The sequence below is a fragment of the Dendropsophus ebraccatus genome, chromosome 3 (assembly GCF_027789765.1).
Source record: "Dendropsophus ebraccatus isolate aDenEbr1 chromosome 3, aDenEbr1.pat, whole genome shotgun sequence".
NCBI classification, from domain to species: domain Eukaryota; kingdom Metazoa; phylum Chordata; class Amphibia; order Anura; family Hylidae; genus Dendropsophus; species Dendropsophus ebraccatus.
In genome coordinates this window covers 14,716,402-15,293,117 of record NC_091456.1, presented here as the reverse complement: position 1 = coordinate 15,293,117, position 576,716 = coordinate 14,716,402, and the positions used below count along the sequence as shown (strand labels likewise).

Genomic DNA, 576,716 nt, shown 5'->3' with positions numbered 1-576,716 from the left:
AGAGACCATTTCCCCATCTCGCCAAGTCCCGTTCCTGGAGACAGTCCCGGGAAGGAGATATCCCCGTCGGAAGCTCGGCGCTCGCTGCTGAGATGAGTCTGACGCTCATAGAGAATGACGGCTCCATTCATTCTCTATGGGCGTCGGACTCATCTCAGCAGCACGCGCGCCGGGGCTTTCGACGGGGATATCTCCGTCCCGAACCGGCTCCAGAAACAGGACTTGTCGATATGCCCGGATTGCATTTTTGTCACATATATCAGATAAAAGAAATCATAAAAAGCTATCAAAATTTTTTATCTATACCAATATGATACCAATAAATATAGATCATGTTGCAAAGCCCCCAAATAGCATTGTAGGTTCAAAAGTAAAAGTTATGGTTAACACACAGTCCTTTTTGGCCGTTTGATTGCTGTCTTTATGGACGTCCATCATTTTGAAGTCAAATAATGTCCGATATTTTGCAATGACGTCCACTATTTCAAAATAACGAACAATTATTTGACCTCAAAAGGCCAAAAAAGGAACCTAGCCTAAGTGAACCTAGCCTATGCATAGAAATGACATGCTCCAAACCTCTCCATCTCTGTCCATCAGTAGAGTCCATTACATTTTCTGAGAAGGAACCTGGAAGTTTTGCACGTTTTAATGGAACTTAAACAATGACACATTTACAGCCTCCCAGCCCCCTAAGAGACGCATGAGTCACCCCCTCCCTAAAGTAGTTACTTATACTACATAAGAGCCGTTTTACATTTGACAGGCCACTTAGGCAAACTGTTAACTGCGGAGTGATCCAGACACTATATGTTACTATGACAGATTCTCTCTGTTGATCATTTGTATTCTGTCATTTTCACTATAGAATTAGACGTTTTTCATACTCGGGAATCGCGTAAGAACAAGACTTTACCTAAGAAGCTGTCAATGGGGTTCAGTTTGATTTCTCTGTGAATTCATTAACATCTATTTATCATTAGATAACCGGTCTTTGAAGTAGGAAAAAGTCACATTCTGTACCTGAAAATGATCATTGTAATTGGATATCGAATGCAAAGGCAATGTGTAGTCTTTATACTGGGGAGGGGGCTTGATAAAGGTTAATGACTTGTTTTTCGGGGAAGGTTACTTAACCACTGATACGGTAGCCAGAATAATGCCCGCTCATCAAACCCATTTTCAGCACTAAAAAAGAACTAGCTAATTATCTGAAACTGGAGGCAAGCCAGAAAGAATTAGCATATGTATTTTGGCGTTATTAAAATATCACAGCCTAGGTTAAAATGTGTTATTGTACATTATGTGACTTAGAAAATTATTCCATTTATTAAAGTTTGGCATTGGAAAAACCATTGGATTGTGATCATATTAATACATAACAGGTTTAGCCTGGAAATTGCAATAGTGTAGCCTGTTTTATAGGGATTAGAAAAGTTTTGCTACATAACAAATGAAGATTTGTTGGATTATGTTTATGGGGTTGGTTTAAAAGGAGCTAGAGAAAATAATGAGATCTTCAACTAATGTGTTAAATTATTATCAAATATCTACAAGTAGAGATGAGCGAAGACGGCGGAGTTTTGTTTCACAAACTTCGCAAATTTTCTGTCAAACTTATTAGGATTTGTGAAACAAATCTTAACAAATTTCATTAAAACAGCCAAAACTCTAGTAGCTACACTACTAGGACTATTACCAAAAGAGGAATTTGTTAAAGCATGTTGTTGTAAAAGTGTGAAATATTGGAAAATCTCAATTTACAAAAAAATTCAATCAGTCAATCATTCGATTTCCCCGATTCCCCTCCTCTCTGTCCTTATATCACTCTGTTAGTCTCTCCCTGCTCTGCTGTAACTGCCTGCTGCCATCCTGCTCTCTCCTCCACACACGGCCAACCCCATTACCGAACAGCCTTATATAGAGGGGGAGGTGCTGACATCACAGAGGGGCCTTGTCATGATCGCGCCTGAAAAGGCATCAGTGCCACCCTCTGCTGCGAAGATTCGACCTCTGCGCCAAAGACTGCGATTTTGGCCATAATCTTCCATTTATTCTGTGTTTTGTTTGCCTTGTTTTTGCCCTGTCTGAACTGTGTCTTATTCCTTCTGGTCTGCTAATTGTTTTCCCTGCCCCACCCGTGTCTGTTCTTCTAAGTTTCCTCTGGTCTTGTAACAGTTAACCTGCCTTTGCCTCAGTGATTGACAGCTGGTCCCTCCTATCACTTTCTGGACATGGTTCCTGGTCTCCTATTTAAGATTTCTGTTTCTGTCTGTGCCTTGCCGGTTATTGACTTAGTCTCTGCCTGCTTGTGGATTCTGTTTTCTCCTGACTCCTGCTTAGTTTCTTTTGACCTCGCTTGCTTGCTGCCTGCCCCCGACCTTATTGCCTGTTTTCTGATTACTCTTTTGGATCCTGATTTTGTACCTTTGCTGCCAGACCGTTGTGACCCGGACTGTCGACCATTCTTTATTGTGTTTTGTCTGTCTGTCTTGTCTTTTTGTCCCACCAAGCCAGTACAGGGACCGCCGCCCAGTTGCTGCCCTAGGGTTTAGCCTAGGGGGGCAAGTAGGTAGAGTCAGTGGGCGGGGCTGAGCTTAGGGCTCACTGTCTCTGTGTGTCTGGTGTCACCGGTTCCTGACAGGCCTACAGCTGATTGGACGGGTGCTAGGGATTTTGGTTAATACCTTTCTCCCGCCTAGTGATGCTCCAGACAGCATGGGCGGCCACCATTTTTTTTTTTCTTTATTCGCCAGATACGCTTTGCTAATCTTTACCTATATGTATTACTGGGTTACCTCCAATGGTGATGACAGATGACGTATAATAAGTTGGAGTTTGTGACATGACCTCTGTGTCCCCAGGGGATCTCTAGTTGGCGCCCTGGCTCCTTTGTAATGAATAAAGCGAATGGTTGGTGCATGACCATTCATTCTCTATATAGCTGCCAGAGGAAGTTTAGTGCAGCACTCGGCTCTCTCCAGTGGCCCCATAGAGAATGAAAGGCCCATGGTCACATAACATAAAAATAAAATGCTGAAAAAATACTTTTGAGAAGCAATATTGAGCTATAGGTTTATTTTTTCATTTAACTGCTGAGAGTTCCACCGTAAGGCCACGTTCACACTTTGTATTTTATCATTAAACAACGGTCATGGCGTCTGATGGCAGATATACAGTAAATGGGCAGCTAATGTCTCACAGCTGTCCGTAATTGTTGGTCCTCAGCTGCATCGCTATCATTTGTTATCTGTATCTCCTAAGTTTTCCTGATGTTTCTGACCTTTGCCTGTTTTCTTACCACGCATCTGTATCCTGATTTATTACATTGCTACTGTTTGTGTGTGAGGGTCCTATGACATGGAGCGATTTTTAACGATTAACAACTAACGGTAAACCATCGCAAACAAGATTGTTTATCGTTAACCTGAAATCGTTCACCATATTACACAGAATGATGGTCGTTAGTTATGATCAGTACTCTGATCGTTTACTCCATCTGATCCCAGCAAAACAATGAACAATGTGCAATTACACTGAACGATTAGTGAACAAAGGCGGAACTTAAGCGAACGAATGTGGAATTACAGCGAACGATTAACGATAATTTTAGGTTCAGATCTAAATCAAAGAGCAATCTTTTGATCGTTGTCTGCAATTGTACAGAACGATTATCATTTACGCAGAACATTATGGTTTAAATTCGAATGATATAACGATTTTTCGCACGATAATCATCCCGTGTAGTAGGGCTCTGACCCTTGGCTTGACCTCTGGTTTTGGCTTCTGACTCTCATTTGGTTCTTGGTGTGTTCCCCTGGTTTTGACCCTTGGCCCGGCTCTGACCTTGTTTCTGGTTTTTGATTTTGCCATTGTCATTGTCTGGTGGTTTTCTTGTGGACTACTGATCATCATTCTACCTTAACGGCCCTGCACAAAGCTAACGTGGGGGCCGCTGGGGTCTTCTATCTAGGGTTGTCCATTAAATAAATAGTGACAGTGGGCTCCTTGTTTCCCTAAGAATGTGACATAAAGGTTTTAGGATGCAAATCCCGTGGTTCATTAAGCTCAGTGTGATATCTTTGATACAGCAGCTTAGAAACAACTTCTAATTGGTTGTACAAAAAAAAAAGAGGCAGAGAGTTGCATTTCATAGCGTACCCAGTTTATATCTGGTAATGTGGGATAGTAGGAAATCCCTGGTGTTATAAAACCACTCCTGATTTATTAAACAGTGTATGTCTTCTTCACCTTCTTAATTTTGTGGGACGTACCTGACCATGTAAAATGGCCTCATAAAAACACGAGGAACAATCACTGGAATTAATGACTCCCATCCGCTATTTATCGATGTTGCCACTGATCTACCACCCCCATCTAACACTGACAACATTCAGGAGGGAGAGACATCATCTTTCACATATAATCACAGCTAAATGCAGTCATCAGATCTTTTTATTTTACATCTTGGCAGGGACTCCTTGACACATAGTTCATCCCTGATATCTGACATTGCCTTTTCTTTATGTCATTCTATAAATGCCAATTTACGGTTTTATTTTATCTTTTTTTATATGTTTTTTTTAACTGTATAAATACATTCATTATTAAAATTATTCTGAAAGATTTATTTTTTTCTCACATTGATTTTTTTTTTCTCCCAAGACCCCCCCCCCCCCCCTTGTAGTGGGTGCTGACAGTATGCTATAGTTCACACTTAGCGGTGGTGGCTGGGATTGATGATAACTCTTATCCCATTAATTTTACCCATCTAGATTGTTAGACAGAAACATTTTTAGAATAAGTTCAGACAACATAAATTTTGAATAAATAACGGCCGTTGCATGCTGTATACACTCCAGCCGAGATTCCATGGGGCCGCATAGAAAACTGACATGTCAGTTTTGTGCAGCTGCTATTCATTGAATAGCGACTGCACAAAACTGACAGTGCAATGTAAAGTGCGGCTCCAAATTTAGCGGTGGTGACTGGGATTGGGATCCCAATAATTTTACCCATCTAGATGGTTAGACAGAAACATTTTAAAGGTATAAAAGGCCACTTTCACACATCAGTGATTTCATTCATTCCTATCGGCCCTTATACGCATCTGTAATTTTATGGATCTGTATTCAGTCCAAAAGGCGCATTGCAAAAAAAAAAAAAAAAAAGAACTTGCCCTAGTGCGGACTGTAATTGCAGTATGAATTGCCTATAGTAGATGAAGGACAGGTGGACACATTGCAGGTGCACCCCCATAGTTATGTCCGTAGCTGTGGATACTATTTCCCATATATCATTAAAAAAAATCTTACCTATTAAAAAAAATTGGTATCTCAATTTATGGAAAAGTCCATGCTATTAATATATACCATTATTTATCCCAATGTGAATACCATGGAAGAAAACTGTAGTAAAACGTACAGTATAATATAAATTTGATATCAATGTAATTGTATTGATCTGCAGAATAAAGTTAACATTTAGGGAGACATTTATGAAAGTACTGCCCGAGGCATACACCAGGAAGAAGGCGTGGATTCGCCCTCTCTTCCTGGTGTACGCCTGCCGTATGCCTTGCTCACCAATAGGCGGGCAGGGGGAGCTCATGGGGATGTGGCAAGAATGCGGCTGCTGTATGTCCTGCAGGAAATGGTGTTTTCTTTTCAGTCAGACACAGTGCTCTCTGCTGCCACCTCTGTCCGAGACAGGAACTGTCCAGAGCAGGAGAGGTTTTCTATGGGGATTTGCTCCTGCACTGGACAGTTCCTGACATGGACAGAGATGGCAGCAGAGAGCTCTGTGTCTGACTGGAAAGAAAACACCACTTCCTGCAGGACATACAGCAGCTGATAAGTATGGGAAGACTTGAGATTTTTAAATAGAAGTAAATTACAAATCTATATAACTTTCTGAAACCAGTAAAAAAATAAAATAAAAAAAAATTCGCTGGATAACCCCTTTGACCTCTTAAGGACATAGGACGTACCGGTACGTCCTATGTCCTCACTTGCACTTCAAAGCAGCGGCCCCGCTTTGAAGTGCCGCGATCCCGGGTGCCGCGAGTAGCCCGGGACCGCTGCTATTAGCGGGCACGGTCTGATCGCCGTGCCCGCTAATTAGCTAATCAGAGGCAGCTGTCAAAGTTGACAGCTGCCTCCGATTACCGGAGGCAACGTTTCCCTGGTGTCTAGTGGGGGAGATCGCTCCTCCGGGACCTTGTCCCGGAGGAGCGATCTCCGTTACTGATGCCGGCCGGGGACGCGTCCAAGATGGCGCCGTCCCCGGCTCGGCACTCGTTTGTTTCCGGCTGCAGCAGCCGAAAGCAAACGAGTGCCGATCTCATGGATCTCTGCAGCATATCTATGCTGCAGAGATCTCAATGAGAGATCCAAGTGTATATACTAGAAGTCCCCCAGGGGGGCTTCTAGTATATGTGTAAAAAAAAAAAAAAAGTGTTGTTAATAGTAAAAAGCCCCCTCCCCTAATAAAAGTCTGAATCACCCCCCTTTTCCCAGGTTTTAAATAAAAGTAAACAAATAAATAAATAAATAAACATGTTTGGTATCGCCGCGTGCGTAATCGCCCGAACTATTAATTAATTACATTCCTGATCTCGTACGGTAAACGGCGTCAGCGCAAAAAAATCCCAAAGTGCAAAATTGCGCATTTTTGGTCGCATCAAATCCAGAAAAAATTTAATAAAAAGCGATCAAAAAAACGTATATGGGCAATCAAGGTACCGATAGAAAGATCACATCATGGCGCAAAAAATGACACCTCGCACAGCCCCATAGACCAAAGGATAAAAGCGCTATAAGCCTGGGAATGGAGCGATTTTAAGGAACGTATACTGGTTAACAACGGTTTGAATTTTTTACAGGCCATCAGATACAATATAAGTTATACATAAGTTATATATCGTTTTAATCGTAACGACTTGAGGAACATGCATAACAAGTCAGTTTTACCCCAGGGTGAATGGCGTAAAAACACATTTCCCCCAAATAAAAGAAATGCGTTTTTTTTTTCAATTTCACCACACTTTGAATTTTTTTCTGGTTTCGCAGTGTACTTTATGCAAAAATTCAGCCTCTAATTGCAAAGTACAATTAGTGACGCAAAAAATAAGGGCTCATGTGGGTTTCTAGGTGGAAAAATGCAAGTGCTATGACCTTTTAAACCGAAGGAGGAAAAACCGAAAACGTAAAAACGAAAATGGGCCATGTCCTTAAAGGGTTAAGTAATTTCAATCAAATCTGCCTTTTTGTCTTTGTTATATTTTTCTATGTATATTGCTCTGGATATCTGTATTTCTGACAGCTACTTTACTAACTGTTGCCTTTCTTGAAGGAGGTAGAGAACTTTAAGAAACAGCACATCCTCTGTGGGGTGTACTTTATTGCAATTATAGATAATTTTTGCAATCTCATGTTTACAGAGGAGTCTGTGCATGTCTTGGATTCTACTAAATATTCTAAAAATGCTCATGAAATGCAGATAGATGACAAGCAACAAGCGCAGCATAATTTACACTACAGAGATTACTGTTAGAATCTCTAGCAGCCCTGGAAATATGAGAATTATAAAGCAGAAAGTAGAGGCTGGGGATTGAATGTAAAAGGAAAAGTTGGATTGCACAGGTTTGCCAAGACTTTTATATGTGACGCAGGTATTATTTACTTTTCCTCCATGTAGTTTATGGTCTGGAAGACTCTCAACGTGTGCACTAAATGATTACAATAAAGTCAGGATTTATTAAGACTCTGGAATGACTCCAGTTATTTTATAGCCACATGGAACTAATATCATAGTCACTAAGTCACAGAAAAGCTGGAAGTCCAAAGCTTCTTTAATCCTTTACTGCAACGAGTCACTGTGGGCGAAAAAAACACTCATCCCCTGTACTGTGCAATGGCAGACTTGAATAAAGACTGTAACTATAGTGTTAAGCTGCGGCCTCTATTGAACTGCAAGTTTAGGGTTGTGTGCTCATCGCTTACAATCAGTTCCCAAAAATCACTTGAGATTTAAAGGAGGTCTGGCAATTTTTTTTAATTAAAGTATTGTATTGCCCCCCAAAAGTTATACAAATCCCCAATATACACTTATTATGGGAAATACTTATAAAGTGCTATTTTCCCTGCACTTATTACTGCATCAAGGCTTTACTTCCTGGATAACATGGTGATGTCACTTCCTGGATAACATGGTGATGTCACTTCCTGGATAACATGGTACTGTCCCTTCCTGGATAACATGATGATGTCCCTTCCTGGATAACATGGTGATGTCGCTTCCTGAATAACATGGTGATGTCACTTCCTGGATAACATGGTGATGTCACTTCCTGGATAACATGGTGATGTCACTGTCTGGATAAAATGGTGATGTTACTTCCTGGATAAAATGGTGATGTCACGCCCGACTCCCAGAGCTGTGCGGCCTGTGGCTGCTGGAGAAGATGATGGCAAGGGGATGCTCAGTGTCCCTCCAGTGCCCTGTGTCCCTCAGTGTTCCCCTGCCATCATCCTCTCCAGCAGCCACAGCCCGCACAGCTCTGGGAGTCGGGTTGTGACATCACCATGTTATCCAGGAAGTGACATCACCATGTTATCCAGAAAGTGACATCACCATGTTATCCAGGAAGTGATATAACCATGTTATCAAGGAAGTGACATCACCATGTTATCCAGGAAGATATATAACCATGTTATCCAGGAAGTGACATCACCATGTTATCCACGTTAGGCTATTTCACACAACTTAAGTTCAGTAGTAATCATGGCCGCTGTTGCCGATTTTCACCAACGGCCCTTATTACTACTGAACCTACATTGTGCTGCATGCTAAGGAAATTCCATCTGGAGTGTATACACATGTCAGTTTTCTGCGGCCGCTATTCATTGAATAGCGGCCGCGTAAAACCTGTCAGCGCCTGTCCGGCCGCACGCTTCATTGAGTGCAGCGGGAAATTCGGATGCGGGTGCACACTGATGCGCCCGCATCCAAATTCAGCAGCAGAGAAGATCATCTGGCCGGTACTGCAGTAATGGGCAGGAAGATCTTCTCTAACACCGGCCATTCTGTGTTCTGACCGGTGTCTTACGTCATGTGAACATGGCCTTATACTGCAACCATGTGAAAACCAATACATTTTAGAAGGAGGATCTGTTCTAGGACACTGCAGGGCTTCTAAGCCTACTGGAGCATCCTGGTAAATCATTCAGACCCTGGTTGTGACAAATACAAGATAAAGTAATTAGGGGAGATTTATCAATCATGGTGTAAAGTGAAACTGGCTCAGTTGCCCCTAGCAACCAATAATATTACACCTTTCATTCCTCACAAAGGGTGGGTTCACACTGCGGAATTCTCGCGGATAAATTCAGTGGAATTCCGTCGCCTGACGTGCCGAATGTGGAATCAGCTGGCCAATAGAATGGTGTCTATGGGGTCGTCGGAAAGGCGTGCGGCCGTGCGCGTGTACAGGCGACGGAATTCTGCGGAATTTATCCGCGAGAATTTTTCAGTGTGAACCCACCCAAACTCTTAGGAAAATGAAAGGTGTAATCTGATTGGTTGCTAGGGGCAACCGAGCCAGTTTCACTTTACACCATGTTTGATCAACATCCCCCATTGTGACTACATTATCCATCTTACTTCATCAGGCTGTTAGTATGCGCTGCTATTAGTGTTTATGAGCATCGTAGGATTCTTATTTATTGGGGTAGTTTTCTTTTCTGCCCATTTATCCAGCATTTTCTTTAACAATATCTTTTCCATTGCGTTTACAGAAAGATTTCTAGAAAATTATTTTAGTCCCCTTGGAATCTTTCTGATGGCAAATGTAATCAGTTGACATAAAGCTCAGTTCCATCGGGAAACATTATTTCTGGTGGAGAAAATAATGCTCCACTGTATGCAACATGGGGACAAAATAGAAGTCTGACATTCCATTATTTTTCTGTTGAAGTCAATGGAGAAATAGATTGAAATTGAAGGCATAGCTGATTTTTTTCCTCCCTTTCCTGATCATTAAATATGGAAGTATGATGGTTGTGTGAACAGAGCCTGAATGGATGCAATAAACAGAGAAACATGATTGTAATGAGAATGTAGGCCTGGATGATATAGGAATGGAGGATTGCGCTATCTGAAAGAAATGTTCCTAGTGCCAGATTATAAGCTACAGGAAGTAAACTTACATCTACACGCCATGTTATCAGCCTTCTATACATGTTGGGAATATGTCTCATTGTTAAAGGGGTTATCCAGGCTTAGAACAGTACGACTTGTTTTCAGTTTGTGTGAGGTGTTGCAATAAAGCCCCATTCACTTCAATGGAACTGAGTTACAGAACCCCACCCATACTGGAGACAAGAGTCTCACTGTTTCTGGAAGACAGCGGTCATGTTTTTCTAAGCCTGAATAGCCTGTTTAACATAGATACTGTAGGCTACTGTATATGCCGTAGTCATCCAGGGAGAGATAAAACAACATGCTAATAGTTATAGATGAGCAAATCGTCCATCTAAATGGAGCGTAAAGCTTTGTTTGATCAGCAAGCAGATTATCAGTCGCCTGCCTTTCAACTTCAACTCTGGGAAAAGCTGGACCCAGTCCTGGGAAACTTCTTCCAGTTTTCCAGGACTGGATCCAGCTTTTCCCGACACCCAGGTTGGAGCTTCAGGGAACGGAACAGAGTTGAAAGGCAGCAGGCTGATAATGCCTTGGCCAGATGTTAGCAGATAGTCAATCGGGAAAAATAAAATTTGCTGTCCACAGAATATTTTATGCTATGTTTTTTTTTTTGTACAATTTTTTGTGCATTTGCAGTTTTTGGAAATTGCAGCAGACCTTGCATTGTGTGTTTTTGGAATTATTTTCCATAGACTTCTATAGAGGGGTAAAATGTTATGTCTACATGCATACTGACATCTTTTTCTGGTGTTTTTCCTCAAATTTTCAATAGAAAACATTAAAGGGATTATCTAGCGCTACAAAAACATGGCCACTTTTCCCCCCTCTCTTGTCTCCAGGTCAGGTGTGGTTTGCAATTAAGCTCCATTTACTTCAATGGAACTGAGTTTGAAACCCACCCAATCTGAGAGGGGGAAAAAATCCATGTTTTTGTAGCACTGGATAACCCTTTTAAATCACTTGAAGAACTCTAATGGGCTATGCTCACACTAAAAAAAAAAAAAGAGAAAAGGTGCCCAATTTTTAGTTTTAAGTCCGTTAATACAGTATTTAAAGGGGAACTATCTGACAAATCTAACCTTCTGATTATAGTTCGTTATAGCGCTGGGGACGATGAGGAGGAAGGTACAGTATGTGTCCGCTTTAAATTGACTTCAGTGAAATGGATTGAGGTCTATGGTATAACGGACGTCATTTGCACAGTGTATTGAATGACAGACGTCTTTTGAGACAGATGTCAAATAATGATTGTGACAACTATTTTGGACGTCATTTGCAAACAAAATTATTTTTTACTTGTTCTTGCACAATTTTTCTTTTTTTCACCGTCCTTACTATTAAATTCAATGGACTTTTGAATTAAAGGCACATCCATAAGGAAATCAGTCCACCTGTACTAGAATAATTTACCAACAGCCATTATTGCACAAAAGGGCGTCCAAACCGCAAAATAATGGACGTCATTTTAAAAAATTATAAACGGACAAGAAAAAAAATGTTGTGGGAACATAGCTGTAACATGTACTGGAAAAAAACAAACAAAAAAACATTGGGATAATAATACGGAATATTAATGCCAGAGGAAGAAAAACGCCCATGGTAATTTATGCTAAAACATAAAAATGGCAAAAGGCTGGAAAAAGTACTGGGTGTTTATTTGGGGGTGTTTTAGTAGCATTTTTTCAAAATGTCATGCCTCAAGCTGATTGGAATTTTTAACTGTATCATTGTTAGGCTAGGTTCACACAACATTCTTTTTACTGAAGGGGCGGCATTGCATTGAAGTCAATGCAATGCCGCCCGCTGTGTTCTCACATCGTTAGGCTATGTTCACACGCCAGCATAGCAACGGACGCTGTTACACAGCCGGCCGCCGGCCTGCACTCAGCCCGTTCCTGTAGCCGATACCTCTGTATCGGCTGCAGGGACGTTCTTTTTTCCCAATTGATTTGCGAGCACTGGCGGGCCTTGGCCCCAAATCAATTAGCCATTTATTCCAATGCAATGTGCGGCCGTGCTGCACATTGCGTTGTGTGAACAGCTGATGTTTCCGGGCGCTGTTCAGTGATCAGCATCCGAGAATAATTGACAGGCACATTATTCTAACGCCCGTTCTAAAGATCGGGCGTTAGAGTAACGATGTATGAACACAACGGACGGCATTGCATTGACTTCAATGCAATGCCACCACTGCAGTAAAGATCGGACGCTGAAGCAATTGCAATCAGCGTCCGTTCTTTACTTAAAAAAATACGTTGTGTGAACATAGCCTAATTTTAACGCCCAATCTTTAGAACGGGCGTTAAAATTGTGTGCCTGTCCATTATTTCCGGATGCTGTTCACTGAACGTGTGAATAAAGCCTGGCTTGTCAATATAGCCTTAGAGTGCAAAGCTTAGAGGAAACCCTACTTCCAGTGCGTGTGTGTGTGTGTGTATGTATATATATATATATATATATATATATATATATATTTTTTTTTTATTATTATTATTATTTTTTACTGTAACCTGTTGTAGAAAAAAAAGCATAGCTTCTGCTATTCTAAGAAAAAATAATAAATAAAAAAAAGTTAAAACAAGGTTTACTGGTCTAATGGATACCAAAGCAATACTCTTTTAGCACTCTTTTGGCCTCTGTGTAGTGAACATAGAACCCTATATACACGTCATGTACCATATTTTTTGCTTTATAAGATGCCAGGAGTTCTCTTCATTCAGAGAAGTTACAGGGGAACGTGGCCGGTGTTCCAATAGGGGTGGTTGCGCCAGACAAATCCCACCAACCTCTTCCGTTTACCACTATTGTGACTGACACCGAGGATCCACTTTGGAGAATCGGAAGGTGGAAGGCAGCATCCCCCGTTGATCCAGAGCGCTTATTAGAGTCGTGCCTAATTGTGTACGACCCACTCAGGTGAGCGTGCATTTACACACATATGCATGTTTCTCCAAAGTGTGTTTTGACCTGCACATGCAGCGCCGTTTGTGTGTTTTTTTCTTTGCATGTACATGTTGCTTTATAAGATGCACTGGATGATAAGACGCACCCAGGTTTTAGAGGGGGATAATAGGGGGAAATATTTTGAACCAAAAAGTGGATATAATGTCATCATTATTTTAATAAAGTGATTTTATAGGGCTTTGAAGTTAAGCAGCAATTTTTTTAAATTTCACATACACTAATAATGGCCGCAATTTGGTACACTAAGTGGATCAGTGATTATGTATAGTAACAGGAGCAAAGATCAGGTACACTACCTGGTGAAAGGTCCATGGCTGGTTGTCTGGACCTGTTAGCAGTTGTTGACGGTAGTCGAAGCTAAACTGCCACTGCGCTTTTGCACACTGAGGCTATGCTCACACTATGTAAGACGTTTTTGAGGGGTGGAACAATGCCTTGGTTTCAACGGGATCCTGGCCAAAATGTATAGACATTGTATACGCTCCGGCCGGGATCCCGTGCAACCCCGCAAATAACTGACATGTCGCCGTAGGAAACCCTGTCAGTTCACACGATGTAGCGAGTGGCTCCGGACGCTCGCTCCATAGTGTGCAGGGGGAAGCTCTGTTGCAGGTGCGCGCTGATGCTTCTGCATCAGAGCTCTGCGGCCAGACAGATGATCCAGGCAGAGACCGGCCGTTCCGTGACCCGGCCGGGGTCACGGAACGACCGGTCTCTCACGCCGTGTGAACATAGCCTGACAGTTTAACTCATTCACATACATGTACGTTAGGTTGTGCTAAAGTGCAGCAACCAGATGTATGTGAAAATTCTACTATTAGTTACTACTAATAGCTAACAAACATATACTAAAAACACATCAGTAACCGTCAGTAGGTTTCTGGCCACTTAACCCCCTCTCTTTACTCTACCATTATAAACACTTATGACCATTGGTGCTCTGTGGGTTTCTGAACATTTAACCCTTCCCTCGCCTTTGTAAGACATATTCAATCATTGGTGGTTAATGGGTTTTCAGTAGAGATGAGCGAACCGGGTTCGGGTTCGAGTCGATCCAAACCCGAAATTTCGGTATTTGATTAGCTGGGGCTGCTGAACTTGGATAAAGCTCTAAGGTTGTCTGGAAAACGTGGATACAGCCAATGACTATATCCATGTTTTCCACATAGCCTTAGGGCTTTATCCAAGTTCAGCAACCACCGCTAATCAAATGCCGAAAGTTCGGGTTCGGATCGACTCGAGCATGATCGAGGTTCGCTCATCTCTAGTTTTCAGCCCTTCATTATGCCCCACCCCCCTTTTATCCCATTCCTCTTTCTGTCTGGATTGCTGCCATCCACATTTCTGCCCCACATTTCACCCTTAGGTTATGTTCACACTACGTATATATTTTCGTAAAACTACGGCCGTTGTTGCACATTGCAACAATTGCCGTGACTATTACGAAAATATACGTTACCTTGCCGTATATGGGATACACATAATATACGCTCCGGCCGGGATCCCTAGCTGCGCCGCAAACGGACATGTCCGTTTTCTGCGGCCCCAGAAAGCCCTTTCAGTGTACACTATGGAGCAAGCGGCAAGCAATCTGGCCGCACGCTCCATAGTGTGCAGTAGAGAGTTCTGATGCGGGCGTCCACGGATGTGCCCACATCAGAATTCTGCAGCCATAAAGATCATCCGACCGGTAATGCAGTACAGTAATAATGATCTTTTCAGAGACCGGCCGTTCCATGGCCCTGTGTATGAACATGGCCTTACTGTGACATCTTTTTTATTTTGCCATTTGTCTTATTTTATGGGATGTATTTTGGGCCAACCACATTGCACTACCCCATTTAAAAACAGTTACAGTTATAATCATTGGTAGTCAATGAGTTCCTTAGGGTTCCTGCCTTGCTTTTTAATCCTCTCCCCGGCACCATCTAGTGCTGCATCAACTCCTCTTGCGATGCTGCCAGGACTGGGGGGGAACAATTGCTCCACTAGCGACATGCTTAGAGCAAGTAAAGAGATGGCGACTTCACTGCCGCGCTCAGTCAGCATCTGGATCTTTTTGGCAACGTCAAGAGGAGTGGATCAAAGTGTTGGACTTTGGCAGGGACAGTTACGGCTTCGGATTGGGTAAGTATTATTCTATACAAAAGGAAGTTTATTCGGCTCACCTGGTGGGTGCTCAACCTAAAGGTTTCCAATTCTCCAAACAGCAAGGCAAATGGTAAGGAAGAAGATGGGTCGGCACTTCCAGAGTAAAACATTTTTCGTCTTTATTTTGAGTCCATAAAATTCAAGTCACAAGTCACAAATTCAAGTGACTTGAATTTTATGGACTCAAAATAAAGACATTTTTTTTTTACTCTGGAAGTGCTGACCCATCTTCTTCTTTACCATTTGCCTAAGTATTATTCTATGTCCGCTATCTATCGTGCACAAACTTTTTCCTCCTACTTTGCAAGGAAAAAAGTGCATCTTATAACGTGAAAAATACTGTATATGTCTTTCAGGGTATACGCCAATTGTAGGAGCGTGGAGTGATTCGAAGAGGCCCTTAGAAACACAACAGACTTTTCTTTCTACAATTCCAAAGCAGCAGGGTACAATGGAAATGTCACTGCACACTGCTTTACAAACATGGTAGAATTGCCGGCAAATTAACTTTGACTCTTCGAAAAGTCCTTTGAAACCTACAATATATACTGTGATGCCGTCCTTCATATATGTATCAAAACTTTTCCAATCGCATAGAGAATATAAAAAAGCAAAGCCCCTAAAGAGGGAAGTATTTAGGACACCGGCCTTTCATTCCTTCCCGCAGCCTTCGTGTGGGTTTAGCTTTGTTGCTATGGTCACTGACTTCATTTCTAGATCTGCTCCGACTGATATTTACCAGTATTGTCAATCATTAGGAAATAAGAGAACAGCAGGAAGTCCGGTTCTGCTTACACAGACTTAATGAATTTATAGAAAATAAACATTTTGCTCATTCATATATTCAGAAATTGTTTTGTCACATCGACATAGTCATCCCAGAGTTTATGCAGCAGGGTCTATATACTGAGTGTACATATGGAAATACCCTGTCCTGTGCCAGTAGCATGCTATGCAAATGAGCAACATTGGATTACAGTGGATTTTGGCTTAGGTTTTGTCCATGTGGCACACTACCGTAGTAGTGCTAAAGTAGGGGCATTTCTGTGTTCATTACTACTTCACATGTAAGCCCCACCATAGGTCTGATTGCCTGAACTGACGGGATCTTAAAGGGGTTATCCAGTGCTACAAAAACATGGCCACTTTTCCCCCTACTGTTGTCTCCAGTTCAAGTGCAGTTTGCAATTAAGCTCCATTTACTTCAATGGAACTGATTTTCAAAACCCCACCCAAACTGGAGACAACAGTAGGGGAAAGTGGCCATGTTTTTGTAGCGCTGGATAACCCCTTTAAGTCCTTTACAGCTGTAATATTATGTGTTAATAGGAAAACTAAAAAGATTATTACTATACATCATGTCAGGGGTGGACACAGACAGCAAAGAGCCCCTGTGCAAAAAATGTGCCAAAAAATGTTCTTCAAAATACAAAAAAAGGCATTCAGTGACTCCCAGGTGACGTCTTCTTCGATCTGAGACATCACTTTCCCTTTTCATCTCCATCCGGCCCAGGCCTCCAATAGTAATAATGCCCCCTCTTGTGTACAGTCCTTAGAAATAATGCCCCCTGTTGTGACGCCCCTCCCATAGTAATAACGTCTCCTGCTGTATACAGCCCCAGTTCCCTGCTGCTCCAAAATAAAAATAAAAAATATTCTTACCTGTTTCAGGCAGGGAGCTGCTCTTCTCTGTCTTCTGGCTCCATCTTCTTTCAGCCGGACGGATCCTCCAGCAGGCGCGATGACGTCATATCATTACTGGAGAGGAGAGATCACGTCCCGGCTGTTCATAGGCTGCGGCCCTAAGTGCCCAAAATCCACAATATCCTTAAGGGGTTAATACAATGACAGGTATATTAAATGTCCAGTGAATTTTCCTAGTCCACCTCCATGGTCCTATGTCAGACAGGCATGACGTCTAAAGTATTTGAAAGTCAAGCAGCTCTGGAATCAAAAATAAAGAACATCAAAGTGAAGGCAACGCAGGTCCAGACCATTCAGAATTGCAGCACAGGAACCTCCAGATCTTTTCTTACTATACTTTGATGCTAATGGAAGAAAACATTCTTGATATTTCCACTTGCTTGAATTTTTGTGGCCGTCCTATTGAATTTCTCCTACTCTACATAAGCACTCACACTATTCACGGGATACAGTGGCTACTGACGGGTCACATTTGGCTGATGGAAGGATGTTGATAACAGGTTTCCTACCTCTTAAATCTTCAATCTTTATGTATGAAGCACATGTAACTCTATAACGTTGTGTTTTTGAAAGTCTCTCTTCTGTAGCAATCTAATGAGGTATAAAGACGAAAGAAATAAAAAAGAGTAGTGCAGAGGCAAAGCCCTGTTAAGATGAAATAACACTATATGCAGACCGCACTACCGTATGTATATCCGTATTGCTCCGTACTTCACGGAACACTATGTTCACACATCATTACCCCATTGATCCGTGCCGCAAAAAAATGGTCCCCATTACAACATGTCCGTTTTTTTGCGACACGGATCTCAGCCCCGTATACATGTACGGACATGTGAAGGGGGCCATAGGATAACATTGGTTTCATATCCTGACCGCAATTGCGTGCCCGCAATTGCGGACAGAACAACGGACCTGTGAATTAGCCCTGAGGGAGAGGGGAGAAGGGACAGCATCGATGACTATTGGTTGAGGCAGCAGGAAAGTGATGTCAAATTACAAAAAAAAAATCTTTTTTTTTATTGGCAATGTTTGTTATAAGTTTTGCTTGTTCAAGTTTTTTTTATACAAAATAATTGTTATTTTAGATTTAAAGGGGTACTCCAGAAAACAAATATATTTTTTTTAAATCAACAGGTGTCAAAAAGTGCCAGAGGTTTGTAATTTTCTTCTTAAAAAAAAAAAAAAAAAAAAAAAAGTACTCCAGTACTTATCAACTGCTGTATGTCCTCCAGGAAGTGCTGTATTCTTTCCAGTCTGACACAGTGTTCTCTGCTGCCACCTCGGTCCATGTCAGGAACTGTCCAGATCAGTAGCAAATATCCATAGAAAAGCTCTCCTGCCCTCCAGACTGGAAAGAATACACCACTTCCTGCAGGACATACAGCAGCTAATAAGTCCTGGAAGACCATCGATTATTTTTTTTTTATATAGAATTAAATTACAAATCTCTGAGTCTGCTTGTCCGCTTTCTTCCAGAGACAGCATGACTTTTGTCTCCAGTTTGGGTTTATTCACTTCAATGGAACTCAGTTACAAAAACTGAAGAGAAGAGCGGTGCTGTTTCTGGAAGAAGGTGTCCACGTTTTTATAAACCTGGATAGCCCCTTTTAACAATCCTAACGGGGAATATTATATTTTTCCCATTCCCCTTTAATTCTCTTCTGTAGCATGAATCTTTGTCTTTTGTGCTGGATAGAGATGGATGGTGTAACGCAAGTTTTCCATAGCTGTGCCGTCATCATTCATGTATGGGAGGTCACTGGGAAATGCAGGTGCATGCATGACTGGTGGCAGGAAATCCTGCTGCGGCTGGGCTCTGTCTGATTGATAAAGGGTTTCCTTGTTTCAATTTTCTTAATGTGTAAAACAAAATTGTTTTTACTGTCCCTGGAAAGCCGAGTGAGTAGGATAAATGAAGGAACAATGAGGGTCCTTGGGTACATTTATTTAAGGTTAGACCAAACTAGCAGGGAAATAGCGTTACTGTACAAACACAATGTTAAAGTGGCTGAAGCTTACTCTGTTTGATATTGGATCAAATCGAGAGCAGATGAAAAAAAAAAGACAAAAAAACACAAGCGCGATGTGTCGCCATTTAAATGCAGCTCACATGTGTGAACCTGCTGCTAACAGTGAACTGTAATGTCTTTGTTCATTGTACTCTACAGACAGTGATGGCAATGAATCTGAACGTCTGTCAGTTACACTCAATCAGACTCACTTTTAGATCTGCCATTTACTCGCTCGGAGGAAACAGCTGCGAGTAAACAAATGGAAATTACCAATAAAAAAAACTTTATTAAATGTATTAAAGATTGTAACTGGCTCAGCTGGCCGTAGATGAAACAGTGTTGTTAGCTAGAAAATCATTTGTGATTATTGACTGTCATTGACTAAAACAGTTTTCATATAGGAATCCCTAAGGGCTTATTCTCACGTTCCGTAAACACGGACGTAACAGACGGGTTGGCTTTGTAGTGGAATGTATCACCGCCGGCATCTTGTATCAATATGATGCCGGGAGAGGAAAAGTGTTTAAATCTTTGCGGTACATGACGCTAATTGTTCGTGTTCGCCGATCACAAACAACTTGTTTGATGATCGGAGTGGTTATAACGATCATTTTCGAATATGTGATGTAAGCAACTGCGTAAGCTTTCTCCCACCAATTTGAAAGAGCCAATGAACGTGTGGGGAAGGAAGGGCACATCATGTAATGTACTAGTCATGTTCACTACTGGCATTACGTGTTTGGGTGTACGATTAGCGGTATTACGTATGTTACGTAGATGCCATAAAAACGCGACGCTGAGGCGAATTCTCTCACAGTCTTTCCTGATTCTTGTGCCGTTCAGTAGGGAGAATGAAACGAGCAGGGACAGCGTCTGAATTTAGATGGGCAGCAATAGTCACAGTGGGAGTTAGTCAGTGTAGGGAGGGAGAGCTGACCGAGTAGGGCTTAGAACATTGTGAAATTGTCAGTGTAGGGAGGGAGAGCTGACCGAGTAGTGCTTAACACATTGTGAAATTGTCAGTGTAGGAAGGGTGACAGAATCCAGCATTTTAGCACTATAAGTATTAGTTTCTTAACCTGGTAGTGACCAGGTGTCCATCATAGTCCATCCTGTCCATTATCTTCACATGTATTTGAGTTCTCTGAGGCCAAAGGGGAGGTTCACTGAGACATCTTGATCTGCTGAGCTGACTGTATGCTGCAGCCTAGCATCCCTTGTGTGTATTGCGTGATACATTTATGCACATCATTGCGTATATACACACGGGAGAATAAACGATACGCCAATGCTACGCACATCATATTTGCTCCGCTATTATGTATTTTATGCTTTGCACCTGATAATCTGTACGCACCAAAATGTTCGCTTCTACTGTATATTCGTTAACAGATCTTTTTTTATGTTCGCGTTCGGGATCCTTACCGAATATTGGGATGTTTGCTCTTCACTATCCAGCACCCCCATTGTAGCACTATCCCCTCTTTTCAGTGACGCCCCTCTATAAAAATCCTATCTTGCAGCGGCGGAGAGGGGATATCATTACACTGGGGGTGCCAGGCCCACCTCCAGTACATAGAGCTGGCTGGAGCACATAAAGAGAATAGTGCCGATGAACCGCGCCACTCGGATCCCCGCACCAAGTAGTGAGAAAAATTAAAATACACTAAATGAAGTGGTGCATTCACTTTAAATACTTTCCCTGCTTCTGGCATTTCAATAGCTTACCCATCCGTTAAGGAATGAGCTGTAACGCCTGGAGTAGTGGATCCACTGGACCGTCACCAGCGATGGCACTAACCTCACCAGGGAGCGGAGTCTAAGGGGCCGCTGGTTTTCACCAGAGCCCGCCGCAAGGCGGGATGGACTTGCTGCGGCAGGCGACCCCCAGGTCGCTACCCCTGGCTCGGTTGCTGGTGACGGCAGGCGAGGCGTAGCAGGAGCCGTAGGCAGGAGATGGTACTGGCAATGGTCTGTAGGTGAGACCGCACGTGACAGGCAGAACACAGGAACTGAAGAATAACGGGGAAGCAGGAACCAGGAACAAGGAGTGGGGACCAGGTAGCGGACAGGGATCAGGAACAAGGACTAGGGACCAGGTAGCGGACAGGGATCAGGAACAAGGACTATGGACCAGGTAGCGGACAGGAATCAGGAACAACAGGGAGCTGGGTCAAACGCTATGGGAAGCATGTAGAGGCTCCAACACCTGTAGTGGGGCAGGGCTGGAATATATAGGGAGTGATTGTGTGCAAGGACCAATTAGGAGCGCACTGCCCCTTTAAACCTGAGACAGCCGGCCGGCACAGCGTAGGACGGGAGTGTGGAGAGGTGAGGCGCCCCCCGGGGCTGAAGCAACAGCAGCGCCGGGTCCCTGTCTATGGACACCGGCTGCTGCACGGGGCAGAGGGGAGTCGCGGCGGCGGCCCGGAGCACGGGACGCCGCCGCGGCCGTGACAGTACCCCCCCCCTTTGGCCTCCCCCTCTTTCTGGCCTGCAGGAACCTCTTGATGAGATCTTGGTCCAGGATGTTAGCCTCGGGTTCCCTGGACCTCTCCTCAGGACCAAATCCTTTCCAGTCCACCAGGAAGAACCGTCTCCCTCTGACAGTTTTCATGGCCAGAATGTCTTTGACAATGTAGACGTCGTCAGAGACGGCTAGTGGAGCAGAGAGCGAAACCTTATCGGAGAACCGGTTGAGAACCACTGGTTTTAAGAGGGAGACATGGAAGGCGTTCGGAATCCGCATCGTAGGAGGTAGGCGGAGTTTGTAGGTGACAGGGTTGAGGCGTTTTAGCACCGAGAAAGGACCGATGAATCGAGGACCCAACTTGTAGCTGGGAATCTTGAGTCGGACATATTTGGCCGAGAGCCAGACTTTGTCCCCAGGGAGAAAATTCATGGCGGGTCTTCTTCTCTTATTCGCCTGGTCCTTCATGCGGTCAGATGCCTTGAGCAGAGATTGTCGAGTCTGTTCCCAGATTGACTGAAGGTCAGATAACAATTCCTCCACGGCTGGGACCTCAGAGGATGGAGAGAGAGGCAGAGGAGGACGAGGATGACGTCCATAGACCACATAGAAGGGTGACTTGCCTGTGGAGCTCGAGTCCAGATGATTGTAGGAGAACTCCGCCCATGGGAGCAGACTGGACCAGTTGTCCTGGCGAGCGGAGACGAAATGTCGAAGATAACTGCCAAGGACCTGATTGACCCTCTCCACTTGCCCATTAGTCTGGGGATGATAGGCCGAAGAGAAGTCCAGCTTCACTCGAAGTTGAGAGCAGAGAGCACGCCAGAATCTGGAGACAAATTGTGAGCCTCTGTCAGACACTATATGAAGAGGAAGACCATGGAGACAGAAGATATGCTGAAAGAACAGCTGGGCCAGGCGAGGAGCTGATGGTAATCCAGGAAGAGCCACGAAGTGGGACATCTTGGAAAAGCGGTCAGTTACGACCCAAATGACCGTGTCACCCGCAGAAGGAGGTAAGTCTGTGACAAAGTCCATGCCTATATGGCACCAGGGGCGGTCTGGGACTGGCAAGGGCTGAAGTAGGCCGGCAGGTTTTTGATGGGAGGACTTGTTTCTGGCACAGGTGGTACAAGACGCCACAAAGTCCTTGACATCTTGGAGTAGGCTAGGCCACCAGTAGTGGCGGGAGATCAGTTGACCGGTCTTTAGAGCTCCCGGATGCCCGGCCACCATAGAGGAATGACCCCATTTCAAGATGCGTTTACGGAGTGCGGGGCGCACATAAGTCTTACCAGGAGGCAATCTCTGCAGAGTAGAAGTAGCAACAGATACTAGGCGATCGGGAGGAATTATGTGACGAGGAGGTTCCTCTTGTCCCATGACATCGGATGCTCGGGATAACGCATCGGCCTTTATATTTTTCTCGGCTGGGCGGAAATGAATGGTGAAGTTGAACCGAGAGAAGAAGAGGGACCACCTGGCCTGCCGGGGATTGAGGCGTTGAGCCGATTGGAGGTAGAGGAGGTTCTTGTGGTCCGTGTAGATGTTAACGGAATGTCTAGCCCCCTCTAGGAGATGACGCCACTCCTCCAGTGCCAACTTGATAGCCAGGAGTTCACGATCTCCAATAGTATAGTTCCTCTCGGCCGGGGAAAAAGTTTTAGAAAAGAACCCGCAGGTTCTGATCTTGCCTGATGTGTCCCTTTGCGAGAGGACGGCTCCTGCGCCCACAGAAGAAGCATCAACTTCAAGAGAAAACGGCTTGGAGATATCCGGGCGAATTAGAGCAGGTGCGGAGGCAAAGGCAGCCTTTAGGCTATTGAAGGCTTGTTCGGCCTCTGGAGGCCAGCGTTTGGGATCCGCCCTCTTCTTAGTGAGAGCCACTATAGGTGCTACCAGGGTAGAGAAGTGAGGGATGAATTGCCGGTAGTAGTTGGCAAATCCAAGGAATCGTTGGATAGCTCTAAGTCCCTCAGGGCGAGGCCATTGGAGAACAGCTGAGAGCTTGGCAGGATCCATCTGTAGGCCCTGGTCGGAGACAATGTACCCAAGAAACGGCAGGCTGCGTTGATGGAAAACGCATTTCTCCAGCTTGGCATATAAACGGTTGGCCCGTAATCTTCGTAGAACCTGCCGTACATGGGACACGTGGGTCTGCGGGTCGTGGGAGAAGACCAGGATGTCGTCAAGATAGACAATGACGCAGACATAGAGGAGGTCGCGGAATATATCGTTCACGAATTCCTGGAAGACCGCTGGGGCGTTGCATAGGCCGAATGGCATGACCAGATATTCGTAGTGCCCATCCCTGGTGTTGAAAGCGGTCTTCCATTCGTCTCCTTCACGAATTCGGATCAGGTTATACGCTCCCCTCAGATCCAGTTTAGAGAAGACCCTAGCTCCACGGAGACGGTCGAATAGTTCGGGGATTAGCGGAAGAGGATAGCGGTTCTTGACAGTCACCTTATTTAGGCCCTGGTAATCTATGCATGGGCGGAGGGAACCGTCCTTCTTCTGCACGAAGAAAAATCCAGCGCCAGCAGGAGACGTGGATTTACGAATGAAGCCCTTCTGTAAGTTCTCCCGGATGTAGGAGGACATGGCTTCAGTCTCGGGCACAGAGAGGGGGTATACTCGACCACGTGGAGGAGAAGTTCCTGGGAGAAGGTCTATAGGGCAATCATAGGCCCGATGTGGTGGTAGAGAGTCCGCCTCCTTGGCCGAAAAAACATCAACGAAGTCATGGTATTCCTGCGGTAGTCCCGAATGAGGCTTGGCGTCAGCCGGTGACCTCGTAGTGCACTTGGGTTGAGGAGGTCTCAGACACCTATTTGGACAGTCCAGGCCCCAGCTGAGAACCTCCCCAGTTCTCCAGTCCAGCTTAGGGGTATGTAGTTGCAACCAAGGGAGACCCAACAGGATGTTGGAAGAGGAATGGCGCAAAACGTAGAAGGAGATCCTCTCCCGATGTAAGGCGCCCACCTGGAGGACTAAGGGTTCCGTCTGGCAGTGCACAGCTTCGGAAAGAATCTCGCCCGTGACCGAAGAGATAGACCGGGGTTGGGTTAGCTGTATCACGGGTAGCCGCCATCTTTGGACCAATGAAGCAGAAATGAAACTGCCCGCAGCGCCAGAGTCGATAAGGGCAGTAGTCTGGAGAACTTGCCCTGTGGGTGTCTGGATAGAGACTGGCATAGTCAACCTTGGAGAGGTGGCATTCACACCTAGGGAGGCCTCTCCCACCGAACCTAGGTGCGAGCGTTTCCCGGACGCTGAGGACGTTGGGGACATCTCTGCCGGTAGTGATCAGCGCCCCCGCAATAGAGACAGAGATTCAGCTCCATTCGACGGGCTCTCTCATCAGTCGTCAGGCGAGCACGTTCCACCTGCATGGGGACTTCCGGAGACGACTGGGGCATGGGAGCAACGGGACTCTGGAACACCGGTGCCAGCCGAGGAAGGCGACGGGGCAGACTCAGTCGTCGTTCCTGCCGGACCTCCTCCTCTCTCTCGGAAAATCGGTTGTCGACTCTGGTAGCCAGTAAGATGAGATCGTTCAGAGTTGTAGGGAGGTCGCGGGCGGAGAGCACGTCTTTCACTCGACTGGATAGACCCTTCTTGAAGGTGGCTAATAGGGCGGCCTCGTTCCAGTCCAATTCAGCTGCCAGGGTGCGGAACTGGATGGCATAGTCACCAACAGAGGAGCTCCCTTGAGAGAGGTTGAGAAGAGCAGTCTCAGCTGAAGTGGCACGGGCAGGTTCCTCAAAGACGGAGCGAAACTCGGCCAGGAAGGCCCGTAGATTGGCAGCAACAGGATCATCACGGTCCCACAGTGGCGTGGCCCAGGCCAGAGCTCTACCCTCCAATAGGCTGATGATGAAAGCCACTTTAGAGCGCTCGGTGGGAAACTGACTACTTAAAAGTTCAATATGCATTGTGCATTGAGTCAGGAATCCCCTGCACAACTTGGGATCGCCTCCATATTTACTCGGGAGGGCCAATCGAAGTCTGGAGGTGGCTGCAGGTGGTGGTGAGCGCTGGGCGGTAGTATGCTGCTGTAGGGCGGCAGTCAATTGCTGGATTTGCTGCGACTGTTGCTGGATCTGTTGAGCCTGTTGAGCGACCACTCTGGCTACGTCACGGAGATCAGGCATCTCGCCGGGATCCATGGTTGGAGCCTACTGTAACGCCTGGAGTAGTGGATCCACTGGACCGTCACCAGCGATGGCACTAACCTCACCAGGGAGCGGAGTCTAAGGGGCCGCTGGTTTTCACCAGAGCCCGCCGCAAGGCGGGATGGACTTGCTGCGGCAGGCGACCCCCAGGTCGCTACCCCTGGCTCGGTTGCTGGTGACGGCAGGCGAGGCGTAGCAGGAGCCGTAGGCAGGAGATTATACTGGCAATGGTCTGTAGGTGAGACCGCACGTGACAGGCAGAACACAGGAACTGAAGAATAACGGGGAAGCAGGAACCAGGAACAAGGAGTGGGGACCAGGTAGCGGACAGGGATCAGGAACAAGGACTAGGGACCAGGTAGCGGACAGGGATCAGGAACAAGGACTAGGGACCAGGTAGCGGACAGGAATCAGGAACAACAGGGAGCTGGGCCAAACACTATGGGAAGCATGTAGAGGCTTCAACACCTGTAGTGGGGCAGGGCTGGAATATATAGGGAGTGATTGTGTGCAAGGACCAATTAGGAGCGCACTGCCCCTTTAAACCTGAGACAGCCGGCGCGCGCGCGCCCTAGGAGGCGGGGACGCGCACGCCGGCCGGCACAGCGATGGACGGGAGCGTGGAGAGGTGAGGCGCCCCCCGGGGCTGAAGCAACAGCAGCGCCGGGTCCCTGTCTATGGACACCGGCTGCTGCACGGGGCAGAGGGGAGTCGCGGCGGCGGCCCGGAGCACGGGACGCCGCCGCGGCCGTGACATGAGCCCTTAATAATAATCTTTACAAAATCTCTAATTGTTAAAGAAAAGATGTTATAGTCTAAATCAATTCATATTAGGAAATTGTTCATATGTTTAGAAATATTTGTCTTTGTACATCCCATCCTCAGTGAGTGTTTTCCTAGCAAAAATAGAGTTAAAGAATTGTCATGTTTGTGACCAGCATTTACAGATGTTTTACCATTAACATAAATAGGTATAAATGGAAGAAAAAGCAGAATAGAAAACATAGTTTAAAAGCACCTTTTGAAAGATTTTTACTTATTTATCCCCAATGTAACTGGTTTGTTTTGATAAACATAGGAACATAGACGATTGTTGGCAGAAAAATCTTGTCCGCCCTTTTAGTATTTCTGTTTCTTATTATCTTAGGATATATATATATATATATATATATATATATATATAGTTATCTCAGGCAGGTTTACATTCAGTTATTGAAGATTTACCAACCACATCTGCTGGAAGTTTGTTTCAAGCAACTACTACTCTTTCAGTAAAGTAAAATTTCCTCACGTTGCTTCTGATCTTTTCACTGTGTCCACTTGTTTAGGCTATGTTCACACTACATAAAAGTACGTTTGTTGTTGCCATCGGCAACAACGGGCGTACTTTGCACGGTGTGGAACATTGCCTCTCCTTCTATGAGATCCCGGCGGGAGCGTATACACAAAGTATACGCCCGGCCGGGATCCCATGCGGCACCACAAAAAGCTGACATGTCAGTTTTCTGTGGCCGCAATTCAGTGAATTGTGGCTGTAGAAAGACCTGTCAGTTCACACAATGAAGCGAGCGGCTCTGGCCGCTTGCTTCTTTGTGTGCTATGAGAGTTCTGATGTGGGCGCGCGGTGATGCGCCCGCATCAGAACACTGTGGCCGGAAAGAACATCCAGGATGATCTTTGCAGAAACCGGCTATTCTGTGACCCAGCCAGGTCACGGAAGGGCCAACAGCATGTGAACATAGCCTGGAAAGTGGAAAGCTTTGCAGGTGCCATAAGGTAAAATCCAGGAGACAGGTGGTGAAAACAAAGGTACTTAGATTTGCTCACCATATGATGGGCATGTCTCCCTGACTTGCGCTGACTAAATCCTTCTCTTTTGAAGTCTTTTCCCCAACTGTATTAATTTACATTTGGAAACATTGGACTGCAATTTCCATTGTTTGGACCACTTATCTAGTAATGCTAAATCCTTTTTCCATATTACTTACTCCTCCAGTAAGTAAAACAGACAAACCTTACCTACCAAACCTTCTCCTATGTCACTATCCTTACCTACCAAACCTTCTCCTATGTCACTATCCTTACCTACCAAACCTTCTCCTATGTCACTATCCTTACCTACCAACCCTTCTCATATGTCACTAACCTTACCTACCAACCCTTCTCCTATGTCACTATCCTTACCTACCAAACCTTCTCCTATGTCACTATCCTTACCTACCAAACCTTCTCCTATGTCACTATCCTTACCTACCAACCCTTCTCCTATGTCACTATCCTTACCTACCAACCCTTCTCCTATGTCACTATCCTTACCTACCAAACCTTCTCCTATGTCACTATCCTTACCTACCAAACCTTCTCCTATGTCACTAACCTTACCTACCAAACCTTCTCCTATGTCACTATCCTTACCTACCAAACCTTCTCCTATGTCACTATCCTTACCTACCAAACCTTCTCCTATGTCACTATCCTTATCTACCAAACCTTCTCCTATGTCACTATCCTTACCTACCAAACCTTCTCCTATGTCACTATCCGTACCTACTAAACCTTCTCCTATGTCACTATCCTTACCTACCAAACCTTCTCCTATGTCACTGTCCTTACCTACCAAACCTTCTCCTATGTCACTATCCTTACCTACCAAATCTTCTCTTATGTGACTATCCTTACCTACCGAACCTTCTCCTATGTCACTATCCTTACCTACCAAACCTTCTCCTATGTCACTATCCTTATCTACCAAACCTTCTCCTATGTCACTAACCTTACCTACCAACCCTTCTCCTATGTCACTAACCTTACCTACCAAACTTTCTCCTATGTCACTATCCTTACCTACCAAACCTTCTCCTATGTCACTATCCTTACCTACCAAACCTTCTCCTATGTCACTAACCTTACCTACCAAACCTTCTCCTGTGTCACTATCCTTACCTACCAAACCTTCTCCTATGTCACTATCCTTACCCACCAAACCTTCTCCTATGTCACTATCCTTACCTACCAAACCTTCTCCTATGTCACTATCCTTACCTACCAAACCTTCTCCTATGTCACCTTCCTTACCTACCAACCCTTCTCCTATGTCACTATCCTTACCTACCAAACCTTCTCCTATGTCACTATCCTTACCTACCAAACCTTCTCCTATGTCACTAACCTTACCTACCAACCCTTCTCCTATGTCACTAACCTTACCTACCAAACCTTCTCCTATGTCACTAACCTTACCTACCAAACCTTCTCCTATATCACTATCCTTACCTACAAAACCTTCTCCTATATTATAGATCTGTAGAATACAAATTACATTTCAGGTGGACAGAGCTAGTAGATTATATTGAATAACGGAAACTTATATTTCAAAGGCAATGTTAGGCTGGGTTCAGACTATGTTTTTGAGATCCGATTTTTAATCTGTTTTTGCAAAAAAAATACATGAAAAATTGATGGACAAAACAGATACATTTGTGTGCATCCATTTTTGATCCGTTTTTCCATTGACTTCCATTACAAAAATAGGATCAAAATGCATCTGTTTTTTTTTAACGTACACAAAAAACGTAGCTGACCTTTTGTGTATGTTTAAAAAAAAATGGATCCGTTTTGATGTTTTGTTTTTTTTTATAATGGAAGTCAATGGAAAAACGGATTAAAACGGATGCACACAAATGCATCCGATTTTTCCATCTGTTTTTCAGCTATTTTTGAAAAAAAAAAAAAAAGATGAAAAACAGATAGAAAAATGGATTGCAAAAAACGTAGTGTGGACCCAGCCTTAAAGGGGTTATCCAACGCTACAAAAACATGGCCACTTTCCCCCTACTGTTGTCTCCAGTTTGGGTGGGGTTTTGAAACTCCGTTCCATTGAAGTAAATGGAGCTTAACCGCACCTGAACTGGAGACAACAGTAGGGGGTAAAGTGGCCATGTTTTTGTAGCGCTGGATAACCCCTTTTATTTTACTAAATCATATACATTGATATCTTCTCTGTGGTGTTTCATTGTCAGAAACTTGTTAATGAAGCTCTGTCTGCAAAAAGCTCTCTGTCATTGTGTGAAGCTACAGCCCTCTTGCAGCCTGGGAAGATGATTGAATTACCTTTTTAATGACACGTCTGGTATCACCGGATTAGGTGGGGTAAAAATATATGAAATGATAAATATTGCTAAGCTGTAGTCGCTGGACAGTGTATAGTCTTTTATCAGGATTTCTAATGACTCCGTCCTTTGATCATTGGGATCAGGTTTGGTCATTAGTCCTTTCTATCAAATAAATGAGGAGAATGTTAATAGAACAGCAAGATGTGTAGGAGACTCTCAATGTCAGATAAACAGCAATTTTGCTTTCTAAACTATATTCTCGAGCTGGCAGGAATGCAGCCTAAACAAACAAGGAGGGTAATTAGAATGGTAATGTAAGGAACCGGTTATTTATTTTGCATAAACCCTTCACATGAATTTATCATTAGCAGACGCTCTATGTATAGACACCAGGTGGATGTAATAAAGTCTGTTCTAAAGTGCTTAAGACAGGAGCCAAATTTGTAAATACAAGAAATAAGTCAAACTAATAAAATACTAGCGTTGGATTTTACAGCAACGTGTTCTTTTGTTTTTCCTTTTTGACATGCTGTGCCCAATGTCTAGCACCAAACGCTCCGTTTCAGATGAGTGGTGGTTACCAATTGATGGAAAGATTGCTTTCTGGTCAGTTGTACAAAATATGCTTCTTGATGAGCGGGCCACAGTAAGGCCATGTTCACAATTGGCAGTTTTTGTCAGAAAAACAATATTTTCAGGCTTTATTCACATCAAGTCTATACATAAAGTATAATAACAGCCATTGTTTTTATAGTGGTGGACATAAATAATGATCATTTTATAAAAGTTTTTAAACATAGCCTCACAGTTTGGGTACAAAAAGGGCTAAAAAATATAAATAAAATAAAAATAAACATCAAATTTTATGTAAAAACTGCGACAAAAAAATGAGGTTTTCATAGCTGTTAACATGACCCAATGCAAATTGTGCAATGTATATATATATATATATATATATATATATTTTTTTTTTTTTATTTTTTTTTAATCTCCCCAGTTTCTGAACCAATTCTTAAAGGGGTTGTCCAGCGAAAATATTTTTCTTTCACATCAACTGGTTTCAGAAAGTTATAAAGATTTGTAATTTACTTCTATTTAAAAATCTCAAGTTTTCCTATACTTATTAGGTGCTGTATGTCCTGTAGTAAATGTTGTTTTATTTTCAGTCTGACACAGTGCTCTCTGCTGATATCTCTGGCGGAGACAGAAACTGTCCAGAGCAGCAGCAAATTTTCATCATAGAAACATAGAAGATTATTGGCAGGAAAAAGGCGCACTGCCTCTACATAAATCCCGCGTGCACCAGTGTGTGCGGCAGGAAACCTACGCCAGCTCAGAGGCGTAGGTTTCCTATGATTTTTCTAAGAGAAAAATAATAAATGAAGCGGACCCAGAGTCCATGCCCCCCATTCCTCCCCCTCCACACCCCTTCCCTGCCCCCCTGGCAAAGCTGGTGTAAAATGGCCAGATGCTATTTTTTATTTGCAAACGGACGTTTTGCGGATACATTTATTCACATCTGGCCATTTTACGCCAAAAAATATTTTTTTTTCCTTTGATAACTTTCCACTATAGTATACACTCCGGCCAGGATCCCTAGCAGTGCCGCAAGAAACTTTCAGTGCACACAAAGGAGCGTGCGGCTCCGGCCATACGCTCCATTGTGTGCAGCAGGGAATTCAGATGCAGGCGCGCACAGAGCATCCGAATTCAGCGGCGGCCGGGATGATCTTCTCTGACACTGGATGTTCGGCCGGTGTCTCACACTGTGAGTACATGGCCTATGGCTTTGTCCATGTTTTCCTGGCAGCCCTACGGCGACATCCAATGTCTCCATATACCGGGAGTTTAATGCCAAGCGCTTGGATTCGATCACGTCGTTGAACCTGGACACAGCCTGACAATATACTGCAGGAAATATTATTTTTAAAGGAATTTCTCAACCAGAAAGAAATGCATGGTGGAACAACTAAGCTGAACTATTGCTATTTTTGTCCAACCACCAGTATATGGTAGCATTATAATTTCCATCTGTGAAAGAATTGTAAAACAGGTTATTAATAAAAAATGGATGCTTTAGTGTGAGCAGTTTGAGGTTAAAATTATGCATACTGTATTACATAGCTGCTGAACGACAAGGAAAGAAGAAGGGTAAAAAAAAAAAAATTATTTCCAGAAGCTAGGCACCATATTAGTCTCTGTGGAGGCTGGCACTGCCAATGCTGGTAGCGCAACCAACTCTTCAACTAAATACAGATTACATTTCCACATCTTAAATACATCAAACTGTAATTACTATGGGAAACAGTTTTTCCAAGTTTCCTTTACAACATTGACATTTAATGCCTGTTCTATTTAAAGGAGAAGTCTGGTGATTCTAAAAAATTATCAGTCGGCGAGGCAGAGGGGAACATAATCATTATCTACCTTGCCTGCAAAGAGCCACGTCACAGGCTCTGGGACCCCCGCCGGAAGTCATTTTCCCATGACATCCAATGGCGTCATGACTCAGGCGAAAATGCTGATGGATTGCCTGCCCAACCAATCAGTGACTGCAGCGGTGTCCCACCCCAGTCACTGACTGGCTGAGCAGGCTGTACATTAACCGGGTTGTGTCGTCGGCTGTAAGGGAACCTGGAGGGGGTTCCAGAGCAGCAATCCAATGCTGCAAAGGTCCGGGGAGAGGTAAGTAGTGATTTTTTATTGTGCTATCTCCTTTTTCTGCCATTGATTTTTTGATTTTTAAATTGCTGGAAAGTTCCTTTTTTCCTTGCAAAGTTTTTATATTTGCAAAGTACTGTAGATTTATTTTTCCTCTATCATTAAGAGCACATTTTATTCATAACCTCCATGGTATAATGGAAGCTGAATTAAAATACATTTTGTTAATTTCCAGTCTTTATTATACTTTAAAAATAGTCATTTAAACTACGAAACGTTCTGCCTGTGTGAACAATTATGACCAATTTAGGGCTTTAAAGGGGCTGTCTGATCACTTCATTTTTAGTAAAAAAAAACAAAAACACCGTAGGTGCCGATAAAACATACTAATGGTGCGTTCACACCTACAGGATCTGCAGCTGATTTTCTGCAGCAGATTTCATTTAAATAACTGAACACAGCATCAAATCTCCTGCAGATCCTGTAGGTGTGAACGCACCCTAAAAGAATGAAATGGCCTGCATATTTTTTATTTTATTTTATTTTAATATTTTATTATTTCTGACTGTCTCTACAGTTTTGCCATTTCTTTAGTTCTCAGTGCCGCTCTGATGGATTTCCAAATTTAGAGGTGGGCAATTAGCTTTGCAGAGCGGAGCTGAGGTACCACGTGGGCCATGCCAGCTAGCTGTTTTGAATGCTGAGCAGACACAGCAGCTGAAAAGTAATCTCTCTACACAGGCCGGCAAAACTATTTTAGAGCTCTAATATTAAAGTAGATGTTACAATTCACTTACCGCACAGCGTTACACACCGCACAGAATGTAAAGCTATTAGCCAGATATTATTTAGATGATATTTTCTTTACAAAAATAGAATTGCGGTACAAATATTTTATTTCAACAAACAATATTAAAATAATGTACTGTGTATAACTATTCCCAGTGAAAACAAATATTACACTGATTGTGTTTTTTCCACTAACAAAAGGGCATAAATAGAATGCAACCTGCTCTTAAAGGGACTATGCTATATAAAAAAAAAACTAAGCTTCTTTTTGAGGAGTGCATCATATTGATGTGTGGAAACTTACAGGCCTTCAAGGGGTATCCCCCTCAGGTAACAAATCCCCCCCCTCCTGGAGACTAACATTTCCTTCCATGCTTGTGATTCTCCTTCCCCCAGTTCTGAACCTGCTAATTTCTTCTAAAAACACAGAAAACTGTGTGTGAACTGTTCTCTCCATCTTCCCCTCCTCCCCCTACAATAATAGAATTTAACCTGCCTGGGAAAAACTTATATCGCTCCTAACGTAATAAGAAAGTAATTACTAATAGGGCAGACTTTCTGCTAACAATCGATTATGTTTCTATGAGGCGGCTCATGTAAACAGTTACCCTGGTTGGCTGTTTTTGCACTCTGTGGTTTTGGGAGGGTTAATCTGAGGTCAAGTTGCTGATGACCTCACTGTGATTTATCCTCCCTGCATTACAGAGTGCAGAAACACCCAGCTAGGGAGCTGTTTTCATGTGTTTACATGAGCTGCCTCGGAAAGCTCACACACTGTCTTCAGCAGGGAGCAACAGGCTCAGAACTGGGGGAAGGAGAATAAAAGGTAGTAACAAGTATCTAACATCCTGTTTGTCTCTAGTCTTAAAACATGACTATAAACGTAGAGAAAAGTAAAGATATAGTAGAGCGCAGGAAGGCCAGCAATACACGGAAGTCCCTGCTCCTGTATGTATATTCTGTATGGGACCAGAGATTCCAGTCTAATGCCACACTCCCTGCCTCATGCTGTACTTAGGCACCACCACTGTCAACTTTAGCTGTGTCTTAATAGTTTGGGCATAGCTCTCAGCTCTGTAACTGTCACTTTTAGACTGCAGGCTGCAATAGGGTTATGGCTTATCATGTCCTGGCTTATCGTTCATCACATGTTTTTGTTAAAACGTAAAGTCTAGCGAATCTTATCATGTGCCATATTTTTTTCCATACATCATTGTTAAAGGAGAAATTCCATCAAATTAAAAAAGGCAGGCAGGGTGGTGCAAGAAAATAATTATTAAGTAAACTCACCTGCTCTCGGTCCCACTGACAGCCGCCGGATTTAATTTTGGGCTGGAAACCGGGTACGTCACAGACTCAGCTCTTCAAGCTACCACGTCACAGCCCAGCTAAGCGATTTGCTGCTCAGCCAGTAAGTAACTGGGGCGGTGTCCCACCCGAGTTACTGATTGGCTGAGTGGGCAGTCACTCAGCTGGGGACGTGACATACCAGCTGGAAGAGCTGCAAGGCACCAATGGATGTCAACAGGACCTAGGAGTGGCTCGATGGGATATGAGGCTAAGTAACTTTACTTGATTATTTCCCCCACCCCCCGCCTTCCGTCATTTTTTGAATTTGGTGGGACTTCTTTAAAAATCTGGCACTTTTATAGACTGTCTAAATTTACACACAGAATTAGACAAACTAGACACTCAGTGATTGTAAAGAAGTCATTTAAATTTTTAATAGCATGTTGTGAATTGATTTCAAGATAAATTGCAAAAATTAACTAAAGGAAAGGTGAAGATGGACACATCTATACATTTCGCTTAGTTTAATTTTCATCCTTAACAAGTTATGGATGCCAATATGTAGACGATATAAGTAAAGTTTATAAAGCTACTCTATAAACTTGCAGGATGACAATAACATGAACTATCACTATGCCGAGAAAAAAAAATAATTGCATGCAAATCTCTACTGTTCATGTAGGTATACATTTCATAAATAATATTTTCTCACATTTGTTAATTGATGTCAGAGGGAACATTTGTATTCTTTTGACATCGCAGTGTTTCCTATCCATACACCTGCTGCTCATTGGATTCCGCTGGTACCATATGCGTGTTTAATTTCACGTTACTGACCTTAACCCCTTCACTGTTGGAATGCCACTTCAATAAACCAAATAGACCATCTGTCACGATATTAGACAAGTCAAGCTACCAACTAAATAAATAAAGCAAATTAGATTTAGCATAATTATAACTCTCTCTTAACAATGCACCATTATCCTTACAAACACGGCCAAATAGGGAGTCACCTGAAATCATCATTACACGTGGGACATGTTTTTATAGGCTCTATTGTTTTACTGGTGCCCATTAGGCAAATATTATCAACAAGAATTGCATTAAGAGAATGGATTGCTTGAAGTACTAGTAATGAGGCACAACGGCAGCTCAGTGTAATTCATTCTTTTCTTTGTTTTTGCTCACTTCATTTAGTCTTGGTTGCTGAGGCGTAAAACACAAGAAGTGTTTTGATTCTATCATTTTAATGAGATTGGACCTGCCGATTAAAGCCCATGGTGCAAGTCATACCACCGAGAAATATAATAGGAATTTGGCTTTGATGTCCTGGTAGGATACATTAAGAATAAGTGGATTTATACACATCACACCCATTAGACCCTTTGTAGACATTTGGCAGGCAAAAATGTAAATTAATTCTAAAATATCTTTTGGCACAGAATATTTTAAACTTTTGCCTTTTCATTGAAAGTTTGTGAAAACTTAAAACTAAACTAAAAAAAAAAATGGAATGAAATGGTGGCGGTCGATGAAATACATTTAAAAGGGAAATTTCCAAAATGGGAAATATTTGTTTTCCTATTTAATAGATCCTTTTGTTACCCACATGTTTTGGTAGACTTAGGATGACCCCTGTCTATCTGCCCTAATACAATATCATAGAGGGAATGCACTATATAACTATAAAATGTTTTTATGTTAAACAATATTTTAAAGACTTTTTGGTGACTTTTTTTCCCCAATTTTCTATCTTACTATCTATATTATAAAATAATAATCGCAGTTTTGATTCTCACCATTGGGGCTAAAACTAAGCTGAGACTTCCTGCTCTGTCTTTAGTAACAAGAGGATACTGCTGTAAAGTGATCTGTACAGCATGACATCATCATGTGACACCAGTAGATAAAGGAGATAATAGCAGCTCCCTGGGAAATGACCTCTTCACAGATCACAGAGCGCACTCAGTTATGTTTCACATTCATCCCAAGGGCACAGGATCTGTCTATTGTTGTCTATGTCCATGAGTCTTGCTGTAAAGCTTGTCACTAAATGCTTAAAAAAGCTCAGGCAAGATGGCAGTCCCTAAAAAAAAACTATAGTCAGAAAATAGAAACAGATAAGAATAATAGTCCTCAAGACCAAGATCAGCCCTGTTTCATACAGTAAATAAATTTAATGTGGTTCAATGATAGACATAATTAAGTGATATAAAAAGAGTAAAATCAACACATAAAATGTCATAAAAATGGTCAATGTTATATAAGTGAGAGGATGCAAGAAAAAGAAAAAAAGAAGAAAAGAAAACAAAAAGAAGAAAAAAGGAGGAGATAAAACACAATATAGTCTCTAATATTGAGGTACCGCTAGATGCTGGCCAGGTGATGGGCCCTTCAATTCATCTCTCATAAGCCACTGTGTAATTTATGTTCATTCAGACCAAATAAAAAAATAGAGGATTTGAGTGACAGTCTGGGACTTGTAGTCCTACCACGTTCCGGATATGTAATCCACTTAGTTAGGCTTATAGTGTTATTGTAACTGATTCTGTGTTGCATATATGTTACAACTTCATATCAGTTCGTTGATAAAGTTCATAAACAGACGATATACATGCTACAATGTAGCGGCGTTTGTAACGCCTCTCACCCGTCCAGGAGCGGCTGGCAGTGGGGCGCTTCCTCTGCTAGTCTCCCTTGTGCAGAAGCCTGTCGGTGATCACGGCTTTAGGTTAGAGCGGTCCTGCAGCGCGTCCTCGTGTCTCTGGTAGTTAGATTCGCGCGCAGTAACACAGCCTCGCTCTCATTACAAGCATCTCCGTCCAAGGTGATGGAGATAAGGATACATAATCTGCATCCTTATCTCCATCACCTTGACGGAGAGGCTTGTAATGAGAGCGAGGCTGTGTTACTGCGCGCGAATCTAACTACCAGAGACACGAGGACGCGCTGCAGGACCGCTCTAACCTAAAGCCGTGATCACCGACAGGCTTCTGCACAAGGGAGACTAGCAGAGGAAGCGCCCCACTGCCAGCCGCTCCTGGACGGGTGAGAGGCGTTACAAACGCCGCTACATTGTAGCATGTATATCGTCTGTTTATGAACTTTATCAACGAACTGATATGAAGTTGTAACATATATGCAACACAGAATCAGTTACAATAACACTATAAGCCTAACTAAGTGGATTACATATCCGGAACGTGGTAGGACTACAAGTCCCAGACTGTCACTCAAATCCTCTATTTTTTTATTTGGTCTGAATGAACATAAATTACACAGTGGCTTATGAGAGATGAATTGAAGGGCCCATCACCTGGCCAGCATCTAGCGGTACCTCAATATTAGAGACTATATTGTGTTTTATCTCCTCCTTTTTTCTTCTTTTTGTTTTCTTTTCTTCTTTTTTTCTTTTTCTTGCATCCTCTCACTTATATACCATTGACCATTTTTATGACATTTTATGTGTTGATTTTACTCTTTTTATATCACTTAATTATGTCTATCATTGAACCACATTAAATTTATTTACTGTATGAAACAGGGCTGATCTTGGTCTTGAGGACTATACACTATTTTCCAATATCCTATTTTCGTACCTGCCCTTTTTCTAGGTTAGGGCATTTATAGTTCAACCTCGGCCAGCACCAGTTCTCCGAGTGTGAGCTGCACCTGTATACTTCTTTTTTAGATAAGAATAATAGAACCGGTTTTAGTGTCTGGCTCTAATCAGTAAAAGAAAATTTAGATGACACATTCCCTTTAAGGCCAAAATGAGCCCAATCCTGAAGGCAGTGGTGTAGCTACCATAGAGACAGGGTAGGCAGTTGATATGGGGCCCCTGCAGGAGGGGGGGCCAATGGGAGAAGGTAAAAGTGTGTGTCCTTCTGCTTAACCGCTCATGTGCTGCAGTGTGTAAGTGACACAATGTTGACTTACATGCTGCAACACCAAAAAAGGGTTAACAAGCAGAAGACAGAGATCTCTGCTTCACTGCACTGACCACTGACCTCTGTTCTCCAGCTGCAATCAAGTAGGAAAGGAAAATGTTCAGAGCTCTTTGCAGAGGTCAGGGGCTCTTAATGGGCCCTTATAGTTAAAAACTGTGGACTGTCTTAGCAAGCAGCCATTGGCTCTCTCCTCTGCCAGTCACTTTTGTGGCTGCAGCCAGGATTCTGCCTCTGGCCACAAGAGATTGAATTTTTTGGCCACATCATAAAGCATATCCTGTGTGTGTGTGTGTATATATATATATATATATATGCGCGCAGTGCTTTGTGTTGTGCGTAGGGGAGGGGGGCTATGGGGCCCCGTGAATCCTAGCTACGCCCCTGCCTGAAGGGGTTAAAATATGACTGGACAGTGCTTTATAATACTATTATTAGTATTCACTGTACCCGGGTTTGCACTTTAGAAAGGCTTTTATGCTGATTTTGTTTCATGTTATATCAATTAAAAAACCTGTGATTTGATTAGGGAGACTGATTAGATTACTCCCATTCACCGACCATATACACATGTACTCTTCATCAATTTCTATAAACACATACTCAGTACACTTTCTGAGCATAAATGAATAAATAAGCATATGTAATAGGTAAAAAAAAAACTACCTAATAACCATTATAAGCACATATAAATTGCAGAGTACATTGTATGAAACAGATGCATGATATTATAAGAGCTCTTTCTTTTACATTAGATAATGATGTAAAGGTTTTTATATCAGGTTGTGAAGTTTAACCCATTGGGTTGTGTTTATGCATGATGTAAATTTTATATACATTAGCAGGTCAGCGCGTTCAGACTACACAGTAGTTGTAAATGCTAGGTGTTAGTCATCTTGTTCACATTCTATAGGGCTTTCTGTAGCTGCGAATCCATAACTATTGACAGCCTTACAGGCGGCTTAATTCATATTTCCGCAGTCTATGGATCCAGACTATAGACAATAGTGATCTGTGCCTGATTTGTGGGTCCATACTAGAGATGAGCGAACCTGCCGAGGTTCGGGTTCGAATGAACCTGAACTCTCGACTTCTGACTGCCGCCGTCTGCCCGCTCCGTGGAGAGGGTGGATACAGCCGGAGGACCGCCTATGGCTATGGCTGTATCCCAGTTTTCCAGGTGGTCCTCCGGCTGTAACCACCTATCAACCTATATCATATTTTTTCAACTTTAATGGAATAAAATGGATAAAAGGGAAAACGTCTGGACATGTTGATCATCCAGGAGTGATCCAAAATGTATTTTACCTAACCAGATTAGAGGAGTCTAATTTAGGGCCGTGGGTGTTTGCACATTAATGCACAGGGCCGGCATGTAGTTCCATGAATAAGACAGAGCCTTATATTAATTTCTGCTCACAAAGAGGCATTATGTCTTTTTTTTTTTTTTTTTTTTGGGGGGGGGGGGGGGGTGTCTTATTTCTTTCCCCCCTTGGCTCTACTCCCCCCTGCTCTCCCCTGGCCTTCCCCCGGCTTTCCCCCCAGAAACCCCCTGGCATACTCACCAACATCCTAAAGGAGTGCAGCGGTGGGACGTGTGGCGATGGGACATCAGGACATGCGGTGGCGGGATGTGCGTCAAGACATGGAGGCCATGGACCAGTATCCCTCTGGTGCCGGCTGTCAAGGTCCACGAGGGGATACGTTAAGTCACAAGGGGGGGGCTTAGGTGGTTAGCATCCTTACTTTTAGGCAGTGCCTTAGTTTAAGGTGGGGTTGCCTTCTATTCGGGGGATGCCTTATTTTAGGCTAGTTGGAAAGTTGGGGTGTTTTATTTTAGGAGGGTGTCTTATTTTCGGTGAAACATGGCATGTGCTATATAAAGGAGGGGTCATATTTACTATTTGTGATATATGGTTCTTTTGTATTTAGAGGCCATACTGTATGTTTATCAAATTCAAAGCCCACCAGAGGACCCTCTGCTAAATCTCTCGCTAGTCATTTAAAGCCGACTGGTGGTTTACAATACACTTATAATACACTTACAATAACACTTCTGAAACATCTTTCCTTATAATTCTGTGTTGTGCATTTCTAACCAGATATATAGGACTAAATATCCCACAAATTACTGATTAGGGCGAGTCTGAGACTACCAAATCAAATCGGACCGTGCTGGACAGTCCCTTCTTTACATTTTACGATACGGTTATGGTTATAGTTGTTATACAACGGTAATAGCTATATTTAATGTATTAGGTTTTCCTTTTTTCTTTTTCTTTTTTTTTTTTTGTAAAAGAAATATTGGTTTTAAATGCAATCAATATCGTTATTTTTTTAGTGTAAATAATAACAGCAGTAAAAAAAAGAATACATAAAGAAAATGTAAATATTTAATTAAAGTGCAGAATTAGAAGTCAAGCCATTTGTTCTACAGTAGAGAATTCTGTGGGGAATATTTAATAGAGATTAATAATCTGCTGCGGGAACAAAGTGAAAGATTTCCGTCACATAAACATTATGCCCATGCTTAGTGCCCGTAATGGTCAGTTACAATGTTCCTGACTGGGTAAGAGCGTTTAGAAGTTTGGTGTATATATAACACTAAGATTACATTCAATCGTTCAAAGTGCTGAGGATTAAGAATGGCTTTGAATTTATGAGTAAAATACATCAGAAGACTGTGTAGATTTCAGTCAGTATAGTTTATGCACCTACTGTAACTATGAACTCCTAGGTACTTCATCATATGATTCTCACCAACCTCAATTTATTAAAACCAATTCAAAATACAAATATCCAGCACCAACAAGGTTTTGTTTAGAATAACAATGGCTGCTTACACTGTGGGGGACATTTATTAAGATGGACGTACTCAAACACCATTCTTAAATTAGGCCCCGCCTCCAAATACCCCACCGGATTCACTAACAAGCACACGCCTCTTAGTGAATCCAGCCTGAACTGCGCCTGCCATATGGTGGGCACAGAAATCTACACCTGCTTCTGAACAGGGGTAGATTTTTGCTATTATAAATCATGGTAAATCAGGTGCGAGAGGAGGCGCATTTCCCCGTACCTACACATCGGGCTAGTGGGGGATACAGCAGGCGTACGCCAGGGAGAAGGGGGAAATCTTTGTCTTCTCTCTGGTGTACGCCAGGGATGCAGCAATAGTAGTTTTACCCAAATGTCCCCCCTGTGTGTATAATTATTAGGCAAGTTCTATTTTTTAAGGATACATTTTATTTTTGGCTTTCTTAGGAGAATTTCTACGTGTGCACAACCGTTGGGCAACTATTATTGTGTAGAATTATTATGTAACTTGTCTAAACTTAGGACTAGAGATGATCGAACAGCGGAAAATGTTGGGTTCTATAGAACTCGAACCTTGTCGAACCTTCCGCATTTGATACCCGATGCCTTCCCGGTCCGTGGGGAAGGAGTGGACAGTACCGCCTGGAATTCTTGGATTAAGTCTATTACCTAGGCTATATCCCGGAATTCCAGGCGGTACCCGGGCTGTCTACTCTTTTCCCATGGACCGGAAAGGCATCGGGAATCAAATGCGGAAGGTTCGACAAGGTTTGAGTTCTATAGAACCTAAGATTTTCTGCTGTTCGATCATCTCTACTTAGGACCACCCTTTTCTAGGTTAGCAGGGACTGGACCAGGGATGGTTCTGATTGGTCTAAAGGTGACTAGAGAGTGTTGTCATTGGCAGAGACATAACAGAAATTGTTAAACCTTGCACTGACGAAACCCTTTAGCGTATGCTGCTAAGCAGTATAACAAGTAAATAAGCAGTACATACGAGACCCAAAAAATGACAACATTTTACTCTCAGCAGTAGTGAAATAGGTAACGGGACCCTGCAGTGTTTGGATGTACTGAAGGGGACAGCTTACTGCATAGAATGAGCTGAACCCAGAAGATATGAGGTCACAGGAAGGTGTGGGGCTTCCCAAGATACAGAACTCTAGTGTTCTATACATCAGATTGTTTGTTGAAGGAGGCTAGGGGGACGGATGTTATTTACATAAGGCTGCTTGTTGGATAAGGCTGCGAGGAGGGATACGATAATTTGGCATCTGCATGAAAATAATCACGTCTTGCTACATCAGCTGTTATTTCTGCAATAAGACAGGTTATTTTATTTCCAACTTGGTTTGGAGAGACTTCTAGTTATACCATTCGTAGCAAAGCTACAGTATATGAGGTTAGCCTGGAGCACATCTATTGCACCATTTCCTTGGAAAGAGAATCAGTGTCTTATTTAAAATGTATAAGACTTGAAAGAAACACAGAAATATTAGATGTACTGGGAAACACCCATAAAACAGGATTTCTTTCCCACTAATCTGCAATATGAGATCAGGCATACTAAATCCCATTATTCTTCCAATTCTGCCAAAAAAGATAAAATGGATCGAGAGCAAATAAGCACCAGTCTTCTATTTCTTAAACTGTAGGAGGATAGGAATAGGGATGTTCAGATCCTTGCTCCACCGTGTTAAAAAAAAAAAAAAAAAAAAAAGATAAAACCAATAATTGCCTCACCCATATGGCATACTATCAGCCAACTGAATACTCAAGATACATATCTACTTCCTCAAAGGATGAATCACAGTCATACCCACATACCATACCCTGTCCATCTACAGATATCATTGAACTAACCTTGCCTAGCATTCCCATGTCTCTATGTAAACTATGGCTATCCCATGCCCTTGGGCTCTATACAAAAAATCAGAAACAAGTTAATGTGATACTGTATCCACCAACCCACCTACCAAAACGGCTGGTACCATCCATTTGATGAAAATAAGTCCTTTCAGGTCATGTCTTTTAAAATGCTTCCGGTGCCTTGGCTAGGGTAAAAAATTATCTTTCAATCCGCAGCAGCGGAGTCAATGAAGCATGGCCTAGAGTGTATGTGCCCTAGGTCTTTGATGCCTCTCCTTTCTTCCTCCCTGCCCTCTTAATTATTAGGAGCACCCCTGAACAGGATTTCCCCTATTAATCGCTTTTGTAAACAGGACGGGCAGGACCAGTGATTTGTGTGTGTGTGTGGGGGGGGCTTGGTGGATACGGTATCACTTTAAGGCTATGTTGACACAACGTTTTTTCAGCTCCGTTTAAGATTACGGCCGTCATTTTGAATTTAGTTTAATGACGGCTGTTGGTACGTTATTCTAGTTTGGGGTTACTGATTTACTTTGGGTGTGTCTTAATTGAAGTCCATTGAATTTAACAGTAAAAACGGAGAAAGAACGATGACAAAAGAAAAACTACTAATAAAAAACGTCTGCTGTTTGCAAAAGACGTCCGAAAATAATGATCATGTTCATTATTTTGACGTCTGTGGCAAAAAACGTCCGTTATTCAACACACTGTGTGCATTGGATGTCCGTCTTCCCATTGACTTCAATGCATTGCCATTGCAGTCAGTTAAATTGCGGCAAAAACTAACGTTATTTTAAACATGAAAAGTGGCCGTCTTTTCAATATTTTTGACGTTGTGTGAACATAGCCTAAGGGGTAGAGGAAATAAAGTCTCAAAAAATTGTTAATTAAGGGGCCCTGTTCTACGTGACGATTATCGTTCGCATTATCGTTAGTGATGAACGATCTTAAACTGTGAGCCTGAAATTGTTCACCCATTTACGTGATCGTTACTTATCATCGTTCTTGCGGTCGTCTTGTCATCGCTATTGCGTTTGTCACTACTGCGAACAACGTCTTATTCCATGCGAAGGATTTGCAAACGAGCAACGATAAAAATAGGTCCAGGTCTTATTAAGTGATCAACGATTTCTCGTTCATCGTTAAATTGTTAACTGCTATTCAACTGAACGATTATCGCTTTATTCCAAATGATTTAACGATTATCCGAACGATAATTGTCCCCCGGAATAGGGCCCTGAGAGAGAACTGAGAATAAGAGAAGAAGAGTTGTGTCAAAGCCTTAACGGGCATAGCTATTAGGGATGGTCCGAACCTGCCGAGGTTCAGGTTCGTATGAACCCGAACGCTCGGCATCAGATTCCCGCTGTCTGCCCACTCCGTGCAGCGGGTGGATACAACGGGAGGACCGCCTGGACAACTGGGATACAGCCTATGGCTATGGCTGTATCCCAGTTTTCCAGGCGGTCCTCTCGCTGTATCCACCCTCTCCACGAAGAGGGCAGACAGCGGGAATCATTTCCGAGGGTTCGGGTTCGTACGAACCCGACCAGAACCAGTTTCGGACCATCCCTAATAGCTATATACTGTGCCAGAAAACCCAATTTTGTGAGTATCAAAAGAAAATATTCATTGGTTTTCTTTTTTTTTTTATTTTGGCGCTTACTTTATCCCTATGCACTTTTTCTTTTAAATAGTTTTGGTAAGTTATATTTAGTCTGGGAATCTATATTAGGTACAGTACATTAGGAGCAACCAGCATCCATAAATTGCACATAGTAAGCGGTCTGGAAGCCCTTTTACAGATTTTAGAATTTTAGCCCAAGAGTTTCAAATTATCTTCCTGCAGCTATGTTGTTCTATCAGATTTGATGGAAAGAAAAAGCACAGCATGCTGCGTCATTATTTCTGTCAAAATGACAGACACCATGACCGGAACTTGACGGACCACATTATAAGTCAGTAGGGTCCATCAGGCACAGTTGTCCTTCCTTTGATGGGTCTGGCACCGTTGTCACGATGTCCGTTATAACAGAAGCCATGATGGCGGAATGAAGGGAGTCCAATACATATAAGGATTGAAATACACTGTCAACTTTTAATTTTCAGCTTTACTGTGACACTCTCACCAAACATTTCATTTGACAAAGCTCATTTCTCAATGACTTTCCTGCACATTGCACTTCTTTTGTATCAGCAAAATATCTACGTAAAGTAATATACATTCTGATTTGTGAAGACTGAATAAATGAATAAATACAACCCGTCTCTTCAGTATTTCACATTCGTTATTTTAGTCAGAGTGCCCAAGATAATATTAAACTCATCAAAAGTCAATTATAAGGCTCATTACCTAAACACTGAGTTCTTCGAGCTTTCCAACACCATGTAGTCTTTTAATATGCTAAGTGCTGGATTACCATGCCTCGTTCTCTGCTAACATATTTGTAATATAGCCTGAGTAAAATGGTTAGCGTGCACATGGTCAGACATTAATATAAGTTGTTTTATATGCATGAAGGGTATTCGTTTTTGTTGGCTGACTTTATAAACTGCAATGAATTTAGTTTTCTGTGTTATTCCTATACGTACAGTGCCGCTAGGAATCCATATGGTTTGACAGATGAAATGTCTTTCAAACTGCCACTTATGGTATATGGTACTGTACTTTACTAAGTTTGTACATATGCCTGCAGAAACACCCTCTTTATCATGTAATAAATAGAACATCAAGTAATTTGCACACACAACTTGAACGTTGGGGAGTCTGTTCAGTCCTACGTAACATGAGACCGATGATTGATTCAAGAACGGACACTAACTGACACAGACCGATAGGGCCAGGAGAAGTACTCAGGTGAATCACTAGTCCACTTGCTGCTATTTCTACAGTTTATCGCTGCAGGAGATGGTTTCAAATGTAAGTCTATAGAGACCGTCTCCTGCAGCGAGATCTTGGAGTGAAGCAGATAGGTGGGCATCTAAACATCTAAACCGCAACCGATAAAAACTTTTGACATGTCTCTAGGATGTCAAACATTTATTTTTAAAACGACTCTGTACCCACAATCTGACCCCCCCCCCCCCAAACCCCTTGTACCTTCGGATAGATGCCTTTAATCCAGGATCTGTCCTGGGGTCCGTTTGGCAGGTGATTGTTTGGCAGTTATTGTCTTAAAAAGCAACTTTTAGACTATGTTCACAATCCGTAAAACTACGGCCGTAGTTCTCGCCGCAGAACTACGGCTGTAGTTTTGAGGAGTTGGATATAGCCTTATTTGCAATGGGATCCCGGCCAGAGCGTACACACATCGTATGCGCTCTGGCCGGGATCCCATGCGGCGCCGGAAAAAACTGACATGTCAGTTTTCTGCGGCCCGAATTCAGTGAAATCCGGCCGCAGAAAGACCTGTCAGTTCACACAGTGAAGCAAGCAGCTCCGGCCGCTTGCTTCACTGTGTGCTATGGGAAGCTCTGATGCGGGCGCACACTGATGCGCCCACATCACAGCTCCACGGCCAGAAAGATCATCCGGTCGGTACTTAAGTACCGCGAACGGCCGGGTGTTCACGTAGTGTAAACATAGCCTTAAACTTGCAGCCCTGTATCAAATCGGTGTGGCTTATAGTGTCTATCCTCCAGGCTTGCACCGCCGCTCCCCTTTGCCCTTTTTACCATAAGGAATGCCCCTGGCAGGATTTTTCCTATTCATCACCTATGTAAACACAATGCGCATGTGTTGGATCATTAAGGCCCATGTGCAGTATTCAGACAAGTGCTAAATAGGGAAAATGATGCCCAGGGGCATTCCTAATGGTGAGGAGGGCAGTGAAGAGGGATGGAGGGACGGTGCAGGCCTAGGGCATAAACACTCCAGGCCACACCAATTTTACACAGGGCTGCAATTTCAAAAGTTGTTTTTTGGGACATCACCTGCCGAACGGACCCCAGGACAGATCTTGGACTAAAAGCAGCTATCCGAAGGTACAAGTGGTTTGAAGGGGACAGATTGTGGGTACAGAGTCACTTTAAGCGACTTTTTAAAGCTATGGACACCTTTGTTATGAAAAAAATATGCTTTATATGTTTTCATGGTTACCTTGGGTACAATAAAAAGTTGCACTAAGTTTTAGGCTACAGTCCTTATTGTTTAACCCCTTAGCGACCCATGACGTATCTGATACGTCATGGTGCCGCTCGGGGTGTTCAGAGCGGGGTCCCGCTGGGACCGTGCTCTGAACGGCGCTGATCCCGGCTGACACGTGCAGCCAGGCAGTGCCTCTATTAGCCGGCGCGGGTCCCGTTGCCGCGCCGGCTAATTAAGCCTCTAAGTGCAGCTGTCAAACCTGACAGCTGCACTTAGAGGCTTCAGACCTCACGTCCCTGGTGTCTAGTGGGACGGATCTCCCCCCCGCGATGCGATCGCGGGGGGGAGATCCGTTCTTCTGCCCGTGCCGGGCCTCAGCATCGGAATGACGCTGATCCCGGCTCGGCAATAGATTGCTATGGCCTGCAGCAGGCCATAGTAATCTATGACCGATGTAATCGATCTTTGCTGTGTATATACACAGCATTGATCTCTATGAGAGATCAGTGCTGTCTATATACAAGTCCCCCAGGGGGGCTTCTAGTTACAGTAAAAAAAAAAGTAAAAAAGTGTTTTTATTAATAAAAAATCCCCTCCCCTAATAAAAGTCCAAATCACCCCCCTTTTCCCATTTTATAAATATAAATAAATAAATAAATAAATAAACATATTTAGTATCGCCGCGCGCGTAATCGCCCGAACTATTAATCACATTCCTGATCTCGCACGGTAAACGGCGTCAGCGCAAAAAAATTCCAAAGTGCAAAATTGCGCATTTTTGGTTGCATCAAATCCAGAAAAAATGTAATAAAAAACTATCAAAAAGTCGTATATGCGCAATCAAGGTACCGATAGAAAGAACACATCATGGCGCAAAAACTGACACCTCACACAGCCCCATAGACGAAAGGATAAAAGCGCTATAAGCCTGGGAATGGAGCGATTTTAAGGAACGTATATTTGTTAACAATGGTTTGAATTTTTTACAGGCCATCCGATACAATATAAGTTATACATGTTATATATCATAGTAATCGTAACGACTTGAGGAACATATATAACAACTCAGTTTTACCATAGGAAGGACGGCGTAAATGCAAAACTCCCCGAAATCAAAACAAATTGTTTTTTTTTTCAATTTGACAGCGCAAATGATTTTTTTCCGGTTTCGCAGCATATGTTATGGAAAAATAATGCCTGTCATTGCAAAGTACAATTGGTTTCGCAAAAAATAAGCGCTCATATACGTCTCTAGGTGAAAAAATGCAAGCGCTATGAACTTTTAAACTTAAAATGGAATAAGCAAAAGCGCAAAAACGAAAATAGGCTTTGACCTTAAGGGGTTAATTTTCAGATTCACTGATATAGACTTTGTAACCTACTTTTGATTTAGTTTTGAACTTTTTGCCTTATTATCTAAATCTAAGATCCCAGTAAAAAAGCTTTTGGCTTTATAAACTCTTTTGCAAATGTTTTTCAGATTTACAAACAAACAAAAAACATAAAATAAGTCACCTCCTCCTTGGTAAAGATGTCCAAACCACTTTGCACAAAGAACCAGGAAGAAAGAGGAGACTTTTTGTCCAACCCTGGGAAAAAAAAAAAAAAAAAAAAAAAAAAAAAAAATATATATATATATATATATATATATATATATATATATATATATATTGTAGAAAGGTGAATGGTAAGATACTGGAGGGGGTGTACATATCACCCAGGCTGCTAGCTGGGATGAGATGGTAAACTCCAGGAAAGATGTGGTTCAGCAGAGATATTCTGCTGAGCTGTTGTTTATTATTTCCGGGCCTGGATTTTACTGGAATGGCGGGTAGGTTTGGTAGTGGGACCTGCCATTCCCTCCCCACTCCAGTCCACACCTTGCGCACAGGTGTAAGCAGGTGCTAATCGCTCCAGCTCATAAAAGGCAGCTCAGAGGGCTGAATATTGCTGAGAGCCTGGAAGCCACTGACCTGTGTCAGATACTGCTGCTGTTTGTTTCTGTTTGGTTGAGTCAGGTGAGACCTCTGTTTAGTTAGAGCCCAGCCGGGCAGGTGTTTATTTTGTATCCTGTTTTTGCACAGTGCTGCTACATTTGCTTTTGTCTGAAACTTTATATGCCACAATAAAACCAAGTTGGACTTTTTATGTTAAATTGGCATAAGGACTGCATTATTCTCGCTACCCCCTACTAAAGACCCCCACAATTGGTGGAGGATGCGGGCAAAAGGGAAAAGGGCTCCTGAGGTCTCTGATGGGCAACCTACTGGCGATGGTCCCAAGTGGCTAACTAGCCCCAAAAAGGACTCCTTGCCAAGGAGACCAGGGCCAATCCAGTGCTGGAGATGCCACGAACTGGGACACATGGCTGCCTATTGCCCTCTCACCTCTGAGCCCATGGAGTGTGACGCTAGCCGGCGCCAGTCACTATTTGCAGAACCTGTGTGTGTTGCGGCACCTGGACTAGAGACTGAACCTCAGGTCTGCAGCCTTGAATTAAATGACTATCCTATCAAGGCCTTGCTGGACTCGGGTAGCCTGGTAACCTTGGTGCATGCCAGCCTTGTGGGTGGGGAATTTGTGCCGGGTAAACACATGAGTGTAGTGTGTATTCATGGAGATACCAAAATCTACCCAGTGGCACTGGTTAAATTTGAGACTGAGTTAGGAACTGTAAACTATGAGGTTGGGGTAGTGAAAAACCTAATGCACAGTGTTATTGTGGGGCGTGACTTTCCTCTGTTTTGGAACCTGTGGGAAAAACAAAAGTCCTCAAAAACGTGTGAGGAACCCCTTGTTGACAACCAGTCACCCCCTGGGAAAAATAAAAATAAGTTAACATATGTACATGGTGTTGATAACTTTCCTTTGCAGGTCCTGGCTGGAGAGGAGGAGGAGGAGTCTTCTGCCGATCATAATGTGCCTGACCTTGCAGTGTCCCGAGACAACTTTGGGACTGCACAGTTGCAGGACCAGACTCTCATAGGTGCTAGGGAAAGTGTTACTGTGTTAAATGGTGTACCGCAGGAACCAGAGGCTGACAAACAGTTTCCACATTTTGCATTGCATAGTGATCTCTTCTATAGAGTCACTTAAATTAATGGTGAAGTGGTAGAGCAACTTCTGGTTCCTAAGCCGTACAGACGTATGGTACTTGACATGGCACATAATCATGTACTTGGGGGACACTTGGGGACTAACAAGACACAAGAGAGAATCCTCCAGAGGTTTTACTGGCCAGGGGTATATCGGGAGGTCAAGAACTACTGTGAGTCCTGCCCGACAGGCCAGCTTAGTGCACCAGTGTCTCACTTCCGCAGTCCTTTAGTCTCACTCCCCATTTTAGAGGTGCCCTTTGAGAGGATTGCCATGGACCTAGTGGGACCCATTGTAAAGTCTGCCAGGGGACATCAGTACATTCTAGTGGTTTTGGATTATGCAACACGATACCCTGAGGCTGTGTCTTTAAGAAATACAGTGTCCAAAACCATAGCAAGATAATTATTTCATATGTTCTCCAGGACGGGAATTCCAAAAGAAATCCTCACTGACCAGGGCACCCCTTTTATGTCCAAGGTAATGAAAGAGCTCTGTAAACTGTTCCAGATCACCCATATACGTACATCTGTATACCATCCCCAAACTGACGGGTTAGTGGAAAGATTTAACAAGACCCTGAAACACATGCTAAAAAAGGTAGTGGAAAAGGATGGCCGGGATTGGGATCACTTGTTACCATACCTTATGTTTTCCATTCGGGAGGTACCCCAAGCTTCCACCGGGTTTTCCCCCTTTGAGTTGGTATATGGCCGCCACCCTCGGGGCTTATTAGATATTGCCAAGGAAACGTGGGAAACAGAGTCAACCCCATACAAGAGTGTGATCGAGCATGTGGCGCAAATGCAGGACCGTATAGCCACCGTAATGCCTGTAGTGAAAGAACGTAAACTATAAGGTACATTACTACCCTTGATCTTACAAAGGGTTACTGGCAGATACCACTGACTGAGAAAGCCAAAGAGAAAACTGCCTTCTCAACCCCAGAGGGGTTATTTCAGTATGTAGTCATGCCATTTGGGTTGCACGGGGCTCCTGCGACTTTCCAGAGGTTGATGGACCTAATTCTACGACCACATCGTGACTACGCAGCCGCCTACCTTGATGACGTGGTCATCTTTAGCGCAGATTGGGAAAGTCACCTCTGTAAGGTCCAGGCTGTCTTGGATGCCATCAGTGATGCGGGTCTCATCATAAATGCAGAGAAATGTGCATTAGGGTTAGAGGAGGCCAAATACCTTGGCTACATAATTGGCAGAGGGTTAATCAAGCCTCAAGTGAATAACATTGAGGCAATACAGAATTGGCCTAGACCCCTAACAAAGAAGCAGGTAAGAGCCTTTCTTGGTATTACTGGGTATTATCGTAGATTTGTGCCTAACTTTGCCTCAATAGCGGCTCCTTTATCCGACTTAACAAAAGGGGGGAAGTCGGTAATGGTAACATGGACCCCAGAGGCAGAAAAGGCGTTCCAAAGCCTTAAGTCAGCTCTGTGCCAACAACCTGTGTTGGTTACCTATAACTTTAAACGAGAATTTTTGGTACAGACAGACGCTTCTGATTCAGAGTTGGGGGCGGTCTTGTCACAAATAGTAAATGGGGAGGAACATCCTGTCATGTATTTGAGTAGAAAGTTAACTCCGGCTGAGAAAAACTACGCCATTGTAGAACGGGAGTGTCTAGCAGTCAAGTGGGCACTAGAATCCCTAAAATATTACCTGCTGGGCAGAAAATTTAGGCTAGTGACAGACCATGCCCCTCTCACCTGGATGAAGCAAAACAAGGAGAGAAATGCCAGGGTGACCAGGTGGTTTCTGTCCCTGCAAAATTTTAATTTCTCGGTAGAACACCGGCCAGGGAAATTACAGGGAAATGCGGATGCACTATCAAGAGTTCATTGCCTGTGGTCTAAAAATGCCCAGCCCTCCGGTCTGGAGAAGAGGGGGGGGGATATGTAGAAAGGTGAATGGTAAGATACTGGAGGGGGTGTACATCTCACCCAGGCTGCTAGCTGGGATGAGATGGTAAACTCCAGGAAAGATGTGGTTCAGCAGAGATATTCTGCTGAGCTGTTGTTTATTATTTCCGGGCCTGGATTTTACTGGAATGGCAGGTAGGTTTGGTAGTGGGACCTGCCATTCCCTCCCCACTCCAGTCCACACCTTGCGCACAGGTGTAAGCAGGTGCTAATCGCTCCAGCTCATAAAAGGCAGCTCAGAGGGCTGAATATTGCTGAGAGCCTGGAAGCCACTGACCTGTGTCAGATACTACTGCTGTTTGTTTCTGTTTGGTTGAGTCAGGTGAGACCTCTGTTTAGTTAGAGCCCAGCCGGGCAGGTGTTTATTTTGTATCCTGTTTTTGCACAGTGCTGCTACATTTGCTTTTGTCTGAAACTTTATATGCCACAATAAAGCCAAGTTGGACATTTTATGTTAAATTGGCATAAGGACTGCATTATTCTCGCTACCCCCTACTAAAGACCCCCACAATATATATATATATATATATATATATATATATATATTCAAAGCAGGTTGGTGGTTATAAATAGAGATGATCGAACTTTTCAAAAGTCCGTTCCGACCGGACTTCCGGATTTTTTTGAAAAGCTTGGTTCGACCGAATTTCTGATTTCTTCGGATTTCATAGTTTAAAGCATCTATATGATACGGGGGTAGTGTATTTGGTAGAATTTAGGGCTCTACATGTCAGTAACATCATTATCTTTTCAATATCTCAAAGTTTTTTTTTTTTTTTAGACTTCAATATTTTCAATTACAGGGTCTATGCAGGAAATTCACCATTACAGGGTCTATGCAGGAAACTCACCATTACAGGGTCTATGCAGGAAATTCACCATTACTGGGTCTATGCAGGAAAAAGGTCACAAATGCAGTGAAGGAGCAGTCTCTCCACTACACTTTCGCAAGGGTCCAACTGTAGTACTTGTATATCTGTATAGCACTTTTTTTTTAGAGTTTTATTCTACACACATGCACGAAGTATATATTTGTGCCTCAGGAAAACACCTATGTCATATACACTCTCGCAAGGGTGACACTTGGATATCTGTATAGCACGTTTTTGTTCTGTGCACTTTTTGCTCTCCTATGCCTAATCTATCTATCTTTCGCCCTCTCTATTTTTCTCTCTCAATCACTATATGTTTCTCCTCTCCGCTTTCCTAATAATCTTTTTGCCTTTGCTTTTGTACAATATCTTCTCAGTGCAGCAGCAGCAGCGTTTTGTCATTGACGAGCTCTGTGCACTGCTAACAGTCTCCTTCCTTCTTTCAGTGCAGACTGCCTCATGCGGTCATGTGACCTCTCCTCTTAAAGCAATACCGACGTCACACAGGGGGTGGGCTAGTGCAACATCCCTGCTTATTGGATGTGTTCCGGGCATCATGGGAAAGCGCTTTTCCCGCCCAGAACACTTCCTGCTTTCTAAAATGGTGGCTGCCATTTTAGAAAGCAAAAAAAATAAAATAAAATTCGTAGCGGACTTCTAAAAATCCGAATACGATCGGACTCTAACTTTTGGAAATAAATATAAATACCAACGCGTTTCAAGCTCAGATTCCATTCTTAGTAGTAGGAGCTCCATCTGCTAATCGGGAAGCTGATGGAGACTTCCTACTGTTTACAGATATTCCAAGTGTCATGTTATTGTTACATTGTGGCATTTTCTATATTTAGCTGCAATGTGCTAGAGTTTTGACACTTGTAACACCCTTAAGCATTAAGTATCCTTGATCCTTTAAAAACAAGGAGAGTCATTTTCTAAAATGTATTCAATGACAACAAACGCGGCTGCACTCAAAAAGCGTAAAGCTGTTTATTACCATGTATAAACCTGCTGGGAATACTTTTCCTGCTGTACATTTGTAATATAAGAATGAATAAAGAAGGAATAATGGATTTTCCCATTATTCACATCATCATTCATGTGTTCTCCTTCCATGGTCTATGAGGGATATGTTCCCCCTTTCCCATGAACATTGATGCTGGTGCAGTACAGTCTCAAGTTAAAAATAGATGCACCAGTCTATCCAGATAACTCTGTCTGTTAATGGGTATTACACTGAATTTGGGAAAATGCAAATAAACACAATGGCATTGCCACTTGAAACTTGTTTATTTATCCATAGTGCTTACAAGAAAAAAGAACATTTTGGCCTCTAAGGGGCCAATCTCAAGCAATGTCACATCCTTCTTATCACAAGTAGCTGTGCAAATTAGTAATAAGTTCTGGTGCAGTGAACAAGACAATCGGCTCATCAGCTGACTTCCATTTAACTGACTGCCGCTCTGTGCCGCTCCTCCCTGGGTGCTGGGAAAAGCTGGATCCAGTCCTGGGAAACTGGGAGACGTTTCCCAGGACTGGATCCAGCTTTTTCCAGGGAAAAGAGGAATGGAGCACTTTACAATTCTAGGTGTTCATACTTAGGCTGGGCTCACACAGTCACAGAATGGCCATGTCAGTGAAGATCATCCTGGCTGGTACTGCAGTACCGCACAGATAAACTTCAATTCCATTGAATTGGGATGCGGGCACATCTGTATTCACCATTGAACACACTCTCCACTGTGTGACCTGTCAGGCTTGTACGGCCTCTATTCAATGAATAGCGGCCGCACAAAATTGACATGTTAGTTTTTTGTGCGGCCGCTAGGGATCCCCTCCAGAGCGTATACTTTGTATATATACTCCGGCCGGGATTCCTTCTGACTGCAGTACAACGTAAGTTTTGTATTAATCATGGCCGTTGTTGCAAATTGGCAACAATGACCGTGATTAATACAAAACTTATGTTGTGTAAACATAGCCTTAGACTAAAGTCAGACATTACAAAGAAATACAGTTTCCCCAATTTTCAAGGAAATTTAAAAATCCGATATTATTAGGGACCAGTTCAGTTCTAAAGTAGATTTTAAAAGCCTTTATGTCAGAAACCCCTATAAATTAAACCACTTCAAAGCAGAACCCCACCAGGTATTCAAAAAATTACATTTAGAAAGTTTATTTACCCTTCAAAATCAAAGCAAAATGGAAACAAAATCCATAATATATATATATATATATATATATATATATATATAACCCATTTTGATCCTTTTTCTTTGTAACATTGTAAGTGTTAACCGAAAAGTACAACTCCATATTTATTTCCCTAATCATGAAATTATTTATAAATATGCTACAGTATTTCTTGCCCTAGAGAGCACAGACCTTAGACATGAAGGATATAGGGACCTTCTTTTATTAAGGAAATTTTGCAGACAGTTTGTGGGGAAGATGTTTTCATTGGTAACATTCTAGGGTACTTTTTTTTTTACTTATATGTTTTTTTTTATTTTTCTGATTCTTATAAAGGCTAAGGCTGTGTTCACACTGAATTTTTGCAATCCATTTTTTTGATCCATTTCATGCAAAAAATGGATGAAAAACAGTTGAAAAAAATAGGTGCATTTGTGTATCATTATTAAAAAAATGGATTAAAAAACTGATCAAAACACATCCTTTTTTAACATACACAAAAGCATGGTCAGACACATTTTTGTGTATGCTAACAAAAATGCATGCGTTTTGATCTATTTTTGGATCCTTTTTTTTTTTTTTAAATAATGAAAGTCTATGGAAAAACAGATCAAAGCAGAAGCACAGTGATTGTGCCATTTTAGAATAGTATATATAAATTCCTGGAAGAAATAATGAACTACCCGATCCTATGGGGACCAATTTTGGCTTTAATTTTATTAGATACAATGGCCACCCAGGACATACCCGTAGTACTTCATATATCACTAGCAGCTAGGAACTCCATAGCAAAAAGATGGAGATCCACAGAAATCCCCTCCAGAAGAGAAGTTATAACGGCGGTGACGTTCAATTAACAAATGGAGTTTTTAATAGCAGTTAGAAATAATAGAACAAGGAAAATGGATGAACACTGGCGTAAATGGTGTATGTGTACGCTAAGAAATAAAATAAAGTGTAAAAATTTAAAGAGGATCTGTCACCCCGGCTGCCGGGGTGAAGCCTGCCTGACCCCCCGGTGGAGTCCCTTATACTTACCCCTTCCCCTTCCTGCTCCCGTCATTCTCTATGGGCATCATACTCATCTCTGGTGAGCGTGCATGGCTTCCGACAGCAACTTCTCAGAGGCAGGATGGGGTCTGGGACCAGGACATCGAGAGGGGGATAAGTATATGTGGGTCCATCGGGGGGTCAGACGGGCTTCATCCTGGCAGCCAGTGTGACAGGCCCCCTTTAAGTGAAAGTATGGTATATTGGTACTGAATAAACAATTTTGAACCGTAATTGTGAATAGCCTGTAGGAGATGTGTAGTAAAGTATAGTGTTGTCTTGTGTTTTTTTTTTTTTTTTGTTCTGTACGCCGAAGGAATCGGCAATTGTATGTATATAAATATTTAAAATATTTATAAATATTATATAAGAAAATGAAAGCACACAAATGCATCCGTTTTTTCATCTGTTTTTGGTATAAAACTGATGGGATAAAAAAGAAAAAGGGATTTTGAAAATGCAGTGTGAGCCCAGCCTTATACTAGGGAAGATTTACTAATCCTGGCTTCTAAAAAAAACCATATTTCACTGGTCTGATGTATACTGCTTGCATTCATTGGCCTAAGTAAGTCTCTTATTTACCTTCTTTAGTGGTGATTTACTTGCAACAATCGTACAATGAAGGGAAGATTCACACAATTCTGACATACAGTATGATTGCTGCTTGAACTCAGAGAAGCATTTACTTGGCCTTTATTGTGCGGTGCTCTTAATAGGTCATTTATAAGGTTGATGGATTTAATAAGTATTTCCTGTGCAGCACAAGTAGCTCTTCATTTGCTTTCTATATTGTATGGCGATCTTTGTGAGTCTCTTTCATTGCTGTATATTTTTCTGATTTACAGATCTTCCTTTCCTGGAGGAAAGATGCACAAATAGATTTATGTAATGCTCCAGCCAGAAAATATGGCCGCCTGCTAAATAGAGCTATTAAAGACCAAACCTTCCTCGCTGTAAAACATCTTATCAGCATTAAGGACTGTCAAGAAAAAAAGCTCCACAAATTAATATGTGCACATTTAGGGCTGGTGTATATGGACCCTGAGTTCCATCCCATGACTCCTCCACCCTATATCGGCTTCACGAGGCTCCACGTTCCCTTATCATCTGCGATCCGCACAAATGAGTTCGTAATGTGTCTGCATTTTTCCATAGTTTTTGTGGGTCTATAAAAGTGGAATGTTCAAAATGACGACACTAGCTACAATTATGGATCCATTTTTTTTTTTTTTGTGGACATTATGTAGGTAACATCCGTAACGTCCACACAGAAAATTTGGATCACTTAGATTTCTAGGGCATGTCAGTGTTTTTTACAAAATTGTGGATTTGTGAATAGGGCCATAAAAACCTATAGGGATATACTTTGGGGTTTCCGAATTACGGGAAAAAGTAAGGAACGTGTGATTGTATACAATGATTTCATGATGTTGTTTCATCTCCTTCACCTCTAAATGAAGTAAAAAATTGAAAAGAAATGCATATTTAGAGAAATGGAATTAAAGGGAATCTGTCACTAGGTTTATTCTGTCCTTAATGAAGACAGCATAAACAGAAATGCTGAACAGATTGGGGTATTACTTATATTATTCTGTTCTTCCATTCTCCTAATATGCAGGAGAATAGGATTCTTGCCACACCCCTCCCATCGCCCTCCAGCTGCTGATTGACAGTTGACTGCCTATGCACAGCATCGAGAGAGAAAACTGCCAATTAGCAGCTGGTGGGTGGGGCTTTCTGCTTCTCATGAATATCCAGGACTACTGGGCTCATGCACATAATAGAGAGGACTACTTATTGTCCATGTTATTCAGTAGGATATCTCTGGATCAGCGGCACAAAACAATGTAAGTGATACACATTCTGTTCAGCTTCTTTGTAACTAGTTTATGCCTAAACCTACTGACAGAGTCCCTGTAAAAATGATGATGCCTACTAGTTTTATTTTCAAGGAGACAAATAGAAGATCAGCTGTTTGGCTTCTTTATCTTCTGCTGACTAGTTGGTATTGTTACGAAAAGCTGACGATACATTTATGTTAAAGGAAAAATTAAGTTTTATTTAACAACCAAATAATGCACAGTGTAACGCTCAGGCCATGAGGCCAAACGACTTTCTATCCTCAGGGGCAGATTTGCAGAGCTCATGAGTGGCAGCATGTTCTATAAAGGGGCTGTAAATCATACTATCTGCTATAATCTGCTACCATGACCTGAGAATGATAGCTGGACACAGACGTACAATGCAAGGCAGTCAGGAATGCAAACACTTTGCCAGTATTGTTATATGCCTCAAAGAGAAAAAGTGATCACTTCCCTTTTAAATGGAACTTAAGTTGTTACGGTTGTATGAACATGAATAAGATTGTCATGAGCAGTCAAAATATAATGGTTTAACTCATATATGTGATATTTCATTTATTTAAATGTAGAGACATAGTGAAGCTTGAAGAATAGTTACTGTCAGGAGCTGGCAACCATGCTTGGCTTCCTGCACCGTTGGAGCGTACGACCAGCCTCCTGCAAGTGTCAACCCCAAAGCGTTTGGCTGGTTGTGAGGAGCACACCGACAGCATCGACAACGTGGCGGCATTGCATTTGTTGTTGCATTGGCTGGGGCTTCAGCGCCCCTGGCCAAGGTGTTATGTGTCATTTACTGACTGGTGGGCGGCACTGCCAGTCAGCTTTGCATACAGGTATGGGGCTGGAACTTCATCCTCCATAGATATCCTACCCTGTGTGTCCTTGCTTGGCTGAAATAGAGCCTCAGTACCTGTGTGGTGTCCCACCACAGGTGTTTCTTGTCTGTACTTCAAAGTAAAAGTGGTAATAAAGTTGTACCTAGGTTTTGCCACTAGATGTCGCTAGTATGTATATTGTGCACCTAAGTATTGCACAGCTGTAGGTAACTAAAGAGTTATTGTTTCTAGGATCTGTGCAACAATGGGAGCACTTTCTCTTTTCTACCTATCTCTATCCTTGTCTTTTTCTTGCACTTTCTTCGCACCCACTCACAGCACACATTACAGATGCTGTAGGAGGAAGTCACATGGGGAGAGGAAGTGTAGCCACACTTTAGTGGGTCTTTCTCTTGCTTTGGTAGAGGAAGGACGCAATCCAGTGCGGTCCCTGCAATAGCCATTAGGGCCCTGGCTTATGCTAGGTCCCCTGTGGAGTCAGTTTTGGTTGGTCTCAGCAGAGAACAGACGCACATGAGACACCTTAGCAGTTGTTTCATGGAAGCAGCACTTCCTCACACTATGCAGTGCTGAACAAGTCAGGGCAAGTCAGGGATCACCCCAACCTACTCCGAGAACTAGTCTAACAATGCAGGACAGTATCCTGAAGAAAGAGCAACTTGCTAGAAGCCTACGTACTCTATCTCTTGGGCTTGTGTCACCCTCTAGGATGGGTTGCCCGACACTGGTGGGCAATAGGTGATGCAAAGACCAAAGAGTCAAAACACGGGCACAAGTATTCTCTCTACTCTCAAGTATTCTACTTATTCTCCTGCTAAAGTTTTGGCAGAGCACAGTACTACATTGGGTTGCGACTCTCTCGACATCCTCCTCTCTACTTCTCTGAACCTCTTCTACCTCTCAGCACGCAACTCAGGCATCATGACTATACCTCTCCTTAGGCTTTCAGCACAGGTCATGCCATGAAACATTAACGTATATTATGAAGTTATATCAACTGTATATCACTGTATTAAGCCTAATTCAAGTAAAGAAGAGTTTATTGATTTTATCTGGACTTAGTGGTTACTCGCTAAGCACCTACACAGCCATTGCACCTCCCTTGCGTCATCTCCCCTTTCTGTGGGTGGCGGTACAGATAGTCCAGGTGGGTCACAACTCCACTCTCAACCACCGTAATAAGTGGCCAAGGGACCATCAAACAGCTCGGCAGGTTACCAACCACAATCGAAAGGGTATAGCCAGCCTATCTAAAATAAAAGCAGGTGTGCCACCATACCTGTGTGCCCAATCGGCACTGGCATCACGACAACCTAACATCTGGCTTAGCTATATTCCAACCAACCACCACAGAGGTGGCGTCACGCCTCACCATCTGGCACCACACCTGCGTGTCCGTTGACTTAGCGTTTATCTTGATTGAATTATTGGTTTCCTGATTCTGGTTTTTGGCTTCCCGACCTTCCCTTTGACTTATGACTTTGTACCGCACCGACCTTCTGTTACCAACCTTGTTTACTGACTCCCATTTTTTACGTTTGTTTGTCTCCTACGAGTTTTGTGTTTACACTTGTTCAGGCTAGGGACTGCTGTCCGCTTCCATTTAGAGCAGTTAGGGTAAGCAGGCAGGAACAGCGGGGAGGGTGTCCATGCTAGGGCCTCACCTGTCTTGTGTCCTCCATTACCAGACAGTAGCATTGTTCTTACATAGCGTGAACTTAGTCTAAAAATTGATACACTCTGTGCAGCAGCTCCCAATGCTGGTCAAGACATCCTGAACAAAGTCCGATCCAACCAATGAATGCATACAGTAATCAATTAGGTGTATAAAAGAGGATAGTCTAAGCTAGACAGTCCTATTAATATTTGCAGATACCGTATATTCAGCAGCATTAAGATCTGTAGTTGTTAAGATTTTTTTTTTTCACACTACGGTAGTGACATGGCTTTTATGTAAATAAAACAGAACCACAGTTTATCCGATACAATTTTCTATTGGGTTCTTAACATTATATGAACTATTTATTTATTTCATCTTATGATGTTTGAGCAATTCAATTAATTGCCATCCTGTTAAATACTTTTATCCATTTTAATCGATCAAAGTCCGTAATTGTTTTTCCAACAAATATAATTACTTCAGTAAAATTGGCAACAGACTTATAAAGTATATATTTTTTATATATTTTTCCCCCTTTAAGGCCTCATGGAGATGTAAAATTCTTTCAAGAATAGAAGCATGCAGTGTTCATGTAAATGTTTCATGTATGTGACCTTTCCTCAGTGTTCCCATAGCTATGGTATGAAAGCCTTTGAATACCTGGCTTTCATGTTGTCTTGTCAGCAACAGAACTCCAGCAAAGAAGCCAATTAACAAGGAGTTGAACAAATGGAATTAAAGAAGGAATCAGGGCTGGGGTGCTTTGATATAAGTTGAAGCATTGACATGTAATATGTTTCAAGACTAAGATAAAAGATGAGTGATACTAAGGCACCAAATTAGAAAGAAGGAAATTTAAAGCAAGCCCGTCATTTCAGGTAAGATTTCAGGATAAGCTGTCCTGTGTGTGTACGGGAGGAGTATGACTATTTCTGCCATTATATAACTTGTGTTTGATGTTTGTTGTTGATCAGATCTTTGCTATGCAGTTTTCCTATCTGATTTTCAGTTATCCTACAGCTAGTGGTGGAGCATACCCTCTCATACACTGCTCACACAGACAGAAGAGGGTCTTGCTGTTTTTTTTTTTGTCTCTGTATTCAGCGAGTATGCTCTGTCAAGCATAGTGCTCAGTCAAGCATCTGGGGGCTCTGTCGAGTTCGATGCTAGACCAACCACTTCAGGTTGCTTATATTTGTGCTACTGTATTGACAAAACGTTTTAGTACAGTAACAGGAATCTTGAAACAGTTTCGGAATGCGATAGGCTGTATCCATGTTTTCCAGGACTCCCTAGGGCTGCATGCAATTCTTAAAGTTCACTCATCTCAGTAAGTCTACTGTGCTGTGCTGTCCTGGTCTGTAGTGATTCTGTCCATAAGATGGCTGAGCCTGGAGCAGGGCCCTTAGTTTCTTCTATAGGCATATACAGGCACAGTGATGGACACTAGGGGGTGGGGCATGGTCACATGCTCTTCCATGCTCAGCCATCTTATGGACAGAATCACCACAGAGCAGGACAGCACAGCCTGGAGGAGGCGAGATGCTGTCAGTAAGTGCTGTGAGTACAGTTACTCATTCTGCACACTGAACTATTTTACAGGAAAGTGACTTACCCCTTTAAGGATTCATTTTGCATACATTTTGGTAAGAAAAATCAATGGCATACAGACACATACAGAAATATTTCCCAGTGTATACACCACTTGTGACGCCCAAATTACGAACCTACTGTCTGCATCAACTAGTGGAACCCCCAGGACTCCTCAGATGCCACCAACATGGACAGGAGGGTGATTCACTTTTCCATGTAACTGGGTAGACTTATATAAATATCGTTATTAAGTATCAGAAACTAAAAGTGCATATAAATGACAGAAGTAAACATGCTTTAAATTTAACCATCTAAATATTTCTTTTACTTTTGGACATTTTACTGCATCTGCTGTTCTAAAACCCATTAGTCATTTTAACAGCTTCTGCCACAATTGAAACCTAATATAAAGTGGCAAGCTTTCAACCAGCAGAAATGTAATTACAGATTATCCAAGACCTTTAAAAGTGACATACACATAATGCACACACAACAATAGTCAAATAACCCTAAACCACAAATTGGTTTTATTATTTTAAGCTACAGCAATCATACTGTGAAAATTACAATGCATAACACAGACTTAACTGAACAACAACACGACGCACCAGAGATGATGTTCTTCAAAGTGGATGCTGAAAAATCTAGGAGAAATTAAGAAATTTCTTATATACAAAAATCTTTTCAAGCGTCTAATTACAGTCACTTGTAAAAAAAATGTGTCGTGCGCATTCACAGTCTGACATTGGATTCCCATCTCTACCACAATAGGAGTGAATGCCCCTACACATTGTTGTATACAAGTGAAGCTGTAATTACAATAATGTGGTGGCACAGACACATTAAAAATGGAAAATTAAAAACTCTTGTTTAAGTCTTTAAGGATTAAATTAGAAATTTAGGGCCGGGAGTTTTAGAAAAAATTTCCAAATACAAATTTACTTGAGTTGCTACATAGATAAGCTTTAGAAAATTTATACTTTACATGTTGCGTAATTGATGAATACAGTGGTGCCTTGGATTACGAACATAATAAGTTCCGGGACCGTGCTTGTAATCCAAATCCACTCTTATACCAAAGCAAATTGTCCCATAAGAAACTGATATGCAGACAATTGGTTTCACAGCCCAAAATAATGATTTTATATTCTGAATAACATGTGAAACTAATGAAACAAACATTTATAAACAGTTACTGTACAGTATAGCAATCAGCATGTGGAGTATAATGTATAGTTACTAGAGATGAGCGAACCTCGAGCATGCTGGAGTCTATCCGAACCCCAACGTTCGGCATTTGATTAGCAGTGGCTGCTGAAGTTGGATAAAGCCCTAAGGCTATGTGGAAAACAAGGATATAGTCATTGGCTGTATCCATGTTTTCCAGACAACCTTAGATCTTTATCCAAGTTCAGCAGCCCCCGCTAATCAAATGCCGAACGTTCGGGTTCGTATGGACTCAAACCCAAACTCGATTTGCTCATCTCTAATAGTAACTGCATAAAGCTGAAAAAACAGCCCCATTAAAACCCCATTAAAACCCCGGCCGCCAGAGCATATACTTCCTGGTCCCGCTTTTGCTTGCTTCGGGTGTTCCCGGTAGGTCCCCCTCGGCCAATCAGTGCGCTACCCCGCTGCAGCGCACTGATTGGCTAAGCGGGAGGCAAAGACAGCGGGAGCCCCGAAGCAAGCCGAAGTGGGACCAGGTGAAGTATAGGCTCCGGCAGCCGGGGGTTAATGGGGAGGGCGGCGGACAAACTCACAGCGGGATGGACATCCCGCTGCGAGTTTGTCTGGCCATGAGTGTACCGGGCAGGGATCCGCAGCGGGTTTTGCTGCATCATTATACCCTGTGCTTTTGACACATTTTATAAAAACGACAGCATGTAAGATACGTGAACACTGTTGGAATTTTTAGGAAATGCTGTATCCTTATGATGTAGTTGTTCCCTCCAAAAGTGGCTAATTGTTTCAGCTTTCTAGATTAAAAATCCTAAATCAATATTTTCACCCCAGTCAGATCCAGGTAGCACCACTAGACTGAACTCTAAATTAATAGAATTGCCCACCAACAAAGTACAGCCAAGACCCAATTTGTCCAAGCAGTAATGGCAGACAAGTGATGAATTAAGGAACAATGAATGAATTGTAATTGTAAAGTACAGCTGATAAGGATGGGGCCATAGTTGTTTGGGATTCAGAGCTGTACAGGTAAATTGAAAAATGTGATGTTAGGTGATAAACACACCACAAATGACATTCCAATTCCACTGCAGAGTTTTGGCATGTGCTAGACAGACTCCTAAAGGATTATAACTAGAAAGTATCCGGCACAGTTTTTCTCAACCCAGCATTTTGTTAGGCTATATGTCTCAGAGAAGATTATCCCCGGCCGGTACTGCTGTACCAGCTGGTTATTCCTTAGCGCCGTAGAGTTCTGGTGTGGGCACATCCGTGGACGCCTGCATCCGAACTCCCCAATGCACACTATGGAGCGCGCAGCCGGAGTCGCTCGCTCCATAGTGTGCACCGACAGGGTTTTCTATGGCCACTATCCAATGAATAGTGTCCACAGAAAACTGACATGTCAGTTGTTTGCGGTGGCACTAGGGATCCCGGCCGGAGTCTATACCATGTGTCTGGCCATGATCCCATAGACAGCAAGGTAGCGTATATTTTCGAAATAATCACAGCCGTTGTACATGGGTCGTGGTTTTACGAAAATATACGTTGTGTAAACATAAACATAGGCCAATTTTAATTGGATCTTTATTAGTGATGAGCGAACATCCCAATGTTCAGTTCAGTTAATGGTTAATCTTGATGGTTAATCTGGAGTTTGTATTGATTTATTTTTTTAAATCAACTGATTTCATTTAGTTATACAACCTTCTAAAAATCTCAAGCTCTCGCTTCCAGTACTTTTCAGCTGCTGTGTGTCCTGCAGAAAGTGGTGTAGTAGTCTCGACACAGTGCTTTCTGCTGCCACCATAGAATACTTTACCTGCTTTGGACAATTTCTGTCATTGACAAAGGTGGCAGCAGAGAGCAGCATGTCAGAATTGAACGAAAACACCACTTGTTGCCCCTGCAGGGCATACAGCAGCTGATAAGTACTGGAAGACTGAAGATTTTTAAACAGAAGTAATTTTGTATAACTTTCTGACACCAGTTGATTTGGAAACAGTTGTTTTTCACCGTAGTACTCCTTTAAATGACTCTTGGTACCCTGGGCTCAGGAAAAAGCTGTTCAAGATTCTACATTGAGTTATGAATCTACACTGCACTGTTCCCTTCTGAATAATCGCTACTCACTTATGACTTCATCATATCAGCTGAACATTAGCTTTTATAGTAATTAGTCAGGATTGATACCTAGTATCCAGCGAGCAGGGACCTAACTTCCCGGCCATAACACAGCATTGTGATACAGTACGTGGGGTGATAACAGCCTGGCCTGCCTCATTCTCTTATTTTGCTTTTTATTCCACCAAATAAAATGCTTTAAAATTGATTGTTTAGAGAGCAATTCCTGGTTAAACTACCTATTTATTTTGGAAAAGCTAAAACAAGCGTTTGTTTCCTTTGCGAGTAGCTCGCTTTTCACGATCATATTTTATGATAGAGTAAGTTCTACATGCGGAGCGTTTCTAACCATAATGCTTGAAAACAAAGCGTGCTGCAAATTTACACATATACTCAGGTTCAAATGAACAGGGCCAGAAGGCAAAGCTTTAATTTCTAAATGAAATATTACAATGTAGAGAAATTCCGATGGGGCTTGCCGAACTGCAGACAAGACTGGTGCTTTCGCTGGAAGAAAGTAGCCAAGTTTTCCTAATGCTGAATAACCCCTTTAAAAAAAAAAACATGACCACTTTTCCCCCTCTCTTGTCTCCAGGTCAGGTGTGGTTTGCAATTAAGCTCCATTTACTTCAATGGAACTGAGTTCCAAACCCTACCCAATCTGGAGACAAGAGAGGGAAAAAGGGGCCATGTTTTTGTATAATAATAACCCCTTTAAAGGGGTTATCCAGCGCTACAAAAACATGGCCACTTTCCCCCTACTGTTGTCTCCAGTTTGGGTGCAGGTTTTGAAACTTAGTTCCATTGAAGTAAATGGAGCTTAAATGCAAACCGCACCTGAACTGGAAACAACAGTAGGGGGAAAAGTGGCCATGTTTTTGTAGCGCTGGATAACCCCTTTAAGTACTGTGGCCCCAGAGTACACCAGTCACTTCACCTGCCCATCATACAAAGCAATTGGATCAGTGGCTCTCAGCTTGGTTTTCTCAACCTGGCAGGCCTGAAACACAAGATGAAGGTTCCACAACTAATTTAAACACCTCAGTTGTTCATCCAAACCAAACCTTAAATGAACTGCACTAAAACAGCTAAACAATTGCAGACGTTTGGCTATGTTACCACAACGTTTTTTATTGTCCGTTTATGATTTTTAAAATGACGTCCGAAATTAGTCCAAAATGACATCCGTTATTTTGAGGATTGGCCGCCCATCCGTGCATTGACGGCTGTTGGTGCATTCTCGTTTGGGGTAACTAATTGGCCTTTGGATGTGTCTTTAATTGAAAAGTCCATTGCATTTAATAGTAAAAACGGTGAAAGGGCGGTCAAAAAAGAACAACTAGAAAATAGTGTCCGCCGTTTGCAAAAGACGTCAGAAAATAATTGACATGATCATTATTTTGACGTCTGTGCAGAAACGTCCATCATTTTATTCCCTGTGTGTATTGGATGCCCGTTATTCCATTGACTTCAATGTATCGCATTACAGTCAGTTAAATCGCGGCAATAACGGACGTCTTTTTTTTTCTATTTTTTTTTACTTTGTGTGAACATAGCCTTTAGCTATTTTAGTGCAGTTCAGTAAGTTTGTTCATCACTACTTACCTCTCTGTGCACCCTCTGTTCTTCTACGGGTCCTAGGTGTCAACCGTTGATCACAGCCACTTCCACTTCTCAAGAGTGACAGCCCTCTTAGCTGATCACTTGCCTCGGCGCTGTCCTATCTTAGTCAGTCAGGGGCGACCGTTCAGGGGTCAGCGCTCAGCTCATTTCTTTCCCACTGAGACAGCCACATAACTTATGTCAATGGGGCCGCCTCGCTCACATAGACACAGAACAGGGAGATAGGTGGCTTGCAGGTTGCTTGCGTTGAACACTTAGATCCCCACTGATAAAAAGGTTTGATGTGTCTCTATGACATGTCAGACTTTTCTTGAATGACAGGTACACTTTAAGTGTATCCCTCTAAAGTCAGGGGAGTCTACATATAGAAAAATAATTAACTATAATCAGTAGACATGTGGTGTATAGGAAAGATGAAAAACTTCTAACATCTCAGCAGGACGTTGTTGTTGTCTATGACATGTACATAGCAATCTAGTGATTACATTTCGTTATGGTAAATCAAGTATTTCAGCAATTGCATTTTTCCAAGAATCTTTGTATGAAATCATTGACCTTTTTTCCCCCCAGTGTTTATCCTTGCTGCAATAAGTCCATCATTTTAGTTTTGAAATCCATTTTGAAAGTTCATTTTTTAGAGGATATTTTCATATAACTCAGTTTTTAGGATATTTTGCTTATTAATACTTGCAATTTGGTAACCGGGTCCCAAGGCCATTTGAAAACAATTTAGCATCTTTAGTTGCTCTTAAACTTTTGGCATACCGTATATCCAGCTAATCATCCGGTATATTTAATGGTTTTACCCCTTTTTTGACTAGTTTAGCTGGTGACCATTTTGCACAGTCCCTCCTTGACCCTAGCCGGTCCTCTTTACAGTGCTGTATACCCATTGTGCCTAACCTGCATTATCTGACCCCATTTTGCCTGATTAGGCTTATTCCACACTAATGCCTTCCTTATCTATCTGACCAACCTTTGCTTTTCTGAATCTGGGCACCTATATCATTATCCAGTTTATGCCCCAGTAACACATGTTTGTGTCATTGCCCCTAGCAATCATTTCCCCGAAGGATTCCCTTGTATTCTGGTTGCAGTTTCAGTATGTTAGTTAGTAAACACTAGACTAGATTAGGGCATCAATGACCTGGGACCAACTGAGTAAATTGACCTGAATCACATTTTTTTATGCAATGAGCGGTGCTATTTGTTATATCTGGAATAGTTATTTTAAGTATCACAAGAATGCAATTTTTACATTTCCACGCCAAACTATTCCTGCTCATAGAGACATTAGAGCAAACATCTAGGACGCTCAGGTTAATCCAAATCCGAGCGCGCAGCCTTTAAAGTAGGGAACCCGAACCCTCGGAAATGATTCCCGCTGTCTGCCTGCTCCGTGGAGAGGGTGGATACAGTGGGAGGACCGCCTGGAAAACTGGGATACAGCCATAACCATAGGCTGTATCCCAGTTTTCCAGGTGGTCCTCCTGCTGTATCCACCCACTGCATGGAGTGGGCAGACAGCAGTAATCATATGAACCCGAACCTCGGCAGATTTAGACCATCCCTACTTTAAATGGGTTATAATGTTTTTGTAGCACTGGATAACCCCTTTAAAGGGGTGCTCCAGCGTGGGGGCACTTTTTTGGGGGGACCGGGGAGGAGGTGGCTAAAATAAAACAAGTTTACTTACCTCCCTGGTTCCAGCAGCAGGTCCCGCATCACAGCGCTCCGGTCCCCGGTTCCCGGCCGCTTCCGGGTGTCTGACGCCGCCCGAGACGCTACGTCTCAGGGCCGCTCAGCCACTCAGTGAAGGAGGTGGGTTTCGAGCAGACTTCAAACGGATCCCGCCTCCTTCACTGAGTGGCTGAGCGGACCTGAGACGTCACGTCTCGGGCCCGCCTCAGACACCTGGAAGCGGCCGGGAACCGGGCAGCGGAGCGCCGTGTTGCGGGACCCGCCGCTGGTCCCCCCAAAAAAGTGCCCCCACGCTGGAGCACCCCTTTAATAACTGAAGATGTTGAAAGCAGCCCTGAGGCTGCCTGGAAAACATGGATATAGTAGGCCGCCGGTCGTACTTTATATTGTGTGAACAGCTATTATTTACGGATGCTGTTCAAGGAATGGCGTCCAGAAATAATAGGCATGTTCATTTTTTTAAAAGAACGATGTCGGAACACGGCCGGCGGCATTGCATGAAATTTAATGCAATGCCGCCCCTGCGGACGCTGATTTAATTAAAAAGAACATAGTGGGAACATAGTGAGCATGTTTTCCAGGCTATCCTCAGGCTGTGTCTAACCTCTTCACTAAGCTGACAGACTTTGTATGAAATATGCAAAACAGGATTCCGTGGAGCCTCGGTTGCAAGTCTCAAAACACGGGATAGCCAGATATCTTTAGCCTCTTGCCACGGGGTGCCTCCATGATAGGGAGAGCACCACACCACCCCGATAAATAGCCCCTTAAGTCCCACTCGGTTGCGAGTATTGGAACATAGATAGGGAAACACCAGGGTGATCCTACTCCACACTGACGAGGGGCAAAAACCCCTAAACGGCTGTCTGTGGATGGAAGCCTGCCTTGGCAAGCCTTTGTCATGATCGAAATACTCGCACCTTGAGTTAGACATTGACAAAAAGGGGCCACCCTGGTGTTTCCCTATCTATGTTCCAATACTCGCAACCGAGTGGGACTTAAGGGGCTATTTATCAGGGTGGTGTGGTGCTCTCCCTATCATGGAGGCACCCCGTGGCAACAGGCTAGAGATATCTGGCTATCCCGTGTTTTGAGACTCGCAACCGAAGCTCCACGGACTCCTGTTTTGCATATTTAAATTTTTGGGGGCAACAGTGGAGACTCTTGATTGAGTACTTCATTGGAATTTTTTTCACTGTTCTCCTTGAGTTCAGTGATAACTGTGTTTTGTTAGACTTTGTATGAAGCTAAATAAAGTTTCGCTCATCTTTAATTATTATAAACATAAATTCCTAACAATAGAAGGTAAGATAAAAGTAACATTTTTCATATCTGTACATAGACATCATTGTAATTACTTATAGACACCTAATTCTGTTGTGTAGTAAAAGTAGTTTTGAATTCAAAGAAAAATAATAAAAAAAATTCTCTATAAGTATGACTATTATTTGTTGCAGCGACAGCTGTTCTAGGTTTAAGGGAAATTTGAATGCGCTATAAAGCGTTTATCACCTCTGCAATCACTTATACAGACTTTCATGTAGATAATTGCGTTTCCGTGGCTTCTCTTTTTAAAAGTTAGATTTGAGTGATGAAACTGTCTTAAGGTGAACCCTAACACACTCTCATTTATATGTGAGCACTTTATATATTACAGCCATTACATTCTGTTTGAAATATATCACTTCTAAAATGCAAAAAAAAAATGCTGTAAGAAATACTACGGCGCTGTGACCTGACAAGTCTTTTCATGTGTACTTCATAGGAATAAATAAAGGTAGTAAAAAAACTTGTAATGTTTTGAAATGAACCCGTTTTTTAAACTTGGCGAATGAGCCTGGAATATTGATTTTCTTATTTAATGTAGGGAAATTAGTATATAAATATTCTTTCTCCATTGATTGTAAGGGAGGAGAATAAGCCGGCGTTGCTGTAAATCTTTCCGTTCCCAAACCTGGTGACTATGTTCTCCTGTAGTATAAGGATAATTAATAAATCCATTTATTCCCTAGAGTGTAAATAGGAGCTATCTTTTCTACCGTGTTTAGTAATGCTGTCCGGGGTTTAGTTGATACATGTGGTATGGCTATTTTGCGTGTGAGCATGCTGTTTAGGCTACAAAGCTGCCCTATAATACTTCTTGATTACTCTCTCTCTCTCTCTCTCTCTCTCTCTCTATATATATATATATTTATTTATTATTTTTTTTTTCAATTTAAGTATTACAGGTTAAGCTATAATGATACTTTATTAATATCAAAGTGTAACAACAGTTCATTGACCCAAAGACACAAGACAGTGTGCGACCCTGGCACTGTGCCCGCCAAAATGTCCCTACCTTTTGGGGAACCCGACAAGACAAAGATGAGACAAACTGAACACAATATAGAGGGGTCAACGAACTGGGTCAGAAGCTAAGGCTGGCTTCACACTACATTTTTGCACTCTGTTTTTTCATCCGTTTTTTGCCAAAAATAATTGAAAAACGGATTGAAAAAAATGTATGCATGTGTGTGCATATGTTTTGATCCGTTTTTCCATTCCATTCCATTATTAAGAAAAACGGATCAAACCGGATCAGTTTTTTTAAAATATACACAAAAATGTAGTCAAACTTATTTTTGTGTCTGTTAAAAATAACGGATGAGTTTTTATTTTTATTTATTTTTTTTTAATAATGGAATTCTATGGAAAAAATTATCAAAATGGACACACACATGAATCCATTTTTTCCATCAATTTTTCGCAAAAAGCAGGTGACAAAAAAACGAATTCAAAAACATAGTGTGAACCCAGCCTAAGTGGTACAGAGTTAGAAAGCAGAAGGAAGTTTAATAAAATAAGAAAAGGTTCAGGTACACAGGATAACCCCCAGGCGACCCTGGACGTACCCGTACATCCAGGGCCGCCTACACGCGTTCAGAGCGGGGCCGCTCGGCGGCCGCGCTCTGAACCGCTGTCCCGGATGCCGCTCGTAGCACGGGACCGTGGCTATTAGCGGGCACGGTCCGATCGCTGTGCCCGCGAATACAGTAATCGGATGCAGCTGGCAAAGTGAACAGCTGCATCCGATTAATAACTGCAGCATTCGAATTTAGCAGAAGTGAAGATCATCTGGCCAGTACTGCAGTACCAGCCGGGATGATCTTCAGTAACACTGGCCATTCTGTGATCCGGCTGGGTCACAGAACGGCCGGTGTTATATATAGTGTGCACATGGCCTGATACTGTATGTGTGACGTGTGACGCTACCCTAAGGAAGGGAGGGAAAAAGGAAAAAAAGATAATCTTTCTTGTTCTGTTTCTTCTGGTGGTGCTCGAAGTATCAAACCTGATATAGGCTATGTTCACACTACATAAAAGTATCAGAACACTGCGGCCGGAAAGATCATCCGGCCGGTACTGGGATGATCTTGGCAGAGACTGGCCGTTCCGTGTCCCAGAACATAGTGTGAACATAGTGTATGATTTGAAAAAAATTATAAAAATTAACCTTAAAAAAAAAAAGCAGCGAACACTTCATCAATAGTAGGTATGTTAGTGGTTGTACGCTAGTATTTTATGACCTCTTTCATATAACATTTTTGATTGGCTGCCTCTTATTAAGAACTGGTGCTTGAACATTGTCCTTGTATCAATAAATATAGACTTTTTCTGTAATAAGTCATTGCAATTAACATCAATACTCCCTCCTCCAGCATAATTTCAGTGATACAGGAAAGAGTATGTCCATCTTTGACTTGTGAAGTAAGGTATAGAGGTTATCTTAAAAAAAAAGGGTTCCCCACTTCCAACCCTCCTCTGTGAATAAGAAAAGAGAGACACTTGGTATGAGCTATATGACCTTGTAATACATGGGAAAAATTCATCTAATATTATCATCTGGCTATTATCTAATTCTACATTGCCCCGAAGTCGTCACTTTGGCTTAATGGTCACTCGCTTTCCAAGGCAGAATAATCTGCAATGAGTGCGAGGAGCGAGATCTACATTTTGAGGCTATGTTCACACTGCGTATATGTCCGGCCGCATATTTTCACGGCCGGACATATACGCGGTAAACTCCGGCCGGGGATTTACGCTACTTGCGGCCGGCTACATACGGAGCGTGAACTTACGCCCGAAGTCTACTTACGCTTCCCGAGCGCCCTACGTAGCGATCTGACAGCTGTCTTTTACTTAGAAATCTTCGGATAGCCCCTACCCTACAGAACCTTTTGGATCGGCACAAAAAGCTTCAAAAATGAAGAAATCACCACTACGTACGGGACCGCATGCTACGCTACCGGCGTAAGTTACGGCATTTTCGTCCTTAAACAATGGTCTCGTTAATTTTTTTTACGGCGCCACGTACGATCCTCGCGTAAGTTCTTACGTAGTGTGAACTGTGCCGCCGTACATCGTATACTTTCCATTGTACGCAAACTACGTAAGTCTCCGGCCGCTTATTCACGGAACTCGCTACGTCCAGAGACTTACGTAGTGTGAACATAGCCTATAAGGGGTTTTCTTCAGTTGAGGAAACCCCTTTAAATTTCTCTCTTTGGCTGGTAAAATACTATAGCAACAAGCAATGTTCACTATAAGGCTCTTCTTGGCCGTTGTCAGGAAAAGAAAACCATGAGTAACCGATAAGCCCCTTTCATGTCACAAAAATAGCATGATTGTTGGCCTCGCAAAATAACTTCTTCTCATACATGTCAACCACTGTGAGTGAAGCATGAGAAGATATTAGGGTTAACGAAAGTAAGACACATACTATAATTTAAAGATGGATTTTATGTCACTTATTGATCGTCGCTTCAAATAGAAATGGGATTGTGGTGCCATGGGATCATATGTGAAAAAATTAGTCTTGTAGCGGTTTATTCTATTTATTATTTATATACATGTTCATATATATTGCAGTGTCTGCACCAAAGGTGCAACTATAGGGGTCTAAAAGGAACAGTGGCACTTTCTTCTTGATATGTCCTGAAGTTTATAGTTATGCCTCTGGTCTTTATGCCTCATGTCATTTCAGAAACATGTGCAGGGGGCTGGTGTTTCTCCTGCAGTTTTTGCAGATAAGAGAGAGCAAGATGCATTTGTCGATCTTCCTTATTGTGGTATTTCCCACAAAGTCTGAGGCTGTGTTCACACATGTGGTAACACAATAAAAAATTGTAGAGTAACTGTGCATTTTAAGCAAGCCAACATTTTGGGATCAGTGAGGGCTAAACAGTAAGGAGACATAACTTAGGATTTTTGGGCCTATCTGGTGGTAAGGGAATGATATTACCAAGGGTTAAGAAAAAATTCATACTTAGTCATGCTGCCGGGGCTGTGAGGGACATTTGGGCAATATATACTTACCTGCCCCTCTGTCCAGCCTCTGTTGATTTTCGGGCCACTTGCTCTGCGCCATTATCAGTGTTTAAAGTGTCACTGTCGTTAACATTTTTATTGCAGAAATCAATAGTACAGGCAATTTTAAGAAACGTTGTAATTGGTTTTATTAGCCGAAAAATTATTTTTTATCATGAAAAAGCAGTTTGAAGCTCTTCCCCCTGTCTTCATGGTTTTCCTATGGAGAGAGAAAGTAAAAGCAGCAAAACAGGACAACAAAGAGTTAATTTACATGGTTGGGGTGTCATTTTTTGCGCCATGATCTCTAGTTTTTATTAAAGTCATATTGGTGTAACCAAAAAATTTGATCACTTTTTTAATATCTTTTTTTTCTGCTATATAATTTTAAGACATAAGCAATCCTGGTGTGTGTTTTTATTGTTTTTGTTTACTCCGTCCACCGTGCGGGAACAATAATGTTATATTTTAATAGATCTGACAATTCTGCACGCTACAATATATAGTATGTTTATTCATTTTACTTTTTAAAATACTTTTATAATGGGCAAGGGGTTACATTAAACAATTATTGGTGGCGGGGGTATAAGGTTTTTTTAATACTTTTAAAAACTTGTTTTACTACTCCATTTTTGTTTCACTCTTTTTACACAGTAAAAGTGCAATCATTAGATTGCATATACTGATCTATGCCATAGCATAGCATAGATCAGTGTTATCGGCGATCTGTGCATAGAGGGATCGCAGCTGCCTCTTTTTACCCTCAGCTGCCCAGACACGGATGTGTGCAGGACCACTCTCAGTGCAGCGGTCCTGCACACATCAAACCCCTTCACAGTCAGGAACGTGCATATAAATTCCTGGTGCACTTGGTATGTGCAGCAGGAACATATATCTACGTATTGCTGACGGGAAGGGGTTGAGGATATTTGTCAGACCTGACAGACCTCTGTGACCTACCATGATGAGTGTGGAATAGAGACTACTGGGCCATCATCCTTCTTCTCCATGAAGCTTGAAAACTGTAGGTTGAGGAGCAAGGAGGCAGTGAGGAGAATAACCCAAGCGATGGTTGGCTGAGGCTCAACTAACTACCGTTTTGCCTGATTTCTGCATTGCTCCCGCAGCTTTTTGATGAGGAGAGCAATAAGGCATCTGATATCTGAGGAGCTCCAGGCAAAAGCCTGGTGAGATGCTTTTCTGAATTAACTACCAGGGTCATCCACTTTGAAGTTTATGCTAGTCCAATGCTGCAATTACCACCAAATAATAAATGTGAGCAGCGGGCCCCTGATAGCTTTAGCAGCTGTATTACCCTGATGAATGTCCCGAGTGCAAGGCAAAATCTGTCAATCTTGTCAGCGAATCGAAATTGCTTATAAGGTTTAGAGGGATACTGAATAATTAGCAGTCTATAGGCATGCCCGATCAGATGGTAGACAAGAGCTATATGTAGCTCCCCAAACACCAATACATTATTTGCCTAATTAAATATATTTGCATATATTTTTTCTTTCCGTTTATGGTAAAAACTGCAGAAACAGTTAATTTTCTAAACGACTCTACAAGCTGTTAAAATCTTTATCTGGAAAGCCTAGTAAAAACCACTGCAATTTTTCCTTTTGCACTTCGCTGAACTTTCTTATTTAATTGAATATGTGATCGATAAAAACATATTAAGTGAAAATGATTCGCTCATATCATCTGTGAAGAATTCTGTTATTTTGGCAGTTTTTTTTTTCTTTAAATAAAACCATGCCGTGAATGTTTGTTTATTAATGAACTTGTCAGACGTCTTCACTTCATAGATATCATTTAATGTTTTGCATTCGCATGCACGAAAGTGTAAATTAATTTAACGGTGGAAGAACAGACAGAGAGGATGTATTCAATTACTAAATGGTCTGGACAAGTGAATAGGCATTCAAACGGCGTTGTATTCGATAAGCTGACACTGGATTCCAGAAAACATTAGAAAATGGATAGAAAAATGTGTTTTTTTTTGTTTGCTTTTTCCAATTAAGAAAACAATATTTGACACAGACAGTTGAGCTAATTGAGGTACGCTAAAGAATATTGAGAGTGATTAAAATATTGAACTACTTGGGCCAAATCTTTACACACACACACACACACACGCACACACACACACACACACATATATATATATATATATATATATATGTATATATATATATATATATATATATATATATATATATATATGTAGTGGTGCCTTGGATTACGAGCATAATTCGTTCTGGGACCGTGTTTGTAATCCAAATCACTCTTAAACCAAAGCAAATTTTCCCACAAAAAATCATTGTAATGTAGACAATTGACTCTACCCCCCTCAAGAAATTATGATTTTTTTTTATTCTGAATAACATGTAAAACAAAATTTAGAAACAGCAGAATATGTGATATTATCAGTTATTGTACAATATGACAATCAGCATGTGGTGTATAATGTAAAGTACGTGCATAAACCTGAAAAAACAGCAGCAGTTTGTAGATACAGGATGGAACTGCAGATACTCATAATGCAGCATAGCGTAGTACAACAGGCTAGAATAGAGAAGCAGGGCTGCTGTCAGAGGTCTGTGTGGTCACATGACAGCAATGGGGATGGGGTGTGTGTTCAGCATGGACCAAGTGAGAATCACAGAGGTGTGCAGGAGGACAGTGACAGAAACTTTTCTATACAGCAGTGTGTATAGCTGAGTGTAAGTGCAGGTACATTATAGAAGCAGTATGTATAGCTGAATGTGAGTGCAGGCAAATTATAGCAGCAGTGTGTATAGCTGAGTGTAAGTACAGGCACATTATAGCAGGAATGGAGAGGATAGGAAACACAAGAGCTGACAGACTGTGGGGAGCATGAAGGACTGAGGTGGGCAGATGTAAGCACAGGGAGCTCTTAAACCAAATCAATGCTCTTAAACCAAGTTGCAATTTAGAAAAACTGCAAAGTGCAAGTTACTCTTAAACCAAGGTACTACTGTATATACATATATAAATAATAAACTAATAAAATATAAAATAATAAATGGCCACTGCTTACCTACCTGTGATCCCCTGGTGCTCCTACTTCAATCTCCGGCTGACAGCCTCCTTAGCCAATAACCAAGCTGTGCCATCAATGGGCAGGAAACCAGCGACTGAAGCAGGAGTGCGCCAGGGGGTCGCGGGCAGGTAAGCATCGGCTGTTTATTATTTTTTTACCCCATGGTAGTCAAATAGTTAACCACGGCCATCACTACATTCAGAAATGCAGGGCCCTAGACTGTAAGGGCCAGTTCACACTGAGCAAATTCAGTGAAATTCCGCGGCAGAGAGTGGAGAGACATGTCAATTCTTTGAGTAGAGAGCGGAGGAGAGCGGAAGAGAGCTGAGGCGTGCCAGCCCTCCCATAGAGTCGCCGTTGGACACTGAGGCAGGTGGGATTCCGCAGAGAAGAGCTCCTCCAAATTTGCTCAGTGGAAACTGGCCCTAATGGTACCGAGTGTTGCAGTGGATTTGCTGCGAAACTCGCTATGTGTGAGTGCACCTTTAGGCTATATTCCCACAACATCTTTTTTTGCCCATTTGACTCCAAATGATGGCTAGAAACCTAACCTGTAGGTGACTCGTAGAAAACTGCAAAAAATTTGTGCAGCTGTCCCATACATCTGAATAAGGCTTGTAAAAAAAAGTCAATGCATGTGGTGCAAGAAACTAAATTTAGATGTTTTGAACATATTTTTGGTACCAAAACAGATCGAATAAGCATAGACACATACTTATCTTTATGATTTTGGCGTTTTTAGCTTATCACAATGGTAAATGTACTTGCACAATACAATCAACAATAAAAAAATGAAATGATGGCTTATCATTGATCACAGGCCTTTGTATGTTTGATAGTTACATTGATGTAATGATACATCATGGATCATTAATCACTAGTGAGTGAAAACTGTACAATGTTAAGGAGCCCATAGACAGCAGTCATTTCAATGTTCTATTCATGTCCTCTTTTGTCAGCCTGGTTGCCCACTGATTCTTTTATTAGGATTTATAAACAACCTTGTTTTCACAGTTAAGAAGCTCATACGTATAAAAGAGGAGCTGCAGTCCTTAGAAAAAGGGGATAACTCGTGAATAGGCAACGGCACCAGAAAGGGGATAACTCGTGAAAAGGCAACGGCACCAGAAAGGGGATAACTCGTGAATAGGCAACGGCACCAGAAAGGGGATAACTCGTGAATAGGCAACGGCACCAGAAAGGGGATAACTCGTGAATAGGCAACGGCACCAGAAAGGGGATAACTCGTGAATAGGCAACGGCACCAGAAAGGGGATAACTCGTGAATAGGCAACGGCACCAGAAAGGGGATAACTCGTGAATAGGCAACGGCACCAGAAAGGGGATAACTCGTGAATAGGCAAGGATATTGTAATCTAAGGCTGAGTTCAAACTGCATTTTACAGTCCATTTCCTTCATCCGTTCTATGCAAAAAAACATCCATTTTGATTTATTTTTCCATTATTTAAAAAAAAAAAAAAGGATCAGGCTATGTGCACACCGTGTAAGAGACCCAGCTGGGTAACGAAACGGCTGGTCTCTGAAAAGATCAACCCGGCCGCTACTTCAGTATCGGCCGGTTGATCTTTTCGGCCGCAGGGTTCTGATGCGGGCACGCACACTATGGAGTGAGCAGCTAGAGTTGCTTGCTCCATTGTGTGTACTGACATGGTTTTCTACGGCCGCTATTCACTGAATAGCGCTCGCAGAAAACTGACTTGTCAGTTGCTTGCGGCTCGGCTAGGGATCCCGGCCGCAGCGTATACTATGTACATATACTCCAGCCGGGATCTCATAGACGGAGGTAACGTTTATTTCCGTAATAATCACGGCCGTTGCACAACGACCGTGATTTTACGAAAATATACGGTATGTGAACATAGCCTCAAAGCGTACACAAAAATGTGGTCGACAACATTTTTTTTTTTTGTAAAAAACTGATGTGTTTTGCTCTTTTTTTATTTTCTTATTTTTAAATAATGGAAGTCACTTGGTGAATAGGTGTTTTTCTCACCTGAAACTTGATGTAGTGGTAGAATAATTCCTCCTTAGTGTTTATTCATGCTTGTCTTCCATGTTCCATGTTCAGTGTTAGAAAAACAAGGCCACTTTCTTCCAGAGACCGCACCATATTACGCAGCCCGATGAACAGTGTAAGCGAGCTCGATAATCCTGCAGCAAGGGTTGATATTTATATACTGTAAGCGATGTCCGTGCAGCTCTTGCTATAAGTGTCAAACTATAAACTTTATTATTTCCATGGTCATGTCTTTAGAATCGTAAATGAGTTGGATATTGACTGAAGGGGCCCATTTAATATGGTGGTTTTGGTGGTCTCCTCACAAGAGCCATCCCTTTACCAGATCCTTCCCTGGAGGCATTTCTGGCTAGCCCCGTGTTTTGAGACTAATAACTGAGGCTCCATGGACCTTTTTTGAATACTGATCTTTCCCAGAGGGCAGTGCACTGAGGATTTCACTTTATTGGGCTCTTTGACCTGTGACTGACGATGTCTTCTTTGGCAGGTCTCCCTGAGATCAGTGATCTGTTTGCCAAATTATAAACGTTATAATTGCCTGTCCACACTCCCAGTGTTTTTTTTTTCTGACAACTCCCCCGAAGCCACTGCTGGAACTTCTGAGCCGGTCTCTGAAGTGACAGGCTGCTCAGCCAATCACTGGCCATGGCGCTGTCCCGTCTGGAGGGCAGAAGCGAGAAGAACACAGGAAGCATGAACAGGTATGTATAAAATTTATCATTTTTTACAGATTTATCAGCCGCCGGACGCACATCACTATTACACACCATCATCACATTTAGACAGGATTAACTGACATGATCGGCCGTTGATCGTTTTCATCAGCTGATCATTCGGCCAAATCGGCCTGATCGATCCGTGTAATAGAGCCCTAAGACTAATGCATTCTTTATCCACTCTGCGTTTTTTTTTTTACCTTTTTTGCTTCTGTTCTAAAATAAATTGTCCTGATTTCTGTTGATTGCATTACTATATTACTGGACCTACTAGTGAGACCTACACACAAATGATGATTACCCAGCAAGAGTTCTCTGGATAGAACTGAAGTGACGTGTGGTCCTCACAACCCCATATAATCATGTTTGTCCTCAATGAGTCAATTTTTGACATTTTTTTTTGTTAATCAATTCCATTTCTTACATATCCGAGAAAGCACAAAGTCTGAGGACTCCCAATAGTTCCTTTAGTTGTTGTATATGTGGCTTATCCACCTCGTCTAAGGATCCTATTACACGGAGCGATTTTTAACGTTAACGACTAACGATAAACAATTGCAAACGAGATTGTTTATCGTTAACCTGAAATGGTTCACCATATTACACAGAACGATAATTGTTAGTTACGATCGTTACTATGATCGCTTACATCTGATCCCAGCAATACAATGAACAATGTGCAATTACACTGAACGATTAGTGAACAAATACGGAACTTGAGCGAACGAATGTGAAATTACAGCGCACAATTGGCGAACGATTAATGATATTTTCAGGTTCAGATCTAAATCAACCATCAACGGCATACGAACGATTTTTCGATCGTTGCCTGCAATTACACACAATGATTATCGTTTAAATTTGAACAATTTAACGATTTCTTGCACGATAATCGTCCCGCGTAATAGGACTCTTAGGCTTGCCGCTTTTAGGATGAAAGATTAATTTTGCCTTCTGAATGTATCATAAATCCAGCGTTCAGGATCATGAAAAATACTGCCCATATGTTACTATCTTACACATTTAAATGATATGCCAGAGGAAGCATTTGTAGAGTGACAGCATGTCAGCCATTATTGTTTGAAGCTACATGTCAGAATCCTTCATTGAATATTCAGTATGTAATGTCACAATAATTCAAAACAGGCTGATAGAATACAGGACTCGGTGTTGCGATTGTCGTTTCTGCTATGAACAGCATCAATAGCTAGAAGGCTCCATTGTGTATTAGTGATACACTTAGAAAGTGAAGCTAAATGGATCTGAAGAATACAGAAATGATCATTTAAATATGATATCTCTATATATCTAGTTATTGTACCTGTCTTTGTTTCTCTGTCATTTTTTTTAGTGCAAATGGAGGTACTATTATATCCTAACTGCAATCTCGGAACATCCACAGGACATAATAGTGCATACTAGTGATCATGCAGGCACAGAACTCAATAACGGCTGCTTCTTCAGGGGGCTCCCTCAGTCATCCCCCTGGCTTCTTCAGTAATTCAAATGTGAGATGCTGATAAATTAGCATATAAGCCTTGGGCTTAATAAAGACCTCTAGGTGTGCCATAGGCACGATACAGCGGCATGATAGGAGGGATACTGTAAACTGACAAGCTATAATTCTCATGAATAATAAGAATTTGATAGCATTATAAATGCAATTATGCTGAACTTTAAGTCTGGTGGGACTAAAAAAAAACAAAAAAACAAAAAAAAACTATTAAATAAAAACACTTAAAAACAATTAATAATTAAAAATGGTCCCATCTCTACCTAAGAAAATAAAAAGATAAAAAATACATTTTGTATGAAATTTTTTTTAAGCATAAAAACCATATTTCATATTTCTGCCGTCATAGCATGACAGTAAAGTTATTCAGACTGATGAAAAAGGATTGCAAAAAAAACAAAGACAATGATACTCCTCTGTGCAAAAAAAAAAGTTAAACAATAAAAAAAAATATGCTTTGCATTGAAGGCCCCAAATATTTTCTGAAGAGAAGGGGACAGCGCTCCATAGTGTAAATGAAAAGATGAAAACAGATTCAGAAACCAATATAAAAACTCTCACCTGGATCAGTTATGCAAAGCTTGAGGCACAACACTATACAACGTCTATGGACTGAGGACCACAGTCACTCCCGAGGATCCTCCAGGGATGATAAATCACGAAGAAACACCACACCTTCCACGCAAGTCTCAGGATTAACGGGCACAGGTCCAGATGCATTATTATAAATAGAGATGAGCAAACCTCGAGCATGCTCGGGTCCATCCAAACCTGATTGTTCGGCATTTGATTAGCTGGGGCTGCTGAAGTTGGATAAAGCTCTAAGGTTGTCTGGAAAACATGGATACAGCCAATGACTATATCCATGATTTCCACATAGCCTTAGGGCTTTATCCAACTTCAGCAGCCACCGATCAATCAGGTTCGGATGGAGTCGAGCATGGTGGAGGTTCGCTCATCTCTATAAATAAACAATAAATTCATAAAATATGTCTGTTAGAGACATAACAAGTCTCGAAGCCGAGCCGGCTACTTTCTCAAGTGTCAGAGCACTGGGAGGGACAACTACCCCCTTCCATTTGTACCACCCGCTTAAACATTGTTGCAGTCCAAGTGCACCCCTTTCTGTTGTCAGTGGCCTATTGATGAATAGTTTATAGTTTTAGCTCCCTATATCTCATTCAGGTGCCAGAGACTACCGGATACCTTCAGAGATCTTGTATACATTCTGTCAGCATGGTATCTTTGCGAAGCATTATGCGCCCCTCAGCTTATGCTGTGCAGCCGAGAAGGTGCTGAATTTCTCGTATTCTGTTTCTGTTTTGTTTTGCAGTGTCTGAACACTGGTTTATCTGCTCACATGGTTTGGTCAACACACCTGACTGCACCTGCTAAATTCTGTCTGGCCATATAATGGTTAATCTTTGTTTCGGTTCTGCTGTGACTGACAGATATTCCTGCCAGTGGATTTGTTTTGTTCTCAGGTGTCTGTGCTTGGAGATCAGGGGGATTGTCCAATTAGGTTCTGGATCAGAACTCTGGCCTCCTATATAACTAATGGTCCTTTTACACGGAACAATTTATCGTTCGTTTTTGCACGATAATGATCAAATTCGAGCGATAATCGTACGTGTAAACGCAGCGAACGATCAAGCGACGAGCGAGAAATCGTTCATTTTGATCTTTCAACATGTTCTCAAATCGTCGTTGATGGTTCGCAAAAAATTCGCTGATCGTTCTGTGTGAACATTCTTTCAACGATTTCACCTATGTGTGAGATAGGCTTAAGCGATCGCAAAACGATCGCATAACGATTTTTCCGTATGATGTATCGTTCCATCTAAACGCTGATCGTTATAAAAAAAAAACATTGTACATTCAAAATCGTTAATCGTGCGATCGGGCGAATTATTGCTCCGTGTAAAAGTACCATTACCCCAGTCTGTGCACTCATTGCTGGTTATTGACTTTGTCTCTGCCTGCTTGTGTCTTCTGTTATTTGCATCTCCTGATCTTTACCTTTGTATCTCTGACCTCCCTTGCTTGCCGCCTGCCCCTGACTATATTGCCTGTACTTTGCCTACATTTACTGGATTCTGATTTTGTACTTTTGCTGGCCGATTGTTATGACCCGGACTGTTGACTATTCCTTAATATGTTTGTTTGTCTGTCTTGTTCTGTGTGCACCTATACTAGTGCAGGGACCGCCTTTGTGGTTGTCCACGGCTGACTAGCCCCGTTTGAGGCAAGTAGGTAGGGACAGTTGGTGGATTCAGCGTCAGGGCTCACTGTCTTGTCTTGTCCCTGCCGTCCGGTTCCTGACACATACCTGAATGTGTTAGACTTACTTTTGGCAGCATAGTAGAGACCAACACCATATTCAGGGCCTTTTTTTGCCATTTGGCCAAATGAGATTATTGCTCAGACAGCATATTTGTAGAGCCCCCGAGGGGCGGATAGTTCCATGGTGTAGTCATACCATATACTGTCTGCTACTCACCACTGACTTCATTGACCTCATGACCTGCAATAAGCTGGACACAGACATAGAATGCAAGAAAGTCAGGACTGTAAACACTTTGCAGGTATAGTTATATGTTTCACACAAGTGATAACTACCCCTTTAAGGGTGTGTTCACGTGTACCTGTGGCTCCCGGCCCCTGACTTCCTGCTCAGCCAATCAGCGGCTGTGGCGGGACAGCACACTGATTGGTAGCGGTAAGCAAACATGTTTGTATGTTCGTACAATCATGAGCGCTAATTGTTCGCCGATCACAATTTGTTCAATGATGGGAATGGCTATAAAAATAATTTTCAAACATTTTTAAACATGCGAACGTTTATCTTGCAATGTGCGTAAGTTTCCTTCAATCAATTTGAAAGAGCCAATGAACATGGGGGAAAGAAAGGGCACATCAGGTAATGTAGTAGTCATGTTCACTACTGGCATTACTGTGATTGTCTGTACGATTAGCGCCATTACGTACATTACGTACATGCTATAAAATTTTAACGCTGAGGCAAATTTTCTCTGTCTTTAATGATTCTTGTGCCGTTCAGTAGGGAGAGTGACACGAGCAGGGACAGGATGTGAATTTAGTTAGGCAGCAATATTCACAGTGGTAGTTAGTCAGTGTAGGGAGGGAGAGCTGACCGAGTAGGGCTTAGAACATTGTGAAATTGTCAGTGTAGGGAGGGAGAGCTGACCGAGTAGAGCTTAGAAGGTTGTGAAATTGTCACTGTAGGGAGGGTGACAGAATCCAACTTTTTAGCATTTCGTAACCCTGAAGTGACCTCTGTGGAAAAAAAAAAACGTAGGAACCCAACTGTCCTCTTTTGGACTAATTTATGTATTTTTTTTTTTCATTAATTTTTGTGTCTGGCTCTATTGCGTGTATTTCGTATTGCGTGATACATGTATGCACATCACTGCATATATACGCTAATGCTACACACTTCATAATTGCTCCGCTATTACATATTTTACGCTTTGTACCTGATAAGTAATATGTATACATGTGCGTAACTCTAGTCTGAAACAAATACTTCGACTGTACGTTCATTATTTGTTAGTGAATGTTTGGCAAACATGAACAGATCACAATCTTTTTTATGTTCATGTTCGGGATTCGAACCTCTGATTACTACTGATTAGCTGAGAGGGACACCAGGGAGCCACAAAAGCAGTCCGGAGTGCGGACGGGTAAAGTATTCACCGGTCAGTGGTGGACTAAGGGGATGGGGTTTACATACATGAATAAAACATCCACTGTGAGTATACAAACTGACAGTACTGGGAATCGCAGCTGGGATTCTTGTACGTGTGATACTACCTTAAATGGCGCACAAGGTGTAATGGTAGTATGAGTATAAATAGTGGATCATAATAGGTCCTTTTTGGGCGGTAGCCCGGGGCCCTGAGCTTTTGGTGGAGCCATGGCCACCCAAAAAGACTTAAACTTTTAGTGGTGTACTGGCTACATTTTTGCCATAATTTGACTTTTTTTTTTTTTTACCGCAAATTTTTACCACAAATCGAGGTATCATGACTAAAGATGAGCGGACCGGGTTCGGGTTCGAGTCGATCCGAACCCGAACGCTCGGTATTTGATTAGTGGGGTCTACTAAACTTGGATAAAGCTCTAAGGTTGTCTGGAAAACATGGATTCAGCCAATGACTATATCCATGTTTTCCACATAGCCTTAGGGTTTATCCAACTTCAGCAGCCACCGCTAATCAAATGCCGAAAGTTCGGGTTCGGAACGGCTCGAGCATGCTCGAGGTTCGCTCATCTCTAATCATGACTTTATCTATCCTGTACTATGAACACCACGCTAGTGCCGCCATAGTTACAGAGTGGTGGAGGGGCCCAGGCTTGGTGAACAGCCCAGGGCCTATGTAAAGTTAATCCGCCCCTGATGAGTATATCTGAATGTCCACAAATATCATGCGCTGTGTCTGTTCCCCTCCCGCAGAATGATCTGATTGGCTCCAGTGGAGAAATTAGAATCTTTCTTGAGGAAATAACTTTCTTCTTCTTTATTTGTTTTTCCGTTACCTTAATGCTACTAAACTAAACAACATGTCGGGATGTCATCCACATACTCAATCATCCTAACTGTTGTGTGCAGATCAAAGCCCCGTTTTTAAGAGAAAAATATAATTGCTGTCAGCTAAGATTTTGCTGCATGTTTAGAGGCGTGAAATAGCTTAAAAGTACCGATGGTTTAAGGACAGATATATAGAGTTTTAAAAATTACAGTGGTAGCCTCTTTTTCTGTGGTTACAGGTAGGGGTAAGGATGAAGGGAAGGGTCAACATTGCGGATGTTACTGCTTGTTTATATATTCCGGCAATAGGAAAATCTCCATATATTTTAGGGAATGGAAAAATATAAATAAAGAATGTTACTGTACCCAGTGGAATAATGGAAGAGATATATGGAAAGAGTTTTCTTCTTATCGTCACTGCTAGTACTCACAGCTTGTATTATAGCCCCAACTAGACCGTGGAGGGAAATAAACATAATTCCGCACCGCTAACTCTTGGTAAGACCGACTCCAGATTATATATCAGAGGACGATGACTTTGTGGTAGCGTAAAATAGTCCTGCTGAAATTACAAAATACTCAAAGTAACTAATATTTATATTTTTAGGAGTCTGGTAGATTTATTGGAAGCCTAAGGTTGCTGTTTGCTCTCTATGTAGCTGTATGCTCTGCCGCCATTGTATTTATGTCCGTGCCATGTTAGGTGCTGTATACTGTTTATGTAGAGGGCATTCAGTTACAGTTTATATTCTGTTGTGTAATGCACTGTTACTTGTCTTTTTATAAGTCTAGCAAACCAGGTTCTTAGCATCCATTAGCCCTCAATAGAGGGAGGATATACTTAAACTGTCGACATCTCGAACGGCATAACGAACGAAAAGTTATATAGATTTGTCATTTACTTTTATTTAAAACATCTTCAGTCTTCCAGTGCTCATCAGCTGCTGTATGCACTGCAGGAAGTGGTGTATTCTTTGTAGGCTGACACAGTGCTCTCTGCTGCCACCTCTGTCCATGTCAGGAACTGTCCAGAGCAGTAGAAAATCCCCATAGAACCGGGATGTCAAACTTAGACCTCCCTTCCCCCCCCCCCTCCAGCTGTTGCAAAACTACAATTCCCATCATGCCTGGGCAGCCAGTGATTTAGCTTTGGTTATCCAGGCATGATGGAAGTTGTAGTTTTGTAACAGTCTTAGGGGCTGAGTTTATGTTCACAACAGTGCATATATATATATACAGCAACTGCCTAATATATGTTTTGGCCTCCTGAACACTACCATGGATCTTTTTTTCTGCAGTCGGTCCAGAAATAAAAATCTATAGTGCATCTGTATGACATCTGTATTTACGATCCATTGACTTCAATTGGCGAGGGTGATCCACAGATAGTCACCCAATAGTGTGAGATCAAGAGTTAAAGGGGTACTCCGGTTTGGGGTTATTTTTATTGTATGTCTGGGGAGGGGGGGATATAGAAGCCGCCGGTCACTTACCTCCCCGGTTCCAGCACCTGGGTCCCGGATCGCACCGCCCCGTTCTCCCATCCCGCTGCTGCTTCCTGGTCTGAACTGGGGCTTGAGACGCGACGTCTCAAGGAAGCTCAGCTGTTTAGCGGTCGTAGCAGAGTCCTGCCTCGGCCACTTAATGGCTGAGCTGCCTTGAGACGTCACGTCCCAAGCCGCAGCTCAGACCAGGAAGTGGACGCTGGACGGGAGAACCGGGCGGCGCGATCCGGGACCCAACGCTGGAACTGGGGAGGTAAGTGATAAGCGGCTTCTATGAATGGAGCTTACAGGGGTTGTCCAGCTATTTTTTTTTCCTTTTAAATCAACTGATGTCAGAAAGTTATATAGATTTGTAATTTACTTCTATTAAAAAATATCAAGTCTTCACATATTAACCCTTTAAGGACATGGCCCATTTTCGTTTTTACGTTTTCGGTTTTTCCTCCTTGTGTTTAAAAGGTCATAGCACTTGCATTTTTCCACCTAGAAACCCACATGAGCCCTTATTTTTTGCGTCACTAATTGTACTTTGCAATTACAGGCTGAATTTTTGCATAAAGTACACTGCGAAACCAGAAAAAAATTCAAAGTGTGGTGAAATTGAAAAAAAAAAAACGCATTTCTTTTATTTGGGGGAAATGTGTTTTTACGCCATTCGCCCTGGGGTAAAACTGACTTGTTATGCATGTTCCTCAAGTCGTTACGATTAAAACGATATATAACATGTATAACTTATATTGTATCTGATGGCCTGTAAAAAATTCAAACCGTTGTTAACCAATATACGTTCCTTAAAATTGCTCCATTCCCAGGCTTATAGCGCTTTTATCCTTTGGTCTATGGGGCTGTGCGAGGTGTCATTTTTCGTGCCATGATGTGATCTTTCTATCGGTACCTTGATTGCGCATATACGACTTTTTGATCGCTTTATATTACATTTTTTCTGGATTTGATGCGACCAAAAATGCGCAATTTTGCACTTTGGGATTTTTTTGCGCTGACGCCGTTTACCGTACGAGATCAGGAATGTGATTAATTAATAGTTCGGGCGATTACGCACGCGGCGATAGCAAACATGTTTATTTATTTATTTATTTGTTTACTTTTATTTAAAACCTGGGAAAAGGGGGGTGATTCAGACTTTTATTAGGGGAGGGGGCTTTTTACTATTAACAACACTTTTTTTTTTTTTTTTACACATATACTAGAAGCCCCCCTGGGGGACTTCTAGTATATACACTGTGATCTCTCATTGAGATCTCTGCAGCATAGATATGCTGCAGAGATCCATGAGATCGGCACTCGTTTGCTTTCGGCTGCTGCAGCCGAAAACGAACGAGTGCCGAGCCGAGGACAGCGCCATCTTGGACGCGTCCCCGGCCGGCATCAGTAACGGAGATCGCTCCTCCGGGACAAGGTCCCGGAGGAGCGATCTCCCCCAGTCGACCCCAGGGAAACGTTGTCTCCGGTAATCGGAGGCAGCTGTCAACTTTGACAGCTGCCTCCGATTAGCTAATTAGCGGGCACGGCGATCAGACCGTGCCCGCTAATAGCAGCGGTCCCGGGCTACTCGCGGCACCCGGGATCGCGGCACTTCAAAGCGGGGCCGCCGCGCGGCCCCGCTTTGAAGTGCAAGTGAGGACATATGACGTACGCATACGTCCTATGTCCTTAAGAGGTTAATTAGCTACTAAATGTCATACAGGAAATGTTGTTTTATTTTCAATCTGACACAGTGCTCTCTGCTGACATCTCTGGCCGAGACAGGAACTGTCCAGAGCAGGAGAGGTTTTTTATGGGGATTCATAGAAAACCAAGACAGAGTTCCTTTCTCAGCCAGAGATGTCAGCAGAGAGCACTGTGCCAGATTGAAAATAAAACAACACTTCCGGCAGGTCATACAGCAGCTAATAAGTATGGGAGGACTTGAGATTTTTTAATAGGAGTAAATTACAAATCTATATAACTTTCTAATATCAGTTGATTTTAAAGAAAAAGATTTTCGTTGGACAACCCCTTTAATTGCAAACCACAACTGAACTGAAGACAAGACTCGTGCTGTCTCTGGAAGAGAGTGGCCATGTTTTTGTAGAGATGGATAATCCCTTTAATCTGAAATTCAGTTTGTACATTTGTAAATATTACATATAAAGCATCAGGCCCTCTTAATGTAATTATTTTTTGCATTCTAGATGTTGAGGTTCTGTGTATCTAAGCGAGCCAGTGTTGGGCCCATGGGTTAATAAGTTGCCTTTTATGACTTTGTTTCTATCCTTTACAACATCGCTATTTTTGCAATAAATAAAAGAATTAGTCTTGGGAGATAAGCAGTTTCCAACAATTTATCGTTTTATTGTACACCTGACAATGCTTCGACTTTGTTAAGAATGATTTTAATAAAACACTGCATTGAATGAATGCGCAGTAATACGGCATCATGTGCAGCAATAGAACATAATTACAGCGCATGAAATGTATAAAAGTAAATTAAAATGGATAACCAGAGCGAACCCTAGTTTATTAATCAAAGGGAAAGAAAAGTGAATAAAACAGCATTCAGATTTAGGCTATGTTCACACTACGTAAAAGTACGGCCGTTGTTGCCATCGGAACACTGCCTTATCTGCTAGGGGATCTCGGCCGGAGCGCATACGCATAGTTTAAACTCTGGCCGGAATCCCATATGGCGCCGCAAAGAACTGACATATCAGTTTTCTGCGGCCACCATTCAGTGAATTGCGGCCGCAGAAAGACCTGTCAGTTCACACAATGAAGCGAGCAGCTCCAGCCGCTTACTTCATTGTGTGCTGTGTGAAGTTCTGAGGGGGGCACGCGCTGATGCACCCACATCTGAACACTGCGGCCGAAAAGATCATCCGGCCGGTAGAGCAGTACCGGCTGGGATGATCTTTGCAGAGACCGGCCGTTCCGTGGCCCGGCCGGGTCACGGAACGGCCGGTCCAAAACGTAGTGTGAACATCGTCTTAGGTTCATTACAACTTCTTTTAAGGGTACAAACACACACACCATATAAGCAGCGTATTTTCTGCTGTGATACGCAACAGATACGCAGCAGATTAGATCTAAATAACTGAACACAGCATCAAATCTGCACCATCAAATCTGCTGCGTATCTGCTGCGTATACGTTGTGTGTGTTTGTACCCTAAGACTGGAAACACATAGCAAGCGTATAGCTTTAAAAGTGATAGCTTAGCCCGGCTTTGTGTACACTGAATACCCTTTATCGACAGTATTTATCTGACTGTTTTTCTTCACAATAAGAATTTTCTCACTTATTCATAGAAACAAATCTGATGTGCCTTTAGCTGAAATGGCAGCGGGGACAGAGTCACAGACCTAAACTAGATTTCACTTAAAATCTAGTATTGTAAATATAAAAAGTGGCTTTAGCAGAATAGCTAAAGAGGTAGTCTAACAAAAAAAAAAAATCCTTTCAAATCAACCAGAAAGTGCCAGAGATTTGGAATTTACTTCTATTAAAAAAAATCTCAAATCTTCCAGTACTTATCAGCTGCTGACATGGACAGAGGTGTCAGCAGAGAGCACTGTGTCAGACTGGAAAGAATACACCATTTCCTGCAAGGCATACAGCAGCTGATAAGTACTGGGATATTTGATATTTTTTTTAAATAGAAGTAAATTACAAATGTCTGTCACTATCAGGAATGCCAGTAGCAACAGGTGGAATAGACAGAGACATGAACAGTGAGCCCTGCACTGTTCCAGTCCACTCTCACTACCTACTTGCCTCACACAGCCCTAGGCAGCCGCGGACAACCACGAAGGTGGTCCCAGCTCTGGTATAGGTGGTGCACAAAAAATGGACAGACAAATAAACACAATAAGAATAGTCAGCAATCCGGGTCACAACAGTCTGGCAGCAAAGGTACAAAATCAGGATCCAAAAGCGTAGTCAGAAAACAGGCAATATAGTCAGGGGCAGGCGGCAAGCGAGATGGTCAGAAATACAAAGCAGGAGACAGGAGATACCAGAAAACAGAACACACGAGCAGGCAGAGACTTATGCTGCGTTTACACGGAACAATTATCGTGCAAATTTGCACGATAACGATCGAATTTGAACGATAATCGTACGTTTAAACGCAACGAATGATCGAATGACGAGCGAGAAATCGTTTATTTTTATCTTTGAACATGTTCTTAAATCGTCGTTCGCAAAAAAATCGCAGATCGTTCCGTGTAAACAGCTCCCCCCCCTTTTAATTTATGACTCGGGAGTGTGATTGGTTGATGCTAATTTAAAATAATAATAATAATAATAATAATAACAATAATTCCTTTATTCATATTGCATCAAATTATTCTACAGCACTTTACATAGCTTGTCATCACTCCTAACGCTCTCTGTCCCCATTAGACCTCACAATATAAATTCACCTATCAGTAGGTTTTGTAGTTCATGCTTGTGATATAAATTTTTTACAGGATGCTCATTTATAATAGCTGAAGCTGGGCTTAGAGCACCTAGCTCAAGGAATGCTGGGAGTTGTAATGCTATGCATAGATGCTTTTTAGAGATGAGCGAACTTTTCAGAGGTTTGGTTTAGCAGGTCCAGCAAACTTTGAAGCAAAGTTCAGGTTTATCTGAACCGATCCTTTAATTAACTGCACTAACGCAGCTGAACAATTGCAGGCATTTAGCTGCAGTTGCAGGGTTTAGTGCGGTTAAGCAAGTTCAATCATCTCTACTTACTTGACTGCAATCCACCGGTGTCCCCCTATGGGTCCCCAATGTCTCCAGACGCTCAGCCGGCCACTGGAGGCAGCACTGTCCTGTCTAAGTCACTCAGTAATTGGCTGAATGGGCTGAATGTGGCTGGAGACATAGGGGAGCCATAGGAGGGGGAGTGCAGACAGGTGAGTATACCCTTTTTATATGTGTATTTTATTGTGCAGCCTCCATCTTTACGAGCATGTTCCTAACTTAACTTTTTGCAAAATCTGGAGGAAAACTCGGTTTGCAAGCTTTGGCTGAGTTCTCTGCTGCTTATTTCTGGGAGGTTTCAAAGCTGATGCAGGGACTCCTGCGGAGTACAAAAGCAAGGATTCCTGCCATCTGAAGCTGATAGCAGAGTGCTCAGCCCAGATAATATTTTGAAAGTAAGCAGTGACTGAGCATTACTGCTTACCTGATTGATGATTTAAAGTGATACTGTCACCCCTTTTCTGTATAAGGACTTCTCTAAACAGCTGTAAGCCCCGCCTACAGCTTGCTGTTTAGGCCCCGCCCCCTCGGTGGCCATTGGTATGGGCCAAACTAGAGGGGGTGGGGCCTAGACCTCTAGGCTGGCCCTTTCCAATAGCTGCTGAGGGGGCAGGACCTAGAGGCCAATGTCGTCCACAGAGGGACTGATGTGGGCGGGGCTAAATTGCACTCCAAGTGTGAAGCCCCGCCAGGGTAGCACAAACCACCAATGATAAAAGCTTTACTGGACCAAGGACCAAGAAATCTACTGTAAAGTAAGGTATGAAAACGGAAGAATTTAGGCTTTACAGCTTTTTAGAGAAGACCTCATTCAGAAAGGGGGGGGTGACATTGTCACGTAAATTTTCTATTAATCGCGTCCGTTGTTGCCGATTTGCAAAAACACCCGCGATTAATTAAAAACGTACATTGTGCAATCCCAGCCGAGTGTATATACAATGGGGGACATTTATGAAGTCTGGCGTTTTTTACACCGGGCTTACAAATGTCCCCACAGCTCCGGAGCTCAGGGGATTTAGGTAGAGGTGCATTGCCTCTACATAAATCCTGATTGCACGGAGCCTGTCCGTGCGAAAATTTTGAAACCTACACCAGCTCAGAGGTTGCGTAGGTTTCAGTATAATTTTTCCACCGGGAAAATGATAAATGCGGCGCATGCACCCCTGTAACGCTATTGCACCCCCCTGTAACGCTTCCTCTCCGTCCCACTGGCGAAGGTGGCGCAGATGGGGCAGATGCGAAAAAAAATATTCTCAAAAAAACCATTTGCGAAAATTTTTACGCTGATCTGCCCCATCTGCGCCTAAAAAAGACATTTATGCCTTTTCATACATGTCCCCCATAGTGTACACTCTAGCCGGGATTGCAAGCAGCCTCAACGAAAACTGACATTGAGTAGCGTCCGCACTACCCTAACAGTGCACACAATGGAGAGTGTGTCTCCGGCGGCACTTTCCATTGTGTGCAGTGGGGATTTGGGATGCGCCCTCATGCCAATTCAATCGAGATTAAGTTTATCCGGCCGATACTGTTGTACTGGCCAGGATAAACTTCACCGATACCAGACGTTCTGTGACGCAGCCGGGTCACAGTACGGCTGGTGTCACACGTTGTGTGAACCCGGCCTAAAGTGTTCTTCATGACCCATAGTCTTCCATTATATAAAAATGTATACAATGTGGTGTACACTCCCTTTGTATACACGTAATGCTGATCCACTATTCTGTTAGCGCTATGGATGGACATGGCCCCCAAGAGCTTTCCTGGTGTTTAGACTAAAAAGACATCCCTACATTACTACGACATGGACTGCAAGGTTCTCATGTACTGTGTGATATCAGGCGCACTATATTATTATAACATTCTTGTCCAATAATTATTCCAAATAGGCCTGGGAGACCTGACAAGAGTAAGATTGAAAAAGATATTCAATTAGATTTTCTCATCACTCAACCGCTGTATATTCAAAGAAATTGTACAGTAGGTTCCATCAAGTAATGTGATGTATCATTTATTATTCAGTCTGCGACATGACATTCTATCATCATCTATATGTAGCGCCATCATTTTATTTAGTGACCTTCGTTATTTTGCCATCTGCATGTTTTCCATTTTTTCGCCCTATTTTAGTATGAATGGATTGTGAGCGGGTAGAACCACAATGAAGAAGTGACAGATAGTAGCATATAAAGTGCCGGCTCTTAGCGAAGTTCAACTGTTCTGCTTTTTGACCTGCAATGATACCGGGTATTGTGTCCATTGTTCCCAGTGTTGAAGCAGGTTTTGCTTCTCTTATAATGTTTTCACAATGTAAAAAAAAGGTAAAAGTCTGGCGTCTTCTCGCTATAACAAAGTGAATAAAAAAGCGTGGTTATACTATCAAGGTAGTGCTTGTTAGCCATCACAAAAGCTGAATTGGGGACAGTTTATCTTTGTATCTTTCTCTATTCATCCAGCAGGGAAATAATGCTCTATATTGATTACAGAATACAAATAGTCTCTGTAGTACTATAAAGATACCCCAGCTTCTGTTCACCTTAAAAAGCTCTATGCAATCTGGGATAATTCACTGATGTATAAACCCAGGTAGGTAAAGGGACTTAAATATACTGTAGGTCCCAACATCTGAACTATCCTGTTACCAAGCAAAGATGAGAACAAAAAGAAAGGTAGACCTATTCTCTGACCGCTGAATGGCCATGGTCCGAATAAAAGATGTATCTACTGCACCACACGAGTAAGGGCAAATGTGTCGTTGCTGCTACACTGACAGTTAAAGGGGTAGTCCAGTAAAAAAATAAAAAAAAATCTTTCAAATCAACTGGTTTCAGAAAGTTATATAAGTTTGTAATTTACTTCTACAGTGGTGCCTTGGATTAGGAGCATAATCCGTTCTGGGACCGTGCTTGTGATCCAAATCCACTCCTAAACCAAAGGAAATTTTCCCATAAGAAATCACTGATATGTAGACAGTTGGTTCCACACCCCAAAAATAATGATTTATTATTCTGAATAACATGTAAAACAGGTGAAACAAACATTCAGAAACAGCAGAATCTGTCATATTATAAGTAACTGTACAGTAATGGAGAGGGTTTAAAAAAAAAACACAAAGCAATGTACCTAGTGGTACATTCGCTTTAAATATCCAAGTTTCCCATTGTTTTCAATGGGGATCATTACTCAAGTCATTACTCAATGAAATTACTCGACTCCAGTAACAAGCACGCGAGTATTTTGGTGCTCACTCATCTCTAATGGCCAGGTGCCCCCATACCTTTGGTCAATAAGTGTACATTTTATTTCTACATGTATCTGTGTGCATATATAGGTGTGTGTGCACACGATGCACTCTTAGGGGGAGATTTATCAAAGGGAGTCAAATTTAGACTGGTGCAAACTGCCCACAGCAACCAATCACAGCTCAGCTTTAGGCAGTGCTGAAAGGAAAGCTGAGCTGTGATTGGTTGCCGTGGGCAGTTTGCACCAGTCTAAATTTTACACCCTTTGATAAATCTCCCCCTTAGACTCTATTCCTTTATGTGAATAATATAATCTTTGTGTAATAAGACGGACTCTTTATCTTTCCCGTGTTGTCAGCTTACATGGTGTTTGCGGAGGATCTGTGCTGCTAGGCCTTATATTTATTTTCTCCATAAAGGCATATGTCTTCGTGCCCCTAGAAATCCTGCCTTCATTATATATATTACATGTCAGCCACTTCATCAATAGAAAATAATTACTGATTCGTTTGGTGAACACCGCTTTGGCACTAAACTCTATTTTCAATGTGCAGACCTCATCAAACACTGGATTAAGAGATAAAGAGAATATCTACGAAGGATACATTGCTTGCATAACTAAGGAATCTGTGTACATCCTATGAAAACTTAATAGAAACGAATGTGATATGAAATTAGTGTTTACTTCTAATATCTCCGAAGAAAAACTCATTATAAGACTATTATTGCATGCCATGTTTTCTCTCTCTCTCTTTCCATATAAAGAGGGTTATCAAAATTAAACCTCACTTTCACTCAGAGGGCTCTGGAAGACGTTCTGCTGCTTCGAGATGTACTTGCCATTTATTAATTAGAGATCCGGGGGAGTAATTAGAAGTCGGTGAGCCCCCCAGTGCAAAGTCTTTCACAGTGCCCCTTGACTATAATGCTTTATAGTACTAGCCTCCTTATATGAAGAAGAGAGACTCAGGGGCAACTGCACCCTCTGACCCCTCTACAGCTACACCCCTAAATTTAGATTATTTTAGGCCATCTTACAAAATTTTTGTTCAAAGGTTGATAAATAGGTTCTGAGATATGAGTAGAGATGAGTGAATCGCTTTATTTGATCAGTACTGTGCTCATCATGGCCGCAGCCTTTCAGCGCTGTTCCGCTCCCTGCCACTCCTCCCAGGATGTTGGGAAAAGCTGGATCCAATCCTGGGAAACTTCTTACAGTTTCTCAGGATTGGATCCAGCTTTTCCCCGGCACCCAGGGTGGAGCAGCAAGGGGCGGAGCGGCACTGAAAGGCTGTGGGTTTGATGAGCGCTGATCAAGCAAAGTGCATCGCTTTGTTGAGTTCAATGATTCACTCATATCTCTAGATATAAGTATATACATCATAGAGGGTTAGCAAAAATGAAACTTCCCCAGCTCAGAGATCTCTAGAGGCCATTCTGCTGCTCTAAATTAGGTAAGGATTGGACATCAGGCACTTCAGCCATTTATTAAATAAATTTAAAAATCGAGGCTTTTGCAAATAGACAAGTATTTCCCAATGGCATAGTCTTCTCATGTGATTTCTGGTTATTCTAGAAGGACCGGGTCTACCTATCATAGACCTGCATCAGTGTTAGATATGAAAAACAGCTGCATATTGTAGTAATTAAAGGTGTGGAAAACATGGTTTGCGAATGGGGAGCATTGTTGAAAACCAAGGAGGACATATTGAACAAGTGCAGTATGATTTGCATAACTACAGTTTCACCTATTGGCAACTTAAAAAAAAAAAAGGTTATTATTTAAAGGTACCACCACCAGGTACATCCTCTTTAATCTGACACAGGGATAGAACGGCACTGTCACGGGCAAGCTGGTGCCGCCATCCGTTTTCCGATCTGTGGCCCGGTTCGCGTGTACGGCGCCATTCTATCCACAGGTCCCGGGCCGGTGCCCAAGCACTGGAGGCGGGCCGGCCCGCCCTCAGTGGGAGAGAATTCCCTCCCCTGTATGATGCGGCTCCGATAGAATCAATGGAGCCGTGTCATACAGGGGAGGTAATTCCCTCCCACTGGGGGCGGGACGGCCCACCTCCAATGATTGAGCAACTGCCCGGGACCCATGGATAGTATGGCGCCGTACACGAGGACCGGGCTGCAAATTGAAAAACGGACCATGGCTTGCCCGTGACGGCGGCGTTCTTTCCCTGTGTAAAATTAAAGAGGACGTACCTGGTGGTACATCCTCTTAAGTGGCTGAAGTGTCCAATGTCTGGTTTTCATCCTATTTGGAAAAAGCCGAGCCCTCTGAGTTGAGGAAGTTTAATTCTTCTAACCCTGTATATATTCAAATCTCAGAACTTATTTAGATTTTTTTTTTATTGTCAAGATGCATAAATGGAACTAATTGCAATAGATAGGGTGGCATCCAGGACAAGCAGTAAAACTGTGAATGGGTATGCTCTGCACTTTGCTTTATTTATTATAGCACTAGTCACTTTAACATAGATGGCTGGTTTAGAATATTACCATGGCACATGAGCATTACTACCCGTGATATTTGCCATCCGTGTATTGCTTGACTGTATTCAGAAATTTTACAGCCTTTATCATTAGGTTACCCTGACCTGCTTTTTCCTGAGGTGCTGTTTTCCATGTGTGGTTCTCTGACTTTTTAATGCTATTTCATTGTTATATATATTTTTAGATAATAAAGGTATGGATTACTATATAGAATTTAGTCTATTTCTACTTTATTAATGCACTACACTAAAGGTCTTTTTTGTTTGTAGGATTATAAATTTGCAATAGAAACATATCATACCATGGACAGAATTATATTTATGAAGCTAAATGGAACTCTGATTTCTGAACAGGGGCATAACTAGAAATGCCTGCGCCCCATAGCAAACTTTTGGTTGCCCCCCTCCTTTCCCCCCTAACTGACCACAAATCCATCAAGTGTAGTAATAACCTTTAACATTTGACTGCAAGTGCTTGTCAGCAGCACCTTAAAGTCCTGCTCGGCCACCGGGTGCTGCAAATGATGATGGCTCGGGAGCCCAGTGTATTGCAGGAGTGGGCTGATGGGGCCTCGTAGCAGTCTCTATGGCTTATATGGTGGTAGTCATGCCCAGTTTCTGAACATTTCCAGCAAAGTAATGGTAGGTTTAGTTTAGCATTGGTTTTACCCTACATCAGATTAGTAAATGTGGTGCACTCTACGCGGAGAAGAGACACAAACTCCACCATTGTTTTCTTCCAATAGAGGTATGAGGTTTATCAGGTTGAAGAAAATTTTTATTCAGTTTTATTTATTTTTTTCATAAAAAGCCCTCAACATTACTAATCCACCAAAAGGACCACCGTCTGTAGACATGGGTTTGAATCTATTCTTCGTCTCTGGTTTACCATGAGAGACAATATGATGATGTCTAAATAAAAACTCCAGTAAAGAAAATCCTATACAATATTATTCCTTTGTTCCTATTGTGCATACATATCATGTCGGCAGATGAGTGCAGATGTAATCAGTTAATTTCTTTCAAGCCCATCTTGTAATATTGCTTAATAAAACCCTTGAACAAAAAATAAAATAAAACCGATAGATTAAACAGAATCTATCATTTCTATCTCTGTTACAGTTACAACACATGTAATTGAAGACTACAGAGTACAATGCATTCACCACCCTTCACATTTAAGCTCTTTCTGCATTAAATGCATTCAGACAAAACCTTTTGATGTTTTCAAATTTAGCAAAGCCGATTCTGGATACGAGGAACACGCCTGACGTTCTGATGTTACCTTTTGTGTTGGCATTAAAATAAATTGCTTGGGTGCCAGCCTGCGTCGTTGGTCGGAGATTGATGCAATTGTAGAACACGTTGTTACTGTGGAATATGCTGTAAAGGTTTTCGAAAATATAAAATATGGTGTATAAAACAGTTGTATGTGATGACATCTAATTTCTATCCAAGTACTAAACGAAACACAGAAAATCAATGTTGTAAACCAACAGTTTAACCGGAATATTAGTAATAAAATGAGAAAAGCAAGGAGATAAGATATCAATAATTTTGCTCATAAATTGAAGTGTTTTTTTTTATGAAAATCATGAAAAGCCCCAATATCTTGTATATTGTAGACATCTTGAGTGAAGTTTTTAGAAATACCATCAATTAACTGTTGTTTAATGGTAAAAGAATTGTCGAGGGTGAGAAAAATGATAGCTGCTTCTTTCAAAAAAAAAAAAAATGCAGAGAGCTTCGCCTCTGTTTTTGAATTCCAGTAGCCGTGGTTTGGAAAATTCCTTTAAATATTTTTCTTCTTATTTTCCGTGTTTTTTTATTAACCATTTTTCAGGTCTTTTTTTTTTTTTTAAATAAAACACTGGAGTCACTTCCCAGTGGTCTCTGATGAAACTCAATCCTTTTCTTCTCTATGTAGTGGATATGTCTTAATTTCTCCCAACGGCTATGTTCACACAACGTAAAAAAAGAAAAAAAAAAAAAGGCGTCCACTTTTTCCATTTAAAAAGGCATCCGCTTTTGCCGCAATTTTGCTGCAATGCAATGGAATAACGGACGTCCAATGCACACGTGTATAAAATGAAGGATGTTATCTGTCCGGACGTCAAAATAATGATCATGACAATTATTTTTGGACGTCTTTTGCAAACACTGGACGTTATTTTTTAGTTGTTCACACACAGTTTTTCTTTTTTCACCGTCCTTTTTCCGTTTTTACTAATAAATTCAATGGATTTTTCAATTAAAGACACTTCCAAAAGCCAATCAGTCCTCCTGTACTAGAATAATGTACCGAACAGCCGTCATTGCACTGACGGACGGCCAAGCAGTGAAATTACCTCAAAATGGTCAACGTAATTTTTTCTTTTACAAAAACTGAGAGGAAAAAACGTAGTTGGAACATAGCCAAAAACTGCTGACCAGACATCTTTATCCCCATACTTCAGCAATTCAACCCTATTTTCTACAGCAATGTAAATTTAGACCACAGCCTAGATTCTTGAATTAAATAATTATAATTGCCCCCAAAATAATATTGACCCTAGAGCGGACAACAAATTTAAATAAGGCTCTCCCCCACTGAGAAAAGCAAAAAGCAATGTCCCTTCATTACCCCTATGCCACTGACAGCAGCTTTCTCCCCTTTCCTCACTTGTTTTTCCTTCCTCTCCACCACTGGTAGCAACGGGTCCCCCCTTTACACATCTCCCCCACTGGCAGCAGCATCCCCCCCAATCAATTATACCCTTCCCCACCCCCACTGCATCCTCACTGGCAGTAACATTATCCCTCTAACCACCTCTGCTCCTAATGACCCCCCCCCCCCCCCACACACACACACACACACCAACCTTTGCGGCAACATCAATATTCACTCCACTCCCTCCACTGGCAGCAGCATTCTACCCACAACTCCCTTTCTGACAGTAATATTTAATACCTTCCCATCCCTTATTCACTGACAATAGCATTCTCCCCCAGATCACTATTTGGAGCTGGCAACAATACTTTACCGATTGTGGATTCTGACTTTTCCCTTAAAATCAATATGAAAAATCTTATGTAAATGTAAAGTGTTTCGCGCACCAAAATTGATGTTTGCAATACACATGACAGGTCAAATTCTGCAGAATTTTTTTTATTTTTTTTATTGTAGATGAAATACTTTAACCTCATCCATTTCATATTAAATGTAAATACTGTGGATTAAAATCAGCAGCAAATACCCCACCTGTGAACCCGGCCTTAGAATGAATGAACTGAGCTTATTTAAGATCTCTATTAGCTAGTGTGAAAAACGGCTACATAGATCATCTCTCTCTGGAGCACCCAGAACAACTCTGCTTCACATGAATAGACAATTGATATTAACAGGCACTATGAAATGCTTCATTATTCCCGTGTACACTTGTTGCCTGATTCTCTCACAGATTATAGCCGACTGCTGGAGGCTTATACAGCAGAAAACCCTAGATAGGCAATTAGGCACCAACTATAAAGGTGAAATAGTTCTATAAATTAGAAAAGAAATAAAAATAACTTGCATGGACAAAGGTGGCAGCAAAGAGCACTGTGTCAAACTGGAGAGAATACACCACTTCCTGTAGGACATACAGCAGCTCATAAGTACTGGAAAAAAATAAAAAATATATATATATATTATTTTTTTAACAGAAGTAAATTGCAAATATCTGGCACTTTCTGGCCCCAGTTGATTTGAAAATTAAATAAATAAATAATAATACATTAGTGAACAACCCCTTTAGATGCCATATATTGGAATCAGAGAAACCACTGACCCTAGATGTTTCATCCCTTAGATGCTGCAGTTTATAGTGATTGTAGTAAAATACTAAACTATATGGTATAAATCTTAAAGCGACTCTGTACCCACAATCTGACCACCCCAAACCGCTTGTACCTTCGGATAGCTGCTTTTACTCCAAGATTTGTCCTGTGGTCCGTTTGGCAGGTGATGCAGTTATTGTCCTAAAAAACAACTTTTAAACTGGCAGCCCTGTGCCCTTTTGCCGTGGCTTAGTTTGTGTATGCATTAGGCTAGCACAACCTCCCCGCCCTCTTCACCATTTTTCCTATTCCTGTGCAGATAGAACTACACAGCTGCTTAACAATCCAGCCCATGTGCCGTGCTGACACAGCTGACGAATAGGAGGCAATCTGACTGGAGCATTCCTAATGATGAGGAGGGTGGGGAGGAGGGACAGAGAGGTTGTGCCAGCCTAATGCATACACAATGTAAGCCAAGGCCGTTGGGCACAGGGCTGCCAGTTTAAAAGTTGTTTTTTAGGACAATAACTGCATCACCTTGACAGATCTTGGATTAAAAGCAGCTATCTGAAGGTACAAGTGGTTTGGGGGGGGGGGGGTCAGATTGTGGGTACAGAGTCGCTTTAAATTGAATCTAAAATATAATTGTGTAATATAAAATGTATAATAAAATTTCTCATATGATATTCTTTGAATAAGGTTATGTTATTTACATATATAGTTACATACATTGAGCGACATAAAAAAATAAAACATTCATTAAAAAAAAAAATAATAAGAAGAATTATTATTCGGTTATACTGTAGATACCCCAAAATAGTATAATTTAATATTGTAAAAAACAAGCCCCATGTGACTACATGACTACTGTTCTGAATGTATCCTTCAAGGAGATCTTTTTCAACCATTTTACTGCTTAAAACGATCTTAATGAGAGATTAAAATCTCACACAACATATGACGGAGGTATTAAAGAATCCCTTTATTTCACCTACTGTATACCGGAACGCCGCCTGTTTTATTGTTTCTGTGGATTGGAGCCTGGGTTTGGCTCCATGCTTTATACCGCATTCTTATTTCTATGAATTATATATATGCCAATTTTTTCTTTCAAACCTTCTAAAGTGTTTGTGTCTGTTAGCCTTTGTTTCTGGTATGTGGACGTAATCTCAGCACCTAAATAATTCTGTATTGTGAACGTATGTATCAAAATCATTTTGTGGCAGATAGTCGTTTTGCAATATGAAACCATGACAGATATCAGTAAACAGTCATAAATCATGTTTTAGCTGTAGAAATTGAATTTTAGTAGGGTGTAAACTAGATTCTGACACCGATTTTGATAATTGGTCGCAGTTTGCTGACTTAATGATAAATGCCGTCGCCTTGGCATTGTGTGTTGTTATAGATTCAGATATTGAGGTTGGTTGTAAGAAAACATATCTAAAATAATTAAAGGACAAGTGCCATGACATTTTTTTGCCAGTAATTGAAGCACATTACAAATTATAGAACTCTGTAATATGCTTCAATCACCTATCTGCCTCCCTTCCCTGTCTTTTCCCCCCTCCACCGCCCACCAGGAAGTGTCCTAACTCACACAGACCTAATGGCTGTCGTCACCGTCACCAAGCTCTTCTCTCTGCTCCTGTTACACCAGCCTCCCCCTCCCCTGCCTTGTCAGGTGACTCAGCTTGCTCAGCTCCCATTGGCTGAACAACTGCAAGCCATCACTTGGACTGGGGAGGGGGGGCTGCTGTAACAGGACCTAGAGCAGCCCTCCTGCTGATGACTCATCCTCACAAGAAGGAGCTGCCTGGTGACGGTGACGACAGTAATCAGGTCTGTGTGAGTCAGGACACTTCCTGGTGGGGGGTGGAGGGGGGGAAAGACAGGGAAGGGAGGCAGATAGGTGATTGAAGCATATTACAGAGTTATATAACTTTGTAATGTGCTTCAATTACTGGGAAAAAGGTTTTCATGGCACTTGTCCTTTAACAGTACAGCTGAGCTAATGCCTAGAACCCTTAAAAAAAAAATCTGTTGCAGAGATACTTTTTTTAGGTCCGACATTTGAATATCGCAAGTTCTTTTTCCAATAGTCCGAGAAGCAGCACATACAGCACCTGTCCTAAATCAATCCACTGTGAGTAGGGATGGTCCGAACCCTCTGAGGTTCGGGCTCGTATGGACCCGAACGTTCGGCATCAGATTCCCGCTGTCTGCCCGCTCTGTGGAGCGGGTGCATACAGCGGGAGGACCGTACGAACCCGAACCGAACTCGGTTCGGACCATCCCTAACTGTGAGTAAGGACAGGTGTCAGTATCACACTATGTTCACAAAGGGTATGGGCAACTCAAAAACAATGGCCATTGTATTGCGTGTCAGACAACGGCAGTTGCATTGAAAATTGCATTGCAATCAATGCCCAATGGCCGGAAATAATTGACAAGTCAATTATTTCAGTGGCCGTAGTTTAGTACAGTGTGTGAACAACAGCTGTTTGCACGGACTTCAATGCAACTCATTTTACTATGAAAAGAACGGCCGTCATTTTAACTGAAAACAGCAGCCGTTCTTTTAATAAAATCTACATTGTGTGAACATAGCCTAAATGGAGTTTGTAAAATGTCTTGAGTTTAAGGATTCAGATAAAGAAAATGCAAGAAAAAAAAATGAGGTGGGAAAGTCTGCTCAGATCTCAGGAAAGAAGTGGGAAGAAAGGATATGCAAATAGTTCTCACACCACTTCTTAGAACATTGACTGTCCAGGTCATGGAACAGCCAGTCTCTGAAAAGATTATCCCGGCTGGTAATGCAGTACCGGCCGGATTATCTTTGCAGCCGCATAGTTATGATGCGGGCGCATCCACGTGCCCGCATCAGAACTCCCCATAGCTCATTATAGAGCAAGCGGCCGCAGCTGCTGTCTCCACAGTGTGCACTGACAGGGTTTTCTGCGCCACTATTCACTGAAAAGTGGCTGCAGAAAACTGACATGTCAGTTGTTTGCTGCGCAGCTAGGGATCCCAGCCGGAGCGTATACTATGTGTATACGCTCCGGCCGGGATCTTATAGACGGCAAGGTGACATATATTTTCGTAATAATCACGCCAGTTGTACAATGTGTGAATATAGCCTTAGGCTATGTTCACATAACATATTTTTGCAACCAGAACGAGGAGTGAATTGGAAACACAGAAAGGCTATGTTCACACACTGCTGAAATTTAGTGGATGGATGCTATCTAACAGCAAATAATTGCCATTATTTTAAAACAATGGTCATTGCTTTGAAATAACGGCTTTTATTTGTCATTAAATCCCAGCCATCCACTAAATTTTAACAGCGTGTGAATATAAAGTAGCCTTTTTGTGTTTTAAATCCACTCCTGGTTTTGGTTGCAAAATACTGGGTAAGGCTATGTTCACACAGTGTCAAAAATATTAAAAAGGCGTCCGATTTTCATATTTAAAATAACATCCGTTTTTGCCAAGATTTAACTGACTGCAATGCAATGCACTAAAGTCATTGGTAAGACGGACGTCCAATGCACACAGTGTATTGAATAACGGACGTTTTTGCCACGGGCGTCAAAATAATGAACATGATCATTATTTTCGGAGGTCTTTTGCAAACAGCGAACGTTTTTTATTTGTAGTTCTCACACAGTTTTCCTTTTGTCACTGTTCTGTCTCTGTTTTTACCATTAAATTCAATGGACTTTTTAATTAAGCCACATCTAAAGTCCAATTAGTAACCAAACTAGAATAATGTACAAACACCCGTCAGCGCACAAGGGGAGGTCAGGCTGCTAAATAACGTCCGTTATTTTAGACTCAAAATGACGGCCGTCATTTTAAACGAAGATTAAAAAACGTTGTGTGAACATAGCCTAAAGCTGTAATTAGATATTCAACTATTCAGATGATGTTGTCAAAACTGACAGCTGCATTTAAATAACCCTAAAGGACAACTGTCACCTAGATTTTCCTTTACTAATTAGAGTCAGATACTAAAATTTGTTCTTTTATTCTACTCTCTTTCTAATTTCTATTTTTTTTATGAATTTTTTTGTACATTGTTATGGGTGCTGCCATCTTGTGTGAGCTGTTTTTAACAGCATTTAGCAACATGCTTTACAGCAAACCTCATGGACATAGACAACACTGAGCTTACTCTGTGACCTTTGAAGAGTTCAATCCAGAGGGAGTTGCAATACTGTACAGATCACTTTACGACAGCCTCTTTTTACTACTAGATTAATTAGACAGAACATGAAGTCTTAGCTTAGTTTTAGCCCCAGTGGTAAGAATGAACACTGCAAGATTTTAGAATAATTTTATAATAGAAAAAAATGAAAAATAGGAAAAAAGTCACAAAAATTCCTTATAAATATATTTAACATAAAAATATTGTTTAAATAATGAGTAATTTTCTGATGACACTTACCCTTAAACTTACCCCATGGGTAGTCAGTGGGCCGTATCGTCTTCCCATAACTAGATCTTTTCAACCTTCCCATTTTTTATCAATATTATGACTTTTAATATTATTAGTAGCATTTCTAGTAGTAATTTTAGTTTCTTCCAGTTACTTTTGAAAACAAGGTTACAGGAAAATAAATTTAAAGAAATCCGGGCAAGGCTAAAAGGAAATCTATTCAAAGCTGTATAAGGCAAATGTAATTGACAATTTAAATAGAAATAAACAATATTGTGTAATAAGCCGCACATTTCCCTTTTCTTCTTTTATCCATGGGCCGAGTTTGATATGATTATCCTGTGAAGTCCTTTCAAAGCTAAAATTTGAATTCATGTTTTAATATGCAGAGAATTACCCAGAGTGCTCTAGGACGGCTTCACAAATTGCTCTGTGAATTTGTTTCGGGGACAAGGCAGCAGATATCAAAGTACAGCAAATATTTCCAGAACCTATTTGTATAAATGTTTCGATTTCTTATTAAAATTTATGTTATTAACTTTAGATAATATTTTCTTTTTGGAGCACAGTATAAAGAGAGAATTTTTTTTAAATGTCACGTAAGTAAAGGGAGGTTTGCTCATTATTGCTTTTTTTTTTTTTAGGGGGGTGTCATTTTGTAGCAAGGAGAGCAAATTATTATTGCTTAGTTATGTTCAAATTTATTTACTCTTTTCTGTAAACTCATAGGATTCAATATGGGAAAATGTCATTATCAGTCCGCATGCATTCTATGTGTAGACACAGGTAGAGAATGATCTAGCATTTTTTGATGGCATTACAGAGCATACAACATAATGCTATTCATCTGATACAGCTTCTACCCATAACAACTGCCTCTTTTTCGCTTCTCTTGTAGATTGTGAGCTCTCTCAAAAGGCTATTTTTCAATATGTACCTATGTACTTAGACCCCCCTTTTATTTACAGTAAAGCACTAGAGATGAGTGAAACAAAATGAAAATTTGCTGCGAATCGGGTCATCAATTCACTTCTTTCGGCAAATCTAATTCTCATCAATTTGTTTAGGAAATTCGTAAAAAAACAAAATGGCGTCCGCACATGCTGTCTGGAGCATCACTGGGTGCGAGAAAGGAATTAACCATAATCCTTAGCGCCCGTCCAATCAGCTGCAGGTCCCTCTGTGATGTCAGCACCTCCCCCTCTATATAAGGGGGATTAGTAACGGAGGCGGCCAGTCAGCTGTGTGTGGAGGAGAGGCTGGCAGTAGGCAGTTACAGCAGAGCAGGGAGAGACTAACAGAGCGATATAGGGACAGAGAGGAGAGAATAGGATAGGAGAGCTGATTGTGGGGGATTGTTTGTTGTAGATTCCAACAAAGTGTCCAGTTTACCAAGAAACTGTGAGTCTATAGGAATTCACTGGGACCAGAGAAAACACAGTCCATGTTATTCACTCACTGGGCACTGTACACTCCTATTGAGTTATACCAAGTTACTGGGATCAGTGAATGGAGCGTGCGCCTTACATAATCAGTGTTCGCACTCCACTCCTACTGTGTTATACAAGTATGGCTTTATTAGATTGGCTGATTGACTTTTTTTTTTATTATGATTTTCCAATTTTTGAAACTTTTACAAGAACATGCATTAACAAGTTCCTCCTTCTGTAATAAAGGAAAAACACCACCAAACTCCAACAGCGGGGATTCAGGCGCAGGTCCGACTAATGGTGACCCTATAAATCCAGCTGATCTGCGCCATGGAGAGCTGTCCCTTGTTTTTCTTTTATACTTTTGTAATAGTCCCAGTATTGTAGCTACTATAGTTTGGCTGTTTTATTGAAATTCGTTAAGATTTAATTTATTAACAAATTTGACCCAGAATTTGCAATGCTGGCGAAACGAATTTCCGGCTGCTTCACTCATTTTTATTTAACACCATGGAATTAAAATTAAAAATATATTTAAAAAAAAGCACATTCATAACGTACATAAGCCAGGATGAGCAGTAGTATTTTTATAATCTTAATCAGAGTGATTCACTTAAAAGAATTGGGTGTAATGTTGCCAAAGCTTTAATGTGGTCTAATGGAGAGTTTAAAGTGTCCCTGTTGTTATAACTTTCAAAATCTAAATCTAAAGTAGATGTGAAATAAAGCAAATTTGCAATATGCATTTATTTTATTTTTTTCTTGTTATCATGCTGTAACACAAAGCTGAACTTACCAGAAATCCAGGTCCAATCTTCTGAAGGCAGCTATATAACAGCTATACTTACTGTATCCAGGTCCAGTCTCCTGAAGGTAGCTATATAACAGCTATACTTACTGTATCCAGGTCCAGTCTCCTGAAGGCTGCAATATAACAGCTGTACTTACTGTATCTCGGTCCTGTCTACTGATGGCAGCTATATAACAGCTATACTTACTGTATCCAGGCCCAGTCTCCTGAATGCAGCTATATATCAGCTATACTTACAGTATCCAGGTCCAGTCTCCTGAAGGCAGCTATATAAAACCTATACTTACGGTATCCAGGTCTAGTCTCCTGAAGGCAGCTATATAACAGCTGTACTTACTGTATCCAGGTCCAGTCTCCTGAAGGCAGCTATATAAAACCTATACTTACGGTATCCAGGTCTAGTCTCCAGAAGGCAGCTATATAACAGCTATACTTACAGTATCCAGGTCCAGTCTCCTGAAGGCAGCTATATAAAACCTATACTTACTGTATCCAGGTCTAGTCTCCTGAAGGCTGCTATATAACAGCTATACTTACAGTATCCATGTCCAGTCTCCTGAAGGCAGATTTTCTGATGTGTGCTGGTTGAAAAAAACAGACTAAACACAGGAATTCCATCCAGTACAGAGAGTCACGACTCAATGTGTCCATCAATCACAGGACTGCCTTCTCCCTGCCTTCGCTCAGATGACCTGGGATACACAGGACTTCCTCTTTTCTGACTGTTTCCTGTTTATTGAGAAAAAAGAGTCAGAAAACAGGAAGTGCTGTGTTTTACATGATAGCAAAATAAAAAAAAAAAGAATATAAATTGCAAACTTGCTTATATCACATCTACTGTTTTTTTAGATTCTGGAAGTTATAACGACAGTGACACTTTAAAGTGTTGCTGTCAGTTAAATTAAGTTTTTACATGTCACACAGACATTATGCAATCAACAGGGTCGAATAGCAATAGCAGTGCTCAAGATGCTGTGCGAGACGTCACTGGAGCATGGACAGGTAAGAATCTAACAAAATGTATTTGGAAAAATATTTATCTTGACGTTTCTTACAAGTTTAAAGGGAATCTGTCACTAAGTTAATGCCACCCTAAATGAGGACAGCACAAACTAGTGACATAAATGCTGAACGGATCGGTGTATTACTTACATCATTTTGTTTAGCTGTTCTCCTAATATGCAGGAGAATAGGATTCTTGCCACTCCCCTCTCCACGTCCTCTAGCTGGTGATTGACAGTTGACTACCTATACACAGCATATATAGATAACTGCCAATCAGCAGCTGGTGGGCGAAGTTTTCTGCTTCTTGAATATTCAGGACTACTGGGCTCATGCACATAATAGAGAGGACTACTTATTGTCCATGTTATTCAGGAGGAGATCTCTGAAACAGCTGCACAGAACAATGTAAGTAATACATTATTCTCTTCAGCTTCTTTGTCACTAGTTTTATGCTACCCTGAGATAGGACACCACAAACCTACTAACAGAGTCTCATTAACCTCTTAGGGAAATATGACGTATCGGTGCATCATATGTCCGGAAGAGGTGTTCAGAGCGGGGCCGCGCGACGACCCCCCTCTGAACTGCCGTGATCCCGGGTGCCGCGTGTAGCCCTGGACCGCGGCTATTAGCGGGCACGGTCTAATCGCCGTGCCCGCTAATTAAGTAATCGTAGGCAGCTGTCAAAGTTGACAGCTGCATCCGATTACCATATGCAGCCGTTCCCTGGTGTCTAGTGGCGGAGATCGCTCCTCCGGGACGTTGTCCCGGAGGAGCGATCTCCGTGTCTATTACCTTCCGGGGTCTGCTCCAAAATGATGCTGACCCCGGCTCGGCACTTGGTTGTTTTCGGCTGCAGCAGCCGAAAGCAATCAAGTGCCGAACTATATACAGCATAGATCAATGAGAGATCAGAGTGCATATACTAGAAGTCTCCCAGGAGGAGCGATCTCCGTGTATGATGCCGGCCAGGGTCCGCTCCAAGATGGCGCCGACCCCGACTCGGCACTCATTTGTTTTCGGCTGCAGCAGCCGAAAACAAACGAGTGCCGATCTCATTGATCTTTGCTGTATAACTATGCAGCAAAGATCTTAATGAGAGATCAAAGTGTTTATACTAGAAGTCCCCCAGGGGGGCTTCTAGTATATGTGTAAAAAAGAAAAAAAAAAGTGTTGTTGTTAGTAAAAAGCCCCCTCCCCTAATGAAAGTTTGAATCACCCCCCTTTCCCCATGTTATAAATAAAAGTAAATAAACATGTTTGTTATCGCAGCGTGCGTAATTCTCGAACTATTAATTAATCACATTCCTGATCTCGCACGGTAAACGGCGTAAGAGCAAAAAAAATCCCAAAGTGCAAAATTGCGCATTTTTGGTCGCATCTAATCCAGAAAAAATGTAATAAAAAGTGATGACAAAGTCATATATGCACATTCAAGGTACCAATAGAAAGAACACATCATGGCGCAAAAAATGACACCTGACACAGCCCCATAGACCAAAGGATAAAAGCGCTATAAGCATGGGAATGGAGCGATTATAAGGAACATATATTTGTTAACAATGGTTTGAATTTTTTATAAGCCATCAGATAAAAGAAAAGTTATACATGTTATATATCGTTTCATTAGTAACGACTTGAGGAACATGAATAACAAGTCAGTTTTACCCCAGGGCGAATGGCGTAATAACAAATACCCCCAAAATAAAAGAAATGCACTTTTTTTTTTTCAATTTCACCACACATTGATTTTTTTCTTGGTTTCGCAGTATACTTTATGCAAAAATTCAGCCAGTCATTGCAAAGTACAATTAGTACCGCAGAAAATAAGGGCTCATGTGGGTTTCTAGGTGGAAAAATGGAAGTGCTATGGCCTTTTAAGCACAAGAAGGAAAAAATGAAAAGCAAAAACCAAAATTGGCCCCGTCCTTAAGAGGTTAATTTTGCTATTTAAGATGGGAATACCCCTTTATTGGCCCTTACTAATATCACTGTAAGGCTATGTTCACACAACGTCAAAAAAAAAGAGAAAGGCATCTGCCTTTTCTATTTAGAAAGTTGTCCGTTATGGCCGCAATTTATTGGACTTCAATGCAAAATGCATTGAAGTCAGTTGAATGACAGATGTCCAGTGTATAAAATAAAGGAAATTGTCTGTGCAGATGTCAAAATAATGATTATGTTGATTATTTCTTGACGTCTATTGCAAACAGCGGACACAGTTTTTATTTTTTCACCATCTTTTTACTGATTTACTATTAAATTTAATGGAATTTTTAATTAAAGATACAACCAAAGGGCAATTAGAAAACCCAAGCTAGAACAATGTACCAGCAGCTGTCATTGCACTGACGGGCAGCCAGACAGCTAAATGACATCCGTTATTCTAGACTCAAAATGATAACCCCCATTTTAAACGGTGCTGAAAAAACGTGTGAACATAGCCTAATTCTGCCTATATGGTTTAAATAGTTTCCTTTTACTGTTAGGGTACTATTACATGAAGTGATCTTTCAACGATCAACGATTAACGATAAACAATCTCAAATGACCGCTATTGCGAACGTCCGGAAATCGTTCGCCAATTACACTGTTACTTATGATCGTTCTTAACGATAAATTATCTCAAACGACCGCTATTGTGAACAAACTGAAATCGGTCGGCCAATTACATGGAACGATGGTCGTTACTTATGATCGTTCTTACGGTCGTCTTGTCATCGCTATTGTGTTCGCCACTACTGTGTCTTATTCCATGCAAACGATTTGCGAACGATCAATGATAAAAATAGGTCCAAACTGTATCAAACGACTGTCGTTGTCTGCTATTACACTAAACGATTATTGTTCAAATACAAACGATCTAACGATTTTTCAAACGATAGTCGTTCCGCGTAATAAGGCCCTTGGAGCTAGAAAATTGTGGAATCAATGAAAAAGCTTGTTCTAACAGAAACCAACATTAATTCCAAAATAAGCATTGATATTTTCTTGGAGAAAAAAAAAGTCTGTCCTCTGTTTCCTATTGTTGTGCCATTGTTTTATCAGTATCGAGCAGGCATGTTGAGATACTGTGCTGATACAATCTTGTTTCCCATACAGTTGGGTCTGTGTTTTGCTGATGCTGGTGCTCACAGTTCTGCTTCATATTGCTGTGTGAACGCTCTGCTGTTAGTAATGCTCAGACACTGTAGACAGACAGCACAGCTTCCTATCATTGTATCTCTTTTCTGCTAATACAGTACCTAACAGGGCTGCTCAGGCACTGTGCTGTTACAGTATTGTTTCATTCCATGTTTTTCTCATCCGTTACCAAGGAGAGCTGACTGTATACTGCGCACACATATAGTGTCTTTGTGCTCATATAATGCTTCTTTGTGATGACTATATATTGATTAAGAGTAATAAACTATATTAGTTTTCCTCTCTTCTGCATCTTCCATGTATAGTACACTGGTGCCTTGGATTACAAGCATAATACGTTACGGGATGGCGCTTGTAATCCAAATCCACTCTTAAACCAAAGCAAATTTTCCCATAAAAAATCACTGATATGCAGACAATTGGTTCCACACCGCAAAAATAATGATTTTATTCTAAAGAACAGATGAAACAAACAATGGAAAAAAGCTGAATATGTGATATTATAAGTTACTGTACAGTGTAGCAATCAGCACGTGGAGTATAATGTATAGTAACTGCATTAACCTGGAAGAAAAAAAAAACAAAAAAAAAACAGCAGCCGTTTGTAGATACAGAATGGAGATGCAGATCCCCATAATGCAGGATCGTAGTGCGACAGACTAGAATAGAGTAGCAGGGCTGCTGTCAGAGGTCTGTGTGGTCACATGACAGCAATGGGGAAGGGGTGTGTGCTCAGCATGGACCATGAATCACAGAGCTGTGCAGGAGGACAGTTACAGAAACTTCTCTATACAGCAGTGTGTATAGCTGGTTCGGTCGACATGACCTTAAAGGACTCCCATTCCACTGGGTTGTGGTTCAATACCTATACAGTTAACAAAGGGCGAATCCACATATTCTACCATACCTCCAGATTAACAACAGTGACCCATCTCTGGCAGTCGGCCATATTGAGAGATATTAAACACAAACAAACTGTTATTTACTTCTTATGCAAGTAAAAGTCACTGTGGTACCTCACTGCTTCGACTCCCTGTTGTTTGAATTAATCTGCACCTCAATACCATCAAGGACTGAAGTAATAGAGAAATACAAGTACCATCATCACCAAAAACCTAGTGGCAGTCCCTCTCTTTGACTTCTGTGGCAGTACTTACCTCAGAAAGAGAGAGTTATTACCACTCGGCCTGTGATGTATTTCCATTTATTCATCATCACCTCTATCCTCCCTCACTCCAGGTTGTTACAACAGTACACTAGGGAGCGTTTTGTCACAGGCATATACAGGCTCAGTGTTTGACACTAGTGGGCGGGGCATGGTCACAGGCTTTTCCGTGCCGGCCATCTTATGGACAGACTCACCACAGAGCAGGACAGCAGAGCCTGGAGGAGGGGAATCTGATTTTAGCTCTATGAGGTACACAGGGAGCAGCTGTCAGTATATACAGTGAGTACACTTACTAATACTGTACACTGAACAATTTTACTATAAAGTGGCCAACCCCCCTTTAAGTATTGTCTGATTGGACAACACACCTCACTTTTCCAGCACTCTGCCCACATTTTACTAACTTAAGCATACACCCTATCCTGCTGATAACTACTACTATTTGCTTATTGAAGTTCACAGCTCCATGAATCATGAAAAATTCAGGGGTGCTGGGTTTTAAGTTTATACACCACCCCCTGCCTGTCTGTGTTCTGTGTGGTCTGGATTAGGGATGGTCCGAACCGAGTTCGGTTCAGGTTCGTATGAACCCAAACTCTCGGTAATGATTCCCGCTGTCTGCCCGCTCCGTGCAGCGGGCGGATCCAGCGGGAGGACCGCCTGGAAAACTCTGATACAGCCGTAGCCATAGGCTGTATCCCAGTTTTTAAGGCGGTCCTCCCGCTGTATCCACCCGCTCCATGGAGTGGACAGACAGCGGGAATCTGATGCCGAGCGTTCAGGTTCATGCGAATTCGAACCTCGTCAGTTTCGAACCATCCCTAGTCTTGATGTCAGAGGACTGGTCCAATCACACTCTGGACCAGGACCCAGGGATTATATGAAAAGTTTACTCTTTACTCTGAGACCTTCCTTGTGATAGACTCTTGTAGCTTAAGCTGGCGTTTATTTTGGATTAGATTACTCGGATTTGTTACCTCTTTACTTGTCCTTCTGACCTCTATTTTTGCCTGCTGTTTTTGTACTATTCTGCTATCTCCTGTTTGTGGCATATCTGCCTGAACATTCTTTATTGTGTTTTTCTGTCTTGTCTCATTTTGTCTTTCACCTTTCCCAGCATAGGGACTGACAGCAAGTGGCCTAGCATAAGACTGGCCATTAGGCAGGAACAGTATTGGGGGACTTAGCGCTAGGGTTCACATTGCCGCTATCGCTGTCTTTGATTGAGTTCTCGAGGGGCCTTACAGCAATATGCATTGTTTTAAAAAAAAATCAGGTCAAAAACTGATGCAGAGTTTAACACTATAGATACGGGTTTTATTTCCATTAGGATATCTTATGGAGAGATCTTACAACTGAAAAGAGCTGCACCTTGCTTCATTTGGAGAATCATAGAAGGCATATGCTCGCCACCACTCCATTCATTCTCTATGGGAAACACAGAAACAGCCAAATGTTCCCAACTTTCTAAATGGAAAAACCCTTTTAATCCTCTTAGGGCCCTATTACATGGGACGTTTACTGCGAGAAAAACTGTTATATCATTCCAATTTGAACAATTATCATATTATGTAATCCAGGCAATGATTGAAAAATCGTTCATGTGTCATTGATCGTTAATTTAGATCTGACCCTAAATCATTGTTAGGCTATGTTCACACAACGTTTTTAAGCACCGTTTAAAATGACGTCCGTCATTTTAAGTTTTTAAGAATGTACGTTATTTAGCAGCCTGGCCTCCGCTTAGTGCAATGACGGCTGTTTGCACATTATTCTAGTTTGGAGTTACTAATTGGCCTTTGGATGCAGCTTAATTGAAAAGTCCATTAAATTTAAAAGTAAAAACCACTCCAGGACTAGATGGTTTCTTTTATGAAAGGTATAGGTGTACAGGGGAAGTGACATTGCCTGCTCCTTTACGTGTTTTTAATAGTGCACTTAACTCTGGGGTACTACCTTGCTCAATGTTAGAGGCTAATATTATCCTTTTATTAAAACAAGACAAAGCTCCGGTAGAGGTTGAGTCATATCGTCCAATCTCCTTACTAAACTTGGATGCAAAATTATTAGCTAAGGTAATAGCAAATAGACTTTTGACCGTTATCTCTAAGGTAATCCATAGAGATCAAAATGGTTTTGTTCCTGGTCGGTCCACTCAGATGTGCATTCATAGAGTGTTGGGAAATATTCAGATTGGTGCTGGGGGGGCTCCCCACTCCATCCTGTCCTTGGATGCTACCAAGGCATTCAACAGGGTGGAGTGGGGATACCTATGGGTGGTTCTTCGGAAATTCGGTTTTGGGGATAGGTTTATAAGTTTAATAAAACTGTTATACACTCATCCGAGGGCAAATATTAGTATTAATGGTGGTTGCATTTTAGGGGTACGAGGCAGGGCTGTCCTCTCTCCCCCCTGCTCTTTGCACTGGCAATAGAGCCCCTCGCTTGTTCTATTAGGGAGGATGCGGGGATTTGTGGTTTTGGAGCACGGGGGAGAGAGGACAAAATAGTTTTGTATGCTGTGACCTTCTTTTGTTTGTAGCTGATCCAGAAAAACACATAGAATATATTATTGAGAAAATACAAAAATTTGGTCGATTTTCTGGGCTTAGTATTAACTGGGAAAAATCAGTGTTGTTGTTGTTGGGTAACGCAAAGATCAATAAAACTCTTAAGCTAAAAATAATCAAGGATGAGGATAGTTTTAAGTACCTCGGTGTGAATATATCTGGTAGAATCTCAGAGTTCTTGCAGAATAACTTGGAACCTGTGTTTAAAGAGCTAGAAAATAAGTCTAAGAGATGGAATGAGCTACCCTTATCTAGAGCGGATAAGATCTGCTTAATTAAGTCAGTATTGTTTCCAAAACTACTCTATGTTTTTTTTGTATCACCGATTTGGGTTGAGGAGAGATATTACAGAAAGATTAGGGCGTTATTTAATAACCTGATAAGTTGGATTATTTAATGAAAAGTAAAGTTAAATTGTACTTTCTTGCAGCTCAACTGAGTTATATCTGGAATTGGAAAGAGGAGGAGTTTTTGCAGTATTTAGTGGACAGATGCAAGGGAAATTGTGTTGATTTAGTTGAGGTGCTAGAAGCAGGGCAATTGACACAAGGGGATCTGGGTGGTTTCCCAACAGCAGTGTCACTGAATTAAAGCTGGAAAATGTTGAATGTGAGTGTGAATCGGACGGGACCATTATGGTACAATCGAAACTTAATTGAACTAGGACAGTTCCCCAACAGATCTATTGTGGAAAAGGGGGTAAAATATATTAGTGATATTTTTAGGGATGGTAAAATACGGTGTTGGGAAGAATTGGAGTTAGAATATGGATTTGGACAAAGAGAAAGATTCCTTTATATTCAACTGAAATATGCAAGCGAAAGTTTAAAGGAACATAAGATTCTACAGATCTCCCCGATATTTGGGATATTTAAATTTATAAAGACGGACCCTTTTAGGAAGAAAGCTTTATCTATTCTATATAGGGAACTGCTTAAGAATAAACAGGGAGGGAATAAACATAATAGTGTAAGAAAATGGATGGAAGAGCTGGGGACTATGCCGGAAAGGCAATGGGAAAACATTTATGGAAATATTGGGAAGGTAGGGATAAGTGCAGGGTATCAAATGGTCCAATTTAACATAGTCTACCGTTTATATTATACTCCTGGTCGGCTATCCAAAATGTATCCAAACAAAGAGCATAACTGTAGGAGATGTGGGGAGGAAAAAGTGGAGTATTTACATATGTTATGGTCATGTCCAAAACTGAAATCATACTGGGAAACTATATTGGAAAAAATATGTTGACAATTTGAGTTAAATATTCCATTTTCACCACAGATGGTTTTGTTGGGAGACAATTAGGATATTAATCTGCCTAGAAGCAAAAAACTTGGCCTTTTGAAAACCTTGTTTTTGGCCCAATATAAGAGCATGGACCGATGCTAATCCCCCGCATGTAAATAAGTGAAATTCCCAAATTAAAACAATCATGGAATATGAGAGGTTGTATCATGAAGCGAATAATATCAGGCAAAAAACCAATTGGGGTAATATGAATACAGTAACCTAAGGGAAGCTGTTTTAGTAGTCCAGAACTATGATATGCTGTTTCTGGGTTTGTTGGCTTCCTGATCAGTCCCATGGGGTGGGGTTGGGTGGGTAGGGGGGTGTTGTAGTAGGGATTTTATTTACACCACGGAACAGAGGGTGAATGATTAAAATGTAAGGTAAAAATCTTTCTCGTTGTTTTTGGCTGTAAATGGCTGCCGCCAATTTGGAAAACCAAAAGTAGGGGCTGAGGTAGGAAAAGGGAAGAAGGATGTTTTTTTTTTAGGTGTGTATGTATGTGTGTATGAAGGTTTATGTTTGTGATGTGTCTGTGTGTGTGTGTGTGTGTGTGTGTGTATATGTGTATATATGTATATGTATATATGTGTATGTATGATTATATATATATATATATATATGTATGTAGGTGTGTATGTATGTATATGTATATATATATATTTTTTTCATTATTTAATCAGAATTTTTATTCATTTATTTATTATTTATTTGTTTTATTTACTTATTTATTTTTCTCTTTTTTTTTCCTCTTGTGAGAAGAAATGAGAAGAGTTAACTGTTCAATCTGAGTATAGGTTGTAAGAAAATAAATGAAAAACCTGGATAATACCAGAGGTATGAATGAATAAAAGAGGATTACCGATTGGGAGGGGCATTATGGATGTTTTCTCCCAGTTGGTGTCAAGGTATGAGAGACTAATTACTACTTATACCGGTTCTCCTAACCCCTTCTCTTTGGGTGGGCAGAGGGAAGAACTGAGGAATGAATGTTGTGAGGGGAAGAGGCACTAAGGGGGATGATGGGTGTGATATACGCACATTAGTCCCCCCTTCAGCCGACCCGTAAAATTAAAAATATTGCACTGTGCTCTGTAAATATGGGGGTGCGAATTAAGGCACCATGAATCACCCTGCAACTATCATAACACAGACAATTGGAAGTTATCTCTTTCCCCTATATAAAAACTTTTATTTATTTATTAATTTATTTTTCTCTCCTTCTGGATAAACTCTTTTTTTTTTCTTCCTTTCTTTCTATTTTATTTATATTATTGTTATTATTATTAATGAGAATGTATGTATGTATGTGTATGTGCGTGTATGTATGTGTGTATGTAGGTGTATGTGTGTGTGTGTGTGTGTGTGTGTGTGTGTATTATTATTATTATTTTTTTTTTCTTATGATGGGGTTTAAAAAGGAGGGAAGGGTTTTTTTTTTTTGGATTTTATATATTAATGAAAAGAAGTGGCTCTTCAGGTTGGTGTCGGCTAAGGAATTAAAATTAAAGAAAGAAATATGTATATAAATTTAATTCTTATAATGTATGTTACTCTGTGGTGGATTCAGCATGTAATTTTAAATAAAAAATAAAAAGTTTTAAAGAATGTACGTTATTTAGCAGCCTGGCCTCCGCTTAGTGCAATCACGGCTGTTTGCACATTATTCTAGTTTGGGGTTACTAATTGGCCTTTGGATGCGGCTTAATTGAAAAGTCCATTAAATTTTAAAGTAAAAACTGAGAAAGAACGGGGACAAAAGAAAAACTGTGTGTGAACTACTAATAAAAACCATTCGCTATTCATTATTTTGGCGTCCGCGGCAAAAACGAACGTTATACAATACATTGTGTGCATTGGACGTCCGTCTTCCATTGACTTCAATCCATTGCCGTTGCTGTCAGTTAAGTCACTGCAAAAACGGACGTTATTTTAAATATCAAAATCGGCCGCCTTTTTTCTATTTTTGACGTTGTGTGAACATAGCCTCAATTGCTTGCTGTAATTCCACATTTGTTCGCTGTAGTTCCACATTCATTCACTAATCGTTCAGTGTAATTCCACATTGTTCATTCTTTTGCTGGGATCAGACGGAGTAAACGACCATGGTAACAATAGTTGTAACAATGGTAACAAACGACTTTTGTTCCGGGTAATATGATGAACGATTTGCGATTGTTTATCATTAGTCGTTATTCAATAAAAATTGCATTGTCTAATAGGACCCTTACTGTAGTGGATTGGAATCTTGGAAACAAGATTCCAAAGTACATTATATTCCTAGTAGAGGGAAAACTTAGGAATCCTTTATACTCGGGGGGTCCTTCTAGAACAAAAGAGCTAAAAGTCTAAAGTGGACACTCTATGTCCAAATATAAATTTTTAATTTTTAATTTTTACCTAAATGTATCAATTTATTCCTGAGTCTGAATGTGTTCCTTCTCGCTTTCTTTCCTGCATTTCTTCACCACTGCCTTAGAACCCATTACTGAGATGTAACGCTGAATAAGGATTGAATGTACTTTTCCATTTTATTTTGAGCCTATAAATAAATGCCATCACAGAGTAAATTCTACAAGTCATAAATTACAAATGTAATATAGCAATGCTATTCCCACATTAGATTCTGGGCCTAGCAGACTCGTTCGGAGGAATTGTTTCAAGCATTTGATTGTTTAGCATTCGTCAAAAGAAAGTTTCTAGATATTTTGAGTAATGATCTTCATTTAAATAATGACGTCCTTTTATTTGTATCTGTACGACGATCACTCCTGAAGATTTAAAGCAAATTATGTGTTTCACTGCTGTTCTAAAGTGATACTTTATTTAAAGTCTAATTCCTTCCCTGTCATTCAGCTGTAGTTTCCAAGCACAGTGACCTGAGGAAACACAGATTTCTCCAGCTGTGACAGGTTCTTTCCTTTGCATTGTCAGTCTATCCAAATAGTGACTATTAACATGGCACTTTATCCCTGGTGGTCAGATTTTGGAGACCCTGTCATAATAGAAAATGAAGTATCTATAAGCCTGGGAAATATTGGATTGCTTAGAGATACAGGCTTCTCAAATATTAAGATATTTTATGATAATTGTAACTAACAGTCCAAAAGACCAATATTAAAGCGACACCTCTCCTCTCCAAACCACTTGTACGTTCGGATAGCTGCTTTTAATCCAAGATTTGTCCTGGGGTCCATTCGGCAGATGATGCAGTAATTGTCCTAATAAACAACTTTTAAACTTGCAGCCCTGTGTCGAATTGGTGTGGCCTATAGTGTCTGTGCCCTAGGCCTGCACCGAACCTCCTCTCTCCTCCTGCCCTCCTCATCATTTTGAATGCCCCTTGGTAGAATTCGTCAATTGTCTGAACAGTGCACAGGTGCTGGATCGTTAAGGCACAGGTGCAGAGTGCAGACAAGAGATAATTAGGAGAAATCCTGCCAAGGGGCATTTAAAATGATGAGGAGGGTGAGGAGGAGGAGGAAATGAGAGGGGTTGCAGGCCTAGGGCACAGACTTTTTTTTTTAGAACAATAACTGCATCATCTGCTGGATGAACCCCAGCCAAGATCTTGGGGGGTCAGATTGTGGGTACAGAGTCACTTTAGATGCAACACAGGGTATGTAATTGATTATTGTTGAACCTGTGGATGATAACTGTAACCTCATACTTTCTCTCTATATTTACCTGAAACAATCAGGTCTACCAGACTACATTTTATTATACCACTTCTATGAGCATTCGCAAATGTAACCAACCCCAAAGTAGTGCCATATCACACATTTATGAGACATTCTGTGGGTACAGTATGTGATAAATGTCTGAGAGATGCAGCTCCCACCTCTGGTGCACTGATTCGCCCACCAGTCTGCTCCATTTTCATGAAAGTGCAGGCAATGGTCTACAATGAAGTCATGCCAGCCAAACCCTATGAACACAAGTTGATGTGTAAATAGGTAATGATTACTCCCTTGGGGAATATTGAGTTCCTAAAGTGACACTGTCACCCCCTATTTGCATTTTGACTGCTTTTCACAGGTGTAAAGGGGAAATGTTACAGCTTTCATTACTTATTTTATATCATACCTCATGGTGCTTGTTCTGGTAAAAAGTCGTTTTTATCACCTGTGGATTGGTATATGTGGGCGGGGCCTCGCGGCCTATGTGCCACATCGCCCCACCACTAGCACCACTTGGCCCCGCACCATCCGTGACATCATCGCCACATAGCTTTAGGCTGACCCTTCTGATGGCTGCTGAGGGGGTGGAGCCTATGTGGCGATGATGTCACGGATGGGGGTGAGGCTAAGTGGCACTAGGGGCGGGCGATGTGGCACATAGGCTGAGAGGCCCCGCCCACATATACCAATCCACAGGTGATAAAAATGACTTTTTACCGGAACAAGCACCATGAGGTGTGATATAAAATAAGTAATGAAATCTGTAACATTTACCCTTTACACCTGTGGAGAGCAGTCAAAATGCAAAGGGGGGGGGGGCAGTGTCACTTTAAGTTTAGATTCGGAGTAACGGTTTTATTTTTTTTATCTAGGGTGCACTATGGGGCTCTATAGCTTAGCATTGATCAGCAAAGGCTACAGCCTTTCATGAAGGTTGAGGATTGATAGCAGCCGGCCCTCAAATGCTATGAAGTGAGCTCCTCTCCTGATCTTGCTTCCTAGTGTAATAGCAACTCAGGATGTACAGGTACATCCAGGGCCGCCTGGTGACAGGCAGCCGTTGTGTCGCCTTATGTCCTAGGTCGCCTAGAGGTTTGTAAGTTTAAATGCAGGGATAAGTTTAATCTATCAATATTCTTTTAAAACTAAATTTATATGAAGACAAAAAGTTTGCTGCACTCACCTTTTTCACATTTCACTCACATTTTTGCCATTTTTATGTTCTGATGGGATGTGATCAATAAAATAAGTTACTACTCAATTGGTGAGTGCTGCAAACATTTTTTTCTTTAGGCTAGGTTCACACTATGTAACTGTGCGGCTGTATTTTTTATGCGGCTGTAAATTTGCGGATGAAACTACGGCCGTGGGAAAAAATAGACATGCGGCTGAAAACATACGGTCATTTACTTGGAAATCTGGTTCAACTAAAAATAACAAATAAAATCTTAAGAAAGTGATGCAAACACCTCTGGATGCATCTGGAAAAGCAGGGAAACAGTTTACATGAAGCGCTATTACCGGGGTTTGCGATCCTCTGCAGTATGCCGATGCCGATGCCTCTCATGTTTAATATATTGAATTAATAAAACACATTTTCGTTGTAATAAAGTCCCTTTCATTGTTAATATAGTCCCTTTCAATAATTTAATTTAAACGATTCAATCATTTTGCATTTAAATATACTGTTAAAATAAATATAAAAAATAGGGGGGACCCTATGCGTTTTTTTTTTAAATAAATAAATATTTAAAAAAAAACGCATAGGGTCCCCCCTATTGTTATAACCAGCCGGGTTAAAAACCAAACGACAGCAGCCTGGTAACACCAGGGTGGGAAGAGCCATTGTTATAGGCCCTCCACAGCCTAAATCTTACCAGCCTGCTGCCGCCCGGTCCAGGAGCGCCAATTTTGACGCTCCGGGACCACTGGCACCCGGCTCTTCCCAGTACCCCTGGTGGCATTGGGTACTGGGGTAATAATAGGGGGTTAGTGTTAGCCATTTTATACCGGCTAACACTAGGCCCCAACTTAGTAATGGATTCCGTCTATTAGATGGCTTCCACTACTAAGTCTATAAAGTAAGGAAATAAAGACAAGACACAAGATAAAATTTTTTTTTATTCAAATAAAAACACCCCCACACCCCTCATTGACCATTTTATTAAAAAAAAAACAACAAACAACCGCTGGTGATCGACGTAGTCCACGTAATCCCTAGGATACCGATATCTGAAAAACAAAAAGGGAGAAACACACAAAAAACACACAAACAGGAGCACAACACCCATCATTGTGAGCGGTGTTGTGCTCCTTACAGTATGCAGCATCTTTACAGATCGCTGCTTACAGTCTGGCCCCCAAGGGGTTAAGGGAGGATGTATTGTATCCCCCTTAACCCCTTGGGGGCCAGACTGATGTCAGACTGCACCCATCCCAGCAAGGAAGGGGTTAAGTGACCCCCCTTCCTTGCTGAGAGGGGTGCAGTTCAGGGGAGGGGGTGGGGAGAGCTCTATACTCACCCCGATGTGTCCTCTTCGCTGGTCCGCAGCACAATGAAGTCACTGTACTGCGGACCCGCTAATTATATGTGCGCTGAGCCGATCAGCCAATCAGCTGAGCGCACATATAATTCTAAATGTTTCTTCTAATAATGCTATTGTGATAACATAATTAGAAGAAACATTTGATGTTTTAATTACAGTAAAGTGATGATTAGTACAGAATGCTCTATTGCCGGCAATATGAATTAACGGCTTATGGAGCTTCCTGTACTAATTAATATTTAATTAATAAAACACATTTTCGTTGAAATAAAATCACTTTCGTTGTTCAATAATTTAATTCTAATGAATCCATCATTGTGCAATTAAATATACTGTCAAAAAATAAATATATATATAAATATACATTTATTTATATATATATTTATTTTAACAGTATATTTAATTGTACAATGATGGATTCGTTAGAATTAAATTATTGAACAACGAAAGGGACTTTATTACAAAGAAAATGTGTTTTATTAATTTAATATATTAACTATTAGAGGCATCGGCATTCGGCATCAATGCCGGCTATTTTTGAAGTACTCCGTACGGACCGCCTGTCAATCCACGGCCGCATTTCCAGCCGCAAACAATGGTCTTGTTCATTTTTTACGGGTCCGTTTACGATAGGGCCGTAGATTCATACATAGTGTGCACTGTGCAGCCGTATATCCTATACTTTCCAGCGTACGCATGAACCACCAAAAATACCGCCGCACAATTACAGCCGCAAATACAGCCGCACAGTTACATAGTGTGAACCTAGCCTCATACTGTATATATATATTTGTTGACAGAGAGATGATATTGTTGGTTCCAGATGGTGCTTTTTATGCTGTTGTATTGTTTGAACATTACTTGGTTACTATGTGAAAAGCACCTATTTAGCAAAAGTTTTGGAAAAATTTAAAACTGTGAAAATGTTAGGACTCGAGCCGTGCGTTCGGCTCCTGGCATCGCCGATGTGTGCGGCCAAAGCGTTTATAACAACCGCTAAGTTCGGTTGCTGGGGGCGCGTCGACGGCGTCCATAGCAGCCGGACTCCTCATGTTTTTCACCTACTCTGCTCTGCTATTCCATGTTGTAGCAGAGGCCAGGGTTTCACTCCCCTGGCTGATCAACATAGGTGTTGTGTGTGCTCACTGATTGTTGACTGACAGCTGACTCACCAGTAAGCTGTCAGTATCTGTGCAGGACCTGGAGCCTTAGCTCCAATCAAGCCTGAGGCTGGGACTACAGGCTCCATAAGTACCAGCATTTGTATCATGTTCCTGCCTGTGATAGTATCTAGCTCTAGTTTACTTGACCTAGCGTTTTCCTGCATTTATTCTCTGGTTACCTGACTTTGGCTATTAACCCTTTGACTACCCCTCTGGACACGATTTTGTACTTTGCTGCTCGGTTGGTTTTGACTTGGACTCCTGACTTTCCCTTTGTTGTGTTTTGTATTGTCTTGTTTTTTTCTGTGTTGCACTCAGTGAGATCAGGGACTGCCGTCCAGTTGTCCGTTGCTATTAGAGCTTCTGAGGCAAGTAGGTAGGGGCATCGGGGCGGGTGCCAGCTTCAGGGCTCACCTGTCCTTGTGTTTCCCTGTCCCTATCCTAACAGTAAATTTGCATAAATACCTATGATTCCCTGGTGGCGGTCTGTGGTCACACCGGGTGAACTATTGATAAATTGCCCTGATTGTGCTACAATCATCAATCGCTGACCCAATTCTTCTGCCTATATTAGCCTTTAAGATGCAGTAATTTAGGTTAGCCAGGGTTTTTTATTATTATTTTTTTTAAGCGACTATATGAGGGGTTTTTTCTTAGACAAGTGGCATTTTTTACGGCACCTTTTTAGGTGCACATAATGAATTAAATACAGTGGTACCTCGGTTCTCGAACTTAATTGGTTCTGGAAGGCAGTTTGAGAACCAAGCAGTGTCTTCCCATAGGAAATAATGTAAATGTGATTAATTGGTTACAGCAGCCACCAATAATTACCTATAATCCTCATTTATTACACTGATAAGTGCTCAGTATAATCACTACAGTACAGTACAGAACAGGACTATACTGTACAGGACATTAAACATAAGAAATGTTCATCAGAACCAGCAATTATAGTACAGTAGTCACCAACTCCTCACCCATCCTTTACTGTATAGCGTCCCCCCCATCCAAGCACTGTAATGTATGGGAGATGGTGGTGCACTGCCTGTACTACTACTGCACTGTATATGCACTCCAGCAGTCTTATACAGTACTGTACTGTATGTGGAGCCTCACCACTGCTTAACTCGCCAGGTACAACCTACCATCCACGCTCGCAAAAATGTTCGAAAAACGTTCAAAAACCGAGCAAAGTTCGAATTCCAAACACTACTTCTGGGTAAATTTTTGTTCGAATACCAAGCAGTTCGAGTTCCAAAGCGGTCGAAAACCGAGGTATTACTGTACTTGAATTTCTTTTGTTGTGTGAGGAAATATTAAAGAAAAAGCATTTCTATACATCGTTGGGTTTTATTTTTGTGTTCTCTTTGCGATCTTAGTGCCATTTTACCTTAATTTTGTAGATGGATACAATTAATATGATGCATTTTTTTGTGTTTTTAATACGTAAAAAAATTAGAACTTTTTACATAATAAAACACTTAAAGGGTTTAAGGGGTTATCCCAAGGTTTAAGTTATCAAAGGATAGGTGACAAGGGATTGTGTAGGTCCCATCCCAATGGTCACAAGAACATGGGTAATGAGTCCCTCTCTTTGAATAAAAAGGTGGTTGTGTACACAGTCTCTTATCCCTGTGGAACTCCAGCAGAGCAAATATAGAACACTGAGCATTAATTACAGAACCTTCCCCCTGTGCCGTGCCTTTACAGTGCAGAGCGGAAAGGGACTAAACATTTGATATTCCTTCATTCTATTTTGTGGCTGCAAGTTGTTTGATAAATTGGATTATTAAAGTAAAGTATTAGATCTCTAGAAAGCAAACATAATAAAGACTTCAAAATATAGGGAAATAATAGTAGGATGTCTAAAAGTATAAAATTTGGATTTCATATTGTGATCACAATAATATCAGGTAATAATTGTATTGCTCAATCAGGAAGGACAATCACAAAATACAGAACTAGAACCCCCCAAAACTAATGAATTTTTAGTAGTTTCAGAATTAGGACAGGAAGGTAAGCAATGCTACCTGCTTCTACAGCATTTTTTTTTTAACTTAAAGTCGAAGTATGTTTGCAGAACATTTTTTGAGGCAAATATACGTAGATATCATAATATTCATTATATGCAGCCATTATTATCAAAATACAGCAGTATTTTTGTCTAAACATAGTCTTAACCCGTTAACAATGCATGACGGGTATACCCGTCATGCGGCCGTTAAGGGGAATCAAAGAGGGCTCCCGGCGTGAGCCCTCTCTGCAGCCCACGGTCCCTGGTTGCTATCTGCAGCCAGGGACCGCGGGTATTAGCATCGGAATGACGCTGATCCCGACTCGGCAATCCATTTAGATGGTCTGCAGCAGACCATTATAATAGAGCACCGATCTGATGGATTGGTGCTCTATTATATACAAGGCATTGATCTCAATGGGAGATCAGTGCTGTGTATATAGAAGTCCCCCTGAGGGCTTTTAATTATTGTATGTAAAAAAAAATTAAGTGTTTTTATTAATAAATAACCCCCTCCCGTAATAAAAGTCCAAATCACCCCCCCTTTTCCCATTTTCTAAATAAAAATAAATAAATAAACAAACATGTTTGGTATCGTCGCGTGCGTAATCACCCAAAATATTAATTTATTTAATTCATGATCCCTCACGGTAAACGGCATAAGCACAAAAAAATTCCAAAGTGCAAAATTGCGCATTTTTGGTCGTATCAAAAAACGATTAAAAAGTCACATATGCGCAATCAAGGTACCGATAGAAAGAACACATCACGGCGCAAAAAATGACACCTCACACAGCCCCATATACCAAAGGATAAAAGCGCTATAAGCCTGGGAATAGAGTGATTTTAAGGAACATTTATTCTCTGTAAAAAGGTTTTAATTTTTTACGAGCCATCAATTAATATAAAAGTTACACAAGTTGCATATCGTTTTAATCGTACCAACTTGAGGAACACATATAACATGTCAGTTTTTCCATAGGACACACGATGTAAAAACAAACTCCTTCCAAAGAGAAAGAATTGCAGGGTTTTAGTAAATTTTACAGCGCATATAATTTTTTTCTGGTTTTGCTGCATATTTTATGCAAAAATTCAGCCTGTCATTGCAAAGTACAATTAGTGAAGCAAAAAACAAGGGCTCTTGTGTGTAGGTGTAAAAATGCAAGTGCTATGGCCTTATATACACAAGGAGGAAAAAACGAAAACGCAAAAACGAAAATTAGCCCAGTCCTTAAGGGGTTAAAGTCACCGTATAGCACCAGCTTAAAACATGTTCTCTACATTTTGTACTGTAACCTTAACTTGGAAAAGTAGCTCGTTCTCTTTGTATCTGCAGATTCCGTTTGTGGAATCTGCTTTCCATGTTACAGTGAGTTTCAAAGGAAAAGAATTGCTTCTTGTATTATTTCCCGTAAGATGGCAGGTTCAGTATTCCTTTCATAGTGTAGGAGTAAACTGTATAGAGACACTAAATTATTATAGTACAAATATTCATCGAGAGACTCTTAAAAAGTAATTTGATTCTACATATCCTATTTCTTATAGCATACCAGTGCTGAATATTCTTGTTCTAGGAAATAAAATCACATTTTCAAAAGGCTTGCGGAGAATCAAACTTTTTTTAGATTTTATTTCTTAGGCTTTAGTTCTGATATTGGGTTGAAATTGCTATACATATATATATATATATATATATATATATATATATAAAAAATAAAAAATTAATTATATATTTCTATCTATATGAATACAAATTATTTTACTTTTATTGTTAGCTTTGCATTTATTTAATAACTTTTTTTTTGTAGAACCTACGGGCATATTTACATGCTAAAAGTTCAGAGTAGATTACATGATAAAATTTTCTTTTGGTAGTAGTAGTTAGTTGAAGGTCCAAAGCTATGCTAAATCCATGATGTTTCTACTACATTTTTCTTTGGATCCTTACTGACAAAGAAACACACTCCAAGAATAGATGGCAACTGGCATGTCAGAGATCCTAGAAAGAGCGAAAGTCAGAAAGGGCCCCCCTGGCACCAGAAGAGCTTACCAGAAAGAAAGGTTGACATTTGTGCACTGACTGATTTTCAAGGTGAAGGCCATTGAAAGCTTTATGGAAATGGTTTTTGGTAACAGATTTGGTAAAAAAAAAAAAAAATAAATAAATAAAAATAAAAAATAATAAAAATATATATATATATATATATACTTTTTTATTATTATTATTATTATTATTATTATTATTATTATTATTATTATTAGTTATTTATTTTTTCTGTGCATAATGTAGACCTAGAAATTTTACAATAGTATATCTAGAAAATTGTTTTAGGGTGAATAGGTGGAAGACACATCAAGAATTGTTAGACTGTATATTTAAAATTCATTCTTGTGATCAACAGGGGTTGGAGTCAATAACATTGTATTAGGTTTTAAAGGCAACAAAATTAGAATCAACCAATCCATTCATACTGTATAGCTGATTGCTGATTAGTTGTCACTTTAGTAACCTAGAGATGTTATTAAATGAGTTGTACTATGGACCAAAAGTCAGCCTGGCTATGCTGCCTCTTAAGCGAATCTTCAAGCCAGAATTCAAATTTATTTGCTACAGTTAAGTTTCCTTTCCCTTTAATCTTAAATTATGTAGAAGTCAAATATTCCGAACTAAGGAGAAAGGTTAAGTAGAAATATGTGAAAAGTAATGAACAGAATGTGGCTAAATGAGTAAAGAATGTAGCTGGTATATTATAAATAATTTATAATAATTCTAGAATGACTGGAAACCTGAAGCCATACCTCTACTCCAGTGTAGTTTAATAGCAGCTGTATGGCTAAAGGGTGGGCTTCTGTAAGGAAGTGATTACTTCTACTGCTGCTAATGTTCCTGCCAATGTGATGTGCCTAGAGAAAAGATCAAGTGAAAATGACTTCATTTTTGCTGGAGATCAAGTCAAGGATCTGTATGTTATGAATGTTTTTATCATTTTGTTTTCTATCAACATGAATGGGGGCATTTTACTTCGTTTATTACGTACTTAAAGGGGTACTTCAGCGGAAATCTTTTTCTCTTAAATCAACTGGTTTAAGAAAGTTATATAGATTTGTTATTTACTTCTATTTAAAATTCTCCAGTCTTCCAATACTTATGAGCTCCAATATGTCCTGCAGGAAGTGGTGGTTTCTTTCCAGTCTGACACAGTGCTCTCTGCTGCCACCTCTGTCCGAGACAGAAACTGTCCAAAGCAGCAGCAAATCCCCATAGAAAACCTCTACTGCTCTAGACAGTTCTTGTCATGAGGGCAGCAGAGAGCAGTGTTTTAGACTAAAAAGAAAAACATTACTTCCTACAGCATACAGCAGCTCATAAGTATGGAACGACTTTTAAATACAAGTAAATTACATATCTATATAACTTTCTGAAACATATTGATTTGAAAGAAAACGGTTTTTGCCTAGGATTCTCCTAGGCTATGGACACTTTGCAAACTGAGTATCCTTCATTAGACATTTCCTATTATTTAGATGCTGCTTAAAGAAAAATACTGTACAGTAAATGTATCAGAGTCAGTTGGGCTTTCTGTTCTCTCAGTGTTAGACATAACAGCAGGGAAAGAGAAACCAAGGAGGAAGGCTCACATGAGCTGAAAAGAGAGAGGAGAGCAGATACAAGGCAGTCTGCTGGATAAAATCTTTTTGCTTTTATACAAGGACATAGAGAAGATAGAGCTCATGTAGCACATTGTAAAGGCTTTACAAACTGTTTTTGCACATTACTTACTGCAAACCAACAATAAAAAGTGTATTTCAAAGGTTTTTTGTTTTGTAGCGGCTATAAGTGGCGACATTTGGACAAATCATGCCTCACCGTTTGGCAGCCACTTTAAAGAATCCCTATGCTTTTTATGAACTTCTGATATATCTTAGTGCTGAGTAATGTTGAGCGAACCTGTCAAACTTTTCGGGTTCTGCAATGTTCTCCGAACACGAAGGCACTACATTTAATATTTTTGATTCCCTGCGCAATTGGACACCACCCTAGAGACCTGGAGAACATGGATACAGCCATAGACCATAGGTTACATTCATGTTTTCCTGGCAGCCATAATGATAATAATAATAATAATAATAATAATAATAATAATAATAATAATAATATTTATTTTTATAGCGCCAACAGATTCCGCAGAGCTTTTTTTTTTTAAATACATGAGTATAATATAGGTTATAATAATATTTAATTATACAATAAATAAATTAAAATAAAAACAATACATATTTAGAGACCTGCTCGCGAGAGTGTACAAACTAGGGGGTGATAAGAGAGGCAACAAGTGCTTTATTTGCCAGTGTTCCAGTCCTTGTTCATAAAGTCTCAAAGTGCCTATAGGTGGTTGGGCGAGCCAGTCACACGCCATTTTCTGAGTTGAGCAAGTACAATGTAGATGGCACCGAAGAGGTTGTAGAAAGGATGGAGTAGGGATAGCAGAGAGGGAGACGAAATTAGGGAAAGTTATAAGCGCACCTGAAGAAATGAGTCTTCAGGGCACGCTTGAAACTGTGGGTGTTGGAAATAAGTATGAGGTCTTTGGGATGGGCATTTCAGGGAACTGGTGCAACATGAGAGAAGTCTTGGAGGTGGGAGTGGGAGGTTCTGATTATGGAATTTGTTAGTGTAAGATCATTAGCATAATGCAGAGCATGGGAAGGATGATAGGTGGAGATGAGGGAGGAGATGTATGGAGGGGCAGAGTTGTGGAGAGTTTTATGGGTGAGGAGTTTAAACTGTATTCTGGATTTAATGGGTAACTAGGGGGGATACATCAGTATAGCGGCTGGTGAGGAAGATGAGTCTGGCTGCTGCGTTCAGGATAGACTGGATAGGGAAGGGCTTAGAGAAAGGAAGACCAATTAGTACGGAGTTACAATAGTCAAGACGGGAGTGAATCAGGGTGACAGTAAGTCTGAGCTGTGTCAGTGGTGAGAAAAGGGTGGATTCTGGAGATGTTTTTGAGATGAAGATGACACGAGCGTGCAAGCGCTTGGATATAGCGAGTGAAGGATAGATCATAGGGAGTAAAGGATAGTTTAAAAGGATAGATCAGATTAGGAATACAGGAGTGATGTCACAGGAAGAGGTATATAACTAGGTGTCATTGGCGTAGAGATGGTATTGAAGGCCAAACCTGCCGATTGTCTGTTGTCTATCCGAGGGGGGCTATATAGAGGGAGAAGAGGAGGGGACCCAGCACTAATCCCTGGGGAACCCCAATTGAGAGAGGTGAGTGAGAAGAAATAGAGCCAGAGAAGGATACACTGAAGGAGTGGTCAGAGAGGTAGGAAGAAAACCAAGAGAGAACAAAGTCCCTAAGTCCAAGAGAGCTGAGCATGGAGAGAAGGAACTGGTTGTCCACAGTGTCAAACGCCGCTGAGAGATCCAGAAGAATCAGCAAGTTTCCTTGTGATTTGGCCTCCAGGAGGTCGTTTGACACCTTAATGAGAGCAGTTTTAGTGGAGTGAAGCAATCGGAAGCTGAATTGTAGGGGGTTGAGAAGAGTTATCGGAGAGATAGCGGGTTAGGCGAGAATAGACTAGATATTCCAGGAGTTTAGAGATGAAGGGGAGATTAGAGGCAGGTCGATAGTTTGCTACACAGGATGGGTCTAGGGAAGGCTTTTTCAGTAATGGGGTTATAATAAAGTGTTTGAATGAGGAAAGAAAGATACCAGAGGAGAGGGAGAGATTGAATATTTTAGTGAGGTGAGTAGTGACAGCAGGAGAGAGGGACTGGAGGAGGTGTGAGGTAATAGGGTCACTAGGGCAGGTAGTGGGACAAGAGGAGGAGAGGAGCTTGGAGACTTCCTCTTTTGTCACTGGATCAAAGTGAAGAGAAATTGGGAGAGGGAGAGGGAAGGGGATCTATGGGAGAGGGACTGGGATCTATTGGGCTTTGCGGCTGGGAGGTGATGTCAGAACGGATAGCGTAAACTTTGAATTTGAAGTAGGAGGCCAGATGACTGATGGGTGACTGAACTTTGGGCTTAAGTTAAAGGTGTCAAAAAGGCATGCCCTAGGACTGCATCCAACATCTTCAGTCACAGGGAATCTGTGTTGAGTGTTTGGATACAGAATAAGTTACTGAACCTGAACATTTAGACAGGTCCGCCCAAAACTAGTCTTGAGTTTTGTTTGGTGAGGTTATTAGTGCTGAGAGCCCCACTAGAGGCACTCTAAGGGCTGTGACCCTTAGTTTCCACTCAGCACTCACTTATCCTTGATGTACAGCTTATTGCAAAATCTATGAGTTTTCTGTAAAGCTTCGAACTTTAATCTCAACTTTCTGAAGAGAGCAGTGATTAATTTATCTTAGCACAGTTTTTTTTAAGTGATCAATGGGGTCTCAGTACTTAGGACATCATTGATGAAAATCTTTGACATGTCACTAACATGTCAGTACATGAAACTATGTCAAAAGTTTATAAAAAAAAAAAAAAACTTAAAGCAATATGCCATATTTTTTTTTAAATATATTGCTGGTACATGCTCAAAGTACCCCTTTAAGGCTGCGTTCACACTACGTATATTTCAGTCAGTATATGTATATTTCAGTCAGTATTGCAACCAAAACCAGGAGTGGATTCACACTACGTATATTTCAGTCAGTATTGTGGTCCTCATATTGCAACCAAAACCAGCAGTGGATTGAAAACACAGAAAGGCTCTGTTCACACAATGTTGAAATTGAGTGGATGGCCGCCATATAACAGTAAATAACTGCCATTATTTCAAAACAACAGCCGTTGTTCTAAAATAACAGCAAATATTTGCCATTAAATGGCGGCCATCCACTCAATTTCAACATTGTGTGAACAGATCCTTTCTGTGTTTTTAATCCACTCCTGGTTTTGGTTGCAATACTGACTGAAATATACTGACTGAAATAAGCATATACTGACTGAAATATACGTAGTGGGAACGCAGCCTTAGTAAAGCTGGAATAGTGTGGAAGTCCAGTATTGTAAAAGTAAACTTTTCTATTATTATCCTTTACACAATACATGTCAAGATTCACTCACTCTTAGGTTGTCTGATGGCCATCTTTTTGGACGTCTGTCATTTTGAGGCCAAATAACGTCAGTTATTTTGAAATGGCGTCCGTGATTTCAAAATAATGGATATTATTTGGCCTCAAAATGATGAGATTCCAAAAAGATGGCTGAAGGATGGCCAAAAAATTACGGTGTATGAACCTATATCATAAATGCTTCTCAAGGTTTTCACAACAGAAAATATGTAAAGAAAAACTGTGATTTTCTGTAAGTAGAATAAGACTAGTGTCAATTACTTCACAACTTGGAATGTCTGCATATTATCTAGGCCTAAGGTTTGGGTTCCCTTTAAATGTACTCATGACCTCCACTATGATTGTTTTGCTAATTATAAGAATGTTCAACATATAAAGTTTTCTCATTTTACAGTAATCTGCGGACTTGTTTTTATCCCAAGATACAGTGATTGACAACTGTTTAAAGATGGGAATATATCACAGGTATTTTCCTGTCAACATGAACATGGTTTAACAGGTCCCCTGATAGGAGAATGCTTTATATTAATAAACAACAAGTGTCTGGAATCAAAACTGTGACATTGTTAGGTCGCTCTTTTGTATTCAGTCTTAATGCAAGCAACCTTCCCTCAGACAATGAGGTTTGATATTGATAAATAGCATATAGAGGAATTATAATGCGTTAAATTTCCAACTAGGAAGGGATCAATCAGCATAGCTGTTTGTTATATCATTGAAGAGTCACGAAAAAGAGTCACGAAAGACAGGACAAGCCAGATATCCCTCCGGGAAGGTCCCAGCCAAGGGGTGGCTCTTTTAAGGAAACCACCAAAACCACCATATTAAATGGCCCTATAGGTCAATGTAACGACAAGGGAAAAACCAAGGCCAGGTATCCATTCACAGACAGCTGTTGTGACGTTAAAAAATGCATTGAAGTCAATGGGAAAACGGACGTCTTTTTCACACTTTGTATTGAATGATGGACGTCTTTTAAGGCGGACGCACTCAATACACTGTGTGAAACAGACGTCCCATAGACTTCAATGCATTTTATTTTTATTTTTTGACAGCTGTTATTTAACGCCAATGATGACCGCAAATAATGATCACGTCTGTGTGTGAACATAGCCTAATAATAATAACATAATTTTATCTAATGATGTACTGTTTGGCTATGTTTACACAACGTTTTTTCAGTTCTGTTTAATATGACGTCCATCATTTTGAGTGTAAAATAACGGACATTATTTTGCTGTCTGGCCTCCCGATGTAATGCAGTGCAATGACTGGTGTTTGTACATTATTCTAGTTTGGGGTTACTAATTGCTCTTTGGGTTTGTCTTAATTGAAATGTCCATTGAATTTAATAGTAAAAACAGAGAAAGAACGGTGGAAAAATAAAAAATGCATGTGAACAACTAATAAAAAATGTCAGCTGTTTGCAAAAAACGTCCAAAAATAATTATCATGTTCATTATTTTGACGTCTGCGGTAAGAGTCCGCTATTCAATACATTGTGTGCATTGGTCGTCCGTCTTCCCATTGACTTCAATGTATTGCCATTGCAATCAGTTAAATTGCAGCCAAAACAGACGTTTTTAAATTATCAAAATCGGCCGCCTTTTCTCTATTTTTGACATTGTGTGAACATAGCCTATATCTGGACAGTCCTGTCTTCCTTTTGGTCGTCCGGTCCATCAATGCTCTGTTTAAATTTTTTTTTTTTCCGCAACCTGACACAATTTTCAACAAGTCCCCCTTCTGATCAATGCACTGTACCTTGAAATGTTATTAAGAAAGAATTTCCTCATCTTTTTCTGATGTTAAAAATCCTTTGTTGCAAATTCATTGTAAATTATTTATACTTTCTTCAACAGCGACAGAAAGCCGTGGGATATTAGACAGCATACAAAGGTTTACCTTGCTTCCGACCTATCTACCAGTGAGCTATACTATCCATCAGAGTGAACTTTTCTTCTTCCTCAAAGAAGCAAACCAGGACATTATGAGGAATTCTAGTCTGCAGTCACGAGTTGAATCGTTTCTCATTTATAAGGCCAAGAAACAACCAGTGATGAACGCCACCTATGGCCCATTTGTTATTGAGCAAGAAGTGCCACAGGATTTACTGTTCATTTCCGGCCACTTTGGATCTACAGATAAATTTACATTTAACTGGAAGATTAAAGCAATTATTCTAAAGGATAAAATTTATCGCCCTAAACCTAAAGTTCAAATTTTATTTTATATTGTGGGTAGAGACTGGGACGATTATAGCACTACGGAAAGACTTCCTTGCGTAAAAGTATTTGCCTTCCGGGAGACAAGAGAAGTGAAGGCGATATGCAAGTTAACAGGTGACCTGGGATTGTGTGTTGCTGAACTTGAGCTCCTCTCAAGCTGGTTTGATCCACCAACAGTGGTTGCAGGACATAAAAAAATGCTGGAGCAGCCTGATGGTAGTCCCGTGGAGTTATATTATTCTGTTCAACAAAGTGATGAAAAGGGCAATTGTGTCAAGGAGGACACAAGGAAGAGCCAGACATCTCATAATTTTTTTGATGATGCTGGCCCACCGCTGCAGAGAATTGGAAGTGTTTACCTCTACCAAGCCCCCAACAGCAACTCATCCATTGAAGTGATGATTGATGGAAAAATAGTTATTCGTTCCTTCTCTCGTAGTGTAAGGACAGGGGATATTCTATCATTTTTTGTGTTTCTTGCAAGAAATTTTACACAGGCCAAATTTAAATTAAGGTAAGCAAAATGTGTTTTGTTTTTAAACTTTTTCAACATAGAAATACAAATGTATACAGGTGCCATAAAGTTTGATGTTTATAAACAGTAGTATTCAAATCGAATGAGAGATACAGTAGTGATCGGCACTTTTGGAATTATTCCATTGTCCAATAAACGGATAACCAAATTAGAGTTTGACTTAGGCAGGGGTGCTCACTTCCAAACAGATACAGTGTCTTCATATGGTAGAAAATTAGAAAATGTGAAGGGCACTCACCATAAAATCCATATCTTTATTGAAGATCAAATATTAAAACGCCATCTTAGACCAAGCAGTTGGTGAGGAAGCCAGTATTTAAGGCAGCGTGACAGTACCTGGAAAGCAGCTGTCACGCTGCCTTAAGGTACTGATGTCTTTGCCGACTGCTTGGTCCAAGATGGCGTTATCATATCATATCATTTTGATCTTTAATAAAGATATGGATTTTATGGTGAGTGCACTTCACATTTTCTCATTTTCTACCATATGAGTAAAGTACAGTAGGTTATTAGGTGATGCAAACAAACAAATCACGTAAGATGAAAATAAATTCCAGTATCTGTATGTACATGACTTGCTGAATTTGTGCAAAAGATATGCCCTGAATTGTTTAGCCCTTAGCAACATAAAGGGGCAGGCAAATTCTTTTCATTTTCTTTGTCAGAGAACTGTGCATAGAGAGCAGTTCCTTTATTTTCTGAGGATTCGACTGCAAACCTTGAATCCTTAGCAAGAGTTCATAGGAACATATTCTGTACAAGTAAACAGCACTTACATAGAAGACATGGCTGCAAACAGTCAGATTTTACAAGAATGGTTGGATTTACAATAAATATGTCAATGTATAAAATACATTGACAATACAATAGCATACTTTAAATCAGAAATCATACATTGTGTGAACTGCTGTTATTTCCGGACGCTGTTCCAGGTACGCTATGTGAACACAGCGGGCGGCAATGCTTTGACTTCAATGCTATGCTGTCCATGCAGTAAAGAACGGACGCTGATGCCATTGCAATCAGCATCTGTTCTTTACTAAAGAAAAAACAAAAACAATGTGCGAACATAATGGCCGTTGTTTTTACAATAACGGCTGTTCTTTTACAATCATGGCCTTTAATAATGTTCAGCATTTACAGTTGTCATTATCAAACAATGGCTGTTATTTTGCCTAAAAAAATATTGTGGGAACATAGCCTAAGGCTATGTTCCCAAAATGTAAAAATAAGTTCAAATAACAGTCGTTATTTGTACTTATTTTTGCATTGAGTGAACAGAGCCTAAGTCTGACTGCAGATCAGAGCAACAAAAATGGCTTTATTTTCTATTCTTCAAAATATAAGATGGAATATAGCATAGATTGCGGCAGAAATTGTGGATTTTTACTTTTTTGAAGGGAGGATGTGTTCTGAACACCTGGTGATATATGAGTATTGTTTGACAATTGTTCAGAAAATCTAAAAAGAATCGCCCACGTAGCAGTGAGCTTAGATAAAAAGTTCATAATTAAATCTAATGGAAAATGTAACATTTTACGTTGACACTGTGATGTATATGATAAATATTAAAAACAGCGTGAAGTTGAAGAATAATTGATTTATATACAGCCAAAACAGCTATTAACCCTTAGGGGACACAGTCAGATTTGGCGTTTATGATGCCATTATCACCAGCATTGGTGGATTTTTACCCATCGTCCGTTGCCAGCGATCCCCTTTTATTGGCCCTACTGTGGGTCCATCAGCAGTGACACTAATCTGTCAGCTATCAGTTCAGCTGCAGTTCCAGGTTGCTGTCTATTTCTATGGCAAGCATCAGGAGCCAAGATGCTAATGACTTGGTGCTAAAACTAACCTCCCACCATGATGTACAATAATGTCCTACTGCGGCAAGGGGTAACCTTAAAAAAATCACTGCACATACTGTAAGGCTGCGAGGTATATACACGGTAAAATAAAAGCAAAATATGGCAGTAGCATAGGTATAAAATGCAGATTATTTACAAATTGTAAAAACAAACATTTTGTCCGGATTTACGAACGGTACGCCAGAGGTGTACGCCAGGGAGAAGGTGCAGATTAACCCCGCTCACCCAATGGGCGGCTGGCGGAGCTTGCGGGGGCGTGATGAGGCGGGAAGGAGGTGTGGCGAAAATCATGACGCACCTGCTGGAAACAGGTGTAGATTTAGCAGATTTGGGCGCCCGGCCAGCTGGAATCACTAAGAGACGTACGCCTCTTAGTGAATCCTGCCGTGAAAAAGGGGGTGGGGCTTAATATAAGACCGGCATACTTGTAAATCCCCCCCTTTATTTTTACATTGTGTGCAACAACGTGTGTTTTTCTTTATTCCTCCCCCCCCTTGTTTTAAGGCCAAATTTTAACTGCAATAGGCTATGGTCACCCACCGTCAAAATGATGGTCGCTTTTATTGTCATTTATTGAGAAATAATGGCCATTATTTTATAACAATGTATGTTACCATACAAAGAACAGCCGTCATTACAAAACAACGTAATTGCAATATAACGGCCATTATTTGTCGATGAATGATGTCTGTCAAAGAATCTTTGTTAGTGTGTGAACATAGCCACGGATTGAATTATTATATTATATAGGGATGTAAGGGAAACTGATTATCAAAACAACACAGGCAAGAGAAGATTAGTAATTGCTTTATTACATGGGGTGATAATCCGACAAAAAGAAAAAAAAAATCATTCAGATTTGGCAGATTATCGCTCGTGTAATAATCGCTCAGTGAAGAGCCAAAGCGCTGTTCATCGGCTGATTGTTGTAATTTAAACTTGCTTAAACATAATCAGCCACTGGCCGCACATCTCTACCTGTAGGGGTGTGTGTGTCCGACGGCTGATGAAACTGTAAAAAAAATAAAGTGTATACTTATACTTATACCTATTCTTCCCCGCTTTGCTGCAGCCCTTCACCTGTGTTCCCCGATCACTGCTGATGCTTCTGGCCCAGTAACTTTAGTGACAGGCTGCTGAGCCAATCCCATATTGGCTAGAGATTGAAGAGACAGAGCCAGAAGCGTCAGCAGTAAGCCGGGAACATGGGTGAAAGGCTGCAGGACAACAGGGGAGATTAGGTAAGAGTAAACAATATTATTTTTAATGTCGTCTTATAGGGGTCGTCTTATACGCCGGGCATGGTCGCCGCATATGGTGGGTGAGCTAAAAAATGGCTGCGTCCCCACAATCTGCGGCGACTACTATAAAGAAAAAACAAAAAAACAGTCAACTCACCTGTGACATGTTCCCGGCAGCTGCACATCTCCTGTCCTGTTTCCGGCGCAGGCCGTGTGACACTGCCTGTGCCGGAGGTCCCTGAAGCTCTCCCAGGCAGCCGAGCGTCTCATCAGAGACGCTCGGCTGCTGGAAGGGCTTTGGGAGAATGACAGAGGCTCCGGAAGTCCCAGAAGCCTCTGTCATTCTCCCAAAGCTCTCCAGGCAGCCGAGTGTCACCAAGCTTCTCCGATCAGATGCTTGGCAGCCCAGGAGAACTTCGGGGACCTCCGACGCAGGCAGTGTACGTCACACTGCCTGTGCAGGGAACGGGTCACAAGTGAGTTAAACGTTTGTTTGTTTTTTCTTTAACTGCAGCTAACCCCTGCCTGACCGCAGCAGGGCTCCAGTTAGTAAACCCTGCTGCAGTCAGGCAGGGGTTAACATTTTCCGGCGTATAAGGTGACCCCCTGACAATATTCTTGAAAGTCAGGGGTCGTCTTATACCCCCAGACGCCTTATACGCCGGAAAATACAGTATATGTATATATACAGCTCTTTCTGCAAGATAATCAAACCGTGTGTAGGCTCGATATGCGAGTGCCGGTCTAGCAGATTGTTGCTCTCTTACACTGCAGGGTGGAGCCATGTAATAAAGTCCTAAGTCTATATCTCTCAAACAGTACCTTATCAAGGGTACTTGAACACTTGAAATATGTTTAATTTTACATAATGCAATAGTTTAGACCTAGTTTTCTTAATGACAGAGTATGAAATGTACATGGCATTATACATTCAAACACTATGGCTCTTTTATTCTAATAATGTGTTCGAGTTAGAATAGTCGCTCCGCTGCCATTTGGACACTGATGCCTTATCCTAGTATGATGTTGCTAATGTCTATGCTGGGGTAACTACTTTGGAATGAAAAGAGCCAAGCATTACATGATATATTTAAGAAGCACATGAAAAACCAATTTCATAAATACAATACACAGAGATATATATATTTTTTTTGAAGAGAACAAAGGGGAGACCTTTATAACCTGGGTCTGCAAATGTATTGTTCAACCCTACATCATCCATCTAAAACCTTTTTTACAAACCATTAAAACTATAGTTTTATAAGACATTAAAATTATAATATTATTTTGACTTGTCATTCTTTAGAAGATTTCCTTTCCCTGCTGGGTATGCCGTGTAACATACCATTGCTGATTGAATGTTATGTGACTGTTACTATGGAAATAGCTTTACCACCTTCAAACACTGTAACAGTACACTGGTTTTCCATTATCATACAAGTTATAAATCGTCTGGAAACTGGTTGTCAATATTTATTCATCCGCTATAATTCTGCAGCTATTACAAATTCTGTAAGTTAGCTCAAACCACTCAAAAAGTTAAGTCATAGAATTACAAAACTAAGGCCTCATGAGTTCCCACGTCCATAAGTGATGTCAAAGATCCGCAACTGCGGTAAGCACTCTGCATTTCGGTAGCGGTCTACTAGTCGCAAACCACTACATTCTAAACAGTGGTCCGTGAAAAATTGTGAACATGGGGAAAGACTCATCTAAATCGATGGGGGAAATTTATCAAGGGCTTTGCGCCTATTTTTAGGTGAATAATTTAATTTTCCACCCACTTTTTGATCTAAGTTCAATTTATAAACTAGTATTCAACGGGAAAATATTTTTTAAATTTGCCTGTTTTGAGTATTCTCCCAAAAATTTCTATCATTCTGGATTTGTGGTCAATTTATCATTTGCACATTTTTTTTTTTTTTTTTTAAAAGGTTGCACTAACTATTGCTGGTCAGCGGCAGGTGAATTTGCACAATTTTTTTCAATATTTTTCAAATATTCTATTAACAAATTTATGAGTATTTTGTTAAATTAGTCCTTTTCAGCTGGGTGAAAAAACAGACACATACTGTCCCCCAGTGTCCCCAATGAGCTCTTTATTTGTCCACAATTATGGATCGGCAATTTAGTTTTTCAGTGTAAATGAGGCCTAAGCTAAGTAATGAAACCTCGTGCATATTCAGTTAACAAGTAAATACTGTCACCTTTAGGCTATGTTCACACAACATCAAAAAAAAGCAGTGCATTGACCCAGTAGAATGTCGGACAACCGATGCACAAAGTGTATAAAATGACGTTGTTTGTGCGGACATCAAAATAATGATCATGTCAATTATTTTTGGACATCTATTGCAAACAATGGACATTATTTTTTAGTTAATCACACAGATTTTTATTTTTTACGTCATTTCACCATTATTACTATTAAATTCAATGTTTTGTTTTTTTTTTTTTTTTAAATAAAGACACACCCTAAGGCCAATTAAGCCACTTAAACTATAATAATGTACTAATAGCGATTATTGCACTGAAGGGCGGCCAAATAGCGAAATGACGTTCTGCCATTTTAAACTCAAAATGATGGACATAGTTTTAAACGGAAAGAAAAATGCGCTGTGTGAACATAGCCTAATATAGGAAAGTTCATAGTGAAAAACTACAGTTCAGTGTGTGGTTGCTTTTTTTTTTTTTTGTAAGGAATAGAACATGTTCTTTTTTCCTGTGTGCTTTTTATTGAATCAAAAGGAAATCATGTGTAAATTGGAACTGCTGGGTGCCATCTTTTTGTCTGCTGTGATTATATGCCTTTTTCTTCTTCTCTGGACTGAGTCAGTGGGATTTGTTTACACGTATTACTGGTTTTAGTACAAAGTCTTGATTAGGTCAACACTGAAAAACTACAGAAGGACAAAGTAAAGGAATATATTTTATCCTTGAAGACATAAGATACATTTTGTATTTTGAGATCTGACACATTTTTAGTGGTTTGTTTCTCAAGGGAATATTTCACCTATAGTGATGTTTCCTCTTGTGCAAGGTCAGTGTTGGAAGATTTCCTGTTTATATCTCACTTTGATGAATAGGAGAGCCAATCCCATGCCATAGAATCTGATCCCTTCATAAGTTATTAAGATCCTTTATTCCATCGGTGTAGGTGATGCTGGGAAAAAGGGGAAACATTACCACTTCTTTCTTGTTTATTAATTTCCCAACATTTCGCTGAGTACTCAGTTTTCTTATTTTGTTTGCAACTATTTTGTTTATCGCCCTTTCTGTAACGGGTCAGACTTGACAATCGTCAATACATGGTTCCGGTATTCCTCCAGACATGGGGTACGTGCACACTGAGTAATTTAGACGAAAAGTCTGTCGCGTAATCCGTCCCACACGCCCGCTTGCGGATAGTGGCGCGCGTCTCCGTCCGTGTCTCAGACTCCGTGTCTTAGACTCCATTCATCAAGTTCATTCTTTAGACGGAGGGCGGAATCGGCCCGTGCATAGAATGGAGTCTGTGACACAGGTGGAGACGCGCCCGCCCGCCAATATCCGCGAGCTTGCGCGAAGGACGGATTACGCAATGGATTTTCCGTCTAAATTACTCAGTGTGCACATACCCATAAGGTCTTAAAGGGGAAGTCCAGAATTTTTTTTAATTAAAGTATTGTATTGCCCTCCAAAAGTTATACAAATCACCAATATGCACTTATTACAGGAAATTCTTATGAAATGCTTTTTTCCCTGCACTTGCCACTGCATCAAGGCTTCACTTCCTGGATAACATGGTGATGTCACTTCCTGGATAACATGGTGATGTCACGATCCGACTCCCAGAGCTGTGAGGGCTGTGGCTGCTGGAGAGGATGATGGCAGGGGGACACTGAGGGACATAGGGCACTGAAGGGACACTGAGCATCCCTCTGCCATCATCCTCTCCAGCAGCCACAGCTCGCACAGCTCTGGGAGTCGGGTCGTGACATCACCATGTTATCCAGGAGGTGACATCACCATGTTATCCAGGAAGTGACATCACCATGTTATTCAGGAAGTGACATCACAATGTTATCCAGGAAGTGACATCACCATGTTATCCAGAAAGTGAAGCCTTGAGGCAGTTGTAAGTGCAGGGAAAAAAGCACATTATTAGCATTTCCTGTAATAAGTGTATATTGGTGATTTCTATATCTTTTGAAAGGGAAATACAATACTTAATTAAAAAACTTTAATTGAGCAAGAAGAAAATATTTTATTTTTTTTAGCAAGAGTTGGCTTCTACTTAAGGTGTAAATTCTGCAGTTCCACCTTTTTTCTTTTTTACCATTAAGGCTATGTTCACACTACGTTTAACAGCGTCCGTTGCATAGCAACGGCCGCTATTAAACTGCCGGCTACTCGGATACAGATTACTCTGTATCGGCTGCAGGAATGTTCTTTTTTTACCATTCATTTGCAGGCACCACCGAGTGTGCCCGCAAATCAATTAGCCATTCACTTCAATGTAATGTGCGGCCGACACTGCACGTTACATTGTGTGAACAGCTATTATTTCCAGACGCTGTTACGTTCATAATAGGCAGGTACATTATTTTAACGCCCGTTCTAGAGAATGGGCGTTAACATGACGATATGTGAACACAGCAGGTGGCATTGCATTGACTTCAATGCAATGCCGTCCCTGCAGTAAAAAACGGATGCTGATTCCATTGCCATCAGCGTCCGTTCTTTACTAAAATATTAGAGTATTACTGTCATTTGTACTAACTTTTTACATGTCATTAGACATCAGTAATAGTGTTAAGCTAACACATAAATGCTCGAGTGCTAGCTACTCTCCAAGTAGAGTAGTTTTCAATGCACAACTGCTCAATTCAAGCAATAAAGCCTACTGAAATCAATAAGAGACTCGAGCATTTAATCAGCAGAGCAGAGGGTGCCTGGTTAATCTATTTCATTTTTACATTCTAATTTTTGCATATTTCAGCCCTTAAAGGGATGTGTAACTGAAATATATTAAAAATAGAACAAAATGTAATAGGATCCCCCAAGATACATTAGCATTCTGGCATTATGCCAGCAGTTGATCGCGCACTTTACTTGACCGAGCATCCTCGCTCAACACTTATCAGTAGGGATGGTCCGAACCTGCCGAGGTTCAGGTTCGTATGAACCCGGACTCTCGGCAATGATTCCCGCTCTCTTAAACCTCCGTGGAGAGGGTGGATAAAGCATCCTCGCTCAACACTTATCAGTAGGGATGGTCCGAACCTGCCGAGGTTCAGGTTCGTATGAACCCGGACTCTCGGCAATGATTCCCGCTCTCTTAAACCTCCGTGGAGAGGGTGGATAAAGCGGGAAGACCGCCTGGAAAACTGGAATACAGCCTATGGCTGTGGCTGTATGCCGGTTTTCCAGGCGGTCCTCCCGCTGTATCCACTTCTGCATGGAGGTTTAAAGGGAACCTGTCACCCCCCGTGCCGGGGTGACAGGCTCACGACCCCCCGTTAGAGACCCCTATACTCACCTAATCCCGCCGTGTCCCGCTTCTGGAGATGGTCGGGTCACGGAGAACTCAGCCGCTGCAGCCCGGCGAGCGTGCTGAGAGATGAGTCCAACGCTCATAGAGAATGATGGAGCACTGGACTCTCCTGTCATTCTCTATGAGTGTTGGACTCATCTGAGGAGCGCGTGCGCTGGGCTTCGGGCGCCGATATCTCCGTGACCCGACCATCTCCAGAAGCAGGACCCGGCGGGATCACGTGAGTATACGGGGCTCTAACGGGGGTCAGGAGCCTGTCACCCCGTCACCGGGGGTGACAGGTCCTCTTTAAGACTCTCATTGCCGAGAGTCCGGGTTCGCACAAACCCCAACCTCGGCAGGTTCGGACCATCCCTACTTATTAGTAACAGATAAGGTTGGGGGTAATTAATTTCAGCAATCAAATTCATTGAATGGACTGTAAAGAACAAAACCGACTGGACCTTATTGACAGCCGAGGAGAGATGCAGGCTGATGTGCATTTCCCTGGTTGTATTTCAGGATCACAGTGGATTTCAGGAGTAAGACCTTGTGCGATCAGTAACTTTTGACATGTCTAAGGACATGTCAAAAGTTACTGCAAATGACAGTAAAGTATTAACCCCTTCCCGTCAGTTACATGTATATATACTTTCCTACTGCACATTCCCCTTGCAGTAGGAATGTATTTATACGTTCCCTGTACTGATGGGATTATTGATGTGAGCGGGAGTGCTGCCAGAGAGAGCGATCCCGCTTACAACAGTCTCTGGGGCCGCAGGTAATGAGGGATTGCAGCTGACTCTCCTTAACCCCTTAAATGCCACGATCTACAGCGATTGCGGCGTTTAAGGTTCTCACTGAGTGATCGGGGGTTTGCTCTCAGGCTTTATACATAGATCGCCGATAACACTGATCTATGCTATGCTATGGCACAGCATAGATCAGTACTGTATATGCAATCTAATGATTGCATGTTTGGGGCTGGGTTCACACTACGTATATTTCAGTCAGTATTGTGGTCCTCATATTGCAACCAAAACCAGGAGTGGATTTAAAACACAGAAAGGCTCTGTTCACACAATGTTATTTTAAAACAACGGCTGTTATATTGAAATAATGGCTGTTATATGGCGGCCATCCACTCAATTTAAACATTGTGTGGACAGATCCTTTCTGTGTTTTTAATCCACTCCTGGTTTTGGTTGCAATATGAGGACCACAATACTGACTGAAATATACCTAGTGTGAACCCAGCCTTACAGTAAATAAAATTGTTAAAAAAAGAAGTGTAATAAAAAAGTTTTTAAAAGTATTAAAAAAAAAACCTTATACCCCCTCCCAATAAAGGTTTAAAATACCCCCTTGCCCATTACAAAAATATGAATATAAATAAATAAACATATTACATATCGTAGCGTGCGGAATTATCCGTTCTATTAAAATATAACATTATTGTTCCCACACAATGAAACGGAAACAAACAAAAAAAAAAAAAACGCACCAGGATTGCTGATTTTATTAAATTATATATCCCCAAAAAAATTAATAAAGAACAATCAAAATCTTTCTGCTACACCAATATGATATTAATGGAAAATTTGAGATCATGGCACACAAAATGACTCCCCAGCCAGCCCTGTAGGTGGAAAAATAAAAGCGCTATGGCTCTTGAAAAGGCGGGGAGGAACATTTAATTTGACCCGGACTTTTGTGCATTAAAGGGCTCTGTCTTAAAGGGGTTAAAGATAGTGCCAACACCTCTTATAATGCTTTTACTTTTTTTCCCATAGTCCATGTGCCACTGCATGACATCGATCATCAGTGACACGAGACTATATGACAGATAAACCAAAGCATGTTCTAAAGAGTAATTGTGCATAATGGACGTTTTGCACACTACTTATTAAATAAATACTTTAAAAAGTCTAGGTCGGGACATGCTAAATGTTGATTTGAATAGAAGACAGATTCATGTTCAATTACCATTTCTCTCATGTTAATTAGTCTTGTTGATCAAAGCCTATTTTGTGGCCTTCTAGTACTGCCATTGATAGAACAATTCAATGCCTTTTACATTATTACATTAAAGGTAAAGTGTTCCCTAGATTTTTTTTTTTACACTTTTTTTTTTTTTACATTTATACTGAAACATTTTTTTTTTTTTAAAGAGGCACTGTTATCATGAAAAACGTTTGACATGTCAGAGGAACACGTAAAAAGTTTTGATTGGTCTGGGTCTGAGTGTTTAGATTGCAGCTGATGAGGAGAATGAGCCGGGTGAAGCCTATGAGGCACATCTTTTCTCACTGATGCAGAGCAGAGAGCTGTTGTGTGGTCCTTTCCCTGCACATTCTATTGATCAGTCAGGGTCTGAATACTATACTATAGAAAATCCAACAGCATCTGTAGTTTGTTCAAATACAATTTTTATTTACATAATCCGGTACAGAGGGGCGATGTTTCGACCCATATGGGTCTTTATTTATTCTTGAGAAAGCGCAGTATGGGTCGAAACTTTGCATTTCTGTACCAGACTTTGTGAATAAAATTTGATTTGAAAAAACTACAGATGCTGTTGGTCTTTGCCATTTTTCAAGTCTTGGATATGTTCACACAGAACAAAAAACAGAAAAGGCGCCTACCTTTTCAATTTAACCCCTAGACAACCCAGAACATACTGGTATGCCATGGCCACTAAGATGCTATGAAGCACGCTCAGTAGCAGAGCTCATAGCAAGTGGGCTTCATAGCTGTCAGCAGCCAGGCCGTCGTCCCTTAATGACAGGTTGCACCGCAGTGTAACTGTGGGGGTCCCGATTGCTTTGCCAGTTTGCTTGAGGTCTCTTACCTTCCTTTGTGTGGTCCTATCGGCGCTCTGCTCATTGAGTCTGCCACAGGCAGGCTCAATGGGCAGGCACTAGAGATGAGCGAACTGGGTTCAGGTTCGAGTCAATCCGAACCCAAATGTTCGGTATTTGATTAGCTGGGGGCTGCTGAACGTGATAAAGCTCTAAGGCTGTCTGGAAAACATGGATACAGCCAATGACTATATCCATGTTTTCCACATAGCCTTAGGGCTTTATCCAACTTCAGCAGCCACCGCTAATCAAATGCCGAAAGTTCGGGTTCAGATCGACTCGAGCATGCTCCAGGTTCGCTCATCTCTAGCAGGCACCTATTACACTGAACAGTGCAATGCCTATGGCATAGCATTGAACAGTGTATGCAATCTAATGTTTGTATGTAAAAGTCCCTCAAGGGGACTTAAAATGTGTAAAAAAAAAAAAAAGTTTAAGGGTACAAACCCACTTGCCGGATCTGCAGCGAGTCTCGCTGACGATCCCAACCCTATACTTTCATTAGCAGAGAAACTCGCAGCAGGGATATACATCCCTGCTGCGATTTTGTCTGAAGCCCTCCCCATTAACCCCCTAGCCGCTGGACATTATACATTACCGGGTCCCCGTTCCTGCTTGCTTCGGGGCTCCCGGTGTCTTCACGGCCCACCCGGCCAATCAGTGCGCTGCGGCGGGGCAGCGCACTGATTGGCCGGGCGGAACGTGTCGGGAGCCACCGAAACAAGCAGGAGCGGGGACCTGGTAATGTATATCCTGCCCGCCCCCCCTGCAGCCCCGATCGCCCCCGCCGCATGATCGCCCCCCGCACCCCCGGCCGCATGATCGCCCCCCGCACCCCCCGGCCGTACGATAGCCCCCCGCAGCCCCGATCACCCCCGGACGCATGATCGCCCCCCGCACCCCCCCGGCCGCATGATCTCCCCCGCAGCCCCCGGCCGCATGGGGGCTGGGGGCGGGGGCTGGGGGCGATCAGGGCTGCGGGGGGCTATCGTATGGCCGGGGGGTGCGGGGGGCGATCATGCGGCCGGGGCTGGGGGCGATTGGGGCTGCGGGGGGCGCGTTCGTACAGCCGGGGGGTGCGGGGGCGATCATGCGGCCGGGGGCGATCGGGGCTGCGGGGGGCTATCGTACGGCCGGGGGGGGCGGGGGGCAATCATGCGGCCGGGGGCTGGGGGCGATCGGGGCTGCGGGGGGCTATCGTATGGCCGGGGGGGGGGCGGGGTGCGATCATGCGGCCGGGGGCGATCGGGGCTGCGGGGGGCTATCGTATGGCCGAGGGGTGCGGGGGGTGATCATGCGGCCGGGGGCGATCGGGGCTGCGGGGGGCTATCGTATGGCCGGGGGGTGCGGGGTGCGATCATGCGGCCGGGGGCGATCGGGGCTGCGGGGGGCTATCGTACGGCCGAGGGGTGCGGGGGGCGATCATGCGGCCGGGGGCGATCGGGGCTGCAGGGGGGGCGGGCAGGGTATACATTACCAGGTCCCTGCTCCTGCTTGCTTCGGCGGCTCCCGGCACGTTCTGCCCGGCCAATCAGTGCGCTGCCCTGCTGCAGCGCACTGATTGGCCGGGCAGGCCGTGAAGACACCGGGAGCCCCGAAGCAAGCAGGAACGGGGACCCGGTAATGTATAATGTCCGGCGGCTAGGGGGTTAATGGGGAGGGCTGCAGACAAAATCGCAGCAGGGATGTGCATCCCTGCTGCGAGTTTCTCTGCTAATGAAAGTATAGGGCTGGGATCATATTATGTACTGTAGCGTGCGTAATTGTTTGATCTATTAAACTATAACAATTGTCATCCCACACGGCGAACAGAGTAATCAAAAAGTGGGAAAAAACGCCAGAATTGCTGATTTTTTCTGATACATTATATATATAAAAATTAACAAAAAGTGATCAAAACGTCCGATCTACACAAATATGGTATTAATAAAAACTAAAGATCACGGTGCAAAAAATTATGCCCCATAAGTGAAAAACCGAAACTGTTATAGAAGTCCCAATAGGACAATTTTATTAATAATTAATTGCAAAATAAAAGGATTTCATAAAAAATATATATATAACATTGGAGAATCTGTGTAAACCTGCATATGGTTGTATTCGGACTGACGTATAGAATAATGGTATCATGTTGCTTTTTTCATATAGTGCATTACGTAGACATAGGAACCCCCCAAAAGTTACAAAATTGGATTATTTTTTTCCAATTTCACTAATTTTTATTTTTTATAAATGATAATTTTAGGGTTCCATCATACATGTTATGGTAGAATGAGAGGCGCCATTACAAAGTATTTCTGAAAAAAAAACAAGCCCTTACATGGCCCTGTAGATAGGAAAATTAAAGTGCTAGAGCTCTTAGAAGGAGGGGAGGAAAAGACGAAAATGCAAAAATTAAAATTGGCGTGGTCATTTGGGTTATTTTGGGCCGGTTCTTGAAGGGGTTTAACCCTATGTTGAAGTATTCAGTTTGTGAAGTTTGATAACAGTAAGCTGAATACTTGTGTTGACTTGGACTTTTCAACTTTCTCTATCGTATAAAAAGAGGTTCTTCACTTCGAAGAAAAGCATCTGAAGATATCTGGTGGAAAGAAATTCCAGCACTAAAATGTTGCAGAAATAAATTTCATTTTATAGTAGCAATAATATCAGATCTATAGCAGGAACCCATGCAGCTTGGCTTATGTGTTTTGGACAGAGCCCTTAATCATAGCCTGCAGCTGTATTCCACCGCTGCCCTTATAAAAATCACTAAAGTGACATGATCCAACTAAAAAGAGCCAGTAATAAGTGACAACAAGGATTACCTCGCACATAAGTGTTGTGAAAAGGACAAACGTAGATGGCAGTGACTAGTAACAACTTCAAATGGAAAATGATATGGGATTAATATAACATATGATCTGACTGTTGTGGAGAATGAGGCTATGTTCACATGCTGTATTCCCAGTGGGCGGCCGTGGTTTAACACTACCCATAGCTGTAATTAAAAGGGTACTCAGAAACTGTCCTGTGCAGGAGCAAATTCCCATAGACAACCTCTTCTGCTCTGGACAGTTCCTGTCTCGGACAGAGGTGGCAGCAGAGAGCACTGTGGAGATAATACAGTGGTCCCTCAACATACAATATTAATTGGTTCCAGGAAGACCATTGTATGTTGAAACCATTGTATGTTGAGACCAAAATTCTCTGGAAAACTGGCCCAGGTAGAGAGCAGCACAGGACATGTAGTATCACACTATACTGAGAGAATCACTACTAGACAGCCAACCAGTGCAGGCATCTCACTAATACTGGGGATTTACCAGTAAAATGGCCAGTTTCATTGGTTGGTCATCCATTTACTTACATGTGCCACAGATCCTGACTGTCCATAGTATTGTATGTTGCATGGTGTGTCTTGTTTATACAGCGTGTACACAGTGATGGGGCAATTGTCATCTGCCTCATAGGTTTTTTTTTTCCTTCCTTTGGATTAACACAGTAGGGTTTCCCTAGGTTGAACCTGATGGACTGATGATTGTCGTCTTTCAACCTTATTAACTATGTTACTATGTATCACCTAGATTTATTTCTTACTGAATAGAGCCAGATACTCTTTTTTTCTAATGATTGTAATTTTTTTTTTATTTTTTTTTGTATACATTAAGGGGACTGCCATCCCGCCGAAACTGTTTTTAACAGCATTTAGTGACATGCTTTACAGCAAACCCCATGGACATAGATGACAATATACAGGACCTGCCCCCTCGAGATGAATGAAAAGCATAACTGAGTGCACTCTGTGATCTTTGAAGAGTTCATTTCACAGGAAGCTGCTTCTTTCTCCTCTTACTACTGGTGTCACTTTTCACTGTAAGACTATGTTCACACAACGTACTATTTTTTGAAAAGGACAGCCACTGTTTTTAATTAAATCAATGCAATGCTGCACGTTGCATGCACGCGCCACACTGGCACCTAATTCTGTACCGATCACTTTACAGCAGCTTCCTCTTATCACCACAGACACAACAGGGAGTCATAGCTTCAATTTAGCCCCAGTGGTGAGAATGAAAACTGCAAGATCTCCAGATTATAATAAAATAAAAGTTGATAAAAGTAAAATAGAAAACTAGGAAAAAAATTAACATAAATTCTTACAAGGTTTTGTTAGCGTAAAAATCAGATTTAAACAATATGTAATTTTCTGAAGTGGAAGTATCAATAAGGCCAGGTTCAGACTATGTAACTGTGCGGCTGTATTTGCGGCTGTAATTGTGCGGCGGTATTTTTGGTGGTTCATGCGTACGCTGGAAAGTATAGGATATACGGCTGCACAGTGCACACTATGTATGAATCTACGGCCCTATCGTAAACGGACTCGTAAAAAATTAACAAGACCATTGTTTGCGGCTGGAGATGCGGCCGAGGATTGACAGGCGGTCCGTACGGAGTTTTTCAAAAATAGCCGGCAATGATGCCGAATGCCGATGCCTCTAATAGTTAATATATTAAATTAATAAAACACATTTTCTTTGTAATAAAGTCCCTTTCGTTAATCAATAATTTAATTCTAACGAATCCATCATTTTGCAATTAAATATACTGTTAAAATAAATAGATATATAAATAAATGTATATTTATATATATATTTATTTTTTGACAGTATATTTAATTGCACAATGATGGATTCGTTAGAATTAAATTATTGACCAACGAAACTGAATTTATTTCAACGAAATTGTCTTTTATTAATTAAATATTAATTAGTGCAGGAAGCTCCATAAGCCGTTAATTCATATTGCCGGCAATAGAGCTTTCTGTACTAATCATCACTTTACTTTAATGAAAACATCAAATGTTTCTTCTAATTATGTTATCACAATAGCATTATTAGAAGAAACATTTAGAATTATATGTGCGCTCAGCTGATTGGCTGATCGGCTGAGCGCACATATAATGAGCCGGTCCGCAGCACAGTGACTTCATTGTGCTGCGGACCAGCAAAGAGGCAACATCGGGGTGAGTATAGAGCTCTCCCCACCCCCTCCCCAGCACTGCACCCCTCCCAGCAAGGAAGGGGGGGTCAGTTAACCCCTTCCTTGCTGGGATGGGTGCAGTCTGACATCAGTCTGGCCCCCAAGGGGTTAAGGGGGATGCAATACATCCTCCCTTAACCCCTTGGGGGCCAGACTGTAAGCAGCGATCTGTAAAGATGCTGCATACTGTAAGGAGCACAACACCGCTCACAATGATGGGTGTTGTGCTCCTGTTTGTGTGTTTTTTGTGTGTTTCTCCCTTTTTGTTTTTCAGATATCGGTATCCTGGGGATTACGTCGGATTCCATGGACTACGTCGATGACCAGCGTTTTTTTAATGTTTTTTTTTAATAAAATGGTCAATGAGGGGTGTGGGGGTGTTTTTATTTGAATAAAAATTTGTTTTAACTTGTGTCTTGTCTTTATTTCTTTACTTTATAGACTTAGTAGTGGAAGCCGTCTAATAGACGGAATCCATTACTAAGTCGGGGCCTAGTGTTAGCCGGTATAAAATGGTTAACACTAACCCCCCATTATTACCCCAGTACCTAATGCCACCAGGGGTACTGGGAAGAGCCGGGTGCCAGTGGTCCCGGAGCGTCAAAATTGGCGCTCCTGGATCGGGCGGCAGCAGGCTGGTAAGATTTAGGCTGGGGAGGGCCTAAACCAATGGCTCTTCCCACCCTGGTGTTACCAGGCTGCTGTTGTTTGGTTTTTAACCCGGCTGGTTATAAAAATAGGGGGGACCCTATGCGGTTTTTTTTTAAATAAATAAATAATTAAAAAAAAATGCATAGGGTTCCCCCTATTTTTATAACCAGCCGGGTTAAAAACCAAACGACAGCAGCCTGGTAACACCAGGGTGGGAAGAGCCATTGTTTTAGGCCCTCCCCAGCCTAAATCTTACCAGCCTGCTGCCGCCCGGTCCAGGAGCGCCAATTTTGATGCTCTGGGACCACTGGCACCCGGCTCTTCCCAGTACCCCTGGTGGCATTGGGTACTGGGGTAATAATAGGGGGTTAGTGTTAGCCATTTTATACCGGCTAACACTAGGCCCCAACTTAGTAATGGATTCCGTCTATTAGACGGCTTCCACTACTAAGTCTATAAAGTAAAGAAATAAAGACAAGACACAAGTAAAAAAAATTTTTTATTCAAATAAAAACACCCCCACACCCCTCATTGACCATTTTATTAAAAAAAACCATTAAAAAAACGCTGGTCATCGACGTAGTCCACGGAATCCGACGTAATCCCCAGGATACCGATATCTGAAAAACAAAAAGGGAGAAACACACAAAAAACACACAAACAGGAGCACAACACCCATCATTGTGAGCGGTCTTGTGCACCTTACAGTATGCAGCATCTTTACAGATCGTTGCTTACAGTCTGGCCCCCAAGGGGTTAAGGGAGGATGTATCGCATCCCCCTTAACCCCTTGGGGGCCAGACTGATGTCAGACTGCACCCATCCCAGCAAGGAAGGGGTTAACTGACCCCCCCTTCCTTGCTGGGAGGGGTGCAGTGCTGGGGAGGGGGTGGGGAGAGCTGTATACTCACCCCGATGTGTCCTCTTCGCTGGTCCGCAGCACAATGAAGTCACTGTGCTGCGTACCCACTAATTATATGTGCGCTGAGCCGATCAGCCAATCAGCTGAGCGCACATATAATTCTAAATGTTTCTTCTAATAATGCTATTGTGATAATATAATTAGAAGAAACATTTGATGTTTTCATTAAAGTAAAGTGATAATTAGTACAGAAAGCTCTATTGCCGGCATATGAATTAACGGCTTATGGAGCTTCCTGTACTAATTAATATTTAATTAATAAAAGACAATTTCGTTGAAATAAATTCAGTTGCGTTGGTCAATAATTTAATTCTAACGAATCCATCATTGTGCAATTAAATATACTGTCAAAAAATAAATATATATAAATATACATTTATTTATATATCTATTTATTTTAACAGAATATTTAATTGCAAAATGATGGATTCGTTAGAATAAAAGTATTGACCAACGAAAGGGACTTTATTACAACGAAAATGTGTTTTATTATTTTAATAGATTAACCATGAGACACATCGGCATTAGTGCAGAGGATCGCAAACCCCGGTAATAGCGATTCCTGTAAACTGTGTTCCCTGCTTTCCCAGATGCATCCAGAGGTGTTTGCATCACTTTCTTAAGATTTTATTTGTTATTTTTAATTGAACCAGATTTCCAAGTAAATGACTGTATGTTTTGAGCAGCATGTCTATTTTTTCCCACGGCCGTAGTTTCATCCGCACATTTACAGCCGCATAAAAAATACAGCCGCACAGTTACATAGTGTGAACCTAGCCCCCGGATGTAAACTTTTCTATCTTTGTGGATGCTGTCAGGGACATTTTTTTCTGCTATGGAGTCATTTGTAACATGAAAATGATTTCTGTGCCAAGTTATCTTTGTGTAGGATTGGAATTTGTTCATTAATTATGCTCTTAATCTGATTAAATTGTTTACTGTAAGTAGTCACAGGCATCACATGTCGCTGATCCTCATTATTTTTCGTTTTTTTTTTTTTTTTACGATTGTCAGTGAGAGGAGTTCTTAGTTTACATTACCTGCTTTCTGCATTGTGCTATCAAGAGTCCACTGTGGATCATTTCCAGGCCTGAGTTTTAAGCATAGCTTGTGTGACCCATATATATATATATATATATATATATATATGTTTGGTGGCTTTATTTAGCCAATTAACGGGGGGGGGGGGGGGGGCTGTCACATCCTGCTACAGTATGCTACAGAGTTGGCTGCAAGCATAGCAGAGATTGGCTGGCTGCATCTGGTGACCTGGGTGTATATAGACCCAGGTAACCTGATGGTAAATTCACTTTAGTAGTCAGTGTGACTGAAAAAATAACTTATTCCATACAATATACCAGTAGTATACCAAATAGTGATACTGGCATACAGCTAGTAATAGTCAGTAACCTGATCTCTCCTGTGCTTGGCTCCAATACTGCATGTATGGTTTGGGGCTAATAGACAAGGGCCTAGATCAGGGCCATCCTCTCCTGTTTTATTAGGCTTTATGGAAAACAGTGGTTCACCCACGGCGGATATCCGTCAGTATTAAAAGGTACTCCAACATATAGTATGTGCCATGTCTTTAGTATATAGCAAAGCCATAGGAGTAATACCAGGAGGTGTTATAGGAGTAATACCAGGAGGTGTTATAGGAGTAATACCGGGAGGTGTTATAGGAGTAATACCAGGAGGTGTTATAGGAGCAATACCAGGAGGTGTTATAGGAGTAATACCAGGAGGTGTTATAGGAGTAATACCAGGAGGTGTTATAGGAATAATACCAGGAGGTGTTATAGGAGTAATACAAGGAGGTGTTATAGGAGTAATACAAGGAGGTGTTATAGGAGTAATACCAGGAGGTGTTATAGGAGTAATACAAGGAGGTGTTATAGGAGTAATACAAGGAGGTGTTATAGGAGTAATGGCAGGAAGTGTTATAGGAGTAATGGCGGGAGGTGTTATATGAGTAATGGCAGGAAGTGTTATAGGAGAAATGGCAGGAGGTGTTATAGGAGTAATGGCAGAAGGTGTTATAGGAGTAATGGCAGGAGGTGTTATAGGAGTAATGGCAGAAGGTGTTATAGGAGTACTACCAGGTGGTGTTATAGGAGTAATACAAGGAGGTGTTGTAGAAATAATACCAAGAGGTGTTGCAGGAGTATTGACAGGAGGTGTTATAGGAGTAATGGTAGGAGGTGTTATAGGAGTAATGGCAGGAGGTGTTATAGGAGTAATGCTAGGAGGTGTTATAGGAGTAATGACAGGAGGTGTTATAGGAGTAATGGCAGGAGGTGTTATAGGAGTAATACCAGGAGGTGTTGCAGAAATAATACTAGGAGGTGTTGCAGGAGTATTTCCTGGAGGTGTTGTGGGAGTAGCTTTGTGGCCCCTTGATTGGGCACTAATAGTTTGCTTGGTTCTGGGGACACAGCTCTTATATACGCTGGTCTACAATATCGCCCCCTCTTATCCAAAAGTCATTTTAATACAGTGGCCTGGGAGTCTTCGATGCATCCATACATGCTCCCCCTGCTGTAGGTGTTTCCATCACTTTCTGGAGTTTTCAGGTAACCAGACACCCTACCCTCTGCCGAATAGGAGACCCCTGAAAGTATGCTCAAGGCTTTATGACTTTAATGGGTTTTGTTACTCGAATCGATCACTCGAGCATTTGAAAATACTCAAGGAACGAGCATTGGAGCATTTTAGTACTCTAGTACTTTAGTACTGATCTCTAGTCATTATTAGAGATGAGCGAACCGGGTTCGGGTTCGAGTTGATCCGAACCCAAACGTTCGGTATTTGATTAGCGGGGGCTGCTGAACTTGGATAAAGCTCTAAGGTTGTCTGGAAAACGTGGATACAGCCAATGACTATATCCATGATTTCCACATGGCCTTAGGGCTTTATCCAAGTTCAGCAGCCACCGCTAATCAAATGCCGAAAGTCCGGGTTCGGATCGACTCGAGCATGCTCTAGGTTCGCTCATCTCTAGTCATTATATATAGAAATCTCAGTCATCTCACCATCGGAAACACTCGAAAATGGTTTTATGTCTTGCAAAGAAATGTCTTTTGATAGAGCTCTGGCAAATTTATTGATGCCCAGGATGGTATAAAAGTCATCAAATTGATTAGCTAAAGAGAAGATAAAAGGAAGTAAAAAAAGTTTAAGCTTCCATTAAAATGGAAGTGAATAAATGAGTAGAAAAGTCACCAGGGAAATTTTTCTGGTGCATTTTTTCGGCTGTATTGGCACAAACCTTATTTGTCCCTGTATGTCCCTGACATTGCTTAGTCCCGTCTCTATGTCGGATGGATAATCCTGTGGATTCCTGGCTGGAACTGTTAAAAAAAGAGTCTTTGAATTCATTTGATGTGCGAGCAAAAGTGTCCACTGATGTTCCTGTGTCAGCAAAGCGAACTCCATTTCCTTGTTTAATTTCCTATAAAAACTTTTTCTATGCTAAAAGGAAAATGTGTTTTAGATGCATTATAGAAATGTTGATTTCTGTGACTGTTTAATTTATCCACAAATAATTAAACTGTTTTTGGCTCATAGGTAATAATTAATTATATCAATTTCACAGAATAGTCCAGCAAAATAAAGTTCCAGAAAAATAAATTGTTCTATACTGTCTGCTTTTTTTTTTTTTTCTCTTAACTAGAGATGAGCGAACCTCGAGCATGCCTGAGTCGATCCGAACCTGAACTTTCGGCATTTGATTAGCGGTGGCTGCTGAAGTTGAATAAAGCCCTAAGGCTATGTGGAAATCATGGATATAGTCATTGGCTGTATCCATGTTTTCCAGACAACCTTAGAGCTAATCAGCAGCCATCGCTAATCGAATGCTGAACGTTCGGGTTCGGATGGACTCGAACCCGAACCCGGTTCGCTCATCTCTATTCTTAACTAAAAACTTAAAGGGGAACTCCGGGCAGGATTGTTTTAAAAAAATCCAAACAGTAGAAGGTTCCCCCTGACACACTGCATGTGGTTGTACAGTAGTCCCGCTCCTCTAAAGCAGTTTTCTGCCTGCTTCTTCTCTTACTGCTCCTCCTCCCTTGCATTGCTATCAGATTACATCTCCCAGTAGTCTTTGCACTTCTTCAGTTCCTAGATGCCAATCAATTATCATTGCGGCATAAGTGTGCAAGCACAGTAATATATGTAGAGGCATCTACAAGGGATGGTCTGAACCCGCCAAGGTTCGGGTTCGGCTGAACCCGAACGCTCGGCATCGGATCCCCGCTGTCTGCCCGCTCCGTGCAGCGGGCGGATACAGCGGGAGGAATGCCTGGAAAACTGGGATACAGCCTATGGCTATGGCTGTATCCCAGTTTTCCAGGCGTTCCTCCCGCTGGATCTGCCCGCTGCACGGAGCGGGCAGACAGCGGTAATCATTGCAGGGGGTTCGGGTTCGTCCGAACCCCATCCGAACCAGGTTCGGACCATCCCTAACATCTACTGTATATAACTTTCAATGTACTTTTCAATAGAAAGTCATTTTCCCTATCTGGACTTCCCTTTTTAAGTGGTTTTCCCAGCTCTACATTTATTGCAAATTAACCCATATAGGTTTATAGAGGTCATGAAAATAGTGTGCTGTAGCACTACTAGGTATGCATTTTTGTAGTTTAGAGATAGGGCGGAATCCGCACAGATAACCTCTGGCAGATTCCGTGCACTCGCCCCCCCCCCCCCCTAACGATCCAGATCTGGTCGACCCATAGGCTCTATTCAGGTAAATTCCACCGTCTCCCCAAAAAAAGAATTGAAGTGTCAATTCTCTGGGCAGATGGCAGAGTCTGCTTGAACACAGAATGAAGCCTATGTGACGGCCATTGCGCACGGAATCTGCATGGATTCTGCAGTGTGAACGTGCCCTTACAAAAACTGTAAAGTTTGTAGTGACGTGCTGTTTACACAACCTCCGTTAATGTCAATGAAAGCTGAGCAGACTACATAACACGGCCCTTGCAGACATCTTTAACATATCCACAAAATTCTTTTAGGCTACAGTTATTATTTGTTAAATGTAGCCATAAATATATGGACAGGATGGTGCTCAAACAAGTTGCTCTTTATTACAGTTCTACATAAGCTTCTAAAGTACGCACAGTGCTCCTCACCGAATGTAGCACACACCCTTTAACCTGGCACTTGTCCTCATCAGTAAGGTGCACTAGGACACCGTTAGGTGCAATGCCCCACCCCCATAGCACCACTCCACCCCTGGCCAGCCCGACCCTTTCTAACGGTAATCAATGGAGTGGGCCATCCGGGACGCATCGTCAATATGGGGCGGGGCAGTGCTCCTAACGTTGTCCCAGTGCTCCTATCATTCTTACCAGATTGTGGAGCGAACAACTAACAGCACCAGAACGGCGCTGAGGATGAAAGTAAGAAACATATCTTCATCTTCAGCGTCTACTGCACAATAGGCATATATAAGAAGATTAGATTTGTCTGACTTACTAAAAGTAAAAGTATTTCACTTTTTAACACACTAAAGGCTATATGTCTCTAATCGTATATACTATACTGTGCGTGTTTGAACAATAAGGTCTAGTTAAACCATCCTTTTTAAAAAGAACCCAATAAAGATCTTTACATAACAAAATAGCAGATTCAGCTGTTTCGCCCAGCGTGTGCCATGGAACTTTGGAAGCCCTGAGCTCCAGCAGGACTTGGCATTAGACATTTTAATCCATAGCCAAGGGCTGCTGGAAAAATGCTTTTACCACTGTATTTGCTCCATTGGGCTGGAAAAAAAAAAAGACTTGAACAGATGGAATCTATACCAACGGATGTAGTTAACTTGACCTGTCACAGCCGAGCACAATACTCAACTCTTCTGGGAGATAAAAGCCGCCGGTCTATTATACTTTGTTGTTATTACTAAATAATTTTGTCCTTTTTGTGTTGAGTTGTTGTCTTTGTCTGCTTTTTCTTAATTATAGCGCTGCCCGGTACGTATACGTCTTTAAAATTACGTGCAACAATAAACACTTTCGGCTATTAACAGTGCCACGAGCAACAACCAAGAATAAAGAAGGGTCTAAAGGACATTTGTAAAGCTAACAACTCATACACTTTAACATAATGGCATGTTATTAAAGAAACCAGAACAGAATATTGCCGTCCCGGTAATCACAATGTAGAAGAAAGCCCTTTGAATTAGGCTTTGCTAACAGCAACCTACTTTGTTAATGGCAGAACATACTCTGATTAGCCATTGGATTTTCAGGTCAAGTGGAATCAGTTTATGGACACGTTCTCTGTGGCAACATCATTACAAATAAGATTTTAAAGGGGCTTTAAAAAAAAAAAAAAGATGGGATATGTTGGGATGATAAAAGAAAAGCAAATCTGTCCACTAAGAAGAAATTACAGGAGAGCCCCTTAGGTTCTGTAGTAATAACACATAATTTCTCGTGTATATTTGGAAGCCTGCGAGGATAATAATAACTCGTGCAATTCAATTGCTTGGGGTTTTTATATAAATGTTTTTTTAATTGTCTCTTCCTAGCTAATACATAAGACCATAGAAAATATCCCCCCTTCTCCTGAAGTATTATTGGAGAGGATGGGATGCAAATGGATGCAGTATTTATAAATAGGGAAATGGGATTTGTCAGTAAACTGGGGCCGTGAATGTGTCCGTAATGACAGCGTTGTGCGTTAAATGGGCCAACTGGGAGATTTATGTGCAGATCGCTATATAATTTTTAAATGCAACATTACAATGTGGAATATTCTTTTCATTTGGGGAGAGAGGAGCCTGTTTATGCATCGGCTAATTTGTCTATTGAGATCCGCTAACAAAGAACTCTGTCCCAGAAGAATTTTTCCGCCTCCTTTATAGATCACTACAGTGGAATGTATCGAGGCTTTCCGAGAAGTGAAATGCAAATTTGTCAGTGCATCAGGCATTTCATTTATATGATTCCCTCCCATACTAAACAAATAGGATCTCAGCTTCCTTCTACTGCTGAAAAAAAGATTACTGGGGCATCAGAAAGGAGATTTTCATTTACTTTTTGAATATTATGAAGACAGATATTTCTAAAATGATCAAATTCTTGCTCGTGCCCTCAAATCATGTTGGAATTTATTGCATTTTTTCATTTTAGGATACATTAAAAAGTTGTCTAGTACTATGTTTAAGCACAGTTTAAAAGAGAAGTCCAGTGAAATTTTTTATGAAAGTATTGCATTGCCGCCAATAAGTTATACAAATCACCAATATACACTTATTACGGGAAATGCTTATAAAGTGCTTTTTCCCTGCACTTACTACTGCATCAAGGCTTCACTTCCTGGATAACATGGTGATTAGAGATGAGCGAACCGGTTCAGCCGGTATGGTATCCAGTTCGGATTTTTCCAAAAGTCAGAGTCCGGTCGGATTCAGATTTTTGGAAGTCAGCTCCGAAATTCTTTTTCTTGTTTTCTAAAATGGCAGCCTTTCCTATGATGCCCGGAACACATCCAATCAGCAGGGATGTTGCACTAGCCCACCCCCTGTGTGACGTCGGTATTGCTTTAAGAGGAGCGGTCACATGACCGCATGAGGCAGTCTGCACAGAGAGAGGAAGGAGATTGTTAGCAGTACACAGAGCTCGTCAGTGACAAAACGCTGCTGCTGCTGTACTGAGAAGATATTGTACAAAAGCAAAGACAAAAAGATTATTATGAAAGCGGAGAGGAGAAACATATAGTCATTGAGAGAGAAAAATAGAGAGGGTGAAAGGTAGATAGATTAGGCATAGGAGAGCAAAGGGTGCACAGAACAAAAATGTGCGAGAGTGTATATGACATAGGTGTTTTCCTGAGGCACAAATATATACCTTGTGCATGTGTGTAGAATAAAACTCTAAAAAAAAGTGCTATACAAATCCTGCCTGGTCTCCATGTTGACTACTGTTTATCCCGCCTGGCCTCCATTTTGACTACTGTTGATCCTGCCTGGCCTCCATGTTGACTACTGTTGCTCCTGTCTGGCCTCCATGTTAACTCCTGCTGCTCCTGTACTGGCCTCAAATGACTATTGCTGAACCTCCACTGGCCTCCAATGACTACTGCTGCTCCTCCACTGAATTTGTGACCTTTTTCCTGCATAGACCCTGTAATGGTAAATTTCCTGCATAGACCCTGTAATGGTGAATTTTCTGCATAGACCCTGTAATGGTGAATATTGAAGTCTAAAAAAAAAAAAAAAATTACTTTGAGATATTGAAAAGATAATGATGTTACTGACATGTAGAGCCCTAAATTCAACCAAATACACTATCCCCGTATCATATAGATGCTTTAAACTATGAAATACGAAGAAATCCGAAATTCGGTCGAACCCAACTTTAAAAAAAGTCCGGTCGGAACGAACTTTTGAAAAGTTCGCTCATCTCTAATGGTGATGTCACTTCCTGGATAACATGGTGATGTCACTTCCTGGAAAAAATGGTGATGTCACGACTCGACTCCCAGAGCTGTTCGGGCTGTGGCTGCTGGATAAGATGATGGCAGGCAGATGCCCTGTGTCCCTCAGTGTCCCCTTGCCATCATCCTCTCTAGCAGCCACAGCCTGCACAGCCGTGGGAGTCAGGTCGTGACATCACGATGTTATCCAGGAAGTGACATTACCATGTTATCCAGGAAGTGACATCACCATGTTATCCAGGAAGTGACATCACCATGTTATCCAGGAAGTGAAGCCTTGATGCAGTAGTAAGTGCAGGAAAAAAAACACTTTATGAGCATTTCCCGTAATAAGTGTATATTGGTGATTTGTACAACATTTGGGGGGCAATACAATGTTTGAATAAAAATTTTCACTGGATTTCTCCTTTAAGATGCTGCACATTACATTAAACCACAATCTGACCACTTTTTTTTTTTCTCTGCAATAATACCATAACCAGGGAGAATAGTCTTTCATGCATTGACACACGATAACTATGGGGATAAGTATGGGGAGAGTCGAGTTGTTTAAATAGAAGTAAATTACAAATCTATATAACTTTTTGAAACCAGTTGATTTGAAAAGATTTTCGCTGGACAACCCCTTTAAATCATTCTGTTCAGCCATTCTCCTGATATGAGAACAGGGCCAGAGAGCTAATTAACTAACATAACAAAGTTATATAACTTTGTAATGTGTGTTTATTAACAAATAATAATAATATTAATAATAATAATAATATTAATATTATTATTATTATTATTATTATTAATAATAATAATAATAACGAAAACTGCGGAGTTCTCCTTTAAAAAGAAAGAGTGTGGATGAGTCGATAAAAATCATATTCGGTGATGAATCATGAATCTGTACTGGCCAAGGAGAGGATGCTGGACCCTTTGTCTTGTAGTGTATCACTTTCTGGAGAAAACAATCACATTCCTCCCCTCATTTATTCTAGGAGGTGTCATGTAAGGTAAAGGACCAGGGAAGATCATCACTTTAGCAGTCGGTGCACAGGTGCACATATTGTGGACAGTCTCTTCAATCCGTTGAGAAAAAAATAGGATTAGTGACAACAAAGCAATTTTTCAGGATGATAATACATTTTGGCACAGGGCAAAGAGTTTTAAAGTATTACTCCAGAAAAGACACATCGACTGAATAACACGGCCAGTAAACGGCCAGTCTGTTTTCCTCAACACTATCATGATTGCATATTTTTTTCTCTACTTGATCGGGGATAAAATAACATACTGTATTCCATATATGAAGATCAATTATTTTAATATAACTATGCTGAAAAACAGCTTCTTGTGTTTCCTTTACATATGTGCGGTAAACATCTATAGACTATAGAACTTTTTCTTTGTAAAACTCCTTTAATGGTGTCCTTTGAAATGTTCAAAGTTTGGGATTATCAAACATGGTGTAAAGTGAAACTAGCCCAGTCGCCCCTAGCAACCAATCAGATTCCACCTTTCATTCCTTACAGACTCTTTGGAAAATGAAAGGTGGAATCTGATTGGTTGCTAGGGGCAACTGGGCCAGTTTCACTTTACACCATGTTTGATAAATCTCCCCCGTTATTTTTATAACCCACCCCTGATCCAATTTTAATTCCTGGTTGTAATATCCCATTAGGCACTCTAATAGAGCACAAATCTACTATAATAACAAGTGACCGGTTATGATACTGCAGCACAATGAGAATAGTAATGTAGCCTTACAACTTAAAGGGAACCTGTCACCCCCCGTGCCGGGATGACAGGCTCCCGACCCCCCGTTAGAGCCCCCTATACTCACCTAATCCCGCCGGGTCCCGCTTCTGGAGGTGGTCGGGTGATGAAGAACTCAGCCGCTGCAGCCCGGCGCGTGCGCTGAGGGATGAGTCCAACACCCATAGAGAATGACAGTAGAGTCCAGCGCTCCGTCATTCTCTATGAGTGTTGGACTCATCTCTCAGCGCCCGCGCCAGGCTGCAGCGGCTGAGATCTTCATCACCCGACCACCTCCAGAAGCAGGACCCGGCGGGATTAGATGAGTATAGGGGGCTCTAATGGGGGGTCGGGAGCCTGTCACCCCAGCACGGGGGTGACAGGTTTCCTTTAAATCTCTTTTATGGATTTGACTTTAAGGGCTCCTATTTCTACCTATGCAGCTTTTTTATAAGGAGGGAGTAGGCGTGCATGCTGCAGCTCAGCTCAGCCTCTATGACTCTTAAGCCTAGAATGAAATCTTATTTATTACTTTGTAAACAGATTCCAGCTTAGAGACAGATATTATTTATTATATCTCCCTATCAGTTATTTGTCTATGTCTGCAGCTTTAACCTTGATTTAGAGCTAACAGATCCCCTTTAAGGCTATGTTCACACAACACAAGTTCCGTGGGACTCACAGCCATTGTTACAATGGCCGTGATTCCCACGGAATTTACGTAGTGCTGTCTTCTGAGGGAATCCCGTCCGGAGTGTATACACATAGTATGCACTCCGGGCAGGATCCATAGCGGCGCCGTAAAAAACTGACATGTCAGTTTTCTGCTACCGCTTTTCAGTGCGCACTCTCCATTGTGTGCAGTGGGGAGCTCTGATGCGGGCGTGCACGGATGTGCCCACATCAAAACTTAGCGGATGATTTTTTTAGAGACCGGCTGTACCGTGACCCGGCCGGGTCATGGAACGGCCGGTCTTATACGTAGTGTGAACATAGTCTAAATATAAATGCATGAAATGCTGACAAAAAACACTTTCCACAATTCTTTTCCAAATTACCAAGCTTAAATTGCTCAAGAAAAGTCACATGGGGTTACACGGAAAAGTAAGTGAACGCCTATTTTTTTTTCTCCTCATCATGAAGTGATTTCTTAATTTTTTTCTACTGAAAATAATATGCCACAAGTTAAATAATTACTTTTATTATCAATTATGTTCAGGTATCAAATAAAGTTTGTTTTGTGTTTTATCAATATATCTTCTTCAAGCAAAATTATTTCGGATGTTCTGTGACCCGACCGATTGTTACCGAAGATCCACCCAGCTGGTACTGCAGTACCGGCTGGATGATTTTAATTTCTGGTGAATTCGGATGCAGGCCCACCCGTGAGCGGCCGCATCCCAATTAACCGCTGCACACAATGGAGCGTGCGGCTGGAGCCTGTTCTGTGCGGCCACTACTCAATGAATAGCGGCCGCAGAAAACTGACATGTCAGTTTTTTGTGTAGCCAGATGGAATCCCAGACAGAGTGTATACTAAGTGTATACGCTTCGGCCAGGATTCCGTTCATTTACATACAACGTATGTTTTGTATGAATCACAGCCGTTGTTGCAAATTACAACAACGGCTGTAATTTATGCAAAACATACGTTGTGTCGACATAGCCTAAGGGTGAATTCACATGTACAGGATCTGCAGCAGATCCACAGCAGATTTCATGACCCTGCAACTTAAAATCTGCGTCATCATATCTGCTGCAGATGCGGGCGTGTATAGTGTATATATATATATATATATATATATATATATATATATATATATATATATACTTTCAAGCGAACGCATCAACCTCAAAACTACGTGCGTATATTCGCGGTTTGCACTACGGACGGATTCATACGCAGTGTGAACATAGCCCAAAAGGTAAAGGTCTCAAGCTGCAAATGATCATATCTTACCAGACCCCAACACAGATTTATTTATCCATTTAGTTCTATGTCTGCATAATCGAAAGGTCTAGGCCAGGGGTGGGGAAGCTTTTTCCAGTCAACGGCGATTTGTGCATTTTTTAAAATCATTTCAGGACCATAAACACAGTTGCGGCACTCAATGTTATTTTATGTGTGGCTGTGGAATAGCATGATTTGGCAAAGTATTGCACCCTCTGATGCCCCTGGTATGGTAGTTCAAGGATAACTCCCATAATTACATTAAAAATGCACAAAAAGCATACTGGGACTGTTTGACACATTTCCCGCTTGTCTACACTGCTCCTAGCCCCAGATTCAAACTTTTACAAACAATGTCAGTTTTACATCATGGCACCCGGCCGGGAAGCAACATCTCTCAGAGAGAGGCTGTTGTTTTAACACCCTCCCACCCTTGGCAAAATTATCACTGTGTGATGTCAGTGGTGGCAGGGTTACAGATAAGGTGTAACAGCTTGCCTAGCAAGAGGAGAGACAAAGATCATGTGACCTCTGTCTCAGAAGGGAGGGAGAGGAGAGAAGAAAAAAAAGGTGCCTCCTTGGGTTCTTTACATATAAAGTTTTCAGTCCTTGCCATAGGAAGTCTTTGACGTAATCGACACAGAACCTTAGTTTACATTTCCAATAATAAACTAAAGGAGCAGGTCGGGCAAATGTGGCCCTCTTGTTACATAGACGGATGCCAATAATGTTCATAATCATTAATAGTGGCCATCTATATTACGAGACGGCCACTTTCCCCGATATGTTCCCGATAAGTGGAGGGTAATGGCATATAGCACTTATGTCTAAGGTGGGAAAAACCCTTGTCAGTCCCAATAAGAAAAGTAAAAATAAACAGGTACAGATTTGGCGTTGATAAGAGCATTTTAACTTTTCTTTATGTTAGAACCATAATATAATATAATCCAGTTTTCTCATGGAAAATATTATTTTTTTGTATCAAGGGCAATGTCATACATTTCTATTGCCATGTATTTTTCTTGAATTATAGTTAACTATGATTGTAGCATTTACTCTTGCATCAAGAAAACTTTTGAGGCAGGAACGATAATTTTTCTGCTCAGTGGAGCAGATTTCCATCAGTCAGAACCGCTCAATTTAAGTAGCATAGACATTAGAAATATCGTCAGTGATCATAAAATGACTCGGATTGTGAACATTATCATTAATCATCACCTTATATCTATCACCCCAGTTGTGTACGCAGTCATCTAGTCATAGGTTGCCATTTGGCTGCATCTTGAAGGTGTTTCTTTCTTATACATGTTTCCTACTTGACAGGAGTATATTGTAACAACTAAACTTGGAAACACATATAACATAAAATTGCATCTAGAACAATTGGTACTATTGTTCTTTTTCTTCTTTTTTGCTCATTTCTCTTTTTCGTGCCATGCTTTACCTAATATTTGTAGAGGTGAGAAAGAGATTAAATATATAACTAGCCCGGCTCAGTTTTGCCCTGAAGTTGTTAATATCACTTTAATATGAATTCTTTTATTTGTATCAATTTTTTACAATACGGTTCTAAAACTCAACAGCAAACAAGGAAATAGTCTATAGAGTAAACCCTGTAATGTGATAAAAAAAAAATAAAAAACCCACTGATTGAACAAATATATGGTAGAGACTGTAAAGTGCCAACTTTATCTCAGCATGCTCCAGAAATGATTAAAATTGTGTAGACGTTCAACTCTACTGACAGCAAGTATTGTATCTACTATTTTATTATGGTTTGAACTACTGTAGTTAACCCTATCACTTCCCATGTAACACTCACAGAGGCCCATGAAGTCGACAACATAGAAATGTATTCAGCAAACAATTTACTCTGGTGGCTCCATCTGTCGTCAATAATTTTCTTATTTTCTTTGTTTCTTTCACCTATGCGGGTGTATATTTATGGTGTATGAAATTGTTACACTAAAGTCATTCTACAAATTTTAGGTTTTAGTTGAAGTGTGTCTTTAAACTTGGAGGTGGAGTTATTAACAGGGATGAGTAAACCTGGGGTTAGTCCGAACCCGAACGCTCTCCATTTGATTAATAGAGACGATCAAAGATCGGATAATCTATAGAACTCAAACCTTCTCGAACCTTCTGCATTTGATTCCAGATGCCTTCCCGGCCCAGGTACCGCCTGAAATTCCAGGTAGTACCCGGGCTGTCTTCTCCTTCCCCACGGCCCGGGAAGGCATCAGGAATCAATTGCGGAAGGTGCAACAAGGTTCGAGTTCTATAGAAGCTAAGATTTTTCGATGATTGATCATCTCTATTGATGAACTGTGACTGAAGAAGTTGGATGCAGCCCTAGAGATCCCTAAAACATGAATATAGCCTTTGGTTGTATCCATGTTTTGCAAGCATACTAAAGACTGCATCCAACTTCTTCAGTCACTGTTAATCAAATGCAGAGCATCAAACCCATGCGTTCTCAAAGTTAGCTCATCTCTAGTTCTTAGTTCTAGTTCTATCTCTTGATCTTATTATTTTCTTGACCAACAATTCTACTAGAATTATTATATACAGCATATACAGGCATAATGCTGACATATACCCTATGCTGCACTACAGTGGATGCTTTATATAACAGTATATATTATAATATACAGTATAATCAAACCATTAACCAGCTATAGGCTTTGAATATACAAAGAGCCATGATACTGGAACACTATAAACCACGCCTCATTTAACATGCTAAAGGAAGATAGCAAATAACACTGTACAATTTGCCTTTGTATATCTGTTCACCTCGGGTTGGTAGCAGACTGATGTAAGGCCTCATCCACAAATCATTTTTTTCTGTCTGTAAATCAGGATCCTCATTTACAGACAGAAGAAGGAGCCATTGAGTTCTGTGTGGTCATCCACGGATCCGTTTTGAAATCGGATCCATTTTCAGCCACCAATCTGTTCAAGAATAGAATAGCTCCAAAAGAAGTCAATGGGTCTAGTTTAAATAGATGACATAGAGATACAGATGAGCAAAATTTACAGTATAAGTCTATGTTCACACAGCGTAAAAGTATGGCCGTTGTTGCAATCGTCAACAACGGCCGTACTTTGTACGAAAAGACACGCTGCATGTTCTTCTATGGGATCCCGGCCGGAGCGTATACACATAGTATACACTCCGGCCGGGATCCCAAGCGGCGCCGCAAACAACTGACATGTCAGTTTTCTGCGGCCGTAGAAAACCATGTCAGTGCACACTATGAAGCGAGCGGCGAGAACTATGGGGAGTTCTGATGCGGGTCCCGCTCGGGTCAAGGAACGGCCGGTACAATACGCCGTGTGAACATGGCCTTAACGAAGTGAAGCTGCCTTTGAACTCTGTGCCATTTCGCTCCGGGTCCTGGGAAAAGTTGGGAAAACTTTTCCAGGACTGGATCCAGATTTTGCAGGTACTCAGAGTAGAGCGGCTTGGAGTTCAAAGGCAGAAGGCTGATAAGACGACTGCCGAGCTAATGAACGGCTTTGCTTTGTTAATACTGTAAATTCGCTAATATATGAATGTCACCGATTTAAAACGAACCCATTGTCTTCTATTTCTACATACAGATGCACCATCCATGTGCTGTCTGTTTTTACTGAAGCATTGTTTAGCCGCCCCTAGACAGGGACGTACAGTGGTCAGTTACTACCCTTCTATCCATTTCATGCATCACTAATGCTTAAAGGATGGTTTCTCCGGGACATCACTGATCCTGATTTCTGAGGTCCAAGAAGAACAACTAATGTGTAGATGTGTAGACCTCCTGCAGTGTCCCAGAACATGCAGACTACTACTCCTATTATGGCCATTTCTCTTGCTGTGTCAATGCCTGTTCTGGTAAGTGTTTGCACTAGAACTGCTGCTGGTTTTCCCCTAGTATTCTCTGGTATTGTGCATTTTCATGTGTATTGTCATGTATTCCTGTGTATTATTACAGTGTACAGTGGTATGCAAGGCTGTTGATCACGTGACCTGTAACCATGGTTCCTCCAATAGCCGACTAGCTCTGGCCAGGAGCAACCATGTGACCTCCCACTTCCTCCTAACAAGTTAGTCTTCCCCCTGCTTCCAAGCAAGGAGGATGTGTGTCGTCCCTCTCCTGCCTCAGAGGAGTTGGGCTTCTTCTCTGCAGCTCCCACTTCACCACTAGAAGTGTGGATCGAGTGCTCTGCTATATTCAAGTCTTCGGCTGTATCTGCCTGCTCAAGTGTCCGGAGTCTTCTCTCTCATCTGGGTGTCATTCCGTTACCTCTCCTCATCGCTACAAGGATTCACAGCAAGTATTACTCTCAAGCTAATCCACTCAGCAACGCTATTTCTCTCATACTCCTACTCCCATCATCCGGCACGTATTCTCACAGCCTATGCAGCACCACTCCTGCCTTATTTGTCAAAGCCTGCTATATACCCGGTTGCATCCGGACAGAACTGTTGCTACTAGTTACCTCATCTATAATAAAACCGCTGTTACTGAACCCTGGCATTGGTGTCCACTAACTGGTGCCCTGACTAGGTGCAGCGAAGAATCGCATGCCCATCATCACCCGCAGATTCCTCAGACCGGCCCTGCAGCTGTGCTGCCCTCAGGCCTATACCGTGACAAGTATACACCCTGCAGCTGCCCCGGTCATTGCCCGCACATAACACCAGCACTGCGGAAGTGGCCCCCAGGGGCCAGGGCATCGCACTCCCCCCCCAAAAAAAAAAAAAAAAAAATCCAATTTAATGCTGCCACCATTATTGAACCATCTTACTCTTTTTTCATGGACGCCTGTTCTATGAAGGTGGCTGCACCAGATTAATTGGTTGTCAGTTTTTTCTTGGATGATATCAGCATGGAGAGACCCTTAGCAAAGAAAACTTAAAACAATAAAACTACAAAACACATAAAAAAATGTAGAGTGTTAAGAACAATCTAAAGAAGCTCAAGGGAATATTTTCAAAATATATATTTTAGTCAAACTTTCAATTACGCAAACAACTATAAAAATGAATGCATAGAAAGCTGAAAAAAGTAAAACTGCTTAGGTGACATATTTTTTCTATGTGTAAATGCGTTGACTTTGCTGCAGACACTGCCGGTAATATAATAACAGCAAGTAGTGAAGAGCCAATGTAGTAAAACAGCTGCTAGCTAATGATTCAAAACAGCATTTTACTTCTATGGAGCTGGTGAAAAGGCCCATCATGTTTGATATGCATGTCATGCCGCTATTCAGTGAGCAACACAGTGGCACATTATCCAAGTACAAGTTGTGTCCAGTAAAATTATTATGAAAATGAGGAGTTAAATAAGAATAAAGAAGTAATTAAATACTTGCGGTAAGTTAAAGACTGGAACTAATATTGCAAAAGATTGAATGTTTAGTGCACGTACAAATGCCGTTCTAGGGCCCTGGTTTAGTCAAAGCCTTTATGGACATTGAAATAAACACATAAGTTGGATATTTAAGGGTGGTATGTGCACACTACGGAATCCGGGCGGATTCTGCCGCTCGCCCCAGCTCCCGCCGTACATCTCCACTTGTGCCATCAACTCTATATTACGATGTCCGTCCAAAGAATGAACCTGATTGTTCTTTTGGTGGATGGTGGAATCCACCTGTGCATAGAATGGAGTCTATGGCATGGGAGGGGGGCAAGCGGCAGAATATTAGGCTATCCGCCCAGATTCTGTAGTGTGCACCTACCCTAATTCAGTTTGCATGTTTCGGAAAGTGTAAACTGGTCAGTTTACTGCTGTGTAGTTTTATGTGCAAAATTTATCATGTTGACTGTTCCATTTTTTTCTGCTCATTTTGAGCCTTAGGGCCCTCTTACACAGGACGATGATTTTGCATTGTGTGTATATCATGTATGTTTTTGTGTTGCCAAATGGTTTTTAGATTCAATGAGTGTTTAATTTTTTCCATGAATCTATGCAAATATCATGCTACCGCCCTCCTCTGGAAGTGATATCGCTGAAGTGGGTGTTACGCATGTCTCATGAAGATATATAAGATTGGATGTTATGTGTATTGCCTATTCTGTTGCGATGACAATCTTGCTTATGATTAGAGATGAGCAAAGCGAATCTGACAAATTCAGATTCGCAGCAAATCGGGCATTCAATTTGCTTCCTTGAAATTCGCGAATTCGCTTTGTAAATTCAATAAACATGGCGGCCGCAATTGCGGTCGCACATGTTAGTTTATAGAACTGTCTTTTGGCGGAAGCAAGGGATTATCCATAATCCCTTGCATGCATCCAATCCCCTGCAAGCCCCACTGTTATGTCAGCAACCCCCCCATCACCCATTTGCTTCCTGGAGGCAGTCCTGTGTATAGTGGAGAGCAGGTTGCAGCAGGTGGTGCAGAGCAGGAAGACAAATACTGAGAGATAGGGTCAGAGAGGAAAGGAGAAAAAAGGAGGGTGGATTGTGGTTGGTTTTCTGTAGGAGCAGTGAAGCCATTGTCCAGTACTGTATACCAAGTAACTGGGTGACTGTTGTTCATTATACCAAGTCACTGGGTGGTGGGTGTGTATTATAAAAAGTCACTGGGTGCTGGGTGTACGTTATAGGAAGTCACTAGGTGCTTGGTGTGCATTATAGATAGTTACTGGGTGCTGGGTGTGCATTATAGGAAGTCACTGGGTGTTGGGTGTGCATTATAGGAAGTCACTGGTTGCTGGGTGTCCATTTTAGGAAGTCACTGGGTGCTGGGTGTGTATTATAGGAAGTCACTGGGTGCTGGGTGTGTATTATAGGAAGTCACTGGGTGCTGGGTGTGCATTATAGGAAGTCACTAGGTGCTGGGTGTGCATTATAGGAAGTCACTGGGTGCTGGGTGTGCATTATAGGAAGTCACTGGGTGCTGGGTGTGTATTATAGGAAGTCACTGGGTGCTGGGTGTGCATTATAGGAAGTCACTAGGTGCTGGGTGTGCATTATAGGAAGTCACTGGGTGCTGGGTGTGCATTATAGGAAGTTACTGGGTGCTGGGTGTGCATTATAGATAGTTACTGGGTGCTGGGTGTGCATTATAGGAAGTCACTGGGTGCTGGGTGTGCATTATAGGAAGTCACTGGGTGTTGGGTGTGCATTATAGGAAGTCACTGGTTGCTGGGTGTCCATTATAGGAAGTCACTGGGTGCTGGGTGTGCATTATAGGAAGTCACTGGGTGCTGGGTGTGCATTATAGGAAGTCACTGGGTGCTGGGTGTGCATTATAGGAAGTCACTGGGTGCTGGGTGTGCATTATAGGAAGTCACTGGGTGCTGGGTGTGCATTATAGGAAGTCACTGGGTGCTGGGTGTGCATTATAGGAAGTCACTGGGTGTTGGGTGTGCATTATAGGAAGTCACTGGTTGCTGGGTGTCCATTATAGGAAGTCACTGGGTGCTGGGTGTGCATTATAGGAAGTCACTGGGTGCTGGGTGTGCATTATAGGAAGTCACTGGGTGCTGGGTGTTCATTATAGGAAGTTACTGGGTGCTGGGTGTGCATTATAGGAAGTCACTGGGTGTTGGGTGTCCATTATAGGAAGTCACTGGGTGCTGGGTGTGTATTATACCAGGTAAATGGTTGCTGGGTGTGTATTATAGGAAGTCAATGGGTGCTGGGTGTGTATTATACCAGGTCACTGGGTGCTGAGTGTACATTATAGGAAGTCACCGTGAACACAGTGTCTATCCTAATAACTCACTGGGTGCTTATTTACCAATGTCCTCTGCTGTTCTGGAGGAAAACTGAAATTATGCCGCTGATCCACCAACGTCTACTACTGTCCATGGCTGAAATTGAATGATTGACAGGCTGATTGACTTAAAAAAAAAATTACTTGTTCCAACTTTTGACTCGCTACTATTTGTGCGAATATTCGCGAACTTCGCGAAACGAATTTCTGAGTGATTCGCTCATCTCTACTTATGACATCAGTTTTTATTATGGAATTTCAATTAAATTATTAGTTTTGACCTGCCCGGAAGTGTGGAATTTTTTTTTCTTTTCCTATTATTTGGCCATGTGATGATAATTAGATTATTACTGGGAAGTGATCTGCATGAACAGGAAGTGTCAACTTAGTTTTAGGCCTATTGGTCAGAAGAAAAACTGCAAGACCTTAACATTATTTTATAGAATGGATAGTAAAATGCAAAATTAGACAAATATATTGCCAAAAAATCTTTAAAAAATGTGTTGATCTAATTTATAGGTCATTTTCAGATAACACATTCCCTTCAAAGGGAACCTGTCACCCCCCGTGCCAGGGTGAAGGCCGCCCGACCCCCGCTAGAGTGCCCACATGCGCGTGCCAGGCTTCAAGCGGAGATATCTCCGTCCCGGGAACGGTTCCAAGAATGGGACTTGGCGAGATGGGGTAAGTATCCAGGGCTCTAGAGGGAGGTCGGGCGGCCTTCACCCCGGCACAGGGGGTGACAGGTTTCCTTTAATTACTTCCTTTGCCGCTGTTTTGTGCCCTGTATGGCATCATATTTTTATCCCTAAACAATGCTGATATGACATGGTTTGATGGACACGTTACATAAAATTGTTCATTCTTTGTGAGGATGGCGGAATCTGCCTGTGCATAGAACAGAGTCTATGGAGAGGAGAACTGCGGAATCCACAGCAGGTGATCCGCCTGGATTCCACAGTGTTCACATACCCTTTTAGATTCTCTATGAACAGGGGTGTTGCCTTTAGCCGGATCTCTTGACAACTGTGGCCCTTCACTGCACATGCGTCCAGTGGAGCTTCCTGGGAATCAATGAAAATCGTTCTAGAAGAAAGTAATTTATCACAAATTGTACCAAAGCTGTAAGTTTTCAGAAATCACTTGAAGCTCATTGAAAAGTAGAAGAAGAGAATATGTTATATAGTAACTCTAATGAAGCTTAATATAATGCAACATTCTCTGTTAAGAAGACTTATTAAATTAATATATTGGGATAGTTCTGTATGACAATAAGATTTATGGGGTTATACCACTTATTACCTGCTTGGATATGCTTGAATTAAGTCACAGAGGCTTCTTGGAAATCAGACCATCGTTTTATTAAAAAAATCTATTTTATGGGAAAAATGTTACATTCATTAAGCTTTTAGCATACATATTTATTAGGCCTCAGTAATACCTAGGTTTCGTCTGGGAAGTGTATACTGGGAGTTTATATAGTTAATAGAAAACATTCAAAAATGTTAAGGAGTTGCCCAACATTACATAGGTCCCCACATTACATTTAACCCCTCAATACAGAATGCCGTACATGTGTTTGTGTCATCAGGAACTGTCCAAAGTAGGAGAGGTTTTATATTGGGATTTGCTACGGCACAGAGTTGGCAGTAGAGAGCACTGGAAAAATACACCGCTTCCTGCAGGGCATACAGCAGCTGATAAGTACTGGAAGACTTAAAGGGAACCGTTCATCCCGACTGCAGGGGTGAATCCAGCCTGACCCCCCGGTGGGACCCCTTATACTTACCCCTTCCTCGAAGTTCCGGACCCACTGCCGAGAAATCCCCGTTGGAAGCCGCGCGCTCACCAGAGAGCAGTCATTCTCTATGGGCGTTGGACTCATCTCTGCTGAGCGCGCACACATCTTCTCGTCTGCGGGTCCGGGAATTCGAGGAAGGGGTAAGTATAACACCGGGGGGTCGGGCGGGCTTCACTCCGGCAGCCGGGTGACAGGTTTCCTTTAAGTTTTCAAATAGAAGTAATTTACAAATCTGTATAACTTTCTGACCCCAATTGATCTGGATTTTTTTTCCTCCAGAGTACCCCTTTAAATAAGTCTACTGTAGAGAAAATATTTAAGCATGTTGTCCTTGCAGAGATATTTAGCAATAATTCTTATTGGGAATCAGAGGTGAACACATATGGCTTCTATTACGTAGTGAGAGATTATGATGCCGCTTTGGTATGAAACAAGTAATTTCTAGGCTTCAGACAAAGTACTTCCCTTATTTTCCACTGAATGGCTGCAAATAACATGGCTCAGAAATGTATTCGCCAACTGCCTGTGTAAAACAGATTATAAAATTTGTGTTTGAAGTGAATCCAGATCATTCAGACCCTAAGTGAGTGACACACGGCATTACAGCAGACAATGTATGAATCATAAGAAAGAATAGCATTTTCATTTTATACTAATTTATGGATTAAAGAGTTAGCAAACACATGAATATGAAATTAGAAAGTGATCAAAACAACAGCAGATTGCTTTTTTTTGTTAATTTTAATTTTATAATTCCATTAAGCGAATTAGCACATAGTATTCATGTGAAAATGGAAAAGCTTAAAATTACCATATATTGTAATATTCATTTATTTACCAATACACCTTTACAAGAAAAACAGGGTACATTTCAAAGCCATAAATATTTTTATGAAAAATAACTAAAATCTATCTATCTATCTATCTATCTATCTATCTATCTATCTATCTATTATCTGTCTCCTATCTATCTATCTATCTATCTATCTATCTATCTATCTATCTATCTATCTATCATCTATTTATTATCTGTCTCCTATCTATCTATCTATCTATTATCTATCTATCTCCTATCTATCTCCTATCTATCTATCTCCTATCTATCTATCTATCTATCTATCTATCTATCTATCTATCTATCTATCTATCTATCTATCTATCTCCTATCTATCTATCTATCTATCTCCTATCTATCTATCTATCTATCTATCTCCTATCTATCTATCTATCTCCTATCTATCTATCTATCTATCTATCTCCTATCTATCTATCTATCTATCTATCTATCTATCTGTCTATCTGTGAGCAGCTGCAATGCTGGTAATCTATGTCATTCCTAGTGTGACCATGGGTGGATGATGTCCTGGCCTATATGATTGCATTCTGTTTGACACCTGTGCATTTTCTGAAGTGAATTCTACCAGCACCTTAATGGTTAACTCCTTGCCTTGCTGGTGATTGTCAGCCCTATATTCTTGTCTAAGATCTTGTCTGTCTGCCCCAATCACCTCTGACATCGGGACTTTTTCTTTTAAAACTCAGTCATTCTCCGTGCCTGATGACTACTATAGCATATACTTAGTGTGTCTATACTTGCTTCCTAACCTGTGATTTGCTATCTAGATCTATTGGTTTCCTCAATTTGGCTTGTGTCCTTGACTACGTGTTTGTCTCCTGACTTGGTCTGTATCTTTGTCCTCTGTTGTTTTTTTTCTTCTTCTTTTTAACTCTGGTTTACCTCATTTACCTTATTGCCTAGCGACTATTGCCTGTACTAGTATCTGCCTCTCCTGGTTTGACCCTAGTTTGCTGACCACCCGCCATTGTGTATATTTGTCCTTGTCTTGTATTTGTCTTGTGTCCTGTTCCACCTATACAAGGACAGCTCCAAGTTGTTCCATGCTATATATAACACAGGGCAAGTGGGCATGGGACAGCATCAGGGCTTCACTTGTCTCTGCATTACCTATGTGTACCCTGACTTGTGCTCACACTATCTATCTTTCCATTCATCTACCTACGACTCTATTTTTCTATGTAGTGTCAGAGAGGGTTTCTTTAGCCCTGCCAGAGTAAATTATTCAGAGTGCTCACTCCCCACCTATACAGAATATATTAATATATTTTCTTACTTCAATGTTTGTTATGGCAAGCCCAGTTACACCATGTCTTCTTCCAATGTCTTGGTCATGATCATCCCCCGCTGCCTGGCCGCAGAGATGACAGGAGAGCATGATGTTCACTCCTGTCATCTCATCTCCTACTCACCTACTCCCCCGTGCTGAGCGGCTTTATCCTCACCAGAAGTGGCCAGGATTACTTTGCCTTCTTCTGGCAGCGTAGTCCAGGCCACTTCCGGTTAGCGATTGAAGCCGGTCAGTGCAGGGAGTAGGTGAGTAGGAGATGAGATGACAGGAGAGCACATCATGCTCTCCTGTCATCACTGTGGCCGGGTGGTGGTGGGATCGGATCGCGGCAGCGATCGTGTGAATGAGCCCTTAGTGGTCTGTTCACCTATTCTGTTCAGTCTGTTTATATCTGCTTTTGGTTTTGTCTGTGCTGTTCTGTTTTATATTTGGCATTGGTATTATCAAAGTCTTTCTGCAGACATCTATCACTCCCTGCAGTGTGGCTACTTCCCTTAAAAAGTGACATCTATAGTGATTGCTTTGGATTTTTTGCATCTGACATCTGGTATGAGCATGTGTCATCTGCTGATGGGTCTAGATTTTCTGCTCTACCATAAGTCCAGGGGGTATTTGAGTATTGGGAACTATTTTTACTACCCAGGAAAGACCAGCAGTTCTGTGGTCTAACAATTCATCAACTTTTTTTTACAATGCTAAACTTTAATATGTATGGTTAAATAAGTTTTAACGTTAAAAGTTCTATAGATGTTTCTATACAATGTATTACCATATCTGTGTGGTTCTGCCACACTGGTAGCTGATAGAAATCAAGTGGGGGAAAAAATGGCCTCTGTGACAATCCACATTGTCTCCTGCTCCTTCTGCTCTCCCCCCTTAGGAGACAAATCTTCCATGCCTCTGTCTCACATTGTATGTGTTTGCTGAGGACAGGCTGATGATGCAGACAGGGGGCAGGGCGTGATGTCACAGGAGGCTTGGCTGGATCCCCCAATCCCCTGAGTGATTCACCAGCTCTAATCAGCCAGAAGCAGGTGCTGAAACTTTGCTAATTGTGCAAAACTCTGCAGTGAAATTAGGGCTGTGTTCACACATATTGGAGTTTCATTGCAGTACTGCAGCGTATTCACAAAAATGATTCAGTAACACAATTTAATGATGCTAAACGGCACAGAGGATCAGAGTCAGCACTGCGAATCCTACCTGGAGAAAGCATAAAGAGTATATCCCATCTCATCGCATGGTGATGAAAAGAAAAAAAAAAGAAAAAAGTTCTTTACTTTATTCCAATATCAGTGTTACAGATAGTAACAGCATGCTGTGTGGTGTTACAGATAGAGAATACAGCGTGCTGTGTGGTGTTACAGGTAGAGAATACAGCGTGCTGTGTGGTGTTACAGGTAGAGAATACAGTGTGCTGTGTGGTGTTACAGATAGAGAATACAGCGTGCTGTGTGGTGTTACAGGTAGAGAATACAGTGCTGTGTGGTGTTACAGGTAAAGAATACAGCACGCTGTGTGGTGTTACAGGTAGAGAATACAGCGTGCTGTGTGGTGTTACAGATAGAGAATACAGCGTGCTGTGTGGTGTTACAGATAGAGAATACAGCGTGCTGTGTGGTGTTACAGATAGAGAATACAGTGTGCTGTGTGGTGTTACAGATAGAGAATACAGCATGCTGTGTGGTGTTACAGGTAGAGAATACAGTGTGCTGTGTGGTGTTACATGTAGTAACTGTGTGCTGTGGGGGTTGGACTACAATGAAATGATAAAGTACTGCAAAATATTCAGTAACACAATGAAACTGCAATGAGTGAACACAGCCTTGATTTTCTGTAACATATTTGGGAAGGGAATGGTCAGGTTGGAGGACTGTGATGAACAGCTGAGGGAAAGCACTGCATTCTGGAACCTTTAGTACTGTGTAGCACTGCTCAACCAGGAAGTATAGCCACACAATACAGAACCCCCCCCCCCCCCAAAAAAAAACAAAAAAACTGGGATAGATAGGTATAGGTAAGTAATGCTATTTGCTTTTGCAGAAGTTTAATTTTTTTCCCCTCTACCTGGAGTTCTCCTTTAAGAATAGAGTTTATTGGCAAATGATTGGCTCTGTGGTTAGTTTCAACTGGGTTGTGTTTTCCTGCTATACAGTTGGGGCCTATAATGTAGGGAAAGTTTGGACTGTAAAATGCTTTGTGACATCCACACTCGCTCACGCTTTTGTGCCATCTTCCATCTGTAAAATAATTTTATTTTAATTTTTTTTTGTATCTTGTATCTTTGTTTCTCTGTGCTGTGGTAATTAAATCTCTACCACACCCATCTCTTCTCCTGGCCTTTCCTCTGGCCTTTAGACAGTTAGGTTGGGTTTTGCTTCTGTGATTTATATCTTTTCTTGCCATTCATGTTTCTCCTGTTCCTTTCTTTATGTGGCTGCGATGTCTGGGACCTGTCCAATCATGGCTTGGGCAGGTTCCTGACCATCCTATAAACAGTTCACTTACACAGACTCTAGTGCTTGTTATTAGTCCATTTGAGTGTGCTTGCGTTTTCTCTTGTGTTTCATATCTTGTTTATTCTGACCCTCTGCTATTGCTCTTGACTCTTCTCCTAGTTCTGATTTTGTACTTATTTGCCCTATTCTGACTCTTGGTTGTTTTCCTTCTATATTAGTATGTTTGCCTTGTTTGTTTTGTGTTTTTCACTTTGGTGCAGAGATGGCATTTCACCTTCATTTCAACTGCTATTTGTATTCACTATTGCCGCTTAGCCAATCAGTGGCTGCAGTTCTGCCTTAGCCACTGATTGGCTGAGTTGCAGTAGTTTAGAAAGTAGGAAGACTGCTCCAGTAAGTATGTTTTCCCCACTACCCTCCCTCATGTGGTTTAGGCTGGGTTCACACTACGTATATTTGAGGCTGTATATTTCAGGCCTCATAGCAACCAAAACCAGGAGTGGATTAAAAACACAGAACGGCTCTGTTCACACAATGTTGAAACTGAGTGGATGGCCGTCACATAACGGTAAATAACTGCCATTATTTCAATATAACAGCCGTTGTTTTAAAATAACAGCAAATATTTGCCATTATATTGCGGCCATCCACTCAATTACAACATTGTGTGAACAGATCCTTTCTGTGTTTTCAATCCACTCATGGTTTTGGTTGCTATAAGGATCTAACTTGAGGACCAAATACAGCCTCAAATATACGTAGTGTGAACATAGCCTAATTAAAGTGTATCTGTCACTATCGGACCCTCTCAGTGGATATGGAGACACAGTCAGACGATAATGCAATATCCTCTGATTGCTTCTCTATATCCATTGAGACCCGACCACCCAGATTAGCAAGGATCTCACCACCAATCTGGAAGGTCCAATTGTGACAGACACATGTTGCATTTCCACAGCCTTAAAGATTATTGAAAGGCTGCTCATCCTTACACCAAGCTTTTGTACCCAAGAAGCATGCAGTATAGAGTACTTTCGGGTAACCCAATACTTGAGCGAATACTTTACTTGATAGAGCCTGCTTGCGCATCTCTAATAGATAAAAAGACAGACGTTCTACTGTGATATGCTTTTAATTTAGTTCTAAATAATCGATAAAAAATTAAGATTTCAGTCTGATGTATCTATTGACCACAGTAATCCAACATTCACAAACTGATTATGAAAAAAAAAAAAAATCTATATGATGGCCTGGTTATATAAAATCCAAGAAACATCTATGTCTATTCAGAAATTGTATCTCTTTATAAGTTGAACAGCTTGAATTTGTTTGCTAGCATTATGACATTAACTGATTAAAGCAATTTTTTGAAACTAAACATCCTTGTAGCAGGCTTTAAAAAAAAAAAAAAAAAATTCTGTTGAAATATATACACCAGCATTTATTTTAATTGTACTTTATTCCTTTACATTAAAAATTTTAAATTTTACCGTTGTATTTAGTTGTATTTTATTATAATAATAATAATAATAATAATAATAATAATAATAATAAATGTAATACTTCCCCCTCCTTCTTCCATGCTGTATTTTAAAGAACTAGAGGATTTGGTGGATACAGAAATATGAATGAACATAGCTGTGATCAGTAACTTCTGAATAAATTACATTAGAAATTAATCTCCTCTGTAATTTCAGTAACTGATGCCTCTGGTCCCCGCGGGCGCTAAGATTTATGCAAACATTTAATATTGGAATCATTCAGAATTGCATTACAGCTATATTTACTATGTTTCTGTGAGGTTCTGGGAGGTGCATATTTTTAATAAATTCCTTGAGAAGAAGGGCAACGACATTTAGGTCCTGAAAGACTCACTCTCTTGGACCAAAGACCTTTAAAAATGGGCCTGAAATTAATAAGGACTAGCCTCATCCTATACTCACTAATAACACCCTTGTATGTGCATGCTTGAGTGCACAACCAAGACAGAGACATGGACTCTGAAGTACAATAAATAATATTAGTATATTATAATTATAGTATAATATAATGTTACACCAATATGATGCCAATAATAATTATAGATCATGGTGAAAAAAATGACACCACAAGCTGAACTGTAGGTAGCAAAATGCAAGCGTCATGGTGAGGAGGAACGTTGCATCAATGACCTTTGGTCATGAAGGGGTTAATATTCATCAACCCCATTTACCTATGGCTGGAGCCCCACAGAAATTGCATACAGGAGCAGAGACTCTGGTCAAACAGTATACATCTCTTCTCCTTTATACTCACTGAGTGGCACGGCATACGCTGCAGGTGTCACTGCTCAGTTATAAGCGTTGTCACTTACTACTGGGCAGCCTTACAGATTCGCTGGGCCAGGCACAGAGCAGTGACTGTGCATTGAGAGGTCATGAAGTGCATTCCTTTCTTCTCCCCCCTGTGCTTCTCTCCTGTGCTTCTCTCCACCATACTTCTCCCCCCTACTTCTCTCCTGTGCTTCTCTCCACCATACTTCTACCCCCTGCTTCTCTCCTGTGCTTTTCTCCCCCCTGCTTCTCTCCACCATACTTCTCCCCCTGCTTCTCTCCTGTGCTTTTCTCCCCATGCTTCTCTCCTGTGCTTCTCTCCACCATACTTCTCCCCCCTGCTTCTCTCCACCATACTTCTCCCCCTGCTTCTCTCCTGTGCTTCTCTCCTCCATGCTTCTCTCCTGTGCTTCTCTCCACCATACTTCTCCCCCCTGCTTCTCTCCTGTGCTTCTCTCCCCCATGCTTCTCTCCTGTGCTTCTATCCACCATTCTTCTCCCCCTGCTTCTCTCCTGTGCTTCTCTCCACCATACTTCTCCCCCCTGCTTCTCTCCTGTACTTCTCTCCCCCATGCTTCTCTCCTGTGCTTCTCTCCCCTATGCTTCTCTCCCCCATGCTTCTCTCCCTCATACTTCTCCCCCTGCTTCTCTCTTGTGCTTCTCTCCACCATACTTCTCCCCCATGCCCGGACGTGCTCCTCTAATCAGCAGAGACCGGGAGCGTGGTGCGCACCATGCAACCGCCCACATTATAATCCGCCACTGATCGCTGCGCATTGCTGGGGAACAAAACACAGGGGCACCATAGTTTGGGGAACTTTCCCCGCGGCACACCCGACCATGTGTCGCGGCACACTGGTTGAAAATCACTGACATACAGTACATTGTTAAGAAAATCTTTTTTTTTTTAGTATGGGATGAGCAAAGTTAACTCTTAGCGTTTTTTTTTTTTTTTTTTTGCTAGTCTGCAAAAAAAGGGAGATATAGAATCTGCCCTCTTGTATCCATGAATTAGTTTTTCCATAACCCAGTGTCCTCCATGGAGAAAACATTTGATGCTCCTCTGTGATAAGAAGATGAAACAATGAGGGAGAGGACTGTCAGGTTTATGCTAGGTAAATGGAAGACAGATGGTAGGTGTAATTGGCACTGACAACCAGTGAGGAGTCTTGTTTGCAGGTGTAGCTCATACCATCCATCACGCTTTCATCTAATAGTGGGAGATGTCACAGATTTATACCTGAAACCTCAAGTAAGTGATAAAGTGAATGCAACTGGACAAAAAGATCAAGTGAGGGCACATAGCAACTGTATTTCCAGCCAAAAGATACAATTTGGCTTTAAATCACAATACTCTGTTAAATTAAAAGACAAAAAAAAAAAAAGAAAGAAAAAAAATCTCTTAATAATATGGCTATTGGGCAAAATAAATTCACTTTATAAAAAGCTCTAAAATATTAAAATAGCTCCACAGTTTAAAGCGACTCTGCACCCACAATCTGACCCCCCCCCCCAAAAAAAAATACTTATACGTTCGGATAGCTGATAACTTGTACGTTCGGCAGGTGATGCAGTTATTGTTCTAAAGACAACTTTTAAACTGGCAGCCCCATGCCCAATGGCCGGGGCTTAGATTGAGTATTCATTAGGCTGGCACAACATCTCTGTCCCTCCTCACCTTTCTCATCATTAGGAATGCTCCAGGCAGATTGTCTCCTATTCCTCAGCTGTGTGAATACTGAACATGGGCTGGATCGTTAAGGCACCTGTGCAATGTTCAGAAAGGAGAAAATGTTCCAGTGGCATTTCTAATGATGAAGAGGGTGGGGAGGAGGGAAGGAGGGGTGGTGCAAAGTTAGGGCACAGATATTCTAAGCCCTATCCGTTGGGCACGGGGCTGCAAGTTTAAAAGTTGTTTTTTAGGACTATAACTGCATCACCTGCCAAACGGACCCCAGGACAGATTTTGGATTAAAAGCAGCTATCCAAAGGTACAAGTGGTTTGGGGGTGGGGGGGAAGATTGTGGGTACAGAGTTGCTTTAATTCTGCATCTAAATGGCCATCTAAAAGGAAATGTATATGTGATCTCCCTTAGAAAAGAGAACCTTAAAACTAACAAATATGAAAACCGCTTACTGGGAAATTAAAAAAAACTTTTAATGATCACCGAAGATAAAAAAGATCCCATCGGGTCTATATAGCACCAAGATAGATTTGCTGGGCAAACAAGTACAGTAAACGGATGTTAGGAAAGACTCCAAATACCATATACCATGTACCTGGAGTATGCCTCCAGTGGGGGAGAACAGCAGGACCTGTGGAACATAGGACGTTACTGCCAAGATACAAAAAATTACAACCAGAGATTCTTTTTCGTTTTTTTCTTCCTCGTATTAAAAAGGCCGTAGCGCTTGTATTTTTTCACCTAGAGACCCATATTGGCCCTTCTTTTTTGCGTCACTAATTTTACTTTGCAATGACTTAATTAATTGTTGCCTAAAATATGCTGCAAAACCGTAAAAAATGTACATGTATGGTGAAAATGAAAATGCAATTTTATTTAATTTAGGGGGTTTTGTGTTAACGTACTTTGCCCTAGGGTAAAATTGATATGTGATATATGTTCCTCATGTCAGTACGATTAAAACAATATATAACTTGCATAACTTTTATTTTATTTGACAGCTTTTAAAAAATTAAGATCTTTAAAAAAAACTAAATGTTCCTTATTTTGCTCTATTCCCATCCTCATAACGCTGTTATCCTTTAGTCTAAGGGGCTTTGTCAGGTGTCTTTGTTTGTGCCATGATCTGTTCTTTTTATCTATCGGTACCTTGTTTGTGTAAATACGACTTTTTGATCACTTTTTATTACAATTTTTCTGGATTTAATGTGACCAAACATGCACAATTTTGCACTTTGCCGGGTTTTTGCGCTTACGTGCTAGATCAGGAATGTGATAATTTATTAGTTCAGGCAATTACATTTTTTCATTTGTTTATTTTTATTTATTAAATGACTTTTATTGGCTCATTGCAGAAAATGGAGCAGAAGAGTGAAGACACTAGGATCTAAAGACGGTTTGCTATGCGAGTGCTATGCTTGCCCTGGCTACAGCTATAATTAGTAAAACCAATCTATATGATTTATTTTTACCCATGGAAAAGGACGCTGGTTGACCAACCAAAAACACCACAGAGACACCATCACATGTCTCGACATCAGTGTATTCTAGGACATTGCCCCCTGGAAAATCAAATATGCAAAAATCACTCCAGACACATCATAAGAGTCTCAACGTAGTCAGCAAGCCAGACCTTCCTCCGGGAAGGAACAACCAAGCCAAGGAATGTCTCTAGTCAAGGAAACCACCCAAGCAAGGTATTCATCCACAGACAGCTATTTCAGGGCATTTGCCCCTCATCAGTGTGGAGTAGGATTCTTTCTAGTGGGAGCAATACTAGTAAGTACATGCAAAAGGATGCTGGTTGACCAAACACTGATCAACCTAAAACACTGCAGAGACACACGTGTCTCTATGTCAGTGTATGCTAGGGCATTGCCCCCTGGGAAATCAAATGTGCAAAAAACACTTCAGAGACACCATCAGAGTCTCAACATAATGAGCTAGCCAGACCTTCCTCCAGGAAGGAACAACCAAGCCAAAGAATGTCTCCATTCAAGGAAACCACCCAAGCAAGGTATGGATCCACAGACAGCAGTTTCGGTGTATTTGACCCTCATCAGTGAGACATTCCTTGGCTTGGTTGTTCCTTCCCGGAGGAAGGTCTGGCTAGCTCATTACGTTGAGACTCTAATGGTGTCTCTGGAGTGTTTTTTGCATATTTGATTTCCCAGGGGGCAATATCCTAGAATACACTGACGTCGAGACACGTGATGGTATCTCTGAAGTGTTTTTGGTTGATCTCTCTGAGGTCAACCAGCGTCCATTTGCATGCACTTACTAGCATTGTTCCCACTAGACAGAATCCTACACTGATGAGGGGCAAATATCCTGAAACAGCTGTGAGTGGATGGATACCTTGCTTGGGTGATTTCCTTGACTGGAGACATTCCTTGGCTTGGTGGTTTCTTTCCGGATGAAGGTCTGGCTAGCTCACTATGTTGAGACTCTGATGGTGTCTCTTCAGTGTTTTCTGCATGTTATTTTTACCCTTGTTGGAGAGAGGCATAGGCAGCTACCAAATAAAGAGGAAGGGGTTAACACTCAGTTCTTATCTCTTCTGTGGGTTTTAGCACATCCACTTAATAAGGGCGATTGTTGCAAGTCACTTTCTCATCACCAAAGCCATGTGCCTTTTGCCACTTTTTTTCAAGTATAATTATGAACAAGTATTTGACTGGCTTTATAGTAATTTTATGTTGTGTGAATTAATTTGACACCCACAAACTCACAATTACACATGAAAAAAAATTCTAGCTGGGAAATACAATACATTAAACAAATACAGAGCAATTTACCCTATAAAGTAATGTATAACTGTAGGTGTCTTTTACAGTTTTGATCATTATACAATTAGTCATTGCTCAATTTTGTAGGTTTCTATATCTGATAGCACTAAGTAACACCGTCTGTTGTGACATGTATTGACCCTGTTGCAATAAAGAATAATTAAGACGATTACTGAATTTTGCAATTTTAGCACCTTGGTCGCACATGGCAAACAATAGGGTGTTAAATGTAAATCTGGTAATAGCGTGGAATATAGAAACCTAAGGTAATAAACAGCACAATTTTCCATCTTTATTTCCTCAGCTGTTATTCGAGTATTTTTCTATTCTGAATACAAAGAAGCAACAGTTGTCAATACTCCCCCATGATTCATGCTAGAGAGTTTTTACACTAGATAACCAGTTCCCCATAAACACATGTCTTCCCTTCCTCGGAGTCTTTAAATGATGTGTCATGCTGACAAAACACTCACGCTTGTCTGATGCCTGGGAAACAAAGTCATCTCTCTGTGCCAGAAATGTCTCTCCTGATTTAGATGTTTGTACCACAACTTTTTTCCTATCTATTAACATAATACAATACAGTATTCATTGGCATATTCACCTGCCGCCAAACACACTATTAAAGGGATACTTCGGCGAAAATCTTTTTTTCTTTCAAATCAACTGAGGTTTGTAATTTACTTCTTTTTAAAAAATCTTGTTTTCCTATACTTGTCAGTTGCTGTATGTCCTGCAGGAAGTAGTGTATTCTCTCCAGTCTGACACAGTGCTCTCTGCTGCCACCTCTGTCCATGTCAGGAACCATCAGGAGCAGGAGAGGATTTGCTACTGCTCTGGTTTATAGATTTGTAATGTACTTCTATTTAAAAATCTCCAGGTTTCCAGTACTTATCAGCTGCTGTATATCCTGCAGGAAGTGGTGTATTCTTTCCAGTCTGACACAGTGCTTTCTGCTGACACCTCTGTCCATGTCAGGAACTGTCCAGAGCAGTAGCAAATCCCCATAGAAAACCTCTTCTGCTCTGGACAGTTCCTGACATGGACAGAGGTGGCAGCAGAGAGCGATAAACTGATGTTTTTCTAGAAAAGGCACATTTGTGGCAGTACAATGCGTTGGATGCTGCTCATCAATAATCTCTGTGAAGAAACAATAATATATAATATTCTAACAGCAGGGAGGCCATGTTCTTTTTCTACATTAATCATATTGCATCCAGACCTGGATCAAGGTCTATGGAATCCCTTAGGTAAATCAACTGTTTAACTTAGAAAAGCAAGCAAGCCAGTGCTACTGTATATAGCGGCTAAAAAACAGGTCTGTGTAGTTTCTAAAACAGTGTTGTTTGGCTGACTATATAACAATGTGGTGTCCCACCACGGGTGTTACTATTAGTTACACAATTCGTAAAACCCTGTACTTTTTGGTGATGTAGTAGTGTTAAAGTTTCGCCTCAATAGTTGTTGCTATTGTAAGTATGTGTACTTAGTGGTTACAAGGATGTCGTATGGAAAGGGTTATTGTTTATTTGCATGTCACATGGTTCTTTAGACCAATGGGCGTGTTCTCTTCTTTTATTCTATCATTTCTATCTTTAATTCTTACATATGCACTCTTCACCCATTCACAGCACACCTTACAGGGGCTCTAGATAGGTAGTCACGTGGGTAGAGGAAGTGTAGAGGTCTTTTGTAGTTGGACTCTGTAGAGGAAGGACACAAGCCAAAATGCTCTCCACAGCGGTCCAGTTGGGCCCTGGCCCTCTGCCAGGTTGCCAGTCTCAGTGTGCAGTCTAGAAGCAGACCCAGGCACATGAACCTTTTCTTTACAAGTAACTCCACTCAACAGTATGCAGTGTTAGTGTTAGGACTCGAGCCGTGTGTTCGGCTCCTGGCATCGCCGATGTGTGCGGTCAAAGCGTTCATAACAACCGCTCAGTCCAGTTGCTGGTGGCGCGACGACGGCGTCCATAGCAGCCGGACTCCTCATGTTTTTCACCTACTCTGCTCTGCTATTCCATGTTGTAGCAGAGGACAGGGTTTCACTCCCCTGGCTGATCAACATAGGTGTTGTGTGTGCTCACTGATTGTTGACTGACAGCTGACTCACCAGTAAGCTGTCAGTATCTGTGCAGGACCTGGAGCCTTAGCTCCAATCAAGCCTAGGCTGGGAATACAGGCTCCATAAGTCCCAGCATTTGTATCATGTTCTTGCCTGCAATAGTATCTAGCTCCTAGTTTACTTGACCTAGCGTTTTCCTGCATTTATTCTCTGGTTGCCTGACTTCGGCTATCAACCCTTTGACTACCCCTCTGGACACGATTTTGTACTTCGCTGCTCTGTTGCTTTTGACTTGGACTCCTGACTTTCCCTTTATTGTGTTTTGTATTGTCTTGTTTTGTTCTGTGTTCCACTCAGTGAGATCAGGGACTGCTGTCCAGGCAAGTAGGTAGGGGCAGCCGGGCGGGTGCCAGCTTCAGGGCTCACCTGTCCTTGTGTTTCCCTGTCCCTATCCTAACAGTTAGACCCTTCACTAAAGTCAGAGATCATCTCAACCCACGCCATGGACAAGAAGAGTAACAGTGCAGGACAGTATGCACAAAGCAAGGCTAGGAACTAATCCGGATAGAGCAAAGTTGAACTCTTATCTCACAGAGCGGGTGTCAGCAGGGAACCCTCAGCCTTCCGCTCATCCTAGGTAACAAGGTCTGGGGCTTGTGTCACCCACTATGACGGGTCCCCCGACACGGCTAGGGCAATAGGTAGTGCAAAGACCCAAGAGCCAAACCATGGACACAAGTATTATCTCTCTTTTCTCAAATATTTTTCTATTTCTACCTTCTACATCCCGGCAGAGCACAGTACTCCTTGGGTTGGGACTCTAACAACATCCTCCACTCTACTCTTCTGAACCTCTTCTATAATCCTCGCAAGTTATCAAGTGTCTTACCAAGTGTAACGTCTTCTGTCAATGCAAAACTGTATGACCTGCTGCATACAAGTATTATCAGAGTAATGCAGATCTTATTTATTATAAAGAGACTCTGTGATTCCTCGTATTTATAACTACTTCCACCCCACCCCCGCCCCAACTCCAGCCCCCAATACTGTGTAGGAACGTAGCCTAAAACATAAACTTCACTGGTTGTGAACATAGACGAAGAAAGTAATCTCTTATATTATAAAATGAGTAAAGGTTTTCATCCCACTGGAAGGCCGTGTTAGCTATACTGGTGTGAGATCAACAAAAATGGAGACCCTTACATGGTGTAGGGTCTAAAGTGGCCTTTTTTTTAGTCCTTCCTATGACATTACACAACGTCCTGAAGCATCAAGTGGCTTAAATTGTATTAAGCTAGCCAAACACAATAGATAAATATTGGCCCTAGAAGAATTAGACAAGATGGATTTGGGTTGGTCTGGCAAATCATAAATCCCCTCTGCTCACTGAAATAAACATGTAAGCTCAGTAAAGCTTAACCTGCATGTTTATTTGTCAAGTCGGGTGAAAGAGCTGCAGCATTTGACTGACAGGTATTGTATGTCCGTTCCTATGTACTATGCCGATCACCCAAAGTAACTATTGTGGGATACAGATGAAAACATTAATTCATGATCCTTTTTTTTGTCATCTAGGTGTTAAATGCAGCACATGACAGTTGGGGGTAAAGGTAACTTTAACTTCTGCCAAAACTGCAGTCAGGCTATGTTCACACACTGTCACACACCTGGTACATCCTCTTTAATCTGAATGCACGAATCGAACGGCGCCGGCACGGGGAAGCCAGTGCCGCGGTCCGTTTTTCGGACCGAGGCCCAGTTCCCGTGCACTGCGCCGTTCTATGCACCGGAACCGGACGGTGCTGAAGCACTGGAGGCCGGCCGGGCCGCCCCAATGGAAGGGAATTCCCTCCCATGTATGATGCGGCTCCCTTAGAATGATTGGAGCCGCGTAATACAGGGGAGGGAATTTCCAATGATAGGCTGAGCTGGCACTTGTGTCAAGACCAAAACTAGGCAAATCGCAGGATCCGGTGAATATATATATATATATATATATATATATATATATATATATATATCAGTTTGCAAAGACATCTGGCCGGAAAAAATCATTTTGGTTAGGTCAGAAGATAAAAAAGCAAACGTTTCTAATAAGAAAAGACGTCACCTGTAGTCACTGGATGTAACTGCTCTGTAATCACTTGACAGTCTGCAGAGGTCTATGCAGAACTGATTGGCATGTGTCTCTACTGTGTTGCTTGGGTTGGGGGCCTAAATGTCTTTTGCACTCCTGAACTTCTAGGCCGAACTCCTAGTTACATATCTGTCCTTCATCTATAATTTAATTTCAATTGGATCAATATATGAACACTACAGACATGAAAGTATACTATATGCATTACAAAAAAGACCTTTAATGAAATGAAGTAACCATTTTACAATTCAATCTATAGCGCAATGCCTATGATAAGTATGTAATGGGTCAGTTGCAGTCACTTGACTTTTTTTATGTTGGCACAGATGGACCATTTCAATGTTTAATGTTAGTATAAATCATGTATGACCAGAACATTAAATATAATTGGGGTCTATTTGTCTTACTCTTCATAAACCTTTCTCACTTGCTTATTTTATTCATTTTTCTATTGTCACACAAGAATATTAAACTGAACTTCTTTATATCCAGGGATAGTTTAAAGCTTTATAGACTGTTTCTACTAATAGTTAATAAAATCCATGCAATGTAGTAGTTTGAATGTCAATATTTTTATTACAACCAAATGTATAAAGGAAATACTGTATGTAATAAATCACAGAAACATTAGGGGGGGGGGGGGGTCGGTCAAGGGCTTTTCACCTATTTTAAGTGAATAATGGGATTTTTCACCCATCTTTGGTCTAAGTTCTGTTTATGAACCAACATTTGGTTAATACAGATGTGTTGCTCTTTACTTTTTCACTGTGCTTAATGGGGTACTCTGCAGTGCTGGACTGGCCCACATGGCCCACATGGCTTCCAGCAAGCTCAGCCAATCAGGGCTGAGCAAGCTGGAAGCCATGTGATGCGCTCCAGCCAATGAAAAGGCTGCTGGTGTGCATGTGCACCAGCAGCCTTTTCTCTCCCATTCACTCTCAATGAAGACGCCGAGGAGGAAGAAGACCCGGACCGCCCCCAGCTCTGACATCACCCGACACCAGAGAAGAGGACCGTGACGACCGTAATAGGTAATGTATATATTCTTTAACTTCCGGGGTGGGGGGTCGGAAAGTGGGGGAAGGGGGCCAGACCGGGTATTTAACCACATTACAAAGTTATATAACTTTGTAATGTGTGTTAAATAAGCCAAAAAAATTTTTCGCCGGAGTTGTCCTTTAATGAAGATGCCAGTTGGGGACCTGTGAGGCGTCTGTTTCTCAAACTAGAGACTCCAATGTGCTTATCTTCTTGCTTAATTTTGCAACGCGGCCTCCCACTTCTTTTTATACTCTGGTTAGAGCCTGTTTGTGCTGTCCTCTGAAGGGAGTAGTACACACCGTTGTAGGAAATCTTCAATTTCTTAGCAATTTCTCGCATGGAATAGCCTTCATTTCTAAGAATAAGAATAGACTGTCGAGTTTCAGATGAAAGTTCTCTTTTTCTGGCCATCTCAAAGGAAGGTCAGTTTTGTAGCTTCTGTACGAGCTAGACTGTTTTCAGATGTGTCAACATGATTGCACAAGGGTTTTCTAATCATCAATTAGCCTTCTGAGCCAATGAGCAAACACATTGTACCATTAGAACACTGGAGTGATAGTTGCTGGAAATGGGCCTCTATACACCTATGTAGATATTGTACCAAAAACCAGACATTTGCAGCTAGAATAGTCATTTACCACATTAGCAATGTATAGAGTGTATTTGTTTAAAGTTAGGACTAGTTTAAAGTTATCTTCATTGAAAAGTACAGTGCTTTTCCTTCAAAAATAAGGACATTTCAATGTGACCCCAAACTTTTGAACGGTAATCTATATATATATATATATATATACCGTATTTTTCGCTTTATAAGACGCACTTTTTTTCCTCCCAAAGTGGGAGGAAAATCTAAGTGCGTCTTATAAAGCGAAGACGGCTCCCAAGCAGTGCAGAGCACCGCATGGAAAACGTCCCGCCCGCCCCCTGTATTGCCGCTCACTATGCATATGCATAGTGAGCGGCTCTGAGCGATCCCCTCCGCCCGCCCAGCCTGCCCCTCCATCGCCGCTCAGCTGAGCTGATCAGAAGCCCGGGAAAGTGCAATGAGCAGCACTTTCCTGGGCTCCTGATCGGCTGTCAGCTGAGCGAGCGGGCGGAGGTGGTCCCGGAACTCACCTGTCCGGCGGCCCCAGCAGCTCCTGTCTCCCGTCGGCCGTGCGCACTTCCGACATCCTCCGGGCACAGGCAGCGGGGTACAGAGACTGCCTGTGTCCTGGATGTGTTCTGCAGCCTCTATCATTCATGATAGAGGTTGCAGGACACTTCCGGCACAGGCAGCGTCTCTGTACCCTGCTGCCTGTGCCCGGAGGATGTCGGAGGTGCGCACGGCCGACGGGAGACAGGAGCTGCTGGGGCCGCCGGACAGGTGAGTTACTGGTTTGTTGTTTTAGGGGGGGAAATGGCTGCTATGGGGGGCACAGGGTACTAAGGGGGTCACTGGCTACTATGGGGGCACTGGCTACTATGGGGGTCACTGGCTACTATGGGGGCACTGGCTACTATGGGGGGATTGGCTACTATGGGGGGATTGGCTACTATGAGGGGCACTGGCTACTATGAGGGGCACTGGCTACTATGAGGGGCACTGGCTACTATGGGGGGATTGGCTACTATGAGGGGCACTGGCTACTATGGGGGGATTGGCTACTATGGGGGGCACTGGCTACTATGGGGGGCACTGGCTACTATGTGGGGCACTTTATGGGGGATTGGCTACTATGTGGACACTATTTGCTATCTCCAAACTGTGACAATGAGCAAAATATTTTTTTTTCTATTTTTCTCCCCTAAAATCAGGGGTGCGTCTTATCAAAAGGTGCGTCCTATAAAGCGAAAAATACGGTATATATGCAGTGCTTGTGCTTTGTGTTGTGCGTAGGAGATGGGGGGGGGGGGGGGGCTTACACATTTTTGCTATGGGGCCCCATGAATCCTAGCTACCCCCCTGGGTGAGCTGGACCGCAGAGTGAAGGCAAAAGGGCCAACAAGTGCTAAGCATCTCTGGGAACTCCTTCAAGACTGTTGGAAGATCATTTCAGGTGATTACCTCTTAAAGCTCATCAAGATAGAATGCAAACCAGTAATCAAAGGTGGCTACTATAAAGAACCTATTTATTCTATTTATTCACATTTTTTTGTTAAGTATACTGTATAATTCCACATTTGTTAATTATTTGTTTTGATGCCTTCAGTGTGAATCAACAATTTTTATAGTTATAATATAGTTTATTAGTGAATGTAATTAATAAATAATCATGTTCATTCATTTTTATTTAGGCAAATTGTTTATTTGGGGCATCTCGCGTTACAAAGTATGTTACCTTTTTTTTACAGGCACGTCTTTTTTTTTTTGTTTTACATTGCATTTTGGATCCACTAGACCACTTCTTTAAATCCTTGACCTCCAAATAAGGATAATGTTCCTGCATTCTCACACAGACTTAGGTCAGTCTGGGGAACTGTTTCGGTAAATGTTGTAGTAGCTATTTGCAGAGCGTTATTACTAGGTAGCCAATCTTTTATAATTCCAACTAAGGTACCAATTTGGTATTTTTTTTTTTTTTATCTCAAATTGATCCATCTACAGTAGGCCTACCCATTTACTGTATGTTTTGTTGTTGTGGCCTTGATGTCCTTAGATGTTTTATTCTAATTTAACCCCTTCATGTCAGTCATACAGCTGCTGTTAATCGTTTACCCCTTAAAGATTGTGATCTATATCAGTAGGTACCTGTCACACCCACATATCAGTGTCCCTGACAGCCAAATGCCTGTTGCCTATGTCCATGCTGTTCGATCAGCAATCTGCTCCAAACTCATTTGGCATTGTAGCTTGCAGAATTTTCTGAACTATTTAAATACGATAAAATAAATAAATAAAATAAATAATTAAATAAATATATATATATATATATATATATATATATATATATACAATTCATTCCGGGTCCATGCTTGTAATCCAAATCCACTCTTAAACCAAAGCAAATTTTCCCATAAGAAATCACTGATATGCAGACAATTGGTTCCACACCCCAAAAATAATGATTTATTATTCCAAATAACATGTAAAACAGATGAAACAAGCAGAAATATGTGATATTATAAGTTGCTGTACAGTAATGGAGAGGATGGGAAACACAAGGGCTGACAGAGACTGCAGGGAGCATGAAGGAATGAGCAGGGCAGATGTGGGCACATACATGCAGCACTCTGTCCGGGGAGAGAGGGGTTACAGCTACGAAGAGATCACCCCCACAGTCCTGTCCCTTGATGTAAGCCCCAGCCTGAAGTGGATCTGCTATGGTTTGGAAGGTGAGGGAGACTTCCTGGGTCAGAGTACAGGGCTGTAGACCCGGCCAAGTCACAATTTTGAAAAACTGTGAGCTCTTAAACCAAAATGCCTTTAAACCAAGTTACTGTTAAACCAAGGTACCACTGTATATATATATATATATATATATATATATATATATATATATATATAAAAAATGCAACTTTTCCTTTATTACATTTTATTTAAAAAAGTGTCAAGCAACAAATAAACGTTTGCACATTAAAAACGACATATTTCACAAATATGACATATTGGCATAAGGTGAAAAACAGCATAAATGCCACTTAGAATATTGTACTATACATATCTACATATTATTATGCCACTGAAGTGCAAACACAGATCTAACCTTGTAACAGCAATATTAAAAGGGTCAACAACAACAGCTCTCGCAGCGAAGGTCATTATTTTCATTAACCTCAAAACATAATAGCATCCTATATGTATGCTGCGTCTTTCAATCTGTTCTTATGTATTCTAATGCTGTGGGGAAGTATATATCTCTCATTTATCTCTTATAATCTTTCCATCAAACTAAGGCTCCTAGCCTTTGAAGGTGAACTCTTTTACCCAATTAAATATGATTGTAGATAACATATATAGCACTACAAATAAAGGGAAACGCCGGTGAAATTATTTTTCTTTCAGATCAACTGGTTTCATAAAGTTGTATAGATTTGTAATTTACTTCTATTTAAATATCTCAAGTCTTCCCATACTTATTAGCTGCTGTATGTCCTACAGGAAGTGGTGGAAGTCTGGAGGAAGTCTGACACATTGCTCTCTGCTGCCACCTCTGTCTATAAAAGGAACTATACAGAGCAGCAGCAAATCCCCATAGAAAACTTCTACTGCTCTGGACAGTTCCTGACATGGACAGAGGTGGCAGCAGAGAGCACTGTGTCAGACTGGAAATAATACACCACTTCCTGCAAGACATATTGCTCTGTGCTGCCACCTTTGTCCAAGACAGGAACTGACCAGAGCAGGAGAGGTTTCCTATAGGGATTTGCTCCAGCTCTGGACAGTTCCTGTCTCAGGGTATGTGCACACTGAGGAAAAGGTGAGGAATTAGGTGAGGAATTGAAGAGGACTTTCAGTTGGAAGTTCCTCCTGTAAAACATGTACAGGGCAAAGTCCCATTGTGTTCAATGGGTTTTCTGCTCTGTTGTTCACACTGCAGAATTTCCAAGCAGAATTTTCTGCTGTAGATCTGCTAGAGGAATCCTATAGAAGTCAATGGGGGGGCTAAAATTCTCGCGAAATCTTCAGTGTGCACCTACCCTCAGACTGAAAAGAATACACCAATTCTACAGCAGCTAAGTATGGGAAGCCTGGAGATTGGAAAGTATGGGAAGACTGGAGATTTTTAAATAGAAGTAAATTGTAAATCAATATAACTGTATGAAACCAATTGAAAGAAAAAGATTTCTGCCGGAGTACCCCTTTAAGTGGAGGTGTAGCTGTGATAAATTTCTCCCATAGTGTATTCCATTCAATATTTCAGATATAGTAGGAGGTGCGACAATTCTTCACTTTTACCTTCATTGGTTGGGGATGAGATCACGCCTGCATGCAATGTATAATAGCTGCCAGAGGGCACTGAAACATCATCCAGAAGTGAGCGCTGGTAGCAGGTAAGACCTTATCTGCCCCCTGGACTACACCTTTTACCCTCATTCTATCCACACACTGTAGTTAAAGTCATGACTTACTGCAATATTATTTTGTGCATTTGATAGCGGAATGATTTACTGTAGATTTAGAAGAACTGGACGATTGTGAAAATTCTAGTAAAAATACTACAGATGAGCAAAGTATTAAAAAATTCAGTTCGCCAGGTTAGCAAATTTGTGGCGTAAAATTTGTGAACTGAACCTTAACAAACCACACTAAAACAGCTAAACATTTGTTTAGCTATTTTGGTGCACTTTTGGTGCACTGCTTACCTGTTCACACTCCTCTGGTGTCCTCTTCTGTGTCCCCACGCCTCCAACCTTCTCAGCCAGTTACTGACTGACATGGGACAGCTCCATGGCCAGTGATTGGCTGAGCGGGCTGTCACTCTCCAGACAAGAGTGACAATCTCCTCAGCCAATCATTAGCTGTGGTGCTATCCCATCTTAGTCAGTCACTGACTGGTTCAGTGGGCAGTCACTCTAGAGTCACTCCAGTATTTGTCTAAGCAGGCTAGAGGCACCGGGGCACAAAAGTGGATATCGGGGAGCACAAACAGGAGAGATTTTTTTTTTTTTTTTTTTACAAATTTTTAAAACTGAGCGTGCAAAAATTAGCTTTGCAAACTTCGCTGGATTCACTCATCTCTAAAAAATACCAATTTTGTTGCACAAATAGATCCCATCCATGAGATTTGGATGTACTTACTTTTGAGTCCGTTAGGCACTGGTGACACATTGGCTTTAAAGCAGCTAGAGTATCTGCAATACCCTTAGGGTTTAAAATTCTAGTATTTTTGTCTTTCTATATGAATAGGATTTGTGGTTTGGCACATTGAGCTTTTAATAGTTTGGCCAGAAATACACTCGGCTTGTTGCTATGCCAATAGTTTGCCATCTTTAATCTGCGTAAGGCTCAATTGTGTTTGTAAATGTTAAGCTGATTCAGCTGCAGAGTCAAAGAAGACATCTCTGCCACTCTTTCAGAGCCATAAGAAGTTAAGTTTAAAGGACAAGTGCCATGAAAAACTTTTTCCCAGTAATTGAAGCACATTACAAAGTTATATAATGTAATGTAATATGCTTCAATCACCTATCTGCCTCCCTTCCCTGTCTTTTCCCCCTTCCACCCCCCACCAGGAAGTGTACTATACTCACACAGACCTGATTACTGTTGTCACCGTCACCAGGCAGCTCCTTCTTGTGACTTATCAGCAGTAGGGCTGCTCTAGGTCCTGTTACAGCAGCCTCCCCCTCCCCTCTTTGTCAGGTGACTCTGCTTGCTCAGCTTATCTTCTCTAGTGACATGACTCCTTCACTGAGTCCATGGCAGCAGGAGAGAGAATATGAGGTGGGGGGGAGCTGCCTATGTGCTGGAGTCAGTCGGAGGGAAGATAAGCAAGTGAGATGTGACAAGTGATGGCTTGCAGTTGGTCAGCCAATCGGAGCTGAGCAAGCTGAGTCACCTGACAAGACAGGGGAGGGGGGAGGCTAGTGTAACAGGAGAAGGAGCTGAGAGAAGAGCTTGGTGACGGTGATGACAGTAATTAGGGCGGTGTGAGTTAGGACACTTCCTGGTGGGGGGTGGAGGAGGGAAAAGGCAGGGAAGGGAGGCAGATAGGGGATTGAAGCAGAGTTATATAACTTTGTAATGTGCTTCAATTACTGGGAAAAAGTTTTTCATGGCACTTGTCCTTTAATGTGTGTATGATAATGCATTGTAATTGCAGTTGATATAACAGGAGCTGTATATACTGTATGCTTTTTATGTGAGGTTTGATAAAAAAAAAAATGTTCCTTGATGGTTGCCTTATGGATGCACCAGAAGGTTGTATATTCAATTTGTGTATTATTGATATTGTATTTGTTAGGTGAAATCGGGAAAAAAATGGCTGCTTTTGTTTTTACACAGTGACTTTTATAGGGGGGTTACATCATTGACCGCCTGGGTCGGAAATGTTATAATTTAATAGTGTGGACAGTTCAGCATGTGGCGATACCAAATAAATTCATTTATTTTTGCTTACACTTTTTATTAGAAAAATGGGAAAAGGAGAGTTGTTAGAGCTTTTATTAGTCTAAAGGTATTATTGTCATACATATTTTTATTAAGTCATACAGTAAATATAAAATACAAATAAACATATTACAATAATATCATACCTAATGGGCTGTGACTAGACATTGGATTTCCAATGTTTGACATAATATTTCTAAACAGCCAAATTGGAGGTAAGGATAAGGAAGTTAGCATGCGGTTACAGGAAACCATTAAGAGCTTGTTTTTTTAATAATATACATTTCCCTTTAGTTAATCCCTATTAATCATTGTTAGAGATAAGCGAGCATGCTCGTCCAAGCTTGGTACTCGTTCGAGTATTGGGGTACTCGCTGGTACTTGTTACTCGGACAAGCATCTCGCGATACTCAAGACAATTTTATCTTCCTCTTCCTTCATGTTTGGCGGCTTTTTTTCAGCCAATCATCATGTAGGAGAGGCTTTGGGAGCTCGTAGCATCACGTAAGAACCCTACATGTCGATAGCAGCAATTGGCTGGCCAGATCAGATGACCTGGGTATATAAGAATCAGGTCCCGCGGTCCTCCTGTCAGACACAGGCTGGAAGAGATTAGGGAGAGAGCTGCTGTCTGTCAGGGAGAGTGTTAGGTAGGGAATTAGTGTGCGGTTAGGTAGGAATCCGACATAAAGAACCCAACAGTCCTTCTAAGGGCTTAAAATTTGTAAAACATTTTTTTTTGCTACTGTTGGCTGCTGGCTTGGACTTGTAGTACAGCTGTCAGTAGTCAATTTCTCCTGTTTACATTCTTTTGGCTGACTGGGATCTGTAGTTCAGCTATACCTATCCTCATTGTGCTATGTCCTGTGCACGTGGTGCCTTAAAAAAAAACAGCACCAGTTATACACATACTCTATATGACTACCCCCAAATCTGCTGTCAGTAGTTAATTTGTCCTGTTACTGACCTCCTCTTGGCTGGTTGGGATCTGTAGTTCAGCTATACCTATCCCAGAGACGTCCATGCATGCTGCCCCTGCTGTTTCCTGCCCATTTCCGTGTTGTTTCCATCATTTTCTGAGGTTTCCAGGTTGTCAGGCAACCTTCCCTGTGCAAAGCTTTGGTCCCCTGCAAAAATGCTTGAGTTTCCCATTGACTTCAATGGGGTTCATTACTCAAAATGAGCACCAGAGCATCAGAAAATATTCGTCTTGAGTATCGAGCAACCAAGCATTTTAGTAGTCGCTAGAGATGAGCAAACCTCGAGCATGCTCTAGTCCATCCAAACCCACTTGTTCGTCATTTGATTAGCTGGGGCTGCTGAACTTGGATAAAGCTCTAAGGTTGTCGGGAAAACATGGATACAGCCAATGACTATATCCATGTTTTCCACATAGCCTTAGGGCTTTATCCAACTTCAGCAGCCACCGCTAATCAAATGCCGAACGATCGGCATGCTCGAGGTTCGCTCATCTCTAGAACTCGCTCATCTCTAATCATAATACATAGCAAGTATAAATTAGTAAATTGTGTGGAAGATATAATAAATGCGTCAGATTCTCTAGTACTTCTAAGTTATAGAATTTTATAGGAGGCAAGTAATTATTCCAAAACGTGATCCAAGGCTTCTCCTATTTAATAAATGTATCATCCATTCACTTCCAATTCCCATAACTCCTTGTACCTGTTTACTTGTTCTACCGTTCAAGCAGTTTTGTACCACCTGGATAAGGTCGGAAGAATTTATCTTGGAAGCATACACATTTTGAGAAGTTGTAGGATGGAAATAGGGCTCATTAACAATTTGTGAATGTTCTTTTTAGATCACTTTTTGAGCTTCTATTAAGAGCAAGGACTTCTATAACATTAGGAGTTAATAGACAATTATATAGCAAGGAAACAATTTTTGGAGGGAAAGATTCACATTCACCTTGAGACACCTTGTAATAACTTTTAAGCCAGGATGGGTCATTAAAAAGGAGTTGAATCGCAAAGGTTATGCATGCGAAAGAATGAAAATCTGTTAGTTGCAGGGCATTAAGAGGTGTAGAGCCAGTGAAGGTTAAGCAGTAAAAATTATTTGTTATTTTCACGTCTGCTACTAGGGCTGAGATAATAGAGATTCATTTAACGGGATGCGAATAAGGTGGAATTGAGGTGTACAGTATACTCATGTAGTGGATCCTCACTGTGGCCCCGTTCTGTGTATTTATATAGCTCCTTCTACACTCTGCCACAAATTCCTTTTGCCTGTGTGCCTCACGGCTTCCCCATGTGTAATATGGCTATGATGATACATGGCACTCTGTTTTCTTCACCTGCATTCTTTGCTTAAAGGCTATGCAATGCTATGAAGGAGGAAAAGTGACATGTATGATTCTCCATAAGAAGCAACATTAGGTATTGGCTACAAGAAAGCTGTCCAGCTTGTACATGGGCACAGGGGTTCAAGAGCGGGAGGGGGGGGGGGCACGCTTTGGAGCTATATAATTACACAATATGAGGCCACACTGAAGATGCATTATATGATTGATTTAGTCTTTTTATTGATTAGTACTGTTTTTAAAAAGATAAAGGCGAAGTCAGGGCAAATTGATTGTTTAAGTGCTGGGAAGGTGAAGGATAAAATAAATAACATGCTCTTACCTCCCCCACTATAGCGCTGGTGGCTGCACAACTCTGCTGCAGTCCCCGAGTTCTCAGCCACTTCTTGGTCTGAGTCAAACTCAGCGGTGACGTGTGCAGTCCACTCAGCCAATCAGCAGCCGAGGCAGGAGCCCGATATGGCCACTTACTGGCTGAGCGGACCGCACGCGTCACGACCCGAATCCCCTCTCAGTCCAGGAAGTGGCTGGGGACCGGAGCGGTGGTACGTGGCCACCAGCACTGGAATGGGGGCAGTAAGAGCATGTTATTATTCTTTTATCCTCCCCAACACTTATTAGAAAAAAATCTATTTGCCTGGACTTCTCCTTTAACAAAAGGCGGCCAACCCCTACCAGGTCACACAGCCAAGCAGATCAAGGCCTAGTAAGAGCAAGACAGTATAAAATATCTGCCCCAATGATTATCACACAAGATGACAAAGTACAAACAAAGCTGCATGGTACAATACATTAAAGGGGTTATCCAAAGCTACACAAAAATGGCCACTTTCTTCAAGAGACAGACCCCTTCTTGTCTCCAGTTTGGGTGGGGTTTCGTAACTCATTTCCATTGAAGTGAATGGAGCTTAATTGCAAACCACACCTGAACTGGAGACAAGAGTCATGTTGCCTCTTCAAGAAAGTGTTTTTGTAGCTCTGGATAACCCCTTTAAAGTGGTTATCCAGCGCTACAAAAACATGGCCACTTTTCCCCCTACTGTTGTCTTCAGTTCAGGTGCAGTTTGCAATTAAGCTCCATGGAACTGAGTTTCAAAACCCCACCCAAACTGGAGACAACAGTAGGGGGAAAGTGGCCATGTTTTTGTAGCGCTGGATTACCCCTTTAAAACAAATTTAGACGTTGTAAGCTAAAGTAGTTGGTCCAGTAATTTGCTGGGAGGATGTAGGGTCCAGAGAGGGCAGTATTGGTTAATTTAAGTCACCTACTAAAATCAAAGAGCCATGTTTGATAGGCTGAAGAAGAGGAAGCACTTTGTTAATAAATTTGTGCTGTTTACTATTGTGAGCATAAGGGATTATTATTTAATGAGAAATTAGTATGACATAGCTGCCGAGAGCATCTATGATCATTTGATTAATTGAGTCTTAGTGTCCCTTAAGAGAATAAAGACAATACATTTCTTGCTGGAAAAGAAAAATCATGTGGAAAGGCTTTAAACTTTAATCTATGTAGGTCTGAGTTATTAAGGTGAGTTTCCTGAACACAGCAAGCCTTATCCTTGTAGACTATTATAACTTTCTATAATAATGACCTTTAAAAATGGGAGTATAGCATTAATCAATAAAAGATTATTACCATTATAATAGAAAAATAAGAATACAAGTGAAATAAATTTGGTGCAAAAGAATTGCAGCACAATTCCCCTGGGAGATTCAACATCAGTCAGTTTCAATGGCAGCAAAAATGCCACAAACATACAAAGCTTATCTGTGTACCCGTAGATATAAACTTGCAACAAAAATATGCAAAAAACAGCTGAGCGGAGTTACACTCAGGCTGAGTGACGGATCACTCTGCCACTCAGCCTGCAGTGCCTTAGCTGCAATATGGCTGCATTCAGGAGGCCGGACCAATGAGCTTTTGGCCTGAGCTCCTGATCCAGTATAAAGTATAGAGAAAGCCAGTGTCTTATTGCTGGCTATTAGTGTATACTAGTCCCAGCTCCCCTGCTCCTTTCCCAGCGTTTCCTGTCCTAATACCCTTGCTGTTGTTCTGCCCGTTCTATGACCTCCTGCCTGACCTCCGACTATCCGCTCTCTTTCCGATTTAGTACTACGTTGCCCATTTGGTTTTGACCTGGCCAGCTGACTATCCTCCATTGTGTTTGTTTGTCTGTCTACATTTTGTGTCACACTTATTCAGCATAGGGACCGACTTTGTGGTTGTCTGCGGTCGTTTAGGGCCGTCCGTGGCAAGAAGGCAGGGACATTGGTTGGCTCGAGCTTCAGGGCCCACTGTCTGTACCGTTCCTTGTCTCCCCAGCCATGACAAAATCTTTATCCATTGGGAGGAATCAAGTGAAGAATACTCTGAAAATGATCATAATTTCTCAATAACAGGTGATATCTAGGACCTATGGTCCATCATTAGGTTCACAACTGGGTATACTCAACCAACAGTGTCTGGTTGAAGGAGATCAAAAGGATCTGAGCAGGGGCAACATTTTCCACAGTGAACCGTAGTCCAGTTTGGAGAAATGGGTCAAGGAACCGTGTGCTTCAAGGAAATTCTTCAGCCTGAGACACATTTTACATCCATTGTGGGTAATATTTAATTTCCAACCAATTATCAGGTGCCACCAGTAGCTAATCTTCTCTATTAGGTCCCCCATGTAGATAGTCTCTACAGTATCCAGGTAGTCCTCCTTAGGTAGTCTTCCCTATAAGCCAGTCCCAATGGGTAATGTCCCCCATTTGCCAGGTCCCCTTCTGTAGGTAGTTTACCCAATTGACAAGCCTTCTTGTCGGTAGTTTTCCCAGTAGTCAGGTCCCCACTGTAGGTAGGATCCCCAGTAGCTAGGTATATCTCTATTGGTATTATGCCTAGTAGCCAGGTCTCCCCTGTAGTTAGGACCCCTAGTAGCTAGGTTTGTCTCAAATGTTATCATGCCTGGTTGCTAGGTCCTACTCTATGCAGTATCCACAGTATCTAGTTTCCCACTACAGTTAGTTGAGTAGTGGAGGGGGCCACCAATAAAGAACCAGTGAGAAATGATATGTCAGTCAGTGTTAGGGCAGGTTCTAAAGCTGGGGACCCACTGAAGGATCCTATGGTCCAACACTGGTGGAGGGCGATAAAGTGACCTCATCACATGCATCTTTGCTGGAGCAGGGAAATCAGAGATGTTTCTGACAGCTTTCAAGTGCAAGTGCGTTCTATGGCCTCTGCCTATTCACCTCACAGTAAAGGTGCCCCCCCCAGCCTGCATTGGGTTGGCACCAAGGGTTGGGCTGCCTCACTCTCACCTGGTGCTAGAGATGTCCATAACCACAGCAGTTAACTTTTACCATGTGCAGTCTACTAGACTTGTGCCCTGTGATATTAGATTTTCCTGTATAGGGAATAGAAACTGTCACTCTTCCCTTTTCATTTATGCACCATGTACTAACATTAAAAATATTGCTAAAACTGTCATCATTGTTAGAATAAGTTATCATCACTTTTAATGAGATGCAGAAATATAAAAAAATATCTATACTTGCTCTTCTCCAGGTGTGCGCTGTTGAAAGGTGTTCCAGATTCCTCCATATTTGGCAAAAAATATAGCTTTGTTGCTTTGGATGTAAATGGAATCCATAATACTGATGTGAACGTAACCTTTATGCTCTGTGAACCTAAATAAACACATTTAGTTTTTAAATCATTTTCTAAAGGATCTGTCTATTGTTATATGACTAATCACAATCATTATATAACTTAGTAACAGTAGATTCTGAAATATTTGTGCTTTGCATGATGCTTTTTGGCCCATGGTTCTGAAGGCTATGTTCACATTGCATATTGTACCGGCCGTTCCGTGACTTGGCCGGGTCACGGAACGTCCGATCTCTGCAAAGATCATCCCGGCTGGTACTGCAGTACCGACTGGATGATCTTTACGGGCGTAGAGTTCTGATGCAGGAGCATCAGCGTGCACCAGCATCACAACTTCCCACAGCACACAGTGAAGGCAGTGTGCACTGACATGGTTTCCTATGGCCACTATTCAATATATAGCGGCGCCTCCTGGGATCGCGGCCGGAGCGTATACTATGTGTATACGCTCCGTCTGGGATCCCATAGAAGAACATGCAGTGTAGCTATGCATACAAAGTCCGGCGTTGTTGCTTATTGCAACAACTGCCGTACTTTTATGCTGTGTGAACATAGCCTAAATCTGCATTTGCAGACCTGTCAGCAAAGGTATAAACAGAGGTATAAATAATCCCATGGCTAGATAGGGCTAGTCATCGAGATTCTAGGCATACCTTTTTCTCCATAGTTTAAGGCTCAAAAAACCCATGGGGTGTTCTCCATCGTGGTAAAAACCCAGGCAAGCCACTAGTTAAAGAGCACATGGATTCAACTTACCTTGGCTCTTGCCATTCTGGGGAACACCCCCTGGGCTTTTGTCTCTCATTTCTATATTAATTAAAAAAAAAAAAAAAAAGGCTTATATCTTGGCAATGGAAAGGACTATGGGGATAAAACAAAAGTATTCCCACAATCAAGATCACTTGCCCTATTTAATCATGGGCCTATTTTATCACCTGCTGAGAAATTCACTTTAAATTGTACACCACAAATAAACCAAAACCATCACATTTTTTTCCAATATAAAATATAGTTGAGAAGAGTTAGCATCTGACCTTAGATAAATTTGTTGTAATGGAAACTACAAAAAAAGAAGAAGAAAAAAAGACTGATGCAAAACTGATAAACGTGGCATTTTATTTTAATTCCTTGCCATTTTCAATCTTTATTTTCAGTAAGAGGATGTTAAGTATTCTAAAATACATTCTGTCCTGATCTAGTCTTTTTTCACACAGCTGCAGCTAAATACAGTGTTTTAGTGCAGGTTAGAGCAATAGTAAAATAATGTACTTTTAAGCACTTACTTCGGCAGCTAGTTTTGGCCTTGGTGACATTTTTTAAATTTGACATGTGTCACTTTACGTGGAAACAAATTTTTTATTACTTTTACTCATCCAGATGAATCTAAGATTTTTCGTGACGGGCTTTGTCCTTTTTATTTATTTTTTTATTATGTAAGATGGCTTACAGTTTGCTGAGAATGTCAGCATCTATATTGACCCTGGACAGTATGGAATTTCTGTAGAAAATAGGTCTGAAGGTAGACCCGAATGTGTTATTAGCCAGTATCATTGTGGAGCCACGCATAACAGCTTTGTAATGAAGTTAATTGAATTTGTCATCAACCATAGTTATCTTCTTTTTCACTATCCTTACTACCACCAGCTAAGGGCGACCACTTTCGGTAGTCCCTGTGCACCCATATAATCTACTCCTGGGCGAAAACCATAGTGTGCCCAGGCAAATCGTCTTTTTTGGACCCCCCTACATAGACAACATCTTCTTTTATGGGTTGGGACAAGGGAGGAGTTCAAGATGTTTATAGGCCACATAAACACTCAGATCTCAATTGAGCTGAGCTTTACATTTGAGATCCGGAAAGGGTATTTGTCATCTACAGTATCTTTAGAAAATCGCCAACGACTAATAGCCTACAATCCACAGTGACTACAATTACCTCAAAGACCTAATATCAAATACCTAAAATAGGAAGGGCTGTAACCTCAAAGGTAAGACAGATACTCACTCACTACACCCACCCAACACCTTGGGACATATGGCTTGATTGTAAGAATGTAGAAATGTACATACGTCGTAACTGCAAGGTCTTCCAGTATGTTAATGTTACTAAAATTAATGGGTTTTACATATTCGATGTTTTCCTCTGTAAATGTACCTGCCCATGCGACTATATAGTAAAGACATCTAGGGAGTTTAAAAAAATAGATTTGTGTCACTTTTTGGTTCCAAGTGTCCCCCCTTTGCCCTCCCCCCCTTCTATTTTCTTTTGCCACTATTGATCTATATGCCATACTCTAGTTTTGAGTGAATTTAGCTATTAGGGTTTTTAAGGATAGGTTCCAACATGGGGTTGTGTCCTGCCATTATGCAGGGAGTGCTAGGGAATATTAGGGAGGTTTTTTTTTAATTAAGGGAATAGGTAGAAAATTTAGTGATAGGGTATGTCAGATATTTTTCGTCTATCCCTTATTTATCTATCTCATTGCCCTCAACCCATTTTATTGTTTAGCCAATATGTCAGCTAATATTGCATAGATTCAATATGCAATGGCGAAGCTCTTTGTTATTTTGGAAGTATTTTGTATTGGTAGTGTATTGCCATAAGTTCTTAGACTGAAAAAGATGGACATATTTATGTAATGTCCAGCACATTGTTCCCTAAAAATTAGTTAGAAATCTGCCAGTTATACAGAAACACATAGCATCAAGGTAAATAGAATAATACCAGGCCAGTACAGTTTCTTGTGTATATGTTTGGTGTAAGGTTAGTGTCACAGGCCCTGAAGCGTTTGACGTCAAAACACCTGGTGGCCTAGGACAGTAAAAGGTTTATTATAAGGATTCCCTTTCGGTTTAAGACAACCAAATCAAGTCACTTTAAAGATCTCTGGTGAGGGACATTGTTGGCGAATAGAATAATATGCCTATTAACCCCTTTTTGTTTTTTCTTCCTTGTGTTTAAAAAGCCATAGAGCTTGTGTTTTTTCACCTACTGACCCACATATTTTTTGCGTCACTAATTGCACTTTGTAATAACGACTTAATTGTTGCATAAAATATGCTTCAAAATCGGAATAAAATTATATGTGTGGTGAAAATGAAAATAAAACACAATTTTATTTAATTTGGAGGGGTTTTGCGTTTACGCCATTTGTCCTAGGGTAAAACATACATGTTATATATGTTACTCATATCAGTACGATTACAATAATATGTAACTTTTATTTTATTTGACAGCTATTGTAACCTTTTAAAAAATCTAAATGTTTCTAATTTTGCTCTATTTCTTTCCTTATAACACTGTTATCCTTTGGTCTATGGGGCTGTGTCAGGTGTCATTTTTTGCGCCATGATCTATACTTTCTATTGATACCTTGTTTGCGTATATGCCGTCAATATTAATATATGGTCGCCTTCAGAAAAAGGTGTTTGTCGAGCCTCAGTCACGAGTCTTAAAAAACAGGAATAGTCAGATATCTCTCCTGGGAAAGAAATCTGTTGCCAAGGGGTGCCTCTTAGTGAGGAGATCACGAAACCACGTAGCCCCGTAGGACCAATTCCGTTGCGAGTATTGAGACTAGAGATGAGCAGACCGTCGGACTTTTGGTCTGACGGCATCGGCGCTCTCTCGTCATGCCTGTGGTCCCAGCCGCATAGTTCGCTCATCTTTAATTGAGACACAAAAAAGGCAATACCAGGATGGCCCCGAAAGCGTAAAAGTCTAACTCTAAAAACTCTAAAAGTCTATCTGGCTATTCCCGTGTTTTGAGCCTCGAGACTGAGGCCCCACGGCTGGGGGGGGGGGGGGTTGGGGAGATCAACTATTGTAACCTGTATAGTTACATCACCTTATAATAGTATTTTTTTTAAATGTGAACAGTGTAAGAATTAGAGTAATTAGGGGATTAAAATTTCCTATAAATATTCTATTCATCTGTTTTGGTTCTCCAACGACAAGCATTTGGATAATTGAATAAAAACAGAACGTTTCAATACATTGTTCTGATGTAAACTAGTTCTGATCTGCACAATTTGCAGTATTCAGTAACTATTGGTGTCTAGCTTCACTTACATCCTCTTTAGACTGTAGAATATTGATTTGTATAACTACTGGTGTGTGGACCCATGTCGTCTTTCACAGAATCAAAGAGAACCGTCAGAATGGTCTCTTGCAGCTATAACTTCAATAGATATACATGGAAAATATTTTACACAATACAAATGTGTTTCATATTTCATTGTGACTCGCTCTCTTGCTGTTTCTATGGAAGTTAAATGACCATACGGCTCTCCCAGACGCTAATAGCTGCCAGTGACACAATCTGTGGGATATAAAGGTATTACATTTGAACAACCATTCCAAACTGCGTGTCTCCGTCTAATACCACAACAGCTGGCCGAAATCTTCAGAGAATTATTATAATTTAACATTAGAAAGATAATTGCCAATGTACAAAAGCATCTAAAGCAATCATCATACAATTGATAATTTTTTTGAAAGCATACTTTGTGTTTGGTTAGTTGAACTAACACTATAAAATAACTGTAAAAGTTAAAGTGTTGAATGGGATCAGCAGACATGTACCACATATGATGAAGACAAATAATGATAAGAAAACTCAAAATCACATCTTTTATGATATGTTGAATTATTTATGTGCAGAATGGCTCCCCCTCTCATTCCGCCCCCCCAGGTATAACTCCCTTTTATTCCTGGTTTGCCCCCAGGGCTCCTCATCTTATTTTCGTTTCACATCTCATTTCTGGTCTGTGGCATGGATCCTCCTGGCATGGATGTCTTCCTTGTCCATTACATAGTATTAGAGATGAGCAGAGCGATTCAGAGGAATCAAAGTTTGCTGTGAATTGCGCTGTCAATTTGCTTCATTCTGCAAAGGGAAATTAACGCTCCGTTAGGAAAATTTGCAAAAATAACTTGCTGTCTGGAACGTCACTGAGCGGGAGAAAGGGATTAACCATAATCCCTAGTGCCCGTCCAATCAGCTGCAGACCCCTCTGTGATGTCAACTCCTCCTCCTCACCCTCTATATAAGGCGGTTTGGTAACGGACGTGGCCAGTCGGCTGTGTGTGGAAGAGAGAGCAGGAGGGCAGCAGGCAGTTAGAGCAGAGCAGGGAGAGACTAACAGAGCGATAAAGGGACAGAGAGGAGAGGAATGGCCGAAATTAGATTAGTAACAGGGAGATATGATCGAACATCAAAAAATCGTAGGTTCGATCGAGCTCGCACACTCTCGAACCTGCCGCATTTGATTGCTGATGCCTTACCGGTCCGTGCGGAAGGAGGAGCGTGCACGGGGACCGCCTGGAATTCCGGGATTCAGCCTAGGTAAACTGCTAAATAAGAATCCATGCACTTGTGGCCCTTTAATTGCTATTTATGCCATCTTGTTGCCCCAACTAGTGATGCTAATATTAAAAATTTTACTTCCTACAATGCTCACAGGCCTGCCACATGGCCCTATAATTATACTTCCTATAAACAGGCACCAACACCAGTCATATAATCAAATACTTTTTTTCATATTCAATTGAGGAACGACATTATTAAAACCACAGATAGGAGTTAAATTTCATACTGCACTCTCTTATAGGGTCTCTAGTGATAGTGTGTGTGTGTGTGTGGGGGGGGATCTGCCAAAAGCAAATTCTGCACAGGGGGCAATTAGAATCCTAATAGTTGGGTTACTATAACCAAGGTCAGGGGACCCAGACAACTAAGCAGGGACGCTGAGCATGCTAGGAAACCTAGTCTAATAGCTAGCATGGATATCACTGATAACACTGATAAACTTAAAGAAGTCCGGCGAAAAATTTTATTAAAGAATTGTATTGCCCCAAAAGTTATACAAATCACCAATATAAACTTTTTACAGGAAATGCACATAAACTGTTTTTTCCCTGCACTTTCTACTGCATCAAGGCTTCACTTCCTCGATAACATGGTGATGTCCCTTCCTGGATAAAATGGTGATGTCACGACCCAACTCCCAGAGCTGTGTGGGCTGTGGCTGCTGGAGAGAGGACACTGAGAGAAACGGAGCATCCCCCTGCCATCATCCTCTACAGCAGCCACAGCCCGCACAGCTTTGGGAGTCGGGTCGTGACATCACCATTTTATCCAGGAAGTGAAGTCTTGATGCAGAAGTGCAGGGGGAAAAAAACACTTTGGGGCAGATTTATCAAACATGGTGTAAAGTGAAACTGGCTCAGTTGCCCCTAGCAACCAATCAGATTGCACCTTTCATAACTTTTGGGGGGCAAAACAATACTTTAATAGGAGGTCAGGGACCCTGTCTAGAACGCAATTGGACCACACACATGAATAGAAACAGCAAGGGTGAATGGAGAAACCAGATGTCGATCACCTAAGCAAAACAAAGTTAACTCTGAAATGACCACAGGAAACTCATCTGGAAAGAGATGGGTGTGGCAGGTGAATCAATAAGCAAGACAGAAGGAGTAGAACAGTGTTCAGACACAGCTCAAATGCAAATAAAAGAGAATCGAGAACCGCACCAAGGTCCAATGGGTGCAGTCATAACAATACTGTTACTGGTACATGTTTTCACATTCACTTTATGACTTTGTTGGAAAAAAAACAACCTTCAAAAGTTAAAGACAGAAAGAAAAATAACAAGGCCAGAGGTGGATGACTTTACCAAGGTTTCTGCATAAAGCAAGATCCAAGCGCATTGTTGAATTGCATAGAAGTGAACAATGTATGTAATTTAATGCTCACATGAAAGAATTTAACATTTCATGATTTGTATCAGCTCCATTGCAGCAACAATTAGTCTATAGAAGTCTATTGAAATTTCTTTAATAAACAAAAAAATGATTCTCTATTTTCTAGGACTAGTGTACTTAAAGCTCAAAGTACCTGTCATTTCAGATAACCTTTCAGGGTAATCAACTATGTGCGTGTACATGAGCAGTATCAATATTCCTAACTATTGTATAACTTAAAAATAATGTTTTTTACACCAGATGTCTTGCTCTTTAAGCCGCATCTCTTATTTTAATTGTCTATGAACCTGGGGGTAGAGCTTAGACTCCCTGATGTTTCTTATAGACTGCACACACACATAAGAAGGGATCTTGCCCACATATGTCTATAGCTTAACCACTAAGGCAGCAACATAGAGGACATTATAGAGCAATACTGAGTAATGTGAAATATGGACATGGAGAGAAAGGTAGAATGGGAGAAAGAGGAGGTACTTACCATGTGTGCACAGGTGCTTCCTGCTAATTGGGGTCACATTGGTCTGAGTTATGGGAGCTGTGAAACAATTGCTGCGGTAAGATCTAATACTAAAAATTAATAAATCTCTGTCTGCCAGTAACTCTTTCCTGTCCCTCCTCTCCCTCTTCCTGCCTCCCCTTAAAAGACTTCTTTGGACAGCAGTAACCCACTACATCAATAAGCTTATAGAGTACTTGTTTTTTTAAATACTTTTTGACGAGTCAACGGTAGAGTGGAGCAAACCTCAAGCATGCTATATGACTGTATCCATGTTTTCTTGGACTCGCTAGGACTTCATCCAGCTTCAGAAGCTACTACTAATTAATTGCCACACGGTTGGGGCCAACTCTAAGTTTCTTCATAGTTTACTCAACTCTAGTCATCAGGCATGTCAAACGTTGATTGCAGTGGGTCTCACTTCTGAGAAGGTATAACTGGGAAGAGAGTGAGGTGGCTGTGCAACACTCCCTGGCTCTATCTCCTGATTGGCTAATGCCGACAATGTAAGTCTATAAGGTTACATTGTCGAAAATAGCAAGTGGCTGTGGAGTTGATGGTACAGCCATCGCACAATTTTGCTGGTTATACCTCCTGATCGAGCAGATCTCAGAAGTGAGACCAACAACAATTAACAATTTTTGACATAACTGATGACATGAAAAATGGCAAAGTCCAATAGTATACATAGTGAATCAAAAGGTTTTTTTTTAAATATGATCTGCTACAGAGAATGTGATGTTTCGACTGCAAGGATGTTTATCAAGTACACATATCCTTGTAGTCAAAACGTTGCAAAATACGTACTGGATCATGCAAAATAAACTTCACCATTTGAACTATAGTGAACTATGGATGCTATGTACAGTATGTAAGTTTTCTTTGGGAGAGTAGGTCTTCACCCACTGTGAGCCATTTTGGACTATATCCCTTGGTGCTGTTAGACTGTCTTTGGCTCTGTTATGCCTGATAACCTGTCCAAAAGTTTTTTTTTTAATAACAGGTACTTTTTAACCCACCTCCAGACTGACTAGACCTGTTTTTTTAGGGTAACTAAGTTTAGTCAGGACAAAATTATGTGGAGTCCAGATAGATGGAGAATGAGGTGTTTCCATGTCTGATAAGATATATTACAAACTTTACTTTATTCACTTATATTATTACTTTTATGCAAAGCTTGTTCAAACAACGTGTTTAGATAAGTGTTCTCCAACAAATAGCCCTGCAGCTGAGAAAGCTCCAATTTCCAACATATCCTTGCAGCCTGTATCTGAAACCACTGTGGGATATTTTACTGGCTTCAAGTAGTAGACATCAGAATCGTCTCCCCTAGTCTTATTCACCAGTTTCTGCCTGACCTTTTCATACTACTATTCAAGGAAGAAGATCATACCTTCTCACAGAGATCAGCCACTTTAGTAGGTAGCTATAGACTATATTATTACATTTAATGCAGCAGCAAATGAAATTCTAGTCCAGTCGTATAGTAAATTATTACTTGGCAACCATAAGAATAAAGAGTGAATAATATATGGGTAAACCAGTAGCTTGTGGCTGCTATCGGATTGGACTTTGAAGTGTCTTCTTCTTAAATGTGACATTACACAAACCCAACAGGATCATTTACCCTTGCCCTATTAAATAAAAAACCTTTCAGCGGACAGTTAAGAATGATGCTTATCTCGAAACTGCAGAAGTAAAGATATATTAAAGCCACTGTTGATGTTGTGCGCTGTTCTTTAACAGCGATTACAGTTAAAAAGCCAGGAGTTTGTGAGTGATTGCTCTGCCACTCTCGTCTCATCCCCGGTAATCGATAATTCACAGAGAGAAATGGAAACAAGCTGTTTCACTGTTGGACTCCTCCTATGACTTTGCCAGCACATGAACTAAGGGCCGGGTATAGTTATCTAGCACAACACTCCTGGGAAGCAATGATTTAATCTTTGAAGAGTATGTTATAAGCTTGATTGTTGGAATTAAAACCTGGCTTCCTGCCACGCAAATCTCATCAAGCCATCTCCGAAGCGTTTAGGTACTGTCTGGCATGAATTCACAAAATAATTATAAACAGTGTGAAGAAATGGACATACCATAATATGAGTTAATGCATACATTGATCATCCTTCTAACAAGGCCACAACCATTTAGGACCGGTAGGAAATTCTTCTTTGATCTATGAAAATTAAAGAATAATAGGGATGAAATACTGTTTAATCACATAAATCGGAGTGAAAGCCAAGGATAGGAAAGCATACTCCCCTGCTGTTTCCTTATCTTAAGCCTTCTCTGATACTGTTACTGATATCCCTCCCCATGACAGCCATGGAGGATATTTTCCCGTCATATACAGAAATCTGTATCAGTATAATGTAAACCACTGGATCTCCACAAAAACAATAAGATCTTGCATTCTCACAAAACTCCACCAGTTTCTATAACTAGGCAGATGGCAGTGCAGAATTATTCACTGCTACTCAATGTCGTGAAACATTAAAGGAGAAGTCCGGACATTTTATAAATCCAGCAGAGGAGCATTTGATAACGAGTAGGAATTTACCTCTACCATGCCCACTGTGAGCAGTGGGACCAGCCTCGGGACCCCTGCCAGGCTCCAGGATCTCAGCGTTGCACATGTCATGACCCGGCTGGTGGATTGACTGCTCAGCCAGTCAGTGACTGGGACGGGATGCCCCTCCAGTCACTGATTGGCTGAGGGACCAGTCCATTAGCTGGGACAAGAATTTTCTCCGAGTTGTGATGGGGAAATTTCTTGCTGGTGGTCTCGAAACCAGTACCGCCACTCACCATAGGCACGAGGAGAGCTAAGTTCCTACTTGTAATCAAATTCCCCCCTGCCCCTGCCGGATTTAAGAAATGGGCAGACTTCTTTAATGCATTGGTATCTTTTTAACTTTTTTTTTTTTACTACAATTTTTGTGTGATAAAAAACCAGTATACCATGTGATTAGGGATGAGTGAACCAAATTTCCCAAACCAAAATTCGTTCCGAACTTCGCCAAGTACAGAAAAAGTTCAGAAAGATGGTGGCCACACATCTAAGAAACGTTTTTTTTTTCTTTTTGTCCACCTGTCTGCGCTCTCTGTGTCCTCTGGGTCTCTGGGTTCTCCAGCCATTGTCAGCCCATTCAGCTATTCCTTCTGCACTATCCAGGCGAACCATTTTGCCGTTCCAGCATTGGGAGTATGTAAAAGCACAAGCAAAGCTGAGCAGCAGCAGTGTGAAAAAGTAAAAAAAAAAAAAAAATTGCTAGTAAATTATTTCTGAGCCATGGAATAGGTTTATTTCATGTTAACTATCAGACCTGTGGACAAAAATAAAGAGGACATAGAAAAACTTTTTAAAATCTTAATTATCTAATTTAATTAAACGCATTAACCATCAAAACCAGCATTGTAAAACACAGCTTTGGATATTCTCTTAACCTTTGTTATAATTGTTCTGCTAATCCTAATATAACACACATATTTTGTGTGTTTTTCCCCTGATTGTTTATTCTCAACACAGCATGTCTACCTAATCTTCTAATTTCTCAATGAGCCGTTCAATCAACTATATTAGGTATTTAATAGTTCTTGGAATCCTATGAGATTAACTTGATGCCTTATTTTACAAATTATTGACTCCTTGTTTTGATTTGTTCTTCTACCCTTCAAATCATCTTCCTTTTTTGTTGTATATCGTTGGTTTTTTGTTTATTCATTACAGAGGTCTATCGTCTGTACTTCTCAGATTTCATGTTTGCTCTCGACAGCCGATAGACCGCGTTCACATGATTAGCTGGTTTGATGGAGATTAGTATTGAACGCATAAATCTTCACTATCGACTGCGAGGGAAAAAAATAGCAACAAATCAGTGGAGATATCTTACCTTCTGTTTATTCTTTTTGCAGTGCGCAAACTGTATTGAACATTTCTTATTAGGCTCATATGAAGAATTAATCCTTTCTTAATGACATTTTGTTTTGCTTATGTCATTGTCATTTCAAATATATATATGTGTATATAGCAATAATGCTTTTAGCACCAGTCTCAACAGGTAATAATTACTGTTAAGTAGGAAGACAAAAGGATGCTCGTAGTCTTAAAAGATCAGAGTTGACCTCCTGTAGACTCTGTGATTGGAAACTAATGTATAAATGATTTTGGCTTACAGTACTCAGTCTGAAGTTGTGTATCGCAAAACTAATCCATTGCCATGGTTAATTAACGGATTTTTAGCTTACTTACTGAATTACATCGGATGGATTTATCCGGCATTCATTCAGTGCTCTTGACTAACGTCAAACAGGGTTGAAATTAATTAATTAAAATACATGTTTTCGCTTATTTTATGACACTGTAGACAGTCACAGGAGAGCAGCCCTGCGTGTTGTGTTGGAGTGCAGGGTAGATGTTAAAAGTTAAAGCAGTTAAAGTTAAAAGTTGATTGCCTACTCAGCCAATCAATGCCTGCAGCAATGTCCCGCCTAAGTCACTGATTGGTTGAGTGAGCAGCAGGGACCGGGTATCTATCAGAATAATAGGTGTAGGGGATTGGATAAGGGGAGAATTTGTTTTTGTTTTTCTTCTCCCCCCTCCACCAATATAACAAAAACTTGCTCCCTGGATAGCCCCTACAACTCTGATTGCTACTGCCCCCCTCTCCACCAGTTGGTGTAATGTAACACAGGTTTCATTTTTCAAGAGCAGAGTAACAACTGAAATTTGCTATGGGCAAAAACGCCATCTTTTTTTTTTTTTTTTTTTTACACTTTTAAAAACATCTTGCTGCCCAGTACGACAAAAATGTTGCCTTATGGTTTGAAGCTTTTTTATCGATTTCAGTTTTGTCATGTTTTCTTTATGTTGTAAAACTGCAAGAACATCTTTTTTGTTTAGCAAAGAAAAAGACTAAAGAAAAAGATAAATAAAACATTTTACCATTTCTCCCAGTGACCACCTCTTAGACCTGGAGCAATTTTTTTTTAGATTTTTAGCCTACATAAAGTTCTCTTATGTTTCTCTGTATTATAACAGATTGTGTACTTCAAAGACTCAGTCTTTTTTTATATTATCTTATTCCAAAGTGTCACCTATGGCTGTAACCAGAGCCTTAATATTAACACTAAGAAGATGAAATACCAACCTTATTATCACCTTATATAATATTAAAATAGTTAATTTTGGTATGTCATCCGTAAAAATAGTGAAAAATAAACATTTGTTACATCAGATGAATCTTAATATTCTAACTGTTTTGAGATACATTTTTGCCTCTTATTGAAAACTCTTTGCAATGACATATGTCGTGATACATTTGCTTTGTAATGTTCTATTCTAAAGCACTTAATCATCTAATGTGCTGCAGACTTCCTAAGAGGAAGGGGAAGGAGTTGTCCATAGAAATACTTTTATCGTTCGCAGTGCACGTCATATTAGGCCATGTTCCCACTGTGTAAGTTTCGTAGTAATTACAGCTTTTGTAACAATGGTTGTGATTACTACGGTACTCATGTAGAGGAGAAGACTGAAAGCAAAACTGGGATAGCCTTGGCGCTGGATATGGACAACACTCTCCGGTTCTTGTAGAATACTCTATTTTGAGCAACGCGTTTCGGCGGCGTGCTGCCGCCTTTATCAAGCTCCTATCATGTTGATAACAATAGTCCTTTTTATACCGGTGGTTTCTCCTAAACAACGCCCCAAAAAGGGGTGGGGAAAAGAGTCCGGTTTCACTTGCAACATGCTGGTCGTTAACAAAAACTTTAAACATATAAAATCCATTGTTTCTCAAACATACAGAAGGATACAGACAGATTTAGTAGACTTACAAACTCCAAAAGTAGCCCTGGGTAACCGGACGCCAGCGATCAATGTGAGCCGGTGCACGCCGCGACGTCACGTCCGCCGACGTCAGAAGACGCGTCACCGGGTTGTTAACCCATCATGCGCTAGTCTCGTCTGCTCACCATTCTCCGGCCAAATGGCACTCTGAGTCAACTCATCCCGTGGACTGCGTTGACCGGCGCCGCCCGACAGCGTCCAGAGTGAACCGCTCACAGTTCGCTGGATCGAACCTGAAAAAGCACCCAAGCGGGGCAACAATAGAAATAGCAAAAAGGAAAAATAAAAGAAAAGGGGGAACAAAAGGAAGAATATATATACACCTACTATAGTTGAGTCTACAGAAATAGATAATGTATAAATTAAACCAATGCCTTGAAAACTGATGGCTTAATGATAGGCAATGAACAACATAAGTACAATAAATAGTATAAAAAGTCGCAACATTACAACATCAATATTTTAAATCGTTACAATCCTAATAAAAGGTAAATCTCATAAAAGAAATAATGATAAAAATATAATAAAATAAAATCAATGGCTCAGATACCCAATTCTATTGCTTCATTTAGACCATCTGGTACTAAGGTTTTTAATTTAAAAATCCAGTAAGCTTCTCTCCTATTAAGGGACTTATATCTGTTTTTGTCACTTATTTGGATCTGTTCTATAGGCATTATCGTGACATTACTAAAATCACCTTGATGTGCTTCACAGAGATGTCTAGAGACACTATGTTTCAAGAAGCGTGAGTTCGTATTGAACCGGTGACCAGTGAGTCTCTTCCTCAGTGTCTGTGAAGTCCTCCCAAGTACCCTCTAAGGAATCCCGGCCGTAGTGTAGACACATAGGGGGGCATTTATTAAGTCCGGCGTTTTTTACGCCGGACTTATAAATGCCCCCGCAGCTCCGGCGCTAGGGAGATTTATGTAGAGGCGGACTGCCTCTACATAAATCCCATGCGCGCTGGTGCGCACCGCTGAAAACCTACGCCAGCTGAGGACTGGAGTAGGTTTTCGGCGTACATTTGGGCGGAACGGATGGTAAATCGCGCGGACTCTGAGTCCGCGCCCTCCGTTCCGCCCACTACACGCCCCCTTTCCGCCCCCCTGGCGTACTCGGCGGAAAGTGCCGATTTGTGAATATTTTATTCGCAGATCGGCCATTTGCGTATTAAAAAATACGCAAATCGTCACTTTCCGCCGAAAATCATCCGTTCGCCGGATGATACATGTGGCCCATAGTATACACTCCGGCCGGGATCACTAGTGGTGGCTCAAGAAACTGACATGTCAGTTTTCTGCACCAAAATTCAATGAATAGCAGTCGCAGAAAACCCTGTCTGTTCACTCAATGGAGCATGCTCGGGCCGCACGCTACATTGTGTGCGGCTCCGTGTGTGCGGCTCTGTGCGTGCCCGCATCCAAATTTAGTGGCTGTAAAGATCATCTGCAGTACCAGCCGGGATGATCTTCTCTGACACTGGCAGTTCCGAGACCCAGCTGGGTCATGGAACGGACAATGTCATACGTGTGAACATAGCCTTAAATTGTAAAGTCTCCAAACTTTCATCGGATCCATCAGATCAGCTCTCAAATAAAAAGTTTAAGGGTACATACTGAGGATTATTTAAAAAGAAAGTACAGTACATACATACCCTTCAAGACTTTCCCGTACAGCATCAAATTGAAGAAATCGAATGCAGGTTGATTAAATGTATTTAGGATAACCATTGGTGGAGTAAGTTTTTAGTGAAATTTTAGCTGAAAAGCACTTACTGTATATCTGTACCCCTTTGCACAAGTTATCCAACATAAAAGTCCACCATCTGTTTACATAGTAAGAATGGGTGTATCATTTTTAGGTCAAATGGCCCATGAGTATTTATGAGCCTCTGCAGGCTTAGGAAGGGCTAGAGGGACCTAGCAGTCTTTGGATTGGGCAAAACTTTGAGAGACCCAGCCCCGTATTGACAGGTAAAAAATTGCAAGGTCACTGCCCCAAAAGCAAAGTGTTCAACTAATTGTAACAAAACTAAGTATTTGTGTTTTCCAGGAATATGACAGAATCCCGTAAAGAAAGGGGTACCAGGTAGAGATGAGTGAACCGGGTTCTGGTTCGAGTCGATCCGAACCCGAACGTTCGGTGTTTGATTAGCTGGGGCTGCTGAACTTGGATAAAGCTCTAAGGTTGTCTGGAAAACATGGATACAGCCAATGACTATATCCATGTTTTCCGCATAGCCTTAGGGCTTTATCCAAGTTCAGCAGCCACCGCTAATCAAATGCCGAAAGTTCGGGTTCGGATGGACTCAAGCATGCTCGAGGTCCGCTCATCTCTAGTACAAAGGTATGCCATGGTACAGTCTAGAAAACCTATTCACTTTAATGACCTGACTATATTTGAGTCACTTCCCGCATATATAGGCTTATTTATCAAAGCATGGTCTGCTGCACAAAATGAATGTATACATGCAGGAAGTAACATCTCAGTGTGAAGTAACAAAACATGACATTGACATAAATATATCCACATACAGTAATCCAACCACATTCTATAAATAACAGGTTTCCTATTTCCGGCTCCAATATCTCATTCTATAATGGTCAACTTATGTAAAAGAAATCACTAAGCAATGATGTCAGAAAAGAATTTCAGTGATATTTAAACATTATTAATGGGAATGACATACCCCAAGGAAATCGTCCATGAACTTTTCAGCCATAGCACGAAATGGAAAAATAAAATGAAGTCCTGGACTACTACACACCACTATATAACACTAGCCATGTGCCACTCTACAGGGTCATTCTCCCTCATAGTCCATTTCTTTGTCTCTCTGCCGCTCCGGTCTCTTTACTTTCTGTGGGCAGGCACCATTGTAGTCAAGTGACTAGGAGGCAGTGGAGAAAATGGATGAAATATTTAGTTATTTTTCCAAATACCATCGAAACACACACAATGTTTTTCTTGGGGCAATCCCTTTAAGTTTAATTGGTGCCCTTGTCGCAATTGCACAAATAACGTTAATTTTGAAATAATGGACATTTTTATGAAACAGAAGATTGCCGGCAGAAAAAGACCACTGGGTCCATTTAGTCTGCCCTTTTTTTTTATTATTATTATTATCTTAGGATAGATATATGCTTATACCAGGTAAATTTTCTTTCTGTTATTGTAGATTTACCAACCACATCTGCTGGAAGTTTGTGCCAAGCATCTACTACTCTTTCAGTAAAATTATATTTTCTTACGTTGCTTCTGATCCCTCAGATAACCTCTCACTGTGTCCTCTTGTTCTTGAGTTAAATTTTTTTCTAACCTGAACCTGAAACTTATTTAGTCCTTTAACATATATAAAAGTTTCGATCATGTCCCCTCTTTCCCTTCTTTTCTCCAGACTATCACATCCAAGTCTTTCCAGGTAGATGTTATGCCTCACACCCTCCACCATTTTTGTGGCCCATCTATGGACCTGTTCTATTTTATCAATATCCTTTTTTGGCTGGGTTCACACTACGTATATTTCAGTCAGTATATTTCAGGCAGTATTGCAACCAAAACCAGGAGTGGATTAAAAACACAAAAAGGATCTGTTCACACAATGTTGAAATTGAGTGGATGGCCGCCATTTAATGGCAAATATTTGCTGTTATTTTAAAACAACGGCTGATATATTGAAATAATGGCCGTTATTTACTGTTATATGGCGGCCATCCACTCAATTTCAACATTGTGTGAACAGATCCTTTCTGTGTTTTCAATCCACTCCTGGTTTTGGTTGCAATACTGACTGAAATATACGTAGTGTGAACATAGCCTTTAGGTGAGGTCTCCAGAACTGGACACAATATTCCAGATGTTGTCTCACTAGATACGGTCAACATTTTAACATAGTGTAAACCTAGCCTTAAAGTGTACCTGTCATTGTAAAAAAAAAAATGTTGACATGTCATAGAGACATGTCAAAAGTTTTGATCGGTCTGGGTCTGAGTGCTTAGACCCATACCAACTGGGAGATAGAGCAGGAAGAGGACCGCAGCTGCAGCATGTCCACTCTCCGCTCTTGAATATCGGACTTATAATGGGCTCCTGTGGAGCCCGACTTTTTTTTTTTTTTTTAACTTAAAGACATGTGACATGTCAAAAGTTTTTTTGTATAATGACCACAGGTACACTTTGAACTAAACTTTGCCCTAAAAGTTTTTTTTTTAATATAAAAAAGGGACAAAAAGTGACTTATGTAATACTTTTATACAAGCATTGATATTTTGTTGTCCTTGAACCGCAGGTTTAGACATAAACTGGCCTTGAATTCAAGCGATTTCAGAATTGTTGTCCTTCCACACTGTACACTGTATTTCACTTCTGCAAAGTAACTGACGACACATTTTTGACAGGGTTAACAGAAATGGGGATTCTATTCAAGGCCAATGTAAAACCATCTTTTTGTGTTTGTGTTGTTGAGTAACTCTTCCTGTTGGTAATAATTGACTTTTGGCCGCTGTTTTGACTGCTGAGAAGTTTTACATAGTTGAACGCTGTGCATTGTCATACCTTTCAAAATTCTTTCTTCATTTACAATGAATATATTTTACTTTTTTTTTTTTTAATACAACTTCAGTTCAGATGAAAACTGTTAGTTACTGTTAGTCTTGAACTCCCCTAGTTTTATAGTTTAAGGCTATGTTCCCACGCAGTTTTTTGCTCATTATTTTGGTTAGTATTTCGCAACCAAAACCAGGATTGAAAACACAAAAAGGCTATGTTCACATTGCTGTTATTTGAAAACAACAGCCGAAATTGCAGTAATTATTTTCTATTTAATGATGGGCGCCAACTCAATTTCAACAGTATGTGAACATAGCCTTTTTTGTATTTTTAACCCACTCCTGGTATTGGTGGCAAAATACTGAGCAAAAATAGTGTGTGTGAACATAGCCTAAAACTAAAGATCATCTGCCCAGGTGTGCAGCCAATACATAAAGCTAATTGTCTTTCAACAGTCTTGCTTTTGCTAAAGCTTTTAAATTAACAATGAAATAACATAAATATGCATCAGGGGACTCCCGATTAGGTATGTGCGATCCGGCTGAGGTTCGGGTTCGTATGAACCTGAACTATCGGCTTCTGATTCCTGCTGTCTGCCCGCTCCGTGGAGAGGGTGGATACAGCCTGAGGACCGCCTAGAAAACTGGGATACAGCCTATGGTTATGGCTGTATCCCAGTTTTCCAGGCGGTCCTCCCGCTGTATCCCCCCTCACCATGGAGCGGGCAGATAGCGGGAACCAGAAGCCGATAGTTCGGGTTCATACGAACCCAAACCTCAGCCAGTTCGCTCATCCCTACTGCCGATTTGTCGGTCATACATAGACTCTAGGTCATACCATGTTAAAACATGTATCACATGATGGAGGCCATTCTGGACTCCTTCAGGTCATTGGGGTCTATGGGTACATTTGCTTTATCCGCCAGGAGATTTCTATTGCCTCCATCAAAGGAACATCACTGATTTGGTGTGTAAGAGTCTAAATTGTTAACAAAGCAGTTGGGAGCATGTCCTTGTATTGTTTGAAACATTCCAATAAAACCTGACAGTATCAAATTGTGTAAGGATAACGTAACTGTTTATATTATATGAAGATATTGTCAACCATTTCCCGTAAACATAACAAAGTAATGGACCACTACAGGCTATAAGTGAAAATGTCCTGGAATTCTTATTACATGGGAATACAAGTCAAGATAAGCCATAGAACTTCTTTAAATTATCACATACCCATGTTCTATTGACAGCAACATGTGATAGCGACATGAGTAGTAACAATTTGAAACACATAGTATAGCATAGTATGTTAATATGATGTGCAGATTTTATCCTGTGGATTTTATTTGATTTTAGCAGTGAAAATAAATGGCTGAAATCTTCACCATTAACCCCTAGACGACCCTGGGCATACAGGTACGTCCAGGGCCGCCTACGGGTGTTTAGAGTGTGTCCGCCCGGGACCGCGGCTATTAGCGGGCACGGTCCGATCGCTGTGCCCGCTAATTAAGTAATCGGATGCAGCTGTCAAAGTTGACAGCTATATCCGATTACCTTATGCAGCCTTTCCCTGGTGTCTAGTGGGGTGGATCCACAGCGGTCCACACGTCCGGGTCGGGCCGGGGTCTGAGCCGTAATGGTGCTGATCCCGGCTCGGCGCTCGATTAATTACGGCTGCAGCAGCCAGAAGCAATTGAGTGCCTATCTCATTGATCTATGCTGTATAACTAAACAGCATAGATCTCAATGAGAGATCAGTGTGCTTATACTAGAAGTCCCCCAGGGAACCCTAACCCCAGGGGGGTAAAAGAAAAAAAAAGTGTTGTTAATTTAAAAAAATATCCTCCCCTAATAAAAGTTCGAATCACCCCCCTTTTCCCATGTTATAAATAAAAATAAATAAATAAACATGTTTTGCATTGCCGCGTGCGTTATCGCCGAAACTATTAATTTATCATATTCCTGATCTTGCTCGGTAAATGGCGCAAGCGCAAAAAAAACCCACAGTGCTAAATTGCGCATTTTTGGTCACATCAAGTCCAAAAACATTGTAATAAAAAGCGATCAAAAAGTTGCATATGCGCAATCAAGGTACCGATAGAAAGATCACATCATGGCGCAAAAAATGACACCTAGCACAACCCCATAGACAAAAGGATAAAAGCGCTATAAGCCTGGGAATGGAGCGATTTTAAGAAACATATTTTTGTCAACAAAGGTTTAAATTTTTTAAAAGCCATTACATAATATAAAAGTTTTAAGCACAAGGAGGAAAAAAAGAAAACGCAAAAATTGGAATTTGCCCGGTCCAAGAAAAATTACCTTGTCCCCTATCCACAAGATATTGGACAAATAAGAAATCACTCCAACCCCCTGATGTTCTCCATATTGCCCCCAAGTTTCTGTGTTATAAATAGAATCGCTTGTAAGGCATGTGACCTGTGGCTTTATTCATTCATATGGAGGTGCTGGAAAGAGCTGAGTAAGCCGGAAGAGCGCTGTTATCCACTGTCTCTGGTGGAATTATAGTAATGAATAGAGCCACCCGAAACAGCCGAGTAAGCCGAAAGAGTGCTGTTATCCACTGTCTCTGGTGGAATTATAGGAATGAATAGAGCCACCGGAAACAGCCGAGTAAGCCGAAAGAGTGCTGTTATCCACTGTCTCTGGTGGAATTATAGGAATGAATAGAGCCACCGGAAACAGCCGAGTAAGCCGAAAGAGTGCTTACTCGGCTCTCCCCGGCAATTCCATAGGAATAAATAGAGCCACGGGTCTCGTGCTTTACCTACATCTTTATTCCTAACACAGAAGTTGGGAGCCGATACAGAGATCCGGAGGTTTCACCCCTGTGATCTCTTACTTGTCCCCTATTCTGTGGATAGGGGACAAGTTAATTTTTCTTGGACTACTCCTTTAAATACATACTTTATAATACACAGCAGAGAAAGTTCATCTGAGGTCTTTCTGGGCAGTTTATTTTTTTACCCAGAATGCATTATAGTAGAACCGATTGTTTTTTTTTTTGTTTGTTTTTTTTTTAACCAATGTAACACATTCACCGTCTATGTATCTTTCATTTACACAGCACAACAGAAAACCCACGTAGACCTGACCTGTATTTAGTGATTTAAATAAGGTATAAAGAAAGAGAGTGTTTATATTAGCGGCAAATTACTGTGTACCAACAAGATACATCAAAGTTCTGTCACAGTAATCTATAATTGATTTCCTATGGAAGCTGAATTAGAACAAGAAGAATCAAAACAGATTGATTGAAGAACAAGAACGCTTTTGTTTCTGGTAGAAAAAGGGGCAAAACAAAAATTCCTTATCAAATGGGATAACAAATGTCTATATAGGGTGTCAATATTTTGTACAGGAAAAGGATTTGTACAATTATTCTATTCTGAAGAATATTTTACATTAGAATTGAAGCATATAAGGTCATGGCGACATAAAATACAGCTAACACAGTGAAGGTCATAACTGACCCATTTAAAACTTGCAGTGTGTAGTATTTATGTACGAATATTGATTATGATGCTTGATCGCTCAAGGGCTGGCTTGGCCATCTGGCACCAGGATATCTACTCTAAATGCATATCAAAGCTACTTTAAATGGAAAAATACTGTATTTATTAACTTCTACAAATCCACACTTATACGTTTAAAGTAAATGTGGTTTATGGCAGCGTCAACGAAAAGAAATAACCAGAGTAGTTCCAATGCTATTTCTATAATGCATGACAAAATTATAGGAGTTATTTGCCCTGTTTTGTTTCATTCATAAGAAAAATAATACAATACTTGCATATCCATTTGGGATTAACTTTAAGGCTATGTTCACACTACATAAGTTCTGTAGAACTTAAGCAGCGCTAAAGATCATCCGGCTGGTACTGCAGTACCGGCCGGGATGATCTTTTCGGAGACCAGCCGCGTCATGGAACAGCCAGTCTCATACGTAGTCTTAACATAGCCTAAGTTTGTGTACTATGCTAAAATGTTAGGCAGGTGTGGAAAAATGGTGCTAGTAGGATATCTCCCATCAAGAAGGCATTTGTTTGGCTCCGAATTTAATTCTGCAGTCACACAATGACCTCAAAGTCCTAAAAGTAATACTATGCCCCTTCTCCACACACACACACACACACACACACACACACACACACACACACTCTCACACACACACACACACACACACACACACACACTCTCTCACACACACACACACACACACACACGGCCCTTGTTAGAGTTGAGGGAACTTTGAGCATGCAACATTTGATTATTCGTGGCTGCTGAAGTTGGATGCAGTTCTAGGGCGTCCCAGAAAACATGGGTGCATAAGCTGCATCTGTGTTTTCCTGGACTCCCTAGGGCTGCATCCAACTTGAGCAGCCACGAATAATCAAATGCCACATGATCGGGTAAAAGTGGAGCATGCTTAAAGTTGGCTAATCTCTAGTCCTGATCTCAACACCATTGAGTCTGTCTTGGATTGGGCAAGACTATAAGATGTGTTTTTATGTGGGTTGTTTTTTTGTTTTTTTTTGGCATTCTTATACATTATCCTTTTTATAATCTAAAAAGAAGTGCTTTCATTTTTGTGTAAGTAAAACAGTTACCCTTTGGGTTCTCTGACCTTTGTCCATTAGAAATGTAAGCTTGTCCAGCATTCTATAAAATATACTAATACAACAACAACAAAGAAACATAGATATTGATAAGTGGGAACTTTCTTTGTTGCCTTAAACCTGTGCTGCTTTTTAGTCCCTTGATAGGTTGTTAAGATTTATTTGGCATCACACAGAAATGGATTACCTCTAAAGAAGAGATATCAAATAGCAATAGATGTGATGGAACACATTTAATATCAGGCTTTTCCCTCTGTTCTCAGTGATTTGTTTGGCAGTTAGAAATTGAAAGTTAAAGAAAAGTTAACGTTCTAATATTTCTTTCTTCTTTTATCAAATACTTTTTGTTTCTAATAAATGATAGCTGGAGTTACCAGCAAATGTCATCAAATCATTACCAAATAATAGGTTGACATATTTAATATGATCCATATCTGAATATTAGTATTCTTGTTTTATAAAAATAATAATAATAATATTATATATATATATTTATATATATATAATCAATGGTTTTCACCTTGAACTTTTGAATAATAATAATAATAATAATAATAATAATAATAATAATAATAATAATAATAATAATAATAATAATAATACAGCAAAATGTTTTTTACTTTTAACTCCATCCTATTGGATTGACCTTCTCCTGCTTATGAAGCCCCTTGAGGACTGTAGCATAATTTGTGGAAGGGCTCTTTAACAGACACTTTTTCGATCTATTTTCAATGGTGTTCTAATTCAAACACTATGGCCCAGATGTATAAATCTGCCTGAAATTCACGCTGTCTTTTTTCCCACAGCAACAAATCACGGCTCAGATTTCATTTAACAGAGCCCATTAAGATATAAAACATGAACTGTGATTGGTTGCTGTGGGAAATACCAGGCAGCGTGAGTCTCAGGCAGCTTGATAAATCTGGGCCAATGGGACAGCGCTCTGCTATCTTCATCTATCCCATAATATGAATGTAGTGTTAATATATTATATAGATACTTAATAAGTTGCCATTATGGAAAAGTCACTTTGGCAAATATCTGACTGGTGAATAAATAACAGAAAACACACACAAATTCAGCAAAAATCCCCAAAATTTAGTGATTACTCCTGCTTTTGTAGTGCTTGGAAAAGCATTATAATGTAATTCCTTTTCTTTATTATAGTGCTTGAAAAAGGGTCTAGGGGACGGTACTGATTTTACTTTTAACCCTTAGAGGACGGGGTCAATTTCAATTTTTGCGTTTTCGTTGTTTCCTCCTTGTGCTTAAAAGGCCATAGAAGTTGCATTTTTTAACCTAGAGACCCAAATGAGCCCTTATTTTTTTGTGCCACTAATTGTACTTTGCAATGAAAGGCAGATTTTTTTCATAAAGTACACTGTAAAAGCAGAAATTTTTTTTATGTTTGATGAAAAAAAAACATTTCTTTTATTTGGAGGGTTCTTGTTTTTACGCCGCTTGCCCTGGGGTAAAACTGACTTGTTATGTATGTTCCTCAAGTTGTTACGATTACAATGATATGAAACATGTATGACTTTTATATTATAACGTGATGGTTTGTAAAAAATTCAAACTATTGTTAACAAATATACATTCCTTAAAATCGCTCTATTCCCATTCTTATAGCGCTTTTATCCTTTGGTCTATGGGGCTGTCTGAAGTGTCATTTTTTGCGCCATGATTGGTTCTTTCTATCGGTACCTTGATTGCGACTTATTACCTTACCTTATGCGACTTTTTGATCGCTTTTTATTACAATTTTTCTGGATTTGATGCTACCAAAAATGCTAAATTTTGCACTTTGGGATTTTTTTTGTGCTTACGCAGTTTAGCGTGGGGGATCAGGAATGCGATTAATTAATAGTTCGGGCGATTACGCACATACCAAACATGTTTATTTATTTATTTTTATTTCTAACATGGGGAAAGGGGGGTGATTCAAAATTTTATTAGGGGAGTTTTTTTTTTTTTATTAATAATGACACTTTTTTTTTTTACTTTTACACTTATACTAGAAGCCCTCCTGGGGTTAGGGTTATTCCCCCTGGGGTTAGGATTATTCGCCCTGGGGGACTTCTAGTATAAGCACACTGCTCTCTCATTGAGATCTATGCTGTATAGTTATACAGCATAGATCAATGAGATAGGCACTGGATTGCTTCCGGCTGCTGCAGCCAGAAACAATTGAGCGCCGAGCTGGGATCAGCGCCATTACGGAGCAGACCCCGGCCCGAGCCAGAAGTGTGGATCACTCCTCCGGGACAACGTCCCAGGTGGGCGATAGACCCCACTAGACACCATGGATGGGCTGCATTAAGTAATTGGATGCAGCTGTCAACTTTGACAGCTGCATCCGATTACTTAATTAGCGGGCACAGCGATCTGACCATGCCCGCTAATAGCCGCGGTTCCGGGCTACGAGCGCAGCGGGGGCCACTGCGATTTAGAGCGGGTCCGCCGCGCGGCACCACTCTGCACATCCCTAGGCGGCCCAGGACATAGAGGTACACCCAGGGTCACCTAGGGTTTAACCCTTTCCCGCACGAGGACGAAACTGTACGTCCTCGCGCAGGTGCGGGCGCTCAGAGCGGGGCCGCGCGGCGGATCGATCTCCATTACTGAAGCCGGCCAGGAACCGCTCCAAGATGGTGCCGTCCCCGCCTCGGCACTCGTTTGTTTTCGGCTGCAGCAGCCGTAAGCAAACGAGTGCCGATCTCATTGATCTTTGCTGTATATCTATACAGCAAAGATCTCAATGAGAGATCAAAGTGTATATACTAGAAGTCCCCCAGGGGGAATAACCCTAACCCCAGGGGGAATAACCCTAACCCCAGGGGGGCTTCTAGTATATGTGTATAAAAAAAAAAGTGTTGTTAATATTAAAAAGCCCCCTCCCCTAATAAAAGTTTGAATCACCCCCCTTTTCCCAGGTTTTAAATAAAAGTAAATAAATAAATAAATAAACATGTTTGCTATCGCCGCGTGCGTTATCGCCCAAACTATTAATTAATCACATTCCCGATCTTGCATGGTAAACGGTGCAGCACAAAAAAATCCCAAAGTGCAAAATTGCGCATTTTTGGTCGCATCAAATCCAGAAAAAATGTAATAAAAAGCAATCAAAAAGTCGTATATGCGCAATCAAGGTATCGATAGAAAGTAAACATCATGGCACAAAAAAATTACACCTCATGCAGCCCCATAGACTAAAGGATAAAAGCGTTATAAGCATGGGAATGGAGCGATTTTAAAGAACGTATATTTGGTAACAATGGTTTGAATTTTTTTACAGGCCATCAGATACAATATAAGTTATACATGTTATATATCGTTTTAATCGTTACGACTTAAGGAACATGCATAACAAGTCAGTTTTACCCCAGGGCGAATGGCGTAAAAACACATTCCCCCCAAATAAAAGAAATGCGTTGTTTTTTTTCAATTTCACCACACTTTGAATTTTTTTCTGGTTTCGTAGTATACTTTATGCAAAAATTCAGCCTGTCATTGCAAAGTACAATTAGTGACGGAAAAAATAAGGGCTCATGTGGGTCTGTAGGTGTAAAAAATGCAAGTTCTATGGCCTTTTAAGCACAAGGAGGAAAAAATGAAAACGCAAAAACGAAAATTAGCCTGGTCCCGAAGGGGTTAAGGGGCCAAAATCAAAGTAGCTCTTAAAGGCTAAAAAAAATTTGTGTTGTTAAAGGGTTAAAGTGCCTCTTAAAGTGGCGCTCTTGCAGTCACCATCAAAAGGGTGCTCTTTTCAAGCACTATGTATTTTTTCGTAGAAATGCACATCAAGTGGAGTATTATTATTTATAATCACAAAAATAAAAATTGGTAATGTGATATCTAAACATGTGTGACTGCTATAGGAAGTGCAGAGAGGCATGATGAGTATAACAATCTAGCAGTTAATTTTTGCCAATACAACTGTCCCAGTGCATCACAGATATCCCATAAAATGTCTACAACCCCTGGCACAAATCAAGTGGTAGTCAGTAACCTATATATTGAGTTGTCAACAATAGGAGGGAAAGAACGGATATATCAGGAGAAGGAAACAAGTTTTCTGAATGAATGTATTTGCCAAAATATGTAACTTGACAAGTTCTACAAATTTAACTGTATTAGTTGAGATGTTAAAGATAAATTTAATAGATACATATTCTGGCAAAAAGGCATACATTTGGGAATTTACTCCACCTTTGGTTTTATGACAGCAGACATGGACTATTCTATATTAAGCTGGTTCCAACTTTCTTGAAGAGTGGCCGACAGTTCGGCTTTAGGGGCAGTCCACACAGGGTAAAAGAGGCTTGACTTGTCAATTTTTTGAACAGAGAGCCCCAGAGGGTGAAGGCATGCAAGCATTCCCATAAACAGCCTGTATGACATGTAGGCTGGCGAGATTCTTTGGCGGAGAGTTCCATCGCGGAATTCCACCTCTTTTACTCCATGTGAACTGGCCCTAAAGGATGGAGTCATGTTATTAAGCATTTATTTTTTTTTATTTCCAAAATAAAGTTATAGTTAAATTGACATTTAAACTCTTTGTCTGTTTCTTTCCACTTTGGCAAAATCATCACCAAACTTATTATCTATCGATTGTAGAAAATGGCGTTAGCACCTGTGGTTTATGGCTCGCCGCAGTAGGATGACATCAGAGAGGTTTCTTTATAAAATAGAGATTTATTGCTTCTTCTTTAAAAGTAGTGAAAGTTACAGAATTGAATAGAAATGAATATCAGAGAAACGTCTTACAGCCCTTAGTGTCTAGTGTCCATAGTTCATATGAGAGTCCTTTGAAGTGAAGGGTTTGTCTTACAAATCGTCACGAGCTTCAAGCAGCTGTTGCTTCACTCAAGCATCCTGGATGACACTCCTTCCTTCACGCTTCCATCATGGATTCCTCATGCGACATAACCTTCTCCTTGAAGGCTCTGGATCCTTCTTGTGACATAGGGCTCACAGCCCTGATCCAACCCACCTCCATCTTGGTGACTACCATCTTATATAGGGTTCATGACTCACTGTCAATATCATGTGTGGGTGTGTTTATTATAATTGAGTGTTTGTGTCTGCACATATATGACCATAACAAATATAGAACTCTTTCTCTATGCATCAGCATAACCTGTTTCCAGTTATGGATGTATAGTTATCGTGCTGTGTACTGGCATCACCACCCTACATACGTCATGGAATCGTGAATAGTGCTTATGTATCTATTTCCAACGTATACACGTCCCCTTAGTATAGAATATGATATTATGTCAGTATTACAATTACTTTATACAGTGAATAGTGTTGTGCTATTATGGTGAGGTCAGTAGTATATATGACTTACATTATATTATACCAAGATATTGTTCATTGTAAAACACATCGTATTTAACATCGATGGAATGAAAATTGTCCAGAATTTCTCTGTCCACCTGTCTGTCTGTCCATCGCCCCTGGTCCTTTATCTGTCATGCAATCCTATATTCATGTTTTTTTTTATTTACCTACAAGCAGTCAAATATCTATGCATTATAGGGCATCCTTCCCCTGGCCATTGCAGTTTGAGGATGTACAGTACCACTGAGGATCACCTCCATTTAATTCTCTATATTCCATGATTACTTATCTTTAGCCATTGTAACCTCATATGCCTGTTTAGGCGTTAGTGCTGTCATTCTGATTTCAAATATGTAAATTCCAATTCATCATGTGTCTTCTTACAGTTTTCCCAAATAGTTTATGTTTCTCCTTCCCATATGTTCTCCTTTTATACACTTTACATTTTGTGCAATTCACACAGCTTACTGAGAACAACCAACATCTTCTCCCATACACTGTTGGATTTCCATCTTGAGGCAAGGTTTACATAATGTAAAAAAAAGGGGCAAATAACGGCTGTTACTTTTTTTATATTATGAGAACATAGCCAGAAGGCGTTTTCTGCTGTACCAGTTGGCAATTACATTGTTAGTTTATACTCTTTTAATTGGCCAAATTTCACAGCTTGGTAAACTCTCTTTTTAAAAGGAACCAATCGGCAACTAATCAACTAATCACTAGTCACTGCTATCTGCCTGTACAGATGTAGCCAGGGTCAACATGATCCTTGGCACAACAATGGTCTCAGAGAAGTATGTTAAGTCAATTAGAAAGTCAATAAGAAAGTTGGTTCCCTTTAACAGTTGACTCATTTACGAATGTGATATCTGCGATTGTGTATTTGCTGCAGTAAAAAGCAGGTTGAATATGTTGTATGTGTTGTGATTCCATAACCAAGGTTTGCAAAAGAAGCAAGAGTGACAGTGTACGATTTTACAACAATGACATTGCAAAGGTATAAAAAAAATTACATGGTGGTTTCGTGCCATTGTGTACTCAGCTTGTTCTAGCTTTCTTCTAAACATGCTCGGTGGGGCTGAGGATTGAGAAATGTGCCGGCAATATAACAAGTCGAATTTCTATTGTATCCTTGAAACATTCCAAGATGATAAAACCCTTCCGGCATTTTGTATAAAATCCTTCTGACATGGTGTATTCATCTGCTAAAATATCCACTAGTGTTCCTCTTAGATAACGAGATGAAAAAGTACAAGATAAGCATCCCCCCCACCATTACACAATAAACGCCTTCTTTAAAATATTTACTACACAATGGATAAATTGTACAGTCTTTATATACAGTATCAGACTTTTATCAAGGCAGCTTCGATGGATTTCTGGTTTCTTCATTTATTGGTTAAGGCTGCGTTCACACTACGTTTTTGCAATCCGTTTTTTGCAAAAACAGATAAAAAAACGGATGCAACTGTGTGCATCCATTTTGATGAGTTTTTCCATTAACTTCCATTATATAAAAAAAAGGATCAAAACCAATCTGTTTTTTTTTTTAGCATACACAAAAACGCGGTCGACCTCATTTTTATGTCCGTTAAAAAAAACGGATCCGTTTTGATCCTTTTTTTTTATAATGGAAGTCAATGGAAAAACGGAGCAAAACGGATGCACACAATTGCATCAATTTTTTTTCTTTCAAAAAACGGATTGCAAAAACGTAGTCTGAACCCAGCCTAACACTTAGGCCCTAACCACCCAACATTTTTTTTTTTGTCTGCTTGACAGCTGTTTTTTGGACGTCATTTTACACCCAAATAATGGCCGTTATTATTTCTGGACTAACTGCCGTTGTTTTTAAATAACAGCCGTTATTTGGTCTTGAAATGATGGCCGTCGTGGCCTAAAGCATATCTACTCTGTATATTTAACTTTTATGAATGTTCTCTGTGGGGGAAATACTACTACTACTACTACTACTACTAGTACTACTACCAAAAAAACAGTTCCTTCACTGTTTTTACCTTGTGGCCTAAATACCATACATAACCGTCTTAAATAATCCCCCCGGATTTATGCAGCAGTGCATTCTTCTACATGAATCCTGTTACATCTGAGATGCCCGTGTTCCTTCAATGGATTTTACGCCAATACTTACAATTTGCATTGTATGCAAGCATAAACTGTGATAAATGTGTGTGAGGAGGCCATGCCCCTCAGAGCCATCCTCCCCTTCCCACTTTCTTGCTGAGCCTGATGCAGACCTGGCAAAAGTTGTAAATTGTTGCGCAAATGTTCTTGGACAACTCATCAGTGTGTTTTGCTCAAAAAACCCTTTAAGGCCATGTTCACACACTTTTAATAAAAATAACAGCCATTATTTGATACTCAAAATAATGGCCGTTCAAATAAGTCTTCAATTATTTCTATTGAAGTCTATGGAAACAATGGCCGTTAGTTCACACAATGCATAGAATAATGGCCGTTGTTGCCAGTTGCTGTCAAATTAATGTTAAGGACATTTATTGTTCTCACAACGTTTTTTTTCGCTCTATTAAAAATTATGTCCATCATTTTGAGTTTAAAATAACGTCTGTCATTTCTCTGTTTGGCTGCCCATCAGTGCAAGGACATCTTTAGGTACATTATTCTAGTTTAGGTGGACTGATTGGCCTTTGGATGTGTCTTTAATTAAAAAATCCATTAAATTTAATAGTAAAAATGGTGAAAGGACGTTGAAAAAAGAAAAACTGTCTTTGAACAACTAAAAAATGGCAAAATAATTGTCATGATCATTATTTTGACGTCTACACAGATAACATCTGTCATTTTATACTCTGTGTGCATTGGATGTCCGTCATTCCGTTGACTTTAGTGCATTACATTTATCAAATCGCGGTGATAACTGATGAATTTTTAAATAGAAAAAGTGGCTGACTTTTCTGTTTTTTTTTTTTAATGTCGTGTAAACATAGCCTATGTGTTCTTTTAAGGTCTATGGAAACTGTCTGTGACTGTCAGTGCCCACATTATATAAGGCTATGTTCACACTATGTATAACACTGTCCATTGCATAGCAACAGAAGAGGATACACTACTGGATGCCGGGCAGCATTCAGCACGTTCCTCCAGCCGCAACAGCTGTATCAGCTGCAGGAACATTATCTATTTACAATTGAATTGCCGGCACCGCTGGATGTAGCCGCAATTCAATTAACCATTGACTACAATTTAAAGTACGAACACGGGCCGTACTTTATATTGTATGAACAGCTTCTGGAAGCTGTTTGGCGAACAGAATCCGTAAGTAGTAGACATGTTCATTAGAGATGAGATGGAAATTCATTTTGGGTCAAACTCGTTAAGATTCGCAAATCGAATCTTAAAGAATTTCATTAAAACAGTGAAAGGTATAGTAGCTACAATACTGGGACTATTACAGAAGGGAGAATTTGTTAACGCATCTTGTTGTAACAGTGTAAAAAAGCAGTGGACCTTGGTGGATATCAACATTTTTCCCCAGGACAGGAGTGGAATGCCACCACTGATTATGTAATGTGCACACTCAATATTTTTTAAATAATGGCCGACGTTATGAAAAGACGTTGTGGGTTGTCATAAAAAAATGGCTATTTGGCCTCAAACTGCCAACAGAAGACATTGTGGACACATGGCGGCCATTATTAGCAGCCGCCTATGTAACAAGATGGTCCCCTTCGCCCGCTATGCTCCAGAAGTGGGAAACTTTTCTCTGTTTGAGGCCAAATAACAGCCATTAATTTTCAATGACGACCGTCATTTGTACAATAACTGCCGTTATTATGAAATAACCGCCATTGTTTGGACTTAACGGCCCAAAAAAAAAGTCTGCGCTTTATTCCTATTCTGTCGTAATTTGCCTTTATTTTTCTGTGTGTGGGAACATAGCCTTATACAATGGATGTTTGCTTTACCATAGACATTTTCTTACACCTATTTTACAGCAGTATTTTTTTTTTATACATTTTTTTATTTGGTATTTTAATGCATTTTTCGATTGGTTTTATATTTTCTTTCTTTTTGTATTGTTACTGTATTGTCATGCAGACCTGTAGAAAAAAGATAGTGTGTCAGGGCAACAGATTTACACGCAATTTGAATGTTTAGTAAAATTCCTTACATACACTGCCCTGCAATGCACTTCAGTGGAAATGGAGAAGAAATAGAAACATGACATACTGTACAAAAACGGAAGGCAGGTGTTGACATAATGTGAATACATTGCCAAGTCATTTGTTTTCTGAATTTAAATTGTATGGCAAACCCCTTGCAGTTTGCAGTTTACATAATTCTATGCTATTCAATAGAAGTGAATGAACTGCATTGCTTAATGTTTCAGAAAAAGTACAATGTATTTAAAAAGAATTTACTTTCCAGTATAACAGCCCATAATGCATAGCGGAGTACTCGTCTGTAAGCTTCATGTTCTAAATTTTTGTACATTATAACATTGCCTTATTGATTCCATAAACATGATGGCAAGTTGTTACATAGAGCTATCCAGGGTTCTGAAATATTCAATATAATAATGGACTGAATCAATTTTCTTCCTTTTCTTGATGCATCTTGAAGAAATAAGCATTTATTTTCGAGAAAGCATGAAAACATGATGAACTGATGTTACCTAAAAGCTTCGGATTCAAATACAGAGATTTCTAATTACAAACATTTTATAGTGTTGGAATTTGTTATATAGAACTTGTACTGACCTAGAGAATAAGGCTATGGTACAACAATGTAGAAATAAGGAAAACCTTTTTTGCTTTTATTTTTTACATTGAGGGAACATAGTCTAAATATAACACATTACTTTTACTGCAAATGACCGAACCAGGCCACCCAAACCCAGATTTGTTCCAAATGTTGCAAAAAGTTTGGTTCACTACCAAACCAACCTTTCCACAAAGTTCGGAGGGAAGGATGGTGCCACTTATGTAAAAGAAAAATAAAATAAACATATTATTACCTGTCCGCCGTTCCCAGGTATCTCCTGGTAGCTCTCTGGTCACATCCCAGTATCTTCTGTGATGAAGGCCCACTCAGCCAATAGCAGGCTGACTAGGACAGTGCAGCACCACACCCTGTGAGAGGGCTGGTACTCTTATCACTAGAGTGACAGCCCACTCAGGCAATCAAAGTGTGGTGCTATCGCATCCCAGTCAGCCTGTGATTGTCTGAGTGAGCTGCCACTCCTGAGACAAGAGTGATAGCCCGTTCAGCCAATAACAGGCCACGGTGCAGTCCCATCCTAATCAGCCTGTGAATGGCTGAGCAGGTTGTCCCATTATACCACCTATATGCTACTAGTAAAAAACTAAAGATCATGGCGCAAAAAATTACATCCCATAGAGCTTCATAGGTGAAAAAATAGAAGCATTATAAGGAGTTACAATATAGACATTTTAATCATCCATATTTGCAACAAAAAACGTTTTAAGGTAAAAAAAAATAGTAAAACGTTAGAAGAGCTATGTAAACGCATATACCACTGTATTTAGACTGACCTATAGAATAAAGATATCATGTTAGTGTTACTGTAAAGTGCATTACGTAAACACAACCCTCCCCTCTAAAAAAAATTTCATCCCATAAATAATATTTTGGGAGTTACGTCATTAATTATGTGGTAGATTGAAAGGCACCATTAGAAAGTACACTTACATGGCCCTGTATATAAAAAAATAAGAGTTAGAGCTCTAAGAAAGCGAGGGGGAAGAAACAAAAACCGAAAATTGTCTGTCCTTAAGTCCCATTCAATATTGTGGAAATTCCGGTGAAAGGACGGTGAAAAAAAAAATATCAATGTGTGAATAATGTTAAATAACGGCCCTCAAAAAACAACCCCCCCCCCCCCCCCGCCTCAAATACAGTATCAAGCTAGTGACTATATAGGTTTAGCAGATCTAATGGATTTGAACTGTGTTAAAAACAAGACACAATCCAGAGCGTTATATCTCTTGCCGATGACCACTGGATCGTACTGAGAGACAAGTTCAGGAGTTAATGGTGCTGAGCAAATGCTGCGATTTCATTCTTACCCTGTAATTCTTTTTCTTTGCCATGAACCAAAGACATGTAGGATAAAACCGGCTTACACCAAACCTCCTACATATATATGGATCAGTATTTTAAAATATGGAAATGGTTAGCATGGGGAAGCCAATATTTCACGTTTCCCGGTCATCAGTATTTATAAGAGACTCCCTCTTTGCCATTATGTGTGATCCATCATGTAGGTACATATAAAACTGCAGGTCTCCAACAATTCTCTGTCTGTTCAATGTTAAAGCTATAAAACGTTAGTGTTCCTGAATAAGAGCCAGATTGGGTTAAAGCAAATGTTAGGTAATTAAGATTCCCATTAGCGCTGACTCATGGCACTTTCTGTGTTTTACAATTGTACGAGATAACCTAAAAGCTTTATTTGTTCTTACTATGTTTTATTGCCTTGTCACTGAGAGCCAGGCTCTCATGGCTCTCATTCACACATCTAGAGAATTGCAGTCTTCTGCTGCCATTTTAAAGATACATACACGTAAATATTTTATTACAGCCTAAGCATTTCAAGAAGATGAAAGGCAGATGTTAACAAAAAACAATTGTAACATAACAGCCCTCCAACAAAACAAAGTATCTAACGGAAAAACTAGCCTTGTACATGGCAACTTAATATGTCTTACCTACCACATTACAGCACTGGTGTTAGGCACTTACCTTGCCAATTTCCAGCTCCTTACTGCAGAGGGTGAGACAATCAATGAGCGGAGATGCCAAGCCAATCAGGTACTGGGCAGGCTAGGTTTGAGCTAACTTCATAAAAGTGTCCTCACTTGTTCATACAACGTCCAAAATAGAAAAAAGGCGGACGATTTAGCTATTTAAAATAACGGTTTTTGCCACGATTTAACTGACTGAAATGGCAATGCATTGAAGTCAATGGAAAGACGGACATCCAATGCATTCAAAGAGGTTTTTACTGCTGAAGTCAAAATAATGATCATGATGATTATTTTTGGACGTCTTTTGCAAACAGCGGACATTTTCTATTAGTTGTTTACACACAGTTTTTCTTCTGTCACCGTTCTTTCTCCGGTTTACTATTAAATTCAATGGACTTTTTAATTAAGCACCAACAACCGTCATTGCACCATGAGGAGGCCAGACAGCTAAATAACGTCTGTTATTTTAGACTCAAAATGACGGATGTCATTTTAACCGGAGCAGAAAAAAACGTTGTGTGAACATGGCCTACGGGTTCGGTAACTTCTCCAAATCCAAAAACTCAGCATCTAACTCCCCATGTCTGCAAAAGGTTGAGGCAGTTCAAGGACTGCGTGAAAAACATGGCTACAGCCTACGAATGTATTCAGGTTTTTCAGGACTTTTAAGGGTGCGTTTACATGTGCAGGATCTGCTGCAGATTCAAATCTGCGTCATCAAATCTGCTGAAGATCTGCGGCAGATCCTGTAAGTGTGAACACACCCTAAGGGTGGCATCCAACTTTTCCAGATGCTGGGAGTTAAATGCAGAGCGTTTGGGTTCGGAGATGTTGCGAACCTGCACACATTTGATGAAGTTTACTCAACACTTGTTCTGGCATCTTATTGCTCTATTTAAACCTGCTTCCTCTGCCAGAGAGCGCAAGTGATTGGTTGTATAGCATCACTAGTATTCCTTTGGTTCCTTCAGTTTTCATGGTATCCCAATTCGCTTTCTGATCTCATTTCCGCTTTCTGGTTTGGTCCTTACCTGTTCTACTGATTTGACCCTTGCTTGTTGTAAAGATTCAATTGTGATTTTGTACTGCACTGCTATCTAGGTTTTGACCCTTTGCTTGTTTGCTTACGCTTTATTTTGTTCTGTGTATTTGCCTATTTCTGTCTTTAACTGTATCTGAATACCTTGGCTCTACTTTTTGTAGTTCAGTGTAGGGACTATTGTCAAGTAGGAGGGTCCAAGAAGGTAGGGGCAGGGTCTGTGATTGAGAGTGGGGTGCACTGATCTCTACATGCCTGTTACAGTTGTGTATTTGTGTCCTTTACACTATAGTTTCTGTGGCACCCTACACAAATAGTGTAGAACACCACTGAAGTTCCCTATGTAGAACATGGGAGTCCTGTAAAAACTTGAATAGAGTCTCCTGGACCACTTACTGATAATTTAGCCGGGGATGCTTTATGAATTGCTTCATTTTTCTTTGTTGAATCACTGAGATGGCCCCTTTGTCTCTTTGGAAGTAACCCAGTAATGCAACCAAAATGGCGCACCCAAGGGCTTTGTGAGTCTTTCCATGTATACACTGATACAGGAGCAGGATTGTGTCCAAGTTCTTGTTTTCATGGAGCACCATAAAAAGTACACAAAAAGCACAGACTCCTGTCAAAGAAAGGTGCCCCTGCTCCTTAGAAGACATGCTACATAGTGTCACACACTCTATGACATACGTAGTGTACCGACTATAAGGTTGGGGCTGACTACGTGTAATTTTCATAAAATGTCCACAGTGCATTAGATTTGTAAAATTGCATTTACTTGCAGACTAACATAATCTGCTGCAGCTTTTAGCCAAGCAAATCATTTTGTAAAAATTGCAGCTTTTTCGTTCCTTTTATTGAATCAGAGTTCAGAGCTCAAAAACATTCCAAAGGTTAGATAACAATTCATTGCAGGGTGATTGCAAGGATTTTTGTAGCTATTTTTGCCTGTAAGTAAAATTTCTATGGAACACTAAGGGCCCTATTCCACAGTAACGATAATCGGCTGGATCGGCCCCATTTGGCCCGATTCGGCCGATTATCGTTTGGTGAAATAGAGAGAACGATCACCCGATGATCGTGTCATCGGCTGATCGTTCATTTAGGGCCAGACCTAAAATCATCGTTCCCCCACCGCGCATCGCTACGGTTGAATAGCGGTGCACGGCGGGCGACCGACGATTTGACAAGCAGCAGCATCATACATTACCTGTCAGGTCTTCTCGGCGCTGTCTTCATCCCCGGGTCCTGCGCGCTTTATCTTCAGAATGGCCGGTCAGCTGACAGAGCGCTCAGCCAATCACAGGCCAGGACCGCCGCGGCCTGTGATAGGCTGAGTTTGGCCGGTCAGCTGACCGGCCATTCTGAAGATAGAGCGCGGGGGACCCGGGGATGAAGACAGCGCCGAGAAGACCTGACAGGAAATGTATGATGCTGCAAGGGCTGCAAGGACATCGGTAATGATGTCCTTGCAGCCCTCGCTCAACGATCATCGGGCCGTGGAATAGGCCCAGTAAACGTTTACATCGTTGATCGGGCCCTCCTCGGCCCGTGGAATAGGACCCTAAGGCTGGGTTCACACACTGTATACTTCAGGCAGTATTTGGTCCTCAAGTCAGGTCCTCATAGCAACCAAAACCAGGAGTGGATTGAAAACACAGAAAGGCTCTGTTCACACAATGTTGAAATTGAGTGGATGGCCGTCATATAACGGTAAATAACTGCCATTATTTCAATATAACAGCCGTTGTTTTAAAATAACAGCAAAAATTTGCCATTAAATGACGGCCATCCACTCAATTACAACATTATGTGAACATAGCCTTTCTGTGTTTTCACTCCACTCCTGGTTTTGGTTGCTATACAGCCTCACAAATACAGCCTCAAATATACATAGTGTGAACCCAGCCTTATAAGTCTGTAAATCTTCCTTATCTAACTCCAAAAGCTCGTGTTGCCTTATCTCGTGTAATTCGTCCAATGTTGGGGTCTAGCCAGAATGAAAGAATGTTTGGTTTTAAAATGAAAATATGTATGCAATAACTAAGGGTCCTATTAGACAAAGCGTTTTTTGTTTTAGTTTTTTTGGTTTTCTCCAATTAACAATAAATGATCTGAAATCATTCACGATAATACACAAAACAATAGTTGTTATAAACTCTAGTATACAAATGGTTTTAATAATGATCAAAATAATGAACAAGCAATGTGTCCATTCACAGAATGATTCGTGAAAAGGTAGCGAACAATTAAGAGCAATTTTACGGTCAGCTCAAACCGCTCAACACCGATACAGCCGCTGATTGGCTGAGCAATGATATTGAAGATACAAGCTAGAAGACCGGAGTAGTAAATATGATTTTAACCAATTACCCCCCCAACCCCCAACACAGCATAGTAAGCTTCTGAGGGCCAGTCACTGTCACTTTACGTTAACCGGGTATCCTCTGTTCTGCCAATTAGAAGGCACCTGGCAAAACTCTTGAGTCTCCCTTTGTTTTCTATGGGGCTTCTTACTCAATTTGAGCAACGAAAACTAACTCGAGTAACAAGCACATAAAAGTTAAATCACCCTAAAATGTAAAGCTCTAATGAGCATAATCTTCAGACTGTATAATGACTTTTAGTTGAGCTTACATGAATAATCATCAGATGAGAAGATGCTCTATTATAGTGATGTCACAGCAGCATAATGATGATGTAATGCAAGACTACTGTATGGGGGATATTTATTATTACTGCAGCCTGGTATACACCAGGGGGAAGGTGCAGAGCCGCCCCATCTTCCTAGCATACGCCTGCTGTAACTTCCACTCATCTGATTGTTGATGGGGGGGGGGGGGGAGTCGGGGCAGCAAGGTGGACAAGGTCGGTGCCAGATTTATCATAATTTATGCCCATTTGCATGCGTAAATCATGATACAAATATACACCTCCTGTAAATCTGCTTTGGAAAAAGGGGGTGGGGCCTAATTTAAAACCAACAAACTTGTATGCCAGTCTTCATAAATGTCCTCCTATGTGTTCATGTAGGTCGTGTTTGCTGTTATTATGTCAAATTAGAATTTTCCTTTTACTTCTAGTCCAAGTACACAAGGCATAAGACACCAGCTGTTCTGTGACCCCGCCGGGTCACAGAACGGCCGATGTCAGAGAAGATCATCCCGGATGATCTTCATTTCTAATAAATTGGGATGCGGGCACATCCTTGTGCGCAGTCGCATGCTCCATTGTGTGAACTGACATGTCTTGTGCTGCCGCTATTTAAATGTCATTTTTTTGTGCGGCCGGCTGGAATCCTGGTCGGAGCGTATACTATGTGTATACGCTCCTGCCGGGATTATATTCTTTTAAATGCAACGTATGTTTTGCATAAATCACGGCCGTTGTTGTAAATTGCAACAACCACCGTGGTTTATATAAAACATACGTTGTGTACATGACCCTAAGATCTATTCATTTGTGAGTAACCCACAGTATGAGGCAGGTTCACTATTGCAAATTTGTTATATTTGTGGGAATCTTATGCACCTCTTACCCGTGTTTTTCCTTACTGCTTCTATCTAGAGATGAGCAAATCTTTTAAAAAATTGTTTCGCAATCTTTTTCACAATGAATTTTGCGAGCCGAACCTTAACAAATTTATACTTACCTGTCTGCACTCCCCCGGTGTCCTCTTCAATGCCTGCTATGGCAATTATTGACTGAGGGACAGCACCGCTGCCAGTGATTGGCGGAGTGAGCGGTCACTCTTGTGTTCATATTTGTGGACGGAACTATGTATGGGTAAAAGAGGTCTTAGTCTCCACGGTTTGGGGGGGGGGGGCAAATTATGGGTACAGAGATCTGCTGGAAATGTTGTATTTAATTTGAATTGCCTAAATGCTTCCCTATCCTTAAGTTTGCTGTGAATATCACTAAAAACTTTTGGATAGGGAAGCATTTTGACAATTATATTGAATGCTGGATCCATCACTTTCTTCCTTGTTCTTCATTGATTGCATGCGGTTGAATCCACACAGGAGGCAGAGGTGAGCTGGCTACTTTGTGCATACTTGATCAAACCAACATACCTGGTCCTGGTTCTTTTAGCCACATATAGATCTATAAAACGTTATATGATGAAGCATATAACTTTTCTTGTATTTTATTTGTATGAAATCAGAAGCAATTAGAGATGAAGTATGGCGACCCGATACAATTTTGTGCAACAGGAATCATAAGCTACTATATTAAAGCCAAGCACATGAAGCTTAGTCTGTATGCTGCTATATCCCTGCATCATAAAGAATATGTTGGCACTATATACATATGTATAAATAATAAGAGAATTATTTGTCAGAAAGTCGCCGGCTCTGCATATTATTATTATTACTACATCTGTTGGGTTAATTTATCTAGCAATTATGAGTCTTATAAATAAGCGCTCCGTATTTCTGCCACTATAATGAGCATTAAATTGAGATTAATAGGAATGTAATATTTGGACATGTTAAAGTTTTGGAAAGTGAGCGTTGTGTGAAAATATTGTATCTAATGATTTTTAATTCTTATTAGAAAAAAACATAATTGCTGGAAAATAGACCTTATTTCACTGTTCATAAACGTTGGTGAAATAAATTTCCTGGAGTTATATTCCTTGATATAATAAACCTCTGTGCTGCATTACACACAGGGGCATGAAATGGTTGGAAAATTTTTGTAGGGTGTCCATAATTTTTCCATCAAGTATGGGGAAATCTACAATGGAGGGTCCTAACTGAGCGTGCGATAAAAATATGAACAGAGCCTTACTATTACAAAGCAAAATGGCTTTGCTCATCTCTCATCTCTACTATAGTTGATTTGGGGAAATTGACCCAATATTGTATTGTTCATGATTCAAAATACACACCTTGTAGTTTGTACTTGCTTCATTTCTATGTTATCACCTTCTGCATCTCATGACATCATTTGTATTGTATGTTTTTTATTAAAAGGGTTATCCAGTGCTACAAAAACATGGCCACTTTCTTCCAGAGACAGCCCCACTCTTCTCTCCAGCCTGGGCCGGGTTTTGCTGCTCAGTTCCATTGAAGTGAATGGGGCTTAATCACAAACCACTCCAGAACTGGAGACAAGAGTCATGTTGTCTCTGAAAGAAAGTGGCCATGTTTTTTTTTAGCACTGGATAACCCCTTTAAAGCAATGTTGTCATAGAACAGGCAGACTTAGCTCTTAGCAATGGCACCTAGATTTTGGAAGGCTTTATAGTGCCTAAACTTTTAAAGGGGTATTTCAGTGGGAGAAAAAATTCAAATCTCTTGGGGGAACATTTATCAAGGGCTTTGCTCCTATTTTTAGGTGAATAATTGGATTTTTCACCCATTTCTGGTCTAAGTTCTATTTACAAACTAATTATCGACAGGCGAAAATTTTTAAGATGCAACTTTCTCTGCTTGTTTTGAGCATTCACCCGAAAGATGACATATTCCGAGATTTGCACCACATTTATAATTTGCGACTTTTAAAAAAGTTGCACAAATTGGTGCAGGCTTACGTCTGGTCAGAGCCAGGTGAATATGCTTGCGCAATTTTTGATACTTTTTCTGCGACCTTTCATGACTATGGCAGTGCTACATTTTAATAAATCAGCCACAAGATATTGGAACAAAATATCCACCAATCCTCATTAGAATAGTCACAAAAATTCGACTCCTTAGTAAATGTCCATCTTAGTGTCAAAAAGTTATACAGATTTCCATGTAAAAATCTCAGGTCCTCCAGTACTAATCAGCTTCCATATGTGCAACAGAAAGTGGTGTATTCTTCCCAGTCTGACACAGTGTTCTCTGCTGCCACCTCTGTCCATGTCAGGAACTGTCCAGAGCAGCAGCAAATTCCCATAGAAAACCTCTCCTGCTCTGGACAGTTCCTTTTGTGAATAGAGCAAGCAGCAGAGAGAACTGTCACACTGAGGCTGCGTTCACACTACGTATATTTCAGTCAGTATATGTATATTTTAGTCAGTATATTTCAGTCAGAATTGCAACCAAAACCAGGAGTGGATTAAAAACACAGAAAGGCGCTGTCCACATAATGTTGAAATTGAGTGGATGGCCGCCATTTAATGGCAAATATTTGCTGTTATTTTAAAACAACAGCTGTTATATTGAAATAATGGCCGTTATTTACTGTTATATGGCGGCCATCCACTCAATTTCAACATTGTGTGAACAGATCCTTTCTGTGTTTTAATTCACTTCTGGTTTTGGTTGCAATATGAGTGCCACAATACTGACTGAAATATACGTAGTGTGAATCCAGCCTGAAAAGAATAAATGACTTCCTGCAGGACATACAGCAGTTGGTATATACTCATAGAATTTTAAATAGACGTACATTAAAAATCTATATAACTTTCTGATACCAGTTGATTTGAAAGTTTTTTTTACTAGAATGCCCCTTTAAATGCCCCTTTAACTCATATTGCCACAGCTTTGAATGCATGCTTGTTGTCATTGTTTCCAAGCTTTAACTAATTGTCTCATGCCTTGTGCTTGTTGTCCTTGTTGCTTCAACATCTCCACATAATTTTCATTCATCACAATGCCATTTATTTGTGAAAGCCCCCCCTAAACATGATGCTGTCACCTCAGTGCCAGTTAATAGGTAGGTACGATTTGGGGTCCAAATAACGTCGGTAAATTTAAAATTACAAACATTTTGCAGAATACGGCAATTATTTGGACTCAAAAATAAAGGCCGTCCTAAAAAATGGCCAAAAAAAAAAGACTGTATAAAAACAGTGAAAACAGAGCCAAAATCGAATAATCAGTCTTGGGTAGAAGAACTAATTTTAGCGTTTAATGGAGTCAGGCCATGTAAGGTTGTGAGAATCTCATTCGGCTGCTAGAGGGGTAGTTCTGCCCATCACAAGAGCCCTTTGAGTAACTGTAGTATAGTCTTCCTACCATCCTGCTTTCCTTTTCTATGTATCATTGGTTCACTGAGCACTTACACCACACTAACTATAACGCTTTGTTGGAAAACATAAATTCTGAAACTGAGAGCTGCTCTGTTTTCTTAGACAGCCAACATATGTACAACATTAGATTCTTATGGGAGCACTTTCCATCATTTCCTTTTCCTTACCTGAAATAAATTTTCTCTCAGGATGTAGAATGTTCTTTTACTTCCAGCCAGAAAAAGCAACATAATATTTTAATGGCACATTGCTGCTGCCAGAAAAACAACCAATGTATAACATCAGAATTTGATGAATTTTCCTCTAAAGCCTCATGCACACATCCGTTAAATTTAGCCAGATTTTTTATAAGGAATTCCGGATAAATTTCTGGACCCATGGGGTTGTATTAGGCACGGACACTCTTTAACATTTTTCCTGAAAAGTGTATGTTCCAGAAGCTAGGTCCTATTTTCTTACTGAATTCTGGATGCATTGCTAGGCACCCCCAACCGGCATCAGCACCCTGGCAATAACCGCTAGGTGCTGCGCCTGGCCTTTTAACTGTATGCGCTCCTGATTAGGAGCATATAGAGTTAAATGCCGTGCTGTGATTGACAGACCATTGGCTTCCTTCCCTGTTAATCACTCCTGTGGTCGGAGGCAGCATTGTGCAAAATGTCTAAAGGTGGTTTGTGATTTGTGACACCATAAGATTTGCAAAAGATCTATGTAAGTTGTGGTGAGGCGCCTCTGTGATTTTAGCTTATTTTTCTAGACATCCCTCCTGTGTACAGTGTATGCAATCTATTGATTGTATGCAAAAAAAAAAACATGCAGGGGAACCTAAAAAGCAACTCCCCTAATAAAAATTACAGTAACCCCTCTCATATTATACAAATAAAACATATAAAAATAAATAAATGAACATATCATATACTGTGGCATGCATAATTTTCCGATCTATTAAAATATAACAATTGTGGTATTGCACGGCAAACGGTGTAAATGACATGAGGGAAAAAGCTGCCAGAATTGCTGATTTTTTTGTTACATTATATGTAAAAAATTAATACAAAGTAATAAAAATGCCCAATTTACACAAATATGGTGTTAATAAAAACTAGAGATCATGGCTCAAAAAAAATGACACCCCATACAGCCCCATAGCTGAAAAACTAAAACCATTCCAAGAGTCACAAGAGGGCCATTTTGCTAATAATTTCTTGCAAAAAAAAATTTGAAAATCTGTGTAATCCTGCATATCGCTGTGTTCGAACTGACCTATAGAATAACATGTAAATTTTTAAGTGCATTATCTAGACACACTAGCCCCCCAAAGGTTACAAGATTGCATTTTTTTTCTAATTTCACCAATTTATATTTTCATAAATAATATTTTGTCATGGTAGATTGAAAGGTGCCATTTTAGAGTACATTTGTTTTGAAAATAAATAAATAAAAAACAAGCCCTTACATGGCCCTTTAGATAGAAAAATGAAGAGGGGGGGATGCAAAATTAAAAATTGACGCAGTCATATGGGTCACTTTGGGCCGGATCATGAAGGGGTTAATGTACAGAAAAAAATCCGTCAAAATCACTTTTTTTTAATTATTTAAGTCAATGGAAAACGGATGTCACAACATGGCATACAACAGCATTCATTTTTACAGTCTGTTTATTTCAATCAGTTTTTTTTCCCTTTAAATGTATACATTAAATAGACAGGAAAAGCACAGTGTGAAGCTAGCCTTGGACTACAAATACAATGTAGCAGAATGGACATTTGATCCTTTACCTCTAATCTTAAAGATTCAAGTTGAGACACAAGTTGAGTTTGCATGAGTTTATGTGGGGTTTCTAGCTGTGAGATTTGTGCTTTGAGCATTTCGCCTGCACTTTGGGATCTCTGTGTGCCTTCTCTTTTAATGGAAATCTAATACATTTAAGTTTTATATGGAGTGCAGACTAATTGGACATTTTTATATTTCTTGTGATATTTCAAGGAAAAATTCCATCACTGTTCTTCTGTTGTGTCTGTGATTTTTACATCGGAAGGCTTGAAGAGTTTGTGCTCAGCCTTCTTTTTCAAGTCTCTATATAGGGGTGTGAGAAATAGGGGAGACACCTTAGGAGGAATCTTCTATAGGATCCAACACCAGATTGAAATCTCCACCCGCTACGAGGACACCTTGCACAAAATTAGCTAATTTCTGCATAGTGTTTTATAGATGATGCTCATTCCCCTTGAGGATGATGAGATAGAGCATTAAAGAACATAAGGCAAGTAAATTAAGTGGTACAAACCCTAATATTGACTAAATATTGTATATTTTAACATCTCAAGAAGAGTTGTATAGACCCATGGTGAAGGAGGCCCTAGCATGAGTGCTAATATAACAGTAAAACACCTCAGTAGTAGTGATGAGTGAACATCCCGATGTTCAGTTCCGATCCTGAACACAAGAATTAAAAAAAATTATCGTGATCGGTTCACGTTCGTGTTCACCGAACATTCACAAACAAATAAATTTCGGTCTACCCACATTTGTACAGCTTATGAGATGCAAAGTGTAGAAAAAGGTAACTGATGAAGCCACGACGCAGGACTTGTACAGATGACCCTTGTGGTACCGGATGCTATTTAAAAACTATTAATGAGCAACGCGTTTCGGCGACGTTCTTTCACCTTTCTCAAGCTTGAGGAGCTTGATAAAGGCGGAAGCACGTTGCCGAAACACGCTGCTCATTAAAAGTTTTTAAATCGCATCCGGTACCACAAGGGTCATCTGTACAAGTCCTGCATCGTGGCTTCATCAGTTGCTTAGGGTCTTTCTCTGCATTTCTACGGGCGGTGGCATGAAGACGGAAGCCATCAGCTACGAACTGAATGCCTGGCTGCGGACATTGCTACACTTCTACAAGCTATCACTAGTTTTATGCCTACAGTTTGCACAACACTATAAGGTTAGTTCTTTGCACTAACATCCATTTATAGTGCTCATCCATCTAATCACTACACTATATTAGCGCCCCTCTGTGTCTGGTTATGTTTGGCCATCTGTTTTTAGGCGCAAAGCGTAAATTACACAGTTGCGTACGTTGGCAAGTTAGAATATATTTGAAAATAATGGTTATAACCATTCTGATAATCAAAGAAATTGTTCGGGCAAATACAAACAATTAGCGCCATGTTCTTACAAACATACGAACATTTTCGAACTTGTTTGCTCATCACTACTCAGTAGTCAGCTATAGGATAAAAATATATAAATCTCAAACAGAAAATCAAAATGAACAAAGAATATATAAGGCAGTATAAAAAAGTGTGATAGTTAAGGCACAAATATCATTTAACCTGTGGGATGAACTATAAAGAGAAATAGGAAATGTCTTTTCATTAAAGATAAGGCTACTACAAAGGATATAGTAGTCTTCAGGCAGTGTTAATCAATATTTTCTTTGGGGCCAAGCAATGTCGGACTGGCCCAACAGAGGACCAGAGAATCCTCAGGTGGGCCCCAGCTTTAGAACCTAAAGAAAAATGACTGACATGATGTTTCTTACTGGTTCTTCATTAATGGGCCCCCAGGATCCTTTTCTCTGGTGGGCCCCAGATACCCCAGTCTGACACTGGGGTAAAGTTGTCCTAATGCTTCTTTGTTCATTGAGATTTTGAAGCACTAGCAGGATACCACGATAAAGGTATAACACTACTAGGTCCCGGTACTCACCGCTTTTTCAGGTTCCACTCCCCGCCTTTGTGCTCCTGTGTTCTGTGCTTTTCCTGGGGTTGCTCTTCCTTGTGTCTTTCACCGCCTTTCCCCTCCTTCTGGCCCCTGCTCCAATGATGCCTCAGGCCACTAGTGTGTACATGTGGCCGACTGCTCTAAATTTTTTCAGCAACCTGGCGTCCTCTAGCCGCAGAAGTCCAGTTCTAGTCCATACTGGAGCAGAATGGAGAGTAAAAACTTAGGCTGCATTCTAAGGTTCCGTAAAGTTGTCCGTTCACTTGGACAAGTTTATAGCCCATTGCTTTGTTTTGGGCTATTCATAGGTTCAGTTTTTTCACGGATCTCCCATTTTAAAAACAGGACATGTTATAACTTGGAACAGAAGCACAACACAGATTTCCCCCATAGAAATCAATGAGATCCGTGTTTTTAATGGATGTACATGGATTTGACATCTGTGTTCATCCGTGAAAAACTCAGATGTGATGTAATCAGTGTAATTTGAAAAGCTTTAAACAGATCCGTGAAAAACTCGGACACAGATGCAAAACGGATGCAAAATGGATGTTCATTCATGGATCACGGTGGTAGCTAGCCGACTACATTCATGGATCAGGAAAAACACTGAACGTGTCAATGCAGCCTTATAGGGCACTCAGATTTCACTCTCTGGTGTGGGCTAAAACTGTTGAATAGCACAGCGGGTTCACAATCACTGTCTGTTACAATAGGAAGTAAGCGAAGACCTCTAATGGCCCAGTTTGGGATGTTCTACATCTCGAGATTGTCATATACTGTACATTCTGGTGGTCTGTATGAGAAGGAAGAACTAATCACTGGCCAGTAAGATGAATCATAATGCCAAATATATGGGGCCAACAGTAGCTGATTTTTTTTGGTTCTCAATAGATCTGGAAGAGGTTTCAATCAATCTACATTGTGGCAAGGTCGCAGGAGATGTATTTTGATAAATATCACTCTTTGGCCTTTTGTAGATAATTTCCAGTTTGTCCCTGAGTTTTCTTAATATAAGTTCTTTAGTTTGGTAATAATGACAAATGACATCTCAAGGTCGGTCTTGCGGACGTGGATTTGATCTTGAGACCCTATGCAATCTGTCAGTGTTGAGATTTGCTGTCTTGTTGTCTGGCAGTATGGATTAGAACACTTCTTCTGTAGCGGACACAAGTCTTTCAGGGGTGATTGACTTCAGTTCTCCTTTCATGTGAAGATAATTTTTTCTCCGTTAGTGGAATTACCCTACACCACTGAAATTCTCACCCGTAACTCGAAATCCAATGCCAATTCAGTAAAAAGTAACCGAGTCCCGTTTTTAATACTGGTTTATAATACTTTTTACGTGGTACAGAAGCCTTCAGGTTCTTTCAGACACGATGACTTCATATTTCATATGTTTTTCTGTAACCGCACTCATGAATATGTTTATTTCTGTGTTCCAGGGCAAAAGTCACAGAAGGCGTTAATTTATTTGGCATGAGGGGCAGTTCACATTTATGGGATGTGAAGGAGAACATGGATTTTCCAGGCAAATTATCACCTGTTATCATCGACTGTCAGAGAAAGTATTCCATTTCTGAATCAAGGTAAAAAAGTGCTAAAATGTTTACGTTTTACTGCTGATTGTTTCAAATATTGTAAAAGAAAGAATTCACAATTTATGAAATTTGAGAGTAGTTGTATCATACAGGTATTCATTTACATTGCACTTTTCGTTTTGTGAACTGCTCGAGAAATTTAACCAGAATGGATGCTAAAAGAGACAATGAAACTTTATGTTGTTTATGATGGAAAAATGAAAAAAAAAAACAAAAAAAAAAACAGCATACTGAATCGAATGTATTTTATTATAGACAAACTACTTCTCTATTGTAATTGTGATAAATAAAACAACATACAGTTGATATATTAAAGGCTTGACTGTACTAACCTAAAGAGCTCCCTCCATGCCTGTGCAGTTACCTAATACAATTCAGTAGGGCCCTATAGATAAATAAATAAATAACAGAGCTAAAAATGTGGTGTTTTTTTTTGTCCCTAAAAAGGCATTTTTACTTTATATGTGTTTTTTTGGTGTTTTTTGAATCAATGTTTAGACCAGAATATAGACTCAAAAATTGCCACCCGACCCCCCCAAAAGCCATATGTGTAAGGCCGATCCTAAACTTCCATTGACTTTCAGCTAACATCTGCCCACTGCCATTTCTGGGGGGGGGGGAAAACAGCGTTCTTTTTTTTTTTAGAGAGATTTTAAGGCAGTGTGAAGCTAGCATAAACAGGGTACCACCATGTAAAGCAATACTTGGCCACGGAAACACGACGTCTTTTTTTAGCTGACAGTTTTTTTTTTTTTTTTAACAAATCGCCTTTTCTAGTCCAAATAAAGATTGGGCAAAAAAAATGGAGGAATCACAGTTTAATATTGTAACAAACTTGCCTTCGCCCGTGGCAGCGCCACCCTCGCCTGACATATCGGCGCTGCTTCCCCGGGCTGTGAGGGTAGCGGGCATAGGGAAACGCCAGTCCCTATCCCTCACAATATCTTAGGAAGGGACTGCCGCCCAGTTGGGGGCCACTGTTTAGGGTTGTCGTCAAGTAGGTAGGGACAGCCGGGGGGTTTAGTTCCAGGGTTGCATTCACCCTCTACCCCTCCGGACATTACAAATATGTAGAGTAGGCCACAGCCACAACCACACAATGTCATTTTTGGGCAATTTGATGGCTGCCTTTTTGGAGGGCTGTCATTTTAAGGCCTAATAAAGGATGCTATTTAACAATAACATCAGTTATTCCAGAAATAATAAATAGTTTTGAAATAATGGACGTTATTTGGGCTTCAAATGGTGGGCAAACAAAAAAAGTCAAACAGTAAAAAAAAATGTAAAAATTATGTGTCGTTGTGGCCCTAAAAGCTTTAGGGTTTTTTTTTTTGGGTCAGGTAGTGTCATAGAGCTCCCAAGCTGGTGTTATCTGTCTGCTGAATTGGCTGGTACTGGCTAATATTGTTGCATGTGGAGTAGAATTTGTTGTCTCATGCGTAGCACTTTGTCTGATCTACAGAGAAATGCCAAAAAATGAAAGATTTTGTAGGAAAAAGTTATTAGTGATAACAATTTATTGAATCTCAGTGACCCGTAAAAAGCGGGAAGTAAGCCATATGGGCATAATTGGATCACAGGATAATTGTCGGCACTGTCTACTGTCTACACATTGGCTACTTTCAAATAGTAAAGACAAAAACTATTTTTTATTCCCGTCCACACAGCATATACATTCAGAAAATTTACTAAATGTAGTTATAAGTATACTATGTCTGGTTTAGCCAATGAAAGGGGTACTTCTATGTTGGCTTCCTATTTTTACCTATAATGCATCTATAGATGGTTACCACAAATATAAGGTAGTGTTGAGCCAACCTGTCAAATGTTTGTGTTTGGCAACATTATCCGAACCTGAACGCTTAGCGTTTCATTCCCTATGGCTGCAAAAGTTGGATACAGCCCTAAGGTTGCTAGGAAAATAGATACAGCCATCGGCTACAACCACACAAAGTCTGTTTTGGGCTATAGGACGCTTTTTTGGACTGCCGTGATTTCACTTTTGTTTTTTTTTTGGACGGCATGAAAGGCATGAAAAAAACAGCCATCAAGCTCTTAAAAAAAGTTTTTGTGGGGTCATGGCCTATGGCTGTTTTCCAGGACTCCCTAGGGCTACATCCAATGTCTTCACCCACGGGGAATCATAAGCTGAGCATTCAGGTTCGGATAACATTGCTGAACCCCAACATTTTCACAGATTCGACCAACACTAAGCACTGGCTAAACAATGAACGGCTTGTGACCTTTGAGAAGAATTTTTTTTTATCTGCAATGGGCAATTGCCTCATGAGGGCTGTTGCCTTCCTCTGGATCACCACATTAGGGTTATACAGTAGGTTTAACTTGACAAACTCCCCCCCCCCAACCTTATTTAGGTTCACACACCATCAAAAAGATGTTTGTTTTTATTGGGTAGCCATTAGTGATGAGCGAACATCCCAATGTTTGGTTTGGATCCCAAACACGCACATTAAAAAAAAGTAATTGTGATTGGTTCGGTTAGCTTTTGCTGAATATTCGCAAACAAGTAACGAACGTACAGTAGAAGCGTACGTTTTGGTCTACGGACGTGCGTACAGGTTATCAGGTGCAGAGCGTAAATGACGCAGTTGCATACGATTCAGTCTAGAGTTACGCACATGCATACATATTGTCAAGTGCAAAGCATAATTGCGCAGCTGCATACATCGCCAGATAAACATTCGCATGTTCGAATTTGTTCAAAACTGATCGTTGTAACCATACCGATCATCAAACAAATTGTTGGTGATCGGCGACCACAAACAATTAGCGTCATGTCTGTACGAACATTTACAAACGTGTTCTCTCATCACTAGTGGCCATCATTTAACAGCCGTTATTTCAAAACAACACCGTATAATAATAATTTTACATTAGAATTCCCATTGTTATAAAATAACAGCATTATGGAACTAACTAATGTACGCCCATCTACTTAACTTGTAGCAAACCTTGAACATGATATTGAAAAGCAGTGATATAAACAAGACAAGAAGGGTATCAGCTGCACAAGTATGCGCGGTGTCCTGTTATAATGCTATTATTAGTTGAGTCACCATACAGACCCCTTTTATGAAAGAGCATCTGATAGAGCAGTACAGGTCAAACTATCACATTATAGAGGTTGAAATGCAATCCATGACCCCATCAAAGGGTCGCACATTACTTTTGATGTTTCATGCCCCTTGTTTGCTGCACAGATCATCAAACGTGCCCAGTCATTTTCAAGCAGAGTATATGGGAAATATAGAGGCAGCCAAATATGTATGTTCAGCTGTTTACATATTTTCCGTATGATCTGTTCTGAATAATACATTGCTCAGAGCAAGCACAGAACTGTGTTTTACATATTATAGAGTTTAAAGATCAAAGACAAGCCAGGTAATGCCTGTGGGCTGCCAGTTACTCACAAGGGTATTAGAAGATTGCTCCAATTGCATTAGCAATTGTGCCATTTCTGTACATGTAATATGCAAATTAAGGTGCCTTGTTCTAGCTATGAGCCCTTGTTCTATAGCCATGAGTGCTTGTTATATAGCCATGAGTCCCTGTTATAGCCATAAGTCCTTGTTATATAGCCTGGAGTGCTTGTTATATAGCCATGAGTCCTTGTTATATAGCCATGAGTCCGTGTTATAGCCGTAAGTTCTTGTTATATAGCCATGAGTCCTTGTTATATAGCCATGAGTGCTTGTTTTACAGCTATGAGTCCTTGATATAGCCATGAGTCCTTCTTATAGCCATGAGTACTTGTTATATAACCATGAGTCCTTGATATAGCCATGAGTCCATGTTATATAGCCATGAGTCCTTCTTATAGCCATGAGTCCTTGTTATATAACCATGAGTCCTTGATATAGCCATGAGTCCATGTTATATAGCCATGAGTCTTTGTTATAGCCATGAGTCCTTGTTATATAGCCATGAGTCCTTGTTATAGCCATGAGTCCTTGTTATATAGCCAAGAGTCCTTGTTATATAACCATGATTCCTTCTTATAGCCATGAGTCCTTGTTATATAACCATGAGTCCTTGTTATGTAACCATGAGTCCTTGTTATATAGCCATGAGTCCTTGTTATAGCCATGAGTCCTTGTTATATAGCCAAGAGTCCTTGCTATATAACCATGATTCCTTCTTATAGCCATGAGTCCTTGTTATATAACCACGAGTCCTTGTTATAGCCGTGAGTCCTTGTTATAGCAATGAGTCCTTGTTATATAACCATGAGTCCTTGTTATATAGCCATGAGTCCTTGTTATATAGCCATGAGTCCTTCTTATAGCCATGAGTCCTTGTTATATAACCATGAGTCCTTGATATAGCCATGAGTCCATGTTATATAGCCATGAGTCTTTGTTATAGCCATAATGCATTGTAATGTTAAAGTTAAAGTGAAACTCCAGCAATCCTATAAAAAAAAATTGATTGAAACTCTTACAGGTGCATTCACTAATCCCCCATTGTTTGACACTTTCCCAATTGTTTACGTTGCTCCTAGACCCAGATACATTTTTTTAGAAATGATACATTATGACTAGAGATGAGCGAGTAGTGAAATATTCGACTTTCGAGAATTCGAATCAAATAGGCACCGAGATTCGACTATTCGATCAAGTATTCGATCCCATTATAGTGGGGAAAAAACTTCTTGGCACTTGGAAATCCAAATTCGACCACTTGGAGGTCACCAAGTCCCCCATGAAACCTCCCTAAACGATGCAAACACCTCCGGAATGACATTGTGACATCAGGGGGAGCATGCCTGGGTGCACCCAACACCCCAAAATCGCAGGATAATGCCACTCTCCACAGTTGCGAATGAAAAATATTTGCAAACGCTTTACGAATGTTTATGGCAGTGTTCACACATTTCCTTCGTATTTCTTGCTCAGCGTTACATACATGATTCCAATGTGCGTCCGCAGAGCGTCACTTTATCCGCACGTATCACGCATCATACTGTACAAACGTTACTGGAACAGTATGTATGAAGTGCCTTTTACTAGGCTACTGGAACAATACCTACATGTGCCTTTTAACTGGGCTACTAGAACAAAAGGTATCACGTGCCTTTTACTGGGCAACTGGCACAATAGGTATCACTTGCCTTTTACTGGGCAACTGGCACAATAGATATCACTTGCCTTTTACTGGGCAACTGGCACAATAGGTATCACGTGCCTTTTACTGGGCAACTGGCACAATAGATATCACATGCCTTTTACTGGGCAACTGGCACAATATGTATAATGTGCTCTTAGTGGGCTAAACCAGGGACACTATAAGTCACTTCTACACACAGGGTACTGGAATGAATACAGCTGCTGCTGATGATGCTGTTATGTCATCTGTGTCTTAGCACTGAGAAGTGCTTTGGATTCAGAGATGACTATTCGCTGGATCTTAGCCCTGAAAAGGACTTTTGGGTTCAGTAGTAATCCTGCCTAACCAAAACGCTACTAAAACCTATCTCTCCCTGCTCCAAGATCTTTCCCTGGCTAGGTTGAAAGCTCATCTGCGGTTGAGAGGCGGAAGTCAATTATTAAATATTCAAGGTCATGTGGTTCAGCCATCCAATGAGGGTAGACGCCGTTTTCGCGCTGCGGCCGTACTCCCAGGGTCCCTCACGGCCTCCCTGCTTGATGGTTGGATTTAAAAAAGCGCCAACTGTAATGGGAGGGCTTTTGAATTTTTCCCGTGTATTTGTCACACTACTCGATTGAATTTGAATCTTTTAAATACTGCAATATTCGATCGAATACCTACTCCATCGAATCGTATTCGCTCATCTCTAATTATGACACTTGACTGGGAAACTCCATCTCCAGGTTATGTTCACACTACGTTCTTTTTAAAGGGGTTATCCAGCGCTACCAAAACATGGCCACTTTCTTTCAAAGACAGCATGACTCTTGTCTCCAGCTAAGGTGTGGTTTGCAATTAAGCTCTATTCACTTCAATGGAACCGAGTTATAAAACCTGCACCCAAACTGCAGACAAGAGAGGGGCTGTCTCTGGAAGAAAGTGGCTATTTTTGTGTAGTGCTGGATAACCCCTTTAACTAAGAAACGGACGCTGATTGCAATGGAATCACCATCAGTTCTTTACTACAAGGGCGGCATTGCATGTGTTCACACATGGTTATTTTAACGCCCTTTCTTTAGAATGGGCATTAAAATAATGCACATGCCTATTATTTCAGAACGCTGTTTAATGAAAAGCGTCCTGAAATAATAGCTGTTCACACAATGTAATAGACGGCGGCCGCACATTACATTGAAGTGAATGGCTAATAGATTTGCCGGCACACCAGACGGTACCCACAAGTCAATGTTAAAAAAGGACATTCCTGCAGCCAACACAGAAGTATTGGCTGCAGAAACTTGCTGAATGCAGCCCGGCGGCCAGCAAATCAATTAGATTCAGAAAGTTACTCCAATTTAAAAAATCCAGTACTTTTCAGCTGCTGTATGTCCAGCATGAAGTTGTGTATTCTTTCCAGCTTGACACAGTGCTCTCTGCTGCCACATTTGTCCATTAACCCCTTAAGGTCAAAGCCAATTTTCGTTTTTACACTTTTGCTTTTTCCACTTTATGTTTAAAAGTCCATAGCGCTTGCATTTTTTCACCTAGAGACTGTACTTTGCAATGACAGGCATTATTTTTCCATAAAGTATGCTGCAAAACCGGAAAAAAATAATTTGCACTGTCAAATTAAAAAAAAAAAGGAATTTGTTTTGATTTTGGGGAGTTTTGCATTTACGCCGTTCGCCCTATGGTAAAACTGACTTGTGATTCATGTTCCTCAAGTCGTTACGATTACAACGATATGTAACATGTATAACTTATATTGTATCTGATGGCCTGTAAAAAATTCAAACCATTGTTAACAAATATACGTTCCTTAAAACCGCTCCATTCCCAGGCTTATAACGCTTTTATCCTTTGGTCTATGGGGCTGTGCGAGGTGTCATTTTTTGCTCCATGATGTGTTCTTTCTATCGGTACCTTGATTGCACATATACGACTTTTTGATCACTTTTTATTACATTTTTTCTGGATTTGATGCGACCAAAAATGCGCAATTTTGCACTTTGGAATTTTTTTGCGCTGACGCCGTTTACCGTGCGAGATCAGGAATGTGATCAGGAATGCGATTACGCGCGCGGCGATACTAAATATGTTTATTTATTTGTTTATTTATTTATATTTATAAAATGGGAAAAGGGGGGTGATTTGGACTTTTAATAGGGGAGGGGATTTTTTATTAATAAAAAAACATTTTTACTTTTATTTTTACTTTAACTAGAAGTTCCCCTGGGGGACTTGTATATAAACAGCATTGATCTCTCATAGAGATCAATGCTGTGTATATACACAGCAAAGATCTATCAGATTGGTCATAGATTGCTATGGCCTGCTGCAGGCCATAGCAATCTATTGCCGAGCCGGGATCAGCGTCATTCCGACGCTGAGTGCCGGCCCGGCCAGAAGAAAGGATCTCCCCCCCACGATCGCATCGCGAGGGGGAGATCCGTCCCACTAGACACCAGGGTGTGTTTATCTAAGCATCTAAGTGCAGCTGTCAGGTTTGACAGCTGCACTCAGAGACTTAATTAGCCGGCGCAGCAACGGGACCCACGCCGGCTAATAGAGGCACTGCCCAGCTGCACATGTCAGCTGGGATCAGCGCCGTTGTATTGTATCTGATGGCCTGTAAAAAATTCAAACCATTGTTAACAAATATACGTTCCTTAAAATCGCTCCATTCCCAGGCTTATAGCGCTTTTATCCTTTGGTCTATGGGTCTGTGTCAGGTGTCATTTTTTGCGCCATGATGCGTTCTTTCTATCGGTACCTTGATTGCGCATATATGACTTTTTGATCGCTTTTTATTACAATTATTCTGGATTTGATGCGCAATTTTGCACTTTGGGATTTTTTTGCGCTGACGCCGTTTACCGTGTGAGATCAGGAATGTGATTAATTAATAGTTCGGGCGATTACGCACGCGGCGATAGCAAACATGTTTGTTTATTTATTTTTATTTATAAAATGGGGAAAGGGGGGTGATTCAGACTTTTATTAGGGGAGGGGGTTTTGTGTTATTAAAAATACATTTGTCTTTTACTTTACACATATACTAGAAGCCCCCATGGGGGACTTCTAGTATATACACTCTGATCTCTCATAGAGATCCATGCAGTATAGTTATACTGCATGAATCCATGAGATCGTGTTCTATTGCTTTTGGCTGCTGCAATGGATGGATGCGGGGATCGCCCCCCCCCCCGCAATCGCGCCGCAGGGGGGCGATCCCCCCACTAGACCACCAGGTATGGAGATTAGCAAGTATTTAGAAGCAGCTGTCAACTTTGACAGCTGCTTCTAAGTACTTAATTAGCGGGCACGGCGATCGGACCGTGCCCGCTAATAGCCGCGATCCCGGGCTACATGCGGCACCCGGGATCGCGGCAGTTCCGCATAGCGGCACTGAACTCCCATAGCGGCACGAGGACGTTCAGTAACGTCCTGGTGCAGCTATGGGTTAAAGTACTGTCACTAAGGGCCCATTTACACAGAAAGATTATCTGACAGATTATCTGCCAAAGATTTAAAGCCAAAGCCAGAAATGGATTTGAAAAGAGGAGAAATCTCAGGCTTTTCTGTATGACCTGATCTCTGTTTATAGTCTATTTCTGGCTTTGGCAGATAATCTGTCAGATAATCTTTCTGTGTAAATGGACCCTTAGGAACCAGCAAAAGCTGTGTATTTTCGGCACTAGACTGTTATCTAACACTAGTGTGTTATCAAAAGGTTAAAGATTCTAAAATAACTCATTTAAATGCAATTGAGCTTTAAAATTGTACAGTAAAGACAAAGAAGACATGTATGAGAACTGTTAGTGAGGTTGAATGTGTGGGTGTTGGGTCAATGTAACAGTTTTTATGCAGTATTTTATTTTTATCTTAGTTCTTTACTACTACTATTATTAGCGTTGTTTACCACTGTTCTCTATCACATAAAACAGGCTAATGGAGTAAGAAGCATAGTCTACCTCATGGGTCTCCAAACTGCAGCCCTCCAGCTGTTGCAAAACTACAATTCCCATCATGCCTGGACAGCTAAAGCTTTGGATATGGCTGTCCAGGCATGATGGGAAATGTAGTTTTGCAACAGCTGGAGGGCTGCAGTTTGGAGACCCATGGTCTACCTTTTCAATGTAAGCACTGACTGGATCCCTACACAATTAGGCTATTTTCACACAGCGTTTTTTTCCTCTCCGTTTAGAATTATTTCCGTCACTTTGAGTTTAAATTTCGCTGTTTGGCCATCTGTCAGTGCAATCATGGCTGTTGGATCATTATTCTAGTTCAGGTGAACTGATCGCCATTTGTCTTTAACCCCTTAAGGACGGAGCCAGTTTTCATTTTTGCAATTTTCGTTTTTCCCTCCCCGTATTTAAAAGGCCACTCCGTTCGCATATTTCCCCCCTACAAACCCACATGAGCCCTTATTTTTTGTGACACCAATTATACTTTGCAAATACAGACTTAATTTTTCTCTAAAATATGCTGCAAAACCAGACAAAAATTATATGTGCAGTGAAATTGGAAAAAAAGGTGCAATTAATTTTATTTTGAGGAGTTTCGCGTTTAGGCCATTTGTCCTATGGTAAAACTAACATGTCATCTATGTTCCTCAAGTCAGTATGATTACAACGATATGTAACTTGTATAACTTTTATATTATTTGATGGCTTTTAAAAAATTAAAACCTTTCTAAATAAACAAAATGTGTTTAAAATTGCTCTATTGCCATTTTTATAGCGCTTTTATTGTTTGGTCTATGGGGCTTTGTGAGGTGTCACTTTTTGCGCCATGATCTGTTCTTTCTTTCGGTACCTTGTTTGCTTATTTGCGACTTTTTGACTTATTACATTTATTCTGGAATTGATGTAAACAATAATGCGCAATTTTGCGCTTTAGCGGGTTTTTGCACTGTTTACCGTGCGAGATCAGGAATGTGATCATTCGGGTTCGGGTGATTATGCACGCGGCAATGCCAAAATGTTTTACTTTTTTATTTATTTTTATTTATAAAATGGGAAAAGGGGGGTGATTTAAACTTTTATTAGGGGAGGGGGCTTTTTTTTTTATAATAAAAACACTCAATTTTTTTCACATACATTAATTAGAAGCCCCCTGGGGGACTTCTATATACACAGCACTGATCTCCCATTGAGATAAATGCAGTGTATATAATAAAGCAATGCTCCATCAGATCAGTGCTCTATTATACTGGTCTGCAGCAGACCAGATACACTGATCACCGAGCCTGGATCAGCGTCATTCCTACACTAAGCCCTTGCCCAGCCAGTGTATTTATTTTATTACTATTAATATACTGTATATATATATATATATATATATATATATATATATATAATCAATAAAAATAGTAAAAAAATATTATTATACACACACACACATATATATATATATATATATATATATATATATATATATATATATACTGTATATATAATTTTAGCAGGTGCCTCCCCTAAAAAATGCTAAATGACAAAACAGTTAGCTTTTGTGTTAAACACCAAATTTACTGACTTTTCATTTACTATACAAGATTGTAAAATTGTGATTTTTCTATTTTACCAGAAGAAAAAAAAAATCTATTAAGGAAAAAATAAAAAAAAAAGTCTAATTACAGAGAAATGTGACGGAATTTGCTATTTTAATTTCTGCCTATTAGAGATTATTCAGGACCATCTGTTTAAAATTAGGCATTTAGCTGGTGAAGCGGATTGCCCACCAGCTAAATGTCACTGGCAATGACTTACACTTATGTGCACTGTGCTCCGAGTCTGATTAATCTATGATATTCATTAGGATGTGTCAGCCAAATCATTAGCATTATTGACTTTGTATTTTACTAGTAATAAATAGGTCTGTCTGGCTATAATTGTTCGGAAATGCTATATTGTTCCATTAAAAATTGGAAGTAAACTGACTAAAATAGTGCAAAGCGCTAGGTGCTGTTTATTTATGGAGACTCAGCATTTACCTGATAAGAAATAACAAGACACCTTACTAAGCAGACACCTTACTAAGCAGTAAAGTTCCTCAGTGATCAAACTTTATTGTCTTGGCTAAAGATACAGTAACGTACAATATTTTCAGGTGTTTAAATAATGCAGATTTTGACTTACACCTCTACTTACAGTACCTGGCATATAAGGCGACTGGGCGTATAAGACGACCCCTGACTTTTAAAGGGGTTATCCAGTGCTACAAAAACATGGCCACTTTCCTCCAGAGACAATCCCACTCTTGTCTCCAGCTTGGGTGGGGGTTTGCTGCTCAGTTCCATTGAAGTGAATGGAGCTTAATTGCAAACCGCACCTGAACTGGAGACAAGAGTCGTGTTGTCTCTGAAAGAAAGTGGCCATGTTTTTGTAACACTGGATAACCCCTTTAAGAAGATTGTCAGGGGTTCGCCTTATAGGCCTGAAAATGTTAACCCCTGCCTGACTGCAGCCCGTCTGCGGTCAGGCAGGGGTTAACTGCAGCGTAATTTAAAAAAAAAAACAAACAAAAAAACATTTAACTCACCTGGGCCCTGTTCCCGGCATTGGCGCCCCTTCCGTACTGTTCCCAGCGCAGGCAGTGTGACATACATTACCTCAGCCGGAGACAGAGAACCTCTCCCAGGCAGCCGATGCCTCATCTGCCCAAGAGAGGTTCTTCGATCTCCAGCGCAGGCAGTGTATGGCGCGCGTACGGTACGGGTGCCGATGCCGGGAACGGGCCCCAGGTGAGTTAACTGTTATTTTTTTATAGTGGGCGCCCCATACAGTGGGGATGCAGCCATTTTTAAGCTCCACACTGTATGGGGCGACCATTCCCGGCGTCTAAGACGACCCCCGACTTCTAAGAACATTTATCGGGGTTAAAAAGTCGTCTTATACGCCGGAAAATACGGTACTCATGGTGTCATATAATAGTCATATAGTTATATTGTGCCCTGTATTCTTACAGATCATAATAGGTATCAATAGCTGTGTTTATCCTGAGCTTCCTAGTTCATGATGATAATAATAATAATAATAATAATAATATTATTATTTGTATAGCGCCAACAGATTCCGCAGCTCTTATAATGGATCCTCCAAAACTACTGTGCCATACAGTCAGCAGAAAAGTAGAGAATGCAATTTTGTACAATAATACAGATTTATATGCCGATCACGGTCTGTGCTAGGTAACAACCCCTTTGGACACTGTTATTACTTGTTTCAGCCGTTAGGAAACATCAGAAATTACTGCCTGCAATATTACAATATTTTTTGTATCAGATACATAGATTTCCATTTTTTGTTTTAGACACAGGAAATGCACTAAGGTATCTCTTCCAGATGCTAATAATAATAATAATAATAATAATAATAATAATAATACATTTATTTGTATAGCGCCAACAGATTCCGCAGCGCCATTCATTTAGTGGATGCATTGTGTACATAACATTTGAAGCATGCTGTAATATGCATTTAGACTAGAGATGAGCGGACAGAATCTTACAAACTGAGATTCGTTCCAAACCTTACAAAAAGTTTGGTTCGGTACCAACCTAAACTTTTTGCAAAGTTTGGAGTGGGTTATTGAAGATATCAGCTACACAATAAAATATGTGCGCCTTTCCACACTTCAAAACTGTCCTCCTACCGGTCTCCAGCCTCCTCTAGCCTACTCAGCCAATCTGACTGGACAGATCCGTGGCCAGTGATTTCTGAGTGGACTGTCATTCCTGAGACGAGAGTTACAGCCAGTCAGTGATTGGGTGAGCAGGCATTCACTCTCAACAGCCCTTTCAGCCAATCATTGACTGACTGAGACAGGACTTCGCCACAGCCATAGAAAAAAGTGACAGTCCACTCAACCAACCACTGGCTGCGGCACTGTCAACCTGCTCAGCCAATCACTGGTTGTGGCCAGAGACCATCCAGTCAGTGATTGGTTGAAAGTTTTTTCACTCCTGAGATGAGAGTGACAGCCCTCTCAGCCAATCACTGACTGGATGGTCTCTGGCCACAACCAGTGATTGGCTGAGCAGGTTGAAGACAGCTGTGAGGGACACTGGAGACTACTATTTTTATAAAAGTTAATACACTGTATACTTTATACTATTTATATATATACCTGGTCACTGCATGTGATGGTTGAGGTCAATGGTACAGAGTTTACATTTGTGCCCACATTCAGTTATCTCTCCTAGGGTCCAATTAAAATTCCTTATTGTCCATATTAGTTTCATATCAATATACAGTGCATATACAAGTCATCATTCCCTTTCCCTTTGCTCACATTTTTTATGTTGCAGTCTTTTGCTTAAATAAAAGTGATTATTCAAAGTATCATAAAAAAAAAAATACGTATAGCAAGACGTCAGAAGTTTGTATCGGTCGGGGTCCGGATACTGAGATGCCCACTGATCACTAGAACGAAGGGGCAGATGCACTCAGGAGCGCAATCTCTGCGCCTTCATCTCTACTGTAACTGCTAATACGAGCAGTCTACAGAATTAGGGCGGGTTCACACTACGGAATTCTTGCTGACAATGTCCGCGGAATTCCGTCAGCTGACCGCCCGCACATCTGGGCGCCTTTCCGCCGGCCCCATAGACACCATTCTATGGGCCGGCATATTCCGCTATACGCTGAAAGAAGTGTCATGTCACTTCTTTCAGCAGATCGCGGAATACGCCGGCCCATAGAATGGTGTCTATGGAGCCGGTAGAAAAGCGTGTTCCCGTGAAGGCGGACAGCTGACAGAATTCCGCTGACATTGTCCGCGAGAATTCCGTAGTGTGAACCCGCCCGTAGGCTGAACTTATTACATCTCACAATTCCTTATCGGATATGTGTGGAGATTAGATAAAGAATCGGCTTAAGATTACAGCCTTAGAAGACTATTCCAGACGGAATAATATAAAGATTCGCAACATTCCTGAAAATATTCTTGCATCGGATTTATCCTCTTATACTCAACGCCTCATCAAGCACGTTTTGCCCTCCTGCCCAAATCGTGATCTAATAATAGATTGGTCCCACCAGGTCCCTAGACCCTCTCACCTACCTAGTGACTGTCCAAGAGATGTCATTGTCTGTCTTCACTATATTCACGTTAAAAACAATCTCCTCTCGACTGCCAGGAGGCAAATTAAACTTACTGGTGACTATGAGCGTATTGAGATTTATTCGGACCTCTCTCCCGCTACACTGATTGGTCGAAGATCTTTCTCCAGCTTTACCAGGTCCCTCAGAGATAAAGCTATTCCGTATAAATGGATAAATTCGACTCAACTACTAGTGACTCTTGGAGATGTTAAACGTATTGTCACCAACCCAGAGGAAGGTCTGAAGCTGCTGGACTCATGGAACTTCACCCATGGACACCACTGATTTTGGTCGGACAATGTGATCGCTCTGTTGTGTTCATTTCACAATTCATTATTCAACGTCCAACTAGGTCGGACTCTCGTGCCCCCTATCCATGCAGCGTTCCTAACGTATATTAGAGTTGTACGCTGCACATATGCTTTCCCTAGCTTTTATAGCTCGACATGTATGTTATGTATACTATTATTTGGCATACTTTAAGCTTGTTTTTATTTCCTTTCTCATTCTAACTGCATTGATATATAGTGTCTATAGCTTAGTTTACTAGCCTGTGCACTTATACACTTTTAGCATATTATAATCCAAGCATATTATCTCGTAGCCATATTTAGTTAGCAATTTCTCTGTAGAAGCTACCAGTAAAGGCTCGTGTATGCATAACCATTGTTGATAGCCTGGTTAACAGTTTTTCCCTGCATAATTATCACCAGCACTTTTAGCTAATATATATCCTTTGGCCCCATGCGTGTTCTGTTATATGCATATAGTTGGTTGCTATCTCTAATAACGACATCTTCTGCATGACTAGTTCCTGCGTTATACTGCATTTCCTGTTTGAAATTATTTCTGCGTTGTACCTCTATGTAGAGGATATTCTACTGTCGTGTTGTAAAAAAATCTTGTGAAAACCTTAATAAAACTTTTTGAAACATTAAACAGTTTTGTCACAACTTTGGAAATATTCCTCCAGTCATTGTAATTTTGGAAGACCCTTTTGTTCCCAATCTTTAAAGCGACTCTGTACCCACAATCTGCCCTCCCCTCCCCAAACCACTTGTACCGTTGCATAACTACTTTTAATCCAAGATCTGTCCTGGGGTCCGTTCAGCAGATGATGTAGTTATTGTCCTAAAAAACTACTTTTAAACTTGCAGCCCTTTGTCAAATTGGGTTGGACTAGAGTGTCTGTGCATTTGACTTGCACCGCCTCTCCGTCCCTCCTCCCCACCCTCTTCATCATTAGGAATGCTTCAGGTAGGTATTCTTGTATTCACATGTGCTGGATTGTTAAGGCACCTATGCAGTGTTTAGACAAGTGAGGAATAGGAAAAATTCTGCCAGGGCCATTCCTAATGGTGAGGAGGGTGGCAAGGTTAGGGCATAGACACTCTAGGCCATGTCAATTTGACACAGGGCTGCAAGTTTAAAAGATGTTTTTTAGGACAATAACTGCATCACCTGCAACACGGACCCCAGGACAGATCTTGGATTAAAAGAAGCTGATGGTACAAGCGGTTTGGGAAGGGCAGACTGTAGGTACAGAGTTGCTTTAAAGTGAATCTGTCAGCTGCAATTCACATTCCCAACTGCTGGCACATAGATAACGGTTAGGTCAAGGAGACACACAGAAGACAGAGATCCGTTGTCTCCAAGAAGCTAAAATAAACAGTTTGCTGTCCTGGTCCGGTCTGCACTTGTATCTGTGTATTTGCATATATAGTGGTGGTAAGAAGAACACAGTAACTCTGTACTTCGCTCTACTGCTTTGACAGCTCCAGGGATTGGTAGTGCATGTCTGGGAACATTGTCTGTTGCTGATCTATACAAGCAGTAAATAGGAATCTGGACACACATGTTCAGGGAAAATATGTGGTTACCATACCAAAGTGCCTCCAGCCTAATAGTTCAATCAATGTGTCAATGAGCGTCACAAGAGGTAGTTGAAAATATGCCTTTAAGGACACTAAAGTGAAGGTAACGCAATGGCCATCCCAAACCCAGAAGCTTGTCAAAGGCTAACCAAAATATTTGACCCAAGTTGGAAAATAACAATGCTACTTAGAACTAATCGTGTATGTAAACTTCTGAGCCAACGAGGATGTAATGAATGAAATATAAGGAAATAAGTACTAGGATTAAAAATTAGGGATTGAATGAGACTGAGGTGTATGGAATCCTGTATATCACTAAGTACATCTCTGCTACTAGTAAAAAGGACACATTGACAATACTGAGAAGTGCTTAGTCCAACCTCCTAGTTATATACCACCTAGCGTAGTGTATGGACCCCTACTGTACCTTTGAATGCTAGATGAATCAGACAGTAAAAAGATCAAGACAGATTCCATTCCAGGCATTAGACCATGCGGCAGCCCATGGAGCACCTGTGGCTCTGTAGCACAGCGTGCATCTCTATACTGTAGGTCTCGTTCACGTTTTACTCCATTTATCTTACTCAAACAGTATGACTGTGTTAGTAATAAGCTGTTTTGCAAAAAAAAAAAAAAGGTATTTTTTACCATATGTACAGTATGCAGACGTAGGTGGGTGAAATAATAGAAACAGACAGCGCTCCGTAGTACAGATAACCTCCAATTATGTGCTAAAGATAGCAAATACAATGAGAAAATCGATGTGGAGGACTCTCAGCTATATTGGTTGTGCAAATGGAGGCACCACACTCAACAGCATGTAAACTATTAAAACCGGGGGACTGGAGTCATGCCTGTAAAACTGATGATAGGGATAAGCTGGGACTCCTCTATACAGGTCTCCTAGGTAGCAGTTCACAGATTGTGACCATTTGGTCTGTCCATTTTTGACCTACGGCCTGGGAGACCTCTGTAGAGGAGAGGAGGATTGTTTGCGGCTGAAGACTGACCAGGTATCATCATCTTTGGCAATAAACAGGAATATAATCTATTCCTGTAAATGCACTAATAGGGACCTTTTAAATTTTAATCTTATTGTTCCTTCTTTGTGATTCATGATCATTGTTCATAAAATAAAAAAAAAAATCAATTATCCCTTGGTAGAAAATGACCTGTGTAGAGAGCTGTTTGCATGTGAATGGTTGTTATTGTGTGGCGTCCATTAACATTAATTGATTAAACCTTAGAGGACGGTAACAGTAGGATGGATAGACAATGGGGTCGTATTATTGTTTGCTGGTGATTATTTGTTAAGTAGAGATCTAGGATTGGACAAACATCAGGCGTTTAATGCCACCAGGGCTTCCATTTATCTTGATTCTCCAACAGGTATTTCTGCTTCCCCGTGTTTTCTGATGGGTGTCTGGTTCTCAGACTACACCAGCCTTCCTGACACCTTTCTCTGTTAGCCTCTCCTGTTGCCAAATCTGACTGTTTTACCCATATTGGAACACCTGGCCTGACTCTTCACCTTTTTAGACTATGTCTCTGTCCCATCCCGGATTCCCAGTCTGATTTCTACTGTTGACAACTGAGCCTCAAGACTAGGGATGAGCAAACTTTTGAAAAGTTCGGTTCGGTTCGATCCGGCGAACTTTCGTGAATTTCGGATCGGTCCGAACCGAACCGAAAACGAACCTTGCTCTAACGGCTGAATAATTGCAGCTACAATAGTGGGAGTGTGATAGGGTATAGTTTCGTTTAGTTGCAGTTGATATTACAATGAAAAAAAGTGGGGGAAAAAATTTCCAAAAATGAGAAAAAAAAAAAAAAATAATAATAATAATAATAGGAATAAAATTAATAAAATATAGTGAATCAAAGTGCCAAAATAGTGAAAAAAAATATTGGAAAAAAAGTTTACAAGGAGGATGCGGCAGCACTTGATTGCACCCAGGCCATTATTGTTGAGAAGAGACAAGTCGAGAACCAGGAGGAGGCAGCAGTAGATTGCTCGCCTCTCAGTCCAGTATTGTTGAGAAGAGACAAGTTGAGCAGCAGGAGGAGGCAGCAGTTGATTGATTCCAGTCCAGTATTATTGAGGAGAGGCTACTTGAGGAGGAGGCAGCAGTTGATCGATTCCAGGCCAGTATTATGGAGGAGAGGCTACTTGAGGAAGATGAGGCAGCAGTTGATTGATTCCAGGCTAGTATTATGGAGAAAAGGCTAATTAAGGAGGAGGAGGCAGCAGTTGATTGATTCCAGGTCAGTATTATCGAGGAGAGGCTATATGAGGAGGAGGCAGCAGTTGATCGATTCCAGGCCAGTATTATTAAAACCAGACTACTTCAGGAGCAGGAGGCAGCAGTTGATCGATTCCAGGCCAGGATTATCAAGGAGAGGCTACTTGATGAGGAGGAGGCAGCAGTTGATCGATTCCAGGCCAGTATTATGGAGGAGAGGCTACTTGAGGAAGATGAGGCAGCAGTTGATTGATTCCAGGCCAGTATTATGGAGGAGAGGCTAATTAAGGAGAAGGAGGCAGCAGTTGATTGATTCCAGGCCAGTATTATGGAGGAGAGGCTACTTGAGGAGGATGAGGCAGCAGTTGATCGATTACAGGCCAATATAATTAAAAAGAGACTACTAGAAGAGCAGGAGGAGGCAGCAGTTGATTGATTCCAGGCCAGTATAATCGAGGAGAGGCTACTTGAGGAGGATGAGGCAGCAGTTGATCGATTACAGACCAGTATAATTAAAAAGAGACTACTAGAAGAGCAGGAGGAGGCAGCAGTTGATTGATTCCAGGCCAGTATAATCGAGGAGAGGCTACTTGAGGAGGATGAGGCAGCAGTTGATCGATTCCAGGCCAGTATTATGGAGGAGAGGCTACTTGAGGAGGATGAGGCAGCAGTTGATTGATTACAGGCCAGTATTATGGAGGAGAGGCTAATTAAGGAGGAGGAGGCAGCAGTTGATTGATTGGCTGGGAGTCCACAAGATTAAATGGCAGGGACTGAAGCACCAGCAGCTTAACCAGGTGTCCGGACAGTTTCTGTGCCATGGGATAGCTGCTGGAGTGCACCGGACGTTTGCCCATGGACTCGGTCAGGGATTGCTGCCTCATTAGGGGTGTACATGGCAGTGAGACTGTGCTGCTGCTGGCAACTGAGGCTGACGAGGCCTGAGTTGCAGTGACAGGATGCTGCATGATGGGGTCTGCAGTGTATGGTGCATCCTGACAGGAGTTGGTATTGGGGTCACATTTTTTTCCAGGCCTGTTGGTGTTGCCTTTGCCACCACCTATTCTGCAGTTTCTGCACGTTCCACCTGCTGCCTTTGGTGGACTACCTCATCCTCCTCCTCATCATCACTAAAAAGTGGTAGAGAATCCAAAGGCAGATCAAGATTTGCCAACAGTTCCCTGGCAGAAGGTGCCCCAGAGGTGGGTGGCATAGTAATAACAGGGGACCGGGCAGAGGACTGTCGCTGATCCTCCCATGTAAGGGTGGTGTCGGATGATCCAGCCAACCTCGTTTGGGAGCTTTGGGCGGTGGAAGTGGAGGATTGGGTAAGCCAATCTAAAACAGCTGGCTGTGTGGTTCTTACAGAACCACTGGGTGTCTGGGGTAGCTGCACGCCTGTTGCCCCGGCTGCCGTCGGGCCTGGTGCTGCCACTTCTCCTACCCTCACCGCCTGCCATTGCAGTCCTTGCCTGGGAAGTGCTGGAAGTAGGATGCTTGGACATAGTTTTTTGGTTGGTGTAAATTTAAAAAAAAGAAATAATCTATTGGGCAGAAGGCACAAATTTTCAGTGACTATTGCTTTGTGGGTTGGAGGCACCCAGCAAAGGAGACATTTACAGGTTATCCCCAAAAAAACAATTTTTTTTTTATTTTTAACTTTTTTGGTTGCGGGTGGCTAGAGGGGTTTGACGGCAACCAGCAGAGCACAAACGGACAGCTTTTGTGGGGCGCTGACTTCGCCTCAAATAGAACAGCTGATCACAAACAAACAAACCACCTTTTTTTATTTTTTTTGAAGTTTTTTTTAACTTTTTTGGTTGCGAGTGGCTAGAGGGGTTTGACGGCAACCAGCAGAGCACAAACGGACAGCTTTTGTGGGGCGCTGACTTCGCCTCAAATAGAACAGCTGATCACAAACAAACAAACAAACAAACTTTTTTTAAATTTTTTTGAAGGTTTTTTTTTAAACTTTTTTAGTTGCGGGTGGCTAGAGGGGTTTGACGGCAACCAGCAGAGCACAAACGGCCCATTTTTTTGAGGCGCTGACTTAGCGTCACCTAGAACAGCTGAAAACAAACAAACCATTTTTTTTTTTTTTTTAAGGTTTTTTTTTAAACTTTTTTGGTTGCGGGCAGCTAGCCGGGGTTAACGGCAACCAGCAGAGCACAAACGGACAGCTTTTGTGAGGCGCTGACTTAGCGTCACCAAGAACGGCTGATCACAAACAAACAAACTTCTAGCGTCTCCTCTCTGTCACGGAACAGTAGCTGGTTCAATGCTACATGTCCTGACTCCTGAGTGACTCTTCTCACTTTTCTCTCCCTATTTCTTTTTTTTATCTCCCTATCTCTCCCTAGATATCACGATTTTTGAGTTAGATGGCTATCTCTCCCTCTCTCTACCTAACTCTTGATTTCTCAGCCTCTTTCACTATGTATGAGCTTATCAAGCTTTCCCTGTATCTTGCGATTTTTTTTTTTTTATCTTCCTCTCTCCGGCTTCTCTCACAAACAATATATACTCCTTCTCTATCTCTCCCTGTACTTATCCAGTTGTTTTGATATGTAATCTATGTGTTTTCCCTCTCTGCCTAACGTACACCTCCTCTCTCTCTGCAGTCTAGACACACAATGAGAAAGAGCATGGACGCTCAGGCACTTCCTGTTCCTGGAGTGATGTCACACACCTTGATATTCACATAATAACAGGATACAAAGGATTATAGGAGTAATAATCCCTTGTAGCCTGTTCTATTCTCTGATTAAAGTACAGTTTTGCAACGCCGTTGCGATTTTAACGAACTTCGTCACAAACTTTTTGAAAGTTTGGTTCGGTACCGAACCGAACTTTTTGCAAAGTTCGTAACGAATCTGGTTCGTATCGGTTCGGTTCGCTCATCCCTACTCAAGACTATGGGGGGGGGGTTGTTAATGAGTACACCAGTCTTAAATTAGGCCCCGCACCCAACTGCCCTGACGGATTCACTAAGAGGCGCACACCTCTTAGTGAATCCAGTCCAATCTGCACCTGCCATATGGAAGAGATTGGTGTAGATTTCCACCATTAGCAGGCGGAATTAATAGTAAATCGGAGACCATGCCTCCTCCCTGCCATGTTGCCTCCCCCCCTGCCCACCCATCGGGCAAGTGGCGGATTGTGACAAGTGTACGCCAGGGAGAAGGGCAGGAATCTGAACCTTCTCCCTGACATACGCCCAGGCTTTACTGCTTTAATCTTTGGTGCTTCACACCAGTACTGTCTGATTCCCATGACCAGCTTCTACCTACACTCTTCACAGTAAATACACTAAGCTGAGGAACAGCACATGGGTGTAGCGTTGGTGAAATAGGAGACTCTCAACTTCACTTTGGTAGTACATATAGAGCATCATGCATAATAAAGGATAACCCCTTTACCAGTAGAGTGGCCCGGCCGGATAGGCGCTCTAGGGGCCAGGCAGTGTTCCAAATGGTCTTACTGGACACAGTACTACAATAAAACGGAATGGCGCCCAGGATGAAGCTAAGAGACATACCTTCAACCTCAGTGCCCTGTGCACATTAGGTAGCTTTCAGTACGTTAAATTCATCTAACCTGCTGATAATTCTCCTTTAAGTGATAGTCATATTTTCCATAAATGCCATGTATGAAGTTCCCATAAGAACTATACTACCGCCATTAAAGTGCTCCATGAAATCAACCATAATGCCCTAATCAATGTTAACCCTATACATGCTAACAGTGGGGGGGCCAAGGTTCCATGCACATTACTCTCAGAGGCTTCACGAGTGCCAGTCTTATTGTTGCCCTAAAAGAAACAACCATCATATTCAATTATTTTCTGTGCTGTTCGCAGACACTGACAGGCAGAGGGTTAATGGAAGCAGCCAATGATCATTTACATGGAATAGCTTGCACTTGCACTGCTTTCTATGATCAGTGCACTATTGCCAATCTATTGTATATTATTCTCTATATCAGAACACTATATAACGTTTAGCAATATGCACTTTATAGCAAACACTTTTTTGCACATTTTTCCTAGATGGCTATGTTTTGAACATTCCCCTTGTTTGGATTCTGATCTTTTTCTATTTTCAGGTTTTGCTGTAGATTTTAACTATTCACACAATTGGAAGTATTGTGAGTAAAACAATAGAGAAAAGAATACTGTGTGGTGACAAATGCAGAATAAACATGTAAAATAATAATCTTCTTGGTAGTGATTATTGGGTCATTCAATACCACATTACGGAAGTCAGTGGTGCTTGAATAGTAGATGGTCAATGTTTTCCATTAGTTCCATCTTAGCAGCAGCCTATAGCAATAGGCAGCTAATACAGGAAGCAAATATGCACTAAAATTGCATATTTTATATAGCAATTCACTTATTTGTGAATTGAGGTGGAACAGATCAAACAGGGAAGAGTGGAATGGGGGAGAGACATTTATTTATTCATTAGAAGAGAGAAGACTATCAGCAGGTCTGACTGGGAGGAAAACATGAATAGGATCAAACTAACATTATTAGGAGGATAAAAAAAATATCCTGTGGGTCTGGTTTACGCCTTGAGATTACTGTAATTGTTTATCCTCTCTCTATATTTAAAATCTATATGTAGTATAAAACATATACTGTACAGTCTGGTTTAGCCAGTTCCTGTTTGTATGCATGTTGAGCTTATAAAGAAGGTTCCTGACTGGTGATGAGCCAGGATGATCGGATGCTGATCGAATAACTGATGGTATAAAGAAATATACAAAAAAGATTAAAAAAAAAAAAAGGGAAAGGGAAATTTAACTCGGAATGATCGTTTGTCTGGAGTTAAAATTCTCTATGTTAGGGTACTTTCACATGTACAGGGTTTCTCGCTGTGAATTGGCAGCGAGACCCGCTGTGGATCCCTGCCCAGTAAACTCTATGGGCAGACAAACTGGTAGCAGGATGCACATCCCGCTGCGAGTCTGTCCACCGCCCGCCCCGTTAACCCCCTGGCCGCCGGAGTGTATACATCACCTTCTCCACGCTCCGGCTTGCTTCGGGGGTTCCCAGCACGTCCAGCTCGGCCAATCAGTGTGCTGCGCCAGCGCATTGATTGGCTGAGCGGGATGTGAAGACACCGGGAGCCCCGAAGCAAGCCAGTGCGGGGACGGGTGAAGTATAGGGTCCGGCGGCCGGGGGGTTAATGGGGCGGGCTGCGGACAAACTCGCAGCAGGATGCACATAGAGTTTACTGGGCAGGGATCCACAGTGGGTCTCGCTGCCAATTTGCAGCAAGAAAACTGCTGCCGATCCGGTACGTGTGAACGTACTCTTAAAGAGGTACTCTGATGAAAAACTATTATTATTATTTATTTTCAAATCAATTGGTTTCAGAAAGTTATATAGATTTGTAATTTACTCCCATCATACCATACTTATCAGCTGCTGTATGTCCTGCAGCAAGTGGTGTATTCTTTCCAGTCTGACGCAGTGCTCTCTGCTGCCATCTCTGTCCATGTCAGGAACTGTCCAGAGCAGGAGAGGTTTTCTAAGAGGATTTGTTGCTGCTCTGGACAGTTCCTGACAAGGACAGAGGTGGCAGCAGAGAGCACTGTGTCAGACTGGAGAGAATACATCACTTCCTACAGGACATACAGCAGCTGATAAGTATGGGAAGAGTTGAGATTTTTAAAAAGAAGTAAATCTATATAACTTTCTTAAACCAGTTGATTTGAAAGAAAATTATTTTCACCATTGTACCCCATTAAACCAGGCAGCAGGCACTTGGTAAAATACTTGTGACTCCTATTGATTTTAATGGGGCTTGTTACTTGAGTTGAGCATTTAAGCATTTTAGTGCTGTCTCAACTTCATTCCCTGCTTTAAAATCTCTGTGCTCAGCAGTGTCTGAAATGCCTATAGAGAATGAACGGCAGTGTGACCCCTATTTCACCCCTATTCTCTTAATCAGTGGCGCCCCCTCTATCCTCTATCTTACAGTTAGAGGATACATTTTGATGGGTCTTACAAAGGTGCTGTTGCCCTAAATTGTTCCCAAGGACGACAGAAGCCAGGAATAGTGTCAGTCCCTTGAAGGAACTGCAGAATATGTTTGGGCTATATAACTAGAGATGAGTGAAGCAGCAGGAAATTCCTTTTGTGAGCTTCGCAAATTTTCGTTCAAACTCGTTAAGATTTGGTAATTAAATCTTAGCAAATTTTATTAAAACCACTAAAAACTATAGTAGCTACAATACTGGGACTTTTACAGATGGAGGAATTTGTTAAAGCATGTTGAAAAAGTGTCAAGTTACACTTTAAGGCTAGGTTCACACTACGTAAGTTTCCGGCCGTAGCGCGCTCCATGAATAAGCGGCCGGAGATTTACGTAGTTTGCGTACAATGGAAAGTATACGATCTACGGCTGCACAGTTCACACTACGTACGAACGTACGCCAGGATCGTACGCGGCGCCGTAAAAAATGAACCTGACCATTGTTTCGGGACGGAAATGCTGTAACTTACGCCCGTAGCGTAACATGCGGTCCCGTACGGAGTGGTGATTTCTTCTTTTTTCCACTTTGTTTTGCCGATCCAAAAGGTTCTGTGGGGTGTCTGGGGCTAGCCGAAGATATCCCAGTAAAATACCGCTGTCAGATCGCTACGTACGCCGCTCGGGAAGCGCACGTAGCTTACGGGCGTAAGTTTGCGGACCGTACGTAGCCGGCCGCAACTTGCGTAAATTCCGGCTGGAGTTTTACACGTATATGTCCGGCCGCGAAAAATATGCGTCCGGACATATACGTAGTGTGAACATAGCCTAAAAAAAGTCAATCATCCAATTTCCGCCATTCCTCTCCTCTCTGTCCCTATATCTCTCTGTTAGCCTCTCCCTGCTCTGCTGTAACTGCCTGCTGCCATCCTGCTCTCTCCTCCACACACAGCTGACTGTCCGCCTCCGTTACCGAACCTCCTTATATAGGGGGGGAGGTGCTGACATCATAGAGGGGGCCTGCAGTTGATTGGACAGGCGCTAGGGATTATGGTTAATCCCTTTCTCCCGCCCAGTGATGCTCCAGACAGCATGTGCGGCCACTTTATTTTATTTTATTTTATTTTATTTTTTGCAAATTTCCTTAATAATCGGCAGCAATTCGCGGAACTAATTAACAGTGCGATTCGTAGAGAATCTTGACTCACCACATTCATGTCACTCATCTATATATAATATAAAAGTCGTATATAATAGTGTTGTATACTAAAGTATTTTCCCGGTACAATCAGTTGACAGCTAAACATGGATACAAGTTGTCCATTGCCTCTAATGGATATATCATTTGATGATTTTCTATTAGTAGTTGCTCTACAAAGAGAGACATTAGGTATCTAATTAAAGATGGTGTCAAGGCTTTAGCCTCTTGGATAGATCAAGGTTTCACCCTATTGTGCCCTTCTAACATAATTTAATAGGGAATATTTGTAATGAATGATGACACCACTGTCAAATGGAAAGTGTAATCATATTTTCATACCCACGCATTCGATCATGATCCGAAAGCTACATTATCTAATGGAATAAATATGCAGAGAGAATCTTTCTTTATGTCTGATTACTTCCCAGAGTCATGTGCTGTTAGTTTATTATTTTTCGAGTTATTTATGAGCCATTTGCATATTGTTTAATTACTCTTAAAACTAAAATTCCTCACTTGAGCGCTGAAGGTAGATTTTGTTAAGCAATTTCAGATTCTCTTCTTGATGGTTTAACATGGATCAGAAAATATTATTAATAAAACTAACTTAGTGTGAAAAGTGTAATTTTCTGCATTGAGGAGACACTCAGGGGGACTCACACGCTGGAAATTCGGCACATAAACATAGTCATCTAAATGCATTTTTTTCGCTTGGGAAACTGATTGTAATACAATTAACATGCTTTAATTTTGAATATGTTTTTCCTTGGCTCAATACATCCGTTTCTTGAAAATGTATCTGCTTGACTTCCATACATCTTATATTGTAGCATAGCCACTCTTTGTAACTGACTTTATATCTTCTTTCTTAAAATGTTTTTCTTTCAAATCAACTGGTTTCAGGAAGTTATATAGATTTGTAATTTACTTCTATTCAAAAATGTCAAGTCTTCTCATACTAATCAGGTGCTGTATGTGCTGCAGGAAATGGTGTTTTCTTTTCAGTCTGACACAGTGCTCTCTGCTGACATCTCTGTCCGAGACAGGAACTGTCCAGAGCAGGAGAAGTTTTCTTTTGGGACTCATATAAAACCAAGACACAGTTCCTGTCTCTGCCAGAGATGTCAGCAGAGAGCAGTGTGTCAGACTGAAAATAAAACATTTCCTGTAGGACATACAGCAGCTAATATGGGAAGTCTATGGGAAGTCTATGGGAAGACTTGAGATTTTTTTAATAGAAGTAAAAACCAAATCTATATAACTTTCTGGAATCAGTTGATTTGAAAGAAAAAGATTTTTGCTGGAGTACCCCTTAAAGTTGTTCAATCTCTCACCAGGATCTTATCGCCCATCCTGTGAATAGCTGAAAAGGTTCAAATCTTGGCACAATCCCTTTAAGACTTAAAGGAGGGTTTTAACTCTTCCTAAAATATATTAGCATTTCCCAGGAATGAATTTTCTTAGGTTTGAATTTGTCCGGACCTGATGTTACCATTTGTATGTGAAATGTTCCAATTGTTTTACAATATATGCTAAAATACATTATGTCTTCCATTGGTGTGGGTGTATAGTATCTTTACAATGAGATTTATTAATATAGCATTTAGCAGCCAGAGTCCTTTTGTTTCTACATCCTGTTATTCATACAATTAGCATTAATATAATACAAACAAGTGATTGTTTCCCACAGCCACCTTACTAGATTGATGCCGACATCCAGATATTGCCTCTAAGCCTATGGATAATGAGGGGAGTAGTCCAGTACCATCCAAACGCTATAGGGTGACCTCAGTGTCAGTAACTTTGCTGGAGACAGCTGATCTGTTCACTGCCTATAAATGCTCTTAGCGATAATGACTGGCAATAATGGGAGGTTGATCCAGAGTTTCTAAAGGTGACATGAATTACCCCATTAGTGCTGGGAAAAAAAAAATCTTTCCAACAGGTGCAGCCTACACATGTAGAAATTGCTGCAATTTAGATGTCTGATATACGGCAGAAAAAATACAGTATTTTTTTCCTCTCTCTAAGTTGACATTAGGAACAGAACAGTTCTCTTCACTATATGTCTTTCTTGACTTTTCGTGGAAATGTACATTAATTTGTCGCAGCAACAGAGTTGGAATATATGAAGAGCTACTTAACATTTTTGGATATCCATTCAATGGTCCTTTTTTTTTTTTTTTTAGAAAATCCAGAGTACATTTTTACCCACTTTAAAGTCCTCTGTTCTAGTTGAAGTATGCATTAGCATCAGATTATAGCACTTACTGTATACTTCTTACACAGCCTGTCATATACAGTACATAATGAAGGTGTGTAGGTGCCCAACTGATAATTAATCTTGAAGGGGCTTTCTGGTAAAACTTACTTAAGGGAAACTTAGGGGATTGTAGAAGGTCTGACCTCCGTGGCCCCCGACTCCTTTGTTAGGATTACAGCCACGGTTCGGCACATGACCCGCAGCTATATGCATTGTCTATGAAGTCGCTGGAAAGAGGAGTTCTGTATTCGGCTCTCTCTGGTGGTTCCGGGGAGAATTAATGGGGCTGTGACTGGCGGCTTATTTCAAAACAAAGGGACAATGCCAGGAGATCAACGGGGGTGGTGGGGGGGCACAGTGTGAAGATCTATGGGGTTACATATCCGCAGCGGAATTTTCATCCCACTGCGGATATGAAAGCCGGCCCCTTTAACCCCCCCCCCACCACCACCCGCAGCCCCCATCCCGAAGCATACATTACCTGCTCGGCGCCATGGCTGTGCCTGGCTCCCCTTGCTCCACATCAGCCAATCAGTGCTGCCGTGCACTGATTGGCTTATTGGGAGCGAGTGGAGCTGGGAGCCTCATACACAGCCACGGCGCCGAGCAGGAAATGTATACTCCGGGCTGGGGGCAGGGGGCGGTGGGGGGTTAAAGGGGACAGGTCACATACTGGCAGCGGAATCAAAATTTCACTGCAGGTATGGGACCCATTCAACTTCACACCAGGATCCGCAGCGGATTTCGCTGAGTTAAATCCACTGCGGATCCGGTATGTGTGAAGCTACCCTTAATCGGGAAAACCCTTTGAGCCTAGCCTAATCCGTTGTTGTATCAATCTGTAAACTATGGAGTAAACATTCATGGATTTCATCATTACGGCCATCATTTGATCAATGATTTTCAAATAATGGGCAATATTTGCACTAAAACGTCCAAAAGACGTTTTAGAAACATAGCCTGAGGCTAGGTTCACACAAATGACTGTCATTTAAAGTGAAAATAAACCATGATGCTCATTTTGCAAGAGCAGGTGATAAATAATGGGCATGGTCAGCCAATCAGTGACTGTGGCGGGACAGCGCACTGATTGGCTGAGCTGGATGTCAGGGAGCCGGGAGCCACTAAAGCAGGCCACAGTGCGGACTGGTAAAGTATTCATCGGGCTGCGGAGGGTTAAGGGGGTTGGCGTTTAAATATGAAAACTCCACTGTGTATTCAAACTGATAGTGCCGGGAACCGCAGCGGATTTTGCTGCAAACTCACTGCATGGAATCCACTGTGTTTCCGCTATGTGTGAAACCACCCTTAAAAGATATCTGAAAATTTGAAGTCCCAGCTGTACCACATCTGGGTATTTCTGTACACAAGCCCATTTTTTATTAATATATTTTATGCTAGAATGAACTGGACACCATATGGCTAAGTTCATACAGTGTCTAACACCGTCCATTGCATAGCAATGGACATTGTTGTACTGCTGACCGCCAGGTCATTCCTGCAGCCGATAATACTGTATCCCCTGCAGGAACACCATTTTTTTTTTACAATTGACTTGCAGGCACCGATTGGTGTGCCCACAAATCAATTAACCATTCACTCCAATGTAAAGTACGTCCGTCGGCCTTACTTTACATTGTGTGAACAGTTTTTGTTTCCAGGCGCTGTTGAGCGAACAGCATCCGAAAATAAAAGGCATGTTCATTATTTTAACGCCCGTTCTGAAAAACGGATGTTAAATTTATGAAGTGTAAACACTGCGGGCAGTGGTTGCATTGAATTCAATGCAATGCCGCCCCTGCAAAAAAGAAGGGACACTGATTTAATTGCAATCAGCATCCGTTTTTTTTTTTTTTTTTTAAGATGTACGTTGTGTGAACACAGCCTATTGCATGCTCAATCAAAGATACAGGCAGGAGTCCAAGTTTACAGGTACATTTCAAAATGTAGTTAAAAGTGGACATGTACTAATTATTTTAACATTAACATTAAATACTTGGCATCAGTTTGTCCGATGGGCCCCAGGTACACCAGTACATCACTGAAAGTCTAACACTAACAAAGCCATACTAACAATATATTTCCGTCGCTTATTGTTGCTGTTGCTATGACAATCTTCCTAAACACAAATGAACAGTTATCGCGGATGCCTCTTATCCCTTTCACATTTGATGTTATTATTACTAAAGAGTCGAAAGAGACACGAGGGAAATATAGATGTGAGTTCATAACCTTCAACTGTTATTCCACCTTATTAGACACTAATATAATATATGGAATAATCAATGACATTTATGATTTAACCTCAGGGCTTACTTAAAAAAATATTAAAGAATGTTGATTGATATTCCGCCGCTCTTCACTTATTAATCACTCCGAGCAGTATAGTGTCCTGCTGCTGCCGCGGCCGAATACACCTTTAACTGCCATTATATGAAGTTATCAGTTTATTACTGCAAAGATAGCGCACAACAGACTTAGACACAACCGAATAGGTTACTTGCAAGTAACAGCTTTAACCTTTTGGTCCCTCATTTCTTAGTGACCTTTTGTTGGTTTTACAAACATAAATGATTTAGACTTTGTATCCCCGGCTTCCATCAGACTAGACCTGGCTCGTAACATGAAGCGACTTCGATTTCTTACACGGTTAGATCTCCAAAGAATAGATCGGAGCACAGGCTTTTATTGCAAGATGCCTTATCTACTGGCAGAGAGAGTTCAGATTGGGCTATACGTTCAGCCATGTGGAAACGAGATGTTCTGTCTGTGACTTGTCCGTGTGCTCACACTATTATTTGCTGCCATAGGCATCACATTTATAACAGTCGGCGGCGGTGGCAATTAGCTCACATTAGACTAAGACATTCATAAATGCATCGATTCTGAAATTGCTTTATCGTCCATAGATCTGTTTATGACAGTCAGGCTTGCATTAAATGACCAGAGGCTTGGTTCACCGCAGAAGCCATCACCAGTAACATTTTAGTTTTGAAATGTTTACTAATGAATAGCTTGTCCCCCAGGTGGCTATAAATAATATCGACCGTAGCTATTCTATTTTCTCACAACGTTACCCTACACTTCAGTGACCAAAATATTTCTCTTGCCTATACAACTATAAGGTCGATGGTCCAATGTACAAGGTCTAATATACAACAATTTGAATGAAAAAATAAAAAAGGTTAACAAGGTACCAAAAGAAGCAAGTTCGAGACAGCACATCCAAGGTTCTTCACTTTTAATCACACCAGTGGAACGTTTCGCCTCTTAGTGCCGAGCAGGAGGCACCTGGTTAAATGTTCAAGCCTCAGATTGATTTCAGTGGGGTTCAATGCTCAATTGCTTGACAGGAGTAACAAACTCTATTGAGAATGGGCAGAATTACGACCCCGGAATTCCCAAAATGCTCCCATCAACCAACTGCCTTCTGGCATTTAATTTGGGATTGTCCTAGACTCTCGGCCATTTTGAGGTGAAGTTACTACTTTTCTCTCTGAAATAGCTCAAAAACCTATCCCATATGAACCTACCATTTGTCTATTTGAGATTTGGGATCAGGAACAATGGCCAAACCATTTACATTTTTTTTAGAGAATCCTTGTTCATGGCTCGCAAGGCCATCACCATGAGATGGATAGATAGGCGTACTCCGAGACAAGCAACATTGGGTTAATATGATAGACAAGGTGGTTACATTTGAAATATTGGTATATGTTTATAGAAAACGTCCGAGCAAATTTGCTAAAGTGTGGGGGCAACGGTGTCCATCAGCTCTTAGCATCACTGCTACACACAAGGTACATGTCTAAGGGATAGCCGGTTGTTATATCTTCTGTTTGTAATGACTTATGTAGTGAATTTTTGCAAATAATATATTTTTGCACTGATGAACACTGCGTTTGTTCTTGTATAATATTCTTTGGATTGGATTGTAATATGCAGATTCCTCAAACAAAGCAAGTTAAAAAAAAAAAAAATCCCTTAAAGGAACGAAAAAATAAAATATTTTACTGCGACAGGTGGGAGATATAACTGACGACCCAACGATGGTCCGTCAGTTATTGAAAGTGCATGGCTATCTTAACCCAAGCGGAACAAAGTGCTCGAGCTCGATCATGCACCCTGATGCTCGAGTATCAAGCTCAACACTAATGAAGAATACAATATTTTGGGTTTGTAGAAATTTGATATTAATCTGTGGTGTTTCTTCATTCTGCGGCATATGGAGCAATGTATCTTAATGCAGATGTTACACTGAAATAGTTGTGACATTACTTTCCTCTCTTACCCCGAGGATGTGATATTTCTTGCCTTGGAGTCCAGAGCTCTAATTACCTGCAGTGTCCCCATATGTTCAGCCTTTGGATGTCACTGCATATGATCTTTGCCATACAGCCCTGTCAACACAACTTCACTATTCAGTATAGTAAACTCACATCACTTGCAAAAATAGCTGCCAAAAAATTCTTGTTCCCAAAGCGAGCCAATAATTATTATGTACAAATGTATAAAAGGTCAGTGCTGAGATACATCGAATTAATTTATATACCATATAACTAAATCCACGACTAGTATATACTATTAGTCGGGCAGAAAGGATGTTCCAAAACTAACATAGATGGGGTTGAAACAAGGCCTGGATCTCTTTCTCGATTGTAATGTTTTAATGTACGGATGCTAGAATATGGGGGATCGGTTGAATATTAGTGACCCCAGGATTTATTCTGATTGCAATATCTGCAGTCTGAAGAAGGTCTCTTTGCACCACTGTGGAGGGTAAGTTTTATGGTAAAAACAGTTCTATAATTTTGCAAGTAGAAAAAAATTTGCTAAGTTTGGTCTAGATTTCCTTGTGGTGGGAAGTTCGGGGTTATTGATGCACTGTGTTTCTAGGTTCTATGTTAGCAGAGGGGATACAAACAGTTGAAATAACAGTAACCATTTATCAGTAACATCTGTCACCCATATACTATTATAAGATCCGTTTAACTCATGCATTTTTAGATAGCATATTCTTTAAAGCTATTAGAGCCTTAGGGTGATAGATGCACTGTCTATTTAACACATCCATTACCCATAGGGTAATATTGGATACATTTTAAGGATATATTGCTTTACTGGATTTAATCAACAGAAAAAAAATATATAGTTTAAAGTATTATTTCATGCTTCCATTTTTTGCTATATACTTGTGTATGTGTATCAGCCAGATAGGGGGCAAAAGACCTCTTTTAGCCTCTGACTGCAACATATATGGAGATGTTTAAAAAAATGTATGTACCAGAGGTTTCCTGATAAATACTTTAAATGTAAAGGAAAATTGCAATGAGAACTTGAGGGGCAACTTATAAGGTCCCTTCCAATTTTAAACTTTATACCTGGCAAATATGGATATAAAGCAGATAGGTTAAGGGGTATTCCAAGATAAAAAATTTGTCCCCTATCCACAGGTTAGGGGACAAGTAAGATATAGAGAAGGCTCTCCTGCAGTATCGACCTCACTCTCCTGCTAGTGAACTTCACATCGGTCTCTGCGGTGCTACCATATGTGTGAGATACGATGATAGCGTTATGAGATGTACAGCCAACTTTGATAAAGTCAGCGAGACTAACGAAACTAGTCAGAAAAGAGGCATGGCACTTATAACTTAGTTGTATCGTATCCTATCGAGAGTGTCCACTAAAAACAGATATGAGAAACTAGCGGCGTAGCAAAATGCAGTAAGAAAGTGCTAATAGCATCCCACGTCCACAGTACATCTCATAACGCTATCATCGTATCTCACACATACGGTAGCACCGCAGAGACCAATGTGGCATTCACTAACAGGAGAGTGAAGTCGATACTGCAGGAGAGCGTTCTCTATTGGGAGAGAGTAATACGATGCTGCAGGCAAGCGTATACAGACAGTAACCCGTACATGACATTAGGCTGATCGGACAGTGAGTCATTTTATATGAGGTGAAGTAACCGTGTCTACATATAAAGGGAAATTTATCAAACATGGTGTAAAGTGAAACTGGCTCAGTTGCCCCTAGCAACCAATCAGATTCCACCTTTCATTTTTCAAAGAGTCTGTGAAGAATGAAAGGTGGAATCTGATTGGTTGCTAGGGGAAACTGAGCCAGTTTCACTTTACACCATGATTGATAAATAGAAACATAGAAACATAGAAGATTGTTGGCAGAAAAAGACCACTGGGTCCATCTAGTCTGCCGTTTTAGTATTTTCTTTCTTATTTTCTTAGGATATATATATGTCTATCCCAGGCGTGTTTAAATTCTGTTATTGTTGATTTACCAACCACTTCTGCTGGAAGTTTGTTCCAGGTATCTACTACTCTTTCAGTAAAATAATATTTTCTCACATTGCTTCTGATCTTTCCCCCAATTTACCTCTCACTGTGTTCTCTTGTTCTTGTTCTTGTTCTGTTCCCTCCTGAACCTTATTTAGTCCTTTAACATACTTAAAGGTTTCAATCATGTCCCCCCTTTCCCTTCTTTCCTCTAGACTATACAGATTCAAATCTTTAAGTCTCTCCTGATATGGTTTATGCCTCACACCCTCTACCATTTTTGTAGCCCGTCTTTGGACCCGTTCTATTTTATCAATGTCCTTTTTTAGATGATGTCTCCAGAACTGGACACAGTATTCCAGATGTGTCCTCACCAGAGCTCTTTACAGCGGGATCACAATCTCCCTCTTCCTACTGGTTATACCTCTAGCTATACACCCCAGCATACGATTTTCTTTCCCCACCGCCTGGTTGCACTGATGACTCATTTTAAGGCTGTCCGATATCACTACCCTACCCCATAGAGGCTGTCTGATATCACTAAATCTCCCCCATAGAGTTAAGTCAGCCTGTCTGTATTGGTCAAATTATTAACCTGCTAATTCTTCAAATATACAGATCCACTGTACTACAATAGGACAATAATGGACATAATGCAACTATTTTAATTAGCACTGTATATACAGTACACCAGTATCACAACTAAGTTTTACAAACAAAGAAAAAACACGTTAAGTTTTAACCTTGGGGCAAATAAAGTTATTCTGCCCAACCCGGCATAAATAAATATAATTGATACAATACCTCCCACAAGGTCGGGATCACTATCCTTATCGGGTATCAAACACTGAGCGTTCAGGTAACGTTGCTGAACCTGAATATTTTGACAGGTTTGTCCAACACTGAGGGGTCATTTATCAAGACTGGGATATGAATACATCAGTCTTAAATAAAGCCCTGCCCCCTTTTCCCTGGCCATCTCTGGCTGGCCGTCCCTGTAGGCATTGTGCAAAAATCTTTACCTGCTCTGAAGCAGGTGTAGATTTTTGCCTGGTTTACGTGTATTTCCAGGCATAAACCTTCAGAAATCACTAGCGGGAGGAGGCCACACCTCCTCCCTGCCTTGCCGCGCCCCCTGTCCACCCATCAGGCAAGCCGAGTATACAGCAGGCGTATGCCATGGAAAAGGGGCAAATCTGCCTGTTTTTTGTGGCGTACGCTGGGCGGGGAGGAAATATAAATCCCCCCTTCAAGTTAATTATCTGGAAAAATATAGGAATATGTTTAGGGAACAGTGCAAAGACGAAAAAATTATTTTCCATTTTGATAAACATTGGTGCTAAATGTAGTCATGGTGGAGTGCAGCTTTGTTTTAGGTTTTGTTGTGTATTTGCTATGCCCAGGCTAAGAGTAATCTGCATATTCATTTCATATACTGTTTTTTTGCGGCATATAGGGCGACTAGGCGTATAAGACGACCCCTGACATTGAAGAAGATTGTCAGGGGTTTGCCTTATACGATGAAAAATGTTAACCCCTGCCAGACCACAGCCCTGCTTCGGTCAGGCAGGGGTTAACTGCAGCTAAATTAAAAACAAAAAACAGTTAACTCACCTGGGGCTCGTTCCCGGCCTTCGTGCGTCTTCTGTCCCATTCCCGGCGCAGGCAGTGTGACGTACACTGACTGTGCCAGGATCCCCGAAGCCAAGTGTCTCATTGGAGAAGCTTAGAGACGCTTGGCTGCTGGGGGAGCTTCGGGAGGCTCCAGATATACCCGAAGCCTCTGTCATTCTTCCGAAGCTCTCCTGGCAGCCGAGTGTCTCCAAGCTTCTTCAGTGAGACGCTCGGCTGCCCGGGAGAGCTTTGGGGCTCTCTGGTGCAGCCACTGTACGTCACACTGCCTGCACCGGGAACAAGACAGAAGACGCACGGAGGCCGGGAACGGGCCCCAGGTGAGTTTACTTTTTTTTTTTTTTTACAGTGGTCGCCCCATATGGTGGGGATGCGGCCATTTTTTAGGGTTAAAAAGTCGTCTTATACGCCGGAAAATATGGTAGATGTTTCGTTGAAATTTTGATCCGTAGACATTATCTGTTTGATAGTTATTCCAAGTTTAAGATAAATACAATTTACTTAGAATGTTTCATAGATTACGGATTTAGAATCTTTCTCTGATAATTATATTCTTCTTAATATTGCCTTTTTTATTTCAATATTTTGTTTGTTGCGACATTTTAAATTTTGGATGTCCTGTTGGCCTAATCACAATGCTTGTGAGGTGTCTTGTGGGAAACAGACTCCAAGGAACAAAAGACTCAAACAAGAAACAAGCCTCTTATGTTTGAAGTGCGATAAATCATAATGAGATTTTCAAACAGGAGTATGCCCCAGTTTAAAACAGGGAATGTTGATTGCATATAGCTTAATCCGAAATATGTTATGCATCCCATTGCTAAGAGTCACAAACAATACAATTATACGTGTGTCTAAAGCTAAGAAGAAATAAAGTTATTTGTTTTTGGGAAATTATTGAATAAGTAACGGTACATTCTGGAAGTTGAATTATCTCTCATATTGAAAGGTGTAGACCTATTACTATATTAAAACAGGGGAAAGTAAGGGAATTTATTTTATCTCAAAATATTACATTTAAAAAATTCTCAAACCACGTACAATAGTTATATTTTTCTTTTACGTTCAATTTATTTTCCAAGCGCAAAATTAAAAAAAAAACGAATTTACAGTTTGCTTTTGGTAATTCACTAGAAGTGCATTGTGTTTTATTTTGTAGATAATGTATAGAGAAGTTGGAGGCGCTATGCTAAGAAGGTGCCCTTCTTGAGGTCCCTTTACACAGCCCTATATAGAGCGGTGTACGGACGCAAATGAACGTCGATCAGCGAGATTGATGCCCATTTGCAGCACCTTTACACAGCACAATCAATTGAGCGGCCAGACCACTCGAACGATCACTGTATCATTTGTGCCCCCATTATCATTCATTGTTATTGGTCACACATCTCCTGTTTTCACAGAGAGATGTGCAGCTGAAAAAAATACATTTTACTGCAAAAGATGCGACCAGCCAACGAGTGGGAAAACACTGCTCAGAAGTCGCCCGATCGCTGACATTTTTTACATGGGCCAATTATCGGCTGAATGGGTGTTTCTAGAAATTCATGATAATTGGCCCATGTGATGCCAGAATAAAGTTTGTATATTTTTAAGAAGCTGGAGACCGACATTCCTATTTTTTCAGCTATTCACACGGGACACGGCCCGCAATATAGGTCTCACGTGCTTCACTACGGGAGAGCCAGAAACATGAACTTTACTGAGAAATGGTGAGCTGACACAACTGTTTTTTTGATTTGTGGACCGAAGCCGTCAGTCGTGCTCTACCAATACTCGCTAGTATAAATCTATTTTTTCTATGGCTACTCCTTTACCCGCAATGGACCAAGTACCAGATAAACATGAAACACTGGACAATATGGAACGACGCCAAAGAATCGCAGACATTTTTTCAGGGGGTGTGAATACAACACATGAAAGCAATATGGATATGCACAAAGTAATATGGACCTTTGAAAAAATAAAAAAGAAGCAATTAAAACTCTGGTGGCATATCAGTACGCTGAAAAAATATGCAGAAAAAAGAATGATTCCCCATGGTCTGCGAGTACGCAAACCCCCTAACCCCCAAGAAGATGAAGTGTATACCACCGAATGGAATGAAGCGTTGTCAGTGTGCTCCTTTACTCTAATAGATATTATTATTAAGAAAGGAGAACATAAACTTGGGGACCTAAATAAGACCATATCAGAGTTGGAGATTACACTACAAACCTATAAAGATATACCTGATTTTTCCTCTACTATGGACTCCACAAATAAAATTCTTACGGATTTTGAAAATGAGATCGTAGAAGAAAAAAAGTCCAAGTTCATTCGGGATCTAAAGGACTATTCTTCCGACCAAGTATATACATGGTGGGAACACCGCAGAAGACAGAGGACCCAACAAGACAAAGAAGGAGGACCCAGGAACGCAACAAATACTAAACGTAGTGTTACCTTTGACACTACTGATGTTGAGTCTTCAGATACGCAGACCGATTTTTCTGAACCAGAGGAACAACATGGCGAGGGAAGTACAAGAGGTTATCAACCTGCCAAGTCTACACGAGCCAGAAACCGCAGAATTCATGACAGTCAGGATCCCCCTAATACCCGCTCGAGGAGCAACAACACAGGAGAATCCTTGCCAAAAAACGCTCAAGGCCCCGCAGGGCGGGGAGGAAACACCACCCGGGGAGGAAGAAGAGGCAAGTGGAGGAAATAAACACCCGGAATGGTTTGGATGTCTACAATCTATCAGCTTGCCTCCTGTCTGTAGACCAGAATAAGGTACTGTTAAAAGGTTTGACTTTTGTCCCCTCAAAAAACTTTGATTTGTATAACACTCTACAAGATGTAAACCGCTTTATGCGGACATTGACGGTAAAAAGACATTTTCTAGCGGAGTCACCAGAGTCCACATTGGAGTCAGAGGATTTGTTTCCAAGGACAGTTAATATTACAAATGATTTAAATGTGATTGGTGCAGATAAAATACCCTTGAGTTTAGCATTCCCAGAACAGGTGTCTATCCACTCATTGCTAGATTTACAGAGTGTTAATCATGAGGATACAGGACAAATACACACTACAACCAATAGGATGGATATCCCTAATCCGGGCTTCTACCCATTAAATTCTAGAGCCCCGATTATGGATATCTTTCAGCAAAAAGTGGAGGCCGAACTTACCGTTCTAAACAATGGCCTTAACAGGAACAGTATCAGGGATAACTTAAAACCAGGGGAAAGACAAGCGTTGAAAGAGCTACATGAGAACCCCAATATAGTTATCCGTAAGTCCGATAAAGGAGGTTCAGTAGTAGTTCTAGATAAAACACTTTATGTTCGGGAGGTTCTGGATATCCTGGAGGATTCCTCCACCTACAGGAGATTGCGAAGAAACCCAACCAATGTGGTGAGAACATCACTGATAAACATTTTGGACACGGGAGTAGAGTTGGGTATTTTAAGTGTGAAACAGCGGGACTACTTATTGCCTGAATTTCCAGTGGTCCTGGTGTTTCACGCCTTGCCAAAAGTTCATAAAAATGTTTTTCCTCCACCTTTTCGTCCGATTGTCTCTGGCATTGGCTCGTTGCAGGAACGGCTTTGTATATGGCTTGATAATCTGTTGCAGCCACTAGCCAAGAGAACAATAGGCTATATTAGAGACAGCAAAAGTTTGGCCGCCAATATAGAGAAGCTACCCCGGTTTATTGGGGGAACATGGCTATCATGTGATGTGGTAGCCTTGTACCCCAGCATACCTCATGACAAAGCCCTACAAGCTTTGAAATTCCATCTCCGTAAATATAGTAACTACAATGTAACTTTACAAGATTACATATTGGAGATAACACAATTTTTACTATCAAATAATTTTTTTCAGTTTTTGGACACTTTTTATTTACAGTTAGTAGGTTGCCCGATGGGAGCCAGCTTCTCTCCCTCTTTAGCCAACATCTATATGGCATACTGGGAGGAGGTCGTCCTCCATAGCGCCCATAACCCATACTTGGGAGTTATTGGGTGGTATGGGAGGTACATTGACGACCTCCTCCTGGTATGGCTAGGCACAGAAACACAAGCACAGGATTTCCTACGCTATATCAATGCTAACACACTAAATCTTAAATTCACCTTTGAATTTAAATTGGAGTCCATTTCCTTTCTGGACCTCACCCTTAGCTGGGAGGATGGCATTATTCATACCAATTTATATCGTAAGCCTAGTTCAGGGAATGGTTTACTGCACGCAAAAAGTAGTCATCCCCCACATGTAACACGCAATCTCCCTATAGGGGAGTTTATTAGGACACGTCGTAACTGTTCAACTACTGAAGGTTACATGAGAGGAATACAAGATCTGATAGCAAGGCTAAAAGTAAGAGGTTACAGTAATGAAGTAATAGAACGAGCCAAGCGCATAGCGGAAAAACAGAATAGAGCATCCCACCTGAGAGATAAAAATCAGAGTGGTGAAGAGTCTAATGTAGAGGGAATACGGAACAACAACAATAGTATAAAACATCCCCTCACTTTCTCTACTACATACAGCCCCCAATATAAGGATATTTGCAACATCGTACAGAAATATTTACCCATGCTCTACCAAGATCATAAATGTGAGCAAGTACTTACCTCAGGAGTGAGGTGCGTAGCCCGGAGGGGCATGACCATAGGAAATCTTCTGTCTCCCAGTGTCCTTTCCCTGGAAAACAAACACACTACTGAACATAACTGGCTTTCTACTACAGGTTTTTTCAGGTGCGCACAACCACGATGCGGCATGTGTGCGTTTGTGGAAAAACAATCGGCTGTCATATCGTGTAGTACGGGCTTTAAACATACAATAAGATCATTTCTGAATTGTTCCACAACACATACGGTTTATGTTGCCCAGTGTACAGAGTGCAGATTACAATATATTGGTTCGAGTATCAGAAAACTAAAAGTCCGTATAAGTGAACACTTAGGTGATATAAGAAAAGGCATTTCTGACAATCCACGGAGTTCCGTATCAGGTTTCTCCAAACACTTCATAGATCACCAATATGGCAGTGTAGCAACTCTACAAATCAGTGCTCTGGAACAAGTTAATAAACCAAATAGAGGGGGTGATCGGGAAAGTCTACTGAGGAAACGCGAAGCTTACTGGATTTTAAAATTTAATACAAGATTTCCAAATGGTTTAAATTTTAGAAATGATCTATTTTATGTTTATTGATCCAGTTCACGTTTTCTTCAGGTAGACAGGTCACAGGGTTTTGTGTTGAACAGGTGTTACCCACAGTTAGTAGGAGTTCCGTCCGGAGGGGCGTCACTACATACACAAGGTATTTATTCTAGTGTGTTACTAAACCTATTTAGCCATGATTAAGAGGTATTTACCTTGCAACGCGTCGGCGTGTTTTTAACTGTTAGTTTTTAGATGTGATGCCAGAATAAAGTTTGTATATTTTTAAGAAGCTGGAGACCGACATTCCTATTTTTTCAGCCATGTAAAAAGGCCCTTAGAGGTGAGGAATTAAAGAGCAAAAGTAAATACAATGTAAAGAAAATGGAATGTGAAGCCTACAAAATAATTACACTAATATATAACAATCAGATGTGTCTACTATTGCCTTATCTCATACTGAGTTAAAGAAAAAATAATAGCAGGTTAGAAAGTTTCCATAGTTCAGGAGAAGCTGAGAATGGTAATTTTTAGAGATGAGCAAACTTTTTAAGGTTCGGTTTGGCAATTTCCACAAACCTTTAAGTAAAGTTCATGTTCGTCTGAACCAAACCTTAAACAAACTGCACTGAAACAGCTAAACGATTGCTGGCGTTTAGCTGTTTTAGTGTTGTTCAGGTTCACTCATCCTTCTATCTCATGTGTTGCCTGTTTGTGGAATAAAGAGAAACTTACATTTTGCTACATTTGGTGAGTGTCCCCGCTTCTCCTTTCTGGACATGATTACATACTATAGAAACACCGAAACAGCTTCATTCACACAACAGTCACTTAGTCTAAAGTCTTACAAAATCACGTTGATGCGAAAAGCTGGTCATCTCACACCATACATCTCAGAATATAATTGCTTAGTGAAGTACATTTTGCTAATTTTAGATTATAAAAATTAAATGACCCAATAAAGCTTGCATTTTAAGAGGTTTTAAGTAGATCATCAGAGATACAGTTTACATTAAAATAACATGGACTAGGTAAGAGGAAGGCGAAAATGGCTTGATATGTATCTAAAACTTTTTTCTATATGTACACTAGTCGTTCTTTACCCTAAGGCTATGTTCACTTAACGTAAAAAAAAAAAAAAAAAAAAGAGAAAAGGTGTCTGCTTTTTTTTTATTTAAAAAGATGCCCGTTATGCCACAATTTCATTGACTTCACCGCAATGCATTGAAGTCAATGGGATGACGGATGTCCAATGCACAAAATGTATAAAACAACGGACGTTGTCTGCACATGTTCTCCTATGTGTATACAGTAACATTGGGCTGCACTCTGCTTTACAAATGTTTATGTTTATTAGGAAGCCATGACTACCGCTGGGTAGCCCCACCCACCTGTATTCTCACTGGGCCACGTCACCTTACCGGTGACGTTACCCTGTTCGCGAGCTACAGTGGTAACCATTGTTTTCACATGTATACACATTATACGGTGTACGGCAGATTGATTTTTTTTTATATATTTATACAGTTGCTATCATGCTACTTGCAGTGCACCTAGCGTACACCACAGCGCTTGATCTATGCTCTGCCATTTTCTACCCTGTAATTCTCTATACCTTATCCTGTTTCATGGATTGATTACATTGTTGATGCCATTATGTTGCTTGTAGTGCATCAGAGTTCCTGATTAGTGATGAGCGAGCATGCTCGTCCAAGCTTGGTACTTGATCGAGTATTAGGGTACTCGAAGGTACTCGTTACTCGGACGAGCATCTCGCGATACTCAAGAAAATTTCATCATCCATTTCCTGTAAGTTTGGATGCTATTTCTCAGCCAATAAACATGCAGGAGAAACTTTGGTACATCCTGAGATCACGTGGGACCCATACATGTCAATAGCAGCGATTGGTTGGCCAGATCAGATGACCCTGCCATATAAAACTCGGCGCCGGCAGTGCTCGCTTCAGACGCATGCTGTGAGAGATCAGGGACAGAGCTGCTGCTGGTCAGGGAGAGCGGCAGTGTAGGATTTAGCGTTCCAGTAGGCAGGGTATATACCAGCAATACAAACAAACAGACCTTTTCAGGGCTTCAAATCATTTTTTAATAGTATTACTACAGACTGCTGGCTGGGGCTTGCAGTGCTGCTACCACAATTTCAGCAGCACACTGTGGTGATCGGCTGCTGGCCGAAAGGGGATATTAGGTGTTGCATACAGACCCCTAATAAGTGCTCAGTGTACTCTTTTTTGATTTTGGGGCTGGTGGTCCTGCTGTACTATATTGGATTGCTGGGATTTGTAGCACACCTGCATAGAACTTCACTGCTCATTGGACGGGGGTATCACAGCGTGTATCTAGGTCCAGCCATTACCAGATTGTACCGTACAGCCCCCTAAACTAGTGGGTACTACACTGTATTCCTGGGATTTGTAGTACACCTACATAAAACTTCACTGCTCATTGTAAGGTGGTATCACAGTGTGTGTCTAGGTCCAGCCACTACAAGATTCTACCGTACAGACCCCCCTAAACTAGTGGGTACTAAACTGTATTGCTGGAATTTGTTGTAGTACACCTGCATAAAACTTCACTGCTCATTGTAAGGGAGTATCACAGCGTATGTGTCTAGGTCCAGCCACTACCAAATTGTACCATTTAGCCCCCCCTAAACTAGTGGGTACTACACTGTATTGCTGGGGTTTGTAGTACACCTGCATAGAACTTCAATAGAATGTTAACCCACCTGCTACAGTCAAATTGAAAATCAAAAGGGTGCTGGGGGTAGAAGGCTACTTGTTGGCTACTGCTGGGCCTTAACTGGCATCCATGTTGACTACTGCTGTGCCTGCCCTTACCTTCCTTGTCTTGTCTATTTCAAACCATATTATCTGTGGATGTCATCTTATCTTACGGGTGTCCTATGCCATTCTTTCACTAGTACCTTTACCTTTTTTCAATGTTGTAGCCGTTTTTAAGGCAGGGTTGACCAGAGCAGTAATGGACATCCATGTTTACTACTGCTGTGCCTGCCCTTGCCTCCATGTTTGCTATTGCTGGGTCTTCACTGGCATCCATGTTGACTACTGCTGGGCATTTTTTGGAATTCTTGTTGACTACTGGTGTGACTGCTCTTGCCTCCATGTTGGCTACTGCTGGGCCTTAACTGGCATCCATGTTGACTACTGGTGTACCTGCCCTTGCCTCCTTGTGTGCTACTGCTGGGCCTTAACTGGCATCCATGTTGACTACAGGTGTGCCTGCCCTCGTCTCCATGTTGGCTACTGCTGGGCCTTAACTGGCCTCCATGTTGACTACTGCTGGGCTTTAACTGGCATCCATGTTGACTACTGCTGGGCCTTAACTGGCATCCATGTTGACTACTTCTGGGCCTTTACTGGCATCCATGTTGACTACTGGTGTGCCTGCCCTTGCCTCCATGTTGGCTACTGTTGGGCCCTAACTGGCATCCATGTTGACTACTGGTGTACCTGCCCTTGCCTCCTTGATGGCTACTGCTGGGTGGGCCTTAACTGGCATCCATGTTGACTACTGCTGGGCCTTCACTGGCATCCATGTTGACTACTGCTGTGCCTGCCCTTGCCTCCATGTTGGCTACTGCTGATCCTGCCTGGCTTCCATGTTGACTACTGTTGCTCCTGCCTGGCCTCCATGTTGGTTACTGTTGCTCCTACCTGGCCTCCATGTTGGTTAATGTTGCTCCTGCCTGGCCTCCATGTTGGTTACTGTTGCTCCTTCCTGGCCTCCAGGTTGGCTACTGCTGCTCCCGGGATTTCTCTGTGTGCTAAATGCCATGCTGTCTGGCCTAATTTTGGGGAAGCTCACTTGCTTCGTCACTCACTTTTAATGGTTCTCTGTGTGCTCACTGCCATGCTAGGTCTGGTATAATTTTTGAAAGGCTGACTGGCTATCACTTCTACCTTGTTCACTCTGTCCTTACCGTCATGCTGTGTCAGACTGAAATTTTTGGCTGGTTCATGATATGCTCCCTCTGTTTTTATGCTTCCCTGTGTTCTCACTGCCATGCTGTGTCAGGCTGAGTTTTTGGGTGGTCCCTATGCCTACCTCTGTTTTAACCAGGCTGTTGCACAGAATTAGGCATAATGGTGCCATTAGGCAGCCTCAGAGGCATGCATACATGCTGCCCCTGCTGTTTCCTGTCCATTTCCATGGTGTTTCCATCATTTTCTGAGGTTGACATATTTTCACACGACCTTCCCCCTACCGAACTTGGGTCCCCTGCAAAAATGCTCGATTTTCCCATTGACTTCAATGGGGTTCCTTACTCGAAACGAGAACTCGAGTATCGGGAGATATTTGTCCAGAGTAACGAGCAACTGAGCATTTTAGTACTCGCTCATCACTGTTCGGGATCCATGTTTTGTAACTTTCCAGCTGACAGATAACCAGATCATGGAAATTATTTTTGGACGTCTATTGCAAACAGCGAACGTAATTTTTTTGTTGTTCACTATCAGTTTTTCTTTTTTCACTGTCCTTTCACCATTTTCACTTTTAAATTCAATGGACTTTTCAATTAAAGACACACCCAAAGGCCGATCAGTCCACCTGACCTAGAATAATGTACCAACAGCCATCACTGCACTGACGGGCGGCCAAACAGCTAAATGAAGTCCGCCATTTTAGACTCAAAATGACAGACGTAATTTTGAACAGAGCTGAGAAAACCGTTGAGTACCAACACTAGTTTCTACTTAGTATAATTTATAATACAGGTAATTTATCATATTTACCAACGTAATGTTTAGGGTTTTTGCAGCACTTCATAACATTATATAAAAAAAAAAATCACTTTTAGAATAAACAATCAATGAGTTAGGTCTAATACGTGGATTATTGCACTAAATCTACTTAAAGGGGGTTCTCCAATTAAAACTTAACTCGTCCCCTATCCACAAGATAGGAGACAAGTATGAGATGGTTGGGGGGGGGGGTCTGACTAGAGATGAGCGAACCGGCCGAAGTTCGGGTTAGTTTGAACCTGAACTTTTGGCTTTTGATTCCCGCTGTCTGCCCGCTCCGTAGAGAGCTATGGCTGTATCCCAGTTTTCCAAGAGGTCCTCAGGCTGTATCCATCCTCTCCACGGAGCCGGCAGACAGCAGAAATCAGAAGCCGAGAGTCCAGGTTCATACGAACCAGAACCTCTGCCGCTTTGCTCATCTCTAGGTCTGACCTCTGTACCCCCCCTTTTTCCCCCCGATCTCCAGATCGGCCTGAGTTTCCTTTGTTTTGAATACAGCCAGGGGTCGGCACATGACCTGTAACTCTATTCATTGTCTATGGAGCCGCTGGAAAAAGCCAAGTGTTGTATTAAAGTCTGATGTGCCACAATCTCTTACTTGGGGACAAGTAAGTTCTAATCAGAGAACCCCTTTAATTAAAACTGTGGCGCTCATTTGTAATAAAATAAAAATTGCTAAAGTTCCTAGCAGAGCATTTGGCTGGTATTAGAGATGTGCGAACCTGGAGCATGCTGGAGTCCATCCGAACCCGAACTTTCGGCATTTGATTAGCGGTGGCTGCTGAAGTTGGATAAAGCCCTAAGGCTATGTGGAAATCGTGGATATAGTCAATGGGTATATCCATGTTTTCCAGACAACCTTAGAGCTTTATCCAAGTTCAGCAGCCACCGCTAATCAAATACCGAAAGTTCGGGTTCGGATGGACTCGAACCCGGTTCGCTCATCTCTAGCTGGTATATAGACAAGAACTCTTGTCCATTTGGCACTTACTAACACAGCATAGTTGTGAAATCAGTGGGTTAAAAAATCAGTAGTACAGACAAATGCACTCACCATAAATTCAGACCGGCAGTCATTCGCTTTGCTTCCGTTAATGAATATAAGATAGCTGCGCATTTGCCAGTAGTCGCAGAAGAAACACAATGAGCTGCTAAACCCGTCTTGGATTTATTTACCCATTAATGTTTTTATACCGATAAACAAAATATCGTTTCCATCATGATCTAGTAATGAACTGTGGAAAAAAATGGCGTATTTGCCCAGTTAATGTCCCTAGTTCTTCGTTTGTTTGTTTGTTTGTGTTTTGTATTTTTTTTATACACTCTGTATTCTCGATGTTCTTATTGAAATAACTTTATCATCCTTCCATGGTAAACCTACAATACGTGAAATTATTCTAAATACTTCAGCCATCCCATTTGCTCTATTTCTACAGCTATAGGTTTTGTTCAGGAAGAGAATGTAATTAATGATTCAATCTTCCTAACCACAGTGGCTGTAAGCAAAGCAATTGCCGCTTGTGTTTTGTGGCTGACCTTTTCTGTGCAACATGCTTGAAGAGATTGCCTTGGTGAGATAGTGAATGAAATGACACCTTGTAAATAACCTTCCATCTGCTATACATTACTGCGTGCAGCATTGTTTTGTGGAGCTGAACAGCTGATCCTCAGTAATATCCTGATTTTCACATACTAATAGTTTGGGAGAGAAGTGCCTGACCACTTTAACTGCCTGAAATTCTGAGATAAACTGCAGAGAAAAAGAAGGTTTCAGACTCGCTGAATTTCTGCCAATCGCAGTTCACATTTGTGCTAAGGCTAATCCAGACTATGCTCTGGAGATCCCCATCATTTATAATGTATTGGTCGGATTTTGTGTATGGATTTCTCCCTTTTTAATGAGTTATAGAAACCTATTTATTCTGCTTATATCCATTGTAGCTAAATGTGGCTGGCGATATAGTCATGAACCTAAATATAAAACTGTCCTTAAAATGATGTTTTGTGCATTTTACCAGCTTTTAGACTTGAATCACACAGGCAGTTTTTGTGTCAGCAAAACACAGGAGCACATCCAAAAAAGAAGAAAAGATGAATGTTGCTTCATTTGTTTCTATTGCTGTTGGCTACAAAACCCAGCACCAAAACTACTAGAAAAACTATATACATGATTCTGGCTTAAAGGGGTACCCTGGTGAAAAATGTATCAAAGTTATATAGATTTGTAATTTACTTTTGTTTCAAAATCTCAAGTATTCCAGTACTTATCATCTGCTGTATGTTCTGCAGGAAGTGCAGGTATTATTTTCAGTCTGACACAGTGCTCTCTGCTGCCACCTCTGTCCATGTCAGCAACTGTCCAGAGCAGGAGAAGTTTTCTATGGGGATTTGCTACTGCTCTGTACAGTTCTTGTCATGGACAGAGGTGGCGGAAGAGAGCAGTGTGTCAGACTAAAAAGAATGCACCACTTCCTGCAGGACATACAGCAGCTGATAAGCACTGGAAAACAGGAGATTTTTAAATAGAAGTAAATTACAAATCTATGTAACTTTCTTAAACCAGTTGATTAAAAAAAAAAAAAAATCACCGGAGTAACAGTTTAAAGCGAGTGTCTCACTTCCAAAGTAGCCTCTGAACTAAGGGTCCACTTTGCCTTATGGTTGTAATGCTTTGGACTAACTCACTCGCCGCACCTATGACTCATTGGGAAAAACAGGCAGATGTAAAAGGGAATTTTCACTAGGTTTATTCCGCCTTAAATGAGGGCAGCAAAAACTTGTGATAAAAATGCTGAACAGATCTGTGTATTACTTACATCATTCTGTTCAGTGGTTCTCCTAATATGCAGAAGAATAGGATTCTTGCTGCCCCTCCAGCTGCTGACTAATGATTGACTTTCTATATACAGCATTGATAGATAACTTACAATCAGCAGATTGAGTTTTCTGCTTCTCATGAATATCCAGGACTACTGGGCACATGCACATAATGGAGAGGACTACTTATTGTCCATGTTATTCAGGAGGAGATCTCCGAATCAGCTGCACAGCACAATGTAAGTGATCCGTCAATCTGTTCAGCTTCTCTGTCACTAGTTTATGCCACCCTGAGATAGGACACCATAAACCTACTGACAGAAACTCATTAAGCATGACCCTGGGCTAGAAGTCAGCCTGTCCATTAAGCAGGAGATTTTTTGGCACAGAGGAGATACAGCCACAAAGCATGCCCTCGGGGTCTTTGACTCCTTAATGACACATAAAAGTTAACTTTTCTAAGGAATAAAGACACAGAGAAACGATCTCTAGGTATTATCAATTTATTTTCATTGAAATCTACAGTATGTGATACTGGTATTAGATCAGAGGTCATTTTGGGGGTGACAGATCCACTGATATGCAGTTCTATATACTGTAGTCAATTTAGATTAGAGATATCGGAATATAGTGATGTTGATTTGCATTTTCAAGAATCAATTGGATAGGGGAAAACAAGGGGATTATGGGGGATCTGACTGCTGGAACCCCCAGTAATCACAAGATCAGAGAAATGTTGCTCCACAAGCACCTGTTCAAATCATGCTCAATGGGACAGAGACAATGGCTGTCCCCATAGTCAACACTAGTTGTATCTGTCATTATATCCGGGTAATCATTGGAAGCTTATACATTGTTCCATTGTGAACATACAGTATATTGAAATAATCTCATTTATTTGTACTGTTCCGTAATATTTAGGGATGTTGAATATAAATGAAGGATCTAGCCTATTAGATTCAGGATAGCTCAGTATGTATGGGAGGTCACATGGTCAATTAGTCTTAAATGTGTTCTATTAGGGTTTGTCAAGGTTGGAACTCCTAATGAATATTCATCATGTACATAGAAAATAATCAGGACAGCTGCAATGTAATTGAAGAAAATGATGGTTACATATTATATTGTTAAATATTTTTCATATTATTCTATCATTATTGCATAGAATGAGATATTCGTTAAAAATACTGTTAAATGATGAAAATTAGACCATTTTATTCTAAAATAAATAAATAATACGGTGGATTAGTGGTTGGGCTGTAGCCTTGCAGCCCTGGGGTCCTGGGTTCAAATACCACCAAGGGCAACATCTGCAAAGAGTTTGTATGTTCTCTTCGTGTTTGCTTGGGTTTTCTCCCACACCCAAAACGTACAGATAGGTGGGTTTAGATTGTGAGCCCTATTGGGGACAGGGATTAATAATAATAATAATAATAATAATAATAATAATAATAATAATAATAATATATGTTTTTCTATCTTAAAGGAGAACTCCAGCCAAATCTAAAAATCTCAGGATGGAACATAATAGTCAATCTATACTTACCTGTCTCTGTGCCTTCACAGCACAACATCCATACTTGCGGACCCCTGCCATCCTCCTGTAGCTCCTGGTCAGGTGACTTCACATCCCAGCTCAGAAATGTCCCATCAACCAGTCAGTGATTGGGGCGGTACACCACTGCAGTCCCTGACTGGCTGAGCGTGTACTTCCCTCCGGGACATGACGATGCAGCAATTTGCAGCATGGGCCAACTGGGGTCTATTCTGCAGGCTGCTCATATCTATTCATATTATCACATAGCAGCGATGGCTACAGTACTCTCATACTAAACAGATGTGAGCAATCTTTTAATAAAAGGGAACTAGCAAAAAAATGTTTCTTTAAATCAACTGGTGTCAAAAATGTTATAAAGATTTGTAATTCTATTTAAAAATCCTAAGTCTTCCAGTACTTATCAGCTGCTGTATGTAAATGCAGGAAATGGTGTCCAGTCTGACACCAGCCTGTCTTTCCTGTCTTTCCAATGCTTTCTGCCATGTCAGGAACTGTCCAGAGCAGGAGATGTTTTTTATGGGGATTTGCTGCTGCTCTGGACAGTTCCTCACATGGACAGAGGTGGCAGCAGAGGGCACTGTGTCAGACTGGAAAGAATATTCCCCAGAAGAAGCTGTCACCTGCGAAACGTACATGGGGTATGGCTGGAATTACTTCCTCTCTCTTTTTAGACTTACACTTTGTAATTTTCCTGTAAGTTTGTGGCTTACATGGCTGGGATTTCACTATAATGTTCTGCCCAACCAGGATTATCTTAGGCATTTTTCTGTGTATGTACTTTGCATCCATGCACTTTATTCAGTGTGGGTATGTTAGGAACATAGAGGTGTTCATAGAGTAGCCATTCTGTAGCCATTCTGTTCTCATTATGCAGGCCATATAGACAGGAGGATCCCCAACCTGTTGTCTCTTTTTCTGTTGCTCCATTTTATGTAGGTTTGTTGTATTTTTTGTAATAGTATTTTAAAGTGTAAGACTCAATTATACTATTTTCCCCATGTCTCCCCCCCCCCCCCCCAGATTCTTTCACATGAATTGAACGCTTTGCTTAAAGTTTAAACTAAGACATAGCCATTTTCTGTATATTTTGTTCTAGAGTCCTTGTCATCCTAAAGGATTGTCATATATTTGCATTGTATTAAAACAATACTTGCTCTTTAAATTAAATTATAGATTTGGCTTTTAAAACTGTCAGAAAGATGAAAAACCACTTAATTTATTCCTCAGAATGAATGTTTAGTTTAATTGCTTTCAAATCATCAGTACGGTCAGGAAAACATTAATTTCAGTAAAGAAAAAAAAAAAGATGAAGAAGAAGACTTTGTAATAGAGAAAGAAACTGGGATTTTTCCTATTTTTTTCAAAGTTTCAAAACGTGATCTAAGAATAATACTTTAAAGTGTTTATACTATAAATATTTTTTTTGTTTAATTATTTTAGTCTCATTGTACACATTATGCAGTATGTAAGCAGGTTCCTCTATGTTAGGTATACAGTTCATAAGAAATTCCTTTATTAAAACCATTATCTAAGCACAGTTGACAGGCTTTTTGCTTTTTTTGCATTGCTATTAGATACCAGTTAAAGTCCCTGTACATGCTCCATGTCTCATCCCTTTGTCATGTCCTTTTACCAAACTCTTTTTTTTATACCTGGCCCTGTGGCTGCTGGTCCTTTCCCACGCAGACGTTGCTGCTCCCTTGTAGGTCTCTTTTGCTATAACCCTGTTGCCTTCCTGGTCCTCTCAGGCAGGCTTTATACATAGTTCACCGATAACACTGATCTATGCTATGTTGTGGCATAGCATAGACCAGTACATGCAATCTAATGATTGCAGTTTTTACAGTGAAACTAAGTGTTAAAAAAAAAGGAAATAAGTAAAAGTAAATAAAAAAGGAAATAAAAAAGTTTTTTAAAGTATTAAAACCCTCTTAAAAAAACCCTCCCAATAAAAGTTTAAAATACCCCCTTGCCCATTATAAAAAATAAAAATATTAAAAAAATAAAAAGAAATAAAACAGTACATATTGTAGCGTGCTGAATTGTCCGATCTATTAAAATGAAACATTATTGTTCCTGCACAGTGAACGGCGTAAACAAAAAAAACACACCAGGTTTAATGATTTTATTAAATTATATATCAGAAAAAAATGTATTAAAAGCGATCAAAATTTTTCTGCTACACCAATATGATATTAATAAAACTAGAGATCATGGCGCAAAAAATGACACCCCAACCAGCCCTGTAGGTGGAAAAATAAAAGAGCTATGGCTCTTAGAAGGCAGGGAGGAACATTGCATTAATTTGACCTGGACATCCGAGCATCCAAGGGCTCTGTCTTGAAGGGGTTAATAAAAAAAAACAGTGTGTGAACATGGCCTTAGTATGTATTCTTGCTTCTGAATACTTTGCCAGTGCACACCATTGGTCTCCTCTCTCCTCTCCTCTGATCTCTTTGTGCCTTGCTCTATTTAAATGGCCATTTTTACTCTGTTACCCATGATGGCCAAAACCACCACTGCCACCACCCAAAAACTTTGTCAGTACAACTTCATTTTTTGCCTTTTGCTATTATACTGCATCTGTGAATATCCGTCATTGCTTTCAAAAACTACACTTGATAAAGTAACCTGGGGGGTTCACTCTTGAATGGATAAAAGTGGTACTCCAGTTGGAAAAAAAACTGGTGTCAACTGGTGTCAAAAAGTTATATAGATTTGTAATTTTCTTCTATTTAAAAAAATAATAATAATCTCAAGTCGTCCAGTACTTATCAGCTGCTGTATGTCATGCAGGAAGTGGTGTTTTCTTTCCAGCCTGACACAGTGCTCTCTGCTGCCACCTTTGTCCATGTCAGGAACTATCCAGAGCAGCAACAAATTCCCATGGAAAACCTCTCCTACTCTGGACAGTTCCTGTCTCGGACAGAGGTGGCAGCAGAGAGCACTGTGTCAGACTGAAAAGAATACACCACTTCCTGCAGGACATACAACAGCTGATAAGTACTGGAAGATTTGAGATTTTTTTGAAATAGAAGTAAATTACAAATCTATATAACTTTTTGACACCAGTTGATCTGAAAGAATTTTTTTTTTTCCGCTGGGGTACCCCCTTAAGAATCTGTAAACTGTTTGTAACACATAGAATCCACATACCGTATACCTCTTTTCATCGTATATCATTTCACAACTCAAATATTAATACAAAGTGAATTGGGGGGATATATATACCAAGTGCATATCCATATGCTTCCTGCATGATTGACAGTTTCCAAGATCGTTTCAATCTATGCAGCTTTTACTGTAAAACATAGTAATTTATAATGTACATTAATTATAAATTGAGCGTCATTAAAGATTTGCATTGACATGTCTGTAAATTGTATTTTATTCTCATGTAATTTTCGGATGTCAGTAATTATGAGGTCTTACACATACGCGCTGCACATCTCCCTAGTTACTTTTCCCATGCCATCCTCTACTGATGAAGAACAACACAGTTTTGTCGCCATTGATTTTCCTTAAGTTTTAGGCTATGTTCCCACTAAGGGAACGTGCCGTCATTTAATGGCAAAAGGCGTCCATCTATTGATAATGATGGCTACAAATCATTGATTTATGATTATAATTTGCGGACGTCATTATCGATAGATGGGCGCCTTTTCCGATAATATCACCTAGTGCTAACAAAGCCTATGTGTGTGTTATACAATACTGTGCCAGATCTACATAAAGGATCATATATTTACCCCCTCCTGCCGATTTCACTTCACTCCATTTGAGGTCCCCGTCTGCAGTAGCCATTCCCTAATGGTGTGATCTTAATCAGCTGGAGCATTGTCATCCAGGAAGATGAAATTAGGCCGGTATTGTTCATGAATGGATTAATGATGTTAGTCAAGTAGGATGAGCTTGTCACTGTACCATTCACAAAGGACAGTTCTGTATTGACTAGATACACCTGCCTGCACTTTAACACCAACAACACTAGACACACCTGCCCACACTGTAACACCACCACCTCCACTAAACACACCTGCCAACACTGTAACACTACCATTAATAGACACACCTGACCACGTTGTAACACCACCACCACTAGACACACCTGCACACACTGTAACACCACCATCACTGGACACACCTGCCCACCCTGTAACACCAATATTACTAGACAAACCTACCCACACTGTACCACCACCACTAGACACACCTATCCACACTGTACCACCACCACCACTAGACACACCTGCACACACTGTAACACCACCACCACTAGACACACCTGCTCACACTGTAACACCACCACCACTGGACACACCTGCCCACCCTGTAACACCAATATTACTAGACAAACCTACCCACACTGTACCACCACCACCACTAGACACACCTGCACACGCTGTAACACCACCACCACTAGACACACCTGCACACACTGTAACACCACCACCACTAGACACACCTGCTCACACTGTACCACCACCACCACCACTAGACACACCTGCCCACTTTGTAACACCAATATTATTAGACACACCTGCCCACACTGTACCACCACCACCACCACTAGACACACCTGCCCACACTGTACCACCACCACCACTAGACAAACCTGCCCACACTTAAACACCGATACTACTAGACACACCTGCCCACACTGTAACACCACCACCACCACTAGACACACCTGTCCACACTGTAACACCAATACTACTAGACACACCTGCCTACACTCTAACACCACCACCACTAGACACACCTACCTACACTGTAACACCCCCACCACTAGACACACCTGTCCACACTGTAACACCAATACTACTAGACACACCTGCCTACACTCTAACACCACCACCACTAGACACACCTACCTACACTGTAACACCCCCACCACTAGACACACCTGCCCACACTATAACACCAATACTACTAGACATACCTGCCCGCACTGTAATACCAACACCACTGGACACACCTTCCTACACTGTAACACCACCACCAAGCACCTAACAAGCAGCTTGTTAGAGAACAGGTACTGAGATGTTGAACATGTGCATTTGAAAGTTTAGAGAAGGTCACATTAAGTTCACCTGTAAAGGTTAGAGTGCATTTTAGGTTCATCCTGAAAATTCACCTGCAGGCCAACCATCTCTAAGGTTTTGTGAAATACATAATGCCATCTTCTTAAATGATGTATTGATATGGACAACTACTATAGCAAAATATATTCTAATATAACAGCAACGTGATGCAGTTAGCAGAGATCGTCTTATGCAAGTCTCAATGTAAAGATATTTGTAGATTGTTGGAGAGGGCACCATGTTAGATGTAGGGTAAAATACTGACATTGTGAATACATAAAAGCTTTATGACAGATTGTATGCTTGTCTGGAGAGGGAAAAACTTTAAATTGAATTTGAAGGCTTGAAATGTCAACTAACCTGTGACCAAAGGCCGTGTAGTAAAATATTCCACAGCGGACGAGCACCAAAGAAGAGAAGAATGCGAAAGTGAAAAGAGGTGAAAAAAGTGGAAGTGAGAAGATCGTCGGCAGGGTTGCTCTTATGTTAGTATCTGTAGGTTCGTGGGCAGCCACTAATAGCTGACATAGACCGAGAAATTACCTGATCCAACATAAAATCACTTCTTTTTGGTTCCTCCACAAAATGGCACGTCAGATTTTTGCAAATTTTTTTTTGCAATAAATGAAGACATCTTCTCTTTGCAGTTTCAGCTGAACATTGAGGCCAATCCATGTTTCAAATCCTTAAAATCTTAAAGAGGACCTGTCACCCCCCGTGCCGGGGTGACAGGCTCCCGACCCCCCGCTAGAGCACCTTATACGTACCTGATCGCGCCGGGTCCTGATTCTTGAGATGGTCGAATGACAGAGATTTCAGCGCCCGAAGCCCGTCGCGGGCGCTCCTGAGATGAGTCCAGCTCTCATAGAGAATGACTGGTGAGTCTGATGCTCCGTCATTCTCTATGAGCATTGGACTCATCTCAGGAGCGCGCGCGCCGGGCTTCGGGCGCTTAAATCTCCGTCACCACATCGGATCAAGAGGCGGGACCGGCGCGATTAGGTATGTATAAGGTGCTCTAGCGGGGGTCGGGAGCCTGTCACCCCAGCACCGGGGGTGACAGGTTTCCTTTTATCAACTTTTACATCCTCCACACTTAGGGTGCTATTACATGGAGCGATGATTGGCCAATTATCACTTTGTGTAATAGAGACAATGATCAGCTGATGAAACTATCATCAGCTCATCGGCTTTTTTTAGATCCAGAACTAAAATCATTGGCCACCGACCGCTGATGATTGAAGAAACAGTTTATACATTACCAATCCACGTTCCCGGTCTTTTCCTGCGCTCTGCATGCGTCCTGCTTTGTATAATATTTTTTCCTCCTCGTATATTTTAGAAATAAGCTATTATAAGGTTCTACAAATGGGGATATATAGATATATTTACATATGTGGAGCAGCCTTGAAAAATCTGTAATTTTTTTCCGATTAATTCATTGTGCTTTTTTCATAAAAAAAAAATTCAATCTTCCAAATCTATGTCATCCTCTACGGTAAAATAACAGCAGTTAGCATTTTAGTTTCCAGAGGGACCTTCAGAATACGGCATCGCAAGGCACAGTCTACACCGCTAGCAAATAAAGGAGGCCTAGAAGACAAAAAGCCCTTGGACTTCTGTTAGAATACTAGAGGCTATTATATTTGTTAAATAATTAGTGGGATACTTTTATGGATTCTTATGACCTAGACGAGCCTCTAGCAATTCTATTATTAATACATCCATAACTTTCACACAATCCAATTTTCTACAGCAGCAAAAACATCACTACGACTGCCTCTCAGTATTAGAACTTGAATGAATTCTTGTCTAAGTCTCCGCTGTTCAAAACAGCTTCTTTTATTAATTTTAAGACTTTAGCTAGACAAAAATGTTGATTATATTACACGCCATTACTAGAAGAAATTGCCAAATCTAATCACTGCAGTGTACTTACAGTATACAGACAGGAAACATTAAGAGAATGAAGAAATATTGTAGTTTGTAGAAAATATTGTGGCAATTGTAAATGCTTTGCAAAAATTTTCCTTCAGGAGAAAATTAAAAGGAGCTCTTAAAGTGACTCTGCACTCACAATGTGACCCCCACAATTTTTAAACTTGCAGACGTGTGTCAAATTGGCGTGGCCTAGAGTACCCATGCCCTAGGATTGCAACACCCTTCTTTCCCTCCTGCCCGCCCTCTTCACTATTTTTCCTATTCATCACCTGTCATAACACTGCACATGTGCCTTTATGATCCAGCCCATGTGCAGTGTTCACACAGGTGATGAATAGGAGAAAATGTTCCAGGGCCATTCCTAATGATGAGGAGGGCAGGAAGGAGGGACGGAAGGGTGTCACAATCCTAAGGCATGGTAACTCAAGGCCATGCCAATTTGACACAGGGCTGCAAGTTTAAAAGTAGTTTTTTAGCACAATAACTACATCACCTGCCGAACGGACCCCAGATCTTGGATTAAAAGCAGCTAACCAAAGGTACAAGTGGTTTGGGGGGGGGGGGGGGAGGGAGTCAGATTGTGGGTACAGAGTCACTTTAAGCTCTCAAAAAAAAATAAAGGGAACACTGAAAGACCACATCCTAGATCTCAATAAATGAAATATTTAAGTTGCAAATTCATTATTGATTGCATAGAGAACAATACAAAATAAAATTATGTCTGTAAATCAAAATTAAATATCCTGATAGGCTGATCCATCTTCAATGGAAATGGTTCAAGAAAAGGAAATGAGGCTCAGTAATGTGTGTGGCCACCGGTGGCTGTTAGGCTTGATTGAACATCTGAAAAAGCTAGGTTCAATCGAATTTGAACCTAGATGGACCTTCCTCATTTAATTGCTGATGTCTTCATGGTCCGTGCGGAAGGCATCTAGATAATAGGCTGTATCCCAGAATTCCAGGCGGTCCCCGGGATGTCTCCTCCTTTTGCACGGACCGTGAAGATATCAGCAATCAAATACGGAAGGTCCGGCTAGGTTCGAGTTTGATCGAACCTAGCTTTTTCAGATGTTCGTTCAAGCCTAGTGCCTGTATGACCTCCATACAACGCCTGGGTATGCTCCTGATGAGGCAGATGGTCTGCTAAGGGATCTCCTCTCAGATCTGGATTAAAGCATTAGTCAACTCCTGGACAGTCTGTGGTGCAATGTGGTATTGGTGGATGGAAAGAGAAGTGATGTCCCATATGTGCTGGATTGGTTTCAGGTGTAGAGAATGGGCAGCCAGTCCATAGTATTGATGCCTACATCATGCAGGAACTGCTGACACACTTCAATCACATGAGGTCTAGCGTTGTCATCCATCAGAAAGATTCCAGGGCCCACTGCATCTGTATATTGTCTTTCAATGGGTCTGAGGATCTCATCCCGGTACCTAATGGGAGTCAGGCTACTTCTGGCGAGCACATGGAGAAATAGGTCATGCTGGATGATGTTGCAGGCAGAGGATCGCTCTCCATGGCATCTTCATACTTTTACATCTTTTACATCACATATGCTCAGTGGGAACTTGAGAACAGAACGCCAATGTCCAATCTGCCAATCTTGGGGTTCTCCGACAAATACCAATTGCCCTCCACGGTGTTAGGCTGTAAGCCCATCAGTTCCTTATACCATTCTCATGGAGTTTCTATTAGTTTGAGTAGAAACATTGATATACGTGGCTGCTGGAGGTCATTTTCCAAGACTCCGGCACTGCTCCACCTCCTCGCACATAGGAGGAAGTAGTGACATCCTATGGCTGCATCCATGTTTTTCTGTACTCCTTAGGGCTGTAACCAACTTTGTCAGCCATCAGCATTCAAATGCCTAATGATCTATCTTAAGCATGCTAGAGTAGCGCTTTAGTGATTAAAGTTTGTTTATACTTTATTTTAAAAAAGAAAATGCTGAATACTGGCCTAACTACTATGTATTTGTTTATTAAAAGTCAACACAGATATCTCCTCCATGATCCCTTTATACCCTGGACTATAGACAGGGTGCATCGTCTACACCTAAAGTAAGAAGGTGAGCACACAAAAGAGAAGCTGATTCTTTACTTTAACAGCAGTAAACCTATGGCATTCTCTGTCAAAGGAGTTTATCATGACCTCACTAGTGACCCTACTAAAAAAAAAAGCTGAAAAGGGGACTGGATGACTGCATAAATATTACGGAGTTTAATTTGAAGATTAATGGAGAATGATCATAAACCCAGCCATTTTGGGGTTCAGTGCACCAAATTTTCAGAAAGAAAAATGTAACAAATGTTATGGAGCAGGACACCTTTCGGTTTTCTATGGTCAAATCAAAGACATAATTCTGGATGGACTTGTTTCTTTTTTAAGCCTTGTAGACTGTTACTATGTTACTAAACATTATTAAAAAAAAAAAAAACATGGGGAGAGCTGTACTTACATTGTACTCTTCTGTTCTGCCTCAAGGCCATTGCTTATAGATGGTGAATGTTTTCTCTGAGGAATGCTAGGGTAACCTGGGAGCACAGTACATCATGTTTATTTGCGTAGCTTATAGGACTTTTTTATTTTATCTAACAGATTTTTATATTAGTATCTCTCCGATTTGTTTTGCTAACATAACTAAGTTCATCTTTTGCATTTGAAGGGATTTCCTCGGTGATGCGTGGGTTTGGATTGTTCATCATATTGGCATTTTCCCTTTCCTTAGCCTTTTAGCTGCATAGTATACGTTAGTGTTCAGTACATTCCTATAGTTTATTTCTTGACAACTAAGAGGATGTTGAAATTGTGCTACCACATTTATCAAACTTGGAGTTATTCATCTTTGGAAAGAAAGAAAGAAAGAAAGAAAGAAAGAAAGAAAGAAAGAAAGAAAGAAAGGGAAAAAAAAGCCGCAGCCCTCCCTGCCACCGGAGCCTATACTTCACTTGGTCCCCCCTTTGGCTTGCTTCGGGGCTCCCGGTGTCTTCACGTCCCGCTCAGCCAATCAGTGCGCTGCTGCAAGGCAGCGCACTTGTTGGCCGAGCGAGGTGTGCCTGGAACCCCCGAAGCAAGCCAAAGCGGGGACCGGGTGAAGTATAGGCTCCGGGGGCCAGTGGTTTAAGGGGGCAGGCTGTGGATAAACTCTCAGCGGGATGTGCATCCTGCTGCGAGTTTGTCTGCGCATAGGGTTTACTGGGCAGGGATCAGCAGCGGGTCTCGCTGCCAATTCGCAGTGAGATACCCGCTGTGGAACCAGTACGTGTGAACGTACCATTAGGGAGGAAATTTCAATCTGCAGTTTGCCTTTGGATCAACATTCTATAGGTTGGACCTGAATCTCTCTTTCACTTCTATAAAACTATGCATGAATATTAGTGTGGATTGTTCTACTGTGATCCTCACTTGTCAATGGCAGAAGAAAAACTGGGATCTTATCATTGCATTAGCAGGGAGTTATAACGTCTTTAACTAACCCCAGTACTAGATATGTACACACTGATATTTTGTGGATTTATTGCCCTATAGGGCAGACACTGCTGGCAAGAACTACAATATGTGTGAGTTAAATTTGCCATTAAAAAATAACAAAAACTTACAAATTTTAAGCTCCCTCAATGGACTTATAGTTGCAGTTAGAGATGAACAAATCCACAGTAGGAATTAAGCGAATAGCTGGGAAAAGCTGAATCCAGGCCTGGGAAACCTCTCCCAGTTTCTCAGGACTGGATCTATTGATTGACTGACTGACTGAGAGACTGACACAGACACTGACTGACACTGACAAACAACACTTACAGCTCAGTCTTCTCCCTTTTCCTCTCTGTCTGGCTGCTCTCCACACTGTAAGGTTGAGGACCTTTGGGTCATGTGATCAGGTCCTTCTCCCTTTGCTCTCTGTGTGCAGGTCCTGTTCCTTTCTTCTGTGTCGTCTGATGTTCACCCTGCGCTACAGTGAACAGGCTGAACATTAGAACCCCGGGCCCCTTTCCCTCTCTGGGCCCCAAAGGCGGTGTGGGCCCTGGCACTTGCCCGGGTAAGCCCTGTGCTGACACCAGCCCTGCCCATACTTATTAGTGTAGGGACAGAAGAACCCTTTATTTTATTAGAAAGGGCAAATCTGACATTTATCAAACTTCTGGATTCATTCAGTCACAACTTTTATTATTTATTTGAGGATTTTTCTTTTTTTTTTAACCCACGCAGCAAGAAAATATGAGCCATCTCTTGTCGCCATCCCTCTATAAATAGAACATTGATTACTTAGTACAAGACACACTAATAGATTTGTTTTGTACTGTGTAGGTGACAGCTGAGTATTAAGCTGTTCAGATGCATCACAATAACAAGCTGGCATGAACGGCCCGCTTTACATTTCTGTTCCATTATATTGGAATATGAGGTGAAGCTTTCACTAATGTAGATGTAATAAAAGATAATGAACAATATTGGGCTGTTAGCTAACTTCAGCAAAACATATTGTGAATTAAATTGTTGTACCTAAGGCTATATCAGCACTCCATCCTATAGTGATATCATATACTGTAAGCTATAGCACAACGTATACTCATAATAATTATAGGAAACATATTATTTTGGCCTTAATTTGTATTTGTTATGTTTTTTGTGCAGTCAGCTTTTTCATAATTGAAAGAATCATGTGTGTAAAATAACAAACACCTCAATGATGTTTTTTTTTTTATAAAAATAATCCATCTTTCTTGACATTGTAATATAAAAGTGTAATAAAATGAAGTCACCCCCCCCCTTTTTTTTTTTTTTTTACATTGACGTATAATTGACTCTTTAGTGCACAGTCTTCAAGCTTGCAACCCTACTACTGTTGCAAAGCTACAATTGCCTTCATGTCTGTTTGGCCACCGTTTTTACAAGGCCAATTCCACTGCATAGCTCGTTCATGGTCAGCATGTGGCATTGCTCACTCACGTAATTTGTTGTTGAGGCGGCTGTCCTAAAACGTAGGAAGTGCTGTCCCGGGGGACAGATTCTTTGAAAAAGGTGGTGATAGTGGGAGCGAGAAAAGGGGAGAATAGTTTTGTTGTTTTGATTTTTTTTAACAGGTTGAGCACAGTTCTGTAATATGTCTTTAAAGGGTTTATCGGATTAGGTAAAATACATGTTGAATCATCCCCTCTCCTGGATATGGACAAAAAAGAAGAAGGAGACAGCGCTCCATGGCGAGGATCAACCAGATAAAACGAAGGGGAGGAAAAAACAAGGTAACCCTCACCTCACCTGGTAAGGTTGTGCTAGCTAGGAGACACAACACTCAGAAGAACATGTGAGACAGACCGCAGCCACTCCCGATATCCCCCAGGGATCAATAGAGCAATGATTCCTCCAACACACGGGTGTGAGGGCGCAGGTCCAACAAAAAATATATAATAAAACTAAAAAATATGTATAAAATATATATATAAAATTTATTAAAAGACTCAACGTGTTTCGGAACCGATCCGGTTCCTTTCTCAAGAGTCATGGAGATTGAACTAACAAACAATCAATTTATACAAAATATAGTCCATGATGTCAGAGGGAGTTGGCATATAAATAAATAAATAAAAATAAAAAAAAATAAAAAAAATTAAATTTTTAAAAGATTTCTTTATATATATATATATATATATATATATATTATTTTAATTTTAATTTTATTTTTTATTTATTTATTTTACATTTTTCAATTTTTTTTCCATATATTTATTTATTTTTATTTTTTTTTTGTCATTTTTATAATGTTATAACTTTAGTGTCATTGATACATATATGTTGTGATATTGGTTTATTTATATGCCTAGAATATTTTGATGTAATTCTTATGTCTTAAGGGTTAAATTTCTTTCTTCGTCCAACCCCCTCTGACATCATGGACTATTTTTTTGTATAAATTGACTGTTTGTTAGTTCAATCTCCATGACTCTTGAGAAAGGAACCGGAGCGGTTCCGAAACGCGTTGAGCCTTTTAATAAATTTTATATATATATTTTATACATATTTTTTAGTTTCATTATATATTTTTTTGTTGGACCTGCGCCCTTACACCCGTGTGTTTTGGTCGGAGGAATCGTTGCTCTCCTGGAGATGAACATTTTGTTCTAAATTTATTACATTTTTAGTCTCCTTCCTCCAGTTGTGAGCTGCTGCTTTGTGCTGAAGAAACAGAAAACTGTGTATGAGCTGTTCACTCCATCTAGGCTCGGAACCCCCTCCTACCACTTCCCTTCTGAAGCAGCTCGTGAAGACAGCATCCCTGGTTTTCTGTCTCTGCACTCAGAAGGTTAATCTGAGGTCAAGTTGCTGGTGCCCTCACTGTGATTAACCCTTCTGGCATTGCAAAGTGCAGAGACAGCCTGCTCACACACAGTTTTCTGTTTTCATTACAATAATTCAGGCTCAGAACTGGGGGAAGCAGACAGAAAAGATAATGACAAGTATGGGGTGAATTGTTAGAGCCCTATTCCACCGGACGATTATCATTCAGATTATCGTTAAATTGTTAGAATCTAAACGATAATCGTTAGGTTGAAATGCAGTTAGAGATTAACGACCGAATGAGAAATCGTTGATCGCTTTATAAGACCTGGACCTATTTTTATTGTTGCTCGTTCGCATTAGATAAGACGTCGTTTGGGCGTTCGCAGTAGATACGCACTCAATAGCGAAGAAATAGCGAAGAAAAAAACGATTATCAATCCATGGAAATGAGTGAACGTTTTCAGGTCTTTCTCATTTGAGATCGTTAATCGTTAACGATTATGCGAACGATAATCGTCCGGTGGAATAGGGCCCTTAGTCTCCAGGAGGAGGGATGATTCAACACTTATTTTACATATGTGGATAACCCCTTTAATGCTGTGTTACTGTAGAAGACATTACGTCAAACATCCAGTTCTTTTGGTCATGTGAAAGGACATGGGGAACTTTCTATTCCAATGTTTTGTATATTCTTATATTATGAAGCTGTTTTTAATATCTATTTTACAGCAAACATTAAACCATGCCTTCCCTAAGGTATTGCAGAATTTTCTCACATGTAAAATAAACAAACTTTGTTAGAATTTACTCACAAATAGTCAATTCCAACTCTTAGCCTCTCCCCGTTAGAAATATGTTTATATACGTTCCTATTGCATATACCCAGTGCAGTAGGAATGTCTATATATGTTTCTGACTGAGGGGCTTCTGGAGTGTGCGGGACCGCTGCAGTGAGAGCGGTCCCACACACATCAGTGTGTCCGGGGCCAGAGGTAATGAGAGGCAGCTGCGATTTCACAGCTGCGTCTCATTAACCCATTAAAAGACGCGATCTATAGTGATCCTGGCGTCTAAGCTACTCAGTGTCAGAGCAAGCATCTGTCACTGAATGATGGGGTAAGCCTCTGAGTGATGGGGTAAGCCTCTTACCTCCGCCCTGTTGGTTCGGCGATCTGAGCATTGAGTCTGCTCTCAAGCAGGCTCTATGCATAGATCGCCGATAACACTAATCTATGCTATGCTATGGCATCACATAAATCAGTACATGCAATCTAATGATTGCATGTTTTACAGTGAAAAAAAGGTGTAATAAAAAAAGTTTTCTAAAGTATTAAATAACTCTTATACCCCCCCCCAATAAAAGTTTAAAATACCCCCTTGTCCATTATAAAAATAAAAATATTAAAAATAAATAAGTAAACATATTACATATTATAGCGTGCGGAATTGTCCGTTCTATTAAAATATAACATTATTGTTCCCGCACGGTGAACGATGTAAACGGGAAAAAAAACACACACCAGGATTGCTGATTTTATTAGATTATGTATAAGAAAAAAAATAACAAAAAGCGATTAAAAATTTTCTGTTACACCATTATGATATTAATAAAAACAAGAGATCATGGCTCGAAAAATGACACCCCAACCAGCCCTGTAGGTGGAAAAATAAAAGCGTTCTTAGAAGGCGAGGAGGAATATTGCATTAAAGGGCTCTGTCTTGAAGGAGTTAAAGGGATCTTTTTGGTATGTTCTGGATCAGGGGTGGGCAATTAATTTTCCTATGGTTTTCAAGAGCCAAACTAATAAATTGCACAATATTATTAATCATTGATTCAGCAGTACAGACGTTCTGATGTGGTCCGATCAGAGCCAGTTAGTGGGTCAGATGTAGCCTGCGGGTCGTACAATGCCCAGGTCTGTTTTAGATCAACAAGGGCTGGACCTCTCCAATGGGTTCCATCTGGGCTCTGTAAAAGTTTCTAGACTAGCAGCCGCTCACACAAGAAATATATAACCTAAAGGCTCTTGGCAGTTTCTAGAGCAACTAGACTTTGTTCTGGGCCTGTGTCCAGTGTAACGTTTAAGATGTCAAAAACACCAAATGGAAGTACAGAATTTAAAAGACTTTATATGTATATTTAAAAAAATGTATATTTTGCCAGATTTTAACCTTCCTTTAAATGTTAAAGGATCCAATTTTAAATTATATATTGCATAATGGAAATGTTACATTTTATTGCCGGGTGGCCTCCTGTTCTAGCCCTTCTGATAGTAAGGTTAATAACATTCTAAGTAGACAGATAGCTGGAATCAATTAATGCAGATTTCATTGCAGATGTATGTATGTTAGAGATCCAACAGAAAGTCTCGGCAGAAATAACTGCTGCTTTTCATTTCCAATCTCTCAAGGAGAAGGCCATGTTCTCGTCATCGAAAGCTTTTGCCAAGTATGGAGGAAGCTGGCATATTCATTTGTGCAAAAGTCTATGTAAGATTGAAAATAATGGCTCTATTTTCCTTACTATATATATTTCCTTCCTGCTATTACTACATGATGAGAGGGCACTCCCTCATCTTCTAATCTTATATTGAATTCACAATTATTACTGTGAATTCAATGTTACATTTTTCCCCTTACAAAGGTCTATTTAACTATTATGCTTCGGATTCGTACAAGTTTATACCAAGTAGTTCAAATCCTATTAGCGGAACCTAATCCCCTAATTACTTTTAGATGAATGAATAGTCACCATTCGCCAGGTAAAAGCTTATATAGAGAGTACGGAATTTTGCAATATGTTTTAGATGTAGCCATTAGTGCAGGGATATTATGATGGTACAGGGATATTATGGATGGGATAAGTCATTTTAATGGTTCTTGTCACCTGGTGTTATTTATGCCTTAAAAAACACTCTTATGGTTTATTTACTTAGTCAGTACCAGTTTTCCTATTTTAAGAAGCATATAGGAGGGAGATAAAAGAACTAGGGGTGGTATTTACTAACAAATCTAAAAACACGATTTTGTCAAAGATGTTTTGGCATAATTTCTAATCTAATGTGTTTTAGTCAAATTTATGTAAATTGTCTAATAGCACAGAAAATGTGTCTTAAAAATAATGGTCTTTTAATTAGTCTAATAAATTCACCTGGTTTGGAGCAGACGTAGCGATGCGCCAATATATGCGACTTTTTAAAAAATTGTGCAATTAATAAATTTAGCTAAAAAAGAATTCTGGCGCACTTTCGATCTAATTAACAACAAATATTCTAATTCAAAAAGTCGCATCTAATTTGGATAGTCTTGTCTAAAAAAGCTTCATAAATTCATATTAGATTTATTTTGAGAGCAAACTAGATATATTAGACTAAAAACAGGCGCAATTAGTTTGATAAATGTTCCCCTAGGAATATTAAAATGTGATGATGCCTACGTAAAAAACCAGCATTGGAATAAGATGGCACAGTAGGTTCTGGTTAAGGCTCTTCTGAAAACTGTGTCAAAGAGAGGTCTTGTGTTTAGAGGTGTTGTGCAACCATAGGCTATGTTCACATTACGTAAGTTCCGTGGTAATCATGGACGTTGTTGCAAATCGGCAACAACGGATGTGATTACTACCGAACTAATGTAGTGCTGCTGTCTATGGAATCCTGGCCGGACTGTATACATATAATATATCCTGTGTATACAGGAGATTTATCAAACATGGTGTAAAAGTGGCTCAGTTGCCCTTAGGAACCAATCAGATTCAACCTTTCATTTTCTGTGAGGAATGAAAAGTGGAATCTGATTGGTTGCTAAGACAATTCTACTTTAAACCAGTTTGATAAATCTCCTTCATAGTATACACTCCAGCCGTAATTCCAGGTAGCACTGCAAAAAATGGACTTGTCAGTTTTCTGTGGCCGCTATTCATTGAATAGCGGCCACAGAAAACCTGTCAGTGTACACAATGGAGCGAGCGGCCCCGTCCGCATGCTCCACTGTGTGCAGCGGTGAATTGGGATGATCTTCTCTGACACCGGCCAGTTTCACGGAATGTCTGGTGTATTACGCAGTGGGAACATGGCCATATACTGTTTACTTTTGGTTTCTTCTGCTGATTGGATGATACCTTATCGGGCAGAACCTGCGCTGCACTTAGAGTTGTATGTCACTCCATACAAGTCAACTAAGATGCTGTGCCCCAAGCAAACAACTGTGAGTATGGTCCACACTTATACCTCTTCCTCCCTTTTTTTCTTAGCAATTTTCAACATAGGGGTTCCACTCTTCTTTGTTTTCACTGTTAGGTGCCATGTTTTGTATCAAGTTGGTGCACATTGCAGTTCATAATGCCTAGTTAGGAGTAAATGAAAAGCCAAAGGGCCCTCTGAGCTTATTTAGACATTAACAGGTGACTTGGAGATTTAATAATCTATTCGGATTGTATCATAAAGGTAATGCCTTTACGTATGCTCTATAATAACATACGGATGTCATAAAAGGCAAGAAACCCTCTATAAAACAAAATGGACAAATAAGAGCAGCTTAACCAACATGTAAAGATTTCAATACCTAACAAGGCACTTCACATCAATTGGAGCAGAGACTGTAGTAATAAAGCACTGTTACTACACCGAGTACTGCGCTAACTGTTTCTGGCATCATTCTGCCTGTAGTGAGGAATCAAATATCAAGGTTTTTTTGTTTTGTTTTTGAAAAACCTCTTTAAGGCTATGTACCAACAATGTCTTTTTGGCCATTTGTGGGAACATACCCTCAGGGCCGTGTTACACGGGCCAATGCCTAGTGTAAGGGCCCTATAACACCAACAGATTATCTGAAAGATTTTTTTAAGCCAAGGCCAGGAATGGATTTCAAAAGAGGAGAAATCTTAGTCTTTCCTTTATGACCTGTTCTCTGTGTATAGTCCACTCCTGGCTTTGGCTCAAAAAAATCTGACAGATAATCTGTTGGTGTAATAGGGCCCTAAGCGAGCACTGATCTGCCAAGATTGGCGCTCGCATGCTGAGCCTATTACACGGCTTAATAATCATGCAGCAAAGGCTGCACAGACCTCATTAGTGATGTCCGTGCAGCCTTTACCTTTATACGGTAAAAACAATAACAGTATATATACCTGTCTACACTCCCCAGTGTTCTCCTAACTTCTGACCGCTATCTACATCTGGACCTTCAGAACCGTTCTCTGAAGTGACAGGCCGTTCAGCCAATCACTAACTGCAGCACTGTCCCATCTCAGCCAATGATTGGCTGAGCAGCCTGTGACTTCAGAGATGAGCTTTCTCCGCAGCCAGACAGCAGGCAGAAGCAAGAAGGAAATCGGTGAGCGTCGAGAAGTGTGTATAATTTTTTTAATACAATTATTAGCCACATATTTCTATTACACGTGGTGATACACAGTTAATGGCTGATGATTTCTTAGCAGGTTGAAAGACAACAATCTGCTGCATCGGCTTGATTGGACAGATTATTGTTCCATGTAACAGGGCCTTTGTCAAATTGGCATGACCTAGAGTGTCTATGCCCTAGGCCTGTGATGCCTCTCCATCCCTCCTCCCCATCTTCTTAACCATTAGGAATGCCCCTGGGCAGGATTTCTCCTATTCATCACCTGTTTGAACACTGCACATGTGCCTTAACGATCCAGCACATGTGCAGTGTTGAGACAAGTTATGATTAGGAGAAATCCTGCCTAGGGGCGCTCATGATGAGGAGGGTGGGGAGGAAGAACAGAGAGGCAAGCTGTTTGGGGGGCAGATTGTGAGTACAGAGTCCCTTTATTGCCCAACAACAGTTGGCTACATTTTATATATTATTCAATTAAATAATCAGCAATGGGTTAAAATTCAGCAGAATAATTATTTCCATGTAACTTGCATATTGCAATTTTTTCTACAGCACTGGTGACTAATGTTCTGTCTCATACAAGGTTGAAATTAATCACGGTTTCGTGCAAGCGTCGCATGGCTGCTGACCTAGGTACTGAAACTTGAAAGAGATTCCCAGTTTGCATCATTTCCAGGTAAAATTCAATAAGGTGTTTTAGGTATTCAGTAAAAGTTTGCAAGATAGATAGTACAAAAGCACAATCTATCATGATTTCTGCTTAGTGTCTCAGAGGAAATGAGTTCGCAGGAAAAAAAAAACACCAATGTCAACATGAAATTTCATTTTTTTAATTCCACAGCACATAGAGACTGGGCTGATTATTAGCGCTTGTTCTGCTCACATTCATCATATGTCATGTTGTTTATTAATTGAGCGTTTTTCACTTACGGTGAGTCGACTTAATGCAATGGTGTTGACTGCCGAATGTGGCATTATATCATAAACAAGGTGGTGCCGGGGATATCGCTGGGGATATATCTGGATTTAAGCAGAGCTTTTGATAAAGTTTCACATAAAGAGCTGATAGATGCTGTTGAAAATTGGACTTTAAGGGGCATTCCCATATCATAAGGTGACAGCATATCATATCACTGGGATATTACTTCATTTTTGATTTGTGGCAGCCTAACTTTGCAGGAGACATAAAAGAAGGTTTTAGAGATAAGGTTTGCTGGTAATACAAAGTATATAATAGGGTTTATATTCCTAGAGTTATCTGTAACACGGAAAATGGTTTAGCTTTCCTAGGGGGAAAAAAATTGCAGTTTATTGAAGAAAACCTGTGTGAGCATTATATTTACTGTTCTGGGTTAGTGAAGATTTCAGACAAGAAGGCTTTAGGGGTAATGTTTTCTAACAGCCTTGAAATGAGAGTCACCAGTGCAACCAGGCGGTAGAGAAAGCTTATCGTATTCTGGTCTGTATAGCTAGAGGGATTACCAGTAGGAAGAAGGAGATGATAATCTCACTGTGTAAAGATCTAGTGACACCATATTGAGAATATTGTGTCCAGTTCTTTAGAATCCACCTAAAAAAAGATATTGATAAAATAAAACAGGTCCATAGATGTGTGTTGCCATGGCAAGTGACTTTGAACCAGAGGAGTAACAGTCTAAGAGACAAAAGCTGAGGGCACTCACTAAAGACGTGCAAAATTCTTCTTTATTCTTAGTATAGCCTAAAAACAGCAGGACGCCTCATCTCAGGCGGGGATACCAAACACTATTCAGTATGGACATGACAGTTGTTTCACACACATACACGCTTCATCAAAATATTATTATGATGACTATATACTTTGATGAAGCATGTATGCGCGTGAAACGGCTGTCACGTCTGTACTGAATATTGTTTTGAATTAGTGTTTGGCGTCCCCGTCTGAGATGAGGCGTCCTGCTCTTTTTGGTGATTGTCCTCAGTTTTAGTCTCTTAGATTGTTACACATTTGCTTAAACTATATATAAGGAGCACCCCAGTAGTAAATAACTAACAGTCCTGTTCACACTAGGATCCTGCCATTCACGCTTTTCTAATTAGTAGTCCCGGTGTCTTATCTACAGACCAGGTGTGTGAACCAGGTGAGTGCTGCTTCCAATGGTTGCGGTGTGTAGTAAGGACACTAGCCCAAAATGTGCACTGGGTTGCAAAACTATCACACAAGACTCATAGTAATAAGCATGTTATGCTGCATCTTTCTGAAATTAAGCCAGGAGGTACCATAAAGATTTATAAAAACTTATCAGTTAGTTCAAAGAATTGCATTCAGAACTTTGTCAAGGAGCATGTTGTTTGGCTAGTTTCATGCTGTGTTTTCCTATCCGTTTCTTTTTCAGGTTGTTTGTGCGGTGTGCAACATAGCCTATCTTCTATGGGATCCTGGCCAGAGCGTATACACATCGTATGGCCAGCCGGGATCCTGTACAGGGCCACAAATAACTGACATGTCATTTTTTTGCGGCCGCAATTCAGTGAATTGTGGACGCAGAAAGACCTGTCAGTTTACACAATGAAGCAAGCGGTTCCGGAAGCGCGCTAATGCACCCGCATCAGAACCCTGCGGCCAAACGATCATCCGGCCGGTGCTTAAGTACCGGCCAGGATAATCCATTCAGACAACAGCCGTTCCCTGACCCGGCTGGGGTCACAGAACGGCCGGTCTCTCATGTTGTGTGAACATAGCCTCAGTATGTAAAACTTTAATGTACAGAAAAAACTGTCAACTTCATTATTGTGTACAAAAAAAAGTTTTTAGGCAAAATAACGGCTGTATATAACCATGATCTGCTCTAACTGCCTGCTGCCATCCTGCTCTCTCCTCCACACACATCCGGTTGGCCACCTCCATTAACGAACCTCCTTATATTGAGAGGGAGGGGGAGGTGCTGACATCACAGAGGGGCTTGCAGCTGATTGGATGAGCGCTAAGGATTATGGTTAATCTCTTTCTCCCACCCAGTGACGCTCCAGACAGCATGGGCGGCTGCCTATTTTTTTAATTATTTTTTTATTTTACGAATTAACAGGAATTCGCTTTTCAAAACAAAACAAACTGATTTACGACCAATCTTGATTTGTCAGATTCACTTTGCTCATTTCTACTAGCAATGTACTGGTATAGAGTATTGTAAACCCAGACTTACTTTTACATTTATGAAGAAATTAACAAGCAAATTTAATTAAAATCAGACTATATAAAGAGAGTATATAATTGTAATTTTAATTATTTTAAGAAAATTCCGTATACAATGTCTATTATAAGTTGCATACACTGTAGTTCTATATTTTTCTTTCTTTTTTTAAATCAAGTTCTGTAGTTTTTTATCAGGTCAGAATCAACTCATGCAGACATTTTCCTGTTCCCGTTAATCCATACCAAACTTATAAACGTTGGTTTACATTTGATGACATAGTCTTTTTGATTCTTATTTGTTAAAAAAAAAAAAAAAAAAAGATCTGACACAGTTTATGTTCCTTTTAGCGTTTTAAAAATGACCTTCATTTGTAGAGGATTTTTAAGCTAAACGCATCATATTAAACTCTCTCATCTATTGAGTAAATTCACCTAAAAAAGCTCAGTGTATCTCACCATCTGTTCCTGCTGTTACTGATGTTTACAGGTGGTAAAACAGACGTCTAGTCTATTCAAGATTCCACTATGTGATGGCAGTTTAGTGATTGAAGAATAATTGGAATCCTTCCTGATACGCGGTTAATTTACTAATACAAGTTTTTCAGAACTGTGTTTCCACATGTGTTCGGAATGCATTCCAAATGTGGTGGAAACCATGCCCTATTTTCTCACCAAAAACCACACAATGTTGTCGACAATTCCTCATAGTATAGCATATAGCTCATCAATGCCGCATTTCTTTTTTTAATATATTACACTCTTGGGCTGTGTTCACAAAGAGAAAAGGCACCCATTTTTTCTAGTTTAAAAGAGGTTCGTTATTAATTGACTTCAATGCAATACATACATGAATAACGGATGTTGTCTGTGTGGACGTCAAAATAATCATCATGACCATTATTTTTGGATGTCTTTTGAAAACAGCGAATTGTTTTTTAATTGTTCACACACAGTTTTTTCCTTTTTCACCATCACCGTGTCAGGAGGGACTGACGAAGGTAGGGAACAGGACACAACAGTGAGCCATAAGACTGAACCCACCTCCTGTCCCTACCTACTTGCCTTAAGACAGTCCTAATTAACTGCGGGCAACCACGGTGGCAGTCCCTATGCTATACCAAGTGAGACACAAAACGGAGACAGACAAATAATACACAAAGGCCAAGGTCTTCAGTCCGGGGCGGTTAGCAAAAGTACAAAATTTGTAAGACAGAGAATGGTCAGATACAGGCAATAAGGTCAGGGTGGGCAGCAGGCAGGTCAGATAAAAGAACAGGCAGAAGGTCAGAAACACGCAGTACAGAGAACACAAGGAACGCTTAGCTTAGTAATTAACTAATAGCCAGTGACTTGCTGCTGACCATGCTGCCTATTTATAAGGATAAGGAGTCTGGTCCAGATCCCCATTGGACCGGCGCTCAGATAACAAACACCCCACCTGGCAGAGGCATTTGCCCGTCAAAAAACATACAAGATTGCTCAGCTGCAGGAATCAGCTAGCAGAGGCAGAATAACCCTATCCTTGCCAGAGGCTGAGAGGCAAGGCGGGTGTGGCTGAACAGATAAAAACAGAGACTTGTTCACACCAGGGTCAGCGCCATCTGCGCCGTATGCCCTTAACAGAGGTTTGCAAAAGATGTCCGAAAATGTTCATTATTGTTCATTGTTGTTCGTTAGGTTCATCATGTTTATTATTTTGACGTCCGCGGTAAAATGTCCGTTATTCATTACATTGTGTGCATTGGACGGCCGTCCTTCCATTGACTTCAATGCATTGCCCTAGCAATCAGTTAAGTCGCAGCAATAACAGGTGTTATTTTAAATGTCAGAATTGGGCACCTTTTGTCTATTTGTCGATATTGTGTGAACATAGCCTCTGGGTGTTTCTTTAATTTAAAAGTCCATTGAATTTAATAGAAAAACGGTAAAAGGAAGGTGAAAAAAAGAAAAACTGCGTGTGAACAACTAAAAAATAGCATTGTTTGCAAAAGACGCTTGAAAATAATAACATAATCATTATTTAACCGTCTGCGCAGACAACGTCCGTTATTTTGTACATTTTGTGCATTGGATGTCCGTCATCGCATTGACTTTAATGCATTGCATTGAAGTCAATCAATTTGTGCCAAAAAAACGGATGTCTTTTTAAATAGAAAAGGCCTTTTCTCTCTTTTTTGAAGTTGTATGAACATGGCCAAAAACACACCCACTTAAACTAGAATAATGTACAACAGCCGTCATTGCACTGACAAGCAGCCAAACAGTGAAATAACGGGCACCATTTTTTGTTTTAAAAAATGAAGGAAAAATGTTGTGTGAACATAGCCACTGACAAATAAAGAAATAAATGCACCCATATAAAAAAATGTTGGATTGCTGTAAACTCATCATGCAGCTATATCTCAGGTTGATGTGTAAATGTTTACAGGTTTGGTCTGATTAGACGGTAGCCTATGTTGATTTTGTGGCATATCATGTGAATTGAACTTAATGTAGTTTCTGTTTATTATGGATTGTGGTATAGACATGATGGCAATGGATATTTACTTTTTATGTTCAGTGATAAAGTTGTCTTTTCTGCATTAAATTTGGGATTTTGTGATGTTCTACTATGCTAACCTACATCAAGATGGTCAACGCAGGTCTTACTAGGTATTGCACATGTGCCAGTTAGTGACACCATAGGTTTTATGATCAGGACATACATTATTCTTACTACACAAACTGACCCAATGTCTACGTCACTGGTGCAGATGGGGCGCCGATGTCACGCCTCACTTATTTTCTACTGCTCCATGTTTTTGTGTTTTACAAGTGTTGTGTGTATATGAAGCTCAGCGCTAGAGATGAGCAAAGTTTATAAAAAATTTGGTTCACCAGATTCACTAACTTTTGGTGTAAAATTCACAAACTTGTGAATCAAACCTTAACGAACCGCACTAAAACAGTTAAACAATTGTTTAGCTGTTTTGGTGTAATACTTACCTGTCTGTGCTCCCCCAGTGTCCTCTTCTGTTTCCCTGTGCCTCTAGCCCACTCAGCCAATTGCTAACTGAGGCAGGCAAGAGTGACCACCTGCTCAGCCAATTACTGGCCTCAGCACTATCCCATCTTAGTTGGTAATGGTTGTGGAATGGTGAACATTTATTTTATATTTTCACAAATTTTGAAAACAAAGCTTGTAAAAATTAATTTCGGCAACAAAGCAAATTTTTGCAAATTTGGTTGCAAATCCAACTGTGCTCCTTCTCAAGCTCAGAATAGCCTCCACTTTATTACCCCCTGAGGAAGTGGTACAAATTGTATGTTAGGATGAGGTTCATGAAGAGTTAGGCTAGGTTCATTAGTAAAGAACAGACGCTGATTGCAATGGCATCAGCGTCCATTCTTTACTGCAGGGGCATTGAAACCCGCTGTGCTCATTCATCATTATTCTAACGGACGATCTTTAAAATGGGCGTAAGAATAATGTGCCTTTCAATTATTTCCGGGCGCTGTTCACTGAACAACGTCCGGAAACATCAGCTGTTCACAAAACGCAATGTGCAGTGGCGGCCGTACATTGCATTGAAATGAATGCCTAATTGATTTGTAGGCACACCTGAAGGTGCCCGCAAATCAATAGTGAAAAAAGAACGTGCCTGCAGCCAATACAGAGGTATCAGCTGCAGGAACGGGCAGCCCGGAGGTCAGCTGTTTAACAGTGTCCGTTGCTATGCTGTTAAACGACGTGTGAACATAGCCTTAATGTCAGTCATATTAGGCTATTTAGGAGCGATGTGCAGGGTTTTCAGGGTTTGCGTGTGGACATGGTTTTGCCCGCAGTGTTGGCAATATGCTGCAACCCCCTCTCATCTGCGGAGGAATCAGCACAGACTGCAGGTAGAGGAAGTGGAGCACCAGAAAGGAGAAAAGGTAGAATGTACCATCACGTAAATCGCTTTAAAGGGGTTGTCCGGCGATAAAAAATTATTCACAGAATAACACACATTACAAAGTTATACAACTTTGTAATGTATGTTATGTCTGTGAATGGCCCCCTTCCCCGTGTTTCCCCCCACCCACGCTAGACCCGGAAGTGTGGTGCATTATACTCACCGCATCTCGTGTCGTCCACGGTCTCCGATCATCAGTAGTGACGTCTTCTTCGGGAGGCCGGCGGATCTTCCCGAGTGCCGGCCGCCCTCTGCAGCGTCATCCGAAGCTCAGCCGCGATTGGCTGAGCATAACTGTGCTCAGCCAATTGCGGCTGAGCAGCTGATGACGTGGCCGCGTCATCAGCCGCTCAGCCGCGATTGGCTGAGCACAGTTATGCTCAGCCAATCGCGGCTGAGCTTCGGATGACGCTGCAGAGGGCGGCCGGCACTCGGGAAGATCCGCCGGCCTCCCGAAGAAGACGTCACTGCTGAGGATCGGAGACCGTGGTCGGCACGTGACAGGTAATGTATAGCGCACCACACTTCGGGGTACACGGGTGGGGGTGGTGGGACACGGGGAAGGGGGCCATTCACAGACATAACATACATTACAAAGTTGTATAACTTTGTAATGTGTGTTATTCTGTGAATAATTTTTTATCGCCGGACAACCCCTTTAAGGTTTTTACATGAATAGACTGGCGCAGGTGCCGGTGGCAGCCCCAATCTATTCCCGAGTACCGGCCCGGCCTGAAGCACTGGAGGTGGGCCCTTCCCTCTGTGACACGGCTCCATTGATTCTAATGGAGTACAGGGGGGAGGTGGTTTCATCACACCCGGGGCTCCTCCAGTGACCAGGAATGGCACCCCGCATCGGACCCCGCATCGGCGCCAGTCTATGTAAAATAATCCCCTTTGTCTCTACTCCAGCACTAGACATACTGAAGGGAAAGTACCTGTTCCTAGGCACTGTAAGTAAAGACTTAGTTTATTTGGCTGTTAATAACCAGCTCTGCTAACTTGGGGAGAAATTTCCTATGTCTCCTGCATTGCTAAGTCCGCACCAGACTTGCACTGTTTTGTCATTTAATAGACCAAGAGCTTATAATTAAGATGTTACCATCTACAGGGACTTTATAGCGAGATTTTTTTCCTGCCAAGAAGTTTGTCTCATGTCAGGAAAAAAAAAATTACAAAATAAAAAAAGAGTAATAATAATGTATAACCGCATCTATTTTACCCTCTGAAGAAGCTCATTTCCCATGATTTGCACATGATTCTGTTAAACAGTCATTTCCAGAGGCAGATTGCGGCTCCCACTGATTTGATTATTTTCCTGTTTTTCCTATTTCTTTCAAACCTTTGAAACTTTAAACATACGACATGTTTGATCTTGGGTGTAAGTCACACCAAATCCGTGAAAATTATTTGTGTTATCTAATCAAAACTTGTGGTTACCTTCAAAATGACTTTGCTCTGCAAATTAATCTCATAATGAAGTTATAATGAAACAGTCTTGTGTCTGTAATATGTGCCAAGTGTAATCATCCAGTTTACTCTGGCAACAGCTTTTACAACAGAATATTTTCCTGTGTGATAAATAGATATCCACTATTTTTATTGATCAAAAAGAAATTGCAGCTAGAAAATACTTTAGGCTTTTAATATAACACTGGCTGACAGGAACATCCAACAACTTTAGTCATGTTAGGCCATCTTTACGCTCAGTAAACAATAGCAAAATACGGCTGTAAAATCAGGTGAAAAATATGTACATTTTTTCAGTGTAAATATTTGCAAAAATTAACTTCGTTGACAAAGCAAGTTTTTGGCAAGCTTGTAAAAAAAAAAAACCCAAAAAATTGTTTGCTTATCTTTCCATGCTCCCACGGTGTCCTCTTCCAGTGTCTGCAGCTGACTCTAGCCCGCTAAGGCAATGATTAACTGAGGGACAGTGATTGGCTAAGAGGGCTGTCATTTTTGTATCTTATGAGTAAAAACCCGCCAAGGAGGAGACCGGGGGAACGCGGGTAGGTAGGTATAGAGGAGTAAAACTTTGAGAACCTCACTAAAACACCTAAACATCTGCAATTGTTTTAGTGTTTTAGTGTGGTTCATCAAAGGAGAAAGCCCATCTTTAAAATCTTGCAGATGGCAGGGGCAAGGGGGAATTTAATCTGGAGTATGAACTTCCTCATACTCTCCCCATGCCTGTGGTAAGTGGCAGGACTGGCCTCTGGACCCCCGCCGGAAGGCATTTTTCCTCAAGTTGTGACTGGACCGCCATCCCGCCCCGGTGACTGACTGGCTGAATGGCCAGTCCATCAGTAGGGTCGTGACGTGTCAGCATTGGAGATCCCGGAGCCCTGCGGGTCCCAACTCACTGTGGGTACAGGAAGAGGTAAGTTTGACTCCCGATTAAATTCCACGCTTATCCTTTAAGGTTCAGTTTTCAAAGTTAAAGAATTTTGTGGTACAAAAACACAATTTTTGCAAACCAAATTTTTCAATCAGATTTTTTAAGCTCTCATCGCTAGTACTGGTAAAAAAAAAAAACATAGTTACATATTCTTTATTTACAACCTGTTTTTATTTTGTAGCAAAAGATTTTATTTACATAATACTGCAAGAAAACAATGTCTGAACGTAACTTCAGGGTCCTATTCCACGGCCGATGGGGGCCTGATCAATAATGTAAACGAGCGCCGATCTGCTAGATTGGCGCTCGTTTACTGGGCCGATAATCGTTTAGCGAGGGCTGCAGGGACATTGTTATCGATGTCCTTGCAGCCCTTGCTTTAACACCATACTTTACCTAAGTGTGTTCCTCTCGGTCCCGCACGTAGCAGCAGCTTCGGTGCAGCCTGTCTGAGCTGACAGGCGGCACAGAAGCTGTCTGAGCTGACAGATCGCTCAGCCAATCACTGGCCGCGGCGGTCCTGGCCAGTAAAGGGCTGAGTGGTCTGTCAAGTAAGACAGTCCGCAGCGAAGCTGCTGCTGCACGAGGGACCGGGAGGAAGAAGGGGCGCAGGAGAAGTCCTGCAACATGTTTCCATAAAGTATGGTGCTTGTGAAATCATTGGTCGCCCGCCGCGCATCGCTATTCCATTCAGCAATGCGTGGTCGGTGTCCGATGATTGTGGGTTTGAACCTAAATAAATGATCAGCCGATGACACGATCATCGACTGATCGTTGTCTCTATTCCACAGAGCGATAATCAGCCGAATAGGGACGATTCGGACGATTATTGCTCCGTGGAATAGGACCCTCAGACAATGATGTTTATGTTATCTGAGTTTTGCCAAAAACAGACAGAACCAAAGCTTTTGTTATCCATGCATTTTTTACTCTTTTAACTCTAAGAAGCCCCATTTAAAATACTGTTGAGGCTATGTTCCCACAATGTAAAATAAATTTGTGTGAACAGAGGAAAAATATATTTATATTTTGCAAAAGCAGGTTGTGAGTAATAAGCACGGTCATTATTTGGGCGGTAGTAATCCATTCTTTTATAATTCTTTATAATCCGTTATTATACTATTGCCGTTATTATACTATTATACTGTGTGACCTTTCAATCAGCTTCCCATTGACTTCAATATAGCACATTGTTATTGAAAATATGTCCATATTTTTATTTCAAAATTAAAGCCGTATTTTACCTTTACTTTATGGTGTGTAAACTAAACTTCAATGTTTACAAAGCACATAAGCGTGGATAAGTGCATTATGGATAAGTGTAATATTTGATACTCAATGGGAAACTGACTGAAAGGTCACACAGTACCATAAAAAATATTTGACCTTTCTTTGGGTTTACAAATATACATTTGACATCTGTAAATTGGAAGTTCCTAAATTTTGATGGATGTATATGAGCCCATCTGTGTCTGCAAGGCACCGTCCTATGAGATGGGACAGACTTACTACTCTTGGGCCTCCAAATGAACTTAGAGCAGATAAGATCCAATTATATTTTGCTTTAATTAGCAATGTAGGACAGATGGGAGAGATTCACAACCAAACTGGGGACAGCGAGTCCCCTACATATGCAATGCAAATAAAATGTCAAGCACAACTAAACAAAATGAAAAAAAAAAAAAAAAAATGCCCAAGTGTACGTTGCTGTTGCTGCAACACATAATGAAACACAAGCAAATAAATAATAAATATTAAAAAAAAAAAGATAAATACAACCATTGGTTATGTTCCCGCAATGTAAAAATAGTGCAAATAATGCCTGTTGTTGCAAAATAACTTCCATTATTATTAAACATGATCAGTAATAACGTCCGTAATTTTTTTGGGGGAAAAAAGCCGTTGTTTGCACTTATTTTTGTATTGTAGAAACATTGCTGTATACGGCAAGCATTAAGCCTTATTTGAACAAGAGTATCTGGTTTATTTTGAGCTGCATTACTGCTACGGTTTATTTACTATACCTATAAATTTGATGTTGATGGCACATGCTTTCATCAATTTGTATGAGCCCATCTGCCCCAACAAGGGTGATCTGAAGTTCAAGCCTCATGAATAAGCAAGATATCTATCTAAACTACAAGAACAGTGAAAAAAAAAAAAAAAAAAACAGTTATAGAAAGATCTTGTCAAAGCCTTGCTTTGAGCTTCATTGAGACACTGTGACAGGAAAGCAGTTTTCTTTTGCAGTTTACATAATGCAATTCTACAAAAAAATATTAGGATATGTTCACACACGTTATCATGATTGGCTGTAGATACAGTTAAACAACGGCCATTCATGCAGAACGGCTGTTGTTTATACAGTGTGTGAACATACAAAACAAGCTCAAGGAGATCAGTGAAAAAGTTCTAATGAAGTACTCAATCAAGAGTCTCCACTGATGCCTCCCAAAATTTAAATATGCAAAACAAGAGTCCGTGGAGCCTCGGTTGCGAGGGAATAGCCAGATATCCCTAGCCTGTTGCCACGGGGTACCTCCAGATGGGGAGAACACCACACAACCCTGATAGTTAGCCCCTTAAGTCCCACTTAGAATAATAATGAATAGGGAAACAACAGGATGGCCCCTTTTGTGTCAAAGTCTAACTCAAGGTGTAAATATTGCCATATGACAAGGGCTCGCCAAGGCAGGCATCGATCCACAGACAGCCATTTCGGGGTATTTGCTCCACGTCAGTGTGGAGTCGGGTTCTGGCTACTTGGGGCAATGACAAATAAACCAACAAAACACAGTAATCACTGAGCTCAATGAGATCAGTGAAACAAATTCCAGTGAAGTACTCAATCAAGTGTTTCCACTGATGCCCCCTCCCCCAATTTAAATATGCAAAACAAGAGTCCGTGGAGCCTCGGATATCTGGCTATTCCCGTGTTTTGAGACTCGCAACTGAGGCCAATTGTTTTGCAGTGTGTGAACATAGCCTCAGGCCAGAATTCCTTAGGGTACTATTGCACGGAAGGATAATCGGTCGAATCAGCCCGATTCGGCCAATTGTTGCTCCATGTAATAAATACAACGATCAGCCGATGACAACGATCATCGGCTGATCGTTGATATAGGTTTGGACCTATTTTCGTTGGGCGCCGACTGCTCACCGCTACATGTAATAGCAGTGCGCGGTCGACGACTGACGATATGCATTACTTATCCACTCTCCAGGGCTGCTCCTGCGGTCCGCTTCTCCCCGGGTCCTGCTCGCTCCAGCTTCAGAGAGGCCTGTCAGCTGACAGGCCGCTCAGCCAATCACAGGCTGCGGCGGTCCCGGCCTGTGATTGGCTGAGCGGCCTGTCAGCTAACAGGCCACTCTGAAGCTAGAGCGCGTGGGACCCGTGGAGAAGAAGAGCGCAGCAGCAGCCCTGGAACGTGGATAGGTAATGTATATAGTTAAGCAAGGGCTGCAAGGACATCGGTAACGATGTCCTTGCAGCCCTTGTTTAACAATTATCAGGCCGTGTAATAGGTCCAGTAAACGAGCGACGATCTAGCAAATTGCTGCTTGTTTACAGGTATTATCGGGCCCCCATCGGTCCGTGTAATACCACCCTTATTCATTTAGCTATTGGAAAAGTTTAGACGGAATTGCTACTGCAAACATTTATATTTCTTCTTTATCTGAAATAATTGTGACATGTTCAAAAGTACAATTGTTTAGAAATGGGCTTATACTTTTTCACATCACTCTAGGTCAGCAATAAATTTGTACTGGGTTATCAAGTGGACCCATGTTCTAACTATATGGTACTGCCTGCTGTATATAACATGACCCTTTATGAGGTTGTCCAGGCAGGGTATTTTGGAGATACCATGTGCCCCGGAAGGGGGTGCTTGAAAAGAATACCTCTCTGGATCCTAAGGTAAGGGGCATTCACATGTTCCGTGAATACAATGTGCTGCAGATGACATCATGATTCATTATAATGTCGGGAGCTCTAAAAAAGTTTGTGGCGATGTTTCCACAATGTCTTTTTTAGATAAAACAATGGCTGCTGTCTGTTATTCACAGCTGGTATTAACGATCATGATCATTCAACTCCCGTCTTTCAAGCTGCCGTCATTCCTAAGTTACACATTTTTCAAAAAAATTATATCCAAGGTGGCGCCGGCTGGGAAACTACATTGCCCAGCATGCATTGCACCTCAGGGCCAACTTTCAAGTATCTGCCTTATCCTGTAGTATCTGACCATCACTGATTCAATCTGCCTATGCTTTAGAGTGTAAACAAAATATATATATAATTTATCTATTTATCTTCTTAGAAAGATTGGAAAGAGAGAAAGATGAAACAGCTGTGTTTCCTTTCCCCATACTGCTCAGGAGGCTGTCATTGTTCTGTTGTATCCTTGTCCATTGACCAGGTGCTAACTGATTGGTGTTTGAGTTGTTACAGCTTGCCTTGCAACAGAAGGATTTCAGACATAGCATTAATTTAGTGTTAATTAGCGCCATTTTGCAATAAAATGCATAATTACAGTAATATATTGCAATTTTTGCAAGAATAGCACAATTTTATTGTAAATTGCCCAATAAACAGCATGTTAGTGCTGATTTAATGCTAATTAAATGCTATGTGTGAACATTTCATAAGGCAGCAGAAACTAGAAAACAATATTTTTAGCACTTGGAGCTAGCAGCTGGGCCCTTAAATAAATTCAAAATATTACCCAAAACTGGCATGAAGACATGAGCCCTGCTGCCAGCAATTGTGTAAACATTAAAGGGGTTGTCCAGCACACAAAAAAAAAATCTTTTAAATCAACTGGTGTCAGAAAGTTATATACATTTGTAATTTACTTCTATTTAAAAATCTCGAGTCTTCCGGTACTTATCAACTACTGTAAGTCCTGCAATCTGACACAATGCTCATTGTTGCCAACTCCATGTCAGGAACTGTCAAGATCAATAGCAAATCCCCATAAAAAAAACCTCTCCTGCTCTGGACAGTTCCTGATATGGACAGAGGTGGCAGTAGAGAGCACTGTGTCAGACTTTGAAAGAACACACCACTCCATGCAGGACATACAGCTGCTTATAAGTACTCGAATACTGGAGATTTTTTTTTTTTTTTTTTTTTTTTCATAAGCAAAAGTTTTATTACAAGAGTATGCATACATGGGAATCATACAGGAAGGATAACGGGATGAGAGAGAGAGATGCCTGTGCAGCGTCGTCCAACACAGGCTGCATCTGAACAATCCAGGTATTAAAGTCCGTTACCTCTCGAATCAGAGTGGGGGTTCGCAGGACATCAAGCAGGCCCGTCCAGTGACGCGGACCGGTACTCAGGGGTGTCAGTGAATTCCAGCCATTGTCTCCATACCTTGTAGTGCCGGTCCGAGGTGTCTTTTGTGTCTAATACCAGTTCCTCCATTCGGCAGAGATAGAGGATCTCCTTAAACCGAATACTGGAGATTTTTAAATAGAAGTACAATACAAATCTGAGTAACTTTCTTACATCGGATCATCTAAAAAAAACAAAAACAAAAAAAAACCCACATTTAGCTGAAGTACCCCTTTAAAGGCAGGGAAGAAGACAAGATGCCAAGCATAACAGATTCAAGCCATTTAGCCCTTCTGGTGTTCCGATAATTAAGTAAAGAGGAGAGACAGTAAGTATACACTATAGTTTGCTCCTTGTACTCTAAATTAAATATATTTTTTCCCTTTGTATTCTTTTTATGGCAGTATTGATATCATATAGTTTTCTTTTTCACAGATGGTATAATTTTGCGGTTTTATAGTAATATATATCAACTTTATGATTACCAGAAAGTCTGCTGTATGTAATCCGTCACATCACCTGCATACAGTATATTTGTAGATAAAAAAAGACGCGTGGCATGTCTGTTCATTTATTCTATTATAAAACAGTTAAACAAGGTGACGTCTTCATGTTATCGTCACAATGGATCGGTCCTTGCAGGGGTGACATTTTAATGGGCTGACCCACACCGGTGCAAACTTTAAAATATCAGGCAAAATAGGCTAAACATATACAGGTACATCTTATCTTTATGTTAGATGTTTTTGGAAAAAGTGGGCGGCATACACCTCAGTGATTGTATTCTGTAAAATGAGATTCTATCTGTGCACGGGGGCATGACAGCACCATTTGCAACCTCATCACATCTGTTAGATATGAAAATGGCAGCAAATATACTGTACACGCGACTGCGGAAATTAAGAGCTAAACACGACCAATTCCAGTATTTTTTTTTTTCTTTTTACGTGACGGACATATTTCTATTAAATTGTTTATTCTTCTCTGTAAAATTCTTGATTTTAAACAAAAAGATCTTTTTCCAAAAAGAAAGAAAAAGTTCTTTCAAATTTAATTTTTATTCAAAAATTTTTGAAAGAAAAAGTTCTAATATATTGGTGGGAAAAGTCAAAAATGATTTAGCTTTAGGCTATGTTCCCTAAGAGTATTTTGCTCAGTATTTTAGTCAGTATTTTTCAGCCAAAACCAGGAGTGAGTTGAAAAAAACCTGTTCACACAACGTTGTTTTTCAATAAAGAACGGACCCTGATTGCTGAATGGAATTGAAGTCAATGCAATGCTGCCCTCTTTGTTCATACAGCGAAATAATAGGCATGCACATCTTTTTAATGTCTGTTCTAAAGAGCTAAATAACTGTTTACACAATTTAATGTGCGGCGGCTGCACTTTACATGGAAGTGAATGGCTAATTGATTTGTGGGCACACCCGATGGTGCCCACAAGTCATTTGTAGAAGGAGAACGTTCCTGCAGCTAATACAGACATATTGGCTGCAGGAAAGTCCTGAACGCAGCCCGGCGGCCAGCAGCTTAACAGCATCCGTAAGAGAAAAATAGCCTAAGAGAAAAAAAGAGAGCGGCTATGTTCAAACATCGTTAAACTGATGGCCGAAGGGCTGCATTCAGCAAGTTCCTGCAGCCGATACCTCTGTATTGGCTGCAGATACGTTCTTTATTTACTGTCGATTTGGGGGAACTGTCGATTCCAAAGAACGGGCGTTAAAATAATGATGTGTGAACACAGCGGGCGGCATTGCATTGACTTCAATGAAATTCCGCCCCTGCAGTAAAGAACAGACACTGATTCCATCTAAATCAGCGTCAATTCTTTACATAAAAAGGACGACGTGTGAACATAGCCAAAAGCCCCCTTCCTTTCTATCCTATTCTTTTTCTAAGTCCGTCATTGCCGTAATTTAAATGACTTTAATGTCATGAATTGAAGTCAATGGAATAACGGACTTCCAGAGCACACAATGCATAAAATGACGGGCGTTGTCTGCGCGGACATCAAAATAATAATCATGACAATTATTTCCAGACGTCTTTTGCAAACAGCAGATGTTAAGTTTAAGTTGTTCACACACAGATTTTCTTTTTTCACCATCCTTTCACCATTTTTACTGTGACGGACGCAATTTTTCTTTTCCAAAAATGGAGAAGAAAAAACATAGTTTTCAACAGACATTATTTGATACTCAAAATAATTATTTAACATACTTTGGCGGCCACCATTGCAATGACGGCTATTGGTACATTACTTAAAATGACTGTACCACCAGGCCCAGGCTGAAGCACTGGAGGCGGGCCGACCCACTTCCAGTGGGAAGAAACCCCAGCCCCTCCATGACGTAACTCCATTAGAATCAATGGAACCCTATCATAGAGGGGCTAGTGTTTCCTCCGACTAAGGGTGGGTCGGCCTGCCTCCAGTGCTTCAGCCTGGGCCTGGTGGTACAGTCACTTTAAGTTAAGGTTGAATGACGGCCTCTTTGGACACCCGTGTGTTTCGTGTGGATTTTAACCTAAATTCAGAGTGGATTTTACCCCTTTTCTGAACAGAGTAAAGACACAGTGGAAGCATGGACCACACACTAATATGAAGGGCCACTAGAAAAATTGCCACAAAAAATGCCAAAAGCAGGAAAATTTGCTGGCAAGGTGCTGAAAACCTTATCAGATTAGTGAGGATACAGCATCTGATATGCATTGGGTGATATATACTAGTGCAGATTTGCATATACTGGAAATTTATAGCAGAACTTTGTGCAACAGGAATCATTCTTGGACATCTGAACGGGTTGTTTATACACAACATTATTTTCACAAATCCCATTCATATGTACAGTACAGGATGTGATGGATTTCTGCCATAGGGATTTTCTGTAACAGAAATCTGCCAGTGTGAACACACCCTAGAAGTATATATAACTGTTTAATGGATTATGTAAGCAATCACACTTTTTTTATCACTGCAGAGTTTTTACCTGAATCTTAATTCGAGTTTCTGAAGCAATAAAATGGTTCCCTACCAAGTGTCAGCACAGTAAAACCACCCCCAAGGCTAAGTCCTCACGTACATGGCAGAGCTGCGTGCACAGAGCTTGTTTGGCGGCATGCAGAGCGCCTACGGGTTCTAAATGGCACTTTACTGCATACAGTAAGTATCATGGCCTAAAAGCAATACAGTATCTGGAGTAACCAACAAAGTTGTGTAAAAAAAAAATACAACTATGGACAATAGTCATCACATGCAATTCTTCTTAATATGAACATATTGTTTTAAGATATGTATATAAAAAAAAATAATAATAATAATTCCGGACCTAGGTATACAAGCTGCTCCAGTCACCTATTATGTTAATGTTACAGTTACCATACCACATTTCTATACATGGATATAATGCAAGGGTCCCTTGACACATACAGGATCTTCTCAAGATCTGATGGTGCAGATATCAATGTAACTAAATGATGAAACATAGCATAAAATGCAGTGGGGGGCTGGTCCACCGGTGGACCGGAGGATCCTCTGGTGGCCCCCCTCCGCTTTTGAACCTGCACAAACACTGCCTGACTTGCTGTTTCTCACTGGTTCTTTATTGGTGGGCCCCCAGGATAATTTCCTCTGGTGGATCCTAGATACCCCAGTCCGAAACTGATAAAATCTGTGACATCAAATCTGTTGCAGATCCTGTACATGTGAATGGTCCCTAGATGAGTTGAGGTCCTTTTACACGGACCAATTAAATTTCTAATAAGTATTCCTAGGAAGGATCATTCAGCTGATAATTAGAGATGTTTGAACATTGGAAAATCTTAGGTTATATAGAACTCGAACCTTGTCGAACCTTCCGCATTTGATTCCCGATGCCTTCCCGGTCCGTCGGGAAGGAGGAGACAGCCCGGGTACCGTCTGGAATTCTGGGATACAGCCTATTATCTAGGCTGTATCCTGGAATTCCAGGCAGTACTCAGGCTGTCTCCTCCTTCACCGAGGACCGGGAAGGCATCGGGAATCAAATGCGGAAGGTTCGACAAGGTTTGAGTTCTATAGAACCTAAGATTTTTTGATGTTCGATCATCTCTACTAATAATCAGCCTGTGTAAAAGTGCCAAAGATCAGCCGACAAGTGAGCAAACAGCGATCATCGGCTAATTTATTCTTTTGTGCGACCGTAAAAATAATCTCTTGGTGTAAAGAGGAGATGTATGGCCGAGCACAGTGTTCATTCGTGTGGTGCAGCCGCACAATATATTGTGCCTTGTAAAGGTGCTGCAAGAAAGCATCAATCTCAATGACCAGTGACTGTTTTCATTTATGTATGGCTGTACTTAAAAGGTCTCTCTGGCCGCCATTCTTGCAGCTACTTGTGTACGCCCTACAGGATTTGCTTTCCATTGGCATAGCACTACTTCATATCTGGAAACTGTCTGGAATTCTGGATGCATAGCATGCTTATGCTGGCCCTTTAACTGTATGCGCTCCTAATCAGGAGCACAACCAGTTAAATGTGGCGCTGTGAATGATTTGGCTGGGAGACATTGACTCCTGACCATGTCAATCAAATCACTTTTGTGGCCAGAGGCAGCATTATACCTCCAGCCACAAGAAGCCTCTACCTCCCCCACAGCACTACAAGGAGCACCAGAAGACAGAGGGAGAAGCCATAGAAGGACACGGTTGTAGCTCCTTCATACTTATGATTTCTTAAAAGGGAACTGATCAGCCCAATTGGGCCGATTTGGTTCCCTGAATCACTGTATAAAACTCCTTTGTAGCTCGTGGCATGTACCGGCCGCAGCAGCACCTTTATACCGCAGAACATGAAGTTTAATCCCCCCGCATGCAGCAGGGAGAGGGCGGCAGGTAGTCACCACTCAGCTGTTACTGGCAGCTCTCTGCCTGTCAATCATTTCCCGCCGAGTGCGCTGACAGGGAGAGAGCGGTGACTGGACACGGGTAGGGAGCCTCCCAGATGACTATCTACCTGCCGTGCCTCTACCTGCTGCATGCGGGGGGATTAAACTTCATATCCTGAGGTATAAAGCTTCTGCTGCGGCCGGTACATGCCGCGAGATGCACAGAAGCTGTATACAGTGATTGGTTTGATTGGTTCTCTTTGAGCCTCTTGAAAGGTTTCCTCATCAAAAAAATGGCCGCTCGCCTCAGTCATCAATATCAGTTTGGTGGAGTCCCAACACTCCAGCCTGGCAATCCACTGTTTGCCAGAGCCTGCACAATGGTGCACGGCAGGACTCAGAGGCTCTGTACATTGTGCAGTGGCTATTCCGGGTTACTGTGGCTCATCTTTCATTCACTTCAGTGGGAGCTGAGCTCCAATGACCCAGCTTGGTCACCTACACAATGTACTGAGCCATCTGTGTCCTGCTCTGTTTTACTGTGTATAGCAGCTTCATAGCATTGGCAAACAGCTGATTGATGGGGGTGATGGATGTTGGTACCCAACCGATTTGGTATTCAGGATAGGCCATACATTTTGCAAAAAAAAAATTTAATAAGCACAGGGTCATGCGATAGTCCAAATAATATATTTTTTATATCTATTGAAGCCCTAGGTGAAAGAGTAGGTCGTCTAATGGGACAATACAGGAAGGAAATTAGTGAGCCAGATATGTGAATGCGTTTTGATCTTTCAATGAAAAACACACTTAGATCCTTTTCAAGAGAAACTGTCGAACTTTGTCATTATGACAGATAGTTACCTGTACTGAAATAGCTCTTTGTGCATGTTTCTTCAGGGAATGAAGACTTCCCACCGCTAAACTGTTACGGAATGATGAAGTGCAGTTAATCAGTGTGATGAAAATAGATTCTACAACATTTTCTCTTAGCAAAATCAATTGCAAAAAGATTGACAAACAAATCTAAACTCTGAAATTCTTAAAGTTTATATGAATAAGTGTTATTGAATAGAATGTGGTGCTTTATTGCAAGTAAGAGCGAATAAATAGTTACAAATTAGTCGTAAAAGTACAAAGAATTGCTTACAACCCTTTTATATGTGCCTTTGGTTCACGGGTGGCATATATCAGCAATGGATTTGGGCATATGTGTAACACACTTATTTTGTTGGTTGGGTTTTGGTTTGTCTTAGGTTTGATGAAGTTTTCACTATTTCAAAATAGGGTTAAAAGGGTAAAAGAAAATGATATAAGTCTGGGTGGAGTTAAAATAATAAAGAAGTAATACTTACCCACCTCCATGGCAACATGTCATCCTCACAAGTGGCATCCATTCAGTCAATTACTGATTGAGTTCGGACTGTGCTGTAGTCAGTGAGACAGCTCCCAAATTGATAACATATTACCAGAAACTAGAAAACAGTAGTGACAAATGGGGACTAGAAGTTTTGAAGTAGTCAATGCAAGGAATCAAAGGAGGTAGGTATTGCCCTCCCAGACATAAAAAAAAAAATTACCCCCAACCTCCACTTTAAGGCCCTTCTTTAGTATAAAGGTGGTGGAGAGCGGCTACAAACAAGCACTGAACTCTGTCTAATTTAGCCCAAGAGATCAATTTTTTAAAAATTGTATAATCTATTTCAGACTCTAAGGGCCCTATTACACTGTGCAATAATTGTCTGATTCGGCCCAATTTAGCTGATTATCACTCTGTGTAATAGAGGCAACGATTAGCCGAGGAAACAATCATTGGCTGATCGTTTCTTTACGCCAAGAACTAAAATCATTAGCTGCCGACTGCTTATCGCTACGTGTAATAGTGATATGTGGCCGACAGTTGACAATTCAACAAACAGTTTACATAATCTCTCTATGTTCCCCGTGTTCTCCTGCACTCTGCTTCCTCCCTGGTCCCACACGCTGCAGCTTTAGAGCAGCTTCTCTAAACTGACAGGCGACTCAGCCAATCACGGTGGTCCCGGCCAGTGATTGGCTGAGCAACCTCAGACAGGCCGCTTTGAAGCTGCAGCGCATAGGACAAGAGAGGAAGCAGAGCACAGGAGAACATGGGGAACGTGGAGAGGAAATGTAAACGGTTTGGTCAAGGGCTGCCTGGACATTGCTAACAATATCCGTGCAGCCCTTGCTAAATGATTATCGGCTCAATAATTGGTGCTTGTTTACAGTATTGATCGGCCTGCCATCAGCCCATGTAATAGGACCCTAATTCAGCAGCAGGCTATGTGAAGACACATTGGAGAAGATGAATGGTGTGGTCTTCTTTATTTATTTATTTTTTAGTAACTGCAGGTTCTGATGCATTTTTTAAAAGAGTGAATAACAACAACAATATAAAAAAAATCAGCTAAAGAAAAAAAAATCAACAAAAGAAATCAGAATCCTCATAATACAACCATGATATGAGCAGTGTCATAAATGCAATAACTGTTTAGTGCTTGTTATAAGATAAATGCTAAAATTGTTGCACTCGTGACACTTGACTGGCCTCTGTAGTATTCCATCCAAAAGAATTAAAATATTTCTGTATTATAAAGATAGTAAGTGGAAAATTGTAGCTATGCAACCCAATGCATGAGGAAATAGGAAATAGGGTTTTATCGCTGTCACTAATAACCGCTTAGTAACATATTTAGAATGCATTTGCAAATGGATGGAGGGAAAGCAATACAAACTTAAATCTCACCCAGAAAATCTCGCTTTTAGCAGCTTATGTTCCTCTCTGCGTGTCAGCATCTTGCACAGATATTGTAGGAGTATTGCGTGGATTTTCAGGATTGAGATGCATGATGGTGACATAAGCTTCTAATTAGCATCTAAACCAGCAGGTGATCATTAGTAATAAAGTTATCTACAGTATTTTATATTCTGTAATCTGTAAGAAATCTTGTTAGAGGGGTTATATGGGATTTTAAAACTAATGGTCTAGGCACAATATGAAATCAGTGGGGGTCCAAATCTTGGCACCCCTTGTCAATCAGCTGTTTAAAGAGGCAATTGTGCCTTAGTGCATGCTTCATGCTTGTCATTGGTTACATATAGGTTCTTGTGTTTGTCCTAGCTAATGGCATACCTTTGTTCTAGCAACTCTCCTAATTATTGCCCCTGTGCCCCATTGTAAGTGATTAAAAGCATGAAGGAAACCTAAGGCTAGGTTTACATAGGATTTTTTTTAGTTTTTTTTTGCGAGTTGCGTTAGCTCACTTCCACTATTGCAGCAATGGCAAAAAATGTTACTACAGACTGATAAACATAGTGTTACTCATTAAGTGTAGGGCCTCTAGAGATAATGTTACCCTAAGGCCCCAGAGGTCAAAATATTATACCAACAATACAGTATCATATACCTATACCAGAGTCAAATACTACCTCCATACAGTTAGTAAAGAAACGCTACTGTAACGCTGCTGGGTTCCATTACTCACAGCCTGTGGTGCCATTCAAGTTCCAGTTTTGCTCCTTACTAATGTGCTCCTGTGTGCTCCTCTGCTGTGTTCCGTGCTAGTCCTGGGGATGCTTGTCCTCATGTCTTAGGGTGTCTTCTTTCTCCTTGTGGTCTCTGCTGCAATGATGCCTCTGGCCACTAGGATGTGTATGTGGCCAATTGCTCTGAATTTATAGAGGCAGCTTATCTCCACCTTCTACTGCCGACTGCCAATCCAAAGCCACCTGCACTTATTCAAACTAGCTCCACCTTCTCTTCCCTGTCTGAGTGTTGTTGGATTCTAGCATTCTAATTCTGTCTGCTGTTTCTGCTGTATTCCTGTGTATCCTGACCCATGCCGGTTCTTCTGATTATATTTTCTGCCTGACACTTATCTGTGCTGCCTGCCTGCCTGCCTCTCCAGTTGGTGACTCAGATTGGCTGACTTGCCTTTGAAGCCACCTGTCCTGACCCTTGTCCTGTCTTATTACAATATCTGTCTCATCCCTGGTACTGGGCTGAGTCTCCTTGGTGCCTAGCGCTGACTCACAGCGGGACCACACTTGTGGAGCGACCTGGTGCCCTCTAACCGCAGAAGTCCAGCTTCTGCATTGTGAAGCGGGATAAAGGATGAAGACCTAGAGGACTCTTCTCACTGATGTCGCCCAAAGCCAAACTGGTTAAGTAGCTCAGCAGGTCCACACTCGCTGTCTGTTCCAGCCACTACTTTAAGACCGACATTACCAATGATACCAGTATACAAGGCCAAAGTAATTCCACATTATGACCACATATTACCACCACACAGTGATTGAGTTTTACCACCATACTGGTACTGAATAAAAGCTACCCCAGAAAGGTACATGAATACTTGTCAATTATGACCATGATTTGCTTATCAATCACTGTGATACCGGTCATTGTTAAGGCCATATTATCTCGAGCTTCTTGCTAGAAGAGCACCAATCTTGTTGATCAGTACTCTTTTCCTATGACATGGGGTGAAGTGCGGCCCATGACAGGGACACCTTAAAGGGGTAGTGCGGCGGTAAAGAATTATTCACAAAATAACACACATTACAAAGTTATACAACTTTGCAATGTATGTTATGTCTGTGAATGGCCCCCTTCCCCGTGTCCCACCACCCCCACCCGTGTACCCGGAAGTGTGGTGCGCTATACTCACCTGTCACGTGCCGACACCCGTCTCCGATCTTCATTCAGTGACGTCTTCTTCGGCCGGCCGGCGAACAGCTCCGTCTGTTCCGAATGCCGGCCGCCCTCTTCAGCGTCATCCGATGCTCAGCCGCGATTGGCTGAGCAAAACTGTGCTCAGCCAATCGCGGCTGAGCACAGTTGTGACGCGGCGGAGGGGGGACAGGAGGCAGGGATTCGGACGTCCGTCCGAAGATGACGTTTGGCACAAAATGGCGGACGGCCCTCGACACGGATCAGGTAATGTATAATGCACCAACACTTCCGGGTACATGGGTGGGGGTGGTGGGACACGGGAAGGGGGCTATTCACAGACATAACATACATTACAAAGTTGTATAACTTTGTAATGTGTGTTATTCTGTGAATATTTTTTTAGCGCCGCACTACCCCTTTAATAATAAACTACCAAGTTAATTTTTCAACTGTAAAAAAAATTCTAATTGTATACAAAGTGACAGGAGTGCTAGATTCGATGCCAAGGCAAGTTCTCACTTCATGTTATCTGCGTGTCCTCTCGAGGGTCTATGTCTTCAGTAAATGTGGTCCAATGGTTCTACTATTTGTGGGAATATTACTCAGTTGGTAAAAGTACAAGGAAACTAATATATTAAAAGTGACTTTTATTCCCTCCTACAGAATGAGAGTACGAGTCATTTGGAAAAGGTCAGGACAATGCCTATACATTTGTGAGGAGTCTTGAAAATAACAAGTCTTAATTACTTTTATATAAAAAAAAAATCAGAAGTCCAATCTGTGGGAACAATTGAAATGCAACCTAATTACAAATGCTATAAATTCACGAATATAAAGACTTGAGAAAAAGTTGTATAACTATCGCAGGTACCTGGAAATAGTTGATGTTTATTGTTGGTAATTAGTTTTTCTCATCAGACATTGTTGTATCGTAAAACAAAAGAACGTAAATATATTGACGCAAAGAGACCCATGGCGGTTTACAAATATTATGTGCAAGTATTACGGACATTCAGTAGGAAACTATGCAACCCGTAACTTTTTATTCATGTGTTTATAAATTTCATTTTGTAAAAGGGTAATTGCATTACAGCGTAATCATTTGGATGCCTATGGGCATGTGTTTTTATTAGAAAAATTTTTATGTCGGTTACGAGGAGAAATTCTTGATGCTGCTTCCAATCACTAATCATACAGTGTAATAGTGCCAGTATAAGCACAATAGAATTCCTAACTGCTGATTACTAAGTTTAATGAGCATTAGAAGTTAAGAGCTAGGAAGAACGCGAGATCCAATTGTTGATTATGGACTGGAGATTATTGTTTCATTTGTTTTGTAAATCAGAAAACATTTAGGGGCAGGTTTTCTAAAATCATCTAGTACTTAGAATGTGTAAGCTGAGACCAGGCAGTCTAGAAGTATGCCAAATTTATCCCAATGGTGCTTACTGTATGATACATATGGCAGATCTTTAGAAAAGTCTAGTTTAAGTTTAGACCATCTATTAGCTGGCTTAGACCTCATTTACATGATCTGTGCTGCGATACGTGCCGCAATGACCGGAGGAGGATTGCTGCACAGATGCCCCAATAGAAGTAAAGACCCATTCCCCTATCCCCCGCCACCCGGCATCAGAGATTACAAGGACACAAAAGACACGAGTGCAGAAGGCAACCACTCGCTTACTCCCTCCGTGCTGGCCCACATTTTCACCATCAAGGGAGAAGTAGGTGAGTAGTTGTCTTCTGCGCTCCTGTCTTCTGTGCTCATGTCATCTCTGCTGCCAGGTGGTTCCTAAAGCTGTGAACTAGTCATCTGGGTGGTGCTTAGTCATGGCTCTCTACTCTGCGGGGTTGATTGACAAGCAAACAGGCCAGTTAGAGGCCACTTTGCCTGTCAATCATCCCTGAAGAGCATGCTAACAGGAAGAGAGCCTTGACTAGTCACTGGACACAGCCGAGATGACTAGTTCATGGCTCTCCCCCTGATCCACATGCCGGATTAAACAACATTTTACAGGGACATAAAGCTACCAAGGAAGGAACACCAGATATGGTTGGAGACTTCCTTAAAGCATTTCTGCAACATTGCTTCTAGCGTTATCAGCACAGTTGTATTGGTTGGTTTCTTTTAACCTTTTGCTGCAAAGTGACGTTCCAGGAACGTCATGTATTGCAGGTATTTAATGCAAGATGAAGTTCCCGGAACGTCATTCTCTCCCTGCTTTCCCCCGCTGTCCCTAATATCGATCGGGCAGCAGGAGGAGGCTGTGTCATGCAGAATTGTTGAGGAAGGAAAATATTTGCTTTTCCTGTAGCGACCATCTTTAATCTTCCAATTCTGCTGTCAGAAGTGAAGAAACGGAGGTGGCCACTGCCAAAGTTTATAAATCTAAGGACAGCTGCAGTGTGCATCTTGTGACTTGTGTTTGAGTAGCACTGGGGCCCCAGGGAAGGTAACAATGAATATTTGTCTCTGTTTATTAAGCAGATTTATAAATAGAAGTTTGCCAAACTTTTATAGTCTGAGACAAATTTTAAATGAACTGTACTAAAACTGCTAAATCTTATTAGGCATTTGGCTCTTTTACTACAGTTCAAAAAATGCGCTCTTCATACTTACCAGTCCATGCTCCCCCGGTGTTCTTCTATTCTGTTCCCCCCAAGCACCAAAATTCCATTCAGCGAATCACTGACTTAGAGGGGACAGCACTGCCAATCAGTGATTGGCTGAGCGAGATGTCACTCTAGAGATTGCTCAGCCAGTCACTGGGTGCTGTCCCATCAGAGTCAGCCAGTGATTGGCTAAGCAAATTGTCAACTTTGTCTCAGGAGAGGCTGTTTTTTCCCCACCCTTGGCCAGGTGATCACTGATAGGTGTTTTCTCAGTGGTGGGCAGGGTTACAAATGAGGTGTTGCAGCTTACCTGCCAACAGAAGAGACAGAGATCATGTGACCTCTCAGAAGGGAGAGAGAGGACAGATGTGTGGAGACAGTTGGACCAGGAATTGAGAATTTTTAAGAGCTTCAGGGTGTGAGTCAGGATGTGCTGTAGACAAACAGCCTAATTCATGTAATAGAAATGTATTACAAACAAGATTATATTATGGGTACGAACTGAACAGGGTTCTTAACTTGAGTTTAAGGCTATATTCACACTACATAAAAGTATGGCCATTGTTGCCGATGGCAACAACAGCCGTACTTTTGGCGCGGTGGAACAATGCCTGTTTCTTTATGGTGAATTCCGGTGAATTCCAGCCTCAGTTCACACAGTGAAGCGAGCGGCGCTGTGCGCTATGGGAAGCTCTGATGCGGGCACGCACTGATGCGGCCACGATGATCCGGACACAGACCGGCCATTCACGGAACGGCCGGTCTGATACGTAGTGTGAACATAGCCTAAAGGGTTATTCCTACCTCCCATTTTTATCTTGCTCCACTTCCTGGTTTCCATTGTGGGCAGGCTTCTTCACAGTGATTGGTCCTCTTCACTAGCAGTACTACGGCTGGCATTAGCATTGCTGGCCTGTGCTCTGCTGCTCTGTGCTCAGCTCAGCTACACCAACTCTGCTAGCTCCTCCACTGCGTTGGGAGCTGCCTGTGTGATGGATTACTGCACAGATAAGGTGGCCAGCAGAGGAGCCTGTACACACACTGATGCACCCTCCTAGATCCGATTAGGGAGTCATCATACTGTGGTCGGGAACTTAGACAACAGCAATAAACACAGCAGACACATCAGAGGGCCTAACAGGGAGCCAGCGCTAAAAAGGTGATACGAACAAAATGCAAACTTTCTTAATTTTTAATTGCCTTCTGTTAAAGATAAAGTTATGGAGATGGGAATATCCCTTTAATAGGTTTTGCTATGATTTGAAGTAAATTTTAACATGTAAAAAGTTACTGATCAGACCAGGTTTCACTACAGAGACCCAATATGATCCTGGGGTACAGTCGGGAGGGAGTGTGCGGCAGTGCACTCCCCTTGCCAGCCAAACATCCCATTCTTTCACTATGTAGACTGTAATGAAGATATAAAGTCGGATTTGATTGGCAGCATGGGGAGATGTGCTTGCTGTTGCTCATTCCCCCAGCTGTATCCCAGGAACGCAGTGGGTCTCAAGAGTGAGACTCGCTGTGATCAACGACTTTTGACATGTGTGATGACATCTCAAAAGTTATTACAAATGACAGTAACAGTTGTAGTTATGCTAGAGAATCTTTTATTACCTGTGGCACTTACATATGCTGATATTGCAATCAGTGCACACTGTCATAAATGGAGAATAGCTGTCACTTACACATTATTGTCACCCACTAATTACCGTTTGCAAAGCAGCAGGAGCTTCACGAAAGAGGAGGGTATCCTGTTGATAATACAATGCTGACACGTTCTTAAATGACAGTATTTGTCATTTATGAAAATTACTCATACTGTACCTCTATGCGTATTTAAGAAGATTTAACTCCTTCCCATCAGAGTTCATTTTAGCCTGCAGCACATAACCAAATGTTTTTATACATATTGGTTAATCTAGCTTTAACCTGGTCAAGACTAACTGTACGTCTTTTTTGCAGTACAGTTACGTCCTCGGAAACGTGCCATCCCGCGGCAGGTCCCGGTTTTCAGTGATGGCTGGGCTCTTGACACATCTGCTGTGACCCGTGACTAGCACAGATCGTGGCAGTTAACCCTATAGGTGCTGCGATCAGGCCGATCACAGCACCTATAGTGTAGAATAGAGGGAGAATCTTCCCTCTTTTGACATCGGGGCTGTGCAGAAGCGATCGCACAGCCCCGATGGTTGCTATGACACCAGGAGGTTTCCTTAAAGCCTCCTGTGTCATAACTATGGTGGCTGATCAGACTCAACCCTAAGGCTGAGCCTGGTCAGCTTTGCCTATTACAGATACATTACAATGCAATGCAGATCTGCCCTGCAATGTAATGTGCCTGTAATCAAGCAATTAAATAGTGATGTCCCCATGGTGGGACAGTAAAATAAAGTACAACTGTAAATAAAACGTACACACAAATAATAAAGTACACAACAAATAAAATCCCCAAAGCCCCCAATGCAATAACAAAAAAATAAATAAGTAAAAAAAAGTACACACATTAGGGGACATTTATGAAGTCCAGCGTTTTTTGCACCGGGATTACAAATGTCTCCGCAGGTCTTGAGCTCACGGGATTTATGTAGAGGAGCACTGCCTCTACGTAAATCCCGAGCGCACGGAGCCCATCCATGCAAAAATTTTGAAACCTACACCAGCTCAGAGGTGGCGTAGGTTTCAGTGTCATTTTTCCAACAGAAAAATTATAAATGCGGTGCACGCAGAGGCCGTGCCCCCTCTGCATGCTGCCACTCCTCCACCCCCCATGACGCCCCCTCTCCGCCCCACTGGCAAAGATGGCGCAGATGGGGCAGATGCAAATAAAATATTCGCAAAAATACTCTTTCCAAATATTTTTACGCCGTTCTGCCCCATGTGCACCTAAAAAAGGCATTTTCGCCTTTTGATACATGTCCCCCATTCAGTATTGCCGCGTGCATAATGACGCTGACAATAAAATTATCACATAACTAAACTCGCAGTGACCGCAGAAAAAAACAAAAAATCTGAAAAACCCTAATCTTGGAATTTTTTCATGAAATGTGGCCATTTTTTTCTCATGAAAATTGTACGGATATCGGCCAAATTTTTACCACTAACCTAAAGTACAATGTCACAAGATAAAAATCCCAGAATTGCTAGGATAAGTTATAGCATCATGCAGGTATAACCACATAAAGTGAGACTGGTCAGATTTCAAAAATGGGCTCTACTCCTCAAGGTGCTATCCGGACCGGTCCTGAAAGGGTTAAATCTATGTTATTTATTTATTTGGCACAATTTTTCTTATAGACCACGTGTTCAGTATGTATTTTTTTTATTGTCACATATTAATGTTTACGTACAGTAAGCCGAAAGTTTATAAAAAAACGTCAAAGATATTTTTTCCATCTTTGAAAAGTCTAAATCGTCCTTTATTGGCTGCTGAGTCTTCCATAATAGTATTTATTTATAAAAGCAGTTATCTTACCTTAAAAGCTTTGAACTATAAAAAAAAAAAAACGGTGCGGTCTTTAGGAAGGGCTCCCCTCTGTTTCAGCTAATAATTATGAATCACTTTCGGCATTAGCTTTATAATGATTGTGAGATTGTAACATATAATTTTCAGCTTACCACATAAAGGTAGATAATTTTACTTCCTCCGGTGCCCACGCTATTTCTGTGATCAAATTTCAAAGACTAGCGCTCAGATTTTATCATTTTCCATTGTTATTTCTAAAACACATCAGGGGTGTTTTTTTTTTTAGAATTTGTATGAGTGATTAAAAGCGATTTACGTTTAGTAGGCGCCTACTGTATGTGTTGCTAGGTTTCCGTAAACCCACGAAAATATCAATTATGATATCATAACGGCACAACTGCAAACATATCAGAATGGAAAATATCCTTACTGGGGGTTTGTTTTCTTTTTGTTTTGTTTTTTTGCGACAGTTTTTTAATTTATTTTCTATTTTGTAAATGGTATGAATGATGTTAGAACACACATCTATGATGTATTTCAGTAGGAATGAAAGGAAAAACCCACGAAAAAATGTTTTGGCTTATTTAGCACACATTACAAAGTTATATAACTTTGTAATGTGGTTAAATAACCGGTCTGGCCCCCTTCCCCCACTTTTGAACCCCCCCCCCCCTCCCCGGAAGTTAAAGAAATTATACATTAATTATTACGGTCGTCACCGTCCTCGTCTCCCAGGCGCCATCTTGTGACAACGATGTCAGAGCTGGGGGGTGGCCCGGGCCTTCTTCCTCCTTGGCGTTTTCATAGAAAGTGAATGGTAGAGAAAAGCCCTGATTGACTGAGCTTGCTGGAAGCCGATGAAAAGGCTGCAGGTGCACAAGCGCACTGGCAGCCTTTTCTCTCCCATGGACCGGGAAGTGAGAGACATCGCTGGACCGCGGATGGAGGTGACTGAAAGGCAGAGGGCGGGCGAATCAAGTGGCGATCGTCACCGGAGGGATGGTGAGTATGGTGTCTGTGTGTGTCTGTGTTTGTTTTTTTGGGGGGTCCCATGGGAGTTGTCCTTTAAAGGAACAGATATGTGTCAAGATCTGCATTTTAAAAATAAGTTGAAAGAAGTTTTCTGGGACATGACAGTAATGAATACTTACCTGTACCTGTATACTTACCTGTCCCACTTCCACGTCATTGCTGGAAAGCTGTCTGTGTTTTTATAACATATGATGACGTCACACATGTTTGGTGTGAGCAGGACGTCATTGTATGTTATAAAAACACAGACATCAATGCAGACTGGACGGCCCGGGATCCAGCAGCGGTGGGGGAAGAGGACAGGTAAGTATATGTTACAGACATGTTCCACGCCGCCCCGGCAACATGCTTGAGTATCAATTTTTTCCTGGACACCCACTTTAAGAATACTAATAGCATTATGCAGCAAGTATATGGCAAGCCTTTTAGACTGTCTTTCTTTTCTGTATTGCCAACAGATCATGGTAAGCAGAGGTCTTTGAGGATTTTCTTTTTTTTACAGGAGGCCTCTACCCAAAGACGGTGGTGAATATTACTTTGATAACATATTGTTACTTTTCTTTGTTTTTAAAAAGGTGTTCTCTTATACCTCAAGTTTCTCCAATGTGTGATAAAGAAGTACTTTACTTTATTTTTTTTTCCAAACCAACTGGTTTCAGAAAGTTTTATAGATTTGTAATTTACTTCTATTTAAAAACCGCAGGTCTTCCTACACTTATCAGCTGCTATATGTCCTGCAGCAATGGGGTGTATTCTTTTCAGTCTGACACAGTGCTCTCTGCTGCCACCTCTGTCCATGTCAGGAACTGTCCAGAGCAGCAGCAAATCTCCATAGAAAACCTCTACTGCTATAGACAGTTCATGACATAGACAGAGGTGGCAGCAGAAAACATTGTGTCAGACTGGAAAGAATACACTACTTCCTGCAGGACATACACCAGCTGATAAGTACTGGAAGATTGGAGATTTTTTAAATAGAAGTAAATCACAAATGTATTTAATTTTCTGAAACCAGTTGATTTGAGAGAAAAAAGATTTTTGCTGATGTACCCCTTTAAAATAAGTTGGCAGAGCTAAAATGTACATGGGGAAAGTATAATTATTCTCCAGGATGTTTGATCATGATGACTTATTCCCCCCAAGGTTATCATAGAAAACTGGCAATGCAGGCCGATGATTAATTGAAGCTCACAACAATAAAAAAAAAACTGAGCTTCACCTCCTAAGTCTTCCTACTCTGTAATATACAGTATATTCAACTTTTAACAGACCCGAATTGACACATCACATTATGGTGCATGACTGTGTTAGTCTGCAGTAAATCGCTAAATGTGTTTCCAATAGTTACAGCTGTTCTGCCTTTTCAATGAACAGCGACAAATTAAATAGATCCTATTCCATGTCCTGAAATAGATGATCAGTTTGGTTTCTTAAAGCAGTTATTATTCTCATGTTTAAAAACTCTGCACAAAAAGAGCAATTACAACAACAGAATATATATACAGTGATACCTTGGTTTACGAGTAACTTGGTTTAAGAGTGTTTTGGTTTAAGGGCTCACAGATTTTCAAAATTGTGACTTGGTTTAAGAGCATTGTTTTGATTTACGAGCTCCCAGTATTCGGTGGAAGGGCGAGTTGGGGAGCAGCATAGTCTGAATAGCGGGGTCTACAGCCCTGTACTCTGACCCAGGAAGTCTCCCTCACCTTCCAAATCATTGCAGATCCCCTTGTGGCTGGGGATTACATCAGGGGACAGGACTGTGGAAGTAATCTCTCCATAGCTGTAACCCCTTTCTCCCCGGACAGAGAGCGCTGCATGTATGTGCCCACATCTGCCCTGCTCATTCCTTCATGCTCCCTGCAGTCTCTGTCAGTCCTGATTGGTCCATGCTAAACACACCCTTTCCCCATTTCTGTCATGTGACCACACAGACCTCTGACAGCAGCCCTGCTTCTCTATTTTAGCCTGTTGTACTACGCTCCTGCATTATGGGGATCTGCAGTTTCATCCTGTATCTACAAACTGCTGCTGTTTTTCAGGTTTATGCAGTTACTATACATTATACTCCACATGCTGATTGCTACACTGTACAGTAACTTATATATCATATATTCATCTGTTTATAAATGTTTGTTTCATTTGTCTTACCTGTTATTCAGAATATAAAATCATTACATTTGGGGTGTGGAACCAATTGTTTGCATTTTAATGATTTCTTATGGGAAAATTTGCTTTGGTTTAAGAGTGGATTTGGATTACAAGCACAGACCCGGAACGAATTACGCTAGTAATCCAAGGCACCACTGTATTTTTTTAAAGGAGAAGTCCGGCACTTTATGAAATCTGGCAGCCGGCAGGAGGGAAATTGATTACAAGTATAAACTTACCTCTCGCGGTAAGAAATTTTACCAGGAGTTGTGATGTGATGTCACAACTTTGGGAAAAAGGCCTGTCCCGGGTGATGGACTGGCTGCTCAGCCAATCAGTGACAGGACCTGCCACCCTGTGAGTGGCCAGTCCATCAGCCAGGTTGTGACATGTCAGCTCCAGAGATCCCAGAGCCCGTTGGGAGTCCCGCTCACCACGGGCATGGGGAGAGGTAAGTTGTTACTTGTTAACAATTCCCCCTGCTCCTACTGGATACCGAATTTTATAAATCGGTGAAAATTTCTTTTAAAGTATTGTTTTGCCCCCCAAAGGTTATGCAAATCCCCAATATACACTTATTACAGGAAATGCTTGTTAAGTGTTTTTTTTCCCTGCAATTACTACTGCATCAAAGCTTCACTTCCTGGATAACATGGTGATGTCACTTTCTGGATAACATGGTGCTGTCACTTCCTGGATCACATGGTGATGTCACTTCCTGAATAACATGGTGATGTCACTTCCTGGATAACATGGTGATGTCACTTCCTGAATAACATGGTGATGACTCTTCCTGGATAAAATGGTGTTGTCACTTCCTGGATAACATGGTGATGTCACAACCCGACTCCCAGAGCTGTCCGGGCTGTGGCTGCTGGAGAGGATGATGGCAGAGGAGACACTGAGGGACACAGGGCACTGGAGGGACACTGAGCATCCCTCTGCCATCATCCTCTACAGCAGCCACAGCCCACACAGCTCTGGGAGTCGGGTCATAACATCACCATGTTATCCTGGAAGTGACATCACCATGTTATCCTGGAAGTGACATCACCATGTTATTCAGGAAGTGACATCACCATGTTATTCAGGAAGTGACATCACCATGTTATCCAGGAAGTGAAGCCTTGATGCAGTAGTAAGTGCAGGGGAAAAAAGCACTTTATAAGCATTTCCCGTAATAAGTGTATATTGGTGATTTGTATTAGTTTTGGGGGGCAATACAATACTTTGATAGAAATTTTCGCCTGACTTCTCCTTTAAGTTTAAGACAAACAGTAACCGTCAACGAGATGTGGGCGTAAATGATATGTTAACAGAATCCGATTTATCTTTTATTCTTAAAGAAATGGTTTGAAACCTAGAATTGGGAAAGAGGTTATTCTACAGAAGTTGAATGTATATTTTTATTATTATTTCCCTTCTGATTCAGTAACAGTTGTGTATTTCTTTTTTCTTTTAGTGTTGTAGAAAACTACTATGAAATTTTCCAGATAGACTTTAAAATTGGCAGCTCAACTGACCCATCCGGAGTACAGATAATCACCTGGCAAGTCGAATACCCTGGGCAAGCTGTGTCAGACCTTGGTGTCTCCAAAATATATGTCAGTGAAAAGGATGTTGTGGCTTTAATACCACTGGCAATGGTAAGTCAAGCCTTCATTCATGTATGACAAAGTCTTTTTTCTTTCTCCAATAAGTTTGTTTTTTTCTGCTTTCAAATCAACAGGTTTCCAAAAGTTATTATTATTATTATTATTATTATTATTATTATTATTATTATTATTATTATTATTACTACTACTACTACTACTACTACTACTACTACTAATAATAATAATAATAATAATAATAATTTTGTAATTAGTTCTATTTAAAAAATATACAGTCCAGTACTTATCAGCTGTTGTATGACCTGCATGAAGTGGTGGATTCTTTCCAGTTTGACACAATGATTTCTGCTGACACTTCTGTCCAAGAGGGATATCTGGCTATTCCCGTGTTTTGAGACTCAACTGAGGCTCCACGGACCCTTTTTTGCATATTTAAATTTATAGGGGGCAATGTATCAGTGTAAACTTATGAGTGAGGCCTCCATTGGATTTTCTGTCGCTGATCTCCCTGAGCTCAGTGATTGCTTTGTTTTGTTGGTCTATTTTTCACTGCCTACGTTAGCCAGAATCCTGCTCCACACTGACGAGGGGCAAATATCCCGAAACAGCTGTCTGTGGATGGATGCCTGCCTTGGTAAATCCTTGTCATAGCCCAATACTAGCCACAGAGTTAGACTTTGATGCAAGAGGCCACCCTGGTATTTCCCTAATTATGTTCCAATACTTGCGAACCAAGTGGGATTTAAGGGGCTACATATCAGGGTGGTTTGGTGATCTCCCCACTGGGAGTCACCCTCTTGGCAACAGGCTTTCCTTCCCTGGAGGGATATCCGACTATTCCTGTGTTTTGAGACTCAGAACTGAGGCTCCACAGACCCTTTTTTGTATATTTGAATTTATAGGGGGCAATGCATCAGTGGAGACTCTTGAGTGAGTACTCCATTGAATTTTTTGTTGCTGATCTCTCTGAGCTCAGCGATTGCTGTGTTTTATCGAGACAGGAACTGTCCATAGCAGTAGCAAATCTGCATAGGAAACCTGTCTGTCTGTGAACAGTTCCTGACATGGACAGAGGAGGCAGCGGAGAGCACTGTGTCAGACTGGAAAGATTTCACCACTTACTGCAGGACGTACAGCTGCTGATAAGTACTGGAAGACTTCATGTCTTTAAAAAGAAGTAATTTACAAATCAATATAACTTTCTGAAACCTGTTGATTTGAAAGAAAGATTTTCGCCGGAGTATCCCTTTAATTCAAGATAAGTAGAGGCATAAATATAAATGTGCAGTTCTTTTCTCATTTATTTTTCCATCATTTGAATCTCAGCAGTGTATGGAATGTATAATGGTTTGGGTAGCGGCTGCTGGTACTGTCCCAAGGATGTGAGACTGCACTTTGAAATGTAATTGGTTAAGCACTTAGATCAATAGGACAGAACAAGGGCACCAAGTGTTGTAAACGTCAGCACAAGTACCTTGCATTTTATTTTGTTGGCAATGGACTGCGAAAGGAATTACTCTTAATAGCCTAATGGGTAATTTCCTACTAAAATTATAGATCAATTTAATGGGCTCATGTTTAGATAAGTGCACAACACACACTTGGGAAAGAATACCAATAATAAGGAATGAGGAGGTGGGAGGGCGTTTCAGATCAATCAGCACCTACAAAGAAATGGGTCAAGAACTTGATGGGTTTATCTATCTGTCGTTAGGATAAATCATTCAGGTTTAGAGTCTAAGTTCATTTCCCCAACTATGTCTTACTGGTAAAGGTATTTTCCAGTAAAAACCCATTGATGGCAAATCCACAGTGTAGGCCATCAATAGCTGATGAGTAGGGTGCTGACTAGGGATGAGCGAAGCAAATCTGATGAATTCCGATTCACAGCAAATTGCGATTTTTAACTCTTAGTTGGAATTCACAAATTCGTCAGATTCACTTTGCAACTTCACTTAACAGTACTGTCTTTTGCCAGGATTGTCCATAATCCTTTGCACCTGTCCAATCACCTGTAAGTCCCACTGTGATTTCAGCACCCCCCATCTTCTTTGTAAGGTGATTGGCTTCCTGGAGGCGGCCAGTCAGTTGTCTATAATGGAGAGCAGGTTGCAGCAAGGAGAGAAATACAGAGAGATAGGGACAGAGAGGGGAGGAAAGGAGGGAGGATTGTGGGTGGTTTTCTGTGAGAGCAGTGAAGCCATTGTCCAGTATACCAAGTAACTAGGTGACTGTTGTTCATTATACCAAGTCACTGGGTGCTGGGTGTGCATTATAGGAAGTCACTGGGTGCTGGGTGTGTATTATACCAAGTCACTGGGTGCTGGCTGTGCATTATAGGAAGTCACAGTGAACAGTCACAGTGTCCATCTTAATACCTCACTGGTGCTCATTTACCAACGACCACTGCTATCCTGGGAGAACATTGATATTACACCACTGATCCATCAACGTCCACTACTGTCGATGGCGGAAATTGAATGATTGACAGGCTGATTGACAATTTTTAATTATTTTCCAACTTTTGACACTGGGATGGCAACAGCTGTTGAAACAAGTGCTACTCTGTAATAGTCCGACTATTGTAGCTACTATAGTTTCCCTGTTTTTAATTAAATTTGTTTGTATGCAATTCATGAATATTCACAAATGTGTGCAAATATTTTCGAGCGATTCTTTCATCCCTAGCACCAACACCTGGCACCCTTGCTAAACCGCGGCTCTAGAAGTAAACATTGTGTGCAAAGCCAGTAGCCTCTGTTCCACCACTATGTAGCGATGGCACCAGTTTTGTTTTGGAAGCACGGCCCTCGTTTACCCATTCACACTTATTGCCGGCACTGCGGCTCATCTGGACATCTAAGTCATGGGGGTGCTGTGTGTTGACACCTCGTTCTGTGGATAGCTCATTCATGGGCATGTTCTTGAAAAACCTTCAACCAATAAAAGTTAGTTCGGAAAATGAGCTCAATCCAAAAATGTAGCAATAAGTTATGTACCTGAACATGAGGCTTCAATAACAGTTGTATAATTGACAAATAAACCTGAATGCTTTACTTTAAAGTGTAATTATCATTCTAACAAACCTCTGACATCTCATTGACATGTCAGAATCTTGTATTGGTGGGGGTCTGGGTGCTGAGACCCCAGCCAATCATAAGAATTAAGGAGCAGAAGCACTCAGCAGTGTGCACTATGCCCTGTCATCTCTGCTCTAAACTGCTATGGAATCATAATGGAAGTCTATTTTGTTAACTGGAACGCCCATAGACTTCCATTCTAACCATGCACCGCTCACAGTAGCCATTTAGAGTGGAGATAAAGAGGCACAACGTCCACTGCTGAGCACTTCTGACCCTTTTTTCTAGCAATCTGCAGAGATCTCAGCACCCAGACCCCCATTACTATGACACGTCAGAGGTGAGGTTTGTTATTTTTGCAATAATATTTTTTTCTTTTAGGGTAGCTTCACACATACCGTATCGCAGCAGATTTTCTGCTGCGGATCCGCAGCAGATTTGACTAAATGAATGAACACAGCATCAAATCTGCACCATGAAATCTGCTGCGGATCCGCAGCAGATCTGCAACAGATTTGACAGTGCGGATTTGATGCTGTGTTCATTCATTTAGTCAATTATGCTGCGGATCTTCTGTAGATCTGCAGCAGAAAATCCGCTGTGATACAGTATGTGGGAAGCTACTTAAAAGACAAGTAGATAAACCAATCAAGTTCTTGACTCATTTCTTTGTAGGTGCTGATTAGAGGTGAGTGAACCCGCCAAGGTTTGGGTTCGTATGAACCTGAACTCTCGGCTTCTGACTGCCGCTGTCTGCCCGCTCCGTGGAGAGAGTGGATACAGCCGGAGGACCGCCTGGAAAACTGGGATACAGTCATTGCCATAGGCTGTATCCCAGTTTTCCAGGCGGTTCTCAGGCTGTATCCACCCTCTCCAAGGAGCGGGCAGACAGCGGCAGTCAGAAGCCGAGAGTTCAGGTTCATACGAACCCGAACCTCGGCAGGTTCGCTCATCTCTAGTGCTGATTAAGTGGAAATCCCTCCCCATCTACCCATTCATTATTATCGGGATTCTTTCCCACATGTACTTCTAAACATAAGCCTACTAAATTGATCTAAAATTTTAGTAGGATACTCATTATTCTTCTTAAAAAAACAGCTATTGATATAGTAACATAGTTAATAAGTTTGAAAAAGACAAGAGTCCATCAAGTTCAACTTACAGAAACCCTATTGTGTTGATCCAGAGGAAGACAAAAACCCCTATGAGACACATGCCAATTGCCCCATCACAGGGAGAAAATTCCTTCCCGACTCCAAAGGCCATCAGAATAATCCCTGGAAAACTGTCCTATCACATGTAATCTAATGCCCACAACAAGCACATCCAGGCCTCACTTGAACTTATTTAGTGAATCAGCTGATAAGCTACAGACCGATAAGCTTTTGATGGCCTTTCCTGAATTTAACTCTTGAACTTGTTTACTATGTTGTACACAAAGATACAAAATAGAAAAAAAAAAAAATCAAAAAGATATACTGTAGCATCAAATAAAAAGATCCCAAAGGAACACATGACATCGATTTCAAATGTTTTTTCCTTTACTTTGAGTCAACTCTCAACACTCTTATGAAAAAAAGAAATGCCCATTTACAAGTAATAGCTGGCTTTGTCACCTTTCGCAGTGATTTTGGCAGGTTGGCTACTTGCGGTTGATTCGCCAGTATTCTAAGTCTTCTCCATTTCAGAATAATTGCGCCCACTATGGTTTGATGGAGTCTCAGATAACCTTTTCTGCACCAATAAACAGATGTACAACTTTCCATTTTCTCTTCTCTTTTGAAATGTATTTTTCCAACTTGAGTTTTGTTGACTGATAAGTTGACTAGATAGGTTACTCCGGTTTACTCTTATTCAGTGATTCAGCAAAAGATATGACTGACTGCATTGGCTTGTTTTATTACAGAGACCTGTAGAATTATCAGAATATATTGACCTGCAAATTTAATGGATCATTATTTTAGTGTTAACTCTCCAAGTCACTGGAACTGTTCATATGAAAAGTGTGAAATTCCAACTCTTCTTAACATAATATAATTGATATTGTCGACCCATCAGAAACTAGAATGTCTGTTCATTTTTTAAGCAATTATTTAAGCCTCAAATGTCAATGTCAAAATGACCCATAACCCATACGTAACACAGGTTTTACCTGTTCCACTTTTTTTGTTATTTTCTAAAATATCAGCTTTCCTAGTATGTAGTGCTTGCTGCTTGACTTGTCGTTTCTATTGACACTCCACAGGGAAAAGAAAGCTAACTAGAGTACAAGCCATTATCACAAATGCACTTGACATTAGAGTTGTATGGGAAATTTTTGTAGCCTAGCTAGGCATGTCTATATCCAGAGAGGAATAAGAAGAGGAATAAAAAAAAACTATTGTGCTAAAAGAATATGACTATTCCCATATTTCTATGTATTGCAGCCTTTCAATTGATGAAGAATGGAATAAAGGGACTTTTGATTATTTATTTGTTTGTTTATGGTAAAATAAAATGTGTCATTACCAAGTACAATTGGTCCTGAAGAAAAATAAAAGGAAAACATAGATACAGCCACAGGCCATAGGCTGTGTCCATGTGTTCCAGGAGATTTCCTATGTCTGCAGCCAATTTCTTTCAAAAACACAAAAAAAAAAGCAACAGCTTGCCGCTAATGTCAAGATACAGACCCAATACAGATATTAAAATTGATAAAAGCAGCCCCCCAACTGCTAAAAAAAAATCTCCATAAAAATAATGAGGCTCTTGGTACCATTTGCAAATAGTGTAAACTACCCCACCACGATAAGGTGGCCTCATACCGGGATGGGCCTACACTATACTCTAGCCTCCCCATGGCATATAAGTCTATACTCTGGGCATGCAGGATCCATCTAATACTGGCAAAAATAATAACCACCTGGGCAGGATGGGTGGAGTGCATGACCAAGTAGAGGAAGCCACTTCACCATCTAGAATACAGGCAAAAACACATATTTGGTCATCTCTCCTAAAACACCATTCACACTAGGCAGGAGCACATTGCTCTGGCTGGAATTGCACACATACAAAAACATACAAAAAATGCAACAGCTCACTACTAATGGAAAGATACAGACCCAATACAGATATGAAAATTGCTAAAAGCAGCCCGCCAACTTCCCAAAAAATCTCCATAAAAATAATGAGGCTCTTGGTACAATGTGTAAATAGTGTAAACCATCCCACCATGATAAGGTGGCATCCAACTTCTTTGGCCGTCGGTAATTAAATGCTGCACAATTGGGTTTGGATGCACCCGTGTGTGCTCAAGATTCACTCATCTCTACACCAGACTTTCCCCCTATGCCCACTAGTGCATCATTTGATAACACCCAATGGTGGCATCAACTCTCATCAACTCTATCAATAAACGGTACTGACCATGATTATTTCACCAATGAAATACTCTGGATGCCCACCCACCTATGTTCACAGCTATATATCGTTGCTTGAGATGCCATTGCATTTGTATGATGGATAGCACCGGAACCGGCTATCATAAAGCGTTAACAACATGGATTATTGGCATTAACAATTTTATAGTCCATTTTGGCAAAAAGGATGTCAGCCATAATGCTATCAACAATAACCCTGATGTAACTAAAAATGCAAGATTTACATAGAGGAAGGGAGCATATTGTACCATTACAGCAAATAGGTAATTTCATAAAGCCGAACTCGTTACGGCAGTTAAATCTATCATTTCCTATCGTGGTGGATATAATTCTCATCTCATTCGATAGAGGAGTTCAAAATTGTCATCCAAAACTGCTCACACAGCAGCAGAAGAGCACTACTGGAACGAACGGAAACGGCCTCTAGCTTTTACTGCGCGTCTCTCGTCCTCGTCTGGGTGGAAATTTGCTTTGTTTCAGAAATCAAGTACAGTTCATAATCACAGATGTGTTTGTACTTAGGAAGTTGATCGCAGCAATATTGCTCGCTTTATCTAATGATCTTCTCTTTTGCCAATTGCGCACATAGGCAGGAGTTCACGAAGATCAGCGTCTCATATGCCACTCTTTAGTAAACCCCTGCTGTTGCTGTTGTTGGATCTGGCAGATTCATTAAGAGGTGTGCCCCTTATAAATAATCCGCCACTGCAGCTGCCACCTGTACAGTAAAATGTACAAACCTACACTTGTTCTAACTAGTGATATTTCTGCTATAGCTCTTACCAGAGTCTGAACTGTAGCAAGTCTGCTGGGCTATGGAGGGATGCCGCCTTTTATGCTAAGCTCTGGATGCTTATTTTAAAGTAATAAGGCTGGAATAAACTTGGCAAAAAGTTTGACATTTTTGTGAAAAAAACAAAAAACACTTTTGCTAAATTTAGGCTAGGGTTCACACTACGTATCTTTCCGGCCGTAGTGCGAACCGCAAATATACGCACGTAGTTTTGAGGTTGATGCGTTTGCTTGAAAGTATACGATATACGCCCGCACAATGCACACTACGTATGAGTTTACGGCCGGATCGTATACGGCACCGTGAAAAATGAACAAGACCATTGTTTGCGTCCGGAACTGTTTTAACTCACGGCCGTGGATTTCTATGCGGCCCCGTACGGAGTACTTATTTCAGCCAAATTGAATGTGATTTTTAGATCCAAAAGGTTCTGTGAGTTTTATTGGGCTGGGCGAAGATTTCCGGGTAAATGACCTGTTTCAGATCGCTTCGAAACAAGCTAGGGAAGCATAACTCTACTACGGGCGTATGTTCGCGGTTCGCCCGCATGTTCGCAATCCGGCCGCATGTCTATTTTTCCCACGGCCGTACTTTCAACCGCACATGTAAGGCTGTGTACGAACCCACGGCCTGACTCATACGTAGTGTGAACATAAGAATATTGTTCATACGTTCTAGTTCCTGAAAAGGGAGTATTGTTAGAGGGATGGAGGTTTTTCTAATTAATTTACTGTTGCAGTTTTTGGTGAGAAAAAAAAAATTAGTGTAAATTACTTTGCACCAATCACAAATCCAGTCTCACAGACTACAAGGTTCGGGGAGTAGAGCCCCCTTAGGGACCTGACTAAAACTTTTCTTTTATTCAATTCTTTAAATTAAAAATTTGATGGTGAGTATAACAGAAAATGTTAAAAATACATACTCCTGTGCCCGTCTACTCCTACAAAATGTGTATAATTCTCAAAATACATCAGTTATTTTCCCTGAAGAGATGTATGATAAATGAGCTCAAGGAGTAGCAGTTTAAAATTCAAAAATATAGCCCCTCCAACATGTTCAGCAGTGAAACATGTTGAAGGGGCTGTTTTTTTTTTTTTTTTTTTTTGTTATTTTATTTTAAACTGCTACTTCTTGAGCTCAAATATCATACATCTCTTCAGTGACAATAACTGATGTATTATGAGAATTATATGCATTTTGTATGAGTACATGGGTGCAGGAGTATGTGTAGGTGAACTCTGGTGATTTTTTTTTTTCCCTTTCAAATCAACTGGTGTCAGAAAGTTATATAGATTTGTAATTAACTTCTATATGAAAGTCTCAAGTGTTCCCATATTTATTAGCTGCAGGAAGTGGTGTATTCTTTCCAGTCTGACACAGCGCTCTCTGCTGCCACCTCTGTCAATGTCAGGAATTGTCCAGAACAGTAGAGGTTATGTATGAGGATTTACTACTGCTCTGGACAGTTCCTGACATGGACAGAGGTGGCAGCAGAGAGAACTGTGTCAGACTGTAAAGAATATACCACTTCCTGCAGGACATAAAGCAGCTTACAAGTACTGAAACACTGACATTTTTTAAATAAAAATGAAATACAAATCTATATAACTTTCTGAAACCAGTTGAATTAAAAGAAAAACATTTTTGCTGGAGTTTCTCCTTAACGTTTTTAATTTATAACATTGAATAAATTACTGTAATGTTGCATCTGGACAGGGATTTCCTATTCTATCAGCATGCACCAAAATAGTAAATAACTAGGGATGGTCCGAACAGAGTTCGGTTCGGGTTCGTACAAACCCAAACTCTCGGTAATGATTCCCGCTGTCTGCCCGCTCCATGCAGCGGGCGGATCCAGCGGGAGGACCGCCTGGAAAACTGGGATACAGCCATAGCCATAGGCTGTATCCCAGTTTTCCAGGCGGTCCTCCCGCTGTATCCACCTGCTCCACGGAGCGGGCAGACAGCGGGAATCTGATGCCAAGCGTTCGGGTTCATACAAACCCGAACCTCGGAGGGTTCGGACCATCCCTATAAATAAAAAAAAATACACCTTACACAACGCAGTCCGCATTAGAGATGAGCGCAGCTCCAGCATGCTCAGGTCTGACTATTCTGCATTTGATTACTGGTGGATGAAGAAATTGGATGCAGCACTAGGGAGCCCGGGAAAACATGGATACACCCTATGGCTTATGGCTGTATCCAACTTCTTCAGCCATTGGTATTCAAACGCAGAATGACCGGATCCGAGCATGCTGGAGCTGCGCTCATCTCTAGTCGGCATGACATTTTTCACTAGTCAACACTGCACAGTATGTGCTGAATACATAGATTAAGGGCTCAAATTGTCTGGTTTGACATGACTTGACCTTCAACTTTCTTCCCTGCTCAGCAACAGCATGAACATTAGATATATATATATGTGCTAGCCGGCTAGATTACAAACTCTACTGATGTTTGATCACCGCTGACTTTCTTCACTGGTCAGAGACAGCAGGGGTATAAGATACATAATGTATGTGCTGATGCATCTCAGACTTTCTTCACTGGTGAGTCAGCATAAGGAGAAGATACAACGTGCTGGATCACTGACTAAAGTGACGTCTGACTCTCATCTTTGTCATTCGTCACTTCTCAGAGTCAGCATAATATAAGATAGAATGTTTTGTGCTGGCTATATGACAAACTCATATGACGTCTGACACTCACTTCCTGGCTTTCTGTACTGGTCAGAATCAGGTTGTGGAGTCAGATGTCAAATTTGCCTGTCAGCGTGAAGAGTCCTAGTCAGGTGTCAAAGTTAGGATGGTATTACATTACTGTTGCGATGTGAATGCTGATCCGGTACATTAACACTCCTTAAAGGAGCCTAATACAGTACACTGCTCGGTAATAGTGTAGACAGGGCTGCACTAACAATCACTGGAACCTTTGTGTGGTTTTTACCCATCCCCATTACACAAGGTGATATGCATCTCATGAACAAGGATGTTTTTTTTTTTTTAACGTGTCAAAACCCTGGGATGGGAAAACAAATGTCTATTTGTGTCTTTTAAATTTTTTAAATTAGAGAAGTCCTGCGTTTTTTAAAATCCATCAGGGGGAAAATGATAACAAGTAGGTGCTTACCTCCCACCGTGCCCGCAGTGAGGCCCTGGAACCCCTGCCGGAGGGCATTTTCGCCCGAGCTGTGACGACGACGACATCACAACTCAGGGAAAAAGGCCTGTTCCGGCCGATGGTCTGACCGCTCGGCCAATCAGTGACTGAAGTGGCATTCCACCCCAGTCACTGACTGGCTGAGAGACCAGTCCATCAGCCAGGTCGTGACGTGTCAGCGCCAGAGATCCCGGAGGTACTGAGGCCGGTCCTGTGGCTCATTGCAGGTAGGGGAGAGGTAAGTTCCTACTTGCAATCAATTTCCCTGCTCCTGCCTGATGCCGAATTTTTAAAAAATGCCATACTTCTTCTTCTCAAAGGGAATTGGGCTGTAAAAAGTGATAATTTTTTTTTTATATATATCTCATTGATTTTTCCATACGTTTAGATGAGTCATAGATGGTGTTGAGCTTGTCAAAATGTTGGGGTTTGTCAGAGTTATTCAAACTAAATGTTCAACCTTTTCTTCCCCGTGGCTTCATTGCAGTAGGGAGTCCTGGAAAACTTGGATATAGCCACAGGCAACACCAGTCTTGGGCCACGACCACACAACGTTTTTTTCTGGCCTATTGACGGACGCGTTTTGGTGCCACATTTTATGAAAATTACAGCCAAAAAAAAGACGTTGTGTGGTCATGGCTAGTGATGAGCGAATAGTGAGATATTCGAATATTCGATATTCATACGAATATCCCGCGAATATTCGAATATTCGATCGAATATTCGATCCCATTAAAGTCTATGGGAACAAGTATTCGATTAGTGAAAAACATCTATTTGACCATTTGGAGGGTGAAACCGGAAGCTGGGGGATTTCAACGCTTATCGAATATTTGTCGAATATTCGCGGGATATTCGTACGAATATCGAATATTTAAATATCTCACTATTCGATCGAATATCTATTCAATCGAACAATATTCGCTCATCACTATTCGTGGCCATAGAGTGAATTGTATGAACCCAGCCTTTATCACAGGCTTCCTTTATTGGCACATTTCCACTTATTTTTCAAGTGTTTATTATCATGCTTTTTACAAGTCTTTTCTAGTGATGCATTTTATTTTGTAACTTTTTATTTTTAGTTGTTTTGCAAATATCTATGGAAAAACACCGGAAAGAATTGTTATACCCAGATTTTGTTGCATTTTGGGGGCAAAAATGCTGTAAAACACTTTTGTCCAGATTTTTTCAAAAACTGGTTTTCCCACAGCAACCAATCACAGCTCAGCTTTTTTTTTTCACAGAGTTCGTTAAAATATGAAACCTGAGCTGTGATTGGTCACTATCAACAAATCAGACAGTTTTTTTCCTCAAACAGATTGATAAACCTGGGTCAATGTATGCAGTGCATGACATAATGCATATGGTACACCTTTGGGCTATGTTCACACTACATATCAGATAACGGCCGTTGTTTATACGGCCCTGTGAAAAATGAACATGTCAATTATTTCCGGCAGGTAATACTGCAACAACGGCCATGGATTTCAATGCGGCCGCGAATGTAAAACTTATATCTGCCGAATTAAACTTGATTTTGATGTTAAAACTTTTCTGAGTTCTGAGCTGGGCGCAGTATTTAAAGTAAATTACCTGTTTCATCCCGTTTATAATCATGCTAGGAATCAAAATTGGCCTATTTTACGTAGTGTGAACATAGCCTTGACCTTCATACAAACTGTATACACTATTCGGCCACAACTATGAGGACATCTTACCATTATACAGCTTATGAACTTGCTGGAAACCTCTTTCCCTAACCTTTCCTTTCCTCATTTGTTGATTACGAAGCAATATATACAATTAAAGAAGTCCGGCCAGACCCTTTTTTTTGTTTAGCAAGAGCTGAGGGGGGTAAAAGAAATAACATGCTCTTACCTCCCGTGCTTCAGCACTAGTGGCTGTATACTGCAGCTCCTGTCCCTGGCTGCTTCCCACTCTAACGGGAGACCCGGGTTGGCTGACCAGTCAGCGGCCGCAGTAGGATCCCGCCTCGGCCGTCCACTGGCTAAGCGGACCTCACACATCATGGCCTGGGTCCCCACACAGACCAAGAAGTGGTCAGGCACTTAGGGACCAGAGCAGCAGTATGCAGTCACCAGCGCTGGAGTTGGGGGAGGTAAGAGTATGTTATTTCTTTTATCCTCCCCATCCCCAGTATTTGCTAAAAAAAAAATGCATCTGGTCAGGCTTCTCCTTTAAGGCCATGTTCACACAACGTGAGACATCGGCCATTCCGTGACCTGGCTGCTGTCAGGGAAGATCATCATGGCCAATACTGCAGTATCGGCCAAATGATCTTCACTGCCACTGAATTCAGATGCGGGCACATCAGTGTGCGCCTGCATCCAAATTCCCCGCTGCACATAATGGAGCGTACTTCCGGAGCCGCATGCTCCATTGTGTACATTGACAGGTTTTCTGTGGCCGCTATTCACTGAATATAACATGTCAGTTTCTTTCGGCGATGCTAGGGATCCCAGCTATGGGTGACATGTATCAAGCGGCGAAATTAGTTTTTTTTTGGCGGAAAGTGCCCATTTGCGAATGATTTTACTCATCATTGAATCTTGATTCACCATTGTTTTCTTGTAAAGATAAGCAGGAAACCTGCTTAAGCTCTCAGCTGGCGTAGGTTTCCTGCAGTGCGCACCGGCGCGCACAGGATTTATGTAGAGGCAGTCCGCCTCTACATAAATCTCCGTAGTGCCGGGAGCTGCAGGGACATTTTTAAGTCCGGTGCAGAAAACGCCGGACTTAATTATTGTCCCCCTATGTGTATACACTCCAACCGGGATTCCTAAGAAGGCAGCACTACCTAAGTTCCGCAGTAATCACGACCGTTGTAACAATGGCCGCGATTATGACTAAACTTACTAAGTCTGAACATAGCCTAACTCTAAATATAGACGCAAAACAAATTCTTTAAAAAAATAAGCTGCACCTAAAGGAAACATTCCCTATTGTAACAAGCTGATCACTGAGGGTTCAACTGCTGGGAACCCCACTGATCCTAAGAATGGGAATACAATTGTCCTTACAAATAATGGAGTGCTAACATGCCCCCATGGCCCCCAAAGGCCACACTCCATTCATTCTCTATGGGCCAGTTATATTTTTTCAAGGTGCGCCCCCATTCTTGGCATCAGTGGGAGTCCCGTCAGTCCATTAAGCTCACATATGGACCAACAACCACTTTTTTCACTGTGCATTCTGGAATGCATTGAAATAAACATAGAGATATATGTAACTGAAAAAAAACATCAGCATGTTTATCATTTGATGGCAAGAAAAAAAATTCTCATTACAAAGCTGATTTAATGGAAATCTAGGTAGTTTCCTGGAATAGGGCTCTACACCCTTCTATCTTCCTCACTTTTATTACAGTATATAATATGCTATCAACAAATATCAAAAATTATTCGTAGCACTATGTAAGGCTGGGTCCACACTGTGTTTTTGAAGTCCTTTAACTTATATGTTTTACGAGGGGGGGAAGCAAACAGATGCAATTGTGTGCAATCCGTTTCAATACTTTTTTCCAATTAACTTCCATTAACCCCTTGAGGACAAAGCCCAATTTATTTATTTTTTGCAATTAATTATTAATAAAGTGGTCCTATTGTGACTCCTATACCTCTTTTAATTTTTCACCTACAGGGCTATATGGGGTGTAATTTTTTTGCGCCATAAACTCTCATTAATAACATATTTGTGTAGATGGGACGTTTTGATCATTTTTTATAATTTTTTTAATACTGTATATATAATTTTTTTAAAAAATAAACAATTCTGGCGCTTTTTTCCCTCTTTTCCTTTACACAGTTCTTCGTACGGGATGGCGATTGTTATATTTTATAAGATCGGACAATTACGCACGCTACAGTACATAATATGTTTATTTCTTTATTTTATATGTTGCACAGTGGTACTTTGGTTTAAGAGTAACTTGGTTTAAGAGCGTTTTGGTTTAAGAGCTCACAGTTTTTCAAAATTGTGACTTGGTTTAAGTGCATTGCTTTGGTTTAAGAGCTCCCTGTACTGGGTGGGAGCGCGAGTGGAGGAGGGGTATGGTCTGCATAGCGGGGTCTACAGCCCTGTATTCTGACCCAGGAAGTCTCCCTCACCTTCCAAATCATAGCAGATCCACTTCAGGCTGGGGCTTACATCAGGGGACAGGACTGTGGAGGTAATCTCTCCTTAGCTGTAACCCCTCTCTCCCTGGAAAGAGAGTGCTGCTATACTGTGCCCACATCTGCCCTGCTCATTCCTTCCTGCTCCCTGCAGTCTCTGTCAGCCCTTGTGTTTCCCATCCTCTCCATTACTGTACAGTAACTTATAATATCACATATTCTGCTGTTTCTGAATGTTTGTTTCATTAGTTTTACATGTTGTTCAGAATAATAGATATTTATTTTTGGGGTGTGGAACCAATTGTCTACATATCAGTGATTTCTTATGGTAAAACTTGCTTTGGTTTAAGAGTGGATTTGGATCACAAGCGCGGTCCCGGAACAAATTATGCTCGTTATCCAAGGCACCACTGTATTTATAAAATGGGATAGGGGGTGATTTTAATCTTTTTGGGGGGAGGGGCTTTGGGTTATTTTTAAAAACATTTAACTTTTTTTTTTTTACATATGTTAAGTCCCCTTGAGGGACTTTTACATGCAATCATTAGATTGCAGACACTGAACATTGCTATACCATAGGCCAGGGGTCCTCAACTGGCGGACAGCTGTCCGTACCCCTGGCCAGACTCGAGAATCGCCCGGATCCGGCGGCCCCTATGTGTCCCGCTCCCCCACCGCCTCCCGTCCCATAGGCGTACTGTCCTTAGATTTCAGTACGCCTGTGGAGCTGGGGGCAGTGTCGGCTCGGCCCCCAACTGATAAGCGCTCTCTGGGGATGTCCCGGGGATTCCCCAGCAGAGCGCACACCAGTGACCTCAGTGTACGCCGCCGGCCTGTACTTAAGGTAGAGCAGGCCTGCAGCGTACACTGTGATCACTGGTGCGCGCTCTGCTGGGGAATCCCCAGGACATCCCCAGAGAGTGCGTATAAGCCAGGGGCCGGGCCGACGGGAGAAAAGAAGACAGGCGCAGAGGGGGAACAAGGTGCTAGGTGAGTTGTGTTTTTTTTTTGTCTGGACGACATGTACAGGGGGGCTATATGGGAGGGGGAGAGTGCACATGGGGGCTATATGGGAGGGGGAGAGTGCACAGGGGGGCTATATGGTAGGGGGAGAGTGCACAAGGGGGCTATATACTACAGGGTAGAGCGCACAGAGGGGCCATATGGAAGGGGGAGAGCGCACAGGGGGGCTATATGGGAGGAAGAGAGCGCACAGGGGGGCTATATGGGAGGAGGGGGAGTGTACAGGGGGGCTATATACTACAGGGGAGAGCACACAGGGGGCTATATACTACAGGGGAGAGCGCACAGAGGGGCTATATTGGAGGGGAAGAGCGCACAGGGGGGCTATATACTACAGGGGAAAGCGCACAGATGGGCTATATGGGAGGGGAAGAGCGCACAGAGGGGCTATATGGGAGGGGGAGAGCGCACAGAAGGGCTATATGGGAGGGGGAGAGCGCACAGGGGGCTATATACTACAGGGGAGAGTGCACAGAGGGGCTATATGGGAGGGGGAGAGCGCACAGGGGGGCTATATGGGAGGGGCAGAGTGCACAGGGGGGCTATATGGGAGGGGGATAGTGCACAGGGGGGCTATATGGGAGGGGGAGAGCGTACAGAGGGGCTATATAGGAGGGGGAGAGCGCAAAGGGGGGCTATATGGGAGGGGGAGAGCGCCCAGGGGGGCTATATGGGAGGGGGAGAGTGCACAGGGGCGCTATATACTACAGGGGAGAGCGCACAGAGTAGCTATATGGGAGGGGGAGAGCACACAGGGGGGCTATATGGGAGGGGGAAAGCGCACATGGGGGCAATATACTACAGGGGGAGAGCACACAGGGGGCTATATACTACTGGGGAAGAGTGCACAGGGGAGCTTTATATTACTGGGGGAGCGCACAGAGGGGCTATATACTACTGGGGGAGAGTGCACAGGGGGACTTTATACTACTGGGGAGAGCACACAGGGAGAGAGCACACAGGGGGGCTATATACTACTGGGGGAGCAACAGGGGGCTATATACTACAGGGACAGCTTACAGGGGGGCTATATACTGCAGGGGGAAAGTGCACAGGGGGCTAAATACTACAGGGGGAGAGCGCACAGAGGTGCTATATACAAGGAGAAAGTGCACAGGGGGCTATATACTACTGGGGGAGAGAGCCCAGGGGGGCTATATACTACAGGGGGAGAGCGCACAAAGGGGCTATATACTACAGGGGGGAGCTCACAGGGGGGTTATATACTACTGGGGAGAGTGCATTGGGCGCTATATACTACTGGGGGAAAGCTCATAAGGGGGGGGGCTATATACTACTAGGGCAGTCACCCGCTTTGTACCTAATTTCAAAGGGCTGGTGAAAGAAAAAAAAATTCAGTTTTCCCACTAATAAGCAGCAAATCTGTATGTAAATAGTTGAACAACGTTTGTGAAAAGTAACAAAACACGTTTCTTACTGATGTTCAGCTTGGACCTTCACCTGACTATAGACCCCGGTAAGTGGACCTTCACTAAAAGTTGTTGAGTACCCCTGCCATAGGCATAGCATTGATCAGTGTTATCAGCGCTCTGCTCATAGAGCCTGGCTGTGGCAGACTCAATGAGCAGAGCGCCGATCAGACCATACGGAGGAAGTTAAGAGCCCTTCGGCCCTCCATAATAGTGATTGGGAACGATTGGTAAGGGACAGGAGCTGCTCCTTTCACTTAGACTTAAACGCCATGACGTTTCATAGGTACCAGTTTTTTTGGGTACACAGAGCAATTTGTCCTTCCCTGAGCCAAGACAACTTTTTTTTTTTTCACAACCTCCATGATTGTGCAAAAAAGTTGGAGTTTCTGCAGAATTTTTTGCACACAAAAAGATTTCGTGGAAAATAGTTTACAATCTAAGGAGAGACTTTAATCCATTAAAATATTGTTGAATGAATTAAAGGGGTTCTTGAAGGAAAATAAAGAAAGGCATGTTAAAAGAAGCAGAATAGTGGTAATAATGGTCAGCTTACAGAATGTAGTGAAATGACCTACTCAGAGCCTCATACATATGCAAGCAGAACATATATTCAAGTCCAAACAGAATGATGTATATACAGGTGGAATAAGAATATGCCGTCAATGTCATATACAGAACACTGTAAAGGCACATACTTCTGTATGCAATAGTTTTAGCTTTGTTAATAGTTACTCATAAGTTTATGGAGAGCTTCTTCAAGGGCTTTAACATGTAGAATCTTCTGAATAAGAAGTGAGGACATTTTCTGTTATTTTCCGTTATATAAGTTTCCTATGTTACTTAATAGCCTTGCTTTTGTTTGGTGTGTATTGTGTTTGTGAAGAATACACCGTATACACATAAAATTGGAGTCACACAACTGCCTAATAACAATAGGACAGAACCAAGAAAGTTATATTACAGACGTGCACATTTTATTTTGTTAAAGGACAACGTAGAAACAAGATATCAATGGGAAATCAACACTTCACTTTTTAACCCCTTCAAGACAGAGCCCTTTGATGCACAAAAGTCCGGGTCAGATTAATGCGATGTTCCTGCCTACCTTCTAAGAGCCATAGCGCTTTTATTTTTTCACCTACAGGTGCTAAGGTGTCATTTTTTTGGGCCATGATCTCTAGTTTTTATTAATATCATATTGGTGTAACAGAAAAATTTTGATTGCTTTTTATAACTTTTTTTGTGATTTATAGTTTAATAAAATCAGCAATCCTGGTGTGTTTTTCTTTTGTTTACGCCGTTCACCGTGCGGGAACAATAATGTTATATTTTAATAGATAGGACAATTCCGCAAGCTACGATATGTAATATGTTTATTTATTTATTTTTATTTTTATTTTTATAATTGGCAAGGGGGTCTTTTAAACTTTTATTGGGGGTTATAAGGTTTTTTTTTAATACTTTTAAAAACGTTTTTTATTACACTTTTTTTTACACTTTCATATACTGTAAAATATGCAATGATTAGATTGCATGTACTGATCTATGCCATGTTATCAGCGATCTATGTATAGAGCCTGCCTGAGAGCAGGCTCTTCACATAGATCGCCGATCCGACAGGACGGAGGTAAGGAGCTTACTCCGCCTGTCGGCACATGCGATCGTGACCCCCGCTGCGGGGGTCCCGATCATTCAGTGACAGATGCTTGATCTGTCACTGAGCACCTTAAATGCCGCGATCACTGTAGATCACGGCGTTTAAAGGGTTAATGAGTCAGCTGCGAGATCACAGCTGACTCTCATTACCTCCGGCCCCAGACACTGATGTGAGCGGGATCGCTCTCACTGCTGCGATCCCACTCACATCAGGAAGCCCCGTCAGTTACAGGAAGGTATATATACATTCCTACTGCACGGGGTATGTATATATATACAGATTGCTGACAGGAAGGGGTTAATGATTTCAGGAAAATAGACCACAAGTGGAATATATTTGGAAGATTAATTGAAGAGTTAATTATTTCTCCAGAAACAGTGCCACTTTTGTCCATGGTCTTTGTCTGGGGAAGAGGAAAGTAAGCGGGAATTCTTTAATTTTTTACTTTTTTCAATGATGCGCTTATTTTTATTTCAATTTTGTTTGGAGTTGTTCCACTGAGTGGGGTAGTGATTATATTCTTAAGCGATTTCCAGTTTTACCTATGCTAGGCTAGTAACACCTGCAGTGAGGTTGCTAAAGTCGGGGGGTTAGTCTTACCCATCTGAGGGGCTATTATTTTCTTCTTCTACTCCAAGCATCCTAATAACTAAAATAGGAGCCAAACAGTCAGCAGTAAGGAAAGTGCAAGTAAAGCAGAAAACTCTGCTGCAGATCTGCTAGGACCTTAAGAAGAACTCCAATGGCTAACTTCACCCATGAGGTGGGGCCTGTATTCCTGGATTTGTGTTACTCAGTGCCCTCTACCTGCATTAGGCAGAACTTCATAGCTTTGATATAGGTACTGTTCAGGTTTATCGCCACTGACTTTCTGTGGTTTTTTTACACCTACACAACTTTAATTGGGATGTGGGGAGGGCCCTGTGAGAAGAGCTGAAGAGGTATACTACCACCTGCCTTTGCTAACACCACCTGGCTGCCCTGGGTTACTGCAGCTGTCATGGCCCTCAGTAGAGAGAATCCCTGTGATGTCATCCATGACATCATGGGATTACTTAACAGCCATCCAAGCGCAGAAGCAGTGCTTTTGCATTTGTAAACAATGGTGGAATTCATGAAACTTGTACCCAGTGTATATTAAAAAAAGGACAGCTTTTGTCCAAACCAATCCAAAAGCTGTTTGTGCAAAAATGTTTTTCCTGAAGTCCGTCCTGTTCACAGGACAAACCAAGGCATAGAAGAGTTGTGGCCTCCTCTGGCGCTGGATTTATGAGGATTTATCAGCTGTAAATCATGGCAAATATCTACACCAGCTCCAGAGCTACTGTAGATTTCCATGCCTCAGGTCTGTCAGATTTACTGAGAGGCGTGCGTAATTTGATAAATTCCCCCCTAGAATTTTGTGTTCAGATTTGATTCTCACAGTTTGGGGGGGGGGGGAGTTATATAACTCGCTGTTGTTATATATGGACAGAGCTGCCATACTGTTAGTTTTGCTTATGGACTGACCTCATACAGAGACCCACACTGCCTCTATAGGGCCTAAGGATAGGGAAAGGTTTTAGTCTATTTGCTCTATTTTTCCACAAAAGTATATTTTCCTCATTTTTAAAACTTTCTTTTTCTCATATTTTGTCGTTCTATGATTTATTTACCATTAAATGATCAAGGTTAGAAACTTAACTTTTACAAGATGTGAAATGGTAGATAACTTTGAATTCATCGAAATACTTGTACAGTTTGTCACAGTGTTAATCTTTGGAAACATAATGCTTGGAGTTCATCCTATAGAACGAGATTTCTTTTAGTGAAGGTCATGTTTCAAAAAATGGCAATGAGGTTTTCAAATAAGGGCTTGGAATTTTAAATTGAAATAGCTGTAAATATTTTTTATATAATGAAATCCAGAAAATAGCCCTAAGTCTGAAGTCACTGCGCCACCTGAAGTTGCTATTGGCCACTGCAAGGGAATATAGTGTCATGTGCCCTCCATTAAAAGGATTGCCATCCGAGTCAGATACAGTATGGACAGCTATGTTTCATTACTGTACTCATTAGACTGTAATTTTTCTGCCTCCTATATACCCCCTGCAATGTCCATACTGTATGGACAAGGGTTATCTTTTCACATTCCAAAATGTACTTAAAATGGCTGTCCAGAAAAGTTTGATACATGCAGATCCTGCCAGGTCTGCGGGGGACATGTCAGTAATGTATACTTACCTGTTTAGCTCTCCCGCAGCTGCCAGATCTCAGGACACCTGTTCTCCGCTGTTCTCTGTGTCTTAGAATCATTCGGTGACGTCTTGTACCATACAGAAATGGCCAAATGTTTCCAAGACACTAACAGTGGTGGACAATGGACGGCCTGAGATCAGGCAGCAACGAGGGAGTTGGACAGGTAAGTATATATTGCCGAAATGTTCCCTGCAGCCCTGGAAGCATCTGCAAGTATCAAATTATCCCAGACAATGCCTTTAAGATCTTTGAAACTAAATATGAATGTGAAAGTTCCAGGTGAATGAAATAATACAAATATTTACAAAGACCAATGGAGTTCTTCAGCACTGTGTTAACTATTTCCATGACAACATCGTTAACATGCAAATTGTAAATTCAGTTGTTTTAAAGACAAATACATTCAATCAAAAGAGGACTTTCATGTTGGAGGATCCAGATAGGTATATGTGAGGGGATAAGGTTAATTTTTGCTCTTCCACATTGTAGGTCAGCTGTTTCGATAGACGTGTGCATGTTTTCATTACAGTTTTGTAATAACATTTATTTGATCTGAGGATAAGCGGAACTTCAGCCGAATATAGATTTTACATTCTGCTACAGCTTACATTATTAAATTAGAATAAACTTTATTTTTTTTCTTAGAATATAAAAGAAAAACAATATATTTACAGGTAATATACAGTCAGTGAGGTGAAAGCGAATGAGTCAAGAAACTGCAGATACGGCAATAATAAACATTATTACATAAACATTATTTGGGGGGTTGGTTTATCTTTTCACATTCATTTTTTGATTGGACGGTCATCATTTAACGACAAATAACGTCCGTTATTATAAGAATAACAGACATTTTAAAATAATGACTGTTATTTGCCGTTAAATGACGGCTGTCCAATAAAAATGGCTGTCATTTGTCATGTCTTCAGACTGCTATTAGCTGCTGACACTTACGGCCAGTGACTGGCCTTGAAGCTACTTTGATACCAGTCAATTAACCCCCTAGATGCCTCTGGTAATAGCGACTGTGGTAAATAGGTAGTTGAAATACCTATGCCCCCAGTATAGGCTGTATAAGAGATCAGTAAATGCATTGTACATAGTATTACATTAGTATTAGCATACGTACATTAGTATTGCAGTGCACTGTAAAAGAAATTAATAAATTGCATAGTAAAAGAGCATAACATGGAGATCAAAGGCAGCTGAGTGCCGAGAAAACGTAGCGTTTTGCTTCATTTGTATTGTAAATTCATTTATCTCTAGTCCTAAATATTAAAATATAGAATTATTTGTTAAAGAGTTTTCAGGACTGGCTTGTGTTGAGGTTTGGCAAATGGTAGGGAAGGTGCTGGAAAATCAAGGAGTAAAAAAAAATGTCTGAGCTGGAAGAGGAATCATTGTGATCTGGGGTGGGTGGATCTTGTTGTAACATAATGGCTCCTAAAGTAAAGTTGTCTATGCCCTAGCCAGTGTCGGACTGGGGTCCTTGGGCCCACCAGGGAAATTGATTCTAGGGGCCCACCCTACATACATATACTGAACATAACCGATGCCAAACCTTTCATGTTAGTACAGTGTGCTAATTCTTTTTTACATAAATAAATGAACCATGTCACCTGATGGTTGCAGTCATTTGCCTTTCAACATGTTGGCAAATGACAAATATAGCAGCGATCTGCTGCCGTCGCCCCGTGGAATAGGAGCAGCAGCAGACCGATGCTATTTGCATTGAAGGTTTCTGGTTTATTATAAATGTATGCAGAGTGCAGGTAGACCCTACATAGAAGTATATAGAGAGTATATACACTCTCTCTCATCTATATACATGTATACAGTGTGCAGGTAGACCCTACATAGAAGTATATAGAGAGTATATACACTCTCTCTCATCTATATACATGTATACAGTGTGCAGGTAGACCCTACATAGAAGTATATAGAGAGTATATACACTCTCTCTCATCTATATACATGTATACAGTGTGCAGGTAGACCCTACATAGAAGTATATAGAGAGTATATACACTCTCTCTCATCTATGTGTTACTACATACAGTCTATACGCTTATCTGTACAGTCTACATGCACACTGCATGCATCTATAATAACATCTATAGGAAATAGGATAGTGTCTCTCAATAAACATCCATAGAACTACATTATATAATATACACTATGAGGGAGATTTATCAAACATGGTGTAAAGTGAAACTGCCTCAGTTGCCTGGCAACCAATCAGATTCCAACTAACAGACTCTTTGGAAAATGAAAGGTGGAATCTGATTGGTTGCCGGGGGCGACTGAGACAGTTTCACTTTACACCAGGTCCCCTTATATACATAATAGGTGTGCACACACACACACACAGATAGCCACACTACACACACAGATAGCCACACACACACAGATAGCCACACTACACAGACACACACAGATAGCCACACTACACAGACACACACACACACACACAGCCACACTACACACACACACACACTACACAGAAACACACATATAGCCACACTACACACACACAGATAGCCACACTACACACACACACACACAGATAGCCACACTACACAGACACACACAGATAGCCACACTACACACACACACACACACACACACGCACACACACTACACAGACACACACAGATAGCCACACTACACAGACACACACACACAGATAGCCACACTACACACACACACACACACACACACACACGCACACACACTACACAGACACACACATATAGCCACACTACACACACACAGATAGCCACACTACACAGACACACAGATAGCCACACTACACAGACACACACAGATAGCCACACTACACACACACACAGATAGCCACACTACACAGACACACACACACACAGATAGCCACACTACACACACAGATAGCCACACTACACAGACACACACACAGATATCCACACTACACACACAGCCACACTACACAGACACACACACACACAGATAGCCACACTACACAGACACACACAGATAGCCGCACTACACAGACACACAAACAGATAGCCACACTACACAGACACACAGCCACACTACACAGACACACAGCCACACTACACACACACAGCCACACTAAACACACAGATAGTCACACTACACACAGATAGCGGCACCACACAAAGATAGCCACACCACACACACAGTCACACTACACACACAGATAGCCACACTACACACACACAGATAGCCACACTACACACACATACACGCAGATAGCCACACTACACACACGCAGATAGCCACACTACACAGACACACACAGCCACACTACACAGACACACACACACAGATAGCCACACTACACACACAGATAGCCACACTACACAGACACACACAGATAGCCACACTACACACACAGATAGCCACACTACACAGACACACACACACAGATAGCCACACTACACAGACACACACAGATAGCCACACTACACAGACACACACACAGATAGCCACACTACACAGACACACAGCCACACTACACACACACAGCCACACTACACACACACACACACACAGCCACACTACACACACAGATAGTCACACTACACACAGATAGCCGCACCACACACAGATAGCCACACCACACACAGTCACACTACACACACAGATAGCCACACTACACACACACAGATAGCCACACTACACACACACACACACACACGCAGATAGCCACACTACACACACGCAGATAGCCACACTACACAGACACACACAGATATCCACACTACACAGACACACGCAGATAGCCACACTACACAGACACACACAGATAGCCACACTACACAGACACACGCAGATAGACACACTACACAGACACATGCAGATAGCCACACTACACAGACACACGCAGATAGCCACACTACACAGACACACGCAGATAGCCACACTAAACACACAGATAGCCACAGTACACACACACACAGATAGCCACACTACACAGACACACACAGATAGCCACACTAAACACACAGATAGCCACACTACACACAGCCACACTACACAGACACACACAGCCACACTACACACACAGCCACACTACACACACAGCCACACTAAACACACAGATAGCCACACTACACACACAGATAGTCACACTACACACACAGATAGCCACACTACACACACACACACACACACACACACAGATGACAAGACTACACAAATATACAGACACTCACACACACTGACCTACTTATGCACTTACTGACACACTGACTGCTTTATGCAGAAGCTCCAGGGCCTCCATTAGTCTTCATCTCCACCATCATCTTCTGTGCAGCCTGCAGCCTCTCCCTCTTCTCCTCGCACCGACAGCACAAAGCAGCAGGAGGGGGGAGACATGACTGCAGGGGGAGGGGGGGGGGGTGGAGGGGGCCCTGCTACTGTGGCTTCTCTGTGCAGCTTTCAGCATGTCCCTGCTGCCACACAAGGGTTTGTTTACTGCAGGGAGGAGGGAGCCTCTGGTGACAGGCAGGAAGAGAGCCAATCAGGAGCTGATTAGGACAGACTGTACCACTTACAGTGCAGGGGGAGGGGGGTCCATGGCTTTACAGTGGTGGAGTAAAAGAAGGGCCCCTGCTGCCGTTCTTTAATCACTAGAGCACCATGGAAGGCAGCTGAGGGCCCCCTGATCTCCTAATCATAAGGAGAGGCTGAACAGGAGGCCCACCTCCAGCACAGGGCCCTTCAAAGGGGGGCGGGCCCCCCGGTGGTCCAGTCCGACCCTGGCCCTAGCCCTTTCCTAAAATGTCTCTTGGATGCCTTCTGAATTATGAAAACACGGCCATCTCACAAAACACTGTGTCAACATAGCCTTAAAGTGCCTAATTAAGGTAGAAGTCTGTTTTTACCTACTTCACATTATCTGAAATTGAAGCCCAGTTGCACTTTATTGCAGTGGTGCTAGCCTATTCTATAGCCTAGCCTATATTGGATTTCTGTCAGTATATCAGCCACTTTTTGTCACCAATATTAAGAGTGGAATCAAGAATTATAATGGAAAGATTTGCACTATGGCCATGACCAGACAATGATCATAGCCAATGGTTGCAAAATGACGGCCATCCAAAAAGACGGCTATCAAACGACCCAAAAAAGACATGTAATTGTGGCCTTTCTGTGCTTTCAACCCACTCCTGGTTTTGGTTGGAAAACGACTGACCAAAAGACAGACAGAAATATGATATGTGAACATGGCAAAATTGTGCAAATTTTTCCATTTAAAATTTTGCCTGTTGGTTTCACTCCTGATTATGGCCATGACCACACCCATCTTTTTAGGCTTTTTTTTTTTGCTGTCATTTTGAGCCCAAATAATGTCCAGTATTTATTATTATTTTTTTTTTAAACTTCCATGAGTTTTGACATTATAAGGGCTCAAAATAAGGGGCGGCAAAAAAAAAAAAAAAAAAAAAAAGTGGGGTTGTCCAAAAACATAGGAACAAAGATTTAATGCTATAGGTACTGTGAATATATGGCAACACAATCTTCCCTTTCACAATGTAATCTAGCTTTTATGTCATTTGTGGTTGATTTCACAAGATAACCTTTGACTTTATTTACAAGAGAGACCCTTATGAAGAAAAGAATCTTTTTCCTTGATGATATCAAGATCACAATGTCCCTTACTGATAATATTATACACTGCTTGAGTTGCTATAATGAGATCTTTTTTAATGTGCTTTATAAGGGTTTTCTTCTCTGAAACACAAGTGCTTTTTCATGCTGCAAAAAGGACTTTTACATCACCTTGATGTTTGGCTTAACAACCACTCTTTGTGCAGTCTAACAGGAAATTGTTTTTTGATTCTAGGTGACAAGATACAGCGTACACTTAAGATTGTGCGCAATTTCATGTAACATTAGATCTCAAACCTGGTAAATATACTACGTAAAAAGATGGTGGCTTAATACCACATTTTTTACCCAGTTCCAGAAACCTTAAAGATTGCTAGAGAGCCAATAAAAAAATATTACGATTAAAGAAATTACAATGAAGAAAATCTATACTGTGAAAAAGAATGTCTGCTTGTCCATCCATGTTCTATAGGATTCTGAACTCTTTAACTGTTTGACTCCAAATTTGGCACCAAGGTACATTGGGTGCCTGAAAAAGTTTATGTAAAGATTTTGACCTTGCTGGCCCACACTCATAATCTGGGATTCTCTGTTATGAGCCCGTCTTGCATCCAAACTGATCGGGCAGAGGATTTCACATCAAACAGCATGGGAACGGTGCCGAGGATGAAGGTACCGTTCATACCTTCATCCTTAGTGACATTCCTTCATCCTTTTTTTTTTTTTTCTCAAAAGGGTACATTATTCTAGCTCAGGGCCTTTTGGATGTGGTTCTTTTTTGAAGGTCCATTGAATTAAGTAGTAGCGATGGCGAAACTGTGAGAATAAAAATGGATAAGAACAACTAAAAATAACATCCGTTGTTTACAAATAACATAGGCAAATAATTGTCAAGAACATTAATTTGACGTCTGCGCAAAAAAAAAAACAAAAAAAAAACGGCCGTTATTCAATACTCTATGGGAGACATTTATCAAGACTGGCGTACCAGTGCACCAGTCTTAAAATAAAGCCCTGTCCGATTAGAAGTACGACGGGCTGGCCTTGCACGCAGTGCAGGCAATGTGCAAAAATCTACATTTTTGACTGGTTTACCCCAGGCGAACGGTTCATAAATCAGACAAGGCCCCCTGCCTTGCCGACGACCCCCCCCCCCCCCCCCCCCCCCCCCAACAGGCGATATGGGATACGGCAGGCATGCACCACAGAAAAGGGGCAAATGTTCCCCTTTCTTGTGGCGTACTCCAGGGGTGCAATATGATAAGTTCCCCCTATGTGTGTTGGGCAGCCATCATTCCATTGACTTCTAGTAATTTTAGCCATTTAATAGTTGTTTATTTTTTATAATACTTTGGTGGTAACTCCATTCCGAATGTCGTTAGGAAATCCACTGCAGTCTGTCCACCAACTTTATACCTACTGTTCTACTTAGTAAAATGGACCTCACTATTGTTCTCTCACCTTACTCCATCACAGCAATGGCGGCAGCAGTTTATTACGCCTTTTTATTACTTAGACGTACCTTCCAGCAATGCTGTTGTCATAGCCAGTACTGGGACTTGCATCAGCATCCAGGGATACCTTTGTAGTATAGTTTAGTGGGGCAATTTAATCAAAGTGGATACATCATGATTTGATCTGTTTATGTATAGACAGTATAAGATTGCTTATTGCTCCACTGGGTAACATTTAGAAACTTTTGTCTGTGCTTTTACTGTTTCCTGATCTTTTCGATTCATTCGGCTTGCTGTCTGTCATATTTTAATTAGCGCTTTAACCACAATACTCTCCTTTATGTATCCAGCAGGGGTTTCCTTACAGTTACAATGAGTTGTTCAATTACCCTCTTACTAATGGATATAGAGTAATTAACATTGTCTAGAGGCTAATTTTCATTTATACCGCCATTCTTCATAAAGTGAGCAGCTTCCTCTGCAAAAAGTCAACGTGTCACTTTTATTGGCCCAATTTGCACTCTAGCACCCGGCAAATTAATTCCAGCTCCATTAATGCATTTGCCATCCTATGAAATGATCTAATGATATGTTTTTCTTAATGTATACTTCATGAAGTCATTCCAATTTGCACTATATCTTTATTAATTGCTTGATAATTATTCCCATAAATAGAAGGGAATGTGAAAGAAGAGTCATTGCTGACAGAGAGATGACAGGTTCGGAGATGAAATGCTGAAGTATTTTACCATAATTGCCCACGGCAATCACTCCTTTTGGTTACTTATCACTGTCCTAATGATATACTGTAGAGCAATGTTACAAAGGCAATATTTTCTAACAAAGTTTATATTTTAATCAACAAAAATAACTTTGACACTGTTTGCTGGAAACTTTAAAGTGAAAATTTTAAAGTTTTTTTTTCACCAGACTAAAAATGGTACTGTGTTTCCCCCAAAAAATAAGACATCATCCTAAAATAAGACACCCCAACTAGCCTAAAGTAAGGCATCCCCACCCTTAAGTAAGGCACCACCTGAAATGAAGGCCACCGGCCACCGCCACCTGGGACAACCAATCTCCTCGTGAACCTTTACAGCCAGCGCCACAATGCCACTGGTCCATGGCCCCCATGTCCAGACGCACGTCCAGAGACACGTCGGAGGTCACCTGATGCACGTCCCGCTGCGCATTCCTGGTCCTGCTACTGCAGGATGATATCCTGCATCAGTAAGAACACACTGGGGACGTTGGTGAGTGTTCCTGGGGAGGGGGATAAGACATCCCCCTGAAAATAAGACATAGTGCCTCTTCGGGAGCAAAAATTAATGTATTTTTGGGGAAATGTGGTAGTAATAGCATGCAGTACATGTATGGAAAATATCTTAGTGTAACTATTGTGAGAGAGTCACAGGACTAGTGGTCGGGGATCTGTACATTTCCCCAAGATACCTGTCATATATCTGCACTCAATTTCAGAAAGTTCAAATCTCATCCAGGGAATGTTGGGAGATATGGGAAATCCATGACTGGTAGTGAATCACCTGTACAGCTTGGGAACATTAATGTATAGTTACTGCTTGGACCAGCAGGTGTTATTTTGTATTTTTGCCTTGATGTGTAGGCTGGATTTCTTTTTGCCTCAGTACGTCTCAGGAGCCGACCTCATATTATACCGGGTGGCCCTTTATTACCACGTGTAGCAGAGGGCCACCACTTCAAGCCAACATAGCCCAATGGCAGTGCTAGCATGAAATAACCCCTTGGATCCCTTTTTCAAATCCGAAAATTGGCCTTTAAATCTGGTACCTGGTGGTGATCGCCAGTGCCTGCTCCGTCTCTGATTGCTGATGAAAACTAAGGCCTCAAGCCTCACATGTCTGTGTGTGGGCTTTCCAGAGAGATCGACTGATAGAAGCTTATCCTGCAGCTTCTTAAAGTCAATTTCCAATAATACTGATCATAGCTGTATTCTAGGAAAGCTATAATGAGCATAAGCAATCTAAGGATTCCTTATAATATTTTACTATGGGGGGGGGGCAAAAATGTGTGTTAAAAAAGGATAAAGTTTTGTTGGATGAAAAAAAAAAGCCCTCCCATAATGAAAATTAAAATCACCCCCCTTTCCCCATTTTCTAAATAAAAAAAAGTCTAAATAAATAATAAAATAAACATATGTTATATCGTCCAAACTATTTAGATATAACATTATTGATCGCCTAGGATGAAAAAGTCCTATCCAGACCAAAGTGGTACAAATGTAAAATACAGGCCATGGTGCAAAAAAAAAAAAAAAAAAGAGGCCCCATATAGAGAGAATGAAGATAATGTGTCACTTTAACTGTAAATTACATTGCGTAAAAATGAAAGCACCCAAAATGACCAAAAGTGCATATCTTTTCAAATTTACCTCACAAAGAATAGCCAGGCTATCATGATAACTCTTCTGGTCACCACTCATCGACGCAGAATCTGTCTGACACACATCTTAGACTTTGGACTTTTATAACACCACCTACTCCCCTCTATACAAGCTGCCCATCTATAGTGCCCTAAATGGTAATAATGCCCATGTAGCCCATGCAGTATTAGTTTCCATAACAGTACACCTTAATAGTGCCCCACAGAGTAGTTACCCCATTATTTCCCCCATGCTATAGGTAATTCTCTATTAGTGTCCTAAATAGTAGTTAATCCCCCAATAGTGCTACATATAGTAAGTAATCCCTCCCAATGCTGTTCACTATACTAGTTAATTCCACCAATTTAGCTCCATATAGCAGTTAGCTTCCCAATAGTGCCCCCTATAGTGGCTAATTCCTCCCAGTACTGCCCCCAACAGTGCCCCATATAGTACTTAGGCCTCCAATAGTGTCCCATATAGATCCCAAACCCTTCGAATACATGCAGCCACTTACTTAGACCCCTGGCTCGCACTGTGTCTTTCCTCCAGCTGTAGGACTTGCCCAGTGGAGGAAGTGGGTGATGATGTCACCTGCTCGGAGGAGCCTGGGTCACACGCAATGTTCTCACTGCCAGGCGGCAGGCCTTAAACTGCCTGGAGGCAGGAAGATTATGTTATGGGCGATTTCAGCAGCCATCAGGGGCCCACAGCTCCCAGGGGGTTTGGTATTCTTGGAGTGGGGCTGCAGTCTCACCACCATTGCATGTAGACCTCCTCCAATAGGCCATCGGCTCTTATGTCTGTGACAGTGAAATGGCAGCAGCTGCCCTCCGTCAGGTACTTCTTCAGAAGAAGATGTAAGCAGCGCTGTTTTTAATACTACAAAATTTAAGTATGCAGCCCAGGTGGTCCTGGGAAGATCACCAGGCATTTGCCCCGTCTGCCAGATTGTCAGTCCAGGCTAGTGATGAGCGAATAGTGAGATATTAGAATATTCGATATTCGTACTAATATCCCGCGAATATTCGAATATTCGATCGAATATTCTATCCCATTAAAGTCTATGGGAGCAAGTATTCGATTAGTGAAAAACATCTATTTGACCATTTGGATGGTAAAACCGGAAGCTGGGGGATTTGAACGCTTATCGAATATTTGTCGAATATTTGCGGGATATCTCACTATTCGATCGAACAGTATTCGCTCATCACTAGTCCAGGCATGAATATAATGCTGACTCCAGATCCGATAATACAGCTTGTGAAATGTAACAGGTTGGTGTAAGTGTAGCTAGCATCTATATATATATCTACCTTTTATATTAAAACATTTTTTAAAATTTTAGGACAATTAACAACTGAGAACTTGACTTTCCTGACTTGCCTTTATATAAAAGTATTTTTAAAACAGTTTTAAGCAGCAGTGTCAGAAATAAGGCCATGTATCCTTCTGACCCTCTTTTTTTCCTGCACGTATCACTGTTCAACCTCTTTGCACATTACGTACATCATGGGTATAATGTATACTGATAGGTAATGGACACTGGTTTTAACATTCCATAACAAATTAATTTTCCCATGTGATTATCTTTTTGTTTGATGCTCCTAGCTCTTTTACTTAAGGAATCCGGAATGCAATTTAATGTCAATACTTAGTCTGCCTGGAGGTTCTCTGAGCCGAAACACAAGTTGTAGATTGTATGTTACAGGATGAATCGATAGTAGTTAATGCATTTGTTCCATTGCTTATGGAGGTGTAAATACAAATTTTAAGCTCTGATCTATAAACTCTCTTTCCTAGTAGCAATGTCATTGTACCCTTTTTGCATTCGATTGCTGCACTTATCAAACAGCATTGGGAAGATAGACGGACTCCTTTATTTCCAACCGCTTCCCCTGTTATAAAGTATAATTATATCTCCAGCCTGTTTTTACATTTCAATTGGATGGAATGCATGAAGTCGCCACTGAAAATGCTTCTTCAAAGGAAACTTGTGTCAAAAATCTAAATTTTGATAATTCAATTTTCATCTATAGGCTCTAATAATCTTTCTTTTTAAGAAGATAAATGGTCGTCTTGCATGTTCAATGGCTATCTGAGGTCTGAAGTTCATAAAAGTGAAGCCTTGGTTGTTTGGAGGGAAAACACAGGAAACTTAAAATTCTCCTCAGACTGGATATTGATGCAGTTTTGTTAGCCAAAACTAAAAATTGATCCAAAATAAAAAAAAAAAAGTAAAAAAAAGTATATTTAAATTACATTGATGACCCACGAGAAGAAAAGTAATAACAAAAAGAGTTTCCTTCTGTTGAACAATGCCGAGGATCACTTGTCTCCTACAGCAAAGATTCAATTACTTTATCTCACCCTGCTGAAGGAGGAAATACAATTATATGTTAAATCTGTACTTAAAAGTTACTGCTGTCTAGTCTCATATGCCTTACTTCAGCTTTGTTCACTGAAGTTCTATTAAAGGGAATCTGTTAGCTCCCAGGCCCTACCTAAGGTGCTAACGGTGTGCTGTAGCTGACAGTCCCCTGGTGAGTATGGTGCCTTTTGGTATTTTTTATATGCACAATCTCAGGTCCTACTGGAATTCCTACTGGAATGAAGTGTCTAAGAGGAGTTGTGGATCAGCATTTGTGCCGAACTCTGGCCGCCTCACTACTCCTTCCCCTTCTTCATGAATAATCAATGCTGCCCACCCTCCTGATCACTCAGCTGTCAGCCAGTGTCTCTGATTGCAGATCAGGCCTCTGTAGGCAGTTTATGTCTGAAAGAAACAAATGTGTTTCAGCTGGGGTCTAGAGACAGAGAACACCAGCAGGTCTTTCTTTTGGTTTGAATCCCCTGATAGAAATCAACTATAGGTCTTAATTTTTTTTATTTATTTTTTTTCTTATTGTATCATTTTTAAAAGTGCAAAGAATTCCTAATCAGATCCAAATTAGTTTCTTTTCTTTCTTTTTTTTTCAATGCAATGATGCGAAGAAAAAAAATATATAGTTATTGTTTTTAGTTTTTATTTCCGCATCATTTTATAAAAAAATAAAATAAACTAATTTGGACCTGATTGGGAGTTATTTGCACTATTAGAAATAATACAATAAATTATATGAAAATGATTCTTTGAACCAAAGAAAGACCTGCTGGTGTTCTCTAGACAGGTGATTTACCCCTAGACCACAGCTCCAACACAGGCAACACATTCATCTATATCTGAATGCAGATCAGTCCTCTGTTGGCAGATACTTGACTGAGTAAGCAGGAGGCTGGGCAGCATTGATTTTTCATGAAGGAGAGGGAGGAGGAAATAGTGGTGAGGTGGACTACAGTGTGACACAAATGCTGAGCCTCAACTCCTCTTTGACTCTTCATTACAGTAGGAGACAGCACAGCACACTGTTAGCACCAGTGGTAGGGCTCTGGTGGTGACAGATTCCTTTTAAGTATAAAAAGCTCAAAGATGTTTGTCTGGGATCATGCTACTGATGGCCTATGCTTAGAATGGGTGGCAAATAGAGGTGAGCGAGATTTATTTCCATCTACAAAAATTAAGCCACCTTTTTACCGCTCATCTCCTCAACAGACTTTAAGGTTATATTTTATTTTACCTACTCAAGAGAATTAAAATAAATCTGGAATAAATGACCATGTATGACCGTATGTTTTTTTGCTCATGAACGTTTTCTTGAGGAATTGAAGAAACAACAAGGTTAGAATGTTAGGAATATGCAATGTAAATTGGAATAATAGGATACGAAAAGTGGCACATGAATTTTGTAATAACCCGCACAGAATGCCGTATAGCATTTAATCTCTTTTGTACTGGTTAAAACTGTGCAAAGAATTTGAGAGTAGCCGAATCTTTTTTAAATGTGTTCTTCTTCCCATTTTTCTTCATTGACACAGACTTCATGCTCATTTAGTTGAGCATTTACACTCAAATTTGAAGCATTGCAACAGTTTGTACAGACATACAGATTCTGTGTCTCATTACATTGCAATATAACAGCAAATTGTGTTTTATGATGCTGTTGGCATATATATTTCTCTCCAGTGGAACATAATAGAGCTTCTTTCCACCATATTGAATTAAAACATCAAAGCGTCAAGGTTTCAGGTTTCCATCATTGGTTTGTGTTTTTTTTCAGGTAAATTATTTTACACAGGCATAATATGTCTAGTTAGTTACATGTAAAACAAAGTGTGAATTCAGTGTCATAAAAGTGGTTGTCAGTGAAATTGAAGGGGTTATCCAGCGCTTAGAAGCTTTTTGTATGTTGCTGCCCTTCAATAAAAATTAACAAAAGTGTTTTTACCTCTTCAGGCTCCTCCGGTTTCCTCCTGCTGTGTCTCTGGGTCCTCGCTGATGGCAGCCCCCACCACTTCCATAGACAAACTCTTCACTTGCGATCATAATGCGGGCGGTTTGGGTGGCTGTCCGGGGCCCGAGGTTTCTCAAGGGTACTGCCTATACTGGAAGTGCCGTCTGTCTTTCAGTGCTCTGCAACTGGCGAATTGATGGAGAGCTGATGTGTAGGCAGAACTTCCGGCACAGGCAGTGTCTGTAATGTACACTGATTGTGTCAGAAAAGAAGAGAGGACAGCACCGGTAGAGATACAGCAATGGGGGAAACTGTGGGAAGTGAATTATTCCCCCCATGATTTATTTACATCTTGGGGTCCATCTAATTTAGGGAAGCTACACAGAGGGCATCTGTTGAAGGGGGGATGACCTGCACAGGGGCCATCTACTAAAGAGGACCTACAAGAGGATCGTCTACTATAGGGGACTTACACAAGGGCCATCTATTATAGGGAAACTACACAGGGGGCCATCTCCTAAAGGGGGACTACACAAAGCCATCTACTAGGGGGCAAGTGAGCATGTCGATCTAAGTTTCTTTGTCAGTGCACCTGTGCATAGGGCTGAGTTGTGGGGTAGAGGATGGTGGAAGGGGGCCCAGAGTGGGTAGACAGCACAGGGCCCAGGATACATTTAATTAGACACTGACTGAGACGGAAGAGTGCTGCATCCAGTGATTGGTTTAGCAGGCTGTTACTGCCAAGACAGATTCTTCTGCAGAAGTGATGGTGGCTGCTCTCAGCGAGGGACCCAGAGACACCTGTAACTGGGATGTAGCAAGGATCTAACCTGTGTCAAGACAAATATTTTTGTTACACTTTGCGTGGATACTTTGTGGAAGCCTATGGCTGGTAGGGGTGTATACAGTAAATAACATTCACAGTAAGTATATGCAGACTCATGTTTTGTCACAGCAGATGATGCCCCAGAGATACAGCAGACCTGGAGGTGGTAGGTGGCTTTGCCACTAACGGATCTGTAGGAAGATGGCACATGAAAGGAGCGGGCCCTTGGGAGGAGAGAGGGAGCCCCACTGACAGGCAGCTGGCACTATGTGTAGCTCTAGGGGAATCTTGCTGAGGAGTTTGGACAACAGAAAGATTCCATATACAGCATCAGGTATAAAACAGCAGGTCAAGTAGCAGGACTCTGGAATAAGAGGAGGAATAATGAGAGTCTGTTAAGCTTGAGGAAGACAAAAACTAAGTTCTAAATGAATACTCAGGCAGGGAGGGGCACAGGTGCCCACATTAAAGGGGTTATCCAGCGCTTGTCTCCAGTTTGGGTGCAGGTTTTTCAACTCCATTCCATTGAAGTAAATGAAGCTAAATTGCAAACCGCCTCTGACCTGGAGACAAGAGCGGTGTTATCCTTGGAAGAAAGTAGCCATGTTTCTGTAGCGCTGGATAAGCCCTTTAGAAAGCAAGTAAGATGGCCACTGAAGCCGCAATGGCCATCTTGCAAAGAGGAAGAAAAGCCAACAAACACAAATTTAGTTTTATAACAATTTAGTTTTATTTCTCTGTACATTTTATGACTAATTCTTTTGCTGTTTTTGGTGTTCACATCTTCATCTTCTTACACAGTGCAGAGTGCTATGTAACCAAGCTGTTTGCAGGATGAGAAATGCATTAATCATTTTGGCTGGTCCGGATCATTCTCACTAGTTTTGATTAACTAAATAAATCATGTGCCAGTGCATTTTAATGCTTGGAGGGTAAGCAGGAGGCAAGAAATATGTTATTATGTTTGCAGACAATAAGCAACCCATAATTAGCTTTAACTGGCATCGCAAATATATTGTAATTCATTTGTACATCACATTTCCCGGATGCTGGAAGAGCACTTGAAAAATGTTGTTAGTAAACAGAGCAGAGTGTGCCGGGCTCTGCTAAATGTATCACACATACCCCGAGTTTATCTATGAGACAGATTTTGATGGCTGGGATTTAGGTCATCGCATAATTCACTACAAACTGCAATTTTTAAAGCTGTTGTTAAAAGGAACGGTAGGGAAATTCACGTGGGATACTGTGTGCAAATGGTTTGATCTGAAATCAAGCATCAAGTGTCAATGCGTTTTATTTAGGCCAACATATTATGAGGTAACCTGCTATCATAAAAAGGCACCATATCCATGGCAACGAGCTTGACTTAATTACCTTCTCTGCTATCCGATACTTTTTGTGCATTATAGAAATCATCTGCTTCTCGATGTAGAAGCTATCAAAATAAGAGCGTGTACCACAAATGATCGTGCTGTGAAAAATTACAACTTGCTAAAGAGCGCAGAACAAAACATAGAGAAGTCCTGGAGGCAACAATGGAGAAAAGAGAGTGCTACCAGGTGTGTTACCGATACAGTGAATAAGGATTCGTTTCTATAAGTAACTGTTGACCATTTTAAACTTTTCCAAAGATGTTTAAGCAGCCCCATTTACACAATGGCAAATTTTGGCCAACCATAGACCAACAAGGTAGGTGTATTGGCATTGAAGCAATGGGCTATGTTCACACACGGTTAAAATGATAGCCATTTTTATTGACCGTCATCATTTCATGATAAATACAGGTCATTATTATATAAAAAACGGCCATTGTTGTAAAATAATGGACGTTATTTGTTGTTAAATGACGAAGGTCCAATAAAAATCACCATGTGTGGTCATAGCCCTAATGTATACTGTCAATCTTAGTAGAATGTAGGAAACATTAATACGTTCAATGCTTAGCCACATTTTAGGATATAGGTATGATTCCACCCTGAACACTGCATATACAGATGCATCTAAAACCATCTTTCTACCCTCCAGATCATTTCTTTCCCCGAAGGTGTTCATTAGAGATGAGCAAGAAGTGAAATATTCGACTTTCGAGAATTTGAATTGAATAGGCACCGAAATTCGACTATTCGATCGAGTATTCGATCCCATTATACTCTATGGGGAAAAAAATTGCGGCACTTGGAAATCAAAATTCGACCACTTGGAGGTCACCAAGTCCCCCATGAAACCTCCCTAAACTATGCAAACACCTCCGGAATGACACTGGGACATTAGGGGAGCATGCCTGGGTGCACCCAACACCCCAAAATCGCAGTATAATGCCACTCTCTGCAGTTGCAAAGGAAAAATATTTGTGAACGCTTTAGGAACATTTATGGCAATGTTCACACATTTCCTTCGTATTTCTTGCGCAGTGTGTTACATACATGATTCCAATGTGCGTCCATTACACGCGTAATGCTGTACGAACGTTACTGGAACAGTATGTCTGACGTGCCTTTTTCCGGGCTACTGGAACAATATGTATCATGTGCCTTTTACTGGGTTACTGAAGCAGTATATATCAGGTGCCCTTAGTGGGCTACTGGAACAATATGTATAACGTGCCCTTAGTGGTGTTAAACAGGGACACTATAAGTCACCTGTACACACAGGGTACTGGAATGAATACATCTGCTGATGCTGATGCTGCTGTTATATCATCTATTTCTTAGCACTGAGAAGTGCTTTTGATTCAGAGATGACTTTTTCGCTGGATCTTAGCCCTGAAAAGGACTTTTGGGTTCTGTAGTAATCCTGCCTAACCAAAACACTACTAAAACCTATCTCTCCCTGCTGCCTATCTCTCCCTATCTTTCCCTGGTTTGGTTAACAGCTCATCTGCGGTCGAGAGGCGGGAGCCAAGTGTTTAAGATTTGAGGTCATGTGGTTCAGCTATCCAATGAGGGTAGACACCGTTTTTGCTCTGCGTGCGTACTCCCAGGGTCCCTCACGGCCTCCCTGCATAGTGATTAAATTAAAAAAAGCGCCAACTGCGGTGGGAGGGCTTTCGAATGTTTCCCGCATATTCGCCTCACTACTCGATTGAATTCGAATCTTTCGAATACCGCAATATTCGATCAAATACCTACTCAATCGAATCGTGTTCGTTCATCTCTAGTGTTCATCTTTAGCCAATCATCTCTGAATAGTATGTTACACTTCTTTGTGTATACAGTATGTACAGAAGTACAATTCATATTATTTATTTTACATGAATAATTACTAAGATGTTGTTTGGAAGGGTGTCCGCTCTGTTCTCAGTATTAGCGCTATATGTATATCTATGGAATACCTATACTTTGGTAGTATTTTCCCATGAAATGTTATAGTCTCTATAGAGAGATACATATTATTATTATTGATCATACAGGCAATAGAGTTATTTTCAGTGATGTCAATGTTGTAGTAATTCTTCCAATCTTGAGGACTTCAGCTGGAGGAATTAAACAAGAGATTCGGACTAGAGTTGCTTTAATCTGATCTTCTAGTATGAAAAATGTATGTTTTTTTGTTGTTGTTATTTTTATTTTTTCATTTTATTCTTACCAGTCAAGTGTTAAAAAAACAAACAAACATATTGTTGGGATAGGAGCCTGTCACCAAGACAATGCCAGCTAATCTATAAATATTATGTCATAGAGCCGGAAAAACTGAGCTCTATCTATCTATCTATCTATCTATCTATCTATCTATCTATCTATCTATCTATCTATCTATATTTTTTTTTCTTAGATGGTAAAGCTGCTTTTACTTCTGGTCAAAGAAACTCCAGTTCCTGTACTTCCTGGGCTGTCTTGCAAAAACTGCATGCTTGAGATTTCTCCAGAATGGCTCAATGATATTGAGGTCAGGAGACTGAGATGACCACTCCAGAACCTTCACTTTGTTCTGCTGTAGCCAATGGCAAGTCAATCATGACACCAAAAGCATCTAAATATCCCTGATTAAAAGTTCACAACCCCTTGTAATTTTGGCCTGATAACATGCACAAAAGTTGACACAAATTGACAAACATTTAGGCCTCAACTGCCAGGAAAATTGTTTGGGGTGCAAAGAAAAACTCATCATCAGCTGAAATACAGAACTCTGTTAAAACTATCCGTGTGACTGTTACAAGATGCACAATAAGTAAGGACTTGAAGGAAAATGGTCTGCATGGTCACCAGAAGAAAGCCATTACTGCGCAAATGCCACAAAGTATCTCGCCTACAATACACCAAACAGCACAGAGACAAGCCTCAGAACTTGTGGAACAAGGTCATTTGGAGTGATGAGACCAAAATCAAACTTTTTGGCCACAACCATAAACGTCACAAAAGGTGTCAAAAAGGCCTATGATGAAAAGAACACTATTCCTGTTGTTAAGTAAGGAGGTAAATCACTGATGTTTTTTGGGGACATGTGAGCTACAAAGACACAGGAAACCTGGTCAATTTTGAAGGAAAGATGAATGCAGCAGGTTATCAGCACTCATCAGCCCAGAAGCTGCACATGGGACATACTTGGATGTTCCGACATGACAACAATCCAAAACACAAGGCCAAGTCAACCTGTCATTGGCTACAGCAGAACAAAGTGAAGGTTCTGGAGTATTAGGGTACTCAATGGTACTCGTTACTTGGACGAGCATCTCGCGATACACAAGAAAATCTCATCCGTTTCCTGTACGTTTGGGCGCTATGTATCAGCCAATAAACATGCAAGAGACTCTTTGGTACATCCTGCGATCACTTGGGACCTATACATGTCGATAGCAGCGATTGATTGGCCAGGTCAGATGACTCTGCCATATAAAACGCGCAGCCGAAAGTAATCGCTTCAGATGCATGCTGTGAGAGATCAGGGACAGAGCTGCTGCTTCTCAGGGAGAGCGTCAGTGTAGGATTTAGCATTTCAGTAGGCAGGGTATATACTAGCAATACAAACAGACAAAGAAAAAGCCCTTTTCAGGGTTTCAAATTGTTTTTTAATAGTATTACTACAGACTGCTGGCTGGGAGATTTGTAGTACACCTGCATAAAACTTCACTGATCATTGTAAGGGGGTATCACAGAGTGTATATCTAGGTCCAGCCACTACCACATTGTACCGTACAGCCCCCCTAAACTAGTGGGTACTACACTGTATTGCTGGGATTTGTAGTACACCTGCATAAAACTTCACTGCTCATTGTAAGGCGGTATCACAGAGTGTGTATCTAGGTCCAACCACTACCACATTGTACCGTACAGCCCCCCTAAACTAGTGTTTACTACATTGTATTGCTGGGATTTGTAGTACACCTGCATAAAACTTCACTGCTCATTGTAAGGGGGCATCCCAGCGTGTGTCTAGGTCCAGCCACTACCAGAATGTACCGTACAGCCCCCCCCCTAAACTAGTGGGTACTACACAGTATTGCTGGGATTTGTAGTACACCTGCATAAAACTTTACTGCTAATTGTAAGGGGGTATCACAGCGTGTATCTAGGTCCAGCCACTACCAGATTGTACCGTATAACCCCCCTAAACTAGTGGGTACTACACTGTATTGCTAGGATTTGTTGTACACCTGCATAAAACTTCACTGCTCATCACTGCTTCACTGCTACCAGATTGTACCGTACAGCCCCCCCCCAAAACTAGTATTTTTCCTGATTTCTTTATTTCTCATGCAAGGCCTATCTAAGTTCCATTCTGTGCAGTGCCCATAAAATGGTGAACCCCAGGGGTAAGGGACGAGGACAAGGGCGTGGGGTTCCAAGTGATGCAGTTGCCAGAGGCCGTGGTTCAGGGCAGGGTGACACAGCAGCACCTGTTGAGGAGGTAGCAGTGGCACACCGCCGAAGTCCACTCCCTAGCATCTTTGCCCAACTTACGGGGTCTCATGGTAGACCGATATTGAAACTGCAGCAGTGTGAACAGGTGATCACTTGGATAGCAGATAATGTGTCCAGTAACTTATCCACCACCCAGTCTTCCACGAAATCCAGCCACGCTACCCAAGGGAGTGGAACCCTTGCTCCATTAGCTCAGCCTCCTTCCCCACAGCCTGGCCCCTCCAGGGAAAGAAGGGATTCAGATCCACCACCATGCTCCCAGGAACTCTTTTCTGGACCCTTCCCTGAGTCAGAGCAACCGGAGCAGTCGATCTGTCCCGATGCCCAAACTATGCAGGTCACGCAGTGAGTGGGTGATGAGAGTGGGGACTTGCAAGCGGGGTTGGAAGAGATGTCTGATGATGACGATGAGACCCGGTTGTCAGACAGTGAGGTTGTTGTCATGGATGTAACTCAAAGTGAGGAGGAGAGTGAGGAAATGGAGGAAGAGCTGGTGGATAAGGACGAGGTGACTGACCCGAGCTGAGTGCATAAGCCTAGTGAAGACCTAGCTTCTGAGGGGGAGGCAAGTTCACCTGCAGGACTGGTTGGAAGAGGAAGAGGGGTGGGCAGAAGGAGAAACAGGGGCAGAGCGAGTAGATCAGCAACTGTTTCACAGAGTTAAACTCCTGTGGCCAGGGCTAGATGTTCCCAAGTCTGAAGGTTTTTTAAAGAAAGTGCGGATGACCGACGGACTGTAGTGTGCAACGTGTGCCACGCCAGGATCAGCAGGGGAGCCACCACTACCAGCCTAACCACTACCAGCATGCACAGCCATATGAGTGCTAAACACCCCACTCAGTGGAACCAAGGCCGTTCAGTGACTGCAAGTCGCACACCTGCTCCTTCCCCTGTGTCACGTTCTGGCTCTGTCAGTCCCCCTGCCCAGGCCCCAGGCACGAGCGCCTCCCGCCCTACACGAACCCCTTCGCCTCCACTATGCTCCACACCCTCCAGCAAGGTGCCAAAGCGCAGCGTTCAACTGTCCCTGCAGCAGACCTTTGAACGGAAGCACAAATACACTGCCACTCAATCGCATGCACAAGCCCTAAATGTGCACATAGGCAAACTGCTGAGCTAGGAGATGCTGCCCTATCGGCTGGTAGATACAGAGGCTTTTGGGAACCTCATAGCGGTGGCTGTCCCTCGGTACTATGTCCCCAGCCGCCACTACTTTTCACAGTGTGCCATCCCAGCCCTACACCAGCACATGTTGGATAACATCATCCATGCCCTGACAACACGGTCAGCGACAAGGTCCACCTAACCACGGACATGTGGACAAGTGCTGGCAGGCAGGGACACTATATCTCCCTGACGGCACATTGGGTCAACTTGGTGGAGGTTAGGACAGAGTCTGACCCTGGTTCCGAGGATTGCGGGGCCTACCTCGGTAGAGGTCTCTCATGAGTTGTACACCTCTTTCTCCTCCTCTTCTTCCTCCTCCTCTCTATTTGTGCGATGTGCTAACGAGGTGGAATTCCAACTTCCAGATGGCATCCCGGGTTTACCAGCAACGCAAAGCCATTGTGGAATGCCAGATGTCAACCTCTGTGCGAAGCGGTAGTCAGGTCAGTCAGCTACCTCAAATCTACAATGAGGATTGGACGTGGATGTCTGCTATCTGTCAGGTACTGTGCCCCTTTGAGGAGTCAACACAGATGGTCAGCGGCGATGCCGCCATCAGCCTCGCCATCCCGCTGCTGTGTCTGCTTAAATCCTCCCTGCTCAGCCTGAAGTCTGACACTTTGCCTTCGTCTCAGGAGATGTGTGAAGAACAGCCGCTGCTAGATAGCCCTGCCCTGTCCCTGACGTCAGTTTCTCACCACAGAGTAGAGGATGAGCAAGATGAAGAACAGGAGGAAGAGAAGCAGAATGCTGCCGCCACTGAAGAGGGTACCCATGCTCAATCCTCAGTTGTTGAGCGTGTATGGCCTGAAGAGGAGGATTTGGTGGAGGAGGAGCAGGAGGAGGAGGAAATTGAGGCTAGTGAGGAGAGGGAGTTCTTGCGTGTTGGGACCCTGGTGCACATGGCTGACTTTATGTTAGGCTGTTTTTCCCGTGACCCTCGGGTTAAAAAAATTTTTGACAACACAGATTACTGGGTGTTCACCCTTTTGAACCCTTGGTACAAACACAAAATCAATATCAACAGGCTCTGGTGCAGTAGCTGAAAATGTACTTCCCATCTGACACCACTAGCGCCAGAGGACATAGTTCTGTGGGCCAAAGAGCGGGGGAGAGGAGCGGTGGAGCAGGCAGCTTGTCAAGGGGCAGGGGAACACTCTCCAAGGCCTTTGACAGTTTCATGGCAAAGACAGCAAGACTATGTCAACCATCCCCAGTCTAGACAGAGGCTAGTCTAGGTACAAAAATGGTGCGTGGCTAATCCATAAATGTTAGCGCTGCCCAAAAGACTCCAAATAGAGGCTGAATAAAGTAAAAATATTTATTAAAAGTGCACAATATTTACGCATTTCGAGGAACAGAGGTCCTCTTCATCAGAATAGCAGTGCATACAATGGTGTGGATAGGCAGGTATTAAATAGTACAGCAATCCTTGGAATTGGCGCCAGACACGCCCCCTAGGGGCGGGGCTACATTCAAAATACACAAATAAACTAACAGAAGGGTGCTAAACATACATCATCATAAAAAATATATATACATTGTAGGTATTAGAGTTTTTATGGCTAGCACAATGAGGAGCTATATTCTAGGTAGTTTCAAATGTGGTTTGGGAAACTGTAAGTGTTGTGCAAGTATATACAACAAAGCCACTAACTTTAAATCCAATGTCACAGGGGAGGTATTCCCAATTAAAAGCTTTATGAACTGCAGCTCGTCTTATGTTGTGTACCTATTGGAATGGCAGTGTGGTTTGCAGTACATAGGACGCACTATTCAGACTTTGCGTAATAGGATTAACAAGCACCGTGCCAATGTTACCAACGGCTTCTGTCTACATAGTGTTTCTCGCCACTCTGTAGAGTGCACTCAGTGCGACTTCTCCAAGTTTTCCCTTATACCGATTGAGCATATACCCAACGACGGGGGCCAACGCTTCCAGTCACTTAGGAGAAGGGAAAACTTCTGGATTTTCAAGCTTAAGTGCCTGACCGCTCAGGGATAAAATGAGTACATTGAAAATGTTCACTAGGTCACTTCATTCCAGCACATGTATGTATTTATGTTAATATCTATATGCAGGTGATATGAAAGTCTACATTTTTTATTATGTTTTATAATATATGTATTTATATGAAAAAAATGTTTTATGTAACTATATCTCACCATTTATACTTACCTCTATATCATACATAATGTCTACTACCAAGCTTATCATGGACTGTGTTGTCCTACCATGATCTATGCTATAGCTCCTGTGCCTTACTGGGAGTAGCCATATCCTACCTTGCAGCATCCCCCTGTACATTTATCCTACATACCTGTCCCCCTGCTCCCTAATTTGCTATTTTTTCCCCCACAGTGCCATCCCTATCAGCCTCTGTCTCCCAGTACCAGCACTAGCTCCATCCCTATCAGCCTCTGTCTCCCAGTACCAGCACTAGCTCCATCCCTATCAGCCTCTGTCTCCCAGTACCAGCACTAGCTCCATCCCTATCAGCCTCTGTCTCCCAGTACCAGCACTAGCTCCATCCCTATCAGCCTCTGTCTCCCAGTACCAGCACCAGCTCCATCCCTATCAGCCTCTGTCTCCCAGTACCAGCACCAGCTCCATCCCTATCAGCCTCTGTCTCCCAGTACCAGCACTAGCTCCATCCCTATCAGCCTCTGTCTCCCAGTACCAGCACTAGCTCCATCCCTATCAGCCTCTGTCTCCCAGTACCAGCACTAGCTCCATCCCTATCAGCCTCTGTCTCCCAGTACCAGCACTAGCTCCATCCCTATCAGCCTCTGTCTCCCAGTACCAGCACTAGCTCCATCCCTATCAGCCTCTGTCTCCCAGTACCAGCACTAGCTCCATCCGTATCAGCCTCTGTCTCCCAGTACCAGCACTAGCTCCATCCCTATCAGCCTCTGTCTCCCAGTACCAGCACTAGCTCCATCCCTATCAGCCTCTGTCTCCCAGTACCAGCACTAGCTCCATCCCTATCAGCCTCTGTCTCCCAGTACCAGCACTAGCTCCATCCCTATCAGCCTCTGTCTCCCAGTACCAGCACTAGCTCCATCCCTATCAGCCTCTGTCTCCCAGTACCAGCACTAGCTCCATCCCTATCAGCCTCTGTCTCCCAGTACCAGCACTAGCTCCATCCCTATCAGCCTCTGTCTCCCAGTACCAGCACTAGCTCCATCCCTATCAGCCTCTGTCTCCCAGTACCAGCACTAGCTCCTTGCTTCTGACACTATAGTTCCTGTGCATTAATGTCAAGTAGCTACATGACTCTTGGAGCTTGTCTATGTTATATTTTAACCCATTCTCCCACTGATGAATACACTTTCTCTGCCTGCCTCTTGTCTGCTCAGTGATTTACAGCCACAGCAGGAGATGCTATCAGTGCCTGTCTCTGTCCTCTGTTTATTTTATGTCCATCCCAGCCATTGCTGCTGCTATTGGGAGCTATAGCTGCTATCTAAAGAGCAGCAGATTTAGCCTTAGTAGACTGATCCCAAGGTGTCGGTGCTTATGGAACTTCACCCTTCATTTACTTCTAAGCTGTTCTGTTTACTCTCACTCCTCTTGCTGCTATGATTGGTGACTCAGTTACACACCCCCACCACTGATTGGATGCTCACATCATGTGACCGTAGTCTCTGCTCTCCATGCTCACAGACAAGTCAGTGCAGCTGTACTACGTGACTGCTATATGGGGATCTGCAGACAGCTCTGCTCCTGACATGTTCCTGCTATTTTTGAATGTCTGACTATAGCTCCTCATTGTGCTAGCCATAAAAACTCTAATACCTACAATGTATATATATTTTTTATGATGATGTATGTTTAGCACCCTTCTGTTAGTTTATTTGTGTATTTTGAATGTAGCCCCGCCCCTAGGGGGCGTGTCTGGCGCCAATTCCAAGGATTGCTGTACTATTTAATACCTGCCTATCCACACCATTGTATGCACTGCTATTCTGATGAAGAAGACCTCTGTTCCTCGAAACGCGTAAATATTGTGCACTTTTAATAAATATTTTTACTTTATTCAGCCTCTATTTGGAGTCTTTTGGGCAGCGCTAACATTTATGGATTAGCCACGCACCATTTTTGTACCTAGACTAGCCTTATTCCCACGGGCCCCCACTTGGGAGCATCCCGTTTGGGCTATCCTAGTTGGCCTGCAGCCCTGCACTCTCCACCGAAGCACCATATCCTGGCATCTTCTGAAGACCTGGTACCCATTTGGGTGATATGCATAAAGCCCAAGGGGCTTGAAGGTGAGCACCCCATCAGCACCTTGCATTTTTAACTGACTTGTTTGTACGGTATCACACGAGGCGCTGCTGCCTGGCTTTTTTTTTCTCTCTCCCTTATCCAGTCTAGACAGAGTAGGGGGAAGCCTTCAGGAAGATGGTGAGGGAGTACCTTGCTGACCATACAACCGTCCTTCCTGATCACTCTGCTACCTACAACTATTTGGTTTCAAAGCTGGATACGTGGCCCGAACTGGCGCCTTGGAGGTGTTGGCCTGCCCTGCCGCTAGCGTGTTGTCAGAGCGGGTCTTCAGTGCAGCTGGTGCCATCATCACTGATAAGCGCACCCGCCTGTCAACTGACAGCGCTGACAGGCTAACGTTTATAAAAATGAACAAAGCCTGGATTTCACCTGAATTCAACTGTCCACCTGGGGAAAGCAGCTCAACATGAAGATTCTTGGTATCTCCTCTCCTCCTCTTCCTTCAATTCTCAGCCAACTGCCAAGTCTTCTTCCGCCATGCAGGGTCTGGCCTAATTATTGGGAGGCTCAATTGCTTCCTCACTCACTTCTAATGGTTCTCTGTGTCCTCACTGCCATGCTCTGACGTCACACTACGTTTGCGGAGGAGCGGGACTGGTTGCCGGGGCCCGCCGATCATGCCCCTGCCAACCAGCCAGCTGTTTTATTTTTTATTTTTTGGTCTAGCAGTGGCCAGGGCCTCACCACCCCCGGTGGAGAGACATCAGGTGTACCTTTGATGGTGACTGACAGCTGGCCTAGCCAGTTAGCTGTCAGCACCCGGGTTCATGTCCACTAAATATTCCAGCCCCTGGACTCACTCCAATTTTTGGGTGGGCTCACTTGCTTCCTCACTCACTTTTAATGGTTCTCTGTGTGCTCAATGCCATGCAGTGTCTGGCCTAATTTTTAGGAGGCTCACTAGCTTGCTCACTCACTTTTAATGGTTCTCTGTGTGCTTAATGCCATGCAGTGTCTGGTCTAATTTTTGGGAGGCTCACTAGCTTCCTCACTTACTTTAAATGGTTCTCTGTATGCTCAATGCCGTACTGTGTCTGGCCTAATTTTTGGGAGGCTCTGTAGCTTCCTCACTCACTTTTAATGGTTCTATGTGTGCTCAATGCCATGCAGTGTCTGGCCTAATTTTTGGGAGGCTTACTAGCTTCCTCACTCACTTTTAATGGTTCTCTGGGGGCTCAATGCCGTGCTGTGTCTGGCCTAATTTTTGGGAGGCTCACTAGCTTCCTCACTCACTTTTAATGGTTCTCTGTGTGCTCACCGCCATGCTAGGTCTGGTATAATTTTTGGAAGGCTGACTGGCTACCGCTTCTACCTTGTTCACCCTGTCCTCACCGCCATGCTGTGTCAGGCTGAATTTTTGGCTGGTTCATGATATGCTACCTCTGTTTTAATGGTTCCCTGTGTTTTCACTGCCATGCAGTGTCAGGCTAAGTTTTTGGTTGGTCCATATGCCTACCTCTGTTTTAACCAGGCTGTTGCACAGAATTAGGCATACTGGGGCCATTAGACAGCCTCAGAGGCATGCATACATGCTGCCCCTGCTGTTTCCTGTCCATTTCCATTTCCATCAATTTCTGAGGTTGACAGGTTTTCACACGACCTTCCCTCTACTGAACTTGAGTCTCCTGCAAAAATGCTCGAGTCTCTCATTGATTTCAATGGGGTTCGTTACTCGAAAAGAGCACTCGAGTATCAGGAGATATTCGTTTCGAGTAACAAGCAATTTTAGTACTTGCTCATCACTAATATATGTGTGTGTGTGTAACTTTATCTGCTATTCGATAACAACAACAAAAAATATGAAAAAATAAACAAAATAAAGAAAAAGTAGAAAATAGATCAATGTTTGTAATTTGACCACAGTGGAAAGAAAAGTGGGAGTCCTGGTGAACAACTGTGCAGGAGGATAAATGTGTTAAAGTCTCTAGAAACAGTATTTACAAAACACCAGCATCATCTTCAGTAGTCAAGAACGGACTTAGAGATGCTTGCCTCTCTCTGAATTTCAAAGAAAAAGCCATCTGAGTCTGACGAACGATGAGAAAATATTAAAATGGGCAAAAGATATCAGATGTAGGATGACTGGAGGCAAGTGTTATGGACTGATGAATCGAATTTGAGAAGTTCGGGTCACGGAGAAAAACGCTTGTGTCGAGAAAGAAAAAAAGGCTATGAGGGCTGGTAGAGGAGATGTAATGGTTGGGAGGAGCTTTAGTGCTTGTAAAGTGGAAACTTTGAACATAGTAAGAGGAATTGAATTTACTGGCCGAGCAGCATAATGTGTTAAAGGGTTTTCCATATACTCAAAAGACTTTATATACTGTTGGGGGAAGCATGAAAACAAATCTAAAAAACAAACAAACTCAAGCACACCTACCTTGACCTCCAGAGCACCTGCTGTGATGTCATCTGCCCCCCACCCCCACAGTCATCAACTTCTGACCACCAAGAACTCTCTATTGCTGTCATGGTGCATTCAGACAATCAGTGGCTGCAGTGATGAGCGGCTGCAGAGGATTGGATTTCAGAGGATCGGATTTCAGAGACAGCCCCTCTCTTGTCCCCAGTTCAGGTGTGGTTTGCAATTAAGCTCCATTAACTTTAAAGGGGTACTCCGGGCAAATTACATAATTTAACACTGCACTTACAAAGGAAAGTTATATAACATTGCCATTTACACTCATTAGGACAGCTGTAATGTTACCCGTTTTTCAAAGAATCAAAGTCCCACAGGAAGTTCTGTAGTTCAGGAAGAAGGAAACACATCACGTCTCAATGCTGTTCCACAGGTGCCATATTGAGACGTGATGTAGTTCCTCTCTGTCACAGGCAAACCCGCCCCTCAACACATCCTCTGCCCGCCCCACTCCTCCTCTGCCCACCCAGTTTTACAATACATACTATATTATCTGTCGGGCTCCCTCCTCTGCAGGATCTCAGTCTCCTCTGCTTCTCGGTCATCCTGGAGATCGGCAGCTGCTCGCAGCATCAGATGTCACAGATCTAATAGAAGAGATTTGGCACCCTTTCAATGCCAGATGCCTGCTAGGAGATCACTGGTGTCTGATGCTATAGGATTCTCCTCCAGAATGACTGAGAAGCAGAGGAGACCTCGGACACCAGATTCAGCTATAACTCATAGTCCAGCAGCTGACAGCAAGCAGCAACATCTTTCTGGAGCTGAAAGGGTTTGTTTCAATGCTCCCTGGAAGATCCTGGCCGAGTTCAAGCTCCTGAAAGATGTTGCTGCTTGCTGTCAGTTGCTGGACTATGAGTTATAGCTGAATCTGGTGTCCGATGTCTCCTCTGCTTCATAAGCACAATCACCATCATCAAGTATCAGCATTGCATGATGGTGGGGATTGTATGTGTGCAAGCTGGAATTGCACAGCTTTCAGAACTACTACCACCATCATTGTCTCTTGGACAAGATGCTGGTAGTAATTTTTCAAGCTGTGCAACTCCAGGTTGCACAACCACAACCCTCAGCATCATGCCATATTAAAAGTAGACAATGGTGGCTGCAGTTTTTATTCACTGGACACCCAAATAAGGGGGCTAGGTTGTCAGTATTTACTATTACTGCTTGTGTAGTGGACTAAGTTGTGCAGTGGGAGGGGAATAGATGGAGGGAGGCAGGGAATAGAGGAGCTAGGGATGGGGGGCGGGGTTGTGGGCAAGTTTGTGGGTGCGAGGAGGAGGTGGGAGGTTTACAGAGGCAGGCCAAGGAAACAAGGCATTGTGGGGACTGTAGGAATATGCAGCACACAGACACTGGTCCAAACAGGAAATTGGAGATGTAATCAGCAGCAACAGAGAACAGTGCAGGGGGCAGCGAGAGCAGCCAGAGTGGGAAGAAATGTGACAGAGAGGAAGCCAGTAACCATCCCCCAGTGTAGGAGTAGTTTAGATTTTACAGGGGGTGCCTGGAGTACTCCTTTAATGGAACTGAATTACAAAACTCCACCTAAACTGGAGACAAGAGTTGGGCTGTCTTTGAAACAAAGTGGCCATGTTTTTGTAGCACTGGATAACCCCTTTAATGAATAAAAATGTAGCATTGGGGCTTAAAGGGAACCAGTCATGGCAAAATTACAGATAAAGTGGCCAATACTTACTTTTATCATATCTTCATCGGACGCTTTGGTAATCTTTGGTGTAGGAAAACTGACTTTTATTCCGGTGCGCGGCAGTGAGGCAGAGACTGGGCCATGACTAGTCATGGCTCTCTGCCTGTCAGTGCGTATGCTGGGGTGATTGACAGAAAAAGTGGCTTCTATGTCCTGGCAACATGCGAAGTTGAAGCCTCTTTTCCTGTCAATCATTCTAGCAGAGCGCACACTCAGGCCACCCTGATGCCTAGTTATCGGACCCCGTTCACTAGAATAGAAGTCTGTTTTCCTGCACCTAATGTTACTAAAGCATCCGACAAACATATGGTAGGAATAAGTATTAGCACAACTATTGGCCACTGCAAGATTCCTCTAACCTGCCGATAGTTCCCCTTTAAATACAAAAATGTGTCCTAACCTCCTAATGCAGCACTTAGTATTTCTAAGTCCTCCAATGTATGACATTGTACAGCATGCGGTGGTATAGGTCACACATTTCACTCCCATCAATAAAACATAAAAGAAAAACATATGCTACACAATATACTTTTAATAAATACAGACAGATACCTCTGTAGTCGACCACACTGCAACACAGTTAACAGAAAGGAGTTATTTGGTATATTGTACATCAGGTCAGTAGAGCATAGCCTATAGCTTTAGTTGTGTAGGAGGTGTCTTTTATTATGTGCTAGAAGCTATGTTGCCTGCACAGCCCCGCCATTTGTGCACACCTTTATTAGTCTCTTCGGCATTTATTGCTTTAAAGGCTTACCATTTCTAAAGCTCTAGAAGCTCTATTTTGGCCGGTGTCTCCCTGGAGCATTTCTAACTTCCTTGACCAGCTTCCAGTAATGCTTTCTGATCAGCTTAAGGACCTAATTAAATTGCTGTCATTTACAGTGGATGACCTATTTGAAAGTGTGATGCACTCCTAACATACATTTCAGGTAAGAGATAAAAACTAGGGGAGTTCCTTGCACAGTTCTTTTTTCTTTATATTCTTTAATGCTGCACTAGTGATGAGCGAATAGTGAAATATTTGAATATTCGATACGAATATTCGTACGAATATCTCCCGAATATTTGAATATTCGATCTAATATTCGATCTCATTAAAGTCAATGGGAACAAGTATTCGATCATTGAAAAACATCTATTCGACCACTTGGAGGGAAAAAAAACGGAGGCTGGGGGATTTGAATGCTTATCGAATATTTTTCGAATATTCGGCAAACTATTCGATAATGTTCGATAGATCGAATACCTTGCTATTCGATCGAATGTCTATTCGATCGAACAGTATTCGCTCATCACTATGCTGCACCTTTTTATTGCAGTTTTTCATATTTTGTCTAGCCACTCTATAAGGTAACTGGATTCAAAAGCAACGGGAAATATAAAGGAATGACTTTGGGATGTCATTTTTTGCGCCATGATCTCTAGTTTTTACTAATATCATATTGGTCATTGTTTAATCGCTTTTTATTATTTATTTTTTTTATATATAATTTAATCAAATCAGCAATCTTGGTGTTTTTTTTTTCCGTTTACACCGTTCACTGTGCGGGAACAATAATGTTATATTTTAATAGATTGGACAATTATGCATGCTATGGTATTTTAAACTTTTATTGGGAGGGGGTTTACAAGGTTTTTTTTGTACTTTTAAAAACTTTTTTTTATTACACTCTTTTTTTTTTTTTTACACTTTTCTTCACTGTAAAACATGCAATCATTACATTGCATGTACTGATCTATGCTATGCCATAGCACAGCATAGATCAGTGTTATCGGCGATCTATGTATAGAGCCTGCCTGAGAGCACACTCTAGGCACAGATCGCCAAACAGAATGGAGGTAAGAAGCTTACCCCCGCCCGTCGGTACATGCGATCTGTACCCCTGCAGCCATATGACAGTGACTGAGTATGGAACAGTGACAGCTTGTTCTGTCACTGAGTACCTTAAACGCGGTGATCGATAAAGATCTTGGTGTCTAAGGAGATAATGAGACACAGCTGAGGGATCACAGCTGCCTCTCATTACCTCCGGCCCCGGACACACTGATTTGTGCAGGACCGCTCTCACTGCAGCAGTCCAGCACACATCAGTAAGCCCCTGAAGTCAGGAACGTATATGTACATTCCTATTGCATGGGGTATGTGCAGTAGGAACGTATATATATATACTGAACACGGACAGAAAGGGGTTAAAGTCCTTTTAGATAGCTTGATATGGGGCTGTCTAAAGAAGCAAACAGGTAGTGAGATTTGCAGTACTTTCAGAAGGCACAATCAATTGTGCTGCCAGCCCACATGAACAATACCTGTACCATTCGTGTGGTCTCTGTACTCTGTACCCACAATCTGACCCTCAGGTGCCTCATGCTAATTGGGGTCACATGGGTCTTACCCGGAGGAGTGCTAGCACTCAGAAAAGGGAGAAAACAAAATGCGGGCAAAAAGAGAGAGAAACTGCTGCACCTCACACCTATGGCTGACACTAGAGCCTCTCGGCTACATTTAAAAACCAACGCCAGGATGTTGGTATATAACTTGATCAAACCATATTGCCTAATGTACCACACGCAGGTCTCCTGGTTCACATGAGTCCCTACATTAACTCACCACTGTGTCAGTCAGCGACCGCCAACTCCGCAAAGTGAGCGCAAGCTGGGAAGGGAGGACATAGAATGGCCCTGCAACAACATAAGTTTGTTAGTAATTGCTGGAGAATTGGGATCTATACTGTCATTGTATTTTTTTTTTTTTTACATATATTTCTCTATATTTATAGAACAGCAACAGAACAGGAACAGAAGGTATCCAAGTAATCAGCTGTCACAGTCCACCTCTTCCCTCCAACACACACACACATTTTATAAAACAAAATTCAATACTGTGCACTCTCCATTTAACTACAAGACTCACCTTTGGATAGAATTACATGACAGTACAACAGTATACTTCCAGACATGATCTGCTACATCCAGACACTTTCTCTACCCGGAAATCTTCTTTTATGCTTCATTTGGGAATATTTAAAAAAAAAATGTTTGGAGCTTTGTTGTTGGCACCTATCCCCATACGTAATTTTGTTAAACCAGAACAAGTTGATGATAAAATATAACTTTTGGGGCCATAGTGCATGTTCTCAGGTGGTTTGTAAATCTCAGCTCAAAGGATTGATCAAGCACCAAAGTCGTGCAACTATGTATAACAGAGGTGAACATATATATATATATATATATATATATATATATATATATATATATATGAGAATGAAGGGCAATATGCATGAAATGAGAAGTTAAATCCTAAGGTTTTGTGCAGCCTACCTGAAGATGAACCTTTGCTATACTTCAAAGCGTTTGCTCAGAAGCGAGAACAGGTTCTATTTTGAAAGCTCTGTTGATCCATAGAGACATCCTGTAGGCCATCTGTGCAGAGTATCATTTGTTTTATGTCATTTATCATTTTAATAGAGTATATCTGAAGATAATTCTTTTATTTAAAAACGTTGGCGTTTTAGATCGGAAAAAAAAAAAAAAATCATGCATCATAAAGAACAACGGAATAAAAAAGGCTCCCCAAATTGCTGTCAAAAGTCAAGTTTTCTATCCCTCACAAAACAGTGGGCTTCTTTGATAGTGTAGGGAAAAAAAAAAAAAAAAAAAAGATTGCTTCTTTTAATAGAAAAAAGCGTGCTCTTTGATCCAGGGTTTTTGAATGGTTGCATGTTCGGCAGTTTTATAAAGGTAGAGCAGTAGGGGGAGACATTCACAACTCTTTTTTTTTTCTTTTTTTTTGGGTTGGTACTTTGAACCTACGGTAAGTTCTAGATGCTTTGCGTTCTTCCTGAAGAAATATCTTCCCTCTATATATCTAAAGATAAAGTAAATTCACAATGTGCAAATTGCACCGCTTTCCGTCTCCTAGTAGTCTTGCATAGATACAATGTTATGCTCCTTTTTGGCAGAGTTTATTGTTTCCATAGAATTTTTCTATTAAATAGAGTTCAACAAGAACAAGATCAGAATTGAAATAATTGGATGTATTTATTTTTACTCTGTAATAGAAAACGGCAGGAGCTTTCATGTTTCCCCTTGAAATGCTGAATAACAGAGCGTGTGTGACAAACCCTGAAGGGTATTGTGAAGTACAGTATCTAAAGTAGACGCTATCACAATTGTCCTTATTCTTTGTTTGAATCTAAAATCCTAAAGGATCTCTTTGTTAAACCATAAAGTGATATGACAATTTTATTGATGATGACAAGTGTTGGGCAAGAATGCTCGGTCGAGCATCAGGGTGTTCGACCAAGCTGGATGCTCATCAGAGCACCTTGTGGTGCATGGGTGCTTTTTAAATACCAGTACAGTAACACAGATATTTAAACAGTTTCAGAAACAGCCATACTTACCTGTTCTGCCCACAATCTTCGGTCCCTCACACAGTGACAGTGCAGTGAATAGTTGAGTATGCTGTCAGTGAGTAAGGGACCAGAGACGACACCTTAGGGCATCAGGAGACGTGCGGACAGGTAAGTATGGCTACTAAAAATGAGGGAAGCGAATCCAAAAATTTGCTTAGTTGACAAAATAATTTTTTGCTAAGTTCATGTGGCAATGTCCCTTTTTAATCAGTAACTGATTGTCTAAGTGGAGAGTAATAGCCTATTCATCCAATCACCGGCTGTGGCACTGTCCCATAGTCAGTGATAGCCTGTGTAGGCCAGAGGAGGTCTGAAGACACAGAAGAGGACACCAGGGAGTCATCGGGAACCAGATTTATAAAAGATTTGTGCATCTCTAATAGCTGTCTATTACATTTTTTCATTCAAATGTTTGTATATTTTGTCCCTTGAAGTGATGTTGAAATGTAATGAGTTAACCAGGCACCCTTCTCTCTGCTGAGCAGGGGGCACCTGGTTAAATACTTGAGTCTCCCGTTAATAAATGCTCAACTTGAGAGCCAGAATCTGTGCAATAAAACCTAAAGGTGTTATTACCTAGATGGTATTTTGTACGGATCAGGGCCAACACAGGGTTATGCATGTTTACTAGGTTTTTTTTAATGTTTGTGTTCTGAATGCGAACCGAACATCAGGATGTTCGCTTATCACTACTAAAGAACTGTCTCAGTTTTAGGCCTAGTGGCCAGAATGGAGACAGCTAAATTTCACAATTATTTTAGATAGCCCTAAGGCTATGTGGAAAACATGGATATAGTCATTGGCTATATCCATGTTTTCCAGACAACCTTAGAGCTTTATCCAAGTTCTGCAGCCCCCGCTAATCAAATACCGAACGTTCGGGTTCGGATCGACTCGAACCCGAACGTTCGGGTTCGGATCGACTCGAACCCGAACTCGGTTCGCTCATCTCTAGTTCCTACACATCTCTTCCTATAACTTTACATTCTTCTGTAATTCCTCTAATAAAACATATTGATAAATAAATAAATAAATAAATAAATAAATAGGCATTACTATTATCTAGAGATGAGCAAACCTCAACCAAACCTGAACCGGAATGCTGGGTTGTTGATTGCTCAGGGTGCCTGGAAAAGATGGATAGAGACCCAAAAGGAACCAACAGGAGGATGGTGGTGCGAATTTAGAATCTGTCAGACTGTTGTATAATTACTTCTTGTGTTCCCCTTGGAAAAGGGGCTCTTGTTCTTGTGCTTGGGAGCTTTGTAACTATGGAACTGTTACACTATTGTGGCTATGTGTACTTGGCCATAGGGCATTGTTCTTTTCGCTTTAGGAAAATACAATAAAAATAGGTAAAAAAAAAAAAAAAGGTGGTGTAAGGAACTTACCTTGTCCGGCTGATGTGTTTTGCACTCAGGCTGAGTGACAGGTCGCCCGGCCGCTCAGCCTGCAGTGCACCAGCTGCAGTGAGGCTGGACTCAGGAGGCCGGACCAATCAGCCTTTGGTCCGGGCTCCTGGTACAGTATAAAGTTTCAGTGTAGCCAGCAGGTTATCGCTGGCTATTAGTTGTTTCTGATCCCAGCTCCCCAGTTCCCTGCATTCTGCCCTTTCCTTTCTCATTTCGACTTGCCCGGATTCTGACCTTTTTGCCTGTCCCCTGACTCTCCGTTTGGTTCCGATTTTGTACTGCGTTGCTCGTTTGGTTACTGACTCGGCTAGTTGACTTTCCCGCTTTGTGTTTGTCTGTCTGTCTGCGTTTTATGTTCTGCACGTATACAGCATAGGGATTGTCTTCGTGGTTGTCCGCGACCGCCTAGGGTCGACCGAGGCAAGTAGGCAGGTGACAGTGGGTGGGGTCAGAATTAGGGCCCACTGTCTAGTGTCTTATCTTCCCCAGCCACTCGTGACAGGTGGATAGAGTACCTGGACTATTCCAGGCATTGTATCCGCATTTTCCAGGCACACAGCAGTGTTAAATCTTAATCAACCAACAGCTGAGAAAATCAAGTTTGCTCATCTCTACTACTATTCTAGTCATAAGGGTCTGCTCCCTACACAGTCTGACGATGCTCATTGGGCAGAATGTGTAGGGGCATATGCTTCACATTTTCACTTTCACTTCACGCATCTCGTGATACTCGAGACAATGGCATCTTCTTTCTGCATGTTTGGCGGCCTTTTTTCAGCCAATCATCATGCAGGAGAGTCTTTGGGAGCTTGTAGCATTACGTGGGAACCCTACATGTCGATAGCAGTGATTGGCTGGCCAGATCAGATGACCTGGGCATATAAGAATCAGGTCCCGTGATGCTCGCTTCAGACGTAGGCTGGATGAGCTTAGGGAGAGAGCTGCTGTCTGTCAGGGAGAGTGTTAGGGTGGAGAAAATTGTGTCTGTTAGGCAGGAATTATCCACAAAGAACCCAACAGTCCTTCTAAGGGCTACCACTACATTTTTTTGGCCTCCTCTTGGCTGCTGGCTGGGACTTGTAGTGCAGCTACCGCCATCTTGGTTGCACACTGTGCAGAGCGACTGATGCCAGAAAGGGGACAGCACGTGGTCCACATAGACCTCAAATAAATTGCCCAAAGTCCCCTCAGTACTCATTTTTGCTGCTGCTGTACCTTGGCTTGCTGGGATCTGTAGTGTAGCTATACCTATCCTAGCTGTGCACTGTGCAGTGTAACGGGTGCTCTAAAACATACAGCACCTGGTATCTGGAACACAGAGACTCCATAGACTACACCAAAAGTCCTCCCAGTTGCACCTAGTTGGGTGCTTTCCTAACATGTGCCAGCACATGTGCCTTGCCCATCTTGGTCTGGGTCAGAAAAATTGTATTGAGGGCCACCACCCGGCTGTTGCCCATAATTTGTTGTAATGTTGCGATAAGCCAGCCCCAGAGGCGTCCATGCATGCTGCCCCTGATGTTTCCTGTCTATTTCCGTGGTGTTTCCATCATTTTATGAGGTTTCCAGGTTTTCAGGCAACCTTCCCTGTGTCGAGCTTGGGTCCCCTGCAAAAATGCTCGAGTTTCCAATTGACTTCAATCGTGTTCGTTACTCGAGTCGAGCACTCGAGTATCGGGAATATTCGTCTCAAGTATAGAGCACCCGAGCATTTTAGTACTCGCTCATCAGTAGACAGCACCTACCGCAATCTTGACTAACATTACATATCTGCGGAAGAGTGGCCAAGGGTGATGTGACAGTTTCCCTCTGTGGGCTGCTGATATTGCTATAAAGGGTCTTTGTGGTGACGTGCTCACTTTGAAAATGGCACAGCAGTAGGCCTGTGTTTACACTAGGTTTTTCAAAAACGGATGCATTTTTACATTGACTTCCACTATAAAAAAAAGGATCAAAACTTATCCGCTTTTTTAACGTACACAAAAATGTGGTTGACCATGTTTTGTGTATGTTAAAGAAAAAAAAACAAAAACGTTTTGATCCGTGGTGTGAACCCAGCCTAAGGGCCCTATTACACAGGATGATTATCATGTGGAAAATCATTGTCCTGTGTAATTGCAGGCAAAGATTAAAAAATCCACTTAAAGCATATCAAACAAGGGACAAGTGGCACTCCAATGTAGATGAAAAGTGCTTGGTTTATTCACCCATTAGTGTGCGACATTTCAACTCTGCTATAGAGTCTTTCTCAAGCACCAAAGTGGTAATTGTCTGGTATATATGTAAGAAGCAACACCCACAGAACCTGCCCCCTCATTACATGACATCATCATATTGACATATCAAAACAATGGGGGAGATTTATCAACCATGGTGTAAAGTGAAACTGGCTCAGTTGCCCCCGGCAACCAATCAGATTCCACCTTTCATTTTCCAAAGAGTCAGTGAGGAATGAAAGGTGGAATCTGATTGGTTGCTAGGGGCAACTGAGCCAGTTTCACCAATGTCTACAGCCCGGCATCATCATGCTGTACACCAATTATTCGGACATGCGTGAACTATTTGTTGACAAGCGGTGTACAGCATGGTGATTTGAAACTATGACCAGTATGGACAACTATAATTATGTGTTTTGTTATGATAAGAGGTTTGTTCTCTTATGGATCACTGTACACTGGGAATGTGAGAACCACAAAATTCTGTAATGCGTCTAATGTATGTTATGCTTGATGATCCGATATACACATTGTAATACGTGACACGTAATATGATGTTAATATGATGATGTCATGTAATGATCATTTTCGAACATATTCTAACGTGAGAATGAACGCAACCGCGTAATTTACTCTTTGCACCTGATGATCTGTACGCATGTGCGTAGAGATGTTCGCTCATCATTAATTCTAGCATTGGTATATGCCATTCCCCCTCCCCCCCCCCCGATCACCACCCTGCAAAAAAGGGAAAACAGCCTTGTGAATCCTCTATCAGAAGATCTATTACAGAGTTATTTGAAATGACGGTCATACTTTACTAAGAGTTTTGTAAATAACATGGCCTTCGAGCAACTTAACCCCTGGAGTAATATATACAGCGTAGTGTGTGGCTGTAAATTTAAAAGGTCAAACTTGTAATGCCGTTTCTTGGGCATGATAGTTGGTGCATGAAGGAACCAAGCCTACATGACAGGCATGTTGTTTTTCAACCTAAAGGACCGTGAACGTCCAAGTATGAGCCCGGCAGTATGGGCTGAGGCTGACGGAAACGTAACCATGAAATCTCGTATCTATTTTTGAGCGTGCTCTGCATGTCTGATATATAAATAGGTCCTGCAAATAGCAAAAACACCAATTATGCTCCTAGCAGAAAGAATAATATCTTCCACATGGATTTAATATTAGCCCTTTGTAGGTACGCTAGTTTATGTTCAAAATAGAAGAGTTGCCACTGGGTACAATGGAGGTTAATCCATTAAGACAGTTGTGTAGAAACCTAGTGCAGATGCCACGTTACTTGGTATGCAGGTCAACAAACACAAAAAGCTTTGACAAGTTCCCATGTTAGTTCTGAGTACAATTGTGTTCCCGGCAGCTACAAATGTCAGAAGTGGCTGATGCATCGGAGCCGAGGTGAAGGTGATACCGTCACCTTTTTCTCTTTTTAGCCAACACTAGCCAGGAAGCTGAAAAATTGCCTTTCCATGGGCAGATTGTGCAGTGCTTCTGAGCGGGACCACGTTATTACCCATATGTTTTAAAAAAACAAACGTGTCTCTTCAAATAATTATGCAGAAAGAAAACAAATGTCTGCAGCAAACTGTGCACTGTTTACAAAGAAAGCCAGGCAACTTTTCCAATTGCACTAAAATTTATAATGCCATTTGGCACATTATCCGTATTCTATGCCAAGACCGCTCAGCTCTAAAAGCTCCAAGTGCTCTTTTCAAACACAACGCGAGCGTGATCTCTTCAATTTTAAAGTGAAACAGATGCTAAAAAATGCATTTTTGGGGAAGTACTCGGTGCTGCATCTGCTTGGTAATTATGAATGCTATTAACCAGGGAAAGCTCTTATTACTTTTACTTGCTACTGTAGGTGGAAAAGGGATTCTTCCAGCAACACTTTTGTTTACATTTTTACAAGTGCATATTAAACCCTTTACAGGGAAACTAACAGCAAATTAAAGGGGTACTCCGATAACTTTTTTTCATTTCAAATGAACTGGTGCCAGAAATTTTACTTTACTTCTATTTAAAAATCTCCAGTCTTCCAGTACTTATCAACTACTGTATGTCCTGAAGGAAGTGGTGTATTCTTTCATTATATTTTTCAGGGAAGAATACCTTTTAGGGCATCTACTGTATATACTGGGGAAATTAAATTTTGAGGAGGGGACCTGTTTATCTACTTGACTGACCTACCTACCAGCTGGGGAGACCTAGCCACCCTTGCTCCCCCTGGTCACTTATCTGCCCACATTATTGTGTAGGCCACCTAGGGGGAATTATTACTGTTTGAGGCACTATAGATGGAGAAAAGGTAGGAAAGGTGCTTTTGAGCTCCAGGAGGACCTGCCAGAATGATCATTACACGGAATGAAGAACAGCAGATCTTTACTGTCATGATCAGGCCATTTCAATACGTTGAAAGACCACGACCCGCCGACCCTGCGGCTAATCAGGGTCTTTAACAATCGTTACATCAAGTCTGGATGATAATCATTTGGTGTATTAGGGCCTTAAGATGTTTGGCAGGTTCTGCTGAGATATATTGCAGCGGAAAGAGGCCATCTGAGCTGCCTGGGACAGATGGATGTGCAAAATTGAAAAATTACTAACACCAATCATAGAAGGTGTCACCTATGAGTCACTGGATATAACTGCACTGTAATCTCCACTGTAATAGTCTTCAGACACATGTGGAGAACTGGTACCTACCACTCTATGCAGGGATAGTGATCTGTGTAAAGTTTTTTTTTTTTTTTTTTTCTTGTAACAGTATGGTAAAAAAAAAAATGTGGTCATTGTGTAGCAAAATATGCTTTCTCCACTTGAGAAAACCCTGCCTATGCCCCTGCTAATAAATATATCTAAAATGTATGATTTTAAAACAAAAGCATCACAGGTAAAGGTAATAAAGGTACCTACATACTCCTTGTCTCCTGTCCTATATATATATATATATATATATATATATAGATAGATAGATAGATAGATATATTTATTTTACAGCTGGTTAGATTCTTCTAACCTACTGTTAATTTTTCTTTACCTTGGGAAAATTGATACATTTAATTAGGCCAATGTAGGTAATAAGGCAATGCATCACATAGGAATTATCATTCTAAGAGATTGGTAAGCCTAGAAATTAATGATGCGTCAATAGGGGATAAACCTGCCAACACTGATCGTCAGTCAATAGGATTTTCTACATGTAATCAATGTATCTAATGCAGAATTGAGAGCAGCAGGGAAAATTATATGAAGTTGGGATTTAAAGAAACACTAAACAGCATGGCAGTGAGAACACCGGGAATCATTAAAACAGAGGTAACATATGAACCACCCTAAAATTTAACCTGACACAGCATGGCAGTGAGAACACAGGGAACCAATAAGACAGAGGTAGCATATGAACCACCCAAAAACACCACGGAACACCACGGAAATGCACAGAAAACAGCAGGGGCAGCATGTGTGGATGCCTCTGAGGCTGCTAATCGCACTATTATGCCAAATTCTGGGCAATAACCTCTTACACACGACAATCAGCAGTGAGCTTAGATATGGCTGCACTAAAAAATTAAAGCAACCCTGTAGACTGGCTGCAGATGACAAAAGATACTGGTCACACTAGTTTTTAGAGGTTGTTGTATAGTCTGTGTGTATATGGTGGTGGTATATGGTCTATGCCACCTGTTACACAGGACAATGAGCAGTGAGGTTCTATGCAGCTGTACTACAAATCACAGCAATACAAGGTACAACAGCAGCAGCACCAGCCACTAAAAATGTAATAGTACTGAGTGTTGTGATTTTTTGGGGGTCTGTATGCAACACCAGCTGTCCCCTTTCTTCCAGCAGCTAATCACGGACAAGCATGCTCGCTCATTACTATTGCTAACCTTAACACACTTTTTATTCTTTCATACTTTGACTAATAGATATTAACCCCTTAACGACATCGGGCGTACCCATACGCCCCTGTTGCCTGGGCTTTAACGCAAACGGGCGTATAGGTACGCCCGATGTTTCCCCGATCGCTGTGTGTTCACACACAGCGGTCGGGGAAGATGGCCTGCTATAAATCATAGCAGGCCATCTTAGCTTCACGGCACGGGGGGTGGTTAACACCCCCTGTGCTTACGATCGCCGCTATAGGCTGATCAATTCAGATCAGCCCATAGCGGCGATAGGAACCTTTCCGGGTCATCGGTGACCCGATGACCCGGAAAAAAATGGCGGTCGGTGCTGTCCGAGGACGGCACCGACCGCCATTACTGTAAAAAGTAATGGTGGTCACCGTGCCACCGGCCCGATCGCCGTGAACGGCCGATCAGAGTCCCACAATATAGTAAATACCTGCCCTGGACCCCTCAGCTAGGTAGCCGAGGGGTCCAGAGCAGGTATTTGTACATTACTCACCTGTCCCGGGCTCCTGATCGGCGTCTTCCGGGTTCGCGGAGTCCTCGTCTTCGTTCGGGTCTTCGGCTTCCTCCGTGACGTCACGTTCGGCTTCTCTCGGCTATTTTCGGCTCCAGCGTCGGCTTTTTCCGTATTTTGCGCTCTGCTGCCCTCTAGCGGCTGATATGTGTAATACACTTATCAGCAGCTACAGGGATGTTCAGAATGTAGAAAAAGTTTTGTTTTTGTTTTTTTTCCAAATTTTTTTTTTTCTATTTTCCGCACCCTATCGCCGCTGAGTGTTGATCAGCATCGCATGAAAGTGCGCTGCTAATCAGCAACTCCTCCTTTTTGGCATAGGGTGTTTTTTTTTCTATATTCTACTGCCACGGTCTGCTGATAAGTGCCGCACATAAGTGCGGCATTTATCAGCAACTCCTTTGTTGGCGTAGTTTTTTTTTTATACTTACTGTAAAAAAACACGTAAAAAAACACTACATTACACCACACTACATTGAATAAAGTTTGACACTACACCACTACATACCCCATATACTAGTCCCCGTATAAAGATGGCCCCTAGGGTGTTTTCGGTGTCGGACGCATACGTTATTGCCTCCCACACCGAAACAGCCAGTGAGGATGAATGGGGGGATCCTTCTTTCCTCCATTCATCCTCATCATCCTCATCATCCAGTGACGTGTCTGGGGGTAGCGTAGCGTACGCTGCCCCCCAGACACGTATTTTCCGCCAGTACCGTCCCAATAAGAGATGACGGTATGGCGTGAAATTCTACAAACTGTGTGAGCGTACCTCAGGGTACACTTACAGATTTAGGGTACGTGCTCACTGCGGAATGGCGAAGGATAACCCTTCGTGCATTCTGCAGCTGGCACCCGCCGGCGGACTGATGCGGGCGCATGTCTCCACCCGTGTCATAGACTCCATGTTATGCATGGGCGGATTCCATTGTCCGTCCAAAGAATGAACACGTTGGACGGAGAGCGGAATCCGCCCGTGCATAGAATGGAGTCTATGACACGGACGGAGACGTGCGCCTGCATCAGTCCGCCGGCGGGTGCCAAATGCGGAATGCACGAAGGGTTATCTGTCGCGATTCCGCAGTGTGCACGTACCCTTAGAGTGTATGTAGGAAGGGACACCCGAATCCAGCCCCAGATGCCCCCTCCCCCCCCATCCTCGGAACAAGTGGGAAGATCGTCCGGGAACTGATCTTCCCACTGCTGGATAAAGGTTACGACCTGTACGGGGATAACTCTTATACCAGCACCCCCATCTTCTGGTCCCTCGCTGCCCGAGCTACTGTAGCTTGCGGCATGATCCGAACATATCAGAAGCCGTAATAGTGCCCTAATATTTAGCAGCCATGGAGCGGACCCAGCGCTTCTCGATATGAAGGACCCCGTATCGCACCAGGACAACATTTTCCAGGTGACGTCCCCCACAATGGAAAACAGGAGACCCCAGAAGAAGTGCAGAGTGGGGTGTAACAGGGGGATCAGGAAGGACACCATTTTCCAGTGTGACACCTGTCCTGATCACCCCGGCCTCTGCATACTGGATCGCTTCAAGGCGCACCACACGTCATTGGGGTTCTACATTATCTAAATTCTGTCCCTTATTCCTATCTCAGGGGTCACGTTGATCCAGGGATTATTCTGATCGCCATTATGGAGTCGGGAAGGAATTTTCCCCTGTGATGAGGCTACTGTCGTCTGCCTCACGAGGGTTTTTTGCCTTCCTCTGGATCAACACAGGTTGAATTTGATGGACACCTGTCATTTCCAACCTTTTAAACTAATAATTGGCCTAATACCCCCAAATAAATTAGAATTGTCCCTTTTCCCCAGCTAAGTAGGTATGGCCGCCATTCCCATTAGAGGAGGCCATGATGCAATTACAAAGCCCCTGTGCGGCCAGGACAGTAGAAACCCCCCACAAGTGACTTCATTCTGGAAACTACACCCGATAAGGAATCTAACAAGGGGGGCAGCGGGGATATGGCCCCCTGGTGACGGCCACATTTGGGACGTGAAAATGAAAAAAATTGTATTTTTTATTTTCTCGGCACATGTTCTACGTAAGTGCCCGTCACCAGTGGGGTCCATATCCTCACTGCACCCCTTGTTAGATTCCTTATGGGGTGTAGTTCCCAGAATGGGGTCACTTGTCAGGGGTTTCTACTGTCCTGGCAGCACAGGAGCTTTGTAATTGCGACATGGCCTCTATCCTCCATTCCAGCCTCTAAATGGCGCTCTGTCCCTTTGGTGGCTTGCCCTGTGCCCATATGGCACATTATGCCCACATGTGGGGTATTTTCGTACTCAGGGGAAACTACCCTACACGTTTTGTGTTCATTTTCTTTTTTAACCCCTTGTGGAAATGGAAAAAATCAAGGCTAGACCAACATTTAGTGTAATTTTTGTAAAATTTTTACTCTAAATCATTAATCTTGTCATGATTTTTTCATTTTCACAAGGGGTTAAAAGATAAAAAAAAACATTTAATGTGTAGCGCAATTTCCCCTGAGTACGGAAATACCCCACATGTGTACATAAAGCGCCATTCGGGTGCAGGGTAAGCCTCCGAAGGGAAGGAGCGCCATTTGGTTTTTGAAGGCTGGATTTGGATGGAATGGATTTCGAGGGGCCATGTTGCATTCAAAAGGCCCCTGTGTTGCCAAGACAGTTGAAACCCCCCACAAGTGACCCCATTATGGAAACTGCACCCCTCAGGGAATGTTACAAGGGGTGAAGTGAGCATATGGACCCCACTGGTGACGGGCACAAATGTGGAACAATGTGGCGTGAAAATGAAATATTACATTTTTTACACTATAATGTTGGTTTAGCCTTGAATTTATCATTTTCACAAGGGGTTAAAAGAGGAAAAAAAAACAAAATGTGTAGAGCAATTTCCCCCGAGTCCGTAAATACCCCACATGTGGACATAAAGCGCCATGTGGGCGCAGGGCAAGCCTCCCAAGGGAAGGAGCGCCATTTGGATTTTGGAGGTTGGATTTGGCTAGAATGGATGATGAAAGCCATGTCGCATTTACAGAGCCCTCATGCTGCCAAAACACTGGAAACCCCCCACAAGTGACCCCATTCTGGAAACTACACCCCTCAAGGAATCTAACAAGGGGGGCAGTGAGGATATGGACCCCTTGATGACGGGCACATTTGTGCCATGAAAGTGAAAAAATGAAATTTTTTACTTTTACGTCACATTGTTCCACATTTGTGCCCGTCACCAGTGGGGTCCATATGCTCACTGCCCCCCTTGTTAGATTCCTTGAGGGGTGTAGTTTCCAGAATGGGGTCACTTGTGGGGGATTTCCAGTGTCTTGGCAGCACGAGGGCTCTGTAAATGCGACATGGCGCTTGAAATCCTTTTCAGTGAAATTCAGCTTCCAAAAGCCAATTGGCTCTCCTTCCCTTTGGAGGCTTGTCCTGCGCCCGCTTGGCACTTTATCGCCACATGTGGGGTATTTCCGTACTCGGGAGAAACTGCGCTACACATTTTGTGTCTTTTTTTGCCTCTTATCCCTTTAAGAAAATGAAAAATTGAAGGCTAGAACAACGTTTTAGTGTAAAAAATATATATTTTTTTTTCACGCCATATTGTTCGGAAAATCTGTGAAGCACCTATGGGGTCCAGATGCTCACCGCACCCCTTGTTACATTCCTTGAGGGGTGTAGTTTTCTAAATGGTGTCCCTTTAGGGGTGTTTTTTAGGTTTTGGCACCCCAGAGCCTCTGCCAACCTGAAGTGGTACAGTCAAAAATGACCAAATATAACGGAGGCGTTGAAAATCACTAGGCGCTCCCTTATATCTGAGGCTTGTGGTTGCGTCAAATAGCGCAATAGGGTCACATATGGGGTATTTCTATAAACTGCAGAAACGGGACAATAATTATTGGGGTGCATTTCTCTGGTAATAGGTTTATAATTCTGAAAAATATTGGATTACAATAAAATCTCTGCACAGAAAATTAAAATTTTCAAATTCCTTACACACTTAGCTTTTATTTCTGTGACTCCCCTAAAGGGTTAAAACACTTTCTGGATATGCTTTTGCAGAGTTTGGGGGGTGCAGTTTCTGAAATGGGGTGCTTTGTGGGGCTTTCTAACATACAGGCCCCTCAAATACACTTTAAACCTGAACAGGTCCCTAAAAATATCTGATTTTGAAATTTGACTGAAAATTTGGAAATTTGCTGCTAATGTTTTAAGCTCCCTATTGTCTAAACAAAAATGAAAGATAGTTTAATAAATGCCGCCAACATAAAGTAGACATGTTGCTAATGCTATTTAATATATAATTTATGTGGTATAACCACTTTCTGTATACGCAAAAAAGTTTCAAAGTTGGAAAAATGCATTTTTTCACATTTTTTCACATTATTTGGGATTTTTTCATAAAGATTTGTTATGAGTATCGACTCCAATTTACCAGAAATGTAAAGTACAATATGTCACGAGAAAACAATCTCAGAATCAGCCGGATAGGTAAAAGCATCCCGAAGTTATTAATGACTAAAGTGACACAGGTCATATTCATAAAATTTGTCTCTGTCATTAAGGCCATTTCAGGCTCTGTCCTTAAGGGGTTAAATACCATATTTTGCACACACAAAAAGTTGCACATTGGTCCACACACTTAGGCTACGGTCACACAACATACTATATTTGAAAAGAACGGCCATTCATTTAAAACAGTGGCCGTTTGTTTTCAGCCTCAGCGCCATTGCATCAAAATCGATGCAATGCCGCCCAATCCATGTACCTGCTGCATCGACAATGGCTATTGTTTGGTGCAGCCGTGCAAAAGGATGATCATGTCAATTAATAATGGCGGCTTTTCCAATAACTGCAGACGGTATTAATCTCTCATGCACGCACGGATGCAATCTGTTCCTCCTTGGCGTGTATGGAAATCAATTTCCGGACTTACCCACATTGGGAAATAAATGTTCCTGTGGCTGACAGAGCTCTGGGTGACCAGGGTTATGCAAATATTGCTAAGCAATGGACATTACTGTAAATGAATTCTTAGTTGTTCTATGAGACCCCAAAATAGAACAACTAAGAATTCATTTACAGTTACAATACTGGGCTATCTCCTCTGAAGTCAGCACTCACCTCTCTGACCTCTGAATACTGGCTTTCACACAGCTCCCACTGTGTAATCCTTTGTTTTCTGCTCTCTGCTGCCACGAATCTCCCTCCTCTCTCCTCCCCTCTCTATAGAACAGACAGGGCTCGACTGATGTAAATTAGTCGAGATTTCCTGATAATGAGCAGTGAATGAGAGAGGGGGGGCCTGGGGAAAGTCTTTTAGAATGCAGATAATGGTATATTTGTCTAATAAACCCAATTACAAAGTTTCTTAAAATTGCCTGGACTATTGATTTCTAAAAAGAAAAAAAAGTGACACTTTAACTAACAATAATAATTTAGTTAGTCCTTGTGGTGTTTTAGAATAAAATAAACTCAATCTCTCATAGTAATGTATGTAGTCGTGTTTCTACCTCATACTTATTATCCCCATAAATGTTTTGGATCCACATTGTGCAAGAAATCGCCCCAGCTTTTATAAAGCGAGTAGAATGTAAAACCTACATGGATAGAACAAGGTAAAGTATATGCAAGCATTAAATTGTCAGTGTTTCCTCCTCACTAATGTATTAAGCACATACTGCACCTGCCGAACAATGGAGATGTAATTTTACTTACTGTAAAAGCCGTTTCATGGACATATATTTCTAGCAATGTGATTGATACTCTTATGATTTTATTATACAAGAATTCTAAAAAATTGGACCAATGTGTCAAATTACTTCCCATTTGTTACATTTAATATATTGGTAATTGTACATTACAGCTAATGTAGGACTATACTGTACATTATGCAGCCCTATTAACTGCCAGCATTAAGAGTCCCATAATTATACTCTGTATTAGGATTTTACTTTGTTAAGTGTCCACACCACTTGAATAGAACTTTAAATGTCCTTATTAGACAGACTTATGTGCCTACACATGTGCGAATCTAATGTAACCTAAGAAGTGTAGGTAAAATTACCAGCTTTTTATGATCAGTTCGTGACTCTAAGAGCATACATAGAGCCAGATTTATCAAACTGACTGAAACTCACACTTTTTCCTTTATACTTAAAGAGGTATTCCCATTTCAGTAATTTATGGAAAAGATAGCAGTCATATTTACTTAATTAAAGTGACTCTTTACTCACAATCCCCCCCCCCCCACACATACACACCCTTAAAGCCACTTGTACCTTCGGATAGCTGCTTTTAATCCAAGATCTGTCCTGGGGTCCGTTCGGCAGGTGATACAGTTAATGTCCTAAAAAACAACTTTTAAACTTGCAGCCCTGTGTCAAATTGGCGTTGCCTAGAGTGTCTGTGCCCTAGGGCCTTCAACACCTCTGCATCCCTCTTTCCCGCCCTTTTCATCATTAGGAATGCCCCTGGGCAGGATCTCTCCTAATCACCACTTGTCTGAACACTGCACATGGACCTTAAAAATTTAGGCCATGTGCAGTGAAGAGGGTGAGAAGGAGGGACGGAGGGGTGGTGCAATCCTAGGGCACACACACACTCTAGGCCAAGCCAATTTGATACAGGGCTGCAAGTTTAAAAGTTGTTTTTAGGACAATAACTTCATCCTGTGCCGAGCGGACCCCATGACAGATCTTGGATTCAAAGTAGCTATGCAAGCGGTTTGGGGGGGCAGATTGTGGGTATAGATGAATCTATCCTGCTTATAGCTCCTAATTGGCGGGGGAAGGGTAATGCTCCTAATGGTGCCACAGTGCTCTTGACGGTCTTACCGGACAGTGGAGCAAACTAGTAACTGCATCGGAATGGAGCCAAGGAGGAAGGTAAGACACATACCTTCTTCCTCTGTGTCTCCGATGCAGTAGGGACATATTAGCAGGTTAGATTCATCCCCTTTAAGGCTATGTTCACACTACTAACAGACCGGCCATTTCGTGACCCCGGGTCACGGAACGGCCGGTCTGTGCCCGGATCATCGTGGCCTGATGATCCGTCCAGCCACAGAGCTCGGATGCCGGAGCCGCTTGCTTCACTGTGTGAACTGACAGGTCCTTCTGCGTCCAGAATTCACTGAATTCCGGCCACAGAAAACCGGCCATAGTTTTACGTAGTACGAACATAGCCTAAAGATCTGAAAAAGATCAAATTGTAATCACAGAATTTTAACGTGCAGTACAGATTAGGCAGTAATACAACATTGCCCATGTATTCAGTTGGTTATTCAATCTGTATGGCCATATGTAAAATGTTTGTCCCAGGGACATGAATTGATTTGGACCAGGACTGAACATTTGCTTTACTTAAAGCCAAAGGATGCTACGCAGCTTATGCCTTAGGGGACACAGACAGTTTTAATTTTTGCGCTTTTGTTTTTACCTCCTTGTGTTTATAAGGCCATAGCGCATGCATTTTTCCACCTAGAGACCCAGACAAGCCCTTATTTTTTGCGCCACTAATTGTACTTTGCAATGGAAGATGTAATTTTTGCCTAAAATATGCAGTGAAACCAGAAAAAAAATTATATGTGTGATGAAATTGAAAAGAAAAAAAAAAGGATTTGGGGGGAGGAGTGTTTTTACTCCGTTCGCCCTGGGGTAAAACTGACTTGTTGTACATGTTCCTTAATTTGTTACGATTACAACGGCATATAACTTGCATAATTATTTTATTTTATTTATTTAAAAAAAAATTTAAAACCTTTTAAAAAAATATATGTTCCTTAAAATCGCTCTATTCCCAGGCTTATAACGCTTTTATCCTTTGGTCTATGGGGCTGTGTGAGGTGTCATTTTGATCACTTTTTTTTAGAATTTTTGACTGCGGCAATACCAAATATGTTTATTTATTTTTATTTAAAAAATAGGGAAAGTGGGTGATTCTGACTTTTATTAGGTGAGGGAATTTTGTAATAATAAAAAAAACATGCACGCATACTAGAAGCCCCTCTGCGGTTAGGGTTATTCTCCCTGGGGTTAGGGTTATTACTCCTGGGGAACTTCTAGTATGACTGCTCTGATCTCTCATTGAGATCTATGCAGTATAGATATACTTTTTTTTATTGCTGTGTTTATAATAGAGCACTGATCCATTAGATCAGTGCTCTGTTACTCTGGTCTGCTGCAGACCAAATACATAGAATACCGAGCCAGGAAAGTTATTCCGACGCTGCGGCGCAGCCGGGTAAGGAGAAGAGATCCCCCTTTGTGATTGCATCTCCACACTAGACCACCACGGAGGGGATCCACAGGGCATTTAAATGCAGCTGTCATGTCTGACATCTGCATTTAGATGTCCTTATTAGTGGGTGCTGTGCCCGCTAATAGCCGCGGTTCCAGGCTGCAGAAAGTAGTATGAGGTACGTCATGGGTCGGTAAGGGGTTAAAGGTTTCAATCATGTCCCCCACCCTTTTCTCTTCTTTCCTGTAGACTATACAGATTCAAATCCTTATATCCTCATCCTAATTTACAACAATCCTGAGGGTTCATTAATTGCTAAATACATTTTAAAATAAGAAATAGTATTAGGTTGAAAAGACTAAAATAATGAAACATATTAAATAACTACTATTAATTTTATACATATTTGTTTTTATCATCAAGGTCAGTTGTGTGGTTCCTACAATTCATCGTAAATTGTACATTTCCAAATAATAATTTTAAAAGCTGACATACAATTCTTCTTTCCTAGGAATTTTTTTTCCAATTAAATCTTTTTTTTTGTTCATTCACAACTGCCCCAATCTAACAAAATAACTCACTTTAGCATAATTATGTCTCTAGTTCTAATTTACATTGTTGTTTTCAATTGAGGTTTTTTATTATTTTATGTGATTTTTTATTATTGTGTTTTTTCCCCCTATTTTAATTACTATTTTAATAAATTTCAGTTCACATTTCTGCCTTAAAATAATTATAGTAACAGTAGGTCCCATTTCTTCTATTGCATGTCCTTGTGGCAAGAAGTGAAACTTTCTGACAACTGTCATCAACTTGAGGTTAAAAAACATCAAAATTGTAATATTCTTTAAAGGAAACCTGTCAGTTGTAATTCAAGTTCCAAACAGCTGACATTGATAGATGCTGTTAGATCAAAGTGATATTATCACCACACACACACACACACACACACACACACACACACACACACTATATACTGTGTGTGTGTGTATATATATATATATTTATATATATATATATATATATATATATATATATATATATATATATATACGGTTTTCTGCACCATTCACAACCTTAAATTCTATACCTGTTTAAAACTTCTCCGTGCCTTCTTTCTGTTACAAAATTGCCTTATTTCATTGGTTGACAGTGTCACCTATTGGTTGACTTCACACTAGTAAAGCCCTGCCTAGGTGACACTGTTTACCAGTTAAGTGAAGTGTGTGTGTGTGTGGGGGGGGGGGAGGTATTACAATATCACAAGAAATACATGGTACTTTTCATATATCCAGCTGCACTTCCACAATGTAAAAAAATGCCGTTATTCTCTGGGACAAAAAGTCAAAGAGGCTTTTCCAAACTCCTGAATAGCTGCAAGCTGGAATGCTTTCTCTCTCCCTTTTCTGCTTGATTGACACTTGGATGCTCAGGAGTATACCTGGAGACCCAAGAAAGGTCAGGTATAGGGGAGGGGGGGTAAAGGTCCTTTTACATGGGCCAGTTATAGCCCATAAACCTTGGTAGAAATGCTCCTTTGGCTAATAATCTTCCTGATCCTCGGCTAATTGTGTCTTTACTTCATACATTTATTGCTATTGGCTACACATTTTGCATCTGATAACGGTAAAGGGAAACTGACTGCACAAATATGCATATATCCGTGCTGTCAGTTTCCAAATCCTACGTAGTGCATACTTACCATCAGCGCTACTGTGTGATCCGGCTCTCCCGTTCTACCTCCACTGCTGTATCTGTAGTCTGTCATCTCCTCCAGAATGATAGATAGCCAGCAGAGGCAGGGTCTGAAGATATAGGACGGGGGACCCAGTAGAGCAGGATGCCAGATCACAAGCAGCCAGATCACTATTTGGGGAGTGTGTGTGCTGTCAGTTTCAAGGCTGCACAAACGATACAAGGATCATTTGGCTATATTTCCTAAAAAAAAAAAAACGAGCCAGAACTCCGGTGGCGGTATAGCACGCAGCTTACATCAGGTATGGTCACTGCGTCTTGTGTGGGTGATCTCGGATACCACTTGGAATTGCTCTTTGTTGTATACTAATAGCACCTTATATTAGGCCTTATTAGGGGTGGTGCAATAGTACTTCTCATCAGTATTGATATTACCAGCAGTATTAAAGCAGTAGAGCCAGTGTCTGATTGCATCATTGGTACGACCTGGGTATACTTTTGGTTGTTAGCCCCACTCAGACATGTTAGATATGAATTAACAACACTGGGGGCGTTGCATTATTTTCTGTGTAATTATTGAAGTGCCTAAATACTGTTTACATTGTGGCGATCATACCTCCGTGTGCATAATTTTACCTCACCTTGTGTCATTTTAAGTATTGTGAGATTTGATTTTGTTTAATAAAGTATCATTCATGATTTATCAGTTAGTTTTGCCTCGTTTTTTTTTTTTTAGGAAATATTGTACGCCGGCCTGAGAATCATGATCTAAGGATCATTTGGCTGCTGCAATAGCCATACTGTATAAAGGAACTGCAAACAACGCCAATCTAGCTGATCGGTGCTCATTTGTGGCCAAAAAATTTTTAAATCTAAGAGGACCCTAAGGAAGCGTTACAGCTTACTGCACTTTAGCAGATAGGAAAGCCTCTTTGACTCCTTTATCATAAAATAAAAGCATTTTTCTGTGTTATAGAAGCACAGACTGATATATAAAAGATACCAAGTGTCTCCTGGCCCAAACAGCTATGTTACAGTATCAGCTGTTCGGAAATGTGAATTGCAGCCGACAGATTCCTTTTAAATCCCTTGGGAACCACAAAATATCTATACATATCCATCTACTTTCTGTTTTAAGCAATTTGTGGCCCATCCACAGAGTTGTCTCTAATTTTCGGATGGATACTTTAAGATGCCTGGCATTTGAGATGAGATCGAAATATTTTGATCTAACATTCAGGTTCCTGTAGCTGTTTCTCATAACTCCTGATACTTCCATTGTACTCTTGTTTCCGTACCCCTTATGGCATTCCCAACATGGTTTTTATTACATGGCCATCCTTAGGCTATGTTCACACAACGTTTTTTCGGCTCCGTTTAAAATTACGTCCGTTATTTTGAGTCTTAAATAACGGACTTCATTTAGCTGTCTGGCCACCTCTTAGTGCAATGACGGCTGTTGGTACGTTATTTTAGTTTGGGTTACTAATTGGATTTGGGTGCGGATTAATTGAAAAGTCCATTGAGTTTAATAGTAAAAACGGAGAAAGAACGGTGACAAAAGAAAAACTGTGTGTGAACTACCAACAAAAAAACGTCTGCTGTTTGCAAAAGACGTCCGAAAGTAATGATCCTGATAAATTTTTTGATGTCCGTGGTAAAAAAAAGTCTGTTATTCAATGCATTGTGTGCATTAGACGTCCATCTTCCCATTGACTTCAATGCATTGCCATTGCAGTCAGTTAAACTGCGACAAAAATTGACCTTTTTTTAAATATCAAAATCGCCCGCCTTTTCTTTAATTTTGACATTGTGTGAACATAGCCTTATAAGGATAAAAACTCAAATTCTTCTGTTCCGTACAAACAGACAATCTAATTGGAAGTCACCTTAACCGGAGCTAAGATAATATATCTGCATGGAATTTTTAGATTTTCCTAGGTCATCCCATGTATGTCTGAGATTGTGAGCTCCATTGTCGATAGGGTCTGAGGTGAGTGGTGACAATCTCTGTACAGCACTGCATGTTATGTTGGCACTATATACTAGAAAACATTTTATTATTTTTCAATTAACATGACTGACATGCTAACAGACTTACTCAAAGGCATAAAATCAATTTCTAGATGTTTGCATGACTCAACGTATTGTGTAAGTTTTCCAAGGCACTTTCCTTCATAGTAGAGAAACACTTCAACCTACTCACCCTCTCACTGGATCAATAAAAGTAGATGACTTGTTAAGGTTAGATGAACTTGCATCTATAACACAACACACCTAGCTATCCTTGAGGCAGATCGAAAGACCATGGCTTGCAAGTAACCCGCACATCTACCCTTACCTAGTGACACATAAGCCTTCTTGAATAGATTTTACGATTAGACAAACAAAACCTTTTGACACAATATACTACAAAATAGCCTCTGGCCCCGGCATCAGTCCAATCTCTACCCACTTTTTCATCTCCTTTCTTCATCTAACAAGTTTAATTCTCATCCAAGAAGAGTGTGATTTTGTTGATATTAGTTCCTTCATGCTTACTTTTACTTAAATGAGAATAAAACTTAAAATAACTGTCATTTAAATTTGTTTCTTCTTTTGCAGAAATCGATTTTAAGAAACTCTCTAATAGGTTTTATTAGTCAAAAAAGCCTCTTTCTTACTCAAAAATCTGTTTTCTAGCCTCCCCCCTCTCACGTTTTATTTGTTCATTATTAGGTAAAGCCATCTATAATACACAGGAGCAAAGTTTGTTGAGTCCATTATAACCTATGGACAGGGAGGGGCCAAGAGGGATGAGTGATCAGGAAGAGGAAAAAAACAGCTGTACAGTTTTCAAACTATCTGGACACATAAAACGCTGGACTCACAGGTCAGAAAGGTCACGGTTAGCCAGGGAGCTTGGGATGATAAGACTGCAGGATGTTGTTTTGTACATCCCTGCTTTACTCCTCCCCACGCTTATTTGTCCCACACAGCCCCTCCCCTCTCCATAGACAATAATGGATACATAAATTCTGCTTCTTCTGAAGTGTGTGTGTGTGTGTGGGGGGGGGGCAGCTTTTTGAGTACAGAGGGAAACTCTTTTGCTTAAAAAAGCTATTACAGAGTTTCTTAAAATTGCTTGCACTATTGATATGTATTGATTGCTGAAAAAGGACATTTAATTGTCAAATACTCTGTTAAATTAATCTGCCCATAGGCATGTGTACATTATATGATAAAGCCTTCTTTGACAAACAATGCTCATCACAGTATGTCTGCCAATATTACTCCTCATGATGGCCCACCAAGAAATTATTATGAAATTGTCACTATGCTACGGACTATACTCACTTCGGTTGAATAGTTGTACTTCAAATCCTGTATGGCAGGAATACTGGGGGCGTGGTCAGTTTTTCAAAATGCCGCCTGGTTCCCATGCTCGGCTCTAGCATTCTTCATGTGACGCACCGCCACTAGAATCCATCCTGGCTGCGTCACCGAGGGGAGGGTGTATCGTGGCCAGGCTTGATTCAAATGGAGGGGTGTCACAGAGTGGAGGGGATATCAGCACACTGGGCAGCACTGGGCCTGCCTGTAGTACATACACAGGAACGGTGCACATGGCAAATACTGGCGTTGAGTGCGGGATTCAGGCGGCGTTTAGAAAAGCGGACTGCGCCACCGGAATCTCTGCGTCAGCACCTACAAGATAATTAAAAAAAGAAAACTTATGAGATGGTACTTTCACTCTAAGACCAAAGTCCACTGTGTCTTTAAAGAGTTAAAGTATATTATATGGTAAAATAAAGGGTACCAGTAAAAAAATATAACTTGTCCACAACTTTATCAGTGGAAAAATAAAATGGGTCTTAAGCGTTTTAGAAGATGAGGAAAACTATAAAAATATAAAATTTGGGGTCAGGAATGGGGTAAAGTCCTGTGAACATTTTTATTAAAGTATTGTATTGCCCCCCAAAAGTTATACAAATCACCAATCTACACTTATTATGGGAAATGCTTATAAAGTGCTTTTTTCCCTGCACTTACTACTGCATCACTTCCTGGATAAAATGGTGATGTCACTCCCAGAGCTGTGCGGGCTGTGGCTGCTGGAGAGGATGATGGCAGGGGGACACTGAGGGACACAGGGCACTGGAGGGACACTGAGCATCCCCTGCCATCATCCTTTCCAACAGCCACAGCCCGCAAAGCTCTGGGAGTTGGGTCTTAACATCACCATTTTATCCAGGAAGTGACATCACCATTTTATCCAGGAAGTGACATCACCATGTTATCCAGGAAGTGACATCACCATATTATCCAGGAAGTGACATTATCATGTTATCCAGGAAGTGACATCACCATGTTATCCAGGAAGGGACATCACCATGTTATCCAGGAAGGGACATCACCATGTTATCCAGGAAGTGACATCACCATGTTATCCAGGAAGTGACATCACCATGTTATCCAGGAAGTGAAGCCTTGATGCAGCAGTAAGTGCAGGGAAAAAAGCACTTTATTAGAATTTCTAGTAATAAGTGTATATTAATGATTTGTAAAACTTTTGGGGGGCAATACAATACTTTAATAAAAATTTTCATTGGACTTCTTTAAAGGGAACCTGTCACCCCCCGTGCCGGGGTGACAGGCTCCCGACCCCCCGTTAGAGCCCCCTATACTCACCTAATCCCGCCGGGTCCCGCTTCTGGATCCGGTCGGGTGATGAAGATCTCAGCCGCTGCAGCCCGGAGCGCGCGCTGAGAGATGAGTCCAACGCTCATAGAGAATGACGGAGCGCTGGACTCTCCTGTCATTCTCTATGGGTGTTGGACTCATCTCTCAGCGCGCGCGCCGGGCTGCAGCCGACCGGATCCAGAAGCGGGACCCGGCGGGATTAGGTGAGTATAGGGGGCTCTAACGGGGGGTCGGGAGCCTGTCACCCCGGCACGGGGGGGTGACAGGTTCCCTTTAAAATTGAAAAATGTTATTGTTCTAAATGGCTGAAACTTGGTATACATATCACATGAATCATTTTTTTCTGTCTCTTACTGAAGCTGTCTCCAACAGTCTGTATCATGGGTTTATTGGAAATGAAGGAAAATGAGGACAAATTATGTATACTTAATTTGTGATTAATAGGGAAATATATCATAGCTAAGTAGTGGATGTGACAGTTGTGCCCTGATCTTTTGCATTGGGGAAAAAACTGATGAATAATATGATAATGTTTGAGAAGTGGAGAATGAAAGGAAGAAATTATGATAACTGTAATCAAATTTATGAGAAATGGAAATTGTGAGTTGTAACTATGTGAACTTTTTATTTTATCTTTCTTATGGATACTTAGGGAGGGGAGAGTTGGAGTAGGTAACATTTGGATTATTATTATGTTTTTTTTTTTCTTTGGAAATACAATAAAATAAAAGTTTCTATTTGAAATTGAGATGTCTTCCAGTACTTATCAGCTGCTGTATGTCCTGCAGCAAGTGGTGTATATTTTCCAGTCTCTGCTGCCACCTCTGTCCATGTCAGGAACTGTCCAAAGCAGTAGCAAATCCCCATAGAAAACCTCTCCTACCCTCCTGAATAAAAAATAAAATTAAAATACAAATATCTGTCACTTTCTGGCAACAGTTGATTTGAAAGAAAAAGAAAAAATTTGGAGTGACAACCCCTTTAAGAGGAAATATTTTTTTTTATAGATTTTTCATTCCTTTCATATGAATCAATAGAGAAACTTCCTCCAAAAATCTATCAAAAATATATAAAAGATTGTCCTGCAATCTAATATTATTCACGCCTATTGTATCCATAGCCAACAGTAAAATCAATGTGAACAACGCCTAGGGTCTTATTACACTACATCACAAAAGCTCTTCCCCAATTGTTTATTATCTTGGATCCGCACAGGAGAATAAGTACGGAGAAATATACCAACCATAAGTTACAGTGAATGAGATCTCTATACTCTATGGGACTCTAATATTTTATAGCAGCAATAGACATATGATCTTATTGAAATACACTATGTCATAAAAATCTCCACTCATATTTTACTTACGTTTATACTGTTGTAATGATTTTCTTTCCCCTTGTATCGGTGCTGGCCTTTGCCACATCTTCATTTTAGATTTTTATGGATTGTAAGCCCCTGGATGCAAGGTCATCTCTCTCTCTCTCTCTCTCTCTCTCTCTCTCTCTCTGTGTGTCTCTCTCTCCCTCTCTCTGTCTGTCTGTCTCTCTCTCTGTCTCTCCCCCTTTCTCTCTTTATCAGTCTATCATTTACTTTGTTCATATTTATTGAACATGCTTTGGCTATGTTCACACAACGTCAAAAATAGAGAAAATGGCGGCCGATTTTCATATTTTAAACAGCGTCCGTTTTTGCCGCTATTTAACTGACTGCAATGGCAATGCGTTGAAGTCAATGGGAAGACGGACGCCCAATGCACACAATGCATTGAATAACTGACGTTTGTACTGCGGACGTCAAAATAATGAACAGGATCATTAATTTCGGACGTCTTTTGCAAACAGCAGACGTTTTTTATTAGTTGTTCACACACAGTTGTTCTTTGGTCACCGTTCTTCCTCTGTTTTTACTATTAAATTCAATGGACTTTTCAATTAAGCCGCATTCAAAGGCCAATTAGTAACTCAAACTAGAATAATGTTCCAACACCAGTCATTGCACAAGGGGAGGTCAGACAGCTAAATGACGTCCGTTATTTTAGACTCAAAATAACAGACGTCATTTTAAATGGAACTGAAAAACGTTGTGTTAACATAACCCTTAGTGTTATGATATGATATTTTAACCCTATATCACAGGCACTCTCACTCTAAAATGTGTATTATTATCATCATCATCATCCTCTTGAATTGTTGTTGTTATTATTATTATTATTATTATTATTATTATTATTATTATTATTATTATTACCAATTATACTCTAACCTCACAAGAGCTTATGAAATAAGGTTCATATAAAATGTTATAGGCCGTAAAATATTGCATTGACCATCATCTTATAATTGTTGATGCTTAAAGAATATAATAAATGTAAAACTTTGTATTTTAGGAAGCTGAAATTCTCAACACAGCTATTCTCACTGGGAAAACAGTAGCAGTTCCTGTTAAAACAGTGGCTATTGACAGTACTGGCTCTGTGACTGATGTATCTGAACTTGTGGACTGTAAATCATCGGATGAAGATGTTCTAAAGGTATGGTCCTAATCTGTGTACATAAATAATGCTCACACTTCTACGTGTCCTACAAAAGTTAAATGGGCACTGTCATAAAAAAATAAAAAGTGACCTAGATGGACTTCCAATGTAAGTCTATGGGACCGTCCAGGCAGGGCCGGCTCCAGGTTTTTGTGGGCCCTTGAGCGACAGAGGCTCAGCGGGCCCCTTTGTGGAGCAAATCATGTGGCGACACTAAAACAGCATGTATAGTTAGACCCCCTCAGTGCCCCATATAGTAAATAGCTGTTCTCTGGCATACTTGAGAAAGGCTCTAAGTAGTAGTTAAAATGTTGCGTTTTTGGACTTTTGGATATCCAGTGACTTACAGGTGATGTTTTCCCTGATCAGAGTTGTTCAGTTTTCTTTTTCTTTCCATCCGGCCCAAGCCATGACTCTTCTTTCCAGAATCTGCCAGAGAAACATTTTAGGTTCTTTGGTCCAGCACATCGGTGCCCCCATATATAATAGCCCCACCTCCCCTTTGTAATATCCTCATATAAAATCATCCCCTTTGTAATATGCCCATATATAATAGTTCCCCCTCCCTTTGTAATATGCCCATATATAATAGCCCCCCCTCCCTTTGTAATATGCCCATATATAATAGTCCCCCCTCCCTTTGTAATATGCCTATATATAATAGTCCCCCCTCCCTTTGAAATATGCCTATATATAATAGTCCCCCCTCCCTTTGTAATATGCCCATATATAATAGTCCCCCCTCCCTTTGTAATATGCCCATATATAATAGTCCCCTCTCCCTTTGTAATTTGCCCATATATAATAGCCCCCCCTCCCTTTGTAATATGCCCATGAATACCCCCCCCCCCCCCCCCTTTGTAATATCATAATACAGAATAGTCCTCCCCCCCCCCTTGCAACATCCCCATAAAGATTCGGCATACCCTTTGTAATATCCCCATACAGAATGTGCAGCCCCCGTGGGAAACAAAAAAAAAACATATTCACCTGTATCTGTCACATCGATTCCCAGCAGCACCGTCTTCTTCTTTTTCCTGTTCCCGGCGGCGTCTTCTGTCTGCCCTCCTGGATCCTCTGCGGCGCGTCCAGGAAGTGACGTCAGCCGTCAGGGGAGTGCTGCAGCAGACGTGCCTGCGTGTGGCACAGAGGGGAATCTTTAGGGGCAGAGCGGGCCGAGCCCGGTGAGTAAGGGGGGGGGCCTGACTGGGGACCCACTGCAGAGCAGCTGAGTGAGTACAACAGTTGCAGAGGGCCGCCGGTGCGAAACCGTCGGTCCACCAATCTGGGCATGCCCGCAGCTGAGCAATGCCGATGAAGGGATGCGGGCGGCATCTTGCCCAAGTAAGCCGGATGCTGATGCCAGCCCTGCCTCCAGGTCTCAGACACAGAGCAGGGAGAGAAGCATGTGGCAGCACGGTCCCCTCCCCGATTGTTTTTTGTAAATACGGCCTGGTAAAAGCGGTGGGACCTTATTTAGGACTGGCATACAAGTACACCAGTCTTGATAAATCTCCCCCAATATCCCCATTTGCACATAAAAGCTGGGGTCATGAGTTGTGATAAGCAAACTGTTTCTGAACAAAAATGTATCGGTTCCAAAAATTAAAAATTTCAGGGAGTGACACGCAAAATCCAAATCGGCTTTCAAATCCTTGACTAATTTGGGATCCCATTTTAGTGAAACCCCTCAAAATGAATCTTGAAGGAAGGGATTTGGTTATTGTTGGTTCTGAGTATGGCTATGTTCATACAATGTCAAAAAAAAAAAAAAGGCGGCGGCTGCTTTTGCAATTTAAAATAACGACCGTTATTGCCACAATTTAACCTACTGCAATGCAATACATTGCAGTCAATGGAAAGATGAACTTTTAGGCTATGTTCACACTATGTTCACGGAACGGCCGGTCACTGGCCAGATCATCTCGGCTGGTACTTAAGTCCCGGCCGGAAAGATCATCAGCGCGCGCCCGCATCAGAGCTTTCCATAGCACACAGTGAAGCAAGCGGCCGGAGCCACTCGCTTCACTGTGTGAACTAACAGGGCTTTCTGCGGCACGTAAGATTTGTATACGCTCCGGCCGGGATCACATTGAAAGTAAGGCATTGTTCCACCGCGCCAAAAGCACGGCTGTTGTTGCCATCGGCAACAATGGCTGTACTTTTACGTAGTGTGAACATAGCCTTAATGCACACAATTGGGGGGGGGGAGTTTACGAACGGTACGCCAGAGGTTTATACCAGGAAGAAGGTGCAGATTTGCCCGTACGCTTCCCCTGCACCCCGCTCTTCTGATGAGCTGCCTGGCGGGGCTTGCAGGGGCGTGATGAGGTGGGGAGGAGACGTGGCCTCCTCCCGCACCTCATTTATCACGATTTACGCCTGCTCACAGGCGCAAATCATGACGCAAATCTACACCTGCTGGAAGGCGCAGATTCGGGCACCCGGCCGGCCGGATTCACTAAGAGGCATATGTGAATCCTGCCACAAAAATATGGGCGGAGCTTAATATAAGACTGTCACACTTGTACACCGGTCTTCATAAATTCCTTCCAATGTGTTGAAAAACGGATGTTTTTACCGCCTTTTTTACCAACATCAAAATATTGATCATGTTCGTTATTTTCAGACGTCTTGCAAACAGCAGACGTTTTTATTTTATTCTTTTTCCATTTTTACTATTAAATTCAATGGACTATTAAATTTATTGGACCAATTAGTAACTCCAAACGAGAATAATGTACAAACACCAGTCATTGCGCTAAGGGGAGGCCAGACAGCTAAATAACGTCCGTTATTTTAGACTTAAATTGAACATAAGTGAACATAGCCTATTGGTTCCAGTATTCCCATTGCTCAGGTTAGTTGTAACCCTATTTTTACTGGGGTGGAAGTGTTGTATAGCTCCTAAACAGATGGACGCTGCTTTACATCTTTGTTTAGTAATCAGTTTTCTCCATTTGTAATGTGTGTGGCGTTCATTGCTTTGGTTATAGTAGTAAAATAGAAATTTTGATAAATTAGGAAATGCAAAAAAAAAAAAAAGTGCATCCTGAAAAAGTGTTAGGGTCCTCCGCTCATTAACCTCTTCATGACCGAGGTTATCGATGCCCAAATTTCTGTATCAAATGAATGCAATGTTCCTCCCCGCCTTCGATTTTTAAACATTACAGGGCTGGTTGGGGTGTCATTTTTTTGCGCCATGATCTCTAGTTTTTATAAGTATCATATTGGTGTAAGAAAAAAATTTTGATCGCTTTTTATTCATTTTTTTTCCTGATATCTAATTTTAAAAAATCAGCAATCCTGGTGTGTGTGTTTTTTTTTTTACGTCTATGCCATTCACCATGCAGGAACAATAATGTTTTATTTTAATAGATCGGACAATTCCACATGCTACGATATGTAATATGTTTATCTATTTTTATTTTATTTACATGTTTTTATTTTTATAATGGGCGTGAAGGTATTTTAAAATTTTATTTTTGGGCTATATAATAGTTTTTTTGAACTTTTAAAAATGTTTTCCTAGTTTTTTTAACACTTTTACTAACTCTAAAACATGCAATCATTAGATTGCATATACTGATCTATGCCAAAGCATAGCACAGATCAGAGATATCGGCGATCTGTACATAGAGTCTGCCTGAGACCAATTCAACAGGACTGAAATAAGTGGCTTACTCCTGCCTGTCGGTACAAGCTTGTCTTGTCACTGACTACCTTAAACGCAGCGATCGCTATTGATCGTGGCATTTAAGGGGTTAATGAAAGGCAGCTGTGGTATCACAGCTGCCAGTCATTATCTCCAGCCCCGGACACACTGATGTGTGCAGGACCGCTCTCACTACAGCTGTCCCGCATACATGAAAAGCCCCTCACAGTCAACAATGTATATATTTGCTCCTGCTGCACGGGGAATGTGCAGCAGGAACATATATATATATATACGTATGGCTGACGTGAAGGAGTTAAACAGTCTATGTCCTAAAAATGCTGTTGCACAATAGACATAGGATTTTCTACAGTATGTGCATACTTTAAATAAAAGTGCATTTTTACATTTGTATAACATGCTGCAATTATATAACTTCTCCCTCCAATTAGTAATAAAACATATGGATGCGTATGGGTGCTAAAATCTAATTTGTCAAATGAATAAGACTGCTGAAACTACTGATTAAATTTAAGTATGACATTATCTAGCAATTTAACTCCTTCAGGAAAAAAAAAATGAAATGTATTTAGTTTTACTTACAAAACCTACAGACCAGTAGTAACTATTGTTAACCCCCTCCCTCCTGTGTCATACCCGGCGGGTCCCGGCTCTCAGTGATAGTTGGGGACCCTCCGCAACTCAGCCGCACTCTGGTGCTGAGAGTTAACCATATACATACATGTATATATGTAGCCAGGCTTACCATGAGTTGTAGCCAGGGTTAACTTGATCACAATAACGCATTTAACTCAACTTATTGAGGGTGGGGAGGAAGGACAGAGAGGTGGTGCCAGCCTAATGCATATACTAATGTAAGTCCCGGCCGTTAGACACAGCGCTGTCGGATTAAAGTCGTTTTTAAAACAATAACTGCATCACCTGCCGAACGGACCCCAGGACAGATCTTGGATTAAAAGCAGCTCTCCGAAGGTACAAGTGGTTTGGGGGGGAGGGGGGGCAGATTGTGGGTACAGAGTCGCTTTAATACATTGTACATAAAAGATTTTTAAGAAAATTGTCACCGCTTTAGAAAGTTCATTTATTTATCTGCGAACTAACACTGTCTGATAAATTCTGAAGCGACTTTTTTAAGTGTCCTGTCATTTGTTATGAAGCGGGTATGTGTAGTAAGAAAGTGAAGTGTCATAAAGACGTGGGACAATTGATCTCTTTATTGTAGAAAGTGCTGCTTAGAATGAGAAGTGATGTTTCTAAGAGGTAATGGCCGATTATTACATATAATGAGAAGCGATGATCCTCTAGATATGAAACATCTTGTGGATTGTATTCATGACCTTTTTACCCTTTAAGTTTCACAATGAGGGCGAGTGATAAAGGTTTATGGAATGTTCTGGTTGACTGGTAAGATATAATACACACTGTAAAAATGAATGTATACACAGATGTGAATGCTGCATGCAGTTTTTATATAGATCATCACATTATTCTGTCACTCAGAGGAGATTGTACATAAATTTATGTGGTATATTAGTTAACTCAATAGTGCAAATCACCCCATTGACGTGGTCACAATGCCAAAGGTACTCTTAGTGTCATGTAATGAAAAATCTTTGTAAGTTCAGAAATGGTGACTTAATACAAGTGCTGTACGAACCCTTGAAAGTTTACCCCCTACCCGCTGGATCACGTACGAGCACGTCCAATTCCAAAATAACCCCCCCAATTTTTTTTTATATTTTTTTTAAGATGCCCTATTGTCAGTGGTCTGTGCCAGTTATTGTGGTTACGCCCTATTTAAATAAATAATGGGGGACAAAAGGACTTTGATGATGCTCACAACCTGTTTTGCTTTGGTACCCAAAAAATTGAGGCATGATGAAGAAAGCTGAACATCTTTAACTGGCCCTTAGAGTTACATAGTTATTAAGGTTGAAAAAGGCCTAATCTTACTGTGTTGATCCAGATGAAGGCAAAAACCTCCATGAGGCAGATGCCAGTTGCGTCATCACGGGAAGAAAAAAAAACAAAATGGCAATCAGAATAATCCCTGGTTCACATGTAATCTAGTGCCCCTAACTTATAATGCTATATCTTTCCAGAAAAGCATCCAGGCCTCCCTTAAACGTGTTTAGTAGGTCATCCATGACAACATCATGTAGCAGAGAGTTCCATAGTCTCACTGCACTTACTGTAAAGAATATGCGTCAGTTCTGATGGTGAAAACTTCTTTCCTCTAGGCAAAGAGGTCTCTGTACTGTCCGTTCATATATTGTACAATGTGATTAGATCATCCCTAATACATCTTTTTTCATAACTAACTAACTCCAAGCTAAATAATCTGGCTTGGTCCTGTAACCCACCCATTCTCTCAATGACCTTGTTCTCCCTCCTCTGCACCCGCTCCAGTTAAGCCATGCCCTTAAGATGATCCTCTCTGCTTTACCATGACCATAGTACTGGAGAAAGTGCACTGGACTGAACAGGCTAGGATTCTGCTGAGCTGATGACTTACTCAGTATAGTACTAGGTGCCATGATGGCGGAGAAGGGGTTTATGGCATGTAGGGGGAGAAAGAGTTACTGATGCATTGAGTTAAGGAAATGATCACTGAGTTGTTACTGTTGCTGCTGCTGAGAAGCTAAATAGAGATTACACTTCAGCACTGTGGCTATTTACACAGTTGACAGCTACCCAGAACTTTATGGGTAGTGAGAGATGAGAGGGAAGCCTTGACTTACCTTTGAGTAACACAGTCCAAACTTTATAAGACTCTCTCCCATTCTTTTCAGCACAGAGCACATGATACTCCCCTGTAAATGCTATCATTTGTCCTGCTCTGTTTGTATAGACAAACTTCTCTGACAAAAGCGGTGGACCGCAAATTGCAGGGAAAAGAGACACCTGATGGCCAAGATTTTAGAGCTGTTTTTCCGAGATAAGTTTTGATTGATGAAGTGATATACGACTCAAAAGGAAGAAAGTTTTTTTTAAATGACAGTGACCACTTAAAGGAAAACTAACAGCAGGTTAGACAAAGCTTATACCTCCCTACATACACAGAGTGCTGAGGATGAAGGTAAGTTTGCCTACCTTCATCCTCAGGGCCATTTCCTTGCAGTTCATAGTTTAACCCTGAGGCGCTAGTATGCTTATTTGGTCCATGGGGGGGGGGGGGGGGGGGGACTGCAACCCCCAGTGCACGGATCTGCCCCTTCTAATGCATATCAGTGGACTGGACCAGATCCGTGGCTTGGAAGCGGTAGTCCAGCCCCCAGTGCACCAAACCGCTGTATTAGCCTTGGTAATCAAGTATGGAGAAATGACACAGAGGGTGAAGGTAGGACATACCTTCATCCTCAGCACCCTGTACCCAATAGGGACATATCAGCAGGTTAGATTCGTCTAACCTGCTAATAGTGTACCTTTAAATTGCAGAAAATGTTATTGGCTGTTATAGGTCATGCCCCCCCCCCCCCCCCCCCCCCCCCCCCCATTAAAAACTGTCATGAACAGTATAAACAGTTTACTTGAGATTATATTTTTCAAAAGCAAAAAGATATGTTTCCATTCCATCTATAACGTCCTCACATTTGCTAGATTTAAGCCATGTTAATAGTTGCATTACTAAGTAATGTATTGCTTCCCAATGGCTTGGGACCTAGGCAATAAACCTTGATGTAGCCTCTTAAGAGCAATGTAGGTAACAGAATGTCTATGTCACTGTTACAGACTGTCAGGGCTTTAACTTTACAAGACTATTAAAAGAGTGCGAAGAGTGGTGGCAGATGGTGCGGCTATGTGGGCAATAAAGAATAGCAGAGGTGATTCAGTGTTCTGCCTTTGCTCAATTAGCTGTGGAAATGTCTCTTTGTCATGGAATTCTGAACTTCTATTTCTCACAAGTAAAACTGCAGTCTTTGTTTTGTAATATATAAAATAACGTTAATGCAATGGAAAAATAACGTTCATGCAGCAACCTTGTTTGTTACTGCGAGAGGTAATACATTGGGAACGTATAGCTGGATTCTATTTCAGGTGTAAATTTAGTTGCCTACAGCAATGAAAGTTCATTAGCACATAAATTGACAGCAAGCAGCAGAATGTTAAAGTTAAAGCAGCGCAGCAACTAAATGTTGGGCATGAAGTGCAGTATAATCTCCGTCATCATGCAACTTTAGTTATTCCTTTTGAGTGATAAAATTGGAAGCATCCTTGCGAAAACACCAATGGAGATTCACATTACTGCAACTATTTACTGCAATTTGCACACAACACGCAGCTGTTATACAGCTGTAGCCTAGGCCTATCACTTTATAACTCAATGTATATGGATGGATAAATATGTTGGCTAGGTGACCCCAGGTGGGACTCCCCAATGGATCCAGTTTGGTTTTGCAGAACATCTACAGATGTGGGGGATTTGGAGGCCAAGGTAACTTGTTAAACTCTTATTGCTTTATAAAGATGAGAAAGGTAACTGGGCAATATGGACATAAAGGTGTCTTAGAGACGGAATTACCGATGTAGCAGCCATAGTGTCCGCTACAGAGAATGTGGCAGAAGAGCCTTGTTATGTCCTGGTGAGGGACAACATGGGGAAAGGTTTTTTTTAACTGTATTCGAGTCATTAAGACAAAGATACAGCTGAAATAGGTGACACATCAAGGTAGTGAAGGCTTTGCGCTGCCTTCACGACCTCTGAGTCCTAGTGCACATGATGACATCATAATCATGCCCCCACCTACATCATATTGGAGACAACAGCTGAGGTGTTAATAGACGAGGGGTGTTGCTGCACTCTGCACAGAGAAAAATTAAATTAGATTTTTTTTTTTTACGTTGACACAAAAGGGGGGTTATTATAAATAAGGAAATATAGATATGAGGACCTGCCTACTAAAAACCTACCAGGGGCCCTACCTACTCTGAGGATGTACATAATGGGGAGACTTACAGTATGTGCTAGGGGTCCAACATGCTCACCTACTGGTTAGACCTGGCTACCTAATTAGGGTTCCTACCTACATACTAAAGAGGGCTCCATAACTACTAGGGGACCTGCAGTATCTATCTATCGCAGGGGACCTGCCTACTTGGACACTGTACTTGCTTACTGGGGGTACTTAACTGTCGATTGGCCTGCCTACCAACCTAATGAGGTGAATTACCTATTGGAGGGGGGGCTTCCTATTTATTATGGAGCCTTACCTACCTAATAAGGGACCACACTTATTGGTGTGGCTTTATTATTTGGGCCTTATGTAGTATGTGACCGATACTGGCACAATATTTTAGAAATTGTCAAACCAGGTCAACCGCTGTAACTACACCACACCATTGGGACCACATTAATGGGACCAGAGCTTTTCTAGTTATGGCCATGAGGGGTATATTTCCACCAAAATACAGATTCAGTACAGGAGGCTGGTTCCTGAAGATATGGAATCTCAGCCATCTATAGGGGTATAAAATCCTGTCCAGGCGCAGTCAGTGATGCAGTGGACCAGCAGCCTATAAGGAACTGTAGAGCATTAGGCCAATCACAGGTGGTCCAGCGATCTGGACTGACGTCTGGCGGGAGATTTAAACAGGCAGCTTAAGTCCCCCTGCTGTCCGTGATTGTTTGTCTTGTACTGCATCTCCAGCATTTCCCTCTGCAATCTATGAGTATTTCCTTTGCTTTCCTGACTTTTCTGCTCTTGTCTCCTGATTTTGTACTTACAGTATGTGTATGACCCTTGGCTTGTTTCTAGTTTTTGTCTTCTAGTTCTGGTTTGGTTCTTGGCGTGTTTTCCTGGTTTTTGACCCTCAACCTGGACTTTGACTTCCCCCTTGCTATCTGATTTTGTCTTTGTTGTACTCTCCTGGTTTTGATATAGAACAAAGCCATCGCATAGTGGGGGTTTGCTATTTAGGGCAGTACATCCTAGTATAGAGGGACAGTGGGTTGGGTACAGGTAGGGCTCACTGTTACCCTATGGACATATCAACAGATATGCTGTCTTCAGTTTCTTTTTAACCACTGCACACTGGGAGGACCTCACAAGACCTGATGTTTTTCTGACCCAGTTTTCTAGTCATCACAATTTGGCCTTGTCAAAATCCGTATGCTTGTCCATTTTCCAAAACATCAGTTTCATGTTTATCAGTTTATATGTAAGTAGTATGCCGGTGAATATATTTTTCTTCCAAATCTACTGGTTTCACAAAGTTATATAGATATGTAATTTACTTATTTTTTAAAAAAATCTCCAGTCTTCCAGTACTTATCAGCTGCAGTATGCCTTGCAGGAAGTGGTGTATTCTTTCCAGTCTGACACAGTGCTCTCTGCTGCCACCTCTGCCCATGACAGGAACTGTCCAGAGCAGCAGCAAATCTCAATAGAAAATCTCTTCTGTTCTCCAGATTGGAAATAAATCACCACTTCCTGCAAGACATACAGCAGCTAATAAGTACTGGAAAACTGGAGATTTTTAATTTTTTCTTTCTGAAAAATTTTAGATTTGAAAGAGAAATAAAAATCGCTGGAGTACCCCTTTAATAAACGTTACTATTGTTTTGAGTATTATTTCAACAGTAAAAATGCTGAATGAACATTAAGGCTAAAATATACAGATTTTCAAAATACTTTTCAATAGAAATGTTGAAGTGACAGCTCCGACTTTAATATAGGATATCAACGTTTGTTATAGAACATAATGCTGTTAGGTTATGTCAAGATGTTAGTTTAAATGCTGTGGTTAATAGATACCTTATGTCATTTATATTACTAGTGCTTCCAGAGTTTGTATTTGAAAGGTGAAAGTTCCTTGAAGATGAATTGTACGGAGTCCCTGATCTCATTAGAGAACGCAGCGTGAGAATTCTTAGATGTTTCAAAGTGAACTGTACCTCCAGTTCTAATGTCATTGTGAGTTGGGTGAAGTCTTATATACAGCGTTCAACCCATTTAGCAGCAGAACAGTCTTCCCACCTATTTAATGATCAGATATACTGTACTGTTTGATTCTGAGCAATCAATTACTGTATATCTATTTCAAGTCTCTGTTCTCTTCTTAGGAGTCTCTTCCTTGCCTGCATTACTTTACACCAGTCTCCACAATTCTAGCCATCTTTCTGGTGACCTCCTGGGTCCTACTCTTACGGGCTCTTCCCCAGTGAATGGGGTCCATAGGAACAAGATCACTGTCCTGAGTGCAGTGCACTTGCCTAACCCTCCTGTCAACCAGACCACCACCCAGGTGACACTTTATTCTTTAAGCTTACGTGTCATAGTGCAGCCTTTGACAGATATGCGTTAACTATCTGGGCCCCCCTACAGGTCAGCTGAGCAACCAAGTCCCACTATAAAATTCTGCTTACTTACTAGGTCCTCTCAACCTTTAGGCAGAATCTATAACAGTTACCCATGGGTTTGAGATCGCCACCAATAAGCCTGACAGGTGGCCTGTTTTAAAATAAATGCCAATTACTATGCCTAAGAAAAGCATCCAAAGTGGAAAAGATGCCACATAAAAGCATTGTTAGGCTATGTTCACACTACGTAAAAAGTACGGCAGTTGTTGCCTTCGGCAACAATGGCCGTACTTTGTATGGTGTGGAACACTGCCTTATCTGCTATGGGATTCCGGCCGGAGCGTATATACATAGTATACGCTCTGGCCAGGTCCCATACGGCGCCGCAAAGAACTGACATGTCAGTTTTCTGCGGCCACAATTCATTGAATTGCGGCCACAGAAAGACCTGTCAGTTCACACAATGAAGCGAGCGGCTCCGGCCGCAAGCTTCATTGTGTGCTGTGTGAAGTTCTGATGCGGGCACGCGCTGATGTGCCCGCATCAGAACACTGCGGCTGGAAAGATCATTCGGCTGGTACTGCAGTATCAGGCAGGATGATGTTTGCAGAGACCAGCCGTTCCATGACCCGGCCAGGTCACGGAATGGCCGGTCTCTCACGTAGTGTGAACATGGCCTTATAGTGTGTTTGATATTTCCTCATTAAGGGGCCTGGACCAAGACTGGGCTATTCTTGCCATTAGTACACACACAGGTCCTTTTCTTTCCCTTTCAACAATCACTGCACACATTCCTTTCTGCAAAGCTATGGCATAGTGCACTGGACCGAACCAGGTGGGGATGTGCATGTTGAGGGTGAAGGGATTACTGATGCCCTGGGTTTGCAAGGTGCTATTTGAGTAGAAAGGAAACAAAGAGCAGAAACAGTATAACAACAAGGAAATAGTTAAACTAAGCACTAAGCTGCTGCTGAGAAGCTAAAGGGAGGGGGACAGAGAAAATTATATTGAAACACAGTGTACACACAGCAGTAGGTATTGTTGTATTTATAGAGACAGCTGCCTTGAGCTTAAATGGGTATTCCACCCAAGAGGTGAAAATAAAGTACTCCTTATCCCAGCTGGTCTTAGTCAACTACATTTTCCAGCATACATTGCTCCCCAGGGCCAACTGCCAAGTATCCACGCATCTTGTAGTATCTGCCCATCATTGGCTTAATCTCCTTCTACTTTACACTGTAGAAAATATCTATCTATCTATCTATCTATCTATCTATCTATCTATCTGTGGTGTCTCACCACGGGTGTTGCTATTGGTTACACCCTTTGTAAAAGCCTGTACTTATTATGTTTAAGTGGTGATGGTGGTGGTACCTCATCCTCGAACATCCCGGCAGAGCACAGTACTACTTGGGTTGGGACTCTGACAACATCCTCCTCCAGCTGTATCTCAGCCAACCACCACAGAAGTGGCTTCACACCTCACCATCTATCAAGTGACCGGCCTCTCCTCCAACACAACACCTCAGGGGGTCACCACATCTATCTATCTACAGAACATAGATATATTAGAAAGAGTGAGATGAAACAACTGTGTTTCCTTTCCCCTATACTGCTCAGGAGGCTGTCACTGGTTTGTTGTTTTCCCACTCCATGGCCATGTGGTCATTGATTTGTGTAATGACAGTGGTGGGTGGGGTTAGACATGAGGTGCTACACTTGCCTGGCAACAGCTGAGACAGAGACCATGTAACTTTGGTCTCAGAAGGGAGGGGCAGAACAGAAGAATGGAGACAGTGTACCAGAAAGTGAGAATTATCTGCAGCTTCAAGGTGTAAGTCAGGATGTACTACAGACAAACAGCCCAATTCATGTAATACGCACAAGCTTAAATAATAGGTGGGGTTTGAACAAGAGTAAAGAAGTCCGGCGAAAATTTTTAATATCGTATTGTCTCCACCTGCCACAGCCCACACAGCTCTGGGATTTGGGTTGTGACATCACTAGTAGGGATGGTCCGAACCTGCCGAGGTTTGGGTTCGTATGAACCCGAGCGCTCGGCAGCAGATTCCTGCTGTCTGCCCGCTCCGTGGAGCGGGTGGATACAGCGGGAGGAACGCCTGGAAAACTGGGATACAGCCTATGGCTATGGCTGTATCCCAGTTTTCCAGGTGGTCCTCCCGCTGGATCCGCCCGCTGCTCGGAGCGGGCAGACAGCGGGAATCATTACCGAGGGTTCGGGTTCGTGCTCGGTTTGGACCATCCCTAATCACTAGAGATGAGCAGACCGCCAGACTTTTGGTCCGACGGCATCAGCGCTCTCTCATTATGCCTGAGATCCTGGCCACATAGTTGCGATCCCGCAAATATGAGGCCAGGATATTCCAGGGAATTCACCATGGATTCCCTGGAATATCCTGGCCTCATATTCTCAGGAGCGCATCTATGCAGCCGGGATCACAGGCATAAAGAGAGAGCGAACTGCTTTCAGACCAAAAGTCCGAACAGTTCGCTCATCTCTAGACATCACCATGTTATCCAGGAAGTGACATCACCATGTTATCCAGGAAGTGACATCACCATGTTATCCAGGAAGTGACATCACCATTTTATCCAGGAAGTGATATCACCATGTTATCCAGGAAGTGAAGCCTTGATGCAGTAGTAAGTGCAGAGAAAAAAAAAGCAATTTATGTGTATTTCTCGTAATAAGTGTATATTACTGATTTGTATAACTTTTGGGGGACAATACAATACTTTAATAAAATGTTGCCGGACTTCTCCTTTAAATCTTTCTTAAGTGACCATCACTTTATTGGGATGGTCAGAGATGAGAAGGAAGCCTTGATTTTCTTTTAAGGGACAGTGTGGATCATCTGCATGCAGGTGCTATACACTGTCCATACTCTTTCTGTCTTTCTTTGCACATAGCACATGCTAAGCCCTGCCTCCACGTCCTGTTCTTTTGTCTTGAACTTTCTTGAGACAGAATTCCCCTGATAACAGACAATGGACAGCAGATCACAGAGAAATGACACACCACGTAGCCTTTAGAGTTACTTTACAGCTGTTTTATTTTTCTTCTTTTTTTTTTCCAAGCATGTTTTTTTTTTTTTTTGATTTACAAATACGGTAGGAATCACATGTCCAATGCAGAGTTAATCAATGGAGGCGCTTTTCAGCTGGTATAAATCACCATCTCATAAGCCGTGCTGCTAGTATATTCCCCTGCATTATTTTAATAAGTAAGAAGATAGATTTTGATGGTTCTTCCTTTGAAACAAGCGACTCTATAAAATTAGATTTGTAGTTTGATAGTTGTCATTTTGTCATACAGAACCTTGAGATCTGGAGTCACATACTTTTGTCTCGGACAGATAACTGCTTCTTGAAGTTGAGCAGTTCTTGAACTCTGCCCTATCAGCTTTTAAATTCTATTTCTAGAGATCTTCACAACTTGAAGCAGTCATCGACAAAATGTAATATTTCTGCCAACCAGACCTAAAATAGTGATTACTTTTAAATCAATATTCAGCAAATCTAAAATCTAAAAAGGTTTCCTGGCAGGTAAGTTATTTTTTATTACTTTCCATAGTATTTAATCTACCCCAATTTAATATGAAAGGATTTACCCAAATTCTGCCAAATGAAATCTAAGCTTATTTTTTCATTTAATATTTAAAAAAAACTTTAAGGGGAAAAGTTGGTTAATAAATTAAATGTATACAATACCTTTAAATGCTTTGTTTTTTTTAAGAATATTTAGTTCTCTATTTCTGATCTTAGCGCAAGAAGATATAGGGATGTAAGTAAATAATGGCATCATTGATAGGAAGCTGTGAAACACCACTCCAGAGCCATTACATTAGGAAATTCAATTATCAGCAATTTATATATGATACTTATCTCACACACTTTATGAGCAAGGTGGAATTCAAATTTCATTCAGCTAGATATAGAAGTAGGAGATTCGTAGCCAAGATGTGTTTCTATTCATAACTGGTGTCAGAAATTTATATAGATTTGTAAGTTAATTCTATAAATAAAAATGTCTTCTAGTACTTATCAGATGCTGTATGTCCTGCAGGAAGGGGAGTTTTCTTTCTAGTCTGATATGGTGCTCTCTGCTGCCACCTCTGTCCATGTCCAGAGCAGTAGCAAATCCCCATAGAAAACCTCTCCTGCTCTGAACAGTTCCTGACATGGACAGAGGTGGCAGCAGAGAGCACTATGTTAGGGTGGGTTCATACTGAGGATTCTCGCAATACTGAGGATAAATTCCGCAGTATGTCCGCGCGCAGCCTTTCCGCCGGCTCCATAGACACTATTCTATGGGCCGGCGTATTCCGCTATCCGCCGAAAGAAGTGACATGTCACTTCTTTTGGCGGATAGCGGAATACGGCGGCCCATAGAATGGTGTCTATGGAGGTGGCTTAAAGGCGCGCGGCCGTGGGCGTGGACATACTGCGGAATTCCGCGGAGTTTATCCGCGAGAATTCCATAGTGTGAACCCACCCTTAGGCTATGTTCACACTACGTATATGTCCGGCCGCATATTTTCCGTGGCCGGACATATACGTATGAAACTCTGGCCGGGACTTTACGCAAGTTGCGGCCGGATACGTACGGAACGCAAACTTACGCCCGTAGTGTACTTACGCTTCCTGAGCGCTCTTCGTAGCGATCTGACAGCGGTCTTTTACTTGGAAATCTTCGCCTAGCCCCGGACACCCCACAGAACCTTTTGGATCGGCACAAAAAGCTTTCAAAATGAAGAAATCACCACTATGTACGGGACCGCATGTAACGCTACGGGCGTAAGTTACGGCATTTCCATCCCGAAACAATGGTCTGGTTCATTTTTTACGGCGCCGCATACGATCCGGGCATAAGTTCGTACGTAGTGTGAACTGTGCGGCCGTAGATCGTATACTTTACATTGTACGCAAACTACTTAAGTTTCCGGACGCTTATTCACGGAACGCGCTACGGCCGGAAACTTACGTAGTGTGAACTCAGCCTTCAGACTGGAAAGAAAACACCACTTCTTGCCGGACATACAGCAGCTGATAAGTAGTAGAAGACTTGAGATTTTTTTAAATAGAAGTAATTTTACGAATCTATACAACTTTCTGTCCCCAGTTGATAAACTAAACACCTGGATATTCCTATATTTAAACATAAACCACTACAAAATAAATGTATAAAATATAAACTTGGCACATCAAATAAAAATGCTAAGAAGCTTTACTGCATCTTATCAAAAATATATCCATGTCACTAAGATTCTGAAAAACTGCAATATAAATTGCAGTACAAAATTTCATCTTCAGCAGCTACAGTAAATAAGGCTAACATAAAATGGGAGCAGAAGTCTCAGGGTATTATATCTCCCCCACAGTAACAACTAAATATTAATACAACTATAAATGAATGTAGACATAACAGGTGACTAAAATTAGATAACTAAAGGGGGCTGTGGGTTTTCTCATTAAAACACTTGCCTTACAAGCATCTTATGCCTTATTAAGATTTTTTTTTTTTTTAACCTAGATTTACAATCAGCTAATCCTATTCCTTTAAGGTTCCCATACTTATGTCGGCACTTGCGGCCATCAGTATAAAGTGTATGTGGGTCTCCCAAGACTCCACTAACAGATGATGTCGGTGGAGATAGCTGTTGAATGTGATGAAATATCACTGCCCAACCACTTTGTTCTTGGAGAGATAAACCACCACCAGAGCAGTCTGGCTGCAGCTTACCCCTCCTATGCCCATAGAGAGCACAAAATCAAAATTTGTTAAACCTTCATGTGTATGAGAAGGAAAAAGAACTGTACGATCATTCAGCAAATGTTTTTTAAAGGTGTACCGACGTTTCTAGGCTTTCAGTTGATGTCTTATTCTTTGGAGAGCCCCACCAATCTGTAATAAAAGTGCGAAAGAACAACAGGGGAGGGATTAAAAAGAAACTTTAAAAAATGGTAAATCTGTCATTCTGTCTGTCAGGTATAGATTCATTTCTCAAACATTTACCATTCACAAAAAAAACTACATGGCAATTTTATTGTGTGGGTTAGTGGGAGAACAACCAATGCTTTGGGTACTAAAGAGGGCGTGGCTTTGCAAAGTGAGATAGCAATGCTGAGCTTTTAATAAAATATATTAGTGAGTGGTAGGTAGATAAATAGATAGACAGATAGATGAGGACATTTTTCAAGAATTGGTTGCCAAGTTTGAAAATTTTTCATGTAAAATTTGTGAACTGTTATTTAGATGTTTTGGTGCAGTACTTGGCAGTCCGCATTCCCCCAGTCCTGTCTTAGTCAATCACTGATTGGCTGAGCAAGCTGTTACTCTTATCTCTATTGTGACAGCCGGCTCAGCCAGTGATTGGCTGCATGGTGTTGTGTGGAGAGTGACAATTTTTGCAAATAGATGCAATGTTTCAGTGGACTCCTTCACCTTTGTCATGGATGAAAAAGGTGGAGGAGGCAGCTGAAACGTTGCATCTATCCGCTGTGCTGCACTTTGCATTAAATAAATCACTGTTGTAATCACTTGTACAGTCATGGCCAAAAGTTTTGAGAATGACACAAATATTATATTTTCACATGATCTGCTGCCCTCTGGATTTTATGTGTTTTTGTCAGATGTTTTTTTTAATCACATACAGAAATATAATTGCAATCATATTATGAGTAACAAAAGCTTATACTGACAGTCAGAATGAGTTATTGCAGCAAGTCAATATTTGCAGTGTTGACCGTTCTTCTTCAGGACCTCTGCAATTCTCCCTGGCTGCTCTCAATCAACTTCTGGACCAAATCCTGACTGATAGCCGTCCATTCTTGCGCAATCAGTGCTTGCATTTTGTCTGAATTTGTTGTTTTTTGTCCACCCGTCTCTTGATGATTGACCAGAGTTCTCAATGGGATTAAGGTTTGGGTAGTTTCCAGGCCATGGAGCCAAAATCTCTATTTTTTGTTCCCTGAGCCACTTAGTTATCACCTTTGCTTTATGGCAAGGTGCTTCATCATGCTGGAAAAGGCTTTGTTGATCGCCAAACTGCTCTTGGACGGTTGGGAGAAGTTGCTCTTGGAGGACATTCTGGTACCATTCTTTATTCATGGCTGTGTTTTTTAGGCAAGACTGTGAGAGAGCCGATTCCCTTGGCTGAGAAGCAACCCCACACATGAATGGTTTCAGGATGCTTTACAGTTGGAATGAGACAAGACTGGTGGTAGCGCTCACCTCGTCTTCTCCGAATAAGATGTTTTCCAGATGTCCCAAACAATCGGAAAGGGGATTCATCAAAGAAAAGGACTTTTCCCCAGTCCTCAGCAGTCCACTCCCTGTACCTTTTGCAGAATATCAGTCTGTCCCTGATGTTTTTTCTGGAGAGAAGTGGCTTCTTTGCTGCCCTCCTTGAGACCAGGCCTTGCTCCAAGAGTCTCCGCCTCACAGTGCGAGCAGATGCCCTCACACCTGCCTGCTGCCATTCCTGAACAAGCTCTGCACTGCTGGTAGCCTGATCCCGCAGCTGAAACCCTTTTAAGAGACGGTCCTGGCGCTTGCTGGTCATTCTTGGGCGCTCTGGATTCTTTTTGGCAACAATGGAACCTCTCTCCTTGAAGTTCTTGATGATGCGATAGGTTGTTGACTGAGGTGCAATCTTTCTAGCTGTAATACCCTTCCTGTTAGGTCAATTTTGTGCGGTGCAATGATTACTGCATATGTTGCTTTAGCGATAACCATGGATAACAGAAGAGAAACAATGATGCCAAGCACCAGCCTCCTTTTAAAGTGTCCAGTGGTGTCATTCTTACTTAATTATGACAGATTGATCTCCAGCCCTGTCCTCATCAACACCTACACCTGTGTTAATGGAGCAATCACTGAAACGATGTTAGCTGGTCCTTTTAAGGCAGGGCTGCAATGATGTTGAAATGTGTTTTAGGGGATAAAGTTCATTTTCTAGGCAAATATTGACTTTGCAAGTAATTGCTGTTAAGCTAATCACTCTTTATAACATTCTGGAGTATATGCAAACTGGCAAGCAGTAGACTTTGTAAAAATTTATATTTGTATCATTCTCAAAACTTTTGGCCATGACTGTAGACGTGCTGTGGAATATCTTTTTACATATACTGTATACATATATAATTTTTTTTTTTTTAACAATATTCTAATTCCGCAATATTCCTTTAAGTTGCAAGTTTTCTGCCTTTGGCTTAAAACTTGACACATTAATACAGAGCAGAGTCAAATCACAATATAGATTAAATCACACAGAGTAATCTTTTTGGGAATATGTCCATGGAATTGAACACAAACTAACTGGTTGATTCCTTTGTAACTTTATGGAGATGTAATAAAAATATGTAAATGAACATCAACTTTATTTTCAATTTCCGATGCTATGAAATCCCAGGGTGTATTTCTATGAATATTGTGTGCTAAAAAAAAAGATTCACCATATGTCATTTTAATCTGGTTTGATTTATCAGTCAAATCTTTCTACTTTCTCAGAGATGTATTATTTTACATTACCACTAGCCTTAGACCCTCAAGTGACTGTTGAATTAATGCGTAACCTGAAAATCCACAAAAAACATATAATAATAATAATAATAATTATTATTATTATTATTATAATACTGAGCGACTTGCACAGTAAACATATTTTTTATAGTACAATAAAAAGTGAGCCCTTTTATCTGTTCTGTACTCTTGGCCTAGAGTGCCTATTCATCACCAACATGTACACAGCCCACCACACTGACTGTACGTAAAGCAGCCTATATTAATCTCACTATCATGGTTTTCCATGGTATCACTCATAGTTCTCTTTTGTTCCACTTCTGACACCCATCCGATATCCCATTTCACTCTATGGCTGTGTTCACACAACATCGTCTTTTAAATTAATCACGGCCGTTGTTGCACTTTGCAACGACGCCCGTGATTAATTCAAATGATACGTTCCATTGAATGGATGGAATCCTGGCCAAAGTGTATACATATAGTATATGCTCCGGCCGGGATTGCAAGTGGCCACATGAAAAACTGACATGTCAGTTTTTTGCGGCCGCTATCCACTGAATATCAGTCACACAGACCTGTCAGTTCACACAATGGAAAGTGCAGCTCAGGCCGCACTTTCCATTGTGTGCTATGGTGAATTGGGATGCGGGCGCACCCGAATGTGCCACATCCCAATTCAACAGAAATTAAGTTCATCCAGCCAATACTGCAGTACCTGCCAGGATGAAATTCACTTACACTGGCCGTTCTGTCACTAGGCTGGGTCACAGAACGGTCCGTGTCATTTAGCGTGGGATATAGCCTATAACTGTCCATATCTATTTGTCTCAGACTGCTGGTATTGGTGCAAAAAATAAAAAACATGACTGTCAATTGTGTTATACCTTTGTGTAGCCGTTTTGGCTTCTATCAGCAGATTCCAGCCACATTTACTCGCAGCCGGAAGTTGAGACTCTCACACTTTTCTATTGATTGTCATCCCGACACAGCGCCATTTTGGATGGATGCGTCATCTAATCTATTCATAAAGGGTGGACGTCGTTTTTCTCTGTTCGAGAAACCTGATGGCTGTAAAGGGGTACACTGGGATACAGGAACACTGCTTTTCGCCATGATATTTATTAAATATTTATTGAGGTAATTACATGCTGGAGCTTTGGTGGCATTTTGGTAGTTTGACTTGGTGTCAGAGTACTCTTTTAAGGGGAGACTGAAATGCAGATCAACACCAACATAATCAGGGGATACCAGACGTATCTAAAACAACAGTTCAGGGAATCCTACTGCATATGGGGCTCCAAAGCAGACTGGTAGTCACTGAACATTCTTCATTGGCAGAAAAGGCTTCAATTTTTATGCCAGTATCAAAATTGAACTTGAGCTGATCGGCAAATGGTTGCCTCCTCTGATTAGTCACATTTTCCTCTTCATTGAACAATCTACATTGGTGTGTCAGATGAGAAATATCAGGGCGCATACTCACTTCAACCATTGCTCGAAGAACACAAGCTGGGGGTAGAAGCAATATGTTTTGGAGAACAGTTCAAGAAGAGAAGAAAAGCAGAGGGCACTCACCGTCTGATATAACCTTCTTTATTTCACATAATTTACAAGCTAAAATGTAGCATGCAAGAGCAGGTGTGGGAACGCCACACGTTGCAAGCAGTTACAGCCGTTTCACATGCATACGTGCACTCCCTCAGACTGAGGAAGCACGCGCATGCGCGTGAAACGGCTGTAACTGCTTGCAATGTGTGGCGCCCCCCCCCCCCAACCTGCTCTCGCATGCTACATTTTAGCTTGTGCTTTATGTGAAATAAAGAAGGTTACATTGGATGGTGAGTGCCCCCTGCTTTTCTTATCTTCTTGAACTGTGATTAGATATGTGGTTGTATTCAGGGACAAGGGCACCCGTTACTAACCACTAATCCGCTCTCAGAACACCAAGTGAATCCCCTAAGACGTCCGATTGCCAGAGGAAAGGCAGTACCGGTCGTTGTATTTAGTATTGGACATGTTTTGGAGAAGGTTTTCATGGCAGTCTCTTGATCCACCAATCTATGTGGAAGCCATTTTCAATTGATTTGGGTATACAGTATATGCAATCTTGCACATCACATACATCCATAGAATCTTCCTGGGATGAAAGGGATCTTCCAGCAAGACAATGCAACATGTAACACGTTTAGAAATCTCCACCACTAGTTGTAAGGGCATGACTAAGAATTCAAAGTACTATTCTGGCCCCTAACTCCCCAGACTTGAACCCAACTGATCATCTGTGGCATCATAACAATCATTGTGTTTGATGGATGAATCTTCCCCCACCCTCTTCACAGCTGTGGGTTGTCAGCATGGCTCCGAATACCTGTGTCAACCTATCAGGATGTTACTGAGTCACTCTCAGGCAGTGGCGGATTATAATGTGGGCGGTTTGGGCGGCCGCCCGGGGCCCGAGGCTCCGGGGGGGCCCATGCCGCCGCCCACATTATTAGTATGCGTGATGATACATGGCAGCACATCACTTTCGGGGCCCAGGGGGCCCTTGAGTGATGTGCTGCTGCAGCGCGCTGTCACCAGAGGATCCTATGGTGGGCCCCGGCCCCCAACGCACCTGTCACACTGATTGTCAGGCGGCAGGGCCCCCCCGACAATGATATAGTGCTGCCGCTCAATGCTGTCATCTGACTGGGCCCTCACTTACCCAGTCAGATGACAGCGTCAGTGTTCAGTCGCTGCCCTCATGACCAGCGCAGCGTTTCTGATTGAAACTGTATGCGCTCGCGCTACCTATGAGCGCATACAGTTCCAGCAAGCACAGTGATTAACACAGCCAGGAGCAGGAGTCATAGGCTCCCCGCTGTGCCAATCATTCTTGTGGCCGGAGGCAGCATTAAGCCTCCGGCCACAAGAGGCTGCTCTCTGCAACAGCGCGCAGAACGCATAAGTGACGTGCCGACGTCACTCATACGCTCGCGCGGGGGACGGCGGATCCGGGACATCACCTAATCAGGCTGTCCCTGCGGCCTCCTCACCCTACAGCGCAGTGTGCCGGAGTCGATGCACTGGCGTTGTTCCCCCGGCCCCTGTGACCCCAAATGCTCCTCCCTCCCTATGCCACCTCCTGCCCCTCCTGCCCCAGCTGTTCCCCCTGCCCTGTGACCCCCAGCTGCTCCCCCTGCCCTGTGGACCCCAGCTGCTCCCCCTGTCCTGTGACCCCCAGCTGTTCCCCCTGCCCTGTGACCCCCAGCTGCTCCCCCTGTCCGTGTGACTCCCAGCTGCTCCCCCTGTCCGTGTGACCCCCAGCTGCTCCCCCTGTCTGTGTCACCTCCAGCTGCTCCCCCTGTCCGTGTCACCCCCAGCTGCTCCCCTTGTCCGTGGGCGAGCAGCTGGGGGTGAGAGGGACAGGGGGAGCAGCTGGGGGTGAGAGGGACAGGGGGAGCAGCTGGGGGTGACATGGACAGGGGGAGCAGCTCCCCCTCTCCCTCTAACCCCCAGCTGCTCGCCCTGTCCGTGTCACCCCCAGCTGCTCGCCTTATCCGTGTCACCTCCAGCTGCTCGCCCTGTCCGTGTCACCCCCAGCTGCTCGCCCTGTCCGTGTCACCCCCAGCTGCTCGCCCTGTCCATGTCACCCCCAGCTGCTCGCCCTGTCCCTGTGACCCCCAGCTTTTCCCCCTGTCCGTGTCACCCCCAGCTGCTCCCCCTGTGACCCTTCAGCTGCTCCCCCTGCCCTGTGTCCCCCAGCTGCTACCCTGTGACCCCCAGCAGCTCCCCCTGTGACCCCCAGCTGCCACCCCTTGCCACTGTCACCCCTAGCAGCCCCCCCTTTGCCCCTGTCACCACTAGCTGCTTCCCTTCCCCAGTCACCCCCAGCTGCTTCCCTTCCCCAGTCATCCCCAGCTGCCTCCCTTCCCCAGTCACCCTCAGCTGCCTCTTCTTACCCAGACGTCCCCAGCCTCCCTGCAGACGAGCTGTGGCTGGAAAAGTCTTCATGATGGCCCTGCCAGAAGAAAGCAAAGTGCGAGTGACTGCAGTCAGAGAAGACATCACCTGTGAGTCATTAGTAACTGCACTGTAATGACTTATATAGTGTGCAGAGCCTGTGTACCATTGGGGTCTAAATGGGTCAGTGTATGGTTTGTGCTAGTGTACTGACACAGCCCTGAAGTCACAGTACAGTACACTAGCGCAAACTTTTAAACTGCCTAGGAGCTCCCAACATCATAAATGATCAGGTATACCTGACCATGTATACCTGTTTGTCTTTCACTTGAGTTTGGGGTAGAACTGCAATACGCTAGTTTTAGGCTACGTTCACACGTAGCAAAACTAGGACAATTCCGCCACGGAATGTCGTTAGCCTCCCTGTCATAATGGGAGTGTATGGGAGGCTCGCGCTGCAGTTCTCACAGCGTCTCTCCGCGCTGAAGAATGAGCATGTTCATTCTTCAGCGCGGGGAGAGCAGCAGCGCGTGCCTCCCATAGACTCCCATTATGACAGGGAGGCTAACGGCATTCCGCTAGTTTTGCTACGTGTGAACTTAGCCTTACATCGCGTTTTCAGCCCCACACCAGGCTGCACACTACCAATCTATGAAAAAAGGATGCTAAAATAAGCCTGATGGGAAGCCTGAAATGGGGCTGATTGACCATGTAGTCATTTTGTGACTACTTTCAGTTCATTTGATGTAAGTATCCTCGGTATGCAGGATTTGTACAGTAACAGTATGGTGTGATGGTTGTTGTCATGGTGTGGCGGTAATATTTGCCACTTGTATACTGTTTTTTTTTACCCCTCTCAAGCTTAGGTTACTGGACTTGGGCAGTAACAGTGTGATGGTCATATGTATGAAGGTATTATTTGGCCCTTGTATACTGATGTTATTGGCAGTATTGGTCTCAGTATACAGGGTTTGGTCTGTAACAGTATGGTGGTGGTGGTGGTAGTATGTATGGTGGTAATATTTGCTCTTTATTTATTTTATTGCTTGGATGACAATAAAAGTTAATAGTTTACTACAAAGAAATTAGTGTATTTTTTCTCTAGTTAAGGTCGGTTGTGGACGGAGCAGAGGCAAGGGGGGGGGGGGCAGGTTGGGCGGACAGCCCGGGGCCCAGGGTACATTTAATCCGCCACTGCTCTCAGGCCATCTAGCTGTTGTCCATGCTGAACACAGCAATCACTCTGGATATAAGCTGGAGGTCATAATAATATACCTGCCGAATTTCTGGTTCGTACGAACCAGAGATCTCGGCATCTGACTCCCGCTGTCTGCCGGCTCCGTGCAGCGGTTGGATACAGCCTAAGGAACGCCTAGAAAACTGGGATACAGCTCATCTCTAATCACAGTGTATAATATGATGAGTTTCTCCCTGGATCAAGAGTCCCGGAGGCAGGCCTGAACTGAAGTGCCATATAATTGCTCACCTTTTAGCTATCTCTTCTATCTCCAATTTTCATATATGCATCACTGTTGGCAAGAGCTGAGCTTACGGTGCCAAGCTCTGTCTCCAAATCCAATGCTTGCATAGTACTGTACTTTACCAGGGGGGTGTAGTGTAGGTTTAGATCTCTGCTTGCTGACCAAGAATCAAAACATTCTAGTTCCACCCAGACCCTAACAACATCCTTAACACTTACAATATACAGAGCTGAGATACAAAGACAGATACATATGCCTGCCTTCACTGACGGCAAACAAAGATAGAACTATAACTTTTTATATTATAGAAACCTATGCTCAGGGACACATGTAAGTCTATGTAAGCAGCACAGGTGCATGGAGATAATGCACATATTGTCTCCTAGGGGTCAGGTTACCAAGTCAATAGACAGCTAACCCGACTAGAGATGATTGAACATTACAAATTTTCAGGTTTGTTTGAACTCAAACAATTCAATATTTGACTCCCACTGCCTTCCTGTTCCGTGGGGAAGGTGGAGACAGCCCGAGTACCAAATGGAAAACAGGGATACAGCCTATTACCTAGGCTGTATCGCTGATTTCTAGGCAGTACTTGGGCTGTCTCCACCTTCCCCATGGAACGGGAAGACTGCGGGAGTCAAATTCCAATGGTTCAAGTTCGAACTAACCTGAAAATTTGTTCGATCATCTCTAAACCCGACCCCCAGAGAGTAGATCACATGTCCTATGACTATAAAGGGAGGAGGGGGAGATGGAAATTAGCGTGGTCAGAGTGGACCAAGCGTAGAGGATTTTACACATCAAGAGCGGATAAGAATGAAAAAAAAAAAAAAACAGGGAAAGGATTCAAGATTATACATGTATATTAGACATAGGATGGTATTGAGAAGGGAGATTGTTTAGAATATTGTTTTTGTTACCCGGATAACCCCTTTAAGTTGCGGCAAACTCATCACCAGTAACAAAGGAAAATTTGATTTTCTTACCCCATCACCTATCTGTCGATATCTATAGCTCATATATCATATTCTTAGATCATAAATATACCCTTTAGCCACGCTTTCTCTTTTGGCATTACAAACATATAGTCAGTTTACTGTTTATAGGTTATTTTACGTATTTTCATAAGCCAAACTCTGGTAAATGCCCTGGAATATAATATTTGATTGCACAATTCTATTTTTATTTCATCAAATTTTGATGATTGATTGATGTATTTTTAACTGTCAGTTCTAAAATGTTATATGGCTTTTTTACTGCCGGCCTATCCCTCTAAGGAGAATTTTTTTTATTTTTTATTTTTAAATGTAAATGAATATCTGTGTTCTTTAACTGTGACTGCAATTCCTATAGCGTGTACTTTCAGTTCAAGCCATTTATGCTGGCTTTGCTTTCAGTAAATTGATTTGATTAGTCTGAGCAGCCATCACAGAGATCTGACTTTTCCAGGACAAAGAATTTGCTAAGAGATTCTCAGCAGAAGTCAAAATCATCTGCACTGCATGGTGCAATGTCACAGTAAATATGGAAAACACATTTACCAGCTGCTGCCTTCAAAAAGAAAAAAAAAATGTTCAATGCAGAAAAGACACCGGCTTTACATTTATATTATACTGTGTGACAAAAACTGTGGGATATCCATTACGGAACTTTGGAAGGACAAGTGTAAATGGCATTGTGTATGTAAATTGTTTGTAGTGTTAGAGCTTCCAAATGTAGTGGAAAGGAAGCTGTAGTCATTTTATGTTATGATACTTCATTCCTAATAACCAAGTACCGGCAGACCAGAATCGGAAACTGCGTGAAATATTAAATTAATGTTAGTGATTGGCAGTTCTCAAGTGCCAAAAAATCATATCGGGAAGTTGTGACAATCACTTATACAATGAAGTTTCTGAATGTGCAAGAATAAAATAAAGTAGAGGCGACTAGTAGGATTGGAATATCTAGGCCTACTGTGTTGGTTATTCTGGATTATTTACACTGTTTATTATGAGGCATGGATTCAGGATTGACAGGCAATAAGATGCTAAACTATAGGCTTTATCTCAGCAGAACGCTTGTCAGTCATTACTAAGCCACTGAAGTGCAGGCTCAAAATTGTCATGGAAGAGATGTATTCAGGCCGGTATATGGTGGTTAGTATATTGCCTCACTATTTGGGGCTGACTCAGTATTAGGCCGGGTTCGCACAACATATTTATTCAATTATTAACGGCCATTGATGCAGATTGCAACACAGGCCGCTGTTTATGTAAAAAATACATTGCATTGTTTTCTATGGAATCCCTGCCGGAGTGTATACACACTGTATACAGAGATTCCATGCAGCCGCACAGAACACTGACACGTCAGTTTTTTGCGTCCGCTATTTACTGAATAGTGGCTGCACAAAACTGACAGTGCAGACAATGTAAACTCCAGCTCGGAACGAACTTTACATTGTCTGCAATGGCTATTTGGAACGCGGGCGCACCTGTATGTGCCCATATTCCTATTTGAAAGAAATGAAGCTCATCTGGCCAATACTGCAGTACCACAGACAGCGGCCATTCTGTGCCACAACCGTGTCAGAGAACGGCCGCTGTCATACATTGAGTGAACTTACCCTATCAGTGGAATTGCACCATTTTTGACTCTTCTAAACCTGATGACTCCTAGTTGGTTTATTTCAGTGATGCGCAATTGTCATGATGTCTTAGTTCACACTGAGAAATTCTGGCGGAATTTCAAGCAGAGCCCGCGTTGCTGACTTTGCTTGAACTTCTGCCTGTTCTATTCATTGAACAAGATTCCTTGTGTACCCTCTGCTCTCCACCGAAATAATTAAAATGTCAATTATTTCGGGCGCACATTTTAATACACATAGAAAACAAAAAGGTATGCTGACCTGACTGCACTCCCCCAGTGTCCTTATATTGGTCTCCAGTGTCCCCTTCTGAACGCAGCCACCTCCAGCCAATCACTGACTGAGACAGGACAGCACTACAGGCAGTACTTGGCTGAGCGGGCTCTCACTCTTGTGTCAGCCAATCACTGGTCACATGCAACGATATGCAGCCACCAGCACTGAAGTGGGGGAGGTGAGAACATGTTATTTTTTATGTTCCACCTCCACAGCACTCCTCCCTGACAAAGGGTCAAAACGTGCTTTGGGGTTATGGTGGCATCCCAGGCTGGTCGAGATGCAGGTTTATGATTTTTGGTATTTCTAATAGAAGTCTTGTTATTGGTACATTATTGGAATTGTGGATGCAGATTGAGGCTATGTTCACACTACGTAAGTTCTACGTACGTACTTATGTAGTGCTGCAGGCTGAGGGAATCCTGGCCGGAGTGTATACACATGGAATACACTCCATCTGGGATCCCTAGCAGCACAGTGAGAAACTGACATGTCAGTTTTCTGCGGCCGCTATTCATTCAATAGCGGCTGTGGAAAACCCTGTCAGTGCACACTATGGAGCGTGCGGCTCCGTCCGCACGCTCCATTGTGTGCAGTGGGGAGTTCTGATGCGGGCGCACACGTATGCGCCCGCATCAGAACTCAGCAGCGCTAAAGGGATAATCTTTTCTGAGACCGGCCTTTCCGTGACTTGGCCAGGTTATGGAACGGGCGGTCTCTTACATTGTCTGAACATAGCATTACCCCGATTTGTATTGACTACTGTGTCTATGGAAACTTATATTGTGCACCTACCACTGTCTGTATTATTGCTATTACTGCATCATAGAGATTGGAATTGACCATTGGACCATACATACAGCCACGGCATAGGACTCCCAAAAAACCTCCAAGGACCTTGCGAGTGTCTTTCTTGGGGGTTTATTCACACTAGGCTTATAGATGAGCGACGCGTTTCAGTGTCGGATTGACACCTTTATCAAGCTCCTCCTCACAGCAAAACGCCAAGTCCAAGGCGTTTAAAGGACAAGTGCCATGAAAAACTTTTTCCCAGTAATTGAAGCACATTACAAAGTTATATAACTCTGTAATATGCTTAAATCACCTATCTGCCTCCCTTCCCTATCTTTTCCCTCCTCCATCCCCCACCAGGAAGTTTCCTAACTCACACAGACCTAATGGCTGTCGTCACCGTCACCAAGCTCTTCTCTCAGCTCCTTCTCCTGTTACACTAGCCTCCCCCCTCCCCTGCCTTGTCAGGTGACAGGCTTGCTCAGCTCCCATTGGCTGAACAACTGCAAGCCATCACTTGTCACATCTCACTTGCTTATCTTCCCTCAGACTGACTCCCGCACATAGGCAGCTCCCCCCTCCCCTCATACCCTCTCTCCTGCTGCCATGGACTCAGTGAAGGAGTCATGTCACTAGAGAAGATAAGCTGAGCAAGCAGAGTCACCTGACAAGGAGGGGGAGGGGGGGCTGCTGTAACAGGACCTAGAGCAGCCCTCCTGCTGATGACTCATCCTCACAAGAAGGAGCTGCTTGGTGATGGTGACGACAGTAATCAGGTCTGTGTGAGTTTAGTGCACTTCCTGGTGGGGGGTGGAGGGGGGGAAAGACAGGAAAGGGAGGCAGATAGGTGATTGAAGCATATTACAGAGTTATATAACTTTGTAATGTGCTTCAATTACTGAGAAAAAGTTTTTCATGGCACTTGTCCTTTAAGAGAACCTGTCAAACTCCCCCCCCCCCCCCATGTCAGGGCAGAGCCCGGCCGACCCCCCGCTAGAGACCCGCTCCTGGACCCGCTCCCGTTGCCGAGATATCACTGTCGGAAGCCTGGCGCGTGTGATTCAGAGATGAGTCTGACGCTCATAGAGAATGACAGCTCAATTCATTCTCAATGAGCGTCGGAATAATCTCTGATGTGCGCGCGCACCGGGCTTTCGAACGGTGATATCTCAGCAATGGGAGCGGGTCCAGGAGTGGGACTTCGTGCACGGGTTAAGTATAAGGATCTCTAGTGGGGGTCTGCCGGGCTCTGCCCCGGCACGGAGGGTGACAGGTCCTCTTTAAGCAATAAAGAGATCCCACAATTGAGGATACGTATGTTATACCAGGAAAACTGAGTCTACCACAAACGTTTCTGTTTCAACATTAATATAAAAAAAAATATTTTCTTTATTAGATTACATAGAGCAAATAATTGTAGCAAAAATATGTGCATTAAATAAATTTCGTTCATCAGGAAAAAATATTTCATTTTCCGTTGCTTAGGCTTTATAAAACTCTTAGTGTATACTGTACATTAAATATTGCATTGAGAAGACTATAACAGCTTTTCCATTAGTAAATGACCCCGGTTGGAGGATAGGCTCTTGTTCTTTTTATTTAATTAATTTGTTTCTGTCAGGTGCAGTGAAACCGAATAGAATAGTTACATGGGGAATGTATTTCATGTTTCATAAAAATTTTGTATTGATGCCATTTTACCTATAAATGTGACCTGACAGTTTTTGTCTACACTAATAACATATTTCTGTACCAATAAAAATAATAAGAACAGATGATACTTTAGCTGAGGTGTTATACAGACACATACTACATAAATTTTGAACAAAGTTATGAATGTTTGTTGTTAAAGGGAATCTGTTACTAGATTTATGTGGCCTTTAATGAGGGCAGCATAAACTAGTGACAGAAATGCTGGGCAGATCTGTGTATTACCTACATCTTTTTGTTAAGCTGTTCTCCTAATATGCAGGAGAATAAAATTCTTGCCGCACCCCTCCCCCTCCCTCCAGCTGCTGATTGACAGTTGACTGCCTACACACAGCATGGATAGATCAGCAATCAGCAGCTGGTGGGCGGAGTTTTCTGCTTCTCATGAATATCCAGGACTACTGGGCTCACGCACATAACTGTGAGGACTACTTATTGTCCATGTTATTCAGCAGGAGATCTCTGGATCAGCTGCACAGAACAACATAAGTGATACATCATTCTGTTCAGCTTCTCTGTCACTAGTTTATGCTACCCTGAGATAGGACATCATAAACCCGCTGACAGAGTCTCTTTAACTTTATGGTGTTGAGCCACAAAAAAATATGGTATTTATATTGTAAGTCGTAACGATGAGGCTTCTGTTCTTTTTCAACAGCCTTAAAGCTTATTGAAAGGCTCCTCAGCCAACTGTTTGAATCTTCGCAGCACTGTAGTGACAGACCCACTTGGCTCTGTCACTACAGTGCCGCGGAGATTTAAACAGTTTCCCTGTTCCCGGCATGATATTGGTACATCATGCCAGACGCGAAAACACTCCAATAAAGGGTTTCCCCGTCTGTAGCGACTGTAATATATGGGACGTGGGAATAAGCCCTTGCAGCGTCAGCAGTTTGGAACGTGAACTGCATCTCACCATCTGCAGATGCACAATGTTTTTGCACTGCTCTTCATCATGGTAAGTACCTTGTTCTCTTCTCACCTGACTGTTAGTGGTTTTCTTTGAGAGACAATAAAATGGGAGGTACTCCTTACATTACTGTACAATAGATATATAGTTTATCTGTTGTGAAAGAAATGGAATATCCCCTTTAAAAAAAGACTAAATTTGACAACTAAATTGTAAACAGTTTTCCATCTTCTAAAACCGCTTACATCAGGATTTGACGAAACAAACATCTTCTTAATGAAAATGTTATCTTTGTAAATGGTTAATTTCCAGAAAGTAAGATGCATTTTCCTGTACACATTTCATGTTTTTTCAGGACATTATAGCATTCCAGAGTCAATTTTGTACAAATGACCGTATTGTGTTTGCAATATAATGACGCCTTTAATCTCGAGACCATATCAAGTTGTATATAGAATAGCAATATGCTTTATGCTACATTACTTTACAGTGTCATTAGCTGCTATCAAATTTCTTATTTCAATAAGAAACACCTGGTAAGTCTGGCTAATGACAAATCTTATTATACAGCTTCATGGCGACGATTATACAAAATGGATTGTCGATCTTGTGTTTTGTAAATGAGTTGTGATGTATTCTCATTATTACTTTATATGTATTATCTGTGGCTGTAACTTAGAGGGGTTTTGATTGTCGAAAGAGTCTAACACTGTGCTGGCCAGAGACGTTTATTTTTCGAGTTCAGTTCCAATAGCATGTAGTCATTCATATGTGGAACAACAATTGTCTGATTATTTTAAACCTATGAATTATGACAATGGCCATAGCTCTTAAAGAAGAAGTCTGGCAGATTGTAAAATCCTGCCGCCGGCAGGGGGGAAATTGATTACAAATAAAAACACAGCTCTTCCCGTGCCCATGGTGAACGGCAGGGCCAGCCGTGGGACCCCCTGCCGAGCTCCAGGATCCCCAGAGCTGACACGTCATGACCCAGCTGATAGACTGGCCGCTCAGCTAGTCACTGATTGGCTGAGCAGCCAGTCCATCAGCCGGAATGGGCCTTTTCCCTTGATTCGTGACCCCCATGCAGGGGTCTCGCGGTTAGTCACGCTGTTCACCACAGGCACAGAGGTAAGTTAGCACCTTTAATCAATTTCCCCCCTACCGGCTACAGGATTTTATAATCTGCCGGACTTCTTCTCCTTTAAGCCATAGGAAAACTATTCTAATTATTTTGAGGGCAGTACAAAAAAAGTGACCTGTTCATGTGGTGCTGGGTATCAGGAGTAGAGATGAGCAAAGCTAAATTCACAGCAATTTAACAAAAAAATTGCTTCGTTGACAAAGAAATCTTTTGCTAAATTTGTTAACAAAATTTGTAAAAAAAAATATTGTTTTCCCACCTATCCACGTTTCTTCAGTATCCTCTTCCATGTCTAGAGCCACCTTCAGCTCACTCAGCCAATAACTTACTGAGGGACAGTGATTGGCTGAGTAGACTGGCAGGCTGGCAATTGTGTTGTCCCTTAGTGATTGCTTAAAGGGGTACTCCGGGCCAGCTGTATAATCCACATCTATCCGGGGAGGGGGTGGAAATAGAATGCTTCGGTGACTTACCTCCCCGGTTCAGCACCGGAACTCCTGCCTTGTCCCGCGGCCACTTCCAGGACTGAGCTCCGGCTTGAAACGTGACGTCTCAAGGCAGCTCAGCCATTCAGCGGCCAAGGCAGGACTCCGCTACGACCGCTGAATGGCTGAGCTGCCTTGAGACGTCACGTCTCACGCCGCAGCTCAGTCCAGGAAGCGGCCGCGGGATGGGAGTACTGGGTGGCGCGATCCAGGACCCAGGTGCTGGAACCGGGGAGGTAAGTCACTGGAGCCTTCTATTTCCACCCCCTCCCCGGCCAGATATGGATTATACAGCTCGCTCGGAGTACCTCTTTAAGTGGGCTGGGGGAAGCTGAAGATTTGGGGGAAGAGCAGGCTAAGTATAGATTCATTCGGTTTGAGAAGTTCATAAATTTCTGTGGTGAAAATTTGCAAACCGAATTTTCAAAAGATCCGTTCATCTCTAATCAGGAGTGATATTATGTCTGTGATTGTTTTTTTGCCAATCTACCTCAGGCGCAGAGCTTGATACATCTGCCCCTTAGTGTCAGGTTACCCTACAGATAATAGATGATCTTTGGGAGTCCTAGCAGAGAGAGATACTGCTAGATCTGCAAATTGACAAGAAACCATTTTACCTGGTAAGTGATATTATGTGATGTTTGTCCTGGCTCCATAAACAATCTACCTCGGACACAGAGCTTGATACATCTGCCGCTTAGTGTCAGGTTACCCTACAGATAATAGCTGATCTTTAGGAGTCCTAGCAGAGAGAGGTACTGCTAGATCAGCAAATTGACAAGAAACCATTTTACCTGGTAAGTGATATTATGTGATGTTTGTCCTGGCTCCATAAACAATCTACCTCAGGCACAGAGCTTGATACATCTGCCGCTTAGTGTCAGGTTACCCTACAGATAATAGCTGATCTTTAGGAGTCCTAGCAGAGAGAAATACTACTAGATCTGCAAATTGACAAGAAACCATTTTACCTGGTAAGTGATATTATGTGATGTTTGTCCTGGCTCCATAAATAAAAGATTTAATAGTCAGATTATTGTCGGACAGCATCAAAGTAATGACAGGTTCCTTTCAATATTATAAAGTAGGTTTTGGATGAATCTGGGCATGCTCAAAGTGGAATAGCCAGCCAGTGCATGTTCAGGGCTATACTTGTTAATAGAATGGAGCCATATTCCTGCTTCTATTCGTATCACATTCTATAAAGGTAAATGAATTCATTTTATCTTGTTTTCTATTTCTTTTCACTAGATATCATGTTACATTGTTATATTTGAAAAGCGCAAAATATAAAAAAAACTATCAGCTATAATTGATTAAATGTACTAGGCTTAGCATGGACACAATATTAACAATGCCTATTCTAGTTATAGTAGCATACATGTCACACGGCATGTTACCAAGATATTCCTCTAGATGCAGACTATTGTTATCACCTTGCAACATGCTGCATCTATTGCCCTTGAACGGCCCGCTAAGCCATTGTGCTTCCCTCAGCACAACGTTTTCAAATAGAAATATTTACCCATTAATGAATCATATCAAAAATTTTATCCAAGTGCCAACAATAGTGTACTCCTATGAAGAGACATCACAGTTATTATTTCCAAATTGTTTAATTCTCCTCCAGGAAAACAATTGAAATAGAAGGAAATTATTATTCCTAAAATAAATTCCAGCGTACGTGATTGTGCTGTGGGACATTTTTTGGCAGCTAAAGAATAAGGTGCTTAATAATTTATAGTTACACTTCCATCTCAGATCGTTCTTATAGAACAGTTGTTATTTTTTTTTTTTTTTGTTGTCTGTTCTTTTTCTAAGGCTTTTGTAGTCAGGAGAGCCTGGAGGAAGCACATGCCTGTTGTGCATCGCATATTGTTTCATTTCTTCTTTTTTTTATCATTTTTTTTTTTAATCTAAATAACAGCAAAGACCTCACGTAGACACCTGTATTTTGGAAATATTACACCTGCCAAAAATGTCTCTCCTAGTAGTTGGGAAGACTTGATGGCAGTAGTAGTTCATCAACAGCTAAGCAGCAGAAGCAACTATGAATATTAGCTTCAGACAAATGTGTTAGGTATTAGTAATGAGCGAACATGTTTGTGAATGCTCGTATGTTCGTACAAACATGCCGCTAATTCGCCGATCACTAACAATTTGTACAATGATTGGAATGGTTATAACGATCATTTTCAAACATATTCGAACATGTGGGTCACAGGATATATAAGATTAAGGCTATGTTCACACAACGTTTTTTTTCAGCTCAGTTTAAAATTACGTCCATTATTTTGAATCTAAAATAAGGGACGTTATTTAGCAGCCTGGCCTCCCCTTAGTGCAATGGCTGGTGTTTGTACATTATCTTAGGGCCCTATTCCACGGGGCGATTATCGTTCTGATTATCGTTAAATCGTTCGAATCTAAGCGATAATCGTTCGGTTGAATAGCAGTTAACGATTAACGACCGAATGAGAAATGGTTGATCGTTTAATAAGACCTGGACCTATTTTTATCGTTGCTCGTTTGCAAATCGTTTGCATTGATTAAGACGTCGTTCAGTCGTTCGCAGTAGTGACAAACGCAATAGCGACGACAAGACGACCGCAAGAACGATCATAAGTAACGATTAGTTCCATGTTAATGGATGAACGATAACAGGTCTTTCGCAATAGCGGTCGTTTGGATCGTTTAGCGTTAATGATTATGCGAACGATAATCGTCCCGTGGAATAGGGCCCTTAGTTTGAGGTTACTAATTGAACTTTGGGTGTGTCTTAATGGAAAAGTCTATTGAATTTAATAGTAAAGACGGAGAAAGAACGGTGACAAAAGAAAAACTATGTATGAACTACTTATGAAAAGCGTCCGCTGTTTGCAAAAGACGTCTGAAAATAATGATCATGTTCATTATTTTGACGTCCGTAGCAAAAACGTCCGTTATTCACTACACTGTGTGCATTGGACGTCCGTCTTCTCATTGACTTCAATGCATTGCCAATGTAGTCAGTTAAATTGCGTTGTTTTTTAATAAAAATTGGCCGCCTTTTGAAAATTTTTGACGTTGTGGGAACATAGCCTAATAGAGTTTTAATAGGTCTCTGCTGTGCATTACAATGCAGACATCCATCAAGCGAAATAGGGAACCTATTGGCAAATAAATTGAGATGAGTCCTAAATACAGAGTCCTGTAGGGAAGAAGTCCATCCTATTCTATCTTTACAGTTATTAAAGGGGTATTGGTGGCAAACGTAAAAACAGGGAGCGCAGGGAATAGTGGGGACAAAATAATCAAGGGATACATACATGTCCCAGTTCCCCGAAGCACCACTGCTCACAGTCACCTTCTGGTCTCCTGCACCTCCCTGTCCAGGGATGTCATGGCCCCGCTCAGCCAATCAATGACTGAGGCAGAATACCTTTGCAGTCACTGACTGGTTGGGTGGGTAGTTTCTTTGTGGTCATGGCGATACAGGAAGTGGGAGATACAGGAGGACAATTGGTGACCGTAAGCAGTATCACTGTGGCTTCAGAGGCACCAGGATAGGTAAGTATAACTTGTTACATTCCCACCACCTCCTGCCCTCCCTGGTTTTATAAGTTTGCCTAGAGTATTACTTTAAATTATTAATTTATCATTTGAGATCACATGGTGTTGGTGTTTGAAAACCAAATCTTTTCGCTTCCCTTTTTGATATTCATAATTTTATATGGGGCTTGGATTATTACAAATGTCTCAATTTGTGTGACTTTGTGTTCTACCATCACACTTGTACTCACATTTTTCGTGTTTAATAAAACTATATTTACCAAAAAACAAACAAAAAAAAAATCTATTGATTGAAACAAGCGATGACAGATACTAATTTATGACATAAGCCCAGTGTAAGACTCGATTAACTGTATACATTGCTGACTTATCTGTTTATATATTTTAATGCAATCTACTAAATATTCATTCTTATGTCATGTTCACACAACATAATAACATAACACAACAAAACAAATAAGTTGTGTATTAATCACGTTCGTTGTTGCCGATTTGCAACAGTGACCGTGATTAATACAAAACTTGCATGCACAGCAGTCTGAGGGAATCCTGGTAGGAGTACATACACATAGTATACACTCCAGTCGTGATCCCTAGCGGCTGCATGAAAAACTGACATGTCAGTTTTGTGCGGCTGCTATTTATTGAATAGCGGACACACAAGCCTGACAGATCACAGAATGGAGAGTGCGGCTCTGGCCACACTCCCCATTGTCGGCTAGGGTGAATTGGGATGCGGCCACATCACAATTCAGTACAAATGAAGATCATCCAGCCAGTATTGCAGTACCGGCTGGGATAATCTTCACTGACAACGGCCGTTCTGTGACAGAATAAAACAGAATAAGTCAACTTCTTAACAGCTACTTATATAAACAGCTGTAGTAGAATATGAGTTCCCTTTGGTCAATGGGTGAATCATGTTAGTTGTACAGTCTGAAAATTGAGGTAGTGAGTTGGCAATAGATGTGAATGTACCAACACATATGCTGGTAGAATTTTTCATGCTCATCCATCAATGCCGCCGCACTTCCAGCAGTGTCATTTATCTATTGATCCATCGCCCCTTTCTTTAGTCATGGCTGTTTTTTGTTATACATCGATGAGCATGTTTTGAGGGGCCTAACACTCCCCATGTACCAAACTGTTATCCCATTGATGATGCACCTCATTCTATCTAAGACACGTGATCACTGGGATGAAAATTCAGTGCACGGGGGTGCTTGGCCGGCCACCAGTGCACCAAACATGCTCATCTACATATGTTTACTCTGATTTTATTAAGAAGCCATCAGACAAAATTACAACATGTCAAATCAATGACCAAAAAATCAGTTATAGTGGCATAAAGTATAACCGTGATACATAGCACATCATGTTTTACATATAATTTGAAGCAACGTATGGAACATAATGAAACACAGGGTAGCTACGCATCCACGCTATGAAAATATAATGAACAAAGCACCTTGAGGTGCAGCAATTTTGGAGAAATATCAAGAAAGGACATGCGCCCACGAGGGGCCAACACAATGAGGCCATTACATTATAGGCTCATGCGTAAGGGCGCAGAAAAGAATCAAAAGGAAAGAAAAGAAGCAAAGAAGAAGGAAAGAAAAGGGAAACAGCAACGACAACAAGGACAAGACAAAACAGAACACATAAACACAGGGGAAGGGGACGAGGAGCAAGGACGTAGGGGGAGGGGGGGTAAAGGGGGTTAATAGGGCGCAGGCCCTCAGCACCACAGACTCACCTCAGCTCCTTAACCTCACATTAAGAGACTAGTAAAATCTGGGGCCTCCACAAAGAGGGTTCACGCAGTCCAGATCTTACGATGCGCCTCCATTCTGCCCTGCGCCTCGGCCACAAATTCCTCCGCCCGTTGAATTCCCTGCATTTCAGTGAACCACTCCCGCAATACAGGGGTCACAACCGTCTTTCAGTGTCTCGGTATCACAGCTCTCGCAGCCGCAAGAACATGTCTCAGCACGCCCTTCTTGTGACGTGACATTGAGCCGGGTAGTAGAGAAAGGAGCATGGCACTAGGAGTATTGGCTATACGTTTACCAGAGTACACCTCATACACTCGTAATACTCCTTCCCAGAACACCTTGATTTTGGGGCAACTCCACCAAATGTGAAGGAGTGTTCCTTCCTCGACCCCGCATCTCCAACAGCGATTGGTAGATTCAGGGTACATGCGGTGTATGGTGGACGGACATCTGTACCACCTAGACAATAGCTTGTAGCTTTTTTCCTTCGAGTGAGAGGAGAGGGAAAGGCCATGTGTAAAAACGCAGATTTTGAGAGTCTCATCTGGGGAGAACGTGGTGTTCAAATCCCTTTCCCACATGGCAAAGAAGGGAGCCCTCTCTGAATTGCATAGCGACAGAAGCAAGCCATACATTCTTGAAAGGACCCCCCTCTCCACTCCACTCGACAGAAACCAATCGTCAAATTCAGTTAGAGGTGGACAGGGAGATGTTCCAAACCCCAGGGAAGCCATGAAGGAACATAGTTGGTTGTATTCGAGCCAGGGCAGTCTCCCCACAGGACGGTCAGGGTAAAGAGATGTCAGTGGCGGCAACCGGGAGCATGCTCATCTACATATAACAAAAACCCAGCCATAACTACAGAACGAGCCAGTGGATCTCCAGACAAACAGCAAGACTGGAATCAGCACGGCGGCACAGACAGGTGAGTATGAAGAACTTCCACCATTATATGTGCTGTACAGTCGCTTTAATATTTATAATATAAAAATATGGAAACCAGATTATCTAAACTGGAAAGAAGTTCTTCCCCTCACTCACATTCAGTATTTGTTTCACAAGCCTGTCAAATTATTACTTTTTGTGAACAAGGATTAAATAATGCATAAGGGAATTTGGTTTATTGCCGAGTGTGAAGCTAAACTGCATTGTTTGTCCCCAGGGCTGGTGGCTTGTACGTTTTTGATGTCTACTTACTGTACACCAGCAACCCTTCAGTCGTTCCCAGCTGGGACTGGTACTTTGTCGCATGCAATTCTCTAAACATTTTTAGTTAAAGTAGTTGTAAAATCATAGAGGCATTTGGAATTCAATCCATTTTATTGAACATTTCAGTGGCGAGAAGAAAGCAGCACTCCACCGGATCCCAACAGAGAGAACAGATTCATGCTCAAATTTATCTCTTTGATAGCAAAATGTAGAACACACATCACTTGATAACTAGGAAAAAAAAAACATGGAGCTTAACAAAATCCAATATTCATTTTATAAAGTTGTCCATTTCTTAAACGTCTTCTCATTTTATTACTGCTAAAAGTAGATGTTCACATCTAAACAACCTTCTCAAACTAAAATTTGCCCAGTGGTTCGCGTAAGTTTCCAAAAAGACTAAAAGTTATTCACAGAATTTTTTATCAGAAGATGAAGAATAATTTTACAACCCACACAAGACAACGTTCAGACAATATATTCACAGTGGAACAGTACTGTTTGACACTCGGAAATGCTATTAAATGGGCTCTTACATCCATATGTAGATGATTCAGTGCAATGTATCTTGTTCTACCCACACATCCCGGGGCCATACAGTGCACAGCACTCGGAAACTGATCTAATCTTCTGTACTGCTTCAGATGTACTCTGGTAAATACTTCCCACAAAATCCTTTTGTTGCCGAAATATTATTCCTAATTATACAGTGATTCAGCTCATGAATACAACCCTCTGCAGTTACATTGCTCGCTACCCGCACCCTATCAATAACTTCCATGTTGATGTCAAGCAGCATTAGGCAAAAAAAAAGCCACAAGGCTATTCCCATTCTTAGTCCAAGGACATCTGTGACTTGCAGCAGCAGAAGCAGGATGTGTTACGAAATATTTCATTATTGTATAATTTTTTATATGTATCAAACCCTTAAATCTTGTGGAAAAATGGGAAAAAATACTTAATTATTATTTTTTTAATTACTGGAAATTAATTAGAATTTAAAACTAATGGAAAAAGTTGCATTAAAAATCCCCAAAATTATAAATGTATATACGTATATATTCGAGTCAAAATTTTCCTGATGCTCGGCTGCTCGTTTCGAATAACAAACCCCATTGAAGTCAATGGGAGACTCAAGCATTTTTGCAGGGGACCAAAGCTCTGCAGAGGGAAGGTTGCATGAAAACCTTGAAACCTCAGAAAATGATAGAAACACCACGGAAATAGACAGGAAACAGCAGGGGAAGCATGCATGGATGCCTCTGAGGCTGCCTAGTTGCACCATTATGCCAAATTATGGGCAACAGCCTGGTGGTGACCCTCAAGACAATTTTGGGCGACAGTGTAGTACAAAAAAATCATGTGTGAGAGCCTGGAGGTGACCCTCATAAACAATTGATTTAAAAAAGCCTTTTGTTACAGCCCTGAATGACAATCTGTGACTGAGATTGCAGGTGAACCCCCTAGAATTGTATTCTGGAACACCTTGGTGGTGAACCCCTAAATTACATAGTTTTACTGAGATTGCAGTTTAGAGCATGGGGATGAATCCCAGGGTGACTTTTTTAAAATGAGATTGCAGTTTACAGCATGGCGGTGACACAGCATGGTGGTGACAACAGAGTGACCAAGTTAGATTGAGGTAGCAGCTAAACCACCCAAAAATTTAGCCTGACACAGTATGACGTTGACAACAGATTGACCAAGTTCAACACGCAAGAATTCCCTCTCCTCAATAGGCTGACTCTCCATTTCATTCTCCTCCAACTCCTCCTCTTCAGCTCATACACGCTCAACAGATAAGAAGGAATAAGCATGGGTACTGTCTCCAGTCTCGCAAACAGTCTCCTTCTCTTCCTCCTCTCCCTCCTTGTCCTCCCCCACCTCCAATGATAAACAGACCTGAGGGTGGTCTGGCTATGAAGCAACGTATCTTCCCCCATCTCCTGTGACAAGCGCAAAGCCTCTGAATTCATACTGAGCAATGAGTTTTCCGGCAAACAAAGCAACGGGATAGTGACGCTGATTATGGCGGCATCGCCGCTGACCATCTGTGTTGACTCCTCAAAGGGGCTTAACACCTGACATACAGTATATCAGACATCCACGTCCACTTCTCATTGCAGACTTGAGGAAGCTGACTAACCTGACTACCAGTTCTTGTGGAAGTTGTTATCTGGCAGTGCTGGTAGATCCTGGCTAACATGTGTAAATTGGAATTCCATCTCGTGGACACGTCACCTAAGCTCATCAGTTTCGGCACTGCCTGTTGCTGCTTACCCACAGCTGTGCTGCTGCGCCTAGAGCTACCGACTGAAGGAGCCGTGCTCACAGATGGTAATTAAGCGGAGAAGGAGCAGGAGTTGGAGGAAGAGGCATAATAAGCCTGAGAAACCGTGACTGAGATAGGCCCCTCAATCCTCAGTGTGGGCAGCACATGAGCGGACCCAGGGTCTGACTTGGTCACCCTGGGGAGAGCATTATACATTGATGGCCATCACCCAGCACCCTCAACTGATCTGCTGTATGGCAGAGCAACAGCTCTGGCACATAAGGCTAGGTTCCCACTACATTTTTCTTCTGTTTTTGAAAAGAAAAAATTGTGTCCATTATTTCACTGTTTGTCCACCTCTAGATTAGGTTGACTGATTGGCATTTGGGTGTGTCTTTAATTTTATTCATTGTGTAGGGGCAATGCTAGGTTACTGCAGACTTTTAATTGTCTACATGAGATATATATATATATATATATATATATATATATATATATATATATATATTAGGGATGGTCCGAACCTGCCGAGGATCGGGTTCGTATGAACCCGAACGCTCGGCAGCACATTCCCGCTGTCTGCCCGCTCCGTGGAGCGGGCGGGTACAGCAGGAGTAACGCCTGGGAAACTGGGATACAGCCATTGGCTATGGCTGTATCCCAGTTTTCCGGGCGGTCCTCCCGCTGGATCCACCCGCTTCACGGAGCGGGCAGACAGCGGGATTCATTACCGAGGGTTCGGGTTCGTACGAACACGATCTGAACTCGGTTTGGACCATCCCTAATATATATATATATATATATATATATACATATATATATATATATCTCCAATAACTAACTACCAAGTGCACATTGTATATCATGTTTTGCTTTATGTCTATGGAGTAAGGGGGTTGGGGGGTTTGATAGTGTCATATTCCTTCTCATACTAGTTTACACCCTAACAGGTCCAATGGACACAAAACGTTTTGCCCTGCTTATTGATGAGCAGCTTTTACATAAAAATGGGTCAAAGTGTTGTGCAGTGGGGGGCTAATATCCCGGCGACAAAATAAGAAAATTATTTTTTACTCCAAAAAAGGCACTATATCTTAATTTTGCGGCATCCCCCCAGAATACTCATACCCTTGCGGGACAGGTGCAGTGGTGGGTCCTTGTGGCGAGGGGTCCTTGCGGCAATGGTGTTGTGCGTCGGCGTCGCATGTCCCGACTAACAACCCCGACGCACCACTACACCTGTCCCGCAAGGGTGTGAGTATAGTGCCTGTATAAGATATAGTGCCTGTTTTGGAGTAAAAAATATATTTTTTTTATTTTGTCTTATTTTCGGGGAAACACGGTACTGTAATTAAACTTTGGTTATGACTCTCTGAAATTTTCTATGCCTTCTTACTGCTTATACTAAAGCTGCTTATTAGTGATGAGCAAACTTGCTGAACAGTTAGCATTTGACTCCCACTGCCTGAAGAAGTTGGATGCAGTCCTAGGGAGTGCTGAAAAACATTGATACAGCCATAGGCCATAGGCTGTATCCATGTTTATATAGGAGACCTAGAGCTGCACCCAACTTCTTCAGGCAGTAGGCATCAAATGCAGAGTGTTTGGGTTCAGACAAAACCATTCATCACTTATGCTTATGCATACCATTTTTGTATGCGGCATATCAAAACTGTATCATGTTACACGTTTTTACATAAAATTATTACTAAACATATAAAAACATTATAGCTGCTTTCAGGGGTGAGAATTTTTATTTTAATGGCGGAGGCATGAGGTAGGTACTTATTCAACCTTTTTAAAAATGATGAATTATTATAATGACAGACTTCAGAGTGCAGGCTTGAAACAGTTTTTTTTTTTTTTTTTTTTTTGGGGGGGGGGGGGTATCAGATCCCCTATAATGTCTCGGTGTACATCATTAATATACACATCATGTGTTACACAAGTGTTCCCTGCTCTATTGGTATTCATGGTTGGCACAATAAAAATGGTAGAGTAAAAATATTCTTCATAAGAGAACATACTATTTTATACTTGGTAATAAAACTGCACAGAGACCTTTTGGTTCTTACCCTGTTTACCTTCAATAATTTCTGAGCGAGAACTCTTTACAGAAGCATTCATGTTTCACCTTGATAAACCAACTTTACATCTTAGGCTTTGTGGAATACAGTTTTTTTTTTCTGTACTCTGGTATAGCTTGTAATTGTAAACTTCTGCTGTTTTTAAATGATATGCATGGTGATGCATAGACCGTTGGTATTCCATATTCAGAATAATAAATCAAAAGGAGGCCACTTGTCATAACCTTGTTTCCAGCAGCTGAGCGTACTTCACTGCTCACCCACTGACAGAGAATATGTACATTTCAAGCCTCTTTTATGCCTCAGTAATGCTGGCCTTGGGAAGAGAGGAGACGGCCACACTCACTTGGTTTTGTCATAAATTTTCACAAACCCTTTGCTATAAAACTTCCGATAAATCACAGGTTTGTTTTTTTATACCTTTGTGATGTACTATTAACTTTTTATTCTTTCGTACTTTTGGAAGTAAAATGTTGTTCCACTCTAATCCTCATGGAAAAGTCATACGTTTTTTCAAAAAAGTTGGGGAGGAGGTTGTTGAACATAACAACATGTACCTACCTCCCCGAGTCAAGCACAGGGGTCCTCTGTCCCCCACTCCAGTTCCCGATTCCCCTGGCCACCTCCTGGTCTGAGCAGCCCTTGTGTTTCCCATCCTCTCCATTACTGTACAGTAACTTAATATCACATATTCTGCTGTTTACGATTGTTTGTTTCATCTGTTATACGTTTTTCACAATAATAAATCATTATTTTTGGGGTGTGGAACCAATTGTCTGAATTTCTATGATTTCTTATGGGAAAATTTGCTTTGGTGTAAGAGTGGATTTGGATTACAAGCGCGGTCCCGGAACGAATTACAAGCACGGTCCCGGAACGAATTATCCTTGTAATTCAAGGCACCACTGTACTTTGTTATGGCTGGGTTTTTTTTTCTACTGCAGACATTCTCAACCTTTTTTTGAGCTGTAAGATACCTTTATATAAGTAGTGCTGAGCCACAGAGAATATTAAAAAGATCCCAAAAAAAAAAACTATTATAGTAGTGGCCAAATGATATGGTTGTTATGTTAAATGCCAGTGATATGGTTTTGAATATGTAACTGGAGATCCTAAGCCTGGCAAAAATGGAATCAACGCATTTAAAAAATGTTAATTTCATTTTTTTTTTTACTTTATAGCAACTACACAAATCACAGATATGACACAATAGGGTGCCGAACATTTATAAAACATAAAGATGACAGCCTGAAGAAAGCAAAACAGACCTCTTTTTTAACGGAAGTCAATGGAATAGCGGACGTCCAAGGCACACAGTGTATAAAATGACGGATGTTGTCTGCCCTGACATCAAAATATTGATCATGTCAATTATTTCCGGACGTCTTTACAAACAGCAGACATTATTTTTTAGTTTACTCACAGTTTTTTTTTTTTCACTGTCCTTTCACCGTCTTTACTATTAACTTTAAAGGACTTTTTAATAAAAGACAAAGGGCAATCAGTCCACCTGACCTAGAATAATGTGCCAACAGCCGTCAGTGCACTGACAGACGGCCAAACAGTGAAATGACGTCCATTATTTTTAACTCAAAATGACAGGCGTCATTTTTCCTTTTCAAAAACAAAGAGGAAAAAGTTGTGTGAACCGCGTGAATCTAGTCTTTAACTATTTTTAAGTGGCCATATAAACACAAATTTAAAAGGTTCCTTATATAATGTCTATAAAAGTATTGATCCCCTTAAAATTTCATATAGTACTTATTTCTGGGACCTGCCATATACCACTCTCTCTTTCTTTCTTTCTTCTCTTTCTTTCTCTCTTTCTTTCTCTCTTTCTTTCTCTCTCTTTCTCTCTCTTTCCCTCTTTTCCCTCTTTCTCTCTTTTTCTCTCTTTTTCTCTCTCTTTCTCTCTCTCTCTCTTATTCTCTCTCTCTCTTTCTCTCTTTCTTTCTTTCTTTCTTTCTTTCTTTCTTTCTTTCTCTCTTTCTCTCTCTTTCTCTCTTTTTCTCTCTTTCTCTCTTTTTCTCTCTTTCTCTCTCTCTCTCTTTCTCTCTCTCTTTCTCTCTTTCTTTCTCTCTCTCTCTTTCTCTATTTCTTTCTTTCTTTCTTTCTCTCTTTCTCTCTCTTTCTCTCTTTTTCTCTCTTTCTCTCTTTTTCTCTCTTTCTCTCTCTCTCTCTCTCTCTCTTTCTCTCTTTCTCTATTTCTTTCTTTCTCTATTTCTTTCTTTCTTTCTTTCTTTCTTTCTATCTTTCTTTCTTTCTTTCTCTCTTTCTTTCTCTCTTTCTTTCTTTCTCTCTTTCTTTCTTTCCCTTGAAGCAGCTGCTAATGTTGATATAAGTTTATAGTGGGGATTTTTTTTCAGCATTTTCTCATTTTCCCCCATTTGTCAAAACCAGCTGTCCTTGGAGCTGAAGTTGCTATGGATAATGCTTGAGGCCTTGTACTGCCAAAAGGCTTGATTCTTAAGGGAACAACTTGAAAAATCTTTTTTTCCTGCCAGCTTAGACAGCTACAATACATGGTTGCTGCTGGTATATTACTTGCAAATGCTTTTTAATTCAGTCAGTGTTTGTTTTTTTTAAGCAATTAAGATTTGTGTAATTTTCCTCTACACGGCATAGGAGTATAATGTTATCTTACAATATATTCACTTTAAACTAGAATTAAAATATAAATGTTGTAGACTTGAGTGTGAAGCACAAAGCTATTAAATTATGGCACCTCCTATATTTCACATTGCTGTGGTAATACTGTCTATACTAGTACAGTACAAATCACATTGTGGGGAATAAGTAACCTAAACAAATATTTTTAAGATATACAATTTTTTTTTTAGGCTATGTTCACACACAGTATAACAACGGCTGTTGATATACTGGCCAAACACCAGCAGGTGTTTGCATGTTCCTGGGGCTGCCAGAGCTCTGACAGTAACAGGAACACTCAATTCCATTCGGCCCATTCAGTGTGTATGGAAATTAATTAGGCATTGATTTTCATATACACCACGGATGAAAAGACTGCATCTGTGTGCGCATGGAAGATTAATAGCGGCCACTGTTTGCGAAATTCCGCCAAGGCTGAAGAGTGTTTATAGTCTTTGCGCCCCTCGCAAAAGTCTGTACTTTAAAGTAAAAGTAGTAATGAAGTAGTACCTAAGTTTTGCCACTAGATGTCGCTAGTATGTATATTGTGTACCTAAGTATTGCACAGCTGGATGTAACTAAAGGGTTATTGTTTTAGGATCTGTGCACCAATGAGAGTTCTTTCTCTTTTCTACCTATTTCTACCCTTCTCTTTCTTCTCACCTACTCACAGCACACCTTACAAATGCTGTAGAAGGAAGTCACATGGGGGGAGGAAGTGTAGCCACACCTTGGTGAGTCTTACTCTGGCTGTTGTAGAGTAAGTATGCAAGCCAGAAAGGTCCCTGTAGTAGCCAAGAAGGGCCCTGGCTTATGCCAGGTCCCCTGTGGAAAGTAGTTGGTTGGTCTCTGTAAAGAATGGATGCACATGAGACACCTTAGCACTTGTTTTTTGAAAGCAGCACTTCCACACATTATGCAGTGCTAAACACACACTTATAGAGGACAAGTCAGGGATCACCCTAACCCACACCGAAAATCCAGTTTAAGGCTGGGTTCACACACTGTATACTTCAGGCAGTATTTGGTCCTCAAGTCAGGTCCTCATAGCAACCAAAACCAGGAGTGGATTGAAAACACAGAAAGGCTCTGTTCACACAATGTTGAAATTGAGTGGATGGCCGTCATATAACGGTAAATAACTGCCATTATTTCAATATAACAGCCGTTGTTTTAAAATAACAGCAAAAATTTGCCATTAAATGACGGCCATCCACTCAATTACAACATTATGTGAACATAGCCTTTCTGTGTTTTCAATCCACTCCTGGTTTTGGTTGCTATACAGCCTCACAAATACAGCCTCAAATATACATAGTGTGAACCCAGCCTAAAGGTGCAGGACAGTATCCAACAGAAGCAAGGAACTGATCCGGATAGAGCAAAGTTGCTAGAAGCCTACGTACTCTTTCTTGCAGCATGGGTGTCATCAGAGAACTCTGACCACTCTGCTTAACCCAGGTAACAAGGTCTGGGGCTTGTGTTACCCTTTAGGACGGGTCACCCGACACTGGTGGGCAATAGGGGGTGCAAATACCAAAGAGTCAAAACACGGGCACAAGTATTCTCTCTACTCTCAAGTACTCTATTTATTCTCCTTCTAAAGTTCCGGCAGAGCACATTTCTACCCTGGGTTGTGACTCTCTTTACAACCTCCTCTCTACTTCTCTGAATCTCTTCTACCTCCTACTATATATATATATATATATATATATATATATATATATATATATATATCACTATATTAAGCCTTCCTGTAGTAAAGAAGAAGTTTATTTATACTAATTGTACTCAGAGGTTATTTACTAAGCACTTACACAGCCATTGCATCCTCCTTGGGTCATCTACCCTTTCTGTGGGTAGTGGTACCAATAGTCCAGATGGGTCACAACTCCACTCCACAGTGATTAGTACCCAAGGGACCCCAACCACCATAGAAGTGGCATCACACGTTACCAGCTATCAAGTGACCGGTCGAGAGTACACCACACATAGCCTTAGTGTTAATTAGGGTAAAATAATGCATATTTGTACATTTTTGCATTTGAACACTTAAAAGTCGATTAAAGAGCCCAAGTGATGAAAAAACTTTTTACATGTCAAACGTTCGGATTGGTGCTGTTGGGGAGTTTATAAGGTGTTTTAGTCCCTGGCTTGTAGCAATCTTCATACTCCACAGATCCTACGGATGGGAAGCCCTCTAGTAGACTTTTTTCCTGACCGGCAACATGTGTCAATATGAATCAGGGAGTGGGGGAAAGTGTTTGAATCTTCGCGGCACTGTAAAGACATAGTCGCTCATTACAGTCTACTACTCACTGAATTGCAGCCGCAGAAAACTGACATGTCAGTTCTTTGCGACGCCACATGGGATTACGGCCGGAGCGTATACGATGTGTATACGCTCGGCCGGGATCCCATAGAGGAATAGGCAGTGTTCCACACCATACAAAGTATGGCCATTGTTGCCGATGGCAACCACAGCCGTTCTTTTACGTAGTGTGAACATAGCCTTAATGAAATTTTTTAAGATTAGATTCACAAATCTTAACAAGTTTGACCGAAAATTCGAGAAGCTCACAAAACGAATTTCGGCTGCTTCACTAATTATGAGGAATCTGACATTCTCATCTTTATTTACAACCCGTATCTCCTCCATACATGCAAAACCCCCAAACTTCCTGAAATTCAAACCTTCCCTTTCCCTCTTTGCTCCAGCCATGCTTCTTCATTCAGTACCAGATAGTCACAATAACTGCAGCCACAAGGCCACTACAAGTGCCAGCTAGTGAAATGAGTCATGCCCATCCCCCCACTGACTGCTCACAGCCTCTTTGCTTCAGGCCCCCAGATGTGCTGACAGCTGGCGCTCAGATAGCTTTAAATATCTGTGTGTCAGACATCATGTTTAAACCCCTGAAGCTCATAGAGCTTCTGGATTAAAGTGGTTATCCTCTGAATCATTTTCATGTTCGAAGTCCTGAGAGTCTGTTAATAGCTGTTATTAAGTCATTTAAAGTGTTTCTCCTATTGTTTTGCTTCTATGGCTCTCTTGGACTGATAGTTTGTGTTGCTGGGGTCGATATCTGAGTTGATATTCTTCCCCCTCTGGCAGCTGACAGTATTGTCCTTACTCCTGCAGCTATCCTTCCATGCCACTGCAGAGGTTGGGGTCTTCTTGTACACGTTACAGGACAGTTCTTGTGGAAAAATACAGCAATCATACAGTCTTCTATAACACAAGAAAGTGAGACTATTTTGTCACTGTCCCTTGAAGGTTCCTGCTACTAGCAGGTGAACTTAAAAAAATTGGCTTTAAGGGGGAACTCCAGCTAAAATCTTTTTCTTTCAAATGAACTGATTTTAGAGGTTATATAGATTTGTAATTTTACTTCTTGTCTTCTCATACTTATCAGCAGATGTATGTGCTGCAGAAAGTGGAGGATTCTTTCCAGTCTGAGTCTAGGTCCAGACTACGGAATCCGCGCAGATACATTCCGGCGGATTCCGTTGCTCGTACCCGTTCATGGTGGTGTGCATTTCCGCCGACTCCATAGACACCAATCTATAGACGGGCGGATTACGCTTTCTGCCGAAAGCAGTGACATGTCAATTCTTTTGGCAGAATGTGGAATTCCCCGCCCATAGAATTGAGTCTTTATAACTTTCTGAAACCAGTTGATTTGAAAGTAAAATATTTTTGCCGGAGTTTCCCTTTAAAGGGAAACTGACAGCATGGATGTGCATATATCTGTGTTGCCAGTTTCCAGTTACCTTCTGAGCTGGACCACACATCTGCATGCGCTGGCCGTTACAAATCTGTTTGCATAGTATTCATAAGACTCACAGATTGTATATATAATTCATGTTGTTGATACTATATATCGGTTGACTCATCAAGGATTTCCATTAAGTCTATATAATTTGTGTTATACCTTTTTAATTTTCGGCATTGTGGAGTTATTGTGTTTTACGCCAGCTCCCTATTCAGACATGAGGAGTACATCTACATACATGTACTGTATGTCCTTGAGTATATTGCGCTCTGGTCCGTAAGTACTTGTGGGTGTAATATAACGTACAATGCATGCTGCAGATACTTATTCCTCTTTGGACTGTAATAATGCATCATCCTTTGTTTTTTGTTATTGGGTCGAGCCTTAGGAATAACATATGTTGTCCATGTATAGAGCTCCCTCTATGGGGATATGATGCACGGTCTGATTTATATGGAGACTCCCAGTAAGGTTGTGTCTTTGTCCCAATGCACATGTGGTCCACTTGGTGCGTTGTGCACTATAAGGCTATGTTCAAACAACGTCCAAAAAAGCGAAAAGGCGTCTGCTTTTTTTTATTTAACAAGACAACCGTTATTTCTGCGATTTAACTGACTGCGATGCATTGAAGTCAATGGAATGACGGACGTCCAATGCCCACAGTGTATAAAATGACGGACGTTGTCTGTGCGGACGTCAGAATAATGATCATATCTATTATTATTGGAGTCTTTTGCAAACATTTTGTCACCGTCCTTATTCCGTTTTTACTATTAAATTCAATGGACTTTTCAATTAAAGACACAACCAAAGGGCAATCGGTCCAGCTGACTTGCAATAATGTAACAGCAGCCATCACTGCACTGACGGGCGGCCAATCCTCAAAATAACGGACGTCATTTTAGACTCAAAATGACGGACGTCATTTTGAAAATGATAAACGGACAAGAAAAAACGTTGTGGTAACTTAGCCTAAGGCTTCAATATGATTATTCATTATTGGTTATCTAGTATCCCGAAACAATTAGGTGAACTGTATAATTGACACTAACTACAGGTCCTACCGTTATTGTATTTATAGTTCTCCACAAGCCATATTCATGTTGCGCGTGGCATTTTGTCATTCAAGCAGCCATTTTTCTTTCTCTATATGGTATGTTTTTTCATATATATATATATATATATATATATATATATATATATATCCTATATTATGGTTCTGCCAACAATCACACACAATATCATGTTCCTTTGGTGCATTATTCTGATCACAATTAATGACTATAAACAGGTCTATCATTATTTCCTCTTAGCACTAATCGTAGGTTCCTTACCCATGTAGGCGGGTCGCATATTCTTACACACCATTATTATTCTTATGCTGTGTTCTCACTTTTATGATCGTATGGTGTGTTTTTCTCACAATATATAATATAGCTCTGACAACAATTGCACAGGTTCCTAAAACTCTGGTCACATGGTGCGATACTTTGGATCATTAGTTTCTGCGTCTGCCTATGTACTGTAGGTGGTTGGTATGCTATGAACTTTATACTTTGTTTCCATTGTTGTGTCTTTACTCTTTGGACGGATCGCTATGGCTATCTACCTAGCACTTAGTGGCGGTAATCTCTCTGGCTATACAGTCTTGTATGAATTTCATTTCATTTAATTGTACATCTTTAGGCCGGGTTCACACTACCTATAACACTGGCCGTTCTGTGACTAGGCCAGGTCACAGAAAGGCAGTTGTCAGATAAGATCATCTCGGCCGGTACTGCAGTAGCGGTCGGATGATCTTCATTTATAATGAATTGGGATGCGGGTGCACCCATGTGCGCTCGCATCCTAATTCGCCGTTGCACACAATGGAGCGTGCGGCCAGAGCCATTGTTTGAACTGACATGTCTCTGCGGGCGCTATTCAATGAATAGCAGCCGCAGATAAGTGACATGTGAGTTTTTCTTATGGCCGGATGGAATCCCGGCCAGAGCGTATACTATGTGGATACGCTCCGGCCGGGATTCCATTAATTCAAATAGAACGAATGTTTAGTATAAATCATGGCCGTTTTTGCAAATTGCAACAATGATTTATGCAAAAATATACGTTGTGTGAACATGGTCTTTTGCTGTAAATAAAGAATGACCAAGTAGTACACATCAGACCAGTGCATGTGCAATAGAATCAGTATCACGCGGCGGCCATCTTTGATGTGTTGCCCCGGGTCCAGCATGCTGCTTACTATCAGGTATGCAGATTATCTTCACAAATGCAATTGGTTCTGAGTGATTAGTCAGCATATAAATGTGCATGGAACTCTGAGATACATTACCCCTGAGGAAGTCTTCTGTGAGGGACGGACCTCTCTGCTATTAGATAATATAAGTGATTGTGCTCCTTGCTCTTGCTTGTTTTGCGCAATACCAGTTATTTTTAAGTTTTGCACATTTTGTCATTTACACCTGCACTTTTCTAGGGTTATTGCTACATACGCTTTATATTCAGTGTTTGGTCCCACCATTATCTGGCTTTCTGCGTCCTGGGGGTCTGTTCTTGACATTATAATGGCCCCTAGTTTTCATAGTTTCAGTGTTTCCAGTTTGCTGTGTTACTTTTTAATTAAATTATCTTTTTTGGCTATAAAATTGGATTCTTGGTGTACTAGTATGTACATATGACGTATCTTTTCTTTGGTATTTTAGATAATGAAATAAAACAGCCCATGGGGAGATTAGTGAGTGTGTATCTTTGAAACAATACAATTTAGGAAGTGCTTGTACAGTTTATCCTCAGCCACATGACAACATTATATATAAAGTAACTGGAAGCCGGGTATCAGGACACTGCAAATAGAACACTTTTTATTTATTTATTTTCCATTTTTATGGTCCTGTTTAAAGCGTTACCTTATCACATAAAAAACAATCAGATTTCGCTGGGCGTTCCATAGACTCAATGATATTTGCCGACAGACTTCGCCATCCACCCATTGAATTGACGTGTCAGCGACACATGAGATTTCCGGGAAGAGGCCCTGGGGAATTGGAGCACCGCTTGGGTTACATATGTGCATGCAGGATCTAGGCTGTCTGAGCACCAGATTAGGAGGGTGCTGCAACCTCACTCACACTCAGTCCCCCTGGAAGCAGAGAGAAGAGATAAGACCCGATTGCTCGCTTCCACAGGAGGACTTTCTAACCAGCACAGTAACAGTATCAGAATGAGGACACAAGAGGGTTCGTATTATGAAATCTTGCTCATTTACTGAGTAACAATTTTTTTTTAAATTATTAGCCTGTCTTGCAAAACGCTCTCAGACCAAGTTACTGGTAATCCAAGGTTTTTACTATACTAACATGCAATAGAATAAACATCAAAGAAGGCTTAACATTGATATGTATCTGTGGTGGGACCAGGACTTATGTTACCCTGCAGTTCCCTGCAGTACGTCTTTCCTTTATATTTCCAATTCCTCTTGATTTCACTCCTGTCTTTGGCTCAAAAACTTCTGCGTGTGATTCCAGCATGAAAAGGATTTTCCTGGCATACACTATCCTTGGCGTGTCCAAGAAACTCATTGGCAGTGGTGGCACTGTGTAACGGCAGAGCAGCTCTCCTTTAAGTAAGCAAAAGTTGCTTTGCAGTTACACAACAGCATCTCTACTACAAACAATGTATGGAGCCAAGGCTTCTCGCTCCCGTCCAGGGTTTAGCTCCAGCACCACTATAGTGCTGATCAGCAGGGATGCCAGGTATTGGCATCCCACCACCAACTATTGATGGCCGCTATCCAGTGGATAGGAAATCAGTAGTGATGAGCGAATAGTGAGATATTCGAATATTCGACATTCGTACAAATATCCTGCGAATATTCAATCCCATTAAAGTCTATGGGAACAAGTATTCGATTAGTGAAAAACATCTATTTGACCATTTGGAGGGTGAAACCGGAAGCTGGGGGATTTGAACGCTTATCGAATATTTGTTGAATATTCACGGGATATTCGTACGAATATCGAATATGCGAATATCTCACTATTCGATCGAATATCTATTCGATCGAACAGTATTCGCTCATCACTACAAATCAGTCATTTTTGTCTTGAAAGTCTCTTTTAGTGGAAATGCTATCTGTGCACCCATTCTAGCTATACTTGTGGCTTTATGCTTAACAATTTACCCATTTGCCTCCATGTTTACCTCCTTTGCCTTCTGATTTTAAAGGGATTGTCCACCTAAGAGCAAAAAAATGAAATGCTAGCTGGTCTTACTCACCAAGTCTCCCTGAGTATTTTGAGCCGTCCCCTGTCTTTCTAGCTGCTGCCATTCCTGAGTTACAAGTTTTTCTAAAAGCTGATCTATATCCAAGATGGCACTCAACAGGAAACTACATTTCCCATCATGCATTTCCCTGATTGGTCCATTTACATACTCTCCCCTTAGCTTTCTTTCCTGCCCACTGCTGTCATTACCATTGCGCAGTGACACAGGACTGTTTTTTTCACTGATTTTGCATCACATCACCCAAGTATGTATTCCATACTAGCTGATGATGTAGCAGAGCTGACACATGCATGATGTAGCTATGTGTTATTTACCAGGGGTGTGGGGTGTAGTGTAGGTTTAAATCTTTGCTCGCTGACTGTGAATGACAACATTCTAGTTCCATCCAGACTCTAAGAACATCCATAAGCAGAGATAGAGCTATAATGTTTTATATTACAGAAACCTAGGCTCAGGGACACATGTAAGTCTATGGTAGCAGCACAGGTGCATGGAGATGATGCAGATAATGTCTCTTGGGGGTTGGGTTACCAAGTCAATAGACAGCTAACCCAGCCGCCAGAGAGGAGATCACATGTCCTGTGACTACAGGAGAGAGAGGGGGGGGAGAGAGAGAGCTCAGCGTGGTCAGAGTGGACCCAGAGTAGAGAATTTTACACATCCAGAGAGGATAAGAATGAGAAAAAAATAGGGAAAGGGTGCAAGATAGGTTATACATGTATATTAGACTTAAGGTGGTATCGGAAAGGAGGATCATTTAGAATTTTGTTTTTGTTACCCGGATAACCCCTTTAAGCATTTGTAGGGTATGTTATCTGGGAATCCGAATCAATGACTACAATGAAATATTACAGCTCTATATAAATCAATAGAGCACTTCTAAATACAGCTGATGAAATCTCTGGGATATGAGCCAAAAAGAAAGGGTCTCAGAATTTCACCAGGGGCCATTTTGTGTCAGCAATGAGTGAATGTCTCACCTGTCAGAGGTGCAGAAATGATGTCTTCTGACATGTGGTAATTATAGTTGGGCTTTTGTACAGATGTCATGATATGGCTACAGTCTCTGCTCATTTGCACTATTTAAATTGTAGAATACCCCAAGAAAGAAATACACCTGGGAATGTACACTAGCTGAACTGCAGTCATTCTTAAGCCTTGAATGGAATTATAGTCTGTCTTTCAGATCAACCGGTGCCAGAAAGTGCCAGAGATTTGTAATTTACTTCTGTTTAAAAATCTCAAGTCCAGTACTTATCAGCTGCTGTATGTCCTGCTGGAAGTGGGTATTATTTCCAGTCTGGAGAGGAGGAGAGGTTTTCTATGGGGATTTGCTACTGCTATGGACAGTTCCTGACATGGACCGAGGTGGCAGCAGAGAGCACTGTGTCAGACTGGAAGTAATATAGGACTTCCTGCAGAACATACAGCAGCTGATTTGCCATAGCCAACAATGTAAAGTACAGCCAAAAGCCATATTTTACACTGTGAGTACAGGCTATATTGTATGGCCTCTGTTCACTGAATAGCGGCAGCACAAAATAGACCTGTATACACTACAGCTGTGATTCCATGCAATGTAATGTAATAGATTAATATCAATAAACAACTACCTAGCTGCTGTATGTCCTGCAGGAAGTGATGGATTCTTTCCAGTCTGACACAGTGCTCTTTGCTGCCACCTCTGTTCATGTCAGGAACTGTCCAAAGCAGGAGAGGTTTTCTATAGGGATTTGCTGCTCCTCTGGACAGTTCCTGTCATGGACAGAGGTAACAGCAGAGAGCACTATGTCAGACTGGAAAAAATGAACCACTTCCTGCATAGCATACAGTAGCTCTTAAGTACTGGAAGACTTCAGTTTTTCTTTTTTTTCTTTTTTTAAAGAAGTAATTAAAAAATTCAGGCTGGGGCTTACATCAGAGGACAGGACTGTGGAGGTAATCTCTCCATAGCTGTAACCCCTCTCTCCCCGGACAGAGAGCGCTGCATGTATGTACTCACATCTGCCCTGTTTATTCCTTCAAGCTCCCTGCAGTCTCTGTCCGCCCTTGTGTTTCCCATCCTCTCCATTACTGTACAGTAACTTATAATATCACATATTATGCTGTTTCTGAATGTTTGTTTCATCTGTTTTTCATGTTATTCAGAATAATAAATCATTATTTTTGGGGTGTGGAACCAATTGTCTGCATTTCTATGATTTCTTATGGGAAAATTTGCTTTGGTTTAAGAGTGGATTTAGATTACAAGCACAGTCCCGGCACGAATTATGCTCGTAATCCAAGGCATCACTGTACTGTAAAAAATGAATAAAAAAGCAGAAAAATAAGCCCTCATACAGCTACATTGATGGGGAAAAAGTTACACGTCTTAAACTAGAGGCTAGAGGATAAAAAAGAAAAAAAATGCTCGTCCACTATAGGCCCTACAAATATCTTCTGACACTTCTTAATAAAATTGGTACTACTATACAGAATCCTGAGATGGCTACAGTCTATATTTACAGAAGAGAAATTGAATGAAAGTATATAGCACACACACATAAAAAGGAGAGCTGTGCATGGTAGTGAATGGCAGTCTGCTTTTCTACTGTCACCTATTGAGAGTGTGAATGCTTTGTTATTACACCTAGTAAAGGTGGAGCGGCCAAATATTGCTTAACCCGAGAAGAAGTATCATGACTGTAGAGTTTATATCTGAGGGTCAATGACTATACTGAATGTGTTAAATTTGCAAGGCATACAGTACATGTCTTTTTAGTATTTAAGATTATAGTAGTAGTGCCACATCTTTCAGGGCAGGAGAGCTAAGATTGTGTTATCCCAGAGGGATATCTGGCTAGTCCTGTGTTTTGAGACACTTCAATGAGGCTCCATGGGCTCTTTTGCATATTCATTCATGTTTCCCAGGGAGCAATGCACCTAGGATTTCACTGCATTGATCGCTTTAACTGGCAATCAGAGATCTGTTTCTCTTATGGCTCTACTAGGCATTGCTCCCACCTAGCCAGAATCCTACTCCACACTGATGAGGGGCAACACCCTGAAACAGCTGTCTGTGGATGGTTACCTGGCCTTGGTTTTTCCCTTGTCATCACATTGACTTATAGGGCCACTTAATATGGTGGTTTTGGTGTTTTCCATACAGGAGCCGCCCCTTGGCTGGGACCTTCCCGGAGGGATATCTGACTAGTCCTGTGTTTCGAGACTCTTTGATGAGGCTCCATGTGCTCTTCTTTTGCAATATTGTACTTTGATACTTATTCACCAATTGATGTCAGTTTTCATTCATAATATACAATAAAAAATGAAAATATTTTTAGAAACATAGAAGATTGTTGTCAGATAAAGCCCCCTGCTCCATCTAGTCGGCCCTTTTATTATTTCCCTTCTTATCTTAGGATAGATATATGTATACACCAGGCAGGTTTACATTCTGTTATAGTAGATTTTCCAACCACATCTGCTAAAAATTTGTTCCAAGCATCTACTACTCTTTCATTAAAGTCATATTTTTTCACGTTGCTCCTGATCTTTCCTTCAATAACCTCTCACTCTTGTTCTTGAGCAGGAGAGGTTTTCTATGGGGATTTGCTACTTCTCTGGACAGTGGTGGCAGTAGAGAGCACTGTGCCAGACTGAAAAGAAGAAAAAAAAAACGACATTTACTTCAGGACATACAGCAGCTGATAAGTACAGGAAGACTTAAAAAATTTTAAAATAAAAAAATTCCAAATTTATATAACTTTCTGAAACCAATTGATTTAATAGAAAAAGATTTTCTCTGGAGTACCCATTTCATTACTAAATGAATCGCTGTTTTATCCATATACTGGCAAGTCTTCTAGAACAAGGATAGGAAATATGACAATTGACTATCCTAATGGATTCATCCTTTCCTTGAATAAAATATAACACTGGAAGTACAAATGTGTCAGGAAAGAACATTGCCTCCTTACTTCTCTCTGTCAGTACAAAAGCAAAACCACTCCAGGAACGGATGCAGACAAAGCATTTGGCTCCTATTGTTTCCTATCTGAAAACATCCTGTTCTGCCCTCTCGAGGTGCCCAAGCCTAAGTATTCTGGCAGGGGATACTATTGCTACTTTAATCCAAATCATCGTTATTTGTCCGCATCTGTCTCTGTGAAAATAAGCTGCTTTATGGAACTGCTTTGTCTATTAAATGTAATCCAGCAATCCGTAGAGACGAAAGCTCAAGGGCCTCAATCTATGTAAACCCCCTGTCCGAGGCGAGAGTACATTGTGCAGTTGGACGTCTGATGCTAAGGGCAGCCGGCAAATTTGATCTCTTATTCTAATGACGGCCGAGACCTTACATGGCCCCTTAAGTGGAAGGTTAATAGTAATGGCTCCTTAGGATCCTCGCCTAGAAAGGGTTAAAGGGCAACAAGGAGCCGGCGGCTGCGGTGGGGATTAATTATAAATTATTTTCTACTTTCCGTCATTAGAACGTTCTAAGCCGAGTTCGCTGCTCTGATCTCTTCCCAAACACATGAATCAAGATCATTAATCCACCAAGTGCCCATGATATAGGGAGGGGACGTTGCAGAGCTTTCTATAGCCGACAGCTGATCAGTATGCAAAGGTTATTCTAGGACACCACGCAGATGGGTCTCGATGTCTGCTGTCATTCAAAGAGCCTATGTGTTCCCGTTTCAATCTTTGTGATGACATATGTGCCTCTTCTGCATTGTTATGCGGTGGGGGGGGGGAGGGGCACAAACCATATGTCACATAATAAAGTGGATGAAACCTTTCGGTATAGTCAAATATATTGTTGAATGGCATTAAAAGTTGAGTTCACTCCGTCACACCTAGACGTCTATTACTCACCGTGAGGTTTCAGGAGCTTGGTGCCAAGTACCGGAAGTCCTCTTAGTAGGATGTGTTTCGTATTTCATTTAGAGAGTAGTATTGACATTGCCACTGGCTTCAAGTTAAAATTCCCTCTAAATTAATGGGAAGCGGTGTTTTCGTAATCGATATATTCTCCGCAGGAAGCATAAGCGTGAGATTCATGACTTTTATATGCATCTTGAAGCCAGATAGAAGTATAGACCTGTGTTCTTAGAGCAGGTATTGAAGATAGTCTCTGCATTGACTGATAATATACTTAGGATGGATTATCAAAGTAGGATCATAGGCCAGCTGTGAAGGAGGCACATGGGCTTCAGTCAGCACAGCAGCCTATTTTATATGGGCCCATATCCTTGCACTTGGTAGCAACTGGGCCATGTATTACAGACTTGTTTCATCTGCTTAAAGGGGTTCTCTGATCCACAGAATAGGGGACAAGTAAGAGACTGTGGGGGGAAGGTCCAACCTCCGTGCCCCCCGGCTATGTCTGGATTGGCCCCTGGCTCCTGACCCTTTTGTTTTGAATGAAGCCGCGGGTCGGCACATGACCCATGGCTCTATTCATTCTCTATGGAGCTGCCAGAAAGTGTTGTACTCGTCTCTCACCGGCGGCTCCATAGAGGATTGATAGAGCCGCGGGTCACATGCTGTGTTCACATCTGTATTCAAAACAAAGGTGACAGGAGCCTGGTGATGTGGAGATCGCTGATGGGTCGGACCTTCCACAATCTAACTTGTTTCCTATCCTGTGGCTAGAGGACAAGTAAGTTTTAATTGGAACACTTCTTTAAAGGATGGGACTTAAAGCGCAACTATAAAATATTTTGACCATTCAGTATTAGTTAGCTTAGGTCATGATAAGAATTTTTCCAATATACATTAATAACCTAAAATGAACAGTTTTTTAAATACATAAGGCTGATTAAGCCCTTACAGCCCTCTCTGGCTCTGACTTATTTCTGCATTCCTGCTGGACACACCCCCTCCCTGCAGATCCGTCCTGAGTGTACAGACTGTGACAGGAGGATCAGATAACAGCCCTGACACAGAGAGAGAGACATAAACAAACCCTCCTCCACCTCCTAGCAGCAGTTCACCCCCCTCCCCTCACAGAGGTGACTAAGCAGAGCTGAGGGTGTTGTGTGTGACGAGCAGCGCAGGGGAAGAGCTGGAGCTGACATTATCCTGCAGTATAATGAGAGCAGATGACTGTATCTAATCCCACTGTGTGTGATACCATCGGCTGGGGCTCTGAATCTAATCTAACATTGTGATACTGTATGCTGGGGCTGTATCTAATCCCACTGTGTGTGATACATCTGCTAAGGTGCTGGTCAGTGAATGGAGGGACCCAGCCAGGGAGATGAGGAATAGGCCACGCCCACTTTCTCTCAGCCAGAAGAAAATTTCATTTATTCCTCTGAGCCAAACAACTGGGGATATCTCAGCGAGCGCACACGCTATGAACGCAGTTTAGGGCTCTTTTTAAAGGGTAACACGTGGGCTTTTTATTTGAGGAATTTCATTTTTTGGCTACTGAAATTATAGTAACGCTTTAAGTATTCCAATCATAAATGCATCTTTAATAAGCAATTTTACAAATACCCTAGTACTCTTTATTATTGTTTAATGGGTTAAAATATTTTAAAGGGAACCTGTCATCCCCGTGCCGGGGCAGGGCCCGGCGGACGCCCCGGTGCAGACCCATATACTTACCGCTTCCATGAAGTTCCGCTCCTGGACCCGGTCCCGCTGCCGAGAGATCCCCCTCCAAAGCCGTGCCTGTGCTCACCAGAGTCCAACGTCAATAGAGAATGACTGGAGCTGTAACTCTCTATGGGCGTCAGACTCATCTTTGGTAAGCGCGTGCACAGCTTCGGGCGGGGAGTTCTCAGCAGCGGGACCGGGTCCAGGAGCGGGACTTCGTGGAAGGGGTAAGTATATGGGTCTGCATCGGGGGGGTCGGCTGGGCTTTGCCCCGGCACAGAGGGTGACAGGTTCCCTTTAAAGCAAATGTACCATCAATACAGATCAGTACAGATTTTCACATGGATAGAATGCCGCTGAGGCAGGGCCAAGGGTGAAGCACTGAAGGCGGGCTGGCCTGCCCCCAGTGGAAGGAGACCCCTGCCCCTCTTTGATGAGGTTCTATTGATTTTAATGGAGCAGCATCATAGGGGGTGGGGGGGTTCCTCCCACTAGGGGTAGGCCGGCCCGCTTCCAGTGCTTCACCCTGGCTGGTGCTCAGTAATACACCGGCTATCCATGTGAAAATCTTAAAGCAAGTACTCATGGTAGATTCGCTTTAAGTACAGGCAGTTATTATGTGGCTATTACCAATTCAAACAACTTCTTTCTATGTGATTATTAATGTATTTGACTCCTTAGCCCAGGAAAAATACTCTAAAGTCTTAGCCACTCTTAGACATCTCACTTCTCTGAAATATTTCTGTTTTTACACACACTTTTCATACACTTTGAGGCTATGTTCACACACTGTCCATTTTTATTGGTTGAACGTAATTTAAAAACATAGAAACATAGAAGATTGTCAGCAGAAAAATCCCGCCTGGTCCATCTAGTCTGCCCTTTTTGTATTTGTTAGGATAGATGTATGTATACATCAGGCAGGTTTACATTCTGTTATTGTAGATTTACCTACCACATCTGCTGGAAGTTTGTTCCAAGCATCTACTACTCTTTCAGTAAAGTCATATTTTCTCACATTGCTTCTGATCTTCCCTCTGTAACCTCTCACTGTGTCATCTAGTTCTCCAGTTCAGTTTTTTTTTTTTCTTTCCTCTAGACTATACAGAATCACATTCTGAAAAATGATAAATAACAGTGGCTGAAAAACACATTCTACATAAGTCTTTATTAAAAGTTTACTTTGCTGGGGTTATAGAACTCTGCTAGGGAAGTAAAGAGCCTTTTACACAGGCCGATTATTGATCATATTGACTGATTATGGCCCCATGTAAAAGACTGAGTGATCAGACAACGAAATGAGCAGATTCATTGGATGATCGCTGGCTAATGGTTAGGATTAATGCTGCGTTTACGCGGAACGATAATTCGCAAGAACGTACGATTAACGATTTCAAAGTAACAATTTTTTTAGCGTTTAGATGGAACGATATATCGTGCGGATGAATCCTTTTGCGATCGCTTGAGCCTATTTCGCACATAGGTAAAATCGGTGAACGACTGTTTACACGGCACGATCTGCGAATTTTTTGCGAACGAAGATTTAAGAACGTGTTGTAAGATCAAAATGAATGATTTCTCGCTTGTCGTTTGATCGTTCGCTGCGTTTACACGTACGATTATTGTTCGAATTTGATCGTTATCGTGAAAATTCGAACGATAATCGCTCCATGTAAACGCAGCATGAGGCATGTGCTGCTGACAATGATGTACTGTAAATGAGCAGCTGCACCATTGACCCAGCAATTCACTCTTCACGCTTCACTCACAAAATTAGTGTAAAGGCTTCTTTTAGCAAACCTTGCTTGTGAAGAGTACCAATCTACATGCACCCATACAAGCATTGGACAGTGGTTTGTCTACCTAAAGTCCACCCATACACATCGGGCCCACCTGAGCATTCAGAGGGGTAATCCAGCAACTTTTTCTTTCAAATCAACTGGTGCCAGAAAGTGCCAGAAATTTGTAATTTACTGCAATTAAAAAAAATCTCAAGTCTTCCAGTACTTATCAGCTGCTGCATGTTCTGCAGGAAGTGGTGTATTCTTTCCAGTCTGGAGAGCAGGAAAGGTTTTATGGGGATTTGGACAGTTCCTGTCATGGACAGAGGTGGCAGCAGAGAGCACTGTGTCAGACTGGAAAGAATACACCACTTCCTGCCAGACATACAGCAGCTGATAAGTACTGGAATACTGGAGATTTTTTTAATGGAAGTAAATTACAAACCTCTGGCACTTTCTGACACTAGCTGATTTGAAAGAAAGAAAAATCGCTGGAGTACCCCTTTAAAGTGTTTTGAGACCACACAACTCTCCTTCACAGATAATGTTGAGGAAAAGAAGGGTTGGGATTGTTCTTGTTGGATTTCAACTGCCTGATCATTTCATTTTGTAGGGAAATAAGCCACTGCCAGAGCTGTCTGTCTACACCTCCCCCTCCCCATCTAGAACACAGGGACACCTGGCTGAGCTGATCTCGTGTGATGGGTTGATGGGAGATAACTGTCTACTGAACTACCGTTCGACTGACGTCTATTTACAGTGTATGTGTCCATTTAGTTAGAAGATTCTGCCTTTAGCCTTATGTCATCTCTCTTGAGCCAACTTCTAAGCTGATTTACGACCAGCTCAAAGGTCATGAATCAGCTTAGATATTTCATCGGGAGAAGAGTTAAGGATTGATATCAAACTTTTAAAAAATCACTTTCCTATCAGACTTCAAGCATAGAATATAGAAAAAAAAACACCTACAGAAGATTTTTTTAAATTTATAATAAAAACAAAGAATTAAAAAATATTTTTAACGGCCTTTAAAGTGATTATTAATTTTATCCTATCTCTATACATTGTACAGCCCCCCAGCAATTCGCTAAACAGTACTTTATTACTTAGACTTGAAATCAATAAGTCATCCCTATAATCCACTCTTCGGAGGCTTTGCACTGATAGCGGGATATCCCTCTATGACAGGACTGGCGGATAGCAGAGGACAGCAGTCTGGACCCCTGCTGCAGCTCAGTATACCTGTATACTGAGCTGCGCTGCTCCCCTCTGAGTGCTTGTAATGAGCGCTCGTAGTTACCGTACAGGAGCAGCACTGACAGAGAGGGAGCCATCGGCTCCCTCCCTTTAAGTCACTCTTGTGGCCACAGCGATCACAAGAGGCCGCTCTGTCCTGTCTCTGGTTTCGGCGCTCGAGTGACATCACTGGAGCACCGGCGCGAGGACAAGGGAGAGCGCTGCACTTCAGAGGAGGAGTCACCCCGGAAGAGGAGATGCCCGGACCCAGGTGAGTATAAGTGTTTCTTTTTATTATGTTATATGCTATATGGGAGGGGCAGCACAGGGGGACTATATAACTGGGGGAACACACAGCAAGGGTGCTATATACTACTGGGGGAGCACAGGGGGACTATATACTACTGGGAAAGCGCACAGGGGGGCTATATACTACTGGGTAGCACAAAGGGGGGACTATATACCACTAGGGGAACGCACAGGGGGACTATATACTACTGGGGAGCACAAAGCGGGGGTCTATATACTACTTGGGAGCACATAGGGGGCTATATGGGAGGGGGGCCCACAGGAGGGCTATATACTACTGAGGAGTGCACAGGGAGTCTATATAATACTGGGGGAGGGCACAGGGGGGTTATATACTACTGGGGGAGCGCAACACATTTACTAATGATGTTCCACTCGGCCCCTTACCTGACAATAGACTCCGGTAAGTGTATCTTCACTAAAAGTTGTTGAGTACCCCTGCTCTATGATATCCCTATTCCCTAATAGGACTCATAGAAAGGGCTCTCCAAAGTAGACAACACCTTTTAAAGAAAAGCTTTACTTTTAACGTTTGTACAGAAAGAGTTGAGTAACTTTGCAGACATTTACTTTCACTATTTTTGTGCTTTTAAGTATTTGATGTTGTTTTTCTCCATTCATATACATAGCTGCTTTCTAACTACTGATAGTTGCCTTGGAAACAGACAGTGGTTTATCTCTACTCCGCTGCCAGCCTGGTGACCTAACAGCTTAGCTCTTAGTGTGTAACGGTTATTTCAGCTCCCATGATGCACTGCGCTCTACTAAAAGGAAACTGACAGAATTCTGAGTTGCACTTTAAAGATTACGAGGAAAAGAAAGCATCAATCCACTCATAATAGGTACAAGATAAGTATAGAAAAGTGCTTCAAAAGTTTTAAGTGACGAGTTTTCTAAATTTGTTCCAAAGCAAAATTTTCCCTTTGAAAGGTGTTATGATGCTAGATTTGGATTGGCTGATGCCAGATGATGGGGTTGCCTTTGATTCATTCCACAATGGTTAAGTTACGAGTACAAGATCCATTAATTAGAGTAGGACCTGTGCACAAAACTCGTCAAAACTGTGTCAGCTGTTGACCGAACGATCAAACCATAACACCTTAGCGAAAAATACCTTTTAAATTTAGTATTGTGACTTATTACAACTTCTTGGGAACAAAAAAAAAAAAGAATTAATGAGTGAACCAAAAGTTGTAGAGCAATAAAAGCAATGGCTGGCTATAACAACCTCACAATGTGCGGTTGGCCATGTAAAGTTTTTAACATATTCACCTTTATTAGGCCTTGCTCACATCTGCTTCAGTGGTTCTTTTAATGCCCCCTACTACTCCTGGGATCAGTGGTGTAGCTACCATGGAGGCAGACCAAGCAACTGCTACAGGGCCTATATGGCAGGTGGTGGTTTGCCTCCATGGGCAGGTGACGGGTAGGTGATTGGCCTTTCCTCGTCTGTTCCCTCTCTCTAGCCACCCATACCCTGAACCCACAACCAGGCATAGTGTCCTTGTGGAAGACAAAGAAAGGCGTTGGTCAGCACATGGTGTCCTTGTGGACTATTTCCATTTTTGTGCACCAAATATATTTGGCCTGTGGCCTAATCACAGTGACAGTATCACTTGTTTTGATATTTGTGATGGACATTTTATTATGATAATAAAAAAAAATTTATTTCCCACATGGCAGTGATTCATGGTCAAGAATTGGGAAATTTGAATCAGATTGGCAGTGATTTCATTCCCTACCCCCATTCACCCTGCTGGATTCACTAAGAGGCACATGCTTCTTAGTGAATGTGGAGGAGCTACGTCTGGTGCAGGGATTGTGCAAAAATGTACACCTTCTCCGAAGCAGGTGTAAATTTTTGCCTGGTTTACGCCTGGAAGAAGAGGCCTGAAGATGCCTTGCTGCACCTCCCTGACCACCCATCAGGTGAACGGGGGTTGCAGCATGGAGTAGGCCACAATCTTCATCTTCTCTGTGCCTTATACGAGGGGTGCATTTTTGATAACTGTGCCCCATAATGTCTATATATGTCTTTATCTATCTCTTGCTATGGGTTAATTAACCTACCGTACCACATGTTCTTCATAATTTGGAGTTCTGCAGTCATTTTCCTTCATATCTATCTTCTTTATTTAAAAAAAAAAAAAAAAAAATTTGTAGCACTTCAAAAGGTTTCAATATTGAAGACCAATGATGTTATTTACTTATGATGCAGACGCTAGCAATGTTTAAAACCAATATTAGAATCTTTCTAAAGCTTGAGAAAGTCCCTAGTGTTGGATTGAAACGTAACTGGGAGGTTTTCTGCTTGTGCGGCTTTTTGCTGATATGATGGGATGTGTCTGGTCTTACGGTGCTCCAGTAAGGGCTAAAATGAGTTACTGGTTACCACTTTTCTTACCGCTCAGGGACTGGTGGTGACCTAAGGCGCTATTAAATGAAGCGAATATTGGCCGTACTTGGTCAATTACTGACCGTTTCAGCAGAAAATCCTTTGGTGTCATAGAGTTTGTTGAAAGGTCATGATCAGCCAACATGCACAATGTCAGCTGATCGTGATCTTTCAAAATGCTGAAAGAAAATGATCAGCACAGTGATGATCTGTAGCAGCTTTCTATACCCCCACTCCCCGCTCTTCCCGACTTGATGTCTGTGCGTGTAATAGTTAGAATGGGGGAAGCGAGTACTGACCTGACGGATTGGCGATCGCTTCCTCCTCAGCATCGGCCCGCGTAATAGGGCCTTTTCACATGTGTCCCGGAGGCTCCAAGTTACTATAAACTTCAGACCAACATGATGAGCATTTTTTTTTTTCTTTTTTTACTTTGTATGGCGAGTGGCTACAGATCCTGCTTACAATTTATACTTGGTATCTGATCATGGATAATATTGTTTATCTCACGCCCTGTATACATACTTACACCACGTGCTCTGCACTGATATGTCCTCCATATAACTTTTAGCCACAGTTAGAGATGAACGAAGCAGCCGGAAATTCGTTTTGCGAGCTTCGTGGATTTTCGGTCAAACTCATTAAGGTTCGTGAATCAAATTTTAAAGAATTTCATTAAAACAGACAAAACTATAGTAGCTACATTACTGGGGCTATTACAGAAGGGCGAATTTGTTAAAGTATGTTGTTGTAAAAGTGTCAAAAATCTGAAAATCATAATTTAAAAATTGTAAACCAGCCAGTCAATCCTCTAATTTCCACCATTCCCCTCTGTCCCTATATCCCTCTGTTAGTCTCTCCTTGCTCTGCTGTATCTGCCTGCTGTCATCCTGCTCTCTCCTCCACACACAACTGACTGGCCACCTCCATTACTAAACCTCCTTATATAGAGGGGGAGGAGCTGACATCACAGAGGGGCCTGCAGCTGATTGGACGAGCGCTAGGGATAGTGGTTAATCCCTTTCTCCCGCCCAGTGACGCTCCAGACAGCATGTGCGACAACCATTTTTTTTTTTACAAATTCAGCGCCGATTCTCAGCGAATCTTGATTTGCCAGATTTGCTTTGCTCATCTCTAGCCACAGTTGTTTGACAAAGGCAGCGAGAAGCAGCAAAACATCACTTCTCCTATATTGGTTGCTGTGATGGAATAAACACTCACCCGCTGCATCCATTCACCATTGTTCGAGTGTTGAGGTCCTTTAGTACTGTATATGTATGTATACACACAGTTTTAATCTCCTCCCTTTTTTTACATTCAGACTCCTATCTTGTCTGCACTTTGGCATGCTCCCACTCTTATTGGACCACATTGCCTTTCGACCTCAAGAACAGGGGTTACATATAATAAAAATTAAATAACATATCTCTCTCTCTCTATACATATATATATATATATATAGAGAGAGAGAGAGAGAGAGATTTATCAAACATGGTGTAAAGTGACACTGACCCAGTTGCCCCTAGCAACCAATCAGATTCCACCTTTCATTCCTCACAGACTTTTAGGAAAATGAAAGGTGGAATCTGATTGGTTGCTAGGGGCAACTGAGCCAGTTTCACTTTACACCATGTTTGATAAATCTCCTCGATAAGTATTGTGGGGCTATTTTTCTATTATATTGTTCGTTCTATTACTTTAAGGTCCCATTCGTGCTCCCATTCTCCAGACTATTCCAAAAAAAAATAAAAAAAAATGACAAAAGAAGGATGACATGATGTCCACGGCGGCATTCGGGTGCCGCATTATTAGAAGCCTCCCCATCTCAGCTTCGGTTCCTTGTATAAACACCTTAACAACATCCAGCTACGTTCCCTCGGCCGCATTACTTTTTAGCCTATAGAAGCGGGAATATATCAACCTATAAATCCACAGGCTGCTAAATACTTTTACAATTGCTGCAATTTTCTCACATAGAGTTGACAAGTATGAATAACGTGATTTCTATACGAAACGGCAAAGAATAAAAACCCATCAACACGTCTGTTTGATGTACTGCATAAATGGGCTGGATTTGACGCCGACACATTTTGGAGAGCTGTGATCATGTAATTGCACCTTAAAAGGAACAATGCTCTGTCCCTGCTTTCTGCTTTTCATTTGCGCTGTTTTTTTACTGATTTGATGCACCCTACCACTCCCGGGCCCTTTCCTCGCTAATGTGTTACAGGCGGCTCTATTAATGCAACTGTTATCCCGCTAAGTAACAAGCTTATGTAGAAAGCTAAGAGATGCATTTGCCCCAAAATACTAAAACCTGCCGGCAAATATCTTGTAAGCTTGCCAGGACTGGGAAGCCCATTTGAAATATACATTATAAATAAAGCTTGTATGGAAGCGGATTACTGTCCTACATACCATGCATTAAGATTAAAATGCCAGACATAAAATCTTCTAGAACACAAGCTATCAAGAGGAACAGTGTGAAGTTTTTTTTTTTTCCAGTTTTTTTTTTTTTTCCATAATCAGACATCCCTGAAGGCCCAGTAAATCCTAAATCCTCCCAGCAGATGAATGCACATTTTACTAGCAGACAATTATTAAGTATCTATCAGCAAGGCTGCCAGCAGATTTACTGAGTGATAAACATTTTCTTCCTGTAAAGATTGTTAATCAGCTCCGGAGCATGCTCTTGGTAATGAGAAGGCCGGGCATGTGCTTGCACTGATTAATGACGAGGGGCAAGCCCCGGCGCTGGCTGCCACATGAAGAGCATCCTAAAATTTCAGACTAAATGTTGTATCGATACCACCTACATCTGTTTATCACAGAGCACAAACACCGACTGCTAATTACTGCACACAATCACCGCAACTGCTGATTATAGCCGGAAAGAAATGTACTCTTCTGTTGATTGATATGGGAATATGGCATGCATGGGAATGTGGCATGCAAAGCCTTTTGTATTATAGTTATTAGATAGATAGATAAATAGATAGATAGGCCATATGTAGGGGAGCTTGTGCGGTGTTGTGGAAGCTCTGTGGGTGTAGCGTCACAGTTTCCTGGAGTGGTGTTGAAACCCATTCCCGGACAAACAGGAACTGTAATGTAGCTGTGTACTTTGCCGGTTTAACGTAGTAGAGAGGAGAAGAAGAAGAAGATACTTATACTCATGTTTACATATCTGTGATCTGACTGCCTTCTGCTCTTTAGTGTCGGGTGATCTGTCCTGTTAGGGTTGTACAAGGTCCCTGCACTGGGTTGAGCAGACTTTCCAAGAATTCCCAGAATAGCCGTGCGTTACAGTAGAAAACATAGGCGTTAGTTGCAGTTTTGTACAAATGGAGTCAGTACCTAGCCTCAGGTATACTGCCCTGTGTAGTGTTGAAGGTATCCCTGGCGTGGACAAGGTCATCCTCAGAGGACATCCTCCCTCCTGAGGGGTCTAACACTGCATGGTTAGTTGCATAAGAAATAAATCGGTTTCTTGGTCCCTGACAAGGGTCCTGGCCTGAGCCAGGCCCTGGCTTCAATGCAGCAGGAACTGTCTCTTTGTGTTGCTCTCTCTAATGACTAAACTGAAAGCCCCCCCCCCCTCCAGGAAATAGCTAGTGTGGGATTGGTGGGGCTGTATGTGTGAGAGAAAGAAGAGGTGATAGGACAGAAGAAGAGGGAAACAGGCCTGCATCTGTAATAGGATAAGAACAAATGTGACATAACACAGTTTAACCCTTTGCTTCCTTCAGCTGTGCATAATACCAGACACATAAGAAGTACTGTACTGACACCTAGTGGGGAAAAGCAAACAGTACAGTTCTCCTTTATCCCACTGTAAGAACCTGAGTGAGTTACTTTGTGGCACACCTGAGCTCGGTGTCTTCAGTTTTTGGTCTCCGGGGTCCCTGCAGCCAAAAAACTGCTCAGCAAACACAGTGCCACAGCCAGCTCTGTGAAGCTGGATTTGCAGTGAAGTTTGCAGAAAATTTACTTTGTTAGAAAAGCGAATTTCAATACTGTTTGCTAAAAAAAATTATATGGTCACCTGTCTGCGTTCCCCCAGTGTCCTCTTCTTTGTATCCAGTGTCTGTTGTGTCTACAGTGTCTTCTGAGCTGCCTCCAGCCTTCCCGGCCAACTACTGAATGAGAAAGGAAAGGAAAGCAAAAGCAGTGGCCAGTGATTGGCTGAACAGGATGTCACACTCCAAACAAGAGTGACAGCCTCATGTTAACCTCAGGTGTTACTCTGTGGTTTTTCTTTTTTGCAACCCTATAGGGTCTTATTATGAAAAACATACTCTCTCGCTATTGATGTTTGTACTTATTCCCTTTATATATGTACATTTGTACGGATTGCTTCTTTTGTGAGAGATTAATAAAAACCGATTTTCCATAAAAATAATAAAGTTAAGTAACATAAAATATACCGTAGCATGCATAATTGTCCTATCTATTAAAATAAAACAATATTATTCCCGCACGATGAACAGCGTGAACAAAAAGCTGTTAAAAAACGCAGGGATTGCTTTTTTTAAATTACATTTTATGTATAAAAAAAATAATAAGTGATCAATACGTCCAATCTAGACAAAAATGTTACTAATAAGAAATGACACCCCACACGACGCTGTAGGTGAAAAAATAAAAGCCCTAAAAGAGTCACAATAGGGCCATTTTAAATATACCTATTTGCAAAAAAAAAAAAGTTTTACTGCTAATAAAAATAGTAAAACGTTAAAAAAACTAGTAACCCTGCATATCGCTGTGTTCAGACCGACCTATAGAATAAAGGAAAAATGCCAGTTTTACCATAAAGTGCATTATGTAAACATGGACCCCCCCCCCCCACACACACACACACACACACACACACATTTACATTATCGCATTTTTTGACCCAAATTCACCTCTTAAATGATTTTTCGGGGGTTCTGTCATTCACTTCATGACAGATTGAAAGATGCCATTAGTACAAACAAGCCCTCACATGGGCCTTCAAGGGGAAAAATAAAAGAGTTATGGGTCTTAGAAAAACGAAAACGCAAAAATCACAATTGATCCGGTCCTTAAGGCCATTTCAGGCCCGGTCCTTAAGGGGTTAATATCCTTTCAAGGGACAAAATATACAAGGAAAAAAAAAAAAACAGAATGAAAAAATGAAATAGGTTAACCAGGCACCCTCCTTTCTGCTGAGCAGAGGGCACCCAGTTAAATGTTCAAGTGTCCCTTTAAAAAGACAAGCACTCAAGCATTTTTGTGCTCGCTCAACTCTTTTTAAGTAATCATCATCGAAATGGTTTCCATTGTCACTCAATACCGAGCTTGCACCATACTCTCTCACCCTGAAGATCATGGGCCAGGAAGGGGTTAAACAAGGGAACGCAGATTTCTAGTATAATTGGTTATCTTATCAGTCATGATGTGCAGAGTAACAAAGCACTTTACCTCCAAATCACTGCCGCTATTATTTACATCATGGATGCCAGATTTTGCAGACCCTTTGGCTTCACTAGTAGTTGACAGCAACAATGCTAATGTTACTTTGGCATACAAATTATAGCGTCAAGCGGTATTGTGATTTAGTTAAACACTAAATTGCATCTGGCCAGGGCTCTAAAATTAAACAAATGAAGCATGCTCACCTTGCCCAGTCCAGCCCTGGCAATCCTGTCCACCTCCGTCCTTCTCTTCACAGCAAGCCTATTGTGCCACGTTTTAATCATTTATCTAGCAAATTTCTGTTTTTAAACAAATGAACTTTTCTTATGACAGCTTTGCTTAGCGTGGGGATTGTTATAGAGATACAACAAATTAATAAAGAATACAGTATAAACTCAAATCACTCCCAAAACAACAAACAGTGAAAATTAAGCACGATGTACACTGAATATTTCAGAAAGTCTTTCTGGACAACTTGTTTTTCAAGATTGGTATTGTAGTGTATGTGAATGTTTTTGTTATAGACATCAAACTAAGAAGAAAACCCATGAAAACCAATGATCTCACTTGGTCTGGGCTCCTATTGATGAAATAAAAAGTCCAAGTATTGCCAAAGACTGTGCTCAACACTTACCTAAAATCTAACATGACAGGCAATTTTCCCCAGATATTCGCCTCTTTCCATGTTTGTCACTCTTATTTGTGTCATGAAAAAAATGGTAAGTGGCCTAAATCAGCCTTTTTGGCTGTAGAAATTCCTTAGTGTATGGCCAGCTGTTGGAAAGAATTATTAAATCAATTATATAAATTGCAGCTATATCAAGTCTCTAATGATGAAAAAGACAAAGAGAACAGAAAGCTCACATTTTAAATGGTTTCAAACAACCGTACCTTCACCGAATTTGACTTATCCAAGAAAAAAAAAAAAGCTTTGTTATTTGTTCGAGAATGTTCGGCGAACACAAACCAATTACAATTTATTTATTTTTTTATGTACGTGTTGGGAATCTGAACCGAACATTGGGATGTTTGCTCATCAGTACATAGGGCTATGGGCATAGATAAGTGCAATGCAAGGGAAAGAAAGCCTGTAATCTGAGCCTGTAATCTGAGCCCAACACTGTGCCTGAAATGTAAACCAAGGCTTATCTATCACCCATAGTTTCGCTGTCCCTAATGGAAATACTAATGTTCCTCCTATTTACACAATGCTGCCTCCTGAATATAATACCATTAGCCCCTCCCTTTATTTTATAATCATCATCAGCAGTGGTTTACTGCTTAGATCAGCTGCTTTTGTAATTAACTCCTTCCTTGTTGTGATTCTTTTGTAGTTTTCATTTCCGGTCACATACCATCTTGCAAAATCAGTGCATCAATAACCTCCTTCTCCTTTTCAAATCTCATCTATAGTAGTGTGCTGTAAATCATTCCCCAGGTGGTTTGCCCAAGAAATCTTGCACATATGTGATTGTTTGCACAAACGCTATGGTTTGCACAGACAGAGTATATATCTGTTATGATATAAATTCGCTTGTGACATTTCAAATTTCTCTTGTGCATGTTTTTTTTTGTACAAATGGACTGTGAATTGAATTGGCTCTTTGTTATGAATTTTTTTTATGTAAAAATTAATGTTTTTAGGTGTTTTATATGTATGTATATATATATATATATATATATATATATATATATATATATATATGGAAAATTATGTATGTATATTTTTACCAATAGTGAAGGAGATGATGTCACTGTGACCCATGGCCCAGAAAGGGGAGGGGCACAAGGATAAGGAAGTATAGTAAGATAGACTGGGTAAGTTGGAAAGTAAGCTTCAGGTCACTGAGAAGACAAAACGTTACAATTTAAAAAAAATAATAATAATAAATGCTGATGCTTGGATTCTACACTGTGGTATCCGAGAGAAGTTTATGTGAAAGTGATACATCGCTTGGAAGAATAGTTGTAATCTATTTGGTCATCTGTGCTATTGTTGCCTCAAGGGACTTTGTGCACCACTAAGTCAAAACAATGAAGTAGAAGAATAAACGGTATCCTGTGATTGGCCAGAAAAATATGGGACAGGAAGTTCAGGAGTAAGTACTACTGGCAAACAACCGAGCTCTGGTCCTTCCCCCTGAAATGTAGAGTATAAGTAATAGCTGTGCACTGTAGAGGGGACTCTCTCAGGGGCTCAACAGCTGTAAGAGACCAAAATCCCCTTGTCACCAATCTGAAGGGTTACTATAACTAATCATTTGGGGTTTTAAAAATCTTGAAAAAAATCTTTTGCATGCTTTGAAAAAAAAAATAAAAATAAATATATATATATATATTTTTTTTTTTTTTAAATCTTAATCAGTAAAAATAGAAGTCTCCGTAATAAAACTTTTAGTTGAAATAATAAATTGTACTTGCAATCAAACTTTTTGAAACAAAGAGATAATGAGTGATTTTAAAGCGTTCCACAATTACCTTGTCTTTATGTAATTTGGCTACTAAATAGCCCCTTTACTTCTCACCCCAAGTTATTAGCACTCAAAAAGCCAGCCGCTCGGCAGCACGGAGCTACGTGAGAGCTGAGCTCAATGATCCCACCATCCCCCCTCATACACTTAATTATTGGAATGCTTGCCATGTTATTATTAGAGACTTAGAGATAGAAATAATGCTGCAATTTTTAAAGCCATTAAAACTGCCACTTGCTGTACCTGCCCAACATGGAAAGATTGTCAGCAGAAAAAGCCCCCCTGGTTCCATCTAGTTTGCCCTTATATTATTTCCTTTCTTATTATCTTTATTTACTTAGGCCACGTTCACACAATGTATTTTTTCACTACCGTCCATTTTTTGCAGGATTGAAACAACGGACGCTATTTAGTGAAAAATCAAACAACATTGTTTTCTATGGAATCACGGCCGGAGTGTATACACACACTAAACACTGGCCAGGATTCAATGCGGCCATATACAAAACTCACATGTCAATTTTGTGCGTCCGCTATTCATTGAACAGCGGCCGCACAAAATTGACAGTGCAGACATTGCAAAGTGCTGCTCCGGACGGACTTTACATTGTCTGCAATGGATAATTGGAATGCGGGCACACCCATATGTGCTCGCATTCTAATTCAAGAGAAATGAAGTTCAGTACGTCCAGCCTAGCATTCAATTTGCTTTCCCGACTACCTGTTTGCAGTCTTGACTCATTTTCAGGTTACTAGAACTGAGGTGTCATAGAACGTCCGCTGTCTTTGAACTTCAATTCTTTGGAATTAGAAAGTGTACCTGCATTCCAATTAACTATAGGAGACAATGTAAAGTGTGTCCGGATCCGCACTTTACATTGTCTGCAAAGTCAATTTTGTGCGGCTGCTTTTTAATGAATAGCAGGCACACAAAATTAACTTGACAGTTTTTTGTGCTGCAGCATGGAATCCCAGTCAGAGTGTATACAGTGTGTATATACTTCGGCTGGGATTCCATAGAAATTAAAGCGAGCTGCAAAATCCTTAAATAACGGCCATTGTTTAATGAAAATATACATTGTAGGACGTAGCAAAAACAGAAGCAAATGGTAAAGAAAGGGTCAAACAGGTAAGTCTTATCTGAAGAAGAGGTCAGGATAAGGATAGCAACAGAATAGCAATCACAAAAATACACCTTCGCTAGGAACACAAAGATCCATCAAGGCTCAGGCAAGGAGGTGGAGGTGGAGCAACAAGTGCAGGTGGAATAGGATTGAATTAGAAAAAAGTGGAGACAGACTGGCCCTTTAAATCTTTAGCAATGAACAGAGGTGACATAGCAGCAGTAGCGGGAAGGAAGCAGCAAAGGTTGGGAGAAGCCAGGACACAGGAGGATGCCATTGGACCTGGCACACAGAGGCGTGGACAGGACTCTGAACCAGACAGCATGTGCAATGCCGCGTGCCAGTATTTTAACCTAGTGAGGCTCAGATGAGATACTAATGAGAGGAGCCAGCGGACAGCAGATGCATGTTTAATATCCCAGGCTTCAAAAACAATGCCAGTATTACGATTGATTGACCCAGTGTCCCACCTGCCTGATAACCTAACCAACCCTGCTTACATTGAGGCTGGTAGTCTTAGCAACTTGCACTCTAGTCCACCAATTCCTGTTATTACCCTGGTAGTCCACCTTTAAAAAAAAAAAAAGCCTTACTGTTTTTTCTTTTTTGCACTGCTGCCAAATACTGTATATAGTATTCTATATGCAGTCGGTACCCCAAAATATAATTCCCTTTGAAAGCAGCTTTCTGACATTACTACAGTTAAAGGCCCCCTTTTGCACAGGAGACACCAAGAATGAAGCTATATCTCTTACCTTCATCCTCAGCGCTGACACGTCAGTTTTTTTTGCGGCGCTGCTAGGCAACCTGGCCGGAGTATACACTGTGTGTGTATACACTCTGGCCAGGATTCCATAGAGGGCAGCACTACGTAAGTTACTTAGTAATCACAGCCATTGTTGCAAATCGGCAACAACGGCCATGATTAATACGTAACTTACGTAGTGTGAACATAGCCTTAATTTGTAACTGAGTCTGATTCCCTGTCCAACCCTTCTCCCCTAAAGTGCTTGAGTCCCTCAGGGGATCCCGCTTTGGTATGGATGTATGGAGACTGAAATGATAACAGCATTGATCTTAGTTGTGGTGACTAGATGGCCCTGATGTAGTTGTGTTCATCCAGCGTTATAACCTCACTGGTAGCATGTCGGAGGGCCCCTAGGGTGTCCAATATAGTGAGATTGGTGATATGTTGAGTGGTCCCGATCCTGTGTGATGTAAGTGTCCATGTGGATGATGAATACGGGTCAACGCGTCACATTCTACGTCTTGTTTCACAAACTGTCCTGTTATGCTTTCCAGCCATTATCTAGATTGTTTCCCATTACATTGTGACAGAAGAGATGAACATGCTGCTCAGGTACTTTAGTTACTAAAAATAAATTCCATACCTTTAAACCCATGAGGAAGGTCTCTGATCTTCTATCCTCTATCTTCACTATTGCCGCTCAGCCAACCAGTGGCTTCAGCAGTGTCCCGACTCTGTCGCTGATTGGCTGAGAGGAGTCTTAACTCCCTAGGGGCCAGACTGTGACTTTGTAAGAGTCTCCCATTGCTTTCAATGGGGCTTGTGACTCGGGTCGAGCACTCAAGCATTCAACAATTCTCAACTCGCGTAATGAGCACTCAAACATTTTAATGTTCTATCAACTCTGATGAAAAATGAAGCAAAATTTAATTAGGTCTATCCTTCTCAAGAGGGGAGCGGTTATCGGCCTTTAGGTGTATTAATCTGTGTTTTGCAGATTGAGGCTCGGTTCACACGTTGTAAGAGTGCGGCTGTATGTGCGGCTGTAATTGTGCGGCGGTATTTTTGATGGTTCGTGTGTATGCTGGGAAGTATAGGATATGCGGCTGCACAGTGCACACTATGTCTGAATCTACGGCCCTATCGTAAACGGACCCGTAAAAAATGAACAAGACCATTGTTTGCGGCTGGACATGCGGCCGTGGATTGACAGGCGGTCCGTACGGAGTACTTCAAAAATAGCCGGCAATGATGCCGAATGCCGATGCCTCTAATAGTTAATATATTAAATTAATCAAAGACATTTTATTTGTAATCAAGACACTTTCGTTGATCAATAATTTATTTCTAACGAATCCATCATTTTGCAATTAAATATACTGTTAAAAAAAATAGATATATAAATAAATGTATATTTATATATATATTTATATTTTGACAGTATATTTAATTGCACAATGATGGATTCGTTAGAATTAAATTATTGACCAACGAAACTGAATTTATTTCCAAGAAAATGTGTTTTATTCATTAAATATTAATTAGTACAGGAAGCTCTATAAGCCGGTAATTCATATGCCGGCAATAGAGCATTCTGTACTAATCATCACTTTACTTTAATGAAAACATCAAGTGTTTCTTCTAATTATGTTATGACAATAACATTATTAGAAGAAACATTTAGAATTATATGTGCGCTCAGCTGATTGGCTGTTCGGCTGAGCGCACATATAATAAGCCGGTCCGCAGCACAGTGACTTCATTGTGCTGCGGACCAGCGAAGAGGACACATCGGGGTGAGTATAGAGCTCTCCCCACCCCCTCCCCAGCACTGCACCCCTCCCAGCAAGGAAGGGGGGGTCAGTTAACCCCTTCCTTGCTGGGATGGGTGCAGTCTGACATCAGTCTGGCCCCCCGGGGGTTAAGGGGGATGCAATACATCCTCCCTTAACCCCTTGGGGGCCAGACTGTAAGCAGCGATCTGTAAAGATGCTGCATACTGTAAGGAGCACAACACCGCTCACAATGATGGGTGTTGTGCTCCTGTTTGTGTTTTTTTTGTGTGTTTCTCCCTTTTTGTTTTTCAGATATCGGTATCCTGGGGATTACGTCGGATTCCATGGACTACGTCGATGACCAGCGGTTGTTCTTTGAATTTTTTAAATAAAATGGTCAATGAGGGGTGTGGGGGTGTTTTTATTTGAATAAAAAAAATTTTAAACTTGTGTCTTGTCTTTATTTCTTTACTTTTTAGACTTAGTAGTGGAAGCCGTCTAATAGACGGAATCCATTACTAAGTTGGGGCCTAGTGTTAGCCGGTATAAAATGGCTAACACTAACCCCCTATTATTACCCCAGTACCCAATGCCACCAGGGGTACTGGGAAGAGCCGGGTGCCAGTGGTCCCGGAGCGTCAAAATTGGCGCTCCTGGACCGGGCGGCAGCAGGCTGGTAATATTTAGGCTGGGGAGGGCCTAAACCAATGGCTCTTCCCACCCTGGTGTTACCAGGCTGCTGTCGTTTGGTTTTTAACCCGGCTGGTTATAAAAATAGGGGGGACCCTATGCGTTTTTTTTTAATTATTTATTTATTTAAAAAAAAAAAACCGCATAGGGTCCCCCCTATTTTTATAACCAGCCGGGTTAAAAACCAAACGACAGCAGCCTGGTAACACCAGGGTGGGAAGAACCATTGGTTTAGGCCCTCCCCAGCCTAAATATTACCAGCCTGCTGCCGCCCGGTCCAGGAGCGCCAATTTTGACGCTCCGGGACCACTGGCACCCGGCTCTTCCCAGTACCCCTGGTGGCATTGGGTACTGGGGTAATAATAGGGGGTTAGTGTTAGCCATTTTATACCGGCTAACACTAGGCCCCAACTTAGTAATGGATTCCGTCTATTAGACGGCTTCCACTACTAAGTCTAAAAAGTAAAGAAATAAAGACAAGACACAAGTTTAAAAAATTTTTTATTCAAATAAAAACACCCCCACACCCCTCATTGACCATTTTATTTAAAAAATTCAAAGAACAACCGCTGGTCATCGACGTAGTCCATGGAATCCGACGTAAACCCCAGGATACCGATATCTGAAAAACAAAAAGGGAGAAACACACAAAAAAAAACACAAACAGGAGCACAACACCCATCATTGTGAGCGGTGTTGTGCTCCTTACAGTATGCAGCATCTTTACAGATCGCTGCTTACAGTCTGACCCCCAAGGGGTTAAGGGAGGATGTATTGCATCCCCCTTAACCCCCGGGGGGCCAGACTGATGTCAGACTGCACCCATCCCAGCAAGGAAGGGGTTAACTGACCCCCCCTTCCTTGCTGGGAGGGGTGCAGTGCTGGGGAGGGGGTGGGGAGAGCTCTATACTCACCCTGATGTTGTCTCTTCGCTGGTCCGCAGCACAATGAAGTCACTGTGCTGCGGACCGGCTCTTTATATGTGCGCTCAGCCGAACAGCCAATCAGCTGAGCGCACATATAATTCTAAATGTTTCTTCTAATAATGTTATTGTCACAACATAATTAGAAGAAACATTTGATGTTTTGAGTAAAGTAAAGTGATGATTAGTACAGAATGCTCTATTGCCGGGAATATGAATTACCGGCTTATAGAGCTTCCTGTACTAATTAATATTTAATTAAGAAAACACATTTTCGTTTAAATAAATACAGTTTCTTTGTTCAATAATTTAATTCTAACGAATCCATCATTGTGCAATTCAATATACTGTCAAAAAATAAATATATATATAAATATACATTTATTTATATATATATTTATTTTAACAGTATATTTAATTGCAAAATGATGGAATCGTTTACATTTAATTATTGAACAATAAAAGGGACTTTATTAGACAGAAAATGTGTTTTATTAATTCAATATATTAACCATGAGAGACATCGGCTATAGTGCAGAGGATCGCAAACCCCGGTAATAGCAATTCATGTAAACTGTGTTCCCTGCTTTCCCAGATGCATCCAGAGGTGTTTGCATCACTTTCTTAACATTTTATTTGTTATTTTTAGTTGAACCAGATTTCCAAGTAAATGACCGTATGTTTTGAGCCGCATGTCTATTTTTTCCCACGGCAGTAGTTTCACCCGCACATTTACAGCCGCATAAAAAATACAGCCGCACAGTTACAGCGTGTGAATCCAGCCTGAAGCATCGACTAAAGTCATGTCACACTCCATTTAAGCTTTCCCAAATATTCCCAGGCTGTTCTTCATAATGTTGGAGAGGTTGTGGCTCCAGAAGAACTATGTTACACATATTTTGGAGTTATCCCATTATTACTACCTTTTGGTTTGAGATAGCAACACTCTTGGGAGATATTATGGCTATTACGGTACAGTTAACTCCGCAACTAGCGTTATTGATGGTTGGAGTCTATAAGTTTCTCCCGAACCATAGGTGGTTTCTTTGTAAATGCCCTACCATAGCTAAACTCATTCTGGCTAGGCATTGGCAACAAATGATTTGTCCTGGGAGGCAAGGGGTGGTGGAACTTATTCATCATTGAACTTGTATGTTATCTGTACATATTGTACTTGATGCTTTGTTTTGATCCAGTGTGTAATTGAAATGGCACAATTGTTATGACTTGTATATTTGTGTCACTCCAATAAAAAATTTGAAACAAAAATATTTTTCCAGATTTAACAAATGGGAAAATTATGAGACTTGACAATTTATAATTTGTAAATAAAGCAAATTAAATGCATAGCATTTTACAACATATGAATATTTACAATAATAATTATTATTTATTTGTATAGCGCCAACTGATTCCGCAAGCACTTACATAGTCAATTTCGTTCCCTTTCCCCATTAGGGATCACAATCTAAATTCATCTATCTGTATGTTTTGGGTGAGGGAGTACAAAGTGTTAAACATTTGGCCACCATCAAAATACCATGACCCCAAAATCATGACTAAAAATGAGCAAATTCACAAAGTACAAATGTAGTAATTGCTTTGTTAGCTCGGCAATCTACTTATCAGCCTAATGCCTTTGAAGCCAGTGCCACTCCCAGGACTGAATCCCGCTTTTCCAAGCACCCGGAGTGGAGTGGAGTGGCATGGACTTCAAAGGCAGCAGGATAATAAGCAGATTGCCGAACTAACAAAGCAATTTGCTACGTTTGTGCTGTACATTTGCTCTCTAATTTACTCTCTAATGCTGATCTTTTGGTGTACTAAACAACTAACTCTTTGCCAGAGAAATTCAGGCTTAATAGGTACAAGTCTAACAGGCCTAAATGAAGGATTGACATTTGTACCTTTAAGCTTATCTGCTCTGAGGCCCGATGAGGGTTGGCATTTTCCGTGGAGTGGCCAGATGAAGGGCGGCATGTTCCATTAAGTGGCCAGTTGAGGAGCGACATGGGAGGCATGTTCCAGTTAATGGCCAGATGAGGGGTGGCATTGTCCATGGAGTGGCCAGATAAGGGGCAGAATGTTCCATGGAGTGGCCAGATGAGGGGCGGAATGTTCCATGAAGTGGCCGTTAATCATACTTTCAGCACTGGCTTCTGTTTTGTCCTCACCAGAGATAGAAGGTCCTGCTTAAACATGGCATTTGTAAATTAACCTATTGTTATATGTTGCAGAGTTTCTGCATTCAAACCTTTCTTATACGCTTCAGGGAGGGTTGGAGGGGCATCGTTTTCTCCTTGGGCAGCAGATAAGCTAGAATCAGCCCGGATTATACCATTTCTAGACATATGAAGGGAAAAAAAAAGGTTTCAGATGTGCTTAGGAGTTTGAAAACGGAAATTAAAATGATAGATGATAAATATGGGAAGGATTGACCAAACAGTGTAAGATAATAATGACAGATATGGAAATGGTTGCTTTGAAAAAACTAATATATTATCAATTTGCGCAGGTTGAGGGACTTGATTCTCTAATCTGAGTGGCAGATGTAAGCAAGATGAGAAAATATTATGTGACAATAAAAAAAATTGAAGCAAAAATATAGAATGTAAGAAGAAGACATCAGTGTGCAAGAGATATAAAGCTGCTAAAAGATCAATAAAAATAAAACAGGTCAAAATGATTGTAAAAATAAAAACACAGAGAAATGGGAATTAAATGTATTATTATTATTATTATTATTATTATTATTAATATTATTAATTATTATTTATAACGTATTTCTGTAGTATCATATACTTATTTCATGCAATAAAATGCTAGTGAATTACGGTATTTAAAACCAACCGGCACTTCCTGTTTTCTGACAGGAGAAAACAGGAAGTTCTGTGTTTCCCAGGCCATCTGAGCGCTCACAGAGAGAAGATAGTCATGTGATTGATGGGCACATTGAGCTGTGACTCTCTGTACTGGCCGGAATTCCTGTGTTTAGTCTGTTTTTTTCAACCATCACAAGTCAGAAAATCTGCCTTCAGGAGACTGGACCTGGATACAGTAAGTATAGCTGTTATATAGCTGCCTTCAGGAGACTGGACCTGGATACAGTAAGTATAGCTGTTATATAGCTGCTTTCAGGAGAATGGACCTGGATACAGTAAGTATAGCTGTTATATAGCTGCTTTCAGGAGACTGGACCTAGATGCAGTAAGTATAGCTGTTATATAGCAGCCTTCAGGAGACTGGACCTAGATGCAGTAAGTGTAGCTGTTATATAGCTGCCTTCAGGAGACTGGACCTGGATACAGTAAGTATAGCTTTTATATAGCAGCCTTCAGGAGACTGGCCCTGGATACAGTAAGTATAGCTGTTATATAGCTGCCTTCAGGAGACTGGACCTGGATACAGTAAGTTTAGCTGTTATATAGCTGCCTTTAGGAGACTGGACCTGGATTTCTGGTGAGTTTAGCTTTGGTTTACAGCATGATAACAACAACAAAAATAATGAATGTAGATGGCAAACTTGCTTTATATCATATCTGCTGTTGATTTAGATTTTGAAAGTTATAACGACAGTGACCCTTTAAACTATTTCAGAACTCCCAGCATCATAATGATTGATAATGCCAAGAGCTTCAAGCTGTAATATTTGCACTACTGTACTGACATGCTGTGAATATTTAAAAAGCCCTCTGAGCACCAAGCCCAACCAAGCAGCCCAATGTTCGATTGTGCATGCCGGCTCAACACTGCGCCTAGTGAAAATTTACTTTTCTATCACCTGGTCAGTGCCAGCGCATAGATCCCAGTAGCGGAGTCCATTTTTCAAACCACTGCCTGGTTCCCGCCATCTGCATCGAACTGCAACTAGGGACGCTCGATGCACTGCAGGTGGGACCAGCGCTCCCAGTTCAAGAAACTGGCACGGTTGGTGAGAACCGGGTGGCAGTTTGAAAAATGGACAGCGCAATCGGGATCTATGTGTCTGTACCGACTAGATAATTCATTAGGCATAATGGTACATTTGCATTATTCATTTTTGGAATAAAATGCTATGTTATTTTTTTTATTCAACAAATACAGATGTAACAGCCTTACATAAAGGAGCAAGGATTCCCTTGCCTTTCCTTGGACAATGATTACCGTACTGTGCATTGGCGCTCACTTAGCATCTGGTAGGACAAATGCAATTGGCAATAATCGCTCTTAGGCTTAAAACACATATCTGTGCACTGGCCGCATATCGGGGGCTGAACTCTTATCTGTAATTGGCTCGCTGTGTTATAATTATTATAATGCAGAGAGCTCCCAAACAGACACTACACTACTGAACTGAAACAGCTTTGGTAGTTTAGTTGTGTAGTGTTCCAGCCTTTCAGGAGCTCACTGACTTAATAATTGTGTTCTTAAGGCGAATGTACCATTTGCTCGGCGCTGGTGCATAGATCCTGTTGGTGTGGTCCTTTTTTCAAAATGCTGCCCGATTCCTGTGCTCTGTGCCGTTTTCTGTTTGAGCACCGGCCATCTTGGAGCTCTGGAGGCATGCTCGGTGTCCCCCTTTGTGACAATAACCCCTCCCCCCGATCACGCATCTCTATTAGAATTTAAGAGGGACACGTTACAGAAGGGAGGGGTTATCGTCCCACCGGAGAGGACCCGGGCAACATTAAAAAAAACAGTGCCACCAGGATCCTCAAGTAGGTACTGCTAAAAAAAATATTCAGTCCCTGTAATGGTACATTTGCTTTAACATAGTACTACACAGTAGCGGATTATAATAGGTCCTTTTCGGGCGGTAACCCGGGGCCCTGAGCTCCTGGGGGCCCATGGCCACCCAAACATGCTTATACTTTCAGTGGTGTACTGTCTCTTGGCTACATGCCTGGCATTATTTGCAAAAAATCGCAGCTTTTTTACAGCAATTTTGCACAAATCATGGCACCATGATATTATCTATCCTGTAGTATGAACACCACGCTGGTGCTGCCATAGTTACAGTGGGGTGGGGGCCCAGGCTTGGTGAACAGCCCGGGGCCTATGGTAAAGTTAATCCGCCCCTGGTACTACATTTTCTGTATATAAGGTCTTCAGCTGGATGCTTTACGCAAGATGATACAACCAAGTTGAACAGGCTAAATGTCAATGTCTAAAAGCTGATATCTCTTCCAATGTACTGACTTAATACTGGCATATTTCTACAGAATATTTTGCATGTTTGAAATTTGACAAGAAATTCAATTCCCATGATCAAAACTACCGCCTGTAAGATCCAGGGTTTGAATTTCTAATCAGAAACCAGCAAAATTGGCAAAGACTGGTAGCAAAATAAAAGGGAAAACTTCCTATTTTCTTCAATCATCCCTCCACCCGATTCTTGTAAAGCTGATTAGCAGAATGACAACAGAACCTTTGTGAACCGCATCCAGAGAACTCCAGATTCTGAGCTAATGCTTCTCACTGATGTCAATTCAAATATCATAAGAGCCAAGCTGGACCCTTTGTCAGTGTCCTTAACCCAAAGACAATCTTAGACGTGCCAGGTTGCCTCGGAGGCTCCTTCGGCTGGTGCATTAATCATGATTAAATGTATTTTTTACATGTTGTTTTTCTCTGCATACAGATTTTGGATTTAAGACCAATGACGTCTATTACATTTTTGCTTAATCCAAAGATAACTATAATCTGTTTATAGCGTTCATCTAATAAACCTACAGATGTCCCAAAAAGTTTTAGTCTGGGTCAAAATAAGATGGCATAGAAACTTTAAATTACATTTTTAAGATACTTTTAACATTCTTATATGCAGACATATCCATCACTGCCAGAAAGGGGTACTCCGGCAAAAAAAAAAAAAAAAAATTAAATCAACTGGTTTCAGAAAGTGACATAGATTTTTATTTAAAAATCTCAGGTCTTCCAGTACTTATCAGCTGTTGTACTTCGTTCGGCTTATTAGGCGGCTGCCAATTTGTTCCAGTTGTCTGGAAAAGTTGCATCCAGTCCTTGGAAACTTCTGCCAGTTTCCCGGGACTGGATCAAGCTTTTCCAGGCACCTGGAGCATGGAGAGGCATGGACTCCAAAGTCTGAGCTAACAAGTGCTAACTAAGCTCTAAAGGAAACATCTGTACATCTCACCACAGTATCACAGTATCTAAAATATAACGCTGGAAATACACATTTAGGCTATGTTCACACTATGTAAGAGACGGGCCGGTCTCTGAAAAGATCATCCAGGATTATCTTTGCAGCCGCAGAGTTCTGATGTGGGCGCAGCCATGTGTGCCCACATCAGAACTCTCCACTGCACACTATGAAGTGAGCGGCCGCAGCCGCTCGCTCCATAGTGTGCACTGACATGGTTTTCTGCAGCCGCTATTTACTGAATAGGGGCCGCAGAAAACTGACATGTCAGTTGTTTGCGACGCCACTAGGGATCCCGGCCGGAGCATATGCCATGTGTATACGCTCCGGCTGGGATCCCATAGACAGCAAAATAACGTATATTTTCGTAATAATCATGGCCGTTGTACAACGGCCGTGGTTTTACAAAAATATATGTTGTGTGAACATAGCCTAATTGTCCAAAGATATATATATATATATATGTATACTCACTCACCCCCATCCCTTAAGGCATCTGCCTTGACAGTTTTTACTATTTTTTTACATATTTCTGTGGTGGTTTACATGTACTGTATATTATTTTGACTTTACACCTTCTTTTTGTAACTTTCATGTAACACCAGTGAGGATTTTTTTGCTCACCATGTAATTTTGCTCAGACTGTAAGATGGAAGGTGACAGATACATACATCTGAAATATTGGCTATGAAGGACGGCAGGTGTCTATTGGCTGTAACAAATGCTTATCGATTGCATTGCTCGCTATGTTATCAGCATTGTACCGCTGTTGTAGTTTACAGCTGAATTTGTGGACTACCAGCAAAGAAATCCCATATAGTCATCTGCCAGTCTGCATACAGCAATATAATACAAACAAATTTATAGAATGGAATGTACAATCATTAAAACAACTTTACTGCTTGAATTTAAAAAAGATTCCCCAAAACATCCAATAGATCATCAATAAGGAGTCAAAGTAAAACACGTACATAACCTCCATTAGATCATAAAAAACGACACATTGGAGTTGAATAACTAACATGTTCCCGGCAACAAATTGTGTTTTTTTTTTGTCTATTTTCCCTCTCAGTTGTTCTAAAAAAAACAAAAAACAAATCTGTTATTTTTGTCCAAAAACTGCCAAGTGGGGGTGCTGTGGGTACGTCATGGCTGTGTCCCATAAAACCCACAAAAACTGACAGATTTATTAAGCAAAACATAATTTTTTTGACAGTTTTTCTATTTTAAAAACCAGCCACTTCTAGTGTGGCGGGACGGTCGGGTTTTAGTTTTGTCCTGTAAAAAACTTTCCAGATTTACCAAGGACATGCGCCACGTTAATGAGTTTGACTCGAGAAAAAAAAACTGACACATCCGACAGCGTGACAGCTGATGCATTGTTAGTAGATGAGACCCAATATGTCCATCTATGTCAGATTATGAACAGGCAACATAAACAGACTCACCCATCCAAGTTGGTGGCAGGTGGGTTAGGTTGGCGGCAGGTGACGTTCTTCATGTCCTGCATTCAGCTGTTCTGCAACGGACGGTGAAGGTAGGGTACAATGGCGACGGACTGAAAAGAATCACAGCTGCATTTCCTGGTGTTCTGTTCGGCGGGCATGCTTCCAAATAAAAACTTTGCTAGGTCTTTGGAGGCCTTATATTTAGCAATTGACCTCTACCAGGTCTTATTTTCAGGGGATCTTATATTGGGGGGGAAACAGAGTATATATTGAGTTCACCAGTATACAGCGCCTAACTGACAAGATCCTGCAGTGGCAGAAAATTACTGTGTGTCAGTCCGGTGGCTTGTAAGCATATACAGTAATACAACAGCATTTCAGCTTCATGTCCGTCTCTGCGTAGAAACTGTTCTCATCATTCCCCAAGTGTCCTTTTTCAGAGTTCACTTTATTACACCTTACCATTACAAGTCAATTGTGTCTCCCAGGATGTCATTTTATCTTTTTTCATCCCTACCTTCCTGAACCCATTTCATTTTATTTTATTTTATCTTTACATCTTAGAGATCTTGGGAAACCTGTAAAAAAAACAACCCTGTAGCAGTATCCCTCTGGCACCAAACCTTACAGGTGCCATAATACAGTCAGGCAGGTCATGTTCTCCTGGCATTCATCATACCCAGACCCATTAATTAGGCTACCAGATAAGGGAACGTGATTTATCACTCACAGAACATGTCTCCGCTGCCTCAGAATCCAGTGGAGATCTGCAATACGACACTCTAATCGGCACTTGTCATAGTGCTTGGTGATGTTACACTCGCACAAGGCTGTTCTGCCTTTAGTGATCTTTAATTCTTTAAAGGTGTCAGAAAGTTAAATAGATTTGAAAATTACTTCTATTTAAAAATCACAATTCTTCCCATACTTATCAGCTGCTGTATGTCCTGCAGGAAGTGGTGTATTCTTCCCAGTCTGACACAGTGCTCTCTGCTGCCACCTCTGTCCATGTCAGGAACTGTCCAGAGCAATAGCAAATCCCAATAGAAAACCTCTCCTGCTCTGGACAGTTCCTGACATGAACAGAGGTGGCAGCAGAGAGTACTGTGTCATACTGGAAAGAATACACCACCTCCTGCAGGACATACAGCAACTGATAAGTACTAGAATACTTGATATTTTTAAATAGAAGTAATTTACAATTTACAACTTACAACTTTCTGACACCAGTTTATTTAAAGACAAAATTTCTTCTCCGTAGCTCCCTTTAAGTCAACTATATTGAGTGTACAAATCTCTGGATGTAAGGAATAGGAAATTTATATATATCATGGAAATATACACATACTGTATATATGTGAAGCCCATTTAGCAGAGACAGAAGCTTTTTTAAACAAGCATCAAGCAGATGGTTCAATTTACAGCTAGTCTGTCAAGTCTGCCAACTTAAAGTCTCTTCCTGTCATATTATTCCCTACTTTCCAGCAGTAATATTGAGTTTGCAACTGCTGAATGTACTGAAAGATTATGTGAGCTTTCATTTTCTTCCACTTTCTTATGCAGCTCTAAAGGAAAATACTAATATTGCTGCCCCTTATAAATCAACTTTGAAGAAGAGGAACAAGGTGATGCAACTGCAGAAAACCCAACTCTGGTCCCTTACAATGATGCAATTGAATAACTTAGGCTGGGTTCACACTACGTATTTGCAATCAGTTTTTTTCATCCGTTTTTTTGCAATTGCATCCGTTTTTCATCCGTTTTTTGCAAAAAAACGGATTGCAAGAATGTAGTGTAAACCCAGCCTTAATGGGGACTTTTTAGCTTGTTCATGCTTCTCTTACTGCAAGCAGCAGTACTGCAAGGCCAGGAGTAAAACTAACAGAAGAAAAACACTATTGCAGTGTCCCAGAACCCATGTACCACTGCTGGGTCTTTGTGTGTGTAGGTCGACACTAAAGGAGCATATGATATTGGGTATTCTGTGGATGGCAAAGGTAGTACCACATTTTGGTCACTAGATGTCACTCTGTATTTTTTGTTATTGCAAAGCACAGCAGGGGAAGTGTAACTAGGAATTAATGGTGCACATGTCTTTCCTGTCTGCCACTAACTGAGAGTTGGTTTGCTGTCCAATCCCGGCAAAGGTCACCCAAACTGTTACTTTTCCTGTGTCTCCTTGTTCTTTCCACCAATCAGAAACCTCTACAAAGTCTAATAGTAGAGATGGAGTGGCCCATCTGCAGGGGTTAGTCAGTTCATAGTCTTTAAACAGTAGTCTAGTCAGTAAACGTACAAACGTACAAGAGTCAGTAATCGTACAACCCGAACCCTCGGTAATGATTCCCCCTGTGTGCCCGCTCCGTGGAGCGGGCGGATCCAGCGGGAGGACCGCCTGGAAAACTGGGATATAGCCATAGGCTGTATCCCAGTTTTCCAGGTGTTCCTCCCACTGTATCCTCCCGCTGTTCGTAACAAGTTTATAAAGATAATGGCTGCACAATTTAATACACGGGGAAAAAAACTATACTTACCTGTTCACGCTCCCCCAATGTCTTCCTTTCCGCTGTCTCTGGCAAGCTTCTTTTGTGAATATTTAATTATCATAGCATGTTTTCATTCCAATGTTGATGTTGCAAACAAGAAAACAGCAACGTTAGAAGAAAAATATGCTGTCATAAGTAAATATACACAAAAGGAGCTGGTGGGAGGAGAAAGCACTCAGCAAACACAGGGATCACACCTATGCAAAGCTAGCAGACTGAAAACTAAACTGTATGCAACTACTAAATTCCCCAAAATAATATAATTTATATTATTTTAGGGGATTAAAGCCTGCATATTCTGTCTGACAACTTAGACCTACTGCATATGTTAGTTACCGGTTACTTCTTTTGGCAAAAATTTGCAATACTTAAATGTAGAGCAGGAGTACTATTGTTGGCTATGGGAGCATGGATAGACCACCTACTATTTACCCAATTATATTATTTTAGGGGATTAAGCAATTGCATAGTTAGTTTTCTGCATGCTAGCTTTACGTAGACGCAATTTTCGTTTTTGCCAATTGCTTTCTCCCCTGCCATCTTATTTTTTGTATATTTGCTTTTTTTCTTCCTATGTTGCTCTTTTTCATGGTTTAAGGTTCGGTTCAGAACTTTGCTTCAAAGTTTGTCGAGCCTGCAGAACCAAACTTTTTAAAAGTTTGCTGATCTCTAGTTGTAATCAAAGTTCCCTCACCTGTTCTGTTATCCACAGTTTTACTCCATATAATGTACAGTATGTATATGCCCTAACATATCTATTGTTGTAGGTGTATTACTTTCCACTTACCGGCATTAATATTCATCTGCCATGTTCTTGCCAGTGTACAACGATTACTGCCGTGATGCAAATGTTTCTGGAAAATTAAAATAATAATTACTAGATATAAATGCATGAAAGGACAAACAATCAGGATACAAATTTTATTTATCTGCTGATGAAAAGTGGTTGTTTATTTTAAAAAAAATTATAATTTCTCAGATTGTTAAATGTAGATGGCCGCCTTCTAAGCACATTACTAGTATGATGAAATTTGCATTTGAAATAGGTCTATGATTATTTTAATTATAGAAAAAAATCTTATTGCTTTAAATAAGAGAAACAGAATTGCCGGTGTGATACCTTATAATGGATAAGAGATAAAAGAAATGTTAAAAAACAGCTTCTACATCAGGATGCTTTTAACATCATTTCTTGTATTTCATTTAGCTATATAATAAGTATTATAACTACAAGATTGTTAATGTGAGAGAAACTAAGGATATACAATAGTTTATGTATTTATGCTGTGCTCGTACCTTAAGAAATATTACAATTATTCTAAATAAGTTGACAAACTAATAACATCTCATAATGTGTTAATGTGTTCAAGGGAAACCCTGAACAAAACTTATTTTTTCTGTGCGTTCCATTAAGGAGTTTTTTTATGTTTCAGTCTGTTGCTAGTTCTGTTTCTTGCTGCGTCTATCTTTGAATATCACACTGCAGTCTAAGGGAATGTTCACACATACAGTAACTGGGCCAATTTTTGTAAAGGCTTCACTTAAAATAAAAAAAAAAGACTTTTATTGACTTCAAAGGGGGGAGGGGGTAATATCAATGTCACTTTTTCCAAATTGGTCCTGCTCTGAAGCTCCAGTTAAAAGCTTCTTGACTGTACCTCACTGTGCCCATTGTGGTTTAGAGGAAATGACAGTGCAGCAGTGTACACCGGTGAGGCTTCCATGACAATCCTCCTGCTTCCTGCTCCACGTCTTCTGAAGGAGCCATTCAGTGTCCTGGCTGCTACTTTAAGGACCATGTGTCTCTAATGTGTCCTCCACCTATGCCGGCCTGGCGTTACCTATTTAAGGCTCCTCCACTCACTCACCTGTGCCTCAGCAATTGTGTAGTTTTGCCATAGGGAGGATGTGTCCATATCTGCTATCCTGTGTCTAATCTTATCTCTGCCTGTAGTGTTGTATGTTGACCCTCTGGTGTTGGACCTGAACCATTAATGAACCTGTGTCGTCTGGCACAACTTATCTGGCAGAACCTGACATTGAGCCTGTGCCACCTTCCACAGGCCTTCTGTCTGGACCAAACCCCACCACCTGGCTTAATGCCAACTATTCACACCTGTATTAGGCCTTACCTCTGCCTCCCACCTTCTGGCCTGCCAGACCATTCGCTAGCTACATCGAGACCACTTTATCAGCAGTAGCTGAGCTAACACATCCCGGAGCAGGACAAAGGGTAAAAACCAAGAGAGTTCTTTGCGAAGAGATTGGCCCAAAGCCAAACTGGCTGTGTAGCCCAGTGGGTCCATATCAGTTGGGGAATTATACTAATACAGAGACCCAAACTTCCTTTGACGAAATTACATGGACTTTTCCACACATTCCTAGCATTTGTCTTTGACGTAAGGCCCTATTACACCAAGTGATTATCGGGCGTATTTGACCTATTATTGACCGTTATAGAAAATAATCACTTCAGCCGATATGTACAATGTCGGCTAACCATTATTTTTCAACACCTTAAAGTGACACTGTCACCTCCTTTTTGCATTCTGACATCTCTACACAGGTGTAAAGGGTAAATTTAGCAGTTTTTATACCTTATTTTATATCATATGTCATGGTGCTTGTTCAAGTAAAAAGTCATCTTTTATCAACTGCAGAATGTGTTAAGGGGGCGGGGCCTCGCGACATTAGCGCCACTTAGCCCCGCCCCTCGCCGGCCATTGGAACAGGCTGGCCGAAAGGTCTAGACCCCACCCCCTTTACGTCGACCAACCAATGGGCGTCAAGTGGGCGGGGCTAAGTGGCGCTAATGCCGCAAGGCCACGCCCACTTAATACAATCTGCAGTTGATAAAAGGACACTTTTTACTTGAACAAGCAACATGACGTATGATATGAAATAAGGTATGAAAAACGCTAAATTTACCCTTTACACCTGGGTAGAGATGTCAGAATGCACAAAGGGGTGACAGTGTCACTTTAAAAGAAAACAATGGCAATAGTGATAGTGTGATAGTGTAATAGGAGCAGTGTTAGCAGACCGCTGCTATTTCCTATGGGCCACCTGGACAATCATTAGATCACCTAAGCAGCCTACTCCCACACCCCCACACCCACGTTCCTCTGCCAATTTGTGTGACACTGTTTGTTTCTGCATCATTGTACCTTGCTTGCCCTCTCTGTTGCTTACCCGACCTGTCTGACCAGTCTATTCTGTGCTTTGTGTTTGTATTTTGTCAGTCCATATTTTGTCCTAGTTTTGCACTTATTTCAGAGCAGAGACTGTTGTGCAGTTGTGAACAGTTATTTAGGACCAACTCTGCAAGTAGAGAAGGACAACATAGGGGGGTGGTAGCCTTTGTCTTTTTTTTTTTGTTGTTGTTCCCCTTGGCCCTGACACTTATCTTGGGAAATAGTGGGTGGAATAATTACATTGTTTTCCCAGCAGGCAGAGTTGACACTGGCTCTAACTGCACATATGAATTTATTAGGGTACGTTCACACAACTTATTTTTGCATTAAAATCTTGGATTATGATGGTAATCCATGAAAGAAATCCAAAGCAGATCCTTAACCCCTTAGGGACCAAGCCTATTTGAGCCTTAATAACCAGGCTCATTTTTCAAAATCTGACCTGTCTAACTTTATGCGCTTATAGCTCAGTGATGCTTTAACGTATGCTAGCGATTCTGAGATAGTTTTTTCGTAACATATGGTACTTTAAGTTAGTGGCAAAATTTGGTCACTGTCTTGTGTGTTTTTTGTGAAAAACATCAAAATATCATGAAAAATTTGCACTTTACGAACTATGAAATTCTTTGCTTCTAAAAAAAGAAAGTCACATGACAAAATTTAGTTCGTAAGTCACATTATCAATATGTCCTCTTTATTCTGGCTTCATTTCATAAACATATTTTACTTTTTTAGGGTGTTACGGGGCTTAGAAATGTATCAGCAAATTATCCAATTTTCATAAAATTTCCAAAACTGATTTTATTTTTTTAAGTTGATTTAGGAGGCTTGTATACTGTAAACCCCCATAATTGACCCTATTTTGGAAACTATACACCTTAATGAATTAATCTAGGGGTATAATGAGCATTTTAACCCTACAGGGGCTGGAGGAAAATATTCACAATTAGGCCGGAAAAAATGGAAAATAGAAATTTTCCAATAATATATTTGTTAAGATTAAAGATTACAATCTCATTTTCATAATAAACATGAGAGAAAATGCACTGCAAATTTTGTAATGCAGGTTCTTCTGAGTACAACGATACCCCATATGTGGGCATAAACCACTGTATGGGCACACAGCGGGGCTCAGAAGGGAAGGAGCGCCAATTAGCATTTCCAGTTCAGATTTGCTGAAGAAGTTTCTGAGCGCCAGGTGCGTTTGCAGTGCCCCTGTAGTGTCAGAAGAATAGAACCCCCAAAAAAGTCACCCCATTTTGGAAAGTACACCCCTCAAAGAATACATCTTGGGGTTTAGTGACCATTTTGACCCCACAGTAATTAAAAGGAAAGTATTCAAAAAGAAGACAGTAAAAATGAAAAAACAGAATTTTTCTAATAATATGTTTGTTTAAATTGAAATTTCTCAATTTCACAAGGAAAAGGGGAGAAAACTCACCACAAAATATGTAACAAAGGTTCTCCTGAGTAGAACGGTACCCCATATGTGGGCAGAAACCACTGTATGGGCACACAACGGGGCTCAGAAGGAAGTGAGCGCCAATTAGCATTTTTAGTGCAGATTTTTCTGAAGAAGTTTCTGAGCGCCATGTGCGTTTGCAGTGCCCCTGTAGTGTCAGCAGAATAAAAAAAAAAAAAAAAAAAGTCACCCCATTTAGGAAAGTACACCCCTCAAAGAATTCATCTTGGGGTGTGGTAATCATTTTGACCCCACAGGTATTGGAAGAAAGTATTCAAAAGAAGACAGTAAAAATGAAAAAAATAGAATTTTCCAATGATATGTTTGTTTAGTTTGAAATTTCTCAATTTCACAAGGAACAGGGGAGAAAACTCACCCCCAATATACTTAACGCAGGTTCTCCTGAGTAGAACGGTACCCCATACGTGGGCATAAACCTCTGTATGGGCACACAGCAGGCCTCAGAATGAAAGGAGCGCCAATTAGCATTTTCAGTACATAATTTTTCAGAAGAAGTTTCTGAGCGCCAGGTGCGTTTGCAGAACCCCTGTAATGTCTGCAGAATAGACCCCCCCCCCCCAAAAGTCACCCCATTTAGGAAAGTGCACCACTCAAAGAATTCATCTTGGGGTGTGGTGAGCATTTTGACCCCACAGGTATTGTAGGAAAGTATTCAAAACTAGACCGTAAAAATAAAAAAAATTAGAATTTTTTCAATAACATGTTTGTTTAGTTTAAAATTTCTCAATTTCACTAGGAACAGGGGAGAAAAAGCACCCCAACATTTGTAACGGATGTTCTCCTGAGTACAATGGTACCCCATATGTGGGCATAAACCACTGTATGGGCACACAGCAGGGCCCAGAAGAGAAGGAGTGTCATTTTAGTTACAGGCAATATGTGAGTGTTTACTGGCTATCTGGGGTGGTAATGGACAATCTTGGGGTGTTTACTGGCTATCTGAGGTTGCAACAGGCAATCTGGTGTGGTTATGGGCAATCTGGGGTGGTTACGAGAAGTCTGTGCCAATCTGGGGTGGTTACTGGCAATCTGGGGGTGTTCACTGGCTATCTGGGGTAAAGACAGGCAATCTTGTGGTGTTAACTGGCTATCTTGGTTGGTGACGGGCAATCTGGGGTGGCTACGGGCAATCTGGGGAGATGAATGGCAATCTGGGGAGGTGACGGGCAATCTGGGGTGGTTGCGAGCAATCTGTGGTGGTTACAGGCAATTTGGGGTAGCTATAGGATGTCTGTGGCAATCTGTGGTGGTTACGGGCTGTTTGGGATGGTTATGGGCTCTCTGGGATGGTTACGGGTTGTCTGGGATGGTTACAGGCAATCTGGGGTGGTTACAGGCAATCTGAGGAGGTGACGGGCAATCTGGGGTGGTGATGGGCAATCTGAGGTGGTTACAGGTAATCTGGGGTGGTTACGGGTAATCTGGGGTGGTTACAGGTAATCCGGGGCACTTGACTTTGGTGACAGGGGTAAAAAAGTGCTGGCACCATTTGGAACAAGCGATCAGCGGTATATAGTATATACTGCTAATTGCTTGTACTGGGACCACACCGGGTGGTCCCCGATCATTGCCCCATGCTCTCCGCCACCTCCGGTGGTGGAGAGAATGGAGCTTTGATCATTTTTAGGAATCCATCACTGTGAACAGTGTTAGTTCACAGTGATGGCGGCGGCCATCTTGGATCAGATGGCCGCCCAGGGAGGGGAGGGTCAGTGACCAGGTCACTAGGGTTAATTCTGGGGACAGGGGGGGACATGTTTTCATCTCCTCTCACCATGGATTCACGGTGAGAAGAGATAAAAGCATTCATCAGCGCTGGCAATGTCCGTTACCGGTGGCCGACTTTATACTGGTAATAACGGCGATCGCCGGTGAGGGGACTGTCCGAGACTGAGCCCACACTCTGCCCCAACCCCTCAGCTACCGGAGGTTGCTGAGAGGAGGGGGCTGCGGGCCTTACCGGCGCCGCTGCACTATTCTGCATCATCGCCATAAAGACCTGATGGCAGCAGAATAGAGCCCATTAGTGATCGCCGCAAAAATCCATATCGGCGGTAACTGATAACATAATACATGTATTCTCTGGGTCGCTACGGTTATGGCGGTACCAAATTTGTGTAGGTTTTTTTTAACTATTACCACTTTGGCGCAATAGTGTTCCTAGCAAAAACCCACAAAAACTGTCGCCGCATTGCAAGATCCATAGCGTTCTTATCTTTTGCGCGACAGAGCTGGTTTTGGGCTTATTTTTTGCGGGAAGATCTGTAGTTTCTATTGATACCAAGTTTTATATGTATATGACTTTTTGATCTCTTTTATGACATATTTTCTAAAGTGCATTTATAAAATACAGCTATTCTGGTACTTTTTTTTTTTACAGCATGTGTCGTGCGGTATAATTATTGAAATAGTTTTATAGATTGGGTCGTTATGGACATAACAATACCAAATATGCATAGGATTTGTGTTTTTGATCACTTTTATGTAATGTTTTATAGTGTATGGGGAATGTAAGGCATTTTTATTATTGGGGGGGGGGGGCTGTGTTGTGTTTGGTGCACATTTTTTTCACTTTTTTTTTACTTTTACACTAGTGTACATTACTGTACACTAGTGTAAAATACTTTGATCACTGATACAATGCACTGTAGTACCTAATGTACTGCAATGTATTGTATCATGTCTCAGGCTGACAGGCAATAGCCACGGCCACCCCTGTCAGCATGAGGCATCTCCATGGTGACCCCGGGGGCCTTCATTAGGACCCCGGGATCACCATGGAGACATCGGAGGACTGGACAGCGCCGCGGGACATCGCGATCACGTAAGTGATCCACGGTGCCGACCGGGACCTGTTAGATGCCGCTGTCATGGTTAAAAGGCGTACGCATCGGAATACAGCCCATTAGTGGCCGCCATTAAAATACGTGTGGCAGTCACTAAGGGGTTAAAAAAAAACTATCAGTAGGTTAGACAAAACTTGCTCCTAACAGTGTTTCAGACCAAGGATTTCACTGCTAACAGCACAGGAATGGTGCTGGGGAGGAAGGTAGGGGGCTATTGCACACGGGGCGCTCATGAGGATGGTTTGTCTCCTACCTTCCTCCTCAGCACCATTCCTGTGCTGTTAGCAGTGTAATCCTTGGTCCGGAGCACCATTAGGGGCACTGCCCCACCCCCAGAGCACAAAATGGCCTGTCTGCTCCATTGGGGGCGGGGCAGTCCTCCTAACGGTGCTTCGGACCTAGGATTACACTGCTAACAGCAGAGGAAAGACTTACCTTCCTCCTGGACGCCCCATGCCCAATAGGGGGCAATCAGCAGGTTAGATTCGTCTAACCTGCGGATAGTTCCCCTTCAAATTTTTTTCCTGTTTAAACAGGGCTAATCCACTTCAGGATAACCTTCCTAGATTCTGCACGTAATCTGTCCATATACTGTGTCAAGAAGCAACGTTCTTGTAAAAAAAAAAGGATACATACAGCATGGAATATAGCGCAGAACTCCATTAATAACAATGGGATAAAGATCTTTCACAGATTACAGCATGAAATATATGTGAGCCAAAGCCTTTGAATGGATGTTATCCCACATAATGTTTCATTAGAATCTAAGATAACATTTAAAAATAATTAGCTGAGCAATAGAAATCTGTTAGATATCCCAGTGACAGTGGTAACATCCCCCATGGCAGTGATGTCACACTTGCCGCTTCCAGCTGTTTCTCTCAGCTCTGGGGTCAGTGCTCCACTTTGATGTAACAATAACGTAGATCCTTTATTCCTTCTTTTTTCCTCCCTTGACAAGCTTTGAAGATGATTCATCAGCGTAATTGACGTCGACTAGGGCTCATGTGGCGGAACTATCTTCTGTGGTGTAAGAGGATAACAATAAGATGCACTGGCTTCTGGGGCAGCAATACACTGAATGGAACATAATGCACTCCTAAGGGAAGGAGATGCAATGTGGTCACGTGTATCAGTGCTGTAGTCCACCCACAGATCGGGAATGAAGCAGATGAAGAGAGTTGGATTTGTTGTTCCATAATTGCAGGAAATGATCAGAGTTTGTTAGTTTGATGCTTACTAGAGATGAGAGAACCTGGAGCATGCTCGAGTCGATCCGAACCCGAACTTTCGGCATTTGATTAGCGGTGGCTGCTGAAGTTGGATAAAGCCCTAAGGCTATGTGGAAAACATGGATATAGTCATTGGCTGTATCCATGTTTTCCAGACAACCTTAGAGCTCGAACCCGAACCCGGTTCGCTCATCTCTAATACTTACACATGAGTAGAGATGAGCAAATTCCAAATTCATGTTTGTTGGGATACTGTACATCAAAGGAAGGAGTCCCTGCTCCTGTACAGTCAGTGATGAAGCATACACCATGGGTAACATTTATGAAAAGTATGGAAGAGGCGCAGATTAGTCCCTCCTTCCTGGTGTACACCTGCTGTATCCTCTGCTCAATCAATGGGCGGGTAGAGGGAACAGGGGGGGGGGTTGCCGGAAGGCAGGCAGGCCTCCCCCCACACCTTATTTATCATGATCCAGAACCAGCAGGTGTAGATTTGGTACACTGGGTGCCTGTTCAGGTGCCCGGACAGCTGTATTCACTCTTAGTGAATTCGGCTGGGGCAAAGGCTACCGGGCAATGTTAGGACCAGTGTCCAAGTATGCCGGTCATCATAACCCCCCCCCCCCCCCATATGTCTATCTTTTCGGTTCACAATCACCCATCAAATATGCGTGACAAAGAGAGTGTCTGCTCTTGAAACATCACGTTGATGTGGATGTAACGGGATGTAACCCCCCCCACACACACACACACCTCCCCAACCCCTATGCTGTGAACAGCGTCCAAATAAAAAACAGAAAGGAGCAACAGCAGCGTCCAAATTGCTGATAGCTGAATAAGGATGCTTGGAAATCTCAATGCCACTGCTTAGTCACTGGGTGATATTTTTAACTTCTTGTATGAAGACTGTATACATGTATATATGTGCCTCTTACAAAAATGAAGTATTGAGCATTTGAAAAAAGAATCGGTTGTGCTTGTTCATTACTTGCTAAGTTGGATGATTACACCAGCTGTGGAGCTTCTGGTGGATATATAGTTCAACCCAGAGACTGTGCATGGGATGATTGTTGTCTTTCAACATGATGTATAAAAGCGATAACAGCAATGGTCTACCGGCCGGCACTAGGAAAGGTGGCAGCAGACCGCCAATCTCTTCAATGGGCCACTCAAACAATCTAAGTATCATCCAGGCAGCCCCTCCCGCTCCTCCCCTCTCACTGTCTGTGCATGTAATAGCACAGACAGGGAGCAGGGAACGAGGAGGAAGTGAGCGCAGACTTGATAGGTCGGCAGTCACTACCTCCCCTAAATCGTGTGGTGTTATACGGCCCTAAGTCATTAGTTAGAGGATCTTCCCTCTTTCAGTTAACTTCATCTTCTCCTTTGTTTTTTATTTCCTTCCACATCCAACAAAACACATTTAAACACATGACAGTCATTGTAAAAGCTATGAATAAAACATGCGATATGTTTACATACACACAAAAATCACACCCAGCAAATAGCTTTATTAAACGTCCTGGTGTGACATATTCCATGAGACATTAGAGCGCTGATGTTGCACAGCCAAGATGTATTGTCAATCACCAGAAAACATCTATTGTGTAGTGTCACAGCTGTCTGACATTTACATAGAAATAAAGTGCCAGGAATATTTGTGTAACAAAACACAACATATAATTTGCTGTAAAATTCTTACCCTTGGTATAATAAAGAAGCTATGCCAAGAAGAAAGGTAATTTCCACTCACAAGAAGAGGGTAACTAGCTGATCAGTGGAGGTCTGGTGATTAGGGAGTCTGATCAATGTTCAGAATGTAGACTCTCTTTCCCCTGGGTGAATCTCCTGACAACGTGCATGCTTGACCACTCTTCCCTTTATTCTCGATACGACTTCCAAACACTGCCAAGCAATTAACTCATGAATGGACTGGTTACCAAGCATACATTTATCTGCCCAATGCACTTGGGGGACAAAGGTCCTCTGTTCTTGTGATTAGTGGAGACCCCAAAAGTTGGGTCGTCACCAATCAGCTAGGTTTCTCCTGTCCTGAGAATAGGGGATAACTTTAATTCTGGTGCATGTGGAGAAATAAATAATCTAAAATGGCAAACCATTAAAGGGGGTATCCAACATTTAACATTTTTATATACTATTGGCCTGTTGGTAAACAAAATGAACATGTTAAACTTACCTCTCCGTGCTCCCCTGGTGTCCTGATGCAGCCTCTCTGATGTCCCCCGCTGACTGCAGCCTGGCTACTTCCAAAACAAACTGGTCTCGGAAGTGACAGCCCACTCAGCCAATAACTGGCTAAGACGGGATAGTCCTGCAGCCAGTGATTGGCTGAGACAAGCTTGTCTTGGAAGCAGCAGAGCTGCAGAGAGGCCGCATTTAGACACCGGGGGAGCGCGGAAAGTTAAGCATATCATGTTTATAGATTGTAAGCCCTCGCGGGCAGGGTCATCTTCCCCCACTTACCAGCCTGTCTTTTGCCTTCATGTAATGTGTTCTGATCTTGTATTGTTCCTGCTTGGTCCCCCTATCTATTGTATAGCGCTCTGGAATTAAGGGCGCTTTATAAATAAATAAATTAATTAATAAATAATAATAATTTTTATCATGTTTACCAATAGACCAGCAATATATATATATATAAAAAAAAAGTGTCACTGTTGTTATAACTTTCAAAATTTAAATCAACAGTTGATGTGATATAAAGCAAGTTTGCAATATACATTCATACATACACATTTATTGTTTGTTGTTGTTGTTATCATGCTGTAAAACAAAGCTGAACTTACCAGAAATCCAGGTCCAGTCTTCTGAAGGCAGATTTTCTGACTTGTGCTGGTTGAAAAAACAGACTAAACCCAAGAACTCTGCCCAGTACAGAGAGTCATAGCTCAATGTGTCCATCAGTCACATGACTGCCTTCTCTCTGTGAGCGCTTAGATGGCCTGGGACACACATGACTTCCTGTTTTCTGTTCTTTGAGGGGGAAAAAAAGCATCAGAAAACAGGAAGTGCCATGTTTTCCACGATAATTAAAGAAAAAATAATGAATGTAAATTGCAAACTTGCATTATATCATATCTACTGTTGATTTAGATTTTGAAAGTTATAACGACAGAGACACTTTAAAAACACTAGGGTGGTGGTCCCGCCCCCAGTGCACCTAGCCGCCTAATAAAGTCAACATTTCCTGAAAACAGCGCTGGGGATAAAAGAAAGTAAACTACCTTCTTTCTCAGCATCCCTGGCCCAATGGGAACAGAACAGCAGGTTTGGTGCTCATGACTTGCTGTTAGTTTCCCCTTAAAGTGTTTGAAGTGTAAATAAAATGAAACCCATAAATCTCCATCGTTCCTTCTTCTCCATTTTCCACAAGTGATTAGTAACTCTTATTTCATTAGAACTGTTCTTCTACATGTTGATTTCTGCAAAGCTCTAGAAGAAACAATCCATTGCTTTGTAAAGTATCCCCGGAGGTTTATAAGCCAATGAACTTGTTCTCTTTTTTTCCCTTTAACAGGTTTCTGACCGATGTGACTATGTCTTTGTAAATGGAAAGGAAATGAAAGGAAAGGTTAATGCCATTGTGAATTTCTCCTATCAACATTTCAAGCCCTCACTGGAAATGACAGTTTGGGTCCCAAGGCTTCCTCTGCTGATAGATGTGTCTGACACTGAATTAAATCAGATCAAAGGTTGGCGGGTTCCCATAATGGCAAACAAGAGGTACGTGTAGCATTATTGCGCTTAACATCAATTTGCACAAGTCATTAACCTGTGAAATCAATTGTTTCCAGTGCTCAACGTAAACACGGACAGAGGGCTGCTAAATGGGTTCTTACTATTGATTGTGTTAGCAAAGGATTAATAGTGTCTCCTAACCTTTCACTGGTCAAATGGAAGAACAATTTCTGGTATTCCTGGTTGTCATATAATTCTGCTGAACAGTTAATGGCAAATTCAACACAGTTGCAAGAACAGATGCAGAGAATTGCATTTCATTTGAATATCAACATCGAAAAAAATTGCAGTCCATAATGTTAAGAACTACCTTGAGGCTATGTTCGCGCACAGTATTTTTGCCCAGTATTTTTCTACCAAAATCAGGAGCGGATTAAAAACACAGAAAGGCTATGTTCACACACTGTTAAAATTTAGTGGATGGCCGCCATTTAATAACAAATAATTACCGTTATTTTAAAACAACGGCCAATGTTTTAAAATAATGGTCAATATTTGCCGTTAAATGATGGCCAGCCACTAAATTTCAACAGTGTGTGAACATAGGCTTTCTGTGTTTTTAATCCACTCCTGATTTATTTTGGTTGAAAAATAGTGACCAAAATATTAAGCAAAAATACTGTGTGTGAACGTAGCCTTAAGGCCTATTCTCATCACTTAAACCTAAACCTTTTGTTAGGCAATAGGGAATGCAAAAGAAAACAATTTTTTGGAATTTTTTGGAAGTTTGGCCCCATTCTCCCTCCATACTATTGTCAGCTCATTGCTTAGGTTCCCAACCACTGCTCAGCTCTGAGACAGTAAGTATACTCCATTCCTCCTCCTCTTCTACCACTGAGCTTATACACATCTCCAGGGTGTGGATTGTTCCTGGAGACATGTGTAAACTCAGTGGGAGACACAGTGATGCAGAGCTGATTCAATTTAGCACCGCTGCATTCCGTCCCTGCTCCCCCCTCCCCCACCAATGTTTCCTCAACTGCTGCAGAGCGGAATGACAAGGGAGATGGATAGTAGAGGTAATTAAAGAGGGATGGTGCTGTTCCTCTATATTTCCCCTTACCCACCCCCGGGCCACAGTATAACTGTCTGTGTATAACTAATCTGCAGGCATCCAGACGCTTCTTCTTCTACAGGCCGGAGAGGCTCAGGACTGAAGTGTTGGGAGAGGAATAGAGGAAGCCGGAGAAGTGGAGGAATGAACCACCTGTGTCTGTATTGTCTGTGCTTAGCACTCCCCATCCGCTGTAGGAACGGGATCCCTGGGCAGACGCGATGACATTATATCATTGCGATAGCCAAATACACAGGGATCTCATAGGCTACAGAACATAGGTTCCTGCAAGGAATGGTGGAGCACGTACTATCAGAGCCTTCTCTGCCATTCCACTTAACTGTATCTGTTTCTGGAAGAGGAGCATTTCCAGCTGCCGCCCAGAGATGAGCCCACAGCTGAGCTGAGCCCACAGCCACTCACTCAGCACGCGATCTATGAGCAGCTGGCGGCAGTACATAGGGTTTCCCTATAAGCTGTGGGGCTGCTCAGCTTAAAGGAGAAGTCCATTGAAAATTTTTATTTAAGTATTGTATTGCCCCCAAAAAGTTATACAAATCCCCAATATACACTAATTACGGGAAATGCTAATAAAGTGCTTTTTTCTCTGCAGATACTACTGCATCAAGGCTTCACTTCCTGGATAACATTGTGATGTCACTTCCCGGATAACATGGTGATGTCACTTCTTGGATAACATGGTGATGTCACGAGCCGACTCCCAGAGCTGTGCGGGCTGTGGCTGCTGGAGATGATGATGGCAGGGGGACACTGGGGGACACAGGGCACTGGAGGGACACTGAGCATCCCCCTGCCATCATCCTCTCCAGCAGCCACAGCCTGCACAGCTCTGGGAGTCGGGTTGTGACATCATTATTTTATCCAGAAGGTGACATCACCATGTTATCCAGGAAGTGACATCACCATGTTATCTAGGAAGTGACATCACCATGTTATCCAGGAAGTGAAGCCTTTATGCAGTAGTAAGTGCAGGGAAAAAGCACTTTATAAGCATTTCCTGTAATAAGTGTATATTGGTGATTTGTATAACTTTTGGGGGGCAATACAATACTTTAATAAAAATTTTCACCAGACTTCTTCTTTAAAGGCAAGACTCCCCACCCTACCCCAGCGTGAAGGGACTTAAGGCCCTATTCCAAAGAACGATTATTGGCCCGTTGGATAGAAGGCAATGATCAGCCGAAACCGTGGAAAAGGGGCTTTAGTAGGGAGAGGCCAATAGCCTTATAACGCTCAACATATTTACTCATTTAAGCCAGAAACAGAAGTAAATTATAGTTAAAATGTACAACAGCTTATAGCTGCCATATATTTCAGTTCACAGGTTTATGGACAACCATAGATTTTTTTGTACTGTTGTCCCAAATGTTTAGGTATTTTAGGGTTTTCCAAGCCCTAATCCCCGATTCCTTGTTCTGATCAAGTTCTGCTGCCCACACAATACTACTCGTACAGAGTCCACCCCACGTACTACATATTCTTCTTAGAATATACACAATAGCGTTATGTGCAACATATTTACAGTTTTTAGAAAAACTGTTAAATAAAGAAGACTACTTCTACCACTTTCCCCATCCCGTGTTGCCTTTCCTTTGTCCTAATACAAAGCTGCCTTGGTAGAGTATGCTATGCAGCAACTAGAGTGAGTTCATCCTGTCCTTCATTGTACATTATAGTTATATTAAGCTGTCACAGAAAAACAATAGCAATGGAAAGCGGTTGATTAAAGTAGCAAAACATGCGGTTTACAAATCTGAAGAACGCGATTTGAAGGCTGCTAGACACAAACATTCTATTGTATATCTCTCCTGAGTATAATTATACCAAGTGTGTACTGAGTTAAATGATTCAGGCAATAATAAAGCAAGAAGGAGGGGGACGAACTCATTTCTTTTTGTATGTTTTACCTATGTCTTGTTTGTATGCAGCTTTTGTGGTTCTTTCTTCTTCACTTTTGTGACACCCTTTTGTTCTCTTCAGCATTGTACACTGTGTTTACCATTTGTAATAATTTGGGGGGTTATCTGATATTGGCCCTTTTGCTGGTACCCCACCCCTTATCCCTTAAGTCCCTATTACACGCGGTGATTTAGAGGGGCAAATAAATACTGACCTGTCAGGTCGCTTGCTCCTCGTTCCCCGCCGACGCTATTACACACGTCGGCAGCAAGAGGGTGAGAGTCAGGGGGGTACAGGGAGCTGCAGGGGGGGGGGCTCACTAGATCCCCGGGCAGCCCCCAGGAGATGACTGCTATCTAAATCGTTGACCTTTTAACATGTTGAAAGTCAACGATCAGCCGACATCGTGCATGACGGCTGATCGTTGTCTTCTATTACACAAGGTGATTATCATCCATAACGGCCGATAATCGCTTCGTGTAATAGGGACTTTAGTTGTCTTACAGTACACACATAACAGTGATTGGCTATTTTCCCAAAATGTCTTTTTTTTTAGTTGTTTGAAGCCAAATAACGGTGGTCATTAGTATTATAACGGCCATTATTGTAAAAAAAAAAAATGGCCAATATTTGTCCCGATTATGAAATAACAGAAAGTCTTTACAGAATGGTTCCAGACATGATTAAGAAATCTATGTGGCCTTATTTAGAAAAGTAGAAGTCCACTAAGATTGCCCCAGGCATGGTCACATAAAAATATTAATTAAATAAAATTAATAAAAAAATAAAAATTCGGATATACAGTATGCCATGCCAAATGGGACTTTGTTTAGACCTCAGAACCTTGCAAAACAACCCTGATCAGTAGAGATGAGCGAGTAGTGAAATACTCGAAACCTCGAAATTTGATTGGAAACGACTGTGATGTTCGACTATTTGATCGAATATCAAACCCCCATTAAAAGTCAATGGGAGAAAAATACTTGTTTCTTGGAAACCTTAATTGGACCGCTTGGAGGTCACCAAGTCCACAATGACACCTCAGAAAATGATGCAAACCCCTCTGGAATACAACTGGGACAGCAGGGGAAACATGCCTGGGTGCATCTAGAGTGTAACAGCAGATATGTCAAAAGAAGGCATGACAGGTTTTTTTTTTTTTTTCCTATAAGTAACGCAGAGCGCCAGAATTTGCCCCGCTACAGTTAGAATGTTCTGGAGAATTATCTGAAGAATTATCAGCTGCCTGCCTGCCTGTCTAAGTACCTAGATGATGCGCTGGTAGGCAGCCTATTCACTGTATGGACCAAGCTATAGGCTGTCTTGTGTGGTAGCCCTGAAAAGGGCTTTTAGGCTCTTGTCTGCCTACAATCACTTAAAATCCTAACTGTTCCTACTACAAGATCTCTCCCTCAACGTGTCCTGCAACAATTAGAATGTAGGAACCAATAGATGATCTGAAGCCTATTCTTCAAAGTGAGCAGCTGCCTGCCTGTCTGTGAGAATAAGCTGCATATGTTCTGGTAGCCAGCCTATTCACAGGAAATCTGTAGGTATATACTGTGCTGTGTCTTGTAGTAGCCATAAGAAGGACTTTTGGGGTCTTTCCTGCCTACAATCAGCTAAATTCTCACTGTCCCTACTCCAGGATCTCTTCCTCACTACCTTCAAGATGGCATCTGACGACGAACAGGAAAAGCCAAGTTCTTATACTCTAAAGGTCACATGAGTAAACCAGCCAATAAATGAAGACATTGTTGTTGCGATGCCAGCTTGCTTCTATGACCTGTCACCCACCCACCCCTGCATAGTTATTGGCTAGAAAAAGGCATTAGGCAAAGTGGGAGTAGAAACAAATTTTTACTGCGTATTCGGTCGGATGCTCAATCGAAAACAAGTATTTCGAATAGTGTAGTATTTTATCGAATAGCTACTCGATCGAGTACTACTTGTTTATGTCTACTGATCAGGACTTTATTATCTTTACAAACATCTTATTGTTTATTGGTTTAGGCTATTTTGAGAAATGTGGCCATAAATAGTGGTCACACTTATTATTTACTTATGGCTGTAATTATCAAAATAAAGCCGTATCTTTGCCTCAAAAATAGTTGTGTGAACATGGCTTTATACAGATTCATGCTATATTCACACAGCGATTTGCAACAAAGGCCATGATTAATATGACACTTACTTTGTACTGCCCTCTATGGAATCACGGCCGGAGTGTATACACATAGTATGCACTCCGGCTGGGATTGTTAGCCGCTGCAGAGAACCTGTAAGTTCACACAATGGAACACAATTCCGATCATCCGATCTTCTCTGTCACCCGTGTTTTCGTGATGCGGCCGGGTCACAAAACGGCTGGTGTCTTACACCATGTGAACATGGCCTCAGACTACCTTTACTGCCTTACACTATGTGATTTCTTTTATTCAATTGCCGTTTTATGATATTTTGTGTGATATATATATATATATATATACATATATACAGTGGTACCTCGGTTCTCGAACATAATCGGTTCTGGAAGGCTGTTCCAGAACCGAGCAGTTCGAGAACCGAGCTGTAAGTTCCCCTAGGTAACAATGTAAATATAATTAATTGGTTCTTACACTCCATGGGTCAGGTGCAAAGCACCCGGCCCACAGAGCGTAAAAATGCTCCATGTTCCCCACAACAGTGAGAGGCAGGAGCGGGCGGGTATTTAAACTTGCAGCGGGAGCAAGCAGCTAAAGAGTTTTTGAGCGGGGCCACCTGTGCTACAGCACAGGCGTGCGGGGGAAGCGTACAGGAAGTGCTCCAGGCTGGCAGGGAGGATGTGCAGAGAGAGGTCAGTGCGGCCGCCGGACGGCTTCTTTACGGGGCGTCCCCGCAGTAAGAGGCAGGAACGGGCGGCTATTTAAACTTGCCGCCTTGCTCCTGCTCCTCTCAGCTGCGGGGGACACCCTGTAAAGAAGCCCATCATAATGAGGGGAATCCCCACCTCTTTACAGGGTGTTCCCCACAGCTGAGAGGAGCAGGAGCAAGGCGGCAAGTTTAAATAGCCGCCCGTTCCTGCCTCTTACTGCGGGGACGCCCCGTAAAGAAGCCCATCATAATGAGGGGATTCCCCACTTCTTTACAGGGTGTTCCCCACAGCTGAGAGGAGCAGGAGTACGGCGGCAAGTTTAAATAGCCGCCCGCTCCTGCCTCTGTTCCCGAACACCTCTAACTGTCAGCTGAACATCAGTTCAGCTGACAGTTATCCCCCTGATTTTGTTCGGATACCGAGCAATGTTCGAGTACCGAGCAAAACATCAGGAGGAAGTTTAGTTCAAATACCCAATTGTTCGAACACTGAGGTGTTCGGGAACTGAGGTTTTACTGTATATGTTTTAATATATATTTATAGATATTTGGGTAAAGTTTCACTATCATTGTGTTCCATTACTTTTTTTATTGTTAAAATATTTTGTAGTTATATCTTAAACATTTTCAGACATCGTCTGCCTGCCTAGGGTATAGTATGTGACTCTATTACATTTTTTTTACAGACCAGCTAGGGACAGTGATGATGACGATGATGAAGATAAAAAGGGAAAGGGCTGTACTCTTCAGTATCAACATGCCATACTACGGGTTCTTACACAATTCATAGCGGAGTCCTTGGAAACACCCGGCCAACTCTCATACCTGCTTGGATCGGATTGGCAAGTGGACATCACTGATTTAATAAGAGAATTTATTAAAATGGATGAGTCCAACGTTGTGAGTCTCAATGGACAGATTCTGGTTGGGCAAGAAGTTGGGATGACAACTTTACAGGTGATTACAAACCACTTGGGCAATATCTACAATCTCAAGGATGGTTAAATAAACCTTCATATAAAAATATTGAGAATTATGTACTAGGATACATGTCTAATTCACGTTGGCTTTTTTGCTGAACTCTTGTGTGTGATTTTTATTTCATTTGTATTGTTTTTTACAATGTTCTGGTTAAGTTCCATGTATAGTAATAATCTTTCAAATAAATTTTGAACTGAAGTAGTCCTGACATAAAATCTCACTGTTTGATTTACTGGATAGAATCAAATTGTGTTAAATCTAACAAAAAAAAAAAAATCTTACATCCAACTATTTTTTTAGATACTTTCTCCACTTTCTGATGCCATCCTAGCAGAAAAGACTGTGACGGTAGTGGATGAAAAGGTATCAGTCACAGACCTTGGAATCCAGGTGGTGACAGGTTTGTCACTCTCTCTCCAGCTTAGCCCTGGAAGTAACAGAGCAATATATGCAACTACAATAGCACAAGAACATTTTAGTTCTCAAAAACAGGTAATATTTTTGGTTTATGATGCTTTTCAGATTATTCACAGTTAATCTTATCTGTTTATTTTAAAGAGATTGCCCAATAATTTAAAGTGACACTGTCCCCCCTTTTTGCATTATGATTTTTCTACACAGGTGTAAAGGGTAAATTTAGCAGTTTTCATACCTTATATCATACTTCATGGTGCTTGGTCCAGTAAAAAGTGATCTTTTATCATCTACGGATTGTGCTATCTGGGCAGGGCTTCATGGGCAAAGCGCCACTTAGCCCCACCCACATCACCACCATAGGTCCCGCCCCTGTGATGTCATCACCAGTAGCGATGTGGGCGGGGCTAATTAGAGAAGCCATAATGCAAATAGGGGGGTGACAGTGTCACTTTAAAGTTATCCCATATACATAGGATAAAGAATATATATATATGGTCAGTGTGAGTCTCAGATTACCTATATAAATTTGAAGGGTACCTTTCAAAATCTAAATTAACAGGGGAATAAAGCATGTTTGAAATTTAAATTTTTTTATCTTGTGTTGGTTGAAAAGAAGAGACCATAATATTATGGTTTACACCTGGAAACAGGTGTAAAACCAGGAAAAAATATACACCTGCGCAATGCCTGCGCCTCTTAGTATGTCCATCCTGGACAAGGGGGCGCGGCTTTATTTAAGACTGTCATACAAGTACAACAATCTTGATAAATGTCCCCCAAATCTTTAGCTTAAGGCTGGGTTCACACTACGTATATTTCAGTCAGTATTGTGGTCCTCATATTGCAACCAAAACCAGGAGTGGATTAAAAACACAGAAAGGCTCTGTTCACACAATGTTGAAATTGAGTGGATGGCCGCCATATAACAGTAAATAACGGCCATTATTTCAATATAACAGCCGTTGTTTTAAAATAACAGCAAATATTTGCCATTAAATGGCGGCCATCCACTCAATTTCAACATTGTGTGAACAGATCCTTTCTGTGTTTTTAATCCACTCCTGGTTTTGGTTGCAATATGAGGACCACAATGCTGACTGAAATATATGTAGTGTGAACCCAGCCTAATAAAACATAGAAACGTAGAAAATTTTTGGCAGAAAAAGACCACCTGATCCACTCTGCACTTTTAGTATTTCCTATCTTAAGATAGATAAAGGTTTACATTCAGTTATTGTATATTTACCCACCAGATCTGCTCGAAGTTTGTTTCAAGCATTTACTACTCTTTCAGTAAAATAATATTTTCTTGCACTGTTTCTTTTGAGCTCTATACAGCGGGATCACAATCTCCTTCTTACCACTGGTTATCCCTCTAGCTTTACAGCCCAGCATACAATTTGCTTTCCCTACCACCTAGTTAGACTGGTGACTAATTTTAAGGCTGTTAAAAATCCCTGCCCCTAAATCCTTCTCTGCTGAAGTCTTTGCTATGACAGATCTGCCGATATGCTTAAATAGAGAATTTTTCCTCCCCAAGTGCATTATTTTACCTTTGGAAAATTTTTACTTTAAGTGTCACTGTCTTTATAACTTTCAAAATCTAAATCAACAGGGGATAAGAAAAAAAATGTTTGCAATTTTCCTTATATATATAATGCCTGATCATATAAAGCATGATCATCATTAATATAAAGCATGATCATCATTTTACAGCCGTAAATATCAAAATACGCCAGTATTTTCACCCATAAATAAATGATTAATTGAATAGATATAAAATTTTGGTCTATAAAAGGCATTCTTGTCTGCTTGAAATTGCAATTTTTACTGAATTAAACTTCAAGTCCTAATACATGCTAGCATTTAAAAGCGAAGATTTGTAGATACTTGGTAAAGGCTACGGATATTACATTGACATTTGCAAAATGTTTAACAAGCCTTTTTCCCACTGCATGATAGCGTACAGGACAACAAATGGTTTAACTGTATCTGAACATTGCAGTAGTGTCAGTTTTGTTACACAAACCTACAGAAGTGCTTTATTCAGACTTAGTTAAAGGAACATTCCACTCCTTGATACATTGCTGCCCATGTTGAGACTAACAATTCATTCCATAATTTTTATTATTTATTTAGTCTCCTTCCACCAGTTCTGAGCAGCTGCTTTCTGCTGAAAACACAAAAATCTGTCTGTGAGCCTTTCTGTCTGTCTCCCCATCCTCCCTTCTGAGACAGCTAATATGAACAAGTCCCTGACTGGCTTTATCTGCAACATTGTAGCTTCTTTGTAGTGCTGGCAGGGTTATTCCCAGGTCAAGTTGCTAATGAACTCACTGTGAATAACCCTCCCAGCATTACAAGAAACAATGTTGCAGATAAAGCCTGCCAGGGACTTAGCTGTCTCAAAAGGGAGGAAGGGGGAAGAGGAGGAGACAGAGAGAAAAGCTCACACACAGATTTCTGTGTTTTTAGCAGAAAGCAGCAGCTGAGAACTAAGGAAAGGAGACTGAATAGATAATAAAAAGTATGGAATTAATTGTTAATCTTGTTATGGGCAGCAACATATCAAAAGTTATGTTTGAGAGGAATACCCTATTAAGTAGGGCCTCATCACAGTAAAGAGATAAAAGCTTCTAAACGACATCAAGGTTGGTTGGGAAAATCTAGTACGTAAAGGAAAATTATTTAAAAGTTTCATTATAAAGAATGTAAAACATAAGACGTCTAAACCAAACTGTATGCAGTAAAAAGGTATAACGTCTGATAAATTGTAAAGCGTTTTCTTTTGTTATTTTATGCACCTACGCATGAATCATTGATAAAGAATTTTGTGAAGCCATAAAGAGAATAGAGATTCCTATCTCCCAGGAATTAACTATTTTGATCAAAATTTCAAAAATAGAATATGAAATGGTATACAGAATGGGTAAAAAGAACAGTTGTTATTGCCGTTTCCTGAAGGTTACATATGGCGCTTTATCACTTCTTCCAAGTAATCAGAGAAAACTTTAAATGAATACAGTTACGAAATGCGCAATTCTATTTTATTTAAATACACAACCGCGATAATTTAAGTCAGCATATAATAATGTCTTCTGACAGTCACTTTATTATTCCGCTGTTAAAGTCAAATCCATACCGCCCCAGGGACTCATTGTCTTTTTAGAACCAGTGAGAAAAAAAACACACATTTTATTGCCGAGAAATTTAAACTAGTGTTTTTATGTCTTCGAAATGAATTTGTGCCCTTCACCTCCTAGTAGTTTACGATTTATTACAGTATAAAATGTTCTTTATGGAAATATTTTCTTCTTTTTATCTGTCGTTTGCTGAAATTTCTCTTTTCTGGTTTTGCATACAGGAAGTAGAGATCAGTTGTTGGATCCAGTTTAGCGACGGTACGGTAATGCCTTTGGATATCTATGACTCCAAAGACTTTTCGTTGAGCGTGACCTCTTTGGACGAGAAGGTTTTCACCGTAACTCAAGATTCCAAATCCAAATGGCCAATTTTTTCGGCCGTTGCAGAAGGACAAGGGGCGCTGGTGAAAGTAGAGCTCATGATAAGCGAGTTATGTCAGAAGTCTAAACGCAAAAGCGTTCTAACTGTCGGCATTGGACACATACGAGTAAAATTTGGCCACAACAACGGAAGCGCCGGTAGAAATGTGAACTACAGGGATCATTTTGAAAACCGTTTTCCCGGTAGAAGACAGAAGATTCCTTTAGAACGAGCAAGACCTGATGTTACCTATTTTGGTACACCATCCATGGAGAGAGATACCCAGAACATGAACAGGGCAACCACCGACCAAGCTCAGTTAAGTAATAAGAGAGAGAGAGAAAGTCTTTTAGATGATGACGGTCATCTTCCAAACATCCCCATGGATTTTACTAGTTTTCCTGCACAGGTTGATCTACCTGGTAGTAATGGTGATATGGAAGACAATGATCTTGTCCAAAATTCAAGAGGATTGAGTGACTTGGAAATCGGAATGTATGCTTTATTGGGAGTCTTCTGTCTGGCCATACTTGTGTTTCTTATAAACTGTGTGACATTCGCACTGAAGTATAGACACAAACAAATCCCAGTGGATGAACAAGAGACCATGACCCATTCACACGACTGGGTTGGTCTTACAAATCAAACAGAACTATTGGAAAATAACATAAACTTCCCATTGCAACCAGAAGAATGCATAACAGCTGTAGATAGGGGAGTGAACATTGTAGAGAGTAAATATCTCATCACTTCAAATCCTTGTAAAATTATAAATGGACAGACCTACAGATCTGCAGAGACTTCCTTCAATGAAGGCAAAGAACAGAAGGGTGAGCCGGCCACCTCGCCTACCTCCAAAAGGAAACGTGTAAAATTTACTACTTTTACCACCACCCCTTTGGAGGATGGTGGTCCTAATATTCAACCCATTTTAGTGAACAATGAAGATGACATTAAGTGGGTTTGCCAAGACATAGACATGGGCGACTGCAAAGAACTCAGAAACTATATGGAAAGGTTACATGAAAATGTTTGAAGAGACGTCGAAACGTTTAGCCATTCCCAGACAGGTTACGGTCCCTTTAGGGGCTAGTTGTATATCCAATATATTTCTCCACTGGATATCAACTATTATAAGAGATGAAGTAATAAAAAAAAAATGCACAAACAAAACTTTTTACGCAGACTTTTACAGGGTAGAACACAACCGATGTAATGCAAAGTCTGGTTAAAATGCAAAGTTATATATTGTATGTAATGTGTTATGCAAAGTGCATATACGGGAAAATAACTATTACAACAAGGGGATCTGGTTATTTTGTTATTATTCAGTCAACCAAAGGAGATTAAAATGGGGGAGATTTATTAAATTTAGTGCAAAAAAAAAAAAGTAACCCATCTAGCTATAGCAACGAGATCTCACTCAATGTTCTTACTTTTCTTTTGCACTAGCTTTGTTATATCTCCCCCAATGTTCTTTATGCAGACACAGAATTATATGGAATTGTATAGTATTTGTTCCTTGCTCCTTTCACAGCCTACCATTACACAAATGAGTCAAGATTTTTTTTTTTTTTGTTTGGTTGTTTTTTTTTTTATAGTGTTATATTGAAAATCTTATGGTTTCAGCCAAAAAAGTTCTATGAAATAGATATAAAAATCTATGTATCAGGAGAGGTTTGTTGAGGTTTGTTACTGTCTTGGACAATTCCTGTCATGGACAGAGGTGGCAGTAGAGAGTACTATGTCATACTGGAAAGAATACACCAGTTCCTGCAGAACATACAGAAGCTAATAAGTACTGACTGATGAGTTTTTTAAAGGGGTACTCCGACGAAAATCTTTTTCCCAGTAATTAAAAACCGTTATATAACTTTGTAATATGCTTCGGCCCCCTTCCCTATATTTTTCCCCCCTCAACCCCCCGCCAGGAAGTGAAGTAAACTCAGTCTTACCTAATGACTGGACTGTTGACCCCAGGCTGCTCTGTGGCAGCCATTTTGTGATAATGACATCATCAAGAGGGAGGCGGGTCTAAACCCTGTTAGGCCAGCCTCCCTTTGTCAGATGACTCAGGTTGCTCAGCTCTAGTTGGCTGAACAAGATGTAAGCCATCTAACAGTTCTACAGAGTCAGTTAGGACCCTAATACACCAACAGATTTATCTGACAGATCTCTGCAGCCAAAGCCAGGAATGGATTTGAAAAGAGGAAACATCTCAATCATTTCTTTATGACATGTTCTGTTTACTCTGTTTTTTCTTCTGTTCCTGGTTTTGGCTGCAAAAATCTGTCAGATAAATATGTTGGTGTTATAAGGCCCTTAGACATCACAGGAGACAAAGTGCATCATGGGAAAGCCCAAAGCAGGAAGTGAAGAAAAAATGACACCAACTGGAGCTTCAGTTCGTGTTTTTTTTTTTTTTTTTTTTTTTATCAGTGCCGGAGATGTCCTTTTAAATAGAAGTAATTTACAAATCTGCATAACTTGCTGGCACCAGTTGATTTGAAAACTATTTTGTTTTTCTCCAGAGTACTCATTTAATAGACTGACAAAACTGACAGCTGCATTTAAATGCTGTTAAAAGCATCATTGGTGGTTCAGTGGTGGTGATTGGGCTTCCCTTAATGCGATCGTAGAACCGTAGATCATCATTACTTGCTCTAGCCCGTCTGCCATGGCAATGACACTGATCCTGGCTCGCAGATCGATTGCTTTGGGCTCAATCAGCCCTTATAATCGATCTGCAGAAAAATGGATTCCATGTAGAATATATATATATATAGTACATGGAATCCTATGAGAGAGCAGTAAACTGTACAATGTCGCCCCCTAGTGGGACTATAAGTTAATGTAGTTAAATAAAAAATGTCTTTTTAATAATGTAAAGCCCCTTTCCCGTATTAAAAGTTTTAATCACCCCCCTTTTCCTATTTAATAAATAAATATATTTGATAGTGTTGTGTGCGTAATCGCCCAAACTATTAAGTTATTGATTTCCAGATCTTGCACAGTAAACGGCGTAAGCGCAACAAAATTCCAAAGTACAAAATTGCTGATTTTTTTCATCACATCAAATCCAGAAAAATTGTAATAAAAAGTAATCAAAAAGTCACATATAAGCAAGCAAGGTACCAATAGAAAGTACTGAGCATGTCGCAAAAAATGGCACCTCACACACCTCGCCAAAAATAACAGCATTACAAGAATAGAGCAATCTTAAAGAACAATTAGGTTTTTTTAAATGTTTTAATTTTTAAAAGCTGTCAAATAAGGTAAAAGTTATACATATTGCCTATCTTTATAATCGTACCAAATTGGTGAACATAGATAACATGCCAGTTTTAACATAGGGTTAATGGCGTAAACACAAACACACACACACCCCACCCCCCTTTAAAAAAAAAAATGTGTTTTATTTTAAATTTCACAGTCCCTATTTTTTTTTTCTAGTTTCACAGCTTATTTTATGCAAAGTACAATTAGTGGCACAAAAAATAAGGGCTCATGTGGGTCAGTAGGTGGAAAAAATACAAGCGCTAGGGCCTTTTAAACCTGATGACAAAAAAATGAAAGGGCCAAAACGAAAATTGGTCCTTGAGGAGTTAAACTAGTGACCCTTATAAAAGAAAGTGAAGACTTATGTGTCCTCACATACCTGTGCCATTTTTTATTTAGAAAAATTGACTAAACTTTTACATTACAAGAATCTATTCAATTGAAAATAGTAACATGACCTTACAGCACAAAGACAGGACTGCCTTTAAGCCTTTCATGGCTTAGCTGTGCTTGTGAAATGTCACAAATAAATTAGTCTGTCAATTCTCCCTCTCATAAATAAAATTATACTGTTTAGCACCGTCAGCCCCTAATTCCTAAAACCTGTTTCTTTTTTGTATTACGTTTTTTTATATAGCTAATGTTATTTGTTGGAGGTATGCTACTTTTTTACACACAAAAAAAATATCTTGGAATTAGAATTTTTTTTTATATTTGTACTCTATATGACTTGATTAAAAAAAAAGTGTATACTTTTAAATAACTCATTATCGGCATGACAAATTAAGGTTCACAATGCTATTTTTCTCATTGCAGATTGCAATTGCTTTGATGCATTTTTTCTATTCAATCAATAGTTGCATTAAAATACTTTAAAAAATTCAAGTAAGGACATAACACGTTCATAAAATGCCTACTAGTAATAGCAAGCAGAGTGTGTTTTACGTAAGCGACATTGAGAGGCTATGCTCCCACTTCAAGAACTTATCAAGGGAAGGCAGCTGTCTTGTTTTATAGATGGTCACTAATAATGATCATGAACATTGTTAGTAGCCGTCTATATTAGGAGATGACCACCTTCCCCCGATAGGTTCCCAAAGTGGGAACATAGACTTATAGTATCACTGTCATTATAATTTTCAAAATCTAAATCAACAGATGTGATATAAAGCATGTTTGCTATTTACATTTTTTTTTACTTGTCATGCTTTATAACAAAGCTATACTTACTTGTATCCAGGTTCAGTCTCCTGAAGACAGCCATATAGTCTTGTGTTGGTTGAAAAAAAGAGACTAAGAACAGGGACACAAAAAATGAAAAGAAAATCCCCCTAAAAATACTGAGGCTCTTGGCGTACTATTTACAAATAGTGTGTACCATCCCACCATGGTAAGGTGGCCTCATGGCCGAGATGGCTCAATGCGTCCATCAATCAAATGACTGTCTTCTCTGTGAGTGCGCAGATGACTGGGACTTCCTGTGTCTCTATTTTCAACCAACACAAGACTAAAAAAACTGCCTTCAGGAGACTGGACCTGGATACAAGTAAGTAAAGCTTTGGATTAAACCATGATGATAATAATAATAATAATAATAATAATAATAATAATAATAATTAGTAGTATGTAAAGTGCAAACATGCTTTATTTCACATGGCTGATTTACATTTTGAAAGTTATATCGCCAGTGACACTTTAAATGCTATGGACACCTTTGAAATGATTTGTATTTATTATGGACTTCTCATTTGCTTATTGTATACACAATTAAGCTATTTTCTATATTTCCATGATATGGTTTCATTACATGTTTCATTACAATTTTGCTTTTGCTTTGACATACAAAAATATCCATCAGACAGACATGCTGCTCTTTCAATGTTGGAGATAGCAGCAGGAAACATAGGAACCTACACCCCAGCTCAAAGTGTGGAACAAAGGGAGAGAAAATACTGAGGGCAGCTCACATGGGCTGTAGATATAGAGGAAAGCACACAAACAACAGGCTTCATTGAGAAATAATTTAGGTTATATACTAATAATATAGGTTAATACTAAAGAAACAGTAAAGCAGACACAGACTACTGTGGTGGCTATAAAAGAGAAACTAAGTTAAGTATTTAATAAAGACCTGTGGAGAAAGTGTTTTTGCACCATAATATGAACAAAGCAAGAAGAAAATGTTTTAAAATACATGTCCATAGCCTTCAAATTATACAATAAAGCCATCTTATTTTTATTTATTTTTTTTATTTTTATAATTATTAAATATTACTTTCTGAAGGTCACCACAATGTCAACACATCCTAGGCCTCAACCACTCTTTGTGTGCAAGATATGAAATCCATCCCTATCAAGTGGGCACAGAATATGGAGCCATGTGAATGTTATCCTATAAATGTTTTCACACTTTTGATATTGAATTGAATGTTCTGTTGTACCTGTACTACATGGTAAAAACTGTAAACTTGCATCACGACTTAAATAATCCCTAGTAGATTCTATTGGCGAGCGTAGTGCCGATACAATGGCTCAACACTGCCTTATTTCTTTATAAATGACATATTTGCACTGGTTTGGGTGCTATTTGCACTCTATATGCAAGCAGTATGTAGCTGGGGGAAAAGGAGGAACATAAGGAAAAATAGAATAACATCTTAAAAAACGAGGCACTTGGAGACAATTAGGTTAGGTATTTTTTTCAAGCTGCAGAATATGGAAGTTTAAACTCATTATTATAATTGTGACCATTTGCTGTTAGCATTTATGAGCTGTGTAAAAATGTAAAAAATTGTATAATAGGAAAATGACGAGTTGGGTATAGACTCATATCTCTCGTACAAAGTCATATAATCATATAGTAGGCTAACCAATATTGTTGTCCTCATTTTGATCACTAAGTTCCTTACTGGCTGATACGCCGGAAAATACCATATATATATATATATATATATATATATATATATATATATATATATATAGGTGTTCGACTTATATGCCGAAAAATGTTAACCCCTGCCTGACTGCAGCCCTGCTGTGGTCAGGCAGGGGTTAACTGCAGCTAAATAAAAAAATGAATTCACCTAGGGCCCATTCCCGACTTTCGCGCGCCTCCTGTTCCGTTCCTGGCGCCGGGGACGGAGATCGCCAAACCCTTTCCTGGGCAACCGAGCGTCTCATCGGAGAGGCTCGGAGATTCTCAGCTGCCGGGAGAGCTTCGGGAAAATGAGAGAGGCCCTGGAAGTTCCCAAAGCCTCTCTCATTCTCCCGAACATTTGACGATCTCCGTTCCCAGCGCAGGCGGAAGAATACATCTTTTGGCTATGAGTTTGGCATATGGAGCAATCGGCGCTGCTCCTGTGGATGGAATCTTTATTAGGACAGCGCAATACAACAAACTGGCACTTATTGTCCAGTTATCCAGCTAGTATATGTTTCGAAATCGGAACCATTCCTTCACTAGGTAAGTGCCCACTAGCTGGATAACAAGTGCCAGTTTGTTGTACTGCGCTGTCCTAATAGAGATTCCATCCATAAGAGCAGCACCGATAGTGGTCCTCTTTTTTCTCAATATGCCAAAAAGATTTTGAACCGAAGGGATTCCCCAACCCGGATTGTGACCTTGGCTGCAGCTCCCTGTAACCCCATTTGCTCCACTCAATACTGAGCGAGTTTTTATCTTCCTTTCCTGTGTGGCTTCATCCTTTTTTTCTGCACATAGCGCTCTCCTTCTTTCTTTCTTTCTGTCTTTAGGTTTTGTACACAAAGCTAGAGATGAGCGAACCTCGAGCATGCTCGAGTCTATCCGAACCCCAGCATTCGGCATAGCGGGGGCTGCTGAACTTGGATAAAGCCCTAAGTCTATGTGGAAAACATATCCAGGTATTAATGTTTTCCAGACAGCTTATGAGCTTTATCCAACTTCAGCAGCCCCCGCTATGCCGAATGCTGGGGTTCGGATAGACTCGAGCATGCTCGAGGTTTGCTCATCTCTACTCAAAAGGTTTTTTTCTCTTCATTTTTGAAAAGAAAAAATGACGGATGTTATTTCGCTGTTTGGCGCTCGTCCGTACAATGTCGGCTGATGGTACATCGTTCTAGTACAGGTGGACTGATTGACCTTTGGTTGTGTCTTTAATTGAAAAGTCCATTGAATTTAATGGTAAAAAACAGCAAAAGAATGTTTGTAAAAAACGTCCTAAAATAATGGTCATGATCATTATTTTGATGTCTGCACGGACAACATCCATCACTTTATACACTGTGTGCATTGGACGTCTGTCATTCCATTGACTTCAATGTACTGCATTGAAGTCAATTTATTTGTGGCAATAATGGACGTCATTCTAACTAGAACAGGCAGACGTCTTTTCTCTATTTTTGACATTATGTAAACAGAGGGGGAGAATTATCAAACATGGTGTAAAGTGAAACTGGCTCAGTTGCCCCTAGCAACCAATCAGATTCCACCTTTCATTCCTCACAGGCTCTATGGAAAATGAAAGGTGGAATCTGATTACTAGGGGCTGATTGCTGGTTGCTAGGGGCAACTGAGCCAGTTTCACTTTACTCCATGTTTGATAAACCTCCCCCATAGTCTTTAACTGTTTTGCCAGCTATTCATTACAATCAATAGGAAGATTAATACCAAAGCAAAACTTGAATGTTCAACTCTAAGTATGCAATTTTGGCAATATGGCAAAGCAATTGTTCTTACAAGTCCCAACGATCACGTTACCTGTTTTCTCAGTTGTCGATAATCATCCTGTGTAATAGAGCCCTAAACATATGCAACGTGAGGCTATGTTCACACTTCTTAAAAAACACGGCCGTTATATGTGAAATAATGGCCGTTCTTCGCGCAACTACAGCCGTTGTTATGAAATACAGCCATGTTTTTTACGTAATGTGAACATAGCTTGATGCTGTAGAGTCCTATTTAGAAACATATGGGCAGGAGTTTGTCAACTTCAATTCTGTACACTCCTATACTGCAAAGCAAGAGAAACAGGATGGTGTCAGGAAGCAAAAAAAAGTAAATTCAGATGTGCACCATATACATATATGTAAAGGAGTATAAAAGTGTTGTTTTAAGTAAAGTAACTTACATCTCTATATCATTTTTCTTCCCTATGGATTTATTCACTTCCTGGTTTCCGCTCTGAACTATGACCCTGCTGTTACTAGGCAACAGTGCAGACACAATCCCCCTTGCTTGTATGTAAAGTGAAAACCAACTGCCAGTACTGATGGGACAGATCATGTGACTGTGATTGAACTGAGCATGAGTGACCCAAGCTTGAGAACGCCTGGTGGGCCTTATCCGAGGGCAACAAGTTATCAAACACATGAGGGATTAATGGGAGAGATTTCTCAAACAAGGTGTAAAGTGAAACTGGCTCAGTTGTCCCTAGCAACCAATCAGATTCCACCTTTTATTCCTCATGGGCTCTTTGGAAAATGAAAGGTGGAATCTGATTGGTTGCTAGGGGTAACTGAGCCAGTTTCACTTAACAACATGTCTTTTTATTTTAAATCATACGTTTTAAGGAATGCTTAGACATATGAAATACATTAGGTTTTTTTAACCCCTTGCCTCTAAAGCCTGTTTTGGCCTTAATGACCAAGCTAATTTTTTAAAATCTGACCTGTCTCACTTTATGCGCTTATAGCTCAGTGATGCTTTAACGTATGCTAGCGATTCTGAGATTGTTTTTTCGTCACATATGGCACTTTATGTTAGTGGCAAAATTTGGTCACTACTTTGTGTTTTTTTTGTGAAAAACATCAAAATATCATAAAAAATTTGAAAAATTTGCATTTTATGAACTTTGAAATTCTCTGCTTCTTAAAAAAGGAAGTCATAGCACATAAATTAGTTACTAAATCACATTACCAATATGTCTTCTTTATTCTGGCATAATTTGGTAAACATATTTTACTTTTTTTAAGGTGTTACGGGGCTTAGAAATTTATCAGCAATATATCAAATTTTCATGAAATTTCCAAAATGGATTGTTTTTAGGGACCAGTTCTTTTTTTAAATGGATTCAGGAGGCTTCTATACGGGAAACCCCCATAAGTGACCCCATTTTGGAAACTAGACACCTTAAAAAAAATGGAAAATTAAAATTTTCCAATAATATATAAGTTTAGATTAAAGTTTCTAATTTTCAAAAGGAACATGAGAAAAAAGCACCCCAAAATTTGTAACGCAGGTTCTCTTGAGTACAACGGTACCCCATATGTGGGCGTAAACCACTGTATGGGCACACAGCAGGGCTCAGAAGGAAGGGAGCGCCAATTAGCTTTTTTAATGCAGATTTTGCTGAAGAAGTTTCCGAGCGCGAGGTGCATTTGCAGAGCCCTTGTAGTGTCAGCAGAGAGAAACCCCCCATAATTCACCCCATTTTCGAAAGTACACCCCTCAAAGAATACATCTTGGTGTGTGGTGACCATTTTGACCCCACAGGTATTAGAGGAAAGTATTCAGAATTAGACAGTTAAAATGAAAAACCTGAATTTTTCCAATAATATGTTAGTTTAGTTTGAAATTTCTCAATTTCACAAGGAACAGAAGAAAAAAAAGTACCCCAAAATCTGTAACGCAGGTTCTCCTGAGTAGAACTGTACCCCATATGTGGGCATAAACCTCTGTATGGGCACACAGCAGGGCTCAGAAGGAAGGGAGCGCCAATTAGCTTTTTTAATGCAGATTTTGCTGAAGAAGTTTCCGAGCGCGAGGTGCATTTGCAGAGCCCTTGTAGTGTCAGCAGAGAGAAACCCCCCATAATTCACCCCATTTTCGAAAGTACACCCCTCAAAGAATACATCTTGGTGTGTGGTGACCATTTTGACCCCACAGGTATTAGAGGAAAGTATTCAGAATTAGACAGTTAAAATGAAAAACCTGAATTTTTCCAATAATATGTTAGTTTAGTTTGAAATTTCTCAATTTCACAAGGAACAGAAGAAAAAAAAGTACCCCAAAATCTGTAACGCAGGTTCTCCTGAGTAGAACTGTACCCCATATGTGGGCATAAACCTCTGTATGGGCACACAGCCGGGCTCAGAAGGGAAGGAGTGCCAATTAGCATTTTCAGTGCAGATTTTGCTGAAGAAGTTTCTGAGCGCCAGATGCGTTTGCAGAGCCCCTGTAGTGCCAGCGGAGTAAAATCTCCCCATAAGTCACTCCATTTTGGAAAGTACACCCCTCAAAGAATTCATTTTGGGGTGTGGTGAGCATTTTGACCTCACAGGTATTAGAGGAAAGTATTCAAAAGTAGAGAGTAAAAATGAAAAACTCGAATTTTTCCAATAATATGTTTGCTTAGTTAGAAATTTCTAAATTTCACGAGGAACAGGAGAGAACATTCACCCCACAATCTGTAATGCAGGTTCTCCTGAGTAGAACGGTACCCCATATATGGGCATAAACCACTGTATGGGCACACAGCCGGGCTCAGAAGGAAGGGAGCGCCAATTAGCATTTTTAGTGCAGATTTTTCTGAAGAAGTTTCTGAGCGCCAGGTGTGTTTGCAGCGCCCCTGTAGTGCCAGCGGAGTAAAATCTCACCATAAGTCACCCCATTTTGGAAAGTGCACCCCTCAGAGAATTCATCTTGGTGTGTGGTGAGCATTTTGACCCCACAGGTATTAGAGGAAAGTATTCAAAAGTAGACAATAAAAATGAAAAACTCGAATTTTTCCAATAATATGTTCCTTTAGTTTGAAATTTCTCAATTTCACGAGGAACAGGGGAGAAAATTCACCCCAAAATCTGTAACGCAGGTTCTCCTGAGTAGAACGGTACCTGATATGTGGGCATAATCCACTCTATGGGCACACAGTGGCGCTCAGAAGGAAGGGAGCACCAATTAGCATTTTCAGTGCAGATTTTGCTGAAGAAGTTTCTGAGCGCCAGATGCGTTTGCAGCGCCCCTGTAGCGCAAGCGGAGTAAAAAAAAAACATAAGTCCCCCCATTTTAGAAAGTGCACCCTTCAAAGAATTCATCTTGGGGTGTGGTGAGCATTTTGACCCCACAGGTATTAGAGGAAAGTATTCAAAATTGGCCACTAAAAATGAAAAACTCGAATTTTTCCAATAATATGTTGGTTTAGTTTAAAATTTCTAAATTTCACGAGGAATAGAAGAAAAAAATTCAACCAAAAACCTGAGTAGAACGGTACCCCATATGTGTACATAAACCACTGCAGGGCTCAGAAGGAAGGGAGCGCCAATTTGCTGGAGAAAAACCGCAGCTAGTAATAGTTATTAGAACAGCGCAGTTACTAAAATACAATAAAAAAAATTAGATTTCAGGTAATGCGGGGTGGTTTACGGGCAACCTGGGGTGGTGATGGGCAACCTGCTGTGGTTACGGGTAATCTTGAGGTGATTACAGGCAACCAGCTGTGGTTACGGACAACGTGAGGTGGTTACGGACAATCTGGGTTGGTTACGGATAAACTAAAGTGTTTATATGTAATTTGCGTAGGTTACGGGCAACTAGGGGTGGTTTCGGGCAACGTGGGGTGGTCAGGGGCAACGTGGGGTGGTCAGGGGCAACGTTGGGTGGTCAGAGGCAGCGTGCAGTGGTCAGAGGCAACGTGCGGTGGTCAGAGGCAACGTGCGGTGGTCAGAGGCAACGTGCGGTGGTCAGAGGCAAGGTGCGGTGGTCAGAGGCAAGGTGCGGTGGTTAGAGGCAAGGTGCGGTGGTTAGAGGCAACGTGCGGTGGTTAGAGGCAACGTGCAGTGGTCAGAGGCAACGTGCGGTGGTCAGAGGCAACGCGCTGTGGTTACGGGCAACGTGCTGTGGTTACGGGCAACATGCGGTGGTTACGGGCAACGTGCGGTGGTTAGAGGCAACGTGCTGTCGTCAGAGGTGACGTGCTGTCGTCAGAGGCGACGTGCTGTCGTCAGAGGCGACGTGCGGTGGTTAGAGGCGACGTGCGGTGGTTAGAGGCAAGGTGCTGTCGTCAGAGGCGACGTGCGGTGGTTAGAGGCGACGTGCGGTGGTTAGAGGCAAGGTGCTGTCGTCAGAGGAGACGTGCGGTGGTTAGAGGCGACGTGCGGTGGTTAGAGGCGACGTGGGGTGGTTAGAGGCAAGGTGCGGTGGTTACGGTCAACGTGTGGTGGTTACGGGCAACGTGCAGTGGTTGCCTGCAATCTGGGGCGGTTATGTGCAATCTGGCGTGATTACGGACAACCTGGGGCGGTTACAGGCAACCTGGGGCGGTTACGGGTAATCTGGGGGGTTAGGAGTAATCTGGGAGTAAACTGCAGTTATTACTATAATAAAAAAAAAGTGTGTGTTTTATTTTTTTGTGTGTTTGTCACTTTTTGTACTTTTACACATTTGTTTCACTGTATTACTATGATTACTGTGATATTTTCTATCACAGTAATCATAGTTCAGTGACAGAGACCAAATTGGTCTCTGTCACTTTAAATTTTCAGAGTTGGCTGGTTGTGAAGCGCATGCGCACTTCATAACCAGCCAGGACGTTGAGGAGGAAGGAGCTCCAGGATCAGGTAACGTATAAGGGGTAGGGGGGGTGACTGGGGGACGGGGGTGACAGGGGGGGTGGGGGGCGACTTGGGGGGTGGGGGGACATCACTTTTTATCCCCTGTCACCAATGATTTATGGTGACAGGGGATAAAAAGTGCTTCAAAAAAGGTAAGTGTCCACAGCTTCTAAAATATAAATATTTCTTTATTTGCGCTTCAAAACATAAAAAACAAAACAAAAAGTGAGCAGTGAGCTAAAAAACGCCGACAATGGCCATGATTAAGAGGGAGGACCTCGCAACGCGTTTTTTAGCTCACTGCTCACTTTTTGTTTTGTTTTTTATGTTTTGAAGCGCAAATAAAGAAATATTTATACTTTAGAAGCTGTGGACACTTACCTTTTTTTTTTTGGATGCCTTACGGGTTGCAGCCTGCTATAATGCCTTTCCACGTGCTTCAGGATACCACTGCTAACTGAGTTAACCACTACAGCGCGTTTGCGTGAGCGGACACTTTTTCTCTTATTATTTCATGATAAAAAGTGCTTCTTTGCACTGGGAACAGGCGATCAGCGGTATATAGTATATACCGCCGATCGCCTGCTCCGGGACCACACAGGGGGGTCCCCGATCACTGCCCCATGCTCTCCGCTACCTCCGGTGGCGGAGAGCATGGGGCTTTGATCATTATTTTATTTCCATCCCTGCGAACAAACATTGTTTGTTCGCAGGGATGGGGGCGGCCATCTTGGATCTGATGGCCGCCCGGGTACGGTGATCTGGGGTCTGATCGGGGGGCTGATCTGGGGTCTGAGGGGACATTTTTCATCTCCCCCCACCGTGGATTCACGGTGGGGGGAGATGAAAGCTCTCGGCGGCGCCGGTAATTCCCGGTACCGGAGATCACCGCTATAACGGTAATAGCGGTGATCTCCGGTATCAGTGGAAGAGGGGAGGGGGGCCGGGGGACATACTAGTTGTGGCGGTGGGGGGAGGCAACGTGCTGCAGCCTCCCCCTGCTGCCCGATCGCCGGCATATCACAAATCTCCCCATAGACGCTGCGGTCACATTGACCGCGGCGTTTATGGGGTTAACTGCCCGGGGGGAGCGCGGCTTCCCTCCGGGAAGAGGCAGCAAGGGGATGCTGTGTGACACAGCCTCCTCCTGCTGCCCGATCTTACATAGGGACAGCGGGGGGAGGCAGGGAAGCCATGACATTCCTGGAACATCATGTTGCGGGAACTACCTGCTTAACATGACGTTCCAGGAACGTCATTTTGCAGCAAGGGGTTAAACATAATGCATCTGTATAGGCCTGGTTTTCTTCATAACAAAACCCCTTTAAGGAACCTCGAAAATCTAGAAAAGAATAGCTCCACATATTTATGGCTGCCATAATATGGCTGAGGACAGCACAGCTGCTAAGTAACGCTGTAATAGGGCAGTCTGCATAGGGCCTAATACACACAATAATAGTTAACCAAATTTACCCTTTTTCTATTTTTTTTACATGTATCATTGTCATAGAAAGCATTTACTGGGTTCAATGATTATTGCTTGGCAACCTATGGCAGATCCATTACCTTGCATCTTTCCATCATGGATGACAGGATCAAGAGCTGCGGAATTTCACAACAATTAAAAAGTAACGAAATTTAATTAATGTGAAATTGTTAAACATTTTGCATGCGGCTGTGGATATGGTTTAAATACATAAGGTTAAAGTTAATTGGATAACATGTATAGTTATAAAAAAAAACACACACACACAGCAAAACCATTCATTTCAAATGCATCTGTTATATGAGTGACTTATGACGGATTAAGGCAGAACGTAAGCACGGCTGTCACATACAGTCATCTACTGTATATGTATCCTGTTTTATTAAGGTTAGTATCATGAATATAAGCTGTGATGCCAATAAGCCTAAGGCCAATTTCATTAAAGAGGAACTATCAGCAGATTAGAAGAATCTAAAGGCCCTATTCCACGGAACGATTATTGGCCCGTGGAATAGGAGGCAACGATCAGCCGACATCATTCATGTCGGCTGATCGTTGAAGACTTATATACCAGCGATCTGCTGCCACTGCTCCGTGAGGTAGGAGCGGCAGTAGCAGACCGCCGCTTTATCCTATGGTCTGCCCGGACGATCAGCGATCACCCGGGCAGCCCCCCCACAGCTCCCCCCGGCCCTTCCCAGACTCACCTGCTTGCTGCTGCCGCGTGTAATACCAGCAGCAGCGAGCGGGGAATGAGGAGCAAACGAGCGCTAATAGCGCTCGTTTGCTCCTCACTGTCGGCCCGTGGAATAGGGCTTTAACTCATAGCTCCCTAGTGGGCATGGAGCGCTCAGGATGAAGGTATGTATCTTACTTTCATCCTTGGCGTTGTTCCTGTGCTGTTTATTTTGAATTCCTCTGCCCGATAAGCCATTAGGAACACTGGTGGAAGGTTTACATGGAGTTTACGCCGCCCTCCGGTGGGCCCCCAGCTTTAGAACCTGCACTTACATTGGCTGACATGTTGTTGCTCATTGGTTCTTCATTAGTGGGCCCCCAGGATCAGTTCCTCTGGTGGGGCCCAGATACCCCAAACTGACACTGAAGTTCTCATATATATTTTCATCCTCAGCGCCCTGTGCCCACTAGGGAGCTATCAGCAGGTTAGACTAACCTAAGGGACTCGTGAATAAGTTCATTGTTTCCCTCTTGGAAATAAGAATTCAGTTTTTCCTATAGGGAAGCAGTACAGTTGCAAAAAGAAGAGTTGGGTAACACATTTTTAATTTATTAAACTTCCTTTAAATTACCCAAATCTACAAATTCTGTCTCGATTTAAGATAGACCTTCCACTACTCTTGGCCTGTGCGTGTTTTAGCAAATACAGCTGGCAAAATTTGAACAGAACTCGAGTGAAAATCAAGCAGAAAGACTTCAGTAGGATTTCTTTAGTGGAATCCGTCCAAAGAGTTGATATGTCGGTTCTTTGGGCGGGAAGCGGATCAGCAGCAGAAAATTCTGCTTGAAATTCTGCCATGTGAAGAACAGATGGGAAATCCCACTGAACACAATGGGACATTGCTTTGTACATATTTTTGGGGCAGAATTTCAAGTTGAATCCGTGGGAAATTAAGAGCAGATTCCGCTTCAAATTCCTTGCCTATTCCTCAGTGTGCACATACCCTTATTCCTACTAGAAATGTATGATTGAATAACCAACTGGGTGTTGCCTACTGGCAGTAGTTTATGTTCCTGCAGAGTAAGATACTACCCAGTCAGAGCCGACAGTGCCAGAATGTGTTGGAACCCACGCCCAACTGGTCACTTAGTACTACATTTCTAGTTATCCTAACAGAGGTATGGCACATCACAAAGCAATATGTAGAGATGTTCCAGGATTTTTAGTTCATAGCCATTGCATATATTTGCTCAAACACACAGGCCAGGAGTGGTGAGGCATAAAATTACCAAATCTATGGCAGAAATCCAAGGGTATACTTCCAATTCCTGCACCGGATTGTGCAATTGGTTTTTCTGATGGGAAAAATCCATTGTCTAGCCATGCCCTTCTAAAAAGAAAACATTCATTTACAGATGCAGAAGGCATGAAAGACCCAAAATATTCCAGTTACACACATCCTCGCTTCACTACGTCTAATATACTAATCTAGTTTGTTGAAATGACAGGAGCTCTTTGAGTAAATTGAAGCAATCGGTTCAAACGACCAGTTGGTTTGGAATCACGTTGATTTAGATATTTATACATTTCTTTTTCACATTATTTTTTTCCTAACCTGTGCCAATGCTATAATAAAACTTGGCTTCATTCTGTACAAGTGCTACACGTGTTGTTTTAATAAATGCTCCATTCTGTTATGTCGGAATCACTCCAGTGCTTTGTAATAATGTTGCAGTTTGAGATGTAACACTGGTAAAACCAATATCTGAACATACATTGGACAATAGATGAAGGGTCAAGTCTTTTGTCTTATTCTTGCCATTTTACCCAGACTGGGACTACAAATATAGTGTACACAGCTTTATAAGTTGTTTTTATACACCATTGTTTTTATGTTTCCTGTCTTTCACGTTCATGTGCCATTCTGTTGTCTATTGTTCCGGGTGTATCCACAATATAGAAAAAGGAAGAATTGTAGATTGTAAATATTGTAAGATATATTTATAATGCTGCCTGTAAATAAAGTTTGCTTTCCGGTCTCTGATATTTTGTTTGCCTAAATGATAATATAATATATATTTTTATTTATTTTTTTATATTTTTGCAATTGTTTTTTTTTTACCCTCAGGATCAGTGCCATAAATCAAGACTAGGGTTGAGCAGACTTGACAAACCTCTCTGGTTTGGCAACATTCTCCAAACCTGAACGCTTGGCATTTCACTTTTAGCATCTGGAGAAGTTGAATGCTGTCCTAGGGCTGCCAGGAAAACATGGATGAAGCCAATGGACTCCTTAGGGTGGCATCCAACTTTTTCAGATGCCAGGAGTCAAGTGAAAAACAAGAGTCCGTGGAGCCTCAGTTACGAGTCTCAAAACACGGGATAGCCAGATATCTCTAGCCTGTTGCCAACGGGGTGCCTCCAAGATGGGGAGAGCACCACACCACCCTGATAAATAACCCCTTAAGTCCCACTCGGTTGCGAGTATTGGAACATAGACAGGGAAACAACAGGGTGGCCCCTTTTGTCAATGTCTAACTCAAGGTGCGAATATTGCGATCATGACAAGGGCTTGCAAAGGCAGGCTTCCACCCACAGACAGCCGTTTCAGGGTTTTTGCCCCTCGTCAGTGTGGGGTAGGATTCTGGCTAGTTGGGGCAATGAAAAATCAACCAACAAAACACAGTAATCACTGAACTCAAGGAGAACAGCGAAAAAAATTCCAATGAAGTACTCAATCAAGAGTCTCCACTGATGCCCCCAAAAATTTAAATATGCAAAACAAGAGTCCGTGGAGCCTCAGTTACGAGTCTCAAAACACGGGATAGCCAGATATCTCTAGCCAGGAGTCAAGTGAAAAGCACTCGGATTCGGAGAACTTTGTCGAACTTGAACAGTTTGACAACTCCGCTCAACACTAGTCATGACAGTAACCTTTAGGCTAGGTTTACACTAGGGTGATATGGATATATTTTTGCATCCATATTATGAACCCAGCCTGAGCGTGGGTCTGATGACCTGAACTGACAGCTGTTTGGGTTCTCAAACTTGGCCTAGTGGCTCTAATACAGATGTAAAGATTAAAGATGATCGAACAGCAGGAATTTTCAGGTTCGTTCCAACTCAAACCATTGGATTTGAATGAAAAGCCGATGGTTCGAGTTATGAACTGAAAAATTCCAGCTGTTCGATCATCTCTAATAAAGATGTGTCTGTGTTATACTAGTGTAAACCCAGCCTAAGTGTATAATACAAAAAAAAATCCAGTTTGAATACATGGTCAGTGAGATATTTATTGAAAGTACTATGGACATTTACCTTATATGCCATGGGGACATCCAAGGACTATCAAACTGATTGGGTTGGAATTGAATACAACAAACAGTCTGTAGACAATGGTGGCACTGTGTCTAGAAGAAAGCATCAAAGTTTTTCAAAACTTATATACCACTTTTAAAGTGGGGTCCCATCTCGCATCTTCCCCCTCTGGTCATTTACACATTTTGCATAATTCCCATTGACTTTACTGGGGGTTGTACGAACTGTGTAGCTCCACGAGATACACCATGTACACACTGTAACTCCTGAAATTACATAAACAGCTTAGGTCATGGAGCTATGCTCTTTGGGCGTCTTCCATTAAAGTAAATTGAAATTCTGTAAATTGCATAAGACAGCCAGCTTAGTTGTTTCTGAATTCTGTCCGATTTGTTCAGATAAAAAAGAAAAGGCTTAGCAAGTCTGTCTTTCAATAACCAATGAACCTTGTCCAGAATAGTTTAGACACAACCCCTAAAACCTTTCTTCCCAATACCTAATCAGAGCACTGGAGGATCAATTTTTGGGAGCAGAAGCACATATTTAATTTTTATGCATGATAATACTCTGTACCTCCAAAATGATGCCAGTATATAAGGAGCAAGTATTATTATCATACATATTGCCAATAATACAATACCAATATACAAGGGGCGATTAATGCCGCACCATCATGACCACTATAATAAGCACATACTTTTACTGACTAAACCCAGTATACTAATAACAATAGCAAGCCAGATGATATTTACAGGAGAGGTGAGCTGGCATAAACCTTTCTCTGAATTAATAACAATAATACCAATAGTACCAGTTTACAAGGAACAAATAATTCCACCACATAATGACTAATACCACCACATTGTTAAAAAATTTACTATTAAAAAAAAAACAACAACAATATTCTTCCCATACAATGCCCATACAAGTTGGAGCTTAGCTCTCCACTGGCTTTGCAGACCACAGAAGTTTTTACAGTGCAGTTACATCCAGTGACTCACAGGTTATGTCTTCTCTGATCAGAGTTATTCCCTTCCTTTTCTTCTCCATCCAGATCAGGCAGTCATGAAGACTTCTCCGAGCCATGATACAAATTCCCCACCTATATTGCCTATTTCTGTGCCTCATATAGTAGTTAGGTCTCCTTTATGCCTAGTTCTATATACTAGGCCACCTCTGTGCCCCCCATAATGTGTTAGAACCCCTCTGTGTTCTCATACAGTATTAGGCAAACCTTTGTGCAGCCTACCTAGGGTATTAGTCCTCCTGTATGCAGCCCTCATATTGTATTATTCCCCCTTGTGCAGACCCCATATAGTACTAGGTCTCCTCTGTTCAAGCCCCAAATAGTATGAGGCCCTCTTTGGGCAACCCCATATAGTATTAGGCACCCTATGTGCAGCCCACATAAGGTATTGCCCCCCCCATATTCAGCCCTCATATTGTATTATTGCCCCATATGCAGACCCCATATAGTACTAGGCCCCCTTTGTTCAGGCCCCAAATGGTATTAGGCCCTCTTTTTGCAGCCCCCATATAGTATTCTGCGTTCTTTCTGCAGTCCCAGTATAGTATTAGACCTCTATCCTCCAGTAGGCCAGTCTTATGCTTATCATAGTCTGAAAGATGTCAGACTGATGAGCTGGTAAATCTCTAAACATATCATTCACCCAATCCAGTGGGGACCCAATAAGCTGATCATGCTGTAAGCTGTTCAGAACAATTATAATGTACTAATATATAAACAAGACATGTAGCATTCCTAACAGAGCTTGAACTCTAGTAAAAAAAAATATATTAGGGTGCAAAATAACCACAATACCCACTAACAAAAACAGCTTATAGAGCTTACCTTAAAGGGGTACTCTGGGCCAGCTGTATAATCCGTATCTGGTCGGGGAGGGGGTGGAAATAGAAGGCTCTAGTGACTTACCTCCCCGGTTCCAGCGCCGGCTCCCGGCTCCGGGGCGGGAGTACAGGGCGGCGCGATCCGGGAGCCGGCGCTGGAAGCGGGGAGGTAAGTCACCGGAGCCTTCTATTTCTACCCCCTCCCAGGCCAGATATGGATTGTACAGCTGGCCCGGAGTACTCCTTTTAAACAATGGTAATGATCACAGCTGAGCATACAGCACATTAGGGCACCTCTGCAGTGCACGTGTATGATAAATGTGTGTATAGAAGCATTGTAAAATAGTTACTAAAGGATCTACATTGTAATACCTGTCATGCTGTGCTAAGCACAAAGCCAGTGTCATTGGTATAGTTGATGTTGAGATAATAGAGAGCTAAATCATGCTTGTACAGGGTAGGCTGCTATACATGCAGATACTAATATTAAAATTCTTGTTTACAAAATAAAGAATCTATCGGTATACAAGTTATTATTCAACTCAGCGAGGATAACTGTGTAATTGTAAGTAAATGCAGTGGTAACTCGGTTCTCAAACTGCTCTGGATCAAACAATTCACTTCTCAAACAGTATTTTCAAGGTACCTTGGCTTCAGATCTCAAACTCTTGCTCGGTTCTCAAACACTTTTTTGGCACCCAGTATTGATGTACAGTAATACCTCAGTGTTTGAACGCTTCTAAATTTGAACTTTTTTCGGTATCCCAATGTTTTTGCGAGCATGGATGGTGGGTTGTAAGTGGTAAGTTTAGCACAGATGAGGCTTTACAAACAGCACAGTACTGTTAAGATTGCTGGAGTGCATATACAGCATAGTAGTAGTACAGTCAGTGCACCACCCTCTCCCATCCTGTACTGTATAAGACTGCTGGAGTGCATATACAGTACAGTAGTAGTACAGTCAGTGCACCACCATCCCCCATCCTGTACTGTATAAGACTGTTGGAGTGCATATACAGTACAGTAGTAGTACAGTCAGTGCACCACCATCTCCCATCCTGTACAGTACTGTATAAGACTGCCGGAGTGTATATACAGCACAGTAGTAGTATAGTCAGTGCACCACCATCTCCCATCCTGTACTGTATAAGACTGCTGGAGTGCATATACAGTACAGTAGTAGTACAGTCAGTGCACCACCCTCTCCCATCCTGTACTGTATAAGACTGCTGGAGGGCATATACAGTAGTAGTACAGTCAGTGCACCGCCATCTCCCATCCTGTATATTACTGTATAAGATTCCTGGAGTGCATATACAGTACAGTAGTAGTACAGTCAGTGCACCACCATCTCCCAAACTTAAAGGGGTTGGCCAGCGAAAAAAAATCAACTGGTGTCAGAAAGTTATATAGATTTGTAATTTACTTCTATTTAACCCCTTAAGGACCGGGCCTGAAATGGCCTTAAGGACCGGAGCAAATTTTATGAATTTGACCAGTGTCACTTTATTCATTAATAACTTCGGGATGCTTTTACCTATCCGGCTGATTCTGAGATTGTTTTCTCGTGACATATTGTACTTCACATTTCTTGTAAATTGGAGTCGATACTTATAACGAATCTTTATGAAAAAACTCAAAATAGCGTGAAAAATTGTGAAAAAATGCATTTTTCCAACTTTAAACCTTTTCTGCTTATACAGAAAATGGTTATACCACATAAATTATATATTAAATAGCATTAGCAACATGTCTACTTTATGTTGGCGGCATTTATTAAACTATATTTAATTATTTTTAGACAATAGGAAGCTTAAAACATTAGCAGCAAATTTCCAAATTTTCAGTAAAATTTCAAAATCAGATATTTTTAGGGAACTGTTCAGGTTTAAAGTGTATTTGAGGGGACTGTGTGTTAGAAAGCCCCACAAAGCACCCCATTTCAGAAACTGCGCCCCCTAAACTCTGCAAAAGCACATCCAGAAAGTTTTTTAACCTTTTAGGGGAGTCACAGAAATAAAAGCTAAGTGTGTAAGAAATTTGAAAATTTTAATTTTCTGTGCAGAGATTTTATTGTAATCCAATATTTTTCATAATTATAAACCTATTACCAGAGAAATGCACCCCAATATTGATTGCCCCGTTTCTGCAGTTTATAGAAATACCCCATATGTGGCCCTATTGCGCTATTTGACGCAACCACAAGCCTCAGATATAAGGGAGCGCCTAGTGAATTTCAATGGCTCCGTTATTTTTGGTCATTTTTGACTGTACCACTTCAGGTTGGCAGAGGCTGTGGGGTGCCAAAACCTAAAAAACACCCCTAAAGGGACACCATTTAGAAAACTACACCCCTCAAGGAATGTAACAAGGGGTGCGGTGAGCATCTGGACCCCACAGGTGCTTCACAGATTTTCCAAACAATATGGCTTGAAAAAAGACTAAAGTATTTTTTACACTAAAATGTTGTTCTAGCCTTCAATTTTTCATTTTCACAAAGGGATAAAAGGAAAAAAAAAACACAAAACATGTAGCGCAGTTTCTCCCGAGTACGGAAATACCCCACATGTGGACATAAAGTGCCAAGCGGGCGCAGGACGAGCCTCCAAAGGGAAGGAGCGCCAATTGGCTTTTGGAAGCTGGATTTCACTGGAATGGATTTCAAGGGCCATGTCGCATTTACAGAGCCCTTGTGCTGCCAAGACACTGGAAACCCCCCACAAGTGACCCCATTCTGGAAACTACACCCCTCAAGGAATCTAACAAGGGGTGCAGTGAGCATATGGACCCCACTGGTGACGGGCACAAATGTGGAAAAATGTGACGTGAAAGTGAAAATTTTCATTTTTTCACTTTCATGGCACAAATGTGCCCGTCATCCAGGGGTCCATATCCTCACTGCACCCCTTGTTAGATTCCTTGAGGGGTGTAGTTTCCAGAATGGGGTCACTTGTGGGGGGTTTCCAGTGTTTTGGCAGCACGAGGGCTCTGTAAATGCGACATGGCGTTCATCATCCATTCTAGCCAAATCCAACCTCTAAAATCCAAATGGCGCTCCTTCCCTTCCGAGGCTTGCCCTGCGCCCACATGGCGCTTTATGTCCAGATGTGGGGTATTTACGGACTCGGGGGAAATTGCTCTACACATTTTGTGTTTTTTTTTCTCTTTTAACCCCTTGTGAAAATGATAAATTCAAGGCTAGACCAACATTATAGTGTAAAAAATTTAATATTTCATTTTCACGCCACATTGTTCCACATTTGTGCCCGTCACCAGTGGGGTCCATATGCTGACTACACCCCTTGTTACATTCCTTGAGGGGTGTAGTTTTCATAATAGGGTCACTTGTGGGGGGTTTAACTGTCTTGGCAACACAGAGGCCTTTTGAATGCAACATGGCCCCTCGAAATCCATTCCATCCAAATCCAGCCTTCAAAAACCAAATGGCGCTTCTTCCCTTTGGAGGCTTACCCTGCACCCGCATGGCGCTTTATGTCCACATGTGGGGTATTTCCGTACTCAGGGGAAATTGCTCTACACATTGTGGTTTTTTTTATCTTTTAACCCCTTGTGAAAATGAAAAAATCAAGACAAGATCAATGATTTAGAGTAAAAATTTAAAAAAAATTACACTAAATGTTGGTCTAGCCTTGATTTTTTTCCATTTCCACAAGGGGTTAAAAAAGAAAATGAACACAAAACGTGTAGGGTAGTTTCCCCTGAGTACGAAAATACCCCACATGTGGACATAATTTGCCATATGGGCACAGGGCAAGTCACCAAAAGGACAGAGCGCCATTTAGAGGCTGGAATGGGGGATGGAGGCCATGTCGCAATTACAAAGCTCCTGTGCTGCCAGAACAGTAGAAACCCCCGACAAGTGACCCAATTCTGGAAACTACACCCCATAAGGAATCTAACAAGGGGTGCAGTGAGCATATGGACCCCACTAGTGATGGGCACATGTGTAGAACATGTGCCGTGAAAAAAAAAAATACCATTTTTTTCATTTTCACGTCCCAAATGTGGCCGTCACCAGGGGGCCATATACCCGCTGCCCCACTTGTTAGATTCCTTATGGGGTGTAGTTTCCAGAATGGGGTCACTTGTGGGGGGTTTCTACTGTCCTGGCCGCACAGAGGCTTTGTAATTGCATCATGGCATCCTCTAATGGGAATGGCGGCCATACCTATTTAGCTGGGGAAAAGGGACAATTCTGATTTATTTGGGGGTATTAGGCCAATTATTAGTTTATAAGGTTGGAAAGGACAGGAGTCCATCAAATTCAATCTGTGTTGATCCAGGGGAAGGCAAAAACCCCTCGTAAG

At 41.5% G+C, this 576,716-nt stretch overlaps 1 protein-coding gene across 1 annotated transcript; it reads left to right on the top strand.

The window, feature by feature from the left end:
- The first annotated feature begins 135,700 nt into the window (after positions 1 to 135,700).
- Positions 135,701 to 553,286, top strand: LOC138786405 (transmembrane protein 132D-like). The gene is made up of 9 exons (XM_069963396.1): positions 135,701 to 135,719; positions 136,228 to 137,107; positions 254,086 to 254,229; positions 358,070 to 358,253; positions 438,743 to 438,886; positions 541,301 to 541,506; positions 548,035 to 548,305; positions 548,630 to 548,821; positions 552,111 to 553,286. Exons 1-9 carry the CDS (start codon positions 135,701 to 135,703, stop codon positions 553,284 to 553,286), a joined length of 3,216 nt encoding a protein of 1,071 aa, XP_069819497.1.
- Positions 553,287 to 576,716: the final 23,430 nt, after the last annotated feature.

Excerpts from the sequence above, each read along its gene's own strand:
- LOC138786405 (XM_069963396.1), top strand. Across the intron at positions 254,230-358,069 it reads TATTCCATTTCTGAATCAAG|TGTTGTAGAAAACTACTATG; the intron begins GTAAAAAAGTGC and ends TTTTTCTTTTAG. Across the intron at positions 548,306-548,629 it reads TTGGGATGACAACTTTACAG|ATACTTTCTCCACTTTCTGA; the intron begins GTGATTACAAAC and ends CTATTTTTTTAG.